General features: G+C 41.4%; 11 protein-coding genes, 2 long non-coding RNA genes and 4 pseudogenes across 39 annotated transcripts; 9 read left to right on the top strand and 8 right to left on the bottom strand.

Annotated features, from left to right (window-relative positions):
* The first annotated feature begins 6,704 nt into the window (after window positions 1-6,704).
* On the top strand, window positions 6,705-8,824 carry LOC140533205 (uncharacterized). Its single transcript, XR_011976832.1, has 2 exons — window positions 6,705-6,780; window positions 8,538-8,824. It is a non-coding gene; the product is annotated as an uncharacterized lncRNA (long non-coding RNA).
* A 3,705-nt stretch (window positions 8,825-12,529) lies between these two features.
* Window positions 12,530-39,397, bottom strand: LOC140533189 (uncharacterized). Of its 3 annotated transcripts, none has more exons than XM_072652612.1 (7): window positions 39,209-39,397; window positions 34,754-35,268; window positions 29,170-29,338; window positions 28,367-28,428; window positions 28,002-28,128; window positions 27,292-27,393; window positions 12,530-15,816 (listed from the first exon to the last, which is right to left on the bottom strand). In XM_072652612.1, exons 2-7 carry the CDS (start codon window positions 35,156-35,158, stop codon window positions 13,634-13,636), a joined length of 3,048 nt encoding a protein of 1,015 aa, XP_072508713.1. In that variant the 5' UTR covers window positions 35,159-35,268; window positions 39,209-39,397; the 3' UTR covers window positions 12,530-13,633. The 3 variants fall into 3 exon arrangements, with proteins under 3 accessions (XP_072508713.1, XP_072508721.1, XP_072508731.1); XM_072652620.1 differs by having other exon boundaries at window positions 39,216-39,340; XM_072652630.1 differs by lacking the exon at window positions 39,209-39,397 and adding an exon at window positions 38,780-39,085.
* A 10,935-nt stretch (window positions 39,398-50,332) lies between these two features.
* LOC140497838 (trafficking protein particle complex subunit 2-like protein) lies at window positions 50,333-51,379 on the bottom strand (annotated as a pseudogene).
* Window positions 50,665-54,296, bottom strand: LOC140533116 (uncharacterized; annotated as a pseudogene).
* A 9,720-nt stretch (window positions 54,297-64,016) lies between these two features.
* Window positions 64,017-82,719, top strand: LOC140533101 (zinc finger protein with KRAB and SCAN domains 7-like). 3 transcript variants are annotated; one of them, XM_072652470.1, is made up of 5 exons: window positions 64,017-64,134; window positions 67,613-68,122; window positions 72,858-72,981; window positions 73,976-74,083; window positions 78,390-82,719. In XM_072652470.1, the coding sequence occupies exons 2-5, from the start codon at window positions 67,727-67,729 to the stop codon at window positions 79,259-79,261; spliced, it is 1,500 nt and encodes a 499-aa protein (XP_072508571.1). In that variant the 5' UTR covers window positions 64,017-64,134; window positions 67,613-67,726; the 3' UTR covers window positions 79,262-82,719. The 3 variants fall into 3 exon arrangements, with proteins under 3 accessions (XP_072508571.1, XP_072508552.1, XP_072508562.1); XM_072652451.1 differs by having other exon boundaries at window positions 64,022-64,134; window positions 73,973-74,083; XM_072652461.1 differs by lacking the exon at window positions 64,017-64,134 and adding an exon at window positions 64,154-64,866 and having other exon boundaries at window positions 73,973-74,083.
* A 14,898-nt stretch (window positions 82,720-97,617) lies between these two features.
* Window positions 97,618-102,221, bottom strand: LOC140533170 (protein lin-52 homolog pseudogene; annotated as a pseudogene).
* Window positions 102,222-122,237: 20,016 nt separating this feature from the next.
* Window positions 122,238-141,262, top strand: LOC140533070 (uncharacterized). 7 transcript variants are annotated; one of them, XM_072652437.1, is made up of 5 exons: window positions 122,238-122,599; window positions 131,102-131,228; window positions 131,341-131,467; window positions 132,020-132,130; window positions 136,326-141,262. In XM_072652437.1, the coding sequence occupies exons 2-5, from the start codon at window positions 131,211-131,213 to the stop codon at window positions 137,771-137,773; spliced, it is 1,704 nt and encodes a 567-aa protein (XP_072508538.1). In that variant the 5' UTR covers window positions 122,238-122,599; window positions 131,102-131,210; the 3' UTR covers window positions 137,774-141,262. The 7 variants fall into 7 exon arrangements, with proteins under 7 accessions (XP_072508538.1, XP_072508506.1, XP_072508534.1 ...); XM_072652405.1 differs by lacking the exon at window positions 131,102-131,228 and adding an exon at window positions 126,157-126,666 and having other exon boundaries at window positions 122,244-122,599; XM_072652433.1 differs by lacking the exon at window positions 131,102-131,228 and adding an exon at window positions 126,157-126,666 and having other exon boundaries at window positions 122,245-122,711; window positions 132,047-132,130.
* Window positions 141,263-144,356: 3,094 nt separating this feature from the next.
* On the bottom strand, window positions 144,357-193,644 carry LOC140533046 (uncharacterized). Of its 9 annotated transcripts, XR_011976785.1 has the most exons (9): window positions 193,310-193,644; window positions 187,084-187,166; window positions 179,965-180,130; window positions 179,198-179,302; window positions 177,232-178,974; window positions 176,184-176,264; window positions 147,294-147,435; window positions 147,157-147,217; window positions 144,357-146,868 (listed from the first exon to the last, which is right to left on the bottom strand). XR_011976785.1 is itself a non-coding variant. In XM_072652372.1 (6 exons), the coding sequence occupies exons 2-6, from the start codon at window positions 187,105-187,107 to the stop codon at window positions 176,239-176,241; spliced, it is 2,064 nt and encodes a 687-aa protein (XP_072508473.1). In that variant the 5' UTR covers window positions 187,108-187,166; window positions 193,310-193,644; the 3' UTR covers window positions 144,357-176,238. The 9 variants fall into 9 exon arrangements, 5 of the variants coding, with proteins under 5 accessions (XP_072508473.1, XP_072508449.1, XP_072508459.1 ...); XR_011976784.1 differs by having other exon boundaries at window positions 147,294-176,264; XR_011976783.1 differs by having other exon boundaries at window positions 147,157-147,435.
* Window positions 171,128-171,969, top strand: LOC140533139 (AP-1 complex-associated regulatory protein pseudogene; annotated as a pseudogene).
* Window positions 193,645-193,655: 11 nt separating the features above from the next.
* LOC140533183 (uncharacterized) lies at window positions 193,656-214,518 on the top strand. 2 transcript variants are annotated; one of them, XR_011976822.1, is made up of 3 exons: window positions 193,785-207,722; window positions 209,613-209,780; window positions 212,385-214,518. It is a non-coding gene; the product is annotated as an uncharacterized lncRNA (long non-coding RNA). The 2 variants fall into 2 exon arrangements; XR_011976821.1 differs by having other exon boundaries at window positions 193,656-209,780.
* Window positions 214,519-218,583: 4,065 nt separating this feature from the next.
* Window positions 218,584-223,322, top strand: LOC140533145 (uncharacterized). Of its 5 annotated transcripts, XM_072652526.1 has the most exons (3): window positions 218,584-218,680; window positions 219,304-219,467; window positions 221,763-223,322. In XM_072652526.1, exon 3 carries the CDS (start codon window positions 222,207-222,209, stop codon window positions 222,897-222,899), a length of 693 nt encoding a protein of 230 aa, XP_072508627.1. In that variant the 5' UTR covers window positions 218,584-218,680; window positions 219,304-219,467; window positions 221,763-222,206; the 3' UTR covers window positions 222,900-223,322. The 5 variants fall into 5 exon arrangements, with proteins under 5 accessions (XP_072508627.1, XP_072508620.1, XP_072508647.1 ...); XM_072652519.1 differs by lacking the exon at window positions 219,304-219,467 and having other exon boundaries at window positions 218,590-218,680; XM_072652546.1 differs by lacking the exon at window positions 219,304-219,467 and having other exon boundaries at window positions 218,630-219,029.
* Window positions 223,323-230,226: 6,904 nt separating this feature from the next.
* Window positions 230,227-240,271, bottom strand: LOC140533122 (uncharacterized). 3 transcript variants are annotated; one of them, XM_072652506.1, is made up of 4 exons: window positions 239,296-240,271; window positions 236,899-237,127; window positions 235,759-235,933; window positions 230,227-232,291 (listed from the first exon to the last, which is right to left on the bottom strand). In XM_072652506.1, the coding sequence occupies exons 2-4, from the start codon at window positions 237,067-237,069 to the stop codon at window positions 231,438-231,440; spliced, it is 1,200 nt and encodes a 399-aa protein (XP_072508607.1). In that variant the 5' UTR covers window positions 237,070-237,127; window positions 239,296-240,271; the 3' UTR covers window positions 230,227-231,437. The 3 variants fall into 3 exon arrangements, with proteins under 3 accessions (XP_072508607.1, XP_072508593.1, XP_072508598.1); XM_072652492.1 differs by having other exon boundaries at window positions 236,899-237,130; window positions 238,481-240,270; XM_072652497.1 differs by having other exon boundaries at window positions 238,481-240,270.
* A 9,778-nt stretch (window positions 240,272-250,049) lies between these two features.
* LOC140533178 (uncharacterized) lies at window positions 250,050-309,678 on the bottom strand. The gene is given in 9 exon segments (XM_072652588.1): window positions 250,050-255,302; window positions 274,883-275,539; window positions 275,624-275,684; window positions 291,987-293,070; window positions 299,589-299,702; window positions 300,923-301,024; window positions 301,607-301,776; window positions 306,381-306,622; window positions 309,588-309,678. Coding segments are annotated over 8 exon segments (3,276 nt in total). The 5' UTR covers window positions 306,398-306,622; window positions 309,588-309,678; the 3' UTR covers window positions 250,050-254,231.
* A 19,775-nt stretch (window positions 309,679-329,453) lies between these two features.
* Window positions 329,454-331,827, top strand: LOC140533038 (5-beta-cholestane-3-alpha,7-alpha-diol 12-alpha-hydroxylase-like). Its single transcript, XM_072652327.1, has one exon. The coding sequence runs from the start codon at window positions 329,664-329,666 to the stop codon at window positions 331,185-331,187; it is 1,524 nt and encodes a 507-aa protein (XP_072508428.1). The 5' UTR covers window positions 329,454-329,663; the 3' UTR covers window positions 331,188-331,827.
* Window positions 331,828-363,002: 31,175 nt separating this feature from the next.
* Window positions 363,003-366,026, top strand: LOC140533031 (7-alpha-hydroxycholest-4-en-3-one 12-alpha-hydroxylase-like). The gene has a single exon (XM_072652315.1). The coding sequence runs from the start codon at window positions 363,093-363,095 to the stop codon at window positions 364,617-364,619; it is 1,527 nt and encodes a 508-aa protein (XP_072508416.1). The 5' UTR covers window positions 363,003-363,092; the 3' UTR covers window positions 364,620-366,026.
* Window positions 366,027-389,803: 23,777 nt separating this feature from the next.
* LOC140533027 (7-alpha-hydroxycholest-4-en-3-one 12-alpha-hydroxylase-like) lies at window positions 389,804-393,526 on the top strand. Its single transcript, XM_072652301.1, has 2 exons — window positions 389,804-391,616; window positions 392,607-393,526. The coding sequence occupies exon 1, from the start codon at window positions 390,080-390,082 to the stop codon at window positions 391,607-391,609; it is 1,530 nt and encodes a 509-aa protein (XP_072508402.1). The 5' UTR covers window positions 389,804-390,079; the 3' UTR covers window positions 391,610-391,616; window positions 392,607-393,526.
* A 20,475-nt stretch (window positions 393,527-414,001) lies between these two features.
* ACKR2 (atypical chemokine receptor 2) lies at window positions 414,002-443,122 on the bottom strand. 2 transcript variants are annotated; one of them, XM_072652288.1, is made up of 3 exons: window positions 442,606-442,693; window positions 438,246-438,351; window positions 414,002-420,124 (listed from the first exon to the last, which is right to left on the bottom strand). In XM_072652288.1, the coding sequence occupies exon 3, from the start codon at window positions 420,092-420,094 to the stop codon at window positions 418,979-418,981; it is 1,116 nt and encodes a 371-aa protein (XP_072508389.1). In that variant the 5' UTR covers window positions 420,095-420,124; window positions 438,246-438,351; window positions 442,606-442,693; the 3' UTR covers window positions 414,002-418,978. The 2 variants fall into 2 exon arrangements, with proteins under 2 accessions (XP_072508389.1, XP_072508380.1); XM_072652279.1 differs by lacking the exon at window positions 438,246-438,351 and having other exon boundaries at window positions 442,606-443,122.
* Between the last annotated feature and the right edge of the window lie 2,366 nt (window positions 443,123-445,488).

Here is a 445,488-nt window from a genome sequence, read left to right as displayed (position 1 = left end):
TGACTTTGTTTTGAGTGAGGGAGGGCTGTGCAGGTCACCAGCCTCACTTCTCCTCCTGAGCCATCTGGATCCAGTGACCAGATATTCATCAGGATGACTGGAGATGACCCAACATGAAGCAATTGGGTCAAGTGACTTGCCCAAGTGAGTGTCAAGTGTCTGAGGTGAGATCTGAACTCAGGTCCTCCTGACTCCTGCACTGGTGCTCTAACCACTGCACCACCTAGCTGCCTGAGAAGCTTACTTAAGATAAAGGTCAAATGTATTCCATGAAGCATGGATGTTAGTGAATTATTCCAAGCCACCTAAGTTGCTGCTGTTGCCCAGGGCTGTGCAAAATCCCCACACTGCAAGTTGAGCCAAGAGGAACTGGATAACACCAATCTCTCAATAGATCGTGTCATTGTCTTGGCCCTTTGGAGGCTACCAAAGCTGCCTTCACTGTCATGAAGAGCCGTGGACTCCATTAACTGGAAATTGCTAGCTTTCCCGGTAAATTGCTCGCTCACAGAACTCTGTGGCTTCAATTTCTTATTCTCAGATTTCAATCACCAAAAAATCTACTTACAATTTTATACAAAAATAGAGATCTTTGTTTAAAAAAAAAGAAGTTATCTTCTAGAATATCTATTTAATAAGCAGCTCAATTTCAGGCCAGAGAGTAAAGTTTTAAAAATTAAGCAGGAGTGAGTGGGAAATAATCTTTGCATCAAATATTATTGATAGTAGCCTGATATTGTTACATAGGGAATTTACAAAAATTTAAGAGCAGGAGTCATTCCCCAGTAGATAGGCAGTCAGAGTATATGATCAAATTGTTTTCTGAAGAAAAATTTCAAACTATCAACAACCATTTCAAAAGTAGAATTTAAATTAAAGCCACTCTGATGGTCCACCTTCCACCCATCAAAGATAAAAGATAGAAATAGTGTTAGAGGGGTTGTAGAAAGTCAAGCATACTAATTCACTATTTTTGTAGCCTTGAATTGATTGCAAAAGAAAACAATTTGGAATTGAAAAGTGTCTGCTTTTTGACCCAGAGACCCCACTACTAAGCATGAAGCAAGTACACCCAGGAAACCAAGGACAAAGTGAAAGTTCCAGTCTATGCTAATAACCTTAATAACCTAAGATGTCAATTGTATTTCAAAAATTAATAGTATAGTAGTACAACAATGTGCTGGTCTACAGTCTGAAATCTCTAACAAACAGAAGAGCTATTCAGTTTCCCTTGAATAACAGAAAATCAATTCTAAGGATAGGGTGGTCTGATCAAAAGTGGAAGCATCTTATCAAATTAAGAGTTGGAATATACTTTTATTAATAAAATTAAAAGAGGTATACCTTTTGTTCACCATTGTCAGCTTTAACAATGATCTTATTTAATAATTCTAAAAACCTCACATTTAGAGGGTGTATCTTTGTTTCACATTGCTTTAGAAAGTCAAGTCTTTTGTTTCATGATAAAATTGGAATTGAGAACTGCTTTAGGAGTCAATCAATAAGCGAGTGCCAGGAGGTGTTTTTTGACTTGGCTGGAGAAACTTTGCTGGTCTAAACCTCTCCCCAAGCAGATAAGAAATATGCCCATTAGGTACTGCAGCTGGAATCTGGACCATTCTCTCCTTCTCTAGGTCTAGCACTATATCATGCTACATCTCATGAAATGGTTAATCTTGATTTTTTTTTAAAGTCAGTGTATGAAAAGGCCTTTGAAAATTTAAAATATTAAATATAATGTATTGTTTTTAGTGGGTCACATCTGAAAGTACATTGAAGAAAAATGGGCCAGTTTTTCCTGTGGCCACCATGTCCTGAATAATTGTCCTCTTTTACCGTTAATGAGATTTCACCCTATGGAGGACAAAAGGTTGAGTTCACATGAGCTTTAGAAACTTAACCCTTGAACGTGATGAATACATTGCTAAAACTCAGTAGCAAGCAGCAGTAGAAATATAACACAAGCTATCAATGCATTTTAAACAGGCAATGGGGGGAAATGGAAAGATTTTTATGAATTGATAGGATGAAGAAAGCAAAGATATATAACAGTGTCCACAGAATGAATGCTAAAAAGCAACCAACTTCAGATTAATTCGTTTCAGAGAACAGATAATGATATACTTTTTTCTTTCATAGAGAGGTGAGAGACAACAGGTTTGAAACGTTGCAGAAGCTGTCCGCTGCAGTCATTTTGACTGTTTTGCTTCCATGTGCTTTTTCTTCATTACAAGGAAGGATTCCTTGGCATGCTGTGTATGGTCAACCAAATGTGGTACAAAGAAGAAGACACCAATAGACTGAGATGGAGATGGAGACTTTTTTTTTTTAACAGGCATAGGCAAATGAGCATATTTGTAAAAATCTGAGGAAGGAGAGAACGGTATTTCCCCACAAGCACCTTTTTATCCCCACTTACCAGAAGGATCACAGTTCTCACAATGCAATTCCCTGCCCAGTATCAAGCCCAAAGTTGCTGAATACAGTAATTCAAAAGGCAAAAGATATAGGCTTACAACTATAGGTCGCAAAGTAACCAAAAGTGACTCCATTTTGTAAAATCCCTCCAGCTTGTCCCTGGTCCTTATCTGCCTCAGGGTCCTGTCTCCTTTAATGGCCTCACAAGTGTTCCAACGACCAAAGCTCTTACTAATAGATATCACAAATTCTCCCCCATTGGAGGGATTGAAAGTCCCTTGCTTCTTTATGGGGGTCTTTCCCCAATCCCATAATTGTATTCCTATCTTTTTAGCAATGTTGTCAGATGCTTTCAATGAGGACAAACACCACAACTGCACTTATAGTAAATTATTTAATTTGAAAAGGCTACAAACCAAGACTAAAGTAGAGGGAGATTTGGTGGGTGATTTTTGTTTGAAGATGATTGTGCATTCAATGCAACCTCTAAAGCTGAGATGCAATAAAGGATGGATGGATGATCGGCTGTTTGTGCTAATTTTGGCCTGACAATTAACACCAAGAACACACAGGTGCTCACCAGCCAGTACCATGTCATCCATACATGGAATCATCAGTTACAGCAAATGAAGAAATTTTGAATTATGTGGATAAGTATACTTTCCAGGGATGTATAACTAGATGGTTTATATGTACATATATACTAGAAGTACATACATATATATGTTTACATATACATATACATATATATCCATACATACACTAGATGTATAACTAGGTTGATGCATGCATTTCCAGAACTAGCTCAGTGTCTGGGAGGCTCTGAAGGAAAGTGTGGGAAAGAAGAGGTAATTAGACTGTCTACCAAAGGGAAGGTCTAGAGAGCCATTATGCTGACCTTGTTGTATGCCTATGAAACCTGAACAGTCTACCAGTGCCATGTCAGGAAAATCAATTGCTTACATTTGAATTGTCTTAGGAAGCTTCTGAAGATCACCTGACAAGGTAAGGTACCAGATACTGAGGTCCTTTCTCCGTCTAAACTGCCAAGCATTCAAATTCTTTTACAGACAGCATAACTCCAATGGGCTGGCCATGTTGTTCGAATGCCAAACGTACATTTGCTTAAAAGACTATTCCAGAGAACTCACACAAGGCAGGCACTCACATGGTGGTCAGAAGAAGCAATACAAGGATACTCTCAAGGTCTCTCTGAAGAACTTTGGAATCAATTGTGAGACATGGGAAATACTAGCAAAGGACTGCTTAGCATGCCTTATTGGCATCAAAGAAGGTGCTACGTTCTGAGTGAAGCAGACCTGCAGTAGCTCAAAATAAACATGAGATACACAAATTCAGAGACCTCTCCACTCCAAATGTTCACATGGACTTTTTGTGCTCGAACCTGTGGTAGAGCCTTTTGAGCTCATATTGGTCTGATAATCCACAGTTGGATACACTGTGCCTTGACTCCAACATAATGATGTCATTTTGGTCCTCTTCAAAAACTAACCAGCTAGTTCCATGCAGACTGTCTATGGGCATGTACTTTGGGTGGTGGCTATTCATCGAGCCTCATAATAAAGCTGTTCTAATTTCCCTCCAACGATGGTATCTAGAACTGAACCTATAATCTGAGTGGCAGCGGTAGGATTCAGCTGAGGTGTCTGGAGGCTGAGAAAGAACGAGGTGATAAAATGACCGCAATCCAGTAAGATTCCCTGCAATTTCTAAAGTCTCCACTTTGACCTTCCCTGGAGGGATGCCAAAGCAGAATCTCAAGGAATTTCTCTTATAGCAATCATGAAGTTGGAACTGGCCAGGTTATCACTAGGATAACAGAAGAAGAAAAGGAACTGAAACTGCTTTGAAAGTATCAGCAGTGAAGTTCCAACGTGAAAAACAAAATGGGTGTTCTGTCTGCAATTTAAATTTATTATGAGACTTAAGAATTGCTTTTTATTAACCCTTCTTTTGACCATGAAAAGAGAGATACTTGTTTAAATCAGAGAACAATTTAAATATAAATAAAAATTTACTTAGTAGAATGTTTTATGTTACCACTATATTTTCTTCTGTGAATGATATGAGAACATAATTGTTTAGGTAAACTAGAAGTAAAGTCATCTAAAAGAAACTGGAATGGACCATGCCCTTTGTAAATTTTTAAGAACTCCAAAAGTAAAAGTATTGGAATTAATTGGTATTGTATAATAAAAATTTGTGCTAAATTGTAAAGGAAAAATTCAGTGGAGTGTAGATAATTGGTTCTATAAATAGTCTGGGATATGATTAGGAAATAAAAACTAGAGGACTGAGAAAGTAGAAGAAAGCCAACAAGGTGCTTCCAAAAGGAAGCAAGGAAGGTCAGTTTTGAAGGGCTTCATGTAGTTATTATTTATGATATGGAAAATATAGAAATATATTTGTAGCATGGATTTGAGGATAGCATACCGAACTTCTGTCTTTGAAGGACCATTAGGAGGAGATACTTTAGTTATTATGTGAGGAATATAAAATCCTCATGGATCCTAAAAGAGAGAACTGAGAACATAAAACTACCATTTAAAATATTTGGCAGTAGACGAAGTGAAAGTAGTAGGACATATAATTTATGGTGGTGGTAGTGGCCTTAGGAAAATTGAGATTCTGAATGTTACCATTAGTGATTGTAAATTTGATTTAGCAAAAGTTTTTCCTGAAACTAAATTATAATATGGCCTCATTTACAATGAGATATGTTCTATTAGGATCATTGTGGTAAATCAGAAATTAATGTAAAATACATTTGATATTTGGCACTAAGGCATGAAAATGCCTTGGATCAGAAAAACCTGAATTCAAATCCAGTCTCAGAAATTTATAAACTGTGTGACCTTAGGTAAGTCATTTCACCTGTTTGCTTGTTTCTTTATCTGTAAAATGGGATAATAATAGTACCTACTTCCCAAGGCTGTTGTGAAGAACAAATGATATTGTAATTGTAAAGTACTTTAACGCAGTGCCTGGAACGTAGTAAGCACTATATTTTAGCTATTATATTAAGTATAATTGTTCTATACTGGTCTTGAATGCAATCAGTATGGAATGCCAAATCTGATCAAATGAAGTGATTTTCTATGTAATTTGGAGATGCATTTAACTGAATTGGCATCATTTGACTGGGAATAAGTATTGTTTCCTGTTTTAAATACATGATATTGTGTACGTAATTATTGTGTTTCTAAATTTTCTCTTATTGTGAATTTAGGAAATCATTGTCTGAGAAATGCTGTTAGGAGCATGATGCAACTGTATCATTGGAAAATTTAACTCCTTTTTTATCTGGATGTCATGAAATTATTAATTATGGTTTTTAGAAGTTGTTATAATGTCAAACACTATCAAGTATTTAATTGGGTATAATTTAAAAGGGAAAAATCATAATTGCTTTGTGGAAAAAAAGTTTAAAGAGAGAGAGACCTTGTAAAATCTCCTTATCTGTAAAGACAAAGACCTTGTAAAATTTCCTTATCTGTAAACTTGTCAGGCTCCTTGGCACCTTCTACTTGGGCAAGATCACAAAATCTTATCAGCGCTGTGAAAAAAATTTGCTAAATGTTGTGAAATTCTAAAATAATGAATTAGTTTACTGAGAAACTGGGATCCTCCCTTCCATCACAAACATTTGCCCATAAGGGAGTGGGAGGAAAGAGAAAAGGGGAGTTGAGGGGTACTTACAAGTTTGCTTTTAATATAGAAGTGATTTTATGATAAGGTTATTATGAAAACTGTGAAATTGTATCTGGAATAGTTTATGTCGAAGTTATTTCTTAAGTCTACTGAGTCTCAACAAGTTACTGTGATAAAGATTTATTTTTTTACTCAAGGGGTTAATATAAAATACCTTTAAAAATGGTATCTGTTAGTCTGGAGACTTAGACTAAGTAGTCAGTATTTTTCTGGGTTTTGAGTGAACTATCATATATTCACTGTCTATGTGGAATTCCAGAATGGAATTATCTTCTTAATTTCTCATGATTGACTTCTGGACCAGGATGATTTTAAACTCAAGAAGAAAATAAAAGGAAGTAAAGCATGTTGAATGAATTAAAAAAAAAACAATCTGGTAAACTTTATTTTTTACTGTTATTGCAGCAACATGAGAAAAATAATAACAGTATCTAGCCCTAAGCTGTGATTAATGAATCTTGCTGAGGTAAAATCTTTTGGTACTGTAATTTGATATTGTTCTGAGTTTTGAATTCAGGTATAACTGAATGATCAAATTAGTCATTCCACCATTCAGGGGAAATGTCACCACCCGCTCGAAGGAAGTATGATCTGAGAACTGCTACAGGTGGATGTCTGTGTCTAGCAAAGGTGAGAGGACAACCTTGCATAAGTGAAGCTGAGAACCCCTTGGCTCAGTTTCCCTATCGTGTTTGAAAAGGATTGCTTTCCATCTGGTTAATCCTGAGCCTGGTTATAATGCTCTATACATTAATAACATGGAACTTTGCTTTGTTTGGCCTTTCCAAAAGTTAATTATGACACCTGAAGTAAAAGAGAACTAAGGGTGCTTTATCCATTATACCTATGTTGTCACTCTGTGTCCTCAGGCTTGGACCTGGAGGGACAGTCTTGATGTTGTTACAGCTATGTTCTCCCCTCCCCCTCTTCCTTTCATAGCAAATCTCTCTAACCATAGCACTTATTTATAGTGAATCTTGTCTTTGCAATATCCCAGCACCTCTGAACTGCTAAAATGGGATGCAAATATAAGGTACATTATTGTTTTTTGTTTTGTTTTGTTTAAAATTTATTTATTTTTACTTTCCAACATTCACTTTTATAAGATTTTGAGTTCTAAATTTTTCTCCCTCCCCAAGATGGCATGCAATCTGATATAGGCTATGTACAATTATATTACACATATTTCCATATTAGTCATGTTGTAAAGAAGAATTAGAACCAAAGAAGAACCATGAGAAAGAAAAAAAAGAGAAAATAGTGTCCTTTGATCTGTGTTCAGACTCCATAGATCCCTCTCTCTCTGAATGGGAACAGTATTTTCCATCATGAGCCCTTTGGAAGTGTCTTAGATCACTGCATTGCTGAAAAGAGCTAAGCCAATTAAAGCTGCTCATTGCAGTGTTCTCCTGGTTCTGCTCACTTCTTTCCAGGTTTTTCTGAAATCTGTCTGCTCATCATTTCTTATGGAACAATAGTATTCTATTATATTCATACACCACAACTTGTTCAGACATTCCCCATTGGTGGGCATCCCCTTGATTTCCAGTTCTTGGCCACCATAAAAAGAGCTGCTACAAACATTTTTGTACATGTGTCTCCTTTTCCCATTTTTATGATCTCTTTGGGATACAGACCTACAAGTGGTATTGCTGGATCAAAGGCTATGCACATTTTTGTAACCTTTTGGGCATAGTTCCAAATTGTTCTCCAGAATGGTTGGGTTACCTCACAACTCCAACAATGCACTTAGTGGTCCAGTTCTCCCACATCTTTTTATCATTTTCCTGTTTTGTCACATTAGCCAATCTGATAGGTGTGATGTGGCACCTTGGAGTTGTTTTAATTTGCATTTTTCTAATCAATAGTAATTTAGAGCATTTTTTCATATGACGATAGACAACTTTTTCTCTTCTGAAAACTACCTGTTTATAGCCTTTGGCCATTTATCAACTCAGTTCTTTATGTATTTTAGAAATGAGGACTTTATCAGAGCTTCTGGCTGTAAAAATTGTTTCCCAGCTTTCTGCTTCCCTTCTAACCTTGGTTGCATTGGTTTTGTTTGTGTAAAACCTTTTTAATATAATGTAATCAAAAATTATCAATTTTGCTTTTCATAATGTTCTCTCTTTACTCAAAAATTCCTCCCTTTTCCATAGATTTGACAGGCAAACAATTCCTTGCTCTCCTAATTTGTTTATGGTATCACCCTTTATGTCTAAATTATCTGTTGAGTAGCCTATTTTATGTTCTTTCTCTAGCTTTATTGTTTATAAGGTTAGCTCCATAAGGTCTGGACTGGGTTTTTGCTATATTAACTAATAACTGGAAGGCCAATCTGATTGGATTTTGTTGAGTTTTATAAAATTATACTGTCTTATCATTAGCAGGCTTTAGCAGAGTTAACTGGAGAATCTCCACAAGTAACCTGGAACCTGGTGATGGTCAAGGAAATAAATACCTCCACAAACCTGCCCTGATCCATCCATAAATATTTGAGAAATGTAGAGATGGTTGCCAGATACCTGCAGATCCCGGACATCACCTAGGGCTGGACACTCTCAAAGCTAGTTAGATTGAATTTCATTATTCACCCTGTTATTATTTTCTTTGTTTTAGTAGTTCTGTACATGTTATGAACCTGTTACCTATTCCATAAAGTGAATATCATTTCTGCTTGGATACTGGTACTGATTTAAAAAACAAATTGTAAGATTATTAATAGTCTCAAAAAGGGGAATTGGAGGTAGCAAAGTAACAAAAGTGACTCAGTTTTATAAAGTCCCTCCATCTTGTGCCTGGTCCTTCCTGACATGAAAGTCTGGCCCCTCGCAACAGCCAAAGCTCTAACAGATGTCACAAATTTCCCCAAACATTGGGTGCCCCTCTGATAACTGTGAGACACCTTGGAGACACCTGCAAAGTCCCTCACTTCTCTACCCCATTTCCCAGACCCTGTAAATTACAGTACCCCACAGACTGCCTATGTGTGTGCATTCTCTCGGTGACTGCTGTTTTTTGAACTTCATAACTTCTAATTTCCCTTCAGCTTTGGTGTCTAAATTTGACTCTACACAACCAATAAATTATTCTGTAAAATTGTATATAATCCTATAATTGTCAGATGATCCTTACCAATATCTGAAATGAAGAGAGATTAACACACACACACACACACACACACACACACACACACACACACACTTCAGTGTAGAAATACATCAAACTCAACAGAAAAACAAGCTGAAATGGAGGGAGGGATAAAGGAGGGGGAGGATATATCATGGAGGGAATAATCAAAAGGAAAACAAATTTCTGTATCCTGAAAAGAGAATTATAAGGTGGGAAAAAACTCGAATCTAAGGGATTCAATTCAGTTAAGGAACAATTGAACATACTGTGGTTTATGAATATGGTGGAATTATTATTGTGTTGTCAGAAATGATGAGAAACAATTTTATTAAATCCTGATCTGAACTGACACAGAATGAAAATAGTAGAACCAGAACAGTTTATACAGTGACAGCATCACTGTGGAGAGCAAGTTCAAAAGACTCAGGCATTATGATCATCAGTATCCAACCACATTACCAGAGGCTGCTCCTGTGATTGAATAAGCATGTTACCCAACTGCTGACAGCGACAGACTCAAGGTACAAAAGGAACACAGCTACAGTATGGATATTGTGCTTGCTATGCTTGTCTAAGGGGATTCCCCCCCCCCATTTTTATTGGGAGGAGGTAAAGGGAAAAGGTGGTCTAGTCATGATGTCAGAAAACTGGGGGGAAAGGCCATTGAAACATTTAAAGTAGCGCACAAGCAGGAGTTCAGAAGGAAGCACAGACAAGTAGTTCTGAATTTACTACATATATGTGTATATATATACATATATGTAAGTAATGGAATGAAACAGAAGAAATACATGGTTTCATATTGTCTTTTTTGTTCCACTCTGTACATGGAAATGCTCATTTTTGAGGTGCCTAAGTTCATAGTGAAATGGAATCTGGAAGTGTGTGAGCTTTCGGGGGGAAATGAGTTGTTCTGGAAATGAGATGCCCATGGTTAGACATGTTCTACTATGCAATTGCTGATGCAAGATTGGCACTCAGGTGAGAGACTAGGGTAGGACATGTAGATCTAAATCATCTGTATTGAAATAATAATTAAATCCAAGAAAGCTAGTGAAGTCACCAAGTGTAGAAAGATTAAAACCTGAGATAGTCTTGAGACATGCAGAGGTAGTGGTGGTGTTTTTGGAAAGGACAGGGAGGGAGAACTAGGGGAACAACGCTGAATATAAATGATGAACCAGTGAAGGAGACTGAGGGCAAGTTAAACAGGTAAATCTTAGAACAATGTTTCCAAAACCTGTGAAGTACTCAGGACAGAGTAGTTAAATGCTACAGAGGAACCAAGAAAGAGGAATGAGGCCATTGAGGTTTAGGGATTAAGAGATCATTGATAACTTCATAGAAAGCTGTTTGGGTTGAAAGCAATGAGGAAGTGGAAACAGAAAGGAAAAAGGAACGATTCCAGTAATTTGGCTTGAAACAGGGAATACAGGATAGCTTTAAGAGACGGCCGAGTCCCCTTAAGGGATTCTGTTCTGTACTAAGGATTGGGAAGGCCTGGGTGTGTTTGTAGGTGGCAAAGAAAGAACCAGTAAGCTAGACTGAGATAATTATAGGAATGATTAATAAAGGGAAGCAATGGGGGGAGAAGGAATGGGAGGGGCTGGCCTTGGTTTAGAGAACACCCACTTTATTATAGACTAAAGGAGAAAATGGTAATGTCAAGGGGTATCAGGATGTAGAAAAGGAGCTCCTAGTGAATAAAGATATACAAATTAAAATGGCATATACATCAACAGGAGAGGGCTGAGGGAGAGTATCACGGGAAGCTTGAGAAAGGTTTACTACGAAGAGTGCAGTAGAGAATCAGAGAACAAAGACTGCATGCTGGAATGCCCAGTAGAGATGAGAGAAATACGTAGAGGGCACCATCAACATAGTTCTATGACTTTCTCCAGGCCCATTCAGTGGGATTTAAGTAAGACCAAGTGAGGCAGATGGTGAGATCAATTAAGGTTTGGAATTTGGCGAGGCATGACCAAAAGGGCATGGCATGGAGCAATACAGACTGGCTAACTACAAGGTCCAGTTAGAAATGGGAGGAAAGTGAAGCCAGTGCAGCTCAGCAGAGCACCGAGAGGACAAGGAACTAAAGATGATGCTGAGGATGCAGAAGAGACAGGCATACTATAACAGGTTATAGTCATAGAAAAGAACTTCATAATCATTCATCTTAGAAAAGAAATACTTGTAGATGATGTAAGATAAAGGGTGTGGCTGTCCCTTTCAGTGGCCAAGGTAGAGTAGGTCATATGAGTTGAAGAGAGGGGAAGGGCAGCATGTTTAAAGGAAAAATTAACCTCTATGTTAAAGTCAACTAAGATAATCTCAGGAAAGGAAGACTTTGAACCAGGAACTGAATGCAAAGGGGGTGAAGTAGGTAATGGCCATCAGGATCAACACTGGGGTCTGTTTGGATAGTGAACTTCAAAGGTGGGAGAGGGGGAAGTTGGTGACAGATGACCACAGAGAGAAATTCTGGAGATAGCAATGTGGGGAATGATTCTAATTCCCTCTCCAAGACAAGGCTGTTGGTCGATGGTGGTGGTAATGAATTAAGACACAACCTATGCCAGAAAGGATGACAAGGGCTTGCAATGGTTTCTGGAAAGCAGTTAGGTCTCCAAAAGGGCCTGAAGATATCTCCTGAAGATAGTTACATGACATGACAGCTTACTGGGGCCATTTTGAGGTCAAGAAGAGGAAGAAGATGCCTAAGAGGGCTCATGGATGCAGTTAGACCCCATACATATTATCTGATGAGAAACAGTCTTTCCAGGTCAAACAGCCTTACGTGGAAGGAGACAGAAACCCTAAGGTGTGGTTCATCAGACTTTTAAGATTTCCAGGGAATTTTGTTGTAGATTCTTATACTCTCCTACAAAACAAAAATTTGAAAAAGGGAGTGTAAAATGTCTGATTAGGTTAGAAGCTGCACCAACGTGTTGCTTATTTAATATGCATGCTGCTGCAAATTTAGCTTTCATGTAATATATATAACAAAAAATTTCTCAATTTTCCTAATATGTTTGATTACTACATTTGCCCACTACCACTAATTTTTTAGTTCTATATACACTTCCTTCACATGTGGTATTTGCATTTAAACCTCAGTGGCAAATAACTGATATGCAAATAAGAGATGGTTATGGAAAATCTGTGACAGGGTATAGGAAAAAAAGGTGTGTGTCTAGGATCAAAACAAATGAAAGTAGAAGGCCCTTGAAAATAAATCAAAGATGGCTTCTGTTTACAAATTTAACTTTAATAAATGCTAATCCTGAATAATAATACAGTGAAAATATATCAATTGGAAATTATCATTTAATACAACTGACCCATAAAAGAATACAAACTTTGTTAGCACTATGTTCTAATTCCCTCAAATGACTCAGATGGGAAGGCCTGAACCTGTCCAAGGAAACACTGAAGTCAGCAGTAACTTCCTAAGTCAAAACTACAAAGAACAGCGTTATAAGGCTGAAGATAAACGCTAATAACGAAATTAATTTCAAAATGGCATCAGGAAGGGCAAGGGTCAGAGGAAATAAGAATACTAAGTCAAAGGGAGGAAGGTGATGGTACTCCTTGCCATCAAACCAAGTCTTTAAATATTAAATTGTATTTTTGATGGCCAAAAAATTAGGGTCAGAGTATTAGTAAGAGACAGGGTCACCCTCATGCACATTTCAACCTCACTCCCCCCACCCCCCCCAAAGAAAGTCTCCTAACTCCCTTCATTCAAATTCAGACTTCTCTCTAGGCCAAAAACAAACTGTTTGTAGGGAAACCAATTCAATCCCCTCTCCATTGAGTCCCCTCTCAGATTAAGGGACAACTCTTTCCTTCTTGCCTGAACACTCCATACATCTCCATCCCCTAGCCTATCCTCATCTTTGGATTTTGTAATTCCTTGCACTGACCGTATATCACTATAACACTAGTGAGTTTTCAGATATTCTCAAAGGGTGAAAAGTGCAACACAATCAATTAGATAGTGAAAGAATTGCCTTTACAAAGTCTAAGTGACTTGTCCAGTGTTATATAGGTAGTGTCAAAAGAGAAGGGAGAAAGACAAATCTTCCTGATGCTAGTTATGATCTGCTTCCACTACAAACAGGCTTAAAATCTCTCCCCTAATTTTACAAACATTGCTCTTGAACAAGTTTTCTGATAGATATAGGGAATTCTTGAATCTGTTCATTAGCGTGATGGAAATTGCCCTTCAGGAAAATCAGTTATCAATCCTCCCTTCCCCAGAATCATCAATGACACAGCTCAGATCTCCTTAGCAGAGCTGTCTTTTGTACCGATGGCTACAAGAACTACAAAATCCTTACTTTACAATTTACTCAGAGTGGCTTTTATGATGTCGAGATAAGTTGGAGCTCCACCTGAACTTTTTCCCACATTTATTACATCTATAGGGTCTCTCTCGAGTGTGAAATCTGTCATGCATAATAAGCTGGGATTTCTTACGAAAGGCTTTCTCACACATGTTACACTTATAGACTTTCTCTCTAATATGGAACTGTTGATGTGAGGTAAGACTTGAGTTCTGGAAAAAAGTTTTTGTACTATCATTTTCACTGGATTTCTCCCTGGTATGTATTTTCAAATGTAAGTTAAGGACTGAGGCACAGCTGAAGGACTGCCCACATTTATCACATTTATAAGGTTTTTCATGATCACGTTTTTGTTGATGCTCAAAACGTCTGGTTTTCCTATTGAAGGGTTTACCACCCTGTTGATCTTTGAGGAGCTTCTCCCCACTATGAACCATCTGATGTTCAGTTAGTCTGTCTTTCTGGCTGAAGACTTTACCACATTCTTGACATTTATAATGTCTCATCACAGTGTGACTTCTCTGATGTTGAGTGAAGTTTGACTCCCACCTGAAGCCTTTCCCACAGATACTACATTTATAAGGTTGTTCCCCCATATGAAGTCTCTTATGTAAAATAAGTTTTGACTTTTGAGAAAAGGCTTTTCCACATTGACTGCATTCATAGCAATTCTTCACAAGGCGATTTTTCTGATGACCTTTAAAGATATGAGTCCTCTGATGTACAGTAAGGTATGGTTTACAACTGAAAGCTTTTCCACACTGACTGCACTCATAGGGTTTCTCTCCAGTGTGAATTCTCTGATGATCAATAAGGGTTCTCCTCCGAGTGAAAGCTTTCCCACATTCATGACACATATGAGACTTCTTCTCAGTATGGATTTTCTGGTGTTGAATGTCAGAACTGTGACAAAAAATTCTCCTTTGCCCCTTATCTTCATCACAGTCCTCCTCAGTATGACTTCTTCGATGTCGAGAAAAACCTGAGCCCCATCTAAAGTCTTTCCCACAAATGTTGCATTTATAAGGTTTCTTTTTGTTATGAGTTCTCTCATGAAGAAAAAGGTATGACTTACGATTGAAGGCTTTCCCACACTTATTACATTCATAGGGTCTCTCCCCAGTGTGAATTCTCTCATGCTCAATAAGGCTCCTGTTTCTTGTAAAAGTTTTCCCACAGTCTTTACATCTATAGGGTTTCTCCCCAGTATGAATTTTCTGATGATCAAGGAGGGATTTGTTTCTTGTAAAAGTTTTCCCACACTCTCTGCATTTATAGGGTTTCTCTCCAGTATGAATTATCTGATGATCAAGAAGGGTTCTGTTTCTTGTAAAAGTTTTTCCACATTCTTTGCATTTATAGCATTTCTCCCCAGTATGAACTTTCCTATGCTTATTAAATGCTGAGATGTGCCTGAAAGTTCTACTGTATCTATTACTTAGGTGGAGTTTCTTCCCAAAGTGACCTCTCTGATGAATAATGTACTGGGATATTCTAGTGAAGTCTTTTCCACATTCTTGGCATTCATAGAGTTTTGGTCCAGTGTGAATTCTTCTATGTCGAGCAAAGTTTGAGCTCCACCTGAAGGTCTTCCCACACTCTTTACATTTATATGGTCTCTCCCGTGTATGAAGTCTTTGGTGGTGCTCAAGATGTGAGCGATGATTGAAGGATTTGTCACAGTCTTTGCACTTATAGGAATGTTCCCCCTTTATTCTCTGAGTTTCATCAAGTCCTAAAGTATGACTGGATGCTTTCCCAACCTCACTGTGTTTCAAGGATTTCTCTTCACTATGAGTCTTTTGATGTTGAAAAAGGTCTGAATTATGTCTAAAGTATTTGCTACACTTATGACATTTGTAGGCTTTCTCTAGTTTGGGAAGTCTTTGATGACTAACAAGGTTTGAGCCTAACTGTCTCTCAAAATTCTCCTCTGTCTCCCGTGTAGTGGCTTTTGCCTCTTTGCCTGTCACGTACTTGAAATCTCTCTCTTTTCTCTTCACTGTCTCCAGAGCTGAATGTTCCCCCTGCTTCTCCCTCTTGTTCTTGTGTTCGTAAGACTCTTCCAAATGAGGCTGCTCAGGAAGACCGGTCTGGAGACCTCCCAGAGATGATTCCTGAGAATCTTCTTTAGCAATTTCCTGATTTACAATCAACTTCTCATCCTCATCATGGGGTTCGCCATCTAGAATTAAAGGAAATTCAAGAATTGTCACATACTCTAATAAAGGACGGAAAAAGTATCAACACATACAAAAATGTTCTAAGTGTGCATGGCTTTTATTTTTGGTAGGGGTGTGGGGAGGGCTGGACTTAGGATTTTATAGGCTTAAGGGACTCCTGGTATTCCTTAAGGCTCAGTGAACTCCCTTTACTAATGCAGATTAGCAAGTGTTTTGAGTTAAATCACCTGCCCTGGGTCACATGGCCAGTATGTGTCAGAGGAAGGACTTGAACCCAGATCTTCCTAAAACCAAGATTAGCTTCTCTGGCTTTTAGATAATATAAAAAGAGCTTGACAATATGGACAACAGAGAATATAAAACATGGAAAGGTACCAAAGGATAAACATTTGGGAAGGGAATTTATCATTCAATAAAAACTACTGGGAAAAGTAGATACCAATATGGTGAAAAACAAGATTCAATCCACACCTTCCATTCAGTTCAGTCCAATAAACAGCAAGAGACTACTCTGTGGCAGGCACTGTACTAAGCGCTGGGGACACACACGAAGGCAAAAGAGAGCCCCTGCCCACAAGAAGCTCACAATGTGATCATCATAAATAACCATCAACTCCAAGTGGATGTACAGTCATTTACAGAATAACTGAGGGAAGAGAAATCTAACAGAAATGGAACCCCACAGCTTTCTCTGCAGAGGCTGTATATAGTTCCTGCCTCCCGAGGCTACAATTACTGAAGACTCAAAACAAAAACAAAACAAAAAAGGAAAAAAGTGACATGTGAAAGTCCTTGACCAGTCAAATAGCTCAACATCAGAAAGTGAAATGGTTTTCTTAATGGAAAGGACATTTAAAAAAGCGTATTACCATCTGATTGGCTCCGGTGTTCTAAGGACCTTTTCACATGACTTGCGGCTAAAACTTTCTCTGTGTGTTTTCTCCCCCATCAGAATGAGTTCACTGAGAGCAAGCAGGCATTGTTTTACATTTGTTTATATGCGCAGAGTTTTGCAAATACTTTTTTTTTTTTTTTACATTAGGCCTCGGGCTTAATGCTTTTTCATTTACTCATTCAGTGGAAAGGGTGGGGAAATATTAAAATTGGGAAAAAGGAGATTGGAAAGAACAAGTCAAGTCTTATATTCTGGTGGAGAAGGAGCCCATGAGGGAAAGAAGTGGGAGAAGTATGTGTGTTCGTCCTTCGTTGCCAAAGAAGACCATGCCATCAGAGAAATAATGACGTGACTTGCACCTGACTTTGTTTTGAGTGAGGGAGGGCTGTGCAGGTCACCAGCCTCACTTCTCCTCCAGAGCCACCTGAATCCAGTGACCAGATATTCATCAGGATGACGGGAGATGACCCAGGATGAGGCAATTGGGGTTAAGTGAGTTGTCCAAGGTCACACAGCTAGTGAGTGTCAAGTGTCTGAGGTGAGATTTGAACTCAGGTCCTCTTGACTCCTGCACTGGTGCTCTATCCACTGCACCACATAGCTGCCCAGGAGAAGTATATCCTACACAGGAAATATGGAACTTGGAGAGCCAAGAGTTGGTAAATAATAACTGAGGGTACAATAGAAAAATACTAAAAACGATCACTTCTAGATCATTTTAGGATTTACAAAGCACCTTTTATACAAAATCTCTGGGTGTCACAATTGAACTGAGAAACTAAGTCTGAACAAAGCTATTTATTACCAAAGGCTTGCAATCTGCAAACAAATCAGGTCTAATTCCTCAGTAAACACAAAGACCACAAGGTAGCACGTACAAGACTTCTTGTGGTTTAGGGAAGTAACAATGTAAACAAAAGACAATGTATCTAACTTCTACTGGAGGAAAGGATGGCAGTGTTTTCCTTGTTGCTAGGGGATGCTGACTGGCTAATGGCACAGAGATAATAGATTTCCCGATGTCCACCTGTATCCTGGCAAGAAAAGCTAGCGATGCAGAGATAATAGGTGTCTTTGACATAATAATAGCACAGTGATTTTCAGGAACACTGAACTCTTTTGAACTTAACTCAGAGACAAAGAAATATCACTTAGGCAGTTACACAAAATATCAATGCAGACACAGAATGAAATCAATTACAAACTAAAATCAATTTAATTTTCTCAGTTTCTTAATTCCCCCCTCTGACCTATGGAAGACATGTCTCCTATGAATTACTCATCTATAAAATAAATCTATGAGATTTTAAACATAGTATCAGCAGTGTATATGTTTAATATGAGCCTTTCTGGTGCAGGTGTGATAACTAATACAAAGTCTAAACAGGACTATAAAGCAGAGGGCAACAAGGGTCCACTTACCAAGGGTGGCTCACAGGCCATTTCCCTGCAGCCAAGTGAACAAAGAATAAGGATTCCATCAGGGATCGCCTGGGGGTATTTCCTATAACTTGTTGGATCTTATGTAGGTTTTCCACAATTTCTCCTGACTGGTTAACATATGAACAAGACTCATTAATTTTAATACAAACCTCTCCCTGAGCCACAGTAAGAAAAGCTAAAGAATCTACCTCAGACTGGAGTGGGGAGCTCCACTCACTTGTGCCCTGAACCAATTTCTCAATTTTAAATGAAAGATTCAAACTCCTTAGAAGGCTTTTTGAGAGGAGAGATTTACACATCACCACCGAGGCAAACAATAAAACTCAGCAAACGTTAACACCATGAACAAGAGGCCAAAGTAATACAATGATGATCATCACTATTAAATAAAGTCCAGTCTCCCTGTATCCACTCCCAATGTCCTTTAATCAGCCTGTTTCATCTTAAGCCCCAGAGGTGATCCCTGGAAACATTCTGGAATCAGACTTTCTCTCGGGGCAGCTCTTAAGAAGGCTCCTCCTTGAAGATCTGCTTGTCTGGTTCCAAGTTACTTGCAGAGATTACCCAATGCAACTGAGAACAACATTCAAAATTTGGTTTTACAATAACTAAGTATTCATGTGGTGAAAAACCTGCTCAAACCTTATGGCTCTGGTCTTACTAACAATCAAGTTACAAGAACAGCATCAAAGTAAGGACCCATGATTCATGTACATTTCAGAGAATTTCAGTTGTTACACACCGCTTGCTGTTTCTGTCTTTACCTAAACCCTGTTACCTGCTGATACAGATACTGCCAGCAACAGAGTGAAGGAGTCTTAAAAATAATCTATATGGTCCTGACTTGGAAAATGGGCCCTTTTGTCTTTTTAAATTAGCAGTTACCTCAAATAGGGAAAAGATGATTTAAGGTTTCTTTAAAATTACTAATGGGCAGCTAGGTGGTGCAGTGGCTAGAGCACCAATGAAGGATTCAGGAGGACCTGAGTTCAAATCTCACCTCAGACACTTGACACTCACTAGCTGTGTGACCTTGGACAACTCACTTAACCCCAACTGCCTCATCCTGGGTCACCTCCAGTCATCTTGATGAATATCTGATCACTGGATTCAGATGGCTCTGGAGGAAAAGTGAGGCTGGTGACCTACACAGCCCTCCCTCACTCAAAACAAAGTCAAGTGCAAGTCATGTCATTATTTCTCCGATGGCATGGTCTTCTTTGGCAACGAAGGACGAACACACGCACACAAAAATTAATGCAATTTTATATGTAAAATCCTTGATCTAACTTTTAAAACTTATTATTCCATTAGAAATTTTTGGAAAATATATAAAGAACTGTGTCAAATTTACAAGAATACAAGTCATTCTCCAACTGATAAATAGTCAAAGGATGGGAAGAGGCAATTTTCAGAGCAAGAAATTAAAGCTATCTATAGTCATATGAAAAAATGCTCTAAATCACTATTGATTAGAGAGATGCAAATCAAAACAACTCTGAGGTACCACATCACATCTATCAGATTGGCTAACATGACAAAATAGGAAGATGATAAATGCTGGAGAAGATGTGAGAGAGATGGAACACTAATTCATTGTTGGTGAACCTGTGAGCTGATCCAACCATTCTGGAGAGTAATTTGGAACTATGTCCAACGGACGACAAAAATGTGCATACCCTTTGACCTAGCAATACTGCTTCTAGGACTGTATCCCTAAGAGATCATAAAAATGGGAAAGGGTCCCACATGTGCAAAAATATTTATAGCAGCTCTCTTTGTGGTGGCCCAAAACTGGAAATCAAGGGGATGCCCATCAATTGGGGAATGGATGAACAAGTTGTGATATATGAATGTAATGGAATACTACTGTGAATGATGAACAGAAATGATGAACAGAAAGATTTCAGAGAGGCCTGAAAGGCCTGATATGAACTGATGCTGAGTGAAAGGAGCAGAATCAAGAGAACTCTGTACACAGCAATAACCACAGTGTGGGAGGAATTTTTCCAGTAGACTTAGTCCTTCACAGCAATGCAAGGATCTAAAAAATTTCCAATGGACTCGAGGCAAAATGCCTTCCACATCCAGAGAAAGAACTATGGAATCGGATCACAGAATGAAGCAGACCATTGTCTTTTGTATTATGTTTTGTTTTGTTTTATGGTTTCTCCCATTCATTTTAATTCTTCTATGCAACATGACTGAGGTGAAAATGTATTTAATAGGAATGTATGTGTAGAACTTAGATAAGACTGCACACCATCTCAGGGAGAGAAGGGGGAAAAAAATCTAAGATATATGGAAGTAATAGTAAAAAACTGAAAACAAATAAAATAATTAACAAATAAAATAAATATTTGGAAGCCAGTTATATACATTTATATATTCTGGTTCTTAGAGAAAAGTCTAATCCTGTTGTTTTCTCAAAGATTACTATTTCCTTCACTTAAAAAACTGGAAAAATTTCTATTAGAAATTTTTTGCATATTTACCTTACTAGGACATCTTTGTCTGAATTTCCCCCTCTAGGAAGATGTCGTCACTATTAGCAAGGGGGTGGCAAACCCAAGAATTCATTTACTTAATTGCTTAAGGATACGAAACTGCCCACAACTTAATATTTAAAAAAAAATAAAATGTCTTTTACTGGAGTCCTATTATAGTAACCCAGATGTTTTAGTATTAATCAATTAGTAGATTTGGTATTGCAACAACAAAACTTTTACAGTTAATTTGCCCAGATTATAGAAATTTGCTATGAAAGAAAAAAAGGAGGGGCATGATTGTAATATTAAAACTGTTCCTCCAGGCCTAAGCCTGAGGGTAAAGAGGGATTTAACACAAGTATAACAGGATAAAGCATTCTTAGTTCTGCTTGATTTTAGGTAAGAGTCATAGTTAACTTTTTTTGGAATAGTCAATCATGCAAATTCACAGAGTATCATAGCCAGGCTCAGGAGTAACCAGGAGGAAAACATTGCTGTCATTATTATTTCTCTCATGTTGTTAACAACAAAAAGTTTACCAGGCCTTTAAAAAAATCAATCAATATCCTTTTGTCCTTGAGTTTAGACTCATCCTAGTATAAAAATCATAAGAAATAAAGAAAATTCTCCATAAATGGTGAATATACTATCAAAAACAGTGAATATATTATTAAAAAACACAGAAAAAATACTGGCTAAAGTAGTGCACATTAATCCCTTAAGGCAAAAAGACTACATTAAATTAGTTCAAGATATAGCTTCAGCATATGCTATTCCGGGCGTAATTCTATTTTCACAATCACAAATCACATAAATCGCTTCTACCTACAAACTTGTCTCTCTTCCCCTTTTGCCAGAAGTGTTGGTAATGGAAGAGGGGATCCTATTTTCTCAGTAATTCTCTCAAAAACTCTCAATAATTTTTGCAAAATTCATTGTTTTGGAATTTTACAACATTTAGCAAGTTCTTCCACAGGGCTAAGATTTTATGACTTTGCCAAAAGAGATGGTCCCAAGAAACCTGGCAAGTTTATAAATGAGATTTTAAAAAGTCTTTTTCCCCCTCTTCCCACAATTATTATTCTTCCCTTTTAAATATGCCCAATTAAATGTTTGGCAGATTTAAACATTATGGTAACAGACTCTGATAATTCATTACTTCACAGCATCCAAATCAAAACAATTAAAAGTTCCAATTATAAAACTGCATCATCCTCTTAACAGCATCTCTTACACCATGATTTCCCAAAATTTACGATAAAAGAAAATTTAGAAGCACAATAACATACAAAATATTATATATTTAAAATATAAAAACAAAAACCTGTTGCCAGTCAAATGACATCAACTTGGTGAAATGCACTTCCAAATTATCTTACACAGAAAATCATCCATCTTACCACCTTCTGCATTTTATACTAATGGAATTCAAGACCAGTATAAAGCAAGTCTGATCCAATTACACTTTCAACAAAACTTACTGGAGGCAGCTAGATGGTGCAGTGAATACAGCACCAGCCCCAGAGTCAGGAGGACCTGAGTTCAAATCTGACTTCAGACACTTGACGCTTACCAGCTGTGCGACCTCGGGCAAGTCACTTAACCCCAACTGCCTGGCCTTTCCCCCGTCCAAAAAAAAATTGATTAAAAAAACCCTTACTTTTGCAATTTCTAAATATAGCGCCTTACTGCTAGATATTAAGTGTCTTTTCCTTTAAGACCTGATTTACCTGTAAAGGGTCAAATATCCTAGTCATCCTAACAGGAGAACACATCTCCCTTAAAATTAGACTAGAACAAATTCGATCACATCTGGATCTACATGTACAAATGATAACACCCAGCATCTCAGTTTTCCCAAGGGTCATTTACTGATAATCACTTCACATTATAGGAGTTGCTGCTTTCAGTTCGTTTACTGTCAAAGATTTAAAGTGGCAGTCTTATATTCTCATCTCCCTCTTTTAGGGTCCAAGAGGACTTTATTAAAATATGTTCTAACGGTCCCTCAAGAACAGAATTTTAGTATACTATCTTCAAATAATTTCATGTTGCAAATAATATTACCGTAGTTTCCATATCAAAAAGAATAATTACAAAAGAAATTAAATTTTATAAAAGAATAATCACATAAAGTTTCTCATCATTATCTCAACAAGATCAAAACCTCCCTTCACAGTCAGTACAGACTACAACTTTCTTTAACTTTCTATCCATTCTCATCTCACACTCTTATTTGTTTAAATTCTTTCCCTTCAGTGGAATTTGACTAAAGCCCTTTAAATCTGCACCCATCCTATTTCTTTTATATTCTGATCCAATACCACTCATATCCCAGACTGTCTATAAAGCTAATCTTTACTCCACTGAATATTTTTTGTTACAATTTAGCATATATCTTTAATTCAGAATACCAATTAACTCTAAAACTCTTTGGGGTTTTAGAAAGACTTTATAGTTTACCTAAATAATTTGGTTGTTATATCATTTACAAGAAGAAAATAGAGAAGCAACACCAAAACATTCTTGCAAATTAAATTTTACTTAATCTCTAGTTACTCCCTAATTTAAACAAGCTTCTCTCTATACAGGAAAGAGTTGGTAACAGGCAGGCAGTTCTTAAATATCAGATAAATTTAAACTGCAACCCTTTTAATTAATGAAATAAACATCTTTCCTTACATTAAAATAATAAATCTGTCACTCTTCAAGGAAAGAGAGATAAAAGGTCTCAGTGCTGTTCCCTTGTAACTTTCACAGTCTTTTTCTTATTTTTTCTAAAAACAAACTCTGCTACCCCAAAACTCAAGAAAATATTTCAGCATTTATGAAAACATTCAAACCACATTTTGGAAATTCACAATAGAAAAATTATATTTCAGTCACAAATTTAGTCTCTTATCTGCAGACTGGGAACAAAGATTCGCTTTTATCTGTGTCTCTTGTCTGCCTTATAACTTGGCCTGAGTTTAGAAAGGGAGGGAGGGAGGGAGGGAGAGAGGGAGAGAGAGGGAGAGGGAGGGAGGGAAGGAGGGAGGGAGGGAGAGGGAGAGGGAGAGGGAGAGGGAGAGGGAGAGAGGGAGAGAGGGAGAGAGGGAGAGAGAGAGAGGGGGGGAGAGAGAGAGAGAGAGAGAGAGAGAGAGAGAGAGAGAGAGAAAGCACACAAGAGAGTGAGAGATTTTTTTTCCTAAAGAATGTTATTTTTCTCAATTACATGTAAAAATTATTTTTAACAATTATTTTAAATAATTTTTGAGTTCCAAATTCTCTCCCTTCCTCCCTCCTTCTTGCCCTCCTTGAGAAGACAAGCATTTTGATATGGGTTATACATGTACAGTCATGTAAAGTGGTTGCAAAAGAAAACAAAGACAAGAAAAAGAAAGTTAAAAAAGCATGGTTCAATCCCCAGTGAGCCTCTATAGGTTCGTTCTCTGGAGGAGGATAGCATTTTTCATCCCAAGTCCTTCAGAGCTGTCTTGGATCACTGTATTGCTAATAGCTAAGTCACTCACAGCTGATCATCACACCACAATACTGCTGTTGCTGTGTACATGCTCTCCTGGCTCCTGTCACTTCGCATCAGTTCATATACCTTCCCAGGTTTTTCTGAAACCATCCTGCTCATCACTTCTTATGAAATAATAGTATTCCATCATAATCATATACCACAACTTGGTCAGCCATTCCCCAATTAATCGGCATCCCTTCAATTTCCAATTTTTTGCCACCACAAAAAGAGCTGCTATAAATATTTTTGTATATATAAGACTTTTTCCTACTTCTTTGATTTCTTTGGGATACAGACCTAGTAGTGGTTTTGCTGGGTCAAAGACATGCACAGACTTTTAGAGACTTTGGGCTTAGTTTCCAATTTCTCTTCAAAATGTTTAGATCAGTTCACAACTCCAACAGGGCATTGGTTTCCCACTTTTCCCACAATCCCTCCAACATCTGTCACTTTCCTCTTTTTTTGCCATATTAGCCAATTTGATCGGTGTGAGGTACCTAAAGAGTTGTTTTAATTTGCATTTCTCTAATCAGTAGGGATGTAGGGCATTTTTTCATATGACTATAGATAGCTTTGATTTCTTTTTCTGAAAAGAAATTATCTTCTGCCTGTTCACATCCTTTGACCATTTGTCAAATGGAATGATTTGTATTCTTATTAAATTTGATTTATTTCTGTATCTACTTGAAAAATGAGGCCTTTATCAAAGAAACTTGCTCTAAATTTTTTTTTTTTTTGCTTTCCTTCTATTCTTGGTTGTATTGGTTTTGTGTATGCAAAACTTCAAGATTATCTGTTTTACATCCCTTAATGTTCTCTCTTTTAGTCATAAATCCTTCCCTTCTCCACAGTTCTGACAGATACACCATTCCTTGCCCTCCTAATTTTCTTATGGTATCAATCTTTATGTCTGTGTTATGTACTCATTTTGACTTTATCTTGGCATATGTCATGAGAGGTTGCTCCATACCTAGTTTCTGCCACACTGTTTTCCAGTTTTCTAAGCAATTTTTGTCAAATAGTGAAATCTTTTCCCCAAAACTTGGATCTTAGCATTCAACAAACACTAGATCACAACGGTCATTTACTACTGTATTTGTTGTTCAGTCATTTCAGTCATTTGCGTTCCCATTTGGGGTTTTCTTGACAAAGGTACTAGAGTGGTTTGCCATTTCCTTCTCCTCTAGCTCATTTTAAAACAGGGTTAAGTGACTTGCCCAGGGTCACATAGCTAGTTGTCTGAGGCGAGATTTAAACTCAGGAAGATAAGTCTTCGTCACTCCAGGCCCTGTACTCTATCCATTAGCAGCCCCTATTTATTGAGTACCTAATCTATTCCACTGATTCCCCTTCCTATTTCTTAGCCAGTATTAGATTGTTCTGATGTCTACCAGAGACTTTCTTTCAAAAAAAAAAAACACAACTTTTTTTACTCTTTCTCCTTTGGCTGAGGTGGTCTCAGGAGAAGACTAGTCTACAAGGCATACACAATAGGACAAGTATAATATATAATAATACAACAGAAGTTATTTGTTAGCTAGGAATTTTTTTCCTCATTGCTCACTGAAAAGTTTAATGTGCACAATTTTCTAAAAGCAATCTCAAAACTTTTAATGTGCACACTAATCAAAAGTGTCAAAAAATGCCTTTGTAGTTTTAGACCACATTTTATGTAATCTAATTGTGCACTTCTTGGTCACTCTTGACTGAACTGGGAGCTTCCCCGGGTTCCAAGCTTTAAGATGTTTTTCCAAGGAGTAACTCATCAGTTGGCTACTACTACTGGAATCCACCTTCCCTTACAGAGACTTCTCCACTACTATGGAGGCCCACCTATTCTCTTAAAGGGACTTCCTAAAGCTATCGTTCTCCACTGAAGTAGCGGCTTTCCTTGGCCCAGATAAATTTGAGACAGAGAAGAAATCTGACCTTCAGGACAGTTTCTCACAAAGAAGTCCCTCAGTTAAAATACAACAGAGAGCTCTCAGGGGGTTCCTCAGAGAGGCCACCCTGGAAGCTGGGGGTCCCTCTCAGTCCTGCTGTGGTTACCACCGGTGGCAATTAAACTGAGAAACTACATCTGAGCATGCCAAAGGCTTGCAGTTTGCAGACAAAACAGGTCCAATCCCTCAGTAGGCAAAAAGATCACAAGGCGGAACTTACAAGACTTCTTATAGTTTAGGGAAGTAAAAAAAAATAAATAAATAGAAGAAAATGTAGACAGGATGTAGGATCAAGTTATCTAACTTGTTGCTAGGGGATGCTGAGTGGTTGTGCCCACCGATTCCTGCAAGGATGGCTAGTGGGACAGAATAACAGATTTCCTAGTGTCCACCTGTATCCTGGCAAGGAAAGGTGAATGGTGCGGTGATGACAGTGATTTTCAGGCACACTGAACTTTTTAGAACTTAACTCAGAGACAAAGGCAGTTATACAAAATAGTGGAGATACAGAATGAAATTAATTACAAACTAGAATCAATTTGATTTTCTCAATTTCTCAGAAATAGAGAGTTCAAGGATTATCATCCTCCTGGAACATGAGAAAACTGAGGATTAAAGACTGGAAATTTACTTACTTAACCAAAATCACATACTAGTGAGTGACAATGAAAAGATTTGAAGCAGGGCTTCTGGAACTTGGAGGCAGACTAAGAGGATCTGCTGCTCCAAGTAAATGTAACATGACCTAAGAAACATGGTCCAGGCCTTAGTTACCACAAACAGGTAACAACTAACAGAGAAAGTGTCAAGCTCTATCTTCTGCGGAGGGCTGGGGACCATGCTTCCTTTGGCGACACTACTCACACTCAACTACCACAAGAGTGGAAACCTCAAGGCTCTCTTCAACAGTGTTTAATCAAATATTTCTAAAGGATAAATCCTCCAATTTTCCAGCCTCCAGTGACTTCAACACAATAAATGATAATAGTAATAATTCTTATTTCTGTGGAACTTTGGAAACCTTCACAGTACTTTGCCTACAAGAACCCAACAAGGTCGATATCACTTGAGAGATGAAGAGGCCAAGCTTCGAGCAAGTGGCAGGTCCCAACAGTAAGGCTGGTGCTCTTACCACAAGACCTCAAAGGCAAGAGAACAAGATCCGTAAGAGGAATAAATCCAAGGGTTTTCCTTCTCACCTGCAGAAGGGTTTTTTAAATCTTCCTGATCCAGGGCTTCCTGAGCGTCCCAAGATGCTTGCTCCAGCTTGGAAATCACAGTAGGTTTGGGAAACGAACATGCTGTTCAAAGGGAGGGGAAAGAAAGAAGATCAAGAAGGGAATTGAGCCCTGCCTCAACCCAATGTCTTGAGGAGAAAGGAAGAAAATACCTAGGAAGCCTATGGGAGGAAGGCATCAAAGGAGATGAAGGAGATCAGGAAAGGAAGTTGAGGTCTACATGCTCAAAGAGCAGAGGGAAAAACCTAAGTCAATTATCCTTATTTTCTCAGATAGGAGAAGACTGAAAATTCTTGAGTGGGAAAATCTGCACTGGGAATACCTAGATAAATCTAACAGACTATTAGCCCCCACAAAAAAATGACTTCTATAAAAAGACCAAAAAGGATTAGAAAGTGGGGTACTGAGGAAGGTGTAGACCCATGCAGACAACAAGAATGATGCACTGTACACACTTCCAAGCTACACAGAATTAACCGCGCTGGGAAATGCCTCCAGGGGAGATTCCTATCTCATTACAAAGCAACAGAACAGGCCCCACCTGGCAATCCTGGTGAAGGGGGAGTCAGAACAGGTCACTTCTAAACACTAACAAGTGATAAGCGGAGAACCACTCCTCAAGCAATTTGTGACAGCTTTGGGCAGTGAATGGGAAAGAGTAGGGGTCTTACCTAGAGAGGTCAAATTCCTATAATTCTCCAGCATCACGCTCCTGTAGAGGTCCCGCTGAGAAGAGGACAGTTGTGACCATTCTGCCTCACTGAAGTCTATGGCCACATCCTCAAATACCACAGAGTCCTGAAACAAAGCAATTCCGTTGCCCCAGGACAATCCCACCATCCACCAAAGGACATGAGGGACAATATCTGTTTCTAAGCTAGGGAAGAGACACAGAAGGAAAGGTTCAGGATCCCCTAAGACATAACCAGGGCTGAAATGTCAGAACGCTACTTGCTGTGGACAGAGGAACAGGACAGGACAAAGGAAGGAGCTACGATGATAATCTCAAGAGCAGACAAAGAGAGTTACAATTTACCTGCAATCTGGCTTCCAGAGACGTGGCCATCCCCTGATCTCCTGTGGTTCCCTCTGGAGGAACTAAAGAGAAAGAAAAGAGGTATGAAGGAGACCCCTGCCCAAGAAGGTCCCCTGTCCCTCCACTAACAAGCCCAGCTCAACAGACACAAAAGGAAACAAAAATAGCCTTTCCCCAAGGTCTTAACCAGTTTCAAAATCAGAAATTAGGCAACAGAATCAGCTCTTAAGTCTGCCCTATGTGCATGGCAATGGTCCTTCTACCATAGGAGTGGGGCCGTGAATGGGGGTGGGAATGAACCCAGGAAGCAGAAAAAACAACCAACACAACTAGTTTAACAAAACCGAAGACTCAGATTCAAACCCAAACTCAAGTCCTTTGAACCAAACTGGTGCACAGAACCTACAGCTGGAAGAAGATTTGGAGAAAAATACTTCCACTACTTTCCTTTTAAACCGAGGCCCACAAAATTTAAGAGATTTTTCCCCAAAGTCACACAGTTAACAGGTAACTGTGTCAAAATCCAAGGCCAGGCCTTCTGGGATGATTCTGGCTCTCCAACATAGCCGAAATAACATACCAGGAAGCTGAAAAGGCATGGTGATGAAAAGAGACAGGGATGTTTACCTCAGTACTTTCTCTAGATTAAGACTGTTCTCAAAGAAACATGCTGGAAAGAAGCACAAAAGAAAGACAGAGCAGGTCTGGAACAGTGGAAGGGGAAGGGAAGCTGCTACAAAGGGGAGAAGGCTGGAGCAACAAATCAGTAGAGGTGGGACCCCAGTGTAAGGGACAGCAAATACCATTTGGGGGATCCTGGAGGTGGAACATCCCAGTGTCAGAAGCAGAGTCCGAGTGGGTCAGGTGTAAGGAGTGACCCCTGAGCGAAGGAATAGAAAAGGATTCCTGTGCTGCTCCCAGAGATGAAGTCCCCATCCACAGCACATCCTGAACCTGAACTCGGGCAGAGACCTAGAGACAAGGAGGTACAATTAGACAAGGAGGGGACCAATGCCCACAGGCGGTATTCCAAAATAAGAAGCAATTGCAGACCCTAGCCTGTGTACCCAGGAAGATTAAATAAATTCAAAGCAATCAACAGTTGTGTAGCTGATCACTCGAGTGGAGTGGGGTTTCAGTTCCAGCTTCTAGTCCAGTCTGAAGCCTCAGAGGCTTCAGGGCAAGAATGCCACACTAACGGGAAGCTAACTGTTCAGTCCCTTTTAAGCCAGCAGAGCTGCCCACCTGGCTAACAATGGCTGAGTCCAGCAACAATTCACTGTTTCCAGGGTCTCTAGGATTTCCAAACCCAGGTGAGGAACTTGCAGAGCTTAGATCAGCAGAGAGTGATCAGACTTTGCCCCAGGATCAGACCATTTTGGAGACCACCTTACGAGTCCTGAGACTGCCTTGAGATCCTAAAACAACACAGTACTCAATACCCCAAGACAGCACCAACAGTACTAATCTAGACTTTCCCTCCTGAAGCAGATGTAAAAAGCTATTATGATGACAGAAGCTCAAGATGCCTTTACTCTTAGTGTCTCAATCATTTTTTTCACAGTATCTCTAGGCCAAAAGAAATACTCAAAATTCTGTTTATTATGTAGTTTGGTCAAAAATTTAAAATATCCTGCAGGGCCCGCTGCACCCTGGAAGTCTGCTTCCTACAGAGTATGGGAACTTTAAATCTAGGTAACTAAGTGGCAGAGGAGCCAGCCTGCAGAGGGAGAAGGAATCCCTTTACCAACAGTCACAAATCTAGTCCCAGCCTTATTGAGAGCAGTCATCATGCCATGGCTAGTAGGCAGAAGTTCTAAACCTGGGACCTGCTTTTTCAACATTTCATTAAGTGCGCTTCAATACGATTGGTTTCCTATTGTAATCTTATGTATTGTATTGTATATATTTAAAAACATTATTCTGCTTCACCAGACTGTCAAATAGGTTAACTCTGCTCTAAGATATTAAGGAATTGGGAGTTATAGAAATGGATTTCTAGACCACTCAATAAATAAGTTTTAGAGTAAAAAGAGAAAGCAGACAGGAGCCAGAGGAGAAAAGAAGGCATCAAATTTTGGGGAGGGATTGGCCCCCATATTAGGTCATTCTGACAAAGCTGATCCTTCAGGGTAAAAGGGATGCCATGGCTAGACTATGCATATTAGTTAACAGGATTTTTCTTTTTCTTCTTCTTTTGGGGAGGGTGAGAGAGAAGAGGGTGAAAGTGGAAAAATAAATGCCTTATTCATTTTTTAAATAACTTTTGAATGAAAAAACAACTAAAAGTGGATAATTAAGAACCTATTAAAATCACAAACAATACAGAAAACAAATGTAATCCAAGAGGGCACAAAATTCCCCAAGGGAGTCAAATTTGCAACAGAACAAGGCAAGTTTAAGACAAATAAAAGAATGTCCAAATCCACTAAATTCCTCGGGAGGGGCTGGGAGTCTCTTAACTCCTTCTACCAAGCTGTAAAGGTTTTCAGTGTGGGTCCAGCTAGAGCGTCTGTTCTTTCAGGAAGGAGAAAGAGGTGATAGACGTTCACCAGAGGATGAATTTTTTTGGTCACAGCAGTCCTTAAATGACAACAAGATCATAGATTTTGAACTGGAAAGGACCTATTATAGGTGATCACGTCTAACATCCCATTTTACAGATGAGTAAACTGAAGCTCAGAGAGATCAAGACTCATATTAACTAGTAAGTACTTGAGGCAGGGTTCTTAGATTTCACACTAGTGTCCCTTGGGCCTCAGCTTGTTTTTGCATGACTAGCGAGCTAAGAATGGTTTCATTATTTTTAAATGGTTGAAATTTTTTTTTTAATTTCTCATGAAAATTATGTGAAATTCAAATTTTAGTATCCATAAATAAAGTTGTACTGGAATCCACTAGGTCATTTGGTAACATATTGTCTATGGCTAATTTTCGTACTACAATGGCTATTTTTGGGAACATTACAAATTAAAGTGATTAGTCCCAGATCTGATAATGTTGCTTAATGAATTCAGACTAAAATTACAAGGCAAAACTGCACTTACATGAAAAACTTTTACTGCAGGAGAGTCAAGGTAAACTCAATTCTATGACAACTAATATTGTTCGAACCACGTCAAGCATACTGTCCAAAGATAAAGCAAGAATCTAGATCACGATTCCCACACAAATTTGCAGTGGCGTATTTTCAGAACTCAAACTACAGCTCCAGCAAGGCTTTTTGGACCTCAATTACAAGGGCAAAAGAAATTTCAGTATTTCATAATCAACTTAATTGTGCAATTAAAGACCTTCCACCTAATCTTTAATTGGAAGTGATTCATCTGCAACCTAATAACTTGCTAAAAGATGTAATTAAAGAGAAGAATCTAAGAGAATGCTATAAATAAATGCCTTGACAGTACCTATCTGTGCGAAGACATTTTCAAAGGTGAAATATATAAAATCTCATTATAGATCAGCATTAACAGATGAACGTTTGCAATGGATTTTGATAGGCAACACTAATTTGAAACCCCAATTAAAGGAAATGTAATCCTCCCCCCAAAACAGAAGTCTATTCTTTACATCAGTAGACCAATATTACAAAAAAATTATTCAATTATTATATTTAGAGTTCAATAAAAATAGTTTACATTTGTTACATAAGTACATATGTAATACTATCAATTTTGCCTCTTGGCCTACAAAATTTGGCCCTTTATAAAAAAAAAAAAAGTTTGCCAACTCCAGTACTCTTCTCTGAGAAACTTGAAATTCTTTGAAAAATGGCTAACCTAGAAATAAGTTAAGGATAGATTATTTAAGAATCACTGAATTCAAAGTCATAATTTAAAAACAAAACAAAATCAAAGCCTGTGACACTATTACACTATTTCAAAGAATCACAAAAGAAAATTGCCCTGATTTAGCAGAACTAAAGAGCAAAGTAAAGACGGAAAAAAAAATCCATGAACTACTTCCTGAAAGAAAACCCAAAAAGAAATCACAGGAAATGTCATGGTAAAAATCTAGAGCTTCCAGATCAAATAAAAAATACTGCCAGAAAGAAGTTCAAGTACCTAGAGACCACATTCAGGATCACACAAACTAGGCAACATCTTTTACAAACAAGAGGGGATTTTAAAACAAAATATTCCACAAGGCAAAAGATAATATACCTTGAAAAGCTAGGGGGAAAAAAGGGGAGGCGTGGAGAAAAGGGGGAGGGGGAGATGTACTTTCAATGGAAAAGAAAACTTAAAAGCATTTCTGAGGAAAAAAAAAGACTAGAGCCAAGGAAATCTGAAGTACAAATATGAATCAAGAGAAACCTAAAAGCATAAATTTACTTGAGCCACTGGAAGGGGCTGTATAATGATATAATGCTAACGTTGTATGAGGGTGAGAAGACACAAGTGTCCCTTTCAGAATCTGAAAGTTTTCCAAGAATGGATACCGAGATAGTTAAATAAGACCTAGGGACAGATTAGCTCTTTTCTGAAGGTCTGAAGGGAGGACAAAAAAATAAGGGTAAAATGAAAACACTACTGTAGAAAAGAAGGTCACAACTTACTATTTCTCATAATCAGGGCACATGATAATAACAGCTAACATTTATACACCGCTTTAAGCATCGCAAAGCACTTGGTAATTATCTCCTTTGATTCTCACAACCCTAGAAGGTAGGTGGTATTTTTAACTCCATTTTACAGATGAAACTGAAGCAAAGGTTAAGTGACTTCCCCTCCCCCAGCCCTCCCACCACCCCAGAAAGCAATGTGCAAATTACAGGGAAAAAGAAAAAGGAGGGGGACGCCCATCAACTGAGGAATGGCTAAACCAACTGTAGTCTAGGAACGTAATGGAATATTATTGTGCTATAAAAATGAACAAAAAGGTGATGTCAGAGAATCCTGGGTAGTTATGAATGGACCCAGAAGGAAGTAAGTAGGTCTGGGCCAATCTATAAAAGGACTTACTGCTAAGCGGATCCTCCACGGAGCTCATGGGTAAGAAAAAAAAACAAGGCTCCACATATATTAAAATATAGCAAACTTTTCGTGGTAGGAAAAAATTAAGAAAATAGATGCTCACCATTGGGAAATATGTAAACCAAGGATTCTTGAGATCCATGAATTCATTTTAACATTTTGATAACTATATTTCAATATAACTAATTTCCTTTTTAACTGTACTTGTACTTTGGCAAAAGGTCCGCAGGGTCCAGACTGCCAAAGGGGTCCATGACACAAAAAAGATTAAGGACCTATATTGCTAAGTAAATTGTGGCACATGAATGTGATGGAATGTTACTGTGATGTAAAAAATAATAAACATGATGTGTACGGAAGCACAGAAAGACAAATGAATTTATTTGAATAGAAGTAAGCAGAGCCAAAGAAAGAAGCACGAAACAACAGAAAATGAACGTGGCAAAATGACAAAGAATAAGATGGACCTCAAAGAAGAGTCAGGGGAAGAGAGCTCCCTTCATTTCCCCCAATGCTTTCCAGCAGTGAAGGGGTTGGGGTCCACAGGTGTGGAATACTGTATTTCTGGACATGTCCAGGGTACAGATGGACTATGCTTATTTGTTATAAGGGGCTTTTGTTCTTCTTTCAGTTTTTAAAGGGGAGTTAGGGGAAGGGAGAGGTTAATGATAATGATGCAAAAAAAAAGGGCCATAAAAACTTTTTTTTTTTTAATGCACAGAAGGGAACAGAAGGAAATTCAGAAAAGCATGCATGACAATTTTGAAAACAATATTTAGAACCTAGTGCAGTGTATACACTTAAAAAATAGCCAATAACACAAAATGACAATTTTGTACAACAGTACAAGCCTGACAATTTCCTACAGAATCCTGTTTGGGGGTTCTGCTATGGCAGGGGTGGAGAACCTGCTGCCTCAGAGCCACATGTGGCCTTTTAGGTCCTCAAGGGGGACCCTTCGGGGGAATCCAAACTTCGCAGAACAAATTCTCCTAATAGAAGCATTTGTTCACGACTTGAGGAAAGTGGTAAGAATATTCTCCTCATTCCATATATAAGGAAACTGAGGCTCAAGAAAGGTCCCATGATTTGGTTAAGGTCCCAAGACTATCAAGGGGTGGAACTGGTAAAAACCAAGTCTTTGATTCAGAAGTCTAAATGCTCTTTTCACTAAGTCTTGCAGGCTTCCTCACTGCTAATGCTATTTGAGGATGGCAACAGCATGGGGACTAAATCAACGTTGTCTTGATAGACCATTTTGTGGTAAGAAGGGCAAGTTCCATGTCACTTCCAAGACCTGAGGGCTCAGGCCTTGACAGGACAACAGTGGTACCAGACATGACAGTGGACAAATAGCGCCTTCCCCCAGTCTCTTCCCTCCTCCCCCTCTGGACCTAGCTACCATTCTCACCTCCCTTTCCTGTTCATCGAAGTGGCTCTCAACACCTTTCACAAGGGCCACAGCCTCCTTCCCATTCTCTGGGTGATAGAGCAAAACCCAAGTTCGAATGTCCCCAGGCAGGATGGTCAAGAACTGCTCCAGTACCAGTCGTTCCAGAATCTCTTCCTTCGTGTGAATGTCTGGCCTCAGCCACCATCGGCAAAGCTCCTGGAGTCGGACCAAGGCCTCTTGGGGCCCAGAAGTATCTTGGTAGCGCAGCTGCCTAAAGAGCTGGCGGAAGAGTTCCTGCCCAGAGCTGATGTTTCTTTGCAAATGAGATCTTGGTTTCCAGTTATCATCGTTATTGTTCGCTATCAGATGTTTCTCTGAAACCAGGGTAGTTTTGAACAAAGCCTTCCCTCCTTTGGCAATCATGCTCAGTCCCAAAGGATGACTTTCACTGAAAGGTGATCAAACCCTCCTTCAGCTCAAGATTCCTGAAACTTTCCCTTCAGCCTTCCTTAGGATTGGATGGACAATATCACCTAGAGACATGAGAAGTCAATGGACACAAGAAGTTGATCAAATGAGAGAATTCAGATACAGGGTATCGTTATGAAAGGATACAACATTCAAGACAGTCCCTAATTCCACTCTTCTCCAACACATATCCATACTTTTCCACTTTAGGACATGTCATTCTATAAAGGAGTTAATTCTTTTTCCAGACCATCAGAGGTCCAGTGAGAAAAACAATGGATCAAGAGCCAACAGACCCTGGGCTCAAATCCTCTCCCTGCCACTTACTGCCCATGTGACCTTGAACAAACCACTTCACCCTTACACTTTGGTGACCTCAATGAATTCTAAGTTTTCTTCCAACTCTGACCTACAATCTAGTGTTATATCAAATTCTAATTTTTAGTTAGTGAATGGCCTCAATTTAATTTAATAACTAGACCTTTCTAGATGTACTTACTGCAAGCACACATGCAGAGCTTCAGCAGAAAAGCCCTCTGAATACAAATGTAATCCAATTCAACAAATATTTTAAAATATCTTTTACATGACAAGGCTCTCTCCTTGGTGTTGGGGATAAAGAGTTGAAAAACACCACAAACCCTGCCCTCAAAACTATGCACTCCTGTGAGAGGAAAGGCATACAAATGGAATAAGTAGAATCTTGATCCTTCCACCAGAGCTATCATCCTACATCTCTTCTGCCCTTTGTAGCTAAAAAATCCTTGAAAACTCCATCCACACTTTCCTGTCAACCCTTCATATTCTGGCTTCTGACTATAACATTCCAAGAAACTTCTTTCAAAAGTTACCAACAATCTTTTAGTTGCCAAACCCCATGATCTTTTCTCAATTCTCATTCTCCTTGACCTCCAACTTTGCTGACCACTCTCTCCAACTTAATCCAGTGACACTGGCCTCCTAGCTGTATCGTGAAAATAACACTCCATCTCTCAGCTCGGGTATTCTCTCTGACTCTTCTCCATGCCAACACTTCCTCATCTGCTCCTGACTACTGCCCTCTCCCTGGCTTCCTTTGTCCCAACTAAAATTCCATCTTCTACTTAATCCCAGTGCTTTCCCTCTGTTATTTCCTACGTATCCTGTATATAGCCTGCTTTGTGTATATCTGTCTCATGATGGGTCTCCCAAGAGACTGTAACCTCCTTGAGGGCAGGGCTGTCTTCTGCCTGTTTTTGTATCTGTAGCACTTATCACAATCCCTGGGACTTAGTAGGTGCTTAATAAATGTTTACTGATTGATTAGAATAAGGAATTTTGGAGAGCTTCCTAGTTCTCTAAGTTGCTGAAACTAAGCTTTCACCATTTAATTTGGCATAAAAACCCAGAAAATCAGCCATGGATCATCTGCCATTCAGAATTAATGATAAATGTGTTTCTTCCATCCCAAATTAATTCATTAGTCAGGTCCACTAGAGATTACCCAAAAGCCCTCTGGATCCAACCACAATGATGAACCAAGACTTGGGCAAGACTGCAGGGAAGGTCAGAATCACAGCTGGAAAAGATGCTGGAGATCATCCAAACTAAACTCTAATTTTACAAATGAGCAATCTGAGGGCCAGATACACAAAGGGATTTCCCCAAGGTGACATAGCTAGTAAATGGCAGACAAATCTCAAACTTGGGTATTTTTGACTCCAAATTCAGAGCTCTTACCATTATCCCACATTGACCCCAGTAGACTTAATACCATGCTAAGGAAACAACTTGTCCAATTCAACAAACATTTATCAAGGGCCTGTTACTAAGGAGGCACCAACGTCAGGCACTGATATCACAGAAAAGCTCTAAATCTGCATTAATTGCTTAATCAAATGTGAATGTACCGATTTATATCCTACATGTCAAACATAACCTAATCTAAAACACCACAATACGTACAAATATTTGCTAAGATCGCTCCTTTTAGCTTCAAATCTCACTAAAGTCTGCCTGCTCTCCATCTATGACACTGCCCTCCTGGATGTACAAAATGTGTATCAGTTTCCATAACTGAACAGAACAGTCCTTTCCAGGTAATTAATATTTTCAAGTTTACTGGGTTCAGATGATTCTTCCTTGTCTAGCCTGTTCCATTGATCTACTTTTCTGGTTATTAACCAAGGTTGTCTCCCCAGCATTCAGCACAGTGCTCTGTATATGATAAGTACTTAATAAAAGCTCTTTTATTCCAGTAGTTACTACTTTATAATACGGATTGAGTCTGGATATTGCCTTTTTGCTATCTTTTTAATTTTTTGCCATGATGTTCCATATTATTTGTTTCTCCAAATTATTTTACTGTCTATCTAAACAAAGCATTCCTTTGATAGTTTGATCCGGAGAGCACTAAATCTGTAAATTTCTGTAAAATTGTACTTTTTATTATATTGGGAAAGCCAAGGCACGAGCATTAACTATTCCTCCAACTCTTTATATCATTCTTTCTTTTTTTTCTTTTCAGTGGTTGGATCTTACTCTCATCTAGACTGGAAGCTCAGCAGCGACTCAGGGGCCCAAAGGCAGCTTCCAACCTGGGCTACATAACCCCTTTTTATGCAGCCTCGTGGCTGCCCTCCCAACCTGGTGGTTCGCCTCCCAACACCTGGTGGTTCCCCCCCCAACACCTGGTGGCCCGCCTCCAACACCTGGGGGTTCACCCCCATCACCTGGGGGTTCGCCTCCCATCACCTGGTGGCTCGCCCCCCATCACCAGGGAGTTCGCCCCCCAACACCTGGGAGTTCGCCCCCCAACACCTGGTGGCCCGCCTCCAACACCTGGGGGTTCGCCCCCCATCACCTGGTGGCCCGCCCCCCATCACCTGGGGGTTCACCCCCATCACCTCGGGGTTCACCTCCCATCACCTGGTGGCCCGCCCCCCCATCACCTGGTGGCCCGCCCCCCAACACCTGGTGGCCCGCCTCCATCATCTGGTGGCCCGCCCCCCAACACCTGGTGGCCCTCCCCCCATCACCTGGGGGTTCACCCCCCCATCACCTCGGGGTTCACCTCCCATCACCTGGTGGCTCGCCCCCCATCACCTGGGAGTTCGCCCCCCAACACCTGGTGGCCCACCTCTAACACCTGGCTGTTCACCCCCAACACCTGGTGGCCCGCCCCCCATCACCTGGGGGTTCACCTCCCATCACCTGGTGGCCCGCCCCCCATCACCTGGGGGTTCACCCCCCAACACCTGGTGGCCCGCCCCCCATCACCTCGGGGTTCACCTCCCATCACCTGGTGGCCCGCCCCCCAACACCTGGTGGCCCGCCCCCCATCACCTGGGGGTTCACCCCATCACCTCGAGGTTCACCTCCCAACACCTGGGGGTCACCATGTTGGGGCGGGGCCTTCAAGGGCACTCCTGGTCCCCCTGGCAGTACTGAACCTCGGCAATGCCAGCCCGCAGCAGCGCGGCCGGCCGGCGGAGGCGCACCGCGTTACCCCGCGGCGTTGGTCAAGCGCACAACAAAAGTAAACCCGGAAAGTTTCGTCTCTTCGGCACGTGCGCGTAAAGGGGACCCCAACTTCACCTGCCTGCGCCGGGCCTGGCACACGTGTGCTGGAGGGGTCCCCCGCTCCGAGGCTTTCGCTACGCCCGGACATGGGGGGCGTTCTAGTTTTCACTCGGAGGAAAACCTCCGAATAAGTTTTTAAATTCCTCACATTCCAGCGCGTTCTGGGCCCCTCACGTCTACGGCCTCCAGGGAACCCCAGGGGTCTCCCTTCCTTTCCCTTCCTCCAAACGGGGGTTGGGGGTGGGGTGAGGTGGGGGAGGGGCAAGGTGAGCCGGAGGAGGGAAGGGAGGCGAAAGGGAAAGGGGCAGGTGAAGGGAAAGTGAGGGGGAAGCGGAAGGTGAGGACGAAAAGGAAAGTGAGGAGTGGGGGGAGGGGGCTGCAGGCCCCCCTCCCCCGCCCCCAGCTCCACGCAGGGCCAACCCCCGGGCCGCCCTCCCCACTCACCACGCACCCCAGGTGCCCAGCGCGAGGGTCGCGGACTCGCCACCGGGCCCAGACTGAAGGGAGGACGACGGCAGGACACTGGCCGGAGGGGTGCGGGGGCGGGGGGAAATGAAAGCAGGAAGGGCGCAGGGTGAGGCCCCGCCCCGGGCCGCTCCCCTCCTTGTCCTCGGCCGGGCTCGGGGGAAGCCCGGGTGGGGGGCGGGGCAGGGGGCGGGGCCGAAGTCAGGCGGGGCGGGGCTGCTCTGTGCTGCTGGAGGAACGCCTACCGTCACTTGTTTTTGTTACTGTCACCCCCTTGGTTCTTGGGAGGTCCGCTGGGTAAGCAGGAGAAATCTTGGTAGCTAGCTCAGCTGCTTGTAATACTTTCTCCTTATGTGTCAAAAGCTGCTTATAGACTTATAAATTTGCTTATCAAAAATGCAACAGGGTTTTTAAAAAACTTTTACATAACTGTGTTGCGGGCACGCTAAACATTGAGTGCCTTCTCTTGATTATCTCCAATTTGTCCTATGTGTATCCTTTTTGGACAACTGTAAAATGAGCTGGAGAAGGAGGTGGCAAAGTCCTCCAGCATCTTTGCCAAGAAAACCCCCTACTATCAACATTGTTATTCTTGTTTATATCCCTTCTGAACTTCTTTCTGTTCTCTTCTACGTATCCTTTACAACAATTTGTTGTGGGTATTTTTCTTTCTTCTCTATCTGTGCTCTATGAGCAAGCAGAATTGTAGTAGCTCAAAAGAAGCATGAGATGCACAAATTTAGAGACATCTGCACTCCAGGTATTCACAAGGACTATTTGTGTCCAACCTGTGGTGGAGCTTCCCAAACTGATATTGGCCTGATCCGCCACAGTGGGACCCATTGTACCTTGACCTCAACATAGTGATGTCATTTGGGTTCTCTTCAAGTGCAAAAATCACACTTTTGCTTCACTATCACTATTCTCCTCGCAATATTTTCCCACCCCAAGTAAATACTCTCTCTTGTAACAAGTAAAAAATCCATGTTGAATTAGTTGTATCTAAAAATTTATGTCTCAATACAGTCCTTCACCTTTCAACCAATAGGAGGGAAACATGCTTCGTCATCAATCTTCGGGAGTCATGATTGCATTGTTCACACATTCAGTAAGTCTTTCTAATTTGCACCCATGTACAATACAGCCATTCTATAAATTGCTCTTCTGGTCCTGCTCGCTTTATTGTATCACTTCCAGTCTTCCCGGTTTCTCTGGATTCATTCATTTTTGTTATTTCTTACAATACAATAATGTTCCATCATATCACATCCTTTAATTTGTGTAGCCAAACCCCAAATGATGAGAACCCTCTTTTTCCATTACTTGCTACGTAAAAGAGGACTGTTATGAATATTTTTGTAAGTATGGAGAAAGGGTCCCCTTCCCTTTGTCTTTTATCTCTTTGTAGAAGACAAGTCCTGGTATGACTGGGTCAAAGACTATGCACAATTTAGTGACTTTTAGGATGTAATTCCAAATTACTCTCTAGAATGATTGGATCAGCTCTCAAAAATTTTGAAGAACACTTGAAGATCAAGAGATCTCCCTAATACACAGAAGCACACTTGTTTTCCTGTGTTTTTTTCCCTCCAGTTTATAAACAGGAGGGGTGCAGGCTCAAATAGAATCCCTCATATGGCTACTGTATCAGCTTGTATCAGCAGAAACCTCATAGCCCACAGGCTTGTGTGTATCTAGAATGCAACCAAAGGTGCCAAGAGCTACATTCACACTTCAAACATCATCTGAGATTTAGCTAGCAGTAAAATTGATCTCCACAATAATTCATTCTTCAGTAAATCTCACCAGAATATGTATGAATTTTATTTTATTTTGCATCCACAGCTTCTTAGTGGTGTGAGGGTAATGATTACTGAGTAACCACTCATAAATATTCATTTGGAGAGCATTAGCTGCTAAGTGCTTGCAAATGAATGGCAGAGCCCACCCACCTTTCCAGCCCTTGGAATTAGCCTCACGCAGTTGGAATACTGCCTTTTAGAATCCCTGGCTTTACTGAAGACTCAGCCCAAGCACTTTGCATGAAGCCACCCCCAGCTGCTAGTGCCTCTACCCCAGGACCCACCCAGAGCTCTGATAAATGAGCTTTCTGCTTTGTTTTTTTTTAAACAAGCCTCCAGCTCACTTTCCTGCCGACAACCAATCATGCAGCCTCCTCCCAATTTCAAGTTCCCTTTTAGGTGCCATTTTCCTCCTGTAGAATGTAGTAAGCTCCTTGTGAGTGGAGACAATTTTCCTTGTTTGTATTTGTATCCACAGTGCCTGACATGTAATGACGTGTCTACTAAGTGATATATATCTCTAAGGTAGGAATTCTTAACCTGGGGTTCAGGGTTAAATTTCAGAGGTGCTGTGAACTTGAATGGGGAAAAAAATGACATCTTTATTTCCTTTATTTAATTTCTAACTGAAATTAAGCATTTCCTTTCATTATGAATTTTTTTAAAAACACGATTTTGAACAGGGGTTCATAAGCTTCACCAAACTGCCAATGGGTCGATGACATAAAAAAAGTTAACCCCTGATTTAAAGTTTCCCTGAATCTTATAGATAGATCGTTCTATATATCTGCATGTGTGTGTGTCTGTCTCTCACACAGACACATTGACACACATACATTGTAACTGCTGTTGGGGCTTAAGGAGTATGTAGTTATTTGACTAGAAAAGCATTAGCTACTTTCTCTTCTGGATCTTGGGGAAAAGTGACTATTCCCTCCCTGGAGAGAGGGAAAAGGGAAGAATGAAGCCCTTTTAACAATTTGTGAAGGGAACATTGAGCAAAGGAATTGCTCCAGGCCATTGCCTTCACTAGAAGGGACTCCAGATTTCTACTTCTCAAAACCTCTTCCCAACAGAACTCTGCTCACTCAGTCAGTGTCAAAGTCTTCTTTTTAGTCCCAATTCATTTTATCTATTCTCTGCTTTGGGGGGGCTTAAATAATACATTTCAATAAACAATTTCCTATGAATCCTCTTGATCCCACTGATAATAAGCTTAGTCAATTAGAAAAACAATTTCCTTGTATGTAGCTTCTCTCAGCCAGCTTCCTATAAGCAAATGAAATATATAGAGATAATTAATGTATTAGGTTAACCACAGTGTTAACTTAATATTGGTTTTAGAGACTAAGTAAAATAGTACTACAAAATAGACTAGAAAGAAACAGAGAAACTTTGGAATTGATATGAGTGTCACTCCTGTAATTCGAGGCAAAGATAGCTACATTCTGTCTTGTGCTGTCCCAAGTGGCCCTGAATTCTTCAGTTGGTTCCTAAACATCTCACCCCTTGTTGGAGGCAATGGCAACTGCCATTCCAACAGTCACCCATTATCTCTTCATCCCATTTTTGTGATATTAGGTGCTTGCCATGTCAAATGCCTCCTTTCTCTTCTTTTGGAAAAAAAAGCATTCATGGTATATGTATAAGGTTTGGTTTGTTTGTTTTTTCCTCATCCTACTGTTTGTGAACCCATTTGGGGTTTACATGGCAAAGATACTGGAATGGTTTGCCATTTACTTTTTCAGCTCATTTTACATGAGAGGAACTGAGGCAAACAAGGTTAAGTGACTTGTCCAGGGTCACATAGCTAATATATATCTGAGGCCAGATTTGAACTCATGAAAACGAGTCTTCCTGACTTCAGGCTCAACCACTCTAATCTATTGTACCATCTAGCTACCCCACATATATGAACCTTCTAATTAATTTAAAACCTTTGGCTTTTGTTGTTTTCCAGTCCTGAATTATATTTTCCAACATATCATTCACCATCTTGCCAGATGTCTAGGGTTGTACTGAAGTAGGTAGGTGTCAAAATATATTTTGACTTGATTTGGATGACATAATTAGGTTTTAACAGTATTTCTTTACTTATTTGGCCTCTGCAGTGTATAGTTGGTACATGAACAGCAATTTCTCCATAGCTGTCATCATCTTCAAGACAACATCATGACCAAGTATCCCAAGGCCCATGATGAAATTGACTCCACAAGCTCCTTTGTATTGCCTCTCCAAAGAGAAACTGAGCCATCTCCCTCAGGTAGCCGCAATTTGCCTTTCCCTTTGATTTTATTGTGGAAATACAAATATTAGTGTGGTTCAGTTCAATTCATTTGTCATAGGACAAAAACCTCATAATTAAGACTATGTGTGGTTAACAGTTATAGTCTAAGAATTATTTGATTCCTAGCACTTCAGCTTGGCTTCAAGGAAGCAAAATAGTGCAGCAGAAATTTGAAGCCCTAAGAACTGAGTTTTAATTCTGACTCTGACACTCTGTGACCCTAGGCAAATCTCTTAACCCAATTGAACCTTCATTTCTGTATCACTTAAAATGTAAAATAATGGGGGAGGGAAAGAGAAGGAGGGGGAGAATTTGAAACTTAAAACTTTTTTTAAGTGAATGTTAAAAAATTTTTTTTACAAGTGATTGGAGGAAAAATAAAATATTATCTTTTTTTTAAACTGCAAAAATAACAGCATTAGACCAGATAATCTCTTAAATTCCCTTCCATCCCAGGATCTCTAATCCCACAATATGTTCCAGCATTCATTTTTGCCCTCATCATTGCTGTGGTTTCCAAAGGGAATCACACAGGATTAAGGATCATTTTGACTTTTTACTTCTTGAGTTGTCATAGTCAAAGACTTTAGTCACTTAACAATCAGTATATGGGCTGTGAGCCTCTCTGTTCCCAGTTGGTTGGTTCTCAAAGAATGGACTGTCTTTCACTAAGGGCATACACATAAGTATCAGCCTTTCAAAATAGTACTCAATATCTGTTGAAGAAATGAGTGATTGGATATAAGGAATTCAATGTACTGTAGAGATCAATCCTCTTAGGGATCACCTTTGTAAATGTGAATTTTGGGCATGCTAGCTTACTAAGAATCTTATGAGTTTAGGCAGCAAAGACTTGATCACCCAGAATAGGGACTAGATAGGAAGCAACATATGCCTTAGACTTAAAAGGGACGGACCGTGAGGGATCTGGGTGGGGTCACAGAATTCTAAAATGTTACAACTGGAAAGGACCATAGAGATGATCTAATTTTAATGTGGTTTAGTGACGATCAATCACCCCACATTTATTAAGCCCTTTTCTAGGTGCTGGGTGTACAAAGACTAAATAAATAAATAACTGGAACAATCCTTGCTCTCAAGAACCTTGCACCCTATCGGGGAAACAACATACACACACTTATATAAGTAAATACAAAATAAAAGGTAGTTACAGAAGGCAACAACAGTTGAAGGAATCAGGAAAAGCTTCGCATAGAAAGCCATTCCTGAGCTGCCTCTTGGAGGAAGTGAGGGAGGATTCTATGAGGATTCGTTGAGATGGAAGTGGGGAGGGAGTGCATTCTAGGGATGAGGGATAACCAGGACAAACACACAAAAACAGATGAAAAAAAAACTGCTGAAGTTTAGAGTGGAATTGTTGTTGTCACATCAGACTCTTCATGACCCCATGTAGGGTTTTCTTGGCAAAGATGCTGGAGTGGTTTGCCATTTCCTTCTCCAGCTCATTTTACAGATGAGAAAACTGAGGCAACCCAGTTATATAACTTGCCCAGGGATACATTGCTAGCAAGTGTCTGAGGTTGAATTTGAACTCATCTTTCTAAATCCAGGCCAGGAACTACATCCACCTATCCCAGTTCTGAAAAGTACTGGCAATGTGTTGTTCACAGGTAAGCTATTTCATCTTTCTGATCATTTCTTCCTATAAAATTAATTTGTATCATCTACCCCACTGGGTTGGTCTGAGGAATACATTTTGTGAATCTTAAAGAGCTATTGAAATGAGAGTTATTGCAAATGAGGAAAAAGAGGCTTAGAGAAGTTCATAGACTCGTAACTATTAAGATACAGTCTTCTGAATCTGGAGGCCAGTGCTTTTTATATGTTGCCTTTCTTTTAGCTCAATATAAATCACCAGTGAAACATGGAAGCTAAAAAAATTGCATTAATGCAATTACATCACGTGAGAGGAAAATGACATTGCATAGGGTCAATGCCTAGACATTCGGTGTGTCCAGTATAATTTTCAACCCTGGGCATATTTTAGGAAATACACTAACACAGTAGAGCACTACCAAAAGCCAGCCAGGAAGGGGAAGGATTAGAGATCCTTCCAGAATGAAGGAATGTGGCACAATTAACCTAGACAGGGGTGACCTTCCAAGGCCTTCCAAGGTCTTCCAAGCCACGTGTGTCCTTCTAGGTCCTTGGCTGTGGCCTTCTGAGGCCAAGTTTTACAGAACAAATGCTTTTAAGGGGATTTGTTCTGTGGCATTTGGGTTCAGTTAAATGGCAGCACTTGAGGACCTAGAGGGTCACATGTGGCCTCAAGGCTGCAGGTTTCCCATCCCTGACCTGGACCAACAGACATATGATATCCATTTTTAAACTTTTGAAGAGCATTATGTAGAAGAGTAGACTTGGCTTTGCTTGCAAATCAGAGAGGGGCCACGTTTTGGCTCAATATGAGGGAAAAATTCCTCACAATTCAAGCTGTCCAAAAATAGAATGGGATACCTTGAGACAGGTAGTAAGTTCCATACCAGGAAGGTATCATAAAGCTTTTATAGGTGACTTTTTTAAAATAAAATTTTGAGTTCCAAATTTTCTCCTTCCCTCCTCTCCCGCTTCTCTAAGACAGTAAGAAATTTGAGATATATATATATATATATATATATATATATATATATATGCAATCATATAAAACATTTCTATACTAGTCATGTTGTGAAGAAACAGAACAAATGGGAAAAAAATAGCCAAAATAGTACTCTTCAACCTGCATTCAGACTCCATCAGTTCTGTTAGAGGTGACTTTCAAGTAGGCATTCTGCAGAAACAGGAAGTGGACCAAAGGACATTAGGGTTACTTTCCTGTTTCTAACATTTGTTTTTTTAACTTGTCAATTTAGAGATCGCATTTGATCATACAACCTAGAAGTTAGGTAGGATTCATGAGGTCATCTAGTCCAACTCATACCCCAAACAGGAATCTCCTCCATAATCTTCCTTGAAAGAAGTTTCTGCTTGAAGACATCTAGTGATGGGGAAATTACTACCTGTGAAGGCATCCCATTACATTTTTTTTTTTTTGACAGCTCTCAGTTCTTCTGAAAGACTATGCCAGCAGAGCCCAAGTTCTAGCAGGTCCTACCAAGTTGGAATGGCTAAGTATGGGCATGATTGAAAAACAAACAAAAAAAAAACCTGACAATCACCTCAAAATTGGCTTAGTTTAATGTTGATGTCCATCATCATGTAGACCAGCCACCAGATAAATATATTTGGCCACATTAATTCATGAAACTACAAATGAGTGAAGGAGTAATCTGTATTGGTGAGGGAAGACCCCTATTGATGAAATAGGTTTTTGAAAAAGTATTTAAATAAAAGGAACAAAATATGTGGAAATCATACATCCAAGAAGTAGTACAAATGATGACTTGAGGACCAGTCTTGCTTAGGGCAGAAAGATCATCACCATGCATTTGGGACATTGGGGGAGACAGACAGTGGTAAGTAATGGAAAGGGTTACTTGGGTGAAAAGAGGGAGTCCTGGCCAGAAATGTGTTGGGCCAAAGGCTGGTGAAATTGTGGCTAAATAGGAAATATACATGTGTTCAGAAAAAAAAAAATCAAAATCAACTAGAGAAGCAGTCTGTTGGACAGGACAGCACAGTGTAGCGAGGAGCATCAGAGTAAGTCAGAAACTTTGCTTTGCTTCTTAAGTCAGTTCTGTGAGTCCTTGGAGAGTTAGTTGTCCTACTGCTAAAATGAAAGGGTTGTCAAAGATGATTCCGAAGATTCTTCCCAATTGTAAATCCTGTTAAAAACTGCCCTGGAGAACTGAATCTAGTGCTAGAGAAGCTGGATTTAAGTCCTATCTTTTGCCCCTAGTCTGGCTTTGGGCAAATTTCTCCACTTTCCTGGGCCTCCATTTTTTCACATGTAAAAGGAGAATGTTGAACCAGATGACCTCTCAGACCAATTCCAACTCTACATCTAGAATGCCAGAAAAGGATCTTGAATCTCTAGAATGCAAAAACACTAGATAGCCAAAGATTCTGGATTAAAACAGAGGCATCTCACAAAAGTACCCAGCTCTGCAACCCCACTATGTGGCAGACCCTTGAAAATAGTGATTAATGTTTTTTTGGAATTGATAGAAACTTCTTTATGGAGAAAAGAGCTCTGATTCTAGAGTCAGAAGAGGGGGGTTTAATTTCCAGACCTAACAGCAGTAGTGGGTCTGGGAATCTCACTTTTGATTGTGAAGTTCTCCATAAATCTTTAAATAAAAAGTTAAAAATGGGTGCTATTATTAAGTTCAATATAACTGAATTTTGTTGTCAATTCTCACTGAGTCTACCTAAGGGCTAGAAAAGGAATCCAAAGCAACACAGGATAGGATAGAAAGAGCATCAGCTTTGGAATCCACAGAAATTGGGTTTAAAATGCAAACATCCTCCCTCCTGTCCTACTTGGGTCATCACTACTACCTCCCTGGGCCTCTGTAACATTAAGGTTTGGATTAACTTAAGGTCTTTTCAACTCTAAAACATAAAATTCTAAATTCATTCCTTACTTCCTAGAAGTCAGGAGAGCACTCCAATCACATGCTTTCCAGGGTCAGCTCCTTCACACACAAACTAGAGTTTACAGGAAGCAGCCAAGACAAAATGTGTCCTCTTTTCCCCTCAACTCAGGGTAAAGAGAACAGGGATGGTTTATGTTACTATCTATGGACTTCACTACAGTGCCATCTTTGGAATCCATGGTATAGAATTGCCTTATAATTCCTTCCATTCTTCAGTGTGATGTGGCTGACTTCTGCCCAGCAAAAATGAGAGCCTTACCTAATCTGCCCAATAACAGGGGGCTCTATCTGTTGACAAGAAAACCTTGCTATGTTCTGTCTACATGACCAACCCCTATGGTTTGTGCCTTTGATGTTGCAAGCCAAGTTCCCTGCTTTGTAACCACATCCCTGAACTTTTTGTAAAGTACCCAACACACCTGCTTCCCCTTTCCTGATAGCCTTGCCTATGGTTAACTGCCCACATAGGGACGTATTCCCCCATCCCCGGTTAAGTTCCTAAAACTTGGGCACAAAAGTAAGTACTTCTTTTATCGCAGGCTGCTTTTGCATCAATAGAGCCCTCTTGCCTAAGAGAACCTCTGCCCCCTGAATTCTTTCTGAACAACCCAATTCCCAACACCATCTACCTTGTCAAGTGAACATCGTAGAATACTAGGATCTAGAACTAGAGGAGTCTGGAGTTTATCTAGTCCAATCCCCTAATGTCACATTTTGGGAAAAGGAAACTTAGAGAGGTTCTGATTTATTCAGTCACATAGCCTTTCTGTCACGGGATATGAAATGAAAATGGCTCTAACCTCTGCTTTGTCATGGACAGACAGCACTACGATGGTGGTTCCAATATGGGAAAGGGGAAGCCCTGTCTGGCAATCTCTTGGCCTCAGTTTCTCTGTCTGTAAAACAAGGATGTTAAACTAGTATAATGTAAGCGTAATGGTAGGTAGGGGAAAGAGTTAAAGATCTTCCCCACTCACTAATAGGCCTTTTGTTAACTTCTAATGAGATACTGGATCATGAGGGTCATGCCCTATAGCTCTGAAAAATGTATATATACTTTGAGATGAGGTTTTACTTTAGGGCTTAGTTTTTGGAAGAAGGTTTGTGTGCCAGACAAGACTCTGGGCAGCCATTAAGAAGCCCCCTGGCTTTGAAAACCCAGATGTTAGTGCTTCTCTCTCTGGTAATGATGTATATATTGCCTACGGTCAGACAGTTGGAAGCCCTGTCTATTGATCTTTTTGATAGGAATTTCTGAATGTAATTTGTTTGTATTTTCTCTGAAGTTCAGGGTGCTGACTTTTTCTCCTGAACTAAGTGAATGATAAATGTATTTCATTAAAGTGATTGTTGACCCTCAAAAGTTGCTTTCCTTTTAGAAAAACATTTGTAAGAACCTGTGCGGCAGATCCTCCTGCAGATGCCAAAGTGCTCGTTGCTACAACTAGTCTCGAAGGTTCTTTCCTCTTCCTTTTCTCAATCCTATTAGCCAATTACACAGGCAGTCCCTTATTTTCACTCTACTCACTTGATGCTCTTTAACAAACACCCATAGTTCACTCTGCCACTTTACCCTCTTATTTGATATTTCTTTGATAATACCAAATGTTCGTAAATGAACAAATGTCAGTAAAACAAAATAAGGTGGTTTCATGATGATGCAGCTTCTGTCCATTTTCAGGAATGCACCAAGTGGTAAAATCAGGATCTACCTATATAAACCTAGGACATGCAACTTTCAAAAGCTTATCCTTTTCTCTCCCAAGGAATACCTATATACACACACAGCAGATCATTTATCCCCATTTTACAGAAAAGGAAAGTAAGACATACCAGTTAAGCTGAGAGTAACAAAGCTAGGATCTGAACTTTGGATTCCAGATTTCCGCCATTCAAAGTTCTGGTAATAATCTCCTGTTGGTGAACATTGTACAGTAACAGCAATATTGTATGATGAAGAACTGAGAATAACTTAGCTATTACCAGCAGTACAATAATCCAAGACAATCTCAAAAGACTCATGATAAAAAATGCCTTCCGCCTCTAGAGAAAGAACTGGTGTTGTCCGAGTACAGTCTGAAGCATACTATTTTTCGTTTTTTGTGCAAGTCTTCTTGTACAAAATGACTGATAGGGAAATATTTTACGTGATTGCACATGTATAACCCGTCATAGGGAGGAGTGAGGGTAAGAAAGAAGGGATAGACTTTAGAACTCAGAAAAAAGAAAAAGAAAAAAAAAGAATTTAGAACTCAAAGCTACTTTTTTTACTTTACTTATTTATCTATTTACTTTATTCGCTTATTTAAAAGTCTTCCACTTTACACAAGTTTTTGGACATGCCAGGAGGGGTTTTCATATTCTACATGAGGAAGGCGTTACATATACACATCTGCATGATACAGTTCTGTTCAAAACAGCTTCTTTCAGAAATAACTATAAACTATACTGTCTCTCAACAAACCTGCACCATCATGGAAGTCACCACGTTATCAAAGGCCCTAGAATGAACACAGTCCCCACGGCTGTAGAAGGGGTTGCCCATGACATCTGTGTAGGAATTATGTAGCTTTCTAAACATGCTGCGGATCTTGCTGTCTCAAAGTGTTGTGTTGGAGGAATCCACCACCATAACAAATTTCACCTTGGAATTCGTCACATAGCCATGTACTTTGTAATCTTCGGTGGGATATTGGAGTCCCAAGGAGAGCTCCCTCTGATCCACCAGGGCCTTTCCCATAGCAGAGACCTTCTTGTCTACCACATCGAGAGATGTGTGCACTGTGTAATGGACTTCAGCTCATGTTCTGCAGGGATGCTCTGGATGTAGAGTGGGTAATTCTCTTTGGCAATCACCACAACGCACACTGCCACCTTGGTAGGGAAGCCTCAAAGCTATTTTTTAAAAAATGCTAAAAATTATTTTAACATGTAACAGGGAAAAAAATAAAAATTTCAAAATAAAATATACAGTACTTCAAAAAAAATCTCCTACCTTGATTAGATAATACTTATGTTGAATATTTTTGGAAAAGTCAGAGTATGGTACAAAAGAAAGACTGGCTCTGGAGTCAGTAGAACTGGGTTCAAATTCCACCTCTAACATTTACTACCTTGTGTGACCTAAGGCAAGTCAATTCACCTCCCTGGGCCTGGTTCCTTATCTATAAAATGAAGGTGCTAAACTAGATAGCCTCTAAGGTCCCTTGTAGCTCTAAACCATGATACTATAAACACCCTTCCTGTGCCAAAGAAGCTTCTAATCTGATGAAGAGACTGTCCCTGCTATTCAGATTGTGAAGAGGCATACATTCATTTTCTAGTAGAATTGGGTATAATTATAATCAGGAAGCATTAAGCAGAGTAATTGTCTAGATGTCCTTGGAAAGAAGTTTCCTAACCAAGGAACTTATAATCTACCAGGGAAGCAAAATCTATAAGTAAAAGAATTACAAAATAACAGTTTAACATGCATTGAAAATAGAGTACCAGTTAAATACATAAATGCCAAGGAAAATGAGTCCAAAATTGTCCAATTTGACAAAGGAAGAATGATTGAAGGTGGAGACTTTGGGGAACAAATGCATTTTAAGTTAGATCCTGAAAGATGCCACATATCTAGACTGGCAGGGGTGTGGGAAAGAGTGAAATCTTTCAAAGGAGGTGGGATATGGTTAGTGTCATGCTAGAGATGGTAACTGGGTGAACTGAAGGGTGCTATAACAAAAACTGTTTCAGGAAAATGTTTTGGCAGCTTGGCATAAGATAGTGCATGGAGAGAGGCAGAACAGAATAGGGTGGAAGCAAATAGGAGGAAATACAGTGTTCCAAAAGTTATTAAAGCTTTTAACTGCATTTTGGGACACCTTGTAGTTTTGAATGAAGGACAGATAATGCTGCCTGACTGGTTAGACCCAAAATCAGAAAGATATGGTCCCTATCCTCAAGGAGAGTACAATGTACTTGGGAATAGACAACATATACATGACAAACCCTCATGAACATTTACAAAAGAACTTGCAAGGGTTGGAAGAATCAATGTTTTTGTGTTTTCAGTAGTGAGAATGGGTTATGGTGAACCTCTAGCCTTGAACCCCTTTGATATCAGGGGCACACATTTGTGAGATCTGCCAAAGTCTCTATTCTCTAGAAGGCTGTGGGAGTTTTTCCGCAATGTAAATGTTTAACAGCCATCAATCCCATTTCTTGACTTCATTAGTCCATTGTGCTAATGAATTAAGTGAAATGACTCAAAGAATTTCTCATCTACATAGATTCTCCGATGTAAAATGAGGTATGTGCTCCAACTGAAAGCTTTCCCACATTCATGGCATTCATAGGGTTTCTCCCCAGTGTGGGCTCTCCGATGTACAGGAAGGTGTGAGTTACGGCAAAAGGCTTTTCTACACTAATGACATTTAAAGGGCTTCTCTCCAGTATGGATTATTTGATGTCGAATAAGGCTTTGGCTCTGACTGAAGGCTTTCCCACACTCATTACATTCAGAGGGTTTCTCACCAGTGTGGAGTCGCTGATGTCGAATAAGACTTTGGCTCTGACTGAAGGCTTTCCCACACTCTTTATTCATAAAGTTTATGCGTAAGGTTTATCCCCAGTATGGATTCTCAGACGAATAATGAACAGTGAGCTATGAGTAAAGGCTTTTCCACCCTCATTACATTTATAGGACTTTTCCCCTGTGTGGATTCTTTGATGTTCTATAAGAGATGAACTCTGACTAAAAGACCACAAAAATTACATTTATAAGGTTTTTCTCCAGTATGAATTCTATGATGGGCAATAAGTCTTGAGCTGTGATTGAAGGCTTTGCCACACTCATTAAATTCATAGGGCTTCTCTCCAGTGTGGATTCTCTGGTGTACAATAAGGTATGAACTATGACTGAAGGCTTTCCCGCAGTCATTACACATATAAGGTTTCTCTCCAGTGCGGATTCTCCGATGCTGACTAAAGCCTGAACTCTGACTGAAGCCTTTTCCATAATCACTACATTGATAAGGTTTCTCCCCTGTGTGGATTCTCTGATGTGCAATAACATGAACTATGACTGAATGTTTTTCCACGTTCATTATATTCATAGGGTTTCTCCCCAGTATGAATTCTCTGATGCTGAATAAGGCTTTGGTTTTGATTAAAGGATTTCCCACACACATTACTTTGATAAGGTTTCTCCCCAGTATGGATTCTCAGATGTTGAATAAGGTTTTTGCTCCGGCTAAAGGCTTTCCCACACTCAATACACTTATGGGGTTTTTCACCAGTATGAATTCTCTGATGTCGAATAAGGTCTGAATTCCAACTGAAGTATTTTTCACATTCACCACATTTATGTGATTTCCGTTTTTTAGGATGTCTATTTATGAGGAGTTTGGAAGTAAGACTGAACCCTTCCTTACGCTCCTTATACATCTGGCCTCTCTCTTCTCCAGGACTTGTGTTGCCCTTAATAATCACTTCCAAGAAATGTCTTTCCTCTCTTTTTCCTACCGTGTACTCCCATCACCTCTTTAGACTGTCTTTCCATTCAGTGGCTTCTTCCAGTGTGGGCTCAGGAAGAACATCCTTTTGGATACATCCTAGCGTCGTTGGGTATGAGTCTTCTTCGAAAATGATACCCTCTGAAGTCTCCTTGTTCAAGTCCTCATTCCTGGTCCTGGCATTGCCATCTAACCAAAAAAGAAAATACAAATGTTATTTCTTGCAAGTGCTCTAGAAATGCAGAGCTTGTATATATCAAAACTGACTTTGAGAAGAAAGGTAAGATTAAACCAGTTAGTCAGAAAAAGGGAAAATCAAGGATGGATAATTAAGGAATCTAGAAGAAAAATCAGGGAGAGGTTAAAGAGAGAAAAATAACATATGGCTGTTTGGGTGAGGAAATAGAAGGGAAATGGATCGGAGGGATAATGAGTAGAACGAAGGGGGAGTGGAAAAACCTGAAAGGTAGAAAACTAAGCAAGTAGTGACAGGTGAAGAGGACAAGAATTCATCTTTCCCATTATACTAGACTAGGAGAAGAGGATGACTGGATTTAGCCTAGTTCTACTGGCTTCAGGGATATAGAAATAAGATCAGCGTCCTTGACAAATTTTCAACAAGTTCTTTCTAAAGTTCAGTACAGGCAACCGTTGTAGTACTCAGAAATGTATTGAGACTCTCAACAGTCTATTAAGACAGCATTTCAAAAGCAAAGATGGAGGAGAAAGAACAGCTGGCATCAGTCCTAACAGAGTCTGTATCACTCACTGTGAGAGGCTGCCTTTGGGTCCTTTTTGTCCAGAGCTCCATGAAGATCCAGGACTCATAATTCCTATCCTTGCTCAGGCTGGGACAGAAATCCTCTTATGGAGAAAAGATAGAGAAAAGAAAGGTTAACAGAAATACAGAGCTGTTCTGGAGATTCATCACACAGTATTTAAAATGTACTTATTTACTGAACACAGATTATGCTGGGGGGCAGGGGCAAGAGTGCATAAGAGAAAGAAGTATCTAAGACATGCTGCCTACTCTCAAATACCTCTATAGTATACTAAGAATTAGACACATAAAACAATAGTGAAGACAGTATATAATCAAACGTTAAATTGTGTGCACATATGCTGAGGGCTTTAGGAATATAAAGGTGAGAGATGGAGCTATCATGGAAGATGTTGTGGAACAAACAGAATTTAAGCTAGGCCTAGAAGAAGGGATAAGTTTGGCTAGGCAGAGTATAAAGTGGGGAATTACATTCCAACTAGGAATAATGGAAGTTTCTGAACAACACAGCCTTGTTTAAAGACAAATTAGTTGGACAGCTCTATGCAGGAGGGACAGAAGACCTAGCTCAGCTCTTGTCTTATAAGGGACAAAGAGTCAGCAAGAGAAATACCTGGTTAAAATACTTAGGATTGTACTTCCATGAAGGAAAAGATGACATAGGAAGTCAAAAGAGTGAGTCTGCTGATTCAGAGCAAACTCTTTGCTCTCTCTGATTCAAAAACAAAAAAGTAGGAAGAGATGACAGATAACAGATGAAATCTGTTGCAGAAGAATCATTACCTCACAATGAAGGAATCCCACGAGGAAATAGGTGTAAATGAGGAGACTCCAAATGAATGAAGGAAAAATGAGAGAAAGACAGGAATCCCAGGCTAGAAACAGTGAATACCATATTGAGGATCGTGAAAGTAAAGCCTCATTGAATCACAAAACAGGCATGAGGAGGCCCCCTGATGAGGAGGTGACAAAGGATAGAGCAGCATGAAATTCTTGTGAAGCTGTTTCTTCCCAGAGCAATTCCTGTTCCTATGCAGGAGCTCAGCCCTGAAGACAAAGAATGTTAGAACAGGAAGGGTATTCAGAGATCATCTAGTCTACTAATATGGACTTTAAGATGTGGAAACTGAGGCCCAGAGAGGTGAAATGCCTTACCTGAAGATATACCTGTGGCATATCTGGAATTAAAAACCAGGTCTTCTGACTTACCAAGTCCAGTGCTCTTTCCATTATACTACACACTGGGATATAATTAAGCTTGTGTGAATCACGATGGAACAGGAACCTCAGAGAATAATCATGGGGACAGGACAAGAAGGGATCAGAACCTTCTCCAATCCACCATGTTCAGGGTTAGAAGCCTCAGTTTAGCAACCTTCTTCTCCATAACTCTGATGTGATGATGACTCTCACTCTGGTTCTGAAATCTCCACTTCCACAAAAAATACCCAGTCTTAGCCCTGGTCACTTCAGAATGGATATGCTAAGGAAACAACTCAGAGACATGAGCAATTCTGAAAATATTCCTGTCCAGTCATCTCAATGTCTACATCTGGAAAGCTGTATATAGTTCTTGTTGTCATGTTTTAAAAAAAGACAACTGAAGACATTTTTTATTTCGGCAAATTAAAAAGTTTTTATGCAAATGAAATAAGAAATGTAGCTAGAATTAGAAGTTAAATTATCAAGTGGAGAAAAATTATATTAGATAACTGACTAGTCTGATATCCAAGATACAGTGAAAACGTGGCTAAGACTCCAGAAAAGGAGCAGTCAAAGGATATAACAGTTTTCAAAAGAAGAAATGTGATCCATCAACAATTATATGTTTTTTTTTTAAAGCTATAAATCACTAACAGAGATATGGAAATTAAAAACTCTGAGGTTTTACCGCATGTCCTATAAGTCAGTAAAGAAAACAGAGAATCAACAATGAAAGGGCTATAGGAAGAAAGGCACACTAATACACTCTTGATGGAACAATAAATTCATTCAAGTGTTCTAGAATATTATTTGGAACACTGAGAAAATTTATAAACCTAGTCATGCTCTTTGACCCTGGATCCCAGTTTTGGGCATACTCAAATATAGAAGGGTCCCATATATACAAAAATAACAGGAACCCTTGAGAAATCACTTGGGAAACAGATGAAAAAACTGTGATATATGAATGTAATAAAAGAGTAACGTATAGAAAAAAATAGGTACAAAGCAATCAGAAAAACCATGGCAATAATGGAAAGAAATGATGCAGAGCACAATCAGCAAAATCAAGCAAACAACATATACAGTAACTACGGTAATATAAATGAAAATAATATGAAAAGGAAGTTGAATATTGATATAGTGCAGAGACCAATGCTGGACCAGGGAACAAATGATTCACCATGCTTTCTTCCCTTGGTCGGAGCTGCAACAGGCGTGCAGAATAAGGTACACACAGTCAGAGTCAATTTCACTTGTTTTTCCTTGTTTCAAAGGAGGGTTCAATGGAAGTGGGCTTGTATGTGGATATGCCAGTGGTATAAAAACAAAAGGCATCAATAAAATTTGGGGAACAGACAAAATTGAGAAGAGCAATTAAAATTATGATTCAGATAAAGAAATCCTTTAAAGATAATCAGAAATGCTTAGATTCTTCAGTTAGCAAAGGGTCATAAATAGAAACCATAAATTAATAATCATAGCTTATATTTCTGTGCTGCACTCTAGGGTTAACAAAGTATTTTTTTCACAAAAGCCTTGTGAAAAATCATTAAAAGTATAATTAACCCCATTTTCAGATGAAGAAACAGGCTTGAAATTAAGCGGCTTTCCCAGTCCCCTCTAGTTCATACATGTATACATACACACACACACACACTCTCGATGTCAGAACTAAAATTTGAGCCTGTTTTCTGATTCAAAGGTCAGTGTTTTTTCCACTTCATCAAGCTGCCATATTCACAAAAGAATACAGATTTGTTTCTCAAATTCCAAATCATCACTAGTAATTACCATTTTAGGCTTGAATGAATTATTTTCAGAATGATTAAAATATTACTTAATAGGTAGTAAATAAAGGATCTACATGAAGTCCCTATGCACCTTTAAAAATTTAGGGTTACAGGCAGTCAATAAGTAAGCATTTATTAAGCTCCTACTATGTATGTGCCAGGCAGTGTCTAGATGCTGGGGACAGAAAAGCAAAAAAATAAATAAAACAACTTCTAATCTGAAGCTGATATTTTCTCTGGGAGAATAAGCAGGAATAGAAACTGTCTGTAAAAACAGCCAATCAAAGACAATTTAATACCATTTAGGATGACTATATAATTTAAAGCACTGCTCTGAATGCTGTTTTAGAGGCTAGATCTGGAGTGAGAAAGTACAAATCCTGCCAGAGAATCTTAGTGGCTGAGTGACCCTGGAAAGGTCACTTAACTCCAGTCTGCTTCAGTCTGCTCATTTGTAAAATGGCAATAATAACTACCTTTACCTCCCAGAGCTGTTGTGAGGATCATTTCAGATCATAATGGTAACATGCTTTGCAGACCTTAAGGCAAGAGAAACACGATTTTTATCATTATTATTTGTATTATTATGCCCAGTCAAATAGCATTGAGTGACTACGTGTTTTCTTGGTTAAAAAGTGGCATTTGTAATTCATCTGTGTGTGTTGGGGGAGGGGGAAAGACATAAATTAATTTGATATCAAGAGGCAGGCAAGGTGGATTTTTGTTTTGCTTGATCATTGCATATTTATTCAGAAGCTTTTGTTTTTCCTTTTTTTCCCAATGGAGGAGTGGGAAGAGAAAATGGATTTTTGATCATAGAAAAATAAATAGAAAAAAAATAAAATGGCATTAAAAACCTATCCAGCTCATACTGTGGATGACCAAAAAGACTTAGGCGCCATAACAGCCAAAGAGGGGGGTAGGGTCTACAAGGAGGTGAAGGAGCCTCTCTTCAATCAGGGACACCCAACACTTGGTAAAGTCAGGTTTGGACTATTTGTGAGAAAAGGAACCATTCTCTTATTTTTGGTGGAAACTGGCATTGTTTCAACTTGCAGCATGAGAGAATTTACAACTCTAAAGGACTTTTAAGATCATCCTATGAACCTCCTCGTTTTAGAGATGAGGAAACTGAATCTCAAAGGGTAGACATGAGTCGACCAAAGGTCTAGAGAGTACATGGCATAGACAGGAGCTGAACCTGGGTCCTTACAAGTCTAAATCCAACGTTATTACTATCACAACATGCTGCCCGTTTAGAAGTCAGAGACAGGATCGACCTTTGTCCCGCTCTAAAAAGCAGCAAATGCCCCCTGAGGGGCAAAAACAGGCCCCCATTACCATAGGCTCAAAGGCTCCAAACTCCCTCCTCCTCCTAGGAGGCAGCCTCTCCTCCCGTCCTCTTCCAGTCATTCCAAGGAGAGATCCTGGGACCCGTAACCCGGGCCAGCACGGTGCAAGCTGGGGAAAGTACAAGCAGTCCGGTGCCAGGTTCTGGGTGCTCCCCCCCAAAGAAGCTCCCCAGGGACCACAGATTTGGGGCCACATGCGTGTGCTGGTCCTTCGTGCAGAAGAAGACCATGCCATCAGAGAAATGATGACATGACTCACACTTGACTTTGTTTTGAGGGAGGGAGGGCTGTGCAGGTCACCAGCCTCACTTCTCCTCCAGAGCCATCTGAATCCAGTGACCAGATATTCATCAGGATGACTGGAGATGACCCAGGATGAGGTAATTGGGTTAAGTGACTTGGCCAAGGTCACACAGCTAGTAAGTGTCAAATGTCTGAGGTGACATTTGAACTCAGGTCCTCCTGCTCTATCCCCTGCACCACCCAGCTGCCTGGGGCCACATAAACTCATCCAGACTGTGTTCTCCAGCATCACCTGGCGGAGAGGTGCCCCGGCCACTCCTAGGAGGGGGCGCCAGGGAGGGGCTGCGCACCGCCTGAAGTCCCCAGGGAAGAGAGTGGTCAGCTGCGGTGGACGAAGCGTCAGAGTGACCAGGGGTCGGCCCGACGATTCACCCTCCGCCGACCCGAGGGCTGCTGGGTGAAGCTTTACCACGAATGCCAGAGAAAATGGAACCGTAGACAGTGATATTCCGCACACTGTGGGGTGTGGTGACCCCGCCCAAAAAGGACGGGGGAGGTGAGGCAGGGACACGTGGGTGAGGAGGGGGGGAGGGGATGGCTCCTCCAGGGCCCCGCCCCTCGGGTCCTCCGCAGCAGCCCCGCCCCGGCCGGCCGCCCCCCAGGGATGGGGGAGGGAGGCGCCCCCCGGGCCGAGCCCTCGCTGCTCCCCCGCCCTGGGAGCCCAGTGGGCAGGCCGCAGGCGCCGCAGAGGCTGCTCTCTAGCAACGCCGGAGGTCGGCTCGTGGGTGGCCGCCCTCGGGGGCGAGCGAGCACGTGCGGGGGGGGAGGGGGGCAAGGGCCAGGGCGCCCCCTGCAGGGCGGAGCGCGCGGTGCCTGCTCCCCCAGCCTGTCACCTGTTCAGTTTCCTATAACGCCTGATGCGTTGTTCTGGTCGTGGTTTTTCGTTCTGCTAGAAATAAGTCACTTTTATATTCACCTTTGTGAAGTATTTTATCTGTCCTATTCAGTGGCTGTCTTTAAGCTGTAAATAGAATCCTTATCTTCATCATGTCAGTATTCATCCTTATGAGTGACTGTATCCTTGTATTTAATCACGTCCGTCACCTATAGATATATTCATTATTCTTTTCATCATTTATATTCATTATTACATTTATTATATTTCGTTCTATTCATTTTTCTTTCAGCTATAAATAATACATTCATTATTTCACCATTTTATATTCATGAATTCATTATATCATGTTCAATTATGTCCATCATTTTTCTCTTAGCTATAATGTTCATTATTGTTATCATTTTATACTCAGCATTATTAATTAAATCCATTCATTAGGTTCAATTATTTGTCATTTGTTAAAGTCACAAATAATATATTCATTATCATTTTCAGCACTTTTCTATTCATCATTATAAATTCTCTTCATCCATTCATTATATTCAATTATTATTGTCATTTTTAAGTTGTTTTCAGTTGTGTTTTGACTCTTCCTGACCCCATTTTGGATTTTCTTGGCGAAGACACTGAACTGATTTGCTATTTCCTTTTCCAGTTTATTTTACAGATGAGAAAACCAAGGCAAACAGGATTAAGTGCTTTGTCGGGTGTCACAACTAGCAAGTGTTTGAGGCCAGATTTAAACTCAGGGAGATGAGTCTTCTAGACTCCAAGTGCTCTAGCCACTGTGCCACTTAGCCTCTGCATTCAATCATTATTAATCAATTATATATAAGGAATATATTCATTATTATGTTAACCATTATCTTATATTCATTATGAATCATCCTATTTCTTCATTATAGTATATCTGATTTAAGTATTAATATGATTATATTCATCATATCCTTTTGGCTACAAATAATATAGTAATTATGTTCATAATTTTATGTCTATCATTATGTTCATCTTTTTTGATTGTAAATAATATTTGTTATTATTTTCACCACATTATATTCACCATTATGAATTATTAGTCATTATATTAAAATTATATTCATTATTCTTCTTTCAGCTATGCAGATAAAACAGGGTGTCCCCAAAGTCTTAGTACAGCTTTAATAATATTAATAATGGCTGATATTTATGTAGCACCAAGTGCTTTACAAATATTATCTCATTTGATCCTTATAACAACCCTGGGAGGTTGGTGATAGTATTCTTTTCATTTTATAGATGGGGAAATTGAAGTTAAGTGACTTGCCCTGGGTCACACAACTAGTAAAAGGTTGGATTTGAACAGATTCAACATGCCACCTAGCTGCTCTTATACTTCCCTTATTTTCCTTTATTAAGCCATTGAAAGGACTTGTTAATTCAGAGCAGAAGACATTTAATTAAACAGTGTAGCAAAATAACTGACAAAAATATTCCTCAGTCATACATACATGGAGGCAAATACATATAAGCAAGACTTGTGGTCAGAGAAAATGAGTCAGCGCAAGGTATGGGGTAGATAGTGGAGGAAAGAGTACAGAAGGGGATTGTAGACTAATGTCTATAGAGATCTGGGATCCTGTCCTGATGGGGCCAGAGAAAGGGACAAAGTACAACTGAGTCCAATCCCCAACCTCTCTGACCAAGGTTACACAGCTAGCAAAAAAACAAAACAAAACAAAAAAACACCAAAATGGGGTCACAATGGAAAACAACCAAAAACAACTAAACAATGGGTATAATCAAGGAAAATATCCAACTTCAGTAGTTCAGGCTAGACTACACATCACAAGCCATGTTTGGAACTAGACCCCTTCAGTGGGTCACAGATTTTCTGGCTCAGTAGGAAGGCATGGCACTTTGAGATGATACAGAAGAACTTAGGTGTCCCTTTGGTCACAAGAGGTTGTGTCAAAGTTGCATCAGAAAGGACCTGCCACTAAGCCAAGAACTTTAAAGCCTATTCAGTAAACCTTAAAGTGAATGACCCTAGGCTCTACTGTCAAACTCTAATTTTTGTAATGCTTGATCATAACAGACAGAACATATGCTGGCCTAGGTGAGCTTAAGGCTAGATAGCAAAGCCCTAACTAAGTACCTCTTCTTCATGTTTCCATCTTAAGCTTAAGTGATTCTGAGATGATTGCTTCCAATCTTGCAGACAGCTTTGTAAATGCAAGAGGTATGGAGCTCCTGGGCCACTTTTGGTGCCATTTGCACTGGGTGTTGGGGGTTGGGAGGTAGATTTCCAGCTACTCACTAATCACTAATACAATGATTCTGGAGGAAAGATGACTCAGCAGGAGCCCAAGTCCCAGCCTAGCTGAGGGAAACACTTCAGAGTGAAGGGTGTTATGTAATGCCTATTCAACAAAATGCCTCACATTTTTCTGTTTTAAGCATCACCCTCCTAGGAGAGTATAATGGTGGTGATCATAGAATCTGAGAGTTATAAAGGACTTCATCTGGTCCAACCCATACACAAAAGGAACTTCTGTTATAATATACCCAACAAGTAGTGCTTTTAGCCTTTGCTTTAAGTCTTCCTTCCAAGAGGAGGCAGACAGAATCCAGAACTTTTACCCACAGCTCATTGCACTTTTGGACAGCTCTAACTGGGATTAAGTTTTTCTTGACATCAAACCTAAATTTACTTCTTTGCACCTTCTACCCATTGCTTCTAGTTCTGCCCTCTAGAGCTAGTTCCTTCTCCATAGGACAGCCCTTCAAATACTTGAAGACAACTACCATGTTCCCTCTGAGTCATGTCTTTTCTCCATGCTAGTTCCTTCAACCAATCTTCATATAACAGACTCAAGACCCTTCACAATCCTGATACCCCCTCCTCTGGACCATTTCCAACTTATCAGCAGTCTTAAATCATGGCACCCATGACTGAACACAGTACTCAGATGAAGTTTGATGAGGGCTGTTAAATTACTATATGAGTCTTTGTCTCAAACATTTCTTTTGTGTGGAGGAAACAAACTGTCCTATATCTGATTTATACCGTATGCTGAGAACCTTTTTACTCCCTTTTGGGGGGACCTTGGGCATCAGCCAAAGCTAATTTTAAGTGATTTACTAAAGGGCTCTGGGGTGGAAATGTAAAGGGCAAGAGAGCTCCAAAAAGAGGCTGATTCCTTCTCTCTTTAGAGGCTGGTACTGAACCTGGCCTGTGCATGCATGGATACAGGGCTGGGAGCCTCTTTAGACAAACAGGGCAAGGACTTTAGCCACGCTGTGCCCATCAGTGATTGTGTATGGTTACCTTTCTTCATACTGCCACAGTTTCTTGATAAGCACACAATAGGCACCTGTTATATACACCTTGCATTTTGCCGAATGTTTAGATTCTAAAGAGAGGTATCTCTTTAGTGAAGAGGCTTAAGGCTACCACAAAGGATATGTGTCAGGACCCTGATCCTTTCAGATCAGTGGCAGAACATTACAAGCTGCTGACGCAGCATTTTGCTACGATCAATCATTCAAGGTTCTAAAAGACGGTGCAGATAGTCAGCCAGGGGAGGGAGAAGATAACTACCATCTGATGTCATCACTTTGGGGAAAATGCAGTGCCAGCCTGTGGAAGGATAACTCTACCCTAGGCTTTCGTTTGTCATGGTAACACGCTAATAAGACAAGGTTCTTAATCTCCAGACTGTGAATTGGCGTGTTTTCTTTTTACACACTTTGACAGCTACAGTTCAACGTAACAGCCTTCTTTTTCAATTCCATGTATTTAATTTTACACATTTTAAAACATGGCTCAGGCAAAGGGTCCCGAGTGCCCTCAGGCTGCCAGAGGGGTCTAGGACACCAAAAAATTAACCAGCCCCGTTCGGATAAGCTGCAGAAGGCAGCCTGAGGTGGAGCAACCACCTGTTTGTCCTAGGGCTCTGAGACCGAGACTGCTCCACAGACACTTGTATGCCAACACCCGCTGGCAGCCTTGTGCCCCCATCCCGGCAAAGGCACTTCAGGTCCTAACTCCAGCTTCCCCAGAGTGGGAACGCCTTGGCGCAGTCCTGCCTCCCCGATCGCGGGGCACAGCCTTGGCTGCCAGCTTGCTGACGCTAAATAGGATGCCGGCTGCTTGAAAAATCTGGGGGAAGGCCCGGTCCCACCCCCTCGTCCGTCAAAGACGAGGAAACTCAGGCTCCGGGGAGAGCGCCGCGGCCCAGAAAGGCACAGGGGCTCCTCTGACCCTGCGGCCGCTGCTGGCACGCCTCCGTCCCCTTTCCCAGCCAGAACACCAACGAGACGCGCAGACCTCCAGGCTCCTAGAGCGCCGCCGGAAGCTGGCCTAGAGCCAGGCGACGGCCGCACCCACTTCCGGTCAGCCATTGTTCTTTTTATCCTTCCGTGAATGGCGGAGGTCTTCGGTCCTGTGCCCTGCCCTTTCCTCTCCCTCCCCGTCGGGACCCTGGAGGTGGCTCAATCGCTGTTCTTTGTAAGTGTGGGCCCGGGGCCCGGGTCCGAGGGAAGGGGACAGGCTGCAGCGAGGAGTCCGCGGCCTGGGCGGCTTCCATCCTGGCCTTCAGGGGTCGCGTCCAACCACTCCCTCCGTGCCCTCCCTTCCCCCTCCTCCTTCAGCCCCCCTCCTCCGCCGCCTACAGTGTGGTGGGGAGGGGCCACCGCAGGGGCTGCTGGGAGGAGCCACTCTAGCTCCAGCCCCGCCCCCACCCCGCCTCCCTCCTCCAGGACCTTGGGCGGAGGCGGGCTTGGGCCGACCCCCCTCCCCGGCCTCGGGACCCCCGAAAGCGGCCTCCCCCAGCCCCGCGCCCCCGGCCCTTTGTGCGCATCCGAGGAAATCTCCGTAATGTGTTTGTGAACCTTGAAGGCGATATGACATGACGTCAGCGCTTAGAGTTCCTGGCCAAAGTGGCTTTCCAGCAGGCAGTCAGCAAGCATGTATTAGGCGCCCACTGTGTGCACGCCCTGGGGTGCAAAGAGAGGCAAACCCCGCTGCCTTGGAGGAGCTCAGTGTGAGGGGAGGGACACAAGCAGGACGGGCACTGGCTAGACTGGAGGAGGTGGGAAAGGCTTCCCCAAGACAGGGAGCCAGCAGGAAGAACATTCCAGACTAGGGGAGGAGCCACGAAATGCCTGGAGTTTCTCGGTGGGGGAGGGAGCGTTCAGAACTCCAAGTTGCCCCCAAAGGGAAGGCTAAGATACGTCAGGGGTGAGTTTATTGTGGAAAGAAAGTGAGGAGCCCAGTGTCACTGAAGACAGAGCCCTGGGAGCAGGTAGAGGCCAGGACAGGTAGCAGGGGCAGGTGAGCGGCAGCCCAGCAGAGGGGTCTGGGTGGGATCCTGGAGGGTGACGTGGTCAGGTCGGCCTCCTGCTCTTGACTGGTCTCTGAGTCACTGCTGCCTGCAGCCTCCCTGCACTTTGGGAAGATGTCCTGGACAGCTGAGTGGAGTGGGGAGAGACTTGAAGCATTTTATGAAGTCTGCGCTAGAAGGGGTCGTTTCATAAGCCTCTGTGGCAGGGTCCTAGCTAAAGAAGTGTTTAAATAATTAAAAACAAGAAGCTAAAGACAAGTGAATGCATCAGACGTATGGCATTTTCTACAAAGATGGAACTGGGAAGATAAATTGGGTTTTGAATCCATAGTACTGGGTGGTGTTGGATCCCCAAACATTTCAGACTACCTAAGGGAGCTCAGTTCAGTAGATGTTTGTCGAGTCCCTACCACATGCAAGTAACTGGCAGGCTGAGACAAAAAGAGGGAGAGGAGAGGACAGGCCTCTGCTTCAAAGAACTGAAATTTGTACCCAAATACAAGTAAAAGGCCAGAATGTAGTAAGTACAGGAGACTGCAAGGTATAGTGAGAATCTAAAAGTGTCAAGATAATTTCTGAACTGGAGCGAACTGGGAAACCCTGAGCAAAGAGGTAGCATTTGAGCTTCCATTTGAAGAATGTAGTGGACTTGGGTTGTGGTGGCCTGGGAATGGAACGGAAGGCAAAGCATTTAGTGAACTCGTATTCTGTGCTAAGCACTAGAAATAGACAATGAAAACTAAGACAGTCCTTACTCCAGGAGCTCACATCCTACCTTGAGAAAACAGCACCTGGAGGATGGCCAGTGTCCCTGTGCACTTCATGGCAGATGGTACAGCCAGAGTGCTTAGGCTCTGAGATGAAGGGTCAGGGTGGTACCTGGGGAAGAGAGTTGGGATGGTGAAGAACATTTCAAGAAGACAAGCCTTTGAGCAAAGTCAGGGAGATGGGAATGCACTTCTCAGGTTAGTGTCAAATTATGAAGGGCCTTGGCTAAACCAGATGAGGAATTTGATTTTTTATATTGCAGATAGTATGGAGTCATGGAAGGTTTTGGAGCAGGGGTTCAAATTAATCAGAACAGCTTAGACTTTTGGGGAGAATGATGAGACTGACAGCATTGAAGAGGAATTGTTAACTGATTGGATGTGGGAGGTGAGAGTGATTAGCTGAAGATGTCTAAAGTTTGTAGTGATTGGGAGGATAGAGATATCAGTAATTGAAACAGAGAAGTCAAGAGCAGGAGGAGCGGATTTTTGTTTTGGATGTATTGGTCAGAGAATCTCCCAGGCCAAAGAAGTAGGGAACTGTAGGCTGTGAAGAACAGCCACTTCTAGAACCTTGGTGTGTAATTTCCATTGGTGAATATCTACTACACGTTATTTTTAGAAGTGTAGCAGTTTAGATCAGCAACTTCTTGTTATGGAAGCAGCACAGGACAGGGTCAGAAGAACTGGGTTTGAGTCCTGGTTTTAATACTTAGCTGTGCCATGGATAAGCACTACTTAACCTTTCTGAGTCTGTTTTCTCATTTTTAAAGTGAGGATCTACTTCACAGAGCCGTGAGAAAAACATATTATGACCTGTTAAGCACCATGTAAATGGGAAACATGATTTCTGGTATGATAGTTTGTGTTTGGATAATAGGGAGGGGAGAGGGGAGAGAGAGAAAAGAATTTGGAACTCAAAATCTTATAAAAATGAGTATTGGAAACTGCCTTTACATGAAATTGGAAAAAATAAAATGCTATTAAGTGGGGGGAAAATTAAGAAATAAATAAACAAATACCTGAGTTGGTTGGTGAGTTACCTGTGTAGCTACATCAGTCTCTTTAGGTACCTCCTTTTTTCTTTTTTTCAGTTGCTTCTTATGCCCTCAGATTTGTGTTGGCAAGAATTGTGTATCCCTTCTGAGAAGACTTTTAGAGAAGAATTTTAGTCCATGAAGTTTTACCTAGGTTCTAAACTCTTTGAAATCTCTTTTCTGCAGTTTTAGGTAGTTTTCATGTCATACTGTGTCTAGCTCTTCTTTCCTCTCATCACAAACTCTGAGCGAGTCAACCCAATCAGGAATTGTTCTCTGTCCTCTTAACAAGTTACCAGTGGACATGCCTGCCCTCTTATCAAATTGAACTCCCTTAATTAATTCCCCTACCCAGTCCATAGTATATTGTGCAAGAGTCTGTTAGATGGTTCTATAATAATAAAGTGAACATAGCTGAGACACTGAATAATGTTGAAAGAAAGATTTGCTTTTGTGGGGCAAGTGGATTACCCGTTGTCAGAGACTAGATGGTGTGACTGTCCTTTTGTAAGGAATGAGCATTATGAGAGCCAGCATGGCTGAGTGGATAGAGAACTAAGTGGTCTTGGAGCCAAGGAGACTGAGGTCATATCCTGTCTCAGACCCTTCCTGCCATTATAAGGACTGGTCATATACTCTCTCAGCACCTCAGTTTTCTCATTTGTAAAATGAAGGAGTTAGATGAAATAGTGTTGTAAAATGTCTTCCAGTTCTAAATCCATGATCTAATGGGAAATATTATTTTCCTTCCACTGAAGGTGATTTTGTTAGTCTGGACCTGAACTTTCTGTCACTTGGTCATTTCTGAATGTTAACAGTGATTTCTGATACCTCTATAGGTGAAGTCATCCCAGGCCTGAGATTCTCAAGCCAAAGTTCTGAGACCAGAAATACAGTCAGGGACTTTGACTGATTGAGTTTCAGCTGCATCCAGGTCCTGGTGAGAGGCTGTGATGACTGCAGAGGTGAGGAAAGCCAGGTGTCTGGCCCCTAAGCTCTTGGGTGTCCAGAAGAAGAGGGACAAATCCCAAGGACCAGGATCAAGCCTCCAACAGGACAGCCAGATCAGCTGCGAAGTGTTTCGTCAGCACTTTCGGCAGCTGTGTTACCATGACACCTCTGGGCCACAGGAGGCCCTGAGCCAACTGCGTGACCTTTGTGAACGGTGGTTGAGGCCAGACATGAACTCAAAGATGCAGATTCTGGAGCTGCTGGTGTTGGAGCAGTTCATCACCATCCTGCCTGGGGAGCTGCGCACCTGGGTGCAGCTGCATCGTCCAGAAAGTGGAGAGGAGGCTGTGGCCATGGTGGAGAACTTCCAGAGACACCTTAATGGAGTGGGACAGAAGGTGAGAAGCAGAATCATTCATGGCAGAGTTAGGCTGTAGTGCAGAACGACTTTGTCAGCAGATGCAACTAACTGAAAAACAGGAGTCCTCAGTAAGCATGGCTTGGATACATTTTGCCTTCAGGATTCCTGGACCAGCTGCATGTGCTAGTCATAAAGCCTATATTGGAGTCCCAACTCTGTCATTTAGCTGTGCATCCTTGAGCAAGTTACAGCTCATTTTCTTCTCCTTTATCTATTGTATTGTATTTTTGTTGATTTTGTTCAACATTTCCTAATTACATTTGTAAACATTTAGTTATTGTTAATTTTTTAAAACTGTTTTCAGTTCCAAATTTTCTCCTTTCCTCCATCCTCCCTCCCACATTGAGAAAGTAAGAAATATGATGGCTGCTCCACATATGAAGTCATGCAAAGCATATTTCCACATTAGCCATTTCCTCTCATTTTTAAACTGAGAGTAATACTTTTGTTACACACACTTTGTTTAGGTTCGTGTTAAGGATCAAAGTGGTAAGTGTGTAAAACTCTGCATAATATAAGCAATGGTTACTATGTATAAGGAATAGTTCTTGTAGCCGCTGACATTTCCAGACTCATAGCTGCAGAAGCATCATAGAGCCAGTTTAGCTTAGATACGGTAACTTCCATGGATGTTTTTGTCTCTGTCTTGATTGACAGGTCTTGAGGACAATAGATAATATTACAACCTTACATTTGCCTAGCAATTTATTTTCACTAAATGCAGTGTGGTGTTTTGAGAAGAATTGTGTGTTCTTGTGTGTGCTATTAAGTTACTACTTGTGTAAGCTTTAATAAGTCATGCAATGTTTCTGAGCTGTGAAATGGCAATGATCTTGTTCTCCCTACCTCTTAGGATTTCTAGGTAGCAGGAACTTTAAGAATTATCTCTTCCAAGCTTTTCTTACCATAGACAGGGAATCCAAGGCTTAGAAAGATTATGACTCATGAGGATAGTGACTGGAAAGGCTTGAAGTCTTATTAAAATGTTACCTATTTACAATTTTACTTTGTTCTCACCAAAACCCTGTGAGGTGGGCAGGAGTAGTTTCTTACCTGTACTTTGTAGAAGTAACTGAGAGTTGGATTGCCAAACTCATTAGTGGCTGAAATTGGGACTGAGGATAACATCTGACCCTTATGTAGCACTTTAAGGTTGGGAAAGTGCTGTATCAACCTTAACTCATTTGAGCCTCAGTTTTAATTTATAATGGGGGACAAGGATCAGAGAAGGGACAGGACATCTGTTTTGGATGGGCTGACAACAGGGAGGTAGAGCATTTGTTTTCTCTATCAAGAACAATGATCTTTGCACTGGACGTGACAAAACAAAAATGGTTGACAAAGAGTTGATGCCCAAGATAAGTAAGAAGATGGTATGAAAACCCCTAGTTGCCCTTGATGTGATGAACTGCGTCCTTAGACACTGAAAGAACTGGCAGATGTGATTCCTGAGCCACTGTCAGTACTATCTGAAAGCTCATGGGACAGTGGGAGACATGACACAAGCTTGGAGAGGGGTGAATATTCTCACTTTCGACAGGGAAGAAAGCAGACTGCAAACTCTAGGTCAGTGAGCTTGACTTTGATTCGTGGGAAAATCCTAGAATGAATCCTTAAATCCTGCTCATTGGCAGACATCTCTACAGAAAAACAGTCCTTTCAGAGAGCTAGCTAGCATGGCTTTTTCCAGAAGAGATCATGCTGCACTAAGCTGCTTTCCTTTTTTGACCAGATTATGAAACTAATGCATAAGGATCTGCTGTGCATACCTGAGCTACATTTTAATAAAGCTTCTGATAACTCCCTCATACTGTTGTGGAGAGGATAGATGTTTATGACTAGGCCTGGGCTAGCATGAATAATGAATCCCCTGAAGTGTTCATATGGATTCTAACTTGCACTACTTGAGGTTATGATTATGCATAATATGGTAATTGGTTTTAGCCCAGTGGAAATATACAGAGTTTGAATACAGAATTTGAATCATGCCAGCATTTCTTCCTGCTGAACACAGCACCTAGCAGTAGTAGATAATGATGCAATCTGATCATTTCAGAGCTGGTTGGATGGCTGGCCTTATACTAATTGGTTATGGTTAATTGTCATTGTGGCAGGAGGTCTGCAGTGAAATACCCCAGTAAGTGACCCAGTGCCCTTTGACATTTTAATTAATGACTTGGATACGGCCTTAGGAGGCTTATCCAGTTTGCAGATGATACAAAAGTTAAGAAATATAGTTGGCACCAAATGGCAGAGTTAGGGTCCAGGAAGATCATGACATGCAGGAACGTTGGGCTGACTCCAGTGTTAATTCAGTGGGGATACCTGGGAGGTCTTGGACTTGAATACAGATTTTAAATTGTAGGGGAGCCATAGTGCCTGTTCTGAAAAAAGATCTCTGAGTTTGAGTGGACTTGATGCTCATTAGGAGACAGCAGTGTGATGTGGCAATTGTGGGCTTGGTTAGAAAAGGCCTGGCCTCTAGGTATAAAGAGCTGGGTCCACTGGGTTGTGATCTCCACCAGACTTCATCTCCATTCTTGGGTTCAGGAATGGGTGCCACGGTTTAACAAGGCTGTTGGTAATCTGGGGAGTTTCCAGAGAAGGGCAGTGAGCCCAAAGGAGCAGAGGGCCAGTAGGAGGGCCTCCCTAGGCAGGGTGAATGGGTCCAGGGTAGGCCCATGTCCTAGGTGAGTCAGTTGGAGGTAGTGGAGATGATCATCCTCAAGTGTTCATTTCATGCTGGACATACTTGTTATACTGAAATTGGTTTGATGGCCGGCCTTAGAGTCGTTGCTATGGTTGGTTCTCATTATGGCTGGAGGTCGTCCAGATAGATAGAAATACTCATTCACTCACAGGTAGGTTGCACAATGGACAGAGCCTTGGATCTGGTGCCAGGAAGACCTGAGTTCAAACCACAGCTGAGACACCAAGTTATGTGACTCTTAGCAAGTCACTTAACCCCTGTCTGTCTCAGTTACAAAGACAGAATGAGATAATGTTTGTAAGGCTCTGTGCAAACCTGTGCTGTATAAATGTGAGCTTTCATTATTGTTATTGTTCTTATTTTAAGGCAGGCCTAGGCAGAAACACTGTTGGTGGGTGGTTTCTAGCATAAGGCAGGCACTGAAAAAACTGCTTGGTGATGTACTTTGAATTAAATTACAGTGTAGGGCTGAGACCAGAGTGTAGTTGCCTGATACTGGATGTACAGTCTGTAGGCCTAGCAGAGAGGAAGGGCCCCGGTCAGATCTGCCTGTCCAGGTTCCAAGGAATTGTTGGACCCAGAGTGGGAAAATCCCTGGGCCAGAAACCTGGAGGATGCAGAGACAGAGCTTCCCTCCTGTCATTGCTCCTGTACTTGGGCGCTTTGTAATTCTCGTCCTTTCCCTGGGTCTTGGTTTCATCAGCTGCCCCCCTGGCCCACAGCATTGGACTGTGGTCAGGAGAGTTGACATTTTGTAGAGCTATAATAATCTCATACTTCTCCAGCATTTTAAGGTTTACAAAGTTGTTTCCTCATGACGACTTTGTAAAGCAGGGAGTTGTGAGTGTTGACTTCTTGCATTTTGTGTATGAGGTCACTGAAGGTCATGTTTGCTCGTGGTCACTTAGCTAGTCTGTGACAGTCTTCTTCTGACATAAGGGTATGTTCTACTTTGAATTCTTAAGACTTAGAAATACTACTTGGTTCTCACAGCAAAACTTACAACCTCTCCATGTTACCTTACTTCCCCTCACAGGATTGCTGTGAGGGCAGAATGAGATACCTGATGTAAAAAGGTTTTGTAACGAAAGTAGGACTCTGTGAATTTAAGAGTAAAACTTTACCTCTGCCTCCAGAAAAAACAGTTTTCATGGTACTTTACTATGGGGATTGGTAGAAAGCAATTAAAGAGGAATCCTGATAAGCTGCTGATGTGGGTGGATCCATTTATTTTATGATACTTATTTTAAGCCTGTTGAGGTATTGCACCTCTGTAGTCCTTGCTGGTGGGGAAGCCGAGGCTGATGAATCTATTGAGTTTGGGAGTTAAGGTAGGACTAAGGCAGAGCAAGTGTGTGTACTTTCTGTCATCAGTGTTGTGAGCCTCCAGAAACAGAGGACCACCAGGCTGACTGACAAGGGGTGAACTTGTTCAGGGCAGAAAAACAGCAGCTTTAAGCATCTGCACTGATGGGTATTAGGAAAGGACTTATGAATGACTGATATACTTCCAAGTGTGGGTGTGATAGGGAGATCTAGTCTTCAAAAAACAAAATTCAATTTAACAAGCGTTTATTAATTGACAGCTATATACAGATCACTGTTTTATGTACTAAAGGAGATAGAAAGTTGATATGAGACAGAGTCCTTATCTTCATGTGAACTCTAGGCTATTAGAATAATAGTAGCTTATTTATTTGGCACGTAATTAAATGTATCTGTTCCTTTTAGCTTCTGACATTCTTTGAATTGGCCTGACCCCAAATGGCCCATTTAGCCATCTGTCAGGAGTCCTGTTGCCTTCTCTAGGTGCCTGGACCTCTCTTGCTAAATAACTCTACATGGGGCTGGTCTTCTGTGTAATTATTTCTTCTTTATCCACTTAGAATGTCCACCAGCAGAAGTGCCACACACCCTCCCTCTCCTCCCTGGTGGTGTTGGCCATTAGCAAGAAGTTGGGCCCTGAAATCACACTTAGAACATCAAGAATTTATTCTTTCAGGATTTGGTGACATTGGAGGATGTTTCGGTGGATGTTACCAAGAAGGAATGGAAGAGTTCAGCAGCTGCTCAGAGATTCTTTCGAGATTTGATGCTGGAGAATTATCGGGATGTAGTGTCACTGGGTAATAATTCTATTGGCCCACTTTAAAATCTTGATTCAGGGACTTTCTCTTGCTTCGTGCCTGTTGCTAAATAAAGAGTTTCTGTCAATAGGGTTAATAGGAATCAGAATGTTCTAAATCTCTATTTTCAAGGCTTTTCAGGTCCATAGAGAAGTAATGTCTGAGGAAATTATTTTTTTTTAATTAATTTGTTTTCAGTTTTCCATAATCATTTCCATAAGTTTTAAATTTTCTCCCCCTCCCTCCCCAGCACGGCATGCAGTGTTATATGGCTACTCCACAGACATTCTTATTAAATGTATTTTCACATTAGTCGTGTTGCATAGAAGAATTGAAAGGAATGGGAGAAATGATGAGAAAAAAACAAAACAAAAAATAATACAAGAGAAAATAATCTGTTTCATTCTGTGTTTTGATTCCAGAGTTCTTTCTCTGGATGTGGATGGCATTTTGCCTCGAGTCCTTTGGGAATATTTTAGGTCCTTGCATTGCTGTGAAAGGCTAAGTCTATCAGAAACAGTCCTCCCACGTTGTTACTGTGTATAATGTTCTCCTGGTCCTGCTTATTTCACTCAGCCTAGGAAATTATTTCTTAAAGCTGTCTATATGTAAAACTTGGTTGATCCTTTGGAAGCTTCACTGTATAAATAAATGATCCAATTTTCTCTACTCCTCTCCCTTCCTAAAGACCTCATTAGGGTGCCCTTTCTCAGCTTTTCTAAGCCCCAGAATCCTCAAATGGTTTGCTATTGATTTTTCCTCCCTAACTAGGAAGGAGAGAATAAAAGAAGCTAATTTGGAATCTGGTTCTAAATCACTGGATTCTGCCTCAGTCTTCCAGGTTTCCAAGTGCCCTGCCTGTGGGTCTACACCTCCCTCTTGCTTTCTCTGGGCATTTAATTGCCTTCCATATATGTTCTTTCCAGGCATAGGGTTTAAATGGTTATCTGTGACTCTAGGCATTATTCAGTCCCATTTTCTTCTCCACAAGCAGGATTCCCATTTTCAAAACCTACAGGAATCTCCCAGAGAGAGGAAGAACCATGGGATCTAAAACATGAGGCACCTCTGGACTTGGAAGTTAGGAAGAGTGTCTGTACAGGTAAGGGAAGGAGGGCTCTCCTATTCCGACTCTTTCATGTCTTCACATTTGTTTAGTTATTGAATTTTTTATTTTTCTAGATCAAGTGTGATTTCATTAGCATAAAGAACTTCCAGTTAGGAAACTGTTTTAATTCAAGTTACTACTTCCTTGGCTCAGAGTCTTAGAGAGTTGCCTGTGGCACTGCAGAGATTGTGGTTTGTCCATGACCACTCAGTCAGTAGGTGTCAGAAATGGGACCTGGAAGCAGATCTTATTGATCCCAAAACCAGCTGTCTACATCCACAGTGCATTGCTGCCTCTTATAAACTTAATTGGCAGTAAGAGACAAATAAAGAAATGTGTGTCAAATTAGGTATAAAACTGTTTATGTGATCCTTTGCATGTAACAAAGCAGAGTCAACCTAATTAACAATCAAAATGTGTCTGGTGTCTTTTTGAAAATCAATGTGAAATTCAGACATTTTTGGTGCTGTGTGTGTGGCAGTGAAAGAGAGACAGACTCTCTCTCTCTCTCTCTCTCTCTCTCTCTCTCTCTCTCTCTCTCTTCCTTCCTCTTCCTCTCTCTCTCTCTTTCTTTCTTTCTCTTCTCTTTCTCTCCCCCTCCGTCTCTCTTCCTTCCTCCCTCCCTCCCTCCTAATAGAGAGAGCTGGCATTGGAGTTAGATAAGGAACCCTGTGTCCAAGGTTAAGACTGAGTATACAGCCATCAGGGATAGAGAGCCTGTCACATACTGACTGTGTGGCCTTGTCAAGACTTTTCACTCTTTCGTGCCCCACACAGCTCCTTCATACCAAAGAGGTTGCAGAATAATTGCTGGTCTGCACTGGCACAGGCAGTTTCTTCACCAGGGAGGTTCCTACCACAATGAAATCACATCCACAGCTGTGGGTATAAATATATAATATTTGCTAATACAGAAATGTCTCTATGGAGAGAGATGTCTGAATACAGAACGACTCTGGTGCTTTTGCTTTTTTCCTTCACGTCCCTTAATATGAATCTGTTTCCTTCTCTGCTTTATATGTATCGTTTTTATGACACTGTAATATTCTGTTTTATTTATGCACCATAGCTTATTCAACCAGTACTCATTTAGTGTATTTGTTTGCAGGTTTTTACTATTACAAATAGAGCAGTTGTAAATATTTTTTTTTACAGACAGGTCATTTTGATGGTATCAATTAGGATAAAATTCAGTTTTCAATTCGTTGGCTCAAAAGACAAGATTCACCTAGATTTAGTAGTGGTGGAAGGGACCTTTGAGGTTGTCTAGTCTGGCCCCTCATTTAGGTTACTGAAGCTCCTAGAAGCTAGAGACTGACCCACAGTCGCCCACATGAGAAGTAGAAACAGAAGGCAGTGGCTTTGGTGTCCTTGGATGTGGAGTCAGGAGGGACCTGTATTTGGGCCCTGGGCGGGTCATTCCACATCTGAGCCTCAGCTTTCCCACAAATAAATAATAAATAATCTGAGTTTACATATGTAAGGCATTTTGCAAATCTCTAAGTGCTGGTTACATGCCAGCTATGGAGAGTATTGGTTTTAGGGTGACGTAGATGGCTGCACCACTCTCCACGGTGTTTGCCCTAGTCTGTCGTTTCCCCTCCAACCTGGGCAGAGGCAGCTTAGGGCTGGGCAGAGAATGCTGGATTTGAGGTAGAGATGGTTTGTTTGGAACTCAGCTCTGTGACTCACTCACCTCACCTCTCAGGTTTTTTCCCTGTGAAAGGAAGGCTCCCATAGATGACTCCTGAGGTCCCTTCCACGTTCTCAGTCTGTGATCCCCTATCCCGCACCCCATCGAATTTTAGGATTTTTTTCTGTTTGCTCCTGTAATGGCTATTGTCCTCATTTGTTAAAATGTTGAAGACATTTTACTGAGAAATGCCTTAACCCACACAGTCTTGGAATCTGACAGCTGGGGACAGTTGGGTGTACATTTGATCAGTAGCTGCCTTGGAGTTAAAAGACCTGGTTTTGGTTCCAGCTGTGTTTCTTAGGGAAGCTGTTCTCTCTAGGCCTCACAGGCTTTTCATCTATAAAATGAAGGTAGAGGTTTATATGATTTCTAGGGTCTCTTCTGGCTCTAAATCCCATGGCTCATTTTAGATTTACAAGTCCCTTTTATAATTTCCCAAATAGCCTCTCTTTGAACACCCCTAGTGAAGGGAATTTCCTTACTTCCTGAGGAAGCTCATTTCCTACAGACCTCATTGCTAGAACTTGTTTAGATGCATGGAAAACTGCCCCTTATGACTTCTCTGTCCTGGGTTTTAGTTCCTCCCTTTGGAGTCAAGTAGACCTTCTAATAGTTGAAATGCATCATGTTCCTCTCACATCTTATCTCTTCCATGCTAAACCTTGTTCCTTAAGTTGTAACCAGTTGTGATTTGGAAGTGAGTCCCCGCACCAAACTGTCCTTTGGAAAACTCAAGTTAAAACCTGCCTTGGCACCAACCAGGGGAGTGCCTGTTTGTGGTAGCTGATGCAGGATTTTACACCTATAGTCCCTTCACTCTAGTGAGAGGAGGGAGGTCTTTATCTTCCATCATCTTTCCTTTGGAACCAGTATTGGGAATCACCCGTAATCTGAGTTCAGTTGCTTTGAATGTTTTTCTCACTTTATTGGCATCGTAGTGGACTGTACATCATTCTCCTGCTCACTCTCTTCAATGGTCATCACTTCCTATAGGTCTTCCCACTTTTTGAAAAGTTTCTTGTACTTATTTGTCCCATGTTCCCCCTATGGTACATCAATACGATTTCATGCCTATGCCTCAATTTGCTCAGCCATTCTCAAGTTGCTGGACACTGGCTCCTTTCACTCCCAAATTTTATGCTTTCTCTGAAAATGCTATCAAATTGTTGTGAAAATATGGGATCTTTTTCTTTTTTCTTTGATCTCCTTGGTGGGGGGGTACGTATAGGATTGTGGTCAGTGGGTTATGACTGTTATAATGTAATTCTAAATTTTTACAGGGTAGTTGGAGCATTTTAGTTTATCTGGATGTTCTCCTATGGTGAAACCTCAGAATTGTTTTCATTTGCATGTTTCTGGTAGTGATTTATAGCATTTTAAAAATATAGTTAATAGTTTACAGTTTTCCTTTGGAAATGATTTGTAGATATCCCTTAACCAATTATCTTTTGGGCAGTGGCTCTTAGTCACGTATTTGCATCAATTCCCAATATATCTTGCATATCAGACTTTATTATTACAGATCTTAGGGTTATGGATGTATAGCAGAAGGGACTTTGGAGGGAAGTACACCTCATTTTGCAGTTAAGAAAACTGAGAAATTACGTGATTTGGTCATCCATATAGGGATAGAGCCAAAATTTAATTCCTTGTATTCTGATTCCTCATCTAGCAATTTTGATGCTTCACATACTACTACTCAGCAGAGCTGTTTTGATCCCAGCATCTCTGACTCACAGTCCATCAGCAGCAGGGTCCCTCTCTTGCCCATGGGATCAGGCAGCACTCTCCAGTCAGCAGATAGCAAGTCTGTGTCCTTTTTCCTATGGGACAGATCTGGGCCCCAAGCTCAGGGCTGATCATATAGTGGGCCCTCAGTAAATTCACTCAGACACTTACTGAGCACAGTGGATAGACCCTGGGCCTGGAATCAGGATAGCCTAATTCAGATCTGGCCCCAGACCCCTGCTGGCTGTGTCACCTTGGGTGAGTCTCTTAACCTCTCTGTCCCAGTTTGCTCAGCTGTAGAAATGGAGATAACAATAGCACCTGTCTCCTAGGTGAGAGGTCGATGTGAGAGTCAAATGGACACTATTTGTGAAGTGGTCAGTGTGCACCCGGCACGCAGTGGGTGCTGGGGCAGTCCTGGCTATTGTTGTTGCTGTTATTATCATCACCATCATTATGTCAGGAAGAAGTTGGATGGAGGTGTCCACACCCCCGCACCCTGTGCCCCCACGTCCTCGCTGACCACCTTTTCTTGTTATTCTGGTCTAGTGCATTGATTTTATCTGTGGCCTGAGTTTTTGGTCCTGGAGCTTTTCCCTTTCATCATGCTCTCTCTGTCTAATCCCTGTAGCTTCCTCTATCCCTCCATTGTTGACTGTCTGCACCTGTTCCCATTTGTGTTCAGTTGTGAACATATTAAAGGCCTGCTTTGCATTGTTCCCACTGGTTCGGCTCATTCCTGCTCCACTGTCCATGTAAATTCTTTTCTCAGACCTGTGGACTTGAAGAGTTCCTCGAGCACTTTAGTGTTAGGTGTTATAGGTCCGTTCTTGTTCCCAGACTCGAATGCTGACAGCTGCATTTTCTGTTTTTCAGAACGTGATGATGTAACTGAGAATAAGGAGTTCACTGCAAAGCAAGAAGTTTTAAGTGAATCAGAATCACACAGTAGTTCATCAGAAGGGCTGCACAAAAATCTTTTCCAGGCATCTAAAAGTCGAGAAACCTATAAAAGGGAAAGCGTATCAGAGCAGCCGCAAGCAGCACTCCCCGAGGAAGATATTCGGGGAATTGACAGGGATTTTGTGGAAGTGATAGTCCAGAAAAAGAAAATCCCTATTGAAGAGAGGGATGATAAATGTACAGACTTGTGGAAAAGTTTTAGTGTTGTCTCAAATCCTGTTACACATGAAAAAATTCCAAGAGGACAGAAATCTTATCAGTGTCATGAATGTGGCAAATATTTCAATAGGAGCTCCCACCTTATTGACCATGAGAGAATTCACACTGGAGAGAAACCTTTTGCGTGTAGTGAGTGTGGCAAGGCATTTAGCCTGAGCAAGAGCCTTATTCGACATCAGAGGCTTCATACTGGAGAGAGACCTTATAAATGCAAAGATTGTGGAAAATCCTTCAATCAGAACTCACACCTTATAATACATCAGAGAGTTCATACTGGGGAGAAACCCTATGAATGTAATGAATGTGGGAAGGTCTTCAGTTATAGCTCAAGCCTTTTGGTACATAAGAGAACCCATACTGGGGAGAAGCCTTATGAATGTCATGATTGTGGAAAAGCTTTTAGTAAAAGCTCAAAACTAATTGTACATCAGAGAATCCACACTGGGGAGAAACCCTATGAATGTAAGGAATGTGGGAAAGCCTTCAGTCAGCGTTCAACTTTTAACTATCATCAGAGAATTCACTCTGGAGAAAAACGTTCAGCTGTGGTCCACTCAGTGTATTAGATTGTGGTGCTCATAATGGGGAACAGAAGATTTCATTTTTACCAAAAAAAAAGCCCATGCCGTTTTTCAGATAAAAACCCTTATCCTATGAGATCCAAAATCTTAAAAAGTTTTGCTTTTGTTTCACTGGGAGATCAGGTGTGAGAATATGGGTGTCTTGGTCACTCTAGTGAGAAATGGACTGCACAGTAACTTTATCACTCATGCTTTCTTTGTAAATATCTCAAATCTATTTTTGTTTCTGTTTTATCTCCCTAATCACATTTTAAGCTCTGCAAGGCAAGTCTCCTGTTATTCAGACAACTCTCCTTTACTGCCTACATCAACCACTTGTTTGATTTAATTTGCAATATCTCTTGGCTACGTGTGTGTTTCCATTTCTCCAGTAGTCTAAGTCAAATATTCAATACATTTAATTAAACTTTCTTCAAATGTTTGATCCCTGAAGGTTGTCAGCCTATCTCCTGTCTCAGGGAGCTTCCCCAGCCATACTTCCTTTTTCTCTTTTCATTCCCTGCTCCTCAGGTTAAAATGGAGCCCCAAACCTGTATTCTGGTAGAAACATTCTCCATTTCCTTTCTCACACTGGTGGGTCTTCAGTGTTTTTAACTTTGTGCTTTATTTTTGTGTCACTGTATCAAAGATCTGTGATTTTGGCTATAACTCCCACAGATTGCAATTTACCTAAATTTTGATAGATATCTCAAGAGGATTTGGTGATGACTCGAGATTAAGTGACTTGCCCAAGAACACAGAGTGTCAAGAGGCAGGATTCAAATCAGGTTTTCCTGATCCCAAATCCAGCCCTATCCACTACCATGCTTACAGTTTGACCCAACCAGTGTTCATTATTTGCCATATAATTAATTACATTTTTTACCCCAGATGGAGTGTAGATTCTTTGGTGGCAGGGACTGCCTCTTTCCCATCATACTTAAACAAGTGACAATAAAAATCCTCAACAAGCGTTTTAGTATTAATATACGATGTAGCTAATGGTGTGATTATCCAGTGGTGGACTCTACATCTGCATTAGACTGGGACCTTTCTGAGGGTGAATGATGTTTCCTCCTGGCACTCCTAGGATGTGTTGATGTGTGTAGTGGTCCCAAGGGATAGAATGACCTTTATGGGGAAGAACCTGACCTTGTTTTTACTGTTGTTATCATTTTTTCGAAATGTATTTAGCTTATTTTTTATTACCTTATTGTCCTTACCTTATTCTATAGAGCACTTTGGATGTTCTGTGTCATTGTTCATTATTTACCTCAGGCTCTTAATAATGACAGTTGAATTGACTAGATAAAACACAGTCCCTGCTTTGATGGAGCTTATAGATTTGTAGAGGGATGAGACCCATACACAGAAGTACAATAGCCAATAGGCCATGAATAGCGCTCCAGAGAAGGGGACAGAATTGTTTCAGCCAGAGGGGTCAGACTGGCCAGCAGGCCTGTGAATTCCCATGTGCCTCAGAACCAAATTAAAATAGATGTACAAGAGAAATAAAAATTCACCATAATGATAAGAAGTGGCTTTCTCAGACAGGGATCCAATTCTCCTTGGGTTTGACAGCACTGCTTTAGACAGGGGCAAAATCAATTCCTTTACATTTACAAATAATTAAGCTTAAAGATCTTTATCTTGTGGATAAACTATTTATTTTTCAGATATTGTTTTCTGTTTTTGTTAGTGGCTCCTGTAATAAGCTAAGAAGATGCTGATCCTGGTTTTCCTTTCTGCCCTTCTCATTATTTCATATTTTTTCACATAGATTTCTCTTCCTCAGGGAAATAGGTGGTGTTTTTCTGCTGTTTCCATGGCAATATTTTCTGTTCACGTGACGCAGTAGGCAGGTCTGTCTGCCTAGCTGGATACAGATAACATATTTATGAACAGACCGAGTTAAAGCACAAGCAAAAAACCTTTTGTCCTCATCATTTCTATTCAATTTAACAGTTACTTTGCATATTTTTTATTGCCTGTTTTTATATTGCCAGCGTGGAAATTTGTTATGCTTGACTCTACCTGTTTGTGATGGGATTTATTTTTCTTGCTTTCCCAGTGTAGGGCGTGGGGGAAGGGGAGGACAGAATATATTGTTTCATAAGCACTGCTGAGTCCCTAGCTTCTCTCACACTGTGATAACGAGAGCAGTAATGATCAGATATCCAGTAGGTCTGGGCTCATTAGAACAGGAGAGTGAGACTTTCACCATATCATGATGATACCCCTTGATTGGCAGTTATACCACTTTGGATCCATGGCATTTGCTGCCAAAGCAGAATATAGACTAAAACAAAACAAAGCAGTGGGTTAATAGTGAAAAGTCTCAAATTTTGGACTAGAGTGGATGTCAGGAAAACCTTCCTAACAAAATTATCCTCAAGTGTAATTAGGAGGAGGTTCTCCCCTTTTGGAAATATTCAGATGGAGGCTGGAAACTCATTTGCTAAGTATGTTATTGTAGTTTTCCATTTGCAACTAAATCTAAAGGTTGTTTTTGTCCTGCCTTCCTCCCTCTGCCCTTTCTCCCCTCGCCCTGCCCCCAGCCCCATGGCCCTATCTAAGTTACACTGTTATGGTTGGTGACACATATTTTTCATAAAATCAGGTCCATCAGCTGTCTGCGTAATCAATGTGGGAGTCCCGTTAGCTCAGTACTCTTGGAATCATTGCCACCTCCAAGCATCAGCATACATGTTTTCTAGATGTGGAGACCAGTACATCCACATTTTTGTGAGGAATTTGTTATCTGGTCTATGACTCACTTTGTGACTGAATTTTAATGTCTGACAAATCAGAACTCAGAGAAAAACCAGTATCAGTGCCTACTCGATCCGTTTACTTCTTTAAGGTATTTCATTTGTAGAATGGTACAGGCTCACTTTGACACGGGTACAAAACAGTCCCCAGGCCTTCTGCTGCAGCAATAAGTGCCCCAAAGGGGACCAGAAGGTCATAAAACAGTCTTTGGTGTTGCTGCTTTTTCACCATTACTCCTGATTTTGCCTTCTGTGGAACATTCTCTGTATGGTAGTTCTAGTAACTACTTCTAGACTGCTAGTGTCAAACAAAGGCTTATAAATTCTGAGCACCACCCCTTCCCCCCAGTCTCCAACCCTGTTTTTAACAGTTTATCTTGCTTCTCACTGAATGACATCAGCAAGACTGAATTGGAACAAATCTAATCCCAGAATATATTTGGGTCCCAGAAACACATTTATTGAACTGTCTGAAGTGGGTTAATCTGGGTGTGTACAAGGCAATTTCAGTATTTAAAGAACTTGATTTTTTCCCCTCTATGCATATGTAAAACTGGTTCACAAGTCATCAAGTTACCCTGTTAACCTGAGGTAATATTATGTATTCCACAGAATCCAAAACAGTTTGGTTCAAGTCTCAGCTCTGCACTTGTACCCTTGTAAAATATTTTATCAATAAATGAACAAATTCTATTCTCAGTCTTCAGTAAGGACTTCTTCAAAGCATAATGATAAAAGTAATTCCATTTTTATAATGAATTCCCTTATTTTGGGTAAATAACAAGCAACAGACTATTTATAAACTATCAGGCTACATGTCTGATGGCCACAAGAAATCTCTAAGGCCATGCCAATGACCTTTTATTTTCAAAAATCAATTTTTGTTCTCTTTTTTGGACCTTATATGAAGTGCCAGTTTTGAATATCCTCTGTAAATAATCTCCTAAGGCTTCTGGGCCAATTATTCTGTGTATTAAGTTCTTAAGATTTACCAAACACTAATCAGGGACACCAACGGAAAAGCTCCACCATCTCCAATAGATGTTGTATTCTCCTCAAAAGTACAGGTTATTGCTGTACCACAAGACTTGTAGAGATTTTAACTTAAGTTCTGGCTAATTACAGATTTTACGTTATCTATACTGGTTCTCTCGTTTCTCCATATTTGACAAGTTTTTATACTGGTTAAAACTTTTCATGGGGCAAGTGGGACACACTCAACCACTATTATCCCTGTAAAGCCTATTCTAAGGGAGTAAAACATGATTTAGGAAACAATGTACCATCAGCAAAACACTCCAGGTAACAGTAACTTGAGGCAAAATTCAATTGATGCAAAAAAGTCTCACCTAAAATAAGCATGTGTCAGTATATTTTGCCCCCTTTTATTATATGAGAATGACTAAACCAATTACTTGAAATTAGTTCTTTTCCACTTTGTCTCCAGTCTTTATACAAACACTTTTGACAGTGTCCCAACATCGTGGAACAGGATTCTGTTACAGGGCAGAACCCTGCACTGCCTCATGCCACAGACCCTTGGAGAGTCAGCTACCCAAGATATCCAGTTGGATCACTGATGTTAAAAGTTGATATCAGTTAGATAGTATCAAAGTAAAGCAACAGTCTGATACAGGGTATGCAAGATAGATCCAACTACACCTAATAACGTGAAGACTCCAAGGCTTCATACTGCTTCCATACTCCATCAAAACTGCCTTTAGAGAGCCTGCCATACCGTGTTCATACCTCATGCCCTGACAAAAGCTCAGTCGAAGGTATGATGAAAAGAACACGTCATTTCCCCCAAATCCACAAGTTTAAAGCCTCCCAACCTCTTACGAGAGCGCTAGAAGAAACACTTGTAAATCTGCAAGAGAAAAATGCCAGCCAGCACACCTGAGGTGGATCCCAGACTTGTTTCTGGAAGCGAAAACTTTTAAAGAGCAAGAGGGAAATCAGTGAACACAAAATAAAGGGGGAAAGGTGGTCTAGGAATAGTAGGCGTCATTATTGAGGCCTGGGTGGTCTGTCTCCTGGGTCACAGTGCAAGGACCCTGAGGAGGTTTAGGAATGTACGGGTTTGTCATCCCACATTGTGGCATGGACCGTACACCCCAGGGCAAAGCCCGATGCTCCCTTGGACCTCTCTGAGCCTGGAGAGTCCCCTGCCCAGGGATCTGCTTTGGGATCCTAGGAGAAGGGGCGACCCTCCAACCAGGAGTGGGCTAGGTTCAGTGCGGAGAGGGCAGTGCCGGCCTGGCTCAGGAGCCCCCGAGCTGTCCCTCTAAGTCCCAAGCGGCCACTTGGCCTTCAGAGCCCTGCCCAGCTGGCTGCCCGTTGTGCCCTAGCTTGTTCACACCTCCCCGCTCCCTGGGATTCTTTGCACACGTTGCTTCCTCCTGCGTGAAAACATCAAGTTCTCTGATTCCAGAGTCGGCATCCCAGACCTGGGCGGACTCCTTGGATTCCTTCCAAAGGGTGCTTGGCACCGGGTCTGGCCTCTTGCTCCCGCTCTGCGCCCCCCCCCCAACCCCTCCCGCACGGTCCTGCTACAGTGTAACTGCTTGTTTCAGTCACTGTCACAGACTTTGCTGCAGGATCGGGTTACGAAGCGCGCTGGCGCCCTCTGGTGGGAACCTGGGTGCATGGAGGCCTGAGGAGGCAGCTCGGGGTGGTTCCCCACCCTGTGCTGCGCATGCGCTGGGGTAATGGCCGCACCTTAAAGCGTGTTAGCCAGGAGGGAGGAAAAAGATATGGGAGGGTGGAAGCGGGACCTGGGAAACAAGGGTGCGGAAGTTTGTTGGTTGACCTTAGTCTTGGAAGAAGACCAAAATGACATCACCATGATGAAGTGACATTTCAGTGTGTCCCGCTGTGGCTGATCAGACCAATACGAGCTCGGGATGCTCTACCACAGTTTGGGCATATAGTCCAGGTGAATATTTGGGGTGGATGTCCCAAATCTGTGCATCCTGTGTTTACTTTGTGCTGTCTCAATTCTGCTTTGCTCAAAGAGCACAGCACCCTTTCTGATGTGGGCACACCATGCTGAGCGGTCCTGTGCCAGTGTCTCCCATGTTGCATAGTCAAATCCAAAGTTCTTGAGAGAGACCTTGAGAGTGTCCTTGTATCGCTTCTTCTGGCTACCATGTGATTGCCTGCCTCATGAGATTTCTCCATAAAATAGTCTTTTTGGCAAGCATACGTTTCGCATTTGAACAACAGTGTCCAGCCCATCAGAGTTGTGCCCTCTGAAGCATAGTTTGAATACTTGGCAGTTCAGCTCGAGCAAGGACTCAGTGTCTGGTACCTTATCCTGCCAGGTGATCCTCAGAATCTTCCTAAGGCAGTTCAAATGGAAGCGATTCAGTTTCCTGGCATGGTGCTGGTAGACTGTCCATGTTTTACAAGCATATAACAAAGAGGCCAGCACAATATCTCTGGAGACCTTCAGTTTTGTAGGCAGTCTAATACCTCTTCTATCCCATACTTTTCATGCAGAAATAGGGTATGCTGGTAGCATGAGAGGGGAGGGAAGAGACCTGGTGATTCAGCCTTGACTAAAATATAGTTCTAGGGCTAGGCTGTCTTCATGGACATGGAGGGAAGAGTAGTACCTACCTAAACATTGATATTTACATGGGGTGGGGCGGAAAGGGGAGGGGGCCTCGGGAAAGGGCCACTTCTGCACAGGTGCACATCTTTGGACCTTGCTGTTGGGTTCTAAGGCAGGTCCTGGGCTGGGCATTCTGGGTGTGGGGAGCTTTTACTGTTGAAAGCCCACCTGTCTGAGTGGTCCAAGGAAACATCAGGACTGTGTCCCCTGCTCACAGCCGTGACATTGCATTGAGGGATGCAAAATTATTCTTTCCATTAGTCTGGTGTCAGTCTTCAGCAAGCATTTAGTAAGTGATTACTGTGTGCCAGTCATTGTGCCATGCTCTAGGAATATAAAGAGGAAATGATAACAGCTGTCCTCAAGGAGCCTAACGTTTCTCCTTAGAGAGGTAGTGTTGCAAAGGTAGATGGGATCCAAATTTTGGATGACTTTAAATGACAGGCTGAGTATTTATAATTCATTCTGGAGTGATTAGGGAGCCCCTGAAGATTTTTAAGTAGGACAATTACATAGGTATATCTGTGTGTTCAGGGGAAATGTTAATTGTTCCATTTTGGGATTTATCAAGTATTTCAAACTTGATATTACCTACAGGCAATCAGATGGAGGTATCCAATAGTTGACTGGTACTCTGGAACTAGAGTTCAGTAGTGATATCATGGATGGATGGGATATAAAGGCAAAGTCAAGACTTTTTTATGATAAGTTTGTTTTTAGGCAAATCAACAAGCACTCAGTAGCAATACTCTAATAGCAATCTACTTTGTGCAGAAACTGGGGATTCAAAGACCAAAAAAAAAAAAATTAGAGGATGCCAGATGGGAAGGAGCCAGCGGAAAAGGGAGAGACTGAAGACAGATGACTTCCTAGCTCTTCCTTTGCAGCATTTCTCACATCAGATTGCTTCTTATATTCTTTCTGCCATGATCTTAGTCCTAGTTCTCATATCCTCTTATCCTGGATTATTGCAGTAATCTCCTACCAATTTTCTACTTTGTTTACACATTTCCAGACTAATCTTTTTAAAAACATAGGTCTAATCTGAAATAACTCGTGTGTATACATTTCATATCCACATATCTACATATATATATATATATATCTTTTCCCTTATAAAATACAAACTCATTGTGAACAGGAACTTTTATTTTTGTATTTTTTTATCCTTAAATCCTAGTACAGTATTTACTACATATTTAAATAGTGAAATGGATCCATGATGTCATCAATTTGATTGTTCCCTCCAGTAATGCAGACTACCATCTATACTTGCCTGACTATACTGTGCAGCTCTTTTCCGTGCTTCCCCACAGAGGACCTACCTAACATGTTGGAGGCCTTCCTTGATGTCAGAATACTTTTGGGCTGGGATCCCAAAGTTTGCTCCTTGCTCATTGGGACAGTGATGCTGAAACACCCCATCTAGATTCCAACTCCTAGATTCCTATTCCGCATGCTCCTAGCCCAAATTGGAGAATCCGTTCCATGCACTTAGAACAGGAAAAGAATGAACTGACCAAATAGACCCAATTTCTCAAAGACCGTGAGGCCTCAAAGGGGAATGAGGCCCTTAGGCTTTTCCCTTTTGTAACATAGTCTTTCACTGGTTACCTTCATCCTACCCAAGAGCACAACTGAAGGCAAAGAGCTGATAAGTGGCCAAGAGGAAGTAACCTAAGCTAATAGATCTTTTGGGATGCCTCAAAAGCCAATCAGAAAGGCTTCCCTTCATCATGTAGTTATATAACTAGAGCTAAGATCTAATGTCCACATATGCTCCAATCTCTCCCAGGCACTTTACATGTATGTATGAAAATGGAATGGTTAATGACTTTACTAACCATCTTGATTTGCTTGAGTTTCCTTATTATCCAGAGGTGACTGGACTAACCTGGGAATCAGAATCAGCCAATCAGGAGAAAAATTGATCATCCTTAAACTTGACATACTAGAGATCCTTTGCAGTGTTTGCTTGCTGAACCCAGAAATTCCTTTGCTGTGCTGGAGACCACAGAACTGCCAGCAGCACAGGCAGCAGAGAATTGATCCATACTTTGCTGCATCTCAGCTTCAGAGGCTTCATTGAGTACACAATCATCTGCAAACAGAAAATTATGCACCAGTACTCTCTCCACTTTGGTCCTGGTTCATAGTCTTTTCAAATTGAAGAACTTACCATCAGTACAGTAGTTGACCTTGATGCTGTGTTCATCCTCATTGAAAGCATTTGTCAACATGGCTGAAAACATCATGCTAAAAAGCATGGGAGCAAGCACATAGCACGTAGCCATAGTTGGGGAGGAAAGAGCTCTTAGACTGCCTACCAAACTGAAGGTCTACAGAGCCATTGTACAGACTTCATACCAGCTCTGTCGTACGGAGACAGACAAGATGTGTGGGTGACAAAGGCAATGTGTGGTGCGGAGTGCTGAACTGATCATAGACTTATCCTTTCCAAGCTAAATATTTACATTCATCAAAAGCACCACCCCCGATGCAAAATGACTACCAGAAGAATTAATGTCAACAAATCAGAGCTCTTCTCTGAGTGTGAACAGTTTGTTGCTGACTTGGAGGGAAAGTTGAGCCAACACATAATTGGCAACAGTTGAGCATAAAAGGAGTGGGCAGCTCTCAGAGATTTGGCGTACAGCACTGCATCTGCTCATCTGGGCCAGAACACTCACAAACACCAAGGCTGGTTTAATGAAAATGATGGGGAAATTCAGAAGCTGCTAAATGAAAAATGTGAACTCCACAGGATTTACCAGCAGGATAGTTCATCCACCTCTAAGAAGGCAGCATTTAATTCCATCAAAAGCAAAGTACAAACAAAGCTTAGAGAGATGCAGGATTCCTGGCTCAGTAAGAAGGCAGAGGAAATTCAGTTTTATGCTGATAGTAACAATCCAAAGCACTTCTATGATTCCCTGAAAGCTATTTATGGACCAAAAACTTATGGTGCATCACAACTACTCAGTGCTTGTGGAGCCACATTGATTAGTGATAAGGACATGATCCCAGAGAGATGGGCTGAACACTTCCACAGTGTTCTCAACAGACCATCATCAATCAATGCTGAGGCCATTCACCGTTTACCTCAGGTTGAAGTCAATCCTTCCTTAGCTGAACTTCCAATTGAAGAAGAGGTTTTGAGGGCCATTAGGCTCCTTTCATGTGGCAAAGCACCTGGTGCTGATTCCATTCCAGCTGAGATTTACAAAGTAGGGGGACCATTGCTCATACAAAAGCTGACTGAAATTTTCCAGGTTACATGGCAAGAGGAGGTCATCCCTCAGGAGTTCAAGGATGCCTCCACTGTCCATCTCTATAAGGGTAAAGGGAATAGGTTGTCCTGCAACAGTCACAGGGGGATCTCTCTCTTAGTCATTGCTGGCAAAATTCTTGCTAGAGTCCTCCTTAATAGGCTGATCTTTCACCTGGAAGATAGTCATATACCTGAGAGCCAGTGTGGCTTCAGAAAGGGCTGAGGAACAGTCGATATGGTGTTTGCTGCTCAACAACTGCAGAAGAAATGCCAGGAACAGAACAGAGGTCTATACGCAACTTTTGTGGATCTGACCAAGACTTTTGACACTGGTAGTTGTGAGGGATTATGGATAATTATGTCAAAATTTGGCTGCCTGGAGAAGTTCATCAGTATTGTACGTCAATTTCATGATGGCATGTTTGCCCAGGTTCTTGATAATGGACAATGCTCTCATGCCTTCCCAGTCACAAATGGCATGAAATAGGGCTATGTGCTTGCTCCCATGCTTTTTAGCATGATGTTTTCAGCCATGTTGACAAATGCTTTCAATGAGGATGAACACAGCATCAAGGTCAACTACTGTACTGATGGTAAGTTCTTCAATTTGAAAAGACTATGAGCCAAGACCAAAGTGGAGAGAGTACTGGTGCATAATTTTCTGTTTGCAGATGATTGTGCACTCTATGCACCCTCTGAAGCTGAGATGCAGCAGAGTATGGATCAATTCTCTGCTGCCTGTGCTAATTTTGGCCTAATAATTAACACTAAGAAAACACAGGTGCTCCATCAGCCACCACCACACCATCCATATGTGGAACCATCCATTACAACAAGTGGAGAAGTTTTGAATGCTGTGGATAAGTTCACTTACCTTGGTAGGGTACTTTCCAAGGATGTACACGTTGACAATGAGATTGATACATGCATTGCCAGACCTAGCTCAGTGTTTGGGAGTCTCCAAAGAAAAGTTGGGGAGGAAAGAGCTATTAGACTGCCTACCAAACTGAAGGTCTACAGAGCCATTGTACAGACTTCATTCAAATCAAATCTGATTTGATTAGAGGTAAATTATATTAAAATGAAGGGCTAGGTATCTCTTGGATAGGGAAAGCATCTCTATGCCACACCACCCATAGCTATATGAGACCACTCCTAGCCTTGGGCTATCTAGATGAAAGGATCTGTCTCCACCCATGCTGGATTAGAACACTATGATCCTTAGATTAAATTCCTTGCCTGGTTGGGTTGGGGTCTGAACAGCATCAGGAGAGTCAATGCAATCTGATTATCAATGCAGTGAGGGAGGGCTGTGCAAGGTCATCAACCTCACTTTCTTCTTCTCCTAAGCCATCTGACTCAGCATCAGAGGCTCCATATTGGGGAGAAACCCTATGAATGTCTGGGGTATGAGAAAGGCTTCAGCAAGAGCTCAGACTTGATTCATCACCAGGGAATGCACATGGGAGAAAAACTTTGTAAATGTAAGGACTGTGGGAAAGATTTCAGGTGCAGCACAAGCCTGAGTGTACATCAGAGAATTCACACTGGGATAAAACCTTTTGTACGTAAGGAGTGTGGAAAGCCTTTAGTTGACTATCAGTAATGTCCTTCAGAAGAAATATGAATTTTTCAAGGACTTTAGAAGAAGGGGAGAGTTCTGAATCTCCCCCCAAATTATTGGCTATTAATAATTATTTCTTGTTGAGCAGGCCAACTTCAGAAAAACGTGGGAAGGTTTATGAGTTGATGCTGAGTGAGGGGAGTAGAACCACAACGTTGCACACAGTTACATCCATGTTGTACAATGACTAACTTTGGTAGACTTGCTTCTTCTCAGCAATGCTAAGTTCTAAGGCAACTCCAAAAGGCTCATGGTGGAAAATGTTATCACATTCAGAGAAAGAACTATGGAGTCTAAATGTAGATCGAAGTGCACTATTTGCTCTCTCTTTCTTGTTTTGTTTCTTCTTTCATGTGGTTCCTTCCATTGGTTCTAATTCTTCTTTACAACATGACTAATGTGAAAATATGTTTAATATGAATGTATATGTAGAGCCTATATCAGGTTGCATGCCATCTTGGGGAGAGAGGAAGGAAGGGAGACGGAGAAAATGTAAAACTCAAAAGCTTGTGGAACTGAAGGTGGTTAATTAAAAATAAATCTAAAAATTTTTTAAAAATTAATTATTTCTCCCACATCTACAAATGGAAATATCTAAGCTGATAGTTGTGTTTATACACTCATAAAACTCATTCCTCCTGGAATGTCCCCATACTGAAAACTGAACTGAGATCCTACCTTTAGGGCCCAATTCAAATCAAATATTGGTTTCTCTCCCTATCCACACCCCCATATTTTTTATGAAACCCTTATAATCTCATTATAGTATCATTTGCATATATCTTATCTCTACCAAATTGTAAATTCACTGAAGATAGGGATCATATTTCATTTTGGTTATATACCTCAGGACTGAAATATTTAATGAATGCTTGCCAAATTGGAGTTTGGCTCTAGTGCCCATTTCTATTTTATTTTTGTTAATCAAAGACTCCCAGGTACCAAAAGAGGGACCCTAAATGAAACAGGCAATCACAGATTACAAAGTGTGTATTGTATGGGAAGAGCTTGCAAAAAATTTGCAAGGGAACAAGGGGACTGGAAAAAGGGTGAGATAAAATATGGTTTCAAGACACTTGCAGGTGGGATATATGTGAGGGGTGTTAATGGAGAAGACATCTGTATGATGGAGTGATGGAATCTGAACCCTGAATTTTCCCATACATTTCAGCAGCCCAGTCCCTGGCATCTCACCAGAGGCACCAGGCTCATCCCAGTTCACCTAGACACTCAATAGTCCTTTCACTGCTGCTCTCAGACTCAGCGCAGATCACTTAACTCCTTTCACTATTTGCACCTGGACCCCTGTAATGTTAAGGGAATTTGAAGATCTTCCCTGCTCCTTAATAGGTCCATGTGACCTGCTTTGAGCTTTGGCCCATCCTACAGCCTGAGACACATGGAGCCAATGGTGGGAGGAGTTTGTCAAATGAGTGGAGCAAGAAGAGTGAGGTAGAGCTGAGGCAGAGCAGCTAGTGTGAGTGAGAGAGAGTGGAATTTTGTCTTGGGGAGCTTGTCTGTGGGGAGGTCTAATGGAGGGAAGGCTTGGGGATGGCAGTTGCTCCTGTATTGGTAATGTGTACAGACTTTCTTGTTACCATGGTGGAATCGACTTTCTGGTATCTGAATAAATATCTTGGTTTTGTCTTTGAGGAAGAGAGTTTATATTTTGTGAATTTACCCTAGAAATACACATGCATATTCATAGCAGTGGCTGTAGGTATTGCATTGGCATTATTTCTGCCCCCCCCCCCCAAACTATTTGGTACTACTTAATCCCATCTAGACCTTTTCATTGAGTCTCACCTTGGCCATCCCCAACTGAGTCTTCTCACAGTCTTTTTTTTTTGTACATAGGTATCAGTCTCATCCTCATCAAATTCACTCATCCTCATCAAATTCAAAGACTCACTAGGAACTCTTCCTGCTCCTATTAGCAATACAATCACAGATTCACTTAGAATCTAGCTCCCTTCTACTGGCATCACAAATAAACCTTGCTACTCTGACTGAAAGAAGGCTTATTAGTCAAATTCTTTTTAGGCAGACCCCCTGTATCCTTCCACTTCAGGGTTCTCATCACCCCAAACCACAATATATAGATACAATAAGCCAGGCAGCAGGATGTTTAGGAAGTCTCCCCCTCCCCAAAAAAACTTCCTCAATTGTTAAATGAGGGGTTGAACTAAAAAGCCTCTGAGGATGTTTCTAGCCCTAGATCTATGAATCTGTGATCCTATGAAATTCTGTATTCAGTTCAGTTCAAAAAATATTTACTAAGCATCTACATTATATGAGACAGTGTTCTAGGAAGTGGCAGTGTTTCTGATCTACCTTTTTAGCCTTATTGTACATCATTCCTCTTCACGGATATGATGATCCAGCCAACTGAATCTTCATACTGTTTCTCATACATGGCACTCCATCTCCCAATTCTGTGTTTTTGTACTGAGTAGTCCCTAAGCTGGAATGCATCTTTTCTCATTTCTGCCTCTTAGCATTCCTATTTTCCTTCAAGACTCTGCTTGTCAATCAGTCAGTCAGTTTATCAAGTGTCTGTTGTGTTCCAGGCACTATGCTAAGTGCTGGGGACACAAAGAAAAACAAAAAAAAAGTCTTGCTCTCAAGGAGTTTACAGTTTGTGTTCGTCCTTCGTTGCTGAAGAAGACCATGCCATCAGAGAAATGATGACATGACTTGCACTTGACTTTGTTTTGGGTGAGGGAGGACTGTGCAGGTCACCAGCCTCACTTCTCCTCCAGAGCCATCTGAATCCAGAGACCTGATATTCCTCAGGATGACTGGAGATGACCCAGGATGCACTGGGAGACCTTGGGCCCTTTAGGTCAAAGTCTTTGCAGGCTCTCACTTAGGGTGAGGCAACACCCATTCATTGAATAGGCCTGTTTAAGAAGTAGCCAGGGCATGGCCCCTTTAATGAGGTCAAGAAAAAGAAAGACATCAGGCTGGATGGAAAACAGCAACAGTTACTATTGATAATCACTGTAAAGCCAGAAGAGTTCAGAGAAGCCCTCAGGCAGGGTCCCAATGGAATCCCAATTTCAGAGTGTAGTAGGTTCAAAGTTGGGAGAGGCCAGGATGGGGGACAGGAGATAGGAGAGGGGAGGGGAGGAAAGGAGCCAGTAAAACCCAAGTCAGCTGGGGATATTTTAGCCATCCAAGTTTACCTTCCTTTGGAGAGAAGGAAGGGGAGGGGGAGGCAGAGAGGAGAGCAGGAGGTGAGTTACCCAGCTAGCATTCAGCCAGCTGCATCTACTTACAGGATTGTTTAATGAAGGAAACAAGATGCAAACAACCATATACAAACAAAATTGGCAAGAAAAGATGGAAGGCACCAACAGTAACAGGAAAGGCTTCTTGCAGAAGGTGAGTCCTTAGATAAGTCTTTAAGAAAGCCAGGCAGCAGAAATGAAGAGGACATGCTGCCTCCTACATGAAGCCTTTTCTGATCTCCCATTTCCTAGCATCTGCCCTCTCAAATCATCTTATATTCATTGTGCATATAAATATGCACAAAATATAGAGATGCCTATTTCTCCCTTGTATAAGTCTTAAGTACCTAAAGGACAAACAGTATTTCTTTTTGTATCCCTAGTACCCAGAATATAGGAGGGATAGGGTTCGGGACCAGTGATTTCATTGGTATCAGGAACTTCCATGAGAAGAAACTCCAATGGGAATTGGTACTTTCTACGTACCTTATAGTCTTTCCAGAGTTGTTTAGATTGCTAGGAGATAAAGGAACTCATTCAGGGTCACACAGCCAGTATTATGCCAGGGGCAGGACTTGGAATTCAGGTCTTTCCTATTCCATGAACAGCTTCTATACACTATTCCATGATGCCTCCAACTGCACACAGCAGGCATTTAAATCAGGACTTGATTTATTATTTTGTTGATTTTCTAGACTTAAGAAAATGTTAGAGAAATGTACATTTAAAATTTTGTCAAGTATATAATTTTTTCCGCAGAGATCCAGTTGTTATTAGCTCACTTCTGACTAGAGGTATAAAAAGCACAGCCTTAGGGCAGTAAGTGTTCCTGGGGTTTGGCAGAGTTCCCCTTGCTCTTTGGGAATTCTTTCTGATTCATTATTGCTACTCTGGCAAATGTGGAAACAAATAAAGGGGAGTAGCTTCTGTTTTTAATAATTATATGCTTTAAGTTTTTTGTTAGGTCATGTCATTTTGTTATATTTTATGTTCCATTAGCATTTCATTATCTTCTAACCTCAGACCTGAATTGTTGATCTGTGCCAAGTTGGGCCTGGTCCAAAGGGCTTAAGCTCAGATTCTGCTTCTGATACATAGCAGCTGTGAAACCATGGGCAAGCCCTTTAACCTCTCAGTGCTCTTGCGGAATTCTTTATGAATCTACGTTTCAGAAACAATACTGTCTGATTTGTACTGGAAAAAAACATTCTCCCTGGAGAGTTCCCAACTGACGAAGTGAGGATATAGTAAAAAATTGAAAATTGCATAAGTTACAAAAAAATTGTTCTATTTCTGTAGATACTTCCTCCATGAATATATCTCACAGTCTTTGCCTTAGTGAAGACCCTCTCAGCACTCAGCTAGACTGGTCCTTGAAGACCTAGTCTATCACTAATCCACTTTGAATTTAAAATCTGCTGCCACAGCCTTTGAAAACATGTGCTTCAAAGAGAAGCTGTACTGTGAGAGACAGCAAAAAGTTAAGTTTCCACAGAAGTTATTAGTTGATGAAGTCATTGAGAATAAATCAGATAAGAAAGCGAGCAGATTGAGAGTGGACTCAACCAATCAGGAGACAGACAATGGCCTTCAGAAAGTCACAAAATTTTTTATAAGGAAAAACAACCTAGAATAACCTGGAGAAAGCTCTTCTTCACTGCGCTTGCTTAATGAACCTCATGCATATAAGCAGACACACCCCCATAAAATTATCCCTCCATTTTCTGATCATGGGTCCTATGTTAAAGCACGTTTGGGACGGGAGATTATACCAAGGGTGGTTACGTAATGGGCATGTAGAGAAGATGGTGACCTAATGGAGAATGGACCAATCCATCCCCTGGTGGGAATATCTGTCTTGAACTAACAGTACATAGCTCATCTCGCTTCTGTATTCAGTGTTCTTCCTTCCTAAATGGCTCTGAGCCCACTTTTGGCCAAAGGTGTTCCATTCCTCTGAACTCTACTGCAATAAATTTTCCTTGATACCTTATAAATGTCAAGTGTGTTTCTAACAGTAGTTTAGTGAAAATAGGAGTATAATGATTGTGAATTACCAGCTAAGTAGTATAGTAGATATAGTACTGGATCTGGAGTCAGATAAGGCCTGAGTTCAAATCTGATCTCAGACACTGACTGTGTGACCCTGGGCAAGTCCTTTAACTTCTGTTTGCTTCTGTAAAATGGGGCTAATAATAGCACCTACCTCCCAAGGCTGATGTGAGGATCAAATGAAATAATAATTGTAAAGCCCTTAATAGAGTGCCTGGAACATACCATATAAATGTTAACTATTATTATTATTATAATGTACCATCCTAATTCTCTCACCATTGTGATTCTCCTGGAACCAGCTCCCTAGCATCTTCCATGCGGAGAGACCATCTGTTATCTAAAGTCCTCTATGTGGAGATGATGTATAAGACACTCTGGGTATTCACCATCGAACCTTTCTGTATGTTAAAACTACCACTGGTACATCACATTTCTCTGGTATGTTAATGTTTTCCAAGCCTTTCCTTACAACAGCTCTGATCAGTTGGTAAGTGGTAGGAACACATATATCCTCTTTTTATATATGGGGAAACTGAGGCTCAGAGAAGAGCATGGTGCAATGGAAAGAGCAGTTAGCTTGGAATGTTGAACCTAGGAAATGAGTTCACATCCCAATGCTATCACAGTACTACTTGTGTGACCTTGGTCATGTCCCCTCACCATCCTGTTTCTGTTACTTCATCTCTTATATAAGAAGGTTGGATTACTAGATGTCAGGATACAATCCCTCTCTCTCTCTTTTTAATTTATTTAAGTTTCCAATATTCATTTCCATAAAATTTTGAGTTCCAAATTTTCTCCCCATCTCTCCCCTCCCCCCACCCCAAAGTGCTGAGCATTCTAATTACCCCTACCATCAATCTGTCCTCCCTTCTAACATCCCTCCCTTCCCTTATCCCCATCTTCTCTTTTGTCCTGTAGGACAAGATAAATTTCTATTCCCCATTACCTGTATTTCTTGTTTCCCATTTGTATGCAAGAATAATACTCAAAATTTGTTCCTAAAACTTTGAGTTCCAACTTCTCCTCCTTCCTTCCTCCCAACCCATCCCCACTGGGAAGGCAAGCAATTCAATATAGGCTATATATGTGTAGTTTTGCAAAAGAGTTCCATAATAGCCATGTTATGTAAGATTAACTACATTTCCCTCCATCCTATCCTGCCCCCCATTTCTTCTGTTCTCTCTTTTGACCTTGTCCCTGCCCAAGAGTGTTGACTTCAGATTGCTCCCTTCTCCCATTACCCTCCCTTCCATCATCCCCCCCACCCTGCTTATCCCATTCTCCCCCACTTTCCTGTGTTGTAAGATAGGTTTTCATACCAAAATGAGTGTGCATTTTATTCCTTCCTTGAGTCAAATGTGATGAGAGTAAGCGTCACATTTTCCCTCTCACCTTCTTGCCTCTTTTTTTTTTTCAATTCAATAAACATTTAATAAACATTTCTTATGTTTGGTGCACTGTGCTAGGCACTCGGATACAAAGATAAAAACAATATACTCCCTGACCTCAAGGAGTTTTACAGTCTCCTAAGGGCAATGACACGCCCACAAATGACAACTATAATGAGGATGTCTGAGGAGAGCAGGTGTAGATGGGACACAGTAATCAGACAGGGCTCTCCGGTGAGCCAGGGAGCAACAGTAGGGTAGCACTTGGGGGAAGTGAAAGGTGCGGAAAGGGAAGGGCTTGTGCATGCCAAAGGCAAACCATCTCCTTCACAATTTTGCCTAGGGTCAGACCTAGGTACTAATGTTAAGAGTCCAGAAAACTACTACAGGGGCCCCTGTGCAAATCTGCACTAACCCAGGGTTCAATTTCAATTTGTCATTGACCATTGTTTAGCAGTAAGGTAATGAATGAGGATACCCATCCCTGGATTATTTGTTTTAAAATAGAGTCTATTTAGAATTCCACTATATTATAGTAGTACCTTATATTTAAAGAACAGTTGAATTCTAGATACTTAATATACCCCAATACAATAACTGGGTTCTTTAATATTAAATGCAGAGCTTTCCACTGATGTCTAGGGTTTAAATATGTAACTTGAAACTTTTCAGAAAAACTCCATGCCCTGCTATAAAGTGAGATACATTTGTTATGACAGCAACCCCCATATACAAATTATAGTCTGCCCATACGTAAAGTACATACATAAACACTGTACATAGACTTAACATTATCAATATAAAAATACATCATGAACACTTCTAAGGTGACAAAACCAACAAATACTGCAATTTTAAAGCATCTACTTTGCTGCACTGATAAGGACAATTAAGTGCTTTGAACAAGAAAGAAACTAAGATAAAAAGAACAGCAGTGGCCCAGGAAGCCAATGACAGTTTCGGATTATAGACATAAATTCTAAGCATATGTTCCAATATCACTCATATTTTTTTTAATTTCCCAAAGCACTGAATGTGCCTAAGTTGTCAATTTTCCAAATTCACAGCAAAAGAAGAACATAACATTAGGACAATTATTTGGGGGCCACACACACACACACACACACACACACACATATGAGCGAGATTATGTATACATATATATAATATGTACAGAGTTCAACCGCATTTAGTGAGATAAAGGAATGTCAGCAATATATTTAACTCAAAAATGAAACTTCAAAAGTTTTAGTTTCTAAACCAAATGTAGCAACCAAACAGAACATTCTCCTCACGTTCCTCATTTTCCTTCAATTTTCTTTCTCCTCTCACTAGGTGGAATTATTTTAAGCAACTTGATCTTATTGGAGAGAAAACCCAATAGTAATTCTACTACAGGAAATAGGGCACAAGTATCAAAAAAGGGGTAATCAAGAAGCTTTAAGAATGGTGTCACCTCAGATGAGCTAAGAAAATTCTTCTCACCACTGTGGATAATTAAGACCAAAGAACACCAGCAAGTCTTTCCATATTCAAAGAAAGACAGTTTGCTACCCCCAAACCAATATTTTGACTGGTGAAATTCCATTGGAGAAATTTCCATGGGAAAACTCTAATTCTCAATGTACTTCTTTATAGTGTACATTATAACATGGAAACTGGCAAAATGTAGACTTTTGGGGGGGAGAAGGGAGAAAATTTGATATTTCAATCCATCTATGGGGTTTTAACCTATCCTCTGTAACATACGTGGTTACAGAGCTTTGGAATAGTTACATTTGCACCAGGAAATCTTTCCTCTGTTAACCAAAATGTCTTAATGCAGATGAAGTAATATGGCTACAAGGAAAATGCTACTGCCCCTCAACACAGTGACATTTCTTCTCATCCAAATTGTTCTCTTTTCATAGCGCCACTTTCTCCTACCTTGGGCTACTCACTGAAGGAGGCTGGGGCAGAACTGCTTGCCATAGCTAATCACAAACTATGGGGAATCTTTCTCTTTGCCTCCTATAGTAGTTTGATACTGGGAGACTATCATGGAGCTGTGATATCTTAGGATATAATATGATAGCTTATGATAGAAGCTCCCATCATGGTGCTTTCACATTCCAAACTAACTCTAGAAGGACCAATCCATCACCTCCCTCCTACCCCTCCACCCCTCACCAGAAAACAGAGTTAGAAGGAAGAGTAAGTGCTATGATGAGAAATGAAGCTATAATGAGAGGTAAAGAATTTTCCAATCAGATGATGTGTCAGGAAGCTCCTATTTCTCAGGATATGGATGCTTAGGACCTGGAACACACTAGGCTACTTCAGGATACATATAATGTCCTATATGGGCCAATTCCAAATCTCCAGTCAGTCATCTTTTCTCATCATAGACAACTGGTCTAAGAGATCAGTCTGACTAAAGAGCCCATCTAATATGTAGCAAATTCAAACAGTATGATTTAGTCCAGATACATCACTAAATCAGACCAATGAAGGGATCATAAGGAGGCAGGGCAAGGTCCCACATAGATTCCAAATCATTTCTATAAACAGAGATGTAAGACTTCACCCTTAAGAACAAAACAAGAATTTCTGGTGATCTGGTCTTAGAATGCCAAGGTCTCAATGCTTACGAAACAACAGTAAATGATGATGCTTATGGAAAGCAGATCCTTTTCTCCCGACCAGTGTCCTCAACAAGAGGTGGAACCACAAAAGCAGTAGAGAAGTGCATTCTCAATGATGTCCCCCAGGCCTGAGGAAGCAGCGAGGGCAGCTGTCAGGTCTATACTGGAAGAAAGGAAGAACATCCATTGTCCATTGAATATCTTATTCACAAGCTGTGGCTTATTTCTTGGGTTTCTCCAGAATGTTGAGGAATTTTCCCCGAGTCATCTCTCTTGACTCATCCAACCCCAGTTGATAGGCCAGGTTCTGCAGTCCTCGTACTTTCTCCATCAGGTTAGCTGTGGTGAGACTGCCCAGCTATTTTAGCATATCAATATCATCATGTTCTAATTTAGCCATCCATTTGGGTGGAGAGCTAGTGATGGGACTTTTGAAGGAAGCTGCAAATTCAGCAACACCTGGTAATTGTTCAGGCCAGAGATCTGGTGAGGCTTGATCAAGTTTTTCAAAACTCAGCAACAATGCTTCCAGGTTGGTCCCATCTGTGGGAGATGCCATCTTCCAACCCATGTCCTCTTGCCTCTTTTATGAGAGATAATTTGCCCCATTCCATTTCTCCCTATCTGCTCCCAATATATTCCTCTCTCATTCCTTAATTTCATTTTTTTTAGATATGATCCCTTCCTATTCAACTCACCCTGTGTGCTCTCTCTCTCTCTCTCTTTCTCTTTCTTTCTCTCTCTCTCTGTGCATGTGTGTGTGTGTATGTATAATCCCCCCCAACTACTCAGATACTGAAAAAAGTTTCAAGAGTTACAAATATTGTCTTTCCATGTAGGAATATAAGCAGTTCAACTTTAGTAAGTCCCTTATGGTTTACCTTTTCATGCTTCTCTTGATTCTTGTGTTTGAAAGTCAAATTTTCTTTTCAGCTCTGGTCTTTTCATCAAGAATGCTTGAAAGTCCTCTATTTCATTGAGAGACAATTTTTTCCCCTGAAGTATTATACTCAGTTTTGCTGGGTAGGTGATTCTTGGTTTTAGTCCTAGTTCCTTTGACTTCTAGAATATCATATTCCATGCCCTTTGATCTCTTAATGTAGAAGCTGCTAGATCTTGTTTTACCCTGATTGTATTTCCACAATACTCAAATTGTTTCTTTCTAGCTGCTTGCAATATTTTCTCCTTGATCTGGTAACTCTGGAATTTGGCTACAATGTTCCTAGGAGTTTCTCTTTTTGGATCTCTTTCAGGGGGTGATCAGTGGATTCTTTCAATAATTATTTTGCCCTCTGGTTCTAAAATACCAGGGTAGTTTTCCTTGATAATTTCATAAAAGATGATGTCTAGGCTCTTTTTTTGGTCATGGCTTTCAGGTAGTCCCACAATTTTTAAATTGTCTCTCCTGGATCTATTCTCTAGGTCAGTTGTTTTTCCAGTGAGATATTTCACATTATCTTCCATTTTTTCATTCTTTTGGTTTTGTTTTGTGATTTCTTGGTTTCTCATAAAGTCATTAGCCTCCATCTCTTCCATTCTAATTTTTAAGGAACTATTTTTTTCAGTGAGTTTTTGGACCTCCTTTTCCATTTGGCTAATTCTGTGTTTTAAAGCATTATTCTCCTCATAGGCTTTTTGAACCTCTTTGCCAGTTGAGTTAACCTATTTTTAAAGGTGTTATTTTCTTCAGCATTTTTTGGGTCTCCTTTAGCAAGGTGTTGACCTGCTTTTCACGATTTTCTTGCATCTCTCTCATTTCTCTTCCCAATTTGTCCTCCACCTCTCTTACTTGACTTTCAAAATCCTTTTTGAGCTCTTATATAGCCTGAGACCATTGAAAATTTATTTTGGATGTTTGGGATACAGAAGCCTTGACTTCTGTGTCTTTCCCTGATGGTAACGTTGTTATTCCTCAATGGAAAGGATGGGAGAAGATATGTATTCACCAAGAAAATAACCTTCTATAGTCTTATTTTTTCCCTTTTTTGGGCATTTTCTCAACCTTACTTGACTTTTGGGTCCTTTGTTGAGTAGGATATACTCTGGGGATCTGTAAGATTTCAGTTCCTCCAAGGTAGAAAGATCAAGCCAGGTATACTGGTCTGGGAGCAACCAGAAACTTTTGTGCCCAGGAATCTGTGAGTTTTCTCTCCACAACCACCTGGCCTCCAGTTCCACTAAGCCAGCACTGGGGGCTGAGATTCAGATAAGCTGCTCAATTCCTCTAGGAGCATTAGGTGGGGGCAAGGCCTCCACACAGGGCTGAGGTAAGGATCAGCTTCTCAGTGTCCCCAGGGGTTTTACGATCCAACAATGGATGCAGGCTGCTGTGGGAACTGCTGCTGCCCAATGCAGCCTCTGCTTCCTCAGGCCACTGGAGCTATGGGTCCTTCTCAGCCAACTGAAAAAACCCTCTCACTGACCTTTGGTGACTATGGGTTGAGAGATCTGCAAACCCCCACTACTGCTGCTGGGGATTTCACCCCCAAGGCCTGCTCAGGTCCTCCTCCCGGCATGGGCTTCCCTGGCCAAGGCTGGGGTGGGCTTTGCTCCCAGTCCAGTGCAACAGACCTTTCCCATTGGTCTTGGTCACCCTGGGCTGGAAATCTCCTACAATTTGTTGAGAGTCTTTCTTTTATAGGTATTTTATGGGCTGTGGGGGAAGAGATAGTGTATGTGCCTCTTTCTCCTCCACCATCTTGGCTCCGCCAATCCCTCTATTATTAGGAGACATCCTGTTTTCCAGAGCTAAGATCCAGCAAACAAGCTATGCCCTGAACTTGGCATAACAACAATTCCTTGCACTCACCCTCTGGATAACACTGCTGTAACTAAATCACAGAACTGAAGGTCCCTAAGCTTGGGCAAGCACCAACAGGCCCAGACACGAAGTCCTGCTATGGATGGAATGGAATGTTCGTCACCAGGCAATCTTGCCTCACTGTTGCTGCACCACACTGCTCGATTCTTTGTCTAGACACATATATATATATATATATATAAATCAAGGTTTAGCCCTTTGCCTTAGGTCTCCTCCTATAGGAAATCCTGACATGTGTGTCTAATTTCTCTCCCCCGATGGAATAAAGGAAACTTTTCGCATACAACCTGTCAGAGCCTTTTGGTCTTTTTGGAGTTACATTGTTGCAAAAGCTTTGTGACTCTTTTGTCATTTGTTACCAGAGCTGACACAGGTGACCCCTCACGCCCCTCCCAGTTTACATCTGTAATTCCCTGACCAGGAGGGAGAGTTATTTGCCAAGGGTCATACGGCTAGTACATGATGTGGATCCGGGTCTCCCGAGTCCACCTCAATAACCTTCTCAACGTATCGATGAACAGAAGCAGTAATGAGCAGAGATTGTAAAGGCACGTTTTGAGGCCACTGTAAGAACAAAAAACCTTCTACAAACAGGTGTTGTCCCACAGTGCCACGCGTGACGGGATGGAGGGCTGTGGATCTGGAGGCTGGCTGGGGGACTGCGCTGTCACCATCATGCTTTCCAGGACAGGCGGCTCACATTATCCCTGTGCAGTTGTCTCCACTGGAGACGAGAACACAGTGGGGGAAGAGAATATAAAAATCGCAAGGGATTTATCTAGTGCGAGTTATGTGTCAGACCCTGGGGAGAGGGGGAGGGGCGGGACAGGCAGACGGAGGGGTTCCATCAAGGAAGGACAGCACAGACACCGGGTAGGTTGTGCAGGGGTCGTCGGTGGATGATGGGGCTGGGCTGGGGGCAGCCCCGCCCTCAGCCCCCCCACGCTGAAGAATTGGGAACCCGGAATCTAAAGGTCCCTCTCGCCTCTGTCTTCAGACACGTGAGAAGCAACCATCGAGTCGCACCCGGCACTGCTCCGGTCCGCCGATGTCCTAGAGGGAACTCAGCTGGGCAATCAGCCGCCGGAAGTTCGTGCCACGTGCTTCCGGTGCGGCCATGGTGCTTTTTAGGGTAGGAAAGGCGCCTGGGCTCTCGGAGCTCCTCCTCCCTCTCGGGGCGGAGCCAGGGAGGAGCTCTCCTCCAATCCGGCGCTTCTTGGCCACTGGGGCTAGGACACGGAAGGCCAGGGGAGGGCGCCCCGTGGGCTGCTGGGAGGAGCTACTTCTCCCCGTCCCCGCCCCGCCCCCTCTGGGCACGCCTCCAGGACTCGCGTAAACCGAGTCTTTTGGGGTTCGGAGTGAGAGACGGCCTGAGCTGGACCTTCTGGGGGGCAGGAGTTGAAGCCCGCGTGGGCAGGCCCCGAGAGCACAGAGGCCCGTTTGCCGGGGTTGGCAGTCAGAGCCAGTGGGGGCCGGTCGGGTTTGGGGGAGGGACAAAGTAGTGAAGGGAAAAGCGGGTCCTTGAAGGCCGGGTCGGCAGCCCCCGAGGGATCGCTGCCCTTTGGGATCGAGGGGCGGTGAAGGGTCGGGGTGGGCCTGGAAGTGACCGGTGAGACACGGAGGCGGCCGAGGAAAGAGCGCGGTCAGGAGCCCGCTTCCTGTCTGGCTTAGGGCCAGACCAGAGGAGGAGGAACTGATGAAGGCCTTCGTGGTGATGAACCGGAAGGGCCAGAACCCCTGTGATAATGGAGACAGGCTGGAGTGATGTGGGCGAGGAAGGGGAAAGTAGCATGGAAACAGACCCACGCACGCACATACACGCGGGTATCACGCGCGAGCGGGGCGTGGAATCAGCACGCCTCAGAATGACTTTTTCCAACTTTAACTTAGGAGCCACCAGCAGCCACTTCCTTTCTCTGGCTTTTAATTTCCTCATCTATAAAACGATGCGGTTGGACTAGGTGATGTCCAGAGACCCCGGTAGCTTCAGTCTTTGGTAGTTGCAGTCTTTGAAATCTGAGTTTGGGCTTGACACTACAGGCAAGAAGACTCATTGGCACGTCCCCCAGGAAGGAGGGGAATTAGAAAATTGCTTTATTCTGGGCAAAAAGGATCCATGAGAGACTAAGGACAAGGAAGCCAAGTGGTAGGTTTTTGCAGTAGTAACTAAGTGTATCCTGGTAGTGCAAATGTAAAAGGGTAGAAGATCCCACAAGTTGAGGAGCTAACAATACAGTAATCCAGGAATTAGATGCCTGGATTCCTGACAATCAGGCTTTTCCTGATTGTAGTAGAGCAAACACCCTGGATAGCTGCTGGAGAGGAACTTAGGTTTCTTGTAAAAATAAAGAATCTCAGGGCTAGAAGGTCTGTCATCTAGTCCTAACCCTGCCAAAATAATACGTCTCTACAGTGTTCCTGCGAAAACATAACCTGGTAGGACTGGATAAAGATGGCGAAATATTGGGTTAGAATGCTAGCTCTGAAAATAACTAGCCCTGTGACCCTGGGCAAGTCACTTAACCTCTTTGAGTCTCACTTTCTTCATCTATAAAGGGGAGTAATACTGCTTTCACTATCTGCTTCAGAAGGTTGTAAGGAAGTTGTTTTGTAAACTATAAAGTACTTTAGAAATGAGAGTTAATTGTTTCAAAAGCTTTTTTTATCAGAGAATGACTCTGACTTTTATTCCCATAGATACTTGTTTTCACAGCAAACTATTATGTTAACAGTGTTCTTTCGTGTCTCAGTAGATGACACACTCTTCCCAAGGGTACCTCTTAGCATCTAAAGCTTACATCTTCGCTAAGTGAGGACATTAGTTCCTAAGGAAGGGTGGTAACTATTGAAGTTGTAGCCTTGCTTTCGCAGGTCTTAGATTCCCAAGAGTGGGAGGAAAACCCGTTTTGGAGACAAAGATCTAACCTTTAAGCGAATATCACTACTACTAGTAAGATCCTCCACCAACGGCCTTGAAAGGTTCAATATCAAGAGATATTATGGGACTCATGAGGCCTGGAGACACCTCTGAGGACGCTTATCAAAGATGACTGAGATGTGACAAGCACAGAAAGAAAGAGGTCCTGGGTTGACTGATGCTAGAGCAGTTTCTGACCATCCTGCCAGGAGAGATTGAGGCCTGGGTGCAAGTGTTACTGTCCACAATACAGAGAGGAAATTGGCTTGTTAGATGATTCCAAGAGACAACTTGATGGATCAGAATGGAAAGTGAGATTGGAGAAGAAAACTATGAGTACTAGTCATCTGCTGATTACCCATGTCAGCCGAATAGACGATGACTTTGAATGTGAAGCAACCTTCCTTCCTTTTCAAACTTCAAAACTCCAGGGCTCCATGATTCCTTCAGTGTGGGTGCTTCTGCTGATAAAGATCTCAGTCTTCCCAACTTGGTTGATGGCATCTTGTAGTATTCTGATTATGTCTTGTAAAGCATTCCTAAACTAGATGGATCTTCAACAATCCAACCATTTGCCAGGCTTTTAAACAAAGGGCCCACTGTTTGACAGAATGGTGTGCCAAACACTGAGGAAATAGAATCTAGGGTGGAACCAGTACCTGCCTCTATAAATCTCCCATAGTGCGTGGTGCACAAGTCAAAAACAAAATAGCTCATGACATACATCCAAGAGGTTCACAGTTTTAATTCATTTTGAACTTAATACATAAAGACAAAAAGAAAAACATTTCCATGTACACAGCACAACATAAAGAGAATTCACTATAAAACTATGAATTTACATTTCAGACTATTCACTTTTTTTGAAAAACTACATAATAAATGCTACAAGTCATTTTAAAAGCTACTCGGCTTTTCATTCTTTCTAAAATTTCTTTTGTTCTCTGCTATGTACTTTTTATATTTTTTCCCTCCTTTCCATCTTTTTCTGAAGCAGACAGGTGAAGTGACTTATCCAAGGTCACATGAGTCAAGTATTCTCCCTACCCTTCCCTATTCTCCATAGTGTCTCCTCTGAGGTTTAGAGGATAGTTTTCACAAAGATTTTCTTACACTCATCCCATATATTTACATTTCTCATTCCCTCCCCAGGTACAAGAAGTGCTTTTGATAGTGACAGCCATCCTGGAAATAGTAGAAGAGGCACTTTGTACAGTATCCCTGAAAGGCTGCTCATCAGCTGAAATCTTCCTAGGTTCTTATAATTGCAGGGCTATGCTTTGGCAAAGCTCTAGTCTATGTGGTACTCATCTGTGCCCCTTCCCTGGGCTTTCATTCTCAGACCTCAACTTCACATTTGCCTTAGAATTCTACAGTGTAGACCTTGAAGAGGCATTAAAGGTCATCTCTTCAACCCTCTCATTTCTCCTTTTCTTTCCTATCGACTCTCTTTTCTATTCGCCCCTCACTGGAATCACTGGAACTCTGCTCCATTTCTGTACACATTTGAGTGATTTCCTATTCTTTCTGTCCCTTCCTGCAGCTTCCCACTAACTTTGCCTTAGGTTGTTGGGAACACTTCCATAAACATAGGGAATAATTGGGAGACAGTTTTGATAAGAGATGGCAATATAGTGGAATGGGAAGAGAGCTGGAATCAGTGAGCCTGATTTTGGATCCTGGCTCAACTACTTAATACCCATGTGATTGTGGGCAAGTCATTTAGTTTCTTCATTTGTAAAGTGAGGGATCTGAACTAGATGACCTTTGTCCTTCAGCTCTTTCTACCCCCTTGATTCCTAGAGAGGATCCAAGAAGACCAGGTAAAGGTGGCCATGCCCATGATGGCCACGGTCCTGATGAGCTGTGGTTCCCCCTGACCTTCCTAAGATCCTGTTCCTTGCTGCTTAGTGTGACTATAGGATATTTCCTCATTTTGAGTTTTCTTATTCTAAGAACAGCATGCCCCAGTGTGTGATCCTTGTACTAGACAGTATCCTTCAGATAGTGTGCCCTCTTCATTTCCCCATATAGACAACCTTACCCTCATGGTATTGCTTCTGTACTTAATACAGAGACTGATTGAATGAGCTGCAGGAACATGTTTCAGGAGTTGATGTCGTTTGAGGATGTGTCTGTGTACTTCACCCAGAGGGAATGGGAAGATCTGGCCCCAGCTCAGAGGGCCGTATACAGGCATGTGATGTTGGAAAATTATGGGAGTGTAGCTTCCCTGGGTAAGGCCTTTCTGTCCCTGTAATTTGGGAATTATGCACTGGGGCATCTTTGCTTCAAGTTTTTTAGTACCTGTAGAAACAGCTGTGTGTTGGCTTGGGAAGTTATAATGTTAGGTTATGATTGATTGTGTGTCACATGGAAGAGAAATTAGATTTATTCTGGTTGGCCACAGAAGACAGAGTCATGCAGTGAGGGAAAGTTAAAAAAAAGCAGATTTCAGCAAGTTATATGGAAAAAAATTTCCCAATTATAATTCTTTCTAAAAACGGAATGGGTTGCCTACAGAGATATTGGCTTCTTCATTAACCAGAGATCTTCAGCCAGAGAGTGAATGACTACTTGTCAGGGATGTCATAGAGCTCATGCCTGGTATCAGCTGAAGTCGATGTCCTGTGGGGCTCCTTCCAGGCTTAAAGTTGTGTATGTTATTTGGGTATGGACCAGAAGGGCTTTTCAGTATAGCTCATAAATGACCAGTACCAGTAAAGTTGAAAATGGCTCTTCACATATGACTGAATCCTTTAGAATGCCACTGAAAAAATTAACCATCTTAAAAGTGTGTGCTGAGGTTTAATAACAAAAGCAGCATATGCATTTCCCTGCAGAAAGGATTTTTTTTAGTATTTAGAAAATCTATCAATATGCACAGAGAGGAAATGAGAGAGAAGACTCAATTAAATAAGATATTATGTTTTTATTTGATTAATATATTTTATATTTTTATAATACTGCAAGTAATTTAGTATTTATATTTACTCATTTGTTTTGTTGATGTGCATTAAATTTATAACAAAATTATGTCTAAAATGATGAGCAAAGGATAGTTACAACACCTGATTTATTCTGGCATTATCAGTTCAAGTGAACAGTAGTATTCGATATGAATATTCTCAGGCCAAATCTTGTTTTCTCCTGCTCATGTTGCCATGTCTTTGTCTCATTTTTCATTCTTCCTTGTGTCTTTTACCAAGAGGTAGACAGACATATTGTAGAAGTGAAATACACACATATATGTATTTCAGTTGTATCATAATAATTATTTCTTCTGTTTAAATATGGACAATAGCAATACATGTATATATACTTTAATTCCACAATAATTAGATATAGCTATTATTTTGTTTAAATTTGCCTTTTTTTGTGGCTCTCAGTTTCTTTTTCTGGATGTCAGTAACTTTTGAAAGAAAAAGATTTTCTTAGGAGAGGTGATGTTTTCTTACTACCGTTAGAACTTCCTACTCCCCTTGACAAAGAGAAGACAAGAAAGGAATTATAATTCTAAAGCCAAATCATCCCAACTACTTTGCCTCAGCCTTCCAGTGGGCACTAGCTTGAGCCACCCACATAAGAACCCATATACCTTTTCATCTATATCTTCCTTTGGTGTTTCCTTCCTGCATGTAGGAAAACTGGGCTGACTCCATTGAATCTTAGGGGAAGTTTTGTGTGTTTCCATCCTTCATTTGATCCCATTTTCTTTCCCTGCAGCAGAATTTCCATTTCCAAAACCTGCTGTGATTTCTCTAGAAAGAAGGGAAGGGTCATGGGGGATGGATTTGCTGGGAGCTCTGGGAAAAAGTGTATGTACAGGTGAGAAAGAACCTGCCACATAACTCCATTGCCATATGTAACCTCTATCATTTAATAACTAATTAACTAATACATCATTGAAGACTTCACGGTCTGCTGTGCCTTAAGGTATCACGAAGAAAGACCTAGAAACTTTGATGTACTTCATAGACATAAAAAAAATGGGGAAAAACTTTCATAGACAATCTTCCAGATAGAATGTGATTGAGTTGAAATATTGCTGGGGTGTAGGAAATAATGAGCTGGATGATTTAGAAAAACATGCAAAGAGGCTATCCACCTTCAGAGAAATAGATGACAAGTGGAAATAAACATGGTACATATGTGTGCATGAGTATATATGTGTATATATGTATGTGTGCGTGCACATGTGTGTGTATAATTGTTGCCTTGTTTGGGGGAGGGGAAAAATTAAAAGTACACAGCAGAGAACAAATGAAAATAAGGAAGCAAAGAAAAGTTGAACAGGTTTTCTTGAAATGGAAATTTATTTTATATTGAATCCTCTCTTGTGTTCTGTTGTGTACATGACAATGTTTTTTCTTATTTTGTATATAAGTTTAAAATAAATTTTAAAACTTACAAAAAATTTAGTTGAAACAATAAATAATTTAGCAAAGTAAAAAAAAGAAAGAAATTGAAGGAAACCATTCTTTTAGTTTTTTAACCTCTAGGAGTTAGGCAGCATCGTACAAATACACCTGGCTCTCATGACGAAAGAAATGAAATTCACCTTCTCTTCTTGTTTGTAGAAAATGAGGGCAGTAACTGTATTTTTAAGTGCGCTGCTTTTGCTACAAAGTAGCAGAATATCTGTGAAACAACATCTTCACCTTTGCCCTGGTTATGTTCCACTTCTGTGGTCTTGCTTGTTTGTTCCTTTCAAGCAGAGACTTCTTTTGTCCTTGACAATGTTTGGTCCCTTCCCACAATTCTTAATTCTCCTTTTCATTCATGGGCTTCAAGCATATGCTTCCTTCATTTTCACTCTTCACTTGAATTGACCCACGGTGCTTTTATATATTTACATAGTTATAGATATTTAGATACACGTGCATACTCCTCAATTAATCTGCCCTTTCTCCTTTCTTTGAACATATGCCTTCCCATCGTCCTTTGTGTTCCTTCTGTTGGTTTCACCTTCTGCAAAGCAAAAAGCTTCAGAATGGCACTTGCCCCACGGCAATAGACCATCTCCTCACACTTTACCAGAATCATTAAGCGTTTCTCTAGCTTTTGATTAAACTTCCTAATTAAAAGTGGAAAAAGATGAAACTTGTATTTTTAATTTTACTTATCAGGATTCAAGACTACAACTGTAAATGATGAAATATCTCTAAAGCAGGAAATTTCTAAAGAAGCAGCATTCCAGGAGATAACAACTAAAGGACTCCAAAGTAATCTTTTGCTGGTACCTGAATTTGGAAAAATCTGTATGTGGGAGAAAAGATTAAAAGAGCAACAAAGAAATGAACAAGGGAAGAAAGCAGGGAAAGTGGAGGGTGATTTCATACATGGCACAGTTAAGGATGAGAAGACCCTGAAGAAGAAAGAGGTCAAAAATGTGAGAAGTTTGAGAAAGGCTTTCATTTCAGTTCTAATCTGTCTATAAATCAAAGAATTTCTAGAGGTCAGACAGACTGTGAGTATGAAGCATGTGGAACACAGTTCAACCAGAGTTTTAATATCATCAGCCATAAGAAAATTCATAGTAGCAGTCATCCATATAAATGTAATGATTGTGGGGCACTCTTCACTTTCTGGTCACGCCTGCTAGTACATCAGAGAATGCATACTGGGGAGAAACCCTGAGCGTAGTCAGCCTTGTTGATCAGCAGAGGATCCACACTGCAGAAAAGCTGTAGGAGTGTAGTGACTGTGGGAAGGCTTTCTTTTTAAGGAAAAATTTCATTGGGCATCAGAAGGTCCACAGCAGGGGAAAGTATATAAATTTAATGAGTATACAAACGTACTTCTGGTACATCATTGAATTCACACTGGGAGAAACCGTGTGAATGTGATGATTGTGATAAAGCTTTCACTAGTAAGAGAAGCCTTCTTGATCATCAAACAATCCATACCGGGGAAAAACCCTATCAGTGCAATAAGTGCAGAAATTTTTTCAAACGTAGCTCAATTCTTATTTACCATTAGAGAATTCATACTGGGGAAAAGCCTTCTGAATGTATGGAGTGTAACAAAGCATGTGCTACTAAGAGCAACCTTCTTGATCATCAGAGAATCCACACTGGGGGAGAACCCTATGAATGCAGTGATCGTGGGAAATCTTTCATTTTGAAGAAGTTTTATTGGCCACCAGAGACTCCATAATAGGGAGAAATCTTATAAATGTAACGAGTGTGAAAAGACTTTCAGTTACAAATCTAGTCTTTTGATACATCAGTGAATCCACACTGGGGAGAAGCCCTGTGAATGTAGTGAATGTGACAAAGTCTTTGCTAATAAGAGCAACTTTGTTGATCACCAAAGAATCCACACTGAGGGAAATTCCTACAAATGTAGTGACTGTGGAGTAATGTACACTTTGAGGAAGAGTTTCATTAGACATCAGAGACTTCACAATACAGAGAAATCTTATAAATGTAATGAGTATGAGAAAATATTTAGTTACAGATCCAAACTTCTTGTACATCAGCAAATTCACGCAGGAGTGAAAGCTTTCAAATGTAATGATTGTGACAAAGCCTTTCCTCATTAGAACAATCTCGTTGATCATCAGAGAATTCACACTGGCGAGAAACCCTTTAAATGCAACGAATGTGAAAAACTTTCCAATGTTATTCAGATCTTACTTGCCATCGGAGAACCCACCCTTATATATGTAGTGAGTGTGGAAAAGCCTTTACTACTAAATCAAATCTTATTGGTCATCAGAGAATTCATACCTCAACAAAACCATATGAATGTATTAAGTATGGAAAAGCCTTTAGACATAGCCAAAATATTTCTGCACAACAGAAAATCCACATAAGGGAAAAAAAATCTTTAAAATATCATGAATAAAGAACGCATTATATTCAATTCTAACCTCTCCCCTCTCCTCTCTCTGTCTCCCCCCTCAAAAAAAATTTTTTTAATTTAACTTTCATGGCTAAGAACAAACATTCAAATGTGACCCAAAACAGAAAAAAGTCATCAGAAGTGTAAACATAAACACCAGTTATTTGTCTGTTCTTGAAGTGAGCATAATGACTTAAAGTTGTGATAATATCATCATGCTCATTTCCATCACTTCTAATTGGATTTAATTTTTTAAATGAATAATCATTTATTTCCTTTTTCTGCTTCCCTTTCCTTTTGTAAAAAGGAAAAAAAAACCCTTGTAAGAAATATATGTATGCGAGCAAAACACATTTCCACATTGATCATGTAATAAATGTCACATTCTGCATCTGAAGTCTGTCACTTCATCAGTGTTCTGGAATTGTAGTTGGTTGTTGCATTGAACAGAGTTCTTAAGTCTTTCAGTTACTTGTCTTTACAATGTTATATAACTGGTGCTAGTTCTGCGCATGTCACTGTCCATCAGTTCACATAAGTTCCCAAGTTACTCTGAAACTGAGTCTTGTGTCATTTCTTACGGCACTATGATGCTTCATTACATTTGTATAACAAAGTTTGTTTAACCTTAGCCCAAATGATGCCTCTCCCCCATTTATCCATTGGAGAATGACTTTTATTCTTATAAGTTGTAATCAATTCCTCATATATCTTGGAAATGAGACCTTTATCAGATAACGCTGCAAAGATTATTTCTAGTTAACTAGCTCTGTTCTTCCCTTATTTAAACTTAATTGATGAAATCTCTCTCTTCCTACAATCTTCCACTTCTGCCTGCCCCCAATTGAAAGAGAGAGGAAAACAAAACCCTTGTAGCAAATGTAGAGCCTTATGCTGCACACATCCTGCTTTCATCTCCTCTGGGGAGGTAGGTAGCATGTTTCCTCATGAGTGATCTGGAATCTTTGTTGGTCATTGTGTTGATAAAAATTTCCTGCCCTCTCTCTGGGCAACAAGTTAGCTGGCACAATGGATAGTGCTGGGCCCGGAGACAGGAATACCTGAGTTCAAATGTGACCTTAGACACCCACCAGCAGTGTGACTCTGGGCAAGTCATTCAAATACTGTCTGCCTCAGTTTGCCCATATACAAAATGGAGAAAACCATAGCATCTATGTCCTAGGGCCATTGTGAAGATAAAATGAAACGACATTTGTAAAATTATTTGCAAAGCCCAATATGCTACACCAATTCTAGCCAGTATTTTTAAAATTATTGTTAATAAGAAGAAGACTTAGACTTAGACTTCTATTTACGCATTGGAATTATGAGTGGGTTTTCCCTGCTCCTCCTCTCCCTTGCCCCTCTCCAACCACAAAATTCTATCCCTCCCTCTCCATTTTAAATATCAAAACATAACAAAACCATCCCCAGGTTCTCTGTTTTATTAGACTCCCTCTATGACCCTATGAGACAAATAAATCATCTCTCCATGTTAGAATTTAAACAGCTCGTCCTTGTTTAGTCTCATAATTGCTTGTTCATGTTTACCTTTTTATGCTTCCTTTGATTGCCTGGGTTTGTATTTCAGTTTCAAAGCTTTGGTGTTTTTATTAGGAATATTTGGAAATCTGTTTTTTTATGTGGATTTTTTATCTCTTGCAGGATTAGACTTTTTCTGGGGAAGTAAAAGTCTGTATCTTTTCCTTTCCAGAAGATCTCACCTTGTCTTTATAGTGGTGGCTGCTAAATCTTGTGTAATCCTGATTATGGTTCATTGGTACTTGAATTGCTTTCTAGCTGTTTGCAGTATTTTTTTTCTTTGACTCGGAGGCTTTAGATTTTGGCTATAATGTTCCTGGGAGTCTTTATTTTGGAGTTTCTTTTTGGAGGTGACTGTTGGGTTCTCTCCCCATCCTATATGTCGTACATGATGTTCTATTTCATGTATTTGTACTAATATGCAAATATGCGTATTGGTTGGTTGTTGTCCTTCATTCTCAGAGAGGACCAAAATGACATTGCCATGATAAAGTGATACACAAATAAGCATATATGTGTGTGTGTGTATATATATATATATATATATATATATGTATACAGACATATACATTGTTTGGTTTCTTTTTTAAATTAAATTATGTAATGGTTTATCAATTTGATTTGTCTTTTAAAAACACTTGTTTTATTAGGGCTCTTTTGTTTTCAATTGCTTAGTCTACCACTGACTTAAAAAAAAATTTAAATTTTTTTGTATCACTGTCACTTCCCAGTGACTTCTCCACACCCACTCCACAGAATCCCCTTGTAACAAATACAGACAAGGGAAATATATGTCTGAAAATATGTGCCTCATTCCTGCACTTATTGTCTACCACCTGTGTGTTAAAGGGCAAGAGAAACAGCTCACCATTACTTCTTCTGAAGCAATGACTGGTCATTGCATTTCTCAGAATTCTGAAGTCTTTCATGGTTGATTTCTTTCACATAATTGTGATCGTTGGGTAGCAAATTGTTCTCTTGATCCTGATTACTTCCTCTGCCTAAGCTCTTGCAAGTCTTTTCAGATTTCTTTGCTCTCTTATATTTGTCATTTCTTAGAGCACAATATGGCAGAATCAAAAGAAGAATTTACACAGTCACCACAATAATGTAAGGAGAAACAACTTTGAAAGATTCTACAATTCTGATAGCTGTTGTTATCTTCTTAGCATAGGGGATGTTTATTTTTATTTGTAGAGGTATAGACTAGAGGTGCACAGTGAAAGGTACACTTTCACATGGTCGATGTGTTGATTTTTTTTTTGCTTCATTATCATTTGTTATAAGGGAGAGTTTTTATGAGGGGCATGAGTTTGTGAGTAGTAACAGAGGTGCAAGAAAAAACCCCAGGTAAAACATTAAAAAATACATAGAAGAAAATAAGGACTACTTTAGAAGGGGACACAAACATACAGGGCAGTTTTGTTACCACTGTGTTGAATTTCAATTTTTTAATTTAAAAAAGCAATTTCATAGTTTCATATACAAATCTTTTTTGGGTACTGAAAAGTTCATGTTGATTGTTAATGTTCATAGTAATTAAAAAGTGGATCAATGCAGTAAGCATGCATTTTGAAACTAGAAAATCAACCCCAACATGTGCCCAAAAGAACTCTTGAAAATTGGAGGTGACAGATAAAATGGAAAATTGAAAGTTTAATTGATAAAACAGTTTTTTTCCTTTAAAATAATGAGAGAGAAATCATTAGCTCGTGATTTTTTAAAAGAGGAAAATTAATTGTCAAAATAAAAAATGTACAAGGTGAATAGGGGGAAAATAATTGTCAGAAATTATTATACAGAATTACATGACAGCCAAACTGAAAATGTAAAGGAAATAAATGACTAGCTGCTAAAATATAAAATACCAAATTATTACCCGCATTTCAGAAAAATCAAGGAATCCATACTACAGTTTTGGAAATACACACACACACACTTACGTTCAGATGGATGTATAAGATAATTTAATCAAACTTTGAAAGAGCAATGAATATCTGCCCATCAATTTTTCTCAACAATACAGAAAGAAGGCACTCAAACTTCTTTTATGGTCCTAGGACGAGCTTCTTGAAGTCTCTTCCAGAACAATTAAAAGCTCTGTGTGGTCCTATCAAATTGGAAGGACTTTAAACATGGGTCCAGTGATGAACTCAAGGTTTCTTGTCTGAGGACTAGTCTATCAAGGTTCAGAGAATCTCATCACAAAAAAATTACCCACAGAACAATGATATGTTCAACTTTCAAAGACCATCTAAGTTTGTAAAGGGTTTGTACTTTGAATTTTAGGGAGTATCCCCACTGACAGAAGTAGGAATTCTCAAAGAATAAACATTTTCTAACTTGTACAACATGAATGTGAACTCCCTGAAGGCAGAGACTAGAGCCTCACTTGTGTCTTTATGTCCCTTACCACCTTGTATTGACACTTACTAAATACTGATAATGTATGTTCATGACTCCTTCAACTAGAGAGTAAACTCTCTGTGAACATAAGCCATCATATTCATTCTTTTATCCCTTCAGTACAGTGCTTTTTGCAAAGTAGTAACTTTATATTTTATTTGTTTAATTGTTTGAAATTCAAATGAAGTTCAATGAAACTGAAATATTGGTTGAATTGAACCAAAGAAAAAGGGATCATTTTTAATTGGAGAAACCAGTTGTGGAGGAAATGGCAGTAGAGCTGGACCTTGAAGCAGGTATAAACTGTGTCCTGGTAGACATGGAACAAAGGAGATAGGGGAAAAGCTTGTTCCACATTTCTCATCTCCACAGGGAGGTCGCGTACATAGAGACAGTGATGGAGAAGGAAAGGCAGAGTGAGATTAGAAAGCAATAGTTCAATTTGCCTGGAGTTGCAAAAGGGGAATGCTATGAAATATAGCTGTTAAGGGGTGTTAAGATTGTTTCAGGTTGTAAAGAAACATTTGATCACATAAGTCTACACAACTGTAGCACTGGACTTCACCCATAATCTGTTTCTGGCCCTGTTGTCGACTTTTCTGGTGCATTATATGGGACGTTTTGGGTAATCAGCTAACCAAATTACTGCTCAAGCCTCTACCAATAAAAGAAAAGTTTCTAATTCATGGAACATAAATTCTTGGTTGTAGATTATAGAAGATTGTATTTACTTCCACTAATCCCTCCCAGCATATGAAGAAGGGAAACAGTTACTTCTAAAATCTAAACCCAGTAAAAAAGTAAAGAGGGTTCAATACAGTATGCTTCATGGAATTCTGCAGGAGACTTTCTGGGGGAAAGGCAGAGAATCTATAGTTCTTCTGCTTTAGCCTTCAGAGTCATCAGGATTCTGCAGGGATCCCATAGCAGTACTATTCCGTGTGCACTCTGAACTGAAGTCAGCCTCTTGTCTCCATTGAGCCCTACTTATGACTGCTTATGACCTTTTTGAAAACCTTTTGCCTTCCTGTTGACTCTCCAGCACTTAGAATCCTAGACTTATAGAATGCAGAGAATGTCTCTCATTGATGTACTCTGGGCATCATGGTGATGAAGTCCTACAGAATTTTGTCCTTGGTCATGTCCAATCATGTATTAAATATTGTGCTCCATGTAAAACTTATCTCACCAAAGGGATTACGTATTCGTTGATGGTGAGTGCTAAAGGGAGCATTGTACAATGCATAAAGTACCTGAGAAAGCTGATGTGAAGCCAGAAGAACGAGTCATAAAACATGTCTGTTCCATGCTTGAAGCTTGCTATGACCTGGATGAAACAGCTAAAGATAGCAGAAGCCATGTCCTCATTATAAGGCCACATTTCTATGACACTTTCACAAACACCAATCAGCTCCATCACTTCTGTGGCCTTTGGAACTTTTCTACCATGATGTCCTGCAGCTTCTTCAAACACCTCCCTCCCTCTGTTAATGATGTAATTATTCTCTTCGGTCACCAAGCCTCAACCTTAGTAATCTTAACTCTTCCTTGACCTCTTCCATCCCAAATTGTCATTATGGTCCATGGACTTTTTGTTTGGTATCTTCCTCACATCTATATTTTCTTTTCTATTTCCATTGTCCACAGGCCACAGAGCAGCTTGTTATAGTAAAATCAACAATGGATTTGCAGTAAGAGAACCTGAGTAAAAATCCCAGCTCCACTATTTTTGATGACTGTGTCCTTGAGCAATTCAGTTTCTTCTTCCTGGGAGTTAGTTTCCTCATTTGTAAAACGAGTGTTGGACTAGATCATCTTTAAGTTCCCTGACTGAGTCTAAATCCTATGAAGCTTCATATCTCATGCTTAGAGTTACAACTGCCTTTTCACTTGTCTCCTTTTCATACTTTTTCTTGCTTCACTTCTGCCCATGTTGCTAAATTAATCTTCACAAAATGTTCCTTAGTCCCTGTAGCACCCTTATTGGGGATCCCCTCTGAAGTCACATAGATCAGGTCCCCTGAAGGAAAGTTGCAATAACCCTATAAACCTGGGGTTCACCCACCCACAAGAACCTCCACCATCAGTGGGGGGAGTGGACACACAGGTCACAAGTAGAGAGGCCCATATGTAACGAACACTTGGTTAAGGCATGTTCAGAGAAGGATATCTTATGCTTCCCGGGCTGTAGCTGCTTCCTGCTTCTCCTATTGACCTTGATTTTATAGGTTTCACTGCCTCCAGTTCTAGCCCAGCTGAAATCATTAACTAGGGTCTGAATCAGAAAGAGCAAAAACCTTTATTTTAGAACCAATAGAAGCTTCCTCGTTCTATTCACTTAGTCTGGGTTCTATGGCTATTGCCTCCTATACAGATTCTGAAAATGAGGTGCCAAACTCTCTGAAACAATGATTGGGGTCACAGCAAGTTAATGGCCTTGGGCTGTGCCTTTTCTTTCCCATAACTGTTTGTGGTAGAGCGTTAGGTCAGTTCAGTGAGAGACCTCACCCTAACTTATGGTGATTGTTCAATATACTTCCTAACTTTGCATATTGGTACAATAGACAATAAACTAGGCAATTTGCCCAGTAGTCACCAAACAGCTCTGGGTCTCAGGATTCCCCAGTTCTTCAAACAAATTTTTCCCATTTATCAGTGGAAATGAGTTAGTAGAAAAAGGTACAGGGTAATTTACGTTTGGGGCAAACTCACTGAATCTGCTACTGCTATTCAGCTTGAGTCCTGACCTCCAAATTTCTCACTTTATAAGGGTTATAAATGCAAAGGGCTATTCAAGGTCTCAAAAGGTCAAAGTCTGAAAAGGACTCTTTCTTCTACCCTTCCATAAGCCTCACCTGATTTCTTTAATGTAAAGCTTGTGGCAAATGGACTTTCATCTTGAGAAAGAGACATATGGGTCATGTTAAAACCTCCAACACGTCTCTCCAGTGCTTGCATTCAGAGGGACTGAGAACTAATCACAATCTGGTATACATGCTCAGCCTCTGGAGTTTTCCCCAAAACATCTGGCACCATGCATTCTGGGAATCTGAATGTCCCCAAAGTAGGGCTACATTCGGAATCTTCACTGGCTGCCTGTTATCTGCAGAAAAAAAATCAAACCTCATATGAAGTGAGGAGGTCAAGAAAAATGACAGCATACATAAGGACTACAACTGACCGAATAATCACGTAAGAATGGATGTTATTGTATTTTGTTTTGCTCCCACAGATGTTCTGGAGAAAGAGAAAAGCTCCCAGACTGATGGGAGCATGGGAGAAGCTTGTATATCCTGTTTTGCAAGAAAAGTGCTTGAACACAACCTGACTTCATGGGGAACTAGAAAGGCATGACGAATGTCTCAGACTCTAGCGTCATGCCCAGGTCACAAGCATCCTCACTACTGCATCTGCATAACTAAACTCAGGTATATTAACTTACCCAACTTAAGGTGGAGTTTTCCACCATTATCTGATCATGAGTCATATGATCAAGGAGGGAGGAACATGCTAAGGAGGGAATGTAGTGGGAAGATAAGGAAGAGTGGAACCTTAGAAGTCTGGACCAATCCTGACCCTGATGGGAGGTCTGACTACATTAACAGTAGTTAAGCTCGTTCTTGCTTCTATACACGTGTGTTCTTAGTGAGCAGCACACCCTCTTTCTCGAGAGAACTCTGAGTTCTTTTCATGAGAATGGGTCTTATCATATGGATCTTCCTGAGGAGTCACAATCAGGGAAGCGGTGAACTGTGGCAGCTCGCACAGGCTTACTTCCTGACCTTGCCTGGGAAATTCTGTGATCACAAGTGTGTTTCTCACAATCATAATACTTGAGACAAAATGTAGAAAAAAAGGGAAGTCTAGTCAGTGAAGCTAACAGGCTGCATCTGTTAGCTTACTAAATTAATAGGGTTAGGGTTACAGAGTTGGGAGATTTTGATTTGGGCACTGTTCTACCAACATAAGTAAGCTTAAAGATCAATCTTAGGGAGTTGCCCAAGTCTGTGGATGGTTGAAGGACATACCTAGGGTCACACAACTGGTAAATGTCCCAGGCAGGACTTACAACTAGGTCTTTCTGACTCCCACTCTAGCAATCCAGCGTCTACACCCTGCTCCCTCACTATATACACATTTTTCCCCCAAGTATTTTTTATTATTATTTAGTATTTTATTTTCCCCAATTACATTTTAAAAGTATATGTACTTTCAAAACCAAATTAAAAATAGTTTGAGTCCATGTACAGTTTTTAATTCTTGTACATGTTTGTTTTTTGTTGATAGTTACTAACTTTCGATTTTTTTTTAAAGAATTAAATCTAAACCTTTCAGCCTGGTATTCAGAAAGTTCTAGTTCTGTTGCTCTAGTCAAACTGTATACTTGATACAACATGCATATACATTCCAGCTTCCATGTCTTAAGCTGCATTGTCCCCCTTGTTGGAAATGTTCATCCCCTTTTTCCTTTCTGCTTATCCAAGTCCTATCTTTCCCTCAGCACCTAATTCAAGTCTCACTTTCTCCATGAAGCCTTCTTTTCATTATACAAGTACTAAGAGACTGTTTCTTTTCTGAAGTCCTGTAAAAATTCATGCCCGATTTTGTACTTTAAAAATGCAAAAGAAATATTTGCAAGTTACAATGAGAAATTTGAAGGAGAAGTCACTTCTACATCTACAAAAGCTGTGCTTAGTCAGAGGAAGAAACTGAGACTTGCCCAGTCACCTTTAGTTCATACATGTGCACATACATGCATACCCACATATGATGTCAGAACTAAAATTTGAGCTCAAGGTTTCTCATTCAAAGGTATGTGTTTCTTCCATTTCATCAAACTGCCATGTTCACAAAGGAATATTGCTTTGTTTTTCAAATTCCAAAATATTGCCACTAATAAATATCATTTTATGCTTGAATGAATTAGTTTCAGGATGATTAAAATATTACTTAAGGCAGTAAGTAAAGGATCTGCATGAAGTCCCTATGTACCTTTAAAAACTTAGGGTTACAGGCAGTCAGTGAGCAAGCATTTATTAAGCTCCTACTATGCATGTGCCAAGCAGTGTTTAGGTGCTGGGGACAGAAATACAAAAAAAAAAAATGAAACTACTCTCAAGGAGTGATATTTTTTCGGGCGAATAAGCAGGATGCAAACTATCTGTAAAAACAGCCATTCAAAGAAAATTTAATACTATTTTGGATGACTATAAAATTTAAAGCACCTTCTGAATGCTCTTTTAGAGGCTAGGTGGCCCAGTGCATAGATCTGGAGTGAGGAAGTACAAATCCTGCCTGAGACTCTTAGTGGCTGAGTGACCCTGGGAAGGTCAATTAACCCCACTCTGCCTCAGTCTGCTCATTTGTAAAATGGGAATAATAATAGCACCTCTACCTCCCAGGGTTGTTGGGAGGATCAATTCAGACCATCACTGTAACATGTTTTGCAGACCTTAAGGCAACAGAAACGTGATTTTTATCATTATTACTTGTATTATTATGTGACGTCCAATGTCACTGTGTTGCTACATTTTTGTTACAAAGTGACAGCTGAAACTCATCGGTGTGTTGGGGGAGGGGGAACATCCGTAAGTAACTTTGTTATCAAAAGGCGAACAAGGTGGGTATTGGCTTTGCTTGATCGTGCATATTTGTTCAGAAGCTTTCTTCCCCAGTGGAGGAGTGGGAAGAGAAAATGGATTTTTGGTCATGGAAAAAAGACAAAAGAAAATCAGACTTTAAAAAAGCATTAAAATCTATCCAGCTCATACTGTGGATGAGCAAATAGCCTTCCTCCTGAGCCTGTCTTTGTGACATTGTCAAAAACAGCAGAAGGAGGGGTTGGGTCTGGCAGCGCGTGAGGTCAGAGGAGCAGACAGGCCAGCAGCGGCCGTCCGCTTACGGGGGCAAGGCCAGGTGTGGGGGGTTCTCTTATTTGGGGTGGAAACTATCCCTATTATAACTTGGCTTGAAAGATCTGCTGGAACGCCCGGTCCGACCCCCTCGTCCGTCAAAGACTAGGAAACTGAGACTCCTGGGAGAGAGCCGTGGCCGAGAAAGGCGCAGGGTGGTCCTCTGCGCCTACGGCCACCCCGAGGATGCATCCGCCATCCTTCCGTCCCTTTCCCAGCCAGAACACCAACGAGACGCGCAGACCTCCGGGCTACTAGAGCGCCGCCGGAAGCTGGCCTAGAGCCAGGCGATGGCCGCACCCACTTCCGGTCAGCCATAGTTCTTTTTATCCTTCCGTGAATGGCGGAGGTCTTCGGTCCTGTGCCCCCTTTCCTCTCCCTCCCTGTCGGGACCCTGGAGGTGGCTCAATCTTTGTTCCTTGTAAGTGTGGGCCCGGGTCCCAGGGAAGGGGGAAGGCTGCAACGAGGGCCAGTCCGCGGCCTGGGCGGCTTCCATCCTGGCCTTCAGGGGGCGGGCCCAACCACTCCCTCCTTTCCCCCGCCCCCAGCCAGAGTGTGGTGGGGAGGGGCCACCGCAGGGGCTGCTGGGAGGAGCCACTCTAGCTCCAGCCCCGCCCCCACCCCGCCTCCCTCCTCCAGGACCTTGGGCGGAGGCGGGCTTGGGCCGACCCCCCTCCCCGGCCTCGGGACCCCCGAAAGCGGCCTCCCCCAGCCCCGCGCCCCCGGCCCTTTGTGCGCATCCGAGGAAATCTCCGTAATGTGTTTGTGAACCTTGAAGGCGATATGACATGACGTCAGCGCTTAGAGTTCCTGGCCAAAGTGGCTTTCCAGCAGGCAGTCAGCAAGCATGTATTAGGCGCCCACTGTGTGCACGCCCTGGGGTGCAAAGAGAGGCAAACCCCGCTGCCTTGGAGGAGCTCAGTGTGAGGGGAGGGACACAAGCAGGACGGGCACTGGCTAGACTGGAGGAGGTGGGAAAGGCTTCCCCAAGACAGGGAGCCAGCAGGAAGAACATTCCAGACTAGGGGAGGAGCCACGAAATGCCTGGAGTTTCTCGGTGGGGGAGGGAGCGTTCAGAACTCCAAGTTGCCCCCAAAGGGAAGGCTAAGATACGTCAGGGGTGAGTTTATTGTGGAAAGAAAGTGAGGAGCCCAGTGTCACTGAAGACAGAGCCCTGGGAGCAGGTAGAGGCCAGGACAGGTAGCAGGGGCAGGTGAGCGGCAGCCCAGCAGAGGGGTCTGGGTGGGATCCTGGAGGGTGACGTGGTCAGGTCGGCCTCCTGCTCTTGACTGGTCTCTGAGTCACTGCTGCCTGCAGCCTCCCTGCACTTTGGGAAGATGTCCTGGACAGCTGAGTGGAGTGGGGAGAGACTTGAAGCATTTTATGAAGTCTGCGCTAGAAGGGGTCGTTTCATAAGCCTCTGTGGCAGGGTCCTAGCTAAAGAAGTGTTTAAATAATTAAAAACAAGAAGCTAAAGACAAGTGAATGCATCAGATGTATGGCATTTTCTACAAAGATGGAACTGGGAAGATAAATTGGGTTTTGAATCCATAGTACTGGGTGGTGTTGGATCCCCAAACATTTCAGACTACCTAAGGGAGCTCAGTTCAGTAGATGTTTGTCGAGTCCCTACCACATGCAAGTAACTGGCAGGCTGAGACAAAAAGAGGGAGAGGAGAGGACAGGCCTCTGCTTCAAAGAACTGAAATTTGTACCCAAATACAAGTAAAAGGCCAGAATGTAGTAAGTACAGGAGACTGCAAGGTATAGTGAGAATCTAAAAGTGTCAAGATAATTTCTGAACTGGAGCGAACTGGGAAACCCTGAGCAAAGAGGTAGCATTTGAGCTTCCATTTGAAGAATGTAGTGGACTTGGGTTGTGGTGGCCTGGGAATGGAACGGAAGGCAAAGCATTTAGTGAACTCGTATTCTGTGCTAAGCACTAGAAATAGACAATGAAAACTAAGACAGTCCTTACTCCAGGAGCTCACATCCTACCTTGAGAAAACAGCACCTGGAGGATGGCCAGTGTCCCTGTGCACTTCATGGCAGATGGTACAGCCAGAGTGCTTAGGCTCTGAGATGAAGGGTCAGGGTGGTACCTGGGGAAGAGAGTTGGGATGGTGAAGAACATTTCAAGAAGACAAGCCTTTGAGCAAAGTCAGGGAGATGGGAATGCACTTCTCAGGTTAGTGTCAAATTATGAAGGGCCTTGGCTAAACCAGATGAGGAATTTGATTTTTTATATTGCAGATAGTATGGAGTCATGGAAGGTTTTGGAGCAGGGGTTCAAATTAATCAGAACAGCTTAGACTTTTGGGGAGAATGATGAGACTGACAGCATTGAAGAGGAATTGTTAACTGATTGGATGTGGGAGGTGAGAGTGATTAGCTGAAGATGTCTAAAGTTTGTAGTGATTGGAAGGATAGAGATATCAGTAATTGAAACAGAGAAGTCAAGAGCAGGAGGAGCGGATTTTTGTTTTGGATGTATTGGTCAGAGAATCTCCCAGGCCAAAGAAGTAGGGAACTGTAGGCTGTGAAGAACAGCCACTTCTAGAACCTTGGTGTGTAATTTCCATTGGTGAATATCTACTACACGTTATTTTTAGAAGTGTAGCAGTTTAGATCAGCAACTTCTTGTTATGGAAGCAGCACAGGACAGGGTCAGAAGAACTGGGTTTGAGTCCTGGTTTTAATACTTAGCTGTGCCATGGATAAGCACTACTTAACCTTTCTGAGTCTGTTTTCTCATTTTTAAAGTGAGGATCTACTTCACAGAGCCGTGAGAAAAACATATTATGACCTGTTAAGCACCATGTAAATGGGAAACATGATTTCTGGTATGATAGTTTGTGTTTGGATAATAGGGAGGGGAGAGGGGAGAGAGAGAAAAGAATTTGGAACTCAAAATCTTATAAAAATGAGTATTGGAAACTGCCTTTACATGAAATTGGAAAAAATAAAATGCTATTAAGTGGGGGGAAAATTAAGAAATAAATAAACAAATACCTGAGTTGGTTGGTGAGTTACCTGTGTAGCTACATCAGTCTCTTTAGGTACCTTCTTTTTTCTTTTTTTCAGTTGCTTCTTATGCCCTCAGATTTGTGTTGGCAAGAATTGTGTATCCCTTCTGAGAAGACTTTTAGAGAAGAATTTTAGTCCATGAAGTTTTACCTAGGTTCTAAACTCTTTGAAATCTCTTTTCTGCAGTTTTAGGTAGTTTTCATGTCATACTGTGTCTAGCTCTTCTTTCCTCTCATCACAAACTCTGAGCGAGTCAACCCAATCAGGAATTGTTCTCTGTCCTCTTAACAAGTTACCAGTGGACATGCCTGCCCTCTTATCAAATTGAACTCCCTTAATTAATTCCCCTACCCAGTCCATAGTATATTGTGCAAGAGTCTGTTAGATGGTTCTATAATAATAAAGTGAACATAGCTGAGACACTGAATAATGTTGAAAGAAAGATTTGCTTTTGTGGGGCAAGTGGATTACCCGTTGTCAGAGACTAGATGGTGTGACTGTCCTTTTGTAAGGAATGAGCATTATGAGAGCCAGCATGGCTGAGTGGATAGAGAACTAAGTGGTCTTGGAGCCAAGGAGACTGAGGTCATATCCTGTCTCAGACCCTTCCTGCCATTATAAGGACTGGTCATATACTCTCTCAGCACCTCAGTTTTCTCATTTGTAAAATGAAGGAGTTAGATGAAATAGTGTTGTAAAATGTCTTCCAGTTCTAAATCCATGATCTAATGGGAAATATTATTTTCCTTCCACTGAAGGTGATTTTGTTAGTCTGGACCTGAACTTTCTGTCACTTGGTCATTTCTGAATGTTAACAGTGATTTCTGATACCTCTATAGGTGAAGTCATCCCAGGCCTGAGATTCTCAAGCCAAAGTTCTGAGACCAGAAATACAGTCAGGGACTTTGACTGATTGAGTTTCAGCTGCATCCAGGTCCTGGTGAGAGGCTGTGATGACTGCAGAGGTGAGGAAAGCCAGGTGTCTGGCCCCTAAGCTCTTGGGTGTCCAGAAGAAGAGGGACAAATCCCAAGGACCAGGATCAAGCCTCCAACAGGACAGCCAGATCAGCTGCGAAGTGTTTCGTCAGCACTTTCGGCAGCTGTGTTACCATGACACCTCTGGGCCACAGGAGGCCCTGAGCCAACTGCGTGACCTTTGTGAACGGTGGTTGAGGCCAGACATGAACTCAAAGATGCAGATTCTGGAGCTGCTGGTGTTGGAGCAGTTCATCACCATCCTGCCTGGGGAGCTGCGCACCTGGGTGCAGCTGCATCGTCCAGAAAGTGGAGAGGAGGCTGTGGCCATGGTGGAGAACTTCCAGAGACACCTTAATGGAGTGGGACAGAAGGTGAGAAGCAGAATCATTCATGGCAGAGTTAGGCTGTAGTGCAGAACGACTTTGTCAGCAGATGCAACTAACTGAAAAACAGGAGTCCTCAGTAAGCATGGCTTGGATACATTTTGCCTTCAGGATTCCTGGACCAGCTGCATGTGCTAGTCATAAAGCCTATATTGGAGTCCCAACTCTGTCATTTAGCTGTGCATCCTTGAGCAAGTTACAGCTCATTTTCTTCTCCTTTATCTATTGTATTGTATTTTTGTTGATTTTGTTCAACATTTCCTAATTACATTTGTAAACATTTAGTTATTGTTAATTTTTTAAAACTGTTTTCAGTTCCAAATTTTCTCCTTTCCTCCATCCTCCCTCCCACATTGAGAAAGTAAGAAATATGATGGCTGCTCCACATATGAAGTCATGCAAAGCATATTTCCACATTAGCCATTTCCTCTCATTTTTAAACTGAGAGTAATACTTTTGTTACACACACTTTGTTTAGGTTCGTGTTAAGGATCAAAGTGGTAAGTGTGTAAAACTCTGCATAATATAAGCAATGGTTACTATGTATAAGAAATACTTCTTGTAGCCGCTGACATTTCCAGACTCATAGCTGCAGAAGCATCATAGAGCCAGTTTAGCTTAGATACGGTAACTTCCATGGATGTTTTTGTCTCTGTCTTGATTGACAGGTCTTGAGGACAATAGATAATATTACAACCTTACATTTGCCTAGCAATTTATTTTCACTAAATGCAGTGTGGTGTTTTGAGAAGAATTGTGTGTTCTTGTGTGTGCTATTAAGTTACTACTTGTGTAAGCTTTAATAAGTCATGCAATGTTTCTGAGCTGTGAAATGGCAATGATCTTGTTCTCCCTACCTCTTAGGATTTCTAGGTAGCAGGAACTTTAAGAATTATCTCTTCCAAGCTTTTCTTACCATAGACAGGGAATCCAAGGCTTAGAAAGATTATGACTCATGAGGATAGTGACTGGAAAGGCTTGAAGTCTTATTAAAATGTTGCCTATTTACAATTTTACTTTGTTCTCACCAAAACCCTGTGAGGTGGGCAGGAGTAGTTTCTTACCTGTACTTTGTAGAAGTAACTGAGAGTTGGATTGCCAGACTCATTAGTGGCTGAAATTGGGACTGAGGATAACATCTGACCCTTATGTAGCACTTTAAGGTTGGGAAAGTGCTGTATCAACCTTAACTCATTTGAGCCTCAGTTTTAATTTATAATGGGGGACAAGGATCAGAGAAGGGACAGGACATCTGTTTTGGATGGGCTGACAACAGGGAGGTAGAGCATTTGTTTTCTCTATCAAGAACAATGATCTTTGCACTGGACGTGACAAAACAAAAATGGTTGACAAAGAGTTGATGCCCAAGATAAGTAAGAAGATGGTATGAAAACCCCTAGTTGCCCTTGATGTGATGAACTGCGTCCTTAGACACTGAAAGAACTGGCAGATGTGATTCCTGAGCCACTGTCAGTAATATCTGAAAGCTCATGGGACAGTGGGAGACATGACACAAGCTTGGAGAGGGGTAAATATTCTCACTTTCGACAGGGAAGAAAGCAGACTGCAAACTCTAGGTCAGTGAGCTTGACTTTGATTCGTGGGAAAATCCTAGAATGAATCCTTAAATCCTGCTCATTGGCAGACATCTCTACAGAAAAACAGTCCTTTCAGAGAGCTAGCTAGCATGGCTTTTTCCAGAAGAGATCATGCTGCACTAAGCTGCTTTCCTTTTTTGACCAGATTATGAAACTAATGCATAAGGATCTGCTGTGCATACCTGAGCTACATTTTAATAAAGCTTCTGATAACTGCCTCATACTGTTGTGGAGAGGATAGATGTTTATGACTAGGCCTGGGCTAGCATGAATAATGAATCCCCTGAAGTGTTCATATGGATTCTAACTTGCACTACTTGAGGTTATGATTATGCATAATATGGTAATTGGTTTTAGCCCAGTGGAAATATACAGAGTTTGAATACAGAATTTGAATCATGCCAGCATTTCTTCCTGCTGAACACAGCACCTAGCAGTAGTAGATAATGATGCAATCTGATCATTTCAGAGCTGGTTGGATGGCTGGCCTTATACTAATTGGTTATGGTTAATTGTCATTGTGGCAGGAGGTCTGCAGTGAAATACCCCAGTAAGTGACCCTGTGCCCTTTGACATTTTAATTAATGACTTGGATACGGCCTTAGGAGGCTTATCCAGTTTGCAGATGATACAAAAGTTAAGAAATATAGTTGGCACCAAATGGCAGAGTTAGGGTCCAGGAAGATCATGACATGCAGGAACGTTGGGCTGACTCCAGTGTTAATTCAGTGGGGATACCTGGGAGGTCTTGCACTTGAATACAGATTTTAAATTGTAGGGGAGCCATAGTGCCTGTTCTGAAAAAGATGTATGAGTTTGAGTGGACTCAATAGGAGTCAGCAGTGTGATGTGGCAATTGTGGGCTTCGTTAGAAAAGGCCTGGCCTCTAGGAATAGAGAGCTGCCAGTCCACTGGGTGGTGACCTCCACCAGACTTCATCTCCATTCTTGCGTTCAGGAATGGGTGCCACGGTTTAACAAGGCTGTTGGTAATCTGGGGAGTTTCCAGAGAAGGGCAGTGAGCCCAAAAGAGTAGAGGGCCAGTAGGAGGGCCTCCCTAGGCAGGGTAAATTGGTCCAGGGTAGGCCCATGTCCTAGGTGAGTCAGTTGGAGGCAGTGGAGATGATCATCCTCAAGTGTTCATTTCATGCTGAACATACTTGTTATACTGAAATTGGTTTGATGGCCGGCCTTAGAGTCATTGCTATGGTTGGTTCTCATTATGGCTGGAGGTCGTCCAGAGAGATAGAAATACTCATTCACTCACAGGTAGGTTGCACAATGGACAGAGCCTTGGATCTGGTGCCAGGAAGACCTGAGTTCAAACCACAGCTGAGACACCAAGTTATGTGACTCTTAGCAAGTCACTTAACCCCTGTCTGTCTCAGTTACAAAGACAGAATGAGATAATGTTTGTAAGGCTCTGCGCAAACCTGTGCTGTATAAATGTGAGCTTTCATTATTGTTATTGTTCTTATTTTAAGGCAGGCCTAGGCAGAAACACTGTTGGTGGGTGGTTTCTAGCATAAGGCAGGCACTGAAAAAACTGCTTGGTGATGTGCTTTGAATTAAATTACAGTGTAGGGCTGAGACCAGAGTGTAGTTGCCTGATATTGGATGTACAGTCTGTAGGCCTAGCAGAGAGGAAGGGCCCCAGTCAGATCTGCCTGTCCAGGTTCCAAGGAATTGTTGGACCCAGAGTGGGAAAATCCCTGGGCCAGAGCTTCCCTCCAGTCATTGCTCCTGTACTTGGGCCCTTTGTAATTCTCATCCTTTCCCTGGGTCTTGGTTTCATCAGCTGCCCCCCTGGCCCACAGCATTGGACTGTGGTCAGGAGAGTTGACATTTTGTAGAGCTATACTAATCTCATACTTCTCCAGCATTTTAAGGTTTACAAAGTTGTTTTCTCATGACGACTTTGTAAAGCAGGGAGTTGTGAGTGTTGACTTCTTGCATTTTGTGTATGAGGTCACTGAAGGTCATGTTTGCTCGTGGTCACTTAGCTAGTCTGTGACAGTCTTCTTCTGACATAAGGGTATGTTCCACTTTGAATTCTTAAGACTTAGAAATACTACTTGGTTCTCACAGCGAAACTTACAACCTCTCCATGTTACCTTACTTCCCCTTACAGGATTGCTGTGAGGGCAGAATGAGATAACTGATGTGAAAAGGTTTTCTATCGAAAGCAGGGCTCTGTGAATTTAAGAGTAAAACTTTACCTCTGCCTCCAGAAAAAACAGTTTTCATGGTACTTTACTATGGGGATTGGTAGAAAGCAATTAAAGAGGAATTCTGATAAGCTGCTGATGTGGGTGGATCCATTTATTTTATGATACTTATTTTAAGCCTGTTGAGGTATTGCACCTCTGTAGTCCTTGCTGGTGGGGAAGCCGAGGCTGATGAATCTATTGAGTTTGGGAGTTAAGGTAGGACTAAGGCAGAGCAAGTGTGTGTACTTTCTGTCATCAGTGTTGTGAGCCTCCAGAAACAGAGGACCACCAGGCTGACTGACAAGGGGTGAACTTGTTCAGGGCAGAAAAACAGCAGCTTTAAGCATCTGCACTGATGGGTATTAGGAAAGGACTTATGAATGACTGATATACTTCCAAGTGTGGGTGTGATAGGGAGATCTAGTCTTCAAAAAACAAAATTCAATTTAACAAGCGTTTATTAATTGACAGCTATATACAGATCACTGTTTTATGTACTAAAGGAGATAGAAAGTTGATATGAGACAGAGTCCTTATCTTCATGTGAACTCTAGGCTATTAGAATAATAGTAGCTTATTTATTTGGCACGTAATTAAATGTATCTGTTCCTTTTAGCTTCTAACATTCTTTGACTTGACCTGCCCCCAATGGCCCATTCAGGCATCTGTCAGGAGTCCAGTTGGGTTCTCTAGGTGCCTGGACCTCTGTTGCTGAATAACTCTCCATGAGCATAGTCTTTTGTGTAAGTATTTCTTCTATGCCCACGTAGAATGTCCACCAGCAAACACCAGCAGCACACTCCTCCTTGGTGGCCCTGAAATCACACTTAGAATATCAAGAACTTGTTCTTTCAGGATTTGGTGACATTGGAGGATGTTTCCATGGATGTTACCAAGAAGGAATGGAAGAGTTCAGCAGCTGCTCAGAAGACCTTCTTTCGAGATTTGATGCTGGAGAATTATCGGGATGTAGTATCACTGGGTAATAATTTTATTGGCCCACTTTAAAACCTTGCTTTAGGTACTTTCTCTTACTTCGTGCCTGTTGCTAAATAAACAGTTTCTGTTAATGCTTTTAAGGGTTAATACAAATCTGAAAGTGCCAAACCTCTATTTTCAAGGCTTTTCAGCTCCATAGAGAAGTAATGTGTCAGGAAATTGTTTTTAAAGCTTTCTCTTTGTAAAAGTTTATTGATTCTTGTTTATTCTTCACCCTTCTCCCTTCCTAAAGACCTCATTAGGGTGCCCTTTCTCAGCTTTTCTAAGCCCCAGAATCCTCAAATGGTTTGCTATTGATTTTTCCTCCCTAACTAGGAAGGAGAGAATAAAAGAAGCTAATTTGGCATCTGGTTCTAAATCACTGGATTCTGCCTCAGTCTTCCAGGTTTCCAGGTGCCCTGCCTGTGGGTCTACACCTCCCTCTTGCTTTCTCTGGGCATTTAATTGCCTTCCATATATGTTCTTTCCAGGCATAGGGTTTAAATGGTTATCTGTGACTCTAGGCATCATTCAGTCCCATTTTCTTCTCCATAAGCAGGATTCCCATTTTTGAAACCTACAGGAATCTCCCAGAGAGAGGAAGAACCATGGGATCTAAAACATGAGGCACCTCTGGACTTGGAAGTTAGGAAGAGTGTCTGTACAGGTAAGGGAGGGAGGGCTCTCCTATTCTGACTCTTTCATGTCTTCACATTTATTTAATTATTGAATTTTTTATTTTTCTAGATCAAGTGTGATTTCATTAGCATAAAGAACTTCCAGTTAGGAAACTGTTTTAATTCAAGTTACTACTTCCTTGGCTCAGAGTCTTAGAGAGTTGCCTGTGGCACTGCAGAGATTGTGGTTTGTCCATGACCACTCAGTCAGTAGGTGTCAGAAATGGGACCTGGAAGCAGATCTTATTGATCCCAAAACTAGCTGTCTACATCCACAATGCATTGCTGCCTCTTATAAACTTAATTGGCAGTAAGAGACAAATAAAGAAATGTGTGTCAAATTAGGTATAAAACTGTTTATATGATCCTTTGCATGTAACAAAGCAGAGTCAACCTAATTAACAATCAAAATGTGTCTGGTGTCTTTTTGAAAATCCATGTCAAATTCAGATATTTTTGGTTGTGTGTGTGCCAGTAAGAGAGACACACATAGACGCACGCACGCACACACACACATTTTACCCTAATAGAGAGAGCTGACATTGGAGTTAGGTAAGGAAGACTTGGGTGGGACTCTGTCCAGGGTTAAGACTGAATGTAAGCCATCAGGGATGGAGAGCCTGTCACATACTGACTGTGTGGCCTTGTCAAGACTTTTCACTCTTTCGTGCCCCACACAGCTCCTTCATACCAAAGAGGTTGCAGAATAATTGCTGGTCTGCACTGGCACAGGCAGTTTCTTCACCAGGGAGGTTCCTACCACAATGAAATCACATCCACAGCTGTGGGTATAAATATATAATATTTGCTAATACAGAAATGTCTCTATGGAGAGAGATGTCTGAATACAGAACGACTCTGGTGCTTTTGCTTTTTTCCTTCACGTCCCTTAATATGAATCTGTTTCCTTCTCTGCTTTATATGTATCATTTTTATGACACTGTAATATTCTGTTTTATTTATGCACCATAGCTTATTCAACCAGTACTCATTTAGTGTATTTGTTTGCAGGTTTCTACTATTACAAATAGAGCAGTTGTAAATATTTTTTTTTACAGACAGGTCATTTTGATGGTATCAATTAGGATAAAATTCAGTTTTTAATTCGTTGGCTCAAAAGACAAGATTCACCTAGATTTAGTAGTGGTGGAAGGGACCTTTGAGGTTGTCTAGTCTGGCCCCTCATTTAGGTTACTGAAGCTGCTAGAAGCTAGAGACTGACCCACAGTCGCCCACATGAGAAGTAGAAACAGAAGGCAGTGGCTTTGGTGTCCTTGGATGTGGAGTCAGGAGGGACCTGTATTTGGGCCCTGGGCGGGTCATTCCACTTCTGAGCCTCAGCTTTCCCACAAATAAATAATAAATAATCTGAGTTTACATATGTAAGGCATTTTGCAAATCTCTAAGTGCTGGTTACATGCCAGCTATGGAGAGTATTGGTTTTAGGGTGACGTAGATGGCTGCACCACTCTCCACAGTGTTTGCCCTAGTCTGTCGTTTCCCCTCCAACCTGGGCAGAGGCAGCTTAGGGCTGGGCAGAGAATGCTGGATTTGAGGTAGAGATGGTTTGTTTGGAACTCAGCTCTGTGACTCACTCACCTCACCTCTCAGGTTTTTTCCCTGTGAAAGGAAGGCTCCCATAGATGACTCCTGAGGTCCCTTCCACGTTCTCAGTCTGTGATCCCCTATCCCGCACCCCATCGAATTTTAGGATTTTTTTCTGTTTTCTCCTGTAATGGCTATTGTCCTCATTTGTTAAAATGTTGAAGACATTTTACTGAGAAATGCCTTAACCCACACAGTCTTGGAATCTGACAGCTGGGGACAGTTGGGTGTACGTTTGATCAGTAGCTGCCTTGGAGTTAAAAGACCTGGTTTTGGTTCCAGCTATGTTTCTTAGGGAAGCTGTTCTCTCTAGGCCTCACAGGCTTTTCATCTGTAAAATCGAGGTAGAGGGTTACATGATTTCTAGGGTCTCTTCTGGCTCTAAATCCCATGGCTCATTTTAGATTTACAAGTCCCTTTTATAATTTCCCAAATAGCCTCTCTTTGAACACCCCTAGTGAAGGGAATTTCCTTACTTCCTGAGGAAGCTCATTTCCTACAGACCTCATTGCTAGAACTTGTTTAGATGCATGGAAAACTGCCCCTTATGACTTCTCTGTCCTGGGTTTTAGTTCCTCTCTTTGGAGTCAAGTAGACCTTCCAGTAGTTGAAATGAATCATGTTCCTCTCACGTCTTATCTCTTCCATGCTAAACCTTGTTCCTTCAGTTGTAACCAGTCGTGATGTGGAAGTGAGTCCCCACACCAAACTGTCCTTTGGAAAACTCAAGTTAAACCTTGCCTTGGCACCAACCAGGGGAGTGCCTGTTTGTGGTAGCTGATGCAGGATTTTACACCTATAGTGCCTTTGCTCTAGTGAGAGGAGGGAGGTCTTTATCTTCCATCATCTTTCCTGTGGAACCAGTATTGGGAATCACCTGTAATCTGAGTTCAGTTGCTTTGAACGTTTTTCTCACTTTATTGGCATCGTAGTGGACTGTACATCATTCTCCTGCTCACTGTCTTCATTGGCCATTACTTCCTATGGGTCTTCCCACTGTTTGAAAAGTTCCTTGTATTTATTTGTCCCTTGTTCCCCCTATGGTACATCAGTATGATTTCATGCCTATGCCACAATTTGCCCAGCCATTCTCATATTGCTGGACACTGGCTCCTTTCACCCCCAAATTTTGTGCTTTCACAGAAAATGCTACCAAATTATTGTGAAAATATGGTATCTTTTCTTTTTTCTTTGATCTCCTTGGGGGGTATGTACAGGATTTTGGTGAGAGGGTTATGACTGTTTTTTTGACTTTTGTAATGTAATTCTAAATTATTTTACAGAACAGTTGGAGCATTTTAGTTTATCTGGATGTTCTCCTATGGTGAAACCTCAGAATTGTTTTCATTTGCATGTTTCTCGTAGTGATTTATAGCATTTTAAAAATATAGTTAATAGTTTACAGTTTTCCTTTGGGAATGATTTGTAGATATCCCTTAACCAATTATCTTTTGGGCAGTGGCTCTTAGTCACGTATTTGCATTAATTCCCAATATATCTTGGATATCAGACCTTATTGTTACAGATCTTAGGGTTATGGATGTATAGCAGAAGGGACTTTGGAGGGAAGTATACCTCATTTTGCAGTTAAGAAAACTGAGAAATTATGTGATTTGCCAAGGTCATCCACATAGGGATAGAGCCAAAATTTAAATCCTTGTACTCTGATTCCTCATCTAGCAATTTTGATGCTTCACATACTACTACTCAGCAGAGCTGAGTTTTGAACCCAGGATCTCTGACTCACAGTATATCAGCAGCAGGGTCCCTCTCTTGCCCATGGGATCAGGAAGCACTCTCCAGTCAGCAGATAGCAAGTCTGCGTCCTTTTTCCTATGGGACAGATCTGGGCCCCAAGCTCAGGGTTGATCATATAGTGGGCCCTCAGTAAATTCACTCAGACACTTACTGAGCACAGTGGATAGACCCCTGGGCCTGGAATCAGGATAGCCTAATTCAGATCTGGCCCCAGACCCCTGCCAGCTGTGTCACCTTGGGTGAGTCTCTTGACCTCACTTTGTTTCAGTTTCCTCAGCTGTAGAAATGGCACCTGCCTTCCAGTTGAGAGGTCGATGTGAGCGTCAAATGAGATAATACTTGTAAAATGCTTAGCATGGTGCCTGGCATATAGTAGGCACTTTGTAATTGCTAGCTATTATTGTTAATTATCATCACCATCATTATTTGAGCAAGAAATATGATGGAAATATCACACCCCCCCACTGACCATCTTCTTTTATTATCCTAGTCTAGTTGCATTTATTTGTTTGTGGACAAAGTTTTTAATCCTAGTGCTTTTCCCATTTGTTATGTTCTCTCTGTCTAATCCCTGTAGTTTCCTCTGTCCCACCATTGTGGACTGTCTGCACTTTTTGCTGTCATTTCCGTCCATTTGTGAACAGATTGCAGCCCAATTTGCCATTGTTTCTGCTGGGTCATCTCATCTGCCCACATCTTGATATAAATCCTTTTTTTAGACCTTTGGAATTCATGAGTTCCTAGAGTACTTTAATATTGTATGATATAATTCTTTTCCTGTTCCCAGACTTGAAATGGTGACAGTTGCATTTTGATTTTCAGAAGGTGATCATGTGACTGAAAATGAGGAATCTGCTTCAAAGCCAGAAATTTTTGGTGAATCAGAATCACATAATGGTTCATTAGAAAGTCTCCAGAAGGACTTTTTCCAGGCATCTAAAAGTGGAGAAGCCTGTGAAAGGGAAAGCTTACTAGAGCAGCCACAAGTAACACTCCCAGAAGAAGATATTCAAAGAATTGACAGTGATTTTATGGAAATGATAGTCCAGAAAAAGAAAATCCCTACTGAAGAGAGAGATGAGAAGTGTACAGACTTCTGGAAAAGTTTTAGCCTTGTCTCAAACCCTGTTACTCATGAGAAAATTTCAAGAGGACAGAAGTCTTATCAGTGTAATGAATGTGGCAAATACTTCAATCGGAGCTCACACCTTATTGGACATCAGAGAATTCACACTGGAGAGAAACCTTATGAATGTAATGAATGTGGGAAAAGCTTCAGACAGACTTCTCAGCTTATTGTACACCTGAGAATCCATACAGGTGAGAAGCCTTATGAATGTAATGAGTGTGGAAAAGCTTACCGTCACAGCTCACATCTTATTCATCACCAGAGACTCCACAATGGTGAAAAACCTTACAAATGTAATGAATGTGTGAAAGCCTTCACTCAAAGCTCTCAACTTATTGATCATCAGAGAATCCATACTGGTGAGAAACCTTATGAGTGTAACATGTGTGGTGAAGCCTTTAGTCGAAGTAAAAGCCTTATTAGACATCAGATACTTCACACTGGGGAGAAGCCTTATAAGTGTAGTGAATGTGGGAAAGCCTTCTGTTCTAATAGGAACCTTATTGATCATCAGAGAACTCACACTGGAGAGAAACCTTATCAGTGTAATGAGTGTGGCAAGGCCTTTAGCAGGAGCAAATGCCTTATTAGACATCAGAGCCTTCATACTGGGGAAAAACCTTACAAATGCAGTGAGTGTGCGAAGACCTTCAGTCAAGGTTCTCAACTTATTGACCATGAGAGAATTCACACTGGAGAGAAACCTTTTGCGTGTAGTGAGTGTGGCAAGGCATTTAGCCTGAGCAAGAGCCTTATTCGACATCAGAGACTTCATACTGGAGAGAGACCTTATAAATGCAATGACTGTGGAAAATCCTTCAATCAGAACTCACACCTTATTATACATCAGAGAATTCATACTGGGGAGAAACCCTATGAATGTAATGAATGTGGGAAGGTCTTCAGTTATAGCTCAAGTCTTTTGGTCCATAAGAGAACCCATACTGGGGAGAAGCCTTATGAATGTCATGATTGTGGAAAAGCTTTTAGTGACAGTTCACAACTAATTGTACATCAGAGAATCCACACTGGGGAGAAACCCTATGAATGTAAGGAATGTGGGAAAGCCTTCAGTCAGCGTTCAACTTTTAACCATCATCAGAGAATTCACTCTGGAGAGAAACATTCATCTTTAGTCTAGTCAGTCTGTTAAATTGTGGTGCTCATAACACAGAATAACAGAAAATTTCATTTATATTAAAAAAAACCCTCACCTTTGTTTTCAGGGTCTAATTGATCCAAAATCTTAAAAATGTTTCCATTTGTTTCACTGGGAGATAAGGTGTGAGAATGTGTCTTGGTCACTCTAGTGGAAAATGGACAACATAATAACTTTATCAGGCATAGTTTGCTTTGTAAATATATGAAATCCATTCTTTGCTTCAGTTTTATTTCCCCAATCACATTTTAAACTTTGCAAGGCAAGTCTCCCGTTATTCATATTTCTCTCCTTTAGTGTCTGCTTCAACCACTTCTTTGATTTACTTTGCTGTATTTCTTGGCTGCATGTCTATTTCTTTCTATTTCTCCACTATTCTAGACCAAACACTTAGTATATTTAATTGAACTTAATTAGAATGGCTGGTCCCTGAAGTTCATCTGTATCAGAAAGGGAGCTGGCCAAGAGTTGGGATGGTATTTCCTTTCCTTCTTCCCCTGTAGTACTTCCTTTTCCTCTTTTCATTCTCTGTTCTTCAGGTTTTTTAAAATGGAACCCCAATATTCTGGTAGAAACATTCTCCATTTCCTTTCTCACACTGGTGAGTCTTCAGTGTTTTTAACTTTGTGCTTTATTTTTGTGTCACTGTATCAAAGATCTGTGATTTTGGCTATAACTCCCACAGATTGCAATTTACCTAAATTTTGATAGATATCTCAAGAGGATTTGGTGATGACTCGAGATTAAGTGACTTGCCCAAGAACACAGAGTGTCAAGAGGCAGGATTCAAATCAGGTTTTCCTGATCCCAAATCCAGCCCTATCCACTACCATGCTTACAGTTTGATCCAACCAGTGTTCATTATTTGCCATGTAATTAATTACATTTTTTACCCCAGATGGAGTGTAGATTCTTTGGTGGCAGGGACTGCCTCTTTCCCATCATACTTAAACAAGTGACAATAAAAATCCTCAACAAGCGTTTTAGTATTAATATACGATGTAGCTAATGGTGTGATTATCCAGTGGTGGACTCTACATCTGCATTAGACTGGGACCTTTCTGAGGGTGAATGATGTTTCCTCCTGGCACTCCTAGGATGTGTTGATGTGTGTAGTGGTCCCAAGGGATAGAATGACCTTTATGGGGAAGAACCTGACCTTGTTTTTACTGTTGTTATCATTTTTTCAAAATGTATTTAGCTTATTTTTTATTACCTTATTGTCCTTACCTTATTCTATAGAGCACTTTGGATGTTCTGTGTCATTGTTCATTATTTACCTCAGGCTCTTAATAATGACAGTTGAATTGACTAGATAAAACACAGTCCCTGCTTTGATGGAGCTTATAGATTTGTAGAGGGATGAGACCCATACACAGAAGTACAATAGCCAATAGGCCATGAATAGCGCTCCAGAGAAGGGGACAGAATTGTTTCAGCCAGAGGGGTCAGACTGGCCAGCAGGCCTGTGAATTCCCATGTGCCTCAGAACCAAATTAAAATAGATGTACAAGAGAAATAAAAATTCACCATAATGATAAGAAGTGGCTTTCTCAGACAGGGATCCAATTCTCCTTGGGTTTGACAGCACTGCTTTAGACAGGGGCAAAATCAATTCCTTTACATTTACAAATAATTAAGCTTAAAGATCTTTATCTTGTGGATAAACTATTTATTTTTCAGATATTGTTTTCTGTTTTTGTTAGTGGCTCCTGTAATAAGCTAAGAAGATGCTGATCCTGGTTTTCCTTTCTGCCCTTCTCATTATTTCATATTTTTTCACATAGATTTCTCTTCCTCAGGGAAATAGGTGGTGTTTTTCTGCTGTTTCCATGGCAATATTTTCTGTTCACGTGACGCAGTAGGCAGGTCTGTCTGCCTAGCTGGATACAGATAACATATTTATGAACAGACCGAGTTAAAGCACAAGCAAAAAACCTTTTGTCCTCATCATTTCTATTCAATTTAACAGTTACTTTGCATATTTTTTATTGCCTGTTTTTATATTGCCAGCGTGGAAATTTGTTATGCTTGACTCTACCTGTTTGTGATGGGATTTATTTTTCTTGCTTTCCCAGTGTAGGGCGTGGGGGAAGGGGAGGACAGAATATATTGTTTCATAAGCACTGCTGAGTCCCTAGCTTCTCTCACACTGTGATAACGAGAGCAGTAATGATCAGATATCCAGTAGGTCTGGGCTCATTAGAACAGGAGAGTGAGACTTTCACCATATCATGATGATACCCCTTGATTGGCAGTTATACCACTTTGGATCCATGGCATTTGCTGCCAAAGCAGAATATAGACTAAAACAAAACAAAGCAGTGGGTTAATAGTGAAAAGTCTCAAATTTTGGACTAGAGTGGATGTCAGGAAAACCTTCCTAACAAAATTATCCTCAAGTGTAATTAGGAGGAGGTTCTCCCCTTTTGGAAATATTCAGATGGAGGCTGGAAACTCATTTGCTAAGTATGTTATTGTAGTTTTCCATTTGCAACTAAATCTAAAGGTTGTTTTTGTCCTGCCTTCCTCCCTCTGCCCTTTCTCCCCTCGCCCTGCCCCCAGCCCCATGGCCCTATCTAAGTTACACTATTATGGTTGGTGACACATATTTTTCATAAAATCAGGTCCATCAGCTGTCTGCGTAATCAATGTGGGAGTCCCGTTAGCTCAGTACTCTTGGAATCATTGCCACCTCCAAGCATCAGCATACATGTTTTCTAGATGTGGAGACCAGTACATCCACATTTTTGTGAGGAATTTGTTATCTGGTCTATGACTCACTTTGTGACTGAATTTTAATGTCTGACAAATCAGAACTCAGAGAAAAACCAGTATCAGTGCCTACTCGATCCGTTTACTTCTTTAAGGTATTTCATTTGTAGAATGGTACAGGCTCACTTTGACACGGGTACAAAACAGTCCCCAGGCCTTCTGCTGCAGCAATAAGTGCCCCAAAGGGGACCAGAAGGTCATAAAACAGTCTTTGGTGTTGCTGCTTTTTCACCATTACTCCTGATTTTGCCTTCTGTGGAACATTCTCTGTATGGTAGTTCTAGTAACTACTTCTAGACTGCTAGTGTCAAACAAAGGCTTATAAATTCTGAGCACCACCCCTTCCCCCCAGTCTCCAACCCTGTTTTTAACAGTTTATCTTGCTTCTCACTGAATGACATCAGCAAGACTGAATTGGAACAAATCTAATCCCAGAATATATTTGGGTCCCAGAAACACATTTATTGAACTGTCTGAAGTGGGTTAATCTGGGTGTGTACAAGGCAATTTCAGTATTTAAAGAACTTGATTTTTTCCCCTCTATGCATATGTAAAACTGGTTCACAAGTCATCAAGTTACCCTGTTAACCTGAGGTAATATTATGTATTCCACAGAATCCAAAACAGTTTGGTTCAAGTCTCAGCTCTGCACTTGTACCCTTGTAAAATATTTTATCAATAAATGAACAAATTCTATTCTCAGTCTTCAGTAAGGACTTCTTCAAAGCATAATGATAAAAGTAATTCCATTTTTATAATGAATTCCCTTATTTTGGGTAAATAACAAGCAACAGACTATTTATAAACTATCAGGCTACATGTCTGATGGCCACAAGAAATCTCTAAGGCCATGCCAATGACCTTTTATTTTCAAAAATCAATTTTTGTTCTCTTTTTTGGACCTTATATGAAGTGCCAGTTTTGAATATCCTCTGTAAATAATCTCCTAAGGCTTCTGGGCCAATTATTCTGTGTATTAAGTTCTTAAGATTTACCAAACACTAATCAGGGACACCAACGGAAAAGCTCCACCATCTCCAATAGATGTTGTATTCTCCTCAAAAGTACAGGTTATTGCTGTACCACAAGACTTGTAGAGATTTTAACTTAAGTTCTGGCTAATTACAGATTTTACGTTATCTATACTGGTTCTCTCGTTTCTCCATATTTGACAAGTTTTTATACTGGTTAAAACTTTTCATGGGGCAAGTGGGACACACTCAACCACTATTATCCCTGTAAAGCCTATTCTAAGGGAGTAAAACATGATTTAGGAAACAATGTACCATCAGCAAAACACTCCAGGTAACAGTAACTTGAGGCAAAATTCAATTGATGCAAAAAAGTCTCACCTAAAATAAGCATGTGTCAGTATATTTTGCCCCCTTTTATTATATGAGAATGACTAAACCAATTACTTGAAATTAGTTCTTTTCCACTTTGTCTCCAGTCTTTATACAAACACTTTTGACAGTGTCCCAACATCGTGGAACAGGATTCTGTTACAGGGCAGAACCCTGCACTGCCTCATGCCACAGACCCTTGGAGAGTCAGCTACCCAAGATATCCAGTTGGATCACTGATGTTAAAAGTTGATATCAGTTAGATAGTATCAAAGTAAAGCAACAGTCTGATACAGGGTATGCAAGATAGATCCAACTACACCTAATAACGTGAAGACTCCAAGGCTTCATACTGCTTCCATACTCCATCAAAACTGCCTTTAGAGAGCCTGCCATACCGTGTTCATACCTCATGCCCTGACAAAAGCTCAGTCGAAGGTATGATGAAAAGAACACGTCATTTCCCCCAAATCCACAAGTTTAAAGCCTCCCAACCTCTTACGAGAGCGCTAGAAGAAACACTTGTAAATCTGCAAGAGAAAAATGCCAGCCAGCACACCTGAGGTGGATCCCAGACTTGTTTCTGGAAGCGAAAACTTTTAAAGAGCAAGAGGGAAATCAGTGAACACAAAATAAAGGGGGAAAGGTGGTCTAGGAATAGTAGGCGTCATTATTGAGGCCTGGGTGGTCTGTCTCCTGGGTCACAGTGCAAGGACCCTGAGGAGGTTTAGGAATGTACAGGTTTGTCATCCCACATTGTGGCATGGACCGTACACCCCAGGGCAAAGCCCGATGCTCCCTTGGACCTCTCTGAGCCTGGAGAGTCCCCTGCCCAGGGATCTGCTTTGGGATCCTAGGAGAAGGGGCGACCCTCCAACCAGGAGTGGGCTAGGTTCAGTGCGGAGAGGGCAGTGCCGGCCTGGCTCAGGAGCCCCCGAGCTGTCCCTCTAAGTCCCAAGCGGCCACTTGGCCTTCAGAGCCCTGCCCAGCTGGCTGCCCGTTGTGCCCTAGCTTGTTCACACCTCCCCGCTCCCTGGGATTCTTTGCACACGTTGCTTCCTCCTGCGTGAAAACATCAAGTTCTCTGATTCCAGAGTCGGCATCCCAGACCTGGGCGGACTCCTTGGATTTCTTCCAAAGGGTGCTTGGCACCGGGCCTGGCCTCTTGCTCCCGCTCTGCGCCCCCCCCCAACCCCTCCCGCACGGTCCTGCTACAGTGTAACTGCTTGTTTCAGTCACTGTCACAGACTTTGCTGCAGGATCGGGTTACGAAGCGCGCTGGCGCCCTCTGGTGGGAACCTGGGTGCATGGAGGCCTGAGGAGGCAGCTCGGGGTGGTTCCCCACCCTGTGCTGCGCATGCGCTGGGGTAATGGCCGCACCTTAAAGCGTGTTAGCCAGGAGGGAGGAAAAAGATATGGGAGGGTGGAAGCGGGACCTGGGAAACAAGGGTGCAGAAATAGAGCATGCCGGAAGTATGGGAGGGAAGAGAAGAGACCTGGTGATTCAGCCTTGACTAAAATATAGTCCTAGGGCTAGGCTGTTTTCATGGACATGGAGGGGAGAGTAGTACCTCCCTAAACTTTGATATTTACACGGGGTGGGGCGGGAAGGGGAGGGGGCGTCCAGGGGAGGGGCCTCGGGAAGGGCCCGCGTGTGCGCAGGTCCGCGTCTTGGCCCCCCCTCCCACCAGGGCGGGGCCCGCCTCTGCGCAGGTGCGCGTCTTTGCGCCCCCCCCCCCAGGGCGGGGCTCGCCTCTGCGCAGGTCCGCGTCTTTGGACCTTGCTGTTGGGTTCTAAGGCAGGGCCTGGCCTGGGCGTCCTGGGGAGATTTCACTGTTGAAAGCTCACCTGCCTGAGAGAGTGGCTCCTGCTCACAGGCGTGGCACTGCGTTGAGGGAAGCACAGTTATTCCGTCTCCCTCTATCCAGACAAACGGGATTCTACAAATTAGGAGGAGAGTGGATGGGTGCAATTCCTTGAAACCAAATCAAGGGATGTCCCACTCTCCCCAGCGTCTGTAAACCATCAAAGGAACATGCAACCAATAAGTCCTTGATCACTGTAGGGCCAGGACCAGGTCAGATAAGACATATGGGTCGTGAGAAAATTCCTTCTATCAGCCTTTGGATCTGACTGAGTTTCTGGTGGGCATAACTTGGGTCCTTGGTTAAAGGTCTCTAAGCAGCAGGGAGAAGTGGTCCAGTTTCCTAGTCACACACGTCTAGGTTCAAACAATGCAATAAAGCCTTCTAATTCCCACAACTGAATAAAGTTTTCTCACCAGGCAGAAATTGGACCAAACCCGTAAGTGAACAGGAAGAGAACTGAGTTAGATCCAGAATTGAGCCACAAAAGGGGGTGTGTGGTTCACTCAGATCCCATAATTAGACACATACTATCCTAATCCCCTCCATTCCCTCAATTTTATTCATTAAGAGACTCTTAGAAAAATGAACACTGCTTTATACAAAGAAACATCAGAGGGTCCAAACTCTACTTTGGCCTACAGAGATGAAAAAGCCAAAGGTCTTGGAGGGTAAGATGTAATTCAATTGATCCTTCTCTTATTTGAAAAGTCACTACACTGGATAGGAACATATGCAAAATTTCTCTGAACTGAAAATATTAACAGTATTTTAATTTCTACCCAAATTTTGGAAACATAAATGCCTTTGTTAATAACCTTTTTTAAAAATTATTTTATTTGTTTTCAGTATTCTACAATCACTTCCATATATCTTAGATTTTTTCCCCCTCTCTCCCCACTCCCTGTCTGAGATGGTGTGCCATCTTATATAGGTTCTACACATACATTCCTATTAAGTACATTTTCATCTTAGTCATGTTGAATAGAAGAATTAAAATGAATGGGAGAAACCATAAAACAAAGCAAAACATAATACAAAAGTAAACGATCTGGTTCATTCTGTGATCCAATTCCATAGTTTTTTCTCCGGATGTGGAAAATGTATTGCCTCAAAAATCCGTTGGGAATTTTTTAGGTCCTTGCATTGCTGTGAAGGACTAAGTCTACCAGAATAATTCCTGGCACACTGTGGTTGTTGCTGTGTACAAAGTTCTCCTGGTTCTGCTCTTTTCACTCAGCATCAGTTCATATAAGTCTTTCCAGGCCTCTCTGAAGTCTTCCTGTTCATCATTTCTTATAGCACAATAGTATTCCATTATATTCATATACTACAATATATTCAGCCATTCCCCATTGATGGGCATCCCCTTGATTTCCAGTTTTGGGCCCCACAAAGAGAGCTGTTATATTTTTGTACATGTGGGACACTTTCTCATTTTTATGATCTCTTTGGGATACAGTCCTAGAAGCAATATTGCTGGGTCAAAGGGTATGCACACTTTTGTAGCCCTTTGGGCATTGTTCCAAATTGCTCTCCAGAATGGTTGGATCAGCTCACAGTTCCACCTACAATGAATTAGTGTTCCAACTCTCCTCTATCTTCTCCAACATTTATCATCTTTCTCAAGTTAGCCAATCGGATAGGTGTGATGTGGTACCTCAGAGTTGTTTTGATTTGCATCTCTCTAATCAATAGTAATTTAGAGCATTTTTTCGTATGACTATAGATAACTTTAATATCTTCCTCTGAAAACCTCTTATGTTCTTGTACATTTTACTCAGTTCTGTATATATTTTAGAAATGAGGTCTTTATCACAGACACTACTTGCAAAAATTCTTTCCCAGTTTTCTGCTTCCCTCCTAATCTTGGTTACATTGGGTTTGTGCAAAAACTTTTCAATTTAATGTAATCAAAATTATCCATTCTCCACTTCATAATGTTCTCTATCTCTTGTTTGGTCAAAAACTTCTTCATTCTCCATAAATCTGCCAAATACACTATTCCTTGCTCCCCTAATTTGTTTATAGTATCAATCTTTGGTATAACCTTTTCTTAACAAAGGAGAACAATGACAACATAGAAAGGAAAACTTACTTCTCATTATAAGGAGGAAAAAAGCATTTAATATATTGGTCTAAATATAGGCTGCATCATCCCTCGCTATTCTACCTCAAATCTGTCTTGTACAAAGTATAAATACACCTTGCATTCATTCTTAGTAAGGGAACAACAAAAGTGATTCCTGGAGTGATGGTAAATTTAATAGAAATATTTGCTTGAATGGAAAGAAATATTTTTAAAAACCCCTTTCATAATAAAAGGTAATCTTTGCATGGTAATTGTGTATAATTACTTTTCAAGACATTCATACAAATGTGCACAAACAAACCTATTCCTACTCCCCTTCAAATTCTTCTAATTTTAGAAGGTTTTTCGGGATTATTCTGGATTAAGACCAATATGACATTTCATGGAAGACAATTCCTTGGTTCTTAGGAATCTTGCCAAGAGAGACCTTTTGAAACGTGTGAAAGGGTTCTCTTCTATATCTCTCACACCATGTAATGAAGAAAAATGAGTAGATAAATACGTGTAAACTTGATTTCTCCACTTCTATGAGACCTGCAGGCCAAATGAGGGTAAGCATAAGACTAAATCTTATGCACAGGCAGCAGGTTCTTCAGTTTTGGATCCTAGAACGGAAGGATGGGTAATGTGAAGGCCCACATAGGCTCCAGATATATTGCATAACTGCAAATGAGCAGAGAAGAGTCCCTCCATGACCAGGAACATTCACACAAGAATGTAGAAAGAGTCAAGTTTTTGAGCTCAGGACTGGGAAAAACAAGAGACCTGGAGCTCTAAACTGAAGTTTATCAGGAACCCTAGATCTGCGAAGAATAGAGCCAAGAGCTGTCCAAAGGCAAAGTCTGAGTGATGGAGGAGGGACTTCACAGAAGGAGAGCCTATACGGCTCCAGCGTCGCTGCCACGTACAGGGTCCTCTGAAATGGGGCCAGATCCTCCCATCTATTCTGGGTGAAGTTCATGGTTACATCCTCAAACATCACTGAATCTGGAAACAACATTCCTGTTGCCCAAGGGACAATCCATCATTCAGACTCCAACAGAGGAAAAGGGAGAAGGTATAGCTCTCTAGGAATGTGAGAACTTGGTAACAAAAGAAGAAGGTGATGAAATACCCTCCAATGAGTCCCATATCCAGTAGGACGATTTGAGTGCCAGAGAGTGGAGCTAAGGCTTAGGTCCTGCTCAAAGAGAAGTCACTGAACTGAAAACCCACGATAAAAGGAAGGAATTATAGCTACACACAGGCGTCAGGAACAATTTGAGAAAAGAAAAAGGGTCCACAACCTACCTGGAACCTGTCTGGTCTCCTGCAGTTGCTCTTTCTTCGGAAAGGGCAAAAATATGAGGACCTGAGGAAAGAGAAAGAGAAAAAGTCTGTATTTGCTTCCTACCCAATGGATCCCAGAAGACCAAAGAAAAGCATACAGTTTCTCTTCCTGTGGCCATCATGGTGCTCAGTTCAGTAGTGGTCTCCCTTCAGCTGTAGTGTTTCTCCATATTAAATGTGGTTTGACTTCATGGTTGCTGCATCTTCTCCTTCTGTTTTCCTACCAGATTAAACAGTCTGCTAATGAGAGATTGGAAATCATTGTTAGTGTAGCAAAGTGGTCATGTCCACTGAGGACACTTAGGCTCATAACCTAAGGAGACTTAGGTCAACATATTGCATTCACAGGGCCAGGTGATTTAAGCAAAGTTTGAGGAAGAAAAAGGCCATAACAATCATTTTATATATATATATATATAAAAAGAAGGTAAACTTCTTGAGGGCGAGGACTACTTGTTTTATCTGTGTATTCCTGTCACTTAGCACAGGACCTGACACACAGATGGTACTTAATAAAAGATTACTGAATTGAAAAACTTATTTACAGCACTACTTCTATTCACTTACATTAATTTATTTGATTTTCCATCAACTAGATGTTCTGTCAACAATAATTTTCTCATCTAAAAATTATAAGTCAAAGAGCATTTATTAAGTTTCTGCAATATTCCTGGCATTGTGCCAAAGTGCTGGAGATACAAAGAAAGGTAAAAAACAGCCAGGGCTCTGAAGTAGTTCACAATCAAATGGGGGAGATGACATGAAAACAACTACGCACAGACAAGATTTAAACCAAATAAACAGAAGCCTCAGTCTGCCCTCTGAGTTCATTCCTTCTCTGTCTGGAGGTGGGGAACACGCTTCATCACAAGTCCTCTGGGACTGCAGTTGGTCATTGTGTTGATCAGAGTTCCTGTCTTTCACAGCTGTTTGAGACTATCTTATTTAAACTTTATACTTCCTCCTAGCATCTAACACAGTGGGTATTTAATGTAGTGAAATGAAATAAATGATAGAAAATCAAAACTTTTCATAAGATTACAGGGCTCAGAAGTGGAATGGATTTTATAGACCCAGTCAAGTCACCTCAGTTTAACAGAAAAGGAAACTAAAGATAAAAAAAAAAGGAAGCATCCAAATTCCAATTTACAGGGTTCTGGAGCATGGCAACAGCAGAATAATCCTACTTGTATTTTAAGGCTACAAAACCCAGTAGATTATGGAGCTTTTTATTAATTCAATGTAGTTTTAAAGATATTTTTAAGTGATTAGAGAGATGCAAATCAAAACAACTCTGAGATACCACATCACACCTATCAGACTGGCTAATATGAGAAAACAGGAAGATGATAAATGTTGGAGAAGATGTAGGAGAGTTGGAACACTAATGCATCGTTGGTGGAGCTGTGAGCTGATCCAACCATTCTGGAGAGCAATTTGGAACTATGTCTAAAGGGCTACAAAAATGTGTATACTGCTTCTGGGACTGTATTCCCAATAAAAATGGGAAAGGGCCCCACATGTACAAAAATATCTATAGCAGCTCTCTTTGTGGTGGCCCAGAACTGAAAATCAAAGGGATGCCCATTCATTGGGGAATGGTTGAATAGATTGTAGTATATGAATGTAATGGAATACTATTGTGCTATAAGAAATGATGAAGAGAAAGACTTCAGAGAGGCCTGGAAGGACTTATATGAACTGATGCTGAGTTAAAGGAGCAGAACCAGGAGAACTCTGTACACAGCAACAACCACAGTGTGTGAGGAATCTCTGGTAGACTTAGTATTTCATTGCAATGCAAGGACTTAAATAATTCCCAATGGTATCTTAAGCAATTGCCTTCCACATCCAGGGAAAGAACTATGGAACTGGATCACAGAATGAAGCAGATCACTCTCTTTTCTATTATGTTTTGATTTGTTTTATGATTTCTCCCATTCATTTTGATTCTTCTATGCAACATGACTAAGGTGAAAATGTATTTAATAGGAATGTATGTGTAGAACCTATATAAAACTGTATGCCATCTCAGGGAGGGAGTAGGGAGGTTAGGGAGGAGGGAGGGAGGGGAAAAATCTAAGATATATGGAAGAGATTGTAGAACACTGAAAACAAGTAAAATAATTTTAAAAAATAAAGATATTTTAAAAACTATTTCTGAAAATTGATGTAGGTCTTGGGGTCTTGATGCAGGTGCTTTTAGTACCCAGGGAATCTTCAAGAAAGAGAAGGGAGAGTGCTAGCAGTCCAGCCTGGAGTTGTTTCAATCCATGTGTTATACCTCACTGTGAAATAGGTATAGAGAAATATATAGAATTTAAATAAATGTTAGTCCTTTCCCTCATGAACTTACAATCTAGTAGGGGATAACACTTACAACAGATCATTAAAGTACACAATATTATAGAGAAATTGCATTAGAGAAGGGGCAGAATGAAGTGCTGTGGGAATAAGACAAGAGACAATCAAAGCTGACAGAGGGGATAAAGGAAGATTTCTTGGCAGAGGTGGTATTTGAGTTGAGCTTCCAAGGATGGACGAGAATTAAGAAAGCAGTTAGGAGAAAGCTATGGTCAACTTAGGAGGGTCTTCTTATGGATATTGATATTACACTTTGGTGTTTCCGATCAATACTTCTGTGTCCTACAGAAAGTTGTCATCTGGGGATAACATGGGACGGAGAAGTAGAATCATTACTTGCATCTTTTACCCCACAGGAGTTTGCCCAGGACAACTGTCCCTCCTTATTCTGTGACCCTTTACCCATGACAGTCTCGCTAATAATATAATTTATTTTTCTTCAGTAGGAATAGTCTCAGATGTCACATCATGGAGTTAATGCAATGAGCTCACAGGATCATGACTTTATAATGTCCTTATTTTGCAGAAAAGAAAACTGAAGCTCAGAAAGGGAGAGAACTTGTCTGAGTCAAAGGAGAAAAACAGGGCTCTCATTCGGGTGCTCAGAACTCAAATCTGGTTCCCTTGTACAACACCATGCTGCCTCAGCCTTGGGAAGGTATAGCCTCCCCAGCACAAAGGATATAGTGTGTCTCACAGGACATACGCAGAATTTTTAGCTGAAGGGACCTTAGAGACAGAGATAAATCTGAGTGCCAAGTGCTACACTTCATTTGTGAGTACTGTCACACCTATGAATTACTCTAGTCGCTATCAATGTGAGCTCCATAAAGTCGATAGCAGTAGAAATACTTCAGATGGTCTGATAAAACAAATGGACTCAAATTCCTTTCAGAAGCAACGTGGTCCAATGGAATGAGCACTCCATTGAAAGCCAGAGACCTTGGGTTGGACTCGACCTCTTCCACTTGCTGCCTGTGAGATTCTGGGTAAATTCTTTAGTCCTTCTGATCCTCAGTTTCCTCACCTGAAAAATGACGGGCTTGAATTGCACGTTCTCTGCGGTCCCCTTCTACTCCAAATACATGAACAATGACTAAGAAACCTGAACATGTCATTATAATGACCAAGCTTTACACGAAGAAGAGATGAAAATATTATACCACCTTCTGTTCTTAGAAGTGGGAAATTATGGGTGTGGAGATTTGAATATGCTATCACACTCAACTGATGTATTGGTTCATTTTACTGAACTTTTTTCCTTCTTTTAGAAAGTTCTTTTTCACATGGTGTGGTTCCCTGGGGAGGGGAGGGGGAGGCATGTATTCAGAAATGAAGGTGATGATTAAAAATTCAATATAATTTTTTAAAAGTAAAAGCTAAAAAAACCATGAACAGCAGAGGTAGACGTACTTAAAAGAAAAGTTTAAGATGTCAATTCATAGAAACAATTGAATTGTAATTAAGTAGATGCTTTAACAGACTTAATTGTTTCATTTGTAACCTTTTAAAAAAATTTGATGTTTTTAACATCACGTTCATTTCCAAATACAACCCTTCCACCACCTTACCAAATGACCTTTCCTCTTGTAAAACAGAAAGAGAAAAACGTTTAGGAAAACCAAGCAAACAGATCAGTCTCCTCTAAGAATATGTGTAATATTCCGCTTCAAGTCCCCACCTCTGCAATAGAGGGAGGGAAGGGCATTTTCTCAAGGCTCCTCAAGGTTCAGATGCTCATGTATTTATTTAAACCTGCTTTCCTGGATTCAGTTTCATGAAGGAAGAGACAATCGTTAAAGCCCCCAAAAAGTCGTAAAGGGATGCGGGACATTCTGAATACAGTTCACCTGAGAAACTTCCAGACACGGTTTCTTCAAGTGTATCAGTAACTTAAGAACTTCATTTTGTACCTTTTTGTTTGGAGGGGGCAACTCAGAACCCTTCTCTTATTCTAGAGTTTCTGACTTTTATCTGACCATGCTAGGTCAGGGCTCTGTGGAAATAGAACTTCCTTGTTTCCCACAAACTCCTTTGTTTCCACTCCTAAATCCAAACAACTACCTCCTTACTTTCTTTCCCCTGTGAATTCTTCCCTTCATTTATCTCCTCTTTATATGAATATGGGAAGGGAGCAAAGTTGACTGACGCATTGACAAATTACAAGGGGGCAGGCTCCTTTCATAAGTACCGATGCAGAGACTCAGGAGAAAAAAGGCAAATCAATGAATTGTCCTTTTAGAAGCTCTATCTCATACAGCCCTCTGGGGAGGAACATCATCTGATGCAGTTTTCTGGTCTGGATGCTCATTCAGGTCGTCCTCAGCACAGCATCTCTGCATCTTCTTCCCTTCATCTTCTTGCAGAAATCCAGATGTCTGCTCTTCTACAAAACTCACCTTAATACAATTTTAGATTACCATCCCTAAGCTTTATACTCTTATCACTCTTACAAAATTACAATTGGATTGTCATGTTTAAGAAATTCACATTAGAACCCAGTTTTTACATTTTACCTTAATTTACTATTCATTTCCCCCACCAGGAGGATGAGATTTCACTAAGGAATTATTAACAGGCTCCAGTACATACATAAATACAATAAGTAATTATTTTTAATAGTATATATCACGTCACAAAACAATTTCAACTTCTGGTCATGTGATGCTTCTTTTAAAGTATTTATAATATGAACCACAAGCCATTCTTCTTTTAACATTAACCAACTGAGACAATAATAATAATTATGCAGGCTAACCTCACAGTCCCTTGACCTGATTGTCTCCATACTATTACTAAGGATTAAAGGCCCCTAACTTATTGTTGTTGGTCTAAAATCCTAAGCCTAATAGCTTAACTTTTGCGGTTAACCTCCAATGTTTCCCTACCAGCAATCTATTATTCAATAGATCTGGTCTTACGTTTACAAAGCTTTTGATTGTAGGAAATTGCCACTAAGAGTAGGGACATTTCAGGGAAACAATATCTCCCTAACTTCATGTCAGTTCCAGGCAGGATTAGATTGTCAACTGGCATTTAGTCAGACTTAAAGCCTGCCAGGTGTGAGGGGGGAAATTGAGTCAGAAGAAGCCTACCTCAGTTCAGGCTGAACAGCTGTTCTCCCACCCTTTCCATGAGATCACCTTTTTGCAGTTCATACCAGCACCTCCCAAGCTCACTGGCATTGTGGATCAGGGGCTCAGACCGCTTTTCTTGCTATCCACACCTGGAGTTAGACTCAGAAGAACAGTCAGTTAATAGTCCCATAGAATCTTAAAATAGCAAGCTCCAATAATCAGTTTCAGGTGTGACTATAACTTCACATTGTCTGGGGAATATCTTCTGAAGCAAGTCTTAAGTAGCTTGCATGCCTTTCTACACATGTTCTAGTTCCTGATTCAGTAACAGTCATCTTAAGTTATTGTTTTAATAGACTGACATCTGTTCCCCAAGCTTCTCTATCCTTTCTGACCATGCTCAGTCTAAAAGAATGAGTTATGCATATGATAAGTTCGAACACTAACTTCAACTTATGTTCATGAAATGAATTCAAACCAAAACAGAAACACTGATGCAAAATATTACCAGAAGTTACTCGCCTTCAGAAACTACACTGAAATTCCTTTCCCCAAACTGAAAATGTTTCTGATTTAGTCTCAGGAATTGGATTCAGTCAATTGTATTTACCCAATTGGTCTTTGTAACATGTAAAGATCTCCTTCCAAGTTGGGACCTTTGTCCCTTACCCTAAAAGACTTTTAGTCCCATTTGTGTAAAAGGGCCCTGGAAAACCTCACCTTGAAAGCTCCTTGAATTTCCCCACTTGAACTGGCTCTCCTGAGGCCCATAAGCTTTTCCCTATCACTATGCCCAAAACTCTGTTCTATTTCATTCCCCTGATCCTATCCATCCAAATCTCCAGGCTACTGGCCACATCCATCAAGACCATCCCTGGAGCCCCTAGACCACCTGAGGCCACCCCTGAACTCCTTCCTCAGTCCCTCTGTAGATAAGATAAATCTTGTTTTAGCATTACAAATTCTCAAATTCCCTAAAAGTCCACTCATTATTGAGAAACCTCAACAAACTTTGACTTTCTTTGTCTGAAAGAATGCTTAGGTTGAATTCATTTGAGCAGGACTCAGCGTGTAGCTATTTTTGGGTCACAAGCACCCCTAAGCTCAATAATTCCATACCATTACAGTTAACTTTAAATCCCAATCTTGTTCTATGGAGCAATGATTCAACATCACATTTATACTTTGGTTTACTTTCCTTTATCTAATTATTCCCGTAACATTCAGAAACAATGTTCTATTTCAGGGATTTTAACTTTCATAAGACTATATCAGAGTACCCAGTTACCCAATTAACTGAAAACAGCAAGATACCAATACTTGCATTGTGCTTACATCTTAAACTATCTGCTTTGATTATAGAAACACGCCATGAAGATGAAAAGCAAGGACCTAACTAGATATCATCTCCACCTTACAGCCAGACTTAGAAAGAGTCAAGCGGGAAAACATTCCTTTTCAGAGGGACACAACTGTGAAACTGAGCCAGAAAGATTCCATCTCAAATTGAGAACAAGATTGTCCCCTGAAGCAAACTACTGTCTGTAACAGTCACACTCCTCTCCAAATAGTAAAACACAATTAGTAATGGTCCCAGAGGCTTTTACCAGATGGCAGGTATCACTAATCAAAAATTTTCCCTGGATTTACATCTTAGATCTTAAATTTGTCCTAAAAGCCAATCACTAGAAATCATTTATCACCAAAACAAATTCCTTATTTAGGAACTCCATATACAAACAGTTTACACTTTACATGGAGACTACAACTTTAATGAAGTGATGTGCCACACCACTTGGGTGAAGCTTTTAGGCTTTTCCAGCCTTAGAGGTCTAGGGTGGGGCTCATTTCCTTCAACAACAGGAAAGAGTTAACATCTCTTCTCTGAGCAGCTCTGAGTTCAGATTAGATCTTAAAAAGCCCTTCTGTAATAATGACCAGACTTCAAACGGAAAGGGGGATGGGGCCAGGAAGCTTTTTGTCTTAAACTTATCACCAAGCTTCCTGGAGCCAAAAAATTCCTGTTCTCCTATATCTTGCCCCTTACCTTTCAACCCACATAAAACCTTTATATAACAAATTAGCATAAAAATATAAATTTGGTCATACAAAAGATTTTATACCACATTTCTTTATACAACAAATATTTTCCTTTTAAAAGTAGTTTAGGGAGGAGCCAAGATGGCGGAGTAGAAAGATAAACATATGCTAGCTCCTAACCCACAGCCCATAAAATACCTGTAAAGAAGAACTCCCAACAAATTCTGGAGCAGCAGAAGCCATAGAACAATGGAGTGGATGAGATTTCTGTCCCAGAGAGACCTGAAAAACTGACCCAAAAGGTCTGTCGCACCCCAGATCTGGAGCAGAGCCGAGCCCTACCTTGGCCGCAAGGCCCTGGGAGGAACAGATCTGAGCAGGCTTCATGGACAGAATCTCCAGTGGCCGCACAGGTCCCTCCACCCACAGGAGCCAAAGGTCAGTGAGAGGGTCTTTTCAGCTGGCCGAGAGGGAAGCGGGGTGTCCCCATAACTCAGGCCCCCTCAGGAGGCAGCAGTGGAGGCAGCAGTGGACAGGGGCTCCCAAAGCAGGCAGGAGCTCGGATCCATTGTTGAAGGTCTCCCTGTAAACCCCCTGAGGGAACTGAGCCCCATGTGGCGGCCCTGCCCTGACCTGAGCACCTGAACTTAATCTCACACTGAATAGCAACCTTGCCCTGTCAAAAACCCTGTGGCTAGGGAGCAGCATTTGAATCTCTGAGGCTGGGGAGCAGCATTTGAATCTCAGCCCCTAAGCGCTAGTTGGGTGGAATGGGAGGCAAGGTGGGTGTGAAGAGGAAACTCAGAAGTCAAGTAACTAGCTGGGAAAATGCCCAGAAAAGGGGGAAAAAAATAAGACCATAGAAGGTTACTTTCTTGGTGAACAGATATCTCCTCCTATCCTTTTGGATGAGGAAGAACAATGCTTACCATCGGGGAAAGACACAGCAGTCAAGGCTTCTGTATCCCAAACATCCAAAATAAATATTCAATGGGCTCAGGTCATGGAAGAGCTCAAAAAGGATTTTGAAAATCAAGTTAGAGAGGTGGAGGAAAAACTGGGAAGAGAAATGAGAGAGATGCAAGAAAAGCATGAACAGCAGGTCAACACCTTGCTAAAGGAGACCCCAAAAAAATGCTGAAGAAAATAACACCTTGAAAAATAGGCTAACTCAATTGGCAAAACAGGTTCAAAAAGCCAATGAGGAGAAGAATGCTTTCAAAAGCAGAATTAGCCAAATGGAAAAGGGGGTTCAAAAGCTCACTGAAGAAAATAGTTCTTTCAAAATTACAATGGAACAGATGGAGGCTAATGACTTTATGAGAAACCAGGAAATCACAAAACAAAACCAAAAGAATGAAAAAATGGAAGATAATGTGAAATATCTCATTGGAAAAACAACTGACCTGGAAAATAGATCCAGGAGAGACAATTTAAAAATTATGGGACTACCTGAAAGCCATGATCAAAAAAAGAGCTTAGATATTATCTTTCATGAAATTATCAAGGAAAACTGCCCTGAGATTCTAGAACCAGAGGGCAAAATAAGTATTCAAGGAATCCACCGATCACCACCTGAAAGAGATCCAAAAAGAGAAACTCCTAGGAACATTGTGGCCAAATTCCAGAGTTCCCTGGTCAAGGAGAAAATATTGCAAGCAGCTAGAAAGAAACAATTCAAGTATTGTGGAAATATAATCAGGATAACACAAGATCTAGCAGCTTCTACATTAAGGGATCGGAGGGCATGGAATATGATATTCTAGAAGTCAAAGGAACTAGGACTAAAACCAAGAATCACCTACCCAGCAAAACTGAGTATTATACTTCAGGGGAACAAATGGTCTTTCAATGAAATAGAGGATTTTCAAGCATTCTTGATAAAAAGACCAGAGCTGAAAAGAAAATTTGACTTTCAAACACAAGAATGAAGAGAAGCATGAAAAGGTAAACAGCAAAGAGAAGTCATAAGGGACTTTACTAAAGTTGAACTGTTTACATTCCTACATGGAAAGACAATATTTGTAACTCTTCAAACTTTTCAGTATCTGGGTAGTGGGTGGGATTACACACACACACACACACACACACACACACACGCATGCATGCACATACACGCACAGAGACAGAGAGCACAGAGTGAATTGAATAGGATGGGATCATATCTTTAAAAAATGAAATTAAGGGGTGAGAGAGAAATATATTGGGAGGAGAAAGGGAGAAATGGAATGGGGCAAATTATCTCTCATAAAAGAGGCAAGTAAAAGACTTTTCAGTGGAGGGGAAAAAGGGAGGAGGTGAGAGAAAAAAACATGAAGCTTACTCTCATCACATTCAAGTAGAGGAAGGAATAAAATGCACACTCATTTTGGTATGAAAACGTATCTTACAATACAGGAAAGTTGGGGAGAAGGGGATAAGCAGGGTAGGGGGGATGATGGAAGGGAGGGCAATGGGAGGAGGGAGCAATTTGAAGTCAACACTTGGGGTGGGACAGGATCAAAAGAGAGAATAGAAGCAATGGGGGGCAGGATAGGATGGAGGGAAACAGAGTTCGTCTTGCACAACACGACTATCATGGAAATCATTTGCAAAACTACACAGATATGGCCTATATTGAATTACTTGCCTTCCCAAAGGGAATGGGTGGGGAGGGAGGGAGGAAGAGAAGTTGAAACTCAAAGTTTTAGGAACAACTGTTAAGTACTGTTCTTGCTACTAGGAAATAAGAAATACAGGCAAGGGGGTATAGAAAGTTATCTGGCCCTACAGGACAGAAGAGAAGATAGGGACAAGGGAAGGGAGGGATGATAGAAGAGAGGGCAGATTGGTGATAGGGGCAATTAGAATGCTCAGCGTTTTTTGGGGGGGAGGGGACAAATGGGGAGAAAATTTAGAACCCAAAATTTTGTGAAAATGAATGTTAAAAGTTAAATAAATAAATTTTAAAAAATTAAAAGTAGTTACAACAAAGTTCACAAAACCTTCTTGAATCTAATTGACAAAAATTACAAAAGATCTAAAACTAAGGACTTTGCACATTTACCAAGTTTCCTTTCACAAACATACTTTTGTAAATGCTTGATTTATAGCAAAAACAATTTTAGTTAAAACTTCCTTCTTAATAACAGAAATAAACTTTTAAACATACTTAATACATCCTTAGATGGAACAGGCTTGAAAATCACACCCATACATAAAAATATATGTATTTTTTTCAAGGATTCTCATTTTTCTCAATAAGAATTCTACAACAAAGAAACTCTTACACAGAATTTATAACATATTTTTAGCCAATTAATCATTAATTTACAATGCAGTTCCTAATACAACAACATTTAGGTAAATTACTTTTTCAACAATCTTATTACATATTTACAGCTTAAAATAAGCCATCCATTCAGGTGAATACATTTCCACATCACCTTGCATAGAAATTCATCTCCTTACCACCATGTGGACACACACTATCACCTGATAATTATTTAATATAACTTTTAAAATTATTTATTTATTTTAAGTTTTCAACATTGATTTCCACAAAATTTTGAATTCCAAATTTTCTCCCCATCTCTCTCCCCACTCCCCAAAACGCCATGCATTCTGATTACCCCTTCCACCAATCTGCCCTCTCTTCTAACGTCCCTCCCTTCCCTTATTCCCATCTTCTCTCTTGTCCTTTAGGGCAAGATAAATTTCTACACCCCATTACCTGTATTTCTTATTTCTCAGTTGTACGCAGGAACAACCAACTTTTCTGCCTTCCTCCCTCCTCACCCATCCCCACTCAGAAGGCAAGCAATTCAATATATACTATATAACTTTTTGATTATAGAAATTTGCTGTAAAAGAAAAAGAGGGACAATGCCATATATTTTAACAGAAGGAAATACTTCCCTAGCTCTGCTTGATTCCAGGAATGAGTCAGTATCTGACAGTCAATCATGTGGTCACTAGGTACTGAAAACAGGGCTTAGGAGTAATCAGATGGGGAGTTTTCCTTTTTTAGTGAAATTACTGGAAAATAGAGTTAGGAAGATCATACATCAGGGTCTTCAAAACTCTCCCCAAATGTCTCTGCGTGCAGTCCATGTCAGTTGGCTTTATGATAACTCAGACAACTTATTCCTGTAATCAGAACTTAAAATAATGGTAAATTATAGTCCCATAAAGTCTTAAATAGCAAATAAATGTTGACTTGGTTTCCTTTCAGATAGTCATCTCAAATTTGATTGAGCTATTAATTAATTAATTATTAAATCAAGTTAACCATAAGACAGGATAGCTCATAAATTTAACAGTGCAATTCCTAATATAACAACATTTAGGTAAATTACTTTTTCAACAAATCTCTCTGTACTGGAATTCCATTCCAGCTTAAAAAATTAAAGAGGTTAATGGCTAACCTTACAGGCTGATGTTTGACAAGTTTGTTTATTCTTCCCTAATTATACTCACTCTGGAAGAATGAAATACTTCAAGTATTAAATCTTTTTAGCCAAGATTTCAAATGGAAAATCTACCATTATAAAGCAAGTATCAGCATTATCACCGCTTATTTATGACCAAATATAAGTTTCAAATTATCAAATTTCTATCACATCCTTTTAAAATCCCAGTCTATATATAACAAAATCCAAATTTAAAAATTGTGACCATTACATTAGAGTAACATTGTATCTAACGTGCCAATCCCTGTGTTCAAGCACTTTACAATCATAAATGCCAAATAACAATATCTTTTTCTGCTTAATCCTGATAGGAAGATCACTCTCAGATGCTGCTCGTTATTCCTTCAGGACAGATTTTGACTTGAATCATAATAAATCTGGATTTATAATCATTAATGATAAACATTTCAACCCTTTTTTCCTTAAATCATATACTCTTGCTACTTAAAAGAAAACTTTATTTATAATTTCCCATAATTAATCCCTTGAAGGAACACATGGCCATTCTCAGCTCTGAATAGCCTTTTCCCTTTTTACTCTACTTCCTTAAAGAGCTGAAACACTGTCTTCTGCCTCCTCTCCCCACTCCAAGGCTCATCAGATAAGCTCTCCCAATCCCATTCCAGCTTCTGAATCAGACTGGGGTGGGGAGGGGGTAACTTTCCCTGGTAAAGAGTACATGGATACTCTGCTGTTCTGCTCATATCTTTCTCCCTTGGGAATTTCAGGCTATACACTAGGAAAAGCATATAAAGTTCTACAGAGAGTATGAAATTACACCTGTTCTCCTCAGATTAGTTTAAACTATGATAATATTCTAAGATGAAGATTTTTATCTAGGCAGAGACCTAAGGATGCTGACAGGGCATTGTCAGTCTCCCCAGGCAGACACCTTCATAGTTGCAACTCCTCTGGACTCCTTGCCGGTGGTCTGATGTTGCATGCGTGAACTGGAGTAGATTTGACTTACAGGGACTATAAAAAAATCATTTTTTTTTCTACAGGAGAGTTCTCCCCATGTTTCCTCACTTCCTCAAGTCCTTGCTATGTGCTAGACCCTGTGCCAAGGGCTGGGATTACAGACAAAGGCAAAAGATGGACCCTGGCCCCAAGAGCTCCCAGTCTGAGGGAGGAAACAGCAGCCAAAGGCATGTGCCCAGGATGAAATGGGAGCAGCCCTAAATTAATTACATGAAGCTGGCCTAGTGGATGGCGTCACAACCACATGAGCTTCAGTTCCACCTGACCTTCCTCCTCTGTGCAGTGGGTTCCTGGCTGGTCATGAGTTTCCCAGGAACTTCCGTTAGACTGTAAGCTCTTTGGGGGCAAGGACTATTTCATTCCTTTCCTTGTATCCCAAGTGCCTGGTACATAGTAGGCACTTAATAAATGCTTGTTGACTGTGTTTGCATTGTGGGAAAGAAGGAAGTTCTGTTTCCACAGTTTTGGTTGATCAGAGTTGTGACCTAGCATGATCAGGTAGAGGTCAGAAACTTGTGTGCAGGTTTGATGAGCTGTCTGAGGGAAAGCCTATCAGAGAGGAGAACATGAAGTCATATGACAAGGGGATGGTGGTAAGACTGACATTGCATGAGCTCTTGGAAGTGGTGGTGGGGCTTCCTGCCTGGGCCACAGAACCAGAGTTACTGCATCTGGATGCTTGGGACAGAAATGGAAATGAAAGGGAAGAGGGACCATCCATTCAGTGTCCTTTTCTTTCCTGGTTCTGTCTAGGAACTTGGTAGGTTTTCTCATCTCAGTGGTTCCTGTTAGAAACCTGCTTGACACTGAAAGGTATCAAGGATAATTAAAGCAGAGTTCAGAGGAAGTGATGGTGTCTGGCCAGAAGCGGACTCCACTACTCTTCAGGAGGAGGGAGTGCTGAATATAGAAGTGAGATCAGTTTTATCCTGTTAGCTTGGAGGTGTCCCTCCCAATCAGGATCAGATTGACCCATTCCCTTTCGGGTCACCATCTCCTTTACAAACCCATCATATGCTTTTCCCTAAGTATGTGTAGCCATGTACCCTTCTCTTGTCATAGATCCCATGATCAAAAAATGGAGGGATGATTTTATGCGGGGTGTGTCAGTTAATATGCATGAGGCTTATTAAGCAAGCGGAATGACGAAAAACTTTCTTCCGGTCATTGACCCCAACTGGTTTAGGCTAGTTTCAGGCTTAGTCCCCTTTATCAAGACCTTTGTGGTTTTCTGAAGGCTGCCAACTGTCTCCTGATTGGCTGGGTCCACCAGCAGTCTGCTAGCTTCCTTATCTGACTTGTTTTAGTAACCTCAGCGACCAGCAACTCTGTGGAAACTTAACTCTTTACTGTCTCTCACATTCTTATTTTACTTTCACTGGTGCAGGCCTTGGTTGGACTTTTGATGCACATTAGGGATGTGACCTGGTCAAGTCACTTTCTCCCATTCTTAGTGTCCTTACCTGTAAAATAGGGATCATGGAACCTGTAGTATCAGGGTTGTTGTTTGGGTGACACATTCTCCTCCCCTCCCCACAGAAGGGACCCTGGCTCAGGACTCATTCTGGAGGAGATCTGGCCTCCAAGAAGGAGGAGCTGCTTTCTTTCTCTCTAACTTGTTGCTCACACTGCAATGTGAAACAATGGGGAAAACCTTTGGAACAAAGCTTAGGTATTGTTTATGTCCACGGTCTTCCTAAAATGGGGATGTGCTAACACTCAAGTCTTCCACCTTCTATGGGGAACAGTGTGTCTCCTGAGGAAAGACCACTTGGGCCCAGGCTGGACATCTTTCCTTTCCCCCAAAGCAACCACATCTGTATCAAAACAAGACATCTTCACCTCCTACTGCCAGCCCCATCTCCGAAAAGGGGAATAGAGGATCTCCAGAGTACAGAAGAGTGACTCTCTCTTCAGCGTCAGTCCTCCAGATCTCCTCCTGCATCTATCCTTCAAGTGTAGAGGAGTGGCAACTTCCACTTGAGGATGGACATTTCCACACCTGGTCATACCCTTGACATCCCAGTGTCTCAGAACTTCTGTAGATCATCATCCAGACCACAATCCCTACCATCAATTCCTCATTCCCAACCCTCTCAACCCTCCTACCCCAAAGTTTCATTCTAATTCCATCCTGCCCTTCCACTGTGCCTTCTGGAATGCTTATTCTATAGGCAACAAACTTTTCTTCTTGTTAAATTTTTCCTGTTCCACTCCCTCTACTTCTTGTTCATTCATTTTAGTCATGTACTCTTTGTGACCCCCTTTTGGATTTTCTTGGCAAAGTTACTTCTCCAGCATATTTTACAGAAGAGGAAATTGAGGCAGACAGGGTTAAGTGACTTGCCCAGGGTCTTGCTAGCAAGTGTCTGAGGCAGGATTTGGACTCAAGTCTTCCTGACCCCAGATCTGGCATTATATCCACTGCACCACCTAGCTGTCCTTCCATCTATTAGCTCTTACTGAAATCTGGCTTCCTCCTGGCTGCCTACCTGGCCACTCTTTCAGAGTACTTGCTGCACCTTTGCTCATTCTCCTTAGCTTACTGATCAAGGCAGGTGAGTTGGATACTCTTTGCTCCCCACTGCCACTTCCAAAGTTCTCCACCTTCCTCCTTCAGGCAAGAACTCCTCTTTTTTTGGAGGTCTGTGCAATTCAGACCTACTACTCAATCAAAACTTTGGTAGTGGTTGTCCACAGAGCCCCAGGGAGCTTCCTTTCCTCACTCAAGAAGTTTGATACCTGGCTTACAATTTTTCTCTCCTTTACAACTCTTGTCCTAATACTATGGGGCTTCAATATACATATTAATTCTTCCTCAAATACCCTGACTATTCAGTCTCTTAACCAACTCACCTCTCATGAGCTACTCCTTCAACCCACCTCAGCTATACATATAGTCATACCCTCAATCTTGCCATCACCCACAAATGAACCAACTCCATATTCAAGAGTCCTGAAATCCCCTTGTCTGACCATAATCTTTTTGATTCTCACCTCTTCTTTTGTCTTCCCTTACATAATCCTACTCTTCATCTGCACCATGACCTTGAATCCCTTGACTTTTTAGTTCTCTCCCAGGCCACTCTCTTGGTTGAGAATCTCTATTTTACAGAAAAAATTAGTGCCATTCACAATGAACTCCCTCTTCTCCCATCTTCCTCATTTCCTATCACTTAAGGTACCTTCTGCCACTTCCTTGTTCTTCACCTTGATGAAATGGCCTTACTCCTTACCAAGGCTGACACTTTTACCTATTCAAGTGATCCCATTCCATCCCTTCTCCTCCTTGATCCTTCCATCCCCACTCTCATCCTCTATCTCTTCTGCCCTTTGTAAACTCTTTGAAAAGATTGTTTACAATAGGTGCCTCCAGTTTTTTTGTTTCTTCTTAACCCCTTACAATCTGCCTCCTCGCCTTATAATTCCAAAAAAACCTCTGCTCTTTCCAAAGATGCTAATGATCTCAGTTGCCAAATCCAGTGGTCTTTTTTCAACACTTATTCTCTTTGGCCTGCTTTTCAGCCTTTGATACCATTGATCACTCTCCTTGATATTTATGGGTCTTTAGGACATCACTCTCTCCTGGTTCTCCTCTGACTGATCACTCCTCTTTCTCCTTTCCTGAACTCTCCTCCACATAATGCCTTTTAACTGCAGGTGTCCCTCAGTGCTCTGTCCTGGGTTCTCTTCTCCCCCGATATACTTCCATTGGGGATCTCATCAGTTTCCATGGAATCAATGACCATTGATTCTACGATGATGATTCTCAAATATACCTTTCCCACCCCAGTCTTTCTGCTGATCTCCAATCTTTCATCTCTTGATGATATCTTGAACTAGATGTCCAGTAGGCACCTTAAACTCAGTATGTCCAAAACAGAACTCATTATCTTTTCCCCTAAACTCTTTCTACCTTTACTATTATTGTAGAGGACAACACCATCCTCCCAGTTCCTTAGGATCAAAATCTAAGAGTTATCCCAGATTCTTTACTATTTATTACACCCTTATATCCAATCTATTGCCAAGGCCTGTCAATTTCACCTTTCAATATTTCTCAGATATGACCCTTCTCTCCTCTGATACTTGAGACTCTGGTGTAGGCTTTCATTACATCACACCTGGATTACTGCAATAGACTGTTAGTCTGCCTAGGGTCTGCCTGCCTTATGTCTCTCCCCACTCCAATCTATTTTCCCTTCAGCCACCAATTTTCCTAAAACATTGGTCTAATCAATGAACTCCAGTGGTTTATTATCACCTCCATGAAGAAATAGAAGATGCTTTGTTTAGCTTTTAAAGCTCTTCATAACCTAGCTCCATCCTCCTCTTCCAGTTTTTTCTCACTTTATTCCCCAACACCTACTCTTTAATTCAGTGAATTGGTTTCCTGGCTGTTCCACAAATGACACTCCATTTTTCAGCTCTGTCTCTCACCTAGGCCTGCAATGCTCTCCCTCTCTCAGTCTGACTACTGACCTTCTTGGCTTCATTTAAGTCCCAGATAAAATCCCACCTCCTTCAGTGGAGAAACATACCTCATTCTTTCCCCTATACTAACCCTAATTCCAAGCTCCCTCTTTTCCCCTTCTCTTCATAACAACCCTTTAACATAATTCCCTACTGCCTCCTGCTTTATTCCAGTATCTCCACAGACACCTCTTTGCATTTACCCTCAAGGAGGCTACCCTTACTATCAGACCTTCTTTCAGCTAGAATTTCTTCTCATCTGTTGGTTTACTTTCCTGCAGGACACAAACACACCATCAAACTCCTCCATTCTTAAAAAATCCTCAGTAAACTTTACTGCTTCTAGAGGAAGGTGGCACAGTGGATAGAGTGCAGGGCTTGGGGGTCAGGAAAATTCATCTTCCTGAATTCAAATCTGGCCTCAGACATTTACTAGCTGTGTGATCCTGGGCAAGTTACTTCACCCTGTTTGCCTCAGTTTTCCCATCTGCAAAATGAGCTGGAGAAGAAAATGGCAAACCATTCCAATATCTTTGCCAAAGAAACCCCAAATGACTGAACAACAAAGAACTTATTGTTCTGGCAAGCTATTGTCCTACAATTCTCCTCCCTTTCTGAGCAAGTATCTTTCAAAGAATTGTCTACACTAGCCTTTGCTTCCTTTCCTCTTGTACTCTTCTAAAATGCTCACAAACTCACTTCCAGTTTCATCATTCAACTGAGGCTATTTGCTTCAAAAATACTACTGATTTTTTAATTTTGAAATTTAACTTTTTCTCAACCCCCATCCTACTTGATGCAACAGTATCAAGGGCTACAAAAAGCACACTTTCTTGTAGCACTGATACTGTTGATCACCCTCTCTTCCCTTGGATACTCTCTCCTGCTTAGGTTTCCTTAACACTTTTCTCTTGAATCTCCTCCAACCTAACAACTCCTCAGGATCATCATCCATGTCCTGTCAGCGTCCAAGGCTCTGTTTTGGGATTTTTTCCCACTCTGCTACACTGTCTTAGTGACTTCTTATGGGTTCCATTATCATCTCTATGCAGAAGAGTCACACATCTGTAAATCCAGCTCTAGATTCTCTCCTGAGTTCTGGTCCTTCAACACTAACTGTACTAATTCTCAGCTCAACCTAAAATGTATTAGTATGCCTGTCCTTTCATAAAGCCTTTCAACATTAACTCTTCCCATCTTTTGTCATCTTTGCCAATTTATTTTGTGAGGTGAAATCTCAGAGTTATTTTGATTTGCATTTCTCTTAATATTAGTGATTTGGAGCATTTTTTAAACAGTTGTTCATAGCTTGTAATTCTTTTTTTGACAATTGTTCGTATCTTTTAGCCACTCCTCTACTGGAGTACAGCTTTTTATCTTTTTTCTATTTATCTTGCATATCAAATCCTTGTCAGAGATGTTTGATATTTTCTCAGTTGACGTCTCCTCTTCTTATATTGGATGTTAAATTTGTGCAATTTTTTTCATTTTATACTATCAAAATTATTTTAACTTTCATAATTGCCGCTCTTTGGTTAAGAATTATTATCTCTACCCAAACCATGAAAGATATGTAATATTTTTCTATTTTTTAAATGGCATGACCTTTATATTCAGGTAACAGATCCACTTTTAATTGTGGGAATTTAGTGTAAGTTGTTGGTCCAAGTCTAATTTTGTCAAACACTAGGTAACTGTTTCCTTATTTGAGATTCATTATCTAGTCTATTGTTCTATTTTTTAAAACCAGTATCAAATGATTGTGATGATTCTGATTTATATTCTGAGCTCTGGAAGCACTTCCTATCTTTTTTTCCTTACTTTCCTTGATATTATAGCTTGTTCATTCTTTCAAACGAATTTTATGGGTTTTTTTTCCAGCTCTGTATTTTTTCTGGTAGTCTTAACCTTAACATAGTTAATAATTTTCACAGCTGAAATCTGAATCTTTGTCTTTTGATCCTGAGTTCAGAACATTTTTTTTAAGAGTGTACTATACTTTTTCTTTTTCCTAAACTGTGTAATCCAGAAATCGGCTCAATCGTAGGGACTGGTTTTTAGCAACTGGGTTTTTTTAGCTGTACTCTGTTCCAGTCTATATATATTTTTCAAGCAGTCTATTACTGGACACTACTCCTAGGTGTTTCCCTTTCCCACCAACAGTTCTGCTTAGTTTTTATTCCATAAATATCTCATCTCCACCAAAGATAAGTTAATCACCTGTAATCTCATCATAATGGAGATGGATGCTTAACACCTTCTCAGCACCCTCAGCTGCCTTTCCCTTTGATTGGAGGGCTAGGAGGTGAAGCTATAAACTGCTGCCAAAACCATCCTTTACAGAGGGCTTAGAACTTTCCAGCAAGTCTTCATTCTCCATCAGCAGTTCTGTTTGGCTTCTATTCCACTAACATCATGCCTCAGTCCAGATATCCTTCTATATCTTTTCACCTGTTTTGTGTACTCTCTTCCCCCATTAGATTTTAAGCTTTTTGAAGGTAGAAACTATTTTTTTTTTCTCATTTGTATCCTTAGCATAGTGCCTGGGACATAGGTGCTTGATATTTATTGACTGTAGGGTAATACTTCAGACATCTCAATTTATGATGATCATTTCACACAGAAAATGACATACTAGCAATGGTCTAGTGCACAGCACCAGTCCAGTTCCAGAATGAGCAGACTGAATAAATACAAACTTGGATGGGCAGTGAAAGGAGTGTGCAAAACGTGGCTGACTTGAACAAGAGCTAGTCACCCCATAATGATCTTTCAGGGAACTTGTCTTAGGTCCATCTCGTCATCATCCTGATCAATATCTGGCCACTGGAACCAGATGGCTCTGGAAGAGAAAGTGAGGCTGGTGACTGCACAGTCCTTCCTCACTCAAATCCAATTCAACTGCAAGTCATGTCATCATCTCCATCATGGTCCTTTGTCAAGGACAAACCACAACATTAGGGCCTATTCTAGCCCTGGCCAAACACCTGCTGGCCCATCTCATAAATGTAAGACCCTCCAATATATAAAACAGAGCAAAAGGCCCTTTAGTGAATCTGTTCATCGTACATGCTTTAGAGCAGTGATATCAGTTAAGTAGAAACGGATCCCTAACATTATCTATGCTGGGTTTTTTAAAAATTTATTTTTGTTTAATATTTCCCAATTGCATTTTAATTTGGCTCAGTCACACTCTTTTTCAGCCACTTAGCTTACAGTCCAGTAGTATGACATCTCTGCTTTACAGGCTGAAGGCTGGTTCAGCAGAGTTAAATAAAAAAATTCAGGTTATGAATAAACTTTGGTACCTTTGTATAAGGTCATGGTTATTTATGCAGGAGAGTTTCTCAGATGTCCACTAAGTCATTGCCTTGCCATTAACTAGGTATTTCAGAGAATTCCCTGAGAAGACTCATGTTGATACCTATACAGTACCTTGCATATCTATACAGTTTTCATTATTTCTCACCCTTTTATTTTCACCCCTAAAGACCAGTGAGGTCTTCATCCACTAAATTATAACTTCACTGATGTGGTGACATGGGTCCAAAGAGGTCTACAGTGCCTGGGATCATAGGTAAGTGGTCTCCAAAGTGATGGATAGGATACCCAGAGGAGGTGTGGCATCACCTGTGGGGGGCCCAAATCAGTTGCAGAGTGGAAAGACTAAATCCCACTCTGCTTTGATAGTCTACCATGGGTCATGTCCGTACCAATGCTAATCCCATCTCCACCATTTTATTCCCTTCCTCTGATGTGCAAATTCCTAATCTCCCTCATTATAAGCCAGCTGCCATTGTCTAAGTGCACACAGCAGTTCCACAAGTACTACTGGGAAAATTCTGGTCCTACTCCCACATTACCTCATGGCTGTGGCAGGTGCCTCTTTGAGGATGGACTCTATGCCTAGAAGCAAAGACTTGTTAAACTTTACTCCCTTTTTTATTTTGGGAGAGATATAGTGAGTTACACAAACATGAATGGACTATGATCTGGAGCACAGATTTAGTTGCATTACCTTTCCCCAACCCATTTATCTTCCAGACTTCCCTATTACTGCTGAAGGTGCCAGCATCTTTCTAGTCACCCAGAGTCTCATAACTTTAGTGTCATCTTTAACTCCTTACTTTCCTTTGCCCCACATTCATGAATCCATTCACTTACCTAATCTTGTCATTTCTACCTTCATACATATTACCTCTTTCCCTTTCTCTCTTATCACACTGCCACTGTCATAGTTTAAAGTCGCATCATCTCAGAGCCCTGGACTGTTATAAAAGCCTCTTAATTAGTTTCCCTTCTGCAAATTTTTACCTAGTCTAATCCATTCTCCACAAAAGGGCCATATTTTCCTCAAGTTCAGGTCTATTTCTCTCCCTTACTCAATGAACTCGAGTGGTTTCCTGTTGACTCTAGCATAAAATATTATTACATCTCTTTTTGTCCCTTTAAATTACCTATTTTTATGCCTTATAATGTATCTAAATGTTAGAGCATTGGCTATTATGTAATTTATAAATAAACACATAAATATTAGTGGTGCATGTTCCAAAAATTGCTTACAGATGAGATGTTCAGTTTTAAGAAGTGTGTGGACCACTCCCACAGATAGGACCTGTTACATCCCAGCTGCATGTCTCTCATTCCCTCTCAACTAATTACAATACTCAAAAATCTCAGTTACATTGTGGGATCCCTGAAAAACAGAGAACATCTCCAACATAGTTAAGAAATATGCTTTCTCCTGTATAAAAAGAGAAAGGTGGGAATCTATCTTTAAAACTGACCCACTAGCACCCCAATCTGAACTCAGACATGAAAGAATGGCATCAAAGATGCAGTATGCCTCCCAACTCCAGCCAACCATAATGAATATTCTGTAATAAGTTTTATTTGATGCCCATTTTCTTTACCTCTTCCTAGTAACTGAGTTACTACATACATTCATCTCAAAAAACCTGTGCCGCTAAATGTAGGGGCTGAAATGGGTAGGAGGAAATTATCAAATCTATTTCAAAACTATTAGAACTCACAGGAGAACCCTCCTTCAAATCACTGTAATGAGTGACTTTGGAGGGGAGCAGAGCCAAGCTAGCACAGTAGAAGGATGGACCTGTAGAAGCTCTCCCCACACAGGTCATAAAATACCTGTAAAAAATGACTCTAAACTAATTCTAGAGCAGCAGAAGTCACAAAACAACAGAGTAAAAGAGATTTCCAGCCCAAGACAGCCTGGAAGTCTGATGGGAAAGGTCTATCACACCAGGTTTGGAGTAGAGTGCAGCCCAGCCTTGGCTGCACGGTATGGCAGGGACAGGATCAGAGCAGGCTTCAGGGCATGGAATCATGGGCAGCACCTGTGGTTCCCAGATTACTCAACCCACAAACACCAAAGACCACTTCAAAGATCAGTGAGAAAGCTCTTTCACCTGGGTGAGAAGGGAGCAGGGTCCTGCTCTAGCCCCGGCTCCAAGCAGCCCCAGGCAGCAGCAGCAGCGTCCACTTTTGGAGCCCTCAGTGTAAAGACCCTGGGGGAATTGAGCATCTGATCTGGATCTCAGCCCTAGGTGGTGGTCCTGGGGTGAGAAGGAACACTGGCTGGTGGAGCTGGTAGAGGCTCTGGAGAGGGAATTAGACTTGCAGATCCTGGGCAGAAAAGCTTGTGGTTGTTCCCAGACCAGATCGCAGGCCAGGAGAGGAGTGGACTCCTCTCCCTTGATTGTGCCACCTTGGGGGAACTGGGAATTTACAGGTACCTAGAGTACACCCTCTTCTTGACAAATGACTCAAAAGTCTAGTAACTGGCTGGGAAAATGCCCCAAAAAGGGAAAAAATGAGACTATAGAAGGTCACTTTCTTGGTGAAAAGGTATTTTCTTCCATCCTTTCAGATGAGGAAGAACAAAGCAGACCATCAGAGGAAGACATCAAAATCAAGGCTTCTACACCCCAAACCTCCCAAATAAATATGCAATGGTTTCAGGCCATGGAATAGCTCAAAAAATATTTTGAAAATCAAACAAGAGAGGTGGAGGATAAATTGGGAAGAGAAATAAGAGCGATGCAAAAAAATCATGAAAAGCACAACAGCTTGCTAAAGGAGACCCCTCCCCTCCCAAAATGCTGAAGAAAATAACACCTTTAAAAGTAGACTAATTCGAGAGGTCCAAAAAGCCAACGAGGGGAAGAATGCTCTAAAAGGCAGAATTAGCCTAGACAGAAAGGAGGCGAGGCTGGGCACACATGGGTAGGTCAGGGTCTACCTGCCAGACTGTGAATCTAGCCACAGTTCTCTCTCTCTCCACCTAACCGGTAGAGGGGCCATGGGGGCACTGGGATGGAGAAAGGCCAGAGGGCCTGGGCTCAGGCTAGGCTTTCTCCTGGACCGCTGGAATGATAAACGCCCCTCCAACTAACCTCTCAACCCACCCCCTTCACCCGCCTGCTAGCAGCTCCTTGTGCCCACCCAGGTACAGGGGCTGTCCTGGGCGCATATGGCAGGGGGGCAGCCAGGCCTTGAGGTCGGGGGCCAGACGAGTGGTTTGCCATGGGGAACTGCTGCTGTGCTTCAGGCTCCTCTGCAAGAAAGCAGGGCGGCTCCAGTGGGGAGGCGGCAGCAGAGGCTCCAAGTATTTTAGGGCGTGCCCAACAGGCGAGCATTTCACTACAGAGTTTGAAAATCTAGTAGAAAGTGATGAAGGGGAAAGCCCCTTACTGAGGAAGAAAGAGCTGACTTGACAGAGAGGCATTAGGATTCTATTGCTGAAAAACAGAAAACATTTGATATAAAAATTCAAAGAGAGTTAGCCTTACAAGAAGAGAAGGTAAGACTAGAAGAAGGGCTGCACAGTGAGACGCAGCCAGGGCAGCAAAGCAGCGAAGGCAAAGGAGTATGCTAGGATCTCAGCATTCCAACACTGGAGAATATCAAAGTTCAGGGCAGAAGAAGATTTTGAATCCTATTTGAGAAATATAAAGTCACAATATGAAGTTTTTCAAAGTACTAGACTTTCATCAGAGGCCATGGTTTTGACACCAAATACAGAAAGTAGTTGTGGCTTAATGACCAAAACCAAGTCAAGGAGTGGAAATGATGACAGCATGTCCCTAGATCTAGAGTGGGAAGATGAAGAAGGAATGAATAGAATGGTTCCATTGACAGAACGAGCCAAAACTGAAGAGAATGCATTAAAATACAGCGGCAAGAAGACTGGAAGTAATCCTACCTCCGCTTCTGATGATGCTAATGGGCTGGAGTGAGAGGATGACTTGGTTAGTGCTGAAAGAGGTAACAGTGGCGATTCGGAATATTCTGGATTTGTGAATCCTGTTTTAGAACTGTCTGCCTCTGAGTTAAAAAAATCTGAAGCAGATCAGCAAGACAGATAGGGTGAGATCATCTGGCCTTTATGACAGTCATGACCAAATGTTGAAAATGAAATAGAATGTATAAATGTTTGTTCTAAGCCTTTATATAAGGAAGAAAGAAATTATGTTCAATAATTCAAAAAGTTCAATAGCAAGGAACAGGACTGATGGAATCTACCTAAATTCAGAATTAAGTGCAATTTCATCATGACTTCTGTCATGCTTCTGGATATGTTGTAAAGAAGATTTTTGTTCAGGTACCATTTGGATTGGATGGCCTTCGAGATCCCTTCCAACTCTTAGATTTTATGATTATTAAAAACTATGTGCTCTAATTTATGTATTCCAAATTAGTATCTGTAGATTTAATTTGTTTCCTTTTAAATAACTTGCACTTTCATTTTCTTTGCATGGATCTAATATTGTTTTTAAAGATTATCTACTTATTTCAGTATCTGAACGTAAAAATAATAAAGCATTTTTATTTGTTTTTCTCAGCAGCTATAAAGGGAGGTAATTAGCAGCTTCAGATAATGCACTATTTCCTGAAAGTTTTTTAAACTTTCTCTATTTTTATAACTTGTTTGAATTTAATCTTTCTGTACTAGCACAATTAGAACTCAGTAAGTCTAACAGAACACTAATATTCATTTCTATCAAAATGATATAATAGCATGTTCACTGTATTATTGCTAAACAGGATTGTTATGAGACCTGAAAGAGGTGGAATTGGAAATTTTTTAATTGCTAATGATCAGACACAAAACTGAGGATATGGAGCTTAAGCGTTCCACTTAAAAGCGAGTTATATACTGCTACAAAGGGAGTATTTACTTTAGATTGCATTTTCAATTTCTAGGTAAGTTATTTTTTTACGTCCACATTGGATGTGTTTGAAATAATATTAAAATAAAAATTTTGCACAAAGGACCAAAATTCTCTATGAATGAAAAGGTGAGAGAGCCTAAAAAGAAGTTATATGGGTATTTTGAAGAATGTTTTCCTGTTTGAAATGACAGATTTTATTTCGGTTTTTTTTCTTTGTTTTATGTATGATAAAGGAAGGTGCTCTGAGAAGTAAAGCTGGGTGAGTTGTGATCTATAACTGCTGCTAGGATTCTGCAGGGGGTCCCAAAGGCTTAGTGATGCTTTAATCACTTTAAAACACCACCAAGGTCTTTGGGACACCCCACATGCTGGCCTTTCTTTTCCCTACTTTGTTATATATGAACTGAAGGCTAAGGGAGCAAAATGCCCCCAAATTGGGCTGCATTTCTTGGTTTTGCTAAGGAATCTAGTATAATTTCAGTAGCCAAATTGCCATCTAGTTTCCTTAGTAAATTTTTTTTCTTATAACAATAATAATATACTTCCTTAACACCACAGGAAGATTAAGATGCAAATAGTGATGTAAGTTCTTGCTGTATTTTTAAAAATCATATGGCCATTCAAATATTTTCACTTGTATGATAAGCAAGGGTATCTGTAAATTCATCTCCTTTTTTAACTTGCAGAACTAAGACAATGACTGAATATGTAAATATATTCCATTAAAGATGTGATTATTATTTTACCATAATTTAAGTTTGTAGCTATGTCATTTAAAAATATCTTAAATGTTATTTACATTCATACTGCCTGTAATATTGCTTTTAAAAGTTTGTATACATCAGATGTATATTCTTGTTTTGGCATAAGCTACTGTCTAAATTTTCTTGGCATTTTGTCCATATTATGAACTTTTTTTGAAGGAATGGAATCAACCTCTCAAAAATTATGAATAAATACATTTTTACATTTAAAATTAATAATAATAAAAAAGCAGAATTAGTCAAATGGAAAAGGAGGTTCAAAAGCTCACTGAAGAAAATAGTTCTTTAAAAATTAGAATGGAGCAGATGGAAGCTAATGACTTTATGAGAAACCAAGAAATTACAAAACAAAACCAAAGGAATGAAAAAATAGAAGAAGACAATGTGAAATATCTCACTGGAAAAACAACTGACTTAGAAAATAGATCCAAGAGAGACACTTTAAAAATTATGGGACTACCTGAAAGCCATGATCAAAAAAAAGAGCCTAGACATCATCTTTTAAAGAAATTATCAAGGAAAATTGCCCTGATATTCTAGAACCAGAGGGTAAAATAAATATTGAAAGAATCCACCAATCACCTTCTGAAAGAGATCTGAAAAAAAAAAACTCCTAGGAATATTGTACTCTAATTCCAGAGTTCCTCAGGTCAAGGAGAAAATATTGCAAGCAGTCAGAAAGAAACAATTTGAGCATTGTGGAAATACAATCAGGACAACAGAAAACCTAGCAGCTTCTTTATTAAGGGATTGAAGGGCTTGGAATATGATATTCCAGAAGTCAAAGGAACTAGGAATAAAACAAAGAATTACCTACTCAGCAAAACTGAGTACAATACTTCAGGGGGAAAAATGGACTTTCAAGAATTCTTGATGAAAAGACCAGAGTTGAATAGAAAATTTGACTTTCAAACACAAGAATCAAGAGAAGCATGGAAAGGTAAACAGGAAAGAGAAATCATAAGGGACTTATTAAAGTTGGACTGTTTATATTTCTACATGGAAAGATAATACTTGTATTGAAACTTTTCCCCAATAATAAAATTAAGGGGTGAGAGGAATATATTGGGAGAAGAAAGGGAGAAACGGAATAGGGCAAATTATCTCTCATAAAAGAGGCAAGAAAAAGATTTTTCAATGGAGAGGAAAAGAGGAGAGGTGAGAGGCAAAAAATGAAGCTTATTCTCATCACATTTGGCTTAAGGAGGGAACAACAAGGACACTGAATTTGGTATGAAAATCTATCTTACACTACAGGAAAGTACGGGAGAAGGCTATAAGTGGCTTGTGGGGGGGATGATAGAAGGGAGGGCAAATGGGAGAGGGGAGTAATTAGAAGTAAACCCTTTAGGGGAGGGACAAGATCAAAATAGAATAGAATAAATAGGGGACAGGATAGGATGGAGGGAAATACAGTCCTTCACAACATGACTATTATGGAAGTCTTTTGCAAAACTACACATACATAGCCTATATTGAATTGCTTGCCTTCTCAATGGGGATGGGTGGGGAGGGAGGGCAGGAGAGAAGTTGGAACTCAAAGTTTTAGGAATGAAGCAATACAAGTAACGGGGTAGAGAAATCTATCTTGCCCTACAAGAAAAGAGAGAAGACAGGGTTAAGGGAAGGGAGAGGTATGATAGAAGGGAGGGCAGATTGGGGGAAGGGGTAATCAGAATGCACAGTGTTTTGGGGTGGGGGAAGGGGAGAGATGAGGAGGAAATTTGGAACTCAAAATCTTGTGGAAATGAATGTTGAAAACTAAAAATAAATTAATTAAAAATTTTTTTTGTAAATAGTATCTTATTTTTTTCAATTGCATTTGTTTTCAACATTCATTTTTTCATGGGATTTTGAATTCCAATTTTTTCTCCCTACCTTCCTTATTTCCCCCTTCCTCAAGACAGTAAGCAATCTGACACAGGTTATACATGTGAAATCATGTCAAACATATTTTCACATTAGTCATATTGTGATAAAAGAAACAGAACAAGAGGGGAAAACCATAAGAAATAAACAAAAAAAAATATAGTATGTTTTAATCTGCATTCAGACTCCATAGTTCTTTCTCTGGACATGGAATAACATTTTCCATCATGAGTCTTTTGGAGTTGTCTTGGATCACTGTATTGCTGAGAAGAGTTAAGTCTACTATAGTTGATCATCACACAATGTGGATGTTATGATTTACAATGCTCTCCTGGTTCTGCTCACTTCACTAAGCACTGGTTCATGTAATGAGTGACCTTAATTCAGAGTGCCAGAATTTTATTCATTTCTGATTAGTCTGGGTTTTCTGTGAGCTCTGAATTCTAGGATTTATTTTCCTGCCACCAACTGAAGGTAGTCCACCAGAAAGGAAAAGATAATGTGCAGAATCCAGTCAGTGTCTAGGATAGGGCAGGATGCACATAGTAGAAATGAGATGACCTCAAAGCTGACGCTCAGTCTATAACATAAAATATAAGCATAAGGAAACCAAGGCTTAAGAAACAAGAGGTAGAGTAAGATAGAGACAAAACGGACAAGGCAATAGTGCAGTGGAGGTTGGTCTGCTGCTCTACTATTAAAGCCTGCTTGAAAAACAGACAAGCAAACAACTATGAATAATTTTGAGCAAACACTGTGTAACCTTATACTCACCACTCAAATCTCTGAGTCTCAGTGCCTTCATCTGTAAAATGGTTTTATACACAACTTATCTCAGGTTTGTGAGGAAAACACCTTGAAAAATTTAAAGTACTACAGTTATGAGTGTTAACACTAACAGGTAGCCGAACTGATTAATTGTAGTAAAACAATATTGACTGAGGGAACATGTCTGATATGGGTAATAGCAGTACTAGTGGAATACCTGTGCCAAAGAAGGGAATGATGAGTTTTAAAGGTACACTGAGCATGACAGGAGCCATCAGCTCCTAAGTCTTTCACGATCTCTACTCCTCTATTCATCTATTAAGCTTTCATGCTCTTCTACCTAAACATGCTTTTCCTCAGAGGTATTATTAAAGACCCATTAAAACAAACATTTTAATAAATTGTTTAATTATAGTTTCAAAAATTTTTGTTATATTTCTCATCATATGTGTATAAACGTGATATTTAAGCTGTTATGTATTAAATAGGCTTTTATAGCTTCTGTAGACTAGTCTTGGGAACTTCACCATCAGTCTTAGCAATGTACCTAGAGGAAAAAGAAATTAGGTGTTCCAAACAACTATCATATGAGGAACATTTCAAATAAAAACAATATATAAATATGGAACTGTCTATACTCAAGCTATAATTATATTTCATAAAGTTTCCCTACAACTTTTGAAATCTTGCAATTTTGTACTTATATACATGTGTGTATGTATATGTATATTGCTAGTAACATCCCTGATTAAACCACTAATGATAAACCTCAAAGTTAATTAACAACAAACTATGATGTCCTGGTGGTAGCTAATGGTTTGATGGAAAACAAGGAATAAGGGATCCCCTTTTTCTCATACCTTAAAATATCACAACTTGTGACAAATTCCTCATCTTATGACATCTTAAGTATGTACATTTAACAAAGTACATACATCTAGCTATAGCTTTCCCCACATTTATTACTCTCCTCTGTGAAGTTGCTGATGTCTAATAAGGGCTGAACTACGGCTGAAGGCTTTCCCACATTCACTGCATTTATAAGGTTTCTCACCAATATGAATTCTCTGATGTTGTGTAAGATGTGAGTGGTTGCGAAAGTCTTTCCCACATTCATTACATTTATAAGGTTTCTCTCCAGTATGAATTCTCTGATGTTCAGAAAGGGAGGAACTGTGACTGAAGGCCTTTCCGCATTCTTTACATTTAAAGGGTTTTTCTCCAGTATGAATTCTTTGATGTTGAGTAAGGCACGCACTCTGATTGAAGGCCTTCCCACACTGATTACATTTATATGGTTTCTCTCCAGTATGAATTCTCTGATGTTGAGCAAGATGTGAATGATTGCGAAAATCTTTTCCACATGCATTACATTTATAAGGTTTCTCTCCAGTGTGAATTCTCTGGTGTTGGGTAAGGATTGAGCTGTGACTGAAGGCTTTTCCACAATCATTACATTTATATGGTTTCTCTCCAGTATGAATTCTCTGATGTTGAGTAAGTGCTGACTGTTTTTGGAAGGCTTTCTTACATTCATTACACTTAAAAGGTTTTTCTCCAGTATGAATTCTCTGGTGTTCAGTAAGGCATGTGATCTGATTAAATGCTTTCCCACATTCATTACAATGATAAGGTTTCTCTCCAGTATGAATTCTCTGATGCTGAACAAGGTGTGAGTGCTTTGGGAAGGTTTTCCCACATATAGTACATTCATAATCTCTTTCTCCAGTATGAATTCTTTGATGTTCAGTGAGAGATGAACTCTGAAAGAAGGCTTTCCCACATTCAATACATTTGTATGGTTTCTCTCCCGAATGGATTCTCTGATGGTGAGTAAGACGTGTCCTTTGACTGAAGGCTCTGTCACATTCACTACACTTATAGGGCTTCTCTCCAGTATGAACTCTCTGGTGTTGGGTAAGCTGTGAATGCTTACGAAAAGTTCTTTCACATTCATTACACTTAAATGGCTTTTCTCCAGTATGAATTCTCCGATGTTGTGTAAGGCATGTGTTCTGATTGAAGGCTTTCCCACATTCACCACATTTATAGGGCTTTTCTCCAGTATGAATTCTCTGATGTTGTGTAAGGCATGTGCTCTGACTGAAAGCTTTCCCACATTCATTACACCTATAGGGTTTCTCTCCAGTATGAATCCTCTGATGTTGAATGAGGAATGAGTTACGGCTAAAAGCTTTCTCACATATGTTACATTTATAAGGTCTCTCTCCAGTATGAATAATTTGATGTTGAGTGAGGAGTGAGCTCCGGCTAAAGGCCTTCCCACATTCAGTGCATTTAAAGGGTTTCTCTCCAGTATGAATAGTCTGATGCTGAGTAAGGGATGAGCTCTGAGTGAAGATTTTCCCACATTTATTACACTTACAAGGTTTTTTCTTTGTGGAAAGTTTCTGGTATTTATTTTGGTCTGAACTCTGTTTGGAGCTTTTTCCAGTGATACCAACTTTATAGGCTTTCTCTCCTATAAAAAATCTTGAATGGCTTTCAGAGTTTGAATTCAGAAAGTTTCTCCTATAATTATTATATTCATAGTTTCTCTCCTCAGTGGATGATTTCTTATGGGTAAATTTCATTTGCTTGAAACATCTCTCCTGTGAGAAGTATTTCTCTTGAGTTTCTCCTGTGAAATTTTCCTGTTTCCTTGATAGCCCGTCCTCAACATCTAATTCTTCTTCAAAACTAATATCCTGTGGAATAATTCCTATGAACTGTTCCCTTGAATCTACTGAATGTAATTCAGAAATAGAATCTTTGGTTATATACTTAGTTTTCCATCCTGAAAGAAAGGAAAAACGCAAATATCCATAACCTCTTTGCTGACAGAAATTTTCTATAATGCAATAATAAATCTAATAGGAGTACATGGTTAGATAAGTCACAAATAATAGTGTAAGCAAAAACCAAAACAAAACAACATGCCCTCCCACCCTGATCTGCTGGGCTGTTGCTTCAAAGTTTCCCCTATCATTGCTCTGTACTCCCTCCACCTGGCCAAGTACCTCTTTGGACTTCTTTTTCTTCAACTCCCTGGAGATCCAGAATCCAGGGCTCCCCTCCTTTCTCCAACTGGGAAATCACTTCAGGTTTGGAAAATGGGATTCCTGCTTATAAGAAGGAATCAGAACATTTCTGTTCATGATGATTTTGAGGGAGTAACCAAGAATGCATATCCAGTTCCCTCTCAGGAAAAAAAAAGTCAAAGTGGCTTTGTTCATAATAATGCAATATGGGAATAGATTCTATGTCTAATAAGAAATGGTTGAATGAACTGATGCAGCAACACAATGGAGTATTATAGCACCACAAAAATAATTAATATAAACAAATATGGAGAAAATACTGCAAAAAGAATACACATACACGCTGATTAGAGTAAAAACAGCACAACTAGATAAGTACACCAACAAGTTGGAAGGAGACAATGGGTAAACTAGATGTTATTGTTATTCTGTTAAGGATTACCACAATAGGTAGTTTGAAATTTGGCGTTTTACGTACAACTTTGTTTCTAATTTTGCTAGACTTCTGGTTTATGTTGATATAAAAACAAAGGGAAAAAAGGGAAAGAGAAGAAATAAAAGAAAAAAATGCCAAGTGTCTGAGATTAAAACAATCAAAAGCGATTAGGAAGCTCTGATACCAAAACCTTGAGCCAAATCTCAGCTCAGCATACTTTAGAATTCCCCATAGCCATGAACATGGAAATAAAAACAACAAACAAAAAAATCCTAGGGAGAAGAAAAGACATAAGGCAAAACCATCTTACCCAAAGAGACTAGGTTCCTATAAGTCTCTAGCATCACATCTCTATATAAATCCTTTTGAACAGAATCCAACTGCCCCCATTCCTCCTGGGTGAAGTACACAGCCACGTCTCTGAATGCAACTGATTCTTGAATCACCCAAACAGTCCTGCTTCTCTTCACATGGTCCTAGGAGGAGAAAGAACTGGTAGCAACGTGGGAAGCAGACAAAATGTCTAATGTCATTCTGAGTGTTAAGGGCTCTGAACACATGCAAAAGTGTTCGTCTGATGTGTGTGAAGGATACAGTGCAAACTAGGATAATATGAGGAAAACTAAAGGAGAAAAAATGGATAAGGAACACTGAAGGGATTTAAGAGAGAGTAGTTCAAATAGTGTTGTGATTCTACAATGCACTGAAATGTACATCAGCTTAAGCAGGCTTAGTTATTAGTACTGATGTTCAATGAAAAATCAAATATTTGAGTGAGAAGTAAGTTAGTCTTCCAGTGATGTTATTATACTTGTCATTTAACCAGGGGCAGTATGATGGAATGGAAAGAACACTGGAAAAGGGAGTCAACAAAACTTGACTCTATCCCCACGTCTGTCATTAACTAGCTGTGTGACCATGAGCAAGTCATTTCTCTGGGCCGCGGTTATTGTCCTGTTTCACCTGGTCTGTTTTGGGGTTGGGGGTCTTCCAGAAGAAACTCAATGGTCTCCATCTTAGGATCACCCTGAGGATATGTATGGAAGCTGTAGATGGTACCAAAAGGAGAAAAGGCAAAAAATCTTGCCAACATAAGGAGTCTCAGGTCAAAACAGTCAGTGATCAGTCATATGTCCCAAAGCACAACAGAGTCTGACCATAAGCTAATAAACACCTAAGAAGAGTTTAGGTCAGACTTATATCCAGGTGCAATGTTACAAGGTGAAAGCCGGAAGGAAAACAGAGGACAGGGTCAAAAGTGGTTGGTACCCTTGTGGCTATCACAAGTGGGTGAACAAGGGGCTAGCCAAGTTGCCACCTCTTATGGTAAACAGGAGCTGCCACTCTGGGCCTCAGGACTTTTACTTCAGGGAGTTATAAACAGCTTACATTTCTCGAGCCCTCTGAAGGGCTTCCATCAAAACAACACTACACAGGAGGTAGTGTCCCAGAATTGAGGGAACTGTGGCATACCAACATAACGAGGAAGAAAAGCTAATAACAACCATGTGAAAAATAATTCAAACCACTAATAAGAGAAAAGAAAGAATTTAAAAACAGGTTCTACCTCATATCCAGGAGACTGGCAAAGATGACAAGAAAGGAAAATGACAAGTGTTGGAGCTGTGGGAAGACAGGCACATCAGGCATTTGTTGCTGGAGATGTACAATGGCCAGCCATTGCAGGAAGGAATTTGGAATCTCCAAACTCATTAACCTGTTCACAATGTTTGATCATGTAACACAACTAGAAAGGCTCATCTCCCAAAGAGGGAAAATAAAGAGGGAAAAATTGCACATGTATTCATATAATCCTAACAGGATTTTTTGGTTGCAGCAAAACATGGAAACTAAGGGGTATCATTAAATTGTAAATGACCAAGCAAACTATGGCAACATGAATTTAATGGTATGGTAATGAAGGAAATTTAATTTTAATTTCATTTAATAATGAATATAACTGCAGTAAGAAAAGGCAAAGGAATGGATTCAGAGGAATATGGGATGATCTGAACTGACATAAAGTGCAGTGAGAACCAGGATAACAATTTACACAATTACTTCAATGAAAAATAACTTTGAAATATATAATATAACTCTGATGAATAAAATGACCAACCATGACTTCAGAGGACGAATTGGAAATATACCTGCTATATCTTTACAGAGACACAAGAAACCACAGGTGCAGAATAAAACTACCTTTTCTGACATGGCCGATGTATGTATCTGTTCTGGCCTGTGCTTAGAGGGAAGGTTTGAAAGATTTTTAGGCAGCAGAAGGAAATTTGGGGGCAAGAAGAGGGGCTGGTGATACTAATGTAAAAAAAAACCTGTCCGGTGAAGTATTTTTTAAAATGTGCAGAAGAGAACAGAAGGAGGTTTAGAGGGAAACAACAACTAAGAGAGCTTTGGAAAGAATATGCGGAATATGTTATAGACTTTATAAAAAGTTAACAAGCTGTAAATAAGGGGGATTTTCATGTTTATGTAACATTTTCTTCAGTTTTGTATATAGAAATGTTTCTGTTTGTTGGTATTTGTCAAGTTAAGAGTTACAAAAATTTTTTTAAATATATAATTCAAGGTGGGCTTATCCTAACAGGATTTCTGGAGTATTGAGTGGATACACATCAATGCAGTTTTATGGAGGCAATGGGATTGACAACCTACACAATCAGTATTGGGAGTCTGGCTTGGTCAAGGGTTTCCAAGCAGTAAGTTAGAAGAGATCTCCTAAGTGGATAGGATGTTCTGGGGTGTACTGGCAACTGGCCTCTTATTTATAGATGGTTCTGACAGGTTACAAGGTAACTTGGTAGTCCTGTAAATGGCTTCAAGTTGCCTTAGGCAATTGTTCAACACCACAAAGATAGGGTAGGATAAGAGTTCAGGGCTTGATGGGAGTAAAAACAACAAAAGCAAAGAGAGCCATAGTTGGCATGGATGAAGAGGCAGTAATATAACAAAGCATACACAAGATTCTTGCTTTATCTACTGTTTCAATTATCACTATGCATTTAATGCCCCAATCTACAACTCCACTCTGAACTCCTCAAAACCCGGGGGATAATCTTACAGGTGTACTACCATGATCATGTCACTGCTGTACTCAAAAACCTTTAATGGCTCCCGACGGCCTTCCCTATGAGGTATAAAATCTTAAGTCTGGCATTTAAGCCCTCCTATCCCTCAAGCTGTCTTGAACCTAGCCTTACCTCTTACTCCTTCCCCTTCTATGTCTTCTATGTTCTAATCAAATTTAATCCTCCCTCCATTTCCTGTTCTCATCCTAGCCTTTCCCTTCTTTGTGCTTTTACTCATATTTCCTCTTCCACCATCTGTAGACTGAATTCCATTCTGCTTTCCAACTCCCAGCTGAACTTTTCTCTGAAGCTTTCCATGACATCTCAGCTCAATGTATTCTCCCCCTCCTCAAATTTCTCATAACACTTTGCCTGGCCCTCTTCTTTGCACTTACCTCCTTTTCCCTTACATATCTACTTCTTAAGTACTTGTCTTTCCTTTCTAATAGATTTAAAGCTTCTTAAAAGTAAAGCCTGTGTTAAATCTACCTTGCATGCCAAGGCCCAAGCATAGAATCATGTACATGGCAGGTACTAAAATACTTCTTTGGTAAATATAATTTGTTGAATTACGTTTAAAAAAGTTTGCAGTGCACAGAAGGCTATATCAATCACTCTGGTAGTATGATGTAAAGCATTATAAATATTATTTCAGTGTGCTGTTTTTTCTCTAATTGACCATTAAATAGGGCCATTAGAATGATAGAAAATTGCCTTTAACCTAAAGCACATATATAATATGGGCTCAAAATGAGATTGTCCCAAGTTGAGAACTCTTTTCTTATAGGGAAGGGAGACTATGTAAGTGAACCACTTCCCAGAGGAGAAAGATGTTTGGATTATGAGGAACCTTGAATGCCAGTGAAAGATTGTCTGAATCTCAAAATGGAGGAAGCTAATGAAGGTTTTGAATGGGAAAGGGAGGTGTATACAGAAAGTATATACATAAGCTGTCAAGAAAATAAATTCATAATGCCAATGTACTAAGAATCAGTCTTTCCTGCAATATTGCAGGGAAGAGATCCTGAGGCCAGGCCTGAATTTAGACTGGATCTTCTCTCAAAGAGGAAGGTTCATGGAGAAGTTTTTATACATTTCAAGAGAACAAAGACTATTAATTAACACCATGAATAGCTTGTACAGAAAACCCAGATACAATGATTTTTTAAAAAAAAATGACAATGAAGAAAATGCAGCTGCACTTAAGTCCCTTGGGCTCCACATAGTTTTGCTGATAATGATAAACAAGGCTTCTTATAAGTGGTTCAAACAAAGGTGCGGTGTAGGTTTGAAATAACATTCCAAATTCCTGAAGTCCTTCCACTGCCTTCTCAAGATAAGGCTTATGGCTCAATTAAGAATTAGAGATTTTTATGTCTTTATCAGAATGAAATGATGATAGAGAGATTAATCGGTTACAAATGTACAGGACGGCTGGGAGAGAGGCTGACAGTCTCTATAAAAAGTAGCTCATGGCTGAAATTTAGAGAGTGCTTTAAAACCTGCAAAGGGCTCCATAAACACTCTCTTCTTCGAGTTTCACAACAATTCTGTCAATAAGGCCTAAAAGCACTATTATCCCCATTTTACAAATGAGGAAACTAAGGCTCAGATAGGTTAAGTGACTTACCCATTGTCATAAAGATAGTGTTAGAGGTAGAATTTGAACCCAGGTCGTCTTGACTCCAAGGCCAGCACTTTTTCCACTCTGCCTCTGAATGAGTGATGTGATAGTGTTCTGGGCTAAGATGTTGGCAATAGAGAAGAGACAGATGCTAAAAATATTAGAAAGAAAGGACAGAACTAGGCAACTGACTAGATATTAGGGGATGAGGGAACTAGATGAGTTAAGAAGAACCATGAGATTTTCCCCTGAAGATCAGGAGAATGATGACACTGACTGGATAAAGGAAGCCTAGGTATGGATGGGGAGAGGGCATGGTAGGGGCAAGGGGTGGTGGGGAGTCACTGTTGGTGGGGAGAGAGCCCAGACATGTCAAATGAATGAATACAGGAACACCAGGAAAGGACACGGTACCAAGGCCACGTCCACTTTTAGAAACTACTTCAGGAAGGTGACCAGATGGTCTGAACTTAATAGGTGAGGTCTTCAGCATTTCATTTCAGTAAATAACAAGTACTGTCTATGGTACTGGGGATAGAAAGAGATATACAAAACGGGCCCCACTCTTAAGAAGTTTAGAGAAAAAGCTGAGGTCAATGACCAAGAGCTCCTTATTTTCCCCTTCTCTACTTCTCACAATCCCTGGACATCATCCTTCATTCTTCTCTCTTATACTTCAGCCCCATAAAGAGGCAGTCCTCCTCCTTGCCAAGGAAAAGCTCTCTACATGGATCACTGATCTCATTTCCTCCCATTTTTTATAGAAGATTGTTCCCACTGTGATTTCCCCAACATTGTTAAGTCTTCAGCCTTTCCCTATCTGCCACCTACAAAATGTCTGTATCTCCCCTATCCTTAAAAAAAAAAACAAAAAAACCCTCTCATTACACGCCCAAACTAGTGTCCTACATGTCTCCTCCCTTTCTCACCCAAACACAGCTGTCAAACTCATACACCCGTATATATTTGTTGTTTCCATTTCTTCTCCCTTCTAAACACTCTGGCTTCTAGCTTCTAACATTATCACTCAACTGCAACTGTTCTCTTCAAAGCTACTGATAAGCTCCTAATTGTAAAATCTATTGGTCTTTTCTAATCCTCTACTAGGTATATTAAAACCCATACTCTACTTTCCAGCCAAAGAATCGTTTTTACTATTTATTCGTTCTTTATAAAACACTGTCTCCCCAAGCTTTTGTCTTGGTTGTGCCCCAAGCCTGAAATGCACTATCTTCTCAACTCCACCTCTCAGAATCTCTACTGTCCATCAGGCCTCAGGTAAAGTGTCAGCTTCTATCAGAAGCCTTTCCTGATCCCCTCCAACTGCTAGTATCTTCTCTGACCTCCCCACAAAATTACCTATGTATCTGTTTTATACAAATCTATGTACAGGTATGTACATGTCTCTCCTGTAAGAATGTCAGCTTCTTGAGGGCAGGGGCAGTTTTGCTTCTTCCTTTTATATCTGCAATGCTTAGCACACAGTGGTACCTAAAATAATGCTTCCTGATTAATTATTTTAATATCTAATTGATGTCCCTGCTTCTATTCTCTCGCCTCTCCAATCCACCTACCACACAATTGCCAAACTAATCTCCCTCCTAAGGTACATATCTTCTCATGTCACTCCTCTACTGGAAGATCTTTAGTGGTTCTCCACTGACTGTAAGAAAAATTATAAACTCCTTAGCCTGTTATTTCAAGTCCTACATAATGTGACTCATATCTCTCTCACTTTATATAACAATACTGTCTTTCATATAATCTACATGGCTCTAAGTTATTCCCATGACTCAAAATTCCATCTCCCAATTTATGAAACTAAGATATGTACCCCCCCACCCCCACCCCATGCCTGGAACACTGCTTCCTTGTCTCTGCTCTACTTCAAATCCTTCTATGACCCTCATCCCATCACCATTGCTAAAGTCTTATTATTTTTCAAATTATTTTGTGTACTTTTATTTGTGTGCATGTTCTCTTAATAGGTTACAAACCCCCTTGAAGGGAAGTACTGTTTCATTTTTATCTCTATATCCTCAGTGCCTAATAAAGAAATCGCTTCTTGGTGAGTGCTTGCTGAATAGATCAGTGCAGAAAGTTTATCGTCATCAATGGATGCTTATCAGCATAGCATGCTTGTCTGGAATATCACCACTGTCAGCTTCAACATGCAGATAAAAGTTTTCAGATATGGCTGAACTATCATCATTTAGGGTCATGGATCTTTATCATCATAGGATTATAAATTTTAAGAGTTAGAAGAGAATTTAAAACTCACCTTATCCAACTCCCTTATTTTGCATATAAAGAAACTGAACAGTGAAGTGAGTTGCCTAAGGTCACATGACTAGTAAGGGGAAAAAAGCTAGGATTCAAAGTCAGATCTTCTGAATCTAAGTCCATACCTTAGATCATGTGTTTCTTTATAACCCATTCATGCCTGGTCCTGATCAATCTAGATGTAAGATACTTGCATTTCTAAGTCTCAAGAAAATTTCTCAGCTGTTACTCCTAATTTCTCTTAACTTTTTTTCTCTTGTCACACTGAGCTCTTTTCTGTATCTACACATTTTTTTAACTACAGACCCATAAAAAGAAACTGGTTCATGGACCCACAAGGGAAGACTACAGGTTTGCAATGAAGGAGTCAACAGACTCCTCTCTTCTGTCTCCAAAAAAATGTGGTCTATAAGGAACAATAGCCAGAAAAACTCACCTTAGGCCTGATTGTAATTAACATGACTGATGTCACTTCGTCTCCTGTCTTCTTCACTTGGAGAACAGAAAGAACTTCATGGACTAAGGAAGGAAAAAGCCATGAGTGAGACATTTTGTATTCTATGTTTCCTGTGCTGAGGAGTCCTGCATCCCTTCTAATGCCAATTCAATGAGACTCAAACAGTCCCTGTTCTATACATAACTGCTTTCAAAGAAAAGTGAAACAATATTTATCAGTGGTCCTTTTGAATAGTGTCACTGGGAGGCAGAGCCAAGATGGTGGAGTAGAAAGACATACATACTCTAGCTCTTCCCCCACAGCCCATAAAATACCTGTGAAGAGACTCTCAAGGGATTCTGGAGCAGCAGAGACTGCAGAGCAATGGAGCCCAGGGTGATCTGGAGGGCTGGTGGGAGGAGTCTGTCACACAGAAGGCAGAGTGGAGCACAGCCTAGATTCAGCCACGCAGTGACTAGAGGAGCAAGCCTCAGGGGCGGAATCCCTAGCAGCAGAGGTTCACAGATCCCTTAGTCCACAGGTGCCAAGGGCAGCTTCAAAGGACAGGGAGAGGGCTTTTTCACCTCTGTGACAAGGGAGCAGGGTCCTCCCCTAGCCCTGACCCTAGGCTCCAGTGGCCCACTGCTAGCATCCATTGTTCCATTGTAGGAACGCTCAGAGTAAAGCCCCTGGGGGAAATGAGCAGCTGATCTGAAGCTCAGCAGTGAGCCAGGCCAGGAAGTAAACTCCTCTCCCTTGATTGTGCCACCTTGGAGAAACTGAGAACTTACAGGTCCCCTGAGTTCACCCCACTCTTAACAAAGGACCCAAAAGTCAAGTAACTGGTTGGGAAAATGCCCAAAAAAGGGGAAAAAAATAAGACATAGAAGGTTACTTTCTTGGTGAAAAGGTATTCTCTCCCATCTTTTCAGATGAGGAAGAACAATGTTTACCATCAGGGGAAGATATAAGAGTCAAAGCTTCTGCATCCAAAACCTCCAAAATAAATATGCAACGGTCCCAGGCCATGGAAGAGCTCAAAAAGAACTTTGAAAATCTCTAAGAGAGGTGGAGGAAAAATTGGGAAGAGAAATGAGAGAGATGCAAGAAAATCATGAAAAGCAAGTCAACAGCTTGACTTTAAAAATAGGCTAACTCAATTGGCAAAAGAGGTCCAAAAAGCCAATGAGGATAGGAATGCTTTAAAAAGCAGAATTAGCCAAATGGAAAAGGAGGGTCAAAAGCTCACTGAAGAAAATAGTTCTTTAAAAATCAGAATGGAACAAATGGAAGCTAATGACTTTATGAGAAACCAAGAAATTACAAAACAAAACCAAAAGAATGAAAAAATGGAAGATAATGTAAAATATCTCATTGGAAAAACAACTGACCTGGAAAATAGATCCAGGAGAGACAATTTAAAAATTATGGGACTACCTGAAAGCCATGATCAAAAAAAGAGCCTAGACATCATCCTTCATGAAATTATCAAGGAAAACTGCCCTGATATCCTAGAACCAGAGGGCAAAATAAATACTGAAAGAATCCACTGATCACTTCCTGAAAGAGATCCAAAGACATAAACTTCTAGGAACATTGTAGCCAAATTCCAGAGTTCCCAGGTGAAGGAGAGAATATTGCAAGCAGCTAAAAAGAAACAATCTGAGTATTGTGGAAATGCAATTAGAATAACACACAATCTACCAGCTTCTACATTAAGGGATTGAAGAGCTTGGAATATAATATTTCAGAAGTCAAAGGAACTAGGATTAAAACCAAGAATCACCTACCCAGCAAAACTGAGTATAATACTTCAGGGGAAAAAATGGTCTTTCAATGAAATAGAGGACTTTCAAGCATTCTTGATGAAAAGATCAGAGCTGAAAAGAAAATCTGACTTTCAAACACAAGAATCAAAAGAAGTATGAAAAGGTAAACAGGAAAGAGAAATCACAAGGGACTTACCAAAGTTGAACTGTTTACATTCCTACATGGAAAGATAATATTTATAACTCTTGAAACTTTTCTCAGTATCTGGGTAGTTGGAGGGATTATACACACACACACACACACACACACACACACACACACACACACAGAAACAGACAGAGAGCACAGTGTGATTTGAATAGGAAGGGATCATATCTAAAAAAATAAAATTAAGGGGTAAGAGAGAAATATATTGAGAGGAAAAAGGGAGAAATGGAATGGGGCAAATCATCTCTCATAGAAGAGGCAAGAAAGTTTTTCCAATGGAGGGAAAAAGGGGGGAGGTGAGAGGGAAAAAGTGAAGCTTACTCTCATCACATTTGGCTTAAGGAGAGAACAACAAGGACACTCAATTTGGAATGAAAATTACCTTAGAATACAGGAAAGCAGAGAAGAAGAGGTTAAGTAGGGTGGGGAGGATGATGGGAGGGCAAAGGGGAGGAGGGAGCAATTAGAAGTAAACACTCTTGGGGAGGGACAAGGTCAAAAGAAAGAATAGAAGAAATGGGGGGCAGGATAGGATGGAAGGAAATGTAGATAGTCTCACACAACATGACTATTATGGAAGTCATTTGCAAACCTACATATATATTGCCAATATTGAATTGCTTGCCTTCTCAGTGGGGACGGGTAGGGAGAGAGGAAGGAAGAGAAGCTGGAACTCAAAGTTTTAGGAACATATGTTGAGAATTGTTTTTGTGTACAACTGGGAAATAAGAAATACAGTATAGAAATATACTGTATAGGGTATAGAAATTTATCTTGCCCTACAGGGCAAGAGAGAAGATGGAGATAAGGGGAGGGAGGGGTGTTAGTAGGGAGGGCACATCAGTGGAAGGGGCAATCGGAATGTAAGGCGTTTGGGGTGGGGGGAGGGGAGATATAGGGAGAAAATTTGGAACTGAAAATTTTGTGGAAATGAATGTTAAAAGCTTTAAATAAATAAATAAATAATGGGAGTGTCATTGCAATCATCCATGTTCTAGCTATCATTCTTTTTTGTTAAAGAGAAGAATGGAGGAGAAATCAAGTAGAAGAATGGAGGGAAGAATCCACTGAAGCCTGAACTAGAAATAAACAGGGAAGAAGGAAAAAGTAAACTACTTACCAAGCTCCCCATTACCCTGTTAACTACAGTCATCCGCCCACCCCCCCAGTCACCCACCTATCCATCCACTCACCCATCCATCCATCCATCCTGTTTCTCTGCCAAATTCCTTGAAAAACTTTCTACACAATGGCACCTCAATTTTTCCCTTGTACTCATTCCTTCTTAATCTCTTAACCTCAGCACTCATTGAAGCTGCTCATTCCAAAATTACCAACAATCTCTTGATACCAAATCTAGTAGGCTCTTCTCATTCCTCATCCTTCTTGACCATTCAGCTGCACTTGATACTATGGACCATGTTTTCCCCCTGGATGCTTTTCCCTTTCTGGGTTTTTCACAGAATACTCTTTCCTGGTTCTTCTCCGTATCTAACCATTGCACCTCAGTCTCTTTGCTGACTGATCATCCATGTCATGTTCCTTTACTTGTGGGTATGTTCCTAGGCTCTGTCCTGAGCCCTCTTTTTTTCTCTATATTATTTCTTTTAGCAATCTAATTGGCTAACATGTGTTCAATTATCATCTCTATCTAGATAATTCCCAGAACTATACATTCAGTCCTGTTCTCTTCTCGTTAGATATAGTCGCATATCACCACCCTTCTTTTGGATATTTCAAGTTGAATTTCCAGAGATATCTCAAACTCAACATGTGCCAATCAGAACTCGTTACCTTTGTCTGAAAACTCATTCCTCTTCCAGACTTCCCTCTTACTATCTGAGGCATCGCCATCCTTCCAGTTGTAGGTTCCCACCCTCAGTATCTTCTCTGATGCCTCTCCTTGTTTCTATTCACACAGCTGCCACCCTTGTTTAGGACCACATCATTATCTCTCGTGAGGACCACAGTAATAACCTTTTTGGTCTCCTCATTTATTTAGTCTCTCCATCTCTAATCCTATGGCCACAAACTGCCAAAGAGATTTGCCTAAAATGAGGATCTGAGCATGTCACCCCTCTTCCCTTTCACTACCTTCAGTGGCTTTCTATTTTCTCTAAGAAAGCTCCATCCAACTTTTCAGGCCTTATTACAGTTACTCACCTCTATCCATCTTATAGTTGAGCCATAATGGCTGTTCCTATGATAGTTAACATTTACACTTAAAAGTACCTTAATCTTTATATATAGTGCTTTTAAGTACTGTAAAGTGAATACCACTTTACAGATATTATTTTATCCTCTAAACAACTCTGTTGGTCAATCAATTTAGGCAATAAACAATGATTAAGAGCCCAGTATGCTGCTAAGCACTGGAGACAGGTGCTATCATAAGCTCCATTTTATAGAAGAGGAAACTGAGACAGGCAGAGGTTAAATGACTTGCCCCATATGACAGAACAAGTAAGTGACGAAGGCAGGATTCACACTCAGACCTTCACAACTCCAACTCCAGCTCTCCTTTTATTTTATCTACACCCAAACACAATATTCCAGTCTAATATATGGACCAAAAAAGGCTAATATGACCTGTGTCTGCATTAAACAATAAGCAATTAAGCTTCTAGAAATCAAGAGACAAGAACGCCACTGTGCCCTCTCCTGGTTAGACCTCATATGGAGTATTCAATCCTAGACACAATTTAGAAATAATACTGGGAAGCTAGAAAACATGCAGAGGAGGACAACCAGAATAGAGAATGGCCTTGAGTTAATAATAATAATAAGGCAAAGAAATGGGGGATGTTTAGAGTGGGAAAGATAATAGTTGCCTTCATATATTTGAAAGGCTGTCAAACAGAAGAGCGATTATTAAGACATTTTCTGTTTGGCTCCATGGAAGAGGACCAAGGACAATGAATACAAGTTGCAAAGTGACAAACTTTGGCATGAGGTAAGAAGAAGCTTCCTAACCATTCACACTATTCCCAAAGTAGGATGGGCTGCCTCAGGAGCTACTGGATTCCATATCATTGGTGCTAATCAAGCAAAGATTAGATGACTGCTTGTCCTAGAGTGTTGTAGTAAAGATTCCATGCTGTCTTCTGAGTTTCCTTCCAATCAAATTCTGTAATACTTTCTGTCAAAAAGTAATAGAGTGCAAAGGCTGCAAGATGATGCCAGAAATGGAGAGATGAGGGAAGGCTGGAATGCTTAAATGGACAGGATTTATAGGCCCAGCATGTGGGGCTTAAATTCTAATAAAAAAAGTTGATGCCCTCCTAATGCTGGTTTCATGGTACAACTGAAAAAAGAGCAGGATCTTGAGCCAAGAAATCCACTTCTACATGATCTTGGCCTGTCTAAACTTCAGGGCCTTGTAGAATGGGAATCATATTATACAACCATCCCCATAAGGCAGGTGTTATAAACCTCCAGTTGCTACAGAAATGAGTATTGATTACTGTTCGTATATGGGGAATATCGTTCTTATGCAAGATGAACAGAAAGGCCAGTTTCATAGGACTGTGGACTATGTTAAAGACGGTAAAGGGTAAGACGACGGTGAGGTCCAAGAATCTAGGCAACAGATTGGCAGGAAACTGGGCTAGGAAGAAGCCAGCTCCCCTCAGATCCCAGCCACAGATTCACAGGAAGGTGGAACCGCTTCCCTGAAGATCACAAGGAACGGTGAAAATTCAACACATGTTCAAGGAAAGAGGAAGCGTCGTCAAACCACTGACGTAGAAAAGGGGATGCCAAGCACCGACAAAGCTGAGGAGGGGGCCTGGAGGGGTCAGAGCGGCATAAAGGAAGCTGAGGAGGAAGGCCCGCGTCGTTGGGGGCGTCCTAGCCCCTCACCACATGCTCCGATTCTCTGGCACGTCCAAGAGAGCACGTGCCCAGGGCCTGGCAGACCCGGGGCCACCGCGAGGCCTCCGCGATGGGCTAAAACACTGCACGCACAAACGTCATCTTTTTAATCGTTCCATCAGAGGCTTCGACACGTGAGGGAAACTGAGGCCCGGAGGGGGCCAGGGTCACAGAGCCCGTTAAGGGCACCCAACAGCTGGCCAGGCCCCTGCCCATACCACAGCCTCCCCACAGAGAAGCTTGCCCAGCGGCGAGTCTCGCGATAACAGTGCGGTTCATCTCAGCGAACGCTCTCTCACGTGGGGGGTAGGTGACAGGTCCTCTTCCCCCGCCCCCCTTCACTTTCCCGTGGGCGTGTCCGCGCACGCGCTCGTACCTGAGCCAGCCCTGGCGGCCCCCTCTCCTAGTCAGGTTCCCCTATGTATCCCGGCAACCTCTGGGGCAGTCCCTCCTTTTTCTCCCGCTGGGCGCCTACTCCTTCCGGTCTCGCGGTGGCCTCAGGGTCTTCCGGTTCCCTGGGGCTCAGACTCACTCAGGCCAAGGAAGGAGCTAACGCTGGGGCGGGGAGGACTGGGGACGGGTCTCTGGGAAGGGCAGAGGTCTCGGTGTCGGAGCCGTTTGCTCCGGAAGTTACGCCTGCCTTGACACCGAGAGGAGACGTCTAGCCGGAAGTGCGTCTCTTTGGCAGCTCGCTCCTTCTGCCATCCACTTCCTCCAAAGCCCTGTGGGCGGAACCTCTGGCGGGTCTGGAGCTGGAAACAGACATTTCATTGGGCGGCGAAGGGAAGGGGCGTGGCCTTATCTGACTGAAATGGCCTGTAATCTTCGAGAAGAGGCGGAGGGGGCGGGGCGGGGGAGGAGCCTTTCTCCAGCCTATCCCTGCTGGACCTCAGGAGGTGTGGCCTGGCGCGGTGGGTTTGTAAAAACGAGGATGATCCGGGCGCCTCCTTCTCTAATAGGTCTTTAAGAGTTCCTGGACCCTTCCCCCGCAGCCATGCTGTGAAGCCCGTCCTGCAAGGAAGGGTCCTCCTTTTGAGGAGAAACATGGAGCCCACGTGGAAGCCGGCTATTACGAGTAGACCTAGGTTTGGAAGCACTTTCCTCACTGGAACTGACCTCATCTGGTCCTGCTCGTCCGTAGTTGTTGGGGAAAGGATTGAGCCCCGGTGGTCTGACGTCATCGTTAGCGTTCTTTCCGAGGGGCTGCCAGTTAGTTACTATGGTGCTTTGGGGTTTATAAAGCATTCTATACACATCTCACTGAATTCTCACAGCAAACAAGGCCTTTGTGTGTGAGGGTGCCAATGTCGTCGTCCTATTCCAAGTAGTCAACAGGAAGGAGGGAATTATTTGGTTTCAAGACCATGGATATATAGCATTTATACAATAGACAATGTACTGTTTATACAAAATGCTGTTTGTGCTATTTATAAAAAGCGACATGCATTTTATATCCGTACAAGCAAGGGACATTCTTCTCCACCTCAAAGAGGTTATAGCAGTATCTGATAAATAGGTGCTTGATAAGTGTTAAAGGATTTATTAGTTTGTGCCAAAGCTGGCATTAAAGTCACCCAGCATTACAGGCTTGTCCTCTCTCAGCACCTTAATGATGAGGGTCTCCTCAAAAATAATATTTTTCTTTGACCTCATCAGAGTTTTCATGGTGAGAGCTTACACACTGATAATGGTGGTATGTTACTTTCCTGCAACTAGCAATTAGGTTGGCCAATGTCTGTCATTCACTCCTTTTGGGAGGCATAGAAGCTTGTTAACCAGATTAGATTTGATTAGAAAACCTATATCAATTTCATAGTCATCCCCATCACTGAAACCCCTCCAGAAAAATGTTATCCGTCTCCCACTGGCCTTCATTTGCTAGCTCTGTGTCCCACAGGGCTATCGTTTGGATGCAGTACCTGCTGAGTTGTCTTGCAACAAGAGCTGCTTGTCTTCTGGTCTACTGGATTTCTTGTGGTCTGTAAGTTTACACATGTTCTATGTACCAATGGTGAGTGGAATCATCTTTGCAAGAGTTTTTATACATGTTTTTGTGTTTCAGCCCTAGAGTGGAACCCCCACCTGCAGAGATAAGCAGGCCAGGGTTAGGTGAAGTAGATAATTTTTAGGGCATCTTTTGTAGCCCCTTCCTCATGCCTAGAGGGGAGCAGTGCAGTCCATAAGAAGGCTGTTCATACACCCAGGGGGCTGCTGATCTCACTGCTGCTTCAGTCTAGTGAGAACAGGACTGTATGGCCTGGGCCACCTGTGTTAAGAGCTGTCACTACACCTCTTAGTGTATCCATACCTCCTGTTTTTGTTACTAGCCTCTCACCACAGGATTTTGAGGTAGGTAAAATAGTAAGATAGTAAAATAGCAAAATATTTGAATAGTAAAATAAAATGCTAAAATTATTGAATAGTAAACTAATAAAAATTATGCAATAGTATAATAGTAAAATGGTATGGGTGATGCTTTTTGACTTGTGGATAAATTGGAGTTAAGTGAGGCGGAGTTGTGCAGGTTCTAAGCACTCCACAGTGCCTGCTTTCTGCTACCTGCATGGTCCATTGAAACAAAATATTCATATCTGCCTGTTCTGCTGGGGAATTCTTCACATGCTTGGGGTAGACACCCCCCCAACTCACCTATGGATCTGAGGCCCTTTTGTTACCCTCAGCCTGGTTTAGTCTGTCTGCCAAGATGATTTTTACCACACAAGGGTGTGGCCATTGTACATGCTACAGCTTCTTGGAACCACAGGTGGGAACGGCTGGGGGGCAGGTAGATACCAAACGTGGATGCTTGCGCTCATGCTTTTTAGCGTGACGTTTTCAGCAATGTTGTCAGTGGCCTTCAGTGATGATGAAAACAGCATTAAGGTCAACTATCACCCTGACACGAAATTATTTAACTTGATAAGTCTACAAGCCAAGACCAAAGTGCAGGGAGAGTGGCTACATGACTTTTTACTTGCAGATGATCGTGCACTCAGTATAGCTTCTGTAGCTAAGATGCAACAAAATGTGAATTAATTCTCTGCTGTTTTTGCTAATTTTGGCCTGGCAACACCAAGAAAATAGAGCTTTCCATCAGTCAGCACTGCACCATCTATATATACATGGAACCATCAGTTAAAGCAAATGAAGGAATTTTGAATGCTGTGGATAAGTTCACTTACCTTGGCAGTATGCATTTCAGGAATATATAGATAGATCATGAGGTTGATGAACAAATTGCCAGAGCCAGCTCAGCTTTTAGGAGCCTTTTGAAATGTGTGGGAGAGAAGAGGTATTAAGCTGCCAACCAAACAGAAGGTCTACAGAGCCATTATGCTGAACTCATTGTTGTATGCCTGTGAAACCTGGACAGTTTATCAGTGCCATGCCAGAAAATTGAACCACTTCCAACTGAATTGTCTTAGGAAGATTTTAAAGATCACCTGGCAAGATAAGGTACTGGACACTGAGGTCCTTTCTTGAGCTCAGCTGCCAAGCATTGAGACTCTACTGTAGAGAGCACAACTCCAGTGGGCTGGCCATGTTGTTCGAATGCCAAATGCACTTTGCCTAAAAGACTATTTTATGGAGAACTTGCAGAAGGCCGGTGCTCACATGATCATCAGGAGTAATGTTACAAGGACACTCTCAAGATCTGTCTGAAGAACTTTGGAATTGATGGTGAACCATGGGAGACACTGGCTCATCCCAGGATCATGCAGCATGATGTGCCTGCATCAAAGAAGGTGTGCTCTATGAACAAAACAAAATTGCAGTAGCTCAAAAGAAACATGAGATGCACAAATTTAGAGACATCTCCTTCCCAAGTGGTTTTACAGACTATTTGTGGCTGAAGGTAGAGTCTTCTGAGCTTATATTGGTATAATCTGCCACAGCTGGTTACACTACACATAGACCCAACACTGTGATATTATTTTGGCCCTCTGAGCACAAAGGACAAACAACAACAATGATTTATTATATCCTGATGGAGTAATATGACATTTAAAGGGGAGCTGGAAGACTGTCTGTTGGGGAGTAGCTGGGGATAAGAGGCTTGGTTAGAATGCTGGGAAGTTCTGTGGAGGCTTGATTGCAAACAAGATAAGGCAAAAAGTTTACTTATCAGAGGTAGGGACTGAGGAGTAGAATAAAATGTCCCAATTGGAAAGGGATGAAGAAGATGGCCAGAAAACACCATACTGAGGAGGCTACCTCGAGCAAGTGGTAAACCAGGTTCATCTCTATATATGAAACACCTATTCTGGGGCTCAGTTTCTCTATAAGATTGGACTAGATGACTCCTAAGGTGCCTGCCATTGGCCTCTGAAGTTGTAATCAGAAATATTGATGTCCCCATTGAGCTGTGGTTTTCCACTACTTTAGTCTTTTTGCCACATTCATCTCTGCAGGGCACTGCCACCAGCGTTGTTCTTTGCAGAGTTCTCTAGCTTTTGAAGTCCTTCCCAACCTGGTTCTTTACTACCTTTCTAGTCACCTCAATCTTCTTGCTGTTCCTTGATTCTGACATTATCTGTCTTGTGACTCCATGCCTGTTCAATGACTCTTCCCCATGCCTCTCCTCTGATCGCTGGCTTCCTTCACTATTCAGCTTGGATCCAGCCTTCCGCAGGAACAGCCTTTTCTGATCCACCCCAATGCTAAGGCCTTCCATCTAAGATTACCTTCCCTCTATTCTGTATATCCTTTCTGTGTACATAATTGCTTACATCTTATTTCTCAAATTAGAACGTGAGCTCCTTGAGAACAAGGATTGTAATTTTGTCTGTCTAAGAAATTCCTAGCACTTAGGACAGTGGCTGACATGTAAACAGCTCTTAATGATTGCTGACAAATCTATTTTGCTGCTCACTGATATAATCTGATGGTCTTCAGCTTCAGTGGGCTTCTCCATTCATAAGTAAGGGTCAGCCAGCTAGTTTTTCATTTTTAATTGATTTTTTTAAAGTTAACATAAGTCTGTTTTCTTACCCCCATCCCACATTGAAAGGAAAAACACCTTTTAGCTAATATACATAAAGCAAAACAAACTCACATTGGACAGCTCCAAAAACTATGTCTCAAGCTGCACACTAAGTCTGTCACCTCTCTTGAGGAGGGGGGTAGCATGTCTCATCATGGTTCCTCTGGAATCCTGGTTGATCATTGAATTAATCATAGACTTCTACAGTCTTTCAAAGTTGCTTTTCTTTATAATGCTATTGTACAGATTCTGCTCACTTTCTTTTGTATCAGCTCATACTCATCTGCCCAGATTTCTCTGAAACTACTCCCTTTCTTATTTCAGTATTCCTTTATGTTCATATACTATGATTTATTCAGCCATCCCCCAACTGATGAGTGCCCCCTCTTTGTTTCTAGGTCTTTGCCACCACAAAAAAGCTGCTATAAATAGTTTTGCATATACAAGTCTTTTTTCTTCTTTTCTCTCTTTGGAGTATATGCCTGGTAATGATAGCTTCAGTAAAAGGGTATGAAAAGTTTGGTAACATTTTGGGCAAAGTTCCAAATTGTTTCCAAATTACTGAGGCAGCTAGTGACAGAGTGGATAGAGTTCTGAATCTGGAGTTAGGAGGACTTATTTTAAGGGAGAGTTATTCTTGGTTGTAAGCCTATTCTTTTTTGTCTTTCAAAACAGAGGTGTCTAACGTGGTTAGCCCACAGCACTCCTGAGTGCAACCCCAACCAAATTAAAATGTAGTTTCTTTCTGATTTTAATGTATTGATGTATTTCATATATAGATATAGATATAGTTAGATAGATAGTATGAATTGAATTTAAGTGAGGCAGACCCTTTCTCTTCAATGAGTCATGAAAGTCCAATGGCAGGACAAAGATCCTGACTGGTCATGGCCCAGAATGCATTGGTACTGAGATGTTGAACATCAGAACCGAAGCTATTGAGATTCCTGGTGATAAACTTATCCTGGGGGGAACTGTGATTTTTAGAAGTGGAAACCAAGCAGAGCAGCTACTGGGAAAAGAAGGACGTTACCCAGCCCCTATTCATTTTTAATATTAGTTCAAATTCTTATTAAGTCCCCGTGACAAACCGCTTAGCCTTTTTGCATCTATATGTAACAGGAGAATGGCCAGTGAGTGCCCAGCTTTTATGAGAACATATAGCGTGCTAAGTATGATGTAATCCCTCATGGAATTCAGAGCATGGGCAGGTACAAGATGACTTTTGTGTTCACTTGCCAATAATTGAACTTATATCAGGTTTCTGTTATGCTGTGTTCAACTATGTAGGCAAAGAATTTTTTGTACGGGTCCAGCTAGAGAGAGAGAGAACTAGCATGATTGCCCTATTCTCACTCAAATCAACATGAAGTTGTGGCCCCGCTCATGCTTGTGTAGTTAGTGTCTATTTTTTTCTTTCATAAGTGAGGGAGTACTGGATTCATAACAGACTAGGCTGTGACATTGTGAGCTTCAAAAGTCCAGAAGAGGGAACCACCAGAGGCCCAGATATAGGTGTTTGTGGGAAACTGAGCCCAGAGAAGAGCTCTGGAGCTGTCATTCCAACTCATAATAAGGAATCACATCCCTAGAATATGACGACTACCTCTCTTCAAGGCTCTAGGGTTAGCCTTGAGGGGTCAGGGCTTGTCTTTCTAAAGATTTTTTACTATGATTTTTAGTTTAAATCAATTATTTAGATTTAACTAGTTTTTATTGTTTGGTTGTGTCAGTCATATACAACTCTATGATTTTCTTGGTAAAAATCCATTCAACCACATTTCTCCAGTCTTATTCCTATATCATACACCAGCTACACAACTGAAGTTGCACATCAGGGCCTTTCCGTTTTCCTTACCAGAGCAGAGGGGTGTATGAGGTGTTCAGGGAGGACTGACATCTCTGATGTAAGGACTTGCTGAGCCTTTGAGAGGGCTGCTCATCCAAGGACGACTGTTGGTGAGAACTAAGGCATTGATATCTAATAGCAATGGATTTCAAGGGTTTCATAAGATCTCTGCAGAACTTAGTGGAAGTTGTATTAGTAGGTGGGCAGAAAGTTACACAGTCTCCCAAAGGTGTGTGTCACATCATTTAAGGCTATCAGGACTCCAGGCCTCCACCTCTTTTTTTCTAGGGTGCCAATAGTCACCAAGAGACCTATCTGTGGATGTCTCTGGCCAACTTGATTCTCCAGTGAGAGACAGAGGAAGCGAATGGAGTCAGCAGTACTACTCTCTCATTAGTTGGGGTGTATGAGGTATTCAAGGATGACTAACTCCTCTGGTGTGAGACCTTGCCAAGCCCTTTTCAGGGATGCTGGTCTTCCTTTGCTGTCTATCTGACACTCAACTCTCACCTGGAGCTCCGAGAAGCTGTAGCATGTGCTTTGGCCACACCTCAGTAAACTATCTTGGCAGACAGGTTAAATCAGGCTGAGGGTAACCAATAGGTCTTAGATCTGTCAGTCAGTTAGCACAGTGTCTACCCTAAGCATGTGAAGACCTCTCCTAGGGGATGGGCAGATGAGAATAATTTATTCCAATAGCCTAAGAACTGCTGAAGCAGGTTCTGTGGAGTACTTAGAACTTGGTCAGATGTTGAAGACACCAACATCATCCACTGAATCCCAGGTTGTCACCAATCATCTTAACTTTTGTTTTGCCACTTCTCTGGAAGAGAGAATGAGGCTGATGACTTTGTGCAACTTAGCCTCACAAATCCAATTGAGGCAGGAATGAAGACGGTACCCTGTTATGTCATTGGTCCTCTTCTAAAATGAAGGACAAACAACAACTCTCTGATTGTTAATGGGAGAGAGGCTGGAGCACTGGAAGGGAAGGCCAGAAGCAGGAGATAGGATTGTCAATCTCATTTCTTAGAGTCATGAATAATTCTTCCAACGAGTAGCTGAGATGCTTAGGTGGGCTGGTTTAGACCTCTGGTCTTATATCCCTAAGTGACAATTGCCCTTCATCTTTTCAATATTTCATTCATCTGACTTCATAGAGCAGTCTGTTGTCACTAGCAGATTTGATCCCTCCATCCATCCTTCCTTTCATTTAGGGGTGCAGGAAGGTGCTTCATAGGGACAACCATTACTTGGGGAGTACTCAGACACAGCAGCTTGGGACCACTAGAGAACCACAGTCAGAGCTGGAAGGAACCTCATCAACCTCTCAAGGCCAATTCCCACTAGAACCAGTTGTCGTCATTGAGGTTCTTCTTGAAGACCTGTAGTGAAGGGCAACACACATGCTGAAGAAGTCCAATCACTTTTTGAGCAGCTCTTGCCATTTTGAGTATTTCCTTATATTGAGGTGAAATCTGCCTCTGCAACATTACTCCTATTGATCCAAGTTTTGGTCTTTCGGACCATATGACAACCCTTCACATGTCTGAAGGTAGGGATTGTGTCTATCCCTACGTCTTTAACAAATATTCACTGATGCCAAAACTCTGATAGTCCCCCCCTCCTGCTCCAAAGAAGCCCCTCCCCTCAAGAAGCTTGTATTCTATTGGGGAAAATATAACATGGTAAGAGATAAGTATATTTTTAACATAAATTTTTATTGGTAGCTCTTTTTTTTAACACCACCAAAATTTTTCCAGAGACTGTCTCCTTTCCCCTTAGAAACTCATATAAACAGGAATGTTTTTAAGGAAAAAAAAGAGAAAAACTGAACAATACATTGGAAAAAGTTTGAAAATATGGCATGAGAAGCTGCATGGAGCTAAGCGAGTTGAAAAGAGAACAGATGTACCCGCCACAAAGATCATCCATGACTTCCTAAAGAAGGTGTAGTTTAACAGGGCACACAAAGTGTCAGGATAGATGCTGTGGTATTGATTATCGATATCTGCTTTGGCCATAGACCCTAAGGTACTTTTGTATCTCTTTATTCCCCTGGGCTCCCTCCGGAAAGCCTGACATGGGAAACTGTTTCCTTTTCTTTGTTTTAAATGTTTGTTTTGTTTTTATAAACAGTGTTAACCACAGATCTTGGCTAGTCTAGATGTAATCATTGAAAATAAGAGGGTAATTGGGGAGGGAGAGAGCAGCCCCAAGGGAGGAGAGAGATCTGACAATGATACATTACGTAAGAGACCTGGGTCTGTCACAAGGCTCAGAGATTTTTTTAAAGATAGAATTACACAGCCTTCTATCTAACTTCTGTTAAAAATCTCTGTGAGCTGCTAAAGCAGAAGAAACTGCAGATCCAAAAGGGGGACATGGAATCAACCAGAGTCCAATCACAGTTTACAAAGATTATAACTGCATTTATTTATTGCCTGAGAAGGAGAAACTTGCAAGCTGGAGCAGTAAGACAGTGTTCTCATCTACGCAAAGGAGAATGGGAAAGGGTGAAGTATTTATACGTATTTGAGGTATTTATGGCTAAGTCAGGGTTAAGGGAGAAGCACAGTAACTTGGGAAGTCAGGCAGGAAGTAGGGGTCTAGGGAGAAGATAGCTGTCAATACAATAAATCAGGAAGTAGGAGGATTGTTACTATTTCGATAAGTCAGAAAGCAAGATGTTTGCTTTTCTTTCTGAGTTGGTCGAGAACGGTTTTTAGCAGCTGCAGATAAAGCTGACTTTGCAAAGAATTACTGGTATGTCAAGCAACCTTGGACATCAGAAGTCCTCCTGATTGGCTGGTTGTTGCGCTACTCCATTGTCTGGTTCCCCTGTGAAAAAGGGAAGCTCTAGCACATTTTATCAGTTAGTACAAGCATTACAGAGTTCACGTCCACCCTTCCCAGAGCAGAGGAGAAGGTTTTATACCAGAAAAGCCATCTGGACTATGAGTCAGTAATAGGGCGAAAGCAGGGAAAATACAAATGGTGGAAGAACCCTTGCTCTCCATCCCTATCTCACTACAACTACAAATGTATTTTGAGACATGACTGGTATTTTTATTTGTTCTGTTGTACTATGCTGCCTTCCCCAAACCATTTTGAACCCCCAAGATCTGAGGAAGGTGTAAAACCTGAATTGGTTAGTCAGGAGAGGCATTGTGACCCACTCTGAACTCAATCTACCATAATGTTTTGCAATGCTCTGGCATAATGGACATGCCTGGCTCTCTGAGTGAACTCAAAATGCCCTTTCCTGTGTCAACACTATAAGGCCAGATAAAGCTGACCAGAGTACTCCTCTGCTCATGACTACCAAGGACAAGGTGCCTCGAGCAGATGCTATCTTGAATAATGGGACTTTTCTTATCTTAAGTATTTTATGGACATATACTGTGTTATGGCATGTTAGTGGTAAAAGGAAACATATCCTAGATCTATAATTTCAATTGACATTTTGACATTCTTCTATTTTATTGTATTTGCAACCCGTTCACTTAAGAAATTCCTTTCTCATGTCATATATGCAGCCTACAATTCTGGCTGACATAAGCATCCTGAGCCAGGAAGGGAGGAAAGGGTAAGAGGGAATTGCTCTGAAGATATAAGGTCTGCTTTGTCTGTCCATCTTTGCATTCATTGTCTTACAGTAAGCTTCCATGTGTATCTCTATATGCATGTTTCACAAGCTGTGAGAGAAATAAACTCTCATATTTAGACTAATTTTGTCATCTTTCTACAAATGAACTTAGTAATGGTTGACAATGCATGTTTATTACTCATGTAAGATATGTATGTCCACATAGGTTGTCTAAATGCATGTACTTTGGCTTGTGGATGACATGGATAGCTTTGATCTGAAGTCTAGCCCACCTCTGCAGGAAAGGGAGCTAGAGGTGGTGCTTGTACCACCAGCACGCTAGGTTGGGAGAAAGGATGAAGAGAATTAGGCCCTGGAGTTTTGCTGAGGCTGGGTGCTCTTTTCCCCAGTCTCTGAGAGGAGCATCAACATGTAATTGTATTTATCTTATACCTCAGTTGTATTTATCCTACATCTCAAATATTTATCTAGCATAGGAGTATGACTCTGGGTTCATAAAGAAAGCAACTTCCCTGCTTGCTCTTAAGGGAAAGGTAGCATTTATTTCTCTGTGTTAACTCCTTCCCATCATGCGATGGATATTCACAAGGCTGTTACAAATAGGGAATAAACTCTTTACTTCATGCAAACAATAAAAGAATTAAACAGATTCAAATTTACCATAGAATATGCATGGGTAAATGAGCTTTATGTCTGAAAACTCAGGTGGAAACTCAGCTCAAGGTAGAATAGAAAGGACAATCTTACCCAGAGGAGGTCTATTCTGGTAGTATCTGGTTTAAGACCATCCAGAGACAGGAGGACAACTTCCCATGCATGTCTGCTATTTATAAGTCTTTCCCCTTAGCCTGAAGTACCCTCTGTCCATGGGCCTCTCTTCAAAGAAATTCTGAGACCAAATCAGTAAATCCATCACACAGATGAGAAACATTACGTTCAGCCTTCTGCTTATCAATCAGGAATCACTCCTGAATATGTAACAGCACACAAAACAGGCTTGGTTGGAAACCAGATTACATCAGGGAAGGTTTCTACTTAGGTAAGTGGAGTAGGAATAGTGGGTTTCTGGGTGGTAACAGATATGGGAGAAAAAAAACCCAACAAAAGATATTTTTAAATACCTAGGAGAAGAGGTCACACAAGAATAGAAATATTTTGTTAATTATCTTGTTCAATTTCTGTTCTGTGCATGAGTATATAAACACATACTTATAATATTTATGTACATATGTATATATATGTGTACTTATATGTATTTTTTAATCAGCAAAAATCCACCTTTTCTCTTACCTCTTCTCCCCCGATGAGAACCAAAGGAAAAAAAAACCCTTTTACAAATATGTAGTCAAATAAGAAAAAATTTCTGCATTGACCATGTCAAAAAAAAAGTCTCATTCTGCACTTTAAGTTTTTTTTTTTTACCTTCTTATGATGTGGCGAAGAACACGTTTCATTATTAGTCCTCTGGTATTGTGGTTGGTCATTACATTATCAGAGTTGCTCATTTTTTCAAAGTTCCTTATCTTTACAATGGTGTCATACAAATTATTCTTCTGGTTCTGTTCATTTCATTCTGTATCAGTTTATGGTAACTCTTCCCAGGTTTCTCTCAAACTATTCCCTTCAAATTTTCTTATAGCACAATAGTATTATATCACATTTATATTCCATAACTTGCTCAGCTGTTCCTCAGTTGATAAGAAGTCCCACAGATTCCCAGTCTTTGACACCTTAAATATGCTGTAACTATTTTTGTATGTCTTTATTGGAGTCTGTTTTGCTTAAGACTCATTTTTGCTTAATGTACCTTTCTTCTGATTCTGCTTTTTCCCTTTTCCCTCCTATCTCCCTATTGAGTAAAAGATATTTTTGTACATAACCAGTTCATCTGAGTATGAGGTTCAAGTGACAGCTGTTCCCCTCACCTCATCTTCACTTGTATAGATGTTTACTTGCATGCACTGATTATAGACACTGGAGATGTTAACAAACAGAAAGATTGATCCCAGTTTACCTGTTTGATCAGAGAGCTCCCAGCTGAGGTGAAAGTAAAATGACTGATTAGCAGTCCTGCAAACTACACTAATAAAAGTTTTTCCTCCTAGCTAATTGTAACTTTAGTTATAAGTTGTTACAGAATCCTATTACTTCGGCTAATATACGCTGTAATTCTTTAGCATTTCTTTTTATATAAGAATCTTCTATCAGCTCATATCTGATTCATATTTTATATTGGGTACCTCTTTTCTTACTCTCTTCCTTGAGGAAGTCCTTAGAGTTGGGAGCTACAACTATTACTATAATCATTATTATCCCCTGTATATCAGGGTAATCATTTTTTAATAAGCTAATGAATGTGAGGAAAGGAAGTCACATCTCACAATCCAGCAATGAATTTACCACGAGAGCTTGGTACAGGACAGAAAACAGAGAATGTCTCAAACCCTGTGAGATCAGAGAAATGGTACATGCAAGTATTGGATACTGTCTATTTCTCAGGTAGACATTTTGTTTGCTGAAAGAGGCAGAAAAAGGACAATTATAAATAGCACTATAAAATCAGCTTGGAAATAATCACAAACCCTCAGGTAAAAAAGCTTGAAGAGTAACAGTCTGTTCTGAGGACCAGATGAATGTACTAGGAGAACTGGTTTTCTGGAGGGGTGGGAAGGAAACTGATTTTCCAGTAAGCAGCCATTGTGACCCATCAACTCATTTACATGTAGCATGGGGGTGTTGTTATGTGTGGCTTGAAGGGAGGCAAAAGAGACATATTTAGTCTCCTCTCCCTCTACTCTTCTCTAAGAGAGACTTTACTTCCTGCCAACAGGGAAGCAGGAGCTTGGGGTCAAAAACTTGGTCACTCTGCTTTCCTTGGAGAGAGGGACACCAGGCTAGAATTATAAATTCTAATTCTAATATAATATATAATTAAATAAAATCTATAAATTATAAATATTCCCCTAAATATTATTAGCCTAGGGGATGTGACTTTCAGGTTCAAGCTAAACTTCTGATGGCTTCCACTAATTGGAGGAAAAGTGGACCTCCAAACTTTATATCCTTTCCTTCGAAATACTAGTTCTGCAATGAACACACCTATTAGGTAGCAAATAATCCCTTTTATCCAAGTCAGTGGATATCTTAGTGAAGGAGCTCTCCCACTGGGAGTAAGATAACTCAGCTCAACTATGAGAGAGTCCTAGAACTCATCCAAGGGGAAATTCCTCAAAGTCTCTAGAGTAGCAATCTGGAGTAGGACATGATGGAGACTTCCAGCTCCTCTCATGCCAGTTTCTTCCCAGAATCTTATTTTTCCTTCAGCAACAGAAGTGAGGCTGCCTTTGTTCATCATCTCTCTTGAAGCTCCAAGGATGAAATACCCCAAATCCAAAGAGACTGAAGAGTCCAAAGAAAGTCTTGAGCTTGAAGGGACCCAAGAAGTTGGAGAGACTGAAGAACTAGAAGAAACACACGAGAGTGGAAGAGACTAGTTCTTTCCTTTCTACTCCCTGACCTCCAACAACTCTACCCACCATGGGCACAGGATATTGATCTCTACCAGTGAGGAAAGAGTCCTAGATCAATGGGCTTTGGGACTCAGGTTATATACATATGGCTTTTTAGAGTTTTAAAAGTTATATCTAAGAAGTTATTAATCAAATAATTATTTTGGGATTGTGAGATAACTTTATAATGCAAAATATTATTGATTAATCACATTCCTTAATTACATATAGTTTGATTCTTATTAATTGTAGATTAAGAAGTGTGTATGAGTTTCTGTGTAAGCTGGCAGGGAATTGGCTCCAGCTAGCTTCCCTGTTGGCCATAGGTTTTCTATGTCTCTGTCTAAATATTTTTTTCTGGTTTTCTTGATGTTATGTTTCAAGTCTTGTTTTCACATGTAGTTGTATGTGTCTCAGCAGAGGGGTAGAGCTTCGACTCCTCCCAATAACAGGAACTTTGTCAAATCTGTTCACTATGCTTAATTGACTGTCACATTTGCAGCCTGTTCTGAATCACAAATTCTGATTCTAACTTACAAGTGGTAGAGCAGATTGAACCAACCCTTATACAGCTGGGATAATCTTTGTTATGGGTAGAACAACTTCTCCCACAGCTAGAGGAGGACCAAGCCCTCTGGAGAGCAAAAAGTTTTCTCTTACAGATAGAACAATCTCTTTTATAAGTAGAGAGAGAGGTCTCTGAAGTGTCCATGGACTTGGCAAAATACTTCTGGGTTTGATTTTGGATTCTTTAAGGGTGTAGAGATCAGTTCAGACCTTAAGTGGCAGCAAAGAGGAAAATTTCTGTGGCACACAGACAGCTTTAATTACCAGAAGGTAAGGCTTGCTTCACGGGGAGTAAATTGCAAAACCATGGGAAGTACTAACAGCATTCCCACTGGAATTCCCTTAGAAAAACTCATGAAATCCTGGGATGAAAAGAAACTCCCTGTTCAAACAGACATGAAGAAGGGACACATCATTAAGCTATGTAAAATTTGGTCTAGAAGTGCTAGGGATTGCACTGATGAATTGTTTTGTCTCCAAGTTGGCATTTTCAACTATTGTCTATTAAGAAGACAGAGTGGTTATAGGAAATTCTTGTAGTCCTTACCAAATAAACTATTGGTTTTGCTGGGAGGTCCTCTCTGATGGGTGGTACCCCCCTCTCCCTCTTTCTCTCTTCCTATCTATTCTGCCCCCTTATTGCAGGGAAACCTAATGTTTTATGAATCTCCTAGGGATCCACCTACAGGTATGTGCCCTCTTCGAGAGAGACTAGTTCAAGACCAAACAAGTGGAGTCCTGGTTCCTGTTAGAAATTGCCATCCTACCAACACCTCTGATCCCTCCACCTGGGGAAAGAACACCTCCACATTTGATAAGGTCCTATGAGCTATTGGGCTACTTTCAAACAGTGTAATTCTACCTGAGGAGAGTTATAGACTTAATGAACAACTTGCTCTCTCCTGGGAGAAAAACAGCTCTTATAGAAACAGCCTACAGGGTTCTGGCAGGAGCAGCCTTTGCTATTCTAAGAAATCTTCCTAATTAGTCTCTACAAGACCCATACTGGAACCCTAACAGAACAACCAGTTATACAAGGCTACGTACAAGCTAGAGATGTATTGAATAGAGGGATGTAAAATTGTGCTGCCCATTCTGAGAACTGAAGGAAATTTCAGGAGACTGTTTAGAAGGATGAGAGTCCCAACAGCTTCTATGAGAGTTTATGCAAAAGTTCTGAGAAATACATGGGACTGGATCCACTTTACAACTTTTGTTAGTAATAGCTAGACATTCACAAATACTTTCACAAACACTGCTCAGGGTAACAAGAAAAGAATACAGGTGAACTTAAAGATATTGCCCAGAACATTTTTGAAGGAAGGGATAAGTAAATTGAACAGAGTGATGAGAAAAAGGAGAAAGCTAAGCAAGAACTCCAAACCATTTTTGCCTTCAGTCAGCTCAGTCAGCTCCATCCTTCCCTCCATTGCTGAGATTCCAGAAGCCAGGAGAATGTTTCTATTGCCACAAAGGGGTCATCTTCCTAACTGGTGCTTCAATAAAATGCTTGGGGGAATCAAACCCAAGAGATGATTTAAGGGCAGTGGAATGCTGTGAAAGACGTTGGCTGTATGAATATGCAGGAGGTAGGGCAGGACTGAGAGGCATGAAACCAGCGTTGATCATTCTTGACTCTGCCATCCCTGTCTTCGCTTTCCCCACACTAACAAATCCCATGTCACTCTCAAGATGGCTTTCTATGTGGTTGACTTGTAGATGCTGGAGTCTATATCTGGTTCTTATGACAATGCCAGCTAATGACTGCGACTCTGTTGGGTCCCAAAGGATGGTTGGGTTTCTGGGGACCCTCAAAATGTATTCTTACTCTCTCCTCAAATGATCGTTGTGAGCTCCCTTTTGGTGGAACATTCTTTCCTACTTATGCCTGATTCCACAGTTAGCCTTTTAGAAAGAAACTTTTTCTGTAAACTGCCTTTCTCCCTCTCCCTTTCCCTCCCTCCCTCCCTCCCTCCCTCTCTCCCTTTCTCTCTCCCTCCCTCCCTCCCTCCCTCTCTCCCTCTCTCTCTCTTCCTGAAGACTCCCTTTTCCTTTCCCCCTATGTTACTTGATTTCCCATAAACATCTGAAGAAGACTCCTTTTTACACTTTTCTGGTCTTCTGGATGATCTATCTCTCCATTATATCCATTGGTTCAAGGGGCTCCTGAAGGACCGTCCATACTGACAGGTATCCCTGAATATCTTTGGACCACTTTGTCTTCAGATGTTGGACTGTTAAAGACTGCCATTCCAGTTCCAGTTCTCACCAAGGAGGAGTCCCTGCCATCCGTTTCTTAAAGCCCTTCGTCAAAGGAGGCTGTTGAAGGTATTACTTCTACTTTTAACTCCTTTAAGAGATCGGAGCATCGTTGTGCTTTGTAGATCCCCCTGTAATACTTCCATTCTGACTATTAACCTAAACTATGTCCATGTGGCAAGTCAGTATATCACTTTGTACAGTACTTATGCATGGTTAATACTTATATCTAGACACCCAGTAGTCCCTATCCCTGCTACTATGGTTTTCATTATTCTCTGTAAGGCAACCTGTTTTACAGTGATAGATGTATGCTTCACTTTCTTTAGTATTCCTAATCACTCAGATTCCCAATACCTGTTTGCCTTTACCTGGAAAAGGACTCAATGGACATGGATACCTCTGCCATAAGGAGATGTAGAGAGCTACTTTGTTCTTTCAAATTCTGAAGTAAAATCTAGCTTCCATTACATTCAAAGGTTCCACCCTGGCCCAGCTTGTTGATGATCTTTCTACTAGCATCACCCAGTGCTAATGTTTGTCAGAATGACAGTGGACACCTCTTTCTCAAGCTTCACTGCAGAGACTATAAAGTCTCTTAGTTAAAGGTACAGTGAGTGGTGTCTTTCCCAGCTTGAACATTTTTGGCTTCATTCTGTCTGCTGGCATTTGTACCATATCTCCAAAATGCACATAAGCTGTCCAGCAACTGTTAGTTCTAAAGATGAAGAGACAACTTTGTGCCATCTTACAGGTTGGGAGTTACTGCTGACACTGGATTCCATCTTTCAGTGAGATCACTAAGCCCTCAACTGCCCTAACTAATGAGTCTGTTCCAGAACCCTTGCAGCTTAAGCCAGAACATCTTACTGCTCTTGCCAATCTGAAGAAGGCTTTACTTTCAGCCCTAGCCCTTGGACTCCCAGATTACAGTAAGTCCTTTTCCCATTTTGTGCACAAGCATAAAGGAGTGGCCTCCAAGAGTGCTTAGGCCCCCTCTTCACCCTGTTGCATCTTATTCAGCCCAGCTAGATTCTGCGGCTGCAGGCTCCTTGTTTGAGAGCAGTCGGTACAACTGCCCTGTTGACTGAAAAGGCATGTGATCTTGTTCTGGGTTCCCCATTTATATAGTGCCTCTGTGAGGTTGAGGCTTTTTTGCTAAGACATCACACTCAAACCTTTTCTGATCAAACACTTGCTAGGTATAAGATAACTTTGTTGGGCAAGGAAAATGTGACTATCAAATGGTGTTCTATCCACAATCCTGCAACTTTACTCCTTGATTTACCACCTTCACGTAAGCCTCTGCATGATTATTCTGCTACAGTGGATTTGGCTGAATGACCTTACTCATTTCCCCTACTAAATCCCAATTTGATCTTCTACACTGATGGCTCCTCTTTTATGAGGGATGGCAGTTGGTACACAGGTGCCACTGTGGCCTCTGACCATGATGCCATCTCTTCACTGCAATCTCAGCACCCAGGCAGCTGAGCTCTTTCTCCTCACTCAAGCCTGTCACCTTGCAGCTGACAAAAGTGCCAATATCTACACTGATTCATGCTATTCTTCTGGAGTCTGTCATGCTATTGGAACGATGTGGCTGCAATGTGGATTTTTAACCTCAGCCAGTAAAACCATCTATAATGCTGATTTCATCAAAGAACTCTTAAATACCATTTGACTATCCAAGGCTCTAACCATTGTCCACTGCTCTGCCCACACCAATGACACTGATCTTATCTCCTGAGGAAATTGCTGAGCTGATGAGGCAGCAGAACAGGCCACTTTGGATAGTCCTACTCATGTATTTGAGCTCACTACAATAAGACGGGGGAAGGAGGGAGACTTTTCTCTGCCTCTTGTCTATGAAAACCTTGCCTCAGGTCTACAATGATGCAGAATTTGACAAGTAGAAGCAGAGCTATAAGGCTAAACAGGTCTTTGGGATCTGATTGACTATGAAAGGTAAGCTGCTTCTCCCTTAGAGCTTCTATCACTGGATATGTCTTTTTGTTCATAAGAGATGCAACAATGGCACTCAGAGAATAGTGGACACATTAAGGCGGTCTTGGGTTTCTCCTGGTGTCACCCTTGTTGCAGCCCACATTTGTGCTGCTGGCCTGACATGCCAAGTGTTTAACCACTATGCCTTTCATAATATGGCATCCAGGGTTCACCCTTTAGCATATACTCCTGAGCACTTCCAAATTGATTTTATCAACCTGCCAAAGGCTGGCCATTATAAATATTGCCTTGTGATTGTTTACCAGCTTATACGTTGGGTTGAAACATTCCCTGGATCTAAGGCCACTTTTGACTTTGTCAGTAAAATTCTTCTCTAAGAGACTGCTCCTGTTTTGGCCTGGTTTGGGGAGGGGGGTGTCCCGCTTTGCAGACACTGTGTTTTCTCAGATCTACTTCACTCCAGGAGTTACCTCCAAGGTTCATACCCTTTATCATCCTCAAAGCTTACGCCAGGTTGAGTGCATGAATAAAGAGTTTAAGGCTCTAACTGCCAAGTTATACTTCAAGACTCACTTAAAATGGCCTGGTGTTCTTCCCCTTGCTTTGTTACATCTGTGGAGCAAACCAAGGGGGAGAATTATATATATCTCCTTATGAAATGCTTTTTGGTTACCCCCCCTTTTAAAGCAAAACTTTTGTCCCCAGTATATATATATATATCTTATCTGGGAGGAGATACATCTATTGCCTCTTACCTACGGGAACTGCAAAATAGACTGAAAGAACTTCACGAGGCAAGAGCTACAGTTATAGACTGGACCTTTGTTCTGCTTGCTGCACAATCTCCACCCTGGGGATAAGTCTGTATCAAGAACTTCCAACAGTCTGTTGGACCTCAGCCTGCTGGGAAAGCCCTTTCTAAGTACTCCTGATCACCAGAACTGCAATTAAAATTGGAGAAAAGGACTCTTGGATATATTGTTCATATGTGAAACCTACCCCTAACCTCAAAACCCCTCGCACTGACAAAGTAATATAGCCCTAGGTTGCATGTAATTGTTACTGTCCCAAACAGCCCTCCACACTAGAGTAAACACATCTGAAAATAGAAAGGGTCAAAGATTTCAGGGTGAGTGGTTCCTTTATTCCTTTCCATTTATTTTTGGAGTAATTATATATAGAATTGCCAGAACAGAACTGGACCCACAACTGGCCCTTTTCTATCTTGCTGTCTTGCTACTCATTGCGATTTATAGCCCAATCAATTTGGAAGGTCAGCCTTCTAACTCTGGGAGATTAGCTAACCTTGGGAGGTGGTTGTTCCACACACTACCTGTAGCAGCACTTGTTTTCTTTTGGCTCATTATGATATCTGCCAATCTCCCTTGTGGCTACTTTCTGATTATCTTAGCTATGCTACCCTTTGTCTTTGGAGGACTGCTATCTCAATCAAAGTCCAGAATACCCACGTTAGAGTCTCACTTTAGCACAGACCGTAAGGGTGGAAGAAACCTTGATTGTATACCAGATTCACATGGAGGAGGTCTACTCTGTGGGGAGCATCCTATACAAAAATCCACTGAGCACGAATTTCGCCACCTTTCCCCTTTATGTAGAACTAATCCTTCAGCCAGGGGTTGCAGTGGGTTTAATGGGTCTAGTGAAAGGTCTAGCGGGCATTCACGTAGAAGGAGAGACACATACAAAATAAACCCCAATGTATAGAATGGGGTACAACACTCCAACCACGTTGAGAGAGTTTTTTGGATCATATTTCCAAGTTTGGGCGTAAACAGAGTATTTCAGTCTATAAGGAATATTTCTGCCAAGGTTGAGAAGTTAGTGCAGGATACAACTCAGATACTCAACAAATTGTCAGTGAAAGAAAATGTGCAATAAAATGACTCCTGGTTGTATCTCCTTGGTTTGCCTCACTATTTTCTTGGTTTCAAGGGAGTGACATATTTGTCACGATCATTAAGTGGTTTTTTATAATACTGGCTGTCATTATCATTCTCCCTCCCAGTGTTCAACTCTGTGCTAATTGTTGTACTAAAGCATGCTTCATTTTGGTTCCTAGAGACATTATGGTAGTTAGAGATGATATGTTAGTTAGAGATGATGCACCCCAGGAATGAGAATAAGCTGAATTATGTAACTTTTAATAATCTGCTTTTTGCTTCTGTGATCAGGCTTTCTGCTAATAGAGATTAAGTCTGTAGATTTAGGTTTAGGCTAGACTTAGGTCTTTGGATGATGGTAATTCATGGGAGACATGTTTCCCAAGAATCAAAGGAAGAAATTGTGGAATTTTAATCAATTATCAACCAATCACTTATGTTTAATCACATTCTTTAACTACATCTACATTTTATTCTTAAAATCACAGCAGAGTAAAAGCGTGTGTCAGTTTCTGTGTAAGTTGCTGCAGCTCAGCTGTCATACTAAGTCCCCCATTTCTATTAAAAGTCTCTGACAAGTTAAGTTCCTTATTTCTAAGAGCCTTGTTGCTCCATGGTCAAATGTAACACCCTGAGTATTGCTCACCCGTCGAAGTCCCCCATTCCAATGGAAGTTCCCTGGTCTCATCAAGGATGGTCACATGAGACAGGCTTCCATGATGGCAATGGAAATTTCCAAAACACCCCAGCAAATCAGAATGTGTAGATACCTATGTGAATCAATACCATGTTCCTCATTTTGGGATTCATGTTCCTTGTTTATGAGTATAAAAATCTGTAAACTCGGTCTAAGGTCTTTGTACTAACTGAGGTGACCTTGTGCCCACTTTATTGGCAAGCCTGTTGCTAGCCATTGATAATAAATTGATTTGCTTGGATCTCTTTGCCTCAGTTTCTTTTATTACCAGATTTCAATTGTGACAATAGATTGTTGAAAGATGGATTTTATATTGAGGCATTAGAAGACATAGATGTGAAAGGAAGAGGAGACTACCAGATGAAGGCAGAAACAGAATAGAAGAGTGAGTAGGAATAAGGATCAGAAAACACATAATGTGATAGAAAAACTGTTTACAGGAGACAAAGTAAAGTTAAACTTACAGTCGTAGTCTGCAGATGTTTTTGCTGTGAACGGTGCTGATTGGAAGAGATATATTGCCTTTCTGAGAGCTGAGAGCAGAGTGGCAGGAGCAAGGGCAGGGTCACCTAAATGGTACTCAATAAGCTTTACAACTGCTAGGTCAACAGGGGAGAGCTGAATCCTGCTGCTGTGTGAAAAGCTGGCTGGGCTAATTTGTCTTCAACAGTATCAACAATGTGAGAGAGGAAACTTCTTGGGATGTCTGTGATGCCCTTTACTGCCCACTATCTCAAGAGTGGGGCAGACAGGTTTTGCTGCCATTTGGAGCCATGCTAATCTATCTTTACTTGAAAAGTATGTTTTCTCAGCACTCTATAAAGCATCACTGTGTACTACAACAACGTGTTATTGCTTCACTGCTGGAGAGTAGCAAATAAACCATTTTGTCCAGCAAGAGAGTTATGAAGACCAGAAGGGAAACGGATGGCAGAGAAGAGGTTTTGCCTAGAACATGACATATGTGTTTGTTGTTCTCTAAAAGATCAAGGAAGTCGAGGCCTGCCATCCAGAATTGTGTATTGCCCTGGATACGTGGCCTTCCTTACTCATTTATTTCCTTTCTAGCCTTCTGTGAATGTGACTATTTTCCCTTATGGATATTGGTTTATGGGAAGATTATTATCTCTGCTTTTGTCTTCTATTGAGCAAACATTATCACTGTCTTTACTTTTGCCTCATCCCTTGGTAAATATTTCATTTCTAAGAGTCAGTGGTGTCATTGTGACTGTGTAAATAGGAAGCAAGCTGGTCGGGGCTCAAGGGCTTGAGTGGTGAGTAGTAAGAGTATATCTTTCCACTTTGAGAAAACCCTTGAGACCTGCTAGTATGTTATCTTGAGGGTGATTTAATCAATCCTGAGAGAAAAGTGGGTACCAGTGCTGGGGTACTGTGAATGGGTCAGTGCCACCTCTGGATTGTATTGGACAATGTACTACTTCCTCCACCTCTGGGTCTACCCTTCCCCCAAAAAGTGCTTTGTAAACCTTAAAATTTCTTAGGAATAGGAATTATTGATATCATTCCCACATCATAGATGAGGAAACTGAGGCTCAGAGACTTTAAGTGGATCCTTTAAGCCCAGGATCTCAGAGGAGATGAATGGGAAGGTCAGCCTTAGAATCTAGACTGTCTGAAAAGTCCTCCTATGTATAACTGGGTGTCTATAAACTTTAAAAAGTTTTTGATAACTAATTCCATACAATGAGTTTTATACTCATGATAGCAGCTCTTCCAGACTTTTTCATCATTCCTCAATCCTCCCATGACTTCCTGTCACCCCCTTTCAGCTGAGAACCTTGCCTCATATTCGAAAAAATTAAGGATATTAACCAAGAGGTCCCCCTTTCCCTTTTTTCTCTCCTCAAATTACCCAGATATCTCCTACTCATATCTCCCATGAAGAGGTGGTTTTATCTTATTTTTTGCCAAGACAGACCCTTCTATGTGCACAAGTGATATTATTTCATCCCATCTTTTCCAACAGAATATCCCCTCTGTTATCCCTTCTCTCTCACTTTTTCAGTCTTTTCATGTTATTGGCTCCTTACCTACTGCCAATGAATATATTCATGCCTCCTCCTTTTTCAAAAAACTTATTTGATCTGTCTACCTCACTTAGATATTATCCCATATCTCTCCTTCCTTTTGTGTCTAAATTCCTTGGAAAGGCCATCTATCAGAGACACTACTACTTCCTTTCCTCTCACTCTCTACTTAAGTCTCTGCAATCTGGCTTCTGACCTCCTCACTCAACCTTAATTGTTTTCTCCACGGTTACTAATAATCTCTTAATTGCCAAATTAATAATGGCCTTTCCTCAATTCTCCTCTTTAACCTTCCTGTAGCCTTTGGCACTGTTGATCAACATCTTGATACAATATCTGCTTAGTAGATTTTATAACACTTCTTCTTACCTATCTGACTGCTTCTTCTCAGCTTCCTTTGCTGGCTCTTCATCCAGGTCACACTTGCTAATCATGCTAACCTTAAGTGTTCCACGGGGCTCTGTTCTGGACACTCTTCTCTTTTTTCTCTATACTATTTCACTTGGTGATCTCCTCAGCTTCCACAGATTCAATTATTATCTCTTGTTGATGATTTTTAAATCTAGTTATCCAACTACACCATCTGTGTGAACCTCCAATTTTTCATCTCCAACTGCCTACTGGACATTTCAACCTAGATATCTTGTATACATCTTAAATTTGCCATGTCCAAAACTGAACTCATTGTCTTTCTCCCTAAAATGTCCCCTCTTTCAAAGTGCTCTATTACTTCTTAGGACCCCTCAGGAAAGCAACCTAAGTGTCATCCTTATCTCCTTACTCTCTCTCACTCCCTGGATTCAATCTGTTGCCAAGATTTGTTGATTTTACCTTCGGAAAGAAGTTAAGGAGATGAATAGAATTTTAGAAAACTTTAGATGTAGACATCCAGGAAATATTGAATGGGAATATTAAAGAGTATACCTTTTCTCAGCTAATATGTGTCACCTTTAATATATTGACCATAAATTAGAGCAAAAAAAATGTTACAAAAAATGCAGAAAAGCAAAAATATTAAATGTACCCTTTTAGGACAAAAATAAATATCAAATATAATAAAAATATAAATACATATTATTATAAAATAACAAATATGCAATAAAAATTACATTCAATAAATGACTCGAAGCACAGATTAAAAATTAATTGGAAACGAAATAATCTAATTCTAAGGAATTAGGGCGCCAAAAAATAATCAAATCAATATCCTAAAAGATAAGGACAACAATGAGACAACATGTAAAAGTTTGTGGGATGTGGCCCAAATAATATTTAGGGGAAACGTGTATCTCTAAACATTCATACCAGTAAAAGACAGAAAGAGCAAAACTTGGGGAAAAAAACCCAGAGCTCCAGTGAAACATGGAAACCAAACTCTTGGAAATCAAAGGAGAGATGAACAAACTTGAAAGCAGAGTCACTGAGCTGACGTCACTGCTGGCACCCCTCCCACCCCCCCTTTCCAGCTCCGAGGCTCTCCCTCCTCTCTGGCTCCCGCCCCTCCGAGGCCCGGCTGAAGCCTCGCCCTCCGCAGGCCGCCGCTCCCCAGCCCCGCAACGCTGGGCCATCTCCGCCTCGTCCCGTATAGACCGTTTGTACGTCGCCGCTCCCGCGCTGCCCCCTCGGTTTGGCCGCGGCTTCCGGGCACCTCCGCGGCCCGGCGCTTCGGGCAGAGCCCGCCCGGCGGCAGGGCCTCTACGGAGTGCCGCTGCCCCCTGCGCGTTCTAGGGTAGGGCTCCGGGGAGCGGCCCAGGCTTGGCCAGCGGGCCCGAGGCGTCCTGGCCCGTACGGCCTGGGCGGGGGCGGCCCCCGGGTTCTTGCTGGCCCAGGAACCCCGTCGGACACGCCCGCCTGGAAGGCTGGAGCAGGACCCGGCTTCTGGACGAAATCCAGGAAAAGGGAGAAGGCCGAAGTCGCCATTTGGATTTCCAGTTCATAACAACGTCCTTTCAGCCAATATGATCGGTTCCGGGGCGCTCCGCACTCCCCGTCCAACGAGGGGTGGCGCTGCACACCCTGGTAAAGGGCAGGACGGCCTCCCGCCCCACACTGCCCAGCCCGGCCGTCCCTTTCTCTCGCGGCCGAGCCAAGCCCAGGCTTCGGAGCCGCTGATTGGTTCCCAAGCCTGGGAGCCCGAGGTCCTCCTACGCCCCTTACCATAGAGACGAAGAACATCCGGATCGCCTAGAGAGGACGGGACTCTAGAAAGACGGCGGGTTTGCGGAAGTGACGCAAAGATTCACTTCCGGGTGCCCCCCCCCAAGTTCCTCCACAAGGTCTTGGAGAGGCTTTACTGAGTCTGCGCCGCGGCGGTTCCCCGCCCGAGGGCCTCGTTCCTTCCTGTCCTCTGAGCTGGTGAGTAGGTCTGGGCTCCGAGGCCGCGGACCCCCGAGTCCCTCAGCCTGGGCTCAGAGCGAAGCCCGGAGGGGAGCAGCAGGGGCTGCCTGAGCGGGGCCTCCCGTCCTTGGCCTGGCGGGGGTCGGGGCTCCCCCCGGGGTTGTCTCTGCTTCACCCCCTCGTTCTGGAGCGATGTTCGGTCCGAATGAACGGCAGAGCTAGGCCCGCTCAGCACCTGGACTGTCGTTCAAAGTGAACTTTGTACGCTCGTCTGACCATCTCCTTTAGCAGATGGAGGGAGAAGCACGAGGTCACCCACATCAGCGACATTTATCAAGCGCCTGCTGTGTATAAAACGTCCTGGCAGGTGGGGGCGGGGCGGACGAAAACCTCACTGCTCGTCCCCTGAGCTCCTTTAGGGCAGGTCTGCTTTTCTTGGCTTTTCTTTCCATCCCCATCACTAATGCCTGTTAAATGCTCGTGGGTCTGACCTATTGGGCCAAGTTTACAGCTTCCTGTAGTAGTGTATTGGGAAGGAAGAAGAGGGATTTTGTGAACTGACAGTTCATTTAATGTTTAACCAGATGTTTCCTCAAGACAACTCTGACATAGTTCTAAGGAACTTTATTCCCCTATTACAGGTAAAATAACCTGGGCCTGGAAAAGAGAAGCAGCTTGCCTGGGTTTATCCTGTTAGTGATGTGTCAGAACTGGAGCTTGAAGGCACTTCTTCTGTGAATAAGGAAATGTCTTTTGTCCATTTAAAGACCTGGGAGCTGGACTCGTACTTGCAGGCAGTTTTCAGGTTGGAAGCGTGGGAGAGTTGAAAAAGCATCAGAAGATGTGGTTGAAGTCTCAGCAATGAAATTTATTGACCTATCTAATAAGCTCTATAACTTTTTACACCTTAAAGTTTTATAAAAATATATTCCTTATGGCTTGAAGACCTCCGATGAGGAAGAAACCGCTGCTTCCCAAAGCAGCCTGTTCCATTTTTGGATAGCTCTCTTAGGAAGTTTTCTCATTTCAAGCTTTAATTTGCCTCTTTGTAACTAGTTGCTTACAAGAAATAATGGCCCGCTTTCCTTTATTGAGACAGTTAGGAAGGATTTGAGGGAAAAGTGTGAAAAGCTGGATAGAGATCCTTTTTTTGATAGGTTCTTCCAATGAATATTTTTAGTTGATTGATGTTAACCTGAGGGAATAAGCCTACGTCTGTTATGTTATTCTAGAAAGAGGGAAATTAAGCCAAATCTTTTTGGTTGGACTTTCATTCCCTAGCCATGTCTGACTTAAGAGACAGAACTGTTTTTTGAATTTTCTTTCCCATTCTTTAGCCCTACTCTTTTACAGATGTTTAGAAACAAGTCACATCTCAGGACAATTTGTCTTACTTAATACTTCAGTAGATGTTTAGTGGAGTCAAGAGAATGAAGGGTGTGGTCTTTGGAACCTAAACCAGAAGTCTCTGAAAGTCTGCCAACATGAGTCATTGTGTGAAGAGACTTCAGGTTTTCTCTCAGCTCTGGTAACTAACTTGCCATGTGATAGTAGGTAGATCATTTAATTTCTATGGTTTTTATATGAGGATACAGTTTTTGCAAATCTTTCCTTTTTTTTTTCTCCACACTGTTTCCTTATCCTGGACTTTTGGGGATAGTCTCTGTTACTTTTCCTTTGAGATTTAAATTCAGTTTCAAGGGAGTATTCTCTGTCTTTATTCTTTTAACACATGGAGTCAAATTTCATTCCCCATGTCAGGTAGTTTATCTCAGGATCTCCAGATTCTGTCCTACCTAAATTGGAGGTATCCCCTAGAAACCCATAAACAGTAATGACTTGTGTGTCTGTGAGTGGGCACCAAGCAGTTATAGAAAAGAGGTGGCAATGGGGAGAGGGAGGTGTTAGGTGCATGGAGTAGAAAAAAGAGGGAGGAGAATAATAAAAACAAAAGAAGAAAGAGTAGAAAAAGAAAAAAATTAAAAAAGAAGTAGAGACAAAAGGGAAGGTGAAAAGAGAATAGAAAAGAAAGTGTGAAAAAATATGAGAGGAGGTAGACCAAAAATGGGTCAAGAACAGGAGAAAGGAAGGAAAGGAACAGAGAAAAAGTGTTCCAGTTTAGCAATGATGAGAGAGAGCTTGATGTGAGATATTTCTTACTGTAGGATCTGGACCTAGAGAAATCATGTCTTTTTGCTGCCAATTACTGTGACTGAACGGATTTAAGACTTGGGAGAACACAACAGGGCTGAGAATGTTGTTAAAGTTCCTCATCTTTTCTTTCCAGCCACCATGTCTTCTTCCTTTTATTGCCTGTTTCACTGAGATTTTTGCGTTGCTTTCAAAGGACTGATGGAGATATAAAATTACCAAAAAGATTGAAGCCATGGGAAAAATCAGTGTAGGGGAAATAAGATGGAAAGACTGAGGGAAACTAACACATCTACAACATCTTCTTTTAGCACTGTTTTGTAAACATTTTTGCTAAAGAACTCTGTTATATAGTATCCATCTTATTTTTATAGCTTTGAAGACACATAAAAAGTGTCCTATTTCCCATTTTTTTTCCTAATTGTGGGGTGTGGGAAAAGAAGGAATTACTTTTTTCCCTTACTTTTCTTGAGTATTTTTCCTGGTTCTCCATAGCCCTAATTCCTAGTAAGAGAATACAGTGTTTCTTAAGTGCCCCTCACTTGCATTGTTTTCCCAAACAGAGCAGCCCTATTTGTAAGAGGCAACTATTGCTATTGCACCACTTGGCTTAGAAATAGTTGACCATGGGTGAGGAAGGTATGAGCCAGAGGCACAGTCCTGACAGCTGGTTGCAAAATGGCAAGGCTATCTTTAGAATGCAGCAGAATTTCATGTTGGGAAATCATGAGATATTTTAATCTCAGTCTGGCTGTGGCTTCCATTAGTGTCTCCCTGTCTTTTATCATTCCCTGCTTCTTTCACTGCCATAATAGGAAGTCATTTTTCAGTCATGCAAAATTTTAAGTCTTGTACTTCTAGTACATACTTTGTGTCAACTGAAGAGGGTTTTCCCCCCCTTTTTAGCATAAAGAATATGTGATTTATACATGTCTATGTCTCTTGTCAGATGGTGAAACCAAGTTTAAGATTTCATAACAAGGAATTTCTGAAGAAGCACAATTACACAGGACTACATGAGGAGTATTCTGGAAGGGAACAGTTCCCAGAAACTTGAGTTTGGAAGACCTCTGAAGAAGATGGAAGTTTAAAATTCAGGAGGGAAACAACACTGCAAGGGAGAGACTGAGGAGAAGAAAAAGAGACTTAAGGCAAATGAGAGTGAAGGACAAGCAAATTCCTTCAGGAGAGGAGTCAGAAATATGAAGAATTTATTTCATTTTAGAGAATTCACATCAGAATGAGCCAGGAGATAACTTCAAATCAAAAATTTTAGAAGAAAAAGAAGCACACACATTATAACCTCAGATTGCAAAGACTCTTGCTGTAAGGATCCAGTTTCAGAGAAGGTGAGAGTTTAGAGAGGCAGTGGGGAAACCCTAAAACAGAGACAATGAAGAGAGAAAGGAGAGGTTTCAGGCAAATGGCAGTCAAAGTCAAGAAAAACTCTGTCAAAGAAAGAAGCCAGAAATATAAACAGTCCGGGAAAAGCTTTTGTCAGAGTTCACATTTCATTTCACAGCAAAAAATCCACATTGCAGACAGACCCTATGCCTGTAAAGAATGTGGAAAAACCTTTAGTCAGAGTGCAAACCTTACTGTGCATCAAAGAATCCATACTGGGGAGAAACCTTTTCTTTGTAATGAGTGTGGGAAAAGCTTTAGTCAGAGATCCCACCTTATTCGACATCAGAGAATCCATACTGGGGAGAAGCCCTATGAATGTAATGAGTGTGGGAAAACCTTTAGTCAGAGCTCAAATCTGATTGTACATCAGGGAATTCACACTGGGGAGAAATCTTATGAATGTGATGAATGTGGGAAAGCCTTCCGTCGGAGTTCAGGTCTCACTGTACATCAGAGAATCCACACAGGGGAGAAACCATATGAGTGTAATGAGTGTGGGAAAGCTTTCAGTTGCAGCTCATACCTCATTGTACATCAGAGAATCCATACTGGGGAAAAACCCTATCAATGCAAGGAGTGTGGGAAAGCCTTTAGTCAGAATTCACATCTAATTCTCCATCAAGCAACTCATTCCCGAAAGAAACACCAGATTCCTCCATTGGTTAGAGCCCAGTGTTAATGGGATCAAGCATTCATATTGATTCCTTGTTCTGCAGCCACAGCCTGTACTCAGATTAGCCATTTCACGAATGTCTACCTTTGCTCACGACTAAAACTCAGCAAGAAATCATAGATAGCTCCAAACAGCACTTATGTATGACTGCAAGGGGAAAACATATGACTTTCCACTTGTATGTTGATTTGTGATTGCATTTCAGTTGTTTTTACATCAAAAGTATGTACCCTAAGTTAGATTTTAACCACTGAGGCTAGGTACTCAGTGATCTCCCATTTTGAAAATAAAATGAAGACTTTAATTTATTAGTTGCTTTTTAAGTGTGACAAGTAATTGTTAATTCATAACCAAATAAGTTTTTTGATTCACCCTGATTAGGGGAGGAGTACCTGAATCAAGCAATAAAAAAATCCAAGTTGAACCCTTTTCTAGATTGTGCTGGAAATATAGTTTTCTGATGATTAGTGTCTGAAAAGTTGTCCTTTAAAAAAAATGTGAAATTGATCCATGAACCTATGAGTGTATGTATGTTTAACTCTTTGGAAACCATCAGAGGAGACATCACCAAACACAGTCACTCTCTCCTTCACAAAATTCACTTTTTTGTTAGAGCTAAAAGGACATTTGTAGACTTTCCAATTAGTCTAACCCCTCATTTTGTGTATGAGGGAAGGTAAGGTTCAGCAAAATGAAATGACTTGCCCAGGACCACATAATTGATAAATGGTCTGATGAAATCCAGTGTTGTCATGGTTACATTAGCTTTATATTTAGCAATTTTCATCTGTCTAATTGCCCTTCTGCAAAACCAGTCTCCTTACCCTGTTCTTGCTACCATCTTCCCAGTCTCACATTTGTAAGATTTATGTCATTTTTGACATATCTTAACAACTTTGTGCAATCATTAGTCACCAAATCTTGGTGAATGTTCATTATTCATGAATTGTTACAGTAGCTATCGTGTGTACCTTATCTCTAACCACTTCCCACTCCAGTTAGTTTTGTGCCTCATTACTGAAGTGCTCTCCTTCAGAATCAGTCAACAGGCATTTATTAAGCACTTGCCGTATGTAGGCACTGTATTAAATGCCTGGGATTCAAAGAAAAATATTTCCTGTCTTTCAAGGAGTTCACATTCTGATGGGAGCATAAAGCCTTTAACTATGTATATGTAAGCTCTGTATAAAGTAGGTGGAAGGGAAGGCACTAAGAGCTAGGGGACCATTTTCCAGAAAGTAGGATTTGAGCTGAATGTTGAAGTCAGGGAAGGTAAGTACTGGAAGTCAGGGGAAGCAGAACGTTTAAATGATAGACTGTGGATAGGGAATGTCCCATGCAAAGAACCTCAAGCAGCCCTGTGTAACTGAGTGGTAGTATCCATGGAGGATAGTAAAGTAGAAAGGGCACAGGTTGTGGAGGGCTTTCTATGCTAAACATGATTCTGTGTGCGAAATGAGAGGTAATAAGTTGTAAGCCTGGCTGACTGGGATGGTGGTGGTGCCCTGAGCAGTCATAGGAGAGTTTGGAAGAGGGTAGGGGCAAATCAACAAGCACTAATTAAGCTTCTGCTTTGTGCCGGGCACTGTGCTAAGTAAGCACTGGGGACTTGGTTGAAGCTTGAAGGAAGCCAAGAGGTAGAGATGAAGAAGGAGAGAATTCCAGTCATTGGAGACAACCCATGAAAATGCCCAGAGCTGAGGAGATGGGTTTCTTGTTTGAGGAACAGTAAGCAGACCAGTGTCATTGGCCTCAAGTAGAACCTTTGGGAAATAAAGTGAAAGAAGACTGGAGAGGTAGGAGCCAGCTTATGAAGGGCTTTGAATGCCAAAGGGTTTTTCCCTTTGATTCTGGAGCTGATAAGGAGTCATGGAAGTTTATTCAATAGGGGTACAATGTGATCAGACCTAAACTTTAAGAAGATAAGTTTGACAGCTGAGTGGAGATTGGACTAGAGCAGGAACAAAATTCAGGCAAGGAGACCAATCATTGCAGGCTCTTGTAATGGGCCAGGTGTGAGGTGGTGAGGGCCTACACCCAAGTAGTGACCGTGTCATAGGACAGGAGTGTATGCCAGAGATATTAGAAAGACAGACTCAACAGATTTCTGCTAACAGATTAGATAGGGGAGGATGAGGGTGAGGATTGAGGACAACTCCGTGGTTGTAGGAGTCTCTCCTGAGAGGCCAGGAGGATGGTGATGCACTCTGCCTTAGGGAGGCTCCACTTTAGATTTGTTCAGTTTAAGGTATGTGATAGGCAGCTGGAGATGCAGTCTGCTTCTGCACCCTGGAATTTGCTTTCTTTTCCCCACCCACACCCTAATCATAAGATCTCATCCTTTCTTTCCTTCCCTTTGCTCCATGCTTCTTGGTTAGTTTTTGTTTGTGTGTGTTTGCTGCAGGCTAATCATTTAAATCACCCTCTCTTGTTCCTCCCTCTCGCTTCTCTCTGTTCCATCCTATTTTCCTGTTGTCTCCTGTTGAATGTATGGATGAAATGTACCCAGTTCTTTTGTACCCAGTTGTGTGTGTGTGTGTGTGTGTGTGTGTGTGTGTGTGTGTGTGTGTTCTTTCCTCTTTTGTCTAGTTCAGATGAGGAGGTTCAGGTGTTACCTCTTTTCTCACTCCTTCCTTTTTATGTAAAATCTCCCCTACTTGTGCAGCCATATAACGTAATGTATTTTCCTCCATACTTTCTTCTCTCTCTACCCCCTCTACCCACAAGGTTTATTTCTTTTCTCTTCCCTTTTAAGATCATTACATAAAAAATTGCTCCCAGGTCCTCTATCCTATTAGACTCCCTCTGTGAGGCTGTTGCTTATATGTTCCTGAGGGGACGCAAGTATCATCTTCCCATGTTAGAATGTAAGCAGTTTATCCTTGTTTAGTCCCCAATACTTACTCATTTATTTTTGCATTTTCTTGACTACAGTGTTTATTTCAAAGTTTAGATGTAACTAGTCTTTTCATCAGGAATGCTTGGAAGTTGATATCATTAAAGGTGCACTTTTTGCCCTGTAGGTTATACTTAGTTTTGCTGACTATGTTATTCTTGATTGTAAAGCTGTATCTTTCAGCCTTCTGTAATATTTTATTTCAGACTCATTGCTTCTTTATAGTACTGGCTGCTAAATCTTATGTGACCTTGACTGTAGCTTCTTGGCCCCTGAATTCTTTTTGGTTCCTTCCAGTATTTTTTCTTTAACCTGGAAGTTCTAGATTTTGGCTGTAACGTTCCTGGGAATTTTTATTTTGGGAATATCTTATTATTCTTGTTGTCTCAGGGAATCATTAAATTCAATCTGGTCCATTCTAATTTTTGAGAAATCTGTTGCTTTGTTTTGTACCTTTTGTGTCATACAGTTAATGAGGAGAGGTAGGGCAATTGGGTTCAGTTACTTATAAACACCTTTGCTATGGCCCCCCCCCCCAAAAAAAATCCATCACCTGCTAGCTAGCCTGCTGGGGATGAACCTCTTCTTTACCTAAGATTTACATCTGTGTTGAATATGAGTGTGCACACTGATAAAGTCATAGGTCTTTTAAAATATTGTTTCTAAATCAGTAGTTTAACCATGGCTGAGCAACTGCAAATATTTTGGGTTTTTTTTTCCTTATCAAGCAAGTTACTAAACTGCCTACCATATGTTAGGTAAGCTATGAAATCCTCTTCCTCTAAAACCCTAAACTCCCAAATACGAGAGCTAAAGCTGCCATGTAGAGAAAAAAAGATTTGGTTTCCTGGTTTTTTTTGTATTTTATCTATTAAGTCAGGCTACAGCAAAATCTTATAAATATCAGACTCAGAGACCCTAAACATAAATTTTCTACACATTTGACATAAAGAATTTCACATCATCAGGAAGGGAGTGGTGGTGGTAAAGTGCTTGTCATTGAGATTACAGTCTAATTGGGGAATTCTGCCTCATAAATGAAGAACACTCAGGAAGCAAGTATCCAAATGATGTCATATGTATTTTTCCAGCAGCTGACAAGCAGACTTCACTCAGAACCTCCTATGACGTAAAATGGGTATTTTTGTGAGTTGGAGTGAATGCTAGAGTAGTTTTCAGTTAACCTAAAGCTATACAGATTATAGCAGTTATCTCCAAACTTGTCTTCTTGCTTTGTTTTTATTGCCTATACTGATAGTGATGTTACCATAGAGTAATCCTTTTGAGGCACCTCTTTCATCAGATGCTACTCAGAAATTTACAGTTACTTCCTATTCGTGCATGAAGTCCTACATAGGGTCACCCATTGGTCAGGTCCTTTCTCACCTGTCCTTCAGAAGTTTACATGAGGCCAGATTCAGTCCTGGGAGTCTGACCTGAAAAAGGTACCCTTTTCCGTTTAGTTTATCTGTTGTCCCCACCCTGGAGTTTTACTTCAGGGAAATCTCCAGAATGGAGCTTAAATGTAGCCCATATCTAGGTTTCCCCAAATGTAGAAAATAAAGTCCCCATGTAGCACACGGGGACTTAATGTACAATGTGAGTATTGGATAGAGGACAGTCTCTATTTCACCCATTGTAGAAAATTTATAACACAAAGGACTCAAAAAGGAGGGAGCAAAACATTCAGAATAACTTACCAAACTTTCCCTAGAAGGTAAAGATATTCTGAGATTGCTAAATGAGTATTCCCCATTCACCCAGAATGTGTACTGCCCAAGCAGCTCCCAGATATAACAGGGGAAGTTGGCAAATTCCAGATCTCCTGGACCCTAAGAGTCAGCTTCTGGACTCCAGTAGCAAGCGTTTGCATTTGTGGGCCTCTGCCTTCTCCAAGGAGTGCTTTGTTGAAGAAATCTCCTCTAGGTCTGGTCCTGAATACTGGAACTCAGAAGTTCCCAAACTTGAGATTACACATGTGATAACTCATTAGGCTGAGAAAATCCATTCAGAATCAATTGGCTTCTGCCTCCTGAAAACACGTCTACTTCCACCATATGCTTCTGAAGTGTCTTAGCAAAACCCTGGCTTCTGCCATATCTTGGACATGGAAAATAGAGTTTTAGGAAGTGTCTGGTCTCTGACCTGTGCTTAGAAAGGGAAACAGAGGTAGCAGGTGCCTGGGACTTGAAAGTTAGGAACTTCAGTTTTGTCATGTACTACAAAATGGTGTTACTGCTGGCTTGTGAAAAATAGGGGAAGAAGAGGGAGGGGGAAATGCCCTTCTTCCCCACCCACTCATTACAGTCAGATCTCGAAGTTTAAGAGAGAAAAAGGAAGGCAAGTCCAAGCATATTGAGTGGTGAGGGTTTCACTGTACTATGCCTGGCCTCAGCCTTCTCCTGCCACACAGACACTGAGAGCCGTGATCAGCACCATGCCTGGCAATGATACGTGGGGTCACTGTTACTTCAGCACATGGCCTCCTTAAGCTTCCCTCTGTGTGGTACCTTCCCCCATTAGAATACAAGCCCTTTGACCGCAAAGACTATTTATTTGTACACCAAGTGTCTAACACGGTGCATCACACATACTGCTTACTATTTTTTCACTGCTTTTCTGTACCAGAAGGGCTCCGTCAGCCACTCCTCAGGAGGCAGTTCTAACCTCTGAAAGGCACTTCTCCCCATCCACCCTTTTCTGCCTTATAAGTGGACTAAGAGCAGATTTTGACAAATCCCAGACTATGGGGCACAAGCCTGGTGTTTCCTTAATAATGTTACGAATTTTCAGGTTTGAGTATTAACATTCAGTTGTATGCCCCAAGATTCTCATTAGGCATGAATTGTGCTGTTTTGACTGTGGCTCCTCCCTGGGATTGAGGGAAGTGTCTGTCACTAAAGGGTGCTTGTCTTTGCCTCTGCTGAAGCCACACTGTACTTACTTTCTGATTCCCTTGGTGGGGGATCAGGTGCTGTGGGCACCATGATATCTGGGCAGACAATTTTAATTTTCCCACTGTCCTTCCTTTGCCAAAGCAAAGCAAATTACAAGATCAAATAGATTTTCTAACATAATTGTGGCATATTTTAAATTTTATGCAATAACTGGTTTAGGCAGTAGTTTCAGAATTTTGCAGTCGGAATAAACATCTCAACTCACACACCAAATTCTGACTAGAGTCATAGAATTAAAAAAAAAATTTTATCCTGCCTAGATGGTCCCCTGTAATACTGTCCCATCTCACTCCTAAAGAATCAAACCTATATGACTTTTTACAAAAAAGAGGAAAAAAATTCAGCATAACCATTCTACACCTGTGGACCTTGACTGCTGTAAAGGAAGAGGACGTATCTCCTCACATCTCTTTGGATCCAAACTTGTTCTCTGTAATTTGACTTTGTTTTGAGGGGTTGTTGGTCATTGTGTAGTTTTCCTGGTTCTGCTTACTTGACTGTGCATTGGTACCTGTTATCTTTCCATGACTCTCTGTATTTATCATGTTAGTTTCTTAGCATGGTAATATTCCACTGCATCCAGGGATCATAGCTTGTCCAAGCAGACTGCAGTTGTTGGGAACCTTCTTTGTTTCTAGTTATCTGCAGTCACAACATAGGGTGATATAAATTATTTTGGTGCATATGGAACCCTTCTTTTTTGTCATTGACCTCTGCGGGATATATGCCTAGCAGTGGAGTCTCTAGCTCAAAGATTCTGAATTGCCTTCCAGAAAGGTTGTACTGATTCATAGCTTCATCAGCAATGCACTAGCATGCCTATCTTCCCGTAACCCCTCCAACACTGACTATTTGAGTCTTCACCAATTTGCTGGATGGGAGGTGAAACCTCAGGGTTTTGATTTGCATTTTTCTCCTTAGTCGTCTGAAGCCTTCTTCCACATGGTCATTACTGGGTCACGATTGCATTGGAAAATAATTAGTTCTTATCCTTGGACCCCTTTTCTATTTGGGAACAGCTTTCTGATCATTTACATATAACTCAAACTCATTGCAGGGGTATCTTAATAAAATTTTCCCCCAAACAACTGCCTCCCTCATGCTACATGCATTTTTCTTTTTTTGTGTGGGAGACTTTCATTTCATGTGATCAAAATGAACTATTTTGTAATTGTCTCTATCTGGACCATACAATGTTAAAAGCTGAAAGGAGCACGAGGAATTGTCCAGTGGAATTCTCTAATTTTACATGTAAAAAAGCTCAATCTGAGGAGTTAAGTTACTTGCCTAAAGTTATAGGCAGCAAGCAGCAGAACCAGAGTTCAAATGTAGGTCCTCTGACTCCAAATCGAGTGTTCTTTCCGGTACACTAAACTGCAATGCAAAGTGGCTTTTTCTGTTAAGAGTTAAGGTGTAAATCTAAGGTAAAATGTTATCTCATTCCTCAGCACATGAGAAAAACAAACTGTTGAGAGGTGAGTTGTTTGCTTATTAAGCATGACTGTGAATATATTTGCTTTTCAAATTTTACAGATGACATTTTTTTACAGTCATTTTTGATAAAGCCCACCCTTCCCCCATAGAATCCCAAAACAAAGCCACTTGAGCAGAATCCAATCCCAGGTTCGCCTCTTCAACTTTTCACTCCCGTAGTCTCATACTAAGAGGGAAGTATTTCATCCTCTCTTCCCCAGAATCAACATTAGTCATTGTGCTCAATTCTGGTTTAGCTGCCTAAATTATTTTCACTGGTGATAGTCAAGCTGTATACTGTATTTTGGCTTGCTGTTGGATTTGGAGTAATTCCTAGTGCTGCCATTTATCATCTACGACAAAACACTTAAACTATCTTGGCTCCATTTGTCTCATCATATAAAATAAAGGGGTTAGCTCAATGGGCTGGAAGAGAACATAGAGATCATCTTATTCAACCCCTTCATTTTATAGATGTGGAAACCTGAGGTTCAAAGAGGTCAGTGGCTTGACCAAGTCTGGGATTTGAAGCTAGATTCTCTGTTAAGACCAGTGCTCTTTCTACTTATGACACTGTCTCTCAATACCATTTTAAAATGTAGATTAGACCTCACCTACACTCAACCTGTTTGCTCTAAAAAGGGTGGGTAAATTGCCGTTTAGAGTCTACCATCGTTTCCCTAGAGATCTCCCAGTCTCCCTCATGAAAGTCTGAGAAGGATAAGAATCTTTCCCATTGAGGGAGGAAAAATATACACATATTTTGTAAGATTCAGGGCTTCAGTATATCCTAAAGACGTTTTTCTCCTCCCCTTTGGCCATATGCATGAAAAAATAGCTCAAAGCATATCTGATCACTGAAAACAATTTTAAATATGGCTCATTTCATACAAAGATAGGTCCAGGAAATTTATTGAGTTCTTAATTTAAAGTCCTCCATAATTTGGCCCAATTTACCTAGTCAATTTTTACTACTGTACCCCAATACTTACAACCTGTCCCTCCTGTTCCACCCCCCCCTCCCCAAATCATTCCTAACTGCCTTTCCTCTATCTGTTTCCTTCACCTGGAATGTCCTTCCCTCTCTTCTCCATTTATCTATATCCAAGTGAGGTTCAGTGTCCAATTCAACTCCCACTCCCATAGCACCTAGCATTATTAGGCAAATGGCAGAGCACAGAAATAATTACTGAACACACACAGCTGAAACCTTGCCCGTCAGGATGGTGCTCTGACCAGTGCAGCTAGCTTATGTTTCTTTCGAGCATGAGTGGTTTGATGGAAAATAAGATGTGAGCTCTGACCAAAGGCTTTCCCACACTCATTACATCGATAGGGTTTCTCCCCAGTGTGGATTCTCTGATGGACAATAAGATAGGAACTACAGCTGAAGGCCTTCCCACATTCATTACATTCATAGGGCTTCTCCCCAGTGTGGATTCTCTGATGGACAATGAGGCGTGAACTTCGACTGAAGGTTTTCCCACATTCCTGACATTCATAGGGTTTCTCCCCAGTGTGGACTCCCTGATGGACAATTAGGCTTGAGCCCTGACTGAACATTTTCCCACACACATTACATTTATAGGGTTTTTCTCCAGTGTGGATTCTGTGATGCCGTATAAGGTGTGAGCTCCTCGTGAAGGCTCTCCCACACTCCTGACATTCATAGGGTTTCTCCCCAGTGTGGACCCTTTGATGTACAATAAGGGTAGAGCTCTGACTGAAGGCTTTCCCACATTCATCACATGCATAAGCATTCTGAATTCTCTTGTGTGCAGCAAGTTTTGAGCCAAGGCTGAAACCTTCCCCGGGTTTTTCACAGTTCTGGCTTCTTTCTCCTGAGGGGCTTGTCTCATCTTTGTCCATAATTCTCGGGAAATCTTGGTTTTCTCCCTTTACTGTCCTTCTTTTAGGGATTATCGGCTGCCTCACTTCTCCTCCACGTTCCCCTTCACAAGCTTCTACAAACTTGGATCCCAGGGCAATATCTTGCTGGAGTCTTCCTGATGCCACTGCATGGTATCCTTCTTCTTCAGAGACTTCATCACCTCCAGGTGTGATCTTACCACCTGACACAAAATCAATTACAAAAGATTAAATTCTCACCTGTTTTGCAATGCTAAGAGGAAATTGGGTAATAAGTGACTTTAAAGTGGTGACCTCTTTAGATAGCTGCACAGTTGTTTCATAGCATAGTCAGGGACTGAATTCAGATAAGATAAAATAGCAATAATAGAAATAACTGACATTGATGATAGCACTTCAAGGTTTACCTGAAATACAGCTCTGTGCCCTGGAGGGTGATCCTGGTTCTCCAAGGCCATAGCAGTGGAGCACCAGCTCTGATGGGTCCTGCCAAGCTAGGAAGGCTTCAGCTATGGGCTGCTGGGTTTCTATAACCCAATCTCTGATTTGGAGTAACTGTCATTACCATGGTGGCCACTGGGTGATGAATTTTTATGGCTATAGAAATTTCCACTATTAAACTGTAGAAAAATACATATTATGTGTATATGATATGTATGTATTAGAGAAGTATACATGTTGACAAAATCAATGATGAGTGAAGCAGTGAAGTATTTCATATTGACACATCACTTCTCACACAACAATATAAGGCAGGCAGTACAATTATTTTCATTTCTGTAGATTCAAAGGGAGAAAACTGAAGTTCCTAGAAGTGATCTGTCTATGATCACACAACTAAGGATATGGTTTGAGCGGAGATTGTTGTAGGAGCAGTATCTCAAGCCCTGCCCCATGCAGGTTAGCCTAGTGTTTCCTTAGAAGTTACTGAAACCATCCTCATGTTTAGTTGGCTCAGTGGACTAAGGTTTAAGCTGCTGAAATGCTTCCTGGTCATCTAGGCAAAAAAAAGGCCACAGGGAACTCTTAACTGGGCTGCGAGGTTATACTGGTGGACTCCCATGGGCTATACACAGAAAGCTGGGGAATGCTGCTTAGCTAAATCATTGTCCTGGCTGAATTTCCTTGTTGAATATTCTTCTGTTATGGTTAAGTAAATCTCTTATTAACTGATAAATGGCCTGCAAGGGTCATTTTGTTCCATTCTCAAACTTAAGACCACCAAGAGTAGATTAGGCAAGCCTAAGTCGTGGCTTATGACCATAGGGATATGGTGGGGGAGGGGGAAATCAGTGTCGGGGGACATTCAAGGAATGAGGAGGAAGGGACACACACATAAGGTGAATGAAAGAAATCAACCGAAGGTGAAACTGGTGAACAAATATTGACTAAGACCCTCTTATGTGCAATGCACTCGGAAGAATACAGAAATGCTCAAGATAAAGTGCCTGCTCTTAGGAACTAATTCGCTTTGGAATCAGTTTCTAATTCAGAAGACAATAATGGTCAAAAATGTTTTGAACTGAGGCTTTAGTGTCCCATCAAAGACAAGGAGGGAGATTTTTAAGGGGTTTGTCAACCCCCTTTTCTGGGAACCTGAGCCAATACTATTTTGGGGGTGGGTGGGAAAGAGTAAGAAGATGGGTAGGACAGAGCTACATGTGAAGGTGTGATTTTTAGGACTGCTAAGCTGGAGGAGCCAGACAGCCAAGGACTGTTGCTTGACACTTCCTTATATCTCTTACAAAAGAATCTGCTAAAAAGATAACAACTTAATGTAAAAGCTCAAACCTGGAAATTTACATCTTACCATCAAATGGCTGTTATCAAAAATACGAGGCCCCACGCCTTCACAGTGGGTGACCTGAAGCCCAGGATCTGTCAAGTCTTGATATATACATGTATAGAAGGAATACAACTGAGGGCAGTGTTGGGCACCAAGAATAGTATAAACAGTCAAAGAGAGTTTAGAGTAGAGGTCAGCAGGTCTGCCACAAGTTAAGAATGGTTTTTACATTTTAAAATAAAGGTTTATTATTTTATTTAAAAATATAAATGGCTGGCAGGATTTGGCCCTCTGGTAGTAATTCACCATCCCTGGACTAAAAGGTAGAGAAAATACTCTGAGTGGAAGACCTCTCAGAGAAGGGAGGAGTCATGAATTTAGACTGAGAAAGGCCTTAAGGGCTGGCTATTCCAAGCCCTTCATCTGACATATGAGAAAACCAGAGCGATGTGCCCAAGGGCACACAGGGAGTAAGGAGCAAGGTCAGCGTTTGTAGCCAGTGCCTCTGACTTAAAGCTGGCATTCTTTCCTTGGTACCATTTTGTCTCATCTTCAGCTGCCTAAGTCAAATGTACACCCTTCTAACAGCCCATGGACGGTGGTAATGATGTGGCTCAAGAGAAGTAGCAGCCACATCCCAAGGCAGGCAGGACTTCTTCTCTTCTAAAATTCTGCAGCCCTGCCACTCTTCCCCTCCTGTTCATCCCCAATCAAGTCTAAAGCAAAAAGATGAATGGAAATTGTATCTCAAAAGATGGGAGTGCGGTATTAATACTGATGTTGGGACCTGGGAGGAAGTGATTTGAACTGAAAAATATTTAGTTCAGGAGTATAGTGAAGTCCCATAGAAGAGACATTTCCTGGGAGTTCTTGGATTGAGGGAGAAGGTAGAGAAAAGGAAGGGGAGACCACCTCCTAAACCCAGAACAACAAAGAAGGTTCCCAAGTGAGAGGATAGGAAAGGCAAACTGCTAGGCCTAGCGTGGAGAAAGAGCAAAATCTCAAACGAAGCAGGGAACTCTCACAGGAACCAGGCATTCCAGGTGGTCCTTAATCTGGCCTAAATCTCCTTTTTCAGTTCTACTACCTTATAGGACTGGCCTACTTAATAGCTACCTGAACACACCTAGCACATTTCCTGGCTCAGTGCCTCTGTTCCTACTCTTCTGTGTGTCTAAAATGCTCTATTTCTCTCTTCTCCTTCTCTCTTTCGCAGCCCAGAATTCAGATCTTACCTCTTTACCTGGCCTTTCCTGATCCTGGCCCACAGTAACCTCTCCTTTCTATGAACTTCCAAAGCACATTGTTGTCTACATTCTAAGGTCCCTCTGAGTTCCAGGATGACTGTAAGACTCTAATCAGAGACAGATGGAGATTTGGGGGCTTGGTCAACTCCTTGAGTGAAGGAAGTATGTCTTACACTGATTTGTAATCACCTCAGCATCTAGTACAATGCCTTGTACATGGCACAATAATGTAATTGCACAAATAAATAACAGTTAGTTGACTAGATGACATATTGTCCTTCTTTGTAGCCAAAGTGACCTCAAGACTGATTCTGAAGCTGGTAAATGAAAATTCTGTCCAAGCAATCAACAACTATTTCTCAATGACCTACTGCATGCTAGGCACCAGGAATACAAAAGCAAAAGTGAAAGTCCCTGCCCTTAAGGAGTTTACATCCTATTGGGGGAAATAAAATCTGCACATGTAATTACATATAAACTATGACCAAAATAATTTCAGGAGGAACCTGCTAGGCATAACAGGGTGACAATCCGAAGCCCTCATAGAAGAAAAAATTTTCAGAGACCCTGCAGACACTAACAAAGACGAAAAGAAGCCAAGAAAAGAAGAAACTCTAAATCAAGGGAAAGATCTTACCCAGGGTGGCCACACTCCCATGATTCCTGTCCCTGTATCTGGTCATCACAGTAGGTAGCAAAGAGGTTCCAGCTGATGAACAGTTGTTGGGTGACATCAGACTTGACACCTGGGCTTTTCCCAGGGGCACTTTTTTTCCCCTGGGTACTTGCAGTGTCTGGATAGGGGTTGAGACCTGGAAGCACATGTTTATGGTTAGAGTCATGACAGAAAGACTCAAGAGAGATCACAGATTGTACTCTTCCTCTCACTCACTTCCCTGGCACATCTTACTCTGGCTCTGGGGTGCTCTCCCACAAGAATTCACTTTCTGAATATGTGGTAAGCAGATGTGATAATTAATCTGGATAACATGGGTGGGGCCTGACAGCCTATAGATCAATTTATAGAATGGTCCTTCCTGAGATCTGAAGTCAGACACAGCTCACAGAGGAATAAGAACAGAAACTTTGACCTTATTAATTATTATAATAAAATTATTATATATTATTATAAGATATTATAAGATAATAATTATTATCTGAACTCTCTACCTTACAGGGTTTGAGAAAATCACTTTGGAAACCTTAAGTGCTATGTAATTGTAAATTTTGACTATCATTACAGGTTATAGGAAGCTTTGTCTTAATTTCAGCAGAACGTCTAAGGGCAGTGTGGGAATGCCATGAACTACATACAGCTTGTCTCCACAGATCTAAATCCTCTGAACTACAGCATGACAGCCTAGATGCTTTTTCAATAAGGACGCATTTCCATTACATTCTTGATAGTTAAGGGCTCAGACACTAACAAGAGAATAGGATGGATGACTTGAGATGCCTGTTTTTAAACATCCTTTTCTCCCTTCTCCCAGAGGTCAAACCAGGGGTGGGCCTTAAGGCCACATGTGGCCTTCTAAATCCTGAAGTGTGGTCTTTTGACTGAATCCATATTTTATAGAACAAATTAGAGGATTTGGATTCAGTCATGAGACCTCACTTCAGGATTCAGAAGGCCTCATGTGGCCTTAAGGCTGCAGGTTTCCCACCCCTGGGCCAGATCATACATCCCATTTCTTATTTTCTGTCCTGATCCACCAAGGCCAGCCTAAAAATATTCCCCTGTAACCGTAGCCTCAGTGTAATCATACAGGTTTGCTACCTGATCCCAAGTGTCTTCATCCTCTTCCTCCTCCTTTACTGATATAGGGCCCAATGGATCCAGGCCTGTACCTTTTTTCTGTTTTGTGGTCATCTGCTCACTCAAAGCACGGCCTCTGTACTCTTCCTCCCACTCACTCCTCTGGCCAGCTGGGGTCTGCCTGGTAGACATCAATACTAGTCTGACTTCAGCTTCCCTGGAAACTTCTTAGAGTTGGAATGAGTATCATCTACTGAGACACAAAAAATCATTGTTAATGTAAGAGAAATGAATTGATGGCAAAGAGCTGAGTTCTGTGACAATAAAGACCACACACCAGGATGTGGCCAGGAAAGCAGAATTCCAGGAAAGGACAAACACTCCCCACAATACTCCCCACAGTGCTCGCTTGTGAAGAGATGCCTTTCACACCCAAATACACACGTACTCAATCTGACCTTGGCAGCATTTAAGTGCTTTCTCCATGGAAGACACTAGGTTAGGCAATGAGGATATAACATACGAAAAGAAAAAAAGGCCAAGAGAAGGGTGATGGAGTGCCAGGTGGGGGAAAGAGCAAATAGGTCAGTGTGGCTGGGACAAAGCATTGGTGAAAGGGAATAGTGTTCAAAAGAGCATGGAAAAGTCCCTTGGAGGAGTCATGACTGCAAGTTCTTAGGCTGTGGGAGTTGAAGGTGGGGACACAGTACACTCCTAAATCTAGGATCACAAGGAAGACTTCCCACTCTAGGTAAGCAGGAGGATGAGTAAGGTGAGCCCCCAGGCCAGTCAGCAGTCAAAGGCAAAGCAAGGAACGTGGTCTTATAAACAACAGGGGCACTGAAGCATCTTGAGTAGCAGAACATCATGATCTACTTTGTTTTTTAAGAAGATTCCGGCAGCTGTATGGAGGACAGACTGGCATGGGCAAGACTACAAGCTGAGAGTCTGATTAGGAAGCTGTTGTAGAAGTTCTGATGAGTGAGGATAAAATCCTGAACTAGTGCCCTTTGAATGAGGGGAAGAGGTGAGAGACAGAGAGAAAGCATTGACAAGACTGACTGGATATGGGGTGCAGGTGAGGAGGGGCAGAGAGGACATGTAGGAGTAAAGGACTCTAAGGTCGCAAAACTGATGGTGCCTTTAATAGGAATAAAGAAATCTTACTAAATTCTGTTTTGGACATATCAGAGTGGAGAAGTATATGGGAAATCAGATGCAGGTGGTCAATACCGCTAGGGCTGGATATGTAGACGATTTATGTAACACTTAAAGATTTGCAAAGCACTTAAGAAATATCTCATTTTATCCTCAACAATCCTGGGACAAAGGTGCTATAATGGTCCACATTTTTTAGATGAGAAATTAGGGCAGACGTAGGTTAAATGACTTGCCCAGGGTCACCCAGCTAATAAATGTTTGAGGCTTGACTTGAACTCAGGTCTTCCTGACTCCAGGTTCAGTGGTCTATCCACTGCACCCCCCAGCAGCCTCACAGATCTGAATGTCTTCTTCATAGAGACAATAAGTTAAGGCAATTCCAAAGAAAGAAGGCGTATATAGAGAGAAGGTGGTCCAGAACAGAGCCTTGGGAGATACTTACATATAGCAGGTGGGGCACAGATGAGGATTCTGTGAAGGAGAATGAGAAGGAGTGGTCAGAGAGGGAGGAGGAAAACCAGGAGAGAGCAGCCACCGAAACCCAGAGAGGGGATGGGAGCGTATCTTCAGTCCCGGCATAGGGCACTGATGCAGAGAGGAGGGCTGAGGCCTGCAGGTGCTGATCGGGAACCGGGGAGAAAGGCTTCAAAGACCTAGGACAGGGCGGCTGCTGTTTGGACTCCGAGACCCTCCCGGGGTTTTCTCGGTAAAGACACCGGAGCGCTCTGCCAGTCGGCCCGTCACACAGCTGGTGAGTATCTGCGTGGATCTGAACGCGGGTCTGCCTGACTCCAGGCCCGGTGGTCCACGCAGGGGGCCGGAATAACACTGTCAATGCCCGTCTCACAGCTGGGACAAAAGTGTTCTCGCAAGCTCAAAGCCCCGGGCTCGAGTCAGACCGACCACTTCTGCCCCCGTGCTCCGGTGACCCACGGCCAGTCACTCGTCTCTCGGTCCTCCCAGCGACGGCCAGAAAACTGCGGAAGAGTGGCTAATGTGGACATGCGGAGGGCATTTCCTCACCAGGGAGATCCCACACCGACCAAACCACGGGTCCTGCCCCCCCCCCCAATCACGTGACAGCAGATTCCTGGCGAGGACGTCCTGGGTGAACCCGCAGCTCCTACACGAGGCGAGGGCCAGAGGGGGCGGGGGAGGGGCGGCCCCCCGCTGGGCTCCTCCGTAAGAAGCCGTCCAGAAGAACGCACGGATTCTGAACCAGACGCCCCTCCGCAGGGGCACCGCCGGGGGACCCACCGTCTGTGCCCGCCTCGCTGCTTGTCCGAAGTCGGGGCGCGCCCGGCGTCCGGGGGGTCATCCGCGACTGCCGCCCCTCCCCCGGGGCTCGGGGTCCGAGGCTTCCGCTTAATGCCACCCTCACCACGGGGCAGGGGCGGCGGACGGGGAGGGCCAGGGGGCCAGGGGGCGCAGCCCGGCGGGGAGGGAGGGCCCTCCCCGCTCCCCAGCCCGCCTCACCGAGGAAGAGCAGCGCCAGCTGGCCCGGGCCGCGCCGCCGCCTCCGCCGCCGCCAGGACAAAGGCCCGGCCGAACCGCCGAGCCCCGCACTTCCTCTTCCTCTCTAGGCCGCCCGGAGGCCTCCGCGTCTCGGTGGTCTGCCCGCCCGTCCTCGCCTCGGGCCCCCGCTGGGGAGGGCGCGGGTGACGTAGGAGGCTGAACCCCGGGAGCCCTTGGTGCTGTCCCGGCAGACAGCTGGATGAAGGCAGCCTCGGACACGCGCTCACCGGGGGACCCTGGGCGAGTCACTGTGCCCAGTCTGCCTCAGTTTCCTCATCTGTAAGGTGACCTCGAGAAGGAAAGGGGAGCCGGGGAGCTGGATGCGGACCCAGCCGCGTGGCCATGCGGGCTAAGAAGCGTTTGTGCCCCGCGGGCCTCGGCTTTTGTTTTCCCTGTAACGTGGGGTGCTAGACTTGCCTGCGAGGGCCCGTCCAGTCCTGCTCCGATCCTGGTCCCGGAGGACCAAACCCAAGCCCCCCGACTCCAAGTCCTGCGCCTCCGCCAGTCACCTCTTGTAGTGCGGGTGGTAGAGCAGGGGGACCTCCCAGCTCTGATTCTTACTGTGCGAGCGTAGGCACCGAGGCCGGGAGGTGCGAGTGTGGGCACGACTCGACGCCCGGGCTGCCCTTCCCGGGACCGCCCGGCACCCCGGCAGTGCCCTCCACTCAGCAGGTGCTCAGCAAACAAAGCACTGGGCCACTGAGGCTCCTCTCACCCGAAGAGGATGACGCACGTAACGAAACTGAAGGAAATCTAACATTTTAAAAGTCTATATGATGCACATACCTGTCTGGGGTTCTGGGAGCGTGAAGATGAAGAAACCCTCCCTGCCCTCAAGGAAACATTGTAACTGCATCCGTCTGGCTTCCTGCCTCTGTTTAGGATCACCTGCCATGACCGGTCAGCTTCCTTCCAGCACCAACATCTCTGACCTGTGTTCTCGGTGGTAATGCTGCCCTTCCAGCCATCAGCTCTGAGATCAAGCTCGCCCTCTTTGAACCTGCCTTCTCATCTGTAAAATGCCAATACTTGCCCTGCCTGTTTCACAGGACTGCCATAACAATCAAATAAGATCCCAAAAGGAAGAGTACTCAGTTAATCTTCCAAGTAAAAAAAAAAATGGAAGATGGCATTATTGTATAAAAATGCTCCTAGTACTCAATTTTTATAAAATATTTTGTGAGTAAAGGCTTTGTGGCAATATGTTTACACCTTACCAAACATATTATCATAAAATTCCTTCATAATCCAAAAGCTGTCAATATTTTTAACACAAAAATAAATTCTCAGGAAGGTATCGATACTGGTGCCAAGTATGGCCAAAGAAATTAGAATAGTTTCAGAGAACATGGTATAGTGAAGAGGACCAGACAGGCCTCGAACTCATATCCTGACTCCAACCCATTAGCATGTGACCCCGGGCAAATCATTTCATCTTCTATTTTGAGAAAATAGTATAAAGTAGGGATAGTCATTATACTACCTACCTTAGAGTTGTATTTTGTAAATTTTGTAAAACTTAAAGTTCAGTGGAAATTATACTTGTTATTAAAAATAATCCAGAATGCAGCAACTGAAGAGATTCAGGCTGCGATCAGATGTCTCAAAGACTCTATCCTCTAACTAGGATCCATCAGAATAAAAGAATATTTCTGTCTCAAGACAATTTTAATTTTTTTATTTAGACATGAAAGCATTTTTTCATAAAATTTCATTGATATCTTGTAACTTCTCCTCTATTGTTTCCCCTCCCCAAGAACTGTCCCCTATAAAAAGAGAAATAAAAAATTCAGCAAAACCAATGCATACATTGAAAAAACCTGACCAATATTCAGCAGCTGTGGATCTCACTCCACCCCCCTCCACTCCCCAACCAGAAAGTGTGCCTTCTTCGGGCCCAGGCTTATTCTTCATAATTCTGCAACATTTAATTTCTACTATCTTGTAGTGGTTGTTCTTTCCATGTATATTGTTGCAGTTTTTGTCTGTATAGTTTTCCTGGCTCTATTTACTTCATGTTGTATCAGCAGGTCTTTTCAGGACTCTCTAGATCAAAAGTTATGGACATTTTATCTAGTATATTTGCAAAATTGAAAATCGCTCCCCAGAAGGAATGTACTAATCCATAGTTTCACTAACAATACATTCAGGTGCTTGTCTTTTCATAGCCCTTCCAACTATACCCATATTTGGTCACCTTTGCCAGTTTGATGAGCATGAGGTAAAACCTCGGGTTTGTTTTGATTTGCCCTTTAGAGAAATATTTGTTGCTATTTTGTAGATGAGGGTATTTAGCCGTATTAGTGACTGAAATATGCGTTGTCTGCTCAGACAAACATTCTCTTGTCTATGCATAGGCATTGCTGAGAGAAGCTGATACCTTCCTCGGTTTTTTTCCACTGCCAAAGAAGTTAATGGTTAAAAAAGGAAGATCTCATACACCCCCAGATATTCCTAGCAGTCTTTTTTATGGTAACAAAAAACAAGTAATAAAGTAGGTGCCCATTGCTTGGGGAATGGGAGAACAAATTGTGGCACCATAGGAAATAACACATATGGGGAGGAAAGCCTGGGAAGATTTCTATGAAGTGATGAAGACTGAAATGAATGGGGAGGGCACAACACAGTGTTATATGGTTAGAATGTAGAGTATAAGAAGGGGAACAGGATGAGAGAAGGCTGGAAAGGGAGACGGGGCCAAACTGTGGAGCGTCAAGACTTTACCATACAATGAAAAGGACAACGAAAGACGTGATCACACCGTTGACACATTAGTAAGGTTACTTATTCAGGTGTGAATAAAGAGGAAGCAGAGAACGCGATCTTAATTGTCTCTCCCCATTACTTGGGTCAGGCATCAGCAGTCACCACTGGACATTTCAGATGGATCAGTCCCCACGAGGGAAGGGTCCTGTTCCAACTCTGGATCTCAGAAACCGAACTCAGAAGAGGGCTTCATTTGGGGGGTGGGAGTGGTGGGGGTTGGGTAGGAAGACATCGCTCTGGGAGTCAGCACATGGTGGTAACAGAAGCCACGAGGAAGGATGACGTCATCAGGACAAGGGTCATGGAACCATTTGGCCTAAGTCCCTCTTCTTGGAAGACAGTTTTCAAGGGCGTGGAATAAAGTACATAGACTTACAAAGGAAGCCACTTATAGTGAAAGTCCCCAATTAAAAAAACACAGGTTCTGGGACCCCGAGTTGGGAATGTCGAGCGAAGAACGTGGGAAGAGGCTGAATGCGGCTGTTTCACTGCAAATCAATAATCAAGAGGGCGGCTGGAACCCACAGATGGCACAACGGGTAGGTGCTGTGAGGGGCGCATTCCCGACCCTGGGTCCATGACATCACTCCCAGACCTGGCCCCGCCCGGGCTCCGCCCCCGCCCGGGCTCCACCTCCCTCCCACAAGCCCCCGCGCGCACGGCCGCTCCTCCAAGGCTCAGGCCCTGGTCCTGAGCCCCCGTTCGGAAGCCGTTCCTCTCTAGGAGACTTGGAGGTCGCCCCATCTCGATGGTTCTCTTCTTTTTCGGGCCCTAGAGGCCAAGAGTGGGTCGGCTCTTATTCCTCCCGTACTTCCTCTCGTGGGTGTCCGGCGGAAAGGGAGGGGAAGCATGGACGATCAGGAGCAAGAAGCGATGGTCCTAGTGCCATTGGGTAGAGCGGGGCGGGGGCGGAGGGAATCGACCAATGACAAATGGGCTGGTCCCGGGGTGGGCGGGCCTTTCTCTCATCAACCAATGGGTTTGGAACTTTCCGGGACAGGCAGAGGGCGCTGGCAAGCAGGCCCCGACGTGAGGTAGGGACGGACTTCGAGGGAAATAAGGGGTAAAGCACGGGAACGGAGAAGGGACAGGGATGGAAAGAGGCCAGATGCCGCGGCATCGGCGAACACTCGCCATCTCCCCAATCGGTGCGCGGTGGAGCACGTGGCTTCCCGGCCTCTTAGAGCTCGCGCACGCGCCCTCTGTGCCTGCGGCCGTGCCAGGGCGCGGGAGGCTCGGGGAGGAGCGTTGAGGGCCACGTGGGCTCCACAGTCCGGACTGGGGGCGGACAGCCCCGGGAGTGGAACCGTGCACGTGCGGGAAGTCTGGGGAAAGGGTGTGCGCAGGGGGGCTTCCGGAGGGACGTGGTATGAAGCTAGGATGGAAAAGGGCTGCCGAGGTTGGACAACGACGGGCAGAGGGGGAGCTGGAGCCTCTCCCATTTGGAGGGATGACGCTGTGAAGGGTCGTGCAGCCCATAACGCGCAGTGTAAGCGTCAGATATTTTTATGCCCCACGTTGGTGGCACGGAATGAGTTGTTTTTGTGAATCAGAATTATGTGATTATTAGTAGAATGCATTTTTCATATTTATAATTTGTCAATTATAAAATGCTTGGGCTTCAGTTTCAGACATTTTCCACCAACAGACAGGCAGGAACCTCATTCGGATAATCGACTAAGGAAAGACCAGAAGAGTTCAGCAGCCGAGTCACTGAAAGTCACCCATCCGCTAAGTGCCCTAATGTGGTGTGGGGTGTAAGGGAGCATGGGGAAGAGGCAGTTCTCACACCTCCTAGCGGGATCTTCCAAGGGGTGCATGGCCTTGCCAGAGGTGCCCTCACCCGTCTGTGACAGCCCAGCACGTGCTCCCCCTGCATGGGCAGGCAGTCTCTGCTGGGTGACTGAAGCATGAAGAAGCATGGGAGTTGGGAAGAAGGACCATCAGCACAGTCTCCTCCACCACTGCCTTGGGATGACAGGGCAGAGGACGTGCTTCATGAGTTTGCTCTTGTCCCTGGGAATGTGATCACCAGGCATTTACTGACTTGGATGCCACGCCTAAACACACTGCTACTTCCACCCAAGTTCTTGGTTTTTCTGCCCATCATCTTTTACAAGATCCTGGTGGATGGGGCCCCTAGTTGTCCTACAGGCCCATGGTCATCAAAATCCCCCCTCTTCCCTTAATTTCAGGGATTTCTTCTGCTTTTCCCCATGTTCTCATCTCCATCTAGCTAAATTGCTACTCCCTTACTAGTCCTTTACTTCTTTTGCCCATACCTTAAAAAAAAAATCCAAAACTTATTTTTAAAAGTGACAGATTACCAAAAAAAAATAAAAAAAGATTGAGAGGGTCCTTTTAAAATTTTTTGCTTAAAGACACAAAGTTACAGCAGGACTCCAGGAAAAATCACTGGTGTGTCATCTCAGAGTGTGAAATGTTTGTAAAGTATTAATTATCATATGTATAATGCTACATGTTCATTTTTGGAGATTACAGTTTTTTCCAATCAGTAAGCTCTAGGCTTAGTCAGTATTAAATTCACTTTCTGTTAAGTCACAGGAGGAAAAAAAGTATTCTTCTACAAAAATATCCTCTAAAAGAAAAAAAAGGAAATACTCATTTTAGGTAAAGCTTGACAGACACTAAAATTTTAGCACCACCCAGTGGCCATTTTTTAAAAGTGTATGTTTCTGAGAAACTGAGTGCAGAGAACTAGAAATCAGTTTACAATCCTCAATTCACACTCTGATCCAGAAAGAGAACCCAACTAAATTTTTCAAAACTTTAACACCATAATTTTACAAAAGAATATATCTTCCAATGAAAAAAACATCTGCCTTGTAAAATGAAACAGAAGAAAGTTAAGACCTGTTTATCACTTGATCAAGCTACAAAAATAATTTTTGTATTTCTAAATATGAATGGATACCATTTTTTGCGGACAAATATTATACATTTGGTCTTACTTTTATCTGAACAACAACAGCTAATACACTTGTGATAGCGTGTTGAAACAAACATTTGAGCCTGAAAAGCTTATTGTGTTTTCACTCCAGTCAAAGAGGAGCAAGAGCATCAGTGACACCAGATTGTGAGACATTTGGCTCTGGAGAAGGAACCTATCCATCCACATGAATGATTGTAGTATTGTAGTTATTTTATAAATTATAAATATGAAAAATGTATTCTATTAGTATCAACATATTACTGTAAATTTAAGAAGTGTTATAAAATTATACTTTATCATATTAAGTAAAACAAATTATTTAAATTAATCAGTAAACATTTATTAAGGGCCTGCTGCACTGAGGACACAGAATAGACAACTTCTGCCTTCAGGAAGCTTACAATCTAAAGAAGAAAGACAGCACAGAAAAGGAATCTGAAAAAGGTGGTGGGGTGGGGAGAGGTAAGAGGTTTTCTTTTTTTTAAATGAAAATGTTAGAGTCACATTGTTATTTAAAGCCATATAGGGGTATTGCCACATGAGATTTGGAAACTACTAGGTCATACACCCAGCTAGACTATTTCATGTATGAGTGTTTTCCACTAATTGAAAAAGCATAGGACCTTAAGGGTTTCTAGGCTATCCAGAAGAGTTTAGAATAGAGATGAGGTACTTGGTAGCATTTCATGAATAGGTAATGTCACTTATTCATTCAACAAATATTTATTAAAGGGGCAGAGCCAAGATAGTGGAGTAGAAGCAGGGACCTGCTACAGCTCTCCCCTCAAACTCCTCAAAAAATTTGTAAAAAAAATGACTCTAAACAAATTCTAGAGCAGCAAAAGCCACAAAACCTTAGACTGAGGCAAATTTCTAACCCAAGACAATTTGGAAGGTTGATGGGAAGGGTCTGTCACACCAGGTTGGGAGCAGAGCACAGACTGTGCGGGAGCAGGCCTTAGGGGACTGAATTACTGGTGGCTGCTGTGGATTCCAGACTTCTCAACCCACAAATGCTAAAGACAGCTTCAAAGGTCAGTGGGAAGGGTCTTTCACATGGCTGAGAAGGGAGCACAGTCCAATCCCTGTCCCAGGGTGGCTGTAGCTACTGCTGAAGCAGAGGCTGCTTCTGGAGCCCTCCACTTAACACAGCTCAAAAGTCAAGTGAATGGCTGGGAAAATGAATAAACTAGGGAAAAAGAAAGAGGCTATAGATTCTTACTTTCTTGGTGAAGAGGTATTTTCTTACATCATTGGTGACGAGGAAGATCATAACATACAGCCAGAAGACAAAGCTAAAGCCTCTAAGAAAAATATAAATTGGTTTCAGGCCATGGAAGAACTCAAAAGATTCTGAAAATCAACTAAGAGAAATAGTGGAAAAATTGGGAAGAGAGATGAGAGTAATGGAAGAAAATCATGAAAAACCATGAAAAAGAGGCTAGTCATTATATTTCAAGGAATTACAAGGAAAATTGCCCTGATATTTTAGGTCCAGAGGGTAAAATAGCAATTGAAAGACTCTACTAATCATCTCCTGAAAGACATACCAAAATGAAAACTCCCAGGTATATTATAGCTAAATTCCAGAGGTCAAGGAGAAAATATTGCAAGCAGCCAGAAATAATTCAGATATCAGAGTCACAGTGAGCATCACACAAGATTTAATGGCTTCCATGTTATAGGAGCAGAGGGCTTGGAATATAATATTCCAGAAGGCAAAGGAGCTAGGATTACAACCAAGAATAACCTATCTAGCAAAACTGAGTATAATCAATGAGGGGGGAATGGATACTTAATGAAATAGAGGACTTTCAAGGATATCTGATGAAAAGACCAGAGCTGAATGTGACATTCAAACACAAGACTCAAGAGAGGCATAAGTAGGTGAGTATGAAAGAGAATAAGAGCCTCAATAAAGTTAAACTTTTTACATTCATATATGGGCAATCTATGTAGTTCCTAAGAACTTGATCGTCATTAAAGCAGTTCGAAGCAGTCTACATAGAGGGCAATGGGTATACAATGATTCTGTTGGGATGATCTCAAAAAGGATGAAAGGGTGGGAAAGGAGATGGGGAAGGGAGAGATAGAATGGGAAAAATTATTTCACCCATCCTGTGACCCAGCACGTGCCAACTTGCATTGGTAGATGGAGTTCCCTAGACAATGAACTCATAAGTCAATTTAAAAAAAAAAAAGGGAAGGGGAGAGGGTTAAACTTCTAAGGTCTCGAGCTCTAAATCTTCAATAATCCAATGAACTCTCCCTACTTGAATGTTACTTCATGAATGAATGAACAAGCATTAAGTGCCTATTTTGTGCTAGGCATTAGGGATACACACAAAAATAATGTGTATCTCTCCAAGTATGTACAGAGTAATATAGGAGCTGGACCTTTGCTTTCTGTTACCAGGAACTTCCAGGTCAGGCAGCTCCATGCTCTCTGCCACTTACGGTCTTAGTGATCTGTGCGGACACTGAGGAGCTATGTGACTCGCGCAGGGTCACCCCACCAGTCAGCGCAGCAGAGAGGACTCGAATCCAGGCCTCCCTAGTTCTGAGGCCAGCCCTCTACCTGCTACAGCAGCCTGCTCCTGGCTCACGGTGGGCACAAGCCGATCTGGGGACGAGGAGGAGCGGGGCTCAAAGCCCGGGCTCGCGGGGGCCCGGGGTCGGGGGCTGCCCTTCCTACCAGGCAGGGGGAAGCCCAGCCGAGCTGCCAGCCCGGCCCCACGAGGCTCCTCCCTCGGGCACTGCCCAAGCAGTCCCAGCCGAGCCGACGCTGCCACTACCCATGTGGGCAGCGAGGGATCGGGGACAGCAGAGGCCGGCCACGACCGCTATCCCAAGGTCTGTTTGCAGAGGCCTCCAGGAGGCTGTCACCGCCCCCGACCTTGTCAGTCGCTGGGTGGCCGGTGGGACTGGTCTCTGGCAGAGTCGCTTCCTGATTGGAGGAGGGGGTGGAACGTTTGGAGATGGAGGCGGGGCCTGCTGGTGCGAGCCTGCGAGAGGGAGTGGGTGGGGTTAACGCGACCAATGAGTAGTCCGAGGTGGTGGGTGAAAGCCCCTTTCGCAAGCACGTGGGGAGCGGTCTCCAGCGTCCCATTCATTCATTTACACGCCTGCTCTCTCCTCCCTAGGTCTGCGTGTAAACGCCCCACCCGCCTCCTCGTGAGGGGGAGGCCAGTTGAGCGAGGACTTGCTCAGGATTACCTAGCGACCAAGGGTCGGGATCGAAGCCCAGTCTTCCCGGCTGCTATTATAAATAAACTTCCTCTATCTTTCCAAACCTCCCTTCTTCCTAACTTCCTTTTTCCTCGAGGGCATCACCATCCTTCTAGTTACCCAGGTTAACTTCAGTCATCCGTGACTCTTCAGTAACGCTGAGATTCCCTCTCAATACCCACTTGCCAAGTCAGGTAGCTTCCAGATTCTTATCTTGTGCAAGCATCTCTTTCCGCTCACACAGCCACCACCCAAGTTCAGGCTCACCTCTTGTGATACCCCCTTGTTCTCAACAGGGATGCCAAGTTGATAGTCCTAAAACACAGGTGTGACCACACCACTCCCTTATTCAAGAAATTTTAGTTGCTCTTAATTTCCTTAAGGATTAAAATGCAATCTACCTTGTTGGGCATTTAAAGCTCTTCACAATTTGGCTTTAATCCGTTTTACAGATTTATTTCCAATTACTCCTCTTCACAAATTCTACATTCCAGTCAAAAAGGACTATTTGTCATTTCCTCCAAACAATGGTATGCTGACCAACCAACTCGCTTGAAAAAACAACAAAAACAAAATTGTACTGCCGTCACTTTTTCACTTTTTCTCTGTCACTTTCTAAGTCTAAGCAATCACCAAAGTCTTGATTTGTAGGGTTTGCTGATTTCCCAAGTGCATGTATAAGCTCACACTGAAGATTTAACATCAAGTAAGCCAAGTTCTAATTGGCTCCAGCACAACTGTCTCCAATAGTCTCAGTCCTCTGTTCCTTTTACATAGGTTGTACCCTGTACCTGGAATGCTCTCATTTCCCACCTTCAGTACCTGGATGCTCCAGCTCCATTCAGAGCTCAGCTCAAGTACTGTCACCTCCAAGAAGCCATTAGCAATATCCCAGCTGAAGTTACTTCATGTTCACTTTGTATAATTTAAACTGTACTTATCTGTGTATATGTTCTTTTCCTGAAATGAATCAACAAGTCCCTAAGGTCTTAATAAAAAGAAACTAAGTAGATCATCTCAAGTGATCCTGCCGCCTCAAAGACAAACCAAAGGAAAGGCTTGAATAGAATCGTAAGGAACCAGAGGCACTCCCAACCTCAAATCCACCAAATTGAAAGTTCCCTCCAAAGAGTCAGATCACAACCTAGCCATGTCTGCCCATGCCATGGGGTTCTTGTCCACGTTCTCTCATATTTGCCACAGAAAGTCCACTCAACATGCCAGGAGGCTTTCCCTGCTGTCTCTTGACATGAAGATGTCAGTGGACCACTCAGGTTGTTCATCTGATAGCTTTTGCTCTCACCATGTGACAAATCCCATGCTCTTTCCTGTCATGTATTTCCTGATAACATCCTTTACTCCTGTCTTCAAAGTTCTTATTGTTACAATATGCATCTCTTCAATGCACTTGAAGTGATATTTATTGCCTACAAGCAATCCTTGTAGAGATGATGCCCATAAAAATTTTAAAGAAATAGGGAGGAGACCTGTGATTTCATTGGGAGAGGGTGAGGAAACTCTGTCTACCAATGTAGCACCTTCACTCAACTTACTAATGAATGGAAAAGCATTTATTTAGCTCATACTCTGCACAAAGGATATAGAGTCTTAAGAAAGATTTAAGTGACTTGCTCAGGTCACACAGCCAGTTCATGTCAGAGGCAGGTCTTACTAGCTCTGAGGCTACTCACTACTCCATGCTGCCTCTATATAAAAGTTTTATATTGTAGGAATAAAAAATTGACATTTGTTAGTGCTTTGTCACCCTTTCTCAGTATTAATAAGGTACATCTTTTCTTGCACTTTTGGTAGCATCCCCTCTTCTTGAACACCTTAAGATGTGATCCCTCAATGCTGACAGTCATATCACTTCCAGAATAGATCTTCTCTGGATCAAGTCTGGACGCTTCTTCCATCGATGCTCCCACTGCTGCTATTTCTGCCTCCTCTGTAAGTGCCTGCAGGTCGGGGATGTCATGGAGTCTAGGTGCAGTGGCTCAATTGTTCTTGATGGTGAAGTTACAAAAACCATCGTCAATCCTTCCCCATTTTTTGGTCTTGCTTGTCATCCTTCTGTTTTCATTTCGTAAGCCTTCAAGATAACTTCAATGAGGTCTCTTACTAAGCTTTTTTTAGAGTGACTTTTACTCTTCCTGTTTCTCTTTGCTTTGTGACATCATACTACTCATAATCTTCGATCATCCTTCTTTGGAAGAACCTAAAAATTTATTTTCTAAACTGGTGTTGTCTTTGACAGACATCTTTCTCTGACTGTCAAGGTCATGTTTGCTGATGAAGGAACTCTTTAGGTCTCTGTTACATAAACTGTTTTACACCAGTTAAACTTCTGATAAAAACTGTCACAATAATGTCATTCCTATCCATTTGTCATGATCAGTAAGTTAATTACATACCCCATTTTCCTAATTAACACGTTTTCTTCCATGTTTATGCTAATTCTGATCTTTGCTCTAACAAGTTGGTGGTATGCTTGTGCACAAATTCCCAATTCAGGGCTGATTTTCATATCAATACAAAGTCATTTCAGATATAATTTTTTGTGTGGTTATTTAATGCTTATTATATTTATCACCTCCTGGTTCCTTTTATAAGTTTTCAAAGAAGGTACTCAGAATAGAGGTGTAAAGCTTCCATATAATCTGCTTCTATAAAATTTTTCCTTTCTCATTCCTTATTCCACATTCATGCAGGAAATAGGAGGTCAAAGGCCTCCACTGGTTAAATGTCTTTAGTGCCCAACAAATTAAAACCACCAACTATTTAACTATCCCAGTTGGAACCCAACTTCTTAGCCACCAAATACCAAATTATGGCTTCTGCATTCTCATCCCCGTAATGTTAAGCAAAAACGTACAAATGGAATATTGATAACATTAAACCATTTACAATGGAAAAAGGTCTTTTTGTATAGCATTAGAGAGATGGGTGATTCCAGGGAAGCCATCAGTGTGCTACACTACTCAGAGTACTGCCCTTGAAGTCAAGATCTGGTCTCACACTCTGATAGTATCCATGGACAAGTCACTTAATCTGCAAATCCTTTACAAGTTATCAGTTATTATTAATGTAATGTAAGACTTTCCTGAGCCTTTAGTCCTTTCCTTTTTTATCTCCTTAAAAGTTTTTTTACTGGTGCTTTTATTTTTTTTTCACTGTCATTTTCCAAGGTCTCTTCCCTCCAAAGAATTCTCCTCTGTGAAAAAGCATAGCTAATTAAAACCAACACTATGGTCCTGTACTGACAACGTATGCCTCATTCAGCACTTAAATATTTACAAATTCTACTGTGAGGAATGCTTACCTATGAGTCTTTATGCCTTTCAAAACTGTTTTTTACAGTACTGTGGACATTGCATAAATTGTTCTAATTATTTCACTCTGCATCAGTTCACGCAAGTCTCCTCATATATCTCTTTGAATTCTTTATATCTATTTCTTATAGTACATTGCTGTATGTTTTCATAATTTTCTGGAAAATCTTCTACCCATCCAGAGATGAGACAGAGAGATACAATTCTATTTAGAGAAAAAAAAAGGGAAGAGACTAATATGAATACTCAAGTTACTTCTTGGGCCAAGACTGTTTTCAAAAATGTACAAGTATGGAAGTAAAGGCAGTTAACAGAAGATGGATATAAAAGTATAATATAGCTCTGTAAGAACTGTATTAGGAGTGTTAAATAAAACTAAGACGAGACTGAGACTGGCATGAGATGCGATTGGCAAAGAAAGCTAAGGACAAAAGGATTTTTTTAAAAAAATAAAGGTGAAAAGGTAAAGGTGAAGAAGCACTGAGTTCCTGTTTGGGACAGCGGGGATGATGCTAATGCATGTTTGACACAAAGCAGAGATGTTCTGCCCTTACATTTCTTGTTTCCTCTGCTGAGAATGATTACTGGACTAAAAAGGACAGAACAACAAAAGAAACTTCATAGTTTATAAGGAAATAAGTTTGATTGGATTCTTGGCAAAATTCTAAAACATTAAAAGAAAAATGAGTGAAAATGGCTGTAGTGATTACAAAGAGCCAGCATGACGTCGTCAAGGTCAGGCTAGATTCATGTAATTTCCTTTTAGACAGAGTTACTTAGCCTGATAAGAGGTGAAATAAGGATGTGGGTAGACAGCTAGTCCCCAAAGCAGCAAGGCACAGGGTCAGTCCTGCCTCTGACACATACAGGCCACGTGAGTTTGCGCTCCTCTCTTAACTTCTCAGTCTGAGGCAGCAAAGACAAAGCTCCAGAGAAGGTGACCTGTATGGGTAGGAGCTCTCTTTATCAACGAAATCACAGGTCCAGCCACTAAATCACAGTAATGGAGTAAATATTGTTACTTCAAAGTACTTGCCAAAGTCTTTCATTTTCTCCTCATGGAAAAGATGGAGATGTGCCTTCCCTGACAGTATGATTGCCAGTTTTCCCCCAGACCCTAACTCCCCTATTAAATACTAATGAGACATCTACTATATACAGGACTCCAAACTTCATGTCAGAAGTAAAGATAGAAATTCAGACAAACTATCGCAGGTAAATACAAGGAATATAGATGCTTTCTACTTCCTCCTACACCGCAATCAAGGGAGATCAGGGAAGGATTCGTGGAAGAGGCAACAACTAAGCTGATCCTTGAAGAAAAGATCTTAACTGGTGGAGAAGAGGAGAGAATATTTTCTAGGGATGGGAAGCAGCCCAGGCAGATGCAAGAAGGCAAAGAACCACAATGATCAGACCAGCTTGACTAGAAGAGTGTGAAGGGAAATAGAACAAAATAGAACTGCGAAAGTAAGCCAAGTTAGACTATGGAGGACTTCAAATGCCAAGCCAAGGAACTTGTGTTCTGGCCTATAGTCAGTTGAATGCCCTGAAAGTTATTTCAGCAAGAGAGTGGCTATCTCCCCACTTGCCTAAAATTCCTTTAACAAGAGACAATGGCTTAAAATGGACATGCTCTGTCTAATTTAATGGTTTTTACCCAGGGTAAATTCTATTTAAACTCAAGTGTAGGCAAATAGAAACTCTGTAAGGACACATTTCATGGCACAGTCACTTTCCCAGAAATCTCACTTCAGATATGTTTTATTTGAGTAAGACTGGTTGGATTAGTTTCCTATGTATGTGAATACTGGCTAGGGGGTTTGATAGAGAACAGACACAATCCTTTCAGTCACAAAAATGACAATTCTCTATTAAAAATTACTAAATTATATTTCTGGTGTATTCAATATGAATTAAAAATAAAATCCAGTTTCTGGAGATGCAAATTTAAGAACCAGCTCTATTCATCAAAATATCCAAAGAAGTCTAGCTTGAAACACCTAATCACTTTAACCTTATTTCTGACTAGTTGTATTCTCTCTCTCTCAATTACTGCTCTCTTGAAGGTAGTGATTATACTCATTTCTTTGCCCCTTCCAATTGGTCCATATTAATTTAAACTGGAGACACTTCATTTCCACAGATTTTTATCCAACTCACCTTTTCACCTTGTTTTTATTGTCCAAATAATCTCTGTCTTTAAGGAACTTACAATCTAGTTGAGACGAAAACAATGAGTCAATAACACAAGATACTATATAATTACTTATAATTACTATATAATTACTTGGGAGTTCTTAGCCTGTTTGGTGCAATAGGAAAGAATAGGATGTGCAAATCTTGGTGAGCTCAGAGTACATGGCATATACTTCATGGGACTTCTGCTCAAAAAAAAATCAAAGAAAAGGAGAGAGAAGAGGTGAGGGCATTTGGGGAAGCAGCATTAGCAAAGGCTCAGACGTTGGAATGTGTACAGTATCTGGGGAGGACAATGAAGAGACTGGACTGGATGGACTGGAGGAATCAGTTTGGGGAAGAGCAGAAGATAAGGGAGGACAGGGTACATGAGGCCAGATAGTGGAAGGCCTGTGAACTTGAACTTGGGGTACACAGAGACCAACAATTACATTTAAGAGTTTCTCCCCAGGGTGAGTCCTCTGATGTCGGATAAAATTTGAGTTCCGAATAAAGACTTTTCCACATTCCTTACACTCATAAGGTTTCTCTCTAGAATGGAATCTCTGATGATGGCTCAAATCTGAATTTTTGCTGAAGCCTTTCCCACAGTCCTTACATTCATGGGATTTCTCCCAAGAGTGGATTCTCTGGTGCCTATTTAAACTTGCTTTCTGTTTAAACGATTTCTCACATTCTTTACACTGATAAAATTTCTCCCCAATGTGAATTCTTTGATGCTGAATAAGGTGTGACTTCCGAATGAAGCCTTTCCCACACTCCTTACATTCAAAAGGTTTCTCTCCAGTATGTAGTGCCTGATGATGAATAAGCTGTGAGTTCAGACTGAAAGACTTCCCACATTCTTTACATTCAAAAGGCTTCTCCCCAGTGTGAATTCGCTGATGCCGTATAAAGGTTATTTTTTGAATGAAGGATTTTCCACATTCCTTACATTGGAAAGGTTTCTCTCCAGTGTGGATTCTCTGATGCTGAATGAGTGTTGAATTAAAGCTGAAGGCTTTTCCACATTCCTTACATTCATAGGGCTTCTCTCCCGTGTGAATTCTTTGATGTGCAGTACAATGTGAACTACAACTGAAAGCTTTCCCACATTCTTTGCATTTAAAGGGTTTTTCCCCAGTATGGATTCTCTGATGCTGAACAAGTGTTGAATTAAAGCTGAAGGCTTTTCCACATTCCTTACATTCATAAGGCTTCTCTACAGAGTGAATTCTTTGATGTTGAAAGAAATCTGCACTCTGATAGAAATGTTTGCCACATTCATCACACTGATAGGATATAGGTCCTCTAGGAACTTTCTGATGTGTTGCAAGATGTGAGGTTACACTGATGTCTTCCCTTAAGTTTTTATATATCTGACATTTCCTTCTTGTTCCTTCATCTTTCACTGTCATTTTCATGAAATCTCCCTCTTCTCTTCTCATTCTGTCTTCTTTGGGATTTCTTTGCTGCTTCTCAAGCTTATCCTTTAGTGAATGCAATCCTTTAAAGTTGGATACTCGAGGAAGATTCACTTGGATGCCTACTGACACCATGTGCCTTCTATTAGATACCTCCTGCTTTGGAGTCAACTGTTCATTCTTAGTCCTGGTCTCACCGTCTGGGAGAAGAAAATATTAATATCATCTATTAGTTATTTTGGCTGTATTATTAAGTATCACATGTGAAGGCACTTACTAATGAACATGATTTTGTATATAAATAGAGAACCTGCAACCAGGAATTACTAATCCTAGGAATAGGTCAAGAGGTAGGGGAGAATAGGAAAATAAAGGAGTGGACCTCATTAGGACATGGGAAGGGACAGAGAATGTTAGGAGAGGTACAGAAATAACAGAGTAACATCAACTGACAATGTTGGGGGGATATCAAATACAAAGCAAAATTCCTACTCTCAAGGAACTTACAATCAATCTGGTACTTTAAATCCAAAACATACAAATGATGAAAATAAAGAAACAGCAAAGAGAACACAGATCCATTTCATTATCCCACAACAGCTTAGCTATGTAAAAGGCTTGAAGGGAAGCCAAAGTCAATTTATTCCAGCGGAGTTCAGAGACTAAACGTCCTGTACTCATTTATTAGGCTGATGGTAATTTGCCTTCTTGAGGTTAGATTTCTCAGGACTGATTTCCTTCTTAATTGTCAGATTTATTGGAGAGTTTTGAAAGGAAACTTTACATATGGAACACTTATTTTTATCTTCACTTACCATTACAGGTGTTTTGCGGACCCTCTTTGTTCAAACACCCCTGAACATCAGTGCCCCCTGAGTCTTCTTGTCCCAGCTGAGAGATCGCAGCAGGTTTCAATAATGGACATCCTGCTCAAGGCCAAAAGACAAACAAGACCTTACTGGATGCTTGTAGGCTCTAGAGCTGAAAGGGACCTTACAGATCACTTAGTCCCAACTCCTCATTCTAAAACTGAGGAAGCTGCATTGTAGAGAGACTAAATGATTTACTCAAGGTCACACGGGAAGAGCCAGGATTTGAACTCGAGTGTTTTAACTTCAAGTCCAGTGTTCTGATTTAATACTCTCAACTACAGTATAAGGAAGAGTGGAATTTAGTAAAGAAATATAAATTATAGGAAGATGAGGTGATTCACCTATAGGCAAGCATGCTAGGTAATGAAAATTGACTAGAGATGTTAACAGGATAAGGGAAGTAAAGGTTTAAGATTGGAAAACAAAAAGTAGAATAGTATGGAACACAGCGACCCCATTACTCCAAATTATACAGGTTAAAGAATCACCTACTTTGTTAACACAAAGGCATAGACAAAGCAGAGGAGGAAATGCAAACTCTTTGTGCCTTCACCTTTATGACAGGTGCTTTCTCTGTCTAGTGGTCCCTGTGGATTCAGAACCCAGGGCTCTCCTCCTTGCTCTAGCTGGGAGATTAGAGCAGGTTTAGGAAACACAAAAGCTGTTGAAGAGAAGAAAAAGGGACAAGATGGTGAATGACATCATACAGAGTTATCTCTTCGGGGGAAGATGGGAAAGGAGGGAAATACATAGGGAGGCCACAAGGAAGCTTAGAGGACCCAGGAAAATGAGCTCAGCTCTTAATATTGTGGAACAGGTTGTGACACCAAGATTTTGCTCATGGAGAATATTTAGGTTTTTGGCGTCTCCCAAAGACAGATAGCTCTCATGCTGGGAGAATGTGCATCAGGGTCCAGTAGAGAATTTTAGATACAAAGGAAAGAGGTCAGAATCTCTTCCTGGGAATCTGGGAAAGCTGAAGATTTTGACTGGTATTGGGATACTGCTCATATGAAATCATCTTTGAACAGATCACAGGGAAAATTCACTAGAGAAGAAGCAAAAAAGTCTCAGTTCAGAGCCTGACACCTTGTCCAGAAAATAACTGAAGTTAGAGGATATGACCCCTCATCATTCTTGAGACTCTAGTTAACCTGAATATTAACAAAGACCTTAAAACCTCGAAGTAGAAAGCCAAGAAAATCTAAAGGGCAAACGACGTACCTAGGCAAAAGAGAGTCCTTACCCAGGGAGATCAGATTTCCATAATTCTCCAGCATCACGTCTCTGTATAGGGCCCTCTGAGATGGGACCAGGCTTTTCCATTCCTTCTGTGTAAAGTGCACAGCCACATCCTCAAACGTTATCAATTCCTGCAACAAGATGACCCTGTTGTTTCCGAGACAATCCTAACAGTTCCTGCAAGGGGGCGGGGGTGGGGAGAGTTAGCAGTGCATTCTCTTGGGAGAGATGACGTGCTGCTCTATATATAACTCTTAGTGACTGTGGGAGATGAATGTGGAGCAGGGGAAGGAAAAACAGAAAGAAATGACAGCTGCTCATGGAAGAAATTTTCCCACTCAAATAGGTAATTTTTAATTTATCACCAGAGGACTTTCCACAGGCGTGCAAATTTCTCACAGACATTTAGGGATTCAGAGTTGGGATTGGGCTATGTACATAAGTGAATTTGGGTGCAATCCATTCACCTGTTCTTTATATTTTTTTATTCTGTTTACCAGATCTACTTCCCATGTTCAATATGCTACCACTTCTTTCCATAATGCTTTCATTCCTTTCTCCAAATTTACCATTCTGGGAACAATCCTTTTGGCCCTGCTACCTCCACCCAAAGCTCATTTTCATATGGTCCAGACCTAACCCCTTTTGACTCTGCCCATCAGAATCCTGGGTAAAGTCCTTTGTGGGTAGAGTCCTTTAGATATATCATATACCACCATTACACTACTTTTCATATTGTCCCTTCCTGTTGGACATAAAATTTCTACACCCTCCCTGAGTCTAAAAGAGAGAGGGGCTGGCCTTTCCATCAATCCTCAATGCTACTGATAGTCTGTAAAACTACCAATCTATTTAATGTCTATGCTATCTACATCTCTCATTTCCTTTAAATCATCACTGGTATTGTTTACTACTTCCCAGGATCCACCTTCACCCCAAGTGGAAAAACCATTCCTCCTCTTGAGCATTATTCTCAATGTCTCTTTCTTTCATCGATAATCTGTCCCTTCCTTTAGGTTCCTTCCTATTTGACTTCAAACATTAACAGGAGCCAGCATAATATAGTAGAAATAACACTGGAATTGGAGTCAGATGACCTGGATTTGAATTCCAGCTCTTCTCCTTACTAGCTAGACCACAGACAAATCACTTCAATTCAACCCTAGAAAGGATCATCACTTCTTTCCCTTCCACTTTTTTAACCCCCTACAAATATGGCTTCCCCTTTACTGAAATTTCTTTGTCAGAAGGGAACCAATGAGGTTATTCAGCCAAATCCAAAATATCTAGTCTTCAGAAGTTGATATGGTTGGTTAAAACTATTTTTAAAACTCCCATGACACCTTGCTCAAAAACTGTCAGTAGATTCCCACTGCCTACCAAATAAAAGGCAACCTCAGCCTGCCATTTATGGCCTCTACTATGTGGCTCCAACCGACTTTTCCAGCCATATCACACTCTATATTCTAGCTCTTGACTGTTTCCTTGACTCAGTTTGCTCTCTGTCTTTGCACAAACCCTCTCCCATGCTTGGAACTTACAGTTACCCTAAACAGCTTTCTTACTTTAGTCCCTTCTCTCTTTAATCAATATTTCTGTTCCTGTCTACTGTCTGTTCATGTTCCTCTCCTCAAAACCTTCAATAGCTTCCTATGGCCTTCAAAATCCAGTTCAAACTCTTTAGCCTAGCATTCAAGGCTTTCCATAACCAAATGCCTTCCTACCTGGCCCTAACTGGCCATCTCTCATAACATTTCTTTCTACATACACTGCAGCCTGTAAGGGCAATCAAATCAGGATATTTTGCTGTTTTTGTTTTAGTATAATCAAGATGTATAATGTCTCCATTTGAATGTGATTAAAGATCTTTCCTACCCATTGATGGGCCTACACTTTGTGGGAATCTTGTTTTGGGGAGTTGTTTTGTAGGGGGGGGTCCCAAGAAACTTTTGTTTTTTTCTATTGAGCTACTACGTCAGAGGGTTATGCCCTCTGACTCTAAACAGTGTATAAATACTCTGAGGGTGAGGTTTTACTTTGGGGCTTCCTGAATGGAAATGTTTGTTTGCCAGAGGAGGACTCTGAGAAGTCACTAAGGAGTCCCCCGGCTTTAAGAACCCAGATGTCATGCTTCCCTTTCTGGTAACTATGGTCAGACAGTTGGACTGTCTGTTGAATTATGGTCAGGCAGAGGAAGCCATGTCTGTTGTCTTTTTGATTTCTCTGTATTTTCTTTGAAGTTCAGGGTGCTGATTCCCCTGAACTAGGTGAATGATATATGTGTTTGGTTAAAGGAATGATACATATGCTTGATTAAAATGATTGTTAATCCCTCAAAAGTTGCCTTTCCTTTTATGAGGTAGCAGGTTCCCCTGTGTATGTTGGCATGTTTACTGTTACACAACTCAACTAGAATACTCACTGACCTTTGTTTGTGTCCTATGTTGTTCCATCATTTTTTATTCTTTCCTACCTCTAGAATGTCTTTACCCTCTTCTCCACCTTTACCTGTTGAAATACTACCCATTTTTCAAGACCATAAAGTGGTCTTGAGTGAGGCAAAGGGCAGGGATGCTGGGCATCCATATAAGCAGTGATTAAAGGTGACTATCCATGGATAGAAGCAGTGATTGAAAGGAGGGATGTTCCAGTGATCTCAGTAGGAGACTGACTTTCTTACATGGGGCAGCAATTCATTTATGAAGGAACTGTGAGTACGGATGAGAACAAATGATGAACTTCTTCTATTTAGAAATACTGGTTTATCCTTAGTTTAATTTTATTAATAATGTCTTCTTTTTAAAATTTTTTTGTCCATTTTCTTTTTAATTTATGGAATAAGACAAGAATTTCCATCACATAGTATAATAAAAAAGATGACTGTACATGAAACTACAAATCTATTATGTACAACTTTTTAACTATATAATAAAGTTATCATGTAAATTTTTTCCCCTTTGTTTGCCTGCTCCCGGAATGGTAGATTTGGAGAAAGGAATGACAGCAATCTGGGAAGGAATTCTCTAATATATGTTTGCTCTGTGTATAAAGCTATCAGAGATAACAGATGAAAAAGTCCACTAGTTTTAGATTCAGAAAGTCTGAATCAAGGCTGCTCTGCTAGAAATTAGTTGTGTGGATTTGACAAATCATTATCTCTGGAAACCTGAGTTAACTCACCTATAAAATGAAGATGATAATCCCTTACTTACCCAGCCTTTGGGCTATTGTCTTTGATTCTTCTACTTATCTGCCTACTCTTCAGTCTTCTTTACTGAATCATCCTCCATATGATGCCCTCAAACTATGGGCACACCCCAAGACTCCTTCCTCGGCCCTCTCTTTTCTCTCATTGTGCTCTCTCAGGTCATAACTTCATCAGGTCCTATAGGTTTAATTATTGCATCTATATAGATGACTTGAAGATGTGTGTGTGTGTGTGTGTGTGTGTGTGTGTGTATACACGCACACATATATATGTATATTTCAGTTTAGTTTCTCCTTATGGCTCCAGCTGTGTACCTCCAGTTCCTACTGGTCATTGGAACTGGATGTCCCTAAGGCATCTCAAATTTAACCTATCACACTTCCAAACTTCTTTGAAGGTCATCAACACCTTTTAGTCCCTCAGGTTTATAACCCAGGTGTGATACTCAACACTTCACTCTCTCTAACCCCATGTAGCCTTTTAGCTACCAAGTTTGGTTGATTCTGCCTTCATGACACCTCTCCCATTCACCTCTTTCTCTAGACTCACAAAACTATCAGTGCAGTTCAGGCCATTATCACCTCTCACCTGGCCTACTTCAGTGGCCTCCTAATTGGTCTTCCTGCCTCAAGTCTCTATCCCATCCAGTCTACTCTCCACATAGCTGCCAGAGAGCTAAAGCACAGGTCTGACCATGTCACTCCCTTATTCAAACTTCAATGGCTCCCTATTGCTTCTCAGTTCAAACAAAACTCCTGCCTGGCTGTCAAAGCCCTTCACAACTTGGTTACAACCACATCACTCCCTTCCCATACTCTACAGTCCAGCCAAGCTGGTTCTCTTGCTGTTGCTCACACACGTTATACTCCATCTCTGGAATCCATGCTTTTGCACTGGCTTTCCCTAGGTTTAAAATGCACTGCGATCACCAAATCTCTGCTTAGAAAGTCTTGTTTCTTTCAAAACTCTGCCCAAGTATCACCTTCTACATGAAGCCTTTCCTAACCTATTTCCTACTTGGCTACTAATACCTTCCACATGTAAATTTACCTGGTACTGTATGTACTAATTTGGGCATCTCCCTCAACAGAACATAAGCTCCTTGAGATGAGGGAGTGTTTCATCTTAGTCTTTGTCCTCTCAGAGCCTGGCACAATGCCTCGCATATTGTAGGCACTTAATAAATAAGAACTGATTAACTGCTGTAAAGACTCAAATGAGATTTTATAGCACTTTATACACAATATTACTACTAGTGATAATGTGTATTAAAGGCTGCTCAGACCTGTATTTACCGAACACCTCAATTCCTCAAATCTGGGAGGTAAAGTCTAGTTTGGAATTATTTAAGAATTCTAATAGTGTTAAAAGAAAAAAGTAATAGTGAATACCATTTATGGCAATGACTCCATTTTTAAAAAGTCTTAAGATACTCCTGAATGTTACAATCACAATTCCCTGGCTGCATCCTGGAAGCATCAGGACCATTCTGCTGTGTGAGCCAGTTGGTACAGGTCAGGCTTTTCAGTCATGTCATCATTTGCTCAATAAATACTCGGACACCTTGTATTAGCCAGGTGATATACTTATATTCTGATATACTTAATCAACAGCAGAGCTACTCCCTTTAAATCAGCAGGTTACACTCAGGCATGAAGATGAATGTCCCAATTCAGACAATCTATGTATGTCTCATATTCAGGTCATGCTTCATTCCAATCCATTAGCTATAGGATATAATCTTTACTTTCACTTTCCAGCGACAATGTGTCTTCTAATTGGGCCTATGCTGTCTGGCACACACACCTCTCAGCTTTCTTATCTGTATCCTCCAAGAGTAAGCTTGCAGATGCCTAGCGAAACAGTTCCAATTCAGGCACAGGACTTATCAGTAAGTATGTTCATGGACCGTGCATCAGTTTATCTGAGACCTGGTCTATTTAAAGAAGGACAAAGGTAAATTACAGCTTACCTGGGGTTCAGCTGGCAGATTTATAGCAGCCATGCCCTCTTGTGTTAACCCCCCTCTCAGGGAAGTGCAAGAAGAACCTCAGGATCTGATGGAGGAGAGGAGAAAGAACCATGAATAAAAACATTTCTACAATACAGCTTATACACATTGTAATCTATACCCTACCTATGTATACCCACTTCTCTGAAACTAGTATGTAAAATTTATTTATTGTGTCTAGTCTCTCCTTATGCATCCAGCTGTATACCTCCAGCTCCTCCAGGTCATTTGGAACTGAATGTCCCTAAAGCATCTCAAATTGAACCCACCACACTTCCAAACTTCTTTGAAAGTCATCACCATCTTTTAGTCCCCTGGGTTTATAACCCTGGTGTGATCCTCAACTCCTCAGTCTCTCTAACCCCACAATGAGATAGCTGGTAGATATGGGAATGGCACAGCAAACAGAGAAAACCCAAATCACTTGACCTAAGATTCAAGGACCTCCACACCCACTTGTCTGGCTTTCACTCATATGACTCCCCTTTATGTAATGACAAAAAATGAAGCAGAAACAGTTTCTACCCTCAAGGAACTTGTATTCTACTGGAAGAAACCAAACTGACACAATATAAATACAATGTAATTCCCAAGAAGGAAGTAGCTAGGAATCATGTTGCAGGAAATCTGAGCTGGCCTTAGATTCTTGGAGGTAAAGATGAGGAGAAAGCCCTTCCCTCCCCAGGCATTCCAGACATAGGGAATGACCTATGCAAAGGAGATAGAATGATGGGTCCCCTTTGTAAAATGAGGGGAATAGACTTGGTGACCTTTTCAGTCAGTCATTCAGAACCAAGAAGAGATCCCAGAGAGAAGGGGATTTTTTGGGGGAGGAGAGATTTAGTGTCAAATACTGGTGAAAGGTCAAGGATGGGGAATGAGAATCAACTGACAAATTAATAATTATAAAATCATGGATTTGGAACAAGAAGGGTCCTTAGAAACGTATGTGGTTGTTGCTGTTCAGTCATGTCCAACTCTTCATGATCCCATTTGGGATTTTCTTGGCAAAGATATTGAAGGGGTTTGCCATTTTCTTCTCCAGCTTATTTTACTGATGAGGCAAACAGGGTTAAGTGACTCTCCCAGGGTCACACAGTTTGAGGCCAGATCTGAAGTCAGGAAGATGAGCTTCCTGATTCCAAGCCCAGCACTCTGTCCACTGTACCACCAAGCTGCCCCCAGAGCCATATAACAGGACTTAGTAAATGACTTAAGAGGTCATCCAGCCTGATCCCCTCATTTGACAAATGAGGCCCACAAGGTTATAAGGGATTTTCCCAAAATACTCTACAGCCAGGATTCAGTCTAACCAAGGTCTCGTGCCCCATGTTCATGAATTCTTTCCATTGCACAGAATTCGGATAAATCTACTTGGGAAACCAATTTAGTTAATCAACAATCAAGCACGCCCTCGAGGGTGGGCACCGCAGGATGCAAGCACGAACAACAAATTCTGCCCCACCCCCACCCCCGCTCCAAAGGGGTCTCCCGGGCACCCCGGGGCACAGCGGGCCGTCCTTAACCCGCGGCCCTGCTGCCCAACCAGCGCCGTCCCCAAGGCCTGACACCCACGCCCGGCGCCCCCCAGGGGCAGGCGCAGGAAGAAACCGAAGGAGGGCCGTCCCCCTCCCGGCCGCTCCCCCTCCCCCGCAACTAGGAACTGGGGGGGAGGGGACGAGCAGAGCCAAGGTTACCAGCTCTTCCCGGCATCCCCCGGGGCAGCCCCTCCCCTTCCCGGTCCCCTCCGGCTGGCAGGCCCCACGGGGATCGGGTCCTCCCCCGACCCGCGGTCGCCCCAGACCCACTCACCGAGGCCGAGCGTGAGTCTCGGAGGCAGAGAGCCGGACGCCGGGCGGCTCGGGGGGCGCGCCCCAGCTCCCTCAGACCCCTGGCTGCCCAGCAGCGAGGGACGACGATGGCGAGAACGGAAGTGCGTCAGCCGGCAGCCGTCGGCTCCCACGATTCCGGTCTCCCCGCTGGGCCTCTCGCAGGTGGCCCCAGCTCTGGGGTTCACCCTCGCGGGGAAAGGACGAGGAGGATTTTGGAAGGTCGGGAAGAAGCCGAGCTCTTCCTTCGGAGCCCGTGGAGGCCGAGAGAGGGTCCGCTCAGCAACATCTCCTGGGCGGGGATTGGAAGATTGGCGTTGGAGAGGGGAGAGTCGTCCCATTGGGTGGGATGATCGGGGGCGGGGCTAACTCGGCCAATGACTAGCCGCGTTTGTAGAAAGGGCGGAAATGACAGGAAACATACGTGTTCCACGTGGTTCCGCCCTCAGTTTCGTTCCTCTTGAGGCTTTCTTTGACAGGGTGGAAACTGTTGCAACTGGAAAGAATCTTGGAGATCATCTAGTTCACTGCTTGTATTACGTCCTTTCACCTTTCAGTGTTACAGCCAAATAAGACGGTTTTCAGCCCCTTTGTAGGTTTTTTTGTCTCAATGCAAACTGTTTCCTATTCTGGAATATTGTCCCTTGTGTTCAGCAATTCAACAAGCATTTATTAAGCACCTGCAGTGTACAACGTGCCACTCTCTCCACCCTGGTGGAGGCACTTTCATTACCTCACACCTGCACAATTGAAATAGTCTGCTGTTTCTGCAGGTCTGCCTCTTGCAAGTCTTTCTGCAATTCAGTCCATCCTCCACAGCTGTCAGAGTGGTCTTCCTAGAATACATGTCTGATCATGTCGCACACACACCCTCCCCACTCAATAAACTCCAGTGGCTCCCTGGTAGCTCCAAGATCAAATATAAAATACTCCTTTATAACTTTGCCCTTTCCTACCTTTCCAGTCTTATACCTTATATTCTCTCCCTTCTCCCTACCTCCTAATATACTTTACAGGCCAGTGACACTGGTCTCCTTGCTCTTTCTCAAACAAGACACCCTATTTTCTGACTTTAGATACTCATATTGATTGTACTCCATGCCTGGAATGCTTTCATTCCTCATCTTACCTCCTGATTTCCTTCAAGTCCCAATTAAAATCCCATTTTCTTTTTTTTTCCTTTTTTCTTTTTATATAATTATGTATAGTTTTCCACATTCATCTCCACAAATTTTTTGAGTTCCAAACTTTCTCCCCATCTCTCCCCTCCCCCCACCCCAAGACACCATGCATTCTGATTACCCCTTCCCCAAATCTGCCCTCCCTTCTATCACACCCCTCCCTTCCCTTATCCCCATCTTCTCTCTTTTCTTGTAGGGTGAGTGGGATAGGTTTAGTGAAGACTTCTCAGATTGTAATTCTTCTCCCAGGGGTGAGGTAAGACTGAGAGGCTCAAGGTTTCTATATTTTTAGAACAGAATAATTCCATATAAGGATATAAAACTGTGTAGTACATTAGGGTCTCAATGATTGGAGAAAGTTTACCTAATTCTTCAATGTCTTCATTTCAAAAGGGATTGGTTAGATTTCGTGTCTAGAATGTAAGATCATATTCTCAGCTAATGAGATAATGGTCAGTGGGGGGGGGGAGGGGACTTGCGTTAGGGTCTATATAGATCACTGCCTTTTCTTTGTCTTTGTCTTTCCTACTCCAGGTGAATAGGATTGTCCCGATTCTTGAGAATCTAGTAAATAAACTTTCTGTCATCACTTTGAGAGGCCTCTGAGTAACTGATTTAAGTAGGGACCTGAGCCATCCCACACAAGGGCAAGATAGATTCCTATACCCCATTACCTGTATTTCTTATTTCCCGGTTGCATGCAAAAACAGTTCTCAACATTCGTTCCTAAAACTTTGAGTTCCAACTTCTCTCCCTTCTTCCCTCCCCACCCATCCCCACTGAGAAGGTAAGCCACTTAATGTAGGCTATACATGTGTAGTTATGCAAAAGACTTTAATAATAGTCATGTTGTGATAGACTAAATGGGGGGCAGGAGAGGATGGAGGGAACTATATTTCCCTCCATCCTCTCCTGCCCCCCATTTTTTCTATTCTCTCTTTTGACCTTGTCCCTCCCCAAAAGTGTTTACTTCTACTTAACCCCTCCTCCCATTTGTCCTCCCTTCTATCATCCCTCTACACCCCGTTTATCCCCTTCTCCCCTACTTTCCTGTAGTGTAAGATAGATTTTCATACCAAATTGATGGTGCATGTTATTCCCTCCTTGAGCTAAATGTGATGAGAGCAAACTTCACTTTTTCCCTCTAACCTCCCCTCTTTTCTCTGCCATTGAAAAAGTTTTTTCTTGGTCTTTTACGGGAGATAATTTTTCCATTTATCCCTTTCTCCTCCCAACATATTCCTCTCTCACCCCTTAATTTTACTTTTTAAGATATCATCCCTTCCTATTCAACTCACCCTCTGCCCTCTGAATATATGTATATAATCCCTTCAACTATCCAAATACTGAAAAAAGTCTCAAGAGTTACAACTATTATCTTTCCATGTTGTTGAGGGCCAAGGTGGAGTACAGGTAAAGTCCAGGTCAGAGTTTCTCTGAAGCCTGTTCTACAGTCTGTGTTAACAAACATCTGTTATGGCTCTCCATGACCTCTTGCTTTATTGTATCCATGGGAACACAGAGAACATACAGAGTACAAGGACTTTGAGTGAAGAGACAGAAGTTCCTGAAGATAACTACCCTGGGAAACAGGGACTAGATTATACTAGGAAATATAAGAAGTAAACTAAAAATGTTCTCATGGGAATAACCTTGCTTGCTTGCTTGCCTGTAAAAATCTATATAACCCCCTGCCCTCAGTTTAATAAACTGGAATTGTTCTTCACGCTCCTCGCCTGACCCATTGTCTTTCTTTTCATCACTGCTTCACTGAACCACAAAGGGGTGCTGGCCGCCCTCTGCACCATGTGGGAATGTAAGCAGTTCAACTTTATTAAATCCCTTATGATTTCTCTTTCCTGTTTACCTTTCATGCTTCTCTTGATTCTTGTGTTTGAAAGTCAGATTTTCTATTCAGTTCTGGTCTTTTCATCAAGAATGCTTGAAAGTCCTCTATATGATTGAATGACCATTTTTTCCCTTGAAGTATTATACTCAGTTTTGCTGGGTAGGTAATTGTTGGTTTTAATCGCAGTTCCTTTGACTTCTGGAATATCATATTCCAAGCCCTTCAATCCCTTAATGTAGAAACTGCTAGATTTTGTGTTATCCTGAATGTATTGCTACAATACTCAAATTATTTCTTTCTAGCTGTTTGCAAAATTTTCTCCTCGACCTGGGAACTCTGGAATTTGGCTACAATATTCCTAGGAGTTTTTCTTTTTGGATGTCTTTCAGAAGGTGATTGGTGGATTCTTTCAATATTTATTTTACCCTCTGGTTCTAGAATATCAGGGCAGTTTTCTTTGATAGTTTCCTGAAAGATGATGTCTTTGGTCTTTTTTTGATCATGGCTTTCAGGTAGTCCCATAATTTTTAAATTGTCTCTCCTGGATCTATTTTCCAGGTCAGTTTTTCTAATGAGATATTTCACATTGTTTTCAATTTTTTTCATTCTTTTGTAATGTCTTGGTTTCTTGTAAAGTCATTAGCTTCCATCTGCTCCATTCTAATTTTTAAAGAACCATTTTCTTCAGTGAGCTTTTGAACTTCCGTTTCCATTTGTCCAATTCTGCTTTTTAAAGCAATCTTTTCTTCACTGGCTTTTTGGATCTCTTTTGCCAATTGGATTAGTCTATTTTTAAAGGTGTTATTTTCTTCAGCATTTTTTGGGTATCCTTTAGCAAGCTGTTGATTTGCTTTTCATGATTTTCTTGTATCACTCCCATTTCTCTTCCCAATTTTTCCTCCACCTCTCTTGATTTTCAAAATCTTTTTTGAGCTCTTCCATGGCCTGAGACCTTTGCATATTTATTTGGGAGGTTTTGGTGTAGAAGCCTTGACTTTTATGTCTTCCTCTGATAGTATACATTGTTCTTCTTCATCCAAAAGGATAGAAGAAAATACCTGTTCACCAAGAAAGTAATAGTCTTATTTTTTCCCTTTTTTGGGCATTTTCTCAGCCTGTTACTTGACTTTTGAGTCCTTTGTCAGGTGGAAAGTATACTCTAGGGACCTGTAAATTCTCAGTTCCTCCAAGGTGGCACAATCCAGGAAGAGGACTTTACTCCTTTCCTGGCCTGTGCTCTATTCTGGGAGCAAACACAAGCCCTCTTTTCTGCCCAGGATCTGTGAGTAGGATTCCCTCTTTAGAGCCTTCACCAGCTCCACCAGGCCAAAGTTCCTCACCCCAGGGCTGCCACTCGGGGCAGAGATCCAGATCAGCTGTGAGATTCCCCCACGGGCGTTAGGCTGAGAGCTCCTAAAATGGACGCTGTGCCCAGGTAACCACTGCTGCCCTGAGACCACCGAGGCCAGGCTGCATTCCCTTCCCACTCAGGTGAAAGAGTTGTATTATTGACCTTTGAAGCTGCTTTTGGCATTTGTGGGTTGAGTAATCCAAAGCTGCTGCCCCTGAAATCTGCTCTAGCCCTAAGGCTGGGCTGTGCTTTGCTCTGAGCAGTGCAATAGACATTTCCTGTCAGTCTTCCAGGCTGTCTTGGGCTGAAAGTCTCTTTCACTCTGTCATTTTGTGACTCCTGCTGCTCTAGAATTTGTTTAAGGTCATTTTTTACAGGTATTTTATGGCCTATGGGGGAGAGCTAGAGTAGGTGCACCCCCCAAAATCCCATTTTCTACAAAATATTTCCTCCCACCTTATAAAGTATGTTGAACAAGGTTTAATATTCTTATTTTATAGATGGGAAAACTGATACCCAGAAAGGTTAAATGACTCATCTGGGAAACTGGACTTGAACTGAAGAAAACCTTTGAGTGGCACCTCATTGTAGACTTTAAAGGATTATAGAAATTTGATCAGTTGGTATTATTATTTTTTGTTACTTCTGAACATTGCATATCTGTCATTAGCCTGAAAGCCTCATAAAGCAAGAGACTGTACCAGTTTTCATTTTTATATTCCAAGTGCTGAGCACAGAGCTTTGAACACATACAGATAAACTTTGATGTATTAATGATCTCGCTGACATGTACTCCACCTTTGCAGGACAAATCCCTGCCCCCTCTTCCCCACCTTGTCATCCTATGTTTTCTTGCCCATGGCAGCACCTAAGTGCCCATGGTGACTCTAAGTAAAGAAAATATATGTGAAATGCTTTCCAAGTTTAAGACTTTTATATAAATGTCAGCTTTTATCATCATTACTGTTATCTCATTCTCACCTTTTTGGTGGGCTGCAGATAAGAAATGGACTGAAGACAAGTTGCCATGCTGCTACAATTCTTTTATATCAAATGATGTGTAGAATATTGGATAAAATGCCCGCTTTTTGTAATTACACAAGAATATTAGGATCTATGCTCATTGGTAGACTTCACAAAAGCATCTTTGGGGACAGCTTCAGTAGCTTCCAATATGACAGGTAGTACATGTTCTTCATCTAGTTCCTAGTTTTAATTTTTTCTTCTGGGTCCCTACATTCTGAAAGCATTTCATTCCATGGAGCTTAACAACTGAGTATTTCATTTCAGCATTTGTTAAAGTGTTATTCATAAATTTTCTATAGATCAATATTGTTGAGTGGTTGTCAGCAACAGTGTTCTCTCTAATGGTCTAAAGATGCTCCAGTTGAAGTTATTTATTCAATTCTCAAGGATATTCTGGCGTTATTAGCAATATGGGAATTTGTCATTTGTCACTCTATGAAGGATAGTGAGTTTCTGGTGTAAAATTCTAGCCACCTATTGTATAATTAATTTTTGTAATTCCCACTGGTGAAATATTGCAACTTGCATCATTTCAGGGCATTATCTGCATCAATCAGCGTCAGGGATCCTTAACTTCTGCAATTTGTGGTGGCAAGTGACCTAATCCTGAATTACTCCTGAAACCCCTATTATCAAAGCCACATGATTCAGCCTTGTTTGTCAACATGTTGCTGTATGAGTACCTGAGGTTGTTGCCTTTGAAGTGCCTTTTGAGTCCATTTTTGGGTCATAGCTATTTCATAGGTAAGTGAACCACTTATGATTACATTAAACAATGATAGTGTTGTATATATGTTGTTAATCCTCAACGCTTTTAGGTCTGTTCCAAAAAAGTTTTTGCAAATTTTTAACCTGTTCATCATGTGCTCTGAGAACACCTATCAATCCTCTTCCTCATTTTTGATGAGGAAGTATTAATTTTCCTACTAGTACTTGAAGTGATGAGTTCTGAGTTTCATTAATATAGTATGAATTTTTGTTGGAACACCTAGATCATTTTACTGTGCCAAAACTATACATTAAGAATGATGAGTAGGTATTAATTTCTCTAAATTTTTTTATTTCATTAAGCCCTAACCTCAAGATGCAGATCAGTCTCAACATATACAACTTTGGCTTTCACCTTAATAATTTTATTCTTAAAGTATCTTGCTTAGAAAAGACGAAAGTATTTATAAATATTGCCTTTCCCATTGGTTCAATTTAACTTCTACATTCAACCTCAGAGCCTTCATTTTCTATTTTTCATTGATACACTTCAGAAACCTTACATTTAATGAGTCCAAATAACATTTGCTATTATTGGGAAAAATTTCTATGATAGATTATTGAAGGTTTTTTTTTAATTGGAGCTATATTATATCTTGATTCATCCATCTTGTGGCTAGCACTTGAGAAGTCCCTGGAGCACAGTTAATGCTGTTGCCATCTCTGCCCACCATAGAGAGAAACCTTGAGATCTAGGTGGGAGGCTTGCCTAGGTAAACTGGTCATTGTGGAACTTTTCATTCAAGCAACCATACTAGATGGTGAGGGGCCCTTTTTTCCCAATTTAGGAGCTTACCAGTTCTCTAAAGTGTGTACATTTCTGTTCAACATAAAACTATGATGATAGCAATTTTTGATTTATATTTGATTATTGAGGATGGGAGAGAGGGGTATTGGCTGGCACTCTATAGAGAGGGATAGTGAGAAAAAATATGAATTGTCTGTTAGAAACTATCAAGACTTTTTTCAGTTAGAAACTCAAAAGTAAATGAAAGAGAATCTTATTGATTTATGTCTCATAACTTCTCAAAGCATAGTAAAAGCTTGAATCCAGATTTCTCCTGGGCAAAAGGCAAGCTCAATAGTAATTATTGTTTGGTGTGAGGCTAACAGAATTAAAGTTTAAGGTGTATAGGGCTTTCCCCATGGTTCATGGTCCATATGCTCAGAGACCCCTCTCCCACTTCTGGCAAGGGGCTGAAGAAGGTAACTAGAAAATCTCACCTCATGAGAAAAGGGGAGTGGCTAGAAATGACCAACAATTCCCACATTCTAAAGATGGGGGCAGAAAGAAGAGTAAGACTAATCCTGTTCCTGGAGCAGCAAAATCTTTTTATTTTGTACAAATGACCCTTCCAAAGAGACCATGCTATGGCAGTATGATGAATTTCTTTTGACCACATAGGCCAGGAATTTTCCATATCTTTATTTGGAGGTTCCTTCTCTCCTCTAATTTGCTTTTCAAGCCCTGTATGATTTTATTAATTATGACTTATTTTGTCCATTTTGATTCCTTCCATCACCTTAACCAGCTGGAGTTTGCTTTTTTTAAAGGAATCAAGAATTTCAGATGTTTCTTTTTCAGATTTCACACTTTTTTCCTCAAAATTTTATCTTGTATATATGTTATATGTTTTTTTTTCTGTCCCTGAAAGAATTAAAGTCCCTTGAAGGGACTATTTTGTTGTTTTGTGTACCTAGCATACAATGTTTAACAAATGCTTATTGCTTGTTTTCCAGTTTTTTTATGATGTATAACTGTTACATAATAAAAGTATCATGTTTAGTACATTTCATACATATTCATGGCTGGCTCACTTTTTTTTTCTTCTTAAGATCTTATATTAACCTTGATAAGTCAACGAAACATATTAGGCCTCATGTAACTTAAAATAGGTAATGTTTTTATCAAGATGAGGTTTGCTGAAGTTATTGAACTATATCCATTATAGAGTAATTGAACATTTATTCTGCATATCTAATTTGATGGTATGGAATGTTGGTTATATTTTTCCATCCATTTTATTCTCACCAGGTTCCTTCTTCAGGTACTTCCTGGTACACCTCTTATTCATTGAAACACCTTGGCTCCTCGGAGACATCAAATCCACCAGGGCAGCTACTGTGCATCTCATAACCCAGCCTTCTATAGGAAATGATACATGTCTATTGATCGATCCATTTCTTTACTGCTCTTCATAGCTACCATGTGACGTTCTCCACTTTTAGATGTCAAGATCATGTCTACATTGCACAGAATAGAAAGTTAGCGATTGTACCAGTGTATATCATAAAATCAGGAAATTCTCATGCAAGTTTTTTTTCAGTCCCTTAAATTTCACATGTAATATTCATGTGTACATCTAGATAAACATAGATTAAATTGAATAAATATGAAATCTTTCCCTTAAGTTCAGAAAATAATTTTTTCAAGTACAAGATAAAGGAGGCATTGTTAAATAGTAGCTGGTCAAAAAAATGATCTAGGAATATGGTTAGTGAAAGGCCAGCTCAAGATGAATAAACCTTTATGGGATACAGCAGCCTAAAGTTAATGTAATCGTAGGTTGCTCATAAGATGGTGTCCAGAAATGTGATAACACTACCAGTCTGCCCTGGTCACACAATGTCTTGAGTACTGGGACCACATTTTAAAATGGATCTCTGTGAGCTAGAGGCCATCCAGAAGAATGATCAAGATGATGGAACTAGAAACCATGCCATATGATTGAATAGTTGATATTTTGCCTGAAGGGGAAAAAAGATAGTTATATAAGTATTTGAAGAACTGAGGTATGCCAGAGGGATGAACAAAGTGATGGCTAACAGTAGTAGAGAGGAAGATTTAGGTTTGACATAAGGCAAAACTTCTTAACAATTAAGAGTTATCTAAAGTAGAATATTGCCTTGCAATGTAGTGGGTTCTTATTCATGAGAGGTCTTCAAACAAAGGATGGGTGACCACTTATAGAGGAATTCTTGTTCATGTATGGGTTGGCCTAGATAGCTTCGGAGGTCTCATACAACCCTCAGATTCTGTGATATCAAAAACAGCTACTAGCAGATAATTTTCTAATATGGTGACTTTGATCAAGGTGGACATACCTTCTTCAGTGACCACCAGTGATTCCTAAGGTGAGTCAGGGACTAGAGTTATTGCAAGAGGTCCCTCTCATTGATGACTCAGTAACAAACAGACCTTCTGGAGCCAGGAAGACCTAAGTTTAAATCCAGTCTCAGACATTTATTAGTTGTACCACCCTGAGCAAATCACTTAGCCCCTGCCAGTTTTCTCAACTGCAAAACTACCTCTCAGGGCTGTTGTGAGGACCAAATGAGATATTGATAAAGCATTTACTATAGTGCCCGACACATAGGCTTGTAATAAAATACTTATTTCCTTTCTTTTTTTAAAGACTGTCTCTCACATATATGCAACACTGTTTTTGAAAGTTTATGTAGATATCATGGCTAATATAGATTTAAAAGTGCTACTAATTTCTGGGTAGACTTCTGTCAACATATTTCAGGTCAACAAATAATTAATGTAACTGTGGTGGGGGCCCTCATCAGTGCAAAAAAAAAGAGGGGGGCCTTGCTAGTGGAAAAGGGTGGGAATCAGTCAGTCAGATGATAGGTGATGAAAAAGTTTGTTATGCATCTGGAGCTATAAAAACTGAACCACTGGGATATAGAGCCAGAAGTGACCTTCAAGATCACTATGAAATTTTAAGGGATATTGTTCAAAGGAGTAAAGGTAATCTAGTTTTGGGAAGGAACATGGGTAAAAGTATAAATATGAATAGTATTAGCATAGTACGTGCATGGGAAAGTACTGAAACAGATCTGACAAAAAAGGAAGGTTTATGATGAAAGATAGCGGCTAATCAAAGTTAAGTAGGTTAGGGTGATATTGTGGAGGATCCTCTCTCATCCAGATTTAGATTTCTATAGGCTATAACCACATTCAAAAGTTTCTCCTCAGTGTGAATCCTCTGATGTTGAATAAGGTGAGAACTACAACTGAACGCTTTTCCACACTCCTTAGAAGCATAAAGTTTCTTCCCTGTGTGGATTCTCTGATGCTAAGATGTAAACTACCACTGAAGGCTTTCCTACATTCTTTAAATCCATAGGGTTTCTCACCAGTGTGGATTCTCTAATGCTGAATAAGATACGAGCTACAACTGAAAGCCTTCTTACATTCTTCACATTTATATGGTTTCTGTCCACTAAGAATATTCTGATGTTGAATAAGATATGAGCTACAACTGAAGGCCTTCCCACATTCCTTACATTCATAGGGCTTTTCACAAGTGTGAATTTTCTGATGCTGAATTACGGCTGAGTTATAACTGAATGCTTTCCCACACTTTTTACATTCATAGGATTTCTCTCCTGTATGAGTTCTTTGATGTACAATGCAAAGTGAACTACAACTGAAGGTTTTCCCACATTCCTTACATTTATATGGTTTCTCTCCAACATGTAATTGCTGGTGTCGAATAAGGTCTGACCTTTAACTAAAGGCTTTCCCACACGCCTTACATACATAAGGTTTTATCCCAGTGTGAATTCTCTGATGCACACTCAGGCTTGTGCTGCACCTGAAAGCTTTCCCACACTCCTTACATTTATAAGGTTTTTCTCCTGTGTGAATTTGCTGGTGATGAATCAAGTCTGAGCTCTCACTGAAACTTTTCTCACATTCCAGGCATGCCGAGGGTTTCTCCCCAGTATGGAGTCTCTGATGCCATGTCAGATTTGAGTCCTATCTAAAGGCTTTCCCACACTCATTACATTCACATGGTTTCTCACCAGTGCGTATCCTCAGAAGCCAAATAAAAGTTATCTTCTGACTGAAAGATTTTCCACACTCCTTACATTCATAGGGCTTCTCTCCAGTGTGGAGTCTTTTGTGTTAATAAGGTGTGAGCTCTGCCCAAAAACTTTCCCATATGCTTTACAATGATATTGTGTATCTTTGGTGTGAAATTTCTGAGGCTCAACAAGGTATAAATTAGAACTAAAAGTTTCCCTGTAGTCGCTATGGTAGTGAGATTTCTTTCTACTATGTATTTTCAGATGTTGATAAAAATCAGAACTTTGATAAAAATACTTGTCACAGTCTTCACATGTATAGGATGTTTGGCTTCCAGGAAATCTTGGATATTCAAAAAAGTCCGAGACAACACTAACCTTTTTTTCCTACCTTCTTATGCTTTTGAGTTTTTCCCTTTAAGGTGGTTCCCTTAGTCTTAACTGTCAGTTTCATTAAAGCTTTTTCTTCTCTCTTCCCTGTTTCCCTTATGGGATTTCCCTTATGTTTCTCTAAGATGTTTTCCAGGTCACAGAATTCCCTAAAGGGTGGTTCCTGGTAAACATTACCTAGGAGCTCAATTGATATCACTCTATGGGGTTCTATTTCTTTAGAAATTGATGTTTTCTGAGTTGATTCTTCTTTTTCAGTCCTGATGTTACCTGATAGGAAACAGAACATGCAAATGTTACTGATTGGCTATCCTTGGTGAAAGGGAATTGGTCCTAAGGTAATAGTGTCTTAAAAGCCTGTCTTTTGAATGCCTAAAAAAATGACTTCATTTGGTATCAAGAATGAGGAAAGAGAAGGAAAAGTTCTCAGATGTAATAAGGGTAGTTAGAATATCAAAATTGGAAAGCAAAGTTAGGGATGGCAGACATATGCCTAAGGAGAACAGAAGCTGCAATGCAGCAGCAAGAGGGATAGTCAACAACTGAGGATACAGTGAGTGATTGCAATAATTGGCAGGTAAGGGGTAAAACAGGTAACTGAAGGATAAGTCTACCACTGTGGTTGTTGCTGTGTACAAAGTTCTCCTGGTTCTGCTCCTTTCACTCAGCATCAGTTCATATAAGTCCTTCCAGGCCTCTCTGAAGTCTTCCTGTTCATCATTTCTTATAGCACAATAGTATTGCATTACACTCATATACCACAACTAGTTCAGCCATTTCCCAACTGATGAGCATTCCCTTGATTTCCAGTTTTTGGCCACCACAAAAAGAGCTGCTATAAATATTTTTGTACATGTGGGACCCTTTCCCATTGGGATTATTTTTTTAAAACAATATTTTTATAACTGTATTTCAACATAATTTGTTTCTTTTACAACCCTACATATTTTATGTATTTGAAAACATTATTCTGAAAATACCATATTGTCAAAGGAGTCTATGACACCTAAGAACAGATCCTCACCCAAACCCTCTCTTTCTTAAAAGAGATGTAGTTCCTGGACGTTGCAGCTCCCTCTTTCCTATGCAAATGATCACAAATTAGCATTGGCAGTTGACTGCTGATTCCCTGCCTTATACAGAGGGCTCAAGGAGGGCTGTTTATCTCTCAGAAACCCCATCAATATCTCCCTCCTTTCTAATGGGGTAGGAAATAATGACTATGGGAACCAGCAGGGTTGGCAGAACTCGGATTTTGCTTACTGGAGCACAAGGCCAAAAAAAGTCACAAAAATTTTGAGTTTTAAAAAGTTGAGAGAAAGGATGAGGTCTATATTCACTCACCCGTACAGACATCTATTAGGTCTTCTTTCTCCAAATTTCCCTTTGTATCCATGATCCATGGCTCTTCCCTTCTCTCTAACTGGGTGATCATGATAGGTTTGGGAAAGGCAAATGCTACTTGAAGGGAGTACAATGGGACAGGATGGTTAATTAAATCCTGGCAGAACTGATTCTGCTAGCCATCCCAGCCCTGTGTCTGCAGAGCCCAGATGAGGAGAAAATAGAAACACCCAGAGAGTAAGTATGAGAAAAGCCCAGAGGAACAGGGTTGTGCTTCTAGGAGAATGTGGTCAGGAGAAAAAGTTGATAATTTCACTTACGAGGGAATACAGCCTTTTCCCTAAGATGTAAGGAATTATTAAGTTTGGACATACATATTAGGATGCTGGAGAATGGGCTGGAGTTTCATCCTAGGCCTGGGTGAAAAGCTGAGGTCTGACGGAACTCCAGGATGCTCAGATAAGGCAAAATGTACACAGAGGAAAAATCCTCAAGAATAGGACTTTCACTGAGAGGCAAGACAACAAAGTTCTCCCTTGTTATCTATAGGACTACAGGTAATCCTTGATCAGGACTGAGGGATTAGGAACCTCAAAGCCAGTATTCTGCTACATATTATCAGAAATCCCAAATTCCCTAAAGTGCAAGAATGCTGCAAAACCCTCAAGTGTAGACTGAGTCACAGTGTGGGGAAGAGGCCTTATCCAAGGAGATCACATCACTGTAATTCTCCAGCATCACATGCCTACATGATGCCTGCTGAACAGGAGTGAGAACTTCCCATTCCTTCTGGGTGACTGTACATAGCCAGATCTTCAAAACTTGCCAAAACCTGAAATACAGTCCTTCTCTCTCAGGCGAACTCTCCAGGGCTTAGTCTCTGCACTGGGGGAACAGCTGGCAACGTAACAGAAAAAGGCAGGGGAATGTTGTTGTAAACATGCATGAAGACTGCTGGAGAAGGAGACTATATGGAGAGGAGGCAAAGAATGAAATTACATCCTCCCTTCTGGCTTAGAAGAGATGAGCTTGGCTTAAGTTTCCATTCTGCATTGCAGAGAGTTCTCTGCCCTGCCACTTCACAGCTGTGTGGCCTTGAGTGGGTTTTTGCCATCTTCTCTGTAAGAGGAAGGGGTCTGACTGAAAACCTATCGTCCGATGCCAAGGATCCCACGACTACAAGGCAGCCACACGGGATCACCAAGACTGCAACAGGCCTTTCCACAACAGTGGGGCCTCACCAAATGCCTGGTCTCAGCTGCCCCAGACCTCACGCTCCCGCGGCAAAGCAAAACAAGTCTTCGTGTTGCTCCTCGGGGCTTGCCGGGTTCTTTCTCTTCTTTCCCTCTTCCTTGGCCAGGACTCTCCCAACAGGAACCCCTCTGATGAAGGATCACATTCGGAGGCGCCATGGGTGCTGCCCCTGGGATTTCCCACGACCCCCTCCGGATGGGCCGTTGTTACATGGAAGGGGCCGCACAAGCTCGGGGGCTGAGCACGGAGGTCATCCGCCCCCGCCACGCAGGCAGACTAGGGGAGCCCCCGTACACCCAGCAGCCGAGGGGAGACGGGGAGAGGCGAGGCAAGGTTGGGGAGCCCGCCCCACACCGGGACCTGCCCCTAACAGTTTCGGTTCCTAAAAGTTTACACAGCATCCGCCCAGGGCGGGCGTTGGGGGAGGGGGCTCTCTTTTGCAGAGGAGGAAACTGAGTCTCCGCGAGGGCACGTGGCTTCCTCAAGGTCCAGACCCGGTTCTCCGGCCTCCTTCCGCAACGACACGAGCCGCCGACAGGCGAGAAAGGTCCCCGGCTGGAAAGTGGGGAAGGCCCTTGGAGGGAGGCCGGGCCCCAGGAGCAGAGGGCGAGCAGAGGCCTGCGGGCAGAGAGGACGCCCCTCCCGGAAGTCTTCCACGAAGCCCCGGTCAGCCGAGGAAGAAGGGAAGGGTGCAGGCCTCAGAGCGGAAGTGGTGGAAAGACGGCGGGGAGCTGGAAGTGCGCCAGAGGGATGATTTCCGTTCGTTCAGGATACGTTTCCCCTCTAGGAATGCTGGAGGACCCCTCATCTCGATGGTGTGGAGGACTCAGAGCCTGTGGGCGGAGCCAGAGAGACCCGCCTTCCTGGGGGCGGGACCTTGGGTGAAGGAGGCGGGGTCATCTGGGAACTGAACGCGGACCTGGAATGAAGCGTTCACAGAAACCAAACGGCCGCGCAGAGGGATCCGGAGCCCGAGGAGTCCGGAGGGGAAATAGGAGGGGGAGTCCAAGAGAAGACTGCCGCAGCTGGGGAGGACTCAGGAAGCAGGATCACCTCCACGGTCCCCCGCATCCCCCCCAGGCACCCAGACGTCCAGGGAGTACCCACGTGCGCGCCGCTGGTTTGGCCCAGAGCTCCAGGTCTCTATCTGTTCTTGCCCCATTAGCTTTGACCTGTGCCCCTATCCTGCCTCTTGCTCCAAGGATTCCTTCGTCCCCTTCTCCCTATCCCCGCGGCTCCAGGAGCAGACCTCTGCTGTGGTGGCTGTTTGTTGCTGTCCAGTCCTTTCAGATTTCTCTTTGTGACCCCATTTGGGGTTTTCTTGGCAAAGATACTGGACTGGCTTGTCATTTCCTTCTCCAGCTCATTTTACAGATGAGGAAACTGAGGCAAACAGGGTGAAGTGACTTGTCCAGGGTCACACAGCTAGTAAGTGTTTGAGGCCAGATTTTACCCCAGGAAAATGAGTCTTCCTCACACCAGACCTTCCATCTCTGACACTTACTAAGGAAGTTACATATCTTAATACATATTTCCTGCCATCATGAACCCTACAGTTTATCAGGGGAACGTGACACAAATACAGATTATGGATTATACACACAGCGTCCCAAAAGTCTTAGTGCAGTGTTGAAATATTTCTAAAGCATAACTAACCATTCCATATCAACCACATACTGGCACAGCCCCATCCTGACTTTTGTCATTCCAAAACCATATTCTAGCTCTGTGATCTCTAACTTAATATCCATGTTATTTTGTTGTCTATTTCTGTTAATTTAACTATACTTCCCAAGTCCCTCCTTCTTAGAATTCCTAGAGAGGAGACACTGTTCCCACAGACCCAAGAATGCCTGTATTGTCCCAAAGATGTCTATATGCATGGGCCTGCCATGGAAACTGTTTACTCAAGACCTAAGAATGACAATTTTGGGTTTCACCTCTTTGTGGTTTTTAAACTTATGGGCCCTGCCCTTGCCCCAGCATGTCAAGTCCTCCTCAGGAGGATTTCTACTTGCAAACATTTTCCTCACTCTGAAATTAATTAAACTTCTGTTTGATTCCTGACTCTTCTGATCTGCTTTCTTCAGCTCTGGCCACCCACAAGTTAGAGACCGCTTCCAATCAATCCCCAAAATCTGAATCTGCAGAGCCAAAGGAAGCTAATGGGGGCTCAAAGTGGGGGCCTCTCACATCCTTCACTCTGATCCTGGCTGGATCAGTCCCAGCTCTCCTTTCCAGTTCACTGGAACTCCACTGGGGGCCAGTGGTGCATCATGGAGCTGTTTATTTGAATGCAGGACTGCATTGGAGCCTTCAAGAGCACCAGTAGCTCCCAGCCACCAATAACAGTGAGCAGGCCAGAAGGCAGTAAGTAGCCTGTGGTTGACCTGAACTTAGCCATATCTCAGTGGAACTCCCAACTCCTCTAAGTAGCTGCTTGCCTTTGGATGATGCTGCATGACCCAAGCAGTGACTGCAGAGCCTTGGAGCTGCCTGGGCTTTGTATACACACTGGCCTCCTTCTTTCCCTCCCTCTAGCATACCTTGTCTGAGGTAGAGGGAGTAGTGATGTCCCTGCCTTCAATACCTCCATCACTGGCTGGGGTGGAACATCAGCAGACCCAAGATGGATGGGTTCAGATTCATCAAATCTCATAATTCAAAAGTGACACAGACACGCTGACTCATGACCAGAAGACAGTGACTAGTGTTGGGAAGGGAAATGCAGACCACATCACATGAGAATTTCTTTAATTTATTTATTGATTTAATGAAGTGAGGCCCTTTAGTCTAGAGAAGACAAAACTGGGGAGGCATCAAAAGCTGTCTTCGGGAACTGAAAGAATATCACATGGATTAGAAATTATTAGTCTTAATCTTTGTCCCAATAGGGCTGAACTAAAGAAATAGTGGAGAGCTAATGGGAAATTTAGGCACTATTATGTAAGAGAAAACACTCTTCAAGACTATTTTAAAAGACTTTTTGAATGAGTTACCCCTATAAGAGTTCTTGAAGAGAGGTTGTATGAAGCTTGTCAGGTATGTTGTATCAGGGATTCAGGTGGGGGTTATACTCAGTGGCCTATGAGACCCTTCCAGCACTCCCTTAAAATTTTATAATCCACTTCTTTCCAACGTTTTTTTTAATTATCATTTTTATCATCACATTTGACCCTCACAACCCTTGGAAAGTAACTGAGGCAACTATTATGAACCCCAATTTAGAGATAAGAAAATTAATCTGTAACTCCAAAATATTGTTTTATTTACCTAGGTCACAGAGTTGAGATGGATGCCTGGGTTCTCAGATATTGAGGCCAAAGACCTGTTCTATAGAGCCCCGCTGTTCTATGTTTTATAACTGGAGACCCTTATACTTCCCATCCTGCTTCACATAATTGTCCCAAATTGGGGGTTGGAGAGCATGCATATTTTATTTGTTGATTCATTCTGTCCTGATTGCAAATTGTAGGTGCAAGAGATGGACTTGGGTTTCTGCCAGACATGTCTTAATGAATCCATGCCTTTTTTTCTTTTCTGATTGTTTTATATCACGCCTGAACTCAATAGAAATATTAATATCTGGTAACCAAAACAGAGGCCACACGTTATCCCTAAGTCAGACATGTATAAAACCTAGATGTTACCTGTAGTCAGATCCTTAATACTATAGAGCTTAAGTCTCCTTGGCTTCCCCAAGGGCAGAAACATTAATAAAAATAATGGCTCACATTTAATGTAGCACTTTAAGGTTTGCAACAACTTTTTGGGGTAGGTAGTGAAAATATTATTATATGGCTCTCATTTTTCTTGTTTTCTCAATGTATAGGGGAAAGGGAGGGAAGTGAGAGAGAATTTAGAACTGAAAATAAACCAGTGGAATTTTAAAAATATGTCCATTTTACAGAGGAGGAAACAGGTTCAAAGAGGCTGTTATTTGCCAAAGTTCACAAAGCTAGTGGTACATTGAGCATTTAAACCCAAGACCCTACCCACCCTCCAAAGCCAGTGCTTTTCACTACATCTTGTTGCCTGAATAACAACTTTCTCACAAATCCACCCTAGCAGAAAGTACTTATTTGGGACTCTCTTGGTGTGGGTGTTTCCAGGCAAAGCAGGAAAATGAAAGTGCTGTATAGTGCAGAGGAATGAAAGTTACAGGACTTGGCTCTGTGACACCCTACTGTGCAACCCTGAGCAAGTCAGTTAACCTCTCTGGGTCTCAGTTTCTTCATCTGTAAAATGAGGAGGCTGAACTATCTGCTGCTCCTTGGATACTTCTTTTACCTTTAAATCTATGATCCTATGTTCAGCTGGAAATCACGTAGAGAGGCATTTGTACAGGTGCAACTAACCAATGAGCATTCATTCAGCCATGAAAGCTGATGAAATCACCAAGGAAGTCCAGGGAAAACACGCAGGACAGAGCCTAAGGCAGTGCCACAGGTAGGGAAGGGGCAGAAGAAGGAGAATCAACCAGTAAAAAAAAGAAAGAAAGCAAGCCTTGCACTCCCTCCCCACATGCCCTTGCTCTCCCAGAATGTCCCAGCTAAGCCAAGGGCCCTGACTTTTTGGGCTTCAGTTCATTTGATGACATCACTATCTCATCTTCTCAGTTCTCTAGGGCTAAGAACTTCCGAGTCATCTTGGATTCTTTCTTGGATTTCCCTCAAATCATTACCGAGTTCTACTGATTCAAATCCCTTCATAATCTCTCCTATGAATCCCCTCCTCACTAAGCTTGTTGCAGACCCACGTGTGTGTTATAATGGCTTCACTCGTTTCCTCATCTATGAAATGAAGGGGCCAGACTTGATGGAACTCCAAGGTCTCCCTACAGTTAGGGGTGTGCCGGAGTCGGTTCATCTCGATTCACACCATTGTTATAACTTCAACGTGAACAAATTCAGCAAACGCTACAGGTTAGGGCTTCATTTGGTTGCTGTCTACACTTAAGTGATGGAGAAGATGTTAGTAACACAGATTAAAATTAAAAGTGGGTCGTGTGTACATGCTTCCTCCCATCCTGGGGGCCGGTTGTTAAACGTTTAACAGCACACCCATGGCCTCCTGCTCTGTATCTGTGATCTTTCTTGAAAGAGAAAGCCAAGTTTGCTTCCCGAGGTAGAGACCAGGAAATTGAAGCCCGCAGGGTGTTTCTTGGGGACATCTGTTTTTAATCTTTGAATTCCAAGAGCTAGGCAGAGTCGCTTACGTCATAGGCATTTAATGTTTCCTCTATGGAAGTATCCAAGCAATTAACCCGCAGCTTCCAGGCCCGAGTACAGCTCCGGAGAGCTGGGCCAGCCCGTGAGCCTCAGACCGGATCCCCAGGAGCGCGACTCCTCCCGGGAGCCTCCAGATAGGGAAAGGCGCCCAGCGGCTCCACGGTCCACGTGTCCCTCCAGAGGCCCGGCCTGTGGCCCCACAGTTTCTCCCGGAGCGAGGGTCCGCAGGCGCTGGGGGCCGGGGGCCGCCCTGGGGCTGGACCGCCAAAGGATAAGGCTGGAGCGCTCCAGAAGAGTCCACTATCCCGGCCTCCAGAGCCCTCCCCAAAGTATAGGAGAGAAGAGGCGGGGTCAGCGATCCCATTGGGTGACTGGGCCAAGGGGCTGAGTGGTGAGGCCTATGAGCGGCCCCGGACGTCAGAGGGGCGGGACCTTCCACGGACGCAGTGAATTAACTCAGGAAAAGGCGGCTGACCAGGGTCCTGAGCGCCATGGAATGACTTGCTGCTGATTGTGTAGTCGGGGAAGGGTCGAGGAGACACTGGGTCAACAAACATTTATTAAGCGCTTACTGTGTTTCAGGCACAGTGCAAGAAAGGCAAATAGTCCCTGCCTTCCAGAAGTTCGAATTGGGGAGCTAACAGGTAATGATTAGATCCAGAGCCGATGAAGGTAATCTGAATGCAAGTGCTCCTGCAGAAGGCTGAACTGAGGCTAGGAGGAAGCCAGAGAAAGTTAGAGGACAATGAAGACCTCCAGGGTGAAGGAACATGGAGGGCCATGTTGGGGAAACTGCCAGGTGGGTTGGCCAGGGTAGTTCACTTGGGGGTGTGTGTGTGTGTAAGGTGTAGGAACACTGGAGAGGCAAGAAGGGATCAAGTGAGGATGCTAAATGCTAAGCAGTGGCCTTTATATTTGATCCTGGAGGTCATAAGGAACCAAGCTCACTGAGCAGTGGAGTGATGACCAGAAAAATCACCTGGCAGCTAAGTGGAGGGGAGAGAGACTTGAGGCAGGGAGGCCAGTTCAAAGGCTACTATACTTGTTCAGGAGAGAGGTGTCTAGAGCCTGAATTAAGTTGTAGTTGTAAGAGAAGAGGTTGCATGGAGAAGATATGGAGGTAGAAAGGACAATATTTGGTAATGGAGTGGATACACTGGGGCTGAGTCTAGGATTTATTCTGTAAAACTTGGACTCAAAGGGCTGTACTTGAGGACCTAGAGGGCCACATGTAGCCTCGAGGCTGCAAGATCCCCACCCCTGATCTGGGTGATTGGGAAGACAGAGCATTCTGTAAGTTATGGGAAAGTTCTGAGGGAGTGCAGGTTTTGGATGGGTGGGTGGGGGAGACAAGTTTTATTTTGGATATTTATTTTGAGATTCTTATGGGACATCCAGAAGTTTAGGATATCCAAGAGCAAACTGGTGAGGTAGGAGAGGCACTCAACAGAAAGATGAGGGCTAGATATATAGATCTGGAAATCGTCTGTTTAGAGCTAGCAGACCTAGGGTACATAAAAGGGTGGTAGTGACAGATGTAATGAATGTATATTTATTCAATTTTTTGAAGCATGGATGCAATTGGTTAAATGAGTGGTTATTGAAAATGCCTATTCAAGGAAGTATGTCATTTTGCCCTAGTAAGCACGTAAAAAGGGTTAGGGTGGACTGTGGTGACTTCAGATAGTGAAAATCTAAAACGTCACATCTGCAGATTTCTCCTAAGTAGAAAGACCCCAAAATGAGTCAGGAAGACCTAGAATGAAAATCCTACCTCAGAATTTTTATAAGATGAAACTGTGAACTTAATTTTAAAAAATAAAATTGAATACTGTCAACAAAATTCAGACACTTTTTAATAGCTCTGTGTTAGAAGTGAGTCTAACAAGCCCCCAACAGTAAGAAACATGCTGACCTTGTTTGTTGAGAAATCAGGAAAGCTTTTACTAATCTTTGTCTGTCCCCCCGAACGGACAGGCAGCCTCCCCAGCAAGGTTACAGGACTACTACAACACGCTCCGAAAAACGGAAGTTTCTTATGTTGTTTTCTGAACTTTTACCGTCCCATGGCCATGTGACTTTGTTCTTTCCGACAGGCTTTTCCTCACAAAACTCCTTGAATCTGTGCATTAGTTTCTGACCTCTAACCTGCTAGGTCACATGCTAGGTCACAACCCTTATCACCTACGACTGTGGAAGACAGAACTTTCTTGTTTCCCACACTCTGAAATAAAGGAGACTGATGGAATGGAGTGCTGGATTTGGAGTCTGAATCTACTAGTACCTGTAAGGAATCTTGGGCACATTCCATTTCCCTGGGCCTCAGCTTCATTATCTGTAAAATGAGTAGTTCAGATTAGGTGACCTCCAAGGAGCTAGGATCCTTCTAACCTCAGCAATGCAAGCTCAGTTAAGTGACTTGTCTTGTACCTATTTGTGTTTATTCACTTTATATTTGTGTGGTTACTTCTTCCTTCCCCCATTAAAATGTCTGTGCTTTGGAAGGATTATTTTTCTTTATCCTTGTGTCCCCAGACCCTAGCACAGTGTCTGACACATAGCAGGCACTTAATACTCATTAAACTGACTGTTCAAGGTTGCAGTTTCTGGGAATTATCTGCATAGAAATGATCATTAAGTTTGTGAAGGCTGAGGCCATTCTAATGATCCCAATTCCAGAAAGCCAGAAAGGGACAAATCCCTGTCTCATCACTTTACAGATGAGGAAACTGAGGGCCACATTAGTGAGATTCTAGGAAACCAAGTTAAGGCCAAGTACCAGTGACAGAGTGCCAATCAAAGTTTTCAGATCCTTTATTTGGTTTTACAATCCCACAGGTACCTAGCACAATGCCTTGTACATTGTAGTCACTTAATGTTTGTTTAACTAAATGTGACAACACAAACTCAATCCCAGCCTTACAGTTTCCATAGGTGGTCCAATCTCATAGATTACTTTGAAGATGAGGAACACACCTGTGAATATGATCAGTATTTGAAGGATTTGTCTTTCCATGCTGTTTCTGACATTCTTCCCAGGTGCCCTCTGGGTCTCTAGTTGATTTGCATTGTTTCACTGAATTTTAGAAATTTTTGTCTTGAGGAAATTTCCTCTTTATCCTAAAAACATGAGTCTTATCTTTAGGCAATTTTAATAATTCCCTATTCAGTCAGGTATTGGTCATGATTCATTATATATAAATATTTCCCCATTTTCCTCTAACTTTTCTGGTTAATCAGTTACACATTAATTATAAATTTTTACAGTCTTGATTAGGCATCACAGTGAACTTTGTTTAGGATTATAATTACATATCTTTTTTATACTACTGCTACCATTCCTAAATTTTAACTGTCATAATTTGCCTAGGGTCAAACACCCAGCTAGTCATGACCATAACTAATGTCTGGTCTCCCACCCAAAGAACCTTCCCAAGAAGTGAACACAGCGGGAAGAGAAGGGGGGCACGGGGAGAGAATGGGAAGGATACAGTTACCATCGCGCCAGCCACTTTAGAATATCTTTTTATATTTTTAAAGCTCTTCTATACCTACTTTGTTCTTCACAACTTAAGAAGTCAATTGTGAACTTCACAACTTGAGAATACAATGTGTTCTCCACAAGAAGTATGTGGGGAGGTCTTATTGCTATTTCACAGACACTGATAAATTCTTAACTAGATTGTGAGTATGTTGAGAAGTGGCGGAAAGGACATAATAAACTGCCTTGCTATGTATGGCCACACATATCCAACTTAGGATAGTTGATTCAGACCCACCCTCCAAAGGCACTTTAAAGAACACCTCCATCCTACCTTATTTTACAAAGGAGAAAACAGGCTGGCCTACATTCATTGATACCTGCCCAAGATGTGTCAGTGGTAAAAGAGAAACTAAAACACAGGTCCCTAGACTCCTAAGGCCAGGATACCACACCCATTTCCTATCCATTTAAGATCATTTCTTCAAAGTATCCACTTGAAAATCACCCAAAAAATTACCTAACATTCACCTTCAGAGTGATCTTTTTTGGAATGATTAAATAGGGGAAAAGTTTCTCCACCAGCCATACTGATGTTAAGATACATACAAGGATGGCAAGGCTGGCAGAAGGGCAAAGTAGAAGGAACTTTAGGAAATGAGTGAAGGGCAAGACTTGTTACCCTTGTTCTTTCCTTATTCCTTCTCTTTAATCTAACCTCCCTCCACCCTCCATGTTAGCAGGAAGAGAATGAAATCAGAAGAAATGGTTGAAAAGACTCATAAAGTCTTCATTCACCCTCCTATCTCTCCAGTTGAAAGGAGCTTATTTGGGGATCAGTCTATTGAAAAGTGCTGATCTCTCCTTTAACAATGGCAGTCAGACCAGAATGAGGCCTCAAGAAACACTTGCCGCTCTGGATTTGGCATTCAGGTTAGCAGGTCAAGTCACAAGTGCTAATGGGCCCAGAGAATTCAGAAAGGCTAGGGATAGGAACTAGATTTGGTGATTTCAATGATGCAGCAACTCCCCCACATTGTAATGCAGCTTGGCACCTTGCAGCTTCTAGTCTTAATAATGATAATTATCATCTTGGAAAATTTGCCTAGAACAATGAGAAGTTAAGTCACTTACCCATGTTCTCACAGCCAGTATGGGGCTCAGGAGGAGAAAGTGAGTCCTCCCTCACTAAAAACAAAGTCAAGTGCAAGTCATGTCATCATTTCTCTCATCATGATCTTCTTTGAAAATGAAGGATGAACACAACCACAAGCCAGCATGTTTCAGAGGTGAGACTTGCGTTCAAGTCTTCTTGGAATCAAGCCGTCTCTATCCACTACTGCACACTACCTTTTGTGTGGTTTAGATTATCTTTAGTACTTTTTGTCCTGGGCAGGTGCAAATCTGCATGGATTCAGACTAACCTGACTCAGAAAGACAGTTTTGCAAAGCAGATAACCCATCAGTTAATAAAGCAATAGCTGACAGACCTTACCACCAAACAATGGATTTATTCTTTACATTAAGGAGAAACCAAGTAAGATATCATCTTAATATATATTAACAGAAGTAAAGGAGTTCCAACAAATTCAAATAAATATTTATTTACTGAATGTCCAATTCAAATTAAGATTTTGGGTATTGTAGGTGGTTAAAAAAATCTAATTTCAAAGAACTTCTTATCATTCTGTAGTTAGAAAACAAGAATCTTGTTTTAAATAAGGCAATAAATATTTAAATAATGAGTGGTAATAGATGTGCCCTAGGACTTCAGAGAAGGGATAAACCAAAGGGCTGGAGAAATAGAATGAGAAATGTTAATAAAGGTGGGGGGGGGGGGGGGTCAGATTATGTGAAAGCCAGAAAGAGAACCTGGGCAGACCTGCAGGAAAAGATTTATCTCGTTCACTGACTCAGTGAAAAAGTTCAGGGTTTTTTTTTTTTCTTTTTTAATAAGGGGGTGACAGGTTGATGAAAGCAGTGTTTTCTCTGTATTAGGGTGCTAAATGGAATGAGTATTAGTTAGCAGGAGAGAAGCTCCAAGATGAGAAGTCACTGTATTAGTCCAGATGTGGATTTTTTAGGTCTAGACTAGGATGGTAGTAATGAGAAAAGGAAGGATCAGATACAATTATTCTGATAAGACACTGATGTAAAGGGAGGAGTCAAAAGTAACTCTTGAGTTTTGATTCTGAATGATAGGAGAAGTGATGGTAAAACAGGGAAGGCCAAAGACCTGATTTACGAGAAAATTAACTCTCTCCATATATTAAGACATATTGAACTTGAAGTTATGGTGGAAATATCTAGTAAACAGCTGGAGATCTCGAATTGTAGCTCACATGAGATCAAGCATAAAGAGGGAGTAAGGCATTTGAAACAATGGAAATGGCTTGGAATCTCCAAGGGCATAAACAAACCAGAGCAAAGGATCTATCTGGTTAACATTACAATTAGAAAGGAAAAAACTACAAACAAGTTTCAAAAAGTTAGGCCAATATAGTATGCCAGAAGTCAAAGAGTGGTCAGTAGGATCGGTCTAAAGTCACAGAAAAAGAAAGCTGGGAAAAGACCATTGAATTTAGCAAGGGATCAACTTAATAGTTTTCAGCAACGTTGGAGATTAGAGTGAGGCAAGGAGTGAAGAAGTTATGGGGAAACGGAGGCATTAGGTTGAATAGAATTACAGACTATACTATGCTAGGTGAGGGCATACCATTTGGAACCAACCACTATCACTACGAGGTTTTGCCTTGCTGGTAAACCAGAACACTATCCTCCCCCAAAGTATCCCTTTCCTGGTCATTACTGGAGATAAATAATAATCTTCTAAAACTTTTCTTCTAGATTTCATGTGGAGCCATACAACTTGCCATTTCCAGATCTACTGACACTTTTGGTTGTATTTTCACTCTGCTTGCTTGCTTGCTTCCTTCCTGAGTACATCTATAGAGCTCTCTCTATATCTTGATAAGACTCTGAAGCTCTTTCCTTCTGATCTTTTTCAAAAGAATCTTTTGAACTCACCTGCACAGTCCATAATAGTTACCCATAAGAGAGGGAGCCTCTGTAAATCACCTATACTCACTCCATAACCAAATGATAACACCAGTTTTTCCAAGTAGGAAGTTTTGTTCCTCTCTGGGAGATCCTGCCCATATCTACCAGCCTTCTCCCTTTGAGGTCATTTCCTGGATGTTGACATTATGATGAGCAAAGCTGTCAATTAAAAGGCAGATTGCAGGAGTCAAGTGATAAAAGGAACTATATAAGTTAAAGATTTCTTTATGCCATTCATCAGGGTTACCTTTTATTTCAGGGGAATAATAGTGGCAACTTACCTCTCCTTAGCTCTCAGGTCTTAATTCTAGACTATTTCCCTATGGGAAAATCACAAACTGCAGAAGAAAGATCTCATCCTTTCTCTTTACCACAAAGGGATCAAAGACTTACTCTTTGGGGCTCCTTATTTAGCCCAAGGCATGACCACAGTCTTATCTTCTATCTTATCTTGGTCAAAGTCGGAGTTTTCCTTTTTGTACTCTGAGAAAGAAATATTATACTATACCACCCCAGGATACTCTAGGGAATAGACAAAATCTTTGGTAATCCAAAGGCTGAATATCAGAAAATTATCTGCAAATTTAACTTTCTTCTCCCAATGTTCCCCCTCCAGTTTGGTCACTCTTCATCTATAGGGACAGTGAAGTGACATCCACCATTTCTCAGTTGGTATTTATTCCAACAAGATGAGACCTTAGAAATGCTTTTAGTTTGCAAAAAAGGGGAGACTTTTTTTTCAAATGAAGATTCAATCTCTGAACTCTCCATTAGCTCCCAGTGACTACTCTTATACGCCATCAGTGGAATAGCTGAGACTGACCTTCTAAGTGGAAATAAAGTTAGGGCTAAAAGAAAATTTTTCTACATCTGTTTCACTCATAGGCTTTTTTTTTTCCTGCAGTCTTTAAACCTGTGTGAAAGACAACTTCCTAAGTGAATGTACTGCTTTTACTATCTGGAATCATCAGGCAAGTTGTTCTTAATAGCTTGATGTTTTATCCTATTTGGTTTGGAGCACCAAAACTTTAAAATACTATTAATGGAAATTTAAGAAATTATATAATTCTAATTAAACAGCACATGATACATATTTTAGCCTCTTCTGAACAACTCAGCATCATTATGCAAAGTATTAGTGTACTGCCTGTGCTAGAATGAAGTCTATATCCTGAGGGGTGTAAGCCTAAGGGTTATTTGTGCTTGGGACTATTTTGTTTGAATTCATGTCTATTTCTTAGTTTGCTCCATCCTGTGATCAGCTGTCACATGCAGGTGCTGACTGAGGTATTCTTTCCCTTCCTTCTAATTCCCTTTACCAATCTGCTGTTGCAAATCTGACCTGGGCTTGGAAGCCAAATAACCAAGCTTCTTGGAAATGTGTGCAAAATAAGAGTGAATCCCCCCTGTAAGTGAAGCTCCATGAACTTTGTGACAGCTATTATGGTTGTTTAAGAGTTTAGCTAGTCCCTTAGCTGTGTTCTAAACTATTAAAAGATGGCTGAATAGCTGAGTTCCACTATATGAGGTATTCTTATGTGAACAGGTTCCCATATGGGAAGAATTCCAGCTTGATAATTAACTCTAGTTGCACATCTTATCAAACTTTCTTTGCAGTCACTATATTCAAAGACTTATCTGCACTATGTATCCTCTGATGCCGAATAAGGTTTGAATTCTGACCGAACCCTTTCCCACATTCGCTGCATTCATAAGGTTTCTCTCCAGTATGAATCCTCTGATGTCTGATAAAATGTGAGCTCTGACTAAATGCTTTACCACAATCTTTACATTCATAGGGTTTCTCTCCACTGTGGATTTTCGAATGTTGAATAAAGCCCGAGTTTCGACTAAAGGCTTTCCCACATTCCTTACATTCATAAGGTTTCTCTCCAGTGTGAATTCTCTGATGTTGAATGAAGTCTGAACTATTGCTAAAGCCTCTCCCACAATCCTTACATTCATAGGGCTTCTCCCCAGTGTGAATTCTTTGATGGTGAATAAGGTTTGAATTACAACTGAAGGCTTTTCCACAGTCACTGCATTCATATGGTTTCTCTCTGGTATGAATTCTCTGATGAATAGTATAACCTGTACTTTCACTAAAGGCTTTCCCACACTCATGACATTCATAGGGTTTTTCACCTGTGTGGATCCTCCGATGTCTAATAAAAGCTGAATTTTTTCTGAAGACAATTTCACACTCCTGGCATTTATACTGTTTTTCTCTGACATGAAATCGTTGATGTCGAATAAGGCTTGTGCTCCACCTGAAGGCTTTCTCACACTCATTACATTTGTAGGGCTTTTCCCCTGTGTGGATTCTCTGATGTCGAAAAAAGTCTGAACTTCGATGAAAATTTTTATCACATTCTTTACATATGTAAGATCTATGTCCTCCAGGAAGCCTCTGGTGTATGTCAGGGCATGTGCTGACACTGACGTCTTTCTCCAGTTCCTTATCCTTCTTACTTCTCTCCCCTATGAGGGTTCTCTCATCCTTCACTAGCCTTTGCAGAAACTCTTGCCTCATTCTCTCCTCGACAGTGTCTTCTTGCTGCTTCTCTACTCTAATCTCTAAACCACAGCCATCTTGAAAGGTAGAACCCAGGAAAATGTCCCTCTGAAGTCTGTCTGATATCACTGTGTGAAAGTTTGTTTCTTCAAAAATTTCTTGTTTTGGATTTGGCTCTTCACACTCTGTCCTGGTCTCACCATCTGACATAAGAAAGAGAAAACAAGAACTTGTTGAATTGAATTTCCAGTACAAATGTCACCTTTTACCAGTGTTGGAGTAGGGGGTGACAGCTGTGAAATAGGATCAAGTAATACTAAGAGGTTCAGAAAGACAGATAGCACTTGTGTTTACAAAGATGGCTTAAGGAACATAAGAGAATGAGAAGGCAAGGAAAAGGTTTCAATATTCAGTAAAGGATTTGAGGCTAGAAGGAAGTGAAAATAGTAGAGAATCACAGAATCAAAGTGCAAAGTTATAGATCAGCCTCTGTCAAAGAGTACTGATATGAAGTTATATATTTTAAGCATCTACTGCAGGACAGAAATTCCAAGAAGCATTTGGTGAATAAATAAAGTCAGTATAAACTCTATCCTAATGCAACAGAGAATCCACTGCTTCTCAAAGCAGCACATTCTACTTACAGATAGAGCTAATTTTAGGACTGTTTCCCTCTTGGTGGGAAAAAGAAACATACATTTATTAAGTGGCAGCTGTGTGCCAGGCATTGCGCTAAGTGCTTTCCAATATTATCTCATATGATTCCCATAACTAGGAGAACTGACTATGAGGTGGGCAATATTATTATGCCCATTTTGTGGTTGAGGAAACTGAGGCAGTCAGAGGTTAAGTGACCTGCCCAAAGTCACCAGAAATGAACTCAACTCTTTTTGACTCCAGACCCAGTGCTGTATCGACTGAGCCATTGAGATGCCTTTCTACCTGCCACACTCTGCCACAGCAGATGATAGGATCTTGACAAGCTAGAGGACAGAACTGAATCTATTAAAATGAAATTCAGGAGAGATACATATAAAGTTTTATACTTGGGTACAAAAAAATTAACTCCATTATTATAAGACATGAGAGGCATGGATGTAGCAGTTCTTATATTTCAAAGTCAAATTTTCTATTTAGTTCTGGTCTTTTCATTAAGAATGTTTGAAAATCTTCTATCTTGACGAATGTCCATTTTTGAAGGATTATACTCAGTTTTGCTGGGTAGGTGATTTTTGGTTGTAATGCTAGCTCCTTTGCCCTCCTGAATATCATATTCTAAGCCCTCCAGTCCTTTAATGCAGAAGCTGCTAAATCTTGTGTTATCCTGACTGTAGCTCCACTATAACTGAATTGTTTTCTTCTGTCTGCTTGCAATATTTTCTTTTTGACATGAAACTCTGGAATTTGGCTATAATATTCCTGGCAATTTTCATTTTGGTGTCTCAGGAGGCTATCAGTGGATTCTTTCAATTTCTATTTTACTCTCTGGTTCTAGAGTATCGGGGCAATTTTTCTAAGATGTAAGGGCTCTTGTGGACCCTCCCAGCTGTAGAGTGATTATCAATAGTCTATCAATAATAACTGTTACTGTTTGCCTCCCAGTCTAATGTCTTTCCTTCTCTTGGCCTCATTAAAGCAGCCATGCCCTGGCTACTTCTTAAACAGGCCTATTCAATGAATGGGCGTTACCTCACCCTAAGTGAGTACCTGCAAACACCTTGGCTTAATGGAGCCAAGGTCTCCCAGTGCATTCTGGGTCATCTCCAGTCATTCTGATAAATACTGGTCACTGGATTCAGATGGCTCTGGAGGAGAAGTGAGGCTGGTGACCTGCACAGCCCTCCCTCACTCAAAACAAAGTCAAGTGCAAGTCATGTCATAACTTCTCTAATGGCGTGGTCTTCTTAGGCAACGAGGGACAAACACAATCACAAGATGTTCTAAAAAAGATCTGGGTGTTTTAGTAAAGAAGCTCAATATAAGTCTCAGAGTAATGTGGCAACCCAAGAGTTGAAGCAATCTTGAGTGATAGATAATAAGACGGATAGAGTCTCTAGGAATAGGGAAGTGATAGATAGATCCATTATATTTTAGCTTCTTGGGACCTTAACCCAGAATACTGTATTCAGCTGTGGATATCATAGTTTAAAGGCACAGATAAGCTACTAATCCAGCCCTAACATCTCCGACCTCCAGATTTGCATCTATAACTGCTTCTTGGGCATCTTAACCTGCATGTCCCATGGACATTTTAAATTCAACATGTTCAAAGCTGAACTCATTGTCCTCCCCACCCCCCAACATCCTCTCACCCTTCCTAATTTCCCTGTTACTGTTATGAGGAACCATCTTCTTCCCAGTCACCTACCTTACAACGTAAGTGTCATCCTTAACTCCTCATTCTCACCCCACATTTCCAGTCCATTGCCAAGGCCTATCAAATTCACCTTCAGAGCATCTCTTGCATGTGCCTTCTCCTCTCCTCTGACACTGCCACTACCATGGTGCAGGCCCTCATCATCTCACACCTGGATTAGCCTTCTGGGCAATCTCCCTGTCACAAGTCTCTTCTCACTCCAATCTCTCCTCCACTCAGCTATCAAAGTGATCTTCCTAAAGTGTAAATCTGATCACATTATACCCCTACTCAATCAACTTCATTAGCTCTCTATCTCCTCCCAGAGATTTAAAAATGTAATAGAGGGTTCTCTATTTAGTGTTCAAAGTTTTCCACAACCTGGAGCCTTCCTACCTTTCTTACATCTTACAATCCATCACTGGACTCTGCAATCCAGTGGTACTTGCCTCCCTGCTGCTCCTCAAATAAAACATTCTATCTCTCAACACTGGGTATTACTACTCATGCCTACAATGTTCTCTCTTCTCGTTTCTGCCTACTGGCTTTCCTAGTTTCTCTCAAGCCCTAGATAAAATCATGTCTTCTGCAGGAAGCCTTTCCTGATCCTTAATGCTTCTCTTTGTTATTTGAAATTTATCCTGTTGACAGCCTGTTTAGTACAAATAAGCATGTTGTCATCCTCACTATACTAGGAGTTCCTCGAGAGCAGGATTATTTTAATATTTCTAGGACTTAGCACAATGCCTCGCAATAGTAGGTGCTTAATAAATGTTTATCACTAAACAGAGGAGGGCAACCAAGATGGTGAAAGAAACATCATACAAAGATCAGTTAAAGGAACTGAGCATGTTTAACTTGGAGAAGAGAAGATTTGTAAGGAGATTATAGCTGTCTTCAAAAGTATCTGAAAGGCCAGCCTACGGAGGGAGCACCAATTCCATCTGGTCTCAGGAGGTAGAACGAAGAACAATGGGTGAAAGTTGCAAAGCAGTTAACTTAGGTTCAACGTCAGGAAAAACTTTCCAACAATTAAAGCTGTCTTGAAATAGAATGAAGGCAGTGAGGTGACTCAGTGGAGAGAGAGGTGGACCTGAGTCAGGAAGCCCAAGTTCAAATCTAGCTCTGTGACCCTGGGCAAGTTGACGTTTACCTCAGTTCCTACTCGGTCAATTGAGCTAGGGAGGGGAAAGGGAGGGAGAAAAATGTGGAACTCAAAATCTTATAAAAACATGAATGCTGAAAACTATCCTTACACAAAATTAAAAAAAAATACTATTTACAAAAAGTGTTCTTCATGATATTACGATAGTAGTAAGTTTTCATTTTTTAAATTCCCAGTTTCAGCGGGTAACTGATGTCCCATTGTGCAAACAAATGTCTGATTTCAAGGCTTGCCTATTAGAGCTCTGTCGCATATGTAAAACACTTTATACACTTTAAAGTGCTATTTAAATACTAGCTATTAGTAGTAGTAGTATTACGCCCCCATCTAAAAGTACTTCCTCTTGTAGGTGGCCAAGGGGTCTTCACAGGAGAGGAGGTTCCAGGCTGAGTTCTGAGAAACGCTGTCCAAAGTCACTCAAGTGTTATCTGTAACATATACACTAACTATAAGGGAAATTGGGCTGGGCCATGGGGGTCTGCTCATATCCTGAATGGCTAGAGATGACAGTAGTGGGAAAGATAGCACTGATGCCCCAAGAGTGGCATGTGAAAGAGGAACTCTGAGAAGCAAAGTGACGAGGTGCACTTGGTGGAGAAGTAAGTCTAAAACCTTGTCTGCTTTTCTGTATCATACATACATCATGACAACTTTATGGACTACTTCTTTAAGTATTCCCTAACATCTGTCTTATAGAAGTTGTACAGAATTCCACCAACAAAATTTTATTTTATTTATTATCTCTATTAGGACCTTTCCATCCTTCCTTTGGCTATATTTCTTCTGGCTACATTTTTCAAGGTGTTCACGGGTTGGGGTCAATCTTCTGGGCATCTAATTTATATGATCAGCTAGTCAGCACTACTCCCCAGTTATGCTAACATAGCTGACAAATTCTCTGCTTTGGGAAAAGTTGCTGCACAGTATTTCTTGTGTTGTGTTCCAATTAAAGAAGAGCTTTTCGATCTCACTGTTCCTGAGCTGTTTATGACAACTGAATGTCAACCAGACGTGTTCCCTTCTGTGGAAGGTCACTGCAAAGTTCTTCAGACTTGCTCAAAGTGAGATCTTCCCTCAATCAGGTTGTTCTTGCTAGAAGTTGTCGTTAATTTGCACGACAAACTGCCTTAGGACATAGAGACTTACCGTGCTCATCTGCTAATCTTGTGCAACTACTTTTTATCTTTTTTCTCAACTTGAGTTTCAAATCTCTAACCATTTTTATTCAAGTCCTTCCAGTTTTTGTATACTGTTTGTATACTGTTCTCCTTGGTGGAGAAAGGAGAAACAGAAGTTGAGGAGTTTTGTCTTGTCTCTTTCATTTGTCTGTTCCAGGCAGACTGGTCTGCCTTTTTCCTTGTTCATCTTGTTCTAAACTTACCTCTAAATGCCACTTTGGAAGAAATCCTGGCTATCTATTATCAAACATACGGAAAAAACTTCCAAATCATTAATAATTAAAAGAAGGCAAAGCAAAACAAGCCTGAGATTCTACTACACACTTATGAGATTAACAAAGACAACAGGAAGGGATGATCACTGGAAGAGACATGGAAAGACAGGCACCCTATTGGTTGGGACTCACCTCTATAGTTTATCTGGAGTTTGGCCCCCCTACCTAGAATTCCTTGCCTTTCTTGGTCTTTAAAACATACATTGTTCAAAGGCCAGCTCAACTCTTATGTGTTCCATGAATTCTTCCCTTACCATCCTACACTAACCATTCTCACTTCGGAATTCCATTGCACTTGTAGTCAATAAACCATAATTTGGCACTTAGTTTCAAATCTGTTTCAGTTTTTCTCTGAAGTGGCAGAAAAAAAAATTACTCCTTTGTAACAACTTAGCATAGTTTAGCAAAACTGCACAGTCCACCATCTCTCTGTCTGGAGGTGGGTTAGCTCCTGGAGAAGTCAGAGCAGGCCTAATAATTCTCTTGTATCCACAGGGCTGTAGAAAGAAATCGTCTGGTCATGCCACCACTCTGCTAAAAAAAAAAAAAATCTTCATTGGCTCCCTGATGCCTCCTAAACAGTGTTTCATACCCTTAGCCTGCAGATTCAAAGTCCTTACAAGCTGGCACCACCTTATGCCCTGTTAACACCTTTCAGGCAAAATGAATTATATGCAACCAGCACACTTGAACCTCTGCTACTTTCTTTGCTCCTGCTGTTCTGTCTGTACTGTCTTCCCTCTTCCCTTTGCCTACTGAATCACAGTCAATCCTTTAAAGGCCTACTCAACTGCCACCTATACTTCTCTAATACACTTATGTTGTTAATGTCTGGTAATTCTATTTCAATATAACTAATTTCCTTTGTAATCCTGTATATTTTATCTGAGGCATTTAGGAACATTCTTCTTTGAAAGGATCTGTAGGCTTTGCCAGACTGCCAAAAGGATCGAAGACACATAAAAAAGTTAAGAATCCCTGCTATATACTATTATGTATGTTTGTGCCTCACCTTCCTACTAGAATGTAAACTCAGGTGAGGGAAGGGACATGTTATATCTAAACTTGTATCTCCCTGTTCTTCACAGTAATCTGCAGGTAGTGGGCAATTAATAAATGTTTAATGAGTGAATTAAAATGTTAATTAATTATTGAGAAGGGACTCAGTAATTACAAGCTGACTTACTGATTAGTGGACAAGGAATGGAGACATGATAACAAACCAGATGAAAGGCCTAAGGGTTCAAGAAAATGAAATACAAAAAGTAGTGAGTGATGAGAAGAATCAGGCATACTGGGCTATCAGGACTCGGCATACTGGCTCATAAGGACTCGGCATACTGGGCGATAAGGACTTGGCATACTGGGCTATAAGGACTTGGCATACTGAGTTATAAGGACTAAGTTCTGTACTGAGTGACTATACACATGTAACCAATTGAAGAGAAGGGAAAAGGATGGGAAGGAAATAGAATTTATTGTTTTCACTTTTACAGGGGTAATGGTAATCTGCCTACTCATATAACAATGCTTAACCCTGACAAGGACAGAAACTTAATGTCATAGATATACTTCTTTCAACTGAATAACTGATTTGAGTTCAGAGAATTTCTAGAGGTCCTTTCTACCTAGTGACTCAAAGAATAAACACCTGCGAAACGTTTCTATGATGTTTGTTTCTCAGCATTTTGTAAATAATATGGACTGTGTGTAAAAGGGGGAAACTGACAACGTTCCCCTTACTCACTGGAGCATATCCTTCTTAGGTCCTCTTCATCCAGACTGCTCTGCAGATCCACAACCCACGGTTCTTCCCTTTGGTCCAGATGGGAGATCATGGCAGTTTTTAAAAATGGAAATCCTGTTTGAGGCAAAGAGAAAAACAGTTAAGTTAAAGAGAACGTAAGAATTGGGCCCACTAGAAAAGGGTAAAGATGGTAGCAGAAGCTAAGACACAGATAAGTGCTGAAATGAATAGGACAGAGACATGAACCTAAAAGCATCCTGTATAAGCCAGGAATGTTGGGACAGAAAACCTTTACTCAGGATTTTAAAAAACCAAGAAAGGTCTAATGATGATATGAAACTAATTTATTTGTAAAATCCAGAGGCAAGTAATTCTCACAAGGTTATCTACCTCTGTTCTATTCCACAGAAGAGCTACTTCTTGAATGACTTCTAAAATAATTATTTGTACAAACAACTAACCTGATTATGTAGACAAGTAACAGATCAAAGAACCTGGAATACACCACATGATAAATGAATAATCAAGAAAACTGTGATTAAAGAGCTACACAGAAGTATGAGCAAAAACAAATACGAACAAAAACTACTGTCTCAGCCTTGTCACAGGAAAGCAGGACAACCAGACTGTGCTGTGAGAGTTCTATGTTTATGATTTAAAAAAGGTACAGTATTGTTTTTTATCTTCGGTCACTTGGGTATGTAAACCTGAGCTAATAAAAGGAGACGTAACTAAAAAGATCTGTTACCTGCCACTGTGTCTCAGAATTCAATCTGCTGCCTCTGCTCATACCCTAGGGACAAAGAGCTATCTATATATTGGGGACAGAGGGGCTGTAAGGCATGATGTTCAGTACCCCCATTCTTACCAGTTCAATGTAATGAAAGAAATTTGGGGCAGCAGTGGTAACGAATTAGATCAAGGACCCCTAACTTTTTCTGTGTCATGGATCCCACAGCAAAGACCACAGATCCTTTCTCAGAATAATATTTTAAAGGCATAAAATATATAGGATTACAAAAGAAACCAATTACACTGAAATATAGCTATCAAAAACATTTTATAAAAAAAAGTTCACAGAACTTTCAGATTTCAAGAACTCCTGAACTAGATAAATGGAACATGGACGGAAGGAGATGGAAAATAATGACTATTAAAGCAATGAGCAACAGGGAAACTAGGGATGTTAGCAGTAGGATAAGACAATACATATTTTTTAAATTTCAAAAAAGTTAAAAGAGAAGGAAAATAAATTGATATGTTTTTACTCACTGAGCTGTACACACACACACACACACACACACACACACACACACACACACACACACACACACCTTTTAGGCACTCTCCATCTGGTACAACTTGTGGATCCAGACCCCAAGGTTCTTCCCCTCGCTCCAGCTTAGAGATCACTGCAGGTTTGGGAAATGGAAATTCTGCTCAAAGAAACAGAATGGGTCAGGATGGTGAATAAAGTTATACAGAGTTGTCCCTGAATTCTATCTCAGTTTGTGCATACAGGGAAGAGAAGGGAATTGCCCATGAAAACTGTGAAGAAAGTATAGAGGCAAGTAAGGAATCAGGTCAGGCTTATACTCCCAGGAAGACTAAGTAGGGTCAGGGAGTTCTAGGTTTCAATCAAGAGGAAAAACAATTCAGAAAAAGATGGGAAAATTCAACAGAACACGTACAAGATCTTAAGAATGACTCCCATATATAAAAGAGGGGCTGGGGTCTCCTTTAGAGAGCTAGGATAGCAAAGTGGAGGATTCAGCATGGAATGTCATCTAACTTCCATTGCAAACAGAACAAAGTCCCCCAAAGAATAAGAAACAAAATCTTGCTTTAGGGCCAAAGGAATCTCAGGGCTCTCTCCAGTTGGGAATCCTTGAGAAGCAGCATGGTAATCTAAAGGCCTTTAGTCATCACTGTGTTATTAAAGACCCCATAACATCTAATAAGGAAATCAGGAAGCTACAAAAGTTGGATTCTAAGTCAAAATAAGTCAGAAATCTTACCCAAGGAGACTATATTTCCATAGTTTTCCAGCATCACGTCCCTGTACAAGGCCCTCTGAGGAGGGGCCAGATCTGCCCATTCCATCTGGGTAAAGTACACTGCCACATCCTCGAACATCACCAACTCCTGAAACAACAGATTCCTGCTGCCCCAGGGACAATTCCAGCTTCTGTGAAGTGCAAAATTTGTAGCACAAAGGACCAGAAAATGGGACCTATTGGTATATACCACTCCAACAAGTTGTGCTAGGTAGGTATCACATAGGGAAGGAATATAAAGTAAAAGTATAATCACGGAAATAGGAGAATGATTTGGTAAGTACTCCAGTCCCTTTGTCTGGACATTTGTTCTTTTTCAAAAATTAATTTTTATTATTCTCTTTTGTTTTTACATCATCTGTATTTCTCAATGTATCCCTTCCAGAGAGTCATCCCTTATAATAAAGGATAAAAAAAGAGGGGGAAAATGTTTTTTTTTTTAATTAACCAAATTATCCAAAAAGTATGAAATTATATGCAACGTTCCACATTCAAAGTCCCCCACCTCTGCAAAAGAGCAGAGGGAGAAGCCTTTTCATATATATTCTTTAGATGCAGGTTGGCTCATTTATTGCATTCACTGATTATTTTGTGGATGTTCTGTCCATTTCCTTTTGTGGCAGTCATCATATTCACTTAAAGGTAAACAAAAACATTTTGTTTTCCTGGGTTCATTTACGTTTATTTTGCACCAGTTCGTTTATGTCTTCTCATGCTGCTCAGTATTCATCACATCCACTGCATCTTTACAACAAAGCAATATTCCCTTATAGTAATTTACCACAACTTGTTTGGCCATTCTCCAATGGATGGACATGTACTTTGTTTCTAGTTCTTTGCTACTACAGAAAGTGCTGCTATAAATATATCGGTGCATTTGGGACTTCTATGTTTGTCCTGACTTCGTTGATATATACGGCTAGCAGTGGCATCTCTGGAAGGTTTAGACATCCAAATTCCTTTCTATAATTGACATAATTAAATTATTTAACCCAACTTTTTTTTTTTTTTTTGCTTAGAATACTAATTTTATTGAATTTTTATACCCAGGCCTCCAGGGTTAGATACTTTAGGGTTGTCTCACTACAAACCTAGAAACCTTCAGCCTCTAGAACAAAAACAAAGCAAGTTCAACCATCCAACCCAGGATCATTCTACTCTTCTTTCTCCATCCGGGTTCCTTCAAGGCTGAACTCCTAGAATGCATATAGCTACCTGATATAAATACAAGCATTTCAGTTTCACTGGAGCTCTCCTAACCATGAATCCATTTCTCTCCCACTATCTATTTTGTATAATTCCTACCTTAAAGTCCTAGCTAAATCTAAGACCTTATTCTGCAAGGGTCACTAACTCTACAAATGCAAGCTTGGCGCAGTGGAAGAATCCATGATTCAGCAGATTGCCAAGGTGATGCATAATGAAATTTCAGTCTAATAAACATCCATATATTTTTCACTGCAACTGTTGTTTAGATACGCCTCTCCCATTCTATACTTGTAAAGATGATTTTTTTTTAAACCCAAGCATGAATCTTTGCATTTATTCCTTTAAATTTCATCTTATTCAATGTAGCCCATTGTTGTAGTCAGCCAAGATACTTTTGAGTACTGTCATTTAAGTTAGGTATCCCTCCCATTTTCATTTACAAATCTGACCAAATTTGCAAATATGCTTTTTTAGTAGGTGGTATATCTACTAGAGTCACCCTTGTGGGCTAGGTTAAGGAACTGAAACCACTCTCAGGACTTAGTTGGCTCGGAGCACTAAAGGCTGAACCCACTGACATCACTTCTTGGCTGCCCAAAGAGCTCCAGCTTTTGTAAGATATTTGGCAAGTGGACCACCACGGACAACTCAAGAGGAAGAATAATGAGCTCAGTTTACCCAGTTCTTAACATCTTTCTTTTATGTCCCTGTTGAATAGCCTTCTTCTGCTATAGCTAAGTAAATCTCCTTTTTTCAAACTCGACTGACCTATAAGTGTCTAATTTCATTCCAACATTGAACCTAAACAACTAGGCGGCTAGCCTAAGTGAGATCCAAGGAATAGCAACTTTAATCAATACTAAATGCATCTTTGTATTAATTGCTATAGAGACATACTCTAGTCCCTGACATTACCTCAGTGGATAGTTTTAGCTTCAACATCTTGGTCATACCGAGTTGGGCCTTTCTTCCTGTCAACTGAACCCTAGTTCTGACACAGTACGAGGAGAAAGATGGTATCACAGAAAGGAACTTGGACTTGTACTTAAAAGAACTAGTTTTGAATTCTGGCTCCAACATTTATTTGTCACATGGGCAAGTCTCAACCTTCACTTACCCAATGGAAACGGGGAAACGTTCTCTTTCCCTTTTTTTCCCCCTCAGCCTCCCCAGCTGCAAAATTGGGAAGAGATTTACACACTACTTACTTCAGTGGGTCACTGTAAGGAAAACACTTTGTAAGCCTTAAAGCAGAAAAGCATTGCCTTCTCTTATCTCAAACAACCAGCTCTAAGTTTTCTTTTTAGCACCCAGCACAGTGCTTAACACAAAGCATCCTTTGTGTTAGTATCAATAAAGGTTTGTTGAAGGAGTGACTGAAAACAGCTTTCTCTTCCTTTCACCCTTAGTAGATGACCTGGCCTGACTTTATAAGGGAAGGATGAAGTCACCTGTGAGAGTTCCTTCAGAAACACTAACATTCACCATAATGTAGCATTTCATCACATCTCTACTCATAGCCTCCCTATAGGTACACAGAGAAGAAACAAGTTCCGTTTTTCTCTTCTGGATCTCACTTCCCAAAACTACGTACGTCCTTCTCTGGCAATCTGTGGGGTACATAATATCCCTACCCAAAAAAGCTCACAAGCCCATGTAAGCTATTTCTCTTATTCAACCAAAAGGTTCAGAGAGGTTGGGACCTCTCCAGGGTGCCACAGGTAGTAGACCCACAGGGTCCCTCTGACTCCAAATCCATTACTCTTTCCTCTGTACCACATTGCTGTGTGAATTGTAGACCTGACACAGAACTAATCTCTGTCAGGGAATGGTTTCCATTTATCCCTCATACCTATTTGGATTTCCTTATACCAAGTTCAATCATATAGTCATTTGACAAGAATTTTTTCAATTCATGTGAGAATACTGAGGTTGAAACCAAGTAACAGCCGTAACTCACATTTTGTCTAGCACTTGACAGTTTATAAAGAACTTCCCTATTAAGAACCCTATGGGGTTTATTATCCTTATTTTATAGATAAGGTAACTGAGAAGTTAAGAGATTTATTCAAAGTCACCCCTAAGAAAATAGCAGAGTTGGGGATCAAACCCAGGCCTGAGGGCTCCACATTCAGTGATCTATTACAACTTATTAACATGACAGTAAAGAAGACATATGGGCATGAACAAATTTAGAAGTAGCAAGGCTCATCTCTTAAAAGATATAGCAACATTTACATTTCCAAATGAAAACTATACTCTTCAGGACAGGTGTTTGGGAAGCTCTACAGTTATTGTAAAGATGTCATCACTGATCAAACCCCTTATGATACTATTTTGGGACTATTAGGAAAGCATTTAAGAAAACCAGTCTCATCACTTTATAGACACATTTTTATTTATTTATTTAAACATACACATACATGCAAGAAAAGCCAGCCCAAACAACAACCGAATCACCCAGCTTGATCACCCATCTTATCAACCAGGTTTTGCTCTAAGAAAAAGCAGCAGTCTGATGGAGGGGCAAGCATGCTGGTCTGGCAGCCATGCGACCTGGTTCTGCTATTAACTAGTTGGGTGACCTTGGGCAAATCTTCCCCCTTCCGGGCCTCTTTCATCATTATTATTAAATAACTAGGTTGGATTAAATAGTCTCTGTGGGCTCTTCCAGATCTAACATTCTAAATTTCAAGAAACAAAATGAAAAACAAAGTGTGTTTTGGCTTTGTAAAAGTCAAATCAACCTTCAAAAGGCAACAATTTGCTAGTTTTTAACTTCTTTTTCAGGGCTAACCATTATCTCTAGCTTAGAATGTTCACAAACAAACACAATACTGAATATATTATATAGTCTGCCCAAGACAGAGTATGAAACACTCCTACTTCCCATGACCTTAGGTGTTTTAATTCTATTAATGAGGTCTGAAGTTGCATTAGATTGGGGGAGCACAGAGAACAGGTAGGGAGAAAGCTGCCACACACTGTTGGCTCGGATTTAGCTTTTGTTTTTTCCATATACAGCTGCTAATTATGTCTCCTATCCTATATTTATACAATTAATTGAAAAAAACCACCTTAAATGCAGAACTTGACATTTATCCCTATTATGTTTCAGTTTGTTGCTTCTGGCCCATTGTTCATAAGATTTATAACGAGAAGAGACATCTGAGATCATCAAATTCAAGCCCCTCCTCCCAATATATAGAGGAAACCGAGGCACAGAGAGAGGAAGAGACTGGCTCCATGATACAATTAGTAAATAGAAGAATCAGGATTTGAAAGTAGATCCTGACTCCAAAACCAATACTCTTTCGCTTTTATTAGGATTTTGTAAGTTTTGACCACCATATTAGTGATGCCTCTGAGGTTTAGATCAACTACAAATTTAGTCAACGGTGTCATCTCTAACTCCAGCCAAGTCACTGATAAGATTGAGGGGCACTGCCTCTATCCCTGCTTCCTGAGGGGAACAAAGCAGTAGTACCATTCTCTAATTGTTTCTATACTCCAATAACATACCCACCTCTTCTTTGGATTCATTTCTACTTTAAGCTACAGTCCCTAATGATAACACTGCCGGTAGATGCATGCGTGGTCACCTCCGATTTCAGGCACAGGATTCAACAGATTTGTTCCCTGGCTTCTGCATTAGCTCATCTCCATCTTGATTGGCTAGGAAAGGGCAGAATGAATCACAGCTCACCTGGGGCTTGGTTGTCATGACTCCTGTGCTCCCCTATTTTGTAGGGGCAAGAACCTCAGGAGCTGAAGAAGGAAAGAGAGCAAGAGATCACATAAGTTACATCCTTGGACCCATCTGTACTCCCCACCTAAATCACATATGCCCACAGTGGATTCAAGATGTTGGTCCTTCCTTCTTGAAAAGGACCAATGACAGGAGGCTGACATCTTGACTTGCAAGTGAATTTGATCTGAATGAGGCAGGGTTTGCAAAGTCAGCTCCTGACTCGTTAGAGTTCAGTGGCTAGATAAAGGTCAGGACAACTGGCAATGAACCTGATGCAGTGAGACCTGGGCCTTTTTAAGGGAAGTCTTTCCCAGGTCTCAGTAATTAAAAGCTAGGTAAGAATGGAGGCAAAATAGAGAACTGACTCGAATGTTTAATCATACAAGTCATTCCCCAATTGATAAATGGTCAAAGGATATGAACAGGCAATTTTCGGAAGAAGAAATTAAAGATATCTATAATCATATGAAAAAATGCTCTAAATCACTATTGATTAGAGAGATGCAAATCAAAACTACTCTGAGGTACCACATCACACTTATAAGATTGGCAAACATGACAGAACAAGAAAATGATAAATGCTGGAGAGGATGTGGAAGAGTTGGAACACTAATTCATTGTTGGTGGAGCTGGGAGCGCATCCAACCATTCTGGAGAGCAATTTGGAACTATGCCCAAAGGGCTACAAAAATGTGCATACCCTTTGACCCAGCAATATCGCTACTAGGACTGTATCACCAAGAGATCATAAACATGGGAAAGGGTCCCACATGTACAAAAATATTTATAGCAGCACTCTTTGTAGTTGCCAAAAACTGGAAGTCAAGGGGATGTCCATTAATTGGGGAATGGCTGAATAAATTATGGTATCTGAATGTAATGGAGTACTATTGTGCCATAAGAAATGATGAACAAGAAGACTTCAGAAAGGCCTGGAAGGACTTATATGACCTGATGCTGAGTGAAAGGAGCAGAACCAGAAGAACTTTGTGCACAGCAACGACCACAGTGTGCGAGAGTTTTTTTTGGTAGACTTGGAATTTCGTAATAACGCAAGAACTTCTTTAAAAAAAAAATCCCAATGGTGGTTCTCTAAGGCAAAATGCCTTCCACACTCAGAGAAAGAAATATGGAAGTCATTCGCAGAATGCAGCAGATCATGCTTGTGTATGTGTATGTTTTTGTGTATCATGTTTTGATTTGTTATATGATTTCTTCCATTTATTTTAGTCCAACTACATAGCATGACTATAGTGAAAATGTACTCAAGAGGAAAGTATATGTAGAACCTATACAGAATTGTATGCAGTCGTGGGGAGGGAGGGGGGTCGTGGGGGATAGATGTGGGGGGGATAAAATCTCAATTGTATGGCAGTGATTGTTAAACATTAAAAAAAAAAAAAAGAATGGAGGCAAAAGATGGCCTAGTGTGCCTTCACAAAAGAATCAATCTTTGAGGAGATGACCCTTAGGTTTTTAGCTAAAACAGAGATAACTGCTCTATACACTCACTCTGAGCCATCAAAAGTCGAACAACAAGGAAGGAAGGCTTGGGCTGGGGCCAATTACTGGTTATTCAGTGAGAGGCAGAGTTCTTTGGGTTCAAAGGCATAGACAAGTTGAATCTCAACGGACTTGGACACAAGTTTCTCATTAAAAGACTGCTGTTAAGAAGGAAAATGATTAGCAGCAATGCCTCCGTGCCAAAAACGTTGCTTGAGGACCAGAGGATTGAGTTAAAAGGTAAGACACAAACCTCCACGATTACCCACAAAAGAACTGGGAAAGAGCAGTTAAAGGAGCCACCAGGCCACAAAAAGCAACGAATTCCAAAGATCAAAAGGAAGAGACTGGACAGAAGACAGAAGGACAGGAATATTCAGCGGACAGAGGATATGGCAGTGTGACTGATGCACTGCTTCACCAATCACTGTTAACACCGTAAATCAGAGCTCTTCGAAAGGAAAAAAGTGTTTTAAGCATACTGTGAAAAATAATTGCATGCAGTCTTTTAAAATGGGCCTGTCCCGCCATTGGCTTGGAGACCTTCTGGGGGAACTCCAACGTTCTACAGGTGAGCACTTACCACGCAACTTCTTCCGACCCGGAGACCGGTTCTCTATTGTCTTTACCTAGCTGCCTTCGCACGAAACTACTACGTAAAAACACCAACCCACCCGCAAGAAACGTGTTCTCTTCTAAATGGGGAGGGTCTTCAGCCACGGAAAACACGTGACCGCTCAAACAAACCCGGCAAAGGAGGCTGGAAACGCCAAAGAAACACGGGAAGCTGAGGCAGCTGGGTGGGCCTGGAGGGGGTCAGACCCAAGTCCCCACCCGCTTCGGACACCGCGTGGCCGTGCCGTCCTGACTGGGGGAGTCTCGGTCAGAGGCAAACCACCCGCGAGTCAAGACGTCCCCCTCCTGACAGTTCCCAACAAGCCACCTCCTCCCTATCCTCGCTGGGCAGACCCTCGCTCGCTCGCTGGCCCACGGCCGACACCCCGCACTTCTCCTGCCTCCCCCGCCCCCCACAACGCGCCAGTCTTCTCGGACATCCCCTTCCTGAGCACCCCACGACGGCCTTCACGGCAAGCGTTACCACCGTAAGGTGGAGGCGGCCTCGGTTTCCGCACCACGCACGCACGGTGCCCGTGGGGGATGGCTCTAGATCTAGGGGGAGCCGCGGCTCTCGTGGCTCTAACCACGTGGATCGTGGAAAGCTTCGGAGACAAGGGAAGCACCGGCCCGGCCTGCCGTGGGGCGGCGATGGGGGGGGGGGGGGTCACACCTACGGCCCTCCTCCCGTCTCCTCGAGCTTCTCGGGCCTCGGCGACGCTTCTACCACGTGCGGCCTAGGGAGACCCGCAGCCGGGAGCGAGGCGGGGCCGGCGCGTCTCCCCAGGAATCGGGGGTGCGGGTGGGGTGGTTCTGGGGGGGGCCGTGGGGCGCGCCCGGCCCCTCAGCTTCCCCGCCACTTACCGAGACACAGTCCGCGAGGGAGTGCCGTGGAGAGCGCCGCCGGAAAGGCTCGGCGCCCCCTCCGAAGGACGCAAGCCGGACGGTTAGGAGAACAATGGCGGACCTGGAAGTCAGCGCGTCATCCGGCACCTTCCGGGACTGGGCGCGAGCCGCCATCTCTAGGACGCGAGGAGGCCGCCTCCTCTCGCTGGTTTCTTTGTTCCGATTCTCCGCCCCTTCTCCCGAAGCCTCGGGAACGGGGGCGGGGAAATGAAAGTGGGAGGAGGGGCCTATCTCCATTGGGTGGGGACTCGGAGGCTCACCCAATGAGCAGGGGAGCCTGGGGAGAGGGCGGGCCTGCTTCTCCTCTGCCACAGGCGCACAACAGCAGGCGTGGTACTCGTTACTCGTCTCGATTTAAGAAGCAAAGCAGCATTTTTGGGTCAGGATAAAAGATCAGTTTAAAAAAAAGGAGGGGACGGCGTGTCCCGGTGAGTGCGTAGTGCTGCCCTTGCAGGGAAGGCGCTAACGTAGGGATGGGGAGTCCTAAGGACCGGGAGTCGGTGTATTTAAGGAAACGTGGAGGCCCTGCCTTTGACTGGGGCCACTTGGGGTCAGAACCAGGTGCAGGAAAGTGAGCAGAACGTGTTTGTTAAAGGACTTGGAGGTCGGTAAGCGACCAGATGTTCCCGAGAGCGAGGCTGAGAGTTCGTAGGAGTCCGAGCTGCCCCTGTCCGAGCTTCCCTCCTGCGTGACATTCTGTGTAACATTGTGTAACATTCTGTGTAACATTGTTACCAGTGACTTTGATAGAAGCTGTCAGCCGAGACACTGAGCAAGGTGCGTGCAGACCACAGCGAGGCTTTCCTTGTGTAGGCTGCCTTCCTTTCCAGGAGAATCGCAATGTCCATATGGCAAAGAGCCACAGGAGTGCTGGGTAGTCCGTGCCACCAAGACTGAGAAACCAGGACATACGAAACTGAAAAGAGCACGAGCCGCGAAAAGGAGAGCAGGAACACGTCAGGGAGGTTGCCAGGGCCAATCTCTGGTCTAGAGGACCCTGATTTTAGAGAACTTACCCAAGAAGAGAGGGTGTACCTCTCTTCAAGGGAGCAAATGTTTGTTCCAAAGCTTATCTCAATTGCTGTGTGTTTAACATGATTGCACATGCCATGCATGTATTAGATGGCTTGCTGTCTTGGGAAGGGGAGATTGGAGGGAAGGAGAAAAATTTGGAACTGAAAATCTTCTAAAAATAAATGTTGAAAACTATCTTTCCATGTAATTGGAAAAAATAAAGTATTTACAGACAAACAATTCTTGTTCACCTAGTCTTTTAAGCCATGACTGAGGTAAAGCTGTGGTTCATCATTACTAATATGTATGTATTTTGTTACTCAAAGGCAGCTGAGGGAGAATAAATGGGTGGTGAGATACCCAGTATCCAGGGAGAGAAAGAAATATATCTTATTACTTCTGAGATCTTTCCTAGCACATTGAGGGCACAGGGCTACACAGAAGAGATATTTTATTGATTCATATTTTTATAACCTCCCAGATGAAGGAAACAATGTGGATCAAGATTATCCACTTTAATAGGTACAAAATAGGCTTAGCTATTTCTGATGGGGGGGAGAAGGTTGTGAGTTGGGAACTGGTATTGCCCTACCACGGCTCATCCTTGGCTTATTCATAATAACTGCTGCCTTAAATCCTATTCATTTGCAGTTAAACAAAGCTGGAGAATATCATGAAACTGATGACTGAATTTTTGTAATGTAGTCTCAGGCCTTCCGCAAAGCCAGGAAATCTCTTTATACTTTCCTATCAACTTACCATCCCATTCACAACAATAACTCTTCTTAACCTTTTTGTCCCTCCTCAAACCACGCATGACTCTCCCCAGTTTTCAGGCTGAGAATTTTGTCTCATATCTTACTGAAAAAAATTGAAGACATTTGCCATGAGCTTGCTCTTGGCCCCTTTTCAACTCACATCTCCCAGATGCTATCCACCGCTTTGCTCTACTTTTACTTTTGCCTTATGTTTTTCTTGCCAGGGCACATCCCTCTATGTGCCCAAGTAATCAATCCCATTCTATACCATCTCCTTCAGCAGATTGTCCCCTCTATCACCACTACTCTCTCACTTATTTTCGATCTTTCTCTGACTTCTGCTTCTCTAGTATGCCCATGTCTTCCCCATTCTCAAAAAACTTTCACTTGAGAACAATTTGGAACTATGCTCAAAGGGCTATAAGAATATGCATAGTATTTGATCCAGAAATACCATTACTGTCCTTAAAAGATTTTTAAAAAGAGAAAAGAAACTGTACAAAAATATTTAAAGCAGCTCTTTCTGTGGTGGTTAGAACTGGACATCAAGAAGATGCCCATCAGTTGAATGGCTGAACAAGTTGTAGGATAGGATTGTCATGGAATATTATTGTGGTATAAGAAATGACAAGCAGGATGACATCAGAAAAACCTGGAAAGACTTATGTAAACTTATAACAAGTGAAGGGAGCAGAACCAGGAGAATATTTTTTACATAGTGATAATGTTTAATATAAAATTTTGGAATAATCTCTTTGTTCTCTCTGAAGTAAACTCAGAGAGTGCCTCTTCCTATGTCAGCAAAAGCCAGCCAAGGCTGACTCTACATTCCTTAAGGAGACCTTTAACCTAAGACACTATATCTTATTATCTATAGACACATACTATGTTATGGCATATCTTGAATAATGGGACTTTCCTTTGTATCTTATTATCTATAGACACATACTATGTTATGGCATATCTTGAATAATGGGACTTTCCTTTGTATCTTATTATCTATGGCATATTAATGGTAAAGAAAATATAGACATCTTAGGTCGTAATTTCTATTGAACATTGTTTATCCTTTCCTATGTCAGTTATCTGTTTAGGGCAGGAAGCCTGCCACTTACTAGTGGTGGGATTTCTTTCCTTATCACCGAGACATATGCTTACCCAGCCTGGAATCCCAAGGCCTGACTGACATTGCTTTGTTAATTGTCCTGTCTTACTGAATTTATGATTTGCTTAATTAGGAGAGTTTCTTTCTCACGGCAAAATGTACTTAAGACAGATGATTTCTGTACTAGGTAGTCAGAGTCACCTCTGACTCCATAGCGCTATGACTGTTATCTTTAAGAGGGAATTAATTAATTAATAAATAACACATGCCTTTAGTCTGATGTTTTTCCTTTAACCAAGTTTTCAGGTTAACAATAGTTACAGACATAGTGTCCAAAGATCAACTTCCTTAGCTGTTCTCAGCAATGCAATGACCCAAGATACTTCCAAAGGATTCCTGGTGAAAAATGCTATTTACCTCCAGAGAGAGACTTGATGTTGTCTGAATAGAGACCGAAGCACAGTATTTGTCTCTCTTTATCCATCCCTCCCTCCTTCTCCCCCACCCCCATCTTTCGTTGAGTCTTATTGCACAAAGTGACTACTATGAAGGTTCAGGAGCTAGGTCATCTGAAAGAATTCAGCAGGCAGATATTCTCTCCCAGTCAAGATGGTTTTACTGATGCAAAAGCAGTGGGCTAGCTCTGGGGGAGAGGAGGGAGGAGACTATCAACTTTCAGAGGGACAGGGGCTTGTTTTAATACGCAATTTTTGTGTGCTCAGTCAAGACTTGAATATGCTTCTGCCTGAATAGTTAATCACAGGAAAGAAGTGTCAGGAAGGAGAAGCGTGTGTTGGGTACATTTCAGAACAGTTCAAGGATGTGATCACAAACCAAGGAACTTAGCTTGCTCCAGTTTGCGGAGGAGGGCTAATCACAGAGTATGAACTGAATAAGCAAGGTTTTTGTTGACTGACAGAGCTTCCCGTTACTGGGCAGACTTAGATGAGGCTGGACATAGTTGCTGGACAAAAGTCAGCCTCATCATAAGCTATAACAGATTGCTTACTGTCATGGAAAAAGGGTAAGGGAAGGAAGGAGAGATAAAATTTGGAACTCAAAATTTGAAAACAAAAAACATCGAAAAACCAGTGACTGTTAAAATTATTTTTACATGTAAGGGGGACAAAATAAACATTATTAATAAAAACTCTCAGTTTATTCATCCATCCCCATTTTTTATCATTCCACATCTCTCCCTTTGTTTTGTGCCAAACACCTTGGAAAAGGCCATTTACAAGAGGTGCCTCCACTCTCCTTTCATTCTTTTTTTTTTTTTTTAACTCTCAGCAGTCTAGCTTCTGGCTTTGTTATTCAAATAAAGCTGATCTTTCCAAAATTCCCAATGACCTCTTAATTGTCAAATCTAATGACCTTTGGTCATTCCTCATTCTTCTTGACCTCTCTGCAGCCTTTGACACTGTTGACCACCTTCTGAGTGGTTCAGTTCATACAAGGATGGGGTCCAGATAAGAGTGAGTAACTGGTCATGAGACTTACGCTCCTCTACCACACATAATTAATAGACAGATAGACTCATAATTTTTTAAGACACACAAAGGGCATTTATTATGGTTGACATCAGTTATTGGAAGCAATAACTGAGTTGAGGCCAAAGGATGTGAAATAATTCTTCCTTGGCAAACACCTACGTCATTGGTGATCCTTCAAATGCTGATTGATACCATCACTTATGCATAGATATAGTCCCAGATTTATTCCTATAAATTTTTTGTATTTATTTAATATCAAATTTTTTCCCAGTAACATGTAAAGACAATTTTAACAATTTAACAACAATTCAATTTGCTTTTAAAATTTTGTTCCCTTTCTCTGTCCTCCTCCCTCCCTTTGAGAAGGCAAGCAATTCTATATAGATTATATATGTGTAGTCATGCAAAAGCTATCCATAAGAGTCATGTTGTGAAAGAAAACATAGACAAAATTCAAAAAAAGAAAGTGAAAAAAACCCCAAAGTTGCTTCAATCTGTATTCAGACACCATCAGTTCTTTCTCTGGGGATGCATCAATAGCATTTTTCATCCTCCAGCCTTCAGAGATATCATGAATCAGTGTATTGCTGAGAATAGCTAAGTCATTCACAGTTGATCACCATGCAATACTGCTGCTACTTTGTACCCAGTACTTTTCACTTTGCATTAACCCATGGAAGTCTTTCTAGGTTTTTCTGAGAGCATCCTGCTCATCATTTCTTATAGTACAATAGTATTTCATCATAATTATATACTGCAGCTGATTCAGCTACTCCCCAATTCATAGATGTCCCCTCAGCTTCTAAAGCTTCACCCCCAGAAAAGAGCTGCTATAAATATTTTTGTACACGTACGTTCTCTTCTTTTTTGTTTTTTTAATCTCTTGGGATGCAAATCTAATAGTGATATTGTTATATCAAAGGGTATGCATGGTGATATAGCAATTTGGGCATTGTTCCAAATTGCTTTACAGTTCAATCAATTCATAACTCCTATGACAGTACATTAATATCTCATTTTTCCCCACATCGCTTCCAACATTTGTCATTTTACCTTTTCTGTCATGAGGTAGTACTGCAGAATTGTTTTAACCTGCATTTCTCCAATCAACAGTGAGTTAGAATATTTTTCATATTGCTATAGATAACTTTGATTACTTCATCTGAAAACTGATTATACCTTTTGATCCTTTACCAATTGGGGAATAGCTCTTATTTTTATAAATTTGACACAGTTCTCTATATGTTAGAGAAATGAAGCCTTTATCAGAGAAACTTGCTTCAAAATTTTTTCACAGCTACTGTTTGTGAGAAACGTGGTTTGGGAATCGCAGCACTTTTCAGGCAAGGTCAAGGGGTTAGCTCCCAGGATGAGCTGCCACTGCTTGTTACTTTCCTGGTAGTGTGTCCTCTGGAAGACCCACATGATAGATTCATTCTCATTGAATGAACTCAGAAACAAGGCAGGAGTGAGATTACACAGTTCTGTCCTTCCTGTTAGAGTTAGGGTTAGTTCAAATTCCTCAGGGTTTCATTACTTTCCCTATATTCCCTCCTCATGCAAATTACACAGGTGTGGTAGTGAGGATGCTTGTGACCCGGACATGACATCTAGGATCCAAGCTGTTTGTCCCATCCCCTCTCTTTCTAGTTCCCGCCTGAAGCCAAGATGTACTGGACCATCATCCTTGTGAAACAGGTTATGCATGTTTATCTTACCACAAGTTCCCATCAGTTTTACTATTTTTCAAGAACATTTGTGGAAGCAAAACAAGATACAATAATGTTCATTCTTACACTGTTGCTAACTATATTCCCCTCCATCCTATTCCCCCTACCCCCATTTATTCTCCATCTCCTTTCACTCTGTCCCTCCTCTAAAGTGTTTTGCTTCTGATTACCCCTTCCCCCCAATCTGCCTTCCCTTCTATCACCCCTCCCTATCCCCTTCCCCACTTCTTTCCTGCAGGTTAAGATAGATTTCTATACCCACTCATATTTGTAATTTTATACTAACCCAAGACTAACATTCAAAACCAGGCAGCATGCTTCTCCTAAGATCAATGGTGTTGGGAGGGAAAATAGCCTGAAATTTCAAGGAATGAGTGCCTACTGGTGCCCAGTGGAAATGTTTCAGCTTGTAAAAAGTCTCTGGAAGCAACTGTGAGCAACTCTAACGGGAGGACCCCGTACCAACTAACTCTATTTATTGAGTTGTTTGCTCTGGTTTGTTCCCCTTCAATGATGTCATGTGGAAGGGATTTGGGCCTAGAATGGTATAACAGCAATGTTGAAGTTTAGGGGTTCTGGGACCCTGAAATATTGACACCTGGGTCCTGCCCGAATGAATTTGACCCAAGCTCTCTTGTAGTGGCAACCTGGTCAGATTGAATCTGAGCATCTTAATGGAAGCCTGGATGGATCTTATACAGAAAGACTGTGGGAGGGATTTAGGGATGGCTGAAGTAGTCTGGGGTGATTGGAAGAAGGTTCTAGGGAGGATCGTTATGGAAGGGGCAAGTAGTCTGGTGTGACTAGAGGTAGGAAGCCAGGAACCAGGAGAATGGGGTGTTAGATAGGATAAAGGGTGAGAAGTAGCCAAGGAGATCCAAAGATAACAGACAATGAAGGGCTAGGCTAGGTTAAGGGTAACAGAGAATTGGGCATAGTGATAATGAAAGGCTTAGAGCCTCAGGAAAACACCAGATCAAGTGGGGAAATTCAAGGAGAATTCAAGGTGGGGTTTGCCAGGATAGGTAGACAAATAGGACCCAAATTCTTTCGGGGTAAGGGGCAAAGGTCTTGGCTTGGGCCTATATCCCACCAGCAATAGAGTCTATTCAAAGGATCAGGGAACCCAAAACTTTGCTTTGCTTTCCCCCTCCTCCCAAAATTGTACTTTAAAACAAGTGGTATGGGATCCCATGCTGAATGACCAGCATCAATAATAATTCTCATTACCATAACCCTTTAGGACCCTTTGGGCATAGTTCCAAATTGCATTTCAGAATGGTTGGATCAGTTCACAACTCCACCAACAGTGCATTAGTATCATAATTTTCCCATACTCTCCAACATTTATCATTTTCCTTTTCTTTGATAGATGTAAGGTACTACCTCAAAGTTGTTTTACTTTCCATTTCTCTAGTCAAAAGTGATTTAGAGCACTTCTTTATATGCTTGTATATAGCTTTGATTTCTTCATCTCAAAACCGCCTATTCATATCCTGTGACCATTTATCAATTTGGAAGTGACTTGTATTCTTATAAATCTAGTTCTCTATGTATTTGAGAAATGAGACACTTACTATAAAGACTGTTTCCCAGTTTTCAGTTTTCCTTCTAATCTTGGTTGAATTGGTTTTGTTTGTGTAAAAGCTTTTTAATTTAACATAATCAAAATGATCTGTATTGCATTTTGTAATGCTCTCTATCTCTTGTTTGGTCATGGACCTATAACTCACTTAATTTCTCCTTTAATAATTTGGATGTTATACCACTTGGTGCATATATGGTTAGGATAGATATTACTTTATTGTCTTTTAGCAAGACAAAGTTTCTTTCCTTATCCCTTTTAATTAGGACTCTTTTTGATTTTGCTTTGTCTGACATCAGGATTGCTACCTCTGCTTTTTTTTTACTTCAGCTGAAATGTAGTAGATTTTGCTCCATCCCTTTAACTTTACCCTGTGTGTGTCCCTCTGCTTTAAGTGTGTTTCTTGTAAACAACATATTGTTGGATCCTGTTTTTTTTTTTTAATCCACTCTGCTATCCACTTCTGTTTTATGGAAGAGTTGATCACATTCATGTTATGATAACTAATGCTATATTTCCCTCTCTCCTTCCATCTTTTCCCTCCTCACAAGTGTTTTGCTTGTATCTACCACCTCTCCTAATCTGCTCTCCTTTCAGTCAGTTCACCCACCCCTTTATTAAATCTCCTCCCTTCCTAATTCCCCGTTGGGTAAGATAGATTCATATATTCAACTGACTGTGCATATAAACAGGTCAGGTTTGGGTAAAACAGACAATTTTTAGGGCACTTTTTCTAGCATCTTCCTCACAACAGGAGTTGAACAGTGCAGTCCATTAAAGGCTGGTCAGACACCAAGAGGGCTGTCAAATCCCATTGTTATTCCACCCTATGACCTGGGCCACCTATGTGCATGATCATAAGTACACCTCCAAGTGTGGCCACAAGGGTTGCTTTGCTACTTGCCTATGGCCAAATGACTTAGAGATAAATAAAAATGGTTAAATGGTATGGGTGACATCTTTTGATCTATGCATAAATTGGATTTAAGTGAGGCAACCTTGCACAAAATCATCAGCCTCACTCTCTTTTCCAGAATCATCACAGTCCAGTGGCAGGACAAAAGTCATAAGGACTGGTGATGGCTTGGGATGCAGTGAATGACTTTGGTATCTTCAATGTCTAACTAAGCTTTAAGTGCTCCACAGTCCCTGCTTCATCCGCCTTCATGGCTGTTGGAACAAATTATTCTCATCTGCCCATACCATCGGAACAATTCTTCCCATGCTTGAGGTAGATACCCCCTTAATGCACTGAAGGGTTTGAGATCCCTCTGTTACTCTCAACCTGTCTTAGCTCATCTGCTGAAATGACTTATGGAGGTGTGGACATTGCACATGTTCTTGGAGTCACAGGTAAGAGTTGGGTGGATCAGGTTGACACCAAAGGGGGAAGACAACCCTGAAAAGTGTTCAATAGCCCTCTCATGAGTGGTACTAGTCTTCCCTGAACACACCCTATGGACATAGGGTAAGGAGAAACTGAAGAAAGATATTAACAAATTCATGTGGATAGGGATATCCGAATGAGGGATAAGGTCTCATCTCAGCCTCCGAGATTATAAGGGATGAGAGAGGCAGGTAGGAAACAAAGAGTGGTTTAGAAATGGGAGGAATAGATTATAGGTTTGAATAGATTACTTTTCTGTGATCTTATGAAGGAGACCATGTCATAAAGGGATAACCTCAATTTATTTGAAAAATAGGAGTCAAAGTCATCTATTCAGAAAAAAAGAAAGTGGGAATATAGTTGGAGGATTGAGGACAGAGGAGAAGTTTTGGAACAGAGAAGGAAGAGTCAGTCCTAGATTGAATTGGGGTCGGTAATGTCATCAAGAAAAACCATTATGAACCCATATTTATTAAGTATTCATGATATGCAAAACTCTGTGTTAGATACTTATGATACAAGGAGGGAAAAAAATCATAGAATTTCAGATTTGGAGGGGAACCTCCTCAGGAATCCTTTCTATAACATCAATAAGTCAATAAAGGAAACAAGCAACAAGCAATAAAGAATCAACAATACTCCAGGCACCAGGAATTTAAAGAAGAAGAACAAAAGAATCTCTGATCTAGAGGAATTGACATTATAGGAAGGGAAAAAAGAGCACATCAAAAAGTCTATGCAGAATAAATACGCAGTTACAAAATACAAGGTGGTCTGGGAGGGAAACCAGTAAAAACTGTGAGCCTTCATTTAAAATGTGGTGCTTGAACTGTCTTGAAGCAAGAGAAGAACGAATTGAAATGGCAATGAGGGGAGAATACATTCCAGCCATGGTGGGTATCCAGAGCAAAGCTGTGGAAACATAACTTCCCTTGAGGGAAGAAGAAGAGGAAGAGGAAAGTTGGTGGCAAGCAGGACTTTCTTCTCTTGCTGTGTCATTCTAATTCCATCTCCTGCTTAATTTCCAGCCTTTGGAAATGCCTGTGGTTCAGACCTTACATTACTCTTCCTACACTCTGTGATCCAACCTAAGTGGCCTTTTCTCTGTTCTTCACACAGCCCTCCATCCTCTGCCAATCAGTCAATAAACATTTATTAAGCACCTACTATGTGCCAGGCCCTGTGCTAAGCCCTGGGGATACAAAGAGCAGCAAAAAGCAGTCCCTGCCCTCAAGGAGCTCACAACCAGATGAGGGAGACAAACAAACAAATATGAACAACTTGGGAGGCTGAAAAAATGATTGTACCTTGGACACAAATGGGCAAATTTGGAAGAGGATAGGGTTTTGGGAGAAATAGGATAAGTTCTGTTTTGGACATGCTGAGTTTGAGATGCCTAAGGGACATCCAGTCTGAGATATCCAGCAAGCAATTGGAAGATGCCTGGGTGGACAAAGTGCTTGCTTTGGCAAGGAAACGGGCTATCTCATGATCAGAATTAAGGAAAGGAGGAAAGACTTGAAGATGTCAGGAGTTTTTGAGATGAAGAGGAGAGTTCATGACAAGTGACCTCAATTCTCTTGAGTAAAGTTCACCACAAGTGGTCATACCTGCACAGTATTACGGCCTTAAAGTAGAAGGATTGTACTACCTCCAGAAGCTGCCCACTTCCCTTTTGATGGGTCTAAATTTTAGGTATAATGGGTACAAACAGGTGGGCCCTTCCTCATCTGTAGGTCTTTGAGTGACTTCTGGTGGGTCATATGTGTGCTAACTTAGTGCTGAAGGGCTTGATATTTTGTCCTTTGGTTTCACCCAAGCCAGTGGCAAGAGCTTCAGAAGGAAAAACAGCTTCTGCTCTTTCTTTTCTTGCCACTCTTCTGAATGTGTTGCTTGGAACATCCTCTTTCTGGGACTCAGAAAATGCCCCTTTCTCCCCCCACAAATAAAACTGTCTCCTCATATGTTGTTAGATATGAAAATACTATGTTTCCACACAGATATGGCTTTTTTGCAACAAGAAATACTTAGAGTCAAGAGAAAAGTAGGAAAAGGTCACAGTGACACCAGCCTCACCTGGGTCTTTGGTAAGGAATAAGACAAAGGGTAAAAATGGCTTAAAGTAAGCATGCTTAATAGCTTTAAAATATTGATTTCTCTTCCCCAGGAGGAGCTAAAGCTCATTTTAATGCACATGCAATGTGTGTAGAGGGAGGGGGGACCATATCTGGGGGAAACATGAAGTAGGAATACTAGTAAGTTGTGCACCTCAAAGTACTCAACCAATGAGGAAATGAGGAAGGGACTTTGCATTTCTGGATAGGGATAAAGGTGCTTGCTCTTGTTTCTGTAGGTGTGTGTATGTTCTAGCAGCATGCCTGCTTCTTTTTTTAATTAATTAATTTATTTTTAGTTTTCAACATCCATTTCCACAAGAATTTGAGTTCCAAATTTTCTGTCCATCTTTCCCCTCCCCCACCCCAAAACACCAAGCATTCTGATAGCTCCTTTCCCCAATCTGCCCTCCCTTCTATCACACCCCTCCCTTCCCTTATCCCCATCTTCTCTCTTTTTTTTTGGAAGGCAAGTTAGATTTCTATACCACATTACCTGTATTTCTTATTTCCCAGTTGCATGCAAAAACAATTCTCAACACTCATTCCTTAAACTTTGAGTTCCAACTTTTTTCCCTTCCTCTCTCCTCACCCATCCCCACTGAGAAAGCAAGCAATTCAGTATAGGCTGTATATGTGCAGCTTTGCTAAAGACTTCCGTAACAGTCATGTTGTGAAAGACTAACTCTATTTCCCTCCATCCCTCACCCCTTAATTTTATTTGTCTGAATATCATCCCTTCCTATTCAACGCACCCTGTGCCTTCTGTATATATGTATATAATCCCTCCAAATACTGAGAAAAATTTCAAGAGTTACAAATATTATCTGTCCATGTAGGAATATAAACAGTTCAACTTTAGTAAGTCCCTTATGATTTTTCTTTCTTGTTTACCTTTTCATGCTTTTCTTGATTCTTGTGATTGAAAGTCAAATTTTCTATTCAGCTCTGGTCTCTTTTTAAAATTTCTTTTTTTAAATTAATTTTATTTATTTTGAGTGCTCTGCAATCACTACCATATAACTTGGATTTTTTCCCCTCCCTCTCCCTACCTTCACCTTCCCTCCCCAAGACAGCATACAATTTTATATAGGTTCTACAATACATTCCTATTAAATACATTTTCTCCATAGTTGTGCTGTATAGAATTGAAATAAGTGGGAGAAATCATATAACAAACGAAAACGTAATACAAAAGAAAATGATCTGCTACATTTTGCAATTGAATTCTGTAGTTCTTTCTCTGGATGTGGAAGGCATTTTGCCTTAAAAGACCATTGGGAGTTTTTTTTTAAAGTCCTTCCATTGCAATGAAGTTTCAAGTCTACCAGAAAAACTCTTGCACACTGTGGTCATTGCTGTGCACAAAGTTCTCCTGGTTCTGCTCCTTTCACTCAGCATGAAATCATATAAGTCTTTCCAGGCCTCTCTGAAGTTTTCCTGTTCATCATTTCTTATAGCATAATAGTATTCCATTGCATTCATATACCATGATTTATTCAGCCATTCCCCAATTGGTGGGCATCCCCTTGATTTCCAGTTTGCAGCCACCACAAAGAGTACTGCTATAAATATTTTTGTACATGTGGGACCCTTTCCCATTTTTGTGATCTCTTTGGGATATAACATTAGAAGAGATATTGCTGGGTCAAAGGGTATGCATATTTTCATAGCCCTTTGGGCATAGTTCCAAACTGCCCTCCAGAATGGTTGGATCAGCTCACAGCTCCACCAACAATGAATTAGCCTTCCAACTCTCCCACGTCCTCTCCAACATTTCTCATCCTCCTGTTCTGTCATGTTTACCTATCTGATAGGTGTGATGTGATACCTCAGAGTTGTTTTGATTTGCATCACTCTAATCAATAGTGATTTCGTAGCTCTGGTCTTTTTTATTAAGAATACTTGAAAGTCCTCTATTCATTGAATGACCATTTTTTCCCCTGAAGTAGTTTACTCAGTTTTGCTGGGTAGGTGATTCTTGGTTTTAATTCTAGGTCCTTTGACTTCTGGAATATCATATTCCAAGTCCTTTAGTCCCTTAATGTAGAAGCTGCTAGATCTTGTGTTATCCTGATTCTATTTTCACAATACTTGAATTGTTGCTTTCTGGCTACTTGTAATATTTTCTCCTTGACCTGAGGACTCTGGAATTTGGTTACAATATTCCTAGGAGTTTTTCTTTTCAGATCTCTTTCAGGAGGTGATCAGTGGATTCTTTCAATATTTATTTTACCCTCTGGTTCTAGAACATCAGGGCAGTTTTCCTTGATAATTTCATGAAAGATGATGTTCTAGGCTCTTTTTTTGATCATGGCTTTCAGGTAGTCCCATAATTTTTAAATGTCTCTCCTGGATCTATTTTCCAGGTCAGTTGTTTTTCCAATGAGATACTTCATGAAGTCTTCTATTTTTCCATTCTTTTGGTTTTGTTTTGTAATTTCTTGGTTCTTCATAAAGTCATTAGCTTCCATCTGTTCCATTCTAATTTTTAAAGAACTATTTTCTTCAGTGAGCTTTTGAACCTCCTTTTCCATTTGCCTAATTCTGCTTTTTAAAAACATTCTTCACCTCACTGACTTTTTGGACCTCTTTTGCCATTTGAGTTAATCTCTTTTTAAAGGTGCTATTTTATTTGCAAAACTACACATATATAGCCTATATTGAATGCTTTGCCTTCTCAATGAGGATGGGTGGGGAGGGAGGAAGGAAGAGAAGTTGGAACTCAAAATTTTAGGAACATATGTTGAGAATTGTTTTTGCGTACAGCTGGGAAATAAGAAATACAGGTAATGGGGTATAGAAATTTATCTTGCCCTATAGGACAAAAGAGAAGATGGGGATAAGGGAAGGGAGGAGTGTTAGTAGTGAGGGCACATTGGTGGAAGGGGCAATCAGAATGCAAGGCATTTTGGGGTGGGGGGATGAAAAAGATGGTGAGAAAATTTGGAACTCAAAATTTTGTGGAAATGAATGTTGAAAATTTAAAATAAACAAATAAATATTTGTTCATTTATCAATCCTTTTATCAGGCAATCAGGAAAAGGCAGAAAGCAGGTGAAGTTAATGGGCCACCTTTGTTGCTTTTTGGCAACTTCCAGGAGCAGTGAATGGAGAAAGGTGAAGACAGTGTTATGAGATTCTGAATGATCCATATATTCAATTTCGTGTATACATGAGGACAAAACAAGGAAATATAAATGCAGTATCTGCCTATTGGAATGTGAGCTTCTTTAGGGCACAGAATGTTTTTTGCTTTGTTTGGTATCCCTAATACTAGCACAGTGTTTTAAACATACTCAGTACTTAATAAATGTTCATTGAGTTAAAAAAAATAAAAATGAAGGTGTTATTTTCTTCAGCATGTTTTGGGATCTCCAGCAAACTGTTGACTTCTTTTTCATGATTTTCTTGCATTGCTCTCATTTCTCTTCCCAATTTTTCCTCCACCTCTCATACTTGATTTTCAAAATCCTTTTTGAGCTCTTCCATGGCCTGAGACCATTGCACATTTGTTTTGGAGATTTTGGATGCAGGAGCCTTGACTTTTATATCTTCCTCTGATGGTGTGCATTGTTCTTCCTTATGTGAAAGGATGGAAGAAAATACCTGTTCACCAAGAAAGCAACCTTCTATAAACTTATTTTTTCCCCCCTTTTCAGGTATTTTCCCAGCCAGTTATTAGACTTGAGTCCTTTGTCAAGAGGAGGGTATACTCTGGGGCACTGTAAGTTCTCAGTTCCTCCAAAGTGAGAGGAGTTTACTCCTCTCCTGGCCTGCACTCTGGTCTGGGAGCAAGCTTTTCTGCCCAGGATCTGTGAGTAGAATTCCCTCTCCAGAGCCTCCATCAGCTCCACCAGGCCAGCACTCTTCTTTACCCCAGGGCTGCCACTCTGGGCTGAAATTCCCCCAGGGGTTTAGGTCAAGGGCTTAAAAATGTAGGCTGCTGCCTCCTGGGGTCACCTGGGGCCACATGGGTCCAGGGCTAGGGCAGGAGGACCCTGCTCCCTTCTCACCCAGGTGAAAGAGCTTTCTCACTGACCTTTGAAGCTGTCTCTGGTGTTTGTGGGTTGAGGAACCTGGGAACCACAGCTGCTGACAGCGGCACCTTGAAGCCAGCTTAGGTCCTGTCTCTGCCACACTGTGTGACCAAGGCTGGGCTGCACTCTGCTCCAAGCCCCATGTGATAGACCTTTCCTGTTGGCCTTCCAGGTTGCCTTGGGCTGGAAATCTCTTTCACTCTGTCGTTTTGTGGCTTCTGCTGCTCTAGAGTTTGTTTAGGGCCATTTTTTACAGGTATTTTATGAGCTGTAGGGGAAGAGCTCTTACAGGTTGTCCTTCTACTCCACCATCTTGACTCTGCCCCCCAGCATGCCTGTTTCTTACAAAAACATAAAATAAATAAGCTTGCCTCATCCACCTTGGGAATCTTTGTCTTTCCTCTAGAAATCTTTCTAACAATATGGCTACTAGAAGAGGTGGTTGTACAGAGGAACCTAAGTCATATATTAAGGTTCTAGCTATCTCTTCTCTTTGCATTTATTTCTCTGGGCAAAGGTGACCCAAAAGCAATCCTGAGATGGATGTTTCCAATATTGGAGGGAACTTTATGAATTCAAAACATCAGAAATTCTTGGATCCCAGGAGGATGAACATAGTTCCTGTCCTAGCTTGGTAGAAGATATGGACTTCAAGGGAATGATTTGGAAAAAAAATCTCAGTGCTTGTTATGTTTTCATATTCCAGTACCCAGCTCCTGGGACAATATTATGATGATAGTTATAAGTTACTGCTTCCTATTTAAGTCTTTATCACTACATGCTCCATGTTTTGGCATTCCTTTTGTCTGGAGGAAATTTATACTTGTCCCATACCTGATCCATATTGCACCTGGAGTATCTTTTTCTGCTCCCTCTCCAAGAGGACCCCAGACTTGAGCCAAAACTCAGCTTTAAGTGATTTTCCCTGGGCTCTGAGTGAAGTAAGAAAGCAGAGTGTTAGAAGGAAAAAAAGGCTCAACTTGTTACCTAGACTTGAATCTTGGTCCATATGAGTGGGCCCACATATAGAAAAGAGACAGAGAAACAGAGAGAGAGACAGAGAGAGAGAAACAGAGAGAGAGACAGAGAGAGAGAAACAGAGAGAGAGAGAGAGAGAGAGAGAGAGAGAGAGAGAGAGAGAGAGAGAGAATGCCTTAACTTCCCAGGGCTCAGCAGCCATTTTGTGGGATTATACTAATATTAAGCCTAAATCCTCTCTGTAGCTTCTGCCCTGGAGCTCCTGGCTCTGCTGAGGTGATTGTAGGTGATCTCTTTTCTTTTCTTTAAGTTGTAATCAGGCTCCATGAGATGATGCTGGTTACAGGAATGATAGTGCTGAGGACAACAACACATCCCACTTCTCTGAGCTTTGTTCATTTTCAATCTGACAACACTGAGAGCAGCAAATGGTGGAGAGTGATCACATGGCAATAAGGTTAAGGAAAGGACTTTGTTGGGTTAACAGTACAGTTCTAGTTTCCCAAGAGACAACTTTAGCCCTTACCTTTCTTAAAAGAAAAGAAACTTAGTGTTAAGGTGTGCCCCTGAGTCAAGGAGCAGCTGGAAAGGGAATGCATCAACAGGCCTATGACAGAAATCAAGAGAGAATTTTTTTTTTGTTTTATTTTATTTTATTTTATTTTTTTTTATTTTGTAATGTTTAACAATCACTGCCATACAATTGCGATTTTATCCCTCCCCACCTACTCCCCACTACCCCCCTCCCTCCCCACGACTGCATACAATTCTGTATAGATTCTACATATACTTTCCTATTGAGTATATTTTCACTATAGTCATGCTATGTAGTCAGACTAAGATAAATGAAAGAAATCGTATAACAAATCAGAACATGATACACAAACACATACACATACACAAACATGATCTGCTACAATATGTGAGTGACTTCCATATTTCTCTCTCTGAGTGTGGCAGGCATTTTGCCTTGAGATCCTCCACTGGGATTTTTTTTTTTTTTTGGTAAGAAGTTCTTGTGTTATTACAAAAATCTAAGTCTACCAGAAAAAACTCCAAGAGAGCATTTTTAAAGTGAGTTAGGTAGGGGAACTGGGAAGGGGAAGGGGTGCAGTCCCAGTTCCAAATCCAAAACCCACCTTGAGCTCCAGCCCTAGGCACCTTGGTTTTTCAGAACTTTCATGCCAGGTTGGCTGGCTGCACCACTCTGTCTACAATCATAGAGGCAAGGTCCCAGGGCTTGAATTCCTGGTATTGGGTGGCGCCAGAAACTGAGGACAAACAACATAGAACAAAATCAGGTCCATTTCTCTGAGCCAGGGGATACAGGGAGCCTCCCCTCTCTCTGGCTCAGTTCATGGAGGGTGCAGCAGATAAGATTTGCTGAAAAGAGCACAGCCAGAAAGAGAGTGAATGGCTCAGTCTCACTAGTTTTGAAGATGCAAGCAGCCAATCAAAGGAAACAATCTTCTTCACTCCCCCACCCCACCCCAGGCACCCTACAAGTGATAGGGGATGCAGTGGGCTCTGTGCCCCACAAAAGCACCTCTGTATTAGATCTGGGCATGCCTGGAAAGCCCAGTTGGCATCGAGAATTGTATTTTCTTCCCCTTCCTTCCTTTGAACTTGAGAGAGACTTCCTGTTGGTCCTTCAGGATACATGGATAAAAGTGCTGCTGAAATCATATTGAGGCTTCCTGTCCATCATGTGGACAAGAGCAGTAGACTTTTGGAGTTGGTCTATTGAGCTGTCAGTTGATGCCAGTGCATACATGCTCTCTTGAAGGTAAATCCCACACATCTTATCAGGGCCATGGTGCCATTTCTGTTTCTGTTGTCCATGCTAGGTCCCAGTGGCCATATTCTTCTTTTGGCTTCTTCTTTGAAGCTCTTTTAAAACTCATCTATTTAGGGGAAGCTTGGTGGACAGAGCACCAGGCTTGAAGTCAGGAGGACCTGAGTCCAAATCTGGCCTCAGACATTTAGTAGCTGCGTGACCTTGAGTAATTCACTTAACTCTGATTGCTTCCAAAAAAAAATGTAGCAAAAACCCTTCTGTTCAGATAAAGGTCCCTCATTTTCTGTTCCTTCTGGGCTCTGACATTCAGATGCCTTTCCCAGTGAGTGAAATGGCCCCTAAAGCCCTGTGGCCAAATAGCTCAAATCATCAGTACCCACCTACCCAGCTATGGGTCCCTTAAGTTCCCATGAATGAAAAAGTGAAATGAATGAATTTAAAAACCTGTATTGAGCCCTCACTATGTGTCCAGAGGTGTGCTATGTAGTAAGTTTACATATAGAAAAATCAAGACCGCATACAGCCACCTAGCAATTGTCTTCATTCAGTTTACCAGCAGATTTGCCATTCTAGTTTAGGAAGACTAGATTGTATCCTAGGGGATGCAAGCCCAGGTGGGTCATTATTTTAGTAGAGACACTGTGCCTGCTGTACCAGAAGTGTGAGTTGCCTTGGCCAGATATGTCTCCTACACATGTGCCTTACTGCCTTGATATTTTAAGTTTGTGCCCACTCTTTCCCTCTCCTGAGCTCTGAATATGCTTGTGGGAGAGTGTGCCCCAGATATGTGGGGGCATACAATGTAACTATTGTCTTTGCTAGACCACTTGAGTAAATAAATGACTGTTAAGGAACTGAGTTTACTGTCCAATTAAGACGTCTATCAGTGGTGGCTCCTGAGCTAGTATGAAGGATAGTCACCTTAGTAGCATTAGCGGTAGAATTAGTAGACTCCCTAGGTCTCTAGAAGTAGTAACAGCCACTCCTTTGGGCATCCAACCCGGTCAGTGTCACTGTGAGTTGGTCAAAGGAGCTCTAAGTGTGGTGTTACATAGAGAAAAATAAGGCCAGCCTATTTGGCAAGGTTTTAGGGAAATTTAGCCAGTCCTACTTGTCAAGGACTCTTGTGGATGCTAGTCCTATCATACTCTTTTAGTTGTCTCACCCATGCTCTCTAGGCTGTGAGGTTCAGACCCCTCCCAATTAAAGGAACCCTCTGAGACCCAAACCATTGTGGGTGATGCAGTCCAGAGAAATGAAGATAAAATGCCCATTAGGTTCCCTCTGCATAATGATGATGTTGAACCCTGAGTGCTGAGGTCCCTTCTAGCACTGACACGCTCTGGTCCTCAAGAGATGGGCTTAAAAGCAGGGAGGGGGAACAGGTGAGAATCCCACAGTCTGGGAAGTGATCTCGGGAGAAGGAGAAAGGAGCTTTCCCACTTGTTATGCGTTGGGCTTCTCCTCCTCACATAATGTCTGGCTGAGTCCCTCCTACTGCCTTGTCAGTACAGGTGTTGGAGGAAGAGCCATTTTCTTCATTTATCCCACCTAGAGATGTCACTCACAATATCCACTGAATTAGAATGCAAAAACAAAAAAACCAAAAAACAAACCCAAAGGACATGAAGTAGAAATGGAGGAATGATATGGGAAATGTTATGGATGAGGGATCAAGTGATTCTAGTTGTATTCCCAGGGTGGCACAGTGGATAGAATGCTAGACTTAGTCAGGAAGACCTGAGTTCAAATGCTGTCTCAGACACTTACTAGCTGTGTGACCTGTGTCACCCCCTCCCTAAATAACTCCTGACCTTTTCTGACTGTTCTCCCTTTGGTGGCCTCAGGTTTCTGAACATTGTACGTTTAGAATAACACAGCCCGTGTAATAATTAACCTCTTGTAGAAAGTTAGGGACAGGACAAGGTACAGGCAGCAGTAGTCTTTCCTAGGCTTATAAAAGCTTCTCATCATCAAAAAGCACTTTCATTCTTCCCTAAGTGGCCTGGGAACAAGCATTCCTTGTGGTGTCATGATGGCATTCTGGGCTTCTGTGTTGATAGTCCTGGTGACCACTGTCCTGGTAGTGCTGTACAGGCTGGATGCCTTTCGTCACAGGAGAGCCAGAGAGCCTCCTCTGGACAAAGGCCCTATCCCCTGGCTGGGCCATGCCATGGATTTCCATAAGGATGTTGCCAGTTTCCTGAAGAGGATGCAAGAACGTCATGGGGACATCTTTACTGTTCAGCTTGCTGGTCGATACATCACCTATGTCACAGACCTTTTCTCCTTTGATGCCATTCTGAAGGAACACAGACTGGACTTCTCTGAATTTGCATCTGATCTGGTTTTCAAAATCTTTGATTTTCGAAGACCGAAAAATCACAGAAAAATGATGAAGAAAAACAGCTTAAAACACTTGATGAGTACTGGTTTAGTTGGTCTGACCCAGGCCATGATGGATAGTCTGAAGGTCGTGATGCTAGAACCTGATGCTGACTTGAGACCAGGACCCCAGGAGTGGAAGCAGGATGGTCTCTTTCAATACTGCTACAACATTGTCTTTAGAGCTGGTTACCTGGCCTTATTTGGCAACTCACCTATTAATGGCAAGGGAGGCCATGCTCAGGACCTCCTCCAATCCCAGAAAGTCTTTGAGGAATTCAGAAAATTTGACATTCTCTTTCCTCGGATCTTTCATTCTGTGCCACTGTCCAAGGAGAAGCAAGAAATAAGGAGGCTCAAACACTTCTTCTGGGATATTCTCTCTGCAAGACAAATGCTGGAGAAAGATAATGTGAGTAAATGGATCCTTTCCACTCAGCAGATCCTGGCTGACATGGGAGTGTCTGAGATTGAACAGACCAAGTATAATCTGACACTACTCTGGGCTTCTCAGAGCAACACAGGTGTTGTGTCCTTCTGGGCCCTCCTCTTCCTCCTGAAGAATCCCAAGGCTCTGAAGGCTGTGAGGGAGGAGACAGAAAGAGTCCTTAGTGATATGGGGCAAGAGATGAGACCAGGTGGAGTGCCCATCACTGTTGAGTATAGCATGCTGCAGCAGACTCCAATGCTAGACAGTGTCATGGAGGAGACATTACGCATGGTGATGGTCCATTTCCTGAACAGGTTTGTCACGGAGGACATGATCCTGAAAATGTATGATGGCAGGGAGTATGCCCTTCGCAAGGGAGATATAGTTTCCATCTTCCCATACCTTTTCCTCCATATGGATCCAGAAATCTACCCAGATCCCACTACATTCAGATATGACCGTTTCATGAACCCTGATGGCAGCAGAAAGGTAGCTTTCTACAAGCAAGGGAGAAGGATCAAATCACCCATGTTGCCATGGGGTGCTGGCCCTTCCATCTGTCCTGGCAGGTTCTTTGCCCTCAATGAGATGAAGCTGTTTGTGTTTTTGATGGTTGCACAATATGACATAGAGTTGGTTGATCAGGAGGTGAAGATCCCTTCAATAAATTTGAAGCGATTTGGAACTGGTGCCATGCAGCCAATACATGATGTCCAGTTCCGGTATCGGTTTCGCTTCTAGTTTGACTGGAAAACTTGCACAAGCTCAAGCATACAGTGGGGTACAGTCACTTTTTCCCCTTTCTACCCACCTACTCATTTCCCAGAATCTCCTCTCCTATGACATGGATTTTGTCCTCACCACCCTACTAAACTCCTCTTCAATGCCTTTCCAATCAACACATCCAATTGTCTTTTCTCAGACATATTTTACTTCTCTGTAGCTTTGGACACTCTTCACTATTATTTCCTCCTAAAGAGTCTCTTCTCCCTGGGCTACCTCTCTGATTTTTCCTTAATCTCTTTTGCAGACTGATAGAACTTACAGAGAGTTTGGTTTCACTTGAATAATAGGGAGAAAAATTTTCCAACAGTTTGGGCTGTTCCATGGTGTAATGGGCCACATTGGACACAGTGGGGCAGATTAATGGGGCAGTGCCAGCAAAGGTCAGCAGTCAAAGATTGGGCAGAACTTTTTCAGGGATATTGTGCAAGGGACTCTTGCTTAAGTACAAGTCCACCTAGCTGGCCTCTGAGGTCCTTCTCAGGCTGAGATTCTGGGAGTGAACAGGCATTTGTAGGACATCTTGGATTCTGTCACCCTGCTCTCTTCTTCCTTCTGACTGCTCTTGCTTTGTCTCCTCTGCAGAATCATTTTTTGACTCCAACCTCTTCTCTTGTCCTCATAGCCAGCCAGTAACTATGTTCTTCTTCTCCAATCTGCCTCACATCTGTCCACTTCTTTCCACCCTTGCTCTCCTAGCCCTGGATATGAGTGGCATCATTTCTCATCTGGACCGTTGCCTGCTCAGCCTCCTGCTCAGCCTCCCTGTCCCACCAATTCCATTGATATAGGCTACCAGAGTCATCTCCCTAAAGTAATGTTGTGACACCATCACTCCCCAGCTGAAGGATGCTCTGAATCTCCTATTGCCTAGAGAATAAGATCCAAGCTCTTTAACTCAGTCATCAAACCCCTCCAACAGACAGATCCCACCCTTTCTTATGCACCTTCTTTTCCCCTAAGTTCCATATACATATTATATTTTCCCTTTAAAGTGAACCATTCACAGTTTTTCAAAGATGCTCTGACTTGTTGCCTATGCAGAGCTTTTCTTATGCATGGGTAGTATTAAGTTGGACTTAGAATCAGAAGACCGACTTCATATCCCAGCTTTGTTTCTGCAAGTAGATGTTTGCTGTTTGAAGTCGTTTCACCTTTGTGAGACTCAGCTTTCTTTTCCATAAAATGAGAAAGTCTGACTAGGTGATCTCTAATCCCTTCCAGTTCTAAACTCTATGATATTCTGCCCAGAATACTCTCCTCCATATCTTTACCTATTTAAATTTAACCCATCTTTGGATTCATGTATGGATATGTTTTATATCCTGCCATGGGCTGCTATCTCCTTGAGAGTGCAAACAAATTGTATCAAAGGGTAAGGATTGATCAGTATTTCCTCAGTTCTCTTTGGATAGAGGTTGCCTTGACTGATGGCCACATATCTTTTGGCTGGCTTGGCTGCTATATGCATGGAGAGAGGTATTAGCAGAGCTCACATAATCCATTAAGATCATTCAACTAAACTGGGTAATAATTTGTACAGTATGTGTCTCTGATAAAGACTTCATTTCTCCAATACACAGAGGACTGAGTTAAATTTATAAAAATACAAGTCATTCCCCAATTGGCAAATCATCAAAGATGTGAACAGGCAGTTTTCAGATGCAGAATTTAAAGCTATCTTTAGTGATACAGAAATGCTCTAATTCACTATTGATCAATGAAAATTAAAACAACTCTGAAGTACCACCTTACATCTACTAGGTTGACTAATATGACAGAAAAGGATAATGATAATTATTGAAGAAGGTGTGTTTAAATTGGGACACTGAGGCATTATTGGTGGATTGTGAACTAATTCAACCATTCTGGAAAGCAATTTGGAACTATGCTCAAACAGCAATCAAACTGCATATTCTTTGATCAGGCAATACCACTACTAGGTCTGCATCCCAAACACATCCTAAAATAAGGGAAAGGACCCACATATACCAAAATACTCATAGCAGCTCTTTTTGTGATGGCAAAGAATTGGAAATTGATGGAATACTGGTCATTTGGGGAATGGCTGAATAGCTTGTGGCATATTGTGGTAATGGAATATTATTGTGCTATAAGAAATGATAAGCAGGTGGATTTCAGAAAAACCTGGAAAGACTTACATGAATTGATGCTGAATGAAGTGAGCAGAACCAGGAGCCCATTGTGCAATGATCAACTATGATCGACTTGATTCTTCTCAGTAATACAATGATCCAGGACAAAAAGATTCATGATGGAAAATGCTATCCACATCTAGAGAAAGAACTATGATGTCTGAATGCAGATTGGATAATATTATTTTCACTTTTTTTGTTTCTGTGTCATTTCCCTTTTGTTCTGATTCTTCTTTCACAATATGACTAATGAGGAAATAAGTTTCCCAGATTGCACATGTGTAATCTATATCAGATTGCTTGTCATCTTGAGGAGGGGAGGGGGGAGGGAGCTAGGGAGAAAAATCTGGAACTCAAAATCTTATAAAAATGAATAATGAAAACTGTATTTACATGTAATTTGAAAAAATAAAATATTATTTACAAAGAAAAAAATAAATGACCCAAGGATATGAATATGTGGTTTTCAGATGAAGAAATCAAAACTGTCTATAGGTATATGAAAAAATGCTGTAAATAAGTATTGCTTCTAGAAGTGCAAATTAAAACAGCTCTGAGGTATCACCTCATACCTATCAGATTTGCTAATATGACAGAAAAGGAAAATGATAAATGTTGTAGGGGATGTGGTAAAATTGAGACACTAATGCCCTGGTGGCAGAGTTGTGAGTTGACCCAACCATTCTGGAGAGCAATTTCAGAATATAGCCTAAGGGCTATCAAGCTGTGCATACCCTTTGATCAAGCAATTCCACTACCAGATCTCTATCCCAAAGAGATCCAAAAAAGGGAAAACAACCTATTTATACAAAAATATTTATAGCTGCTCTTTTTGTAGTGGCAAAGAACTGGAAATTGAGAGGATGCTCATCAATTGTGGAAGGGCTGAACAAATTGTGAGATATGACAGTAATAGAATACTATTGTACATTAAGAAATGATGAGCAGGCTGATTTGAGAAAAATATGGAAAGGTTTACACAAATTCATGAAAAGTGAAGTGAGCAGAACCAGGAGACCACTGTACACAGTAACAGCAATACTATATGAAGATCAACTGTGAATGACTTAGCTTTTCTCAGGAACACAATGATCCAAGACAATTCTGAACGACTCACGAGGAAATTGCTGTTTGCCTCCAGAGAAAGAACTAAGGCTGTCTGAATACAGACTGAAGCATACTATTATTCTTTTTCTTTCTTTGTTTTCCCTGCCTATTTCCTCCATTTCTCTCATTCCTTCCCTTGTTCTTTCCTCCTTTCCTCATACCCCCCTCTTTTTCTTTCTTCCTTTCTTTTGTTGTTCAAGTCTTCTTTCACAAAACGACTAATATCACAACGTTTTACATGATCGCTTATGTATAACCTACATCAGATTGCTTACACTCTCAGGGAAAGGGGAGGGGAGGGAAGAAGGGATAAAATTTGGAGCTCAAGATCTGAAAAAGCCAATGACTGTTAAAAACTGTTTTTCCATGTAAGTGGGGGGAAAATTAAATAATTGAACAAACCTCTCACTTGAGCCACTCATCCCCACTAGTTATCATCCCATATCTCTCCTCTATTTTGTGCCAAACTCCTTGATAGTTGCCTCCACTGTTTCTTTTCATTCTTATCTTAACTCCCTAGCATCTAGCTTCTGGCCTCATCAAACAAAATTGCTCTTTGCACAACTGCCAATGACCTCTTAATTGCTAAATCTAATGGTCTTTTTTTTCATTCCTCATTCTTCTTGACCTCTCTGCAGCCTTTGACACTGTTGATCACCTTATGAGTGGTTCTGTTCACACAAGGGTGGGGGTCAGCCAAGAGGGAGTAACTGATCACCTGCCTGCTCAGTAGCTTTATACTCCTCTAGCACACATAATTACTGGGCACATATATCTCTAATTTTATATTGAACCTGGGCTAACATTCAAAACCAGGCATCATGCTTCTCCTAAGGTTAGTGGTGATGAGAGGGAAGTAACCTGAGGTTTCTTTATATATATAATATATGTGTATATTTATTTTTACTTTTCAACATTCATTTACATAACATTCTGAGTTCAAAATTTTCTCCCTATCTCTCCCCTCCCCCCACTCCAAGACACCATGCATTCTAATTACTCCTTCCCCCAATCTGTCCTCCCTTCTATCACACCCCTCCTTTCCTTTCCTCATCTCCTGTATTTTCTTGTAGGGCAAGATAGATTTCTATACCCCATTACCTGTATTTCTTATTTCCCAGTTGCAAGTAAACACAATTTTTAACATTTGCTTTTTAAATTTTCAGTTCTAATTTCTCTCCCTTCCTTCCTTCCTCCCCACCCACCCCCACTGAGAACATAAGCAATTCAGTATAGGTTCTACATGTGTAGTTACACATAAGATTTCCATAAAATCATGTTGTGAAAGACTCACCATATTTCTCTCTATCCTATCTGCCCCACATTTATTGTATTCTCTTTTTTAACCTTGTCCCTCCCCAAAAGTGTTTACTTCTAATTACCCTCTCCTTCCATTTGCCCTTCCTCCTATCATTCTCCCAACCCCCTGCTTCTCCCCTTCTCCCCTACTTTCCTGTAGTGTAAGATAGATCTTCATACCAAACTGAGTGTGCATGGTATTCCCTCCTTAAGTCAGATGTGATGAGAGTAAACTTCACTTTTTCCCTCTCACTTCTCCTCTTTTCCCCTCCATTGAAAAGCTTTTTCTTGTATCTTTTATGAGAGATAATTTGCCCCATTCCATTTCTCCCTTTCTCCTTCCAATATATTCCTCTCTCACCCCTTAATTTTTTTTTTTAGGTATCATACCTTCCTATTCAACTCACCCTGTGCCTTCTGTCTATTACTCAAATGTTGAGAAAAGTCTTAAGGGTTATTAATATTATCTTTTCCTGTAGAAATGTAAACAGTTCAACTTTAATAAATCCCTTAAGATTTCTTTTACCTTTTCATACTTCCTTTGATTCTTGTGTTTGAAAATCACATTTTCTGTTCAGCTCTGGTCTTTTCATCAAGAATGCTTGAAAGTCCTCTATTTCATTGAATTACCATTTTCCCCCTGAAGTATTGTACTCAGTTTTGGTGGGTAGGTGATTCTTGGTTTTAATCCTAGCTCCTTTGACTTCTGGAATATCATATTCCAAACCTTTTGATCCCTTAATGTAGAAGCTGCTAGATCTTGTATTATCCTGATTGTATTTCCATAATACTCGAATTGTTTCTTTCTGGCTGCTTGCAATATTTTCTCCTTGACCTGGAAACTCTGGAATTTGGTTACAATATTCCTAAGAGTTTTTCTTTTCGAATCTCTTTCAGAAGGTGATTGGCGGATTCTTTCAATATTATTTTACCCTCCACATTCATGAAAGATGATGTCTAGGCTCTTTTCTTGATCATGGCTTTCAGGTAGTCCCATAATTTTTAAGTTGTCTTTCCTGGATCTGTTTTCCAGGTCAGTTGTTTTTCCAATGAGATATTTCACGTTGTCTGCTATGTTTTCATTCCTTTGGTTTTGTTTTATAATTTCTTGATTTTTAATAAGGTCATTAGTTTCCATCTGCTCCATTCTAATCTTTAAGGAATCATTTTCTTCAGTGAGTTTTTGGATCTCCTTTTCTATCTGACCAATTCTACTTTTTAGGGGATTCTTATCTTTGTTGGCTTTTTGGATCTCTTTTGCTATTTGGGTTTGTCTATTTTTTAAAGTGTTATTTTCTTCAGCAATTTTTTGGGGGGTTTCCTTTAGCAAGCAGTTGGCTTCTTTTTATGATTTTTTTTTCATCACTCTCATTTCTCTTCCCAATTTTTGACCTACTTCTCTTATTTGATTTTCAAAATCCCTTTTGAGCACTTCCATGGCCTGAGACCAATTCATATGTTTTTGGAGGCTTTGGATGGAATAGCTTTGACTTTGTTTTTTGCTGTTTGTATGCTTTGGTCCTCCTTATCACCAAGGTAAGATTTGCTCTTTTCTTCAGCTATTTACTTGACTTTGGAGCTCTTTGTCAAGGTAGTTCTCTGCTTCTAGTGGGGGTAGGGGTGTACTGTCAGCTGCTTGATCCCCCCATAATCTGCGAGCCTAGGGTTCCAGAAACAGTTACTGCAGTTGCCCCTGCTGCTGCTGTGGCTGCTGCAGGTTCCTCAGGCCCCTTCCCCCTCTGTCCCCTGGAGCTGGTGTAGGACCACTCCATTCTCCCATACTGGTCCCACAGGCTTTTCCAACTGACCTTCCAATTTATTCTCAACATTTTGGGGTCATGAAATCTGGAATCCACCACAGGTGTGAGAGATTCAGTCTCCCCAAGGCCTGCTCAGGTCCCCTCTGTGCACTCACAGCTCATACTGGACTGCTCTCTGCTCCCAGCATGGCATGATAGACACTTCGCAGTGACCTTCCAGGCAGTTTTGGACTGGAGATTTGCTTCACTCTGTCATTCTGTGGGTTCCGCAGCTCCAAAATTTGTTTAGAGCCATTTTTTATAAGTATTTGGCTGGGCTTGGCAGGAGTGCTCTAGAATGTCCGTGCTGTTTCTTCACCATGTTGGCTCCACCCCCAGCCTGAGATTTCCCAAGGGTTGAGTGCCTGCTGGTGACCAGGGAAAAGGTTTCAGTTTTTAGGAAGTCTCTGGAAGCAACTGTGAACCTGGTAGAAAAATTTTATACTGCACTCTCCCACTCCATCATTAATAGAATCACATCCTGCCTTCCTATAGACCTAAGGAATCAGATAATTAGAAGTACTTCTGCTCCTGGAGCACCCCAGGTATGACACGCAGCCAACATTTGTGTCACAGAGGTCACTCAGGCATCATATTAGAATGCTGAAAGAGGAGGTGGGGGAGTAGATTCAAAAGCTACTGTGCTAATCTCTAGTTACTCTTTAATTTTCTGAAGGTCAGGCAGGCCAACTGTCCAGAGGTGAAGTGACTCTGGACTTTTGAACAAGGGTGTTGACCTTACCAACTCCCTCAATTTATTGAGCTTTTGCTCTGGTTTGTCCCCCTTCAGTATAGTTATGTGGAAGGGATTTGGGCCCCAAATGGTGTAATGGCAATAGTCTATTCAAATGATCAGGGAACCCAAAGGTTTGCTGTCCCTCTCCTCCCAAAACCAGGTTTACTTTGAGACAAGTGGTATGGGTTCCCACGCTGAATGACCAGCATCAATAATAATTCTCATTGCCATAACACTTTAGGACTTAAAAAGTGCATTCTCCACTGTGAAGAAGAGAATGCTACATAGGGAGTCAGAGGACCTGGGTCTGAATTCTAATTTTTTTACTTACTAGCTATATGGCTTGGTGTCAAGTCACTCCATCTCTCTCTATACCTCAGTTTACTCATCTGTAAGATGAAGGATTTGATTAGGTCATTCCATTGGATTATGCCAATGGAGGTTGGGATGTTCATCTTTTCATCTGGGTTTGCTCCTCCAAGGCAGCTATTGTCTCTGGCATTGCCTGTTTCAGGCTCAAGGTGATGCATTCAGCAGAGGTGATTATTCTCTTTGAGACAGGGGAGAAACCCTTAATTTAGGATTGGCAGAAGACTCTCTAGTTCTGTTCTTTTGTCTGTGCTCTGAAGTTCTTCTGCCCTACCTTGCAGGTAGCAGGTGTCAGAGCAGAGAAACTCAGCCTCTTGTACTCATGGCCATGAGGTCTTTTTACCCACTTTTTCTGGATTGAAAAGAGGTCATCATAGTGACAATTGTTATGCAAGCTTATGGTAAATAGCTAAAATCTCATCTCTGTCAGCTAAGCCATAACTGGTTTTGTACAACAGTCATAAAACAGTTCTTGGCAGAGGTGTGGGGTGCATGTGATGGTTCCTCAGGTATGAACTCCAGAGTTCTCCTGTTGGTCATTAGCTAATGAGCAAGTGAAACAGAGAATGGAAAAGCCAACTGTGCCTTTGTTGTTCAGTTGTTTCAGTTGTGTCTGGCTTTTCCTGACACCATGTGGGATTTTCTTGGCAAAGATCCTGAAGTAGTTTGCCATTTCCTTCTCCAGCACATTTTACAGATGAGGAACCTGAGGCAAACAGGGTTAAATGATTTGGCTAGAGTGACACAGCCCTGGCTAAGAGCAAAGTTTTGGCAACTACTTTGTAAGAGGCTTCATAAGCAAATCTCACATTGATTTTTGTCTTTGCCTCTTTTTGACATAAAAATTCAAAGTCTAGAATGTTATCATCCTTTCACATGGATATGACCTCAACAAATTATCAGAGAGAAAAAGGGGAAAAGAAACACTGAAGTTGAGTCTTCTTAACCTCACTGAATCTCCTGAATGCATGGCTAGAATGTATTTTCTTCTCTGAGTCATTTCAATTAATTCCTCTTCTGCTTCAAGATATAGCTCAAGCACCACATTGTACATGAAGCCTCACAGGTATTACTGGCCTCTGTCCTCTACCACCTTTCATTTTGTAACTGTCTATTTATTCTATATAGATTTATTGATGTGCCGATTTTCCCCCTCAGCAGAATGTAAGCTCCTTGAGATCAGAGTTTCTTTCATTCTTTATCTTTGTGTATCCCCAGTGCCTACGTTTAGATGCTGGTTGCTTTCTTGTTTGACAAATTGGTTGACTGATGTTATAGAGAGGGTTCCATTCAAGGTATAGTTTCGAGGAGATGTCTGAAGAGGTTCCTCTCCAAATCTGAAGCTCTGTGGTCGTTTCCCTCTTTGTATCATAGTAATCTAACACAGGACTTTGCCTCTCATGGATGCTCAGTAAATATAGCTTCAAGGTGGTTATGGAGACATAGCTTTCCTTGAGGGAAGAGGAAGAGGAAAGTTGGTGGCAAGCAGGACTTTCATCTCTTGCTGTGTCATTCTAATTCCATCTCCTGCTTAATTTCCAGCTTTGGAGGTGCCAGTAGTTCTGATCTTACTATACATTATGCTTCCCACACTCTGTGATCCAATCTAACTGGTCTTTTCTCTGTTCTTCACACAACCCCCCATATGCTGCCAATCAACCAAGAAACATTTATTAAGCATCTACTATGTGCCAGGCCCTGTACTAAGCCCTGGGGATACAAAGAGCAGCAAAAAGCAGTCCCTACCCTCAAGGAGCTCACAATCAGATGAGGGAGACAAGCAAGCAAATATGAACAACTTGGGAGGCTGCAAAAATGATTGTGCCTTGGACACAAATGGGCAAATCTGGAAGAGGATAGGGTTTTGGGAGAAAGAGGATAAATTCTGTTTTGGACATGCTGAGTTTGAGATGCCTAAGGGACATCCAGTCTGAGATATCCAGCAGGCAATGGGCAGGTGCCTGGGTGGACAAAGAGCTTGCCTTGACAAGGGAAGGGATTATCTCATGATTAGACTCAAAGAAAGGAGGAAAGACTTGAGATTATCAGGAGTTTTTGAGATGAAGAGGTGAGTTCATGACAAGTGACCTCAATTCTCTTGAGTAAAGTTTACCACAAGTGAACAAACCTGCACAGTACTAAGGCCTTCAAGCAGAAAGATTGTACTACCTCCAGAAGCTGCCCACTTCCCTTTTGATGGGTCTAAATTTTAGGTATAATGGGTACAAACAGGTGGGCCCTTCCTCATCTGTAGGTATTTGAGTGACTTCTGGTGGGTCATATGTGTGCTAACTTAGTGCTGAAGGGCTTGATATTTTGTCCTTTGGTTTCACCCAAGCCAGTGGCAAGAGCTTCAGAAGGAAAAACAGCTTCTGCTCTTTCTTTTCTTGCCACTCTTCTGAATGTGTTGCTTGGAACATCCTCTTTCTGGGGCTCAGAAGATGCCCCTTCCCCCCGCCCCCGCAAAAGAAAAACACTGACTGCTCACATGTTGGTAGATATAAAAATATTATGTTTCCACACAGATATAGAGAAGGTGGCTTTCTTGTAACAATACTTAAAGTCAAGAGAAAAGTAGGAAAAGGTCACAGTGTCTCCAGTATCTGGGTCTTTGGTAAAGAATAAGGCAAAGGGTAAAAATGGCTTAAAGTAAGCATGCTTAATAGTCTTAGAAAATATTAACTTTTCCTCAGGAGGAGCTAAAGCTCATTTTAATGCACATGCAATATATGTGGAGGGAGAGGGGAACATATCTGGGGGAAACATGGATTAGGCATACTGGAAATTTGGACACCTCAAAGTACTCAGCCATTGAGGAAATGAGGAAGGGACTTTGCATTTCTGGATAGGGATAAAGGTGCTTGCTCTTGCTTCTGTAGGTGTGTGTCTGTTCTAGCAGCATGCTTGCTTCTTGCAAGAACATAAAATAAATGAGCTTGCCTCATCTACCTTAGGAGTCTTTGTCTTTCCTCTAGAAATCTTCTTCCTAACAATATGGCCACTAGAAGAGGTGGTTGTACAGAGGAACCTAAGTCATATATTAAGGCCTTGGCTACATCTTCTCTTTGTATTTCTTTGTGTGAGCAAAGGAGACCAAAAAAGCAATTCTGAGATGGATGTTTCCAATATTGGAGGCAACCTTATGAGTTCAAAACATCAGAAATTCTTGGATCCCAGGAGGATGAACATACTTCCTGTCCTAGTTTGACAGAAGACATGGACTTTGAGGGAACAATTTGGAAAAAAAACCAACTCAGTTCTTCAGGTTTTCATGTTCCAGTATCCAGATCCTGGGAGGATATTATAATGAAAGTCATAACTTACTGCTTCCTGTTTAAGGGTTTATCACTATGTGCTCCGTGTTTTAAGCATTCCTTATGTCTGGAGGGAATTCATACTTGTCCCATACCTTATCCATACTGTACTTTGAGTATCTTTTTCTACTCCCTAAGGAGACTCCAGACTTGAGCCAAAACTAATCTGTAAGTGATTTTCCCTGGGCCTCTGGAAGTGTAAGAAACCAGAGGGTTAGAGGGAAAAAAAAGGCTCAACTGGTTGCCTAGCCTTGAATCTTGGTCCATATGAGTGGGCCCATATATAGAAAAGAGACAGAGAAAGAGAGAGAGAGATGCAGAGAGAGAGACAGAGAGAGAGAGAGAGAGAGAGAGAGAGAGAGAGAGAGAGAGAAATGCCTTAACTTCCCAGGGCTCAGCAGCCATTTTGTGGGATTATACTAATATTAAGCCTAAATCCTCTCTGTAGCTTCTGCCCTGGAGCTCCTGGCTCTGCTGAGGTGATTGTCGGTGATCTCTTTTCTTTTATTTAAGTTGTAACCAGGCTCCATGAGATGATGCTGGTTACAGGAATGATAGTACTGAGGACAACAACACATCCCACTTCTCTGAGCTTTGTTCATTTTCAGTCTGACAACACTGAGAGGAGCAAATTATAGAGTGATCACATGGCAATAAGGTTAAGGAAAGGACTTTATTGGGTTAACAGCCCAATTCCTAGTTTCCCAGAGACAACTTTAGCCCTTGTCTTTCTTAAAAGAAAAGAAACTGGCTGTTAAGGTGTGCCACTGAGTCAAAGCCCAGCTGGGAAGGGAATACATCAACAAGCCTGTGACAGAGATCAAGAGAGCATTTTTTAAAAATTAATTTATTCGTTTTAAGTCTAAATTTTCTCCCCCTCCTTCCCCTCTCTCTCCTTGAGATGGCATGCAATCTTATATGTGTTCTACACATACATTCTTATTAACCATATTTTCACATTAGTCATGTTACATAGAAGAATTAAAATGAATGGGAGAAACCATGAGAAAAACAAAACAAAACATAACACAAGAGAAAATAATCTCCTTCATTCTGCATTCCAATTCCATGGTTCTTTCTCTGGATGTGGATGGCATTTTGTCTCAAGAGTCCTTTGGGAATGTTTTAGGTCCTTGAATTGCTGTGAAGGGTTAAGTCTATCAGAAACAGTCCTTACACACTGTGGTTGTTACTGTGTACAATGTTCTCCTGGTTCTGCTCCTTTCACTCAGCATTAGTTCATATAAGTCTTTCCAGACCTCTCAGAAGTCCTCTTGTACATCATTTCTTATAGCAAAATAGTATTCCATTACATTCATATACCAAAACTTGTTCAACCATTCCCCAATTGATGGGCATCTCCTCAATTTCCAGTTCTGGATTCCCACAAAGAGAGCTGCTATAAATATTTTTGTACATGTGGGACCCTTTTGCATTTTTGTGATCTCTTTGGGCTATAGCCCTAGAAGTGATGTGTGTATTTGTCCTTTGTTGCCAAAGAAGACTATTCCATCAGAAATAATGACATGACTTGCACTTGACTTTGTTTTTGAGTGAGTGAGGGCTGTGCAGGTCACCAGCCTCACTTCTCTTCCAGAGCCATCTGAATCCAGTGAGCAGATATTCATCAGGATGACTGGAGATGACCCAGGATGAGGCAATTGGGGTTAAGTGACTTGCCCAAGTTTACACAGTTAGTGAGTGCCAAGTGTCTGAGGTGAGATTTGAACTCAGGTCCTCCTGACTCCTCCACTGGTGCTCTATCCACTGCACCACCTAGCTGCCTCCGAGGAGTGATATTGTTGAGTCAAAGGGTATGCACATTTTTGTAGCCCATTGGCCATAGTTCCAAACTGCTCTCCAGAATGGTTGAATCAGCTCACAGTTCCACCAACAATGAATTAGTGTTCCAACTCTCCCACATCTTCTCCAACACTTATCATCTTCCTATTTTGTCACATTAGGCAATCTGATAGGTGTGATGTGGTACCTCAGAGTTGTTTTGATTTGCATCTCTCTAATTGTAGAGGGCCAGTACTGACGGAGTCCAGAATGTGAGGTATTGTCCATGTTTTACTTAAGATTTGTACTAGCATGAGGGCTGACGTTTTCAGGATAATTAGCTCACTGTCCCACTCATGATATGCAAGGATGAGAAAGTCCTAACCCTGACTGTGCACCCCAAGGTTGTTATACAGAAGGAACTAAGATAAGGAAGTAAAAGAAGTAAGCTAAAATATTCTCTTGGGAATAACCTTGCTTGCTTGCTTGTAAGAGAGTATATAAGCCTTGACCCTCAGATCAATTAACTAGTCATGTATAGATTGTACAGGTTCGCCTAGCCCCTGCTGCTCTTGTCTTTTTCTTTTCAATCACCGCTATGCCTCTGATTGGCCAGTTGCTGGCAATTAGCACCTGAACAGGGACCTGATGAACAGAGAAAAAAGTGAAAGTGGAGTGGAGGCCCCCACCAATTGCGTGCACAGAATTTTGAAAGTCCAGGGAATTTTGGTGAATAACTCTCTGGGGGTATTACTTTCCTATCACAGCCTTTTCTAACTTGGTCTTTAAGACCATAAAGAATGTGTTTCCTGGCGTCCACTTGGTCTGGAGAGCCAAGCCAAAGGTCTGATTTATACAGAGGATTTCTAACAATCTTTTCTCAGTTTTTGGATTCTTCTTTTCATTGTCTGTATATGTATTCTGTCTCTGTGTGTTCTGTGTGCATGTGTCTCTGTGTTAATGCAGCCAGCTCCATTGCAACTGAACTTTGGAATGCACTTATTCCTTTTCCTCCCCCTCTTCCCCTCTCTCTGATTGCTGCAGCATCAGAGAAAAGGATGGAAAAAAGAAAGAGAGAAACATCTTATACCCTTTAGTTTATATTATTGCTGAAGGCAGTTTCAGATCAGAAATAGAAAGAAATAATGTATATACAGTTTTAAAAGGGCTTTAATCAAAGCCCACTAGGAGAACAACATGGGTACAAACTTTAAGGAAAGCATAAAAGTTTTGGAAATTGTTGGAAGTTGTTGGTAAAATTCTTTTTCTCTTTCTACCTTCTAACCCTGGCCAGATTGTGAAGGTGGGGAGAAAGACAAGAAGAAATCAGAGAAACTTTTCCCCTCATATCAGACAGGCAGACTGACTAACATTTAATTTTCTCATGCCTCACCTAAAAGAGAAAAGGTTTTGTATAATGGGAAACAACCAAAAGGTAGTTATTCTGGTTGTATTTGAAGTGAAACATGTCACTCCAAATTGGATGTTTAAGACAGGTCGTTGTATTATTTGGCACCAAGACAAATTGGGAAAATGCATAGATCTGAAAAAGAGACACCACAGAGATAAAGCTTTGAACTCTCCAGTAGACAGGAGGGGACTAGGCATCACAGGATCTTTTTCCAGAGTCTCCCTCATTTCAACTGGCAGATTCATAGCCCTCTCTTTCAAAGCAGTTTTTAAGGAGTGGACACAGAAGTAAAGTATACTTGAGTAACAGTTAGAACCACTAAGATCTTTTTACCCTGTAGTCCTGACTCTGACTATAGGGCTACGGCTGCAGTGAATAGTTAGGACAGCTAAAAACATTTATCAGATTCTGTTAACTCCTCTCATCCCAGATTAGATCAAGGGAGGAGAGTGCTAAAGAATAGTAGGGAATTTAAGTTATCCTCCCTGAGAGTATGGGATGGACCACAGCAGTATGAGATCACAAGCCAACCAGCATCTACATTTATTAAGCCCAGTCTTCTATTAATAATTTTCATATGTGATGATTTGGAAATGCAATTAATGGCACCTAAAGTTCACTATTTGTGTTACTACTGTGCTTCTAAATTGTAGTAAAATTCTCTTGTATTGTAAAAATTGAGTGACCACTGTAATCCAGAAATGGTGTTAGAAGAAGCAATTTTTAATCAGAATTTTGTTGAAACTAAAAGATGTTGGGAAAATTGTATAAAACCAGTTATGTTATTTTAAATTTTATCAGTCGTGCTATCCTTATCTTATAATATTTTGTAACTGCCATTTAGAAAACCAGGTATTTTCACCTTTGCATGTTAAAGAGGTTAAAGCTAAAACAATCTGGCTATCATTTATAAAAGTTGTAAGATTGTTAACTAAGTTACTTGGAGTTAATGTTTTAATACTAAACCTAAAATTGTTAATTGATTATTGTGTGTGGAAAGAAAGGAATTGAGTGAAAACTTTATTTAGATTGGTTCTGCTCATTCAGAACAGTCCTCCTGTATGTTTGGGGGTTGGCAGGCATGGGGTGCATGACAGTTCCCTTTATTTTGTAAAATGGCTAAGGCCTCTGGAAGCCATCCATGTGGGCAAGGTCATCAACCCTAGGAAAGAAACTTGTTTGGCTTATATAATTTCTAAACAATGAATATGACTTGCTCAGAAGTTGTAATAGATAGAAAGGATTTTTAACAATTGACTTTTATATCAGGACAAGTTTTAAATTTGAGAAGGAAAGATCTTAAATGGAATCCCTTATGTATGTGAGTCCTGGTAAATCTTTATTGCTTATTGCAAAACTGTATTAGGCTCTAAGCTGTGATTAGTGAAATTTGCTGTTTAAGGTAAAAGGCATTTGGGACCATAACTATTTATGTTTTGAGTTTGAATTTGGGTATAGTTGTTTGCATTAAATCAGTGTCTGAGAGAAAGGCCATAAACTACTCAGAGGGAATGTGCTCCTGTACTGTTAACAGGTGAAGTTTGTATCTGGAAAGGAAACATCAAGGGGACAATTCTAGACTCAATCTAGAATAGGATTCTCCTAGTCAGTTTCCCCATTGTGTTCCTTTAAAAAGGAATTGTTCCCATCTGACTACTCCTGAGTCTGGCTATAAAACACATACTGCATGATTTGAGAATTTCACTCTTATCTGAATTCAAACAGAGTCAAGGATGTTTTATCCTGTCATATTTGATATGTCACATGTCCCTACTTTTTCCTTCTGTAGCAAATTTCTATGATCAATAGCAAGTGACTAGCAAAATATGTGAGCCCTTTTGTATAATCTTACTGGGAAATCTAATATTATTTTTATCTGAAAGTAGAACATGTTCAGAAATTTATGTAAACTACTTAAGACTCACCTTAAGATGTCCCCATTGTTTAAAAAGATTTTAAAGGCAGTACTGTTTTACTGTGATCAGTCTCTCATCATTACCAATGTGAGATTCCATTATGCATTTTTACTAAAGCATTTTGTGATAACTTGGAATTCTGTAGTAATTAAGAATTTGGTTTGTTCTAATACTTTGGGAATTCATATTACTTAAGGACACATTTATACCAACTAAATTTTAGTGAATTTTAATTTTAAAGGGTTTATTTTTGTCTCAAAGTGAAAAGAGAACTATCATTTTAAAAAGTTTCAACTAATTTTCTTTATAAAAGTTTAGTGACTCTTAACATCAGGACAGATTTTCAACTGTTTTAAAAGAAAAAGAAATATTTTTAGAAGAAATGTTTTTCAAAGAAAAGTAAAGCCCATTAAATTTTCATTTTCAAGATAATGTATTGCTAAGTTAATATGTAATGATCTATAAAGTAGAAAAGATCTTGCTGTCTTCATCTGAATTTGTAGTCATTCCATGGCCTAAGCAAGAGTTAAAATCAGTGTTTGGACTTCTCATATGTAAACAACAATAACAGCAACTTAATTTTTAAAGTTTTTCTTCCAGAGTGAATATAATCAGAAAAGGATAAACAAGTCTGTGAAACAACGATGTATATGTATTCAGCTGTGAGATTCTAGTTAGAAATCTCTTTTGTTTCAGACAATACAGTTATGCTAGTGAAGAGTAATAACTTGTGAGCTATCCTGTTTATGGTGGAAATATGCAGGAAAGTGAAGCAGTCTGAATAACGGGTTCAAGAGATTTGGAAAGATAAATAAAGGTTTGATCAAAAATAAAGAAAGCAGAGAAGAAGGTTGGGGACAAGTGGAAGTCGTCCAAGCCCCTCTTGTCCCTGGACGGTTACTAAGTATGTCAGGAGAGTATGAGGAAGTTTGACAATATTCTCATATCCACCCCACTTCTAGTCATTTTCTTCCTACCCTTTTTTGGCCCTTGTTTGTTTAATCTCTGTGTCAGATTTATGTCTTCTAGGTTCAGTACCCTCCACTTGAAAATGACCCTTTTGGCTGCACATCATCCTCACTGTCCAAGACCATGACCCATCACCCTCTGGACCTGGCGTCACACTAGCTACAGACCCAGCCTCTCCAATGGCAGGACCCTATGAGGCAGGGACAGCTCTACGTCCACTCTCAACAGGAAGCAGTTTTAGAATCTGAGACCTTTGTCCCTTACCCCAAAAGATTTTGGGTCCCAACTGTTAAAGGGGAGAATGATGGGGTACTTGGGTGCAGGTACTTGAGCCCCAATTCTAAAACTGCATTTCTCTATAGAAATTATCTCAATGTATCAGTCCTCAATCAGTCCCACTTTTAATGATTGTACAACAACCCACACATGCTATATTCCCTGTTAAAGTAAACCAGCTAGATGATGCAGTGGATAGAACACCAGTGCAGAAGTCAAGAGGATCTGAGATCAAATCTCACCTCAGACACTTGACATTCACTAACTGCGTGAACTTGGGCAAGTCACCTAACCCCAATTGCCTCATCCTGGGTCATTTCCAGTCATCCTGATGAATATCTGGTCACTGGATTCAGATGGCTCTGGAGGAGAAGTGAAGCTGGTGACCTGCACAGCCCTCCCTCACTCAAAACAACGTCAAGTGAAAGTTATGTCATTATTTTTCTGATGGCATGGTCTTCTTTGGCAACAAAGGATGAACATACAAACCATACTTGATATCAGACTCAAGGGGAGAGGACATTGGATCTGCTCCAAACTTGTTGGGGGTGTAAGCTCAGTTCCATGTGGACAGTCTCAGGCGGGTAAAGGTGAGAACTTCTAAATCTTAGAGTTCTCATGAGGCCCCCCAGGAAACAGCAGGGAATTGAGGAGTGAGATCTCGTGCATTTCCGCCTCTTCCCGTGAGAAACGTGATGGGAGAGAGCTTCCCCGCCCTCGAGATTGGCCCAGGTCTGAGCATACCTATTGTTATCTAACAGGCACGGTATTCAGGTGCAAACTATACGGCAGGAGAGCTTAAGTAGGGTCAGGAAAGCCTGAAGGCGCTCTTAGCGCTGAGGGGCCCTTACAGGACAGAAGGCCCCTTTTCCTCTCTTCGCTCTTCCCTTCCCCCTCTCTCCCCACTTCCACTTCTGCTTTCATTCTCTTACTGTAAGATCTTTGCCTCCTTGGGACATTTCTCTCTCCCTCCTAAGGAAGAGTTCCCCCTGCACATGTAACCAGGACCCTGAATAAAGCCTAACCCTTGTTCGACTCCGGAAAGTCTCTTCTCTCATACGTTTATCCGGTTTGGCCAGCCGAAGACCTGGGACAGGTAAGGTAAGACTCGGGTAGCCCTCAGGCCTCTAGGCCTGGCAGTTGGCGCATTCCAAACAGGGACAGGCGCAGATATCCTGGGTGGTTGGGACACCCGGAAGGGGCTGTGAAAGACGCGAGTCCCGAATCCTAGATTCGGAAGGAGAGAAAGAGTGAGTAGCTTCCCATACCCATGGGAAAAGGGCATGGATGGGGAATCAATTGCCAGTAATAAAGCCAGAGGAACAGGAGGTCTGGGCTGAGATACTTTACAGGGAATGCAGGGAGGCGGGGGTCACTATAGAGTTAAATGACCTCTGAGAATTTTGTAAAAGGATTTGGAAGGTCTCTCCCTGGCTCGAGCAGACTGGAATATCAAGAGAAAGATGGGGAGCAGTCGGAGAACAAATGACCGTTTATGAACAACAATGCCCCGGGGAGCTGGAGGATTTAGATTTCCTGATATTCGGTGTGATTAAAAGTCTTTTGGAAGGCCCGGAGAGACCAGGGCGGGATTGGAATGAGAGTGGAAGCGGAGAGAGGGGAGGGGAGAACCCTGGCAAGCAGAAAGTTAAGGAGTGTAGAGAAAAAATACGTTCGGAGCTCCATCTAGCAGATGGGAAAGGCGAGGCAGGGGAGAATACACCGTGTCTTCCCTCTGCACCTCCTTATAGCATGCTCCATTGGTCAGACAGTCCAGGGCCACAGTCCAGTTTGGAAAAGGGAATACGAAAGGCCATAGAGAATGGAGAAGATGTAGGGACATTCCCTGTGCTAGAAATAGCGGACCCCAGTGTCCCCGGTGGGGTTCGGAGGAGCCACATACCCATAGAGTGGAAGAGAGTAGCGACTCTCAAAGAGGCTTGTACCAAGCACAGCCCCAATTCACCCTTTGTCATAGCCATGCTTGAGACTCTCAGTGGTCAGTTCGTTCTGACTCCTAATGACTGGAAAAGCTTAGCCAGAGCCTGTCTTACCCCTGGGCAGAATGTGATTTGGGTATCAGAATTTTCTCAGAAGGTAAAGAGCACTACCAGTGGGCTGGGGGCTCAGGCCCCCCAGGCTTATCAGCGATTTACAGGAACAGGGCAGTTTGAGGCTACAGGAAATCAATTACAGTACTCGGCCGCCGATTATGTCTTGATTGCCAGAATGGCTATTGCCGCCTGGAAGGTTATAGCCTCTAAGAAAGAGAGAGAGTTTCCCATGACTAGGATTACGCAAGGAAACACTGAGCCATTTACTAATTTTGTGGCCAGGCTGCAGGAGGCAGTGGGTCGAGACATGGGAGAGGAGAATCAAGGGACAGAGATAGTGTTAAAGACATTGCTGCGGCAGAATTGTAATCATGACTGCAAAAAGGCAATGCTGCCAAAGAATGCATCTGTTGAAGAAATGATACAGAGATGTGAAAGGGTAGGAAGTCAGGTGTACTTGGCACAGGTGCAAAGGAAGTACCTGGCCGCAGCCTTAAATAACATCTCTCTGGAGAGAAAATGTTTTCACTGTGGAAAACCGGGACACCTTAAGAAAGAGTGTAGGAAAGAAATAAGTACAGGGAGGGGCCAGGACCCTTGCTTTTCATGTGGAAAGCCAGGTCACCTAGCTAGACAATGTAGGAAGTCGGGAAACGGGGTGAGGGGCCCCTTGAGGGCCCCGAAAGTGTACCCTTTGGCAGAGAATCGGGACGGCCCCTTGGAGGGAGAATACAGGAAATTATGGGGCCAGAGGAAGGAATGCAACACCTTTACAGCTTAGATAAGTGCCAGCTTGCAGCTCATCAGTTTACTATGATTCCCCTGAGAGACCCCATACAGGAGGAATCCTTGATATTACAGAACCCCTCTCATGCACCCATAGTTATATATACAGGAGTTTATCCCACCGGCACCACAGCACTTCCATGCTCCAATGTGGTAGCCGAGCCAGCTCATATAGACAATCAGCTTCCCATAGCTATTGCCCTTCCCTTAAAGCACTCAGTTCAAATCCAGTAACTAAAGGAAATAGGACAGAATAGACCTGAGTGTACAATCTGGCTCAATGGAATTCCCATGACTGGCCTCCTTGATACTGGAGTGGATAGGACCTGCCTTAGTGGTCGCTCAGTACCCTGGCACTGGAAGCTCAAAGAAAGCCAGAGACCAGTGTGGGGAATAGGAGGGTGCCAAAATACCTTAGAGACAATGCACCCAGTAAAGTGGGAGGCAGAGGATCGCCAAGGGACCGTATGGCCGTTGGTGATTCCAGGACTTAGTTTTAACATCTGGGGCAGAGACATCATGAGCCGCCTGGGGATGAGGCTATCAAATTTTTAGTAAGGGCCATTGCAGTTGCACTGGAGTCCCCACCCTTGAATTGGAAGTCAGACACCCCGATTTGGGTGGAGCAATGGCCCCTGACTCCAGAAAAACTCCAGGCATTACAAATACTGGTTAAGGAGCAATTAGCACCCTGGAATGCTCCTGTGTTTGTTATAAAGAAAAAATCCGTAAAATTCAGGTTCCTTACGGATGTTAATCAAGCATGAGAGAGCCCTAGGCAGCAGCAATACCAAAGTAAACAGCCAGTATGCAGCCTTATCAACTTCACCTTAAAGGCGATCCTCGCTAAACAAAAAAGGGGAAGAGGTCGCCTAACACAATCAGAGCTTGATACAGCTGTATATACACACAATTTTTTGCATATCTCAAAAAACTCACATACTACTCCAGCTATGAGACATTTTGTGACTATTCCAAGACAATCCCGCAAGGAAAGTAATACCCAGGCTGGAAATAAGGACACATGGGCCATGGTAAAGGATATGGCCTCAGGGAAATGGCAAGGTCCGTATAAGATACTAATATGGGGTCCAGGGTATGTTTGTGTCTCCACAGGAAAAGGGGACGCGTGGATTCCCATTAGAAGGATCCGTAGGTGGAAACCGGTGTCGGAGACGCCGGAAACGACAAGCCCGGAGACCCCGGAGAAGGATCATGCACCACCTGAGTCTGCTACTGACAGCTTTGACCCTGCTGCCCAGAGAGGAAGCAGCACTCATCCCAACCACTGACATTGCTGCCCACTCCATCTAGGCATCTCCTTTCAGTGGCTGAAGGAGGACTTTGATATCACGACCAACTTTTCGCCTGAACACCACAGGCTTGGCCGTTGAGGTCCATTTGCATGACTGAGGGGGTGGTGATGTGTAAGGCTCCAGCACTGAGCTACTTCTCTTAGAATATGCTTTGGAATTAGTGATTGCACTTCCTCTTGTTGTAATTCAGCCATTTAGTTTCATCTTTGTTTTGTTGGATGCCTCTCTTTGTCAGTTGTTGTGCTAGCTGCAGATTTCTGTGTAAATGAAGTTCTTGTTGTGGGGTACTCATATGCTAAAGGCCTTCCTAACCCACTCAGCCTCCAGCCGCTATTTGCTCTAGGGCCATGTGCGCTCTGCGCAAAACAAAAAAGGGGAGATGTTGGGGGTGTAAGCTCAGTTCCATGTGGACAGTCTCAGGCGGGTAAAGGTGAGAACTTCTAAATCTTAGAGTTCTCATGAGGCCCCCCAGGAAACAGCAGGGAATTGAAGAGTGAGATCTCGTGCATTTCCACCTCTTCCCGTGAGAAACGTGATGGGAGAGAGCATCCCCACCCTCGAGATTGGCCCAGGTCTGAGCATACCTATTGTTATCTAACAGGCACGGTATTCAGGTGCAAACTATACGGCAGGAGAGCTTAAGTAGGGTCAGGAAAGCCTGAAGGCGCTCTTAGCGCTGAGGGGCCCTTACAGGACAGAAGGCCCCTTTTCCTCTCTTCGCTCTTCCCTCCCCCCTCTCTCCCCACTTCCACTTCTGCTTTCATTCTCTTACTGTAAGATCTTTGCCTCCTTGGGAGATTTCTCTCTCCCTCCTAAGGAAGAGTTTCCCCTGCACATGTAACCAGGACCCTGAATAAAGCCTAACCCTTGTTCGACTCCGGAAAGTCTCTTCTCTCATACGTTTATCCGGTTTGGCCAGCCGAAGACCTGGGACAGGTAAGGTAAGACTCGGGTAGCCCTCAGGCCTCTAGGCCTGGCACAAACTGAAAAAAAAAATACAACAAAAAAACCCAACAAGGGTGATGACGTAAAAAGAGACTTGTAGCTATGATGATTCTTGGCATATTGGCTGCTGTCACCCTTATGGCTTCTTTTGCTCTAGCTGTTACAGCATTGCTGCAGTCAACTCATCCTGCGTTGTATGTCAATCAGCTTGCTCAAAATGTATCTAAAGCACTAAAGCAACAAATGGAGTTAGATAAATAAATTCAGTTAGAATTAGAGATGTTAGAACAGTCATTGCTATATGTGGGGGATCATTTGGAAAAGGAGATCGCTAAGAAATGTAATTATAGATATGAGGAAATATATATATTTAACTTTGTACATATTTATTATTTACTTATAAATTATTTATTTAATATATAACTCCATACACGTACAATATTCAGACTTCTAATGTAACGGATTAGGGCAAAGCTTAGAGCGGCTTGGCATAGTCATAGCATGACATGGCAAATTGAAGAACTGGAGCTTATTACAGATGACATTGCTAATAGTCATATTCAGGAAATTGATCCACAAGAAACTGTTAATTCAATAGTGAATTTTGTAAAAAGGCTTAATCCCATGCAGAACACTGAAGCTCTTATACTGCACTTTGTTCCTATAGCAGTGGCTGTATGCCTCCTGGTTGTGATCATCCCCTGCCTTGTACGTATTGGGGATACGTGACCTTGTCAAGATTGGCACAGACCTACATGGACTAAAATTACTTGCAAAGAAGAAAGGGGTAGATGTAGAGGGCCAGTACTGATGGAGTCCAGAATGTGAGGTACTGTCCATGTTTTACTTGAGACTTGTACTAGCATGAGGGCTGACATTCTCAGGATAATTGGCTCACTCTCCCACTCCTGACATGCAAGGATGAGAAAGTCCTGACCTTGACTGTGCACCCCGAGGTTGTTATACAGAAGGAACTAAGATAAGGAAGTAAAAGAAGTAAGCTAAAAATGTTCTCATGGGAATAACCTTGCTTGCTTGCTTGTAAGAGAGTATATAAACCTTGACCTTCAGATCAATTAACTAGTCATGTACAGATTGTACAGGCTCACCTAGCCCCCACTGCTGTTGTCTCTTTCTTTTCAATCACCACCGTGCCTCCGATCACCCAGTTGCTGGCATCTAATCAATAGTAATTTAGAGCATTTTTTTTCATATGACTAGAGGTAGCTTTAATTTCTTCCTCTGAAAACTGCCTTTTCATATCCTTTAATCATTTATCAATTAGGGAATGATTTTTATTCTTGTAAATTTGACTCAGTTCTCTCTATATTTTAGAAATGAGGCCTTTATCACAGACACTAGTTGCCAAAATTCTTTCCCAGTCTTCTGCTTCCCTCCTAATTTTGATTGCATTGGGTTTGTTTGTGCAAAAACTTTTCAATTTTATTTAATCAAAATTTTGCACTTTGTAATATTCTCCATCTCTTGTTTGCTCATAAATTTCTCCATTCTCCATAAATCTGAGAAATACACTTTTCCTTGCTCACCTAATTTTGTATAGCATCAATCTTCATACCTAGATCATGCATCCATTTGGACTTTATTCTATTATACGGTGTTAGGCATTGGTCTATGACTAGTTTCAGCCACACTGTTATTCAATTTTCTCAGCAGTTTTTGTCAAGCGGTGCGTTCTTATCCCAGAAACTGGGGTCCTTGGGTTTATCAAACAGTAAAATGCTATCATTGACTACTGGGTCTTGAGAACCTAACTTATAACACTTATCTATCCCTCTATTCGTTAGCCAGTACCAAGTGGTTTTGATAATTGTTGCTTTATAATACAATTTGAGATCTGGTAGGGCTGGGCCACCTTCCCTAGCATTTCTTTTCATTAATTCCCTTGATATTCTGGACCTTTTATTCTTCCAGATGAATTCTGATATTATTTTTTCTAGCTCTAGAAAATAATTTTCTGGTAGTTTGATTGATACAGCATGAAATAAGTAAATTAATTTAGGTAGAATTGTCATTTTTATTATATTAGCTCAGCCTACCCATGAGTAACTGATGATTTTCCAGTTACTTAGATCTGACTTTATTTGTGTGAAAAGCGTTTTGTAACTGTGTTCATATAGTTCATATATGGGTTTGTTTTGGCTGGTACACTCCAAGATATTTTATCGTGTTTCCCGTAGCTTTAAATGGGATTTCTCTTTCTATCTCTTGCTACTGGGCTTTGTTAGTAATATATAGAAATGCAGATGACTTATGTGGGTTTATTTTGTAACCTCCAAGTTTGCCAAAGTTTTTATTTTTTCAAGTAGTTTTTTACTTGATTCTCTAGGATTCTCTAAGTATATCATCATATCATCTGAAAAGAGTGATAACTAAGTTTCTTCTTTGCCTATTCTAATTCATTCAATTTGTTTTTCTTCTCATTGCTAATTCTAACATTTCTAGTACCATATTGAATAACAGTGGTGATAATGAAGATCCTTGTTTTACCCCACCCCACCCCCATCTTATCAGAAATGCATCTACCTTATCCTCATTTCATATAATGCTTGCTGATGGTTTTAGGTAAGATACTACTTATTATTTTAAGGAAGGCTTGATTTATTGCTATGCTCTCCAGTGTTTTCAATAAGAATGAGTGTTGTATTTTGGCAAAAGCTTTTTCTGCATCTATTGAGATAATAATATGGTTTCTGTTAGTTTTGTTGTTAATATGATCAATAATGCTGATAGTTTTCCTAACATTGGACCAGCCTTGCATTCCTGGTGTAAATCTTACCTGATCATAATGTGTTATTCTTGTGATAAGTTGCTATATTCTTTTTGCTAATATCTTATATAAAATTTTCGCATCTATATTCATTAGAGAAATTGGCCTATAATTTTCTTTCTCTATTTTGGCTCTTCCTGGTTTAGGGACGGGAACCATATTTGTATCATAAAAAGAATTTGGTAGGACTCCTTTTTCTCCAGTTTTCCCAAATAGTCTATATAGTATTGGAATTAACTGTTCTTTGAATGTTTGATAGAATTCACTTGTAAATCCATCTGGCCCTGGAGATTTTTTCCTAGGGAGTTCATTGATGACCTGTTCAATTTTTGGTTGTTTAAGTATTCAACTTACTTTTCTGTTAATCTGGGCAGTTTATATATTTTAAAATACTCATCAATCTCATTTAGATTGTCGAATTTAGGGGCATTAAGTTAGGCAAAGTAATTTCTAATTATTGTTTTAATTTCCTCCTTGTTGGAGGTGAGTTTACCCTTTTCATTTTTTATATTGGTAATTTGGTTGTCTTCTTTCTTTTTTCCAATCAAATTGACCAAAGGTTTATCAATTTTATAGTTTTTTTCATAAAACCAATTCTTAGTTTTATTTATTAGTTCAATAGTTTTCTTAGTTTTAATTTTATTAATCTCACCTTTGGTTTTTAGTATTTCTAATTTGGTATTAACTACTTGGGAATTTTCAATTTGTTCTTTTTCTTGCATGCCCAATTCATTGATCTCCTCTTTTTCTATTTTATTCATATAGGCATTCAATGATATAAAACTTCCTGTAAGAACTGCTTTTACAGCATTCCATAGGTTCTGATAGGTTGTCTCATTATTTTCCTTATCTTGAATGATTGTTTCTATGATTTGTTGTTTAACCCACTCATTCTTTAGGATTAGATTATTTAGTTTCCAACTAATTTTTGGTCTATCTTCCATGACCTCTTACTACATATAATTTTATTGCATTATGGTCTGAGAAGGATGCATTGACTATCTCTCCCTTTCTGAACTGGATTGTGAAGTTTTTATGCCTTAGTACATATTCAATTTTTGTATATGTACCATGTACCGCTGAGAAAAAGGTATATTCCTTTCTATCCTCATTCAATCTTCTCTAGAGATCTATCACATCTACCTTATTTAGAGTTCTATTCACCTCCTTAACTTCTTTCTTGTTTATTTTGAGGTTAGATTGATCAAGTTCAAGGAGGGGGAAGTTGAGGTCCCCCACTAGTATAGTTTTGCTATCTATTTCTTCATGTAACTCCCTTAACTTCTCCTCTAAGAATCTGGATGCTACACCACTTGGTGAATATATGTTTAGTAATGATATTGCTTCATTGCTTATGGGGCCTTTTAGCAGGATATGATTTCCTTCCTTATCTCTTTTGATTAGGTCTGTTTCTGCTTTTGCTTTGTCTGAGATTAGGATTGCTACCACTGCTTTTTTACCATCAGCTGAAGTATAATATATTCTGCTCCAACCTTTTACCTTTACCCTGTGTGTATCCCCGTTTCAAATATGTTTCTTGTAAACAAAATATAGTTGGATTATGGTTTTAATCCATTCTGCTATCTGCCTCCTTTTTTGGGGGATAATTCATCCCATTCCCATTCACAGTTATGATTACTATCTGTGTCTTTCTCTCCATCCTATTTCCCCCCATTTATGCTTTTAGTTCTCCATTCTCCTCCACAATAGAGTTTTAATTTTTGACCACTGCCTCCATCAGTTTTCCCTCCCTTCTATTGGCCCCTGTCCCTTTTATTCCCCCTTTCCCTTAGTACTTCTTTCTTCCCTTTCAACCTCCTCTCCCTTTTCTTTCCCCTTTCCCCTCCTACTGCCTATAGGGCAGGTTAGATTTCTATACTTAACTGAGTTTATTGTTCCCTCCTTGAACCAAATCAGATGAGAGCAAATCTCACCATATTCATCTCCCTCCCTTCTCTCCATATACTATAATATGTTTTTGTGTCTATTCCTGTGATGTAATTTACCTTTTTCTGCCTCCTCCTTTTCACATCTCCCATTACAATCTCTTTGTACCTTTAAATCACATTTTCACCATCACATCATTTAATTTATACCCACTCCCTCTATCTATATACATCCCTTTTAAATATCATAATAAATACACAATTCTCAAGATTAGCAAGTATCATCCTCCCTTATAGAGATGTAAACAGTTTGCCCATATTGAATATCAAGTTTCCCCACCTTTTATGTCTCTCTTGAGACTTGTATTTGAAGATCAAATTTTCTATTGATCTTTGGCCTTTTCGTCAGGAAGGTCTAGAAATTCCTTATTTCAGTGAGGAACAGAATTATCCATTTCCTTGCCTGAAATATTATGCTCAATTTTGCTGGGAAATTGATCCTTGGTTGTAGTCCCAGCTCCTTTGCCTTATGGAGGCAATCTCTCTGATCTTTCAGTGTAGAAGCTACAAGGTCCTGTGTGATCCTGACTGTAGTTCCTCAATATTTGAATTGTTTCATTCTGGCTGCTTGCAGTATTTTCTCCTTAACTTGATAGTTCTGGAATTTGGCAACAATATACCTTGGCTTTTTCAGTTTTGTATCTCTTTCAGGAGGTGATGGGTGGATTCTTTTGATGACTATTTTGCCCTCTTCATTTGGACCTCAGGGCAGTTTTCCTTGATGATTTCTTGAAAGATGTTGTTCAGGCTCTTTTTTCATCATGGCTTTCCAAGAGAACAAAAACTTTTAGGTTTTTTCTCCTGAATCTATTTTCCAGGTCACTTGTTTTTCCAATGAGATATTTTACATTTTCTTTTATTTTTTTCATTCTTTAGATTGTGTTTGACTGATACTTGATATCTCACAGAATCATTAGGTTCTACTTGCCCAATTCTAATTTTTAATAGATTGTTTCTTCAGTTAACTTTTGCATCTCCTTTTCTATTTGTCCAGTTGCTCCAGTTAGGTTTTGTGTCTCCTTCTCTGTTTGCCCAATTTTCCTTTCGAATTCTTCCATGAATTCTTTTTTCATATCTTTAAAATCATTCGCCAGTTTTTCTTGTACCTCTCTAATTTGGCTTTTAAAATTCTTTTTGAGCTCTTCCAAGAATTCTCTTTGGGCTTGAGACCAGTTCATATTTCCTTCTGAGGTTTCAGATGGGAGTACAGTCTCAATGGTGACCTCTTTCCCTATTTGTTTTGGTCTTTGTCCCCACAGTAAGATTCTATGATCTTTTGTTTCCTGGTTTGCTTCTTGCTCAAGATGATTGCCTTTTTCCTGGCTTTTCAAGTGGATCTCTGCTTCTGGGTTACAGGGGACTCAGTCCCATGGTTCTTTTACTGAGAATTTGATGCTTTGTGTGTTGTGGCCTCTGGTTTTTTCAGTTAGAAGTTAGAATGCTGCAGTTTACTTGGTGTTGAGCTGGCTGGTGTGCCAAGGCAGAGGCCAAGTGAAGTCTTTCTGAGTTTCATTTGAGTTACTCTGGAGCTTGCTGCGAGAGGTGTGAGGGAGGGGTGACCTAGCTGCAAGAGGTTCCCTCCCTTGAGCTACAACACAGGAAGGCTCAGTGGTTGGTGAACCCCTGTCTGCATTGGTGTCTTTCCCATTCCCTTGGCTGTGCTAAGACACGCCTGATGTCCTGGTATTGGTGCTTACAAGCTCAACCCTGGGGCTCAGGATCTCCTCCTGGTTCACTGAGGTAGGGCTGTCTGGGATAGTTCCAGTCCTGCACTGGTCCCCTTCAGCCACAGCAAGAGGGACTTTCCTTCACGATTTTCCTAGCCTCTGAATCTGAGAGACTGTGTACCCCTTCAGCTGATCCTACCATTCCAGGATTTTTCCTGGGGAAATATTCTCTGGGATTTTCAAGGTCAACAAGGGGAGGACACAAGCACTTAAGATCATTCCACCATCTTAGCTCCAGTAAGTTCAAGTAGCAAGTGAGTTAGGGAGGGGAACTGGGAAGGGGAAGGGGTTCAGTCCCAGTTCCAAATCCAAAACCCACCTTGAGCTCAAGTCCTAGGCACCTTGGTTTTTCAGAACTTTCATGCCAGGCTGGCTAACTGCACCATCCTGTATACAATCACGGAGGCAAGGTCCCAGGGCTTGAATTACTGGTCCTGGATGGCACCAGAAACCAAGAACAAACAATACAGAATAAAATAAGGCCTATTTCTCTGAAACAGTTGGCATCCAGAATTGGGTTTTCTTCCCCTTCCTTCCTTTGAACTTGAGAGAGACTTCCTGTTGGTCCTTCAGGGTACTTGGGGCAAAGTGCTGCTGGATTCAGGTTGAGGCTCCCTGTCCATTATGTGGACAAGAGCAGTAGACTTTGGGAGTTGATCTGTTGGGCTGTCAGTTGATGCAAATGCATACATGCTCTCTTGAAGGTGAATCTCACACATCTTATCAGGGCCATGGTGCCATGTCTGTTTCTGCTCTCCATGCTAGGTCCCAGTGGCCATGTTCTTCTTCTGGTTTCCTCTTTGAAGCTCTTATAAAACTCTTCTATTTAGGGGAAGCTAGGTGGTCAAAGCACCAGCCCTGAAGTCAGGAGAACTTGAGTCAAATCTGACCTCAGATACTTAATAGCTATGTGACCTTGAGTAAGTCACTGAACCCTGATTGCCTCCAAAAAAATATAGTAAAAACTCTTCTGTTTAGATAAAAGTCTCTCACTTTCTATTACTTCAGGGCTCTGACATTCAGATGCCTTTCCCAGTGAGTGAAATGGCCCCTAAAGCCCTGTGGTCAAATAGCTCAAATCATCAGTACCCACCTATCCAGCTATGAGTCCCTTAAGTTCCCATGAATGAAAAAGTGAAATGAATGCACTGAAAAACCTGTATTGAGCCCCCACTATGTACCCAGAGCTATGGTATGTGGTAAGTAGACATGTAGAAAAATCAAGACAGCTTATAACCACCTAGCAACTCTTTTCACTCAGTTTACCAGAGGAGTGGCACTTCTGGCTTAGGAAGATCAAATTGCATCCTAGGGGCTGCAAACCCAGGTGAGTCATTATTTCAGCAGAGACACTGTGCCTGCTATACCAGAAGTGTGAGTTGCCTTGGCCAGATGTGTCTCCTACACATATGCCTTACTGCCATGATATTTTATTTGTGCCCACTCTTTCCCTCTCCTGAGCCCTGGATAAGATTGTGGGAGAGTGTGCTCCAGATATGTGAGGGCATACAATGTAACTATTATCTTTGCTAGACCACTTGAGTAAATAAATGACTGTTAAGGAACTGAGTTTACTGTGCAATTAAGAAGTCTATCAGTGGTGGCTCCTGAGCTAGTATGAAGGATAGTCACCTTAGTAGCATTAGCAGTAGAATTAGTAGACTCCCTAGGTCTCTAGAAGTAGTAACAGCCACTCCTTTGGGCATCCAACCCGGTCAGTGTCACTGTGAGTTGGTCAAAGGAGCTCTAAGTGTGGTGTTACATAGAGAAAAATAAGGCCAGCCTATTTGGCAAGGTTTTAGGGAAATTTAGCCAGTCCTACTTGTCAAGGACTCTTGTGGATGCTAGTCCTATCATACTCTTCTAGTTGTCTCACCCATGCTCTCTGGGCTGTGAGGTTCAGACCCCTCCCAATTAAAGGAACCCTCTGAGTCCCAAAGCATTGTGGGTGATGCAGTCCAGAGAAATGAAGATAAAATGCCCATTAGGTTCCCTCTGCATAGTGATGGTGTTGGACCCTGAGTGCTGAGGTCCCTTCCAGCACTGACACGCTCTGGTCCTCAAGAGATGGGCTTAAAAGCAGGGAGGGGGAACAGGTGAGAATCCCACAGTCTGGGAAGTGATCTCAGGAGAGGGAGAAAGGAGCTTTCCCACTTGTTATGCGTTGGGCTTCTCCTCCTCACATAATGTCTGGCTGAGTCCCTCCTACTGCCTTGTCAGTACAGGTGTTGGAGCAAGAGCAATTTTCTTCATTTATCCCACCTAGAGATGTCACTCACAATATCCACTGAACTAGAATGCAAAAACAAAAAAACCAAAAAAACAAACCCAAAGGACATGAAGTAGAAATGGAGGAATGATGTGGGAAATGTTATGGATGAGGGATCAAGTGATTCTAGTTGTATTCCCAGGGTGGCACAGTGGATAGAATGCTAGACTTAGTCAGGAAGACCTGAGTTCAAATGCTGTCTCAGACACTACTAGAAGTGTGAGTCTGGTAAAGTCTTTAACCCTGTTCATCTCAGTTTCCTCACCTTTAAAATAAGCAGGAGAAGGAAATACCAAACCACTCTAGTCTCTTTGCCAAGAAAACCTCAAATGGGGTCATATATGAGTGAAGTAACTCAACAACAAATGTCACTTATTTGCAAATATTTTAGGTTAACCCAACCTGTTTATCTCCAGGAAAATAAACTCTCAAGGGTCTTTCTGGCTCTGACATTCTCCATTCCATATTCTCAATTCTTTCCCAGCTCTGACAGGGTATAGTCAGAGGATTTTAGGGTGCTTACTGAACCATAATCGATTACTGCCGAGATACAAGTGTGCCTGTCTGTACTTGCTGCTTCCCAAGGCCTTTTGGCAGGGCCCCAAAAGGTAGACTACAATTTAAACATAATATTGGCTTCCCCTCCTCCTAAATATCTCCTGACCTTGACTGTTCTCCCTTTGTCTATCCTCAGTCTTCTGAAAAACGTAAAACTCAGCCCAACAGTTGCTTTCTGGCCCAATTCTGTGTAATAATTAACCTCTTGTTCAAAGTTAGGGACAGGACAAGGTACAGGCAGCAGGGGTCTTTCCTATGCTTATAAAAGTTTCTTATCACCAAAAAACACTTTAATTCTTCCCTGAGTGGCCTGGGAACAAGCATTCCTTGTGGTGTGGTGATGGCATTCTGGGCTTCTGTGTTGATAGTCCTGGTGACCACTGTCCTGGTAGTACTATACAGGCTGGGTGTCTTTCGTCAGAGGAGAGCCAGAGAGCCTCCTCTGGACAAAGGCCCTATCCCCTGGCTGGGCCATGCCATGGACTTGTATAAGGATGCTGCCAATTTCCTGAAGAGGATGCAAGAACGTCATGGGGACATCTTTACTATTCAGCTTGCTGGCCGATACATCACCTGTGTCGCAGACGTTTTCTCCTTTGATGCCATTCTGAAGGAGCACAGAAGCAAGCTGGACTTCTCTGAATTTGCATCTGATCTGGTTTTCAAAATCTTTGATTTTCGAGGATCGAAAAGTCACAGAAAAATGATGAAGAAAAACAGCTTAAAACACTTGATGAGTACTGGTTTAGTTGGTCTGACCCAGGCCATGATGGATAGTCTGAAGGTCGTGATGCTAGAACCTGATGCTGACTTGAGACCAGGACCCCAGGAGTGGAAGCAGGATGGTCTCTTTCAATACTGCTACAACATTGTCTTTAGAGCTGGTTACCTGGCCTTATTTGGCAACTCACCTATTAATGGCAAGGGAGGCCATGCTCAGGACCTCCTCCAATCCCAGAAAGTCTTTGAGGAATTCAGAAAATTTGACATTCTCTTTCCTCGGATCTTTCATTCTGTGCCACTGTCCAAGGAGAAGCAAGAAATAAGGAGGCTCAAACACTTCTTCTGGGATATTCTCTCTGTAAGACAAATGCTGGAGAAAGATAATGTGAGTGGATGGATCCGTTCCACTCAGCAGAGTCTGGCTGACATGGGATTGTCTGAGATTGAACAGACCAAGTATAATCTGCCACTGCTCTGGGCTTCTCAGAGCAACACAGGTGTTGTGTCCTTCTGGGCCCTCCTCTTCCTCCTGAAGAATCCCAAGGCTCTGAAGGCTGTGAAGGAGGAGACAGAAAGAGTCCTTAGTGATATGGGGCAAGAGATGAGACCAGGTGGAGTGCCCATCACTGTTGAGTATAGCATGCTGCAGCAGACCCCAGTGCTAGACAGTGTCATGGAGGAGACATTACGCATGGTGATGGTCTCTTTCCTGAACAGGCTTGTCATGGAGGACATGATCCTGAAAATGGATGATGGCAGGGAGTATGCCCTTCGCAAGGGAGATATAGTTTCCATCTTCCCATACCTTTTCCTCCATATGGATCCAGAAATCTACCCAGATCCCACTACATTCAAATATGACCGTTTCATGAATCCTGATGGCAGCAGAAGGGTAGCTTTCTACAAGCAAGGGAGAAGGATCAAATCACCCATGTTGCCATGGGGTGCTGGCCCTTCCATCTGTCCTGGCAGGTTCTTTGCCCTCAATGAGATGAAGATGTTTGTGTTTTTGATGGTTGCACAATATGACATAGAGTTGGTTGATCAGGAAGTGAAGATCCCTTCAATAAATTTGAAGCGATTTGGAACTGGTGCCACGCAGCCAATACATGATGTCCAGTTCCGGTATCGGTTTCGCTTCTAGTTTGACTGGAAAACTTGCACAAGCTCAAGCATGCAGTGGGGTACAGTCACTCTTTCCCCTTTCTACCCACCTACTCATTTCCCAGAATCTCCTCTCCTATGACATGGATTTTGTCCTCACCACCCTACTAAACTGCTGTCCAATGCCTTTCCAATCAACACATCCAATTGTCTTTTCTCAAACATCTTTAACAGACATGCAACTGACATCTGTGTCACAGAGTTTAGTGAGGCATCATGTTAGAATGCTGAAGGAGGTGACACATAGATTCAAAAGCTACTGGCTTAATCTCTAGTTACTCTTTAATTTTCTATAGGCCAAGTGGGTCAACTGTGAAGAGGTGGAGTGACTGAACTTTTGAACAATGGTGTTTTCCTTACCAACTGACTCTGTTGAGCCATTTGCTTTGGGTTGTAGTCATGTGGAATGGATTTGGGCCTAGAATGTTGTAATGGGAATAGAGTTTATTCAAATTGTGTATGGCGACCCCCCTTAATAAAATTAGAGTCTTGACCAAAGGAGTAAAAAGGAAAGATATTCATTCAGCTTTCTTGAGAAAGGGCACTCCCGCTATGCTGAAGATGGCGATGGCTGAGGAGGGCGAGGGGGTGCCCTGCAGAGCAGTTTTTATAGACCCTAACCACAATACCCCCATCCAAAGCCCTTTCCTCTTAGCCCATTGGCTGAGCCTTGAGGGTACAATCCATCTACGGAAAATCTATTCCAGTAACAAGGAATAAGTATACAAGAACCATTTTTGGCAAAGGGGGGGTCAGGAAGTCTGGGAAAGGAGATAAGGGAGTGAGCAAAGGCAGTCTGGGAATAATTAAAAGCAGTCTCCCTCAAGGACTATCTTGTAATACAAAAAGAATTTTAAGAAAAACAGAATCTCCATTGTTTGGTTTCTCAGTTTCTCAGGGCTGGGTGAGAAAAACAGGGCTGACATAAGGAGTCCCTGAGGAGGTCTTCACTAAATATACCTATTCCACTCAAAATTATCAGGAACCCTGCGAGGGCACAGGCTCAGTCTCACAGGAACAGTCTTGGACCAGGTAAATGTGAGGGTCTCTTGAAACTGCAGAGCTCTCACGAGGCCCCCCCGGATTGCATCTGGGAATTGAGAAAGTGAGACGGGTTATATCCTGTTTTCCACCTCTTCTCTGTGGGAATGTGCCAGGGACAGCATCCCACCCTTGAGATTGGTCAGTGGTCTGAGCATGCCCTTGTTCCCCACACTCTAATTGGCTGATGGGCTGGGAGCATGCACTGTCCACCAGCGAACCCTGCGGCTTTGGGGGCTTAAGTAGGGATGGGAAAGCCTGAGAAGGGGGGGGCTCTCTCTGGGGGAGCTTGCCCTGCTTGCTGGTATGTAGCTTTATCCCAAATAAAGCCTTCACCTCTGCTTCACTCTGGTGGTCTCTTCTCTCGTATGTTCATCTGGCTAATCACCAAAGACCTGGCAGCCCACGGCATGAAGCTGGACAGTTGGCACCCAAACAGGGACCGTGCTAGAGATCCTGGGTGGCGAGGAATCCAGAAGGGGCTGAAGAGAGAGGGTACCCGAACTTTGTTTATGGAAGGGGAGAAGAGTGAGCTTCCGAAACCCACGGGAAAAAGGCAGGATGGGGAATCAGTTGCCAATAATAAAGCCAGAGGAGCAGGAGGTATGGGCTAGGACACTCTACAAGAAGTGCAAGAAGGTGGAGGTCACGGTACATCTGACCGACCTCCGAGTTTTGTAATAAGATATGGAAGGTCTCGCCATGGCTTGAGCACACTGGAGTATCAGGAGAAAGATGGGGAGTGGTTGGGAAACAAATGACTGCTTATGAACAGCAGTGTCTCAGGGAGTTGGAGGACCTAGATTTCCTGATATTTGGATTGATAAAAGGCCTGCTGAAAAGCCCAGAGAGACCAAAATGGGATTGGGAAGAAAACAAAAGGAGCATGGCAGAAAGGGGAGTGGACCCTGGCAGGAAAATGGGGAAGTTGGGGAGTGCAGGGCAAAAATAGGTCCGGTGCACCATCTGGTGGATGGGAAAGGTGATGCTGGGGAGCATGCACCATGTCTTCCCTCCACCCCATCATATTGGACACTCTATCTGTCAGACGCCTAGGGCCACGGGTCCAGTCTAGAAAAAGGGGTATGGAAAGCCATAGAGGATGGAGAAGATGTAGGGACATTCCCTGTGGTAGAGATAGCCGACCCCAGTGCCCCCAGTGGGGTTCGGAAGAGCCACATACCCATAGAGTGGAAGAGAGTGGCAGCTCTCAAAGAGGCCTGTGCCAAGCATGGCCTTAATTCACCTTAATTCACCTTTGCTTGAGACTCTATGTGGCCAGTTCATCTTGACCCCTAATGATTGGAAGAGCTTGGCCAGAGCCTGCTTTACTCCAGGTCAGAATGTGATTTGGGTGTCAGAATTTTCTCAGAAGGTGAAGGATGCCACCGATGGGCTAGGGGCTCAGGCCTCCCAGGCTTATTTGCAAAGATCAGGAACAGGGCACTATGTTCTGATTGCAGGAATGGCTATTGCCGCATGGAAGACCATAGCCTGCAAGAAGGAGAGGGAACTCCCCATGACCAAGGTCATGCAGGGAAACACTGAGCCATTTACTAACTTTGTGGCTAGGTTACAGGAGGCAGTGGGCTGAGACATGGGGGAGGAGAGTCAAGGGATGGAGATAGTGCTGAAGACATTGTTAAGGCAAAATTATAATCATGATTGCAAAAAGGCAATGCTGGGACTGCCAAAAAACACTTCCGTTGAACAGATGACAGAGAGATGTAATAGGGTAGGGAGCCAGGTGTACATGGTGCAAATCCAAAGGGAGTGTCTGGCTGCAGCCTTAAGTAACATCACTCTGGAGAAAAAATGTTTTCGCTGCGGAAAACCGGGACACTTCAAGAGGGACTGTAGGCAAAAGGAAGGAGCGGGGAAAGATCAAGGCCCCTGCTTCTCATGTGGAAAGCCAGGTCACCTAGCCAAACAATGCAGGAGGTCAGGAAACGAGGCAAGGGGCCCCTTGAGGGCCCCGAAAATGTACCCTTTGGCCGAGGCTCGGGAGGGTCCCATGGAGAGAGAATACAAGAGATTATGGGGACAGAGGAGGGAACCCAACACCTTTACAGCCTAGAAAAATATCAGCTTGCAGCTCATCAGTTTGCCATGATCCCCTTGAGAGACCCTGTACAGGAGGAATCCCTGATATTGCAGAACACCTCATACACACCCGTAGTTATGTATACTGGAGTTTATCCCGCCGGCACCACTGCCCTTCCATGCTCTAATGTGGTAGCCTAGCCAACTTAGATAGATAATCAGCTCCCCATGGCTATAGCTCTACCCTTAAAACACTCAGCCCAAATTCACCTATTAAGAGAAATAGGACAGACTAGACTGGAATGTACAATATGGCTAGATGGGATTCCCATGACTGGCCTCCTTGATACTGAAGCTGATAGGACCTGCCTCAGAGGCCGCTCTGTACCCCAACACTGGAAGCTCAGGGAAAGCAAGAGACCAGTGTGGGGAGTAGGAGGGTCCCAGAATACCCTGGAGACGGTGCACCCAGTGAAGTGGGAGGCAGAGGATCACCAAGGAATAGTATGGCCATTGGTGATTCCAGGGCTGAGTTTTAACATTTGGGGAAGGGACATCATGAGTCGCCTGGGGATAAGGCTATCAAATTTTTAGTAAGGGCCATTGCTGTTGCACTGGAGTCCCCACCCTTGAATTGGAAATCAGACACCCTGATTTGGGTGGAGCAATGGCCCTTGACTCCAGAAAAACTCCAGACACTACAAACATTGGTTAAGGAACAGTTAGAAAAGGGGCATGTAGAACCATCACAGTTGCCCTGGGATGCTCCCATATTTGTCATAAAAAAGAAATCAGGGAAGTTCAGGTTCCTCATGGACCTAAGGAAGGTAAATCAGTCTCTCATGCCCATGGGAGCTTTGCAGACAGGCCTCCCTTCTCCAAATGCCATCCCGGATGGCTGGCCACTTATAATCCTTGACATTCAGGACTGCTTTTTCTCCATCCCTTTAAACAAAGTATATTGTCCCAGATATGCTTTTATAGTGCCTTACCCCAATAATGAGGGACCCACAAAAAGGTATCAATGGAAGGTACTGCCCCAGGGCATGAGCTGCAGGCCCACCATCTGCCAATGGTATGCTAATCAAACACTAGAAAGCCTCAGACAGCAGTACCAGTGCAGGATCATCCATTACATGGATGACATCCTCATAACTGCACCCCAGCTCGAGGAACTAATAAAGTATTTCTGAACAGTACAGAGGAACCATCACAGACTAGGATTAGTCATTGCACCTGAAAAAATACAGAGAGGACCCATTTACAAATATCTGGGATATCAAATACAGGGCACCATCATTCAGCCAGAACCCCAAATTTGGGATATAAAGATCCAAACACTCAATGATGCTCAGAAACTGGTAGGTGATATTCAATGGATAAGATCAAAGGTGCCCATACCCCTACCTCTCATGCAACCTCTTTATTTACTACTGATGGGAGACTCCGCCTTAAATTCCCCTTGAACCTTGACTCCCGAAGCAGCCAAGGCCTTAGAGGCAATAAAGAAACAATTTTTGAAGTCCATCACAGTCTGGTGGGACCCAGGAAAGGATGTGGAGGTATCCATTATCTCCACTACACCTCTTTATGCCATCATACAGCAAAAAGAGAAACCCCTGGAGTAGGTATATCTGAGTAAAACAGGAAGCAGTTTACTAGATAAATGGGAATTTCTAGGGTGGTTGGCACTAGAGGCAGTGAAAAGAGCTACCCACAAATCCCCAAAACAACCAATTCTCTATGCTACACTCACCTCCAAGACCTAGCTAGTAGAAGAGCTAGCTCAGAGCCATGTTTCCTGGGCCACAATACTCCAGTGGGACCAGGGGAAACCAAATTCGACCTTCCTATTCAAAAAGTTGCTACAGTGGGCCCCAACACCAATAAAAAGGTACTCCCCCAACCCAGTAGAGGGGCCTAACATTTTTACAGATGCCACAAAACATCAGAAGGCCTCCATTTATAATTCAGCCACCCAAGAGGTGTACATAGTCAACACACCCTACACTTCTACACAACAGAATGAATTGGAAGCCATAGTCCAAGCTCTCCAGATATATAATGGCACATCCAACAACATCATTACTGACAGTCAGTCTGCAACCTTATTGATTTCATGGATCGAGGACTCTATCATAGATTATTGGTCCACCATCCACCATCTTTTCACAGTGTAAGCAGCTCTTAACCACAATTAGTAATCGGGTATATCCCTTCTATGTTTTACATGTGCACTCACATACCAATGGCGCAGGACCCATCTTTGAAGGAAATCAGATAGCAGATAGTTCACTATACCTAGTGGGGCACACTACAGAACCGCAGGAAAGGGCCCAAAAGGCTCATGATAGGTTCCATCTAGCTACAGAAGCCCTTTGTAAATTATATGGGATAACTCTAGAACAGACCAGGAAAATCGTCAAGAGTTGTCTCCAGTGCATTCCCTTCTACCAGTTTCCAGACCAAGGCGTCAATCCTCGTGGTATGGCACCCAATGAAATTTGGCAAATGGATGTTACCCATGTTAAGGGCCAGTGCATACATGTGACAATTGACACATGGTCCAGATTCCTTATGGCAACCTTACAGTCCGGAGAATCTACCACTAAGGTTGTCCAACACTTCTGGCTTACCCTTAGAAATAAAAACAAATAACGGTCCTGCTTACACCTCTCAAACCTTTACACACTTCCTCCACGACCTAGGGATTCAACATATTACAGAAATACCCTACAATCCACAAGGCCAGGCCATCGTGGAAAGGGCCAACTCCACCATAAAGGTGATCCTCACAAAACAAAAAGGGGAAGAGGTCACCTGACACAATCAGAGCTCAACACAGCTGTATATACACACAACTTCTTGCATCTTTCAAAAAACTCACACACTACTGCAGCCATGAGACATTTTGTGACTATCCCACAGCAAACCCGAAGGGGAAGTGATACCCAGGCTGTAAGTGATACCCAGATACATGGGCCATGATAAAGGACATGGTCTCAGGAAAATGGCAAGGTCCATACAAGGTATTAATATGGGGTCCAGGGTATGTTTGTGTTTCCACAGGAAAAGGGTTTACGTGGATTCCCATCAGAAGGATCCGCAGGTGGAAGGAGATGACAAAGATGCCGGAAGCAACGGGTCTGGAGGCCCTGGAAAAGGACCATGCACCTCCTGAGTCTGCTGCTTACAGCCCTGACCTTACTACTCAGAGGGGGAGGGCACCGATCCTGACCACTGCCACGCTGATACAGTACTGGGCGCTCCTGCCAAATCCACCATGGCCAGTCCTCGTCGAGTGGACTGACATGTTGCCGCCTGTTGTCCGTCAAAGCAACTCCTCCTAGTGGCTGAAGGAGGACTTTGACATCACAGATCCAGGACGCATGGGAATGACAAACTTTTGCATGAACTTCACATGCTTGGCCGTGAAGCCCATTTGCATAACGAAAGGGGGTGGTAAGGTGACTATGGACACCTGTGTTGTGCTAAGAAATGAGACTTTAACACACTCCTACAGCTTGGGAGGGTGGCCCTCCACCGAGACAGTGTCCTTATTAGTTCCCAACACCACTAGTCTGGATTGCTCAGTGAAGCCCCGCAAACTCCCATTTCCACCATGCCCATACCTGAATTACACCCTGGGGCCCTCTCCTGCACCACATGCACTGCGCCACCTCCCGTAGAGAATGTTTCACAGTGAAGAATTATACTTTTCAATCATGGCATAGAGAATTCAGTCAGAATGAGACACTGACTTTCCTGGTATGAGTGCACCCCAATGGGAGAATCAGCCCTCTCCAAGTTATATTCACTGCATTGTAATCCAACTGGGTCATTACACCACAAGATCAAGCGATATGGGGAAATAACTACACTGGTACAGGCTTGTACCAAAATGGCTCTGACAAAAATTATTATGAGGTCAAGGTTAGAGCTTCCCTCACTGGATCCCTCAATGCCTTCCTTTGGGGACCGAATGCTAGTATCACTCTAATGGGAGGGCTGTACAATATCACCTGTACAAATTGCAACATTAGTGAATGCATAGGACCCAAAACAAATCAGAATGCCACTATCTTCTTGTTAAAACAAACACACAGACTGCCCTAATAGTTAATGTTACAACACCGTGGCAGGCCAGCTGGGCTGACACAGTTCTCGAACAGCTCCTGAAGAGAGTTAAGAGATGCATTAGCTGTGTGGTTTTCAGAGTGCTCACCCTCATAGAGATAGTTGTATCTTCCGTGAGCCTTGGAGAGGTCATCGCAGCTGTGCAGCAGCAGCAACAGCAAGCTGCCTTCATAGAGGAACTAGCTAGAAATGTCACTGTGGGCTTGCAAATACAGAAAAGGATAGATGATGAGGTATATAGAAACATCAGAACCATGGGCTTGGTGATCGAGGCATTGGGAGACCAGGTTGATGCAATAAATCAGAGGCTGGTGGTAAAATGCGATTACCAGTACTCCTGGATTTGTGTCAGGCCCCTGGTATATAACCAAACTATACACCCTACTTGGGAACAAATTAAGAATCAATTACGTGGGATCATCGAGGGGAAAAATCTGACCTTAGAGATAGATGAGTTACAGGATCTGATTAACTGATTAACCAGATGGCACAAGCTGCCACCGAGGCACATCATCACCTTGAGCCTTCTCAGGTGGCGCAGACTTCTTCCACTATGAATATAATGCCTGGGAAAATATGCTTTAGGATTAGTGATCACCCTTCTTCTTGTTGTAATTGTTTTATGCTCAGTTATTCCATTAATGATTAAGGGCGATAATCCATATGTTAAAGGCCTCCCTAACCCACTTGGCCTCCAACCACTATTCGTTCTAAGGCCACATGCGCTCCACGCCAAACAAAAAAGGGGAGATGTGAGGGTACAGGCTCAGTCTCACAGGAACAGTCTTGGGTCAGGTAAAGGTGAGGGTCTCTTGAAACTGCAGAGCTCTCACGAGGCCCCCTGGATTGCATCTGGGAATTGAGAAAGTGAGACGGGTTACATCCTGTTTTCCACCTCTTCTCTGTGGGAATGTGCCAGGGAGATCATCCCATCCTTGAGATTGGTCAGTGGTCTGAGCATGCCCTTGTTCCCCACACTCTAATTGGCTGATGGGCTGGGAGCATGCACTGTCCACCAGTGAACCCTGCAGCTTTGGGGGCTTAAGTAGGGAAGGGAAAGCCTGAGAAGGGGGGGCTCTCTCTGGGGGAGCTTGCCCTGCTTGCTGGTATGTAGCCAAATAAAGCCTTCACCTCTGCTTCACTCTGGTGGTCTCTTCTCTCATATGTTCATCTGGCTGATCACCGAAGACCTGGTCTAGGTAAGCGACCCAGCAGCCCACGACATTAGGCTGGATAGAACCCAAGTCTTTACTTTTCCCTTCCTCCCAGAACCTAATTTGAGACAAGTGATATGGGTTCTGAATGACCAGCATCAATAATAATTCTCACTGTCATAATACTTAAGGACTTAAAAAGTTCTTTCCCCACTGAGAAGAAGAGAATGCTAGATTGGGAGTCAGAGGACCTGGCTCTGAATCCTAACTTTGTTACTTATTAGCTATGTGATCTAGTGCCAGGTCACTGCATCTCTCTGTACCTCAGTTTACTCATCTGTTAGATGAAGGATTTGATTAAGTTGTTCCATTGGACTATTCCAATGGAGGCTGGGATATTCATCTTTTCATCTGGGCTTGCTTCTCCAAGGCAACTATTGTCTCTGGTATTTCCTCTTTCAGACTCATTATGCTTTCAGCAGAGGTGATTATCTTCTTTGAGAAAGGGCAGAAATTGGGGGCGGAGACAAGATGGCAGAGTGAGAGCAACAACTCACCTAAGCTCTTGGACAAATTCCTTTGGATACCTCTGAAAGGAGAATCTGACTAAATTTTGGAGGTGCGGAATCCAGTGGGAGACAGACTGTGATGGATTCGGAGTCCAGGTTAGACTGGAAGGTCCACGGGAAGGATCTGTTCCACGGGGGTGAGCCCCCAGAGCACAGCACAGTGAGGTCAGTGCAGCGGAGCGGGAGGGACCCGAGAAGCCTGAGAGCGGGGGGCGGAACCGGCGGAGCGGGAGACAAGCCGAACCAAGCCAGTGAGAGCCGCTGAGCGCCAGATATCAGCGCAGCATCTCCTGAGACCTTCAGCCTGAAGATTAAACTTCAGTAAGTCACCTACTTGAACTTCCGGGAGCCAGGATGGCGGAGTGATCAGTAAATGCTCTCTCCTCCCCCCTGATGACCGTGAAAGAACCATAAAAGTATTTCCCCAGAAAAATCCTGGATCAGCGGGAACAGCAGAAGGGAGCAAATAGTCTCATAACACCAGAGGCTAGGAAAATAGCTAAGGGGGATTCCTCCTACTGTGGCAGAGGTGAACCTGAAGGACAGAGGACCCAGGGCAGAGAAAACTTGCACTAAGACCCAGGCAAGCCTCAGCGCCAGGAGAGGAGCCAGGAGGGGTGGGAACATGCATTAGCATCTAGGCATGCCTCAGCCCTCCAGGGGAAAAGGGAAGACAATAGGGAAGCTGGGATCACCATCCCCAGAGCTTGCCTTTTCCTCAGTTCAGCTGAGGAGATCTCCTGTGACCAGACCACTCCTCCCACACACTTAACAAGTTAACCCCAGGGTTGATCCGGGAAACAAAAAACAAAAACCTGCTTTTAGCTTTTTCACACATCAGCTCAACACAAAGTTCTGTAGCTTCTGACTGAAAGAACCAGAAGCTACAACACTCAGTCAACATCATGAACAGGAAAAGGCAGATGAAGGGTGAAAAAAACCATAGAATCGTTCTATGGGGATAAGGACCAAAACACAAACACCAAAGAGGTCAGAGCTGAGACTGTACTTCCATCTGAAACTTCAGAAGGGACTATGAACTTCTCGCAAGCACAAGCAGCTCTCCTGGAACAGCTGAAGAAGGAAATAGAAGAAAAACTGGCCAATGATTTTAAAATTATAAAAAAAGAATTCACTGATGAGAACATCACTTTGAAAAGGAAAATTGAACAAATGGAAAAGGAAGTTCAAAAATTAACTGGAGAAAATAATTCCCTAAAAGGAAGAGTTGATCAAACAGAAAAGGAAACCCAAAACCTAATTGGGAAAATTGGTCAAATGGAAAAGGAAGTACAAAAATTAACTGGAGAAAATAGCTCCTTAAAGGGAAAAATTGTTCAGATAGAAAAGGAGATGCAAAAGTTAACTGAAGAAAACAATATGATAAAGATTAGAATTGGGCAAGTAGAAACTAATGACTCAATGAGGCAGCGAGAAAGGGCAGAAGTCCTTAATTTAGGTTTGGCAGAAGACTCTGTAATTCTGCTCCTTGTCATCTGGGCTCTGAAGTTCTTCTGCCCTACCTCCCAGGCAGAGGGTGTCAGAGCACAGAAACACAGCCTCTTGTACTACTCGTGGCTATGAGTTATTTTTAAGTTTGGTTTAGGAAGTCATCACATAGACGTAGTCCTTCACAGCAATGCAAGGACCTAAAACATTTCCAAAGGACTCATGATGCAAAATGCCATCCACACCCAGAGAAAGAACTATGGGGTCAGAATGCAGAATGAAGCAGCTACATCCTCTTTTGCCATGTTTGCTTTTACTTAGTTTTACTCATGCTTTCTCCCAGTAGTTTTAATTCTTCTATGCCACATGACTAATGTGAAAATATGTTTAATAACAATGCATGTGTAGAGCCCATATAAGATTGCATGCTGTCTTGGGGAGAGAAGGGGAGAAAATTTAAAACTTGTGGAAGTGATTGTTAAAAACTAAAAACAAATAAATAAATAGATCTGGAGGAAAAAAAAAGCTGTCATGACAACTTTGATAGATTTAGCTCTTCTCAGTAATGCAATGATCTAAGTCAGTTCCAAAAGACTCATGATGGAAAATGCTACTCACATCTAGAGAAAGAGGCATGGAGTCTAAATGCAGATCAAAGCGTACTATTTTCTCTCTTTTTTCTTTTTTTGTGGTTTCCTCTTTTGTTCTGACTCTTCTTTTACAACATGACTAATGTGGAAATATGTTTGATTATACATGTGTAGTCTACATTAGACTGCATGCTGTGTTGGGGAGGGGAGAAAATTTAGAACTCAAAATCTTATAAAAATGAATGCTGAAAACTAAAAATTAATTAATTTTTTAAAAATACCAGGTCATCATAGTGAGAAATGTTACTCAGGCTTATGGAAAATAACTAAAATCTCATCTCTGCCAGTCAGACCATAACCAGTAAATATGTCCCCAAATCATAAAACAGTTCTTGGGGTGCATATCATGGTTAATTAATTTCAGTAATTAACTTCAAAGTTCTCCTATTGATCATTAACTAATGAGCATGTGAAAAAGACTGAAAAAGCTGACTTTGCCCTTGTTGTTGTTTAGTTGTGTCAACTGTGTCTGGCTCTTCTTGACCTATTTAGGGTTTTCTTGGTAAAGATCCTGAAGCAGTTTGCCATTTCCTTCTCCAGCACATTTTATACATGAGGAGCCTGAAGCAAACAGGGTTAAGTGATCTGACTAGGATGACACGGCCCTGTCTAAGGGCAAAGTTTTGGCAACTGCTTTTAAGAGTTTTCATACGCAAATCTCATGTTGATTTCTGTCTTTGCTTCTTTTTGATATAAAAAGTCAGTCTGAAAGGGCAACGAGCTTACACATGGACATGACTTCAACAAATTATTTGAAGGAAAAGGAGAAAAGAAATATTGAAACTAACTCTTCTTAATCTCACCACTACTGTTTCATGCATTGCATATTGTAATCACCTGTTCCTAACTGGTCTCAAAACTCGGCCATTTGCTTCCATGTGCTTTGCTTCTTCCTGTATGGTTTAAACCTGAAGCTTGACGCATTTCTACAAGGGATTCCCACAATACTTTTGGAATGAGTCTCAGTTTTTGGCAACATTGAGAGGTACTCTTCCATACTGTAGTTGTCCTGAAGAAAAACTCCACATGGAGCTGGAATGGTCATCTCTTCTTGCGTATGCCAGGCCTAGGAAAATTAATTGCAGAAAGTCTTTCTAAATGTATGAAAGAAATAGAAAATGGAGGGTTCTAAAACAATGCGTGCCATCATGCTTTGCTAGCTTAACTGAGCTTTGATAATAATTTATCCCAGTCATTTCAAGGAGGATTTCGAAAGCCCAGTTGGATTGGAATCTTTGAGCTCTTTCCTGGTATATCTGTGGACATAGAGTTGATTGGTTGTTGTCCTTCATTCTCAAAGAGAACCAAAATGACACCACTGTGAGGAGCAAAGTATGGTGTATCTGACTGTGGCTGATCACACCAATATGAGCTTGGAATGCTCCACCATAGGTCAGGCATGAATAATCCCTGAGAGCATCTGGGGTGAATTCCATTCCACCATGTAGGTGGCCACCAATCTCCTCTGTAAGCCTAGCAGTAGGGGTCAGAGTCTGTTTTTTGTTCCTTCTCAGTAGGTAAATCCCTTCCACCTACCTATCTTCAAAGTACTTCAATAGTTGAACTGTTCCCTTCAGATGCCTAGAATAGTGCTGCTTGTGAGAATGACCACAGCCCATGGTTCTCTTTAAGTTGTAGAAAGAGCCAGCTCTACCAGTAGATGAGAAAAAAGTTTTCCACCATGTCCTGCACACCAGTTACTTGACAAAAGCCTCACCTTCTACCTAGGTATTGTTTACTCCCATTTTACAGATGAAGAAGGTGAGCCCCCAAATGGTATTGCAATCAGTGAAGAGGACATGAGAGTGAGAGAGAGGCCAGCTGCTCAGACCGGGCCTCCTGGGGGTGCTGCACAGGTTCACAACAGGTTCAGAAACTTGAGTTTATCCATTCATTCAGAAGTTCCATAGGCCTGAGCTCCACTAACCAATCACCAAAAAATGGACTAAGAATCCAAGTTGTCAATTCAATCATGCAATACCAAGGTATAACAGAACCTCCAGGATGAAAAGCATTCTCATGGCAACAGGGCCACATATTCTCAAGCCAGAAAGAATACACATGATGACACATATTACACAAGAATTACACATGATCCCAGAATATCAGAGCTGGAAGGGAACTTACAATGTTGGAGTTAGAATGACAGAGACTCTTCATACATCATCTCATTCCAAATACCTTATTTAACCCAGGAGGAAACTAAGGTTCAGAGAGAGACGGTGACCTGCTAAAGTTCCCAGAGCAATTAAGCAGGAGAGTAGGACTGAACCCAGGATGTGGGATTCCAAGCCTAGGGCTCTTTTCACCATATCCACAGATGGTACCGATTCCCATCAAACAGTCCAAAAGTTTCTGGCTGAGCATTGGATTATTACAAAGAGAGATCATCAAATTACAAATCTCACAATAAGAAGGTGCAGTGCTTTGCACTCAGCAGGTGCTGAAGAGATGCTTGCTGAATTGGAATGAGCTATAGTGGTCTCAAAGGAAATCAAATATAACCCATACTTATCAGGGACTACCCTCCAGAAGTTGAAGAGTCTTAATGGATAATGTGAGCTGTGCTAATATCTCTGTTCAGTCATACAGCAGAACAGCCAAGCAAATAAAAAAAAAATCTGTGGTCATCAAGCAGGGCACCTTCTGTGCCAACATTGCTAGGAAAATACTGACAACCTTATTCCTTGATACAATTTGGAAGGCAATGTCAAGGAGATAGCAGCCAGTGTACATGAAGCGAAAGATGTGTCAAATTTTAATAGCTAGAGATGTGGAGGAGAGGATTCTGGGCAGAGTATCATGGAGGTGTAGAACTGGAAGGGATTAGAGATTACCTATTCAGAGTCTCTCATTTTATGGAAGAGTAAGCTGAGCCTTCAGAGGTGAAATGACATCAAACCTCCAGCTACAAAAAGCAAAACTGGGATTTGAACCTTGGTCTTTTGATTCCAAGTTCAAAGTTCTTTATACTACCCCATATACAGCAAAGCTCTGCATATACAACAAGTCAGAGCATTTTTGAGAAACTGAATGGTCCACTTTAAAAGGAAACGATAGTATGTATAAAGGGACCTATAGGAGAAGATGGTTTAAAAAGGGTGAGACCTGGTTCTTTGGGGGCTTGTCTGCTACGGAGCTGGGACCTTATCCTGTAAGTGATTGTTGTTGTTGTGTTTGTCCTTCATTGCCTAAGAAGACCATACCATCAGACTTGCACTTGACTTTGTGTTGAGGGAGGGAGGGCTGTGCAGGTCACCAGCCTCACTGCTCCTCCAGAGCTATCTGAATCCAGTCACCTGATATTCATCAGGATGACTGGAGATGACCCAGGATGGACTTCTCCTTTAGGCCAAGGTCTATGCAGGTACTCACTTAGGATGAGGTAAAGCCCATTCATTGAATAGACCTCTTTAAGAAGTAGTCAGGGCATGACCCCTTTAATGAGGCAACCAGAGTGCAGTAGGCTCAAGGTCCAGGGAAGGGAAGGGAGCCTATAAGTAACAGGAAATGTAGGATATCCTTAAACTTGGGAATGATGGTGTCACAGAATTACTTTAGGGAGATGAATCTGGTAGCCTATATCAATGGAATTGGTGGGACAGGGAGGCTGAGCAGGACAGTATGGCAACAGTCCAGATGAGAAGTGATGCCACACACATCCAGGGCTAGGAAAGTGAGGGTGGAAAGAACTGGACAGATGTGAGACAGATTGAAGAAGAAGAACTTAGTCACTGACTGGCTATGAGGACAACAGAGGGGGTTTGAGTCAAAAATGACTCCCACACTTAGAGTCATGCTGCCTGGGAGGATGGTGGTACCAATAAGAGATGAAGGCACACATTGGGAAAGGATGTAGCTTTGGGGAAATAAGGATGATTTCAGTCCAGGATGTGGATAGTTAGGACATCAAGATGCAGCTAGTCAAAGGTAATCACACATTCTGGACTGGAAGTTAACCAACAGCTTGATCTAGAATGTAGACTTGTAGACTTAGAATCATCTGAATAGAGGATCTAATTGTAGTCTGGAAGTGAAAGAGAGAATCAAGGGAGAGAGTGAAGAGAAAGAATAGAAGGTGAAGATAGAACCTTGGGAGCTCAAGGGCAGGAGAAAGAGAATGAGCCTGCAGGGGAGACAGAGAAAGAGCAATCAGATAGAGGATGGTCACCGAATCCAAGATGTCCAGCAAATGGCTGTTCACTCCTAGAATCTCAGCCTGGAAAGGACCTCCAATGCTCTGCACAATATCCCTGTCTAATCTTTGAATGTCAATCACTGACAGCCAGAGTGAATTGGGTTTAAGGCATGGTCTTTAAGAAATAAATCTAGCCAGTAAACCCCAAGATAAATTGCTAGATTTCAGCCATCAAAATTTACATTCCTTTGGGCAGGGCACCTTGTAGTGCCATGATATCCCATGTGGAAGAAGGGAGAGGAAGGAAAGGAAAAGGGGAAAGAAAAGGAAAGGCAAAAGCAGGGGAAGGAAAAGAGAGGGAGGAAGAAAGGAAGACAGGAAGGAAGGAGCTAAGTTGCCCACCTGGAACTGACCAGTTGGTTGCCTAGTGGGGCAACTCAGACTACTCACAGATATGTTGCTTGTCCTTTGTTCTGGAAGGGGACCATCATATCCAGAAGATGATGCCATGACTTGTAATAAGTGAATTGGATTTAAATGAGGGGGGCTGTGCAAGGTCACCAGTCTCATTGTCTCTTCTGGAGCCATTTGGGTTCAGTGGCAAGATATAGATCAGGACGAGTGGAGATGGTCCCCCTCTACACAGCTAGGCACAGGTCGAAGTACAGGCAGCAAGGGCCCTTCCCATGCTTGTAAAAAGCTTTCACCATTAAAGAGCACTTTTACTCTTTCCCGAGTGACTTGAGAATGTGGATCTCTTGTGGTGTGGTGCCAGCATTCTGGGCTTCTGTGTTTATAGTTGTGGTGACTATTCCCCTGGTAGGGCTGCCCGGGCTGGGGACCTGAAATTCTACCACCAACACTTTTCCTGTGAGACCAGGGCATCACTCTTGAGTGTTGGAGGTTTAAAGCATTGCCCCAGTCACAGCATAGATCTCCAAAGGAAGGGAGAGGAATGAATTTTCATTGGCGCCTCATCAGGACCTGAATGTTCAGCCTCTTTCTCAGCAGACTCAGCTTTCAGCAGAGGGAGTTTGATGGGTGAGGTAGGGAGGGTAGAGCAAAGAGCAATGGATTTGGAGCTAGGGAAAGTGGATTTGAATAACTGCTTTTCCATTTCCATTTCCGGTGCTGATGGAAGTGATCCCGGGCTGGGGCTGTGAGCGGGGAGGAGCTTGCACAGGTCACATGAGTGCGGTAAAGGAGGGATCGAGAACGTTTTGTACCATGTGGGGTGATTCTGAAAAACGCAATTGGGTTAGAAAAGGTAAAGGGGAGCAATTATATTATAAAAGTGGGGCGTGAAAGGAAGAAGTAATGCAGAGGAAGCGAGCGGGGGGAGGGCTGGTCTCGGTGTAAAGTGCGCATCTGGAAGGGTGTAGAACAGGGGTGGGGAACCTGCAGCCTTGGGGGCACATGAGACCCTCTAGGTCCTCAAGCCACACTTCAGCACTTGGAGGGTCCCGTGTGACGTCGAGCCCGAAGGTTCCCCACCCCTGGGAAGTCTTAAAAAGATATAGAGACAGCTGGGGGATAGGGTGAGGGAAGGCGTCCTGGAGGGGTGCGAGAATTGATGTTGGTGGGGGTGGGACCCTTGGAGGAGGGGGATGGGAGGGTGGGGGAGAAGAGCGGTTGCGAAAGAAAGGAGTGAGTAAAAATAAGATGGAGGGAAGTTCCCAAATAGTCATTGTAACTTTGACTGTGAACGGTTCCTTTACCGCAGCTCCCTGTGGTGGCAAAGAATTGGAACCTACAGGGCTCCCCATCCATTAGGGGCATGGCCAAACAAGTTCTGGGGTAGGACTGGGATGGAATACTAGTGTGCTGTGAAAAATGCCAGAAATGATGGCCAGCGAAGGGGGCGGATCCGAGAGAACACTGTATACAGTAACAGCGATGTTGTAAGAAAGACTTGGAGCGACTAAGTAATTTTTCACTTTTGTAAATAAACAAATTAAAAATAAAGGATATACAAAGAAAGATACTATTTGTATCCAGAGAAAGAAGTGATAAATCGAAGTGTGTATAGAATAATTTTACATGTGTAGCTATTTGTGGCTAATGTAAATGACTTTCTGTATCTATTTGTAGCGATTCTAGGGTGGGGCAGGGGGAGGGAGGGAAGAACAAATAGAAAAAAACAAGAAATTTACATGATAATTTTGTGGTGTATTTGGAGGAAATAGCAGGTTGTACATAGTAGATTTGTAGTTTCATGTGTAATCAACTTTTTTATTGTGCAGCGTTATGGAGATGATTGTTTTGTTCTGAAAATTGGTTGGTTGGTTGTCCCTTCTTGAAGAGGACCAAGGTGACATCACTATGCTAGAATTAATTTACAATGTGTCTGACTGTGGCTGATGAGACTAATATGAGCTGGGAATGTTCTACCACAGGTCAGGCACAAATTGTTGAGGAGGGCATTTGGGGTGGATTCTCTAAATTTGTGCATCTTGGGTTTGTTTCAAGCTACTTCAATTCTGCTTTACTCACAGAGCACAGCAGCTTCTCTGATGTGGGCATGCCATGCTAGGCATAAAATAAATTTGTAATACCAAAAAGAAAAAGAAAAAAGAAAACAAAGTAAAAAATGAAATAAATAGAAGAAAATTTGAAATAGTGGGGAAAAAACTGACCTGGGAAATAGATCATGGAAAGATAATTTAACACCCTTTTTATTGACACATATTAAAGGAGAGGGGAACTGGGTTAGTTTTGTAACCTCGCAATTGGCTATACTAGGAAAAGTGAGTTGGCATTCATGTATGGCCAATAACACCCTTTTTGACAATTGAGGAATGTTCATTGTTTTATGGGACTCATCTACCTCTTATAATCTTTGTTAGAAAACTAGAACCACCAGGTTTGTTGTCCCCTTGTGGAGAGCAATCCTGTCCTGATTGCACAAGGATAGGCAAGTACAGATGACATAACTTTTGGAATGTGACACCAGGTCAAGTCACTTGGACCTTGCAGACAACACAATGTCCCAGGAGTTAACTTGGGGTCAGAGTGAAAACAACATTCCTTTTCAAACATGCCTTTGAACTAACTCTGAAAAGTCATTCCCTTGGATCTTTGTTCTGATTAACCTTGTTAATATGTTATATTTGTGCTGCCTCAGTGCCAAGTTAAAGTTTGTAGAGCCTTTTGGGGTGAGTCAGCAATGCTAGTTGTCTCCAAACATATCCCTATCAATAAAAAAATTTTGTACATACATTTCCCATAGATATATCTTTATAGATTATATGCAGGTGCTTCTGTAACTAATGTATTATGTATATCATAAAGCCAACAGAAATAAAATTTTATAATTTCTATTGGATGATTTAAAGATTCACTAAACAACTTTTTAAATGGTTTTGCTATTTATTACAGGTACAATAATCTTTTTGACTCTCATCAAAAGCACCTACTTTTAATAATGATTGAGTAGACTTAATTTTTTTCTTTTTTTAAATTTTTAATTGATGGAATAAAACAAGCGTTTCCATAATATAACACAATAAAAAGATGACTGTACATGAAACTGCAAATCTGCTATAGACAACTTGCTATTTCTTTCAAATATATGACAAAATTATCATGTAAATTTCTTTTTTTCTTTCCTCTCCCATCTCCCCTGCCTGAAATGACTACCGTTAGACACAAATTTTATATATGTGTGTGTGTGTGAATATATGTAAAATTGTTCTATACATTTTTCTATTTATCAGTTCTTCAGATGCAGATATATTCTCTATAGTTAATTTGGGTATTTATAATAGACAAAATAACTTATTCACTCAAAGTAGTTCTTAAAAGAATACATGTATATATACATTTTGGTGTGTGTGTATACACATATACTTACACATACCTCATATGAGTACTGAAGAACTACTAAGAGAAGGGTCTTTTTCTGCCATTTTCTTGTTCTTTGCTGGTCTCTTCGCAAAAATCTTTTTAAGCCACTTGTTCATTTTGTGAGGGGTTGGTTCATTTAAAGCTATGTAATATAATCTGCATATCCATTTAACCAGACACACTTGAGCTGCAGAATATCACAGGGTACCACTGTCAAACCTTCTTTTGCATTGTGGAACTCTCTTCTCTCCCAGTGCCTTATACAACATGCATGTCATGTGCCCATCTCACAGCTGAATTGGTTGAAGGTTCCAGTTCCAAGTCTACATATTAAATATTAATAAATCTTAATTTTTTTGTAGGCTAAAAATAAATAAATATAAATGGGACTAGCTTTTTTTCTTCCAGCACTAGCAATGAATTTTTTTTGGTGTGTATTTCCATTTGGTAGCACACACCGGACTTTGGAGACTACTGATCTATAAAACTTCTCATGAATTTCTGTTTTTTCTCCTGAAACTTCCCCTTCCAGTCTGAATTAATCACATAATATGGTTGCCATGGGAAAGTATACATACTTACAGCTTAATGAAGGATATAAAGCAAAACATAAGGATCAAGCAGTAAACAAACTTCCCATCCATTTTTCAAACCATGACTGTTCAGATATCATGAGAATGAAAGCTGTCCCTCCACCTATCGGCCTGGCACTGTAAGAGAGTAGAACAAGAAAAACAAATTTTTTTATATTTAAATTTATTTAAGTTTTCAACATTCATTTCCAGAAAATTTTGGGTTCCAAATTTTCTCCCCATTTCTCCCCTCCCCCACTCCCAAACACCAAGCATTCTAATTACCCCCATCACCAATCTGTCCTCCCTTCTAACATCCCTCCCTTGCCCTATCCCTATCTTCTCTTTTGTCCTGTAGGACAAGATAAATTTCTATACCCCATTACCTATATTTCTTATTTCCTAGTTGCAAAAACAATACTCAACAATTGTTTCTAAAACTTTGAGCTCCAACTTCTCTTCATCCCTCCCTCCCCACCCATTCCCTTTGGGAAGGCAAGCAATTCAATATAGGCCATATCTGTGTAGTTTTGCAAATGACTTCCATAATAGTCATGTTGTATAAGACTAACTGTATTTCCCTCCATCCTATCCTGCCCTCCATTGCTTCTATTCTCTCTTTTGATCTTATCCCTCCCCAAGAGTGTTGACTTCTAATTGCTCCCTCCTCCCACTGTCCTCCCTTCCATCATCCCCCACCCTGCTTATCCCCTTCTCCCCCACTTTCCTGTATTGTAAGATAGGTTTTCATACCAAAATGAGTGAGCATTTTATTCCCTCCTTTAGTCAAATGTGATGAGAGTAAGCTTCATGTTTTTTCTCTCACCTCCCCTCTTTTTCCCTCCACTGCAAAGTCTTTTACTTGCCTCTTTTATGAGAGATAATTTGCCCCATTCCATTTCTCCCTTTCTTCTCCCAATATATTTCTCTCTCACCGCTTAATTTCATTATTTTAAGGTATGATCCCATCCTATTCAATTTATCCTATGCTCTGTGTGTGTGTATGTGTGTGAGTGTGTGTGTGTGTAATCCCATCAACTACCCAGATACTGAAAAAAGTTTCAAGAGTTACAAATAATGTCTTTCCGTGTAGCAATGTAAATAGTCCAACTTTAGTAAGTCCCTTATGATTTCTCTTTGCTGTTTACCTTTTCATGCTTTGTCTTGATTCTTGTGTTTGAAAGTCAAATTTTCTTTTCAGCTCTGGTCTTTTCATCAAGAATGCTTGAAAGTCCTCTATTTCATTGAAAGACCAATTTTTCCCCTGAAGTATCATACTCAGTTTTGCTGGGTAGGTGATTCTTGATTTTAGTCCTAGTTCCTTTGACTTCTGGAATATCATATTCCATGCCTTTTGATCCCTTAATGTAGAAGCTGCTAGATCTTGTGTTATCCTGATTGTATTTCCACAATACTTGAATTGTTTTTTTCTAGCAGCTTGCAGTATTTTCTCTTTGACCAGGGAACTCTGGAATTTGGCTACAGTGTTCTAGGAGTTTCTCTTTTTGGATCTCTTTCAGGAGGTGTTTGGTGGATTCTTTCAATATTTATTTTGCCCCCTGGTTCTAGAATATCAGGGCAGTTTTCCTTGATAATTTCATGAAAGATGATGTCTAGGCTCTTTTTTTGATCATGGCTTTCAGATAGTCCCATAATTTTTAAATGGTCTCTCCTGGATCTATTTTCTAGGTCAGTTGTTTTTCCAATAAGATATTTCACATTTCTTCCATTTTTTTATTCTTTTGGTTTTGTGATTTCTTGGTTTCTCATAAAGTCATTAGCCTCCATCTGTTCCATTCTAATTTTTAAAGACCTATTTTCTTGAGTGAGCTTTTGAACCTCCTTTTCCATGTGGCTAATTCTGCTTTTTAAAGCATTCTTCTCCTCATTGGCTTTTTGAACCTCTTTTGCCAATTGAGTTAGCCTATTTTTAAAGGTGTTATTTTCTTCAGCATTTTTTTGGGTCTCCTTTAGTAAGGTGTTGACCTGCTTTTCGTGCTTTTCTTGCATCTCTCTCATTTCTCTTCCCAGTTTTTCCTCCACCTCTCTTACTTGATTTTCAAAATCCTTTTTGAGCTCTTCCATGGCCTAAGCCCATTGAATATGTATTTTGGATGTTTGGGATACAGAAGCCTTGACTTTTATGTCTTTCCCTGATGGAAAGCATTGTTCTTCCTCATCTGAAAGGATGGGAGAAGATATCTATTCACCAAGAAAGTAACCTCCTATAGTCTTATTTTTTTTCCCTTTTTTGGGCATTTTCCCAATCAGTTACTTGACTTTTGGGTCCTTTGTTAAGAGTAGGGTATACTCTGGGAATCTGTAAGATCTCAGTTCCTCCAAGGTGGCACAATCAAGCGTGTACTGGTCTGGGTGTAGAGCGGGATTTTTGTGCCCAGAATCTTAGCAGTTACTTCTCCACAGCCACCTGGCCTCCAGTTCTGCCAAGTCAGCACTGGGGGCTGATTTTCAGATAAGCTGGATGGGCAGGGCTGCCATTCAGTGTGAGACAAAGACCAGCTCCCCCAGGGCCTCCACACAGGGCCTAGGCAAGAATCAGCTCGTCAGTGCCCCTAGGGTTTTTATGCTCCAACAGTGGATGCGGCTGCTGCACCTGCCGATGTGGCCTCTGTGGCAGCTGCCTAAGGCCAGAGCTATGGGAAGGCCCTTCTTCCTTCCTGGCCAGCTGAAAAAACCCCATCACCAACCTTCGGCGGCTGTGTGTTGAGGGATCTGCAAACCCGCTGCTGCTGTGTCTGGAGATTCTGCCCTGAGGGCTGTTCACAAGCCCTGTGCCCACGACCAAGGCTGGGCTGGGCTCCGCTCTGCATCCAGTGCAACAGACATTTCCCGTGGCCTTTCAGGTCACCCTGGGCTGGAAATCTTCTCCACTCTGTTGTTCTCCACTTCTGCTGCTCCAAAATTTGTTGAGAGACCCTCTCTACAGGTATTTTATGGGCTGTGTGGGGAGAGCCTCCGTATCTGTGTCTTTCTACTCCACCATCTTGGCTCCACCCAGGAAAAACAAATTTTTGAGTCCCTTCTTTCAGCACTCCTTGAAGAACTCTTATCATCTATCACCTCAGACATCCAGTTCTGTATCTTCAGGGTCTAAAAGTCATGTCTCTGCACAAGGTTTTGAAGGGATAGAAACCATAGCTAGGAAGATATCTGTAACTGCTGCTGAAAGCAGGAGAAAAGTCCTCCTGTAAGTGGCAGGAGTTAGTTAAGAGCTGGGAGTAGGGAGAGGCTGGAGCTCGCTGGATCTACAACTGCTTTGCTCTTCTCTCTTCTGGTGCTCATTTGAAACTTCTTTCATCCTGTCTTTCTCATGGGAGTTTGCACTTACCTTCCCACCCACTTCCCACCCCCAAGACATTGAAAGCTTTCCTCTCTAAACAGAGTCCACTCTAGAGTAGCATTAGCATAGGCTATGTAGTGATGCAAAGGTTTGGGCATGGGGGTGGGGGTGGTGGTTAGCTGACTACATACTACACACATAAGTCCATCGTAAGGTCAAAAGATCTCCTTGGTTGCCATATTTGGTCATTTGCCTATATGTAGTGCTGGTCCCATGGAATGAACACCTCATAGAATATTTTACCCAATGCTGTTTTCATATAGAATAATAATCCTCCCTGTTTCTTCAGTACTGAAGAAGGAAATGGTCAACCACTTCAGTATCTTTGCCAAGAAAAATCAGGAGTCACAGAGAGTGAGATATGACTGAAATGACTGTGCAATAAATTTCTATAGTGATCTAAATCTAAATTTGTAATGAACGTTCCTCACCACGACCTTCTTTTTAGGTGTTAACCTTCTTCCATTAAGCCCCTAACCTTGTGAGGTGATCAACTTTGATAGACTTTAACTCTTCTCAGCAATGCAGTTCCAAAAGACTCATGATGGAAAATTCTATCCACATCCAGAGAAAGAACTATGGAGTCTGAATGCAGATCAAAGCAGACTGTTTTTTCTCTCTCTTTTTTTCTTTCTTGGGGTTTTCCCCTATTTTTCTGATTCTTTTCTTCACAACGTGACTAATGTGGAAATATGTTTAATATAATTGTACATGAATAACCTGTATCAGATTGCATGGTGTCTTGGGGAGGAAGAAAAATGTAGAACTCAAAATTTTATAAAAGTGAATGTTGAAAACAAAAAATTAATAGTAAAAAAATAATGTAGGCCCCTTGAGAGCAGGGACAGTCTCCACAACCAAAGGAAGGAAGCGCATATTCTTGTCTCTTCTGTGGCGTCACGTTATGACTTGGTTCTGCTGCTCTTTTCATTTACAGTGGTTGCTTTCGCGGTTCTGCTTGCTTCGCCATGCATCAGGTCATAAAATTTCTCCAAAATTCTCTAAATTCTCCCCATTTGTCATTTCTTAGAGTGCAATAAATTGCTCAAATCTAGGATTTGAATAAATGCTCTTCCCAGAATGGAACTCAATGTTCCATATGTGGTGAGAACTATTCTAGAGTCTGTGTGGCCACATTTACACAGGCCCATGTGGATGATTGCATAACCCACATAAGCAACACACACATTATAAGCATTGATGGCTTCAATTTGTTCAGCCATTCCTCATCCTCTAGGCCCCCACTTTGTTTCCAGAATTTTGTTACCATAATAGTGCTGCTAAGAATATTTTGCAATACAAGAAACATTTCTGACTTAGCCTCCTTAATAATCATCATCGTAAAACTAATATAGCCCCTACTCTGTGTTTGCGTTTGTTCCTCATTTGTTAAATGAGCTGAAGAAGGATATGGCAAACCACTCCAGTATCTTTGCCAAGAAAAACCCAAATGGGATCATGCCACTGAAACGACTCACCAACCACCACAAATGCCACTTATTTGCAAACCTTTTTGGTTTTTCCCACCCCCAGTCTCTCCCAGATAATCAAAATGAGATGTTTTGACCAGACAGTCTCAAAAGCTTTCTGGTTCTGATCTCTGTTTTGAGTTCTAAAGTCCACTGCAGCTCTGACAGGGTTTAGCTGCAGGATATTAGAACTCATACGGATCAGTAATTGATTGCTGTTGTCAATCCCTGGAAAATTCTAGGACCCCTACTCTGTTCTGACTTGCAGTTTCTAGTCATCCCCTACCTTCAAGGTAAACTCTTGGAGACAGTTTCCAACTGCCCCACATTTCTGCCTTCCTGCTATTCTGTTGACCCTACAAGGGACCCAGGCTAGGGGCACAGTCAGAGGCCTGCCTCTGTTGACTAGAAGTTGCTTAAACTGATCCTGTGGTTGTTCTAGGACTGTGCTATCATGCTGTAATAAATAACTTGTTTTCCACCCACTGTTCCATCTAGCTATCTAGCGTCACTTCCTGAGTATATATAACCTCTGTTGAAAATTCCCCTCGCTGAACTCTCCTGTGTGAGTAATACAAGGCGTTGTTCTGGATTGTAGTTTGTTGACCTTCGCTAAATGCCTTACTTTATTTCCTGATTAGCTTGTTAATCTGATTTTTATACAGGTTTGACAGTGCCCACATAGCGTTGTACCTATGCATACCTACTGATTCTTGAGGCATTTTAGGCAGAGGTAAAGGTAATACCAAAAGATAAAGTACAATTTAAACACAATTTTCACTTCCTTTCCTAAATATCTCCTGACCTTGTCTGACTGTTCTTCCTTTGTCTATTCTCAGGCTTCTTAAAATAGTAAGTTCAGTACAACAGTTGCTTTCTGGCCTAACTCCAGTTAGGCACAGGACAAGGTACAGGCTATAAGGACCTTTCCTCTGCTTATGAAAGTCTCTTATCACAGAGCACTTTCACTCTTCTCTGAGCGCCCTGAGAACACGGATCTCTTGTGGTGTCATGATGGCATTCTGGGCTTCTGTGTTGATAGTCCTGGTGACCACTGTCCTGGTAGTGCTGTATAGGCTGGGGGCCTTGCGCCAGAGGAGAGCCAGAGAGCCCCCTCTGGACAAAGGCCTCATCCCATGGCTGGGCCATGCCAGGGACTTCTATAAGGATGCCTCCAGTTTCCTGAAGAGGATGCAAGAGCGCCATGGGGACATCTTCACTCTTCAGTTTGCTGGCCGATACGTCACCTTTATCACAGATCCCTTTTCTTTCGATGCTATCCTGAAGGAGAACAGAAGAAAACTGAACACTTCCCAGTTCGTATCTGACTTGCTGTTCAAAGTCTTTGAGTTCCAAGGACAGGAATGTCATGGAAATTTCCTGCACAATACCACCCCAAAGCATCTGATGAGTACTGGTTTAGTTGGCATGACCCAGGCCATGATGGATAGCCTGAAGGTCCTGATGCTAGAGCCTGATGCTGGTATGAGACCAGGACCCCAGGAGTGGAAGCAGGATGGGCTCTTTAATTACTGCTGCAACATTGTCTTTAGAGCTGGTTACATGGCAGTGTTTGGAAACTTACCTACTAATGGCAAGGCGAGCCATGCTCAGGACCTCCTCCAATCCCAGCAAGTCTTTGAGGAATTCAGGAAACTTGACATTCTCTTTCCCCAGATGATTTACTCTGTGTCCCTGCCCAAGGAGAAGCAAGAAATGAAGAGGCTCAAAGACTTCTTCTGGGATCTTCTCTCTCCACAGAACATTATGGAGAGGGATAATGTGAGTGAATGGATCCGTTCCGCTCAGGAGCAGCAAGCTGATGAGAGAGTGCCTGAGATAACACAGAGCCAGTTTAACCTGGTACTGCTCTGGGTGTCCCATGGCAACACAGGTGTTGTGTCCTTCTGGGCCCTCCTCTTCCTCCTGAAGAATCCCAAGGCTCTGAAGGCAGTGAGGGAGGAGGCGGAAAGAGTTCTCAGGGAAATGGGGCAAGAGATAAGACCAGGTGGGGTGCCCATCACTGTTGAGTATAGTATGCTTCAACAAACCCCAATACTGGACAGTGTCATGGAAGAGACATTACGCATGGTAGTTACCCCTTTCCTGACCAGGACTATCATGGAGGACATGATCCTGAAAATGAATGATGGCAGGGAGTATGCCCTCCGCCAGGGAGATGAAGTGTCCATCTTCCCCTACCTTTTCCTCCATAGGGATCCAGAAATCTACCCGGATCCCACTACATTCAAATATGACCGTTTCCTGAACCCTGATGGCAGCAGAAAAGTAGTTTTCTACAAGCAAGGGAGAAGGATCAAATCACACATGTTGCCATGGGGTGCTGGCACCACTGTCTGTCCTGGCAGGTTCTTTGCCCTCAATGAGATGAAGATGTTTATATTTTTGATGGTCACACAGTGTGATATAGAGTTAGTTGATCAGGAAGTGAAGATCCCTTCAATAAATCTGAATCGATTTGGAATTGGTGCCACACAGCCAATACATGATGTCCAATTCAGATTTCGGATGCGCTTCTAGCTTGATGGTGAAAACTTTTGCACAACTAACGGGTGTAGTGGGGTAAAGTCACTTTCCTTCCTTTCTAACCACCTCCTCCTTCCCCAGAATCTCCGCTCCATGGATCTTCTCCTCACCACTCTACTAAACTCCTCTCCAGTGTCTTTCCCAATCAACATATTCAATTGCCTTTTCTCAGACATCTTTTACTTGTCTGTAACTTTTGACTGTCTTGACTATTCCTTCCTTCTGAAGACGTTCTTCTTCCTAGACTTCCTCTCTGACTGTTCCTTAATCTCGGACTGATTCCTCTTATGCTGATGGGTACAGATTTCAGAGAGACTGATTTCACTTGAATGATAGGGGAGAAACATCCAAACAATTAGGATAGAGGCTATACATGGTGTAATGGACTGCATTGGGCACAGTGGGGATAGGGTGGTAGGGCAGTGCTACTGAATATCAGCAATCAAAGACTGGATAGCTCCCTTTCAGGAATGTTGTGCAAGGAATTCCTGCTCTAATATAAGTCAGCTAGATGGCCTATGAGGTTAAGATTCTAGGAGTGAACAGCCACTGTGACCCTGATCTCTTCCTCTATCTGAGTGTTTCTCCTATGTCTACTCTGCAGGCTCATTTTCTTTCTCCTGCCTCTTAGTTCCCAAGGTTTGTCCTTGGTCCTCTCCTGTTCTTTCTCTTCACTCTCTCCTTTGGTTATCTGTTTCTTCTCCCAGAGTACAGTTGAAACTTCTGTTCATATCATTCCCTGGCTACATTCCCAATCAAGCTGTTTGTTAACTTCCAGTCTAGGATGTGTAACTTTTGGCTAGCTGTATCTGAAGTTGTGGTGTATAATAGTAATGGAATACTATTGTGCTGTAAGAAATGACAAGCAGACTGATTTCAGAAAAATCTAGAAGGCTTGCATGAAGTGTAGTAAACAGAACCAGGAGACCATTGTACACAGTAACAGCAAAACTGTATGAATATCAACTGCAAATAACTTCTCTATTCTCAGTTCTACAGTGATTCAGTACAATTCCAAATGGATTAATGATGAAAATGCTATCCACATCCAGAGAAGGAACTGATGGAGTCTGAATAGAAATCAAAGCATACCAGTTTTCATTTTATTTATTTTTATCATGTTTGTTTTTCCCCTTGGGCTTTTTACTTCCACAACGTGACTGCTATGGAAATATGTTTTGCATTATTGTACATGTATTACCCATATCAAATTACTTACCATCTCATGGAGGGAGAAGGTGAGAGAGGTAGGGAGAAAATTTGGAATTCAGGTTTTTTTTTTTTAAAAATAAATATTAAAAATTGCCTTTACATATAATTGGGGGAAAATAAAATATTATTTAAAATTTTAAAAGATCATTCAACTTCTGTAAGGTAATCCTTGATCATGGGTGGGTTATATTTGATTTTCTCTGAGACTGATAAAGTTGAATTCAGTTCAACAGTCATTTCTTTAGCACCTACAGAGTTCAAAGCACTTTTCCTTCTTATTGTGAGATTTGTAATTTGATCTCTTTTTGTCATGATCCAGTGCTCACCAAGTGTAATGGTAGTTTGAATTGGAAAATCTTTCCTATTCATTAATAGACCCATTAAGTCACTTGGAGTCTGTGGTGGGAGGAGTTTGCTGAATGGGTGGAGCAGGAAGAGGCAGAGCTGAGAGGAAGTTAGTCATGAGAGCAGTCAGAGCTAGGAAGGACGCAGGCTCCTGGGTAGCGTGATTGGTTTTGTGATTGTTTGGGATTTTGTTGAAGAGAGGCTGCTTGTGATGAGTGTGATGGACCTGGTTTGTGGGAAGCCTAGCAGGTGGAAGGCTTGGGGATGGTGTTGTCCTCTGCATTGTTATTGTGTATAGATTTTTGTTGCTGTGATGGATGTGGGTCTGAATAAATATTTTGGTTCTGCCTTCCATGTGGAGAGTCTGTGGTATTTCACAATTCTGAATTGTGCTGTGACATTCATGGCTGCCATGGGCACTGTGAATCTTGTACTGGCTCTACAAATGGTGACAGGGATGGGATCACGAAATATCAGGCCTCTATTTGGAGAGAGTCAGAAGAGACAGAGGAAGAAATGGATGTCCTAGGGCAAAAGAATTTTTGTTCCTCCCTAGAAAGAGAATGGGTTAAAGGCATAGGGCTTTGTGAAAACTGGGAGCTTGGGCTAGAGAAAGGAGAACCCAGAGACTTAGAAAGATGTTTGCAGGTGTGTGGGATGATCCCCCTTAATAAAATTAGAGTCTTGACCAAAGGAGTAAAAAGGAAAGATATTTAGTCAGCTTTCTCAAGACAGGGCACTCCCGCTTGTGCTCAAGATGGCGATGGCTGAGGAGGGTGAGGGTGTGCCCAACACAGCAGTTTTTATAGACCCTGACCATAGTACCCCCACCCTAACCCCCTTCCTCTTAGCCCATTGGCTGAGCCTTGAGGGTACAATCTATCCACAGAAAATCTACCCCAACAACAAGGAATAAGTATACAAGAGCCATTTTTGCAAAAGAGGGGTCAGGGAGTCTGGGAAAGGAGATAAGGGAGTGAGTAAAGGCAATCTGGGAGTAAGCCAAATCAGTCTCTGTCAAGGACTATCATGTAGCACAAAAAGAATTTTAAGAAAAACAGAATCTCTCGTTTGGTTTCTCAGTTTCTCAGGGCAAGGTGAGACAAACAGGGCTGACACAAGAGAACTTTCAGGGGTCTTCCCTAAATGTACCTATTCTACTCCCTGAGAGGTCTTCACTAAATATACCCATTCCACTCAGTCCCTCCTTTTTTGTCCCTTCACATGGGTGTGAGGCTAATTGACGCATTGGCAAATCACAAGGGAGGGGGGCAGTCCCCTTCATGAGAGTTCACTAAGGAGTCAATAACAGGCTCCAGCTGTTATATAAATACACTAAATAATCATTGTTAGCACAGTACATATTACATCATGAAATAATTCCAACTTCTGGTCATATGATGTTTCTTCAAGCCATCTTTAGCACAGCATCTCAGCATTTTCTTTCCTTCATCTTCTTGTAGAAATCCAGGTGTCCACTCTCCTACAAAACTGACCTTAATACAATACAATTTTACATGACTATTCCTGGCTGTATACATTTATCACTCTTACAAGATCAAAATTGGAACGTTGGCCAATTGTCATGTTTAAGGAATTCACATTAAAGGTCTAAGGAGAGAATAGAATAAATAGGGGGCAGGATAGGATGGAGTATACTTAGTCTTTCACAACATGAATATTATGGAATTCTTTAGCACAACTACACATATATAGCCTATATTGAATTGCTTGCCTTCTCAGCGGGGATGAGTGGGGAGGGAAGGGAGACAAGTTGGAACTCAAAATTTAAGGAATGAATGTTGAGAATTTTTTTTTTGCATGCAACTGGGAAATAAGAAAAATGGGGTATAGATATTTATCTTGCCCTATAAGAAAAGGGAAAAGATGGGAATAAGGGAAGGGAGGGGTGGAATAAAACAGAGGGCAGTTTGGGGAATGGGTTATCAGAATGCACAGTGTTTTGGGGTGAGAGAGGGGAGAGATGGAGAGAAAATTTGGAACTCAAAATCTTGTGGAAATGAATGTTGAAAAATAAAAATAAATAATTTTTAAAAAATTTAGAACTCAAAATGTAAAAAAATGACAAAATTTTGCTCATGTAATTGAAATATATTTAATGAAATAAAAATATATTGAGAAAGAAAAAAAATTCACATTAACCAACTGAGACAAAATAATAATTATGTATGCTAACCTCACAAGCCCTTGTCCTGATTGTCTCCATAGTATTGCTAAGAATTAAAGGACCATAACTTATTGTTGTTGGTCTAAAACCCTAAGCATAATAAGCTTAATATCTGGACTTAACTTCAGATGTTCCTCTACCAACAATCTACTATTTAATAAATCTGGTATTATGCTTACAAAACTTTTGATCATAGGAAATCGCCTTTAAGAGTAGGGACATTTCAGGGGAACATCTCCCTAACTTCATGTCAGTCCTAGACTAAAGTAGATTGTCAACTGGCTTAAAGTCTGCCAGGTGTCAGTGAGGAAACTGAGACAGAAAAATCCTACCTCAGCCCAGGCTGAACAGGCATTTCACCAACCTTCCCATGAGATCACTTTTGCAGTTCATACCAGCATCTTACAGGCTCACTGGCATCATGGATCAATGATTCAGATGGTCTTTCTTGCTATCCACACCTGGAGTTAGACTCAGAAGAATAGTCAGTCCCATGAAATCTTAACATAGCAAGCTCCAATAGTCAGTTTCAGATATGACTGTAATTTCACATTGGCTAAGGAACATCTTTTGAAGCAAGTCTTAAGTAGCTTGCATGCCTTTCTGTACATGTTCTAATTCCTGATTAAAGAACAATCAAAATAGAACCATATTATTGTTCTAAATTTACATTTGTTTCCCAGGCTTCTCCATACATTTATAACCCTGCTCAGTCTCAAAGAATGAGCTACACATATGACAAGTTCAAACACTAACTTATGTTCTTGAAATGAATTCAAATCAAAACAGAAACATTTAATTTTCCATTAATGCCAAATATTACCAGAGGTTACCTGCCTCTAAGAAACTACACAAAATCTTGTTCCCTAATTAATGATGTCTCTGATTTAGTCTCAATAATTTGATTCAGTCAATTGTTTTAATACCGATTACTTTTACATCATTTTGTAATAGGTGAAGACCTTATTCCAAGTGGGGACCTTTGTCCCTTACTCCAAAGGAGTTTTAGTCCCATTTGTCTAAAAAGGCCCTGGAAAAACCTCACCTTGAAAGCTCCTTAGATTTCTCTACTTGATCTGGCTCTCTAGAGACCCACAAACTCTTACTTATTATTATGTCCAAATCTCTGTTCTATTTCCTATCTTTGATCCTATCAATCCAAACCTCCAGTTTACTGGCCACTCCCATCAAGACTATCCCTGGAACCCCTAGACCACCTGGGGTCACCCCTAGACTCCTTCCTCAGTCCCTCTGTAGATAACAAACTTTGACCTTCTTTAGTCAAAAGAAGGCTTGGGGGACCCAACATGTCACTATATTTGGGTCACAAGCACCCCCAACCTCAATAATTCCGTACAGTTACAGTTGACTTTAAATCCCAGTCTTACTTTGTGGAACAATGATACAACTTTACATTTATACTTTGGTTTCCTTTCTTTTATCTAATTATTCCTATGACATTCAGAAAGAATGTCCCATTCACACCAGAGTACACATCTACTAAATTATTTGAAAACAGGTAGATTCCACTACTTGCTTTGTACTTACATCTTTAGTTCTCTGTTTTGATTATAGAAACATGCCATGAAGGTGAAAAACAAGAACTCAATCAGATATCAACTCTGCTATATCACCAGACTCAGAAATAGTCAATCACTAGAGATCATTTCTTTACATATTCAAATTCTCACCCAATCAAGTTCTTTATACAATCCCCTCAGCTGCTGGGGCTGTACTTTTTGACTAGCCTGAGGACTATTCCTTGAGACACACACACACACACACACACACACACACACGCACACACACACACACTATACCAGCTTTAGGTTTTAGCATTAGAACTATAAACAAGCAAACTTGCAATTTTCACAAGTGATAACCAAATGGTTTTAGCTGTGAACACGAACAATAAACTTCAGATGGCATCAATTACATTTTCATATCATATAAAAAAGTATTGAGAGAATGATGGGCTGTCTTACCAAGCGCAGAGAGTGACTGGCTGTTTTCTCCTTCATGACCATCACATCCCCCTTCAGCTCTCTCCAGGTTGTGGCTATGTGCTGAACCTAGATACTTCCAGGCTGTAATTTTTCCACTAAAAGCAGGCACTTCCCTCAGGGGAAAAAGCCCTGAGGGTCCTGTGGGGATAGGAAGTCCCACTCTTGTGAGGGAGGGGCTGGGGAATGCTGCATTGTCCAGATTAGGCAGCAAGGTCAAGGGATCAGGATGGCAGGGGGAAAGATTTGCTGAGGAAGAGTATGGGTTAAAGGGGAGATTCCCTAGAGAGTGCCACAGGAGCGGGGCCTGAGGTCTAAGTGGGTGTCACCTCAGGAGCAGGGACTGCAGAGGGTCACACCTCAGCAAGACCTGTGACTGGACTAGGGGAAAGGGAGAGGATCAAAACTGATTGACCCCCATTGCTTTTTCAGGGGGAAGTTCTAACTATGAGCATCTCACAAATCTCTCCTGAGAACAGGGTTCTGAGAGCTCAACAAGGGCCGTTATGTAGGAAACTTCTACCCATTTTCCTCCTAGGCTCACAGTACAATTCTAACTGTAAGAGAATATTTATTTTTAAAGTCCCAAAAATAGGCCATGCTTCATTGCCCTCTAGACAATACTGAGGGCAAACAGTGTTACAAAAGAACACGAGCTTTTTCTTTTTAAGTTCTTTGGAGAAACTAAATTTTTCCCAATTTTGTAAAAGATGAACTTTGGGGAACTGGACAAATTAACTCACAAATGCCAATTGGGTAGACCTTCCAAAAATCATACAAAGGATTTTACAAAGCATTTCTTCATACAAAAAAACCCCCCTTCTTCTTCTTTTAAGAACAGTTTACAATTTATCACAAGACCCTCATGAACCTAATTGGCAAAAATTACAAAAGATCTAAAAACCAAGGCCTTTTCACATTTTCCCATAAGCTTCCTTTTATAAACATACTTTTGTAAATGCTTGATTCATAGCAAAAATAATTTTAGTTAAAACTTTCTTCTTAACAGCAGAAATAAACTTTTTAACATACTTAATACATTCGTAGATAGAACAGGCTTGAAAATCACACCCATATATATATATGAATATATATATATATGGATTCTCATTTTCTCAATGGGAATTCTACAACACAGAAACTCTTACACAGTATTCATAATAGCCTTTTTTTAACCAATTCATCATTAATTTAACAATGCAATTCCTAATATAACAACATTTAAATTTAGTTAAAAAATTAAAACTATTTAAGTTTACTTAAAACTTAAAAAAAACCCATTAACCCATTCAAGTGAATTCATTTCCACATCACCTTGCACAGTAATTCATCTCCTTACCACTACGTGGGCATACTCTATCACCTGATCAGATAGAGTCATCTTCCTGGGGCACTCACCCTAAGTGAGTACCTGCAAAGACCTTGGCCTAAAGGGCCCAAGGCCTCCCACTGCATCCTGGGTCATCTCCAGTCATCCTGATGAATATCAGGTCACTGGATTCAGATGGCTCTGGAGGAGAAGTGAGGCTGGTGGCCTGCACAGCCCTCCCTCACTAAAAACAAAGTCAAGTGCAAGTCATGTCATCATTTCTCTGTTGGCATGGTCTTCTTTGGCAACGAAGGATGAACACAAACCAACAAGAGTCATCTCCAGTTTGACTGAGCTATTAATTATCAAATCAAGTTAGATGATTTTTCTGTCTCCTTAAAATGCTTCCCCACACCCTCACCACTTACTGATACCATCTGAAACTGGCACGAAGGTCTAGAACAATTATCTAGGGACAAGAGGGGTTTGAATAACCCTGATTTGTTCCCAAACCTTATCTGCCTTCAATATTTTCAATCAAATCTTTATTCATCTTTCTAAATCTTTCAATCCCATTACTCAGATTATCTGGCTTTCCCTTACATTTTAATCATAAGATAAGATAGCTCGTAAGTTATTACTTTTTATTTAAATTCAATCTAAATAACCTTTCTCCTTTTCTGAAAAAGTTTAAAATTATGTTAGCTTAAAATGTGCTTAAGTTAACTGTCTTTAGCCTTGGTAAAAGAGATCTTATTAATTCTGGACCAATGTTAACCAGGTGGGCTTGACTTACCCTCCAAGCAGGGAACTTGGAAAATTAATAATTCATTGAATTGTAACACTTACCAATCACAATAATTGTCTGTCGGTTTCCCAATCAAGTTTACAAATTTTCATTTTCTCAGCATACCCAAATCTTCTGAACTGATATGGGGAAGGGAGTGGCTGAAAGCACATGTTCCTGTTGTTCCCCCACCTCCCATTTTTCTTTACACCATTATTTTTTCCTTTCTGTCTTTAATCAGACTAATTTAATTCTCCTTTATATTCCAAAAAAAATAAAATGCCTAACAGTTTTGTCCTACCCTAAACTTTAGAAACTAGAGGGAGTTAAATGTCCAACAATTTACATACCAAGAAAGCCACATTTCTTCCTCTCCTCCTCTGCAATAAAATAAAACCCTTTTTCCTTATCCTAAAGTTGTCACTTAAAAAAAAACCCAGAGAAACCTCTTCTCATTATTTATTTATTTCTGCCACCTTAAACACAATGTCTGGTATCAGATATATTAATATAATTTGAACATAAAGTACTAACTTTGACTTCAAGACCTAATTAAACCTAAATTCAAAACTCTCAGCCCTTCTTCTAAGTTACCTGCTTGAGATTTTTTTTGCTAGTGTTCCACTTATTTCCACCAGATTTTAATAAATTCTACCTATCTTAAACATTAAATTAAGAGTGACACATTTCACCTATTCACAATTCCAAATACTACTAGAATGAATTCAATTACCTTTCTATTGTGTCCCATGACACAAATTTCTCCTTTGGATGAGGCAGGAAATGGTTAAATGCTGGTGAACCTGCCTTTTTTTGGTCTGAGAGAAAAAGGTTAACTCCCTCCCTCCCTGTCCCTCCACTCTGCGAGGGTTGAAGAAGACAACTAATTGGAATTTCAAGGACAGTTCAGCTCAGCTTTTCTGCTCTTGCGGTTTGGCTGGCTAAATTTCTAACCTTACAAAGTGTCAGATGAAACAAAGACACAGACTTTCATTCACACAGAAATATCAACACAGCGTATACAGACAAAACATTTAACAAAATAGGAGAGTACATGTAGGCTTAAATCTTTGGCAAACCCGGCCCTTGGAGTATCTGTATTTTGTCCAGAAGACATTTCCTATGAACTGAGTGGCTGCCAAACCTAAACAACAATAGTTAATCGTTTTCTTCTTATCTTTTCCCTTATACTTTGGTGGTTCATTCCAATTACTAAGTTGGGACCCAAGAGGACTATCAGCTGGCATGTTAGGTAACTTGCCACCACTTTCCTTAGAATTAGTCTTCCCCATCTTTATGGACTCTTAACCATTTAAGTGGGAGATTAAACAGCCCTTACAGGCTCTAAAAGCAGCTTTGATCTGGTGGCCTTTATGACTTCTTCATTACCTGTGGAGCTCCGCTGTTTCATTTTTACTGGGTCAAGGACTCTCTTCAGAACTTTTCCTTCTCAAGGAGAATTCCCTGGGCACCAGACTTGTGAGCCACCAGGAAAGCTGGCATGGTGCCTGTGCCCAAGGTGATAGCAGAGAAATTCCAAGGAAAAGGGAAGCTTCCTGGCCAACACACCAAAACTGTGTGAGACAACCCCCCTTAATAAAATTGGAGTCTTGACCAAAGGAGTAAAAAGGAAAGATATTTAGTTAGCTTTCTTAAGAAAGGGCACTCCTGCCTGTGCTCAAGATGGCAATGGCTGAGGAGGGCAAGGGCACAGTTTTTATAGACCCTGAGTGGGACAGGTTTAGTGAAGATTTCTCAGATTGTAATTCTTCTCCCAGGGGTGAGGTAAGACCTAGAGGCTCAAGGTTACAATATTTTTAGAATAGAATAGTTCCATATAAGGATATAAAACTGTGTAGTGTATTAGGGTCTCAATGATTGGATGAAACTTACATAATTCTTTGATGTCTTCATTTCAAAAGGGATTGGTTAGATTTCGTGTCTAGAATGTAAGATCATATTCTCAGCTAATGAGGATAATGGTCAGTGGGGGAGGAGGGACTTGCGTTAGGGTCTATATAAATCACTGCCTTTTCTTTGTCTTTCCTACTCCAGATGAACTGGTATAGGATTGTCCCGATTCTTGAGAATCTAGTAAATAAACTTTCTGTCATCACTTTGAGAGGCCTCTGAGTAATTAATTTAAGTAGAGACCTGAGCCATCCCACACAACCCTAAGCACAATATCCCCACCCTAACTCCCTTCCTCTTAGCCCATTGGCTGAGCCTTGAGGGTACAATCTCTCCATGGAAAATCTACTCCAGCAACAAGGAATAAGTATACAAGAGCCATTTTTGGCAAAGGGGGGGTCAGGGAGTCTGGGAAAGGAGATAAGAGAGTGAGTAAAGGCAGTTTGGGAGTAAGCCAAATCAGTCCCTGTCAAGGACTATCATGTAGCACAAAAAGAATTTTAAGAAAAACAGAATCTCTATTGTTAGGTTTCTCAGTTTCTCAGGGCCGGGTGAGACAAATAGGGCTGACACAAGGGACCTTTCAGGGGCCTTCACTAAATATACCTGTTCCACTCACAGGAAATAACAATGGAACCAGGGAAAGAAATGGCAGGGGTATGTAGGTGAGGCTGGGCTTTGCTAACAGGCTATCGAATTGTATGTAAATGTGGAGATGGGCTGCTGGAGGTGAAGGCTCAGATGGAAAGGGAGTTGGCTGGTTTGCAGGAGAGGCTTTTTGTCCTGCAGTGTTCTGACTGTCCTTTTGTAGAGGAAGCTGCAAAGTTTTTGGTGGTAGAGGAAAGGGCTGTTGTTGGTTTGTCTCAAAGGAGGGGAAAAGTTAGCAATAGGAAAGTGAATGCAGCCCTTGCACAGGTTGGATTTGATTTAGGCCTAAACACAGGCCAGGAAGATGTGTAGGAGGAGAATGAAACAAGTGAGGAGGCTGAGGTTGGGCCAGTACCAAGCAGGAAGCAGGGGAATCAGGGGGCCCACACAGTGTTGGGCAAGGTAATTGAGGATTTTGCTCAGCAGGAGGTCACAGATGTTTTGAGTTGGTTCACCCAAAAGATGGGAGAATCATTGGTACTTTGGATGGTGAGAATTAGTGAAAATATAGGTTTTCTCAAGAGAGAAGAATAAATAGCCAGTGGATTCAGGATCAGAGTGAATTGACAAGAAGAGAGTTGTTTGTTGCCCTGTTGAGAGTAGGGGTAGATTTGGGAAAAATAGATGGCATTCCAACTAGTAAACGATATAAAATGTAATGAAGAAAGAGGCTTGATTTTAGACTGAGCAGGGAGGTAGGAGCTGCCCCTGCAGATCATTCTGAAGCATTGTATCCAGGTTCATCACACCTGCAGGGAGAATGGAGGGGGTGGGGTGGGGGGTTGGCCAGTTCCCAGATCAGATTAAAGAGGGTGTACCTCTAGCTAGAATGATGACCCCAGGAAGGCAAATTGAAAAACAGTAAACAATAGTGAATGAGGCTACAATAACAGGTTCATGGACTCCAGAAACATGGCTGACCCATACCTACCCTGCTTCTGGTTATTGTCTCCTTGCTTCTTTTTTGCTTTTTGTCCGTTCACCTCCACCTACATATGCCTGATCACTTAATCCAGATATTATCCCTTATCCTTGACTGTGCTGTGTCATCTCTGGACCTCAAGTCGACCAAACTCCGGATGCTTGCTAAAGTGCTGATATCTCAAATGGGACCTGTTGGGGCAGGGATAGCACTATGTCCAATCTCAGCAGGAAGTAGCTATGGAATAAGAGACCTTCTCTCCTAACCCCAAGATTTTGGGCCCCATTTATTCGAGGGGAGAATGATGGGGTGCTTATGCTCAAGCCCCACCCTAAGATACTGTTTTATGTGCTTATTTTGTGTGATCCCTATTATATTGTTGTAAAGTTCTGTGTGGGATGGCTCGGATCCCTACTTAAATTAATTACTCAGAGGCCTCTCAAAGTGATGACAGAAAGTTTATTTATTCAATTCTCGAGAAGTGGGGCAGTTCCTACACCAGTTTACCTGGAGCAGGAAAAGCCGAAGACAAAGGAGAAGCAATGATATATAGAGACTCTAACACAAGTCCCTCCCTCCTCACTGACCATTATCCTCATTAGCTGAGAATATGATCTTACATTCTAGATGCGAAATCTAGCCAATCCCTTTTGAAATGAAGACATCAAAGAATTATGTAAGTTTCATCCAATCATTGAGACCCTAATGTACTATACTACACAGTTTTATATCCTTATATGGAACTATTCTATTCTAAAAATATTGTAACCTTGAGCCTCTAGGTCTTACCTCACCCCTAGGAGAAGAATTACAATCTGAGAAGTCTCCACTAAACCTATTCCACTCAATCCCTCCTCTTGTTTATTAACCTGAAGACTTCTCATGGATATTTCAACCAAAGTTCTGTAATATGATCTCACGCTGTCTATTACTTTCTTCATCCCCATCAGGGTGACTCCTGTCTTTTGTCTCCACAGATGACCATCCTTCCTTCTTTAGTATCATCAACTGAATGGCTCCTTCGGTCCTCTCTTCTAGTCTAGCAAGCCTTAGTAGAGAATTTCTAACTGTTCTACTAATAAGTGAAATCAAACAAGGTAAACAAATAGGAAGTAACATAATACCACTGATTGCTATGAGGCCAAACCACAGTAATCTCTTCTACCAGCTCTCTTCAAACTAGGACCACCAAGATGTATTGAAAGGGAGTTCCAAGTTTGTACAGGAATGTGAGCAACTTTTCTTGATATTCTTGGTGATGTCTTTCACTATTGTGTGGGATGGCTCAGGTCCCTACATAAATCAATTACTCAGAGGCCTCTCAAAGTGATGACAGAAAAGTGATTTATTCGATTCTCGAGAAGCGGGGCTTACCTGTAGGAGTAGGAAAGACAAAGACAAAGAAAAGGGCAGTGATTTATATAGACCCTAACACAAGTCCCTCCTCCCCCCACTGACCATTATCCTCATTAGCTGAGAATATGATCTTACATTCTAGACACGAAATCTAACCAATCCCTTTTGAAATGAAGACATCGAGGAATTATGTGAGTTTTGTCCAATCATTGAGACCCTAATACACTACACAGTTTTATATCCTTATATGGAACTATTCTGTTCTAAAAATATTGTAACCTTGAGCCTTTAGGCCTTACCTCACCCCTGGGAGAAGAATTACAATCTGAGAAGTCTTCACTAAACCTATCCCACTCAATCCCTCCTCTTATTTATTAACCTGAAGACTTCTCACGGATATTTCAACCACAGTTCTGTAACATGATCTTACACTGTCTATTAATCTCCTCATCCCAATCAGGATCATTCCTGTCTTTTGTCTCCCAAGGTGCCCATCCTTCCTTCTTTAGTATCATCAACTGAATGGCTCCTTCGGTCCTCTCTTCTACTCTAGCAAGTTTTAGGAGAGAATTTCTAACTATTTTAGTAATAAGTGAAATCAAACAAGGTAAACAAATAGGAAGTAATATGATACCACTAATTGCTATGATGCCAAACCACAGTAATCTCTTCCACCAGCTCCCTTCAAAACAGGACCACCAAGACGTATTGAAAAGGGAATTCCAAGTTTGTACAGGAACATGAGCAACCTTCCTGATATTTTTGGTGATCTCTTTCACTATTCTTCCATTATCATCAATTTTTAAGCAACATGTAGATAAATTGAGTTTGCCACAAACTCCTCCTTCTTCTGCAAGTAAATAATCTAAGATTAATCTATGTTGTAGTACTGCTTCCTTAGTTTGTGTGGTTTGATCAGCCAATAAGTCCAAAGCCTTTGCTGTTTTGATTGGTTATAATTTCAACTACTGCTTGGAGTCTGATTAATCTATTTAATAGATATATCTGGGCCTAATGGTCCCCCTTTCATGATCTCTGACTTACCCTTCCATAGTTGTTGTTTCCTCTTCCATATACAATGTTGATAATTCTCCCCAGTTCTATTGATTACACTCCAGAAAACATCATCCTATGTGTTCCATTCTCCCACTTCCATACCCATTCTTTATATCCTGTGTTATTCTTAGTACTATTCATATATATATATCTCCACAAATAGTCATGGTCATGACCCCCTTCACGTGGTTTTCTGGGATCAGAGGGGTTGTAAAACTTATACCCACAACTTTTGTGATATTCCCCTTTTGTTCTCTCTTCGTATGAAGAGGATGGGAAAAATGAATGGGTACAGGGAATCACCCTACCATCTGAAGAGGTAATACCATTCTGATCCCATCTGTTTGCATACTGGGCACAATCAATACGAGCCAGGGTTTCTGGCCTTTGTGTGAATGTCCATTTACAATTACTTTTTCCCAGCCATGTCTTCTGCAATTCAGGTCCTGTTTGGTTTAAAAAATGTTCACCTGGAACTGATTCGGACAAAGACCATTGGTGTTTCTTTTGGCTTGTCCAGAATCTTGTTATGTCATGTACTAGAGATCTATTACTTAAAATCCAGACTGGACTCAGCGGTACGCTACCCATGGCCATTGGCTTAACCGCTGAGGTCCCCGCACAAATCCAATAGTCGGATACCTCAAAGGTGTCCGCAATGGTCTGAATTAGGGCCAGGAAACTATTTTCAAGACGGGGGTTGATAACTGGGGCCTGGTGTCCCAGCAGTGGGAACAGGATCATGCCTAAAAGGGACATTCCCAGGGTATTACATTTTGGTTGCATTGTTCCCACAGTTTGTCAAGTCCACACAGTCTTAATAGAAGAGTCCTGTTTAGATATTGCGATTAATGGCTTAGGACAATTGCTGAACAGAGAATCCTGTTAAGAACAAACAATAATAATCTTAGTATAGTTCCCCAAATAACAAAACTTATAATGAATATATATATATATGTATATATATATATATACACATATATATATATACCTCATTGTCTATCCCTTTCCAAATTCTGTGTGTTCTCACACACGCTTCAAATGGAGCTTTTAATACTGACAAAGTGTGTCTCCAAGCATGAAGCTTGAGAGTTTAATAACTAATAGCAATAATTATAAATGACAGTAAACAACTTTCAAATTTTTCAATGCAATAACTTTCCATAACTTTGTCTACTGGTTTCCCAATCATGCTAAACATTTTCTGAATTGGGATGGGGGAATAGATAGTTCAAGGTTCAATCTTACCCATATTCCTCCCTTCCTCTTATTTATTCCTGTTTCCACACCTAAATCCAATCAATAAATACCTCTTCACATTCTTTCCCTTATGAATCCTTCCCTTCATCTATCTCCCTTTTATATGAATATAGGAAGGAAGCAAAGTTGACTGACACATTAGCAAATTACAGGGGGCAGTCCCCTTGTCATAAGTACAGATACAGAGATTTAAATTAATGAACTGTCCATTTAGAGGTTCCATGTCATACAGCAGTCTGGGGAGAAATATCATCTTATGTAATTTTCTGATCTGGATGCTCCTTCAAACAGTCTTCAGCACAGCATCTCAGCATCTTCTTCTCTTCATCTTCTTGTAGAAATCCAGATGTCCACTCTCCTACAGAACTGAACTTAATATCATCTCAGATTACCACTCCTATCATTCTTACAAAAATCAAAATTGAAACTTTGAAAAACTGTCATTTAAAAAAAAAAGAAAATTCACATTAAAATGCAGCTTCTACATTTCACAGTAAGTCATTATTCATTCCCTCATTAGGAAGATGAGATTTCGCTAAGGAGTCAATACCAGGCTCCAGTACTTACATAAATACAATGAATAATCATTTTTAACACAGTGCATATCACATCATAAAACAATTCCAACTTCTGATCATGTGATGCTTCTTTTAAAGCATTTACAATATAGTCCACAAACCATTCTTCATTTAACATTAACCAACTAAGACAAATAATAACTATGCATGCTAGTCTCAGAAGCCCTTGACCTAATCATCTCCACACTATCACTAAGAATTAAAGGACCCTAACTTATTGTTGTTGGTCTAAAGTCCTAAACCTGTTAGCTCAATTTTAGACTTAACCTCAGATGTTCCCCTACCAACAATCTATTATTCAACAGATCAGGTATTTTTACTTACAAAACTTCTGATTTTAGGAATTTGCCACTAAGAGTAGGGACATTGCAGGGAAACAACATCTCCCTCACTTCATGTCATTTCCAGGCAGGAGTAGATTGTCAACTGGCGTTCAGCCAGGCTTCAAGTCTGCCAGGTGTCAGTGGGGAAATTGAGTCAGGAGAATCCTACCTCAGCTCAGGCTGAACAGCCACTCTCCCGACCTTCCTGTGAGATCACCTTTTTGCAGTTCATACCAGCATCTCACAGGCTTACTGGCATCATGGATCAGTGGCTCAGACTGCCTCTCTTGCTATCCACACCTGGAGTTAGACTCAGAAGAACAGTCAGTTAATAGTCCCACAAAAATCTTAAAATAGCAAGCTCCAATAATCAGTTTCAAACATGACTAATTTCACATTGGCCAAGGAACATCTTTTGAAGCAAGTCTTAAGTAGCTTACATGCCTTTCTATACATGTTCTAGCTCCTGATTGAATAACAATCATAAGTCATTGCACTATTAGATTTATATCTGTTTCCTAAACTACTTTATCCCTTTCTAACCCTGCTCAATCTAAAAGAATGAGCTACACATGTGATAAGTTCAAACACTAACTTGAATTTTTATGTTCATGTAATGAATTCAAATCAAAACAATCATTTAACTTTCAATGCCAAATATTGCCAGAGGCTACCTACCTCCAAGAATATTAGACTGAAATTCTTTCCCCCAAACTGAAGATGTCTCTGATTTAGTCTCAGTAATTAATTCAGTTAATTGTTTTAATACTAATTGCTTTTACATCATTTTGTAACATGTAAAGATCTCATTCCAAGTTGGGACCTTTGTACATTACCCCAAAAGAGTTTTAGTCCCATTTGTCTAAAGGCCCTGGAAAACCTCACCTTGAAAACTCCTTGGTTTTTTTTCTTCCATGTGAACTGGCTCTCCTAAGGTCCACTCTATCACCATGCCCAAGTCTATTCTACTTCCCACTCTTAATTCTATCAGTCCAAATCTCCAGTTTACTGGCCACTCCCATGAAGATAATTGCTGGAGCTCCCAGACCACCTGGGGCCACCCTTTTTTGTAAGGGACTCCTTTCCCTGAATCCCTCTGTAAATAAAATACAATTACAGTTAACTTTAAATCCCAATCTTGTTCTATGGAACAATGATACAACATCTGTTTATTCCCATTAGATTTAGAAAGAATGTTCCCAGGGATTTTATCTTACATCTTAGATCTTAAATTTGCCCTAAAAAGCCAATCACTGAAGATCATTTCTTATACATTTTCAAATTCTCACCAAAGCAAGTTCTATATACAATCTCATCAGCTGCTGGGGCTGTACTTGTTACTAGCTTGAGGACTGCTTCTTTCCCCACATATACACACAGTGTACCAGCTTTAGGTTTTAGCATTAGAATTATAAATGGCAAATGTAATTTTCATAAGTGATAACAAATTGTTTTAGCCATGAACCTGAACAAGAAATTTCAGATGACATCAATTGCATTATCATATCCTATTAGAGAACCTAAATTCTTCCCACTTTTGTAACTTACAAATACAAATTTGATAGGTAGGCCTTCCAAAAACCATACAAAAGATTTTACAAAGTATTTCTTAATACAGCAAATATTTCCTCTCTTAGGAACAGTTTACAATTTATCACAATCCCCTTGAAACTGATTGACAGAAATCACAAGAGAAGACTTAAACCCAAAGCCTTTTTGCATTTGCCCATAAACTTTCTTTTACAAACCTAACTTTAGAGTAAATGCTTGATTCATGGCAAAAACAATTTTAGCTAAAATTTCCTTTTCAACAACAGAAATAAACTTCTAACATAATACATCCTCAGATGGAACAGGCTTGAAAATCACACCCATATATATATGTGATATATATTATATTGTATATATATATACATGTACATTTTTAAAGCTTTCTCATTTTCTCAATAAGAATGCTACAACAAGGAAACTCTTACAAAAAAAAATTTGTAAGCTCTTTTTAACCAATTCATTAATTAATTTAATAATGCAATTCCTAGTACAATATTTAGATGAATTACCTAAAAATTTAAACTTATTTAAGTTTACTTAAAACTTAAAATAAGCCATTAACCTATTCAGCTCTTTTTAATAACCTAATATAAGTTTCAAATTATCAAATTTCTATCACATCCTTTTAAAACTCCAATCTATATGTAATGAATTACAAAATTTTAAATCGTGTAACAACTACATTAGATTAATGTTGAATCTAACAAATACCTATCCTTTTGTTACTGGATCTAACATTTTTAATAAAAATGCCACCAGATGTCTCTGCCCTCCTCTTATTTGTGCCAGGATTCCCAAGGCCACCCCCTTCTGGCCCTCCCACTGTGCAATAAAAAAGAAAAACCTAAACTTATTATTTTTTACTTTAAATACATTGTCTGGCATCAAATATATTGATCTAATCAAACCTAAATTCAAAACTCTCAGCTCTAAGTTGCTTACTTGAGATTTTTTTACTTTCTAATCTTCTGCTTACTTCCACCAAACTTTAATAAATTCTAACCTATCTTAAACATTAAATTAAGAATGATGCATTTTACCTATTCGCAATTCCAAATATGATCAGAATGAATTCAATTAACTTTCTGTTATTTCCCATTACACTAAAATTTCTTCTTTTGGGTGAGGCAGGAAATGGTTAAATGCTTTCTAGCATGCCTCTTAGGTCTGAGGGAAAAAGATAAATTCCCTCCCTCCCTTTTGTACTCCTTTCAAGCCTTCTGATTACACAGTAGTCCTGCTTCTCTCATCATCTGTACCTGCTTAAATTCTCTTGCCTTTCCCTCAAGTCCCTTTGAAACTGCACATAACATTTCTTTCTACTCCTAACCTGACACTTCTCCTACATTCTTTTACTTACTGTTACCAACCATATAAACTGAACAGTAAAATAATTTTTCTCTCCCTTTCTCTCCCTCCTTGTCCCTCCACTCCTCTGAAACTGATCTGGAGGGGTTGAAGAAGAGGAGTAACAGGAATTTCAAGGACAGCTCAACTCAGCCTTTCTGCTTCTGCTAGCTGGCTGGCTAAATTTACAACCTTATCAGATAAAAAAAACCAGAGACACAGACTTTCATTCACACAGAAATACCAACACAACATATACAGACCAAAACATTTAACAAAACAAAATAGTACATATAGGTTTAAATTTTTGGCAAACCCAGTCCTTGGAGGAACCATATTTGGGCCAGATTGTGCCTCCTCCTCCAATGTCTTTTCACCTCATATGAAACAACAATACTTAATCATCTTCTTGTCTTTCCCTTATATTTTGGTAATTCGTGCCAATTCTGTAATCGATTTCCCAAGGGACTATTTACCCATATTTCTTCCTGACTCCACTCTGAAGCTCAGGGGGGTTTGGACTGGTCCTTCCCCATTTTGTTTGGATGAGGGTTGTCACCAACACCTCCGAGTCTTTGACTCAAGGAATTATGCTAACTCTCTTGCCAGCTCTCAGTGTGGGTCACCCACCCACTAGCAGTCACCTGGCAAATGTTTTTTGGGGGGGCCCTTCACCCTGGGGTCTGCAGTCCACTAATTTGGTTGGGAGTCATCACCTTCTCCCCAAGTCTATCTAAGACTCAACGAATTGACCCCCAGACCTCCCCCCACACTTACTGTTGGGTCGTACATGTACAAGTTGCCTGACTGCAACCTTCAATACCAACTGGTTGGCATTTTCACACACTTCACAGCTTCAAAGTCTTTGGAGTCCTTATCTTTATGCTTTCTGTTCTCACTGAGTTCCTCTCCTTCGGGTCATTACTTTGCAGAGAGGGAGGCCCAACAACTCTGTTTCAAGGACCATGGGGGAATCTCCCCATGGCACGCCTGTCCTTGAACTGAGTTGCCAGCCGTCTCTCTGAAATGCCACAGATCCTGGTACGTGCCCCCAAACTGTGTGGGATGGCTCAGATCCCTACTTAAATTAATTACTCAGAGGCCTCTCAAAGTGATGACAGAAAGTTTACTTATTCAATTCTCGAGAAGTGGGGCAGTTCCTACACCATTTTACCTGGAGCAGGAAAAGCCGAAGACAAAGGAGAAGCAATGATATCTAGAGACTCTAACACAACTCCCTCCCTCCTCACTGACCATTATCCTCATTAGCTGAGAATATGATCTTACATTCTAGATGCGAAATCTAGTCAATCCCTTTTGAAATGAAGACATCAAAGAATTATGTAAGTTTCATCCAGTCATTGAGACCCTAATACACTACACAGTTTTATATCCTTATATGGAACTATTCTATTCTAAAAATATTGTAACCTTGAGCCTCTAGGTCTTACCTCACCTCTGGGAGAAGAATTACAATCTGAGAAGTCTTCACTAAACCTATTCCACTCAGTTCTGTTGACACCAGTTGCTCTCCCCACCTGTGTAATGAATATGAGAGATCTTGGGGCCGAGTGTAATGGTAATTTGAATTGGAAAATCTTTCCTATTCATTAATAGGCCCATTAAATCACATGGAGCCTGTGGTGGGAGGAGTTTGCTGAATATGTGGAGCAGGAAGAGGCAGAGCTGAGAGGAAGTTAGTTTTGAGAGCAATCAGAGCTAGGAAGGATTTAGGCTCCTGGGTAGTGTGATTGATCTTGTGATTGTGATTTTGTTTAAGAGAGCCTGCTTGTGATGAGTGTAATGGACCTGGTTTGTGGGAAGCCTGGAAGGTGGAAGGCTTGGGAATGGTGTTGTCCTCTGCATTGTTATTGTGTATAGATTTTTGTTGCTGTGATGGATTTGGGTCTGAATAAATATTTTGGTTCTGCCTTCCATGTGGAGAGTCTGTGGTATTTCACAATTCTGAATTGTGCTATGATATTCATGGCTGCCATGGGTGCTGTGAATATTGCATTGGTGATACACCAAGGAACTTTCGGACTCTTTGGTGGGAGTCAGCATATTCTGTGGGTGGGAGTTAATGTGGTATGGTGGAAAAAGTCCTGGGCTTGGAATCCCACGTCCTTGGTTCATCCTATTCTCCTGCTAAATTGCTGTGGGATCTTTAGCAGGTCAGTCTCTCTTTGAACCTTAGTTTCCTCATGGTTGAGTGAGATATTTGGAATAAGAAGATGTATAAAATTGTCTCTACCATTCCAACTCCAATGTTATAAATTCCCTTCTAACTCTGATATTCTGGGATTATGTATAAGAGCTTTCTTCTTTGCTTGAGAATATGTAGGCGTGTTGCTGTGAGTATGCTTTTCATCTTGGAGGTTCTGTTATACCTTGGTATTACATGAATAAATTGGCACCTTGATTTCTTAGTCCCTTTTTTCAATGTGTTTGGTTAGTGGGGTTCAGGCCTCTGGAGCTTCTGAATGAATGGATAAAATCAAGTTTCTGAACCAGCTGTGAATCTGTGCAGTTCCCCCAGGAGGTCCAGTCTGAGCAATTGACCTGTCTCTCACATATCCCCTTAACTAACTGCAATACCATTTTGAGCCTCACTTTCTTCATCTGTAAAATGGGAGTGAGCAACACCTCCTCTAGGTAGAGGATGATGCTTTTGGGGAGTAACTGGTGTAAAAGGGGTGGTAGAAGTTTTTTTCTCTTCTACCAGTTGGCTCTTCCTACAAGTTGATGAGAACCATGGACTGTGGATTATCTGGTCACTCTCATATGGAACACTATCTTAGGCATCCTAGGGAATAGTTCAACTATAGAAGAGTAGTTCATCTTTGAAGTTGGGTAGGTAGAAAGAGAAAACACACTTGTGAGTGTCTTCTTTCAGCACTGCCTGAAGAATTCCTATCACTAATCACTTCAGACATCCAGTTCTGTATTTTCAGAGTCTAAAAGTTGTTTCTCTGCACAAAGTTTTGAAGGGATGTAAAGCATAGCTAGGAAGATGTCTGTAACTGCTGCTGAAAGCAAGGGAGAAACCCTCTCAGTGGCAGGACTTAGTTAACAGTTGGGAGTGGGGGGAGGCTGCAGCTTCCTGGATCTGCAACTGCTTTTCTCTTCTTTCTCTTCTGGTGCCCATTTGAAACTTCTTTCATCCTGTCTTTCTCATAAAAGTTTGTACTTACCTGCCTACCCACTCTCCACCCCCAATATGTTGAAACTTTCCTTTCTAAATACAGTCCACTCTGAAGTAGCATTAGCATGGGCTATGCAGTGGTGCAAAGGTTTAGGCATGGGGGTGAGGGTGGGGGGGTTAGCTGAGAGAACACATTCTCACTACATAAACTAAGTCCATCTTAAGGTCAACAGATCTCCTTGGTTGCCATGTTTGGCTAATTGCCTATTTGTAGTGCTGGTCCCATGGAATGAGCACCTCACAGAATGTTTCACCCAATGTTGCTTTCCTACAGAATAATAGTCATTCCTGTTTCTATAGTATTGAAGAAGGAAATGCCTAATCATTCCAGTATCTTTGCCAAGAAAACGCAGAGGGGGCCACAGAAAATCAGACATGACTCAAATGACGGAATAACAAATGTTTATAGTGATCTAAATCTAAATTTATAATGAACTTTCCTCACCACAATCTTCTTTTTAGGTGTTTTCATCTTTTAGAATGTAGGCCCCTTGAGAGCAGGGACTGTCTCTACAACCAAAGGAGAGAGACACATTTTCTTTTCTTCTTTTATATTTTTTCCCCCTTTTTATTAAATTTAGTTTTCAATATTCATTTCTACAAGATTTTGAGTTCTAAATTTTCTTCCCATCTCTCCCCTCCCCCATCCTACCCCTGTGCATTCTGGTTACTCCTTTCCCCAATCTTTCCTCCCTTCTATCACACCCCCCCCCCCTTCTCTTATCCTTTTCCCTTCTATTTTCCTGTAGGGTAAGATAGATTTCTACACCCCATTGCCTGTATATCTTATTTCCCAGTTTTATGTAAAAACAGTTTTAATGTTCACTTTTAAAACTCTGAGTTCCACACATACCCTCCAACTATCCTAATACTGAGAAAGGTCTCATGAGTTATAAATATCATCTTTCCATGTAGGAATGTAAACAATTCAACTTTAAGTCTCTTATGATTTCTCTCTTCTGTTTACCTTTTCACACTTGTTTCTTATATTTCAAAGTCAAATTTTCTATTCTTCCTCCCTCCCTCCCTCCCCACCCCCATTGATAAAGCAGGCAAATTGATGTAGGTTATACATGTGCAGTCATGCAAAACACTTCTATAACAATCATGTTGCAAAAGACTATATTTCCTTCTATCTATCCTTTTCTCTGTCCCTTCTCAAAAGTGTTTGCTTCTGGTTACACCCTCCCCCCATTTGCCCTCTCTTCTATCATCCCTTCCCTTTATTCCCTTTCCCTCTACTTTCCTGTAGGATTAGATAGATTTTCATATTCAGTTGAGTGTGTATGTTATTCCCTCCTTACTCCAAACCCAATGAAAGTAAGGTTCACTCATTCCATCTCACCTGACCCCTCTTCTCCTCCACTGTAAAAGCTTTTTCTTGTCTCTTTTATGTGAGATAACTTACCCCATTCTACCTCTCCCATTTTTCTTCTCCAAGTACATTCATCTTTCACTCTTTAATTTTATTTTTTAGCTATCATCCCTTCATATTCAAATCACCCTATGCCCCCTGTCTATACATATATGTATGCACGTATATATGGTGTATATATACATATACACACACACATGCACATACCCTCCAACTATCCTAATACTGAAAAAGGTCTCATGAGTTACAAATATCATCTTTCCATGTAGGAATGTAAACAGTTCAACTTTAAGTCTCTTATGATTTCTCTTTTCTGTTTACCTTTTCACACTTGTTTCTTATATTTAAAAGTCTAATTTTCTATTCAACTCTGGTCTTTTCATCAAGAATGCTTGAAAGTCTTCTATTACATTGAATATCCACATTTTCCCTGAAGTATTATAATACTACCCCTTTGCTGGGTAGGTGATTCTTGGTTTTAATCCTAACTCCTTTGACCTCCAGAATATCATATTCCAAGCCCTCCAGTCCCTTAAGGTAGAAGCTGCTAAATCTTGTGTTATTCTGATTCTGTTTCCACAATATTTAAATTCTTTCTTTCTGGCTGCTCGCAATATTTTCTCCCTGACCAGAGAATTCTGGAATTTGTCTACAATATTCCTAGTTTTCCTTTTGAGATCTCTTTCAGGCAGTGACTGATGGATTCTTTCAATTTCTATTTTATCCTCTGGTTCTAGAATAACAGGTCAATTTTCCTTGATAATTTCTTAAAAGATGATGTCTAGGTTCTTTTGATCATGAATTTTAGTTAGTCCAGTAATTTTTACATCATCTTCCCTGGATCTATTTTCCAGGTCAGTTGTTTTTCCAATGAGATACTTCATAGTCTTATATTTTTTTCTTTCTTTTGGTTTTGTTTTATAATTTCTTGATTTCTCCTAAAGTCATTAGCTTCCATTTGCTCCATTTTAATTTCTAAGGAATTACTTTCTTCAATGAGCGTTTGGACCTCCTTTTCCATTTGGCCAATTTTGCTTTTTAAGGCATTCTTCTCCTCATTGGCTTTTTGTACTCTTTTGGCATTTGAGTTAGTCTGTTTTTTAAGGTGTTATTTTCTTCAATATTTTTTGGGTCTCCTTTAGCAAGCTGTTGATTTATTTTTCATGATTTTCTCACGTCACTCTCATTTCTCTTCCCAATTTTTTCTCTACTTCTCTTACTTGATTTTCAAAATCCTTTTTGAGCTCTTCCATGACCTGAGACCAATTCATATTTTTCTTGGAGGCTTTGGATTCAGGACCTTTGGCTTTGTTGCCTTCTTCTGGTTGTATGTTTTGATCTTCTTTGACACCAAAGTAAGAGTCTATAGTCTGATTTTCCCCCCGCTGTTTGCTCATTTTTCCAGCCAATGACTTGACTTTTTAGCTGTTTGTTAAGGTAGGACTCTGCTTCCAGTGTGGAGGGTGTACTGTTCCAAGTTTCAGGGGTTTTGTGCAGGTGTTTTTAGAGATATTTCTGGGGATCTGTAAATTTTCAGTTCTCCCATGGTTGTATGCTCAAAGGGTTTACTCCTCTCCTGATCTGTGCTCTGGTCTGTGAGTGACCACAAGCACTTTTTTTGCCTTGGAACCACCATAAGCTCTGCCATATCAGCACTCCTCCTTGCCCCAGGATTGTGACCCAGACGGAGGATGGACAAAGCAAGACAATCCTGCCTCAGTGACAGTGATAGCAAAGGATCCTTGCAATCCCCCTGTGATCAGTCAGTCTATCCCCCACCTTCTGTGGGCTGAGGGTCTCAGAAGCAGCCACTACTGCTGCTGTTCCAGCCATTGCCCTGGGCTTGGGGCCAGACCATGCTTCTCTCTCACCCAGGTCTGATAGACCTTTCCTACTGATCTTCTAAGTTATCTTTGGTGTTTATGGATTGAGAAGTCTGGAAACTGCTACAGGTACCAGTGATTCAGTCCCCTGAGGCCTGCTTCAGGTTCCCCATCTGTAACGGCGTGGCTTACACTGTGCTGTTCTCTTCTCTCAGACTCATGAAGCAGATCTTTTCTGTCGACCTTCCAGGTTGTCTTGGGTTGGAAATTTGTTTCACTCTATTATTTTGTGGTTTCTGCTGCTCTGGAATTTGTTTAGAGTCATTTTTACAGGGGTCTAAGGGAGAGCTCAAGCAAATCCCTGCTTTTACTCTGCCATCTTGGTTCCTCCGCTGAGGCGCATTTTACCCCTTCTGTGGGCCAACATTTTGGCTTGGTGCCAGTGTTTTGGTTTTTTTCACTTACATTATTATAGTAGTTGCTTTCCCAGTTTTCCTTGCTTCATCTTGCAAGCTCATAAAAGCTCTTCACCATTCTCTGATTTTCTTACAATGCAATAATATTCCCATGACATTTGTTACCCAGAGCTCAGATCTGGGGTTTGAATAATGCTCCTCCTTCATAGTGGAGAACAGAATGATTACTCAGTGTTCCGTATATGGTGAGGACTATTCTAACCTCTGTGTGGGTCACGTTTACGTAGACCCATGTCTATGTACACATAGCCTACATAGGCAACATATCTTAGACGTTCATATGCCACAATTTGTTTAGTCATTCCACAATCTAAAGAACTCCACTTTGTTTCCAGAGTTGTGCTACCATAATAGTACTGCTATGAATATTTTGGTATACAAGAAATATTTCTCATTGATTTTAACCTCCTTACTAATAATCATAATCTAACTAACATAAGCTAATATTTGTGCTAAGTGCTTTTATAAATACTGTCTCTTTTGAAATTCATAACAATGTGGGAGGTAGGAGCTATTATCATCCCTATTTTACTGATTCCCTAGGGCATATATATAGCAATGAGCTATTTGAATCAAAAGGTATGCACAATGTAATAACTTTTATCACATAATTTTCAATTGCTTTCTAGAGTGCCAGCCCTTTTATTTTCTAATTGAAGAAAGCGAGGCTCAGAGAGGTGAATGAGTTGCTCAAAATCATTTAGGGAGTACAAGCACAGCTCCAACTTGGATCCAGATCTGACTCCAAATCCAGGGTTTCCTCCACACAGGTGGATACCAGGATGTGGACTGTGACCCCCCCTTGGAGTCCACAGAGTTATCATACAGGGTCTGAGAATCCATCCCATATATTGTCATTTTGTTATTACCTGTTTCCTTAGTTAGTGAATATTAACAATATATCTGTAACGGGACGAGTTAGAGCCGACCCCTGTCCATTGCAGGACGCCACACTGAGAGCCTGCCTAGACAACCTGGGGGCTTGTCAGTAGGGGTGGAACTAGATGGATTTCAGGAGGAAGGGTCTCGTCTTTGTTTGCAACGTGGCAGTTCTTTGTCCAGCTCTGGATGTCCAGTGGAGAAGACACCCATATAAGGACAGGTATTAGGTGATAGGTTCAATGTATAGGCTTAGGAATGTTCAAGTAATTAAGACTATATATGCATGTGAGCTAGCTGGAATAAACGGAGTCCTCACCACCTTGTCTCCCGCCTCATTTCATTACTCACTAGATCAAGGCCTCTTGCTGGACAAGAGCCTTGGGTCGGGTTTAGGGATCCCCGTAATGGTCTAGGGGACCCCAACATATATCTATTATTGCATGAAAGTTTGTCAGTGTTTTTGTTGTTGTTAAAAAATGTGTTCTTATATCTAAAGAATTTGAGAGCCGCTGCATGAAACCCTATATGGTAGTCACACAGTTAAAGAAACAGCAGGATCAGGATTCCAATTCAAATCTTCTGGTTCTGAGTTTGATCGTTTTGGCTACATACAACAGGCCAACACAATGTTTGGTGGAAGGTTCTGGTTGTGAAGGAACCAATCATCTTGTGAGACTTGAATTCAAAACCCACATCTGCTACTTACTCCCTGTTGACTTTAAGCAAGTCACTTATACTGTCTCCTAGTTTTCTGACTTATGAAATGAGGAAGTTGGACTAAATGAGCTCTAAGGTCTCTTCTTACTCTAAATTCCATGATCCTGGAAGCTTTCTTCCTGGTTGTCAGTGCTAGCAATTTCTTCTTGGGTTGTGGAATAACTATTGGAATAACTGGTCTGGGCAGGATGGTCAGCAGAGGTATCCCTGGATCTTTTGAAGATGGCTTCTAGAACTTTTTTGAGATGTTTCCTGAACTGATGGTGGACAAAGAGATAGAAGAAGGGGGAGAGGCAGCTATGAGTGAAAGCAATGCTCTCTGTCACCTGAAGAGCATAGTCCAGACGCTTGCTGACCTCACAGTCCTCGAGGACCTGTAAGTCCTGCAGTGAGTGCAGGAACAGAGTAATGTTGTAGGGACACCACAGTACAAAGAAGGCCATCACCAGTGCTGCAGCTGTCCACAAGGCTCGGCCCCTGCCCCGAGGTCTTAGGACTGTGAGGATGCAGCCTATTCGAGTGTAGAAGAAGATCATAGCAAAAAGTGGGAGGACAAATCCCAGAATACTCTGCTTAAAGCGAAGAAGCAACTTCCATACGTGCCTATTGTCTCCAAAGTCCAGATGACAACTCTGCATACCACCAGGGCCTTCTTGCACTTGAGCAAAGGCTAGGTCAGGAATTGAAAGTACCAGGGCCACTGTCCACACTCCACCTGAAAGGAGCCAGCTCTTTGCTCGTGTCCACAGGTGATGGTGGGTCTGAGCATGGACAACATCCAGATACTTATCCAGACTCATGCAGCCAAGAAAGAAGATGCTGCTGTAGAAGCTAGCAGTGTAAAGGGCGCATATGATTTTGCAGAGGACTTCCCCAAAGACCCAATGCCAGGCTACAGAGGCCCCCCAGAAAGGCAGGGTCACCACAAAGAGGAGGTTAGAAACAACCAGGTTCAGTAGGTAGATCTCAATAACCTGTCTTCTACGGGCAGAGTAGATGAGGACAATGAGAAAGAAGAGGTTCCCACCCAGACCCAGGACAAACACCAGGGAATAGAAGACAGGTAGGAACACTTGGCCAAAGGACAAGATGGCCTCCTTCCTACAGACTGTAGCCAAGGAATTATCCAGGTAGTAATAGTCATACATGCTGGTGTTTTCAAGGCTAGTTGACGTAGGTGAGACAGGAGGGAAGGTGGCTGCCATGTTGTAGAAAAAGTTGGTTTTTCCTGTGAGCTACAAAACCAAAAGGAAAAAAAATTAGTTTAGCATTCAACAAACATTTACTTCTATGAAAGAAACAGATATCACATATAGGCAACTCAATTATCCACATGAATTCAGAGGATAGCTTTTTACAGAGATGAATGCTGAAACTAGGGAAGTGATTGAGACTTCAGCAGTAATGCTACATTTAAATGTGAACTTGATGGGACCAGTGCTATATATAGAAGTTTTATTAAGTCTGATTCTGTTCTCTGAGAGTCTGAAGTATTATGGAAGAAAGTGTGCCCCTGCGGTGTTGAGGTGTCAGGTGAAAGGGAAGTGTTTATACTTTTGTTATTACTATAGCTTCAAAGGAAACAGCCCTTGATAAAAGCTAATTTCACACAGGTGGTTAAATAGAACTGAGGTTAGCACCTTACAATGGAGATGAGAAGAACATACCTTGAAGTGTGCACCAACCAGATGGCATTAGAGAAGAGGCACCCTAACTTCTTTGAGAATACTCCTAGATTTCTGAGGGGAAGATGTAACCAGCTTCACTGTGGGAGATGGAAGCCAAAGAGAGTACCAGCTACATATCATTTATCCTTAGCATCTCTTCCGAACTTCAGGCTCACATCACCAACCAGCTGCCAGATCTCTCTAGGTGGATGACCCATAAACATCTCCAACTCAACATGCCCAATACAGAATGGATTATCTTAACCTAAACCTGTCCCTCCTTTAGTAGCTTCTGTTTATGTTGAAGGTACCTCCCAAGCATGCAGATTTGCAGCCTTGGAGTCATCCTTGACTCTTCCCTCTCTCTTTGTCCACATGTCCAATATGTAATTTTTACTAGTCAGTTTTAGTCTACAACCCATCTTTCACTCATCTTTTTCTTTCTACACACATATACACATAGCCCATCCTAGTACAGGTCCTCTTCACCTCTTGCCTGAATTATTGCAACATTCTCCCAATTGATCTCTTAGCTTTCAAGTCTTGACCTCCCATCTTTCCTCCACACTGCTGCCAAAAGAATCTTCCCAGATGGCCTAGCACTACCAGATCTCCAATTGTATTATAAAGTAGTAATCATTAAAACCACTTGGTACTGGCTAAGAAATAGAAGGGTAGACCAGTGGAATAGGTTAGGTACTCAAGACACAGTAGTCAATGTGTATAGCGATCTACTGTCTGATAAACCCAAGGACCTCAGCTTCTGGGATAAAAACTCACTGTTTGACAAAAATTGCTGGGAAAACTGGATAACAGTGTGGTAGAAACTGGGCATAGACCAATGCCTGACACCATACACAAGAATAAAGTCCAAATGGATACATGATCTATGTATAAAGACTGATACTATAACAAATTAGGGGAGCAAGGAATGGTGTATTTGTCAGATTTATGGAGAATGGAGAAATTTTTGACCAAACAAAAGATAGAGAACATTATGAAGTGCAAAATGGATCATTTTGATTACATTAAATTGAAAAGGTTTTGCACAAAGAAACCCAGTGCAACCAAAACTAGGAGGGAAGCAGAGAACTGGGAAAGAATTTGTACAGCTAGTGTCTGTGATAAAGGTCTCATTTCTAAAATATATAGAGAACTGAGTCAAATTTCCAAGAATATAAATCATTCCCCAATTGATAAATGGTCAAAGGATCTAACAGGCAGTTTTCAGAGGAGTAAATTAAAGCTATATAGAGTCGTATGAAAAAATGCTCTAAATCACTATTGATTAGAGAGATATAAATCAAAACAACTCTGAGGTACCACATCACACTTATCAGATTGGTTAATATGACAAAACAGGAAGATGATAAATGTTGGAGAAGATATGGGAGAGTTGGAACATTAATTCATTGTTGGTAGAGCTGTGAGCTGATCCAGCCATTCTGGAGAGCAATTTGGAACTATGCCCAAAAAGCTACAAAAATGTGCATGCCTTTTGACCCAGCAATATTGCTTCTAGGATTGTACCCCAAAGAGATCATAAAAATGGGAAAGGGTCCCACATGTATAAAAATATTTATAGCAGCTCTCTTTGTGGTGGCCAAAAAGTGGGAATCAAGGGGATGCCCATCAACTGGGGAATGGCTGAACAAGTTGTGGTATATGAATGTAATGGAATACTATTGTGCTATGAGAAATGATGAGCAGGAAGACTTCAGAGAAGTCTAGAAAGACTTATATGAACCGATGCTGAGTGAAAGGAGCAGAACCAGGAGAACTTTGTACACAGCAACAACCACAGTATGCCAGGAATTTTTCTGGTAGACTTAGTACTTCACTAAAATGCATGGACTTAAAAAATTTCCAATGAACTCTTGAGGCAAAACACCTTCCACATCCAGAGAAAGAACTATGGAAGTGGATCACAGACAGAAACAGACCATTTTCTTTGGTATTATGTTATGTTTTGTTTTGCTTTATGGTTTCCCTCATTCATTTTAATTCTTAAATGCAACATGCATTTAATAGGAATGTACATGTCGAACCTATGTAAGATTATATGCTGTCTTAGGGAGGGAGTGAAGAGGGAGGGAGGAATAAGCAGGGAGGGAGTGGAAAAAAATCTGAGATATATGGAAGTGGTTTTGGAACACTGAAAACAAATAAAATAATTCAATTAAAAAAAAATTCCCAGTGTATTCGAGGCAAAATACCTTCCACATCCAGTGAAAGAACTATGGAATTGGATCACAGAATGAAGCAGACCATTTTCCCTTATGTTATGTTTTGTATTGTTTTATGGCTTCTCCCATTCATTTTAACTTTTCTATGCAACATGACTAAGGTGAAATTGTATTTAATAGGAATGTATGAGTAGAACCTATATAAGAATGCATGCCATCTGAGGGAGGGAGGGAGAAGGGAGGGGTGAAGGAGGGGAAGGGAGGGGGGAAATGTAGGATATATGGAAGTGATTGTAGAAAACTGGAAACAAATTTTAAAAAATAAAAATTAAAAAAATAAAGAAAGAATCTTCCCAAAGCACAAGTCTGACCATGTCATTCCACTTCTCAAGAACCTTCTGTGGTTCCCTCTGACCTCTAATCATGAGTGACATTGAAGACCCTTCAGGATTTAGCACTAGCCTACATTGCTAGGCATATTTCATGTTCCTCCTCTTGCTAGCCAAACTACCTGCTATTATGCAAATGGGGCTTTCCATTTACCTCTTTGGCTCAAATATGAGGTTATCTTCCATGGCTGCAATGCACTTCTCTGCCTCCACATCTTCCCCAGCTTCTTTCAAGTTTTGGCTTTCATGCCATCTCTTGTAATAGATCTTTCCTGGTTTCCTTTGTCATTAGGGCTCTGTCCTTCCTCTAATGATCATGAATGAGCATTTTCTGTTTACACATTATATCCTCTGCCAGAGAGAGCAGAAATTGGATAATCTTTTTATGCCTGGCACCCACCACAGCAGAGCCATAGTAGGTGCTGACAGATTGTTAATATAATGACAGAAAACTGCCAATACCAAATGCATTGCCTGCCATCCCCTCCTAATGATCCATTAATATCAGAATTTTAGTAATGCTCTTGCATTCCTACTCTTACTTACTTTCTATGAGGTTGAGCTGACCCACACCCTAAGTCACCACCCTGGGATCTTTCTTTGTAAAGGAACTTAGCTTGAGTTGGATCTCAGCTCCTAATTTCTTTGTCCTGTTCATCAAAATTTGTGGCAAGCTAGATCAAGAAGGGTAAATTAACTAGAATGAGGGTGTTTTCCTTGCTTGAACTGCTGAGGATGGCTGGCATCTCATGACCAGATCTTGTGAAAAAATTTACATTCCATTTGAGCAGAGCACCTATGGGTAAGGGTTTGATACCCTATGTGAACAGAGGGAAAGAGAGAGAAGAAGGAAGGAAGGAAGGAAGAGAAAGAAAGAAGGAAAGGAAAAAAGAAAGAGAGAAAGAAAGCAGTGTTGTCCAACTGGACAGTTCCAGTTTGGTCCCCAGTGCGTAGCTGCTTTTCAACTCACAGAGGTTGCTGTTTGTCCTTTATTCTCGAAGAGGACCTTGACATCAGGAAGGTGATGCCATGACATGCAAGTGAATTAGATTTAACTGAGGGAGAGTTGTGCAAAGTCACTTCATCTCCAGAGCCATCTGGGTCCAGTGGCCAGATACAAATCAGGGCAACTGGAGATGGCCCAAGATGCAGTAGGGATCCTTGGCTTTTTCAAGTTAAGGTCCTTAATAGGTCTCAGTTTGACTGAGGGCAATGCCTATTCAGTGATTAAGGCTTAATAAGAAATGAAGCAAAGAATGGTCTGAGAGAGAGAGAGAGAGAGAGAGAGAGAGAGAGAGAGAGAGAGAGAGAGAGAGAGAGAAAGAGAGGGAGAGGGAGAGGGAGAGGGAGAGAGGAAGAGTGAGGGAGAGGGAGAGAGATTCATCTGAGAGGGAAAGACCCTCATGGTTTCTAGTCAAAACAGAAACATTTGCTATTTATATTCATTCTGAGCCCGTCAGGGCCCAAACAGTGACCAAGTGGGGCTGGCATGGGACCTATTATTGGCCAATCAATGAGAACCACAGTGATTTAGACTTAAGGCTGGTTTTTAAGAGAAAAGGAGAAGAAAACGTTTCAGACATTAAAAATTTACATTCTCTTTGGGCAGAGTACCAGAAGGTAAGAGTTTGATACCCTTTGTGGACAGAGGGAAAGAAAGAAAAGGAAAGAAAGAAGAAAGAAAGGACAACTGTGTTGCCCAACTGGCCAGTTCCAGAAGGTTGACTGGAGATGGTCCTAGATGCAGTAGGAAACCTTGGCCTTTTTAAACTAAGGTCTTTAACAGGTCTCAGTTTGACTGAGGTAGTTGTTCTGATCTATATCTTCCCACAGGACCCAGAAGGTTCTAGAGGTAAAAGTGAGGCTGGTGACTTTGCACAGCCCTCCCTCACTTAATCCAATTCACTTGTATGTCATGGCATCACTTTCCTGGTGTCATGGTCCTCTTTGAGAATGAAGGATAAACAGCAAACTCTGAGTACAAAAGGAGCTGCCCAATGGGGACAGAACTGGAACTGGCCAGTTGGGCAATACAGCTCTCCCCTCCCAGATCTCTCTCTTTAAACGAGGCTATTCTTTGCTTCATTTCTTGTTAAGAGAACAAAGGACAAACTTCAGCAACCAGGCCTTGCTCCCTAAAGTGACCTCCCCCCTCTTTTCTCCTAAAAGTATAAGAACCTTTTCCTGTGAGTCTGTTGGTGGGACATCCCTCAGGGTGGCAGGTTTGCTACCTTATTATCTTGATTAAAGATGCTTTATTCCTCCACTCATGAGTTTGATTTATTTCAGGACTTGACATTAAATGGTGGCAGGATTGGTCGGATTCACTGAAGATTATGTCTTTCATGGTCCCAGAAGTAAGCTTCTGGATGCTCTGGTACCAGCACTAGGCCCTTGTGCCTGTCAGGATCCCATGCCAAGACCACTCCTCTCTTTTTACTCCTTTCTTTTCCTACTCTTAGGAGACATTTTATTTTCCAGAGTTAAGGCTCAGCAAGCAAGCTGTGCCCTGAGCTTTACATAAAAACAAGCCTTTCCACTCACTGGTGGAACTCTACTGCAGCTAAATCACAGAATTGGTTAAAGCTAGCTCCAGACAGTACTTGAGCTTGGACAAGCACCTGCAGGAGCCATGTTCTGGTCATGAAGTCCTGCTATGAATAGGCTTTTCCTCAGATCTCATAACTATGTCTAGCATAACTATATGTATCAGAGATTAGCCTTGCTGCTTTGGGTCTGCTCAGTCTTAGAGCAGACCCTGGCATGTAAGTCTAGTTTCCCTCCTCCATCAGAATAATGCTTTTTGCTTATAACTTCTTCTAGTTCTTTGGTTTTATTTTCTTTTTCAGAGTTTAACAGTTGGTGTATAACCTCTGGGAGCTATTTAGTGTTTTCAGTGAACAGTTGCTGCATAACTTCCGGGGCTCTTTGGTCATTTATTTTCTGGGTTTGACATGCCAGATCCCTATGCCTCCTCTCATTGGACCAGTAAGTACCTAATCATTCTTGAATCCAGACTTCTATCTTTTTCAATTGAGTTGCCTCTTTAATTGAGAACTGGTAAAGACCTATGGGCAATCAATTTGGGCTCCACTTTACCTGATTCCCAAAAAGGAACAGGTCATATGGCTTCAGAGTATGGTTTGCAAATTTTGGGAACATTGGCAGTCATGGACAAAATATGATTCTCAAAATTGCTGTCCCCAATGAATTCATTTGATAGAGATAAAATGAACTACTTTATAATTTCCCTCAATAAGGCAAGGTCAAAAATCAAACATCCTGAGTGTGACTCATTTAACCAATGGCTGTTGGAAGATTTTAAGAAAGAAGCAAAATCTAGGCTTTCATCCCTCCAAGAAATCATTTCAAAAAATTTAAAACTGAAAAGGGGGTTAAATCTAAAATATTTCTCCTCCAGGAAGGATTAAGCCAACTGAAATCTCGAAAGAAAATGAAAATCAAAATAGAGTCTCTCAGATGATGTGAAGGACCCAAAGGGGAAGCTCAAAAATTTCTATATTAGGCATGTATATATGTATATATCCAGGATTAGACCTATAAAAGGACTTTCTTGCATACACTTTAAGTTATTTTTAAGAAGGTTGCAGCCTTTTTTCCATCTTTGTTGCATGTTAAGTATAGTACATGTATTTCTGTATGTGTGACTGGAAACAGATAGTTATCCAAACTGAGAAGACAATTCTGGCTGTTATCAGTCCTGTGTTTGTTCATATGTGTTTTTGTTTGCTCTTCAGATACCTGTTTCAGCAGAGAGTTTAGAAGGGTGAAGGCCAGGGGTGGGGACCCTGTGGCCTCAAGGCTCTCTGGGTCCTCTAGTGTGGCCCTTTGACTGAATCCAAACTTCGCTGAACAAATTCCCTTCATAAAAGGATTTGTTGTGTAAAATTTGGACTTGGTCTAAAGATTGCATCCAAGGACCTAGAAGGCCACATGTGGCCTTGAGACCACAGAGTCCCCACCCCTGGACTAAACTCAAGCACCTCTGTGTTCCTTTTGATATTTCATCTCTGTTTAAAATCAAACTAGCCTTTTCCTGAAGCTCCTGTCACACACCTTTGAATGTTTTCTGTTTGTTTTTGTGTTTGTATGTTTCTCAGAGCCTGTGTGAATGTAATTGTGTGCACTCTTGTTAATCATTCTGGGAAACTCTGAGCTTTCAAAAAGATCCTTCTTTTCCCTTTACTTCTCTGAACTGATTAAGTTTAGATATGTAAGGACTGGATTGACAAGAGAAAAATAATCTTGTAAGGAAGTGTCAGAAATTTTACTTGGGAGTCGTGAAAATTAAAGTGAAGTAGAAATCAGTTTAGAAATAATTTTTGAATTGGCATGTATTTTGAACTTAGTCGTTTTGCTGAAAATTATATGAGACTCCTCCTCATTGTTATAACAGATTTAGATTGATTATTTCATAACTAAGAAGGAGACCTCCCAGTGTAGGACTCCCCCCAACCCTGTTCTTTTTTCCTATACTTTTAGTCTGAATTGAGATTAATTGATAGTTTCCCCATGTGGCCCCTTAGGAGGGAATTTTGGCTAAATTTAAATTAAACTGAAAGATTTACTAACAGCTAATTACCTTTGTCAAACCAGGGTAATGTGATATGAACCTTTCTCACTTTCTGATCCCTCCACCTGGAGAAGTAAGGAAGTTTCAGGAAATGGTACAGTAGGAGGTGAGACTCCTAATCATTTTTACAATTGGGCAAAAGTGCCAAACTATATGTGAGGCTAGACCCTTTAGTCTTCCCATTTGCTAAAGACATTTCTATAATGGCTATGCTGATTGGTATTGGTTTAACAACAGTATGTGCAGTATGGGATATGGTTGAAATGTAAAGGAAAGTTGTGTAGTCTGAGTAATGGGTTTGGAAGATTTGGAAAGAGAAATAAAGGCTTGTGGGAAAATATCTAAGGTAGATAAGAAGGTTTGGGCTTTTGAACCATAAGAAAAAGAGGTATATAAAAAAAATGAACAGATGATTTAAGCATGTTGAAGAAGGTTTGAAGAAGTTTGACTTTATTTAAATTGACAGATTGAGATCTATAACAGTAATAAAAAAATTGCAGCTTGACTTGGAAGCCAATGAAGGAAGTTATAGAGGGTTAAGAGAAATTTGATAGCAACGTGTTCCTAAGTGTGAGAATTGGGGCAATTACTGTCACTTTCAAAGTCTTTGGCAGCAGTCTAAATGATAATAGTGAATCTCATAATATGAAATGTTTGGAATGCCCTTGTGCGAAATGTAGTATTAAATACTTGGTAGTTTTTAGTATTTTCTATATTTTTATATTTTTTGTTAAAATTGAATTTATTCTGTTCTCATTTAAGTGAAATGAGTCCCTCCAAAAGTTATTAGATATGGATCAGGAAACTTGTTGGTTATGTGGTTATAAGCTGTCATCTTTCAATTATTCAGTTTGTAATATGTATAAAGATAATGCCTAACATCAATCTGATCATTCAAGTGATTGGAAATATTATTAGAAAAGTGAACTCTTCTTTAATTCTTTTGGGTTATAGATTTGATTGTTAAAAGACTCATGTAAACGTATTACGTATAAAAAGTCTTTAGAAATATAAAAGATACTAACGGTTTTCTGTGAGGTTGGCACTGCAAGGCGCTCATCTGTGAAAAATGGAGCCCTAAAATCTTACTAGATATGCTAACAGTTAAAAGTAACATTGAGTGCTAACCTTTTATGGAGGATTGACAACTGAGCAGGATGTCAGTATTCTAAGATTTCAAAATCTAGCCCTCCCTCTTTTCTTCCAGAAGTATAAGAACTTTTTGCTGTGAGCCTGCTGGTGGGACATCTCCCAGGATGGCACGTTTGCTTCCCTATTATCTTGGTTAAATATGCTTTATTCTTCCACTCATGAGTTTGATTTATTTCAGGACTTGAAAGTGCTTAATAAATAAAGGTTTGTTGGATTGGGGTCTGCAATGCTGGACAGAATGCCCATTCTGAGAAATCGTGAGTTCTCCAAGTAAGAAAATGAAATGTAAACATTCCTGTTTAGAGAATGTAGCCTTGAGTTCTATCCCTGCCACAAATTCATTGTATTATATTAATTTAGTTCTTTTTCTGGGTTTTAAATTGTCTTCTAATTCTCTATTTCTTTTCCAGAGTTATTGCTGAGATGGGATTGGTGCATATTCCAATGGTCTCTGATGCTGTGTCCCTACATGGAGGGGGCTAGGAGAAGTGCTTTGGAGAGATTCTTCAGGGAAGGGGCCAGGATGACTAAGGAAAAGGAAGCAATGCAAATGAGCTCCTATCCACAACTCCTCCAAATAGATCTGCAAAATGTACCAGAACGAATTCTGATGGAGAAATCCAGAAAAAGTTATAGTGACTTTGTTTGGCCCAGGTCAGCATAGGGAGATAGACAGAGAGGTCTACAGACATGGAAACAGGGTCTAGACAGGAGCACCTGGTGTGCAGAGTACTTCAGTGACCAGGGAGAGGCTGCATACCAGCACAAAAGGAGGCACTGCAACAGGGAGAGATGCCAACTGGAAGCTATGTGGCCCACTTTCCAAATCTGGGTCATGGATCCAGAGCAAAGGGCAGTGCTGAGACAGCAGCCAGCAACAGTAGTGGTATAACTCAGACCCCAAGTTCAGAGCATCCAGAGCAGCTTGTAGAGGAATAACCAAGGCAGGAAATCCAGACCAAGGGGGAGCCTGTACTTCATCTTTCCAGCTGTCTAATGGGGCAGAGTCTAGCAGAACTATATGCTTTCATAGACCTAAACCCAGGTCAGGAATTTACAGAGCTCAACCTGGGGGAGGGAGGGGGCAGCAATCAAACCTGAATCAGACCTTTCCTGGGAACAGGAAAGCTTCGAGGTCCCCAGCCTGTCACTGACATCCTGCAGTAACACAATACTTGGTATCCCCAAGGAAATAGTGGTAGGACTAGCCCAGACTTCCCCTTCAAAAGTGTGGTAGAAGTGTAGCCCTGACATCATGTCCAAAGTCAGGAAGTAGGCTGAAAGGATGAACATGTAGAAAAAAGAGTGATCTGAGCATGTGCAGACATTCTGTAACTGGTTCTAACCTGCTAACCATGTTGTTAGGAGGAGGCTTTTTAACTGGCTGTCATTGCAGAATTGGAACTGGCCTTAGCAGACCTCTGCTATTCACTTACTTTGGATGCTCTGCTTTTGTTTTGACATCTTTGCTGATGTCATTCAGTGAGAGATAATAATATGAAGCCCTCAGCCCTCCCAGCTGAGGCTGATATGTGTCCCAGTGAAATATACCTTGGTCCTTGGTCTACAAGTTTATTCTCCCATTTTTTGATGGAGAGTAATCTGAAAGCTCTGACCTTTAAAGTTCTAAAAGGTTAAGAGAACAAGCCTCTGGGATTCTGGGAATCCAACTTCACATTTAGTTTTTTAGCTAACTCAGCATTGATGCCCCATGAAATATGGAGTGACTGGGAATATGGGAGCCAAGTCAGCGGTCGATAGAAAATAACTTCTTGGAAATCGAAAGACAAACACCACTTGTGAGTAGACTGAGCTCCTGACTGGGGACCCAGCTAGCTGGGTAACTCAGCTCATCCTGTCTCTCAACCTCTCCCTCCCCTCTTCCTTCTCCTCTCCAAAAGAAGCTGCCCAGTTAACTTGGAGTTTACTAGCTAGATTTCTTTCTTCGTCTTCTTTCTTTTTCTTTCCTTCTTTCTTTCCTCCTTCCTTCCTTTCCTTCCTTCTTTCCTTCCTTCCTTCCTTCCTTCCTTCCTTCCTTCCTTCCTTCCTTCCTTCCTTCCTTCCTTCCTTCCTTCGCTCCACCCAGTGACTGTTTTTGGACCCTCCTAGCTTAGACTGAATATCAGTAGTAACTGTTTCTGGTCAAAACAACAACCCTGAGGTTCTTTCTTTCTTATTTATTTATTTATTTTTCTTTTCTATTTCAACAGGCCATCACCTGACTACTTTTAAAGAGGTCTATTCACTGAATGGGCATTACCTCACTTGAAGTGAGTACCTAAAAAGGCCTTAGCCTAAAAGGTCAAGGTCTCCCATTGCATCCTGGGCTGTTTCCAATCATCCTGATGAATATCTGGTCACTGGATCCAGATGGCTCAGAATCATGCAGAATCAGAGTCCATGGCCTGGGCAGGTCACTGACAGCCTGTTAGGTGTATGACCAAAGGGTTATGTTTGAAATGGGCCATCAGCAATGGACACCCATCAACAACAAAGCCTAGCTCTTCTACTTACTGTGAACTTGAACAAATCGCTTTCCTTTTTAAACTAACTTCAGCTTCTTTCTTTGTGAAATACGAATAAAGATCATTGTACTACCCACCCCACCGTGGTCATGAGAGAGGCCCTTTGCAAACCCAAAAACTTTACAGAAATGGTAGGTCTTTTCATCTTTGTGTAAAGGACTGTTCCTTTCATATGTAAGGTGTTTGTTGAAAGGGACAGAAAGTGAACTGTTGGGTAATGAAAAAGCATTAAACTAACTTGCCCCTTTTGTAGGTGAGCAGTTTAGTTGTGAAAAGGGAAAGAAAAACAACTTGTTTATTTAAAAAAAAAGCCCTGAAGGAATTCAAGTGTTAGCAGCCATAATTTTCAGATTAAAAACCTGAGGACAGGCAGATTGGTGGGAGGACCGAATGAGAAGAGGACCTGTCTGAGGCCAGAGACAGGCCGCAGGGACCTGACTGTGGTCTGCAAGTTCATTTGCATGAGCTTTTTTATTTGTGTGCTTAGTATTCTATCTACCCCCAATTACATGGAAAAGCCATTTTTAACATTCGTTTTTAAAACTGAGTTTCAAATTGTCCCCCTTCCTCCCTTTCCACCTCCCTTCATTGAGAAAGCAGGCAATTCAACATGTTATACATGTGTAGTCATACAAAACATTTCCACATTCGTCATGTTGTGAAAGAAAACACAGACCAAAAAAACTCAAGAAAAATAAAGAAAGTTAAAAAAGTATACTTCCATGTGTATTCAGAAACCATCCGTTCTTTCTCTGGGGATGGACAGTATTTTTCATCTGAAGTCCTTCAGAGTTACCTTGGACCAGGATGTTGCTGAGAATAGCTAAGTTATTCACAGCTGATCATCTTACAATCCTGCTGTTACTTTGTGTACAGTACATTTCACTTTGCATCCGCTCACATAAGTCTAGGTTTCTCTGAGAGCATCCTACTCAACATTTCTTATAGCACCATAATATTACATCATGATCACATCCCACAGCTTGTTCAACCATTCCCCAATGGATGGGCATCCCCTCAATTTCCATTTTTTTGCCACCAGAAAAGAGCTGTTATAAATATTTTTGTACATATATGTCCTTTTCCTTCTTGTTTTTTATCTCTTTTGGGATATAGACCTAGTAGTGATATTGCCATGTCAAAGGTCTTATAGGCCTTGGGGCATAGTCAGCAATGTCCGTAGTCCTCAGAGTTGCAAGATACAAGATTAATCCCCATAAATCATCATCATTTATGTATTTTGCCAATACATCAGAAAGAGATAGAGAAATTTCATTTAAAATAACTATAGACACACTTCTAGGGCAGAGCCAAGATGATGGAGTAGCCGAGCTCTCCCAACATTCCCCTCCAAACAACTTTAAAATAACACCTCAAATCAAATTCTGAAGTGGCAGAGCCAATAAAAGTTCGGAGTGAGACATTCTTCCAACCCAAAACAACATAGGAGGTTGGAAAGAGAGATCTGTGGTGAAAGGGAGGAGGCTGGCCTGAAGCCCCTGTGGATGAAACACCAGTGGTGGGACTAGGTGGTAGTGACAACATTAGCAGCAGCTTCCAGAGCTCTCAAACCAAAGATGGTAAGGGGACTTGGAAACTAGTCAGAAAGAGATCGCAGAAGATCCCTGCACTAGCGTTGGATGCAAGACCAGATGCTGTTTGACAACTCTATTGCCTACACTCACTTCTGGGTCATAGTTCAAGGGCAGGGAGGAACACTCTTGGTCAAGATGGAATAGGAGCCCTGATGGGCAGTATCCTTCATGAACTGATTCAAGATTCATTCCCCAATCTATACATGGCCAAAGGATATGAACAGGAAGTTATCAAGAGAAGAAATCCAATAGCCCTATGAAAAAAGTGCCCCAAATTCCCGAGAGAGAACTGCAAATTAAATCACCTTTGAAATTGTAACTCACACTTACCAGATTGGCAAAGTTGACCCCCACCCTTGCCAAAAAAAAAAAGTCAGTCTATTTATTAGGTCCTTCTATGTGCCAGGCATTGTGCTAAGTGCTCAGGACACAAAAAAGGAAAAAAACAGTCCTTGTCCTCAAGGAGCTCGTGGTCTAATTGGGGGGAAAGGCAAACAATTGAATTCAAACAAGAGACATACAGTATGAATTGAGTGTAGTTTCAGAGGAAGGCACTAAGATTAAGGAGGACTGGGAAAGGCTTTTTTGTAGTAGGTGAGACTTTAGTTGAAACTTGTGGGAAGCAAGAGAATCCAGCAGAGGGAGAGCATTCCAGGCATGGAGAAACAGTCAGGGAAAATGCTCAGAGTTGGGAAATGGACATATGCTGTGCCAGGGAAAGCAAGGAGGCCTGTGTCTTTGGAGGGCAGAGTACATGGAGGAGATAAAGAGATGAGAAAATTGGAAAGGTAGAAAGGGGTCAGGCTATAAAAGGTTAGTGGACAATGGTAAACGTTGGATGGATTGAAGGAAAATAGGAACATTAATTTATTACATTGGTGGAGTGTGAACTGGTCCGGTCATTCTGGAAAACAATTTAGAATTATGCCTCCAATGTTACTAAACCATGAATACTCTTTGACCCAGTGTTACTATTACTAGGCTTATACACTAAAGACTTAAGAGACAGAACAAAAGGACCCATTTGTAAAAAACAAAAACAAACAAAAAAACCCCATTTATTGCTGTATTTTTTATAGTGGCAAAGAACTAAGGGGGTGCCCATAAATTGGGGGATGGTTGAAGAAATTGTGGTTTATAAATGTAATGTGCTGTAAGAAAGGATGAAAGTGATGTTTACTGATCAAAGGATATAAACAGGCAGTTTTCAGATGAAGAAATGAAAGCTATCTATAGTCAAATGAAATATGCTCTAAATCACTATTGATTAGAGAAATACAAATTAAAACAACTCTGAGGTACCACCTCACACCTGTCAGATTGGCTAATATGACAAAAAAGGAAAATGATAAATGTTGGAGAAGATATGGGAAAATTGGAACACTAATGCATTGTTGGTGGAGTTGTGAACTGATCCAGCCATTCTGGAGCACTATTTGGAACTATGCCCAAAGGGTAATCAAACTGTGCATATCCTTTGGTCTAGCAATACTACTACTAGATCTGTATCCCAAAAAGATCACAAAAAATGGAAAAGGACCCACATGTACAAAAATATTTATAGTAGCTCTTTTTGTAGTGGTAAAGAATTGGAAAGTGAGGGGATGTCCATAGACTGGGGAATGGCTGAACAAGCTGTGTTGTATGAATGCAATAGAATACTATTGTTCTACAAGAAATGATGAGCAGGTGAATTTCAGAAAAAAACTGGACTTACATGAACTGATTCTGAGTGAAATGACCAGAACCAGGAGAACACTGTACACAGTAGCAGCAACATTGTGAGATGATCAGCTATGACGGACTTAGCTCTTCACAGCAATATAATGATCCAAGTCAATTCCAAAAGATTCATGATGGAAAATGCTAACTGCATCCAGAGGAAGAGCTATGGAGTCTTAATGCAGAGTGAAGTGCATTATTTTCACTTTTATGTTGTTTTTTCTTTTTTGTGGTATTTCTTTTCTATTCTGATTCTTCTTTCACAACATGACTAATGTGGAAATATGTTTAACAGGATTGCACATGTATAACCTGTATCAGATGGCTTGCTGTCTTGGGGAGGGAGAAGGGAAGGAGAAAATTTTATAACTCGAAATCTTATAAAAATGAGCATTGAAAACTATCTTTACATGTAATTGGGAAAAAACAAAATACGAATAAAAAAGAAAGTAATGTTTACAAAGACATCTTTCAAGACTTTTATGAACTGATGCAGAGTGAAGTGAGCAGAATATTTTATACTATAATATCAACATTAAAAAAACCCAATTTTTAAAAACTTAAGAACTCTGATCAATCCTGTGATTGATCATGATGAACGAAGGACTGGTAATGAAGAGCACGCTCTACTTCCTGACACAGAAGTGATAGACCAAGATTCTGAATGGACATAAATTTCTGGACGTGACCAATGTGAGAGTTTGTTACTGCTTAACTGTGCTTGTTTGTTATTAGGAGTTCTGTTGGTTTTTTCCTTTTTTAAGAGTCAGGGGGAGGTGGTGAGAAGAAAAAATAAATGTTTCACCATTGAAAAAATTTAATTAAAAAAAGAGTAGTGTCATTTTGAATGAATAATTTGTTTTTATAGCTGGGAAACACAGTGGTGGGGGCTCAAGAGATACAGTTGTGAGTAACTCTCCACCCACACACAGTAGGGTTACCCTTTGTATCCCTAGAAAGTTTAAGATGTAGCTAGGGAGATGGTCCTTATCTGGAAACCCAGACCTGTCCATAGGAAGGCAGGTTGGGGTGGTGGGCCAATCCAGAGAGAGAGAAGTTGTTCATGACCCAAGCAAGGAGTATCACTGGGGACGTGCCATGCAGATGTTCTTCTTCTGTCCCTCCAGCACATACGTTTTTGCTGGGGTGAATTGATTGGCCCGTGACTCTTGTTTTTAATCTGCCTCTTCCAGACCCCTCATTTCCCTACTCCACACTCACAATGATCCTCCTCTCTGTCACAGAGACTTTTGTCCTCTCAATTTTTCTCCTCTATAAGAGGGCAATAAAAATGCTTACATCTCTTAGACTGAATGTGAATATTACCCTTTGCCTCTGCCTTTCTAGTTTAGTGAGAACTGATACACAGGTAAAAAAAAAAATCAGGACCTTGGATGTATCTGCAAATGTGGCAAATATTTACCAGGCAAATATCACAGGATCTATGAAAGAGTACACTATTCACTAAAATGTTAGTATTTGGAAAGACTTAAACTCTAAAGATAGAATGAGTTCTTCTCCTTTTGTCAGTACTACTCCCAATGGGGTCTATAGTATAAACATAAAACCCATTTCTGTATTTTCTTTGAGGTTTGCAAAGCCCTGTGAGGCAGAAAGTATATCCTACACTTTCTGTCTTTGTCTCATGGAGGAAGAAACGGAGTCTTAAAGAGGGAGTTACTTGCCCATGGTCACACTGTTAATATGCCTAGGTTGTAACTTAAATTTAGGTCTCGACTTTAAGTTAATTCAATTAGATTCAAGAAACACTTATTAAGAACCTACTGTATACTACATCTTGCTCAGTGCTGGCGATAAAAAGACAAAGAAATGAAAAAATCCCTGGAGCTTACATTTTAGTGGGGGATACATGTAAACAGATACATCTATACAAGATAATTTGAACAAGGAGAGAAAATAGAAATTAGCGATTTATAGCCTAAAGATTGTCCTAAGGAGCAGAGGTTGGAGATGGAAAACTAAGTTCCAGGACTAGGAGGGGATTGATATGAAACCAGCCTGGAAAATCAGACTGGAGTCAGTTTGTGAAGGATTTTAAATGTCTTGGGGGCAGTTAGGTAGCACAGTGGATAGAGCACCAACCCTGGAGTTAGGAGTACCTGAGTTCAAATATGGCCTCAGACACTTATTAGCTGTGTGACTCTGGGCAAGTCACCTAATCCTGATTGCTTCCCCCCAACTCCCCCCAAATTTCTGAGCTAGGGAACTTATCCTAGAGATAATAGGGAATCACTGAAGACTAGCCATAACCACTTCTGTTCCATGCCATACTTCCCAGAGTTCCCATTTTAGGGAATCTTCTCCAAGCCTTATCTCTCTATAGGTTTTCCACGAACAGGCCCCTAGAGTTAGTGCCTGGGTTTGGGGCTAGATGACAACATGTTAGAGAGATTTTAGTGGTGATACCAATTCAGGAAGGTGTTGGACTTGATGCTTTTTCAGATCTCTGCTAACTCAGAAAGCATCTGTGCTTCTCTGACCTATGATTTATTCCATGCTTCCTATGGACAAGGTGTTGTTGTGTCATGGAGCTCAAAGAGAAGACTTTCACTGCCTTCAATGAATTCTCAAGTTAGGAAATTTCAGGCGGGGACTGTCCGGTGTAGTAGAAAGGTTGAGAGGAAGAAGACCTAGGTTCAAATTGCAGTTTTGGTACTTAATAGCCATGTGATTTTGATAAGTACCTTCTCTCCTCTAAGACTTCGTTTCCTCATTTGAGAAGCGAAGGGTTCCTATTAGACGATCTCCTTCCAGCAGAGGAAGCACGGTTCCTTTGATCCACTTACAGATCTGGTCCTGGCTCCTGCCTCATGTTCATGGTGTTTCGCTCCCCATCCCCAATTTCCCCCCACCCCTCCCCACAAACAAATATTTCTAAAATTTGTTCTGATGAGGCCAAGTCTTTTGTGACAGTAAGGGTATTTCAGCATTCTATCCTGCATTCATTCAGTTAGAAATAAAAGCCAATTATACTTACGCATTCATTTGCTAAACTTTTTGATGGACAGTCATGGAAAAGATAATTCAGTCTTTTCCCCTTGGCCTCAGTGTGTAGAACTAAAAGCTTGGAGCTTGGGAGAGTTGCAGAGAGGCAGATTTCAGGTTGGGGTAAGAGAAAAATTCCAAATAGTGATAGCAGTCAGAAAGAGGAATGGTCTTCTTTTAATAGGAAGTGAATTCCCTTTCACTACAGATTTTTAAGGGGAGGGGGGGCCTGGATGACCCCTTGCCATGGATGCGTAAAAGATGTTCCTGTAAATATATGGCACAGAGGGAACCAGATGATCCCAAGGTCCCTTTCAGTTCTGAAAGTCTGTGATTATGATCTATGATGTACTAAGTTGTGCTTTGTCATACTGATGGGGACAAAGGAGAAAGAGTCTCTCTCGGAGTGTACTGGAGACCAGGGAGTCTAGAGTTAAATTTTCAGTGTGAACATTTATACCTCAGTATAGTGGAAAACAAGTCAATCTGGGATTCAAGAAGATAGGAGTTCAGTGCCTACCTTTGATAGAAACAGGCTGGGTGACACCCCTCTTGGGTCCTTAAAGACTCCAAGTTGCCCAGTCTGTGATGATCCGTATTCCCAAGGGCTGTTTGAAATCACAGGGCTTGGCAAAAACAAAAGTGGTTAATGACATTTATGTCACATGTGTCCTTGGACTGTTATGGGAAAAGGGATTTGCAAACATTAAGGCATTTTAAAAATAGGGTCTATCATATTGGGAGTGGGCATTCCCATCAACCTTGCGTTTGGTTTCTGATTTTTTTTCCTTTTAATTGAGTTTATGTTAGAGCACGATACTGATTAAAGTAACTCCTTACATTTTCCAAAGTTCACCCAACACACTCATGCTTTCCCATTTCACAAGCCATGATATCATTTGAACGTGGCACATCCCCTTTACTCTCCATCCAAGTTGGGAGGACAAGGGTTAATTTTTTTAGACTTCAACTGCCCCAACCTTATTTCACCTTCAAAAGTTAAATAATAACTGCCACATCACAGAATAAGTCAGGGTTAAACCTAGGTCTAAAGCTCAAGGCATGTAGTTTCTCTGTTTCATCACATCGTGCTGACCTAAAGGTCATCTACCTTTTCTCCTTGTCATGTAGAAGTGCCCTCGAGAGATGCCCTGTCAAGTACTAGTCACAGAACCATTGATTATCAGCAATGGGAAGTGCCTTTAGAACACAAAATAGAGAACATCCAAGGTGGAAAGACACTTAGAAAAGAGACTGTTAGGTGGAGGGGACCTTAGAGGTCATCTATTGATATACATTCATTTTGCAAAGGTGGAAACTTAGGCCAGGAGAGGGGAAGGGACTTGTACAAACTTACATAACTAACATGTAGCAGGGCCACACTAGACCCTAAGTCCAGTGTTTATGAGGGCCTCACTCCTTCATTAACTCAAAAATTCCAGGGGACTAAGCATTGCTTAATCTGATTAGGATTTGAACCAATATTTCAGAAATGAAAGGATCAGTCACATTAACTGTCATCATGGGAGTAACATCCAAAGCCCATTTTGCTTCTGTAAATACACTGTCATCACACTTATTTGGGAAGGTTATGTGGTTTTCTTACCGCTAGGTGGCGCAGTGGATGGACTAATGAGCCTGGAGTCAGAAAGACTCATCCTCTGAAGTTCAAATCTGGCTTCAGACATTTACTAGCTGTGTGACCCTAGGCAAGCAAGTCACTTCACCCTGTTTGTCTCAGTTTCCTCATCTGTAAAATGAGGTGGAGAGGAAAATGGCAAACCACTCCAGTGTCTTTGCCAAGAAACCCTAAATGAGACCACAAATAACTTTGGACATGACTGAAAACAACTGAAACGAACTGACTAGATCAGTCCTAGGAATTCCCCCTGAGACACAGAGAGAAGCGATGAGGCTGGGGCCATAATGCTAGTTGTGTGTCAGAAAAAAGATGTCAACCCAGGTCTTCAACTCAGTGCCCAATCAGAGCATCCCAGCATCATAGGTGTGGAGGAGAACAAGACCAGTCCCACTGCCTTATTTTATTATTATTTTGTAAATTAGGTTTTTTTAAAAATTTTCCTCTTATCATCTCATTTTAAAGCTGCCACACTGTTCTGGTCACTGTGGCACTCACATTTATTTAGCTGTTTGTTTTTTTAATCAGGATTGGCCTTGTGAATAGACCCACCTGGTGGGAATTCCAGAGACCTGGGAAGCTCTCCCCATCCGTCTTCCTTTGCTTCTGAAAGCCCCCCTCTGCTTACTGAGAGTTACTGTAATATAACCATAACTGACATTTATAGAGCACTCTGAAATGTACAGAAGGCTTTGCCTATGAATGATGCCATCTGAACCTCACAATAAGTCTATAAGGCAAATATGAGAGCAACAGTTCTCAAACTTTTTGGCCTCAGGATCCTTTCACACTCTTAAAAATGACTGCAGATCCCCCAAAGGGCTTTTAAGTGGGTTATATCTGAGTGTGCTGTTAGATATTTAACAATCCACTCTCCAAAAAAAATATACTCACAGCATACTTGATAGTGTAATATGCATTAAGATTTTCTCCACCACTTTCTTAAAACTAGACAATCAGCAAAAGAATAAATCAAGTCCCAATTTGTAGCATTTCTGAAGAGAGATCCTCACATTGGAAATTTAACCATCAGCTCAAGAGCCGATCTAAGCTGAATCTGGCATGCCACTGTTTACATCTCTTTGTATTTACCATATTAGAGATTTCAGTGTTTTAGTATTATTATGAGAATAGTTCTAACCTCACAGACACCCCCCCCAAAGGATCTTGGAGACCCCCAGGGGTCCTCAGACCCTGCTTTGAGAACTGCCATATTAGAGGTCTTATTGTCTCCATTTTATAGATGAGGAGACAGAGCTAATAAGTATCAGAGGCAGTGTTTGAACTAGGAGCTTCCTGCCTCCAAGTCTGACAATATCCATTATGATACACTCGTGAAAAAAACCCTAGACTGAGCCAGAATCTCAGGTTTTGAATTCAAGAATCTGCCCTAGCAAGGTGTGTGAACTTAGGCAAGTAAATCACCATCTCTCAGCCTTTTTTTTTATCTGCAAAATGAGGTGAACAATAGAAGTACCATAGACCTCACAGGGAACCCACCTAACTGTGTGCTGTTACAACTTGGATAGACTTGGGGTGGATGTTAAGATCGCTATGACTTTCCTCCCCTCTGCTCCAATCAGCCTCCACGGCTGCCAGGTTCATGTTCTTTATACATAGACTTTGTCCTATCATTCTTCAGCTCAAAAGCCCTGAGTTTGGTTCCTAATGCTTAGCCTGACATACAGAGCCTTTCAGTCTGCTCCTACCCTCCCTTTCCAACCCTGCCTCATACTTTTTCACCCAGTCTATACTGTGCTCCAGGCAAACTGGGTGACTCTAACACACCCCAAGTTTTCCTGCTTCCCCGCTTTTGCTGGAATGTGCTCCTATCTCCTTCACCAAAATTCTTGTCTATTTTTAAAAATCCCAACTCAAATGTCACTCCTTCTGGAATCTCTGGCTACCCAGGGAATAAAGATCTCTCAGACTCCCAGACCTAACCCAGCAAAGTACTAATCCATCCTGAGGCACCTATTGGGTAATGTATGTTTTAATAATGTCCTTATCTTATGCCCCTGATGTGAGCTCCTTAAGGGAAAGAATTTTGTACCTCCTCTTTTAGGAAGCGTATATCTGTGGCACTAACTAAACATTCATACATCATTGTCTCTGATTTCTGAGATCCTTTCTGTGGAATGGGACGTAGGAAAGAGAAACTTATATTCAGCACAGTGTGGCTCATAGTAAGTGCTTCTCGACTGAGAAGGTGGGGGAGGGTAGGTGTGGATGAGGGTGGCACAGTGGGGATGATGGGGAGGCCCTGGTTAAGCGTGAGAGTCTGAAAACTCACGATACACTTTTAAGTTTAATCATTAACTTTTTCTCCATTACCTTCTTAAGTCTAAACAATCAATAAAGCAATAAATCGAGCTCCAGATTGTAGTCTTTGCTGATGTCTAAGGTCTAAATGTGATTACATCGAGAAATGTGTTTGGGAACTCGTTCCAGAGGGCTCTAGGACACCCCTAGATGAGGGCACCATGCAGTGAGTCAGCTTACGCCTACTTCTGAAAGCCAACTGACACATTTGCAGTGTGAGCATGTAGATCTCAAGTTGGCAAAGGCTATGAAGCAGGGCTTGATTTATTGGTGTTTTTTTTCTATGTGTGTAGACTTAAGAAAATGTTGGAGGAGATGTTAATGATGTCCTATGTGCATTTTTTTCAGAGAGTTGGTTGTTAAGCATTTACCAGCACGCCCCTCCAAACCCTCAGGAACTCATTTAGAGGCAGCTCTGGAGTCCAGAAGGTCGGCATTCAAATCCAGCATGACTGGATTTGAGGAGCTAGACACTTGCTGTGTAACCCTGGCCAAGGTGCTTAATGGTCTGCCTTAGTTTCCTCAATTTCAAATGAGGCAACCACCTGCATCCCACTGTTGCTGTGAGGATTAAATGAGAGAACTCTGAAAAGCACATGGCAAACCTTCCGGTGTTACATAAATGTTAGCCATTATTGTTATTAATCAGCACATGCCAAGCCTATGAGGCCGCTATATAAGTTCATAAGACTTTGAATTGAAAGAGATGCTAGAGCCCACCTAACCCAACTCAAATCATTTTACAGAGTAGGAATCTGAGATTTAGAGATATAATGTGACTTGCTCAAAGTCAGAGATAGCAAGAACCAGACTCAGGCCCTCTGCCTCGAAATCTAAAGCTCTGTCCACTCCTCCATAGTCGTAGGTGACTGACCCTTGAATTCCAGCACTGGAGATGACAAGTTCTGCCCACACCTACCGGTTCTCTGGTCCGTGGAGAAAACCACCTTCTTGGACCTTGAACTGCCTGCCTGCTCTTGGACCAGTCCTTCTCTGGCTGCCCCTTGCTCAGGAACTCCTCTTCTGAAGGCAAAATGTCTGGAGGGAGGCGAGGTGGCTAGTGAGAGAGTCAGCTTGCCTGCATCCTGTTTCAGAATGGGAAAACATAATTCTTCCCTCCTGCTTGACTAAGTTCCAAAACAACTGGAATATTGGCTTTAATTGAGCTGAGTCAAACTCAAATGACCTTATGGTCAAAATCAAATGACCTCAAATTTTCCTCCCAGCTCTGAAATTCTGTGTTCGATGTCCTTCTCTGCTCTGACAGACTAAGTTCTTTGAGACTCCTTCATGTTCCACACACTAATCCCTACATCTTCCTAGGTTCCCAAATGGGACATTCTCATATCCTTGTTCCATCCTAGTCTATCTTTAGATCCTGGCCATACATCCTAGGATGGCAGGGTTTTTAGAATTTAAAGGAATGTTGGAGATCATACTAATTCTCTCAATACACAAAGGAGTCTCAGAGAAGTGACTTGTCCAAACTCCAACCTGTAAACCGTGGCAGAGCTAAAACTGGAACACAGTTCTAACCTGAGTCCAAGACTGTTTGCACTGTGCCAATCTGGCACATCTGTCTTTCTTTTAAAGGGACTTTTAGTCTTGCATGTCTTCCACATCTGCAGAGTGATTCCTACATCTGTATATTGCCTCTCACAATGACTACATCCCAAAGCCTTTTCTCTGGCTGTGTGAGTAGTCAAAAGTCAGTCCATTGAAGAGTTTCCAAATGACTGGAAATCTTAAGCTCAAGGCATGCTGTGAAGGAGATTTTGACTTCATGAGCCTTTGGTGCCTGCTCTGGGTGCCCTGTGTCTCCTGCCCACCCAATAAGGCTTGTTGTGGTGGTTTCTTCACCTCTCTGGGTCTCAGTTTCCTCAGTCTGAAAATAAGGAGGATGGGCTGACTGAACTTTAAAATTCCTTCCAACTCTGATATGCTAAATTCTATGTTCTAAGGTCCCCTCTTTGTTCTGAGGCCCCTCCCAGCTCTCATATTTTTTCTTCAAATGTCCTTTTCATCTCTAACAGGCTGGAGCTCTCTTTCCTATTTCTTTCTCCAAACCTCTCTCCTCCTTCCCATTCCAGACTCACAACTGAAACTCCCTTGTCCCACATCCCAACTCCTTTGGGAATACCTGCAACTCCCAAGGGGACAACTATCTATTAGACAAACTGATCTCGCCTCCCATCTCCCCATCAGATCACAAAGGGATTCTAGAATGTTATAAAAGCATTCTTAGAAATTGTCCAATTCTCCCCCTTTTAATTTTACGGAAAGAAAAATTGAAGGCAAAAGAGGAAATGACTTGTCCAAGGTTACATAGTCGTTTAGCTGAGGAGCCAAGGGTAATATCCTGGTTCCCAAACTCCTAGACCTAGACTTTTTCCTGTTTGCTCTTGTATTGCCAAATAGGAACCTCCTGCCTTTTTAATCTGACCTAGGCAGATGACTCTAATGACAGAAATTTCGGGTGTGAAAGGAAAGGAATTCATAGTCACAGATCATCAGAGGTCAGTGAAAAAGAAAAGAGAGGATGTTTCAGCCAGAAAATGCTTCTTACATCTCATTCTTTAGGAGACTATCCTCCAACTCAATTCAAGGGTTGTGTTGCTTGGGCAGGAATGACTAGTCTCAGGTTTAAGGTCCTCTGTTTATCTACGCTCCTAAAAAAATGTAGCTCATTAACTTCTATTTGTATGTTTACCTTTGACACTAGAAGGCATGGAATTTAAGAATGCCTTGAAATACTGAGCTGTTTCAACAGATAGTAGGATAAAATTTTTTTCAAAGTAAAATTATAATATGTTAGCCAATAGACACAATTAGCTCAAAGCAAAGGAATTTACTGAAATGATAACTTCAGAACGCTAGTAAAAGAAAAAAGTTTCCCCATAAATCTAAAGTGTGCTCTCTCACAGCTGTATATACCATCAGTGAGAGGAAAGGGCACTTATATAAAATAAGCTGGTCGAAAGGCAGGCACACACTTAGGGAACGTATGTGGCCATTCATTAGGCCATTAACACCTTCCATAACACAATGCCCTGGTGTCCTTCTTGTATCTCATGGTGTGCTCATACTGCTCCCCTTGGGTCCAGGGTCTCTACCTGGTGGATGGCTTTGTAGAAAGTCCCTGTCCCATTAACCAAAAGGGCCTCTCTTTTCAACTCTCAGAGGACACACTCCTCAGAGCTATTTTACCTTGGGTGTCTGGGCTTGCTCCCTGCTGCCTTCTCTTAGATGAACAATTCTACCTCACAATGCTATTGACAGTGATTAAGGAAAGAAGTATGAAATTTCAGAGGCAAGATGTGATTCCTTCTCAAAAGCTAGGTTCTTCTTCATGGTTGTCTCACTTGTAGTCAGAGGTCTCAGTCTTCAGAGTTATCTCTGACCTTGTCTCTTCACTGACTCGCTAGAGAGTGTAAATCCATTTTTTTAAAGGTCTTCCAAGGGCATGATTGAGCCCTAACTTGGCTAGCTAGCTCTTACCAACTGCCCTCAAATTTCACCAATTTTGTTTGGACAACTTCTAACACCTTATAACATAAAGAGATAACCAAGTTGTTTAGTCATTTCAGTCATGTCTGACTCTTCATGACCTCTTTTTCAGATTTTCTTGGCAAAGATACTGGAATGGTTGGCCATTTCCTTCTCCAACTCATTTTATAGATGAGGAAATTGAGGCAAAGAGTGTTAAGGGACTTGCCCAGGGTCACACAGTTAGTGTCTGAGGTTGGATTTGAACTTGGGTCTTCCTGATTCTAGACCTGGCATTCGATCCACTGCACCACCT

This window comes from Notamacropus eugenii, chromosome 1, assembly GCF_028372415.1.
Source record: "Notamacropus eugenii isolate mMacEug1 chromosome 1, mMacEug1.pri_v2, whole genome shotgun sequence".
Lineage (NCBI taxonomy): Eukaryota > Metazoa > Chordata > Mammalia > Diprotodontia > Macropodidae > Notamacropus > Notamacropus eugenii.
The sequence above is the reverse complement of the archived record's forward strand: the minus strand, read 5'-3'. Positions and strand labels throughout refer to the sequence as shown.

What these genes read in the sequence shown, in the direction of transcription:
- LOC140533101 (XM_072652451.1), top strand. Translation starts at nt 67,727, where the DNA reads ATGACTGCAGAGGTGAGGAAAGCCAGGTGTCTGGCCCCTAAGCTCTTG. An exon ending in TTAATGGAGTGGGACAGAAG is followed by an intron (nt 68,123 to 72,857) that starts GTGAGAAGCAGA and finishes TTATTCTTTCAG; the next exon opens with GATTTGGTGACATTGGAGGA. An exon ending in TCGGGATGTAGTGTCACTGG is followed by an intron (nt 72,982 to 73,972) that starts GTAATAATTCTA and finishes CTTCTCCACAAG; the next exon opens with CAGGATTCCCATTTTCAAAA.
- LOC140533046 (XM_072652332.1), bottom strand. Translation starts at nt 187,107, where the DNA reads ATGTTAATTACAATCAGGCCTAAG. An exon ending in TAATTACAATCAGGCCTAAG is followed by an intron (nt 180,131 to 187,083) that starts GTGAGTTTTTCT and finishes TTCTCCTCCTAG; the next exon opens with GACCATGTGAAGAGAAGCAG. An exon ending in AGAAAAAGAAGTCCAAAGAG is followed by an intron (nt 178,975 to 179,197) that starts GTACTTGGCCAG and finishes CCTTTCTTTCAG; the next exon opens with GATGGAAAACTAAGTATATA.
- LOC140533031 (XM_072652315.1), top strand. Translation starts at nt 363,093, where the DNA reads ATGGCATTCTGGGCTTCTGTGTTGATAGTCCTGGTGACCACTGTCCTG.
- LOC140533145 (XM_072652526.1), top strand. Translation starts at nt 222,207, where the DNA reads ATGAAGAGAGAAAGGAGAGGTTTCAGGCAAATGGCAGTCAAAGTCAAG.
- LOC140533189 (XM_072652612.1), bottom strand. Translation starts at nt 35,158, where the DNA reads ATGATTGCCAAAGGAGGGAAGGCTTTGTTCAAAACTACCCTGGTTTCA. An exon ending in CTCTGGAAGCCAGATTGCAG is followed by an intron (nt 28,129 to 28,366) that starts GTAAATTGTAAC and finishes GCTTTGTTTCAG; the next exon opens with GACTCTGTGGTATTTGAGGA. An exon ending in TAGGAATTTGACCTCTCTAG is followed by an intron (nt 27,394 to 28,001) that starts GTAAGACCCCTA and finishes CCCTTTGAACAG; the next exon opens with CATGTTCGTTTCCCAAACCT.
- ACKR2 (XM_072652279.1), bottom strand. Translation starts at nt 420,094, where the DNA reads ATGGCAGCCACCTTCCCTCCTGTCTCACCTACGTCAACTAGCCTTGAA.
- LOC140533122 (XM_072652506.1), bottom strand. Translation starts at nt 237,069, where the DNA reads ATGTCTACCAGGCAGACCCCAGCTGGCCAGAGGAGTGAGTGGGAGGAA. An exon ending in ATGAAGACACTTGGGATCAG is followed by an intron (nt 235,934 to 236,898) that starts GTAGCAAACCTG and finishes ATGTGCTTCCAG; the next exon opens with GTCTCAACCCCTATCCAGAC. An exon ending in TGGGAGTGTGGCCACCCTGG is followed by an intron (nt 232,292 to 235,758) that starts GTAAGATCTTTC and finishes ATTTTGTGTCAG; the next exon opens with GTGGTAAGATCACACCTGGA.
- LOC140533027 (XM_072652301.1), top strand. Translation starts at nt 390,080, where the DNA reads ATGATGGCATTCTGGGCTTCTGTGTTGATAGTCCTGGTGACCACTGTC.
- LOC140533038 (XM_072652327.1), top strand. Translation starts at nt 329,664, where the DNA reads ATGATGGCATTCTGGGCTTCTGTGTTGATAGTCCTGGTGACCACTGTC.
- LOC140533070 (XM_072652405.1), top strand. Translation starts at nt 126,271, where the DNA reads ATGACTGCAGAGGTGAGGAAAGCCAGGTGTCTGGCCCCTAAGCTCTTG. An exon ending in TCGGGATGTAGTATCACTGG is followed by an intron (nt 131,468 to 132,019) that starts GTAATAATTTTA and finishes CTTCTCCATAAG; the next exon opens with CAGGATTCCCATTTTTGAAA. An exon ending in TAGGAAGAGTGTCTGTACAG is followed by an intron (nt 132,131 to 136,325) that starts GTAAGGGAGGGA and finishes TTTGATTTTCAG; the next exon opens with AAGGTGATCATGTGACTGAA.